Source organism: Diabrotica virgifera, chromosome 5 (genome assembly GCF_917563875.1).
Source record: "Diabrotica virgifera virgifera chromosome 5, PGI_DIABVI_V3a".
Classification (NCBI taxonomy): Eukaryota; Metazoa; Arthropoda; class Insecta; order Coleoptera; family Chrysomelidae; genus Diabrotica; species Diabrotica virgifera.
Window position 1 is genome coordinate 98188126 of NC_065447.1, and position 576716 is coordinate 98764841.

A 576716-nucleotide genomic window follows, 5' to 3' on the forward strand; every position below is an offset into this window, starting at 1 on the left:
CGGCATCTGCTTCTCTCTACATATGTCCAAAATTATTAGTTCATACAGTTTACGTTTGATCTCTCTGCCGACATATTTAATACTTTAAATTGCTATTCCATTCTGCCGGCGGCGCTCTTATTATTTTTCATGTTGCTTAAGATTGTTTCTACTTCTTCTTCTGTCGGTTCTTGTACTTCAAGATCGTCTTCTCCTAATGTCTGTCATTATTCTTCCTCTGGGTTTTCGTTTAGCAATTCGTAAAAATATCCTCTCCATCTCTCTTTCATTCTTTCTTCGTCGCCTAATAAGTTTCCTTCCTTGTCCTTTATATACATATTGTTATTATATTTTTCCCCCTTCTTAGTGTCTCTGTATAGAAGTTTCTAATTTCTTTTCTTTTACAGAAGACTTCTATTTTTTACTTTTTTTTCATCACTTGCTCTTTTCTTTTGTCTGTTTACCTTTTCAGTTTTGCTCGTTGTTCCTTATATGCTACTTTTGCATCAGGTTGCTTTGTTTGCAATGCTAACATTCTTAGTTTATTTCTTTTTGCTGCTTCTGCCCATTCTTCATCCCACCATGTTTCGTTTTTCTGGGTTTTTTTTATATGGTAATGTTTGCTCCGTAACTTTCTTTATTATGTCCTATAATTGTTTCCATTGGTCGTTTATACCCTCTACCTTATCATGTTCGCTTTCTTGGCATATTCGTTGAAATTCTTTTTCATACCTTTGTTGCACTTTTGTTTCCATCAGCTTTTCTGCATCAAATCTCTTAATTCTAGTTCCTTTCTTTTTATTTTTTCTCTATTTTCTTTCTTTTATCTTGACTTCTATTCTGACTAGAAAGTGATCCGAGTCCATACTGGCCCCTCTACAGGATCTTACATTCTTTATGGCTGTATGATGTGCTTTATCTATAACTACATGATCGATTTGATTTGTGTTTTCGCTATTTGGTGCCATCCAGGTTCCTTTATAAATATCCTTACGCTTGAAATGTGTGCTCATTACTTTCATGTTCCGTTTTTCCGCGAACTCAATTCTTCTTCTTCCGTTATTATTTGTTATTTCATGTTTGCTTTCTCCTCCTCCTTTTTTTTTCTGTACTTTATTTACTTTCCTATTTTAGCATTCATATCACCGATGATAATCATGGTGTTTTGCTTGTTCAGTTTATTGTAGTCTCTTTCTAGTATTTTATAAAATTCGTCTTTTAAGTATTCCGTCTTCTCCTCTGTTGGTGCATGTACGTTTACCAGTGAGATGTTACTTTTATCCTTTATTTCTAGGCAGCACATTTTATCAGAGATAGGATCAAACTTCACGATATTTCCCTTCAATTATTTCTTTACCGTCAAAGAAATATATCCTTTTCCAAGCCAAATCCATATACATATCGTTTTTTCTCCTCCACTGTAAACAAAATATAATAATCTGTCAGCTCCGTATTTCTGATTTCTTTTATATGGGTCTCTTGAAGTGCTAACACGTCCAGTTTTTATTTCTTTGCCTCTATTTCCAGTGTTTTTACTGCACCTTCTTTATTGATCCCTCGTACGTTCCTTGTTACAAACCTCACATGGTTTTCTTTTATTCCCCTTATTTTTTCCTTATGTAAATACTCTTTGTCCTTTTCGTTATCTTGTTTTGTTACCCTGTAATCCATTCGTACATCTTTTATTTGGCAATTGTTTGTTGTAGTCCATGTGGTGAAACCGCTCCCGTCTGAAAAACATTTCTAATTCGGTTTCTCTGCGGATTCATATTCAAAAATGTCCCCTTTAAACAAATCTGGGAATTTTTGGGCAGAAATTGTTTAAACAATTTTTGTAAACAAATACATAATTGCTCCAAAAAATATGTTATAGATTTTTTGGGTCATTCTAAACAAGATTTACAAGTTATCTTGTGATTTTTCTCAAAAATTGACAGTTTTCGAGATATAGGTGATTTAAAATCTAAAAAATGCGAAAAAACGCATTTTTGAGGCTTAAAAACTCATATTTAAATTAGTACTTTTAAGGGTACCAATAACTTGGATTAAAGTTTAAATATTCCTTTTTAAGATTCCGAAGAGTGATCGGATCTAACTTCAATTTAGACCGTGGTTTTTTAATTGTTAATTATGCGTGTCTATCCGGTTTTTTGCCGGTGCGGCGCGCAATATTATCAAAAATCTCATATCTTCCCCCAAAAATATTTGTCTAGATTCTTCGGAACATTCTAAATAAAATAAATTTTTTTAAATGTTCCTCAAAGTTAATAGTTTTAAAGTTATAAGCGATTTAAAATCCGAAAAATAAAAAAAAAACACATTTTTGCATTTTAAATCGCTTATAGCTTTAAAACTAGTAAATTTTAAGAAAAATGTCAAGAAACTTATTTTATTTAGAATGTTTCAAAGAATCTAGAGAAAATATTTTTCGGAGGAAAATAGGAGAATTTTGAAATAGAGCGCACCGCACCGGCCAAAAAATCGGATGGACATGCATAATTAACAATTAAAAAACTACGGTCTAAATTGAAGTTAGACCCGATAACTCTTCGGTATCTTGAATAGGAATGTTTAAACTTTAATCCAAGTTATTGGCACCCTTAAAAATACTAATTTAAATATGAGTTTTTAAGCCTCGAAAATGTGTATTTTCGCATTTTTTAGATTTTAACTCGCCTATAACTCCAAAACTGTTAATTTTTGAGCAAAATCAGAGGATACTTTTCTTGTTTAAAGACCCAGACAACCTAAAAATATATTTTTTGGAGCAATAAAATGTGATCTTATGTATTTGTTTAAAAAAATTCTTTAAACAATTTCTGCCCAAAAATTCCGCCCGGCACCCTTCGGATTTGTGTAAAGGGAACATTTTTGAATATGAATTCGCAGAGAAACCGAATTAGAAATGTTTTCCAGACGGGAGCGGTCTCACCACATGGACTATTGTGTAATGGCTCTTATTTGCTGTTTCCACTAATTCGTTCTTTTGCTCGTCCCAAAACCACTTTTTTCCGTTAACAATTAGTTTCATATACTCTTATTCCGCTTTCCTATTTTTCCTCTTCTTTGGCTTTCTGAGCAATTTGTTCTGAATTTCCTTTTCTTTTTTTGTCAGGTCTGGGTTATGTATACGATTCTTGATTTTAAGTTCCTTAACTTGTATTTATTGTATTTGTATTTGTATTTATGTATAATATCATGAAGAATAAAATCAAACTAAGAGGGTACAGACAAGGAACAATATATATTAACGAGGACATGAGCAAGAAGGAGAGGGATATACAAGGACAAATAAGAATAAAGGCAAAAGAAGAAAGAAGCAAGGGGAAGAAACTCAAAGTAAGGTTTCAAAAAATGATAATAGATAACGAAGAATGGATATGGGACAATGATGCGGATAAACTAATACCTGAGATAAGCAACAAATTCCCAGGAACAATCCATCCAAAAACTGATAAGCAAATTGGACGGAGAGACTTTGATGACGACCAGGAAAGGACATGGAACATCCAGTAATATGAAAGAGCAAACAACGAGGAAAACTAATAACAAGGGAGAAAAGAAAAATGAAAACAAATGTCAAACGAGAATAGGTACATGGAATATAACCTCAATAACAGGAAAGAAACGTGAATTAGCAGAGGAAACGGAAAGATTTGAGCTGCAGTTGATAGGAGTAAGCGAGACGAAAAAAGTAGTAAATGGATTTGTCGATATTGGAGGGCAGCACAGCACATACTATACTATTCTGGAGTTCAGATAGGACAAAAGGCAAAAGAAGGCGTGGGAATAGTTGTAACGAAAGAAATGAATAGAAGAATAACCAAATTCAAACCAGTATCATCAAGAACCATATACATAAAAATAGAGTTAGAAGAAAAAGAATGTCACATAATATAGGTATATGCACCGGTAGAAGGAACAGAGCAGGAAAAAATAGAACTATTCTATGATGAGATACAGAAACTTATTGATGAGATACAAGAGGAAAGCAAAAACATCATTTTACTAGGAGACTGGAATGCACGAATAGGAAATGATGAAAATATGGCATTAGGTTGCTTGGGAAGGTATGGAGAAGAGACGATAAATAGAAATGGTAGAAGAATGATAAGTTTCTGTCAAATAAATGACTTGTTAATAGGTAATTCTTTCTGGTATCAACCGAGAAACGAAAAATATACATACGTAGCAGAAGAAAGAAATGCGAGAAGCATAATTGACTTCATAGTATATTCCCGAGACGCAGAACTAACGATACAGAATATAAAAACAGAGAACGAAGCCGAACTCGGTACCCAACACAGACTAGCGACAGTAGAGATAAACATGAAACTAATGGAAATAATAGAGAGTTCTCAATATACAAGAATAGCAATATATAAGATGAAAAGTATGGAAATGAGGAAGTTATACTAAAGAGAGACAGATAAAATACTGGAACAGTATGAAAACAATGAGGAAATATGGAATATGGAAGAGAGATGGAAAAAATTGGGAGACACGTTATGGAACACTGCGAAACAAATATGTGGAATAAGAAAGAATGGTAAGAATAATAAAAGAACTGGATGGTGGAATAAGGAGATAAAACAAGCTATAAAAAGGAAGAAAGAAATGTGGAAGCGATACATAAACACAAATGAAGAGCAAACAGAGACGAATACAGAAGACAGAGAAATATAGTGAAAGAACTAGTAAAAGATGCGAAGAAGAAGAGCTGGAAGGAATTCGGTGAATAATTGAACGAAGGTTTTAAGAATAAACAGTTTTGGAATAAAAAAGGAAGCACGAAAGGAACAAAAAGGAAACAAATAAGAAGAATTAGAAATGAGCGAAATGAATTGAAAACAAACATACAAGACATACTAACCATATGGAATAAGCACTAAAAAGAAAAATTCGAGGCAAGTAACCAGCAAGATGAGGAGAGAGGACAGCAGGCAAGAGAAGTGGATAGAGACAATCGAGTAGACGAAATTCATATCGAAGATATTGAAGAAGGATTGGCAAGAATAAAGATTGGAAAAGCGGGAGGTGCCGATGACATATGTAGATCCGGAGATGATGAAGTACGTGGGAGAACGAGGCAAGCTTTGGCTGCTGGAAATAATGAGGGAAGCATGGAGAACAGAAAAGATACCGGAAGACTGGGAAGAAAATTTATTGATACCAATACACAAGAAAGGAGACGAAGCGGAATGTGATAACTATAGGGCTATATGCTTATCATCAGTGGCATATAAAGTCTACACCGGGATAATAGAAAGGAAGCTCAGGAAAGAACTGGAAGGAGAACTAGAAGAAGAACAAGCGGCATTTAGGAAGGAAAGAGGAACAACAGATAATATATGCATACTGAGAAATATAATTGAAAGGAAAAACGAAAGAGTAGAAGACTTATATATTACGTTTTTAGATATTAAAGCTGCTTTTGATTCAATAAATAGAGAAGTAATATGGTCAGTAATAGAAGATCTGCAAATCCCGCAAAAGATAGTAAGCGTTGTAAAAAGTACGTATAGAAACATACTTGCTAAAGTACAAATAAATGGAAACGTATCGCCAAAAATAAACCTAAGGAGAGGAATAAAACAGGGGGACAGTCTCAGCCCAGTTTTGTTTATATTAGTAATGGATAGAGTAATGAAGAGCGCTAAAAGAAGGTCAAGGCAATTACAGTCAATAATAGGGTACAAGAATTTAGTACCAGTGAGAATGGAGGGATTTTTATATGCAGATGACTTAGTAATAATAGCAGACAATAAAGAGAAAATGCAAAATCTAATCTATATATGGGTGGAGGAAATAGAAAATTTGAAAATGGAGGTAAATGAAAAGAAAACGAAGACCATGATAGTAACCCAAAAGAAAAGGGAAGAAATAAACCAAACGATATTTAGGTGCAAAAACGAAATAATAGAAACAGTCTCGACGTTTGAATACCTTGGAATAATAATATCAGAGGATGGAAAGATAGATCAAGAAATCTCATACAGAGCGAAAAAAGCAAATAAGATCTACTATGCACTAAATAAAACAATATTTGGGAAGGAAGAAATAGATAAAGAAATAAAACTGAAGGTATACAACGCAATCTCTGTGCCAACTTTAATATATGCAAGTGAGACATGGGTAAACAATGCAAAAATAGACAGTACAATACTTACTTGCTTTCCGTGTCCGGAACACCAACAACTTTAAATTCTGTATTTCCAATGGTTGGCCACATAGATGGCCCTGTCATTTGCTATAATTAAGTCTTGTTCTGTGCAGGTCTCTCTCATCTCTGTGCATGATAGTAGATGCCGGCTGGTCTGAACCGCGCCACAGTCATAGGTATCGTCCTCCTGGTATCCCCATTTTTTCAGGTTACTAGCACAACGTGAAACGCCGGTTCTTAGTCTGTTTAGCGCTTTCCAAGTCGGATACGGTAAATTGTGTCCAGCAGCCATTTCCTCCGAGGGAGAAAAATGTGTCGCGGTAGCTGACGCTTGCCATAGGTGTATTCGGCGCGTCTCTGGCGCTTCGGGGATGGATCTTGATGTTTTCAGGAAGCTTTTCCGAGATCTTAGTCTGCTTGGCTGAGTTTGGTGGTCATATAAGGGGTGTCTTCGGTCCGTCTCCTGCTTTTTCCGTTCTACCTCTGACGTGACCTTCCTCCTGATAGGTGGTGGAGCAATTCCAGCAATGGGGTATACCTCTTCAATAGGTGTCGGTTTCAGGCAACCCGATATTATACGGACCGCTTCATTTAGAGCCACGTCGACGTTCTTTGCGTGAGCAGAGTTTGCCCATACTGGTGCTCCAAACTCCGCCGCCGAAAAACATAATGCCAAGGCAGAAGTGCGGAGAGTGTGTGGTTGTGCTCCCCATTTTGTATTAGTTAGCTTGCGGATGATATTATTTCTGGCACTTACTTTCTTCTTGACATCTTGACAGTGGTATCGGTAAGACAGAGTTCTATCCAGACGGACGCCAAGGTATTTTGGCGCCTTGTTGTGTTCCAGCATCTGACCACGCCATTCCACCTCCAGCGACCTTCGGGCATGCTTGTTTCTCAGGTGGAAAGCACATACCTGGGTTTTTGTGGGATTGGGTTTCAGATGGCTTTTACCATAGTATAGAGCTAAGTCTCCCAGGGCATCTGTCAGTTTCAATTCGACTTCATTGAAGGTTCTTCCCTGAGCTGCCACCGCTGTATCATCAGCGTAAATAAATTGCCTTGTTTGTTGGTGTATGGGTTGGTCGTTGGTATATATGTTGTATAGAATCGGCGCGAGGACACTTCCCTGTGGTAGCCCATTTTTTTGGTCCCTCCACCGACTGTTCTTGGACTGGAGCGTTACGTAGAAGCGTCTATTCTGGAGGAGACATTTCACTAACCTTGTTAGTCGGAAATCCTTTGTAGTTTCGTAGAGTTTTGCGAGTAGCCGTTGATGGTTAACTGTATCATAGGCGGCAGTTAGGTCTATGAACGCTACTCCTGTTATTTCCTTCCGTTCAAAACCATCTTCAATATGTTGGGTGAGATTAAGAATTTGACTGCAGCAGCACTTTCCGGGCCTGAATCCTGCTTGTTCTGGAATAATTTTAGTCTCCACATATTCTGCGATCCGGTTCAGTATCATTCTTTCAAAGGCCTTGAAAAGGTGGCACAAGAGAGATACAGGTCTAAAACTCTTTGTATCCGCCGGATCCTTCCCTGGTTTTAAGAGGGCTACCACTCTAGCTTTTCTCCAGATTTTGGGGATTTGTAATGTACGGATGCAGCAATTCATCATTTTTACGAGCCACTCTACGGTTTTTAGTCCAAAGTTCTTTATTTGCTCTGTTCGTATGTCGTCCAGGCCAGCCGCTTTATTATCTTTCATTTGATGGATCGCGCCTCTCATCTCCTCTAGACAAAAAGAGGTACCTAGAACATCTCTTTCTTCGTCGATATTCCGTTGAGCTCTCACCTTGTTCTTTGTTGATGTCGTCTTACCGTTCATTAGAAGATGATGGGCTATCTGATCGGGTGTGACTTCTGTCATGTTGACTGCCGGAGCAGCGGGATCGTTGCCAAGATTCCGAATCAGCTTCCAGGCACGTCTGCTGTTTTGTTTCATGTCCAGACTCGTGACCAGCTTGCACCACCTTTCCGTTCTGTTGGCGGATATCGCATGTAACATTTCCTCCCCAGCCTGTATTGTCGCTTCCGAGAAAGGGTCTTCTTCATATAGCTGTTCGTATCTTTTAAGTAGGGGTTTAGATTCTTCATTGAGCCCCGCTATGTACTCAGTTCGACAACCTCTAGGGATAAATTTCCGTGATACTTGCTTTACGATTTCTACAAATTTATCGTATGAATCAGGGCAAGGTTCTAGCTGGGAAACTTCTTGATCCAATGTTTCAGAGAATTTTTCCCATTTTGCTTTAGTAAAGTTGAACCTTCTCTTGAAAGGAACATTTTCGTATCTGATTGCCGCGTTGGAAAGACAAATTATTGGTCTGTGCTGTGTCTTTGGGAGGGCGCTTCCAACGATTTTTGTCACCTGGTCTCCAATTCTGTCACTGACAAATATATTGTCTGGGTTGTAACCTCTGCGCCATCTTCCGCTGTTGAACGACGCAGGCTGCTTTGGATCGTGAATAAGTTTTAGGTTCATGCTTTCAGCCCATTTTTCTAGTTCTTCGCCATTGGAATCTGTTTCGTTGTAACCCCACGCGACACTGTGACAGTTGAAGTCACCCAGTACGAATTTGATTTGCTGTGATTGAAAGTTATTCGGTTCCTCAAAAGCAAAGTCAGCGTTTGGTGGTTTGTAGATTGACGTTACTGTACAGGAGTTTATCTCCACTGTGAGGATCTCGATGTCATTTTGATCTGTTAGAGATGTGGATGCTACGTCGATATCTGGTCTGACGAAGACTGCGCTACCATGTTGGTCGTGTGGTCTCTCCAGTATGAGCTTCATACCCCGAATCCTTGGTCTGCGGCTTGCAGTACCTCTATGGGTTTCTTGAACCAGTAGAACATCGACACCATGTTCTCTGCACATATTAGACAATAGGTCTTCTTTATCTGCTGATAGTCCTTCAATATTAATTGAGGTCGTCATCAAAAATGGCCTTGATAAAGACCGTTTTGATTTTGATTGCATCTGTGTTGTTGGTGCACCGGTGTTGAAAGGATTAGCCGACATTACTCGTTTCCAGGGGACGCCCGATTGTATTCACAAGTGATCACAATCTACGTGGAGGCTCCTTTCATGACAGTACAATAAACGCAGCGGAGATGAAGCAGCTAAGAAAAATAGCAGGAAAAACGAAATTGGACAGAATAAGAAATAAAGATATTAGACAAAGACTGAAACAGGAATCGATAATAACCAAGATACAAAAAAGAAAATTAAAATGGTATGGACACATTAACAGAATGGACCAGGGAAGACTACCAAAATAGTTGATGGAATCGAAAAGATATGGTAAAAGAAAGAAAGGGAGGCCAAGGAAGAGATGAATCGATCAGATTATAGAAATTGGACAGGAAAAAGGAAAAACACATCAACAAATGAAAAAGTTAGCAAAGGACCGCAAGAAATGTAAGAGATGGATAGAAGATGAATAAAACCTCCGACGCCCCTAAGGAGCATAAGGAGTTTCGAGAAAGAAGAAGAGAAGAACTTGTATTTATTCTTAAGAATTTTCATTTTGTCATTAAAGTTTTCCATTTCCACTATACAAATACCCTTAGACTATTTTAAAATTCATGTCTTAATTGTTACTTGTAGATCCTTTTTTAAAAATGTCCCTATTTTCCTTTTAAATTTTAATTTTCTTCCTCTTCCTTGACCACCCTGAAATTGTGATATTCTGCTTCCTTTTGTCCTTCTCTAGCTCTTCTATTCTGTTCGTAGGTCCTCTTATTTCATTCCTCATATCTTGGGTTTCTTTCATGATTTCTTTTATTTTTTCTAAGTACAGTGGAACCTCGATAAGTCGGCCCCCGATAACTCGGAATTCCGGCTAACCCGGATCGATTTTCATCAGACAAACATTTCAACAATAAAAATGTATGTATTATGTTAAAACATTTTATCTGTAGCCGCTTCTGGATTGTCTTAAAAATATCGAGTTTCATTGATAAAACTTGGCTTGGACCATAATATAATATTTGAGAGATAATGGGCATTTGTGTAATTTGAACCATACGGTAAAAATGACTCATGGCACACGGCGGCAGCGGCGGCAGACCAACGATCATTATCCATTATCGGGCTATCGCAAAAAACAGGCACCTTTTATTCCTTTATTTAGGTTCAACTGTCTTTTAAAAAATTATTTTTAGAACAATGGTCTTTTAAACTTTAAACAATGAAAGAGCCACTATTCTTAAATAACATAACATCGTTCCGATGGCAGACGAAATTGACACAACCGAAACTGACCGGGTTTTTTTTACCTAGAAATGAACACTCTATCTACATATACTGTCTATTGTGTCTAACTATACTCTATACCAGAGGTTCTCAATCTGTGGTACATGTACCACTGGTGGTACATATCATTATTGGCGGTGGTACACAAAACACAGAAAAAATTAAAATAGTAGTACTTAGTAAGTATTGATAATACAATTTAAAACCATAGGTGGTACCAAAAATAATAAAAATAACTGTAGGTGGTACATCACTCAAAAAGGTTGAGAACCGCTGCTCTATACAATACACAACTATAATAGGTAAGTTAGATGTGTACTGTGCATACATATTTCATGTTATTTTAATTATAACGGACTTTATCTATAAGTATACCGTATTTTATGAATTTTTACAATGCTCTCCGGCTAACCTGGATTTTCGATAACCCGGATCGGCCGCGGTCCCGATTAATCCGAGTTATCGAGGTTCCACTGTACTCTCTTTATTTCTTTTACCTCCACCCTAAACGCGTTCATAAATTCCAACACTTCCTTTTCTCGGTCCATTTAAAAATCGTACGCCCTCTGTTTAAATTCAGGTAAATAAATACAATTAAATAAAAAGTCTCACCCAATATATATTTAAATGCGGTAAAACTGGATATCTATTTGTTATTAGGAGAGAGCGGAATATATGCAACACAACATTACCAAAATATGCGCATATACAGGGTGTAACAAAAATACAGGTCATAAATTTAATCACATATTCTGGGAACAAAAATAGTTCGATTGAACCTAACTTACCTTAGTACAAATGTGCACATAAAAAAAGTTACAGCCCTTTGAAATTACAAAATGAAAATCGATTTTTTCCAAAATATCGAAAACTGTTAGAGATATTTTATTGAAAATAGACATGTGGCATTCTTATGGTAGTAGTATCTTAAGAAAAAATTATAGTGAAATTTGGACGCCCCATAAAAATTTTATGGGGGTTTTGTTCCTTTAAACCCCCCCAAACTTTTGTGTACGTTCCAATTTAATTATTATTGTAGTACTATCAGTTAAACACAATATTTTAAAAACTTTTTTGTCTCGGAATACTTTTTCAAAAAGTCAGTTTTTATCGAGATATTTTGAATATTTGTCAAATCCACCACATATTTGTATATGGCTAAGTACGATTATGGAGACTTGGTAATAATATGAAAATTTATTTATGATTTACATTTTTAGGTATATTTTGAACCATATTAAAAAAGAAGCAGTATCTTGATAAAAAGTGCATTCTCGAAAAAATACAAAGAGGCAAAAAAGTTTTAGAAACACTGTGTTTAACTAATGGTACCGCATTAAAGGTTTAATAATTGGAACATACACAAACATTTGTGGGGTTTAAAGGAACAAAACCCCCATAAAATTTTTATGTAAACCTATTAAAAAAGAAGCCGCAACTCGACAAAAACTGCCTTATCGAAAAAATACTAGGAGGCAAAAAAGTTTTAAAAATATTGAATTTAACTAATGGTACCACAATAATAATTTAATTGGAACGTACACAAAAGTTTGGGGGGGTTTAAAGGACCAAAAACCCCCATAAAATTTTTATGGGGTGCACAAATTTCACTATAATTCTTTTTTAAGATGTTCCTGTCATAAGAATGCCACATGTCCATTTTCAATAAAAAATCTCTAATAGTTTTCGATATATTCGAAAAAATCGATTTTCATTTTGTAAATTCAAAGGGCTGTAACTTTTTTTATGTGCATATTTGTACTAAGGTAAATTAGGTTCACTCGAACTATTTTTGGTCTTAGAATATGTGATTTAATTTATGACCTGTATTTTCGTTACACCCTGTATATGCATTACTTTTACTACAAATATGCAGGTATTTTTTCTAAATTTGTCTAAATATGCAAATGCATATTAAAAATACTCAAAAATAAAACAATATATTAAGCCGTAAGGTCTTCAGAAAAGTTGCCTTCAAAAATACGTACAACTTTCCTCAAACAATCGAAGCCCTCATTTTTTCCTAAAACATTTTTTAATTTATTTCTAATTGTAATCCCTGTATTTCCGGGAATTTTTTGACAATGAGCAGAAAAAGTGTTAACAAGATTAACCGAATCACTTAATTGTAAATTCCTTTGTTCTAATGACTTTATTAGATCTGGTAAAAAACTAAAATTAACTTTTATGAACATAAGTTCTTTAGCAATTTGTACGTTACTTAAAGAACAAAGTACGTTACTTAAGCTGAAGAACAAAAGCGGAATTGTCGACAATTTGATAGATTTTTTTATTTTGATGCTTCTCTCTATGTCCGTCTTTATAGAAGTAAAAGCGAATTTGTCGAATAAAAACACTCTTTCCAGAAAAATTTCTTTTGTGGGACATGATGCTTTTGTTTGTCAGTTCCTCATTTAAAAAATGAAATGTGAAAATGAATGTAACTTACGATTTTGGAACAGGCCTTGCAAAATACTTTGTCTCCACTTAGCTTTAACTCGGGAAAACACTTTATCCAAGCACTTTTTTGAATGGTAGACATATTTAAATTTAATATATACCAATCTCTTCAAAAACACTAAATACGATACAACGTTTACTTTAAACAAATATTGGCCGGAAACTGACAAAATAATTATCAGACCCTTAACCTTTAACTACACGCGCTGGCGTACTTTGTACGCCAGATATAAATATTCTACTGGAAATATATTCAAAAATTTAATTTTTGACCTTGCTCATTTTTCTAACCTATCACTGGAATGTGCTTTACAATTTGGTTTTAGTTTCGTTATAATCGGCGTTCTGGAAAGATCGTAATTTACATTTTATTATTTGTTGTTTCCGGTGGTGGACAATATACCCCATGATTATATTACTATAAGTCGTAATATAAGTACATATTTTAATTGTTTTTTAGTCATTATGGCAAAAAATATATTTTTCTTTGTAAACAATACTTTTTCTCCTGTAAAAAATCACATTTAAAAAAAATTTTTATTAGTAATTTTATTTATCATGGAATCCAGTTATTCCATGATTCCAGTTATAAATCCCAATTGGCTTACTGAAAAGGAACTCCAAGTATTCACTGATGCCGAATAAGGTTTATAACAAACAACTAAGTGTATTTTTTCAAAAAAAAAAACAAATCCGCTGTTTTTAAGTGTATTTTCATGTGGCGTACAAAGTACGCCACGCGTGTAGTTATTTTATAACTTGATGCGCGGGTAGTTAAAGGTTAAAAGCAGGTAGGTACCTACGACTTGCTACGCTAATAAAATAATATTTTTCTGGGAACACCCATAATTGTTAAATACAAGTAGTAATGTGAAAGTCCAGATGAGGGATAGATAGATAAATAACGAGCTGGTTCATATCGAAGTTATAAAATTCCAACTAAGAGAGGACAATTTTATACTTTTATATAATTTATTTTTAAAATATGCAAAATAAATCATGTTTAGCTTAAATTTGCAATGTTGTGTTTGTTGTCTGAAAATATGCAATATATACATCTATATGCACTTTGCATATATTCCGCTCTCTAGTTATTAGCTTGTTAATTAGTCTCTTATCGCATTCGTTTTGCTCCCCGGCTTAACGCTTAGGAGGGCCCACAAAACGTTTATTTCCTGACCTCAACAATTTGTTACTAATATGGAAAGTTTTACCTTATTTTTCGGGTTTTCTTGTTTTCTGTATCACTACACTGACTTCACACTTAACTTTCCACTTACCGTGCAATTTTTCACTCGATACTTTTCGTTATTTTGAGTTGAATATCGGAGCAAAACATTTGCATGTTATTCACTTTGTTGATTAAAATTGTCATGCGAAGTGAAATTTTTTGTGCTGCAATACTTAGCCCCCAATGTTAGAGGGAGAGGATTTCTTTTCCGAATGCGATGTTTTAAAGTGTCATATAAATGCTCGATAGGATTTATGAGTTACATGGTAGCGAATATAATATTTAAATTGGATTTTATCAAGGTAGACATTCAATATTTTAACAGTACGTAATCATGCATTAACCCGAATCTGTCATATCTACTATGGCTGGCACATGGCAAGAGATGATCTTACAAAATATTTTTAATATACATGTCAGCTGCCATTCACCCAATTATTACCTCTATAAGTTCGGTATAGCCTCCAACTTGCATACCGTTCGCCATATGGAAGCATGGTTGGCAAACCAAATAGAATTGGTATTTCTTGAAAAAGACATACCGACTCTGTTGAGGTGATTGGGTGAATAACAGCTAATGGGTACGTTAAAAACATTGTAGAAGATCATGTTTTGCCATTTTCCAGCCAAATTGGAAATGACAGATTCTTCTTAATGCAAGCTATCGCACGTCTTCATGTAGCTAGGATAGTGAGTACTTACCTTGATTAGATTCAATGTAAAAATTATATTGGCCATGATATTTATAGCACATATAAGATTTAAATCCAATGGGATATTTATCTAAGACGTTGCAACATCTATGGAGGAGTATCACTGAGTCAGAAGCCCTTAGTCCTTGCCGTACTGCTCTCCAATAGGCCGATCGGATACCAGAGTATTCCAGTCTACGCCTCAGATTTCTTCGAATTTTAAACGGCTGCGTAAGCCTTTTTTATTTTTCTGTTCTCCGGGCCAAGGTTTAAACTCAAATACCTTACAGTGAAGCGAAGTAAGATCGACTGCCTGTCCCGCTGGGTTATCTGACCGATAATTATGCTCATAAGTTAGTTAATTAAAACCAAATTTTTATATACATTTAAGAATAGGAGAATACATTGAAAGAGTCTGTCCGTCAAAAAGTAGCCGAAATAATTTTAATTAGGTAAAATATGAGTTTTCCTTGTTTTAATTTTCAGTTTGCTTAATTTTAATTAAATTATTGATAGTAATTCATTTGATAGTTGAGTTTACTAATAAAATCGGTGCCTTCGCTAGTGGCAGGAGCAGTCGACCCATGTATTTTTCACAGTTTTTCAGTTTGTAAGAGACGAAAAATCGTATTCACGTTTTTGAAAGAAAGATAGTGTTAGTGCCATGTTTTCACTGAAGGATGGGGCATCTTCCCGTATTAATATTTCAATCAACGGTTAAACAAACGTTTCTGGCTACTACTAGAGGCGTAGGACGGGGGAACGTGAATGGTTAACACTTCCCAAATTCTACGCCACAGACGGAATTGAGATTTTAGTGCAATTTTTTTATTTTCCAATACTTTCTATATAAAAAACATACTCTTCATTCGTAACGATAAAGCCATTAGTTTTCGAGATATTTGAAGCTAAAAACGAAGGAGCACAATACATTAATCAAAATAAATGTGCCTTTTCATTTTAACTTCAAATATCACGAAAACTAATGACCTTATCGTTACGAATTAAGAGTATATTATTTGCATAGAAAGTATTGGAGAATTTTAAAATTATCCTAAAATAGTAGTTACGTAGACTTTGGGAAGGGCCAATCATTCACTTTCCCCTGTCGTACGCCTCTGGTAGTAGCAAGAAACGATTTATTTAACATAATTTAGTAGGGTGTACAGTGCCTACACTTTCTGCCAAATATCACACGGATATGCCAAATTATTTTAAAGTATTCTTTTTTTTTAAATAATTTATCCTTTATTTAAAACTTTAACCCACATATTACTGAAACTATTTTTTTAAATTTTTATCTTTACTTAAAGGAAATATAAGGAACAGTATCTTATTTAACTACAAAAAATACTAAAATAATAATTTTTGCATTAGCTGTCAAAATATGGCATGTTCTTTTAAAAGGACAGCAGTAAGAAGCAGTATATATTAGAAAGTAAAACTTTATTAATACAAAAATAATTACAAAGTATGGAAATCCTTAAAACATTGTTTAGGGTGTAATGGTATTTTACATTTGTCGCACAAAAACTGAAGCTTTTTCTTGCAAAGTCCGCAACGAGATTGTTTTTCTTGATAAACAATTAAATGGTTCATAACATCATATCTTCAATGTAAGACTGTGTTGGGATATTGGGATTCCGTCTTGTTGGGCCGCGTTTGGCATCTTTTTTGTAGGTTTCCAGAAGGTTGCAAGCTATTTGCCTTCTAAATTCAAGCTGATCAAGGGTTCCTCCGTCTTTTCGGTCCAATTGCCACGCGTTTTGAATAGCCATGCCAATTCCATGTACTATTAGCGGAAAGTACCACTGTTTCCCTCTCATAGAGATCCGGTAAAGACTAATGTTTTGGTCACAGCGGTCTACGCCACCCATAAAAGAATTGTATTGCTTTATCATATTTGATTGAGGAACAAAAATATGTCTCTTCTCCTTATGGGAAAACCGTTTGACTAAGTGATGTGGTTTTACTGAACAAAATTAGATGCAATTGTAACGACACTATTGTCGTGCCAGCGACAAACGACAATTACTGTGTTTTTATCTAATCTATAATCGTAAGTTCCCCTTTCCTTTTTTTTCATAGCTGTTGGAGCGAATAGGGGACATTTTAGTGTTCTATTGTCCCTTATTGTACCTGTACCGAAAAGACCTCTAATTTTTAATTCATTTAGTAGATGCATGGATGAGAAGAAGTTATCAAAAAAAAGGTGGAATCTCGTTTTTGTCCAGCGTGATTGAAGCACATCTGCATAAGACAAAACAACCGACGAACCAAGACCCAAGTTTTTGTATGAGGCTGGTATTTGCATTGAGTTGCCTTGATATGGTGTAAACCATACAATATAACCTAGACGAAGAGTACCCATCCAAAGCTTATAACCCCAACGAATGGGTTTGTTTCGTATAAATTGTTTCGTAGGGTGCCTTCCAAAATATGGTACCATAGCTTCATCTAGGCTATGTTCTTGTTCGAAAGGAGCGTGATTTAAAAAATTTTTATTCAATGCATCATATAATGGCGGTATTTTAGCAAACTTGTCTGTTTTGTCCAAACTATTATTATCACACACATGAAGAATTTTTATTATATGGGAAAATCTATCTCTCGATAGAGCTCCAGCGACTTTCTCATTGTGACTGTCATCACGATTTTCCCAATACATATATCTTTTTGGTAACACCACGTAGCCACTCAAAATAAGCACACCCACAAAACAGCTAATTTCATTATCTGTAACATCACTAGTCAAGTTTTTTTGTGTCGCGTATGTATTTGTGTATGTTGTCATCATATTGAATAGGTTGTCGTCAAAAAATAGCCTGAAGAGTTGTAATTGCGTGCGATTTGGTTTAGGTCCGATTTCTGGTCTCCAGTAAACATCTTTAGGATGCTGGTACAGATCACCTATAAGCCATTGTGCAGATCCTAGTTTTTCGAGAATAATCGATGGTTTTGTTTCTTTTTTGCGTAGTGTGGCAAGAGGTACGTCGTCGTCGTCGGAATCCGACTCTTCTGCACTATGATTTTGATTGTCGAAAACAACCTCCACGTCATTTCTCTGTTGGCTTCCTGGTAAATGGTCTATCGTTGTGACATCCTCGCCTCCTGAATCGCAATCTGTTATATTATCATTTGCATTGTCTGGAGGAAAAAGAATTATACCATCAGGAGGCGTTGGAATCTCATCTGTCTCAAGTTCTGCAATTAACTCATGCAATTTTAGCGGTTTCCTAAAACAATAACCATTCTGTAGTGCTTATTACTACTGTCCTTTTAAAAGAACAAAACAAAAATGGCCGTACACAAGAAAGTAATAAAAAACTCAAAGCAATATTTCCACTATAATTACACGTAAGGACAGCAATGACTAGCAAATCATGTAAAACGCCCACATTTGATTGGTAATTAAAAAAAACTTACCTCCAGTTAGCAGTATACATGTTTAATTAAAAAACAAAACAAAACAATGCTATGCCGGTACGTAAACAAACTTTTAAAGCGAGCAACTGATGAAATATCTTGATCGATATGTTTGACAGTAAACTCCACAGGCGCCATCTATCAACGGTAAGTTTAAGTTATCAATTTAAGGGAAATACATCGATTGCCTTTTAAAAGGACGGTAGTAGTATGTGGGTTAAGAAATATGTGTGCCCGATACTATAAAACTGTTTGACATATCCTTATGATACTGGGAAGAAAGTGTGGGAAAGTGGGTTAATTAATCGTTTGTGGTTAATACCAGAGACGCACGACAGGAGAAAGTGAATGGTTGACTCTCCCCAAATTCTACGCCACTGATGAAACTGCTGTTTTAGCATAATTTTTAGATTCTCCAATACTTTCTATGCAAATAATATACTCTTCATTCGTAACGATAAAGTCATTAGTTTTCGAGCTATTTGAAGTTAAAAATGAAAAGGCAGACTTATTTTGATTAATTTATTATGCTCCTTCGTTTTCAGCTTCAGATATCTCTAAAACTAATGGCTTTATTATTACGAATAAAGAGTATGTTTTTTACATAAAAAGTATTGGAGGATCAAAAAATTGCACTAAAATAGTAATTTCGCCAGTCGCGTAGAATTTGGGAAGGGTCAACCATTCATGTTCCCCCGTCGTACGCCTCTGGTAGTAGCCTGAAACGTTTGTTTAACATAATTTAGTAGACTGTACAATACCAGCATCACTTACCAAATTTAGTGTTGTTGTCCCATGCCTGTCAGGAAATATTAAAAAATAAATAAAATAAAAGTTTAACTTTGACAAACTGTATTTAGGTTATTATCAACTTTTGTACAAAGGTAAGTTAGGTTAAATCGACCTATTTTAAGCTCAGCAATGTAAGGTTAAGCTATGGCCCATTCTTTAGCAAACACCCTGTACATGGTGTTTTATTTACAATAAGTATCACATGAGACATTGGATAATCCAGTAATGAAACTGTAAATTTTGAACACCCTGTAATTAAATATGTAATAAACAATCATGGACTACATTCAACCAATATCCAACTATTTAGATGTAAGAGTAGTTTATTATAGTTCCTTAAATAACTTGAGAATGAATCTTCTTTTAAAACTTTACATTTTAAGATAAGTTGACATAACTCAGAACACTCTGTACATAGGTATAGGGAAGCCTTATGAAACTATATCTTATTTTTTGCAGACAATTGGAAAATACAATGAAATACAGGGTATTTCATAAGAAAAAATATAACTTTGATACGCCGCCATTTATTGTGACACCCTGTATATTTCAACATAATTTTAAAATTTAGTTTTTATCAACTTACAAACTATTAATTTAAAACTGTTTTCAAATATTGTACCATTTCGCTGTAATCTTCCGTCCCGTTAGTGGTGACTCACCCTGTATATGACAAAAAATTTTAATTACAAAATAAAAATCGACCTGTTTTGGGATGTATCTCCAAAATCGCCCATTCTCGAGAAAATCAATTTATTTCAACCTAAACGTCCCCACTGTACATAATTTTATTTAAACAAGTGATTGTAAGGAACGGATTTTATGCTAAATGCATATTGCTTGCATATTTCGCATACTTGAGAACTTTACCAAATTTTGCATATTTTTAGAAACGTGCATATCATGTGTCTATAAAAACATTTTTATCCAAACGAACAAATTTTAAAATTTAATTTTTTTTTAGGTTTGCAGAATGATACACGCTTATATAACGTATATACAATCATCAGCTACAAATTAAAAAAAATTGAAGTATAGTTTTATAAGTTGAGCAAAATTATGTTCCAGTTCACCCATATATTAAAATTTTTCAATTATACAGCTTAAGGGGAGGGTATGGTTTTAAATCAACATTTCAAACACATTTTTGTGATTTTTTTTAAACGATGGTACAATTATTTTAGTTTTAAATTAAATAAGTGTATTAAATATTATTGTCAGAATATTTAAATAAATTTCATGAAAAAATATTGACAAAAAAGCCAACAGTGACATATTTTTACATACTTCACCAAAAAGAAATGGTTTTGGCGGTTGATATCAGAACATGTCACTGGATTATGTGAAAAAAAATTTTAAAATATTTTATTAGCTTATGAGTTTCTCGAGGTAACGCTCGAGTTTTTTTATTATTAACGATTTTTAGTTCTTGGTATCACTCGGAAGTCAAGATAAACGAAATTCTTTGTAACAAAAGTGTGAAAATCAGCATAGTTATTATTAAAAAAAATGAACATAAAAACAAATACATCTCGACAGTCTTACCTCATGATATGTCTAAAAAAAATCTTCTCGTAATTTCAGTGGATCGGTCAAGTAGTTTTTGCGTTACGATGCCCACCGCCTTTGAAAAAGCAGTGTTGAGAAAAACGCCTGTCAAGTTTTGACAAATTCATCCTCATCGTATTTGTCTATTAAATCGTAAAGTGATGCACATTGGAATATTTTTTTGAATCGCGGAGTAATTTACAAAAGAGAAAGCGAACAATTGTTGAGCGTTTCTCACTACGTTCAAGCTTGCTGGCGAGAAACCGCTGCAAAGTGAGTCGAAGGTGGGAATATTCAACACGCTTTATCTCTGGTAAATTTACTCAGATCCATCTGAAATTTTCAGATAGTATCCTTGAAGTTAAGCACTTTTACTTAAACTATTAAAAAAGTTAAATACTATAAACCATACCCCCCTGGATATTATGTGAATGTAGACTTAATAAATTTTGAAGTAAAAATAATCTATAAACTATTATATTACAAAAAAATTAATTTTGTCCACATTTGTGTATGACTAGTTGATGTTTCCACTTTTTAAAATTGTAGTAAAAAAATAGGCTCTCGAGTAATAAACCTACTTGAGTCATATTATTGGCAGCATAATTTAGTCCGAAATCCCAAATTTCCTACGTATCACTTCATCTTCTTTTTGAATTGAATCACATGTAGATTAACCTTCTACTTTTATGAGTGGTAAAACAAAATATGTTGTTATTGTTCAAGCAAAAATCCAATGACGGATACATACACTATATACTTGGAGGACAAACAAATAGAAGTAGAAGAGTTCTGCTATCTGGGTAGTCTACTAAATACAACAGGTGGCACGGAAAAAGACATACCAAGGAGAATACGCTTAGCACAAAACGACTTCAATACATTACGTAAGGTATGGGCCTCGACAAGTATTAGTAGAAAAACGAAACTGCGCCTTTTCCAGGCAAATCTGAAATCAGTCTTAGTATATGGACCTTAAATATAGAAATATAACAAAAACTTTTTAAAAAAATGCAATCATTTGTGAACAGATCTCTGCGAACTATGGCGAATAACGAACGATGAAAAAATGTAGAAATTAAAATAAAAAAGCGGAAATGGAGGTGGATAGGTCACACGTTACGAAAACCCCTGTCAAATATAGCGAGACAAACTTTACATTACAGTCTAATGTGTAAAAAAAAAGGAATGCCACTAGCCACATGGAAAAGGACGATCGAAAAAGAACTTATTAGACAAGTTAATTTAATATGGAACGAAGCCACGATACACGTACAGACGGTAAGCAGAGGTGACGTCACGCGCGAGGAGAATGTTTTGTAAATGCATATAATTTTAGCATATACGTTCCAGTTTTATCGAATTTAAAATGATACCGTTTGATTTTTTGATTCAAAATGGTTGTAAGGGAAAATAGTTTTATGTACTATTATTATTCCTAGGAATTTACAATTTGTCCACATAAACGTTGTTGAATAAAAATGTATTTGAAAATTATTGGCGAGGAAATACGGCCAAAAATAATAAGCCTTGATTATTAATTCAAGAATACTTTAAATAAGTTTTTGCAGTATTGTCTTAATAACCTGATGAAATGTTGTCTCTTTTAAATTGCCAGGTAATTAAAAAATATTTTCAAGAAAAGGAAACATTGATGTTATAAATAATACTATTAGTTATATTGTCCTACAGAAAAAAAAAAAAGAAAAAATGACATTTTATAAAATAATTTATTGCAAGAGAAAAAAAATAAAACACTATTATTTTTTAAAATTGGTAAATTTTGACATTTTATTCTGAAGGCTCCTTTGAGCATTTTTAAAACTAATTTTTCTATTTAACTCTCGTAGCCTTATATAAGTTCGAGTTTTAGCGAAGTAAAGGACAACTTCGTAAGGCACTGATGTAGATGTTATTTGTGACATTGTTTTATCAGTTAATTTGTGAAAAATATTCTCCTATTTTGATAAAGAGTTACCAATGTTGTTCTGTAGGTAGGGTTTTCCAACGCATATTTATTTTTAAATTTGTATGCTACAAATCCTGCTACATACTTGAGTGATTCCTGACTCACTTTTTCTTTCACCTCTAAATCTTGAATGATATTTCGTTATCGATAAATTCGCCTTGCAAATAAACTGTTTCTTCAAAAGAATTTGTCACAATTTCTCTTTCCGCATATTCTTTTGTTTCGAGCGGCTCATCAATTTTTGCAATGTTCAAACAACATTTTCTGTGTCAAGCAAACTTTTTCTGATTCTGGATCAGATGTTACGCCCTGAGAGTCCTTGAAAATATCCAACAAACACTCCTCATTAGAATCTGTTGTATTTCGATTTTCTGTGAAAATTGCTGTCAAATTTTTACCCAGAATGTACCATCGAAATAGGTACCGAAAGTTGAAAGGAGAAGGGCGATCATTACTAGCACCCATGCCATGAATATACGCAAAAAAATATCAAGAACATCTTGGTTTAGCCTGGAAGTTAATATACAGGGTGTAACAAAAATACAGGTCATAAATTGAACCACATATTTTGGGACTAAAAATAGTTCGATTGAACCTAACTTACCTTAGTACAAATATGCACACAAAAAAAGTTATAGCCCTTTTAAGTTTTTCTTCTTAGGGTGCCTGTCAGTTCCGAACGTTGGCGATCATTCTGGCTATGATGACTTTGTTAGTTGCTATACGGAATAGTTGTGTTGAGGTCTTTCTATACCACGTTCTCAGGTTAGCAAGCCAGGATATTCTTCTTCTTCCTGGGGCCTTTTTCCTTTAATATTACCTTGTAAAATGCACTGAAGTAGCTCGTATCTGCCTTGATTTCTCATTATATGCCCTAAGTACTGCAGCTAACGGCCCTTCACGATGTTGACTACTGCGGTTGTGTTCATCCTCCGTAGTACTTCTTCATTGGTGACTTTGTCTGTCCATGGTATCTTCAGGATCCTTCTGTACAACCATAGCCCAAAAGCTTAAAGTTTTGATAAAGTTTCCGCCTTCAAGGTCCACGTTTCTACTCCGTATAAAACCACTGAGAACACGTAACATTTAAGGGGCCTTATTTTTGTTTTTAGAGTGATGTCGTCGCTCTTGAACACAGAGCTCATAGTCAAGAATGCACTCTTTGCCTTTCCGATACGACATTTAATCTCTTGAGTATTGTCCCACGACTCATTGATTATAGTGCCCAAATAGTTGTATTGTGAGACACGTTCAATTCTCATTTGGTTCAGATACAGATTTACTCCAGTTATGTTTTGCTTGCTGATGGTCATTAGCTTGGTTTTGCTGGTGTTTATATCTAGTCCATATATTCTACTGATTTCAGTTATTTTATTCATTAAGTTTTGCAGCCCTTCTATGGTATTGGAAAACACTATTGTATCATCTGCCTATCGCAGGTTACTGAGCTTAACTCCATTTATTGAGATGCCTTCATCAATATCTTTTAGAGCCTCTTCAAAAATGTGCTCTGAGTACAGATTGAATATCAGCGATTAAATTAAGCATCCCTGTCTCACTCCCCTTAAGATTTTGACCTGATCTGTATATTCTCCATCTATTCGGAGCACTGCTAATTGATTCCAATACAGGTTAGCTATTATTTTCAGGTCTCTTCCGTCAATCCCTGTCCTCTTCAGCACTTCCATCATTTGTTCATGTCGGACTCTATCGAAAGCCTTTTTGTAGTCAATCAGGCATGCAAAAACATCACAGCTGACATCTCTACATTTCTGAAATAACACCTGCATACCAAATAAAGCCTCCCTCGTACCAACGGCGTTCACAAATCCAAACTGATTGGGCGCAATTTGTTCTTCGCATTTTCGGTAAATTCTATTATGGATGACTTTTAAAAACAGCTTGAGAAGATGGCTCATTAGGCTTATGGTCCTATAGTCTTCACAAACTTTTGCTCCTGTATTTTTGGGCAATGGTACAAACTCAGATTTGAGCCACTCTGCTGGTATTTTTCCAGCCCTGTATATGTCATTATATATTTCAGTTATTATTTTTATTTGTGCTCCATCTAATAGCTTTAGCAGTTCTGCAGGTATTTCGTCAAGTCCCGGTGCCTTTCCATCCTTCATTTGTCTGGTGGCTGTGGTTACTTCTTCTGGTAGGATTTCGGGACCTGAATTATCTTCAATGGTGGGTTCTTTTCCTGTTCTAAGGTCGTGGAAAAGTTTCCCCAAGTATTCTTTCCGTACTTTCTTTTTATCTTCTTTGGTTATGGCAAGATTGTCTTCATCATCTGTTATTTTTCCGCTGCTGCGTTTTCGGAACTTTCCAGCTATTTCCTTCACCTTTCGATGGACATTGAAATTGTCATATCGGCTCTGATACTCCTCTATTTCTTGACATTGTTCTGTTTTTTGTTTCTCTTTTGCTTCTCTTATCTTTCTTCTGACGATGGTATGTATTTTTTATATTCTTTGAGATTTTCTTTGTTCTTTTTTCTCTGATCCATAAGCTCGAGAATTTTGTCGGTCATCCATGATTTCCGTTCCTCTGTATCTTTCTTCAGATCTTGTTCTTTTATTTCTCTCATTGTTTCTTGTATGATGGTTAGACTTTCATCTATAGTTCCTGCATTTCTGCATTTTAGTATCTTTGTATTGAGGTTTTCACTCACCCTCAGTTGAACATTAGGATCTTTCAGTTTTCTAATATCATACCTCTTAATCGACTTACTTGTAACCCTCTTCATTCTGACTTTGAAATTACCTACAACTGGTACATGATCAGAATTTATGTCTGTTCCCGGGTATGTTTTGACATATGTACAGCTGTTCCTATACCTCTTATTTACTAGTATGTAATCAATCTGATTTCTTACAATCCTTCCCACAGAATCCTGTGGAGATTTCCAGGTGTACAGTTTCCTTGGGTGTAACTTAAACCAGGTGTTCGTTATTACTAATTAATTTGCTTCCGCAAAAATTTCTAATGTATCTCCTCGATCGTTCCGATTTCCTAGTCCAAATGGTCCAACTGCAGATGATGTTTTGCTAGCCCCCACTTTGGCATTGGAGTAACCCATGACAATTGTTAGGTCTTGCTTTTTCAACCTTTTCACGACTTTATCAATGCTACGGTATATTTCTTCTACCTCTTCTTCTGTTCCTTCTGTTCCTTTGAAGTTACAAAATTAAAATCGATTTTTTTTAATAAATCGAAAACTGTTAGAGATTTTTTATTGAAAATGGACATGTAGCATTCTTATGGCAGGTACATCTAAAAGAAAAATTATAGTGAAATTTGTGCACCCCACAAAAATTTTATGGGGATTTTGTTCCCTTACACCCCCCCCCCCCCCAACGTTTGTGTACGTCTCAATTAAATTATTATTGTGGTACCATTACTTAAATTCAATATTATTAGAACTTTTTGCTTCTTATTATTTTTTCGATAAGGCAGTTTCTATTGAGTTGAGGCTTATTTTTCAATATGTTTACATAAAAACTTTATGGGGGTTTTGTTCTTTTCAACCACCCAAATGTTTGTGTACGTCCCAATTAAAACTTTACTGCGGTACCATTAGGTAAACACAGTGTTGTTAAAACTTTTTTGTCTCTTTGTATTTTTTCGAAAAGGCACCTTTTATCGAGATGTGACTTATTTTTTAATATGGTTCAAAATATCCCTAAAAATGTAAATCATAAATAAATGTTCATATTATTACCAAGTCTCCATAATCGTACTTAACCATATACAAATATGTGGTGGATTTGAAAAATATTCGAAATATCTCGATAAAAACTGGCTTTTCGAAAAAATACTAGGAGGCAAAAAAGTTTTAAAAACATTTTGTTTAACTAATGGTACTACAATAATAATTTAATTGGAACCTACACAAAAGTTTGGGGGGTTTAAAATAACAAAACCCCTATAAAATTTTTATGGGGTGTCCAAATTTCACTATAATTTTTTCTTAAGATAATACTGCCATAAGAATGCCACATGTCCATTTTCAATAAAAAATCTCCAATAGTTTTCGTCACATTCGAAAAAATCGATTTTCATTTTGTAACTTAAAAGGGCTGTAACTTTTTTTATGTACACATTTGTACTAAAATAAGTTAGGTTCAATCGAATTATTTTTGGTTCCAGAATATGTGATTAAACTTATGACCTGTATTTTTGTTACACCCTGTAGATTCTACATCGTATCTGCTCTTTAAATAATCGTACATTTGAGACATTGAATAATGTCTAATAATTCACGTCTAATATAATTCACGTCTATAAGTCATGTCTAATAATGTCACGTTCAATAATGTCTAATAATTATTAAAAGGAATAAATTCTCCGCTCCGTAAAAATATCATGTATAAAGAATATCACAAATGCATGTAAAAATGTATCTGTAAGTCAAGTGGCAAGTGTGTGGGTTCCTCGAAGATGACGTCGTGCGTGAAACGGACGGAAATATGCGCCAAAATCGGCATACCATCTGTACTTGTACCGTGAAACGAAGCAAAAAAATATTGCAGAGAACCGAAGAAAGTGGAGAAAATTAATCAGTAAAATCGGACGGGACTCAAGCAATGATGCGTGCGGCTAGCAACATTGCCATCAAACCTTTTGCTTTTGCTATTTTGCTACTGAAACACTGGTGTGCCCTTTGCTCCACTATGGAGCTATATGTTAAAAAAAAAAACGATTTCTAGGCATCAATGTATCGACGTGAGGAATCATCTACCTTGAATGAATTTAAGAGGTTTTAAAAGATTCTAAATGTAAATAAAACATGTTTCTCGCCTTAATAAATATATTGCAAAAATAACTATTATTATCTAATTCAATAATATAATGTAAATATATAAGAGCAGTTTCATACTCTCATTCTTGCAAGAGACAGCAGTATGAATTCATCTAAAAAGAGTTTATTATTTACAATATGTACAAGATAGATTAAAAACATTAATGCCTGGTTGCACCAACAGATCTTAAGCTCCAGATTAGCTAAGCTCTACTTATAAATAGGGCCTCTTTGAGTATCACTTACGTTTCACCATAATTTTAGATTCTTACCTGATTATCAATTATATCTATTATTATATTATGGTATTCTTATTGTAATATATTACATAATTATATTACATTAATTATTATGATGTTCTCGACTTAAGCATAAGATCTGTTGGTGCAACCGGGCATTATATAACTAAAATAACTTAAAAATACAAAGCTAAAAAGAGAATCAAGAACAATGCTATTTCTTACGCTATGAGTTTTTTGACAACAATCAAATAATTTACGAAATGTCAACCAAACTACAATAGAGTCAAGCTACCTAAAATTTATTTTTTTTTTCAGCGAGTTTGTTTCTTCCCATGTTCCCAGTTCTAATAGAATGGGGTTGTGGTCTGTTGTTCCTTCGTTTAGGGGGATTAGTTCTGCTTGTAGTCCTAGGTTTTTAGCGACAACGATATTAATGTGGGTGGGAAGTCCATTTCCTGGGAAATATGTTGGTTCTTCTGGGCCCATTGCCATTTTGTCTTCTTTATTTTCTATATAGCTATTTAGTAGTCGTCTGTTTATGCTCGTAGCTCTATAGTTCCAGTTGGGGGATCTCGCATTTAGGTCTTCTATTATTATCGATGTTTAGGAACGCATCTATGTCATCGTCCGTTGATGGGTCTTGCAGTATTACGTAGGCTGATGTTATTATGACTGCCCCTTGCCTCATTTTTACTTCTATTTTTGCTGCCTTCATATTTACCAGTGGTGGGGTGGTGCATCTTGTGTGTTTAATTCCCTTCTTGACTAGGATGGCCATTCCACCTGATCTTCTTGTGAGGTCGTTCCTATATACATCGTACCCAGGGAACTTTAGGTTAAAGTTGCTGGTAAGCTTAGTTTCCTGTATTGCTACGATGTCCATCTCGTATCTGTTGGCGAGTTCATCCATGATGTTCTGGTTTGTTGATATGCCGCCCGGATTCCAGGAGCCTATCCTCAAGTATCTCCTGTCTGCCTGCATTAGTTCTGCGTCTGCCTGGTGCCTAGTATAACTTCTTGGACTACCTCAGTCACTATGTTGGTTACCATTCTAACTAGGTAGTTTTCGTCTTGGGGGATCGCTGTGGTGTTTTGCGTTTGTTGCTTGTTTACTTGCGTGGCTTGGGCGTAGGATACCCCGGTTGCCTGTTATCGTCTGGGCGTCTGTTGTTGTGGCCTCTGTGGTGGTGGTCTTCCCCAGATTGGGCATCTAGGGCATCCTCTGTAATTTGCTGGGTGGTTTTCATTGTAGATAGCGTTAGCACATGTTGCCTTTACTTCTCTAGCTCGTTTACACAGCTTTGTAAGTTGATCTCCGCCGCATTTCACGCATTTAATGGCACGCCTTTTGGCAATGGTGGTATCCTTGGCAGTTGAAACACGGCGTTGGTCCTGTTGCTTTGCATAGGTACTCTACCTTCATGTGGCACAAATTGGAGATCCGCTTTCCCCTTTCGACGTCCTGATGATCCAGAGTCAGGATAAACATTGGGAGTTTTCTCTTGGGGCCGACTCTGATAGACATATTCTTCGCTAAGTGACAGACAATCTGATATTGTGCTGCCATCTCCTCTAGGATTGCCTTCTCGGTGGTGTTCGTGTGCAATCCTCTTAAAGCCACTCTGGGTTTTATATCCTCGTCTAATGGAAAGGCTATCCACTGTAGCCTCTTATCCGTGTATATCTTCGCGTAAGCTTCTATTACCCTCACCATTTTTTGGTAGTCTTCCGGGCTTTTCGCCTCAATGAGGGTTTCCCTACCACTCCTGGAAATCCTGTTTACCGTGTAAACTTTTTCTTTTTGGGCTATGGTGAGGATGGCCCCTGTCTCGCTTATGCTCTGTAATTTCATTACAGGCGACTTTTGGTGTGGTGTTGCCTGTTGTTCAGGCAACACGGTGGTATCTTCACTCTGGTTCGTCTCCATGTTCTCTGTCTTCGAACCACTGGGATGCTGCAAAGCAAGCGTATGTTCATTTGCGTTCGTCGCTTGGTGGATTGGACCTGCTGGTCCTTGTGGCAGGACGAGCAGTTCCTGTATTGGAGATGAAGCAGCCCTCATAGCGTCATCTGCTTTTCGTTCCCGTGACGTTGCCTCGTCTCTAGAGATTGGATATAGATTGGAGTGATGGGAAGTCTTCTTTTTTCTTTGACTTTTCAATCTTTTTCGTCGTTTCTTCGGTCGGCTGTGACTTTTCAGTCGTTCTCTTTGGTTTCGGCAGTTTTGATGGAGGCTTTTCCTGCTGTTTTTGGCTCTTGTTTTCCTGACCTCGGGCATACATCAGCTCGTCTAACCGGTCCACCACCTGCTTTTGTGACTTGACCATCGCGTCTTTCATCTCCTGTATTTCTTTCTTCAGCTCCGCTATCTCTTCGTCCTTGTTCACCAGCCGTTCCTCGTACTTCGTGGTTTTGGTAGCTTCGAACAGCTGTCTCATCAGCTCTTTTTGGGCTGCTAGCTCTTTAGGAGCTCTTCTGTGCCGTTGTTTTCTTTGTCACTCGCTTCGTTTCATCGGGACTGCTTCCTCCATAGCCTCTACTTGTGGGTTCTCCTTGTCTTTCTTCTTTTCTTCTGATTTCTTTTTCGTCTTATATTTCTTATCCTTTTTCTTCCCTCGTCTAGGGAGTTTAAATTCCCCGTCTTTCCCGTTTCTTTCCTTTTCTTCTGGACGCTGGTCATCTACGGTTGAGTAACCGTCGGTTTCATCTTCTTTCAGCTACTGAAACAGGTTAAGATTAACTTTTCGTGAATCTTCATAAGTTGGCGGAGTGCCCATAAAAAGGGGAGGTGATCGAGACCTAGCTCGATCATTCATCTGGGGGCGAAAAGTCCTAATTTTGAAGAGCCTTTTTTGCAGCCGTTCTGGCCCGATGCCAGCACGGTTTCAGGGTCGGCGTCCCTGGACCAATCACGGTTGATCACTTACCCAGACAGAACTGGGTAAGGGTTCCTTTTGCTGATTCTCGTTCTACTGACCCAAGGGGCCGGGGCTGCCCGATGTAGGTTTCTAAAAAACTACACCTTAGTGTCTATGCCTTTACGGAGGCACAGTAGAAATCCCGTAATGGGCTTACGTCGAGCCCGTTTTGCTTCTTCTGCTGACTAATCTTTAGTTGTAGAGTCTCAGAGAATCCAATAATAAAAATCAAACTCCCTAAGTTCACCACATCCAAAAGATTAGCCTTTTGCTCTCCTTCTTTCCTAAGGAGTTAGAAGTGCTCGACTCGCTACCACGCTTACATTCGTGGCCGGAATGAAAATTCCAGCTTGTCGAGACTCCCTTCCCCGTTCGGCTACTATTCCGCTCCGCTGGCATGTCTAGTTATTCCGATGGCTGGCACCGGACTATACTAACAGTTACACTTCTATAGACGCGATTGGAGTGAATTTTTATTATTCTGCGCGAATGCGCACACAGACAGTATGGCGTTAATTGCTAAATCTTTCAGGTTATGTATAAAAATATTGCGAAAAAAATTGTGAAAAGAATATATTAGTGTTTTTAGTAAATATTTTTATTTATTTTGTGACTCTGGATTTGTATTCGTCCAGAGTAAGATAAGTCTTATTAAAAAATTTATATTTATTATTGTATATCGTCTGTGTGTTACCATAAATTGTCATTATGTCCGAGACTACAAAAATAGAGAGGTTGTAGCGATATTGGTATTGCATTCAGCTACGGATCGAAAGCCCTTGACTTCAAATCCGGACTATTCCTGTTCTTTGTTTTTATTTTTGGAAAGTGGTAAGCATTAAAATTAGTGTAATATTTAAATAAAATAAAGATAAATTGTTTAAAGTATATTTGTTTCGTTGAAATCATATAATAGAAGTATAACTTCTTACGTGCGTACAAAGTACACACACATTCTTTTTACATTTATATATCAGTAAAAGGAGCAACATTAAATCTTCGGATTAACAAGGGTCCACACAACCTACTTCTATATTTGGCTAAATGGCGCTACATAATTTGTAGTGCCAACTCATAAGCATACCTAATTGAAATACGAAAGCAAAGATTGCATTTATCTCAAAACTTCGTTTTTGGGGTTAGGCCACTGTTGCTCTAAGCGCCTCATTTAGTCTATTAAACTATGTACTTTTTTAAATATAAAAAGTTAAAGGGATCCGGTTACATGGTTCCCCTAGCAAAATTTAAGTATTAAAGATTTCTATCTCGGCGAGTTTTTATCCTACACAAATAGTAAAAAGGAGAAGATTTAACAAAGAAAAAACTACAATTTGGTTTTGTATTTGTATCATTTTTGAAAATATTAAATATTTTTGGAGTTGTTATAAAAAAAGTTAGGAAAATTTGAAAAATTTAGATTTTTTAAATCACATATTTTTTTAAATATGCATCTTAAACCAGCCTAAATTTTTGAGATCATTACTTATGCTAATAAGTCTGGATCCCGCGTATGAAAAAAAAGTTGATTAATAGCAAGCTGAAAATTTGTTAATAGCTTAAGGGTGTCTAGTCGGACAAACTTTGATATATGGGAACACTGGAAAAGGGGAAGTTTTAATTGTGGAACCGGTTAAAAATTTGGAACGGTCAGACCACGAAAACGGCACATGTATTTTGTCCGACAGAACAGACTTAAACTCTCCGAGCAGAGATTAAATTCTTATGCAAAAATCAGACAGCTATTTATCACCAGATGGGCGTTTTAATGAGTGGAACATGTAGAATATGTCAAATGACAGGTATTATGAAAGGTGATAAATAGCAGTCTGATTTTTGCATGAGAGCGTTCTACACCTTCGGCAAAGAATTAAGGATTTACATGAAATTTTAGTATGTTATAGTTTACTTCAAAAAACTAAGACTTGTTTTTTTAAAAAAAATTTTACCGTGCCGTTTAATTAATATTAAGGTTCAAAGTTAAGTTTTAACATGGGCTCTTATGGGAATTCTTAAAAAGTTAATAACTTTTGACCCAAATTTACGATTTTTAATTATTTGTGCTTAAATTAAAGGATTTTTTTTTTGTAAGGAAAAACATATTAAAAAATGAGTATTGTTTACCGTACCTTTATTAAATAGAAGTGAAAATACTGTTTCAAAAATACTCTTTCGCTTTTAAAAAATTAGTAACTTTTGACCCAAATTTACGATTTTTAATTATTTGTGCTTAAATTAAAAATTTTTTTGTAAGGAATAACTTATTAAAAAATGGTGATTGTTTACCGTACCATTATTAAATCAAAGTGAAAATACTCTTTCGAAATCATGTTTCGCTCTTAAAAAGTTAATAACTTTTGACCCAAATTTACGATTTTTAATTATTTATGCTTAAATTAAAGGTTTTTTTGTAAGGAATAACATTAAAAATGAGGATTGTTTACCGTACCATTATGAAATAAAAGTGAAAGATTGCTTCGAAAATACTGTTTCGCTTGCATATAAGTTTCCCCCCTTTCCTCTGAGAGGCATACCCCGCAACGAAGGGGTAGAACATAGGGATGGCGGTTTTTGGCAAAACACCGATTTTCGGTTATACCGTTTTTTTTTTGCTTACGGTTTAACCTGGCGGTTATAACCGGATAAAAAACCGGTTTTTCCAAAAACCGGTTTTCGGTTTTTTAATCCAATAGGTTACAATGTTACATTTACAATGCACTTTAGTTTGCGATACTCCAATCGATTCGATACTCGATATCAATATGATCAAAATTAGTACTATGGAAAGATCATCTATATCAATATAAATAAAACACAATTTTTAATAAAACCATATTATCCTATCAATTATTATATTTATTTAATATTCTATTATTATTATATATTTATTGATTATTATTAAATATAATATAGCGTAAGATTAATATATACATATTGCAATAATTAATATACAATTTAACCCAACTATTTCAACTTATAAAAAATTTTCCAGACTCTTTCAAATCGGATTTAAAAAAAAATAATATCAACATAAATATTTTACTTCAAAATAAATTGGATAATGCAATTTATCTTTTATTTTTACTACAATCAAAACAAAATATCATGTATTTCTTTTAACACGTTTGTATATTTGTATAATATATTTTAATACATTTTAACTCATTTAATACTTCCTCTATGGGTGTGTCGTTTTGAAAACGTAGGGAAATCCTTGGAGATTCGTATTCGTAATCGGTAATTCAATATTCATAGTAAGAACATTATTTTGGTAATCAGAAAAAGTCATTCACCCACTTTCAATGTCAAGAGTCAAGTGTGAAAAATAGATGATGTTTGCGTCTACTTCAACCTGATCACTTCTTATGTAAATATTAAGATTACAAATACCTTTTCAACGAAATATTATAATAAAACTTAATTGTTTCTGGCTGATGTGAGTTTGCACATTCAGTTTGCACTTTCAGTTTGCTGCTGTATTTATAAAATAAAATTTGAATTATGGTTTTGTTTGGAATAATTACTTGAGAGTAATAATTATGATTGGGATCCAAAATACTACCTAACCTAATCCTAATCACCGTAAAAACCTAATAACCGGTTCTTACTTTAAAAAGAAAAAACCGGTTATAACCGGGACAAAACAACAACCGGTAAAACCGGTTATTACGAAGTAAAAAAACCGGTTTTAGGTTTAAACCGGTAGGTTTTTCCCATCCCTAGCTAGAACGTCGTTGAAAGTGGTAAAGCATGAATTGTATTTTATTTTACAGTAACATAATCGGCGCTTAAGTTGTTTTGTATTGAAATAATAAATAATTTAGGACTACAGCCTTTTTTGTTCTGTGGTACTATATCAATAAAAAACAGGACAGCTGCCCTTTTGGTATGATTTTATTAGAAAAAGAACGTTATAATCAGAACTTAACATTACAAAAACAATATAAAACTTAAATTAAAAAGAATTGTTTTCATTAACGACAACTTTATTTTTTGTTGTATTTAAAGATTTTTAGTAGGAATTGGTAAATAGAAGGTAACCATTCTAGCAATTCCATTAGGTGGTTATATTTTGAACTATCAATTGGAATTGAATTTTCATTATTTATTTGGTCCATTGTCTTTGGTAGGAGACCATCTACCATCTTTTTAAAATTGACAGGTTTAAAATTTTCCTGGGAAAATGTTGTTTTATAAAACATAATGCCAGGGTGGTCTCTTTCGACTTTCAAGTGCAGAATTTTAGAGGATAGAAAGGGTTCATTGTCTGTGTTCCGTTTCCGATTCACAAATGGGCTTGTCGATTCTTTGCCCATTTTTTCAAAGTTAAAAAAGTCACTTGCTTTTATCTCATAAACCATAAGTGGTTTTAACGAACTGCAGGTCCTTATAAACTGGGCCCATTCATGAGGTACAGAAATATTCATAGTAGGCAGTCTTTTCTTCTTCCTCTCAATTAGTGCATGTATTGTGTCTGCTTCGTTGTGTGTATGCCCCTCGAGTAAATATTTATGATGAATTCTAACTACTGAGGTGTTATGGACACATATACATACAAAATAAAAACAAATTTCGGTTTTGGCCAGAGCAGTTGTCTGAACAAAATGTTACCTCTTCTGTTGTAGAAGGTAAATTTTTTAACCACATTATTAGAGTGGAAGCTATCTCGTTGCCACCCCTTTTTGCAATAGACTCGTCCCACATGAAGCATGAACCTTCGGCAGTACCATCATTATAGACGGTAAAACTAAATGTCCATAACTGCTTTAAATAAAACGATTTTCCATTAGTTAACATAGATGTAGGGAGGCATTTTTGCAAATCAATCATTGCTACGACTTCTTTTAAATTCTGCTTGCATCTTATCTTATACTGCCTTTTTAACTTAAATCTGTTATCTGCGTCACTCAAATGATCTGCTTTTTTCTTTAAAATATCTTCAACATTAGGATCTGCCTCTTTTCGCTTATTTTCAAAACTGTCACATGTGTCACATGTATCAATGTTAGGGGGCTTGAAATGAAGATTGAACTCAGTAGAACCATCTTCTTTGATCTTAATTCAGACGTTTTTGGATGTTATTTATTATCACATTAATCTCAATAAAGAAAAAGTTACTTTTATCTATAAGCCATGCAAAAACATTAGCTTATAAACTCAATTTTTACACAGCTGACGTGCGGTTGTCCATAGAGATTGGACTAACGTCTTTGTAACAATCAGTGTGCCATGCAAAAAATACCGGTGTACCACATAGGGCTTTTTGCAACAAATTTCACAGTGGACATCCGACTTGCAATTTTAGTAATATTGCCTGTACAACCAACTATTAATCACCATTCGAAAGATAACACCTTTAACCTTTAACTACCCGCGCATCGAGTTATAGCTACACGAGTGGCGTACTTTATACGCCACAAGAAAATACACTTAAAAAAAGCGGATTTGTTAATATCTTTCTTCCAAATATACACTTATTTGTTTGTTATAAACCTTATTCGGCATCAGTAAATACTTGGAGTTCCTTCTCGGTAGGCCAATTGGGATTTTTAACTGGAATCATGGAATAACTAGATTACATGATAAATAAACATTTTTTTGAAATGTGATTTTTTACAGGAGAAAAAGTATTGTTTATAAAGAAAAATATATTTTGTGACATAATGACTAAAAAACAATTGAAATATTTACTTATATTACTACTTATATTAATAAAATCGTGGCGTATATTGTCCACCACCGGAAACAACAAATAATAAACTGTAAATTACGATCTTCCCAGAACACCGATTATAACGAAACTAAAACTAAATTGTAAATCACATTCCAGTGATAGGTTAGAGACTTAGAGAAATAAACAAGGTCAAAAATAAAATTTTTAAATATATTTGCAGTAAAGTTCTTATATCTGGCGTACAAAATACGCCAGCGCGTGTAGTTAAAGGTTAAGTGTATTATTGGCTGCATATCTCCATTTACTGTAAAATTGAATTAAAACTGAACCTGTTACAGTGTTCCCATATATCAAAGTTTATCCGACTAGACACTCTTAAGCTATTAACAAATTTTCAGCTGGCTATTAATGAACTTTTTTTTCATACGCGGGATCGAGACCTGTAATAAAAAGAAAGTCTTATAGGAATTACACTACAAATTTTTGTTTATTTAGTTTAATGCCTCGACAACTAATGGCAATTGATATGGAACAGTATGTTTTTCCAATCAGGTACTTAGTGTAATATGTAGTGTGTGTGTGTGTTGAGTAAATGCCTTGTTACTTAGCCAAGTTGACATAATTGTGTTTGCAAAGAGATGCTAATTTTGTTTTGAAGCTATTTTCGTGTGACATTTTTGCAATTAACTATTTTTAATGGGAAATAATTCGCATTTTCATCAAAAAATCATTTTATTAACGTTTCGACGTCCAAATAGGATACCGTTGTCAAAATACACAAAATATTAATAGATTAAGTAAAAATGTTGTTGCTTAGTAAAAAATTCTTCTAGTAATTTATTTAATCTGACTCATTCATATCGGCAATTCACACATTATATATTATACATTTTAAAGTAGAAAACTTGAAAATGATATTGCCAATATTTATGAGTTGCGTTTCTGGGACGACTTTACTGATGGATAGTTCATTCGACTACATAAAATCCACCCAAACTCAAGAATATCCGTCACAAAAAAATAATAGCATGTGATCTGTCTTTAAAAAGATAACCACATGCAATAGTGAGAGTAAAATTCTCGCGTTAGAGATTCCATAGTAAGTCACGAGGGAAAAACCAGGAAAATACCTCGCCACCCTATCCCGACATCGTAAGTATTAGGTCTTACTTTAGCATACTCTCAAAACTGATACCAATTCTGACCTTAATATGTACATAATAATGTTATTTTAAATTATAAATAGTATTAATAATACATAGATATATAAATAATACTAAAATACAAAATATAAAATGTACTAACTCAATATGTTATTGACTTACGAATCGAGGAAGTCATTATTTCTAATGACTTTCTCTTTTAGTATGGGTACCCACATTGTACTGAATTCTACCGAGGAATTTGTGACACAATTGGTTTCATTTAGCATAATAAGAGCCGTTTCTTTGATTTTTCTCTTTTTACTATCTGTTTCTTTTAGGAATATACTTGAATCTCTCCACTGAACTCTTTGCTCATTATCCCATACATGTTGACATATTTGAGATCTATCAAATTCTCTGTTTTTAATATAAGACTGATGTTCACTGATTTTAAGGTTTAATGGTCTTGATATTTCACCTACATAAAATTGTTCTTATTCAGAAGGTATTTTATAAAAACAATTCTTTGTTCTTTCTTGTTCACTGTTAGGTTTAGTTATAGATAGAGTAGATCTCAATGTGTTTGTTGTTTTAAATGTTGTTGAAATGTTAAATTTTTATTTCCTGTTATTTCTCAGATAGTACTTTTATAAACGATATTAATACTTTCCTAGTTATATTTATTGTGAATGTTATAAGTATCCTTCTAAGTTATATAAGTATAATCTTGACAATTTCTTATTTACAAAACGATAAGGGATAATCATTTTTTAATAAAACAGATTTTAACAATTCTTTTTCTTCTAAGAATGAATTTTCGCTAGAACAAGTTTTGGCTCTATCATATTAGGATTTAATGATTCCCTTTTTAACGTTGATGTTGTGATTTGATTGTACTTGAAATAAATTTTTCTATAGAAAATATATTCAACATTTCAACAACATTCAAAACAACAAACTCATTGAGATCTATTCTATCTAAAACTAAACCTAAGAGTGAACAAAGAATTGTATTTATAAAATACCTTGTGAATGCGAACAATTTTATGTAGGTGAAACATCAAGACCATTAAATGTTAGAATAAGGGAACATCATTCTTATATTAAAAATAGAGAATGTGATAGATCTAAAATATGTCAACATGCATGGGATAATGAACATAGAGTTCAGTGGAGCGATTCAAGTATAGTCCTGAAAGGAATAGATAGCAAAAAGATAAAAATTAAAGAAGCGGCTGTAATTATGCTAAATGAAACCAATTGTTTCACACATTCCTCAGTAGAATGCGCTAGGATGTGGTTACCCATACTAAAAGAGGAAGTCAATAGAAATAAAATATCACAATTAGTAAGTCAATAATATATTATTGAGTTAGTACATTTTATATTTTGTATTTTAGTATTATTTATATATCTATGTATTATTCATATTATTTATAATTTAAAATAACATCTTCTTTTCTTCTTCTTCTTCTTTTTGTATAGACATGACTGTCTGTTTTTTCAATGTGCCTCTAGTAAGTTGTCGTTCCATCGTTTTCGTGGTCTTCCCACTGATCGTCTTCCTATTGGGAACTGTCTCTCGCTGTCCTGACTACCCTATTTGTTGTCATTCGGCTTATGTGGTCATTCCATTCTATTCTTCTATTTCTTACCCAGTTATTAATGTCATCCACCTTGCACCTCCGTCGTATATCTGCACTTCTAGCTCTGTCTCATAGAGTCTTACCATCGATTTTTCGAATCATTTTTATCTCCGCTGTTTCGAGCAATCTTTTTGTCCTCTCTGTGTCGGGTCGTGTTTCTGCCGCATATTGTCATTATTGGTCTGATGACTGTTTTCTAAATTCTGCCTTTCATTTCTTTTCTGATATTTTTATTTCTCCATATTGTGTCATTCAGGCAACCTGCGGCTCTGTTTGCTCTATTCACTTGATCGCCCACTTCTGTTTCGAGCCTTCCGTAGCTAGATAGTGTGATGCCTAGATATTTAAACTCCATCACTTGTTCTATTATCTGACCTTCCATCTCTAATTTACATCTTATTTTATCTGCTGTTATAACCATGCATTTTGTCTTTTTTGAGGAAATTAACATGTTAAATTTTCTGGCGATTATGTTGAATTGGTGCAGCATAGGTTGTAAATCATCTTCACTTTGAGAGATTATTATTGCATCGTCCGCATAGCAGATTATTTTAAGTTGTTTTTCTCCCATTTATTATCCTTTTTAGTTCTTACTTTATTTATTATTTCGTCCATGATCAGGTTGAATAATAAAGGAGTCAAGGAATCGTCCTGTCTTATCCCATTGCCGGCTTCAATTGGGTCAGTTAGTTCATCTTCCACTTTTACTTTTATTGTGTTGTTCTGGTAGATGTTTTCTATCGTTTTAATTATCCCCAATTATTAAATAACATATTATGTACAAACTGCCGTCAAAATTTGGTTTTAGTTTTGAGAGTAAACTAAAGTAATACCTAATACTTACGATGTCGGGATAGCATCACGAGGTTTTTTCTGGATTTTCCCTCGTGATTTACTATGGAATCTCTAACGCCAGAAATTTACTGTCACAATTGCATGTGGTTGTCTTTTTAAAGAAAGATCACATGCTATTATTTTTTTGTAACGGATATTCTTGAGTTGGGATTGATTTCTTGTAATCAAATTAAATGTCTTTCAGTAAAGTCGTCCCAGGAACGCATCTCATAAATATTGGCAATATAATTTTAAAGTCTTCTACTTTAAAATGTATAATATATGTCTGAGTCGATATGCCGATATAAATGAGTCAGACTAAATAAATTATTAGAAGAGTTTTTTACTAATCAACAACATTTTTACTAATCAATAACATTTTTGTTTAATTTATTAATATTTTGTGTATTTTGACAACGGTATCCGATTTGGACTTCGAAAATTTAATAAAATCTTTTTTTAGTAAAATCCCATTAAAAACAGTTGAGATGCTAAATGTATCCGAACGTCTGCTGTCCCTCCGGTGAGTAGCGATCCCACAAGTATAGAATAGTTTCATTTATTAATTTTTAATAAATTAAATATTCTCTACACAGGTGAGATTCGAACTCACGCCCATGGGGTACAACTATATATTTAAATTGTTGTGGAAATTTTTATTTTTTATTTTTTCATAAATAATTCGAAAGGGTTCTCTTCAACTTCTTCTAGAGCATATTTGGTAGGTATTCCTGACTGTTTTGACGTGTTTTGTAAGTAAATTTTATAAAAAAAATTAATTTTTTTTTTCTCAATTTTTAAGCTTGAATACTTAACATTTGAATACTCGCCGAAAAAATATTCATTCAATTACACATAACTCACTTTTAATTAACATTATATGGTATTTCAAGTAATATATTTTTTTATTGTCTTCAATTTTGATAATAATAACTTTTTTGTAAAAGCTTATAGTTTTTAAGTTATTTGTGAAAAGTAGCTTTAAAACAGACATAGCGTTTTTAAGAAAAATTAAAATCCTTGATTTTAAACGCAAACCCAATACAAAAGTCGAAGAAAAGTTAAACATAGAAAGCTTAGAAGACGAAGGGATACAAAACTTGTATAGGAACAGACTAACAGAAAAGCTAAACAGCCATAACCTAGAGACTAAAAAGGATATAGAAGAAACCTGGAAAATTATTAGTAAAGTATCCTACAAGCAGCAGAAGAAGCTTTAGGTATAAAAGTCAACAGAAATAAACGGGAATACAAAACTCCATGTTACGACGAAAGGGTGAAAGCACTAGCAAATCAAAAGAAACAAGCTTTCCTAGCATACAAAAGAGTGAAGACACCGGAGGCACGAGACAACTACGTGACAATCAGGAATAGAGTAAACCAAGAAATAGATTACATCAAAAAAGAACACCTGGAGAAATTTACCAAAGATACGGAATACGACCTCTATGGATCGCAGAAAAAGGTGTGGAAGATGATAAGGAAACAAAAAACAGAAATGAATGCATTTGTACGGGTAGATAAGATTACGGAGGCACAATGGACTGAGCATTTCACGAAATTATATGAAGAAGGAAAAGAAGAGAACAGAGAAATAAACATTAATGAAACCCACGATAGAGTACTAATATCAGAAAAAGAGCTACAAGAACTAATAAAAAAATAAAAAAAAATAGAAAAGCACCTGGTCCTGATAAGATAAATAATGAACTGCTAAAATATGGAAGAGGAACACTACCCAAATGGCTCCTCAAAATTATTTGTCGATATAATAAATATCGGAGTACTACCAGCGGGATGGAAGGAAAGTCTCCTGCTAGCGAAACTCAAAAAGGGAGACTCGAAAAATCCTGAAAATTATAGAGGCATTAGTCTGATGGACAGTACATTAAAATTTTTGACGGCAGTCATAAAAGATAAAATCGAGGAAAAACCGAACATGGCAGATGAACAAGGCTTCCGGAAGAACCGCAGCACAATAGGTGCAATTTTTATTATCAGGCAAATTGTAGAAAAGTCTATTGAATATGGAAAACCAGCATACATATGCTTTGTAGATTTAAAAAGTGCTTTTGACAGGGTGAGCCGAAACGAAATCTTCAATTTATTACAAGCTGAACAAATAGACCACCAGATAATAAGGCTAATTATTGAAATTAACAAGAACAACAAGACCAGAGTTATAACGTCAACAGGAGAAACAGAACGCAGAGAACTAAAAGGAGGAATCCGCCAAGGAGACTCGCTCAGCTCATTGTTATTCAATATGGTGATGAATAAAATAATTCACGAAGTAAGAAAACGACATGGATACCACATAAGAGCGCATAAAATCACGATACTATGCTATGCCGATAATGCAGTACTAATTGCTGATAACGAGGATGACCTACGCAGGCAGCTCCACACTTTCAATATCAGAGCAAATAAACTTAATATGAGAATATCAGTAGAAAAAACTAAATGTATGGTGATAAGTAAAGAGCCGCTTAGATTCAAATTGGAAATAGACGGCAAAATTGTAGAACAAGTAATGACATTCAATTATATAGGAGTAGAGATCACTAGTGACAGGGATATAAGAACAGAGACCACAACACAAGCAACAAAAGTGGCAAGAGTAAGTGGTTGCCTCCGAGAAACCATATGCAGAAACAAATATCTGACAACGGAAAGCAAAATAAAAGTATACAAGACAACAGTAAGACCTATCCTAACATATGCAATGGAGACAAGGACCGATACAAGAAAGACGAAACAACAAATCAACAATATCGAAATGAAAGTATTAAGATCAATAGCGGGCATATCATTAAGAGACAGACAAAGCAACAGAAGTATACGAGAACGATGCAAAATTCAAAATATTAACAGGTGGATAAAAACAAGAAAGAAAAACTGGAACGAACATGTAAACCGAATGGAACCAGACAGATTAGCTAACATCTGTAAAAACAACAAGCCGTATAGCAGAAGACCCGTTGGAAGGCCGCCGAAAAGGTGGAAAGAGAATGTACATTCAACAACAACTGAAACAGAATAAGAGGCAAACAAACAGGAATAATCCTAGTTGCAAGAAGAAGAAGAAGAAGAAGAAGAAGAAGAAGAAGATTTCTAATAACTCAAAAAGTATTGATTTATTTTAATAACTTTATATAACAAATTTTGCTTAGAATTTATCCCTCTATCGATTTATGGGTTAGTAAATAATTTTCACCCCGAGAAGGGGCGGCATCCACCCCAGGGTCAAAGCAAGTTGGCACTATGTTTATTTTGCTTTATAATGTATCCTCTAACTTTTCACCAATTTTCATAAAAATCGATAGAGGTTCAACGAAATCGGAGGTAAAACCTTCAGTGACTGCAGTGATTGTCTTTTAAGACAATTTTTTCAGCTGATAAATCTATTCTCGCTTCATCTTCATTTTCGCCTTAATTGCCCATACAATAGTTTATCCTTGGTTCGTATTTATTAAACGTGTCAATATAATATATTACCAGAGAACGGAAGTTCTCGCCAGTGGCGCACACCTACACCCCCTACACGCGACACTATATGTACACGAAATTTTCGATTTTCTAAATCTGACTGAATTGAAAATTGGGTCCCATCTTAAAGTTCAGGAAAAGACTCACCCATTCATATGTCAACCGTCCATTTTGGTCCAAGGGCGTGGATTTTACGGCTTTTGGCCTTTCCTATTTAGGGTCTGTTTTCCGTTCTCGTCCCCAAAACTCTCAAAAACTTCAAAACTTGAACTCCGACCTTTGCGGCTTCTAATGGAAGCGACCATTAACGGTTATACCGTTCAAAAGTTACCGAGCTCAGAAATATGAGTCAATTTTTATTAAAAAAGGGAAAATGTTTGTGGATATGTTTGTATGTATGTATGTAAATATGTGTGTGGAAAAGTTAAACCGATCTGAATTTTTTTTCTGTGTTTAAAGAGGCCGATTCAGAACCGGTGTAGTTTGTGAGTTTTGACTACCCATAAGCCAGCTATAGGACTTGGTAGATATAAAACGGCATATTTTTTGGCGGTATATATCTTCGGTTCAAAAGGAGACAGGAAAACAGTAAATACACCAAATCAATAGCGTTGAGTTAAGATTTCAAATGGTGTCTAAGCTGTCAGGATCAGACCTACGAACGGCTCAGTATAGCCGAAGAACTAAAAAACTAAACTTTGAAAATTTGGTTTTTCGACAATTACTCAAAATTTCAATCTATGAATTACGCCATTAACTGAGAATTTGTAGAAGGACTCTAGACAAATCTAACGGTGTATACTTTATATCCGGAAAAATTCGAATTTTTAAGTTATAGGCTTCATAAGTATGATCAAATCTATTTCTTATGGGAAAAACGGTTTTTCAAGCTCAATAATTCCTGTAATAGCTTCAGTTATCATAGTTGACCTTAGATGCATAAGATATTACTTGTCAATACGTTTCAAACTCATGTTTAGTGAACTAAATCGGTTAAGCGGTTTAGAAGTCATTAAGCTACAAATTATAATCCAATTAACGATTATTCCCTAACTGGTTTATATCAACGGGCAATCCGAGTTCATTTACCGGCCATCCCAATATTTTTTTTAATCTATTTCGAATAGAAAAAAAATCTAGTGCACATTCAATGGACCCTAGATCATTTGGGAGATAATGCGACAAAGGCGACCATTTATAAAGCTTAACCCGCGAGTAGTCGCGCCGTTAGATAGAATCGATTTTCTCGATAACTTGATGAAAAATTTTGCAATTTTGAAAAAATTTCGTAAGTGCCTCGAGGAAGCGTGTAATAATAAAGATGAATTTTTTTTTATTTATTTTTTTTTTCTTCTTCTTCTTTTTGTGGAATTTATGGCTATGGGGCGAGCCAATTAGCTTTAATATTTGTTAGAAATAATATTTCTAACATAACAAGTAAATAAAAACACTATAAAATAAAAATTTGTTGTATATTCGTATTTAACTTCGTATTTTGAGATAGAATATAACACGCGACTATTCACGTTACAGAAGTGAGCGCGACTACTCCCGGGTTAACGTGTAATCGAGAAACAGTGCATTCAACTTTATATATTTAATATATAAATAACTTTGAAAAACTCCTGATACAAGAATAAAAAACCCAGCTACAAAGGATCTGATATGAATATTACGTGTCACGAAAATCTATTCTCATTTTGATGCAAAACAAAATTCTAGTTTTATTTTAAAAGATTTTTTCATAATATTTGCTAAATTTGAAGTAAACGCGCCACAAATGAGTTTCAAAATTCAAACTGTATCAAAGTTACTCTTTTGTGACGCGTTTTATTTCAAATTGGGCAAATATTATGAAAAAATCTTTTAAAATAAAACTAGAATTATTTTTCTTTGAATCAAAATGAAAATACATCTTCGTGCCACGTACTATACATATCAGATCTTTTGTAGCTGGAATATTGTATGCGCCACTCATTTCTACGGCGTTTAGCGGTTTTCTATTCTTGTCTCACTATACATTAAATGCCAATGACCTGGATTTATATCTTATTTTTATTTTGCTGTAATTATCAATGTCACTTATACAAAATTACTGGCGAGACTTATAAATTACTAGCGATATAACAAATAGCTTATTTTGGTAATTTTGAACAAAAAAATTCCCTATAATGAATTTATTATTAACTCTTATTTATTCTTTTTAAGCGTAGTAGCATTTGAGTCAACCGACATTGGTGGAACCATTTTATATTCCTTTGTGCGCCAAAGCATTATTTTCTAGTAAAAATATTTTGACTAAATATAATGTATATAAAGCATAATTTTCATAATAACGTGATAGGTATTAGAAATAGCCTAATGTGGAGATTTATTAAAGAAAAGCTGTGGAGATGGTTGTTTGGCGACTTTGTTACATATGAAGGTAATAAGCCTATTTTAGTAATTGATTTCAGTTGTAAAGTAATATTCATTAAATTAGTACGTCATTACACGCACGCCCGGCAACTTACCGCAGTTTCAGAATTTCCTACGCCGGATTTACAGTCAGCCTTTGCCATTGCTCCTACTGCTGCCAGAAATATAAGTTCATATCTCCTCACCAACCAATATTCTCACAACCACAACTCATTTACCGAACGACTAGCAACGAGGTTATTGCGACAACATAATTATGTCTTATCAGTATAAATATTTATTTGAATGTTTAAGAGAAATCAAAGACGCCTTCGTCAAAGAAGATGGTTGATGAAAGAAGTTCATCGCAATAATAATTATAAAAATTATTATCGTTTGTTCCCTAAATTAATACTCATATATTATATGCTTTCTGTTGCTTTCCGGGTTTGACTCCGCGTTGAATAATTTTGGTGAGAAAAACCATTATTTTGACGACGTTTCGGCAAGATCTCACTTGCCATTGTCAAGTCAGGTAGCTACGCTTCTCGCTGCTGCTTGAAGTAAACAGTTTACTAATCACAGTAAACATGTAAAGATGTGAGACTACTAAGTTTCGAAACCGGTAGAGGTGCTTGCTGCACTTTCTGATTGAACTGGAATAATGATGCGGCTGTAGGTTCGTGTTACAACGAAATTGAAAATGGTTATTACATCTTTACATGTTTACTCTGATTGGAGTACGAAGCGAACCATTCTGGTTGGAACTTTACCGCGCTGAGCAGATGGGACGTAAATTATAAATTGTAAAATTCCCTCATCTTCCTTAGTCTCAGCATCCGTTATGGCTTGCAAATTGTAGAAGCCTCGGAGGTGTTACCTGAGAAGGTTCCCATTGTTTTCAGTCTAGTAGGATGTAGAGTAACATTTTTTGATGTTGTTTTATGTGTTATTAGATTGAAAACTTAGTCTAGCAGTTGCCTCTAGGACATCCCTGCCATTTCGTTCGTTGCAATCCGTGCCTTGTTACTTTTCGCCGATGGAACCAGTTTTTATAGAAGGTATGCGAAGGTAAATAAATACTACTTAAAGAAACTTTTCAGTCCTAACGGCACAAAACAAAATAAAAATAAAACAAAAATAAAAAAAAAGCAAAACCAAAAAAAATAAAACAAAAACTTTTAAAGATAACATAAAACTTTACAATCAAATTTTCAACACATTGTAACTCTATACTTCCACATCAGGAGCTTTAGACTTAATGTCCTTAACCATACTGTCCTGAGTAACCGGTTTCAAATATTTTGCATTCCAGGTTCCTGCATGAGAGCCATTTTCATCAACAAGTTCATAACTCCGTGGGGAGACCATTTTATTAATACTAAATGGTCCTACAAACTTTTGGGCCAATTTCGCGCTGAAATATCTTGTAGCATCAGACTGAACGAAATTTCTTCTTCAAACCATGTCCCCCACTTTATATGTTTCTGTTCTTGTTCGCAGATTATATGGAACTTCACTTTTCTCATACGCTGACTTAAGTTTCTTCCGAACATCAGAAAACAGTTTATCCAGAGATTTCTTCCTTGTTCCGATATTATACTGACCTTGTTCAGACTCATGTCTATTTTTATCGCCATTCAGATTGATTTCCCTACTATACCAAAATTAATAAGGTTCGGTGAGACTCCGGTGACTTCATGAACCGAACAGAACATCTCAAGGCACATGTAATCTTTGGCAAAAGAAGATCCCATTGTCTTTGATTTTGAGAGACATAGGCCGTCAACATAGTTTTTATTACTCTGTGAACTCTTTCCACGGGATTAGCTTGTGGATGGTATAGTGCTGTAAACTTCAATTCAATACCATAGTTTGAGACAAGTTGTTGGAATGTATGGCCACGAAATTTTGCTCCATTATCTAACAAAATTCTCTCTGGTACACCATAGACTAGAAACATCTCATTATCTAGCAACTTAACTATGTTGGCTGATGTCGCTGCTCTAACCGGGAAAGCTAAAATAAATTTGGAAAAGCAATCTACCACGGTGAAAATATACGAAAATCCTGAAGTGGTCCTAGGTAAAACTCCAACTAAGTCTATGCTGATGAGAGTCCATGTATGACTAGCAGTCGGCTGCTGAAATAACAATTGACCTCTAAGATGTTGCTGTCCTGGTTTTATCCGCTGATTCTTCAGTTCTTTCTATAGCGTCCTATATCTGATCGCATCTTTGGCCAATAATATTTTTGACTAAGTCTTCCAAATGTTTTTGAAACGCCAAGGTGTCCATAAGTTGGAGGATCATGATGATCTCTTATGAGGTTTAGTCTTTGTTTTTTGGAACTACCGTTACCCACTCTGATGAAGCTAGTACAGGGTATCGCGGTTTTATAATCTTCAAAAGTTTTCCTCCCTCTACCCACCAAAGTGGATAGTTTCTAGCAAATTAGTTGACCTTCTTGAAAATCATACCCGAGTACCATCGGTCTAAACTGACCTGTGCAGAAGTAGAACAGTCTTCATCCAAAGCATTTACGCAAGGAACTGCACGAGATAGTGCGTCAGGCACTAGATGATCTTTTTCTTTCCGGTGTATGACTTCAAAGTCATATGCTTGCAAACGCAGAGCCCAACGAGCAATTCTGCCTATGGGGTCTTTAATGGAAAATAACCACTTTAAACTAAAATTGTCTGTAATAACTACAAATTTAGTAGCTTCTAAGTATGGCCTTAGTTTCTCTACAGCAAATAGAACGGCGAGACATTGTTTCTCTGTAGTAGAATACTTCTCCTCTGTTTTTGTCAGTGATCGACTCAAGTAAGCTATAACGTGTTCTTCATCTCCATGTTTTTGAGAAATAATAGCCCCCAATCCATAGTCACTTGCATCTGTCTCTACTATAAATGGTAAAGAAAAATCAGGACATGCCAAAATGGGTGCCGGAACTAAATATTCTTAAACCTTATTCAGGGCGTCCTCGCATGTCTTATTCCAAAAGAATTGTACATTTTTTCGAGTAAGTTGAGTGAGTGGTGAGACAACAGTACTAAATGATGGAATAAATCTCCTATACCATGATGCCATACCTACAATCCGACGAACATCCTGAACAGTTCTTGGTGTCGGTATTCCCAGTATTGTTTCTACCTTTTCTGGATCGACAAGTAATCCAGATTTATTTACTACTTAGCCTAAATACTTTAATTTTGAACGACATATTAAACACTTCTCTCTATTAAGAGTAACACCAGCGTCTGTTAAACGCTGAAACACCGTCAATAAAACTTTTAAATGCTGCTCAAACGTTGATGTACAAATAATTATATCATCAAGATATACAAAAACATAACTGTCTGATTGGGGACCTAAAATATTTTCAATTGCACGCTGCTATGTAGCAGGAGCTGAATATAGCCCAAAAGGCGTACGACGAAACTGAAATAAACCTCTATTCCAGTAGGAAAACTGAAAGAATACCCATGAACGAACATATAAAACACGCTGTATTTTCCTGTCACCGTGTCATATAAAAAATTGTCCAGCGCAATTACATGTAATAATTATTATTACATGTACTTTCGGTGGGCAATTTTCTTTGTGACACGGTGACAGGAAAATACAGCGTGTTTTATATGTTCGTTCATGGGTATTCTTACATTTTTCCAACTGTAGGCACTGCGAAAGCAGTTAACCCTTCGTTAGGCGCGTCGTTATTGCTGACAAGCTTAGGCGCGTGGTCTACGATCGTAGACCAATAGTTTTTTGTCTTATAATACCGGATTTTGGCAAAATTAGCAAATTAGTGGTTAATAACATGTTTATTTATGTTCGCACTTTGATATTAGATATGTTTTGTTCCTTGGCTTTTCTCATTTTGACAGTGGTAAAATTAAAAACCAAGTCATGATTTTTGGGTCTTTATTCGCAAGTAAATGAAAATGGTCACAAAAATAAGCTCAATTTAGTAAACAACACAAAATATTTTTTATCTTTGAACTTATAGAATGACCAATAGGGATAAATAATAAAAAATAGAACTAAGAAGTAAAAAAAGAACAAAACTATTAAATGGTCAAAGTGACACAATTTTAGTCCGTCAAACATTCAGTGCAAATATCTCCAAAATGATCCTTAAATGCCAATGTGCCACATCTTTGGCATACCCTTCTTGTTGACATATTGCAAATTCATGCACAAATACAACTTCGTCCCACGTAATTTGTTGGAATATTAGGGGAAGGGGGTACGACTTCTTGAATTCCGAGCAGTACGCGAGCTCGTCGTCTAAGTTCTCTTAGCAGGGAAGGCATAGTTGATCGATATTCAATTTGCTGTTTGATTAGTTCCCATGCTAAGTTTTCAATGAATTCGCTTCTTGAAACATTTTCATTTATGTTATTAGCTTTATATACACAGCAGGCTACATATTAGCTTTATATATACAACTAAAAACTGGAACGCGCTTAGTCGCGTGGTCTACGGTTGTAGACCAGTGCTTTTTGAATAATGGTAAAGAAAATGCAAACAGATCGGCGGCGTTTAGCAAACTGAAGCGTAAGTTGGAAGTATTAGTGACAGCTACTTAGCGAGATGGGGGCGTATGTGCAGTTTTATGCAATTGGTGACCACTTAAAGAAGAGTGGTCTACGATTGTAGACCACGCGCCTAACAGAGAGTTAAAGGTCTAGATTTCAGAGCTACATTTATTTGCCAATATGTTGATTTGACAAGGTAGTTAAATATCGTGCATCTCGAAGTTTATCCAGAATAGATGACACATGAGAAATTGGATATGCATCCGGAACGCTTACCGCATTAAAATTTAACTTTCTATTGTTAACACATAATGTCCATTTGTTATTCTTTTGTACCATGACTATGGGCGACGACCACGGTGAAGTTGAAGGTTCTACTATGCCTTTTTTTAACATTTGGTAAGTTCGGTATTAAATACCTTTGGTAGAGCTGGTGATAATGGGTAGTACCTTTGCATAATGGGTGGTGAATTGGTATGTATCACATGTTCCACACCCTTTATACATCCTGTATCTTGTGATTTCATTCCTAAAAACGCTTTATCTACAATCTTTTGTAATTGATGACATTGTTTTTTATTTAATGAATCAAAGTCCTGAATTGCAGAAATTAATACACTCTTTAACTCTTCTTCACGGTTAAAAAACCATTCTCCCTTAAAAAGGTTTCGGACTATCCCCATAGATAACCAAAAGTCAATACCTAAAATAAGCGAAGAAACAAGAGATGGGATAACTAGAATATCCAAAACACAAATCCGATCTCTTAACGGTACTGGTACAGTAATATATACTTTCACAAGAATCACCTGAAGCAACTATACATGATTTCTTGTTATCTTCATTTAAAGGACAAATGTTTTTAAACACACCCCAACCAGATTTTCCAAGAATGGTTCGTGATGCTCCACTCTCCAATAATCCTAGTATATCTTTTCCAAGAATTGAGACACTCAAGTATGGTCGTTGATTATATCGTATCGTATCATCATATTGTAGTCTCCATCTACTTATATCAACGTTCTGATGATCATGCTTTAAGAAATCTAGCGAATCCATTATTTTACTGTTGAAGTTTTATGAAGGTGTTTCCAGCCTTAGTGAATTAAAATGTCGAGCTAAAGTATTATTAATCTCCCTTGTAGGTACTGTTGCACTACTTCCAATTTTAGAATTGTGACAGACATGATAATCTTGTATCAGTTTGTGGTTCCATATGCCTATTGTTACTTTCAGCAGAATTCATTTCTATACTTGAATTAAGTGGTCCATTTATAGCACTGGACATACACTCTTGATTCCCATCTGATATTCTACTTGAAACCATCTGAGCACTAGAACGTCTTTGAGAATGTACTTGTGGTTGTATCGTGCTATCATGTTGATTTTCTTCAAAAACCTGCCTTAAGAATGAAACTCTATTGCCTGCAGTTGGTGAACTATTAGTAGCTCCAAACAGTGCAGTTTCAATAGAATGCTCTTCAGCTAATGATTCTGAGTTTAACAAACCACATTCATGAGACCCGGAATGAATATTTTCAGGCAATAATGGAACTGAAGTATCCAAAAGTGAGATTTGCTCTACTTGATTACCTTTCCCAAAGCTCTCATAAATCCTGTTGACTTCTAACAGTAACCGTTTGTGCCAATCTAACAGTTGATTCCTTTGAGCTTCTTGTTCGTTGTTGCATTGAAATCTGATAAGTCTGAGTTTAATATGTGTTAGACGAGAGCTAGTCTTTTAAATTCAGTAGTTCTGTTCTCTCGAATAAAATGTTTAATGCTTTCTTCCAGATCGCTAACTTTCCCTTATCACAACGAAAACTCAAAAGATGGTTCTACATTAACCACCTTAGGAGAAGCTCAAGTATGGTCGTTGATCACCTTCAGCGTGAGCTAAAATGTATTCAAGGACCGCTGTATTATCAGTTGTCGGAGTTGATTTACATTCCACTCCACTCGTCCGACTTACCGAGGGAGAGAAGCTGCGTTTTTTGAACATCTGGGACAGTTTTTCATTGTCACATTGTTGTATCCACATTTATAACAGAAGAACTTCTTAGGCTGGTTACAATTTTTAAACTTGTATCCCTCAGATCCACAATTAAAGCATGTGCCCTTTTTTAAATGTTGAGATTTATCGCTATTTTTAATTTTCTCTGTAAAAACAGGTGTTGTAACTGGACTGGTAAAAATAGGAGTTGACGGCTTTCTATAAGCTAAATCAGGTTCTACCAAAAGTCTGGTGCATGAAGGAGGAGGGAAAATTGTCGAATCCTTGTTTCCGTTGCTTCCATAGCCTTGGTTAATAAAGAAAGATCACTGATGTTACTAATTTTTATTAAAGCTAAGCCCTGCTGAATATAAGGAAGCGTATTCCTACGAAAGAAAACAATCTTCAATGAAGGACGTGAGAACATTCAGAGGTGCGTGTGCGGATTCAGACCAGTATATGGTCACAATGTGGCTGCATATCCTCTTTATTGACTTCAAGCAAGCATTTGACAGTATTAAAAGGCCAGAAGTAGTAAACGATATGAGGAATATAGAAGTGCCTGGAAAGATGATAAGACTCGTGGAAATGACGATGAAAGAATCAAAGGCATCCGTATTAACGCAGGAAGGAACAACAGAAGAATTCGAATACAATGCAGGAGTAAGACAAGGAGATGGGCTGTCAACTACGCTCTTTAACATAACTTTAGACGCCATAATTAAGACGTGCAAACTCAATGGGACGATCACCAACAATTCAGTCCAGATAGTAGCATATGCTGATGACCTAGCGGTGCTGGCGAGAGAGAAAAGAACCTTAGATGACATAACCAGGCAAATTGAAAAGGAAGCGGTGAAAAGAGGCTTAACAATAAATGAAGAGAAAACTAAATATATGAAAATAGAGAGGAAAAGCAAAGATACAGAGGAAAGAAATATAAAAATCGGGAATTATAATTTTGAAATAGTCAGTAATTTTCAATACCTATGAGTCACAATTAACAACAAAAATGAAAGAAACATAGAAATTACCAACAGAATACAAGCGGGTCATAGAGCATATTGTAAGTACAAAAGTATTTTAAAAAACAAAAAAATCAGCAGGGTTACGAAAATCCGAGTATACAGAACAGCAATTCGAACAGTGGTGATATATGGGGCAGAAACCATGAGCCTAACAAAGAGGGAAGAAGAAATGTTAAAAATATTTGAAAGAACAATGGTAAGAAGAATTTATGGACCAAAGAAAACAGTGCACGGAGATTATGAAAGGCTCTTGAATTTAGAAATAAGAGACATACTAGGAGGTGAGGACATAGTGAAAGCTATAAAAACCCAGCGACTATGGTGGTATGGACACTTAAGAAGAATGGGAGAAGAAAAAGATGTAAGAAACGTTACAATGTGGAACCCAAATATAACAAGGGCGAAAGGAAGACCAAAAAGCAGGTGGGAAGTCCAGGTTTTGGAGGACATAAAAAGATTGGAAGTGCCAAGATGGAGACAGAAAATACAGGACCGGGATATATGGAGGAAAATAACAGAGGACGCAAAGAAGAACCCTAGTTCTTCTTAGACTAGTTAACTTGAGAGAAGAAAGAATGTGGAGTGACTCACCACAATAAATGAGTCAATGAGCTCAATAAGAGTGGCTCCAACTCCGCACGGAGTGTATAGCCTGTATATATATTGTTGGAAATTTAATTACGCAACTTTTATGTCAGTATAACTTTTCTCGAAAATGAATACTTTTAAAATTATAATCAAAATATGAAGAAAAAAATCGAATTTTTCCTTCATTTTTTGACATTTTGATTATTTAAACAATGGTCCGGAACTTTTTGAGTGGGAGGATAACTCAAATATTATTATATGAGTTATTTTCAAGCAATTTCTGCAAACAAATATGAGTCACCTCACAACGTCCAAATTAATGTTAGGTACTAACATTTTTACCGATGCGCCCTGGTCGTACGTGTCTTTTTGCCGTTTGCACATCACCGCTGCGCTCGGCAGATTGTTTTTCTGCCGTACTTGTCATTCAAATAAATACGGGGATTGTATAATTGGTTGCCTATCGGCTAATATTCCATAGCGTCTTATTACAAGCAAATGGTCAATCTGGGTACGGCTTGTCGAAGCGGGCCTTGAATTCAGAATTCACACAATCGCAGTCGGGTGTATGGCTGGCTAGGATCATTAATTTGAAAAGTTTCTTACGCACAGCGGATTACTTAACGTATCGGATCGATCGATTCTTTTAAAAACAATGAATAAAATTTAGTCTGTATTATCTCACAGATATTTTTTTTATTTCACAGAAACGAATATCATCAACTCTGATTAACTTATATATTTAAAAAAAATCTATAACGTGTCCATAAATGTGTGGGTCGGCACTGCCGACCCTGCCGACCCTGGCTAGCCGCCACTGTTACTGTTACTTGCCACAGAAGCATCTACAGAATCTATAATGGGAACTGAACGAGATAGAGCGTCTGGAACAACATGTTCTTCACCTTTTCGGTGAACGACGTCAAAATGTTACTGTTGAAGTCTCACCGCCCAGCGCGCAATTCTACCAACAGGATCTTTGCTAATATTTAGCCATTTTAGACTGAGGTGATCCGTGGTAACCGTAAATTTAGGACATTCCAGTTAAGGATGTAACTTCTCTTCAAACAATACGGCCAACGTTTTCTTTTCCGTCGCAGAAAAACGTCTCTTCTGTTTAGTCAGTGATCTGCTGAGGTAACAGATAACTTTTTCCTCAGCGTTTTGTACCTGACTGAGTACAGCACCTAAACCAAAATCAGAAGCATCACACTGAACCACAAAAGGACAATTAAAATCTGGGTAGGAAAGAACCGGTGCCTTAACAAGATTTTCTTTAACAGATTTGAAAGCCTTCTCGCAATTTTCATCCCAAACAAGCCTTGTATTTTTACGAATTAGAGCTGTAAGTGGAGGAACAAGTGAAGAAAAATCTGAAAGAAAACGACGATACGCGCTTGTCGTACCTATTAAACGTCTAATATCTAAAACGGTTTTGGAGTTGTAATATTGATAATTGCCTCTACCTTTTCGGGATCGACTAGTAAACCTGACGAATTAAAAATGTATACATAGCCCAGAAAGCCACTGCGCATCCGCTAGGAAAAATATTCTAATTCGGATTTTTTGCACAATCTTACTCAAAAAGGACTCCTTTTAACAAATTTGCATGTTTCCAGGACCAAAAGGTAGTCAAAAAATTTTAAACGATTTTTTTTGTTTTTTTCCTAAATTTTTTTTTTGCATGGAACAAAGTTTTTTTTAGGTTTTTTGGATCATTCCAAACAGAAAAGGTCTTTGGTGACTTTTCTCTAAAGTGGATAGTTTTTGACATATAAGCGATTAAAAATTGAAAAATTGCGAAATCGGCCATTTTTTACCTTCAAAAACTATGTGAAAAACTTAAAATTTGAATGTTGCCAAGGTAGGTAGATATTCTTTAAACATCGACTGATAAAATCTCGAAAAGGTTTTTGGAACACAGTGTTCAAAACTCCTTTGTTTTTTAATTTATAATCACGCGTGCGCGACACCGTTGCATGTGTATACAGTATGGTGCAAATGAAAGGAATAAATTCGTTATTTCGTAAACCGGCGACTTTAAGGGAAAAACCCGAAACAGGTCGATTTTTATTTTTAAGTTATGATATTGTGGCATATTATCTATATGGTATACTAGTGACGTCATCCGTCGGGGCGTGATGACGTAATCGATGATTTTTTTAAATGAGAATAGGGGTAGTGTGGTAGCTCATTTGAAAGGTTCTTCAATTCTCTATTCAGTAATGTAAACATTTACATAATTATTTATACAGGGTGTCATAATTTGTTGAAAGGAGTCCTTTTTGAGTAAGATTGTGCAAAAAATCCGAATTAGAATATTTTTCCTAGCGGATGCGCAGTGGCTTTCTAGACTAACAAGATATCGGAGCTCCGGCTTACAGAATATACACTTTTCCTGATTCAGGATAAGTCCAGCGTTAGTGATTCTGGTGAGAACTTCTTTCAGAATCTCTAAACGTTTTGAGAAATAACAAAGGAAAATTGGAAGACGTAAGGCTCTAAGTCAATTCCAATAACGTTATCAATAAATCTTTGCCAAACGGCTGGAGCATTCTTTAAACCAAACGACATACGTTTAAACTGAAACAAACCACTACTCAGTACAGTGAAAACCGTAAGTGGTCTCGATTCCTTGGAAACCGGAATTTTCCAATATACGGATTTGATGTCTAACGTACTGATGTATTTTGCATTATGAAGCTTGTCCAAAGTTGCGCTAACAGATGGGATAAGGTAGGCATAAGATACAGTAATCTAATTGAGAACACGATAATCCACACAAAATGTCCATTGCTCTGACATCTTTTTCACCATAACTATCGGCGACGACCAAGGAGAATTAGAATGTTCAACAACGTCATTCTGAATCATCTCGTCAAGCTCTTGATTCACTTGATTTTGAAGAGCAGGAGATAATGGTTAATATCGTTGTTTAATTGGAGTCGATTCAGTTTTAATGACCAATTCACCAAGTCAGTACAACCGAGTCCAGACTTCATTTTAGAAAAACATTCGTTAAGAAGTGAGTTCAGATGATGCTGATTGTCTTCACTCAACATGTGCCTGGGTTCAATAGAAGCTATCTGAATGTCAGTGACATCATTAGAAGGAAAAGACCATTCATTTGCTCGAAGATGTAGAATTATTTCCATCCTCGTCCAAAAAAATACACCTCCAAGTCTACCACCTTGTCTTGAACACAAAACGGTAAAACAACAGAGCCTAAAAATCGACAACTTTGCCCATTCGCTACGACACAATTGGTTTGAGTTTCCGTATTTAAATAACAAAAATCTTTTAACATAATCCACCCTGTAGAACCAGGGATAGTTCTACAGGAACCACTATCTAAAAGACCAAAAACAGACTGTTAGGGCAGTGGACTGTCAAATGATGGATCCCTTGAACAAGCTTCGCCGGTTGAGGAAGATGGATGCACTGGGAGGGATTCATATTGCCAAAATCAGGATACAAAACACAATTTATTTTTGGCACAAAACTTTGCTACATTTCTAGCGGTTACAAGTACAAGAGTCCATCTCCATTACAAAATCACGTCTGCGCGCGACGCTACCATGCAGATCCCTACACAGGTCGATAATAACGATTTCTACAATCAAAGCAAGTCGCAGCTCGCTGCGTCCACAACACTTCTACCATTCGACACGGGATGGCGCAAATATGGCCCACGTTGATATGTCGTACACTTTTCAGAAAATAGAAAATAAACAAATCGTAATTAACAATGTGCACATATCAATAAAATACAAAAAATTTGCGCATTATACAGCAAAATTGTCACATTAGCAAAAAAATTAGAGAAATTAAATTGAATTTATACTAATCATAAGAAACAAAATTAACATATAATTGTCATTAAAATTACAATCAGTGACTCCGGTAAGTCTGAGTAATTTATGAGCGATTTACTTGGATACAATTTATACCTTATTATCGGCAAAACACTTAACTTCACCACAGGTCTTTTGAATAAGGTGTTACTGGAGCCCTTGAATAGATAGGCTATGTACGTCCTGGACCAACCCCTAAATCGCCACCCTTAAATAGCAACCTCGGTCGTAAGTACCAAACGGCTGTACGTAGCATGACGTGTGACGTATCGTTGGAAAGGGGATGAAAAATGGGGTTGAACGCAGTATGTGGCGTGCGCATCAGATTATGCCAAAAGGGCATTACGTCATATATTCGTTTCTATTGGTCCCATCGTGGCGTAAGAGGGCTCGTTGGAAAGCGGAGGGGGTAACGAACACGTTAACACAAAAACAAAGATGGCGGCATTGCCAAAACGGCATTACAGCATATCTTCGTTGTCATTAGTCCGATTTTGACGTATGGGGTGTCAAATGAAAGCGGTGGCGACACAGAAATCAACTGTCAATTCTTCTTCTGTCAACGTTCAATATTAACTGTCAATTCTTCTTATTTTCCGTATAGTGCCTAACAGAACGTGACATTTGACGTATGACGTGACATTTATGTGGCACAGGACGTGGCAAAGTGCTGACATGCGACGCAGAATGTGACATTTGACGTAGATATGTGGTATTGTTCAGTTTTCCGTCAGACAGTTAACGCAGAACGTGGAATTTATGAGACAGTTTGACACTGAACATAATATTCAGTATTGATATGAATCCCACCGAGTACATACATAGGCTTATGGAATTTCAAACTAAACTTAATCAGTTAAGAGGAAACATTAGCGATCAACATGTAGCGAAAACGCGTTCCAGGATTGCGGCTGTAATTTTGAATATTTTTTCGCGATATTTGGCACACGTATTTGTAATGTAATAAAGAATGTCGGTACAGAGCCCAATTTGAAAAATATAATAATATGTGGAAATTACTCTGTAATTAAATACAATATTAAAAGAAACGAGCCTCTACGGCCATTAAGAAGAACAAAAAAATACACTTTCTTCAAATAATCTTTTTTATCCGATGCCTAGATTTTGTGTCATTTTGGAACAACTAATGAAATAAAAAATTGTAGTAGTTCCAAAATAACACAATATCTAGACATCGGATAAAAAAGTTTATTTGAACAAAGTGTATTTTTTTGTTCTTCTTAATGGCGGCACAGCCTCTTTTTTTTAATTTTGTATTTAATTACAGAGTAATTTCCACATATTAATATATTTTTCAAATTGGGCTCTGTACCGCCATTCTTTATTATATTGCGAATATGTTTACCAAATATCTCGAAAAATATTCAAAATTGCAGCCGCAATCTTGGAACGCTTTTTTGCTACCTGTTGATCGCTACTGTTTCCTCTTAAATAAAGATATTAAATCATATGAGGATATAAAACAAATTAAAAGACATTTCGATAGTTTGTACGTTGAGGACAAAACGTGGAAGCCTGAAGAGTTAAATTTACAGCAGCAGCAGCAAGGTTTTTACGCCTTTAGAAAACTACCACAAGCTACATATCCATTGAGGCGTATTCAGCCTACACCATGGGTGCCAGCAACAACACCAGCGAGTATGTGAAAAGTGAAATAGACAATGTCTTTGTAATGTCTTGTGTAATAATAGCATCTATATTTATCTTAATTTTAAAAATTATGTTTGAAATTGTAAAGAGAAAATTTGAATCTTCGTGTAATATAAGACTTGATCAGTAAATAAGGTGTTTAAATAAAAAAGCAAAAAATCTCGCTCTAAAAATATTTATTTATACTTAAAAAAATTACAATGGCAATATTGTATAAGAAAACCAGTGACGTAGACGATCCACATTTCTTTCGGTACACGAAAATAATCCAACGGCATAACAGGGGTTTGTAGCAGGACCAACGTTTCCAGTAGCAAGGGGCAAGAGGCGTCCCATCAAACTTGCAAACATCAATAATAAGGGAAAAATCTCCAAACATGTGACATTTCTTGCTTAAAAATTCTTCTTTTTGTTCTCCTCGAACGTAGATGTAATCGGCTGCATACAAAAGCGTGGTTTCTAGTATTTCATTTATTTTGGACAATTTTACTGCTCCGTCAGAGTATCGAATGCCAAGCAGTTTTTTCTCCACGTATGACGCTGTCTTCTTATCCGGTTGCTTAATCTTTGGTTTATTGCACTTTGCTATTTTATTACGCCCAGTATAATAACTACTTTTAATTATTTTTTCTGGTATTTTAATTTCTACATCATCGTCACTGGAATTATCTTCATGTTCCGTAGCAGAGTTCTTTTCGCGTAACTCAATTTTATGTTGTTTATTCTGAGCATCTTCAATATTTTTCAACAAACTCGCTGTAAACATTCGCAGTTTCATTACTGAGAATAACAAACACAAATACTGTGTTCTGAGGAACTAGAAACCAGGATTAAGCCAAAAGGTCGCAAACCCTGGACTACCAAAGGTATCCGCATATCAGCAAAAAATATGCGTTCACTACTTTATATCAAGAAATTTGCTACCAACGTCTCTGTCACTCAATATATCACCAATTACAGAGTCACATACCTAAAACTCATCAAATCAGCTAAAAAAGCCTACCATCAAAATCGTCTGGGAAGCTCGAAAAGTGTTGCAAAGAAACTTGGTCCATAATAAACGATCTTCGAAATAAAACCCACGCAGCTCAAACATTTGCCCTTCCAAACCCTGAAAATCTAAACGAATACTTCATTAACGTGAGTAAAAATATAACATCAACTATTCAGTCTCAACAAGATCCCATTTCCTATCTCCCTAATTCAGAAATTGTCTCGAATTCATTCTTTATAAGACCAATCTATAATTCTGAATTGATCCAAACGATCAATAGTGTCAAAAGCAAATCATCTTGTAGTACTGATGGACTGTCCATAAAAATCATCTCAAATCTCACAGATAATGTGTTAGAACTCATCGTGTCACTAATTAATGATTCCTTTGAAAACGGTAAATTTCCAGACTGCCTAAAGACAGCCATTATTATTCCTCTTCATAAAGGTGGCGAAAAATCTAATGCCTGCAACTATAGACCTATTGCCCTACTACCCTACCGGTACTTTCCAAAATTATTGAGAGGCTCTTAGAAACCCGACTTATGTCCTTTCTCTTTGATAACAATATTTTATCACAAAATCAGTTCGGCTTCTTAACTAATAAATGTACAACTGATGCCATGTTTTCTGTACTTCACGAGGTTTACCAAGCACTAAACAATAATCTTTATACTGCCACTGTTTTCTGTGACTATTCCAAAGCTTTTGATTGTGTAAATCACAACATTTTGATTAAAAAACTTAATTTCTATGGAATTCGAGGTATTTCTTTGAATTGGTTCAAATCTTACTTAGATAATAGGAAACAACTGGTTAGAGCAAATGATACTGACTGTAGTCTCAAAAACATTGTGTGTGGAGTACCACAAGGTTCAGTATTGGGTCCTCTACTTTTCCTTATCTTTATAAATGACATCAATAATTTAAAAATCGATGGAAAAATTTTTCTTTTTGCTGATGATACCAGTATCACTTGGAGCAACTCAAATATTGCAACTCTTCATGCAACTATAGCTTCTGATCTTCTTACGATAAAAACCTGGTCTGACTCTAATTTACTCTCCTTTAACGTGGATAAAACGGTAGCATTATCATATAAAGGTGCTCTTCAACCCCTGCTTGTGAATAGCAGCCAGATTTCTACCGTTGATTCTGTAAAATTTCTTGGTATTCTTTTAGACAGCAACCTCAAATGGTCCCTTCATATCGATTTGTTAAGTAAGAAACTCGCCTCAAAATGCTATGCCATAAGATCTGTTTTGAAGGAACTCAATTTAGCATCTTCTAAAATAACATATTTTTCTTTATTCGAGTCTCATCTTCGATATGGTCTTCTTTTTGGGGGTTTAGTACAGCTGCCCAATTTGATGTTATTTTCAAATTACAAAAAAGAGCAATAAGATACCTGTTTGGCCTCAGAAGAACAACCCATTGCAGGAGTTACTTTAAAGATCACGAAATTTTAACCCTTCCATCTTTGTATATTTTAGAAACTGTTTGCTTAATTCGTAAACACATGCATGTCTTTCCAGCAAGGCCTCATCATGACTACTCCACCAGAAATTCAACTTTTTATGTCTATTTACCGATCCCGTCTTCTGAGTTAGTAAAGGATTCTATACTATATTCCGCAAAAAAACTATACAACCATCTCCCTTTACAACTCAAATCTGCAACATCCTTTCTCAAGTTCCGTAAAATGACAAAAGCTCATTTATCTAAAAGACCATATTATTCAGTAGAAGAGTTTCTTAATGACTAACTAAGAAATCACAGTAATGTACAAGTAACTAAAGTGTATTTATCTATATTTGGGTGTCACATACAGCAGCTTAAATTTATTAGTTCCTTTGTTTGTGTTTTATTATATTATGCTGTATGTTCAATTTTGCAATTTATAGTAATTTTGCAATATATTGGTTTTTGTTTTTTTACTTCACTTTTTTAACTTGTTTATATTTTTTTTTATTGACGATTTATCTAATTTTATAAAATTTTACTTGTTATTGTTATGTATATCTTTTTCGTGACTCTATGTTAAGTTTTGTACATAAAATTGTATAATTTTCAGTGACAATAAAGCATATTTCTATTCTATTCTATACCTCTTTTTGTAAATACCAATACAATACTAACTTATATCTCACGTCGCGCATTGACTGACAGTCCCTAATCATCCTTTCACGAAGGCCAATCATCTGATTAAGTTATTATTATTCATGAGTGTAGGTATTAATATTTCAAGAAGGTACTATAAACAGGGTTGCTGTACATAATTTAGCCAATATTTGAATTATATGAAAATTACCAAGAGCAGGGTCTATCAGACCAGGCGCGACCGGTGCAGGGTTAAGGTTATTGGGATATATAAATTTATTTTTAAATCAATAAGTTTGGTTAAGCGTAAACAGATTAAGTACCTGTAGTAGTAGTAGTCTGGGATGCTAAATTTGCAGTTACTAAGGCACCATGGAGACCTATTGGTCGTGAAAATTAGGTCCTAACACCAAAAAAAGTTTAGTGAAGCTGTCCATTTTAGTGGGGACTTTCCATTTTTTAATTCAGTTTTCCATTTCAAAAAATCGTTTTTCCGATTAGGGCGCCATCTCTCCATAATTCTAAAAAATGTCTCTAATAAAAATTACTTATTTTTACGTAAGGAATCCAAACTGCAATAAAAAATGGGGGTTCCTAATTAAGATTTTAAAGTAACCCACCATCCCACCTCCTTGGGCGGTCGTGTTTGATGTCATTCGATAAATTTTTGAAAAATATTAAGCATTATATTTTTCAATTTTTCGATCTGATATTAATTTCGCGATATATTGCAGAGATCGTGTTTAAATTTTGAAAGTTACCCCCCACCCCCTCCGTGGGGGGTTGTGTTTTGTATCATTCGATAGATTTTTGAAAACTATTAAACGAAATATTCGCCTTTTTGTGAAACTTTGTGACTTGTCCATTTTCTTATGCTCCGCTCAAATCGTCAGATTTTTCAAATATAGACCTTCTTCATGTACCTAACTTACATTGTTCTTCACGTTACATTTCGAACATTTGTACTTATGGTAGTGGCATTTTCGGGCCGCTGATCACAGTTTAAAGAAGCAGAAGAAGAAAAAGAAGATTATCAAGCTTCTCGACAAGAAGTGACGTCCGCGCACCACTGTTTTTTTCTGTGTGTGTCTGATCGCAAGTGTTTTCCAAAGAGTTTTATAAAAATCATTAGAAAGTGTTTAAAATACCAAAAAAGTCATCAGAGAATAATTATGTATCCCGAAAAAGACGGAAATATGAAAAGTTGCAACAGAAATTGGTAGAGTTAAGGTATTTATATGATATTTTTGGGTTTTATTTAAAAATACCAAGGTATTTATAAGATATTTTTGAATTATTTTATGTTAGATAAATTAAATTATGTGTGAATAGATCGAACTATAAATATTTAGAATTTACGAAATGACAATTTTAATCAAATTCATAGTTTGAGTCCTCTTTTTGTTGTTATCAATATATTTATCTGTTGTCATAGTTACTACATTTCGCCACCTTCCTCTTTTCGAAATACTCAAAACACAACAGAGATGTAACAGGCGCTATGTTGCCACACTGCACTGGTTTTCCTATTAATGTTTATTTTGTAGCAAAATGTCCGACAGACATGATATTATGCAAAAATTTATATTGTTTGTGTCAATAAGGGTACTTTAAGTAGCCCAAAGTAATTCAGACTAAATTATAAGGGGTTTAACAATAAAATTAGAGCAGAATATGCTTTTTAGTGGCCCAAAAAATCTTTATGATTATTTGACCTGCTTTTATTTTTCAGAGGTACTCTACAGCAGTCCAGAAGTTAAAATAGAACAAAATATATTAATTTAACTGCTTTTGTAAATTTTACTTCGATTTCACGTTATAAGCAAGTTTACTTGCACTAAAGTATTTGTTTGGTTTTGTGTTCAAACAATACAACTAGAGCAGAGGTACTTTTTAGTAGCCTAGACAACCTTTATGATCATTTGATCTGCTTCTATTTCTCAGAGGTACTTTACAGTAGCCCAGCAGTTTAGAATACAATAGAATTATATTTATTTTACTACTTTTGTAAATTCTACTTCGATTTAAGAATACAAGCAAGTTTAATTACACTAAGCTTTTGGTTTGGTTTGTCTTCAAACAATAAAACTACAGAAGAGGGTACTTTTTAGTAGCCCAGACCATCATTATGATTATTTAATCTGGTTTTATTTCTCCGAGGTACTTTAATATATCCCAGAAGTTTAGAATACAATAAAATGTATTTATTTAACTACTTTGTGCACATTTTGCCTTGATTTCATATTACGAGGGTAGTAAGCTTACTGCTTACACTAAGTTTTTGTTTGGATTGTCCTCAAACAATAAAACTAGAAGAGGGTAATTTTTAGTAGCCCAGAAAATATTTATTTTGAGCTGCTCCTATTTCGCAGAGTTACTTATAGTAGCCCAGAAGTTTAGAATAGTCTAGAATATATTTAACTACATTTTGCACATTTTACCTTGATTTTTATCATCTACCTTGATATTATAAAGTTAGTAAGTGTACTTACAATAAATTTTTGTTTGGTTTTGTCAAAAATATTAAACAAAGATACAAAATCAGCTTTATTAAGTCATCTCTATTACGAAGCCACAAAAAACCGCTGTTTATCCAAAGACTGTACCGCAAAGCCAAGCTGCTGTTTCCACTCAGCATCCATTAAGAGTTCTTTCAGAATCTAGCAACTTTAATCAGCAGCGTTTAAACTTCAATCCAACCTTGAGCAGACCAAGATTTGGACAAAGTCAGTACTCAAATCACCCTCTACTAGCATCGAGATACAAACAATCGAACAGACAGCAGTACCAAAACCAAATGAGAACAAACAGGATGTCATATTAAAGGTAAATAAAAAATTAATAGGGTAATATGGCTAACTGTATTAAAATCTGGAAAGAGATTACTTCAGATAAGAAAGTTTAAGTTGGGTCTAAGATTTTAATATTTTATTTAAAACAACGCCCTCTGAAGAGAGAGCACCAAAAGTTCTCATAAACCCAAACTAGTCGTATGACTTATAAAAAAAAATTACCTGAAAAGGGAGCTATTTCTCCTTCTTCACATACAAAGGACAATTTCTTTCTTCGTAGTTTTTGTGCCCAAAAAGGACGGAAACCATAGATTTTGTTTTGAATTTAAAGCAATTAAATTGCTTTATAGAAGCCACATATTTTAAGCTGGAAGACTATAATAGGTCAGTCCTCAAGCTCATTTTCAAGGGTTATGGCAAAAATAGATTTAAAAGTTGTCTATTTTTCTATTCCTGTTCATGAAAATTCTAAAAAATATTTAAAATTTGAGTACAGAAATTTTTTATATTAATTAAACTGTTTACCGTGTGGTTTGAATAATTTCTCGGCTTTTATATTTACAAAAACTTTAAAACCAGCCTTAAATAATCTAATAACAGGAGACTTTACTTATGTAAATTTTTTAGATGACCTTTTACCAATTTCAAAATCATATTTAAAATGTAAAGAAAATGTTGTTTAAACATTTTCTATATTTTTTCCGCTTGGGATTTACTATAAATAAAAAAAAAAAGAGAAAAGTATATTTTCACCCACACAAAATATTACTTTTCTTGGTTTTACGTTTGATTCGATCCGAACCTGTATTATTTTGCACCTGCTGACAAACAAAAAATATCTAATAATATTCAGACCACCAAAAATAAAAGTACATGTAAACTAAGACCATTTCAGCCTTAATCGATCAGTTTGTAACAATTCGTCCTTTTACGGAAGTTAAATATGGAAAATTATACTAAAAAAAAATAAATAAAACAAAAAGAAAAGTAGCTTTCTCTTTCTTAAACTAATAGTTATAACACTAAAATGGCCATACCTAAATACTTAAAAACGATTACAATTGGTGGTTAAATAACATACCAATTAGTGAGCAAAATATAAAATAATCCAATTATGTACTTGAAATATTTTGCGATGCATATCTTTTAGCATGGCTGGTATGCTGTATTGATAAGAAAATTCATGCTTTTTGGAGTCATGAACAACAACAACTACATATAAATGTACTTGAGTTACTAGCAGTATAATACCTTGAAATCATTTTTCAAAGAATATAGGAATTGTAACATTTTGCTAGGAATAAATAACGCAACCGCCGTGTCTTGCATTAAAAAGATGGGGAGTGTACAGTGCTCAAAATTTGCAGATAAGTTTAATAATTCTGTAAAAATAGGAATTTAAAAATATTTGCAGCTTATATCATTAAAAAAAAGCTTTTGCTGACTCGGAAACAAGATGTTTTAAAATAGAAACAGAGTAGGTATTCTTTAAGTGATAATTGTGTTACTATAATTCTTGAGCAGCTTCTTATTCCAGAAATCGATATGTTTGCCACATATCCTAAAAAAAAATGTGCAAGGTATGTAATTTGTAACCCTGACCCCGGATCAGAGAAAGTCAATGCCTTCACTCTAGATTGGCATGGATTTAAATTTTATGCTTTTCAGCCTTGGTACACAACTATTGACCACCACATTTTACACAACCAAAAAGATAATTTTGGACCTGAAAAAAATTTAATCTAGTACTCTTTTTGGGCTTTTATATCCAGGACATTTTTTGGGTTTCCATATTCTAGTCAGGCAAGCTTTTTAAGAAAAGGTATTCCTGAGAATTCCATCCCATCCATTACAACAAATCGCTAAATTTGTATGATACAGTTTTTAAGAGATGGTGGAGGTATAGTATAAAAATATTGACCATTTTGCTTATGAATTATCAAATTTTAATTTTATTAAATCTATCGTAGAACAGGATTATAATTATAGTTTTATAAACATTCACAGAGCTGCATTAGCGTTAATAAAAGATATCCTAGAAAATTATAAAAACATTTTAAATTTTTTTTTACAAATGTATATAACCTTAAACCTTAATTTCCCAAATATCAATTAACTTGGGATCCTCTAACAGTATTATTTTATTTAGAAACATTATTTCGTCTCGCAAGCCTTTCCCTGAAAGAACTTACTTACAAACTTGTAATGTTGATTGCACTCACTTCAGCCCAGAGGTTACAAACCCTGTACCTAATAAAAATTTAGAATATTTTTATCGATCAAGATAAAATTGAGATTTTGATATAAGATAGGATAAAAACCTTCCAAAAAAAAAATAATAATGATAATAATACCTAATACCTAACAACATTAACCGATACTAACCGACACCTAACAACAATAATCTTCGTAGTAAATTTACTGAAAAGATCGCCAAGTATAGAAATCTGGAAATTAAAATACGGAGACAATGGAGAATTCAAAGTACCCAGACGATACCAATTGTTATGTCTACTACTGGAGTCATTCCGAAGACCCTCCTCGAAAGCATAAAAAAGCTGGGTCTCAATGAACATCTTTATAAGACCATGCAGAAAGCTGTACTACTTGCGACGGCCAGAAGTGGACGAAAATTTTTGGGAGATACAACCTGAATTCCTAATCACCTAGGGCTCGATAACACGGAAAGAGTCCCACCAGAGCTCAATCCTTTTGATACCGTAGGTATCTGGGATAAGTCAATTTTCCCCTCAGAGGGAGTGTGAGCCGTATGGCTTAATCTGGATGATAATAATAATAAAAAACCGATCAAACTGAGGGAACCAGAAATGCGCATAAACCACCTCACTAAAGACGAAAAAATGCGCACCTGGATGGGTAAACCTCTGCACGGGCGACATCCCAATGAGGTCAGCCAAGACTACGTCGACAATACAGCGTCGAACTATTGGTTGACATCAGGAAGGATGTTCCCTGAAACGGAGGGTTCATTACTTGCCATTCAGGATCAGGTTATACCAACCAGAAATTACCTGAAATATATCATAAAAGACCCTCAGGTTCAAAACGACAGATGCCGATATAGATATCAAGCCCAAGAAACTATCCAACATCTTACAGGGGGCTGCCAGGCATTTGCTGCAACTGAATACAAGGAACGGCATGACGCAGTGGGAAAAATCCTTCATCAAGAGATAGCTATCAAGGTGGGACTTCTCCAAACTGACCATCTCCTGTATTATCAATACGTCCCCGAGAGTATGCTTGAGGATGGCAACTACAAGTTATACTGGGACCGAACTGTGCTCACAGACCAAACAGTGGCACATAATAGACCAGATCTCGTACTAGTTAATAAATTAACAAGACAAACAATACTAATTGATGTGGCGATACCTAACAATATTAATCTACGTAGTAAATTTACTGAAAAGATCGCCAAGTACAGAGATCTGGAAATTCAAATACGAAGGCAATGGAGAATGCAAAGTACCCAGACGATACCGATTATTATGTCTACTACTGGAGTCATTCCGAAGACCCTCCTCGAAAGCATAAAAAAGCTGGGTCTAAATGAACACCTGTATAAGACCATGCAGAAAGCTGTACTACTCGCGACGGCCAGATGCGTACGAAAATTTCTGGGAGAAACTCCAGCATACCAAGTCACGTAGGGCTCGATAACACGGAAAGTTTCCCACCAGAGCTCAATCCCTTTGACACCGTAGGTATCTGGAATGAGTCAATTTTCCCCTTAGAGGGAGTGTGAGCCGTATGGCTAAATGTGGATAATAATAATTATAAATAAACAAATATCAACCTATTTAAAATAAAAAAACACAGTTGAGAGTGTTTAGAGATTTCTAAAACATTCGTCCTCAATCAGAAGACAATTTGTTTATAACTATAAAAAAAGAAACGTATAAAGCAGCATCTACCCAGGCGTTGAGTAGATGTATATAAGTTTTTTTTTAATTAAAAATATAAACACTAACATTTTTAAAGTGTATAGTGTCACATATGCATCTACCTCAGCGGGAGTTAGAACTGCATTATAGAAGATATTAGAGAGACGGCGAGATGGACAGAAAATTCTCAAGTATTCAATATTTTTTGTAATAAACCTCCAGCAAAAGATTACGGACTCTTTGCAAAACAGTATTGTCTGGAAAGTCCATGTAATTGTATGCTTCTTGGTTGGTTTATTTTTGTTATTCATTTTGTAATTATATTACTTGTTTAGGTTACTAATTTAGGTTACTAATATTAGTAAGAACATTAATTTTCTTATTATTTTTATTTGTACCTGGGTAAAAGTACACATCTCATATAATTAAAATATAAACATTAATATTCATTATTAATAATATATATTTTGTGTAAAGTTCTAAAAAAATTGATAAGTATTCATTTTTGGATTGCAATGTACTTTTGTTTATTTATCGCACAATTATGTTTAATCTTTCAACAGCCTACCATAAGTACAAATGTTCGAAATGTAACGTGAAGGACAATTAATTGATTGGTTGACTTACCTGTTAAGGAGGGACAATCATAATTAATTGTCCTATCTTACATTTCGAACCTTTGTGCGCTCCCACCCATTGATTCTTTTGAACCCACCACCCACCCATGTCTTGTGCGATAAAAATAAAATAAAAAAAACAGTGATGCGCGGACGTCACTTGTCAAGAAGCTTGATAATCTTCTTTTTCTTCTTCTGCTTCTTTAAACTGTGATCAGCGGCCCGAAAATACCACTACCATAAGTACAAATGTTCGAAATGTAAGATAGGACAATTATGATTGTCCCTCCTCAACAGGTAAGTCAACCAATCAATTAATTGTCTTAATCTGACGTTTTCGAGTTTTTTTAAGGATATATTTTTCATGGAATGTTCTCAAAGCACGCCCCTGTATTAAAAGTCAATATATGGTAGAGGTACATTTGCACGGTACAAAAATTGTCCCCATGTGATTTTCTTTTCTGACGTCCTCGAGTAACGTTCAAAATCCCCGCTTGGGCTACCCTATCAATAATATACAGTATGCGGAAAAATAAACATTACTGAAATGAATATTGAACGGTTTATGATTATTTATATATCTAGTATACATGATATAGAATTGCAAACATTATTCACGAAAACGCACGTTCCCGATAAAACAGATGTTAAATATGCACTCTGGCCAGTGGCGAATCTACGGGGAGGGAAAATGAGGAAATTTGAACAAATGTATAGATCCGCCACGAAAAAATCTTTAATTCTAGTCCGCAGTTCCGAAATGGCAGACGGTGCATCTGTCTGACATCTTCAGCATTCCGCATATGTACGCATCTGGTGGCGTTAGTTCTGGTGAGTGGCAACTCCAAAAATGATCGCGCAGTATTCGAAGAAATTCCCTGGCAGTGTGACAGGTTGTCCCTTCATGCTAGAACCATTTTTGATTTTAAGCTTGGACCGTTTTCGTGACCTTTTCCGTATGACCAAAAATAGTACTCCACCATAAAATTTTATTTTGCAAAACTGAGAACTATTCTGAAGCACCTAACATTATCACGTTATTCACATACGTTATACCGACGTTCGAAAACCACTCAGTACGTTACGGTGCCTGACACGTACAAATTTGAGGCATAGGAATTTCAGTAGGTACTATTTACTTTGGCCCATACCGTATTATACCAATATACAGGGTGTCCCGAAGAGATTGGTCATAAATTATACCACAGATCCTGGGGTCAAAAATAGATTGATTGAACCTCCCTTACCTATATACAATAGTGCACACAAAAAAAGTTACAGCTCATTGAAGTTACAAAATGAAAATCGATTTTTTTTATATATCGAAAACTCAAATAAAGTGAAATTTGTACACCCCATAAAAATTTTATGGGGGTTTTGTTCCCTTCAACCCCCCCAAACTTCTTTGTACGTTCCAACTAAATTATTATTGTGGCACCATTAGTTAAATACAATGTTTTAAAACTTTTTTGTCTCTTAGTACTTTTTTGATAAGCCAGTGTTTATCGAGATATCTTAAATATTTGTGGAATCCACCACATATTTGTATAAATATGGTTGAGTACGAATATAGACCTGTTAATAATCTTAAAATTTATTTATAATTTACATTTTTAGGTATATTTTGAAAAAGAAGCCGCATCTCAATAAAAGGTGACTTATCAAAAAAAAGACTAAGAGGCAAAAAAGTTTAAAACACTGTGTTTAACTAATGGTACCACAATAATAGTTTAATTGGAACGTACACAAACATTTGGGGGGTTTAAAGGAACAAAATCCCCATAAAATTTTTATGTAAATATATTAAAAAAGAAGCCACAACTCGATAAAACTGTCTTATCGAAAATACTAAGAGGCAAAAAGGTTTAAAAACGTTGTGTTTAACTAATGGTACCACAATAATGAAGTAATTGGAACGTACACAAAAGTTTGGGGGGGGGGGGGGTTTAAGGGAACTAAACCCCCATAAAATTTTTATGTGGTGGACAAATTTTACTATAATTTTGTTTTAAGATATTTCCGCCGTAATAATGATACATGTCTATTTTCAATAAAAAATCTCTAATAGTTTTCGATATAATTTAAAAAATCGATTTTCATTTTGTAACTTCACTGTAACTTTTTTTATGAGCACATTTGTATTAAGGTAAGTTAGGTTCAATCGAACTATTTTTGACCCCAGAATGTGTGATATAATTTATGACCAATCTTTTCGGGACACCCTGCTATATCATACCAAAGTATTTATACAAAATATGTTAAAGGGGTCAAGATAGAACGAAAACAAGCTTTGTTTCGGAATAATTCAAATAAGCTTATATTTTTCTAAAGTTTTTTTTTTGTTAGTTTATATATGTTACATGTTAAAGTAAAAAGTTCTACTCACAGATTTTGCCGCTAATTGTTTATTAATTGTTGAAAACAACAAGTATATATTATATGTTAAAGTAAAAAGTTCTACTCACAGATTTTGCCGCTAACTGTTTATTAATTGTGGAAAACAACAAGTATTTTCTTGTTGTTAAATAATTTTTAAAATATCGTTAAATTCATCATTTTACTTTGATCAAATATGTTTCTGGACTGTCAAACTAACGTCAATACGTGTATGTATCGATCTGTAAATTGGTGCCGAAATTTGTGATTATTACTGTAAATACTAGTTATTAAAATTAGTTTTCGCTCAAATAGTGACTAATAACAATTGTGTTACATGTTAATCATCAAAAACAAGCTGTAACTTCAGTCAGTAAGAGATGTTTTACTTAATAACCTTCCAACTTAAACACATCCAGTGTCAAACTGTCAATAGTTTTTCACTGCTGCTATCCCGTCCCAACGGACGCCAACGGTTAGGCAACCAGTACTGCAGTGATGTATCCAAGGTTATCACTTATTTCCAGACATCCAAAGCGTAATATAAACAAATTCATGTTACTTTTGACTACATGAGTAACAATTTAAATCAATGTTCTCCCACTGTTAGCATCACCATGTCTGGACCCAATTCTTCCAGTAATCTTACTAGCTCATATGCAACTGCTACTATGACTAAACAACGTCCGAAGTATCCCAAGAAGACCGAAGCAATTTTATAATTAGTTGTACGTCTCTATAGTATCCAATGATTTTATATCCAATTTTTTTTCTTCATAATTTTTACCTAATGTTATTTACGATTTAGAAATTAATTGTTAAAATAATTAGTTTTAAGTCCTTATTGTAATTAATTATTGTATAACCAATATTTTTTGTGTCAATGGCCATTGCTGCCGAGACACATAAATTTAAATAAAAAAAAATATTTTTCTATTTTTTTTTGCTTATGATAAATCCGAATATGGTATTACAATTTAAAAATTCTTATACAGAATCTCTTATACAGTATGTCTGCCTAGGTAGGACCATATGGGAAACTTTTTTATTATCAATTTACGAAAAAAGTTATTCACCATAAAATGTTCTGCATAGTCTAAAATCTAAAACTCAACCATCAGATATTAAATTATATCAATTTTATACGAGGTGTGTCAAAAATATAAATTTCGTTTAAGAGTAGAGTTCCTTTATATGCCAGAATATTAAAAATTGTTATTATAAAAAGTTATTTGGAATTAAAAACTATGTTTTAATATACAATTACATCCTTCTAATAAAAAAAAATCAATTTTTTCTTAAATTACGCGATACCCATCATTTTTTTCAATTAAAATAACTACTTTATTATCAATTTTACGAAAATAAGTTATTTTTCATAAAATGCTCTACCTGGTCTAAAATCTAAGATACAACCATCAGATATCAAACTTGTTCAATTTTATACGAGGTATGTAAATTAATAAAATTAATAAAATTTGATATCTCATTGTTACATCTTATACGAAGATTAATAGATAATAGATTCTATACGATGCAGAGTATTTTATAAACAATAACTTTTTTCGTAAACTGATAATAAAAAAGTTATCAATTGGGTCTAATTTACGCCGAGATACTGTAAAATAGTCTAAGAGCTGAGAGCGGATTTTGTGCGTGATAAGTAATATAGAAAATATACAGGGTGTAACAAAAATACAGGTCATAAATTAAATCACATATTCTAGGATCAAAAATAGTTCAATTGAACCTAATTTACCTTAGTCGAAATGAGCATACAAAAAAAGTTACAGCCCTTTGAAGTTACAAGATAAAAATCGATTTATTCCGGTATATCGAAAACTATTAGAGATTTTTTAATGAAAATGGACACGTGGCATTCTTATGGTAGGAACATTTTAAAAATAAATTATAGTTAAATTTGTGCACCCCATAAAAATTTTATGGGGTTTTGTTCCCTTAATCCCCCAAACTATTTTGTACGTTGTAATTAAATTATTATTGGGGTACCATTAGTTAAACACAATGTTTTTAAAACTTTTTTGCCTCTTAGTACTTTTTGTAAAAGCTAGTTTTTATCGAGATATTTTGAATATTTGTCAAATCCACCACATATTTGTATACTGTTACGTACGATTGTAGAGACCTGGTAATAATATGAAATTTTTTTTATAAGTTAGAGTTTCAGGTATATTTTGAACCATATTAGAAAGGAATATTTTATCTCGAAAGGTGCCTCATCGGAAAAATACTAAGAGGCAAAAAAGTTTTAAAAACATCCTGTTTAACTAATGGTACTGCAATAATAGTTTAATTGGAACGTACACAAACATTTGGGGGGTTTAAAGGCACAGAACCCTCATAAATTTTTTATGTAAACGTTTTAAAAACATTGTGTTTAACTGAGGGTGCCACAATAATAATTTAACTGGAATGTTCAAAAAAGTTTGGGGGGTTTAAGGGAACAAAACCCCCATAAAATTTTTATGGGGTGTACAAATTTAACTATAATTTGTTTTTAAAACGCTCCTGCCATAAGAATGCCACGTGTCCATTTTCATTAAGAAATCTCTAATAGTTTTCGATATATCGGCCAAAATCGATTTTTATCGTGTAACTTTAAAGGGCTGTAACTTTTTTTGTCTGCATATTTGTACTAAGGTAAGTTAGGTTCAATCGAACTATTTTTGGTCTCAGAATATGTGATTTAATTTATGACCTCTATTTTTGTTACACACTGTATACAAGGACATGTTGAATTAGTTGTGTACATGACTTTCCCTAACGGGCGGAAACCAGAGTGGGGGACGAGGGTAGTTTTAAGGGTTCAAAATCGCGGTTTTATTATTTTTTTTGTGACACTAATGATCGAGATCGTGCACCAAAATTTGGGAATAAGTAGGTAATGACGTAACTAAGTAAAATCTCCAGGGGCGGAGCGCTGCGTGGCCGATAACGTGGTGGAGGCAGTGGTAAATATAAAAATTATAAGGAGCTTTTGAGACGTTCCTGATCGAGGTAGTGCACCAAAATTTTGGAATAAATAGGTCGTGACGTAACTAAGTAAAATCTCCATGGGCGCAACGCTGTTTGGAGTACAAAGGGGCGATAGGCAGGGGTGAGTATAAAAATATAAAGAATTTTTTTGCCGTTCGTGATCGCGATAGTGCACCAAAATTTGCACAATTCAGAAATCCGAGTTGGAGATGAGGGTAGTTCTAATGGGTCAAAGTTGCAGTTTGTGTTATTTTTTTGTGACGCAGCACATTTTCCCCCAAGCAGCGTTCTGCCCCTGGAGATTTTACTTAGTTGTGTCATGAATTTCGATCTCCATCATGAGCGTTACAAAAATATGATTAACCATTTAGATGGGAAACAAGTCACAATTAAATTGAAAAAATAATTTAAATAAATAAATTATTTTTTCAATTTAATTGTGGCTTAATTCCCATCTAAATAGTTAACCATAAAAATGCCACAAGGAAATAGCTTCAGAAAAACAAAAAAAAATAACAAAAAACCGCGAATTTACACCTTATGACTATCCTCGTCCCTACTCTGGTTTCTGGCTCTGGGGATTTTACTTAGTTACGTCATGACCTACTTATTCCCATATTTTGGTGTACTATCTCCATCATGAGCGTCACAGAAGAAATAATAAAAACCGCGACTGTTACCCCTTGTAACTACCCTCGTCCCCCACTCTGGTTTCCGGCTCTGGGGATTTTACCTAGTTATGTCATGATCTACTTATTCCCAAATTTTGTCGCAAAATCTCGATCAGGAACGTCTCAAAAAAACCATTTTAATTTTTATATTTACCCCTGCCCCCACCCCTTTATCGGCCACGCTACGTTCCACCCCTGGAGATTTTACTTGGTTACGTCATGACCCACTTATTCTCAAATTTTGGTGCTCTATCTCGGTCATGAGTGTCACAAAAAAAATAATAAAAACCGCGACTTTGACCCCTTATAAATACCCTCGTCCACCACTCTGGTTTCCGGTCGTTGGGGAAAGTCATGTACGCAACTAATTTAACATATTCCCGTGTAGTTTTTCCATATTATTTATCACGCACAAAATCCGCTTCTATCTCTTCGACTATAAGAGCACAAACAATTTTTTTGTTGAACATTTATTATAGACTAAGAGCCGCTATAGGTGAAATTTGCTAATCATTTTAGTCACGATAAGACCCTATAACTTAAATAGTAGAATCTAAAAGAGAACGTTTGAACACTGTGCCGTCACTATTTAGTGTCGCATGCATCGGCAGTGGCGCATCAAACTTTTCACTTATGGACGGGGTAAATTAATTAAAAGGTACCCTTCCTCACTCCCAGAATAAAATTTTTCTAATTTTTTTAGCTTCTATGTGATTAGAAATTAAGACTCAACGTAATTTTAACCCCCCCCCTTCATCCCCACTACCCCCTTCACCCTTCCCCCATGATCAGAAACTTCATTTTTCGTTTTTATTTTTTAAGGTGGGATGCAATAAATTTTAAAATTTAAAAACCCTCTTCTTCGCATAGTTGAGGCTTCTACAAAACATGTCTTTTTATAGACCGGTAGGTTGAGTGTACATAACGTCAAAAAAATTTTAATTTAATTTATTTTTAATTTTGGAAAAAAAGCGTATAACTTTTTTTTTTGGGTATGGCTGCAGGTCTTATTTTTTTAATCTTGTGGATTTTGTCAAATACTATATCTTTAATTTTTTTTCAGACTTTTCCGTAAGGTTCGCTATCATCAAAAATCCCAAAAACTGTTTTTAGGGGGTTTTGGGGGTTTTAACGTGTTTCTTCCATTTTTAAATGTTCTAATGTAGTCAGTTATTTTAATACAATTATAGCCCATAAAAAAACATTGATTTGATCTATTTTGAAGTCTATAAAATAGGGAAATACCCCAAAAAACCCCCTAAAAAAAGTTTTTTGGATTTTTTAAGGTGGCGAACCTTACGAAAAGATCTGAAAAAAATTAGAAATATAGTGTTATATAAAATACACAATATTAAAAAAAATATAGGTACCTGCAGTCATCCCCAAAATAAAGTTATACGCTTTTTTCCAAAATAAAAATAAAATTTTTTTTAGGTTATGTATACTCAACCTAGTGGTCTATAAAAAATAGACATGTTTTGAAAAAGTCTCAACTATACGTGCGAATTTTTTAAATTTTAAAATTGATTACATTCCACCTAAAAAAATCAAAACGAAAAAGTTTTTGAAGGTCAAGCAAGGGGGAAGGGGATGGTGAGTTAAAATTACGCTGAGTCTTATCTTTTAATCACATAGAACTTACAAAAATGAAAAAAAAATAATTCTGGGAGTGAGAAAGGGTACATTTTAATTTATTATTCCCGTCCATAAGTGAAAAGTTTGATGCACCACTGTCGACGTATGTGCCACTAAAAAGTGACGGCACGGTGTTCAAATGTTTTATTTTAGGTTCTACTATTTAAGTTATAGTGTCTTATCGTGCCTAAAATGATTAGAAAATTTCACCTATAGGGGAGTGCATTTAGATTTTCACTTCGGAAAAAATCAAACAAGATAAAACTTTTTGTAATGTCATTAAGAAATGTATAATAAACAACATATCAAAAAGTTCTACTCGAGAAGTGGGTGCTTCATTTTTTATTAAACAAATGAACAGCGAAGTTAGAGGTTTTTTTTAATAATTCCGAAAATATAATTTTTAGAAAAAAACTGACTAGACCATTGAAAAATTCAGAAAATTTTACAAAAAAAACCTTATATAAAGATTTTTCTAAAATTAGATCTCTAGCTTCTGTAATTTTTTATTTATAACGCTAAAATCACCCTTCTCACACACATTGGCGCACTGTAAACTAGAATTGGAAGAAGTGCACGGTTGAGTTTTTTTAATGTAATTCTTTAACTAATGGATCAAAAGAAATTTTACAAATTGGACATGAATGAAGATGAAATAAGCTATCTCATTGTTGTAATAAAAAGAAATAAAATTTATGGAGATAAGTACGGTGTGGGCGGAAACTGGGCCTTACATGAATTTTGTTTAAAAATGATTTAAAAATGTGTAACTACTACAATTTTACTTATAAAACTCTCAAATTTGCACAACTTACCGCTCAATCAACTTACTAAACTATGTTTCATTCAAAAAAAAAATCTCAAAAATTTAATTCATATAATACGATGTCTCAAAAAATGTAATTTTTGAAAACTTCGTAGTTTTACAGAATTCCCACCATTTTAAGACGGTATTACTCAAGTTTAAATAAATATAATAAAATTTTTTTGCTATTTTTTTAAAGCTTGGGATGTAATCTTTAAAAAACACTTAATAATTTTAGTTTAAAAATGAAATCACCAATTTCTTTTTAAGAAAACTAAGAAAGATCACAAAAATGTAATACAAAAACCCAAAATTACCAGCTGAAAAAATGTATATAGGTACAGAGTGATCAAAACTTTTTTCTGTAAAACTTACCTAAAATTCATTTAATAATAAGCTTCAACAATAATAAATGTTCAACAAAAAAATTTTTTTTAGCTCTTATACAGTATGTCTGCCTAACTTGGAACCTATTGATAACTTTTTTAATATCAGCTTTACGAAAAAAAGTTTTGCTTTATAAAATACTCTGCATCGTATATAACATAAGATGCAACCATCAAATATCAAATTTTGTTAATTTTGTACGAGGTAGGTCAAAAAATATAAATTTCATTCAAAAGTAAATTACCTTTATATTTCACAATATCGAAAATTTTTATAAAGAAAAGTTGTTTGCAATTAAAAACTATATTCTAATGTGTAATTATATCCTTCTAATCGAAAATTTGTTTTTTTTAAATATACTTTCTAATACATTTTAATTTTTAATATTATTGTGAAAATTATTTGTTTATCTTTTTTTTTAATGATGAAATTCCTTATTTGTTTGATTGGATTCTACTTGTTTTTCATTTAAATATCCGCCATTTTGGATCCGCCATTTTGAAATTTAAATTTTTAATCTTTAGTTCAGATTCAACAACCTGTTAAAAATAAAGACAATAAATGTTTTAGAAAAATGTTCTTTTTTATGTTCTTTTTAGAAAATCCGCATTTTGGATACGCCATTTTATAGTTTATAATGTTAACATTTAAGTTAGGTTTATCAAAGCTCTCAAAAAAAATATGTGTAGAAATAAATACATTCTGTAAAGAAATTATGATTTTACAACTATTTTTTAAGTTATCCGCCATTTTGGATCTGCCATTTTATAATTTAAATTATCAAAATTTGATTCAGGTTCAGCAACCTCTCAAAAATATCCACATATATGTAAACAAACACGTTTTATAAAAAAAAATCGGATTTTACAACTACTTGTTAAGGATTTTTATGAAAAAATCCGCCATTTTGAATCCGCCATTTTGAATTTGCAAATTGTAATGTCAAATTCGGGTTCAGCATAATCAAAACTAAAATAAAAACATTTTTTATCAAAATAAAATGTTGAATTCACCCATATTCTTAACATTATTTATACAAAACAATTGTTATTGTTTAAACAATTAATACACAATTAGCGGCGAAATTTGCGAGTAGAACTTTTTACTTTAACATATTTATAAACTAACAAAAAAAGTTTTAGAAAAATATAACCTTGTTTGATTTTTTCCGAAACATTGTATTTTTTCGTTCTAATTGCACTCCCCTACTATAGCGGCTCTTAGTCTATTATTGTTGAAGCTTATTATTAAATGTATTTTAGGTAAGTTTTACAGAAAAAAGTTTTGATCACTTTGTATTAACATGTTTTTAGCAGGTAAATTTCGGTTTTGTATTACATTTTTTTTATTTTTCTTAATTTTCTCGAAAAGAAATTGTTTATTTCATATTCTAAAGTTAAATAATTTATTGCATTTTAAAAATGACATCCTAAGCTTTGAAAAAGTTATTTAAAAAACTAAAAGGAAAATCTTGGAAAAGTCTAATTTCGCAGTTCATTTGTCTCATAAAAAATGAAGCACCCACTTCTCGAGTACAACTTTTTGATATGTTGTTTATTAAACATTTCTTAATGACATTACAAAAAGTTATATCTTGTTTGATTTTTTCCGAAGTGAAAATCTATATGCTATGTATGCAATCTATGTAATTTGTTTTGCTTTTTAGGTGATCCATTTTATTGGACTGCAGACTGGGGAACTCGTCTATTTCGCTGTTCACTTCAGACATATACTTCAAGAGTTATCTTTTGGTTCTTCGTGTGTAGTATATATCTTTTATTTGTTTACGGATATTTAACAAAACCGTCCGGAGAAATGTTTTGGGGTTACTTTTCCACAATGTCCATATTTTTTTACGTACGTATCGTTCAATAAATTACTTAGTTTTCTAGTTGTATAAAAAATAATAAAACTCATCCTATGTTACCGCAAAAATCATATTTGATTTTGAACATATCCATATGGTTTCCTATACAAAATCTTAGGTCGGTAAATATAACAGTACCATTTTATATGGCCACATTTACACGAATGCTGTAATATATTTCTAATTTATTGATAATTTATTACGGAAAGAAAAAAATTATTGCTGTAGCCATTTTCCAGACACAATGCTAGGCAGTAGCTTTAAATTTACGGTAAAGCTAGCAGCGCAATAGCTAGGAATATCTCGGCAAAAGAAGCGTTACAGGTCCCATTCTGGTTCCATTTTATGGCTAATTAATTGCTGTTGATTGGAACATTTACCAGTCTCCGAAACTGCCTCATTCTCCTCTAGCGCAATACTCAACTCTGAAAAAAAAATTAAACTAGAAAATTCAAAAGCAAGGAATTAATTGCTAATTTATTTTTGTAATTTTTCTCTAAACTTGATGGATTTCGAGTTATAAGTAATTTAAAACTGAAAAAATAATGAAAGATGACAATTTTCAAGGCTTACAAACACAAGTAAAAAAAGTTTCTTATGGGAAAACGGGTATTAACAACTCAAAAATAATGTTTCAGAAAGAAAATATGTCCAAAAGACTTATAAAAACTGATAGAATAAGGTGTGATATTGAATTTAGGTACTTCTTAATTTCAAAAATGGTATTTTATACTTATATTTTCGAGCCTTGAAAATATTCATCTTTCGTTCTATGTTGAGTTTTAAATTGTTTATAACTAGAATACGATCAAGTTTAGAGAAAAATTACAAAAGACCTTTTTTGTTTGGAATGACCTAAAAAATCTGAAATCATATCTGTCTGGGTCGAAAAATTTAATTTTAAAATTAAAAAAAAAATGTAATTTTTTAATTATGAAAAAATTAGAGTTAGAACTAAAAAAAAGATACCAAATGGGAGAAAAGCAATTTAAAATAATCTGCTATGCGGACGATGCAATACTAATCTCCCAACGTGAAGATGATTTACAACGCATGCTGCACCAATTCAACATAATTGGCAGAAAATATATCATGTTAATTTCCTCACAAAAGACAAAATGCATGGATGGTTATAACAGCAGATCCAATAAGATGTAAATTGGAGCTGGAAGGTCAGGAAATAGAACAACTGATGGAGTTTAAATACCTAGGCATCACACTATCTAGCTACGGAAGGCTCGAAACAGAAGTGGCAGATCAAGTGAATAGAGCAAATAGATCCGCAGGTTGCCTGAATGACACAATATGGAGAAATAAAAATATCGGAAAAAAAATGAAAGGCAGAATTCACAAAACAGTCATCAGACCAATAATGACATACGCGGCAGAAACACGACCAGACACAGAGAGGACAAAAAGATTCCTCGAAACAGCGGAGATGAAAACCCTTCGAAAATTCGATGGTAAGACTCTATGGGACAGAGCTAGAAGTACAGATATACGACGGAGAGGCAAGGTGTATAACATTAATAACTGGGTAAGAAACAGAAGAATAGAATAGAATGACTACATAAGCCGAATGACAACAAATAGGATAGTCAGGACAGCAAGAGACGGTTCCCCAATAGGAAGACGATCAGTGGGAAGACCACGAAAACCATGGAACGACAATTTATTAGAGGCACATTAAAAAAAACAGACAGAGTCATGTCTATAAAAAAAGTAGAAGAAGATAGTTAGAACAAGATTAGATCGGCCAACCCTTGTTTTTTTTGTAATTAGTAACATGATAAATTACACATTCTTCTTCTTCTTGTTCTTCTTCTTCTTATTCTTGTCTGCCTCTTATTCTGTTTCACTTGTTGTTGACTTTACATTTTCTTTCCACCTTTTCGGCGGCCTTCCAACGGGCCTTTTTCTGCTATTATACGGCTTGTTGTTTTTACAGATGTTTGCTAATATATCTGGCTCCATTCGGTTTACATGTTCGTTCCAGTTTTTCTTTCTTGTTTTTATCCACCTGTTAATATTTTGAATTTTGCATCGTTCTCGTATACTTTTGTTGCTTTGTCTGTCTCTTAATGATAAACCCGCTATTGATCTTAATACCTTCATTTCGATATTGTTGATTTGTTGTTTCGTCTTTCTTGTATCGGTCCTTGTCTCCGCTGCATATGTCAGAATAGGTCTTAATGTTGTCTTGTATACTTTTATTGTGCTTTAAGTGGTCAGATATTTGTTTCTCCATATGGTTTCTCGGAGGCAACCACTTACTCTTGCCGCTTTTGTTGTGGTCTCTGATCTTATATTGCTGTCACTAGTGATCTATATTCCTAGGTAATTACATATCCAATAAATTTTATCCATTAAACAGATCGGTGCAAATCGACCTTATATCGTATTTTAGACTATTAGTTAGATCCTCAGTCCATCTGGTTGATGGGCGTCCTCTTCTCCGTAGTGTCACTTGTCGAAGCCTCCATTCGACAGTACGGTTTGTTGATGGGTTGGTTGTGTTCTTTGTATAAACTAGATAATATTTCTCTGAAGCTACAATATCCATATAATGGGGCAGCGACGAGATATTATATTTTATTATTGATAAATGTTTTCTAATTAAAAGCATCCCTCATACTGTGTGCTATCGATTCATTCCCTTCAATTCACAACAATTGGAAATAACCTAGTTTTATGATTAGCACACACACATGCGTCTTTTATTGTTAATTTATTGCTGAAGTCCTATGCTTTTTGTTAATTCAGCTCCTTCCTAGAAACAATGGTTACTAAAGCTTTCGAGAAACAATGGCTCTTGTAGCTTATGTATGCAGCCAAAATATTTTTCTGTTTTTTTTTCCAAAAAAACTGGGAATGTGATGTACTTTAATATTTTATTCTATTTTCAATATACTTACTTTGCTATCTACCTTCTTCGGAAATATCAATACAATATTAACTTGTAAAAATATTTAACATTACTCGGTACAATACTGAGAACCATCTCAGTTTGTTAGGCCATTTATTTAAAGTTTACTTGTAGTCGAAGCAATAAAACACTAAACCTCCGAAAAAAGAACGACAAGACGTATCTTAATAATTATTTTTGCATTCGATTCGCGAATGCCCCAGGAAAATTTGTTACCCTAAGCCACAATATATACTATTAAAAAACTGCGTACAAAAAATGCATTCTTAAAGTGCATCTCAAACAAACAATAAAAAAATTCAGAACTCGTCAATTATCGGCGGAAATGAGTTCAATTTTGTTACTCTGGGTTTTTTGGGGTCGCTGGAAACGAATATGATGTCGTAAGTGATCTCCGGAGTACCTGGTGCCAAGGGTGCCTACTGTTTACCTCGTCATTAAAATTCATTAAAAAATTAGTCAAAATCATTACACGGAGGGTTTTTAGGGTCACTAACGACGAATATGACATCGGAAGTCTTCTTCGTCTTCTTCTTCTTCTTCTTCTTCTTCTTCTTTTTATATAGACATTACTCTGTCTGTTTTTCAATGTGCCTCCAGTAAGTTGTCATTCCATTTTTTCGTGGTCTTCCCACTGATCGTCTTCCTATTGGGGAACCATCTCTCGCCGTCCTTACTACTCTATTTGTTGTCATTCGGCTTATGTGGTCGTTCCATTCTACTCTTCTGCTTTTCACCCAGGTATTAATGTTGTCCACCTTGCATCTCCTTCGTATATCTGCACTTCTATCTCTATCCCACATCGTCTTACCATCGATTTTTTGCAATTTTCATCTGTACTGTTTCTAGCATTCTCTTTGTCCTTTCTGTATCAGGTCGTGTTTCTACCGCGTATGTCGTAACTGGTCTGATGACTGTTTTGTAAATTCTGCCTTTCACTTCTTTTCCGATGTTTTTAATTCTCCGTATTGTTTCATTCAGGCAACCTGCGGCTCTGTTTGCTTTATTCACCTGATCTTTCACTTCTGTTTCGAGCTTTCCGTAGCTGCATAGTGTGATGCCTAGATATTTAAACTCCATGACTTGTTCTATTATTTGACCCTTCAGCTCTAATTTACACCTTATTAGATCTGCTGTTATAACCATGCACTAATTAGTCTTTTTTCGGGAAATTAACATGTTAAATTTTCTAGCGGTTATATTAAATTCGTGCAGCATAGGTTGTAAATCATCTTCACTTTGAGAGATTAGTATTGCGTCGTCTTCATAGCAGATTATTTTAAGCTGTTTTTCTCTCATTTGGTGTCCTTTTTTTTTTTTTCTTACTTTTTTTATTATTTCGTCCATGATCAGGTTGAACAACAGAGGACTCAGGGAATCTCCCTGTCTTATCCCATTTCCAGCTTTAATTGGGTCAGTTAGTTCTTTATCTACTTTTACTTTTATTGTGTTGTTCTGGTAGATATTTTCGATCGTTTTGATTATTCCTAGGGGTACCTCTCTTGCGTACAATAAATGGATAACATCCTTTAATTTGACCCTGTCAAATGCCTTCTTAAATTACACGAAACATAAGTATGCCGGTTTGTTTTATTCTAACGATTTTTCTTGAATCTGCCTCATTATAAATATAGTGTCGGTGCATGATCTTCCCCACCTAAAACCTTTTGTTCTTCTGCTAATATTATAATTTTATTCAGTTTGTTTGTTATAACTTTGATCGTTAATTTTAGTGTTTAATAAATTAATTCCTATGTAATTCTCCGGGTACGATTTTTCTCCCTTTTTGAAGAGAGGTATTAGGATGCTTGATTTCCATTCTTGTGGTATTCTGTTTTGTTCTATTATTTTTTGGATTAGTTTTAATAATTGTTTGGCCAGGTCTTGTCCTCCATACTTTAGGAGTTCATTTGATATTCTGTCCTCTCCTGGTGATTTTATATTTTTTAATTTCCTTAATGCTTCCGTTACCTCTGCTTTTTCAATATTTATTTCTTCGTTTGTTGTCACTTCACGTGTTGGTGGTTCGTTATCGTTATCTTTAGCAATAGCCTGCCCAATTTTTCTTCTGAATGTGTTTCGTTTTTTTAGTTCGTTCATCTCTTTTCTTTGTCCTCTGATCATTCTGCATATTTCCTTTTGTGTTCCGTAGAAGTCGTGTTCCATCTGTTATAGTGGTTGTATGCCTGTTGTGTTTGTTGTGTTCTGTATTGTAAGAAGGCTTTCTTTTTTTCTTTACATTTTATCTTCACTTCCTCTCGAAACCATGGGGTTTCCTTTTTCGGAAGTGATCTACGGAATACTTGTTGCCCGGGGTACCTACTGTTTACCTCGTCTTGTGGAGTTTGTTGCAAAAAATTTATTAACTTATTAAAAAACTAGTCATAAATCATTACTCGGGGGTTTTTGAGGTCGCTAACGACGAATATGACATCGGAGGTGATCTCAGGAATACCTCCTGCCTAGGGTACATACTGTTTACCTAGTGTTCGGGAGTTTTCGGCACATTTATTAAAAAATTAGTCAAAAATCATTACTCAGAGAATTTTTGGGGACGCTGACGACGAATGACATCGGAAGTGATCTCCGGAGTACCTGGTGTCCAGGGTAACTGCTGTTTACTTCGTAACTAATGATTTTTGAATAATTTTTTAATTAATTTGCCAAAAACTTTGGAAGACGAAGTAAGCAATAGGTATCCTGGGCATCAGGTACTCCGTAGATCACTTTCGATGTTATACTCGTCGGCAGAGACCCCAAAAATCACCCAAGTAATGAATTTTGACTAATTTTTTAATGAATTTACCGAAACTCCAGAAAACGAGATAAATAGTAAGTACCCTGGGTACCAGGTACTCTGTAGATCACTTCTGATGTCATATTCGTCGTCAGCGAACCAAAAACCCACGAGTAATGATTTTTAACTAATTTTTTAATGAATTTGCCGAAAACTCTTGAAGACGAGGTACCCTCGGCACTAGATATTCCGGAGATCACTTCCGATGTCATATTCGTTGTTGGGGACCCCAAAAACCCACCAAATAATGATTTTTGACTAATTTTTTAATAAATTTTTTGCCGAAAACTCTACAAGACGGGGTAAACAGTAGGTACCCTGGACACCAGGTACTCCGTAGATTACTTCCGATGTCATATTCGTCGTTAGTGACCCTAAAAACCCCCTGGAGTAATGATTTTTGACTAATTTTTTAATGAATTATAATAACGAGGTAAGCAATAGTTACCCTGGGAACCAGGTACTCCGGAGGTCACTTACGACGTCATATTCAACAAAATTGAACTCATTTCCGCCGATAATTGACAAGTTCTGAATGCTTTTATTGTCTGTTTGAAATGCACTATAATAATGCATTTTTTGTATGCAGTTTCCAATATTATATCATGGCTCGGGGTCACACAGTTTCCTGGGGCATTCAGGAATCGAATACAAAAAGAATTATTAAGATCCGTTTTATCGTTTTTTTTTTCGGAGGTAAGGCCGATTGTAGTGCTTTATTGCTTCGCCTATTGAAGGTAATACATGGCCGTATCTACAATAAATGCGAGGAGTATCTAAGTGACACACAGTTTGGTTTCCGTAACCGGTTTGGAAGTTTGAAACGAGAAAGGCATTGTTTGGGATGAACGTACTTTCTCAAAGATGTCGTGATATATCTGTAGACACGCACAGTGCACTGTTGTGTTATTGACTTTCAAAAGACATTCGATCATGTTAAGCAGTTTATATTGATTGAAGTTCTAAGAAACATTGGCTTTTACGACAGAGACATTCAAATAATTGCAAAGTATTGGAATCAAACAACATCAGTTTTAGTACAGGGTTTGGAATCACAGAGTCTTAATATTATGTAAAAAAAGATTACGGCAGAGGTGCTCTTGTTCTTGTAGCTCCTGCTTTTCAGTGTCTACTCAGAAAGAATTTTAAGAGATGCACATTCTAAAAAACAAGAAGAAATAGTTTTGCACGGTGAAGTAATCAATAATTTGCGATATGCTGACGTCACAGTACTCCTAGCTTCTACTCAAGAAGAACTGCAAACAATACATGACACGGTCAATGAGAGCTGTAAGGAAGCAGGTATGGATCTGAACATAAGGAAAACCAAAATACTCGTAATAAGTAAACAACCACAGTAAATTTCTCTATATACGTAAATAACACCGAACGTGAGCAAGTTGATCAAATTGTTTATTTTAGATATCTAGGCCAATCAAGTTAGGTTTTTACTAGACATTACGGAAAAGACGAGGTTTGACAGTTGAAATGTGTAGTATGAGATATTACAAAAAGACTACCATCTTTGGATTCATCAATTTTTTAGTGGAACATTTTTTAAATAAACAATCAAAACGTCAAACTTAGTTTTTTACTCATAACTTAAAAACTTGTTTATTTAGAAATTTGACGTCCACAGGTAACTTTCTCAGAAAAAAAGATACATCGAATGAGATACGCTAAATAAAAGTCGGTTAATAAACAAAAAAGTTATTGCAAAACGGATGACAAAATCACTGTTTTTGAATATAGTTAATAACAATTTTATTGTTTGTTAAAATACGTTTTAATATATCACAAATTGAGGGCACTATGGTGTTTGAATAGTGTGCAAAAAATGGTCCAGATCTGTTAAATAGTTTTCGTAAAATTGAATTTGTTTATAAAATTTTTTGAAAAACGAGCTTTCTGAAGCTGGTCCAGTTAATACGGCTGAATGTATCTCAATAATCCGGGGCTCATTTCCTTCGTTAAGATGTATACTAACAGCTTATGAAGAAAAAAGTAAAAAAAAATTATATATACGTACACAAAATTATTTGTTAATAAATAGCAGTTTTCAAGCTTAAAAACAATTACAATAATTTCGTAGAAATTAGATCAAATTAAATGGCAATAAAAAATACGGAAAGCTGGTTAAAATACACAACTTCTAAAAAAATTTTTAGGTCCTACCACCTTTGGGGTCTGAGATAGCCCCTTTTTTTTAAATCACTGTTACGTTAATTAACAACGCTAAAAGCTGAAATTAATCAACCTTTTATAAGAAAAGTCAAAGTTTTTAACAAAGTGTTTAGTAAGAAAAAATGTTAAAAATTGTTTAAATAGGAGTGTTATAAACACAGAGTATATTGCGTTCCGACTAAAGTAAAAAATAGCGGGCGTAGTCGACTGACTGAATAGTGGGCGCGGTTGGCGACCGGCATGCGACAGCAGCTATTAAAATTACGTTATCCCGACCACAAAAATTCACTTTAAGGTGAATAACAAATTTTCGTCATTCCTTATGTTTTCGAGGTCTCTGAATCCGAATATGGAGTTAATTTTTTTCTAGAACTAGTGGAACATGTTCAAAAATCAAATTTTATGCAAAAATGCGAAAAATCAATTTTGATGATTTTTCAATTTTAACTCACTGTATTTTTAGTCGCTGTAAATATTTCCTTTTGAAAATTTTACTGTGTTATCTTTGAAGCATTTAGATAACAATGAGATTTGTCCAAAATGACTCAACACGTTAAAAGAGAAGTTGTTAATTTTTAAACATTTTTTCGTCAGATTTCGTTAGTTTCATGTTTACTTAAAAAAGTTGAGTGACAAACTTTTTAGTTTATAATTTTAAAACACAGAAATAAAATATAATTTTTGAAGAAGTTTTCCAAAAAAGTTTAATTTAAAATATGCAATAGGAAAAATGTTATGTGACTTTATAGACGAGCGTCATACCCCAAAAAAGCTTATTTCTCGAGATACTGACACTAATTTTGGTCATACTTAATATTTTTGATGGTGCTCAAAACTAAAATTAGGATTGTTTTGAATTTTACGTGGGGGAACATTATCAAAATCGCAACTTTACCCTAAAAATAAAAAAAAAATCAAGCTTTTTTGAGTTTAATTTGCTACAACTCCGTTCCATTGTAATATTTTTTTTCTGATATTTTTATAGTATATATTTCTCACCTTTCTGAAGACAGTGGGACCTGCTTCAATATTTCTGTCTTGCCATAAAGAAAGTTATACATTGTTTGAATTAAAACGTGCAGATTCTTGAATTGCAAAGTTTAATCGCAAAAGTTGAGTAACAAAATTTGAAATTTAGCTGTTTAATTAATTTTAAGTTAAAATCTAGAGTACAGAGAACAAAATGTTTTATAGAAAAAAAGTGGTGTAACTTTTAATTTTAAGAAAAACGTGATTTCATTTTTATTTTATTTTTATGGTAAAATTGCGATTTTGACAATATTTCCCCATCTAAATTTCAAAATAAAACTCATTTTCGTTTTCAGCACCATAAAAAGTATAAAGTAAGACCAAAATTAGCCATTCACCACACCGTGGTTGATATCTCGAGAAATGAGAGTTTTTTTGGGGGGGAGTACCACGTACCACTCGTCTATAAGGTCGCGTAACTTTTTTTCTGTTGCATATTTTGACTTTGTGGCCTTTTTATTATTATTTTTTTAATTTATTTATTTAAAATATAATTTTACTAAATAAATGTGCAACATAATAATATTCATAAAATTCAAGTTTCTACCAAAATATATAAATATAATATTAAGCTTCAAATCCGGTATACTGTCAATGTTAAAAATGGGCTGCAACGGCCTAGAGCTACCGAATGCTAGTCCGCGAATTTATTCTCATTCGGCTGCGCCCATCATTTTTTTTACTTTAGTCGGAACGGAAAATACTCTTTCTTTATAACAATACTGTTTAAACAACTTTTAACATTTTTTCTTGCAAAAAACTTTGTTAAAAACTTTGACTGTTCTTATAAAAGATTGGTTAATTTCAGATCTTAGTGTTGTTAATTAACGTAACAGTGATTTTTTCAAAAAAAGGGGCTATCTCAGACCCCAAGGGTCGTAGGACCTAAAAAATTTTTTTAGAAGTTGTGTATTTTAACTAGCTGTCCGTATTTTTTATTGCCATTTAATTTGATCTAATTTCTACGAAATTATTGTAATTGTTTATAAGCTTAAAAACTGCTATTTTTTAAAAAATAATTTTGTATACGTACATGTAATTTTTTTTACTTTTTTTTTTCATAGGGTATTAGTATACATCTTAACGAAGGAAATGAATCCCTGATTATTGAGATACATTCAGGCATATTAACTGGACCAGCCTCAGAACTTAGCTCGTTTTTCAAAAAATTTTATAAACAAATTAAATTTTGCAAAAACTGTTTAACAGATCTGGACCATTTTTTGCACGCCATTCAAACACCATAATGCCCTCAAGTTTAGGTAAATTTAAATATATTGTAATAAACAATAAAATTGTTATTAACAATATTCAAAAACAGTGATTTTGTCGTCCGTTTTGCAATAACTTTTTTGTTTATTAACCGATTTTAATTTAGTGTATCTCATTCGATGTATCTTTTTTCTGAAAAAGTTACCTGTGGACGTCAAATTTCTAAATAAACAAGTTTTTAAGTAATGAGCAAAAAACTAAGCTTGACGTTTTGATTGTTTATTTAAAAAATGTTCCACTAAAAAATTTATGAATCCCAAGATGGTAGCCTTTTTGTAATATCTCATACTACACATTTCAACTGTGAAACCTCGTCTTTTCAATTATGTCGAAAAACGGCTTATTTTTTACTAACTTGATTGGTCTAATCAGTTAAATTGTAACGCGAGTCATGGTGAAATTAGATCCGGTATAGAGCAGGCCAGAGCCGCTTTTAGAAGGATGTCCAAAGTATTATGTAACTCAGACCTAAAATTGGCATTAAGGATCCGTCTACTTCGCTGCTACGTGTTCTCGGTGTTATTTTATGGTGTCGAATCTTGGACTATGAATACAATCGACTTAAATTGCCTTGAGGCTTTCGAAATCTGGTGCTATAGAAGGATTTTAAAAGTTTCTTGGGTGGAGAAGATTAGAAACTCCACAATACTAGAACGTCTCAACAATGTTACTGAGATTCTAAAAAGTATTAAGAAAATAAATCTGGAATATTTCGGACATGTAATGATGTCCTAAATATAGGTTGCTACAAAAGATTATGCAAGGGAAAATAGCAGATAACCACAGATCAGGACGAAGAAAAACTTCGTGGTTGAAAACTTGAGAGATTGGTATATTGTTGATAAAAGCAAGTTATTTAGGGTGGCAGTGAATAAAATTGAGATAGCTATAATGGTACCCAATGTTCTGAAATGACAAGGTACATGAAGGAGAAGGTACAAGATAATTATTTTTCGCACATATAGTGAAGTTACCTTGCTATCAAACAATAAAAAATACTGTATAACTTTGATATTTTATGATTTTATTTGATGACTATGAATTAGTTTTAAAACGGATTTTTAATTTTCGTCATATTTCAGTTAAGCACAGCGTATGGAGTGATAATGCGACAATTTGAACGTTTTAATAACTTATTTGTGGAGATAAAACATCTTAATACAAACTTTACTAGACCTGCAAACAAAAAGTTGACAGACAAAATATTCCTTTTCAGTTCGAACATGAAAAGAGGTCTAGGAATATACTTAATATTCTTTCTTGCCTGTATGTCTCTTTGTTTTCTTGTCTTAAAAGGAGCAAGGAACAATGTAGCGTTTTATTTAATGAAATCGATGTTAGTGGATACATGGATATTCAGATGGATCATATTATTAATCATTTTGCCACATTCTGTTGCTTTTGGGTATATGCCGATGTTCCTTTTAATATACTGTACCTGGCACGCTAGATTTAATTTGGAAATGTTAAAGGAGCAAATGGATCTACTTACATCAAGGGATACAAAACATAGAGATATTTCAAAACAAATTAATTGTAAGAAATGTCAGGAACACATACAAAAGGAAATGTGTTATTTTTTAGAGCAGTTTATGAGAATTAAAAGGTAAGACAAAAAATTATAGGCGTTATTACATGTAGATTTCTTTAAGAGGTGCTTTACGGCGTTCTTTAATAAGAGCCACTTTAATTTTACATATACGCATGCGCATTATTGGTTCTTTCGGTACTGTCCTTTATTAATGGTAGCTTTAGATGCTAAAATGGCAGTTATTAAGGCGTCATGGGGACCTATTGGGTTATGAAGATTAGATCCTAAAACCAAAAAAAGTTAAGTGGGGATTTTCAATTTTTAGTTTTTTCCATATCCAAAAATCGTTTTTTCTGATTATAGCGTAGTTTATAAAGTAATCTAAAAAATGTTTCGAATAAAAGTTACTTATTTTTTCGTAAATAATCCAAATCTGAAATATAAATGAGAGTTCCTGTTTAGGATTTTAAAGTAACCCCTCACCTTACCTCCGTGGAGGCTCGTGTTTGGTGTCATTTGATAGATTTTTGAAAAATACCGAAAAAGTATTTTTCAGTTTTTAGATTTGATTTTTATGTCGCGAAATATAGCGGGGTTCCTATTTAAAATTTGAAGTCATCTTCCAACTCCCTCTGTGGAGATCGTATCTGGCATAATTAGATAAATTTTTACAAAATATGGAACTCGAATTTTTCGGTTTTTTGACGTAATGTTGATTTCGCGAAATATTCGCTTTTTGTGAAATTTTGTGACGCAACCATTTCCTTACACCCCGCTAAAATCGTCACATTTTTTAAATATACACTGTCGTCATGCATTTACATTACAGGGATATATTTTTTGCGGACTGACTTCAACTGACGCCCCATATGTTAGGGGTACATTTACAGGGTACAAAATTTCTCCCCATGTAATTTTCTGACGCGCTCGAATAACGCACAAAATCCCCTTTTGGGCTCCTCTACCAAAAAGGTCGCCTGTGTTTAAATTAAATATAATCCAAAGAGTTTTTTTTGTAGATTCTCTAAATATAAAATTCAGATTATTAGTGGTTAGAAAGTAACTGCAATTATAAAGATATTATAATGTCAAATAACTAGCAAGTTTAGGTAGAATATTGTATGTATGTTTGTTTTTATAAATATCTTATGCACCAACAATCTTAACAACGTAGGCATTTTGGTATCTTATCTCAACCAATACTAATAAAATAAGGACAATAAATATGGGTTAAATGTAGGTAATTACATATTATCACGGCCAACCTAATAAAATTTTCCGTAGATTTTTTGCAATTAATCTTTCGCTTAAAAAATCACGAATAACTAAAAAATTAAAGCAATTTGGTACAGGAAATGCTTAAGTAAATAAACAGTTTACCATGAGACAGCATTTCATTACAATATTAAAATACTCATTCCGTATTTCGACCAACCCTGTATACTAAAATTAAACATTTCTCTAGAGTAATAATTTTTAACAATAGTAAACTATATTATTAAAAATCATTTGAACATAGAGTTTTTGATGTCAAATTAGTACAATTCTTCAGGATGTGAACTTTGCTACGAAATTTATTAAAAAAGACGTAATTATCTTTCAAACTACTCTGTGTCATATTACAAGACCTAATATTTTAAGAAAGAAAACATCGAGGAGGGATCAAAAATGTTAAATATACAGGGTGTCCCATTAAAAAAGACAAAGCTATACGCAACTTCCGGTATAACCGGAAGTAGAAAATAGATGAAAATATCTTCATTAAATAGTTCACTCTTCAAAAAACCTGAATTCCAATTTTCATGATTCAGTTGCTTTGAGTTCTCGACATATTTCTAATTAGTCCTTTATCTTCCTCACCCTGTATACTACGTACACCTTGAAATATTAAGAATATCAGTGTACGAGAAATTATCACGCTACGAAGATACACAGAAAAAATAAGGAAATAGTGAATAAAGTAGGTACAATTAGAATTATATAGAAAACAAAACAGGAACGTTCTGCTGATACGATATCACAGACATTTGATCCAAAACAGAAACGCAGTCTTAAAGTAAAATTGTCGCAGGATGCAAAACTACATAACAGTGATTATACATTAAGGGCCGGTTGTTTGAACGCTAATCAACAATGATCATTATTAAATATTTAATTACTGTCACCAAAACTGTCAATGTCAACTTTGTTTGGGTTGCTGAAAACATAATTAATTGCAATTATGAGATTTGTTATTAATTATGTTAATAATTATTGTTATATTAATTGATTATATTCTCGGAATTGTAATTAATTATATTTTGACAACCCAAACAAAGTTGACATTGACAGTAATTAATTATTTGATAATGATCATTGTTGATTAGCGTTCGAACAACCGGCCCAGTGTGATGGTTATTCCTTCTAAGACGACAGACTCAGTAAAACAAAGGTTAAAACAAAATAAATCTATTCAGCCTAATTATTTACAAAATAAATAAAAAAAATATATCTAATTCTATTCGTCGCAGCGAAGTCTTCCTCCGGGTAGACGTCTGGAAAAGAAGAACAAAATTAACAATGTTATTCAAATATATACGTTTATCGGGGGCCCGCTCACTACGCGTGCCTCCGTTTACCTATGAGCCGCAAATCACGTTACTACGGTGCATCTTGCGTCTCGAGTTGGCCTGCCTAAGTTTGCGACTCCCGTCAGTACGGTGCACTTCGCTACTCAGGTCGGCCTGCCTAGCTCACCTCGCTTGCCTGATATTTGGAGCCCAGAGCTGTCGTTTCAGGACTGTCGGATCCCACTCACTCACTCACACTCGCCGATCATCCCACCCCCTAGGAACATGTGTGTACCGCTGCTAGTCAGCGGGACCCACATGTCCGAAGATCAGACCGGTCACGCTCCAAAAGAGCGAGTCATTTTGGATCGGTACCTATCTGACCCCCAGGTTTTTCCTCCACCCCTCCCCAACGTGTGACATACGCAGGGAGGCTATGATCTTTACGTCGGGTGATTTGGGAAAAAGAAACACCCTCCGTTTTTGCAGGGTTGTGGTTAGGCCACCTCACTGTAGGGGTAGTTTGTAGCTTTTCTCCCTATTTACATTACTGATTCTACTTTGGTATTGACATGATTTTGGACTGAAGTCCCTAAGAGTGTGTCTCCCCTCGGAGAGACACCAACCTAGGTTGGTATCCCTCCGCGAGGAGCCGTGTGGTGAGCTCGGTCACTCAGCTGCCGAATTGGCAAAATGTAATTTTGTTCTCCTCGGCAGCTGGGCACCCGAAGTCTGGCCATCGAGCCCATGGTTATCGCCCACGGCCTTGATGCTCAGAGTTTCGCGACGGTTATGTCTTTCATACGACCTGCCTTATGGGCCTGAAGCCTAGGTGGCTTGTACAAGGTGACCTGAGGGGTCCCTTGTACCCTTAATGTTGAGTATGAGCCGAGTGGATACGGTCAGTTTTCAATAATCTTCAAGGAATACTTAATATTAACATGGTTGCTACAATAAAGGGTTTTTGTTAGTTTTATATATTTTTTTTTGTGGGTTAGTATAATTTTATGTATTTTTTTGGTGAGCACGATCTGGCGTCCAATCATCTAACATCGATTGGGCCCCAGAGCATGATCTTTTTTTTTTTTTTTTTTTTTTTTTTTTCTACCTTTATTGCGCGGTGGGGTTTGACTACTCTGTAACTATCTCAGACATCATGTTCTTCTGCTGGGACCTGTCTATATCCCTGTAATTGTTGTTTAGGCCGTCTATGTTTCGTTCTAACGTTTTCGTCATAATCCGTTAATTCCCTTAGCCACCTACTGGGGTGATTTCTTGCATTGGTGAAGATGTCATACGCTTTTTCGTCCATGGTCCTTAGGATTTTTTTCTGGTCTGTGTCCCGGTATATGTACCGCAGTGGTACATATTTGGGCACATTTAGGGCTTCTCTGATTATGTAGTTTTGGCTTACTTGTATTTTCTTCCTGTTGGATTTGCACGTATGTCCCCAAGCTGCCGATGCGTATGTTAGGGTGGGCAGGATTATGCTGTTGGCTGTTCTGAGTTTTGTCTTGGTGCTTAATTTGCTTTTTCTCCCAATTAATGGGGCTAGTTGTTTCCTTAGTACCTTGGCTTTATTTACTGTTAGCTTTATGTGTTGTGTGAATGTTAATTTTCTGTCTAGCGTTACGCCTAGGTATTTGGCTTCGTTTTCCCATTCTATTTGGTTATTGTCCATGCTTAGTTCTATGTTCGGTGTTCCCCATCTTTTACGGAACATGACGGCCTGAGTTTTATCTGGATTTAGTGCAATCTTCCATTTTATGCACCATCGTAATAGTCGGTTTAATTCTCCTTGTACGTGTCTTGCTGCCAGGTCTGGGTCTCTGCTGCATGCTGCTATAGCCGTGTCATCTGCATATAGACTTAGGATCGTTCTCTTACTTTTAGGTGTATCTGCAGTGTATATGGTGTACAGATATGGTGACAGCACGGCTCCCTGCGGCACACCCGCCTCAGGGGTTCCGACCCCGGACAGGGTGTCCCCTATCCGAACTCTGAACCTCCTGTTGGCCAAGTATGAAGCCAGAAGACATGTCATCGCCCCGCTGTACCCATAATCGCTCATTTTGTGGATTAGTCCCTCATGCCAGACTCTGTCAAATGCCTTGCTGACGTCGAGAAATGCAGCTGCTGTGTACATTTTCTCGTTGAAGCCTTTCGTGATGTACTCTGTCAGTCTTAGTACTTGGAGTTCGCAAGAATGTTCTGATCTAAATCCGAATTCCGCTTCGGGGAGTATTTCTAGCCTTTCGGTTTCTTCTTGAAGTCTTTTGAGTATTACTCTTTCAGCTATTTTGCTTAGCGATGATAGCAGGCTTATTGGTCTGTAGTTTTGAGGAAAGCTCCCGTTTTTCCCCGGTTTTCCAATCATTATTACATGTGCTTCTTTCCATCTATCTGGAAAATATCTTAGTCTCAGTACCGCGTTGATGATATTTGTGATGTACACTATTAATTTGGTCGGTAAGTTTTTAATTGCCCTATTTGTGATGTTGTCTGGGCCTGGTGCTTTTTTCACCTTAGCCCTTTTGATTATATTTCTTATTTCTTCTGGGGTGGTGTGTTCAAGGCCTATTCTGCCTTTTCTTCTTCTTATTCTTCTTGCACTATTTTCGACTTCTGCGGTGAAGTCTAGATCTTCCCTTTGATGGAAATTTTTCCTACAATTCATTTCTAGTGTATCTTTCATGGTTTCTGCTTTGTCTTCGTCTGTATATACAATTCCTGTTTCTCCGTGTAGAGGTGGAATCGGTTTTTTATCGTTTCTAAGTACTGCTGGTACTTTCCAGAATGCAGATTTATTTGGATTTAGGCTTTGGATATATTGGTCCCAGCATTCGCTTCCGTGCTCTTGTAACTGTTTTTTGACCTCCCTGTCTAGTTCATTTGCAATTCTTTTATCTTCTCTGTTTCGAGTTCGTTGGGCTCTTCTTCTTCTTCTGTTCTTCTCTTTTATTAGTTCTTTTAATTCAATAGATATTTCTCTGAATCTTCCTCTTTGTGTAGCTATGCTTTCGGTTCTGGTGCTAACTTCCATTGCATTTTGTATTGTCTGTTCTAGTTTTATTATGCTTTCGTCCAATTCATTTATGTTATTTATTGTGGGTATTGCTCCTATGTTCTCACTCATCTCTCTTCTGAAGTTTTGCCAATTTATTATCTTCTTTTTACGTGGTTCTACTTGGTTCAAATCTATTGCCCCTAGTCGGATCTCTGCTTGCGCCCTCCTTAAATATCCGTGTGCCGGTGTTGTTTCGGAGAGGTGGAACTGGGTGGGGGAATCTGCGCGATTTGAGAGAATCCCACGGTTCAAAGTGTCGATGTGTGTTCAGCGTATCAGCGTATAATTACACCCCCTTTTCGTTGAAAAAAAAAGGAGTAACATACCTTTTTTTTGTCTACAGTCGTTTGATCCCATCCATTCCTCGCGGTAATTTTATTACAATTCTCCTTCTTCCATTGTTGCAAGAGATTCTATACCTCTTGTTCCCCCCCTCGATTAGACGCTTTGGGACGACTTCTAACAGCTCGGAGTATTCCCCAGGTTGAGGCTCTCCTGGAGTGGATAGGGCTTGGGCTTCGGGACCCGTTGGCGTATCCGGGGTCGCCGGTGATTCGAGGGTACTCTGCTTCCTTGGCGGGGATGGCAGTGTTCCGAATAGTTCGTGGAACCCCTTTAATATCCGTTCCGCCGTTTTCCCTGGTGTCACGGGCAGTCCGGGTCTCTCTGGCGTTCCTAGAGAGGTCATCTGCTCAGGAATGTCTAGTATGTCTTCCATGGTTGATGTGGACGCACTAAATTCTGAGTGCTAGTATTGCTGCTTAAATACCGTTTTCTTTTGGTGGGGATGGGATTTCTGTCGAGCCGTCTTCCCCCACCTACGGCTTTAAATCTTTTACATGCGCCGTCATCTGCTGTCGGTAAATTTCAGTTTTACGATTACTTACTGGTGATATCACGGATGTTACTAAGTATGGTCCCGAGTACTTTGGCGCTAGGTTGCTGGTGAACGCTGCGCTAGCCGATGATAGATAATGCTCCTTTTTCATGACCCGATCTCCTGGATGTGGCCGCCAGTCTCTTCGTCTTAAATTGTAATGTTCTTTTGCTCCTCGAAAGCGTGTCCCATGTGTACTTTCGCCAATTCCCTTAATGCTTCTAACTTGCTTAAGTTTTCTGCGTATCCCTGTATACCCTGGTCGTTTGTCACATCTGTTGTATCTAATTATCTTCCAAAATTGAGAAGCGCTGGTGAAAATCCTGTCGAATCATGTTTTGACGAATTTATGGCATAGAAGAACTCTGGTATGAATTTGTCCCAGTCTTTTTGGTTATCCTCTACGTAAGTAGCTATCATTGTTTTCAGTACCTTGTTTATTCGTTCTACTGGATTGAATTGAGGCGAGTATAGTGGTGTCAGAATGTGACTTATGTTGTAGGACTTCATGAATGCCCTAAAGCTGCTACTTGTGAACTGCGCGCCGTTGTCCGAGATGATTTTCTTTGGGATACCGAATTGCATAATTCATTTTGATCGTAGAAATTCGATGAGGGAGTTTGTAGATGCTGCTTTTATTGGTTGGGCGATGACCCATTTGATAAACCGGTCTTGCACGACTGTCAGGAAAGCGTTTCCCTTTGTAGATCTTGGGAATGGTCCCATTAAATAAATTGAGACAGTATGCCAAGGCTTTTCTACGGAGAACGGTTGCATTTTCCCGGCTGGTTGAATTTGAGACGGTTTATATTGGAGGCACTTCGTACAGGTTCTAACGTAGTCTGCAATTTGTTTGAACATCTTAGGCCAATAGTATTTCTGCGCTACCCGGCAAATTGTTTTTGCAATTCCCAAATGGCCCGCTGTTGTTGAGTCGTGATTTTCTTTCAAAACCTCTTTCCTTTTTTAACTTGGTACGCATAATTTCCATGGGTTGTTAAATTCTGGGTCGGCTAAATTGCGGCTGCTCCAGACGTGTTTATATAGTTTCTCGTTTGATATCTGTAAATCCGGGAAATTGCCTGGGTTTTGGAGCACATTCCTATATAAATTATCGTACCAATCGCATGATTCTAGTTCCGATGCTAGCAACTCCAGCTCTGGTTCTTCATTAAGGGTTTCTTGTGGTTGCCGTGATAAAGCGTCTGCTACCTTGTTCAGTACTCCCTTTCTATATATGACCTCGAAATCGTACTGTTGCATTTCTAAACTCCATCTGGCTAATCTACCTGACGGGATTTTGAGATTCTTCAGCCATTTGAGAGATTGGTGATCCGATATAACCTTAAAGTTGTACCCTTCTATGTATGGCTTCATTTGCTTTATCCAGTACACTATGGATAGACATTCGTTTTCCGTTGTGGAATATTTTGCCTCGGCTGGTGTGAGGGTTCGACTAGCATATGCGATTACCTGATCTTGGCCGTCGTATTTCTGAGTTAGCGCAACTCCAAGTCCGCAGTTTGACGCATCTGTCTGTAGGTAGAACGTTTTTGAGAAATCGGGACACGCTAATACAGGAGCCGTCGTAAGTTTTGCTTTGAGTTTCTTAAACTCGTTTTCCTGCTTATCCGTCCATTTCCATCTTATTTTCTTCTTTAGAAGCATGTTTAGTGGCCCTGCTATTGTCGAGTTGTTCTCTATGAATCGCCGATACCATAAGGGTACATGGTATCTGCGATCTGACGTACATTTCTAGGTGCTGCAAGTTCAGTTCCCCGGGTTTCTCCGGGTCAGTTTTTATTCCCTCTGCTCCCACAACGTGTCCTAAGTATTTGAGTTCTGGCTGGCAGAATGTGCATTTTTCAAAGTTAAGTTGTAATCTGGCTTCTTTTAGTCTTCGGAAGACATTTTGTAGGTGATATAAATGCTCTTGGAATGTCTGTGATATTACTACGATATCATCCAAGTATGCGAACGCGAATTCTACGTCGGGCGGTATTACTTTGTCTAGCAGTCGTTGCAAAGTTGCTCCGGCGGAGTGTAGCCCGAACGGGGTAGTTCTGAATTGAAAATGGTCTTTTCCGGGTACGATAAATGCTGTCACTGGGCGGCTTGTTTCTTCCGTGGGTATTTGAAAATATCCCTGCTTCAAATCGAGGGTTGAGTTAAAATTTGCTTCCTTAAGTCTATCCAAAATTTATGATATCCGAGGTAACGGATATGCGTCCTTTCCTGATAGTTCGTTGACTTTTCTAAAGTCAATGCAAAATCTGTACGAGTTATCTTTTTTTTTCTAACTAGTACAATCGGTGAACTCCAACCACTTGCGGAGGGTTCGATGGTTCCTTCTGTCAACATCTTGTCCACCTCCTGGTTGATGATCTGCAGCATTGCGGGATTTTTCCGCCTATACGACTGTTTGACGGGATCGCACTTTTTCTTCAATTTTATTTCGTGTTTTATTAAGTTGGTGGGTCCTGTTAACCTCTCTAATTCCCTAAGTTCTTTTCTTAGGAACCTTTCTAGCTCTGTATTTTGAGTGGACTCTTTTATAGTGTTACATGTTACTTCTTGCTGTTGTTCGTACTGTTTGGACGTATCCCTATCGAACTTAAGTTCGATCGAATGTTCCCTGAGAAATTCCACTCCTAGTATTGCATCTTCCGTTAACCCTGGCATTGCTATAAATGTTTGTCTTGTTTGTAAATTATCGATCTCGCAGTCAATTGTTAAATTCTGGTTGAGCTCCATTGAAGATCCGTTTGCTAGTCTAGTTCTTCCATTATAGCTATGTAGAGAGTGTTTGAATATCTGCACTATTCTATCTCCAGCATAATTTTTAATGGTCCCTGTGTCAATTAATGCTCTGTAAGATCTTTGTCCGATTTTCAGTGATGCGAATAGTCGCATGTCATTGCTTGCTTGTTGTGCAACGGCGAGAACGAACGGAGTCGAATCTTGCTTCTCAGACGGGGACGACTCCTTGTTTCTCCAGTCTCTTATTCGTTTCCCTGACGTCTGGAACAGCAGTCACTGCTGTAGACCCCTTCTTTGCCGCATCGCGAACAAAACTTTTTCCATGGGTTTTAACATTTCTTACTGAAGTGACCTGGCATCTTAAAACGAAAGCATGTCCTTTTGGCATCGTATTCTGTAGGGTCTGTACGTCTCCAATTTCCGCGAAAATTTTGATTTTATCGAGTCCTTTCGTCTTCTAAAATTTCGTATTCTTGGGCTAATTCTTGCAATTCCGATAAATTTTCGAAATCCCTGCGGCGAGCATAAAGCTTATATTCTGGCAGCATATTTTTTTATATATCCTTTCGAGTTCTTGATTTCTTGAAAAAGATCCTTCTCGTCTGATTAATGTTTAAATATCCGTGATTTATCTATCCACTGGTTCGTTTTTCTTTTGCTTCCTGTTTCTGATTTGCTCCTCTAGTTGTAGCGAATGTTTTCTGTGATAGAAAGCTTTCTTAAAATCTTTGCTGAAGTCCGTCCATGAATTCCAATTTCTGTTGTTGTTTCGGTGCCATAACAATGCATGGTCTCCTAACAATTCTGGTAATGCTTTTAGCAGATCTTGGTTATCGACCTCGTAGGCTAGGCTTAACTCGTCTATTCTTTCTATGAAGTCTACCGCATCCGAATGTTTCTTGTCGAAGTGTGTGTTCCACCTCCGTACTTGATTTAACAAATCTGATTGCCTCATTTGTTTCGTCATTGTTAACTCATGTAATTGGCTTCTGATTATCGAAATTTCCTGGGTCAGTGTGTCTGGTTCGGCTTCCTTGGCAGTATTGATTTTTGGGATTGCTCCTGTTGCTTCCCGCGTACTTCATAAAAGGTTCTGAGTCTTAACCTTAACTCGTCGATGGTTCCTTTGGAATCTATTCCGCATCTTTCGGCGTCGCGCTGTAATTCCTATTTAGAAAGACGATTTATCCATGACGTACCTGTCGTGGCACCTGTTACTGTGTCTTTATCTGTCGGCATTTTTGGTATTTTCCAGGCGTGAGTAATGACGTTTACCTGCGTATATTCTAATTTTTTGCTCGGGCGCCAATTTTGTGATGGTTATTTCTTCTAAGACGACAGACTCAGTAAAACACAGGTTAAAACAAAATTGATCTATTCAGTCTAATTATTTACAAAATAAATAAAAAAAAATTATATCTAATTCTATTCGTCGCAGCGAAGTCCTCCTCCGGGTAGACGTCTGGAAAACAAGAACAAAATTAACAATGTTATTCAAATATATACGTTTATCGGGGACCCGCTCACTACGCGTGCCTTCGTTTACTTATGAGCCGCAAATGACGTCACTACGGTGCACCTTGCGTCTCTAGTAGGCCTGCCTAGGTTTGCGACTCACGTCAGTACGGTGCACTTCGCCGCTCAGGTCGGCCTGCCTAGCTCACCTCGCTTGGCTGGTATTTGGATCCTAGAACTGTCGGATCTCTGCTTGCGGCCTCCTTAAATATCCGTGTGCCGGTGTTGTTTCGGAGAGGTGGAACTGGGTGGGGGCATCTGCGCGATTTGAGAAAATCGCACGGTTCCAAGTGTCGATGTGTGTTCCGCGTATCAGCGTATCATTACATAAGGGCATATCTATTCTAGCGGCCTTAAATCTACTATATCCACAAAGTATTCACTTTTTTCGAATCCTGAGAAAACTAATATGTAATTTAGTATTTTTATTAGTCCAAGTAATGAAACTTAAAATAGCCCAAAACCTAGCAATTTTTACAAAATTAATTGATTTGCTTGGAAATTTAAGAATAAGTAGTAGATAGTGCAAGGATCAAAATCTGTATGATGCCGAAAGGCGCTTTTACCATGGGGCTGGTTGCCACCCCACTTCGTAGGTGGAAATTTTTTATTATATTTTGACAACAAAAGTTGGCAAAAATATTCATTCTAAGCAAAAACCTTCTATACATTTTTTTGATAAAATTAATAGTTGTCGATTTATTCGCTATCGAAAATGTTAGTTTTATATCGAAAAAATCAATGATTTTATTCAGTTTTCTGCTAATAACTCAAAGAGTTTTCGTTTTATCAAAACAACTTTGCTTAACAAAAATGTACCTTTTGAAATCATAAACAAAATCGTTTTTTTAATGTTCTTTATGACCAATTTTAATCGAGCTATACTTTATTATATGTTAGCTCTTCTTCGTCAAATGCTAAATATTGTCGTTTCAAAGTCAAAAGACGGGAAAGCTATGCATTTTTAGGGAATGAATTGTTCGAACTAAGTTAAAGTATTTAAAAATATCTATCTCCAGAAATAAAAAAAAAGTCTCTAGCTCAAAAATTATGTGACTTATAATGAAAAGAATGTCAGTCTCGATTTTTTTTCAGCGAAAAAGTGATTAGAAGCCACCCCCTAATCAACACCCTAATTAAAATTAGTCATTGTTCTTATTTGGTGTTCTTTATTTATGTATTGTTAATAGGTTCTAAAAGTTTGACCGGCTTAGAAATATCAGTTTAAAAAAAATGGAGTTGAAAACGAATGAAGAATTTTTGGAGTTTGGTAAAAAATACTCTTTTCTTCAGAATAGAAAGATTAGTATCAGAGATACGAAAAAATGTTTAAATATGAAATTGTAGAATATTTAATTCCCAAGAACTTGGTTTGCAACAAATACAAAAATTTTTTCTATGGTAAAAATTGAGTGACCTATTGACAATTAAAACTTGTAATAACATGCAAAAACGACCTTTCAAAGTCACCACTTTTTGCGACTAAGGATGTTAAAAGGATTTAATATTAATAGCCTTATATATCTAGTACAAACCTACAAAATTATTTTTTATTAAACTTTCTAAGATAAAAATAAATTAGCGGTGTTTTCAGTAATTGACCTTATTCATTCTTCTTTATTTATGTGTTAATAATAGATTCTAAAACTTTGACTGGCTCAGAATGATTAGTTTTTAAAATCTGGAGATAAAAGCGAATATCAAATTTTTGTGGTTTGGTAAAAAATGCCAATTTCTTCAGAATAGAAAGATTAGCGTCAGATATACGAGAAAATGTTTAAATATAAAATTGTAGGCTATTTAATTAGCAAGAACTTGGTATGAAAAAATTTTTTCTATGGCAAAAATTGAGTATAATATATCTAATATCATTGATTTTTTCGATATAAAACTAACACTTTCGATAGCGAATAGATCGAAAGCTATTAATTTCATCAAAAAAATGTATAGAACATTTTTTGCCTAAACTGAATGTCTTTATCAAGCAAGCAAGCAATTTGATTCAACCCGACCTGTGGGAGATGTCCACCCTATCGAAAAAGTACATTCGGGTGTAACAATTCATAGGGGCGAGGTGTTTTGACCCGAGTAAAAACAGGGATCACCCCACCTCGCTCCGATGCCCCAGGCCATCCCTTTCCCCCCTTAGCATGCTGATGCGCGATGGGGGCACAACTATCAGCCAAATGCTCATCACAATGGAATCCTGGGTAATAAGATTCCAATGTGGTGCCCTAATCGAATTTAAAAACTAGGCCAGCGTGAAGAGATCTATGCCTTTATCTTCTATTTACTTATTCGCGGTACTAAAATTGCTTGCTTGGGCCCCAAGTCATTGTATCAAGCCCCACTAAGCTCGGTCCAATGGCTTGGCGCTCAAGAATTTTATGATTTTTTTTTGTTTTTTATGATTTTTTTTGGTGGCTTACGTCTTTTTTTGTTTTTTTGTGCTTTTTTGTTTGGCTTGCGTCTTTTCCTCTATTTTCTTACTGGCTGACTTACCTGGTCGTGATGTTGGACCTACGCTTGGGTTACGTGTTTTCTTCGACACTTGGTGTTTCGAGCTACGAACTGACTACTACTTTCACTATTACTTTTTCTTTTACTTTATCACTCTTTGTTTGCTTTATTATATTCACTTTAATCCACTACTTGCTGCTTAGGACATCTGTGCTTCCATCGGTGGAACGCGTCATACCCTAGCATCTCTCGCAATATGTGACTTGGGTGGTGCTCCAGTTCCGCGAATTTGACCCTTGCCTTATCTGTCATCATTTCGGTGACTCTCACCTGTTGAAGTTCTCTAAACAGGAATCTTTCTGCGACGTATCTTGGGACTCTGGCTGCTTCTATTAAGCTGCTGTTGTGGACCGCTTGTATCTTCTTTTTGTGAGTGTTACATACTTGTCCCCATGCGAGATATGCGTATGCTAATACCGGTAATATTATGCTGTTTATTAATCTGAACCTTGTTTTTAGTCTTAGTTTAATTTTCCTGCCTGTGAGTCCTCTTAATGTTGCTCTCGCGATGTTGGCCTTCTGGACTGTGGCTTCTACGCGTTTTTGGAAGGTTAATCCTTTGTCCATGATGACACCTAGGTATTTAGCTTCATTTTTATACTAGATGGGGTTGTTCTGCACCGTCAGCTGTCCTTCTGGCTTTTGTCTTCCTTTCTTATATAGTGCCGCTTGCGTCTTTTCTGAGTTGATGGCTATTTTCCATTTTATACTCCATTCCTCGATGTTGAAACCTCTATACTCTGGGTATAGAGATTTTGAAGAAAATAACTGACGAAATATGGGGGAAAATAGGAGCGAAGAGATTTAAGACAAAAAGAAGAGGGGCTTAGCTCAGAAGGGAAAAATCAAAAGGGCAGAGAGACACTAAATCTCAAGTGGGTATTCGGGCTAGCTTCTATACACCCAATATTGGCTTTAGAGATATAAAAAGGAAAGATTTGATAATGAAATGATAGTAACTAGGAAGAAAATGAGACCTGCAAACACAAAAATGGAAGAAAAATAGATAAGAATGCTAGAGATAAAATAATATCGAGATACAACAAAGAAAGAAGAAGAACAAAGGGCGCTAACTCGAACGAACAACTCGGCTCTCAGAACCAAGAAGTTGGACAGGTTCGAGATTTTTGAAGTAACGAACAACAGGAACTAATTGACACTGGATACGACCACCTGAAATACAAAACACTAACCTTGTCTTGCTATTTTATATACTAGTGATACAGACTGAAATAAAACACCAACCTTAATACATACAAATATATTAATAATAAATATATTATATATATTACAAGTTACATATAACTCTCTAAACACAATAACAGGGGTAGGGGGTGAAGTAAAGGTCAAACAGGACCAAAAAGCCGCTACCAAGTAAATATCCCCTACACACTGCGCTAAACAAAGGTATTAATCACAAAATCAAAATCACAGTCCGTTGGAATAGCAAAAAGGTCTATATAAATGAGTTGGTCAGTGACTCTTTATATATTATACAAAAAAAACCTACTAGACGTATTCCCAATTTTAAAATCCGCGACAAAATTTTACAACCCGATTCCCTATTAAATTTTAAGATACAATTATTTATGATTATTAAACAAGACCTGATTTTATTTATTTTAACTAACTCCTACTTATACTGAATCAAAGAGAAAAAAAAAACAACGACCTAAAACCCTATCTATCACGAAAATATATGTACTCTTCCTAATCGTATGCATACGAAAAGTTTACAGTGTAGCAAATATATCTTACCCAAAAGTAAATAATGGAAAAGTAAATAAACTTAGCTTTTACACAACAGCCGGTCAAAAGTAGGGTTGCAAGTCCATAGAGATGAATTCTTTTGGCACGATAGCGTTGGTTCGCTGCTGTGGTGAGTAAGTCCTACTGCAAGGTCCTGGGTGAAGATGCTGGTTGTAGCAAAATCAGGTATGGTGTATTATCCAACAAAAACAGCCCACTCTAGAGATAAACCATGACAGAGTGGCTAGCAATCTAACTAGTACATAATTAACGTGATAGACTCACGTTGTCTGACTAAATAACTAAGTGACGGGATCTAAAGTAAAGTTTATTTAATTAGTTATGATGTATTTCAATAACAGTAGCAGTACATACTGAACAGGCCCAAACAAAAACATCAAATATTAGGTAGGTTAGGTATTCATATGTCATGTCAAAATTTCTGAAGTTTACTTCAATTCAGACATGACAGGGACGTGCGCATTAGATGGGCGTGACAGAAGGCTGTATAGATACTCGTTAAAACTTTTTAAGATTAAAGAACTTAAGTAAAAAGCCTACCGATCAGGTATAAAAGATATTAGAATTTAGGTTTGGACACTAGAAAAAAAACTTGACCTTCAATGTTCTTGGCAAATATTTAAGGATAATATGAGCTATAATATGGAATTTATGTGGTAAATTACTCTGACGAAAGATCTAACTACAATGATGCATTAGATTTCACAACGAAGGAATGAGAATGAGAGATAAATGTATTATGTACTTACTGAAACAAGGCAGGTACGCCGGAATATCCACTTCTGTTATGCGAAGAAGTCCAAAGAGATGTTTAACTTTAGTTATCTAGTTTTGTAGATGGGATTAGCTGACGCTTGATTTCCTTCTAATTATTTGATTTCCATCGAAAATTTGTTTCAATCCCGTCACTTAAAAGTGAGAATAACCTCACTAGCGGCGCGCCATCCGCCCTTCGAGCCGTTTCCTGACCAAGTGCTCTTCAATGTTATCGGAAATCGATTCGTATCGATCCGATAGAAACATGCGCGGTGCTTTCCTCTTGCTTCGCTGCGAAAATAGGCACCTAGGCGATTAAATAGGCGTCTCCAAAGAATTTTCTAGAGGGGTATTTTTAATGAAATTTAATTGAATGAATCGAAAATCGTAATTAAATCTAATGGTCCGTAGCATAACTGCTACAATGACTTCTAACGCTGTTTGCAGATTGGTCACTGCTATGTCTACGTTTCTGTGTTTGGCCGCTACCGCTGTATCGTCGGCGTAGAGGCTCATAAGGGTACCTGGTGTTCTAGGTACATCAGCGGTGTATATTGTGTACAGAAGAGGTGACAGGACCGCTCCATGTGGCACTCCAGCCTCCGGGCTTCCGAGATAGGACAGGACTTGTCCTATCCGAACCCTGAAGCTCCGGCCGCCCAAGTACGAGGAGATTAGCTTCGTCATCGCTCCGCTGTACCCATAACCTCGCATTTTGTATAAGACTCCCTTATGCCATACTCTGTCGAAAGCTTTGCTTCCGTCCAGGAATGCTGCTCCAGTGTACTGCTTGTCGTTGAATCCAGCTGCTATGTACTCAGTTAGTCTGAGTACTTGTAGCTCGCTGGAGTGCTCTGCTCTAAAACCGAATTGAGCTTCTGGGATTATCTCTAATCTGTTTGTTTCCGTTTGCAGTCTGCTGAGAATAATTCTTTCCACTGTCTTGCTGATCGCTGGGAGTAAGCTTATTGGCCTGTAGTTCTGCAGGAATGTGTGGCTCTTGCCAGGATTTGGGATCATGGTGACATGGGCCTCTTTCCATCTGTTCGGGAATATTTTGTATCTTAATATCGCGTTTACTATATTTGTAAAGTACACTATAGCTCTTATGGGCAAATACTTTGGGACTCTATTTGTTATTTCGTCTAGACCAGGCGCTTTTCTCGGTGAACTGTTTCTTATATGTCCGTTTATTTTTTCCGGTGATGTTGGTGGAATGATGGGTCTTCTGGGTCCTCTAGTCTTTCTTCTTGTTCCTCGACTTCTTCTATGAAGTGTGCATCCTCTGGGTGGAAGTTTAACCTGCATTCTCTTTCGAGTGTAGACTTCATCGCTTCTGCTCTTTCTTCTATGGTATATACCATGCCGTTTTCTCCGTGTAATGGGGGATGGGATTTCTGTCGCTTCTAATCATTTTCTGGAGCTTCCAAACATTTTTCATGTTTGAGTCTATTTCTTCCATCTCTTGTACAAAGTTGTCCCATTTTTCGCTGCGGTGTAGTTTGTAGAGCCGTTTCGACCTCTCTGTTTCATGTATTTGCCCAGGTTTTGTCTACTCGGTTTCTTGTTCTTCTGGTTATTTGCTTCGCTCTATTTTTTTCCCTTATCAAGTCTTGTACTCCTTGTGGTATGTCTTTGAACCTTTCCGTGTGGATCTCGACTTCTTCCTCTGTTGTGCTGTTTCTAATTGCTTCTTGGATGATGTTTTCTAGCTCTAGGACATTTTCTTTTATTTGTTAAGGGATATTTATAACTGGCACTATATTTATTCCTTCACTCACTAGTCTTTTGTAATTCGTCCACTTTATTTTCTTTTTTATTCTATTTGGCGGGTTTGTTTCTTCCCATGTTCCTGTCTCTAGTAGAATGGGGTTGTGATCTGTTGTTCCTTCGTTCAACGTGATTAGTTCAGCTTGAAGTCATAGGTTTTTGGCCACAACGAAGACGATATGGGTGGGAAGTCCATTTCCTGGGAAGTGTGTTAGTTCTTCTGAGCCCATTGCCACTGTATCTTCGTTATTTTCTATATAGCTAGTAGTCGTCCGTTTCTGTTCGTAGCTCTATCGTTCCAGTTGGGGGATCTTGAATTTAGGTCTCTTATTATGGATGCTTCAGCGATGTTTAGGAACGCATCTAGGTCATCGTCCATTAGTGGGTCTTGCAGTCTTACGTAGGCTGTTTTTATTCTGACTGCGCCTTGCCTCATTTTCACTTCTATTGTTGTTGCCTCCATGTTTACCAGTGGTGGGGTCGTGAATCTGGTGTGTTTAATTCCCTTCTTGACTAGGATGGCCGTTCCTCTTGATCTTCTTGTGAGGTCGTTCCTATATCCATCGTACCCAGGAAACTTTAGGTTAAAGTTGTTTGTAAGCTTGGTTTCCTGTATTGCTATGATGTCCATCTCGTATCTGTTGGCGAGTTCATCCATGATGTTTTAATTTGTTGATATGCCGCCCGGATTCCAGGAGCCTATCCTCAAGTATCCCCTGTCTGCCTGCATTACTTCTGTGTCTGCCTGGTGCCTAGGATCACTTTTTGGACTACCTTAGTCACAATGTTGGTGACCATTCTGACTATGTAGTCTTCGTCTTGGGGGATCACTGTTTGTTGTTTGTTTTGCGTAGCTTGGGCGTATGATACCCCGGTTGCTTGCTGTCTTCTGTGTGTCTGTTGTTGTGGCCTCTTTGGTGGTGGTCTTCCCCACGTTGGACATCTCTGACATCCTCTGTAATTTACGGGGTGACTTCCTTTGCAGTTGGCGCAGGTTGTCTTGGTTTCTCTGGGTCTTGTGCACAGCTTTGTGGGGTGGTCTTCGCCGCATTTTACCTACCTTGGATCCTTGTGGCACGCGTTCTGTGCATGGTGATAGCCCTGGCAGTTGAAGCACTGCGTAGGTCCTGTTGCCTTCCGTAGGTCCTCTACCACGACCTTCATATGGCACAAGTTTGTGATCCGCTTTGCTCCCTCGATGTCCTCGTGATCCAGAGTCAGGTCTAACATTGGGAGTTGTCTCTTGGGGCCGGCTCTGGTTGACATATTTTTGGCTGAGTGGCAGACAATATTAGATTGTGCTGCCATTTCTTCTTGTATTGTCTTCTCCGAAGGGTTAGTAGGTAACCCTCGTAAAACCACTCTGGGTTTTATGTCCTCGTCTAAAGGAAAGGCTATCCATTGTAGCCTCTTGGTTTTGTCTTTGGCGTCGTATGTCTTCGCATATTCTTCCACTATCCTCATTATTTTTCTGTAATCTTCAGGACTTTTCGCCTGAATGAGGATTTCCCTACCACTCCTGGAAATCTTATTGTTTGTATATATTTTTCCTTTTGTAATATGGTGAGGATCGCCCCTATTTCGCTGACACTCTGCAATTTAATTACAGGCGGTTTTCGGTATGGTGTTGCCTGTTGATCAGGAAACACGGTGGTATCTTCTTGGTTCGTCTCCATCTGTTCTGTCTCTGAATCACTGGGACGTCTCAGGGCAGGCGTTTCTCCACCTGTGTTCGTAGGTGGATGGATTGGTGGAATTTGTCCTCGGAGCAGGTTGAATGTGTCCTGTATTGGGGGTGAAGCAGCCCTCATGGCATTGTCTGCTTGAAGTTCCCATGCCGTCGACTCTTCTTTCGAGATTGGTATCTTCAGGGATGGGAAATCTTCTTTCTTTTTCGATTTTTCGATCTTTTTCTGCACTTCAGCGGTTGGTTAGGGCTTCTCAGTTGTTGGCTTCTTGGCTTCAGCGGCTGGCTGTGGCTTCTCGATTGGTGGCTTCGGTTTAGGCAGCTTTGCTGGCTGCTTTTCCTGTTAATGGCTCTTCTCTAGTAGTTTCCGTGATTCTCTCAGCTCTTTCAACAGGTCGTCCATCCGGTTCGACATTTTCTTCATCTCTTCTTGTAATTCCGCGTTTAAGGCCCTTTGGCGTTCGGTTTCGGCCCTTTGTCGGGCTACCTCTTCTTCTTTTTTGCCATTTGATCATCAAACCCGGTAGCCACCTTTTTTAGCAGTTCTCTTATGGCTGCTAGTTCTTCTTTCGCGCTCGTTTCTTCTTCACTCTCGATTTTGGCTGTCCTAGCCTTCTTGGTGGTACCTCTGCCTGCCTCGTCGTGGACTTCTTCCTCCATGTCCTCTACTTCTGGGTTTTTCTCTTCTTCTGATTTATTTTTCTTTTTCTCCTCTCTCTTCTTTTTAGACTTTTCCTTCTTCTTCTCACTCCTAGGGATTTTAAAATCTCCGTTTTTCTCACTTTTGTCATCCACAGTTGAATACCCGTCGGCTTCATCGGAAATTAACTACTGACACAGGTTAAGATTCACTTTACGTGAATCTTCATAGGTTGGCGGAGTGGCCATAGAAAGGGGAGGTGATCGAGACCTAGCTCGATCGATCATCTGGGGCTGGGGACGAAATGTCCTAATTTTGACGAGCCTTTTTTGCGGCCGTCTGGCCCGACGCCAGCACGGTTTCAGGGTCGGCTCCCTGGGACTATCGCGGCTGTTCACTAACCCAGACAGAACTGGGTTAGGGTTGCTCTTGCTGTTTCTCGTTCTACTGACCAAGGGGCCGGGGCTGCCCGATGTAGGTTCCTAAAAAACTACACCTTGCAGTGTCTACCCTTACGGAGGCACAGTAGAAATCCCGTAACGGGCTCACGTCGAGCCCGTTTTGCTTTTTCTGCTAACCGATTTCTAGCTGTGGCGTCTCAGAGGATCCAATAAAAATCAAACTCCCTGAGTTTCACCACATCCAGTAGATCGGTCTTTGCCTCTCCTTCTTACCTCAGACAGTGAGAAGCGCCCGACTTCTGCTACGCTTACATTCGCAGCTGAACTGAGAATTTCAACAGTCAAAGTCACTTCCACTCCTTTGGCTACTCTTCGGCTGTCTTCCGCTCCGCTGGCTGGCACGTGTTGCTCCTACGGTGGCTGACACCGGACTGAACTCCAAAAAACTGAATGTTTTTATCAACTTTTGCGGTCAAAATATAATAAAAAATTTCCACCCGCGAGATGGGGTGGCAACCACCCCCATGGTAAAAGCGCCTTTCAGCATCATATAGATTTTGATCCTTGGACTATCCACTACTTATTCTCAAATTTTCAAGCAAATCGATTCATTCTTTAAAAATGGCGATGTGAAAAGCTTCGGTACCTGGACTATATTACCGAGAGCCGAAATTCCCTGAAATCTTCTATAATGTTTATTTTAATAAGTTCCAGAGGTAAAAAAAGAGAACATTTATTATGATTTTTAATTTTAAATATTTCATTCAAAAAAATTTTTTGTTTATTTTAATGGACTTTCGGCCATTAGTAATAATGTAATCTTTCATTCTGCGTTTAAATTTTTTAAAAATATTTATTAATTTTCTTAACATTCCAAAAAAATCAGTACATTTAAAAAACATTGGTCCGAAATTTTGGGCCTACGCTCTTAAATCTAGAAAGAGATAGCTAAATTTAAATTGAATTAAATGGGTGTTTTTCTTGATTTGACTGCAGCAAATTCTTTTATATTTTCTTCAAAGTCAATTTTAGTGAAGAGCTCTTGCTATATAGCTAATATTGTCAAACCAGATAATCTTTCCTCTAGCACAGTAGAACTCAAATAATTTTTAATAACTTTAATTTTGAAAATGATCTCTCACCACCAGAAGCAACAGACAGTTAAAGTGAGGAGAATTCTTAATGAAAAAGTGATATTGATTAGAGATGTAGTTAGATATTTTCAAATATATGTATATTGATTATTAAGAGTTTTTAGTAGTGAGTTAAGTTTTTATTGGATCAGTTAGCTTTTGTTGAAGAGCAAGACAGTTTTTTAAAATATCATCGTCACTTAATGTAATAAAATCATTAAAAAAAAATTATCATAACCAAACATCATATCAAATCTACTATTTAAGGAACTTAGGATTTGATCAATTATTATAATACCGTCTAGTTTTTATGTTAAAGGTATCATCATATCGGTTATATTTGTAAGATTCTCACAAACTTTAATTATATGAAATTTATATGGCTTTATAACTTCTATCCTACTCGACCATCTTGTATCATTTAGGGGTTTTAGATTTAACTAAGGAACATGTAGTTTTATAATATCCCATCTTTTTGTTAAGGAAGAGAAAAATACGTAAAGTTCTTATACTATATTAAACAAGTTTACTATTTTAGTTGACACTTTGGCAGCATCATTCATTACTAAATTTAAGCTATATGCAGCACGTGGAACAAAAAAAGCTCGAGGACTATCATACCCTTATCATAATATATGCATATTGGTATCGTTATCATACCCTTGACCCCTCATATCTTTTATATTTAAATTTTGTAATAGTTCAACAACAAAATTAAATGACCCTTCCCCTATAGTGTCAAATATTCGAGAAGCTAAAAAACTCTCTTTTATTTGAACTTTTTTTAGAATTATCGTTTAATACAACATAACTCAAAATTAGGCTTATTTGCTTTGTACTACTTGAATCTGAGTTACAGTCCATAATTATTGAATAAAATTTGTAACTATGCAGCATACCCTAAATATAATTTTTAATAAACATACCCTAAATACATTAATACTGAAAAACGTATATTCGAAAATTATATTGTTTTTAAAAATAAAATAACAGTAGAAAGTATTGTTTATTAACACCAAATATAAAATAAGATTTTAATTATTTTTTCAGTAATATCAAAATATTTGATTTTTTGAGATTTTTCTAGGAGTCAATGGAAAAATTAAGATTAAGATTAAATAAAAAAATGATATTATTTAAAATAAATATTTCTTAACGAAACCTTCGGTTTGGCGCCCTTTCGGGGTTACGCCCGCGTGTGTCGCACGCGTTGCACGCCCGGTCACGGGGGCCCTGCAAATGAAAACGGAATGTGACTGCATATCGTTGAGTCCTTTTCGCTTTCTTTACTCGTCGTCTGTTATCTTATAAATTGTAAAAGTTGCAGATTAAAGGATGTAGCAGAAATAATTTCAAACAAGAAAAGTTTCAGATTTAAATAATTATTTACCATTTTAATTTTTATTAGAATGGTGGATTTCGCACCTGAGATTTTCAGTTCACTAAAGAATATTGTTTCGTAACTAAAACAAAATCAATCGTACAGAGATCAATAAAATCCTCTAAACACCTTTGTAAATTAAAAATATAGTATATTTATTATCATCAACTTTCATAATACACTAGTTATTTTATATTAGATCTCAAACATATACCTATACAAAAATTACAAGTTAAACTAATCTTGTTTTTGTAATAAATGTTGTTTTAGGGTTGTTGATACATACAACAGCAAAACCAAATGGAGATTTTTGTCAGTTACTGCTGCAGCAACGGTCATGCTGGCTTGCATAATCAATTATATAATGGTAAGGGGTATAAGATATTAAAGTAATTTTAAGTTTATCAATCCTGATGATATATTACAATACAAATGAAAAGTAGATGGTTGTCGATTTTATGGCTTTTAATCTTTTCCGTGTCTATTATCAGATTCAATTCTTAGTTGTAAAACTACCAAAGGAAATTTTTAAATTTGAAATTAGGCTTGGTTTTAAATATTTTCTTGGAACGTAATATTATATTGCTTTTAAGGCGAAGCTATTCTGCTTAAAAAGACCGTTTAAACCACATATAGTAAACTTGGACAACTCTTTAGAAATTAGTAAAAGAATTTTAACATTTTAAAATCGGTAACCAGGTAGATTAGACAGCAAGTATGTTAAGTCCGATTTTTCCGATTTCCGATTTAAAAGCCAAGGTGTACGAGGTAGATTAGACAGCCAATGGGTTGAATTCGATTTTTACATTATCAGCAATAAGCAAAAGTGAGTAGGACTTCAAAGCCGAACACAATAAACGAAACTAGAAGAATTAGACAAGTTTTCAAGTCATGCATGCTTCTTTTCAGATAAAATAAAAAGGAAAAAACAAGATAGGTAAGTAATGCGATAAACTTCAATAAAATATTAGGAGATGTTAAAACTCACTCCCTTTTTGTTTTCATCACTAGGTGGGGAGTCTGTGGGCGGAGCCGGTGGTAAACATTTTCGACGGTGCTGGGTTCCTAAGCTAAAACCTCTTTAGAGCCACGTAGTTTGGCTTTAAATCGGACCTTCCTGCCCTCCGATAACGCCGATGTAGTCATGACCAGCTAAATCCCACCATTCTTATATCAGGTCATCGGGGTGGAATCGTCCGTTAAAATATAACTCTTTCTCGACGTCCTTCGTTTGCCCGATTCTCAGTCGCTCGCCATCACACATTAGCTTCGGTCTCCCACACTCATCCGACCACCACGTCCTTTACTTACTACGCTGTCAATCTCTCCTTTTTCCCACCATTGCGGGCATCGTCCTGCCTCCTCGATATCTGCTAGAACTGCATCTAGCTCCCTGTCTTCCTTCTCTTTAATCGACAGCACCTTTCTCATATGGTTGTGGATTTTGTCCCACCCTTGCTTACCCATCACCATCACCATCTCCTCTACCATCTCCCTCACTGACTCAAACACTCTATTTAGCTCGTTCCTTTCTCTTGCCCATCTGACACACTCCAAAAAGTCCCATGTACTTATCTATTTCTCTGCTGAAATATCTATCTATCTTTCTCTTTCTATCTATCATCCACATATGTAAGAAGACACAGTCGGTGATTAGCAACAGAGCAGCAGCAGACATAGTCCTGTAAGCATTTGCTACCCGCAGCAGACTAGTTCTGACCGTGCGTATAAAGAGCCTCTATTACGTATTTCCACAGCCGCACTCCTGACTGGTGTCGCGTAGAACCTACCTCTATTCATATTTCTTTTCTAAGAAACAGAGAGTTCCTCTACTAACACCGAGATTATCCGCAAATGCGAAAGGGGCGACCCATTCCACAAATTGCACGCAGTGCATGTCCCCTTCATATGATAAGTTCCACGCCTATATTAACCATGTTCCTATAGTTCTTATAATCACACTTAACTCAACCATGATTATCCTCTCGGCCTCGGGCAGATAATCAGACACGATACTTACTCAATATGCAGGACAGTTCCTCACCGCTAGAGAACTCAGCACAGAGGACCACTGTAACGAATTAAAAGCGCAATTAAAAGCGTTTCGGACGTCGAAGAGGAGCAGGACTGCCCACTGGTTGCGAATATAGCGTACATTTATACGTGCAAAATCCATATTAACTTAAGGACAGTCCTTTAGATCTCTTTATCACCCCTTTGATTCTCTCACGCAACATCCTCACATACAGCTTGCTTATGCTCGAAAGACGACAAATAGGCTGATACTTTCTGGCACCTTTGGGTAAGAGTTCGTGCCTAGAAATTTACAAGGGCTCGCGAAACACCTGCATCGCAAGCAAGTCATTTTTATGACCCAGAAGCCACGAAGACTCCAATCGGTCCAGACATTTGATCGCCTCTGGCGGTATTATCACGTCCAGAGCGGAAGCCTTGTCAGGGTATACCTCGCTCCACATTCACGTCCCTCTGCACACAATGCTAAGTTCCGGGTGGAAATAACTCTCGAACAACTTTGAGCTTCTTGTCCAGCGGCAATTCGTATACACGATACGCTTCATAATGCGTCATTACGATTTTATATCTCAGAGGTGCTAATGCAACTGGCTACACAGATCCCTCCAGTGCCTTTGCTTCTCCGCACGGATCACGGATCGTCCTACTCAGATCATTCTTCCGAGCTTTATACTATCTCTCTTTCTCTCTCGCTACTCCTTCTTGTCTTTTGAAACAAAAACGCGATAGACTATGCGTGAAATACCATTTCAAAATAATATTTTAATCAACCAAGATAGCCATCGCTCACCCTAGCCTAGCTCAGTCTCCCAAGGTGTGTGTTCGTCTAGTCCTAATCTCAAATATGAACTATGAAAATTCAGATTGGAAGCAAACAAAACAATATTATAACCAATCATGTTTATTGTGCGATAAAGATATAATAAAAATATGACTTATTAAATGCATTAACAAATATATTCAAATTATTGCCAAAAACTAACAATTTCTGGATTATACTTACGTATAGCTCATGGTATCTGATGGTAGATCTTCTTGATGTCGGATGGTACAGCTGTAGACTTGTAGACCTGGGCAGATGTTGTGGCCCTAGGTCGCTGCAACTGGAGATGTCGGGCGCTGCTGTCTGTGCGATGCATCTTGTTGTCTTGGCCTTTAAGTGTGCATCACCGGTGATGAAGGCAGGTGGCTTCCAAAGTGAGAAAGATTGATGTCTATCCAGAAAACTAGCATACATACAAGTATATGAGACAGCAAGAAAAAATGAAAGATATCCTTGCCATTCTTTTATGAAATAATTCAGAATTGTTGCAGAAAAGCAAGGTTAAACAAAATTAATAGTAATAAATAATATTAGTAGTTAAATAGTTGTGGATTACTACATAATATGAAAATAATAGATATAATGTGAAATATATGAAAGAACCACCATGAGGTATAATGTTAGGTTAGATAGGAACATAAAAGAGATTACGGATATAGGCTTAGAAAAACGTGTACAATTATGATTAAAGACTTACCCCAAATATGAACGTCTGTTTGAAAATGTGGCTATCTTCTTCTTCTTCATGTACCATCTCCTATAAGAAGGTTGGCAACCATCACGGCAATTCGCACTTTCGATACCGCTGCTCTAAAGAGATCAGCAGAAGTGCAATTAAACCAAGCTCTCAAATTGTTTAACCAGGAGATGCGTCTTCTTCCGCGACTCCTTCTACCCTGTATTCTTACTTGCATTATTAATTGTAACAAGTTATAAGGTTCGCCCCTCATACCATGTCCCAGATATTGTAGTTTTCTAACTTTAACTGTATTTAAAACCTCTTTACCTTTTCCCATTCTTCTCAACACCTCGATATTGGTGACTCTATCCACCCAACTTATTCTTAATATTCTTCTGTAGGCCCATAACTCGAAAGCTTCTAATCTGTCCGAAACATCCTTCTTTAATGTCCAAGCCTCCAACTCATAGAATAATATGGAGAACACGTAGCATCTCAGAAGCCTTATCTTTAAAGAAATTGTAATGTCCCTGCTACAGAGTACTTTTTTCAGTTTGTTGAAAGCATTTATTGCCTGTCCTATTCTTGCTTTAATCTCTTCTGTATACTCATTAGTTTCATTAATTATTGTACCCAAATATTTATATTTTTCAACCTTTTTAATCTGTTCTCCATGTATTGTTATGCTTTCTTGGCGCTGCTGAGCTTTTGTGATTACCATAAATTGTGTCTTTTTTGTGTTTAGGGACAATCCGTTTTCTTGGCTGACTTCTACCACTCTGTCAACCATTTGTTGTAAATCTTCAAGATATTCGGCTAATAAAATAGTGTCGTCGGCAAACCGTATATTATTGATTGGTCGGCCATTTACTTTTATTCCCGTGGTTAGGTCTTCTAGTGCTTCCTGGATTATTTCCTCTAAATACATATTGAACAAAGTAGGAGACAGGACACAGCCCTGTCTGACGCCCCTCTCAATCTGTATTTCATTTGAAAAGGCGTTGTTCTCTTTTACCACAGCGATCTGATATAATAGATAGCACTAATGATCCTGATGTCCCTCATATCTAAGTTTTTCTTTTCAAGTAATTCGATAAGGCGGTTATGTCTGACCTTATCGAAGGCTTTGTTGTAATCCAAGAAACACATATATACTGGCTGATTAACATCCATGCACCTTTGCACAAGTACATTTACAGCGAACAGGGCTTCCCTCGTTCCCATTGCATTTCTAAATCCAAATTGCGTGTCGCTTATGTCCTGCTCAAGTTTGTTATGTATTCGCCGGTGTATAATTTTTAAAAATATTTTGAGTGTATGACTCATTAAACTTATTATCCGGTGGTCTTGGCATTATTTTGCGTTTGGTTTTTTTTTTGACAATTGCCTTAAGTAGATTTTAAAATTAATAATAAAAAAATATTCTTCATTTTGACAAATAGGAAGGGTTTCACTTGACATTGACAGACTTCGTGAGTGAGGGCTTAAAATTTGGAACGAGAAACGACAGTGCGATGTCACTGGGTGCATTCAGCAGACTCAATCGATGACTAATCGCTTAGTGATTTGCTGCTGAATGCCACATAAATTGTCGATTAGTTATCATTCGATGACTTATCGGTCGCCATTTTAAACATCGGTTTTGAAATATGATTTCTTAGCAAATCAAAATATGATTGACGTATGACGTGTGTCTAATACGTATATTTTAAGTTATATATCTTAAAAAAATATGAATTGAAGGCAAGGAAGGCTGAAAGGCATATAAATCACGCTGATAAATATCTGAGCTGCTTTGTTGGATTATTCGTATGTACCTATTAGGTTTACCTATGTCGCAAGAAATTCAAGAATTTGAAACTATGTATGAATTAAATGGGGTTATTTATAAGTTACCATTTCATAATAATTTTTATTTCTGTTCTTGGGGTGTCTTTCACGTATTTGCAAATCATTTTGAAAAATGTGACAGTTGTCATAACCTATTTCGTATGTACATGAAAGTATACCATTCAGAAGAATCGTTAGCGATTACACATCGCTAAGTAATCGATTAGTCATCGCAGTTTTCTGCTGAATGCAGCCAATGTCATGAACCACAGAACGATTGAATAAGAATCTTTTATGCTGAGATAGAACAAGAATGTTGAGATATGCCTATAACCCGCCATTACACGCGCTATGAGGGAATCCCTCACCATATTTGTTTATAATCAATGAAATTGTGTAAACTAATACGATAACCTTAAGCACCCAGGAATGCCTTTAGCATGGTTCATGAGAGGGTATGAAAAAGTTATAGAATATTTCAGGTGGTCAGTGTGCTGTGTGATAGTTGAAAGAAGAGACATCCCTCTTCAAGTGAGGGAATTCCTCACTGCGCGTGCAATCACAGTGAAATCACGTTTCTATTATCTCAAAGAAACTTTTAGGTTTTTATTTAATATTTAGGTAGGTTTAATTAAAATATTATTGTTTGGATTAGGTTTGGAACAGTGGCACACCGAGCGGGGGGTTTAGGGGTTAAAATCCCACCCAGAGCATATAGAAATATATATAAAAGAAAGTAGGAAAATGTAACTTGTCTTTCACAAATAATACAAAAAACTTTCGGTACCCAAGCCCCCCCCCAAACCCCCCTCCCCCCAGAGGAAAATTCTAGGTGCGCCACTGGTTAGGAACCCATTTTTAAATTTACCTATTCTAATTGGGAAATAAGCCACAATTTGACTTGAAAAATTGATTTTATTGACGTTTCGAATTCCACCTCGGACGTCGTTATCAAAATACAAAATATTAATAGTTATATTACATAAATGCCACAAAGAAATAGCTTCAGAACAGTTGTTAATTTTAATTTGTATTTTTAGTAAAATGAATTCGCGTAAAGGATGTTAATTTCTTATGTGGCTTGCTGAAATTGAAAATTAAGAAAATTTGCTTTTGATCTATATTATTTTTACTTTTGTTTTGTTAAATTATTAAAAAAAATTGGTTTACGAGACTTTCTATAATATATGAGTACAACCCATTTTATATTTCTACATGTTGACATTCATTCTTCCTCGAAATAAGTCGAATTTATGTAGGTGAGGGCGACGCTCATACGCGTGCAACCACGTCACAATAGAAGACGCGTGTAACGGCGGGTAAATAAAGAAACCAATTTTTTACGGGGAAAACAGGTAAAAGAAATAGAAGAAGATTATTATTAATGTATTAATAAATAAGATAGAATATAATAATTATTTAAAAATAAAATACCAAAGATGCGACGTTTGAAACGTTACAATTTTACTCCTCGCTCTTGTCATTTAGGGCGTTGCAGGGTGATGCACTAATAGCAGAGATAGTATCTCCTCAGTCTCTCAATTTCATCATTCCACCAGTATGGCATCCTGCCGATATGCACATTGCTGGACCTTTTGTCATATCACAAAGTGACCATAGCCATTATGATATCCAACCTCCGATAGGAGAGGGAATTTTAAGAAGAAGGTCGTATTGTCACATCATCGCGAATTTTATGACTTGTTTAAGACATTCCACCCTAGGAGATTGGTTCCGGACGCCTTGCACCTCCAACTGCCACTCTCTCTTCGTATACGTCTCAGTCTACCTGGCGGTAGACTGAGTTTACTGGATGCGAATCTGAATGAAGATCAGGCTAAACTGAAGCTATAGTGTTATTGGATAATTGTGAAGCATTCGTAAAAACATGATAATTCCTATGACACTCTAGCAGTACACTTTCTATCGCTCTTCTTCAGTTTTCTGAGGACTTTTCTTGTTGAGTTCACATTAACTTAATAGTGAAGATTTTTTTCCTTTCATTTGTTTTCTTTTTAATAATCTGTTTGTTTATGTGTCTTCGTTTGCTTCTGGTACAGAAGATTAAATGTATTATTTTTCTGCTTAATTAAGTTTTTTTATATTAACTAACAATTTGAACAACGGCAGGCTGACTTCGATAACCTGCCAACGCTGCGGCTACAGAAACATAGCTACGCAACAAATTGGTTTAGTTATCACACCTACTACCTAGTATCGCTATATCATTTTAAATAAGGTTCTATCACTTCTCGTTCAAACTGCATACACACTAAGCCGGGCCGAAAAAGGACAAACAATTTTTTTGGAAAATTTTAAAGGGGCTAGTAAAAAAAGTTGTATATGCTTGTCCTAATATCGTGTTCCAAACATAGGCCGACTTAAATTATTTTTGGCAGGGCCCCTGTAGACTAAAAAATAAGTATGTTTTGCTTTATTTGTGTGGTCGGCGGACAAAAGCAGACAAGTCCAAATTTGAGTTTTTTCAGGAAGCGAACAAAACTAAATGAAGTAAACCACTCAAGATTCGAAAAAAATTATTTTAAAATTATTAAACGTATCAGTAAATGTAGTTTTTATTAATTAAAATTATGTATATAAGATACCATTATTACAATTCAAAATAAAAAAATCATAAATATTAATTATTTTGGATTTTGATTGACTTGTCCAGTTAGGTACGTCTTTCTTTATTGACTTAACTTATAAGGCACAAATGAAGTGCAAACTTTTAAACTTCTACTCTAAAAATTTAATAATACTGATGAGGACATTCTTAAATGGGTCTTTTCTATTAAGGCTGTCTTTGAATTAAAAGATTGCCAACTCTTTCTTATATCGAAGCCACCTTTTTTCCAACCATCGGAACTGACAACCATCAGTGTCTTTAGTTCTTAGGCCTATACAACCTTTAAGTAACGATGAGAAGTCAAACAAGTCCGTTTGCGACATTTTCGCAACTGGACCTGATTGAACGTACAAGTTATATCCAGTCATGACGGTGAAATATTTGAATGCCAGTTTTCTTCTCTTTATTCTCAATTATACTTTGATTAGTATCTATTTCCAAATGAGTCTGGCCTGGTACCAAAAACTTATGATCTATCAGCTAGCTTAATATTAGATGAGGATTAATGCAAGGCCTACGTAAACATGGCAGATACATTACAGTTACGGGTTTGCCCCCCATATGTGTCTGAATAATAAATTTCATGTTCTGTCAAAGGTGGTACGATCATTTGCAGGTTTTTGTACAGATAAATTATGATTTGCCACTGTACCTGCAAGATAATCATACTTCAAGTAGTAACGAACAGCTGTACGTGTACTGATATCATGAACCATCAAATTAAACGGCCACAGCTGCCTCTTATAAAATGGAACAGATGATTTTAGATCTGAGTTTGTAAGCACCATTGTTGTAGGTCGAAAGTGTATGTCCTTAAATGTGGGACAGTTTTGGCAGTTTTTGTATCTCTCCTTTTTTCATCATAATCGTGATCAGTTTCTATTTGGTGGGACTTCTGATCTGAAGAGAGTTTTTCGTTCTGGTCATTTGTATAAATTATTCATTGCATTATAAATAGGTAACAGATGTATCAAGTTTTTGCTTTTTAAATCCAAGGTTAAGCTTTTTAAATTCCTATGAATAAATTTGGATAGATGTGGACGCAGGTGAGGATCGTTTGAACAATTCGTACATTTTTGGTAAAATTATTCGCTGCGATCGGAGATTGTATCTTACTGGCAATAGTTAAAATAAAGTTTTTGCTTTTATCGAAAACTTTAAGACTACAAATAGGCTCCTCTTTTCCGTTTATAAAAAGGGAATAAACAAAAGTTCTTCATCTGCATTTAACCTTGTACAGATCCACTGTTCTTGGGCGACGTGAAGCAGTTTCTTTCACTTGAATAAGAGATGCCATGAATGTTGCTCCCTTTGAGTATGAGTATCTTTGAGCAGTATTAAATAATTTACAATAAAAAGCATATCTACTTTTATTAAAATAAAAAATATCACTTCACTTCCTCTAAAAGTGTTTTTGTTGAGAGTTCTACACGTGGTTTACCACTGCTCGATTCATTTTTAAGTTGGTTACTTTCGAACGGATTTTTTATGTTGTATTGATTTTTTGTATCTATATTTACCTTTGAATAAATATTTTCATGGAATGTGCTTACTACACATTACACAACGTATATTAAAACATTGAAAAAGATAAGAAACATGCGAAACACAATGTACTCAATACCCAAATTACAAATTAAATGAATAATTTACATGACATTCTTTTTTCATGACTCCGTCAGTCTTTTCGCTAGTGAGGATTTCGCTGATAACTCTGTAAATCCGCAAATGTACCTAATCAGTTAAGTCAAATGTTTTGGTTGGGCACACGCCGATCTAAACCAGATAAAAGGACTTAATTGGTTGAGTTCGTCTCTAAAATAAATAAAATTGTCAATATGAAAAAGATCACTATTTGATATGGAACCACAGTAATCCAGGGTAATAAGGAATGTGCTTACTACACATTACACAACGTATATTATTAACCAAAACATTGAAAGAGATAAGAAACATGCGAAACACAATGTACTCAATACCCAAATTACAAATTAAATGAATAATTTACATGACATTCTTTTTTCATGACTCCGTCAGTCTTTTCGCTAGTGAGGATTTCGCTGATAACTCAGTAAATCCGCAAATGTACCTAATCAGTTAAGTCAAATGTTTTCGTTGGGCACACGCCGATCTAAACCAGATAAAAGGACTTAATTGGTTGAGTTCGTCTCTAAAATAAATAAAATTGTCAATATGAAAAAGATCACTATTTGATATGGAACCACAGTAGTCCAGGGTAATAAGGTTTTTCCCATGAAACTCGAGCAGCCAGGGTACTGAAGAGTTTTTCCGACAGGTAATACCTATAAGAGCCAATTGTAACTATTTCCTGCGTAGGATCTGGCGGCCATTTGTATTTATAAACAATTAAGGGTCAAAAAATGGCATTTTTTCTTTTTTTTTCAAATCAATGGAAAACAGTGAAACTTATGGTTTCTTAGTCCAAATATCTTTGATATTATGGAAAAAGCTTCAAAATGACGTATTACAAAGTTTGATATACTCATTTATTGTTAATATAATTGCGAAAAAAGGTCGGAATTGCAAAAAAAATTAATTTCACAATATCTATTGTAAATATTGTTGTACAGCTTTGAAATTTTTGTCACATAATGGTTCTTTGGTGCTTAATATGTGATAAAAATTTCAAAGCGATTCATTCAATTGTTTAAATTTTATTCAAATGGTTTATCCCAGAAAGCATTTTTTTGCAATAACGTAAGTCAGAAAAAAATGACGTTAGAACCATTCCACAGGTGTCAAATGAAAGAGCATGAGCTATATTTTCAACTTGGTTTAAAAAAAGCGAATGAAAAATGTATTTATTAGTAATAAATAATTATGTAAAAGTATCATAAATCTTTCCTTATAAACTTTTTATTTTGTTATATAAGAAATTACATGTATTTATTACAATTTTTTATCAATTATGATGTAAATAACATTACTTGGCAGTTGTTCACTTAAAACAGGGTAAAAAAGTTAATTTTTTTTGGAAAAAGTTATCCAAATAGTTTATAAGGAAAGATTTACGATACTTTTGCATAATTATTTATTACTAATAAATGCATTTTTTATTTGCTTTTTTTAAACCAAGTTAAAAATATAGCTCATGCTCTTCCATTTGACACCTGTGGAATGGTTCTAACGTCATTTTTTTCTGACTTATGTTACTGCAACAAAAAATGCTCTCTGAGATAAACAATTCGAATAAAATTTAAACAATGAAATGAGTCGCTTTGAAATTTTTATCACATATTAAGCACCAAGGAACCCTCATTTGACAAAATTTTTAAATCTATACACTAATTTTTACAACATTTATTGCGAAAATATTTTTTTTGCAATTCCGACCTTTTTTCGCCATTATATTAACAATAAATGAGTATATCAAACTTTGTAATACGTCATTTTAAAGCTTTTTCCATAATCTCAAAGATATTTGTACTAAAAAACTCATAAGTTTCACTGTTTTCCATTGATTTGAAAAAAAAAGGGAAAAATGTCATTTTTTGACAGTTAGTTGTTTATAAATAAAAATGGCCGCCAGATCCTACGCAGGAAATAGTTACAATTTGTTCCTATAGGTATTACTTGTCGAAAAAACGCTTCAGTACCCTGGCTGCTGAAGTGTCACGAACAGGGTATATTTTTGTCTTATTACCCTGGCCTACAGGTATAACTTTTGACTTGTCGGTTTTATTCCAGCGGTAGATAATTTTTTTTAGGGGATTTTAATAAATACAATTTTTTTCCCAAAAATTGATTTGCCTGCTTTTGTCCTCCGACCACACATTTTTTGGCGGGTTAGTGTCTAAAATGTTATACAGGGTGAGGCAGATAACTGGCCTATTAGAAATATCTCGAGAACTAAAGGTAACAGAATCATGAAAATTGGAATACAGGGGTTTTGAGGGAAGATCTATTAAATGAAAATATTTTCATCTCTTTGCAACTTCCGGTTATACCGGAAGTTTCTTATAACTTCGTTTTTTTTTAATGGGACACCCTGTATATTTTTACATTTTTGGATTCTCTTCGATGTCTTCTTTCTTAAAATATGAGGATTTGTAATGTTATACAGGGTATTTTAAAAGATAATTACGTTTTTTTATTAATTTCGTAGCAAAAGTCACACTCTGTAGAATTGCAGCAGTTTGACAACTAAAACTCTACTTACGTTCAAATGATATTTAATATAGTCTACTATTGTTAAGAATCATTAGTATAGCTAAATTTTTAATTTTAGTATACAGGGTGGGTCGAAACTCGGAATGAGTATTTTCTGAGTTTTCTTAAAAGGAACACCCTGTATTTTAGTATTGTAATGAAATGGTATTTTATGGTACTTTTTTACTTCTTAAGCATTCCCTATACCTAACTGCTTTAAATTGTGCTCAATTATTAGTCGCACCAACAATCTTAACTACGTAGGTATTTTGATAGTTAAACCATTATTGGTAAATTTAAGAATCAGTCTGGATTAATATGTATTTATTTCTGAAAAATTGTTTGTGATTGAATATTTTCAAGGCCAACCTAATAAAATTTTACGTATTTTTTGTTGCAATTAATGTTTGGTCAAAAATCACCAATAACTCACAAATTAAAGCAGTTAGGTATAGGGAATACTTATAAAATAAAAAAGTATTATGAAATATCATTTCATTACAATACTAAAATACATGGTGTCCTATTTAAGAAAACTCAGAAAATATTCATTTTTTAGTTTCGACCAACCCTGTATACTAAAATTTCAAAATTAGCTATACTAATGATTCTTAATAATAATAGACTATATTAAAAATCACTTGAACGTAAGCAGAGTTTTTAATGTCAAACTATTACAATTCTACAGGGTGTGAATATTACCTACGAAATTAATAAAAAAACGTAAATATCTTTTATAAATAATATTACAAAATCTCATATTTTAAGTAAGAAGATATTGAGGAGAATCCAAAAATGTAAAAATATACAGGGTGTCCCATTTAAAAAAACCAAGTTATAAGCAACTTCCGGTATAAACGGAAGTTGCAAAGAGATGAAAATATTTTCATTTAATAGATCATCCCTCAAAACCCCTTTATTACAATTTTCAGGATCCTGTTGCCTTTAGTTCTCGAGATATTTCTAATAGGCCAGTTATCTGCCTCGCCCTATATATGGATGCTATTGTCCCGTTAAAAAATTATCATCATGCCTCCAGGACTAAAATTATAAAAGGGGGTAAACAATGCATATCGACGGTTGAAAGGCAAAAGTTACCAAACGCCAATTTGGGTGATATTAAGATATTTAAAAATATAAAAATATAAAAATATAAAAATAAAAATATAAAAATAAAATATAAAAAAAATACAAAATTTTTCTGATTTCAGTGATATACCGGGTGGTGAATCGGAAAACGGGCCATAGGAAACTCAATGTAAAATTCTAAGTTGTTGAATTCCTGCTTCCCTAATTATGTTACATCAAAAGTCATGAGAAGTTATTTGTAGAGGATTGAAATCTGTATTAAAAACAGAAGTTACAATTGTTCTACGATTTAAACACATTCCAAAATTTTGAAAAATATAATGTATTTACCGCAGTAGGTATGTGTGGGTATGTTAGGCCACACGTTACTATTTAACTGACATTGAGCACATTATTGACTGAAGAAAATATCTTTATTATTAATACTTTCTCCTTAACTAATGGTATCTTATCAACTTTATTGTGTTTTAAACAAAAAATGATAAAATAATTAAAAAAATTGACAGTTCTAATTGTTAATATAATAAATTCATTGTCAACAAATGCAATCGTATACACATTATTGTATTGTGTGTGGCCTAGCTTTGGCGTATTACTCTGAAAATTGTATTATATTTTTACAAAATTTTGAATAATTATTGTTCATAGAACAATATTAACAGTTGTTTTCAATAGAGATTTCAATTCTCTACAAATAGTTTCTGATGACTTTTGATGTAAAATAATTAGGGAAGCAGGAATTTAACAGCTTAGAATTTTACATTGAGTTTCCTATGGCCCGCTTTCCAATTCACCACCCGGTATATTATATATCACTGAAATCAGAAATTTTTTCTGCGTCGATTGGTTGTATCCTCATGTGGCTACGATGAATTTTTTGTCGCTTGGTAATTTAAAATAATTGACATTTTTAATAATTTTCGACGAACAAGCGACTAGAATTTCGTAAATTTAAGAACAACTTTCATTTGGTACCTATCCCATTTTAATCCTTTACAGTTAGTAAGTTTTTGTAAGATTGTATATGAAATGTTTGAGCGCTTAGTGATTTTTTACAAAAAATACCTAGAGTTTTTAAAATGCTTAAGAAATTTTACACAATCCAAAAATATTTTATTTATCTTTATCATTTATTACCTTTTTCCGCACAATAAATAAATACCATTTTTTGTTCAGTTAATTATACCTAGATGTAACTTTCTTAAACAAGATGAATAGTTCTTTCTTTCTACCTAAAATAGGTGGAATTTGTCGCTTGGTAATAATTTACCTGCCGTTTTTTTTTATAGTATATTAAGTATGGAGAAGGGTAAGGGTTTTATACCGATCGAAGACAATTGTTTGGAGGAGGAGCGGAGCGACGACTCCAATTATTGTCTGAGATCGGTTACCCTTAATGTTCGACATGCTTATAACGTTTTTTGCACGATTGATACCATTATAAATTATAAAATTAAACATTTTCTTCATATTGACTAGTTTCATTCATTTTATCAAGATAGATACATTGGTTGTTAGGTAGTAACTAGGGTGCATAACAACAATGGAGAATTGAGTTTTTATTTAGTTGTCAATAATTTTAAGTACAATTTTGATTATTATAAATTAAAATATGAGCGAAAGTGAATTTGAAGAAATTGAACGGGTTTGGGAAGAAGGGTGTTCCGCAATTATTCCCGAAAAATCCAAAATCCGTTATCAAAATACCTACCAAAGTTTTAAAAAATGGTGCGAAGGCAAGAATTTAAAAATCGAAGAAAATACTCTATTGGCATATTTCGTTCAAAGACATATGCAGTTGAAAGCTCCTGGAAGCCTCTGGGCAGAATATTCAATGATTAAATCCACCGTTTTTCTTTATGATGGCATTGATATTTCCAAGTTTTCAACTTTGATCGCGTATTTGAAGAGAAAAATATGTTGGATACTACTAATGTAGGCGATTCTGCAGGAGTTTCTGTTAGAAGTGAAACCACAGCCGAAACAAGTGGGATTTCATTAAATAATTTAACAAATTGTACCATAAGTTTCCATATTAACAAATAATTCGTTAGTTTTCTTTATTCTTTCAAAAAATAAATTAAAATTAAGAGATTTTTAACTCGACGGTAAGTGAATTACTTACCGTCGAGTTGGAGTACTTACCGTCGAGTTGGATTACATACCGTCGAGTTGCTAGTAAATGTCACCTACTGACGTAAAATCTGTCACGATAAACAGTCAAAAATGATCAATCGTGCAAAAATGTTTTTGTTGTTTAGACGTATTTCTCTAAATAGGAAATTTTAGAATGAAGCTTATCATTATTGCACGTAACCTGTTCCGCCGTTTAGAGCGCCTAAAATCATAGCTTGATTTTTGTAGTTAATAACAGAATATCGGTCAATGTGCTGTTTGCTCTGAATTGTTGAATAGTTGACATCTATATTTTTTAGTATTGCGTATTACTTATTATTAAAACTCATTTTTTGATTAAACTAATCGTATTGTTTTTTTAATATAATGGATAGTAGAAAACGAACACATAATATCCTAAACCTAGCTTTGGCAAGCGTAGGGTCATCTACCAAAGATTTACTTTTGGTAAGTAGTGTAGCAGTATGCCAAGAAATCGGTACATATTTCAAATAAGAAATTTATACATTTCACTGATCATGCATGCCGTATGGATAAAGACGAGACGATTCAAAGCAAGGCCTGTTATTAATATGATAATTACTGTAAATTAAATTTTTTAGTTTTCTAGTTCAACCATTTTACCTGTTACAAAACATAAAAATTTTTCGGATAGGTTATATTTCCTAAAATACAGTCAACAATTCATCAGGTTTAGTCAATTTTACCAGTTCCGATAATAAAAACCAGTCACCTTCAGTATTTTTTTCCGGTCGTGGGTAAAAAAATATAGTCGGTTGGTAACTTTTTCCTGGTTGCGATTTAGCAGAAAATATTACTAACCGACACTATTTCATAAACTATTAAAAAAAAAACATAGTCTACAAGGGGTAGTTTATAAAGTATCTGAAGTGCTTATTTTTCACTCTCTCCAGCACTCTGAATCGACGATTTTCGACTCTTATTGGAATCTTGTCGACTCTAATATTTATATTAGTATTACTCCTATAGAGTAACTAGGTCCATTTTCCGTTGGAATTTTACCAAGCTGCAGACGGGGGTTGTGAATGGCATAGTGTAGAATTCCTTCCCTTTTGTCTTCACTGCAGCATCCATTTGGCTTGCATATTGTAGAAGCCTTGGAGGTGTCGCCAGGGAAATGGACCAATAAGTTTTCAATTTAAAATTCTTTAGTAATATTTTTAATATTTTTCAATATTATTAATGTCGCTATTATTGACAACTTTACCTTTTATTATGAAAATGTTTAAAATTATTTTGTATACTCATTCAACTTAGAACTCACCACAATGAGGAGATAGCTGCACGGCGAGTATCAACCACCCCACCCACCCTCCTTTGCTCAATATTTTTACTTACTCACTTCTAAACCATTTGACATTCACTTTCAAATATCGGCAAATTCTTTCTGGCATCAAGTTTAGTTTGGATGTAACAATCTCTAGATTCATCGCCATACACTTTTATTGACGCATCAGTAATTCTACTTCTGCTTTAAGTACCCTGCCCAAATTTTAGGCGTAGATAGCTTCCATGACAATTTGCAGATATCGTTCTCGATCTTGCATGGCATGTAATAGTTTATCTGTTGTACTCCAGGCTGTGGGTGAAAAATAGGTCGATTTCAGGATATAATTCAGGAATTTTTGAAACCTATCAGGTGTTGTAAAGGACGATGCCAGGAATAACTTATACTAAAATGTGACCAAAAATATTGTAAGCTTTTTTTTTATTGCGATTTTCATTTGTTAAATTTGCAATTTTTAAAGATTTTTAATTTTGCAGCTTAGGATATTGATTCTAGAGAAAACCTTTTTGATAGAAAGTTCTAGTAAATTAAAAAACCTACAATTTGAGCTACGGTAAGTTTAATTTCGTTTATTGGTTATATGCAAAACAACCTGCGAAAACTCCAAAATGGCCGTGTTTTACAATGACGTTATTAATTGTACAAATATTTTTTTTTATTTTTTAAAGCTTCAAAATGAAGATGTTTCAATTCCAAACATAAAAAAATTGTAAGGGCGGATTAACGAATTTGTTGCTTAGATATTATAAATTGTTTATCCCAAGAGGTCAAATGTCGAAGGCTATAACATTTTGAAAAAAAATCGTAGACAGTTGGTGAAACATCAAATCTCCTTCTAAGGAGTTATATTTTCATATTCTGATGTAAATAAATGCGTAAAATATTTTTAAACCTCTAATTTTTGTGTTTGAAAATAAGGGGGCAAATTTCGTTATAAACATTTAAAGCTAAAACGGCCCTGTACATCCTATGAGTTTGTAACTTACAGATTATTGTTGCTGAAGACGAAACGAAGATTTATAAAAAACAAAAAATTTCTACAACCAACTGAAGTCGAGATAATTGTTTCTTTTTCTTAAATCGTAGTGCCTTTATTTATAACAATTAAGAAATTATTTTACAGTCATTGACTAAAGAAAGACTTATATTATCTTAAAATAAAAATTATTATAAAATATATTTACATTTAATTATTAAAAATTATTTTTAAAATCGGTGCTTTTGCAAACGGCCGAATTTTGCAAATCGCCCGACTCGCTTCAAATCCGCGCGCTCGGAAAATTTTTACGTAACTTGTATTAAATTTTGACCGACAACAATTTAATAATATTACCATTATTATATACAGTCTATTTACCACTGTATTTGTTTTTCTTGATAAAATTTTATATGTGAAATCTCATTTCTGGAGAAATAATATTACAAAAATGATACATATAATATATGAAATATATAACTATATTTTTAATTTTTTCATTGTTATATAAATATAATAATAATACTGTTACTTCTTATTATACAATATAAAACTTTTTCTTCTTGTAGTGACTATCCATTTTGGATGTTGGCGACGATCATGGCAATCTGTACTTGCACACTAAATCGGTACTGCTGCTCTAAAAAGATTTGTAGTTGTTGTGTAGAATGACGTACGTAAATTTTCTAGCAAGGTAATCCTTCGCCTTCCTGGTTCTCAGTTTCCAAATGGGGTTTGCCAAATTGCCATGATGGTCGCCAATATCCAAAACGGATAGTCACTAGAAGAATTTCTTCTACAAGTTTTATATTGTATAATAAGAAAAGAGTTTTATATAAACATTATTATTATTATATTTATATAACAATGAAAAAATTAAAAATATAGTTATATATTTCATATATATATATGTATCATTTTTGTAATATTATTTCTTCAGAAATGAGATTTCACATATAAAAGTTTATCAAAAAAATAAATGCAGTGGTAAATAGACTTTATATTATAATGGTACTATTATTAAATTGTTTTCGGTCAAAATTTAATACAAGTTACGTAAAAACTTTCCGAGCGCGCGGATTTGAAGCGAGCCGGGGCCTCGATTTTTGACCCTTCGCTTCGTTATCGAACGTATGCGCTAAGTATACTAAACAGATACGAAGCGAATACGTTCGATAACGAAGCGAAGGGTCAACAATCGTGGCCTGGGCGATTTGCAAAATTCGGCCGCACGCAAAAACACCGATTTTAAAAATAATTTTTAATAATTAAATTTAACTATATTTTATAATAACTTTTATTTTAAGATACCTAACATAAGTCTTTCTTTAGTCAATGACTGTAAAATAATTTCTTAATTGTTATAAATAAAGGCACTACGATTTAAGAAAAAAGAAACAATTATCTCGGCTTCAGTTGGTTATAGAAATTTTTTATTTTTTAATAAATCTTCGTTTCGTGTTCAGCAACAATAATCTGTAAGTTAGAAACTCATAGGATGTACAGGGCCGCTTCAGCTCTAAATGTTTATAACGAAATTTGCCCCCTTATTTTCAAACCCAACATTTAGCTCGGCTTGAGTTGGTCGTAGAAATTTTTTATTTTTTTATAAATCTTCGTTTCGTCTTTAGCAACAATAATCTGTAAGTTAAAAACTCATGGTATGTACAGGGCCGCTTCAGCTCTAAATGAATTTAACGAAATTTGCCCCCTTATTTTCAAACCCAAAAATTAGAGGTTTAAAAATATTTTACGCATTTACATCAAAATATGAAAATATAACTCTTTAGAAGGAGATTGGATGTTTCACAAACTCTCTACGATTTTTTTTCAAAAAGTTATAGCCTTCGACATTTGACCTCTTGGGATAAACAATTTATAATATCTAAGCAACAAATTCGTTAATCCGGCCTTACAATTTTTTTTATATTTGGAATTGAAAGATCTTCATTTTAAAGCTTTAAAAAATATAAAAAAATTATTTGTACAATAAATACCGCAATTGCAAAAAGGGCCATTTTGGACCTTTCGCAGGCTGTTTTGCAATAACCAATAAACGAAATTTAACTTACCATAGCTCAAATTGTAGGTTGTTTTTTTAATTTACTACAACTTTATATTAAAAAGTTTTTCTCTAGAATCAATATCCTACGCTGCAAAATTAAAAATCTTTAAAAATTGCAAATTTAACAAATGAAAATCGCAATAAAAAAAAGCTGACAATATTTTTTGTCACATTTTAGTAGAAGTTATTCCTGGCATCGTTCTTTACAACACCTGATAGGTTTCAAAAATTCCTGAATTATGTCACGATTTTTCACCCAGAGCCTGGGGTATTGATAAGCCAGTCCATTGACGTATGTTCCGGAGCCATGAATATTTCTTTCTAGCTATTCCTCTTTTTCCGTTGATCTGTCCGTTGAGTAATAACTGCAGTATCCTCTATTTGCTATCTCTCATTAAATGCCCGAGATATTTAAGTTTTCTCTTTTTTATCTTTTTAATTAAGTCACCTTTGCCTTGACCTACTCTGTTTAAGACTTCCCTGTTTGAAATGCGTAAAACCCAAGATATTCTGAGCATTCTACGATGTGACCACATCTCGAAGGCTTCTAATTTGTTCATCATGTTAATCTTCATGATCCAGGTTTCACATCCATATACTAATACCGGGTACACATAAGATTTTAGGAACTTGATTCTTAGTTGCAAATTCAGCTGAGAGTTACTCAGAATATATCTAAGTTTCATAAATGCTCCTCTTGCAATTTCTATACGAGGAATTTTATTTCTTCATGGGGATTTAGTGTTTCGTTAATCCAACATCCTAGGTGGTTAAATTTTGTTATCGGTTCATTACTGACAATTAGTTGCATAGGGCCAACCTCTCGTTTGCTAATCACATCAGTAATTTGACCATCAGTAATTATATTGACACATCTCTCCACCGCTTCAGTATGGCAAGAAAATTGTCAAACTTTGGAACTTGTTTCACCATATCCCACAATTTCTCGTCTATCAAATGATATGTTACACGAATCTCCGTTATAGTACTATTCATACAAACTGATGAAACTGGATGAAAATAAGATTGTAAGACATACATACAAATTACCAGAAGAAAAACTTTTTCGAGTAGTTTGGAGAAACCTCCACCACAGTACAGACACCAATGAAATAATAACAGCGCTAAAAGAAAAAGGTCACATGGTTCATCAAATGTTGAATGTCGGAGACAAACGAACCAAGTAGCCAAAAAACTTATTCTTTATAGACCTCCAACGAAACGAAAAAAATAAAGAAATCTATGATATCAAAATTTTACTGCATGCAGTGGTTAGATTCGAAATGCCATATAAAAAGCAAGAAATAGTCCAGTGCAAGAGATGTCAGAATTATGGACACACTAGAAATCAATGTACACAGCAATTTCGATGTGTTAAATGTGCAGGACTACACGATTATAGACAGTGCACAAAGAAAAAAGAGGATGGTAAGCCACTCAAGTGTTCTCTTTGCGGAGGAGCGCATCCCTCAAACTACAAAGGGTGCAGGTATATCTTGATATTATAAATCGTAGATTTCCTCAAAACAGAAGCGCACCTGGCAAAATAAACACACTCCAACCAGCCAAAATAACAAAACATAGTAACACAAATGAAGAAAGGTCAATAGCTATGACGTATGCAGAAGCTGCGGCAGAACATGTAGTGTTACCAACAAATAAAAACGCCCAGCCAAATTCCTCAGCAAATGATTTTCAAGTAATAGCATTTCTACAACACCAAAACAATTACTTCCAGCAACAAAACAGACAACTGCAGCTAACTATTGAAAAACAACAAGCTTCAATCAACGACTTAATACTAGAGGTTAAAAACCTAAGATTGGAGGTAAAACAAGACAGGGAAACTAGAGTATAGATGGCACAGTTATTCAAAATTGCTCTCTGGAATGCTAATGGTGTACTGAACCATAAAAATGAATTGCAGGTATTTTTAGAGTCTCATAAAATAGATATAATGCTAATTTCAGAATCCCACCTAACTTCTAACACTAGTTTCAATATACATGGATTTACCAGTTATAATGCAGCGCACCTCAATGCTGTTAGACTAACAAGAGCAGGAGCCATGGTCCTAATAAAGGATGACATTAAACACCATTTGGCTAATAAAGTAGAAGAGACATACCTCCAAGCAATCAGCTTAGTCATAGAGGATTGGATAGGGCCAATAGCGGTTTCAGCTGCCTACTGCCCTCCTAATTATCCACCTAACAAAGAAGCATTCACCAACCTCTTTAAAAGTCTTGGCAATAGATTCCTAGCCGGGGGTGACTACAAGGCTAAACATACCAGCTGGTGATCTCGGCTTACAGCACCCGGTAGAGGCAGAATACTCCATCAAGTAAAACAGGAATTAAAACTAGACCATCTATCTACATATCGACCAACCTACTGGCCAACAGCTCATCGAAAAATACCTGACTGCCTAGATTTCTTCATTAAAAAAGGTGTTGCATAGGGATATCTAGACATACAGTCAAATTTTGATATTGCCTCTGATCATACACCAGTAATTGCTACAATTAACTCTTCGGTAGTATTTAAAGAAAAACCAATAACCTTATGCAATAACAAAACTAATTGGGATCTATTCCGGGATAAAATTAAAGATAAGCTAAACCTAGCTATATCCTCAAAGAATGCAAAAGAACTCGAAGATGCGGTGGAGTACTTCACAACACTGGTCCAAGGGGCTGCATGGGAATCGACCCCTACCACAACACCAAAGCAAAAACAAGTAAACTGCCCCTTAAATGTCAGAGAGATCATTAACGAAAAGAGAAGACTAAGAAACACCTGGTAAATAACAAGGCACCCAGATGATAGACGAAGATACAATCGAGCTGCAAGGAAGCTAAAAGAAACACTAGAAGACTTAAAAATAAATCATTCACAGAATATCTACAAAACTTATCACCCTCAGCCGATACTAACTATAGTCTCTGGAAAGCCACAAAACACCTAAAACAGCCACGAGATCAAATCCCACCAATTAGAAAATCTTATGGTACCTGGGCCAAAACAGATGGAGAAAAGGTAGAAGTTTTCGGTAGATATTTGGAGGAAGTATTTCAACCGTTACCACCTGCAAACGGAATTAATGACGACAAAATATATACATTCCTATAGGAAAACGAGCAACAAATGGAGCCTATTAAAAACTTCACAATACAAGAAACTTACGACGTTATAAAAAATCACTTAGACCCCAAGAAGGCACCAGGCTATGACCTGGTTACCGGTCAAATATTAAAAGAACTTCCTAGAAAAGCGGTCGTTATGTTGATGCAACCCTTCAACGCAGTTCTAAGACTGAAGAACTTCCCTGCACAATTGAAGGTAGTAGAAGTCATATTAATTCATAAACAGAAAAAACAGCCAAATGAACCTAATATGGACCTAAAATAATGGAAAAGTTACTGATGAAGAGACTGATGGAAACTGTCGCAGCAAAAAGCTTAATCCCAGACTATCAATTTGGGTTTCATCAGAAACACTCGACAGTAGAACAAGTGCATCGTGCTGTTAACACAATCATCAAAGCATTCGAAGATAAAAGTTACTGTGAATCAGCTTTTTTGGATGCCAGCAAAGCCTTTGACAAGGTGTGGCATGAGGGACTCCTTTACAAATTAAAAACGCAGCTACCAACAACAATATATTTGATTCTAAAATCCTACTTAGAAGAACGATACTTCAGAGTCAGATATGAAAATGAAATAACTAAACTACGCATCATCAAATCAGGAGTCCCACAAGGAAGTGTCTTAGGTCCAGTCTTATACCTACTCTTCACGGCTGATCTGCCATGTACTGATGACACAGTCACCTCTACCTTTGCTGATGACACAGCTATATTAGCAGTAAACAGAAATCCTGAAGTAGCAGCGACAACACTACAAACCAGTCTCAACAATATAGCAACGTGGGCAAGGAAATGGCGAATTACAATAAATGAAAGTAAATCTGCACACATAATATTCAACACATCTGCACATTCAACAATGAACAAATACCTAAAACAGACAGCGTAAAATGTTTGGGGATACACCTGGACAAACATCTAACCTGGCGTACCCACATATGGAAAAAAAGAAAGCAGCTGGATACTAAATGAAAAAAGCTGTACTGGCTCCTTTGCAGAAAATCACAATTATCATTGCGGAACAAATTACTAGCTTACAATACCGTTCTCAAACCAGTATGGACCTATGGAATCCAGTTATGGGGAACAGCATCTAAATCGAACATTGCTATCATCGAGAGATTCCAGTCAAAAGCCCTGCGCAGTATAGTAGATGCTCCTTGGTTCGTAACAAACCGAGACATTTATAATAGTATCGTTCGCGGTAACGATCCCGTACTTGTCCAGGACTACTTCGTACTTGACAGGGTAAAATTAAGGACGTTATCCATTTGTTATACTCAATAGACGTACCTCTAGGAATAATTAAAACGATCGAAAACATCTACCAGAACAACACAATAAAAGTAAAAGTGGAAAATGAACTAACTGACCAAATTGAAGACGGCAATGGGATAAGACAGGGGGATTTCTTGAGCCCTTTATTTTTCAACCTGATTATGGACGAAATAATAAAAAAAATAAGAACTAAAAAAGGATACTGAATGGGAGAAAAAGAACTTAAAATAATAATCTGCTATGCAGACAATACTATGCAGACAATACTAATCTCTCAAAGTGAAGATGAAGATGAAAAAAGACAAAATGCATGGTTATAACAGCAAATCCTATAAGATGTAAATTGGAGCTGGAAGGTCAGATAATAGAACTAGTGATGGAGTTTAGTGAGTGATGAACTCCCTGGAGTAGGGAGATACTGGATTCCATCAAGATAAGGAAACTTCAATACTTGGGTCATATAACATGCGGTGACAGATATGAACTCCTAAAATTAATTATGCAGGGAAAGATTCAAGGAAGGCGAAGCATAGGTAGGAGAAAAATGTCCTGGCTGAGAAGTCCCAGAGAATGGTTTGGATGTAGCTCAACTAAACTCTTTTGGGCTGTAGTGTCAAGTGAGAATAGCAATGATGATTGCCTACCTTCGTCGCGGAGATGGCACGTAAAGAAGAAGAAGATGGAGTTTAACTGGCTAGGCATCACACTACATAGCTACGGAAGGCTCGAAACAAAAGTGGAAGATCAAGTGAATAGAGCAAACAGAGCTGCAGGTTGCCTGAATGATACAACATGGAGAAATAAAAATATCGGAAAAGAAATGAAAGGCAGAATTTACAAAACAATCATCAGACCAATAATGACATACGCGGCAGAAACACGACCCGACATAGAGAGGACAAAAAGATTGATTGAAACAGTGGAGATGAAAACCCTTCAAAAAATCGATGGTAAGACTCTATGATACAGAGCTAGAAGTACAGACATGCAACGGAGATGCAAGCTGGATAATATTAATAACTGGGTAAGAAGCAGAAGAATAGAAGGGAATGACGACATAAGTTGAATGACAACAAATAAAGTAGTGGGGACAGCGAGAGACGGTTCCCCAATATGAAGACGGTAAGTGGGATGACCACGAAAACGATGGAACGACAACTTACTAGAGGCGCATTGAAAAACAGACATGTCGATATAAAACGAAGAAGAAGAAGAAGAAGAAGAAGAAGAAAATACGACTTTTTATGCCAGGTCTCCTACATTTTAAAATTCTTCTGATAGCAACCTCTCAAATATATTGACGTAAATCTGTTAACATAAAAATTTAAATGATTTCCGGGTAAAAAAAATAAGCATTGTTTTGAACAACTTTATTGGTAATTAATCAGACGTTATTCGAAAAATCTCTCGGGACCTGTGCATTAATTTCCATATATGCCTGGCACCATCTACCAGTCTTGACTGTGTTTTTATATCAAACAACATACGAGGATATAATTTTATTTCAAACTCAGCTAAAATCTTTAAGATTTCGCAAGGATCAGTTGTAGCTACATCAAAATTCTAAGAATGCGGTTAGCTGTCGTGAACTAACCTGAGTGTACCATATTTCCTGCACTTCTCTCTGCTAAACTTTGAGAACATATTTCATCTCCAATTTCTTTAGATAGTTTGTACAAATACTGTTGATCTGTACTTGAATCGCTTAATTCAGAAACAACTTAAGTCACATTTTGGCAATTTTGAGTTTATTACACCAACATGCATTTCTGTGGGTTACACACAATTTATTTCAGAATACACCCGTAATCATAGTTGATTTTATAACGATATAAAATATTTATATTATTTCTGAAACCACCTTAGTCCCACAGAAATACATGTTAGTGTAATAAACTCAAAATCGCCAAAATGTGACTTAGGTTGTTTCTGAAATAAGCAAATCACTTAGATCATTTTCATTTACAAGAGGCAGGGCAGCTTCTATGGGTTTAAATTTAATAACAGCCAGTTTTTCTCAATTGGGAAGAAAGGATCCAATCGGCTCAGAATATGAATGGACCTTTGTTGTGGCCATCTAGTTTTTACAGAAAATATCATAAGGGAAGTTCATTCGCGTGCGACATGGTTACATTCCACTGTAATAATTTATTTACTCACGTTTCTATCATCGGAATGATTCCGCCTTGTCAGCCCTTATTGACATTTGTACCGTCACATACCATAGCCCATAACATTTAACTTGCTTAGATCTATATTTTGGCTTTGTAAGTAGTCTAATATTCCTTCGGCAATATCTATGGCACAGGGCTGGCTAAGAGCTAAGTTCCCAAAATATAAACTGCCTGGTCCTTCAATTAAATCTATAAGGTTCTGTTTAGTTTTCATGATCCGCCTCTTGTTTTCGAAGACCATGGTTTGATCTTCTGTTCCATCGAAGTACATAGCCCTTGATTTGACTTATTTAATTTTTGTCTTGATGCTGGAGTTACCGTCTGTTATCCTTAACTCCTCTCCAAATTTTATTTTTGTCGATGACTAGCGCTGTATTATATTTAAAATTTAAGCTTATATCCTCTAATACGGGAATTGCAATTTTTGCAGAAGCTATTTTAGGTACCCACACCCGACAGCTTTAGAAGTCTTAGAAAGATTGAAGTCTTTCTTCCTGTCGACTGTATTATGTTTCTTTCGCTTAAAAATAGAATACGACAACAAAAGGTTTTTTACTTGCCCCAAGCATTTTGTTTAACAAACCAAATCTTTAAGAGTCCCGGTTAATTACTTTTTAAACTGGCCCAAATTTGGTATAAGATTATAAAAATGCTAATTACAAATTTTGGCAACTAACCTTGTAGAAAATAAAAAAAAATCCCACCAAAAAAAATTTTTTTAAGGGCCGGTTTAATTATTTTTTAAACCGGCCCAAATTTGGTATAGTAATATATAAATACAGTGGAACCTCGTTAACTCGGATTAGTCGGGACCGCGGCCCATCCGGGTTATCGAAAATCCGGGTTAGCCGGAGAAAATGGTAAAAATTAATAAAATACGTTATACTTACAAATAAACTCATAATTGAAATAACATGAAATATATATGCACAATACACATCTAAATTACGTATCAATTACGCCTTTATCAATTCTACCTAATGCTTCTAGTTTCTTTTCCATTGTCACTACAACATTTTTACGTTTTGTTGCCATTACGTAGACAAAAAAACATGCAAACACAAAATCTGAATAGATTTACGAACGAACAATACGACTGTGCTACACACCATACGGTCTCAATCGCAACGATGTTATGTTATTTAATAACAGTGAAGACTAAGACCATTGTTTAAAAAAGAATTTTTAATAGTCTTTTAGTATTTTTTAAACAATGCTAAGATATTTTGAAATAAATAAAGGATACTACAGGCACCTGTTGTTTCCGATAACACGACAATGAACGTCGTATTCCATGAGTCATTTTTACTATCGTATATGTAATTCAAATTACACAAATAGCCATTGTCTCTCAAATATTATGTTACATAAATTTTTATTGTTGAAATATTTGTCTGATAAAAATCGGTCCGGGTTAGACGGACTTCCGGGTTATCGGGGACCGACTTATCGGGATTCCACTGTACTAGTTCCAGCCTATGGTAACTAGCCTTGTAGAAAAATAAAAATAAAATTTCGGTCCGTCCTAATATACACGTTAAATTCATTCTTATATTGTATCTGGTATATACTAATATGTTATATATTATAATGGTAGGGGAGCCCAAGCAGGGATGCAGTTACTCGAGCGCGTCAGATTGTTAGGGAGAAACCTTGTACCTTGAAAAGAAACATCTACCATATTGGCTCTTAATGCAGGGGAGCCGAAAAAAAATCTATCCTTACAAAAACTCGAAATCGTTAGATTAAGATAAGGTAAGCTAAGTACATGCAAAACAGTGTATATTTAAAATATCTGACGATTTGAGCGGGGCGTAAGGAAATGGGTGAGTCACAAGGTTTCACAAGAAAAAAGCGAATATTTCGCGAAATGAATGACAGATTGAAAAACTAAAAAATACGTGCTCAATACTTTTCAAAAATCTATCGAATGATACTAAACACGATTTTCCACGGAGAGGGGTGGAGGAAGGGGTTAATTTAAAGTATTAAATACGACTCCCGCGATATTTCGCTAAATGAAAATCAGATCGAAAACCTGAACAATAAACTTTTCAATATCTTTGAAAAATTTCTCGAATGGCACCAAACCCGACCCCTTGAGGGGGCGGGTTACTTAAAAATCTTAAATGGGAGGCCCATTTTTTATTGCAGATTTCGATTTCTTACGTAAAAATAAGTAAATTTTATTAAAAACATTTTTTCGAATTATGGATAGATGGCGCTATAATCCTAAAAAAATGAGTGTTGGAAATGGAAAACTAAATTAAAAACGGAAAGTCCTCACTAAAATGGAAAACTTCACTAACTTTTTTTGGTTTTAGGACCTACTCTTCCCAACCCGATAGGTCCCCATAATGCTCGAATGACTGCACATTTAGAATACTTTGCTCCCTACCATAAATCTCGACTTAAATAAATATCAATATGTTTTAGTTGGTAAACAATTCACAAGAGGTCCTCCCCTATTACAGCGTAATTGGAGCAGGAGTGTGTCAGTTTCTAATGATAATGGAAGGAGGTCAGCAGGTGGAAATCGCGGTATGTATATGCGTTGCAACGTCGAAGATACATTAATTAATAAAAATCTTATATATAAAAATCAATTGCTGTTCGTGTGTCTCGCTAAAACTCGAGAGTGGCTGGACCTATTTGGCTAATTTTGATGTTTAAATATTTTTAGAAGTTCAGGGAAGGATATACGGTTTTATATTGTAATTTTAGTAGCCACCAAAATTTTTAGATCTATATGTATAAAATGCTCTTTTCCCAGTGTTTGTTGCCATACTTTTCCGAAACGGTATGACCGACTTTTATGAAATTTTACGCCTATATTCGGCAGGACAGAATAGTTTGTTATCTATTTTTCACACCCGTACGTCACAAGAAGGGTTGCCCCCTGACATTTTTTTTATTTTTTTGGACAAATTTCTTTTTCTTAATTTTATATGACGTAGAACATAAAGATAAATACAACTCTAATTTTTCACTTTTCTATTGCTAACCGTTATTTTTTAATAGACATCGAAATATCTTCATCTTATGTATAGAAATCAATTGCTGTTCGTGTGTCTCGCTAAACTCGAGAATAGCTGGACCGATTTGGCTAATTTTGATGTTGAAATATTTGTAGAAGTTCAGGGAAGGTTTACACTGTTTTATATAGTCATTTTAGTAGCCAGCAAAATTTTTACATCTACAGGGTGTCCAGAAACTCTACCGACAAACGAAGACAGGAGATTCCTCAGATAATTTTAAGACAATTTAACCCAATTCACCTAGTCCGAAAATGCTTCCTAAGGGAGCTAGAGCTCTTTAAAGATGGCTCCATGTAATTAGTTTTTCTGAAATACCTCCAGAACGCTTCTATTTAGAAAAACGAAAATTTGTGTACTTGTTTAATTTCTAGTATTGAATCGACTCCGTCTATTGCGAATTTCTAGTACCGGTCATAGGCGTCCGTTTTGGGTAGGGTAACGGATATTTTATCGCATAACTTTTTAGTTTTCAACTTTTAAGCATTTTTGATACTGGATTATTAAATTGCGAGGTATTCTAGTACTAAAAGGTACTCTTACTTTAAGTCGGTAGGGCACACCGTTTTCTAGAAAAATCGATTTGAAAAATTTTAGTTTTGGGAATTTGAAAAAAAAATTGAAAAAAATTAAAAAAAAAACGATGTATTTTACCAACTTAAAGCAAAAGTAACTTTTAGTACTCGAATATCTCATAATTGAATAATCTGGTGTCAAAAATACTTAAAAATTAAAGACAATACAATTATGCTATAAAATAACTGTTGACCTACCCAAAACGGACGCCTATACCGGTACTAGAAATTCGCCATTAATGAAATCGATTAATCTCTGGAAAATAAATAAATGTACCAGTTTTCATCTTTCTAAATAGTTTTTTTTAATCTTTTTTTTGACATTCAAAGAGCGAAAAATTTTCAAATCGATTTTTCTAGAAAACGGTGTATTCTATCGACTTAAAGTAAGAGTATCCTTTAGTACTAGAATACCTCACAATTTAATAATTCAGAGTCAAAAATGCTTAAAAATTCAAGACAAAAAAGTTAGGCGATAAAATAACCGTTGCCCTACCCAAAACGGACGCCTATGACCGGTACTAGAAATTCGCAATAGATGAAATCGATTACTGTCTGGAAAGTAAATAAGCATACCAATTTTCGTTTTTCTAAATAGAAGCGTTCTGGAGGTATTTAAGAAAAACTAGTTACATGACGCCATCTTCAAAGAGCTCTAGCTCCCTTAGGAAGCATTTTCGGACTAGGTGAATTGGGTTAAATTGTCTTCTTAAAATTATCTGAGGAATCTCCTGTCTTCGTTTGTCAGTAGAGTTTCTGGACACCCTGTATATGTATAAAATGCTCTTTTCACAGTGTTTGTTGCCATACTCCTCCGAAACGGTTTGACCAATTTTTATGAAATTTTACGCCCATATTCGGAAGCGCTGAGAATAGGTTGCTATCTATTTTTCATAGCTGTACGCACAAGGTGGGTAGACCGCCTGATATTTTTTTTTATTTTTTTGGACAATTTTTTTTTCTTAATTTTATATGATGTAGAACACAAAGATAAATACAACTCTAATTTTTCACTTTTCTATTGCTAACCGTTATTTTTTAATAGCCATCTAAAAATCTTTGTCTTATACATATATGTAAAAATCAATTGCTGTTCGTGTGTCTCGCTAAAACTCGAGAATGGCTGGACTGATTTGGCTAATTTTGATGTTGAAATATTTGTAAAAGTTCAGGGAAGGTTTATACGGGTTTATATTTTCATTTTAGTAGCCACCAAAATTTTTACATCTATTTGTATAAAATGCTCTTTTCATAGTGTTTGTTGCCATACTCCTTAGGAACGGTTTAACCGATTTTTATGAAATTTTACGCCCATATTCGGCAGGACCGAGAATAGGTTTTTATCTATTTTTTATACCCGTACGTCACAAGAGGGGTCGCCCCCCAGATATATTTTTTTTTGGAAATTTTTTTTATTGATTTTATATGATGTAGAACACAAAGATAAATACAACTCTAATTTTTAACTTTTCTATTGCTATCCGTTATTCTTTAATAGCCATCTAAATATCTTCATCTTATATATAAAAATCAATTGCTGTTCGTGTGTCTCGCTAAAACTCGAGAATGGCTGGACCGATTTGGCTAATTTTGATGTTGAAATATTTTTAGAAATTGAGGGAAGGTTTATACAGTTTTATATTGTCATTTTATTGCCACCAAAATTTTGGAAAAAATTTTTTTAACAAATAAAATGGTCTTTTCACAGTGTATGTTGTCATACTCCTCCGAAACGGTTTGACCGATTTTTATGAAATTTTACGCCTATATTAGGCAGGACTGAGAATATATTGATATCTATTTTTCATACCCGTTACAAGGGGGGTGACCGGTGACGCCACAACTCTCATAATAATGACGCTAAAAATACGAAATTAAGTAGGCAGACTCCTTGCTAAATTCCTAGCAGAACCCTACCAAAATTTTTTATCTAGCGCAATCGGTGTCCGAAATACAATCTCTCAAGGCGTAGAAATATTCTGATGACAGAAGAAGAACGAACGACAAATTTCATAGGAGAGAAGTGGAATATGTAGTTTCAATTTGGTACTCAAATTTTTGCAAAATATAAATTTTTTTATTTCACGAAATTTTCAAAAAAAATATCAAAACTTAACTTTTCTGACGAACCGTAAACAGGAGAAAAATTCTGAGCACACGAAAAGAACAAGCAGAAAATTATAAAATGTTATTTAATTTTATTTAATTTTTTTTAATTTTATTTAATTTTATTTAATTTAAGTATTTTCGTTTATTTTATTTTATTTAATTTTTAATTCTTCCATTTATTTTTATTTTATTTCATTTTATTAGATTTTATTTATTTTTATCTAATTTCATTAATTTTATTTAATTTTATTCAGTTTTATTTATTTTTATTTACTTTTATTCAATTTAATTTAATTTTAATTTACTTCATTTACTTTTTTATTTAATTTTGTTTAGTTTTATTTAATTTTATGAAATTTTATTTAATTCTATTTAATTTTGATTTAATTTTGTTTAGTTTTGTTTAATTTTATGAAATTTTATTTAATCCTATTTCATTTTATTTATTGTTATTTAATTTTAATTTAATTTGATTTTATTTAATCAACACCTATAGAGTTGGAACCACCCCGAACCCAATCATAAATACAGGGTTGTTTTGAATGTAGATAAAATAAAGCTGTTATATTCATTATAAGATAAAAATATTTAAGATTGTAACTGTTGGACTACAAACTTTATTTTGTTACTTCTAACTAAACTTTATTACTTCAAACATCATGTGTAATTAATTAAAAATAATAATAAAACCTCATTCACATCAAGCATTTTTTGTTTATTAATTACGAATTCCTTTTGTTTATTTAGTAGTTTATTGTATACAAAATTTTGTTTTTATCTTTTGAGGCAATACGAAGTCTGCCGGGTCAGCTAGTTAGTAATAAATGAAAGTAAATACACACTATATATTACTTTATGTATATGTAACTACTTACTAAGTATTACTCATTTAAGTAACTACACTTGAGAGCAAAATAATCAACTCACTTGCTGAATTGTACACGTTAGAATTCTCTAATTTCCTAAACCTGTTGTCCGATTTGAGTAATTTTTTTAGTATGTTATAGCCTGATTAGTTAAGAAAATCGATGTAATACTACTGTTGCTAGACAGGTAAATGTCATTTTATACCGGGTGTAACAATCATACTGTGTTTTTTCTTAAAGTTCGGAACACCCTATATAATATTCTAGCAAGTAAAAAATATTTAAATTAAAACTCAATTGTAGCCTTAGGCTTTCTTAACATCTTGTTTTTTTATTCATTCGCTTCTGTTAGATAACAAAAGAGATGTACTTTTATATTACAAACGAGGTATGCTATTAATTTGGTCTTGATCAATATCATTCCAAATCTAGGCCAGGGTAATAAGACAAAAATATACCCTGTTCGTGACACTCGAGCAGCCAGGGTACTGAAGCGTTTTTTCGACAAGTAATACCTATAGGAACAAATTGTAACTATTTCCTGCGTAGGATCTGGCGGCCATTTTTATTTATAAACAATTAACTGTCAATAAATGGCATTTTTCCCTTTTTTTTCAAATCAATGGAAAACAGTGAAACTTATGATTTTTTATTACAAATATCTTTGAGCCTATGGAAAAAGCTTTAAAATGACATATTACAAAGTTTGATGTACTGATTTATTGTTAATATAATTGCGAAAAAAGTTCGGAATGGCAAAAAAATTATTTTCGCAATAACTGCTGTAAAAATTAGTGTACAGGTTTGAAATTTTTGTCAAATGAGGGCTCTTTGGTTCTTAATATGTGATAAAAATTTCAAAGTGATTCACTCAATTGTTTAAATTTTATTCGAATTCTTTATATCAGTGAGCATTTTCTTTGCACTAACATAAGTCAGGAAAAAATGACGATAGAACCATTCCACAGGTGTCAAATTGAAGAGCATGAAATATATTTTCAACTTGGTTTAAAAAAAGTGAATAAAAAATGCATTTATTAATAATAAATAATTGTGCAAAAGTATCGTAAATCTTTCCTTATAAACTTTTTGAATAACTTTTTCCAAAAAAATTAACTTTTTTACCCTGTTTTAAGTGCACAACTACCAAGTAATGTTATTTATATCATAATTGACAAAAAATTGTAATAAATATATATAATTTCTTATATAACAAAATAAAAAGTTTATAAGGAAAGATTTACGATACTTTTGCATAATTATTTATTACTAATAAATTCATTTTTTATTCGCTTTTTTTAAACCAAGTTGAAAACATAGCTCATGCTCTTTCATTTGACACCTGTGGAATGGTTCTAACGTCATTTTTTTCTGACTTATGTTATTGTAAAAAAATGCACTCTGGGATAAACAATTTGAATAAAATTTAAACAATTGAATGAATCGCTTTGAAATTTTTATCACATATTAAGCACCAAAGAACCCTTATATGACAAAAATTTCAAAGCTGTACACTAATTTTTACAATAGATATTGCGAAATTAATTTTTTTTGCAATTCCGACTTTTTTTGCAATTATATTAACAATAAATGAGTATATCAAACTTTCTAAGACGTCATTCTAAAGCTTTTTCCATAATATCAAAGATATTTGTACTAAAAAAACCATAAGTTTCACTGTTTTCCATTGATTTAAAAAAAGGGAAAAATGCCATTTTTTGACACTTAATTGTTTATAAATAAAAATGGCCGCCAGATCCTACGCAGGAAATAGTTACAATTTGCTCTTATAGGTATTACCTTTCGAAAAAACGCTTCAGTACCCTGGCTGCTCAAGTGTCATGGAAAAAACCTTATTACCCTGGACTAATCGCGAGAGCTACTGTTTCTACCTCTTGTAAGGTTCTAGGAGGTGACAAACGCTGTCGTAGTCTTCTTTTAATTATGTCCCATAAATGTTCGATCCGGTTAATACCGGATTTACACTCAGTCCTGTTTGACAGGGAAGTGGGAAGCGTGAATGTGTAAATAGCTCGCTCGCGCTGTTCATGCTCATGCTACTGCCATTGCACGACGATGCCCAAAAAGTCGGTTTTTGTGGCAGAAGTCAAAGGAGAGGCAGCGCGAATACGAGTGAGTATTCACATTCAGCCACTCTCACTTGCCGCCGGCAAAGCGAGACCTCTTTTGTCTGAAACCAAATTGGTATTTACCAAACATTTCTTCCGAAAACGATTCCACGTTGCTGTATACAGGGTGAGTCATGAGGAACTGTACATACTCCTACCTCGTATAGAGGCTCCTATGGGGAATAACAAATGACCATTAAAAAGTGTCTGCTCCGATTGTTTAATAATATACAGGGCGAGTTTCGTATTTTGACAGAAATTTGTATTCGTCATAATTTTTGAACGGTCAGATCGATGTGTCTTTTATTTTGGCCAATCGTTACACTATTACCACCTAATCAACTAATTTATTCAAACTAGAAAAAAATCAGGTCCGGCTTTAAAAAAATTAGTTCGTTTGGGTCTTAGAAAAAATTTCACCCTGTATACACTTTTTGAAAACTCTAATATGAATTTTACAAATTAGACAAATAGGCAATTAAAATGGCATATTTATTTTTTTCCACACACGATTACTTAATTTTTTATAAAAAAATCAAATTTCACTATGAATAGTTTCACTAAAGAAGTTTGGTAAAGTGAACCATAGATTTAAAAAAAAATAACTTTTATTATGAAAATTAATTTTTTTTGCACAAATAAGTAATTTATGTTACCATCCAATCAACTGATTTATTCAATCTAGAGAAGAATCAGGTCCGGATTTAAAAAATTAGTTCGTTTTGGTCTTAGAAAAAATTTCACCCTGTATGCGCTTTTAGAAAACTCTAATATGAATTTTACAAATTAGACAAGTAGGCAATTAAAATGGCATATTTATTTTTTCCCCACACGATTACTTAATTTTTTATTAAAAAATCAAATTTGTCAAAATCGGAATTTTAACCGAAAAATGAAAAAAAAATAAACTCACGGTTTAACTGACTACAACTCTGTTCCATTTTAATATTTTTTTTTCTTAAATTTTTACAGCACACACCTCTTACCATTGTGAAGACTATGAAAATTGTTGTAGACTTTCAGTTTTCTTCTTGTAAAAGTTGCAAACTTGTAAATCGCAAAATTTAGGTGGAAAAATTTAAAATTTATCAATTTGATCACGTCTATGTTAAACTATACAGTCCAAAAGAAGTGTTATGGGAAGTTTTAGATCTAGACGTGTTATAGAAAAAAAAATGGTAAAACTTTTAATTTTAAGAAAAACGTTGTTTTTGTAAATTAATTTTTGTAAAAAAAGTTAATTTTTTTAAATCTATGCAAAAATTTTGCCAAACTTTTTGTCAAATTTGATTTTTTAATAAAAAAATAAGCAATCGTGTGGGGAAAAATAAATAAGCCATTTTAATTGCCTATTTGTCTTATTTGTAAAATTCATATTAGAGTTTTCAAAAAACGTATACAAGGTGAAATTTTTTCTAAGGCCCAAATAAACTAATTTTTTAAATCCGGGCCTGATTTTTTTCTAGTTTGAATAAATCAGTTGATTGGGGGATAACATAAATTAAATATTTGTTCAAAAAAAATTCATTTTTGTAATAAAAGTTATTTTTTTAAAAATCCATGGTTCACTTTACCAAACTTTTAATTACTCATAGTCAAATTTGATTTTTTTTTTTATAAAAAATTAAGCAATCGTGTGGAGAAAAAAATAAATATGCCATTTTAATTGCCTATTTGTCTAATTTGTAAAAATCATATTAGAGTTTTCAAAAAGCGTATACAGGGTGAAATTTTTTCTAAGACCAAAACGAACTTATTTTTTAAATCCGGGCCTGATTTTTTTCTTGTTTGAATAAATCAGTCGATTGGTGGTAACATAAATTAAATATTTGTTCAAAAAAAAATTAATTTTTGTGATAAAGGTTAATTTTGTTGCATCTATGGTTCACTTTACCAAACTTTTAATTCATAATCAAATTTGATTTTTTTATAAAAAATTAAGCAATCGTGTGCGGAAAAAAATAAATATGTTGTTTTAATTGCCTATTTGTCTAATTTGTAAAATTCACATTAGAGTTTTCAAAAAGCTTATACAGGGTGAAATTTTTTCTAAGACCCAAACGAACTAATTTTTTTAAAGCCGGACATGAATTTTTTCTAGTTTGAATAAATCAGTTGATTAGGTGGCAATAGTGTAACGATTGACCAACATAAGGACACATTGATCTGACCGTTCAAAAATTATGACGAATACAAATTTCTGTCAAAATGCGAAACTCGCCCTGTATATTATTAAACAATGGGAGCAGACACTTTTTAATGGTCATTTTTTATTCCCCATAGGGGCCTCTATACGAGGTAGGAGTATGTACAGTTCCTCATGACTCACCCTGTATACTACTGGTAATATCTTGTAGACGACATTTAAAACTCTTATGCTCCTATAATTTTTGCAGAGTCATTTGTCCCTCCCTTTGTACATAGGAATTATGATTCCTACTTTCCAATGAATGACTTCTACTGTCCATATGCGGTCGACTAGTTTATGGATAGGCTTCCACAGCACATGTCCACCATTCTTGATCAGTTCTGCAATTTGTCGATCTGTGCCCAGATGCTTTCTTATTTTTTAGGTGTTTTATGAAGTGGATCATTTCTTCCAATGTTGGTTGCTCAACTACTTTTTCCGCTGTGTGGTGAATTATTTCTTCCTCTTGGTTTTGTTCTTTTTTGGGAAAGGGAGCTCCTAAAATTGCTCCCGTCACCTTTTTATTATTCCCTTTTTCTCGCTGACAATGGACCCATTTTTTCCTTGCAAGTAGTTCTTGTCATGTATTCTTGTGTGTATTGCTTGGTTTCCTTGTAAAATTTTCTAGTCTCTCTTTTGTTATTATGTTCTCTATTTCGTTGTATTTTTCTATTCAACATTTCTCTTTTTTTCCGTCTATGGACACTGCACAAAAAAAAATATCTCAGAAAAGTAATGATGCCTAAATTCTCACTGTACGAGGAACATGGCCATCATGAAAAGTCCTATTCTAATGTTTTGGCAACGCTGTGATGTCAGAAATCTTAAAATGACATAAGCGTATATTTGTAGTAAAACCCGTAAGTGCGGCATAGGCATGTCATTAATTATAAAAAAAATAATTAAAATGGTTGAGGGCTTTATTATCAACTTTAGCGATTATATTATTTTCACACTATTCTTAAATGAAGAGTACAGGGGAAAAACAAGGAATGTCACTTTTTCATGAATTTTGGCTTTTCTCGCCATGTGGTAGCAAAAACTGAGTACTATCGACTAGACTATCGATTCAGAACAATAACCAGAAATATCGGTCTATAAAATTTTTTTAGGAATTTGTATCCAGGCGAAGGACCATGATTGTCCGCACGCCACTGGACAAAAATAAGGAATGTTAGCAGTTTTTTGGTGCATTATTAAATTAATAACTTAATATAGATTAATATTATATTAAGATTGTAGACGAATAATTGCTAGAATTCAGCTAAGAATCTCCTAAGTAGTTTTTAGATAACATAAGAATTAAACCTTTATTGGGGTTTATCTCAAAATGTATCAAATGTGTTTTTCCCTTGTACTCTTTAAATAATCTTTTTTGAAAAAGATGTCCGAAGTCAAAATCTAAACTCAAATTTTAGGTAAAATGTCATTTTCATTACAATCAATGTGGCTTATCCGAATTCTACCTTACTGCATCAATTTACTTAATACATTTTTACTGTAAGTCGGGAAAAGCTCAATAAACAAAGTCGTATACCTTATGTCGCTTTTATAGTGGGGGTGGTTCCTATCTTTTTTCGGGGGTGGAAAATTTTTTGGTCAAAATAACCGCGTAAGTATCTAAATAATCTAAGTCTAAGCAAAAACTATTCTATATTTTTTGTTTGAAAACTCAATACTTGTTGAGTTATTCGTGGTTGAAAATTTGCCATTTTCATTGAAAAATGACACCTTTTCGGACGATTTTTGCGAATACATTAAAAATTATGCATCTGACGAAAAAACTATATAAAACATTTTTGTTGCTTATGAAAAGTCAGAGATTCATTTCTTCATAAGTCTTCTAGTTATAATACCAAAAGAGATATGATAGGTGAGAAGAGATTTGGTAGATAACTAAATAAAACATTTTTGTTGCTTATTTGCTTATGAAAAGTCAAAGAGATTGATTTCTTCATAAGTCTTCTAGTTTACAAAAAGAGATAATATGGTAAGTGAGAAGAGATTTTTTGTTGATATTTTTTAATGAAAGTGCAAATGTTCAACCACCATACCACCAATATCTCAAAAAGTATTGAGTTTTAAAAAAATAATTATAGAACAGTTTTGTTTAGAATTAGATTCTCTAGGCACTTCCTTACTATCTATACAGGGTGCGCCAAACCTCTGGTTTTCTTTGATTATGGTTAAACTATGGGATATACAAAAAAATGTTTCTGACAAAATTAATGTATATCGAAGCAATCTATAATTTAAAATTATTTTCGATTATACAGGGTGAGTCAGAACGACGGTACGAACCAAAGTTGTGTTTTTTTTAATGGAACACCCTATATATTAAATCATTTTGGAATATATTTTTTAAAAATATTAAAAATTTATATAAGGTTTTATAGACCTAAAGTTAACAATTTTCGAAATATTAACACTTTTATTGAGAAAAATGGTAATATCCAAAGGGCTGTGAATTTGGCTTTCAAGGTAATAAAAATTTAAATGACATGTCAAAGTTTTTTAGTATACTCTTATTTTTAAAAAAATCAACATATTTGACATATATCCATAAAATATACAGTGTGATCACTAATTGTAACTACAAAATGTTCTCATTTTATTTAAATGGTACAGCCTGTATATTAGTATTAAGTTTAGTAGTAAATATTAAAACCTTTCTTTTGGTATAAGGTTGTATGTACCTAGCATGTTTCGTTTTGTAGATATTTAAAAAATACTATAGACTTTGCGTTTTTGCGGATTTTTTATTAATAAATTTTTTTGCAAAAAAAAAATAGTTATAATCTAGTTTTAGAAACATACATTAAAATATCAAATATGAAAATAAGAACCTAATTAAAGATTAAAATAAATCGTATACTAGTACAATTCAATTAAATTTAATAACTTAAAATTATTTTACAAAAAATATTTTACCATACTAATAAATGCATAAATTAGTTACTAAATTAAATAAATAACCAAATTTGATATCTACCCTAGTAATTTTTCTACCACAGCAAATTTGCTGTACCAAATTAATTGTTAGTTATATTGTATTTACGAGTAAGATCAGTTAAACTTTAAATTTACCTTTTAAATTTACTTACATCTTGAGAACCTAATAATTATAAAGTATGCTCTGAAACAACTAAATGTTAAATATAAATAGTATTGACTGGTGTCACAAAAGCTGGTAATTCTTTTGTAGTTGAAATTTTTGTAACAATTTTTTATATTTTAAATTAAATTTTCCAACCGAACAATTGGTGGATATGACATTTGTTTTGGGCAAAACCATTAGAAATTATTACCAGCTTTTTTGACACGACTACATAGAGAATATTTACTTCATAATATACTTCTATAACGTTCATTTTTGTTTCAAAGCATACTTTATACGTTCTCAAGATGTAGGTAAATTAAAAAGTTATTAACTGATCTTACTCGTAAATACAATTTAACTAACAAAATTGGGTATAATAAAGTTACTAGGGTAGAAAGGGTAGATTTTAAAATTTGTTGTTTAATTTAAAAATTAATTTATCCATATTAATTACTTATTTGTATGGTAAAATATTGTTTGTAACATAATTTTAAAGTTCATTAAACCTCGTATCATAAAGGTTGTGTGTTTCCGTGTCTGCTAATTATCATTTGATAATTAAGTCGAAAATAGATAAGTGACAAAAACTGGTAAGATAAAAATCCAAATTACTGTTTTGTTTACAATACTTTTAAATTGGGTATAATGAAGGGCAACTAGCGACCATTATAATTGTTGGTTCTCGCTAAAATGATCCAAAAAAATGCGGGTCTTCAAACACCTAACGAGGTACTGTTAATACAACAAAATAGTACCCTTTTCAGGAAAATTATGCAAGGTCCCAAAATGAACAAATGCTGTACGCGGCATGGAAACAGACGGAAATGGAGAAGAATTACGCTACGGATAGAGTAAATCAGCTCCAACTCCAGATAGATAATTAAAAAACTAAATGAACGTTTCCAATTAAAATTTGCAGATCTAGAGAAAAACTTAACCAAAGAGAAAGAACCTAAGAATGACGAATATCAAACTGATGAGGAAGAATTAGCTAAGGAGACAGAGTGGATACGTGTCAATTACAAAAAACGTAAAATGGATACATCATTGACCCCACCACAAAAAGAGTCATCTGTCCAACAAAGAGAAGAAAAAACTAGAAAAACACAACTCCCACCTCCAATAATTGTGGAGGGTATTGTCGAATTTAGCCAATTCCATGAATTAGCCAGGCTACATACTACTAAATACCAGATGAAAGTACTTGGAAAAAAAAACGCTAAAATTAATGTCGATAGTGAAGAAGACTTCAGGAAATTAACCAAAAAGTTGAGTGAAGTAAATTATCCATGGCATACGACAGTTTGGAGAGATTAATTGTTTCTGGAAACTTTCCGGGGAGAAGATCAGGAGGACGATCACCAACTAGATGGTCTGACCAAATAAAGCATTCAGCTGGAAACTCATTCTGCGAAGCTCTTAGAGCAGCTGAAGATAGAGACCAATGGAGAAACATTGTTAGGAATATTGGAAGAAATCACGATCCTCAGTAATGGGGAAACGACAGGAGAGAGAGATGCTGTTTACGCACATTTATATTCATATCTGAAAATGCGGACCACTAGTCCAATGCGGCTAATATTATTACATATATGGTTCATTTTTTACTACCTCGCGCTCTCAAGCAGAGGGGACTGAAGTTTGAAGTTCACCAAAGGCAGATTCCAGAACCCCATTCGAGTCAAAACATTCAGAGAAGCAACACACGTATTAACCTTTCATTTTCTGTTACAATATCAAATTATACTCAATATACGTTTAAATTCAAAGTCCATTTGTCCTCTTTCCTTTGATCATAGTGATCCTACTGCCTTGATACCTGCGCATTTCCTGATTGGAGATACCCTCACGTCAATTCCTGACCCCATCAATTACTGCGATATTAAGGAGAATAGACTTTCTCAATATGAACGAATGCAGCAGCTACGCCGACATTTTTGGACCAGGTGGTCCAAGGAGTACATTTCCACTTTGCAACAACGAGTAAAGTGGAAGCAGAACTGTCAACAATACTTACATATCGGAACATTGGTTCTGATCAAAGAAGATGTTCTACCACCTTTGAGATGGAAGCTCGGATGCATCCTCGAGACTCATCCCGGTAAGGACGGCGTTATACGCTCCGTGACGGTGAAGACCGCATCCAGCATCTTCAAGAGACCTGTGGTGAAGCTGTGCGTGTTACCGTCTCAAGGTGAATCGCAGTGAGATATTTATTTTAAAAAATCTTAATTTTTATTTTATTTTGCACAATTTTAACTTTACTGACTCTACGTTTTGTTACTATTTAATTCGGACAGTGAAGCGTAGTGAGCAATTATTTGGACAATTTTAATTTTACTTTTCGTCGATCAATTTTGATTTTACTTTACTTTGAACAATTTAAATTTATTTTATTTTAAATAATTTTAATTCGCTATTTTATTTTCGTTTTTGTATATATCCTACTTTATTACTATTTTCTTTACATTTACATTCTTTATTACTACTTGTGCAAAGAATGTACAGAATCTGACTCTTTTTGGTGGCTTCACTCTAAGTAACCAATTGAAACCCGATGGTTTCAAGGGGGAGTTATGTTTACGCACATTTATATTCATATCTGAAAATGCGGACCACTACGCCAATGCGGCTAATATTAATACATATATGGCTCATTTTTTACTACCCCGCGCTCTCAAGCAGAGGGGACTGAAGGTTGAAGTTCACCAAAGGCAGATTCCAGAACCCCATTCGAGTCAAAACTTTCAGAGAAGCAACACACGTATTAACCTTTCATTTTCTGTTACAATATCAAATTATACTCAATATACGTTTAAATTCAAAAATATTACAAGTGCGGAAGTGATTTACGACCACCCGTCAACCTTTTTCTTAACTTCGTACAAACAAACACATACGTACGAAAATAAGCAAAATCGACCAATAAAAGTTATAGTCAATAAGTTACATCATTCAGCCAGTAAAGATTCGATCATGAAAGGTTTCAATGATAAGGGATTCAAGATAATGGATGTCATACCGAAATTAAAATACAAAACAAAGCAGCCACTAAATATTAGTCCAGAAAGCCACTGCGCATCCGCTAGGAAAAATATTCTAATTCGGATTTTTTGCACAATATTACTCAAAAAGGACCCCTTTTAACAAATTTGCATGTTGCCAGGACCAAATGGTGGTCAAAAATTTTTTAAACGTTTTTTTTTTGTTTTTATCCTAAAATTATTTTTTTTACATGTAAAAAAGTTTTTTTAGGTTTTTCGGATCATTCCAAATAGAAAAGGTTTTTAGTGACTTTTCTCTAAAAATGATAGTTTTTGACATATCAGCGATTAAAAATTAAAAAATTGCGAAATCGGCCATTTTTAACCCTCAAAAACTATGTGAAAAACTGAAAATTTGAATGTTGCCAAGGTAGGTAGATATACTTTAAACATCGATTGATGAAATCCCGAAGAGTTTTTTGCCATACAATATTCAAAACTCCTTTGTTTTTTAATTGCTAATCAAGTGTGCGCGACACTATTTTCCACCGACAGTATGGTGCAAACGAAAGGAATAAATTCGTTATTTCGTAAACCGGCGACTTTAAGAAAAAATCACTAAATAAGTGGATTTTTATTTTTAAGTTATGATATTGTGGCATATATGGTATACTAGTGACGTCATCCATCTGGACGTGATGACGTAATCGATGATTTTTTTAAATAAGGATAGGGGTCATGTGCTAGTTCATTTGAAAGGTTCTTCAATTATCTATTCACAAATAAAAACATTTACATAATTATTTATACAAGGTGTCCAAAAACTTTTTATTAAATTAAATTATTTGACAAAAAAAGAAGTAGAAGGACACCCTGTATAAATAATTATGTAAATGTTTACATTACTAAATAGAGAATTGAAGAACCTTTCAAATGAGCTACCACACGACCCCTATTCTCATTTAAAAAAATCATCGATTACGTCATCACGCTCAGACGGATGGCGTCACTAGTATACCATATATGCCACAATATTATAACTTAAAAATAAAAATCGACTTGTTTCGGGATTTTTCCTTAAAGTCGCCAGTTTACGAAATAACGAATTTATTCCTTTCATTTGCACCATACTGTCGGTGGAAAATAGTGTCGCGCACGCTTGATTAGCAATTAAAAAACAAAGGAGTTTTGAATATTGTATTGCAAAAAACTCTTCGGGATTTCATCAATCGATGTTTAAAGAATATCTACCTACCTTGGAAACATTCAAATTTTCAGTTTTTCACATAGGTTTTGAGGGTTAAAAATGGCCGATTTCGCAATTTTTCAATTTTTAATCGCTTATATATCAAAAACTATCATTTTTAGAGAAAAGTCACTAAAGACCTTTTCTGTTTGGAATGATCCAAAAAACCTAAAGAAACTTTTTTCCTTGCAAAAATAATAATTTTAGGAAAAAAACAAAAAAAAAACGTTTAAAAAATTTTTGACCACCTTTTGGTCCTGGCAACATGCAAATTTGTTGAAGGGAGTCCTTTTTGAGTAAGATTGTGCAAAAAATCCGAATTAGAATATTTTTCCTAGCGGATGCGCAGTGGCTTTCTGGACTATATGTTTATGTTGGTATTCAGAAATGACGAAAATATCAATAGAATTTATGAGATTTCCGATATCGTGATCGTAAAAGTACAAATACTTCCGCTAAGAAAATCAAAATTGATACCTCAATGTAACAGATGTCAGGCATATGGAAACACACAAGGTTACTGTGCGAAATAACCAAGATGTGTCCGCTGCACGGGAAAATACCTAACAGCCAAATGTGAGAAACACAAGGACGCAAAACCTAAATGTCTCCATTGTGGAGAAGGGCATCCGGCTAAATATAGGGGATGTCTCCTGGCAAAGGAAATACAAAAAATAAAAGATAAATATAACAAGAAACAGACCTTACTCAGATAACCACAAAGAATGCATCCAAAACTTGTAGAAAATCCAAAACAATAAGAGCACAAAACAAGAACTTATAGCATGGTAGCAGCTGGTAAAAGTAACGAAGAAAACTATAGTAGTCAAAAAGATCTGAAAATAGAACAAACACTACAGAAAATACTAGAGAGATTAACTAACCTGGACGACCGTATAACCAGAATAGAATATAGCACCAAAGGAGCTATACCCAAAAGACTTGGTAATGGCGGGTAGTTTACGAATAGTAGAATGGAATGCAAATGGCATCTTGAAACATCAGCAAGAACTACAAGCCATATTAGATATAGAGAAAATAGACATATGCCTCATTTCTGAAACCCATTTTACGAATGAGTCATATATTAGATTTAGGGGTTATTAAACTTATCATACTACTCACCCTGATAATACAGCCAAAGGAGGTAGTGCAGTAATAATCAAAGAAAATATTATGCACTATCACACAATGGGATACAGAACTCAAGAATTTCAGTCCGCATCAGTAAAAATTAAATGTAAAAACTACGAGGTAATTGTCAGAGCGGTGTACTGTCCGCCAAGACATGCCATCAAGAAAAATCAATATGTAGATTTCCTGACCAGTCAAGGACATAGATTTATCCTTGGAGGAGACTTAAATGCAAAACATACGCATTGGGGGTCACGACTGACTACCACCAAAGGGAAAGAATTTTTGGAAGCAATGAAATACATAAAATGCGACGCAATATCAACGGGAAAGCCAACATACTGGCCTACTGACACAAAAAAATCCCAGACCTTATCGACTTCTTTGTAGTCAGAAATATTTCAACAAGTTACATAGAGATAGTGAGGCATTGGATATAAACTCGGACCATTCTCCAATTATTCTCACACTCAGTGGCACTATTATCAAAAAAGAAAGACCTCCTAGACTTGTTAGCAAAAATACTGACTAGAAAAGTTTCCAGCTGTACTTTGAAGAGAAGAATAACCTCTCAGTTCCATTAAGAACCGTTGAACAACTAGAGGCAGAAGTAGAACTACTCAATAAAAATGTACAACAAGTAGCTTGGAACAACAGCAAGAACAGTGTCGAAAGAATAAAAGGAAATAACTACCCGAAAGAAATCAGAGAAATGATAACCGAAAAAAGAAAACTGAGACGCAAGTGGCATCGGTCTAGCTAGAGCACCAGTTGATAAAACTAGATTAAATAATGCCACACAAAAATTAAAAACAGAAATTCAAAAAATTAAAAACGAATCGGTTAGCATCTACCTAAGTGAACTATTAAATGATAGCGCTACTGATTACTCATTGTGGAACGCTACCAAACGATTAAAAAGGCCAATCTTACAGAATCCACCAATTAGAAATACTAATGGTAGCTGGGCAAGAAGCAATATACAAAAGGCCAACAGGTTTGCTGATCACCTAGAAAATACTCTTCAACCAAATGAAGAACAAGAAATAATTAACTGGGAGCTCACTGATCAATATGAAATGGAGATTAGCCCTGTAACTCCAAAAGAAGTATATTTGGAAATAAAAGAAAATATAAATCCAAAGAAAGCTCCTGGAGTTGATCTAATTACTGGGGAAGTGTTAAAGCAACTTCCAAGGAAAGCTATAATAAAATTAACACATCTTATAAATGCTTCCTTTAGGTCACAATAAAACACTGAAAAACGTTTGTTTTTCCTTTAGGCTGAGCTACGTACCAAAGATATGAAAGGTGGCAGAAATTATAATGACACTAAAACCAGGAAAACCTCCACAGGAAGCTTCTTCATATAGGCCTATTTCACTGTTACCTCTCATGTCTAAATTATATGAAAAGCTACTCTTGAAGAGACTAAAACCGATTATAGAGGAAAAAAATTTAATTCCTAATCATCAGTTTGGGTTTAGAGAAAGCTACTCAACGATAGATCAGGTGAGTAGAATAACAGATATAGTAGAAAAAGCTTTAGAAGAAGGAAAAGTCTGTTCTGCAATTTTCCTCGATGTAGCGCTTTTACAAAGCCGGACGCTCAAAATGGTGTAACTTTTTACTGAACAATATGTGGACCATATAGAACAATTTGGTGTTTGAGGATAACTTTCACTTTGGATGTCTGGGTTTTTGGTATAGTTATATCATAATTATTGCCCAAAAAATATAAAAAGTATCGAAAACTTCGACTTTTCACCCTCTGCAACTCTGGAACCGTTGATTTTATAACAATTATGTATAGAACATATTTTCTTTTAAATTTAATGTAGAATATTTTTGTATATAACATTGTTTACGCTAAAGCATAGTTTCAGAAATATTGACGAAAAACGTAAAAAACTACTAATTTACCGGCTTCTCTCCCATCTCCCTCCCAAACTGGACGCTCAAAATGGTGTAACTTTTTACTGAATAATATGTGGACCATATAGAACATTTTGGTGTTGGATGAAGACTTTTACTTTGGATGTTTTGGTTAGGCCTTTTTTTGGACCAGTTATACTGTATACTACATCGGTAACTTTGGAACCATTCATTTTAGAAAGATTATGCATATGCATAGGGCCTTTTTTATTTCAAATTTAGTGGAGAACAATTTTGTATAGAGGGTTATTCATGCTAAACCGCATAGTTTTAGAAATATTGGCGAAAAACTTAAAAAACTACGAATTTACCGATTTCTCCCCCCTCTCCCCCCAAACCCGACGCTCAAAATGGTGTGACTTTTTTCTGGACATTGTGTGGACCATATAGAATAATTTGGTATTGAAGGATAACTTTCACTTTGGATGTTTGGGTTATGCCATCTTTTGGATCAACTATACTATACTATAAATAAACTTAAGTCCGGTTTGTGAGATTGTACGAAATGAAGCTAGTTTTATACGAGGCTAGTTGACTTCACTCATAAATATACGTATGACGTCCGATGCCCAGTCTGAAGACTGGACATCGGACAGGAAAGCAAAATGTAGCATTGAGCAAGCTCGACAAGCTTTCGTTAAATTCAGGAAGGTACTGACCTGCTCAGATTTCGACCTTACACTGAGACTAAGGTTTATTAATGCTACGTGTGGTCGGTGCTGCTATATGGCATAGAAGGCTAGACACTCAAAACGAGGGATATAAACAGATTATAAACCTTCTAAATGTGGCTTTATCGCCGGATCCTAAAGATACCATGGACGGCGAAAGTCATAAATATAGATGTCCTTAAAAGAATCAACCAAGAACACCAAGAAAAGAAAAACGGCATATTCGGGTCACTTCATGCGAAACGAAAAATACCAGTTTCTTCAACTTGTAATCCAGAGTAAAATTGAAGACAAGAGAGGAATAGGATGCAAGAAAATGTCCTGGCTCCGAAACATAAGGCAATGGTCAGGGATTAACGACATACAATCTCTGATACGCATTGCAAGAAACAGAGAGTTAATAGAAAATGTGATCTCTAACATCAATTAGTGGATTTGCATTTGAAGAAGAAGTCGAAGAACATTTTATTTTTAATTTCCCATGTCATCTTGTAACGGGTAGTTCTTTCAGGACGACAGACTCAGTAAAACACAGGTTGAAAACAAAGCAAATTTATTAACTCTAAATTATAACAATATAACGCAAAATAATAATTTGATATTTTATCCCGTTCCAGCGAAGTCTTCCTCCGGATGGGCGTCTGTAACAGAAGAACCAAAATTAACAGAGGTATTCAAATATATTATATCTATCGGGGCTCGCTCAATACGCTTGCCTCCGTTGAATTACGAGTCGCACATTACCTCACTTCGGTACACCGTGCGTCTCGTCTCGAGTTGGCCTGCCTGAGTTTACGAATCACCTCACGAACGGTGCACGTCGCGATTCAGGTTGGCCGGCCTCGCTCACTTCGCTTGGCTGGTTATGGAGCCCAGAACGGTCGTTCAGGACTGCCGGATCGTCGCTTACGATGCTCTTAAATATCCCTCTGGCGGCGTTGGTTCGGAGAGGTGGAACTTAGTGGGGGCACCTGCGCGATTTGAGAGAATCGCACGGTTCCGAGTGTCGATGTTTGGACGGAGCGTCAGCCTATCATTACACCCCCTCTTCTTCGAAAAAAAAAAAAAAGAAGTAACATACCTTTTTTTTTTTGGCGTCTATAGTCGTTTGATTCCATCTATCCCTCGTGGTATCTTTATTACAATTTTTCTCCCGTTATTGCATGAAATTCTGTATCTTTTGGTCCCTCCTTCAATTAGTCGCTTTGGGACGACTTCCAATAGGTCAGAGTATTCTGCGGTTTGAGGTTCTCCTGGAGTGGATGCGGCTTGGGCTTCGAGCCCCGTTGGTGTATCTGGGGCCGCCGGGGATTCGAGGACACTCTGCTTCCTTGGCGGGGATGGCGGCGTTCCAAATAGTTCGTGGAATCTCTTTAACATCCGTTCCGCGTCTTTCCCTGGTGTCACGGGCAGACCGGGTCTCTCTGGCGTTCCTAGGGGGGTCATCTGTTCAGGAATTTCTAGAATATCTTCCATGGTGGATGTGGACGAACTAAATTCTGAATGCTAATATTGCTGCTTATATAGTGATTTCCTTTGGTGGGGATGGGATTTCTGTCGAGACGTCTTCCCCCACCCATGGCTTTAAATCTTTCACATGCGCCGTTATCTGCTTACGGCTGTTGCTGTCGGCAAATTTCAGTTTTACGATTACTGGCGATATCGCGGATGTTACTGTGTATGGTCCTGAGTACTTTGGCGCTAACTTGCTGGTGAACGCTGCGCTAGCCGATGATAGATAGTGTTCCTTTTTCATGACACGGTCTCCTGGATGTGGCCGCCAGTTTCTTCGCCTTAAATCGTAATGTTTCTTTTGGTCCTCGAAAGCGTGTTCCATGTGTACTTTTGCCAATTCCCTCAACGCTTCTAACTTGCTTAAGTTTTCTGCGTACCCCTGTATACCCTGGTCATTTGTCACATCTGTTGTATCTAATTCTCTTCCAAAATTGAGAAGCGCTGGTGAAAATCCTGTCGAATCATGTTTTGACGAATTTATGGCATAGCAGAATTCTGGTATGAATTTGTCCCAGTCTTTATGGTTATCCTCCACGTAAGTAGCTATCATTGTTTTCAGTACCTTGTTTGTTCGTTCTACTGGATTGCATTGAGGCGAGTATGGTGGTGTCAGAATGTGATCTATATTGTATGACTTCATGAATGCCCTAAAGCTGCTACTTGTGAACTGCGCGCCGTTGTCCGAGATGATTTTCTTTGGGATTCCGAATTGCATAATTACTTTTGATCGTAGAAAGTCGATGAGGGAGTTCGTAGAAGCTGCTTTTATTGGTTGGGCGACGACCCATTTAGTGAACCGGTCTTGCACGACTATCAGGAAAGCGTTTCCCTTTGTAGATCTTGGGAATGGTCCCACTAAATCGATTGAGACAGTATGCCAAGGCTTTTCTACAGCTGACGGTTGCATTTTCCCGGCTGGTTGCATTTGAGACGGTTTATATTGAAGGCACTTCGTACAGGTTCTAACGTAGTCTGCAATTTGTTTGAACATCTTAGGCCAGTAGTACTTCTGCGCTATCCGGCAAATTGTTTTTGCAATTCCTAAATGGCCTGCTGTGGTTGAGTCGTGATTTTCTTTCAAAATCTCTTTCCTTTTATAACTTGGTACGCATAATTTCCATGGGATGTTAAATTCTGGGTCGGCTAAATTGCGGCTGCTCCAAATGTGTTTATATAGTTTCTCGTTTGATATCTGTAAATCCGGGAAATTACCTGGGTTTTGGAGCACATTCCTATATAAATTATCGTACCAATCGCATGATTCTAGTTCCGATGCTAACAACTCCAGCTCTGGTTCCTCATTAAGGGTTTCTTGTGGTTGCCGTGATAAAGCATCTGCTACCTTGTTCAGAACTCCCTTTCTATATATGACTTCGAAATCGTACTGCTGCAGTTCTAAACTCCATCTGGCTAATCGACCTGACGGGTTTTTGAGATTCTTCAGCCATTTGAGAGATTGGTGATCCGATATAACCTTGAAGTTGTACCCTTCTATGTATGGCTTCATTTGCTTTATCCCGTACACTATGGATAGACATTCTTTTTCCGTTGTGGAATATTTTGTCTCGGCTGGTGTGAGGGTTCGACTAGCGTATGCGATTACCTTATCTTGGCCGTCGTATTTTTGTGTTAGCGCAACTCCAAGTCCGCAGTTTGATGCATCTGTTTGTAGGTAGAATGTTTTTGAGAAATCGGGACACGCTAATACTGGAGCCGTCGTAAGTTTCGCTTTGAGTTCCTTAAACGCGTTTTCCTGCTTATCCGTCCATTTCCATCTTATCTTCTTCTTTAGAAGCATGTTTAGTGGTCCTGCTATTGTCGAATAATTCTCTATGAATCGCCGATACCATGAGGTTATTCCTAAAAAGCGACGGAGCTGACGTGCATTTCTCGGTGGTGCAAGTTCGGTTATAGCGCTGGTCTTCTCCGGGTCAGTTTTTATTCCTTCTGCTCCCACAACGTGTCCTAAATATTTGAGTTCTGGCTGGCAGAATGTACATTTTTCGAAGTTAAGTTGTAATCTGGCTTCTTTTAGTCTTCGGAAGACCTCTTGTAGGTGATATAAATGCTCTTGGAATGTCTTCGATATTACCACGATATCATCCAAGTATGCGAACGCGAATTCTACATCGGGCGGTATTACTTTGTCTAGCAGTCGTTGGAAAGTTGCTCCGGCGGAGTGCAGTCCGAACGGGGTAGTTCTGAATTGGAAATGACCTTTTCCGGGTACGCTAAATGCTGTCACTGGGCGGCTTGTTTCTTCCAGGGGTATTTGAAAATATCCCTGCTTCAAATCGAGAGTTGAGATGAAATTTGCTTCCTTAAGTCTATCCAAAATTTCTGATATCCGCGGTAACGGATACGCGTCCTTTTCTGATAGTTCGTTGACTTTTCTAAAGTCAATGCAAAATCTGTACGAGTTATCTTTTTTTTTAACTAGTACAATCGGTGAACTCCAACCACTTGCAGAGGGTTCGATAGTTCCTTCTTTCAACATTTTATCCACCTCTTGGTTGATGATCTGCAACATTGCGGGATTTTGCCGCCTATACGGCTGTTTGACGGGATCGCACCTTTTCTTCAATTTTATTTCGTGCTTTATTAAGTTGGTGGGACCTGTTAACTTCTCGAATTCCCTAAGCTCTCTTCTTAGGAACCTTTCTATCTCTGTATTTTGGGTGGAGTCTTTTAAAATGTTACATGTTTCCTCTTGATGTTGTTCGTACTGTTTGGATGTATCCCTATCGAACTTAAGTTCGATCGAATGTTCCCTGAGGAATTCCACTCCTAGTATTGCATCTTCCGTTAACCCTGGCATTATTATAAATGTTTGTCTTGTTTGTAAATTATCGATCTCGCAGTCAATTGTTAATTTCTGGTTGAGCTCCATTGAAGATCCGTTTGCTAGTCTAGTTCTTCCGTTATAGCTATGTAGGGAGTGTTTGAATATCTGCGCTATTCTATCTCCGGCGTAATTTTGGGTGGTCCCTGTGTCAATTAATGCTTTGTAGGAACTTTGTCCGATTTTCAGTGATGCGAATAGTCGCATGTCGTTTCCTGCTTGTTGTGTAACGGCTAGAACGAGCGGAGTCGAATCTTGCTCCTCAGACTGGGACGACTCCTTGTTTCTCCAGTCTGTTATTCGTTTCCCTGACGTCTGGAACAGCAGTCACTGCTGTAGACCCCTTCTTTGCCGCATCGCGAACAAAACTTTTTCCATGGGTTTTTACAATTCCTACGGAAGTGACCTGTCATCTTGCACCGGAAGCATGTCCTTTTGGCATCGTATTCTGTAGGGTCTGTACGTCTCCAATTTCCGTGAAAATTTTTATTTTCTCGGGTCCTTTCGTCTTCCAAAGTTTCGTACTCTTGGGCCAATTCTTGCAATCCCGATAAGTCTTCGAAATCCCGGCGGCGAGCGTAGAGCTTATATTCTGGCAGCATATTTTTATATATCCTGTCGAGTTCTTGGTTTCTTGACAAAGATCCCTCTCGTCTGATCAATGTTTGAATATCCGTGATGTATCTATCCACTGGTTCGTTTTTCCTTTGCTTCCTGTTTCTGATTTGCTCCTCTAGCTGTAGCAAATATTCTCTGGGATAAAAAGCTTTCTTAAAATCTTTGATGAAGTCCGTCCATGAATCCCAATTTCTGTTGTTGTTTCGGTACCATGACAATGCGTGGTCTCCTAACAATTCTGGTAATGCTTTTAGCAGATCTTGCTTATCGATCTCGTAGGCTAGGCTTAATTCATCTATCCTTTCTATGAAGTCTACTGCATCCGAATGTTTCTTGTCGAAGTGTGTGTTCCACCTCCGCACTTGATTTAGCAAATCTGATTGCCTCATTTGTTTTGTCATTGTTAAGTCTTGTAATTGGTTTCTGATTAATGAAATTTCTTGGGTCAGTGTTTCTGGTTCGGCTTCCTTGGAAGTATTGCTTTTTGGGATTGTTCCTGTCGCTTCCCCGCGATCCTTATAAAAGGTTCTGAGTCTTAATCTTAACTCGTCGACGGTTCCTTTGGAATCCAACCCGCATCTTTCGGCGTCGCGCTGTAATTCCTCTTTGGAAAGACGATTTATCCATGACGTACCCGTCGTGGCACCTGATACTGAGTCTGTGTCTTTATCTGTCGGCATTTTTGGTATTATCTGGGCGTCGAATAACGACGTTTACTTGCGTATATTTCGACTTTTGCTCGGGCGCCAAATTTGTAACGGGTAGTTCTTTCAGGACGACAGACTCAGTAAAACACAGGTTGAAAACAAAGCAAATTTATTAACTCTAAATTATAACAATATAACGCAAAATAATAATTTGATATTTTATCCCGTTCCAGCGAAGTCTTCCTCCGGATGGGCGTCTGTAACAGAAGAACCAAAATTAACAGAGGTATTCAAATATATTATATCTATCGGGGCTCGCTCAATACGCTTGCCTCCGTTGAATTACGAGTCGCACATTACCTCACTTCGGTACACCGTGCGTCTCGTCTCGAGTTGGCCTGCCTGAGTTTACGAATCACCTCACGAACGGTGCACGTCGCGATTCAGGTTGGCCGGCCTCGCTCACTTCGCTTGGCTGGTTATGGAGCCCAGAACGGTCGTTCAGGACTGCCGGATCGTCGCTTACGATGCTCTTAAATATCCCTCTGGCGGCGTTGGTTCGGAGAGGTGGAACTTAGTGGGGGCACCTGCGCGATTTGAGAGAATCGCACGGTTCCGAGTGTCGATGTTTGGACGGAGCGTCAGCCTATCATTACAATCTTGACAAGAATTTATGCGACGTCTCAGATCATACTAGAAATTATTCTTGAGCAATAATTTAAGTTTGTATTAAAACCTATATAATATACTACTATTATAATTAAACTGTTTTTATACATGTTTTGTTGTTTTCAATAAATTTTTACCTTATCCGAAATTAAAAATATGTTCGGCGTCATACGTATAATGTGACGAAAGTAAACTAGCTCTTAACCTAACTAGTGCAGTCACTGAAGGTTTTCACCTCCGATTTCGTTGAACCTCCATCGATTTTCATGAAAATTTGTGAGTAATTAGAGGATACCTCAAGGAACAAAGGTGACATGATGCCAATTTACTCTTTTACCTTGGGGGTAGATGCCACCCCTTCTCGTGGGTGAAAATTATTTTATTAAAAATAATACCGTAAGTCGATAGAGGGACAAATTATAAGCAAATTTTGTTATACAAAGTTATTAAAATAAATCAACACTTTTTGAGTTATTAAAGACCAAATATTTTATGCCATTTCGTAAAAAAATGCATGTTTTAAATCGGTTATTCCCGTATAAATCAAAAACTAAAAGTTTTTACAAAAAGTTATTTCATATTACTGAAATTGAAGATAATAAAAAATTGAATACATTCCTCACATAAAGAACTAAACTAATGTTAGTTCAAAGTGAGTTATTAGCAATTGAATGTGTATTTTTTTCGACGAGTAGTCAAATCTAAGTATTCAAGCTTAAATAACAGGAAAGCGATGCAATGTATAAAATATTTCTGCAAAACATTTGCCAAAGTACTTCGGAATACCTATCAAATGAGCTTCAGAACAAGGTAATAGCGTCAAATTTAATCAAGTTATAATGAAAATAAAAGAACCGTTTCAAATTTTTTAGGAAAAAGTGAAAAATAAAACATAAGCCATTTCCACAAAAATTAAAATTTATAGTAATTCTTACGAGAGCTTCTTTATATTAGCATAAGTAATGTTTTCGATAATTTTGACCGGTGTAGAATGCATATTTTTGAAAAAAGATATGATTTAAAAAAATCATAATTTTTAAAATTATTGCAATTCTCATATTATTTTGATAATAACTCCAAAAATACTCAATATACGTAAAAAATTATATTTAACCATTTTTAGTTTTTTCTGTGCAAAATATTCTACCTGTTTTACTATTTTTATAGGGTAAAAAATAACCGAGATAGAAACGCTTTAATCTTAAATTTCGCTGTGGGAACCATGCAACCGGGGTCCTTTAACCTTTTATTTTTAAAAAATAAGGGGTTTAAAGATTAAGTTCAACGTGCTTAAATAGCACTTGGAATTAACTTTCAAACAGTTTTTAGATGAACCTGATATCGTGAACAAGAACGGAGCTATTTAAAAAAAAAAAAAAAACAATAACATTTTTTGGAAAATTTTTTAAAAGATAAATTTTGAAAAAAATTTGGAGCATAAATTTTAACGTCATCAACATGTTCGGGGGCTCATTTAATAGATATTTTTAAGTACTTTGACAAATTTAATAAGTTTATGTTATAAAATGCATCAATTTCCCGTTATTTCAGCTTGAATACTTAGAGTTTTTTACTCGCCGAAAAAAATATACATTCAATCACCTATAACTCACTTTTAGTTAAGAATAAAAGGTTTTTGTAGTAAGGGGTTTATTTTTTTATTAGCTTTAATTTTGATAATAATAACTTTTTTGTAAAAACTTTTACAATTTTTGAATTATTGATGAAAAATTGGTTAAAAACATGCATTTTTCTCAAGAAAAATTAAAATTTTTGATCTTTAATAACTCGAAAAGTTTTGATTAATTTTAATAACTTTATAAAACAAATATTGCTTGAAATTTGTCCCTCTATCGAATTATGAGGTTATTTTTAATAAAATAATTTTCACCCTCGAGAAGGGGTGGCATCCACCCCCAGGGTAAAAGCGCAAGTTGGCACCAGGTCACCTTTGTTCCTTGAATTATCCTCTAACCACTCACCAATTTTCATGCAAATCGATGGAGGTTCAACGAAATCGGAGGTAATAGCTCATATCCACCTTCAGTGACTCCACTAAACGTCTAACGGTGGGAAATTAGTGAAGAGTTATAATGTAATATCGTGTAAATTTATAGATTTATGTCGACAATTTCTCACCTATACTAAGATCATCTCTTTTTATTTAACTACCTTTATAGATCATAACATATAAATTATAATGATATAATTACACATTAAAACATAATTATGAATTCTAAACTAATTTTCATAATAGAAATTTTCCATATTATAAATTAAAATACGTAAATATACAAAGTTTTCGTTATGATAATGCTCGCACTTTCAGCTTGTTTTATTTACAATTGCTTTATTATCTTTTTTACTGTATGCAATATTAAAAAAAATTTTATTGCTCGACTTCATACGTAAAATTATGACTAAACGCAACTAGTTTTCAAGCTAACATCTAAAGGTGGAAACTATTGATAGTGGTAATGTAATGTAAATTAATAGTATATGTTTGTATCGATAAATTCTCATCTCTACTAGTTTCATCTCTTTTTATTTCACAACGTAGGTATTATGTTTTCCATCTTTTGTGTTATTTTACCGGTTCATAACGCACTCAACACTGTATACAGTGCGATAAGAACCAGCAAAATACCGCAAAATTTGAGATATTTATATGAAGTTGTGAGACAGTACGAAATAAAGCTAGTTATTATACGTGGCTAGTTGACTTCAGTCATAATTCACGTATTACGTCGAAAAACGCAAAAATACAGTTACAGTTTTCAATAAGTTTTTACTTTATGCGAAATTAAAAAAATGTAAGTGTTAGACTTCATACGTATAACACAGCCAAAAAAAAAACAAATTTGCCTTGCTGCCGAAAAAAAAAATCAACTGGTTTTAGTTAATTCATCTGTGCTGATTCCAAAAATAAAAACCTTTTCTTTGTATCAGCTCTAGTTTTCGAGATAGGTATAACATACTTATCAAATACTTAAATATTCTTACATTTCTGTATATTCCACCACTATAATTGCAATATGTTTATAAACAAACTTAACAAATTCTAAGACAAATGGGCCAATGAACAAAAGGCCTATTTTGGTGGTAATTTGGGAGATCAAGATAAATCCTGAGCTCCACATGTAGTGTGCAAAACTTGTATTGAAAACTTGCGACAGTGAGTGGACGAAAGGACAACGAAAATGTTTAAATTTGGTTTTCCGATGGTATGGAGGGAACCAAAAATCATTTTGACGATTGGTATTTCTGTCTTGTGAATATAAATGGCATTAATCGTCACAATCGATATACGTGAACATGTCCTAACCTGGATTCAGCAATAAGACCAATTCCACATCAGCTTGAGCAGATACCTATTTCAATATTTAGCAGCCTACCTATGTTACCAGAGGATAATGCCGAAACATTATTTGACGAACTGCAGCCTAATAGATTTGAGGAAGACGACAGTGATTTTGAAGGGGATTCAACACGTCCTGAGCGCTTTACTCAGGAAGAGCTAAGTGATCTTATCAGAAATTTGAATCTTCCCAAGGATTCTTCTGAGTTGCTTACCTCCAGACTAAAAGAAAAGAATGTTCGTCACTCAGACACCAAAATTACATACTACGGTAATAGAGATAAAAGATCTTTTGCCTTTTTCTCTCAGCAAGATGATACAGTTTTTTAAAGGACTGTTAGAAAAAATGGGTGTATCGGAGTATACACCAGATCACTGGCATCTTTTTATCGACAGTTCCAAACGAAGTTTAAAGTGTGTCCTTCTACATAATGGCAACAAATATAGAAGTATACCAATTGAGCATTAAAGTGGAATAAATGCTCAACAATTTTAACAAACACGGTTGTCATATGAGTATTAAAATTCATTACTTCCACAGCCACTTAGACCGTTTCCCAGAAAATTTTCACCAAGGTATCAAAACGATGAAAGAGGGGTATCAGGAAGATTGGGCTATCACATGATGGCGGATTACTGCTGGAGTCTTCAAAGGGACCGTCCGGCGTCCTTTTAAAGCCTTTGCAAGAAAATCATATAAAAGGAAGTTTTTAGGTAACGCCGAATAACACATTTTTGTTGCGACGCTGCCGGTTAGGTTAGAGTTAAAGTTAAGTTTTTTTGGCAGATATGTGTGATGATTTTTGTAAGTACATTATAGTAAAATTAATATCTTACTTTTTATTTGTATTTGGTTTATTTCATGGGTAGCAGCACTACATATGTAGGTGGTGCTGCGTTAAATTACCCATATCCTAGAAATGTAATCTGTTGTCGTATTTTCTGAAAACAATCTGATGGAACAAATCTGGTGGAATTTTTGGATTCAGCAGACCCAAATTACCTAGAAACAGTAAAAAAATTTTCGGCAGCAAACTGTGTGTTTACCACTGTAATTTATGACTAAAACTAAACTAGCTCTGAAAGTAACGTCTAAAAGTGGAAAATATCGATAGTGTAAAACCTTGGTTTCCTCGAAAGCGGCACCGACAGACTGCGACCGTAACACTGCGATGAATTACGTCAGAATACGGTAAAAAATTCATTCAAGGTTCTTCATTGTGGCAATGGAATGTGCAAACTCAGCAATCGGTGGCTTCTAACGCATCCTTGGAAACCACCGCTATTATTTTGCGTGGTACAGTTTTTTATGACGTCATTCATCGCAGTGTTACGCTCGCAGTTTGTCGGTGCCGCTTTCGAGGAAACTGAGGTTTTAATGTAATTAAATGTAAATTTATAGGTTTGTATCGATAAATTATTACCTCTTCTACTGTCATTCTCTTTTTATTACACAACGTATTGTGTTTTCCAGTTTTACTGTATAACACATCACCGTATAAAAAATTTAGAACTTACAACCGAATTTTTATGTTTTAGATATGCCGCACCATTCACGTATACATAGCCTACCTGCAAACAATAATATAAATTTGTGTTGCGAGTAACTTAACATTCACTAGATATTTAATATATGTACTATTTTAAGCGAGAAATGTTCACTTTTTGCGTTATTATAATACATAATAAACAATTATTTGTATTTAATTATAAGCAAAAATGTACTATTACTATTTTTAACAGAATGCATACATGATTGCCACAACTTATATTGTTCATTATTTACCCCAATTTTTTTACTGTCAGATAAATCAACGTCCACAATCCAATTCAGCTACAATAATGGACTAAGAAAAACAAGTTGACCCTAGAGCCATAAGCAACCTTTTTGCGAAGTATGAAGGTCGGCGAGACCGGGACGCAAACATTAAAAACCCATAATCTCTAAAGTGTACAATCTAAGTATGTATATGTCAAATTGAATATACACACATCGAAAAAGTCTAGGGTATTTTTAGAAACAAACATAATTTCTTCTTTAGTTGTTTTGGATAAATAATTATCGATTTGTAGTGAATAATAGTACATATTTGATAGACAAGAAAAGTTGAAATGTCAAAAATAACGAGAATGTCTTGATAGTCTAAGAGCTAGTGAACCATCCGACTAACGGTCGTCCTGTAAGGCTGAAAATTTTTCTAGTGATAATTCATGGCACACCAAGGCTAAAAACCATGACCTGGCAGGCCTCAGCGGTGCACGAAAAGTGCAAATTTAGGGGGTAAAATAAACTTTCTCCTGTAAGGTTTAAATTTAAGTATGTGTTTGAGTGAGTCATTTAGAAGAAATGTGTACAATGACAGGCGATTCTGAAGAGCATAAAACCTTGCCAGGCGAGGGAAAAGATTAGGAGTTTTTCTTAACATTATTCTTTTTGCATCGAACAAATTTTTTTTAGGTTTTTTGAATCATTTCAAACAGAAAATGTCTTTAGTGATTTTTCTCTTAAGTTGATAGTTTTTGTTATATGAGCGATTGAAAAATTTTGAAAATTGAGAAATCGGCCATTTTTAACCCTAAATCGGACATTTATCTAAAAATTTCAATGTTGCCAAGGTACGTAGATATTCTTTAAACATGGATTGATGAAATCCCGAAGAGTTTTTTGCAATAAAGTATCAAAAACCCCTTTGTTTTTTTAATTGCTAATCAAGCGTGTGCGACACTGTAGTATAAGTGAGGACGTTTGAGTTTGTATAAATTCATTATCTCGAGAATGGACAAATTTCAAGAGAAATACTCAGACAGATCGATTTTTATTTTTGAATTAGGACTTTTTGGCATATATATAATACTAGTGACTTCATCCATCTGGGCGTGATGACGTAATCGATGATTTTTTTAAATAAGAGTAGGGGTTGTGTGATAGCTCATTTGTAAGGTATTTAATTCTCTATTCAGTAGTATAAACATTAACATAATTATTTATACAGGGTGTACAAAAACAAATTTTCTTCTATTTGTCAAATTTAATCAAAGTTAATTTAATAAAAAAATTTTTTTGTACACCCTGTATAAATAATTATTTTAATGTTTATATTAGTAAATACAAAATTCAATAACCTTTCAAATGAGCTATCACACAACCCCTACTCTCGTTTAAAAAAATCATCGATTACGTCATCACGCTCAGATGGATGACGTCACTAGTATTATATATATATATATATATATATATATATATATATATATATATATATATATATATATATATATATATATATGCCAAAAAGTCCTAATTTAAAAATAAAAATCGACCTGTCTGAGGATTTCTCTTGAAATTTGCCCATTCTCGAGATAATGATTTTATGCAAACTCAAACGTCCTCACTTACACTACAGTGTCGCACCTGCTTGATTAGCAATTAAAAAAACAAAGGGTTTTCGATATTTTATTGTAAAAAACTCTTCGGGATTTCATCAATCAATGTTTAAAGAATATCTACGTATCTTGGCAACATTGAAATTTTTAGATAAATGTCCGATTTAGGGTTAAAAATGGACGATTTCGCAATTTTCAAAATTTTCAATCGCTTATACATATAACAAAAACTATTAACTTAAGAGAAAAATCACTTAAGACTTTTTCTGTTTGGAATGATTCAAAAAACCTAAAAAAAATTTGTTCGATGGAAAAAGAATAATTTTAGGAAAACCCCTAATCTTTCCCCTCGCCTGGCAAAGCCTTATGCTCTTCAGAATCGCTTGTCATTGTACACATTTCTTCTGAATGACTTACTAAAACACATACTTAAATTTAAACTTTACAGGTGACAGTTTATTTTACCCCCTAAATTTGCACTTTTCGATTCACCTGGTAGATACACGTGCACCACTGAGGCCTGCCAGGTCATGGTTTTTAGCCTTGGTATGCAATGAATTATCACTAGAAAAATTTCTAGCCTTACAGGACGACCGTTAGTCGGAGGGTTCACTAGCTCTTAGACTATTAAATGCAATTAAATTTGCATAAGTCTTGAGTTTCCTGACACCACTCTAATATTGCAGCGCCTTTGCCTCTTGAGATATGCGGACATCTTAATGGCATTCGTCCATGGAGATAGGCTTGATGGAGATGATTTCTCAAAGTATCACCGCCTACGGGTACCTGGTGTGCCTGCGCAAGTCGCTAATCCATTCAGGTGCTGTAATTGTTGGTTGTCTTCTAGCGGTTAACATTAAAAATCTATATTAAGCTGCAGTTCTAACGCTCTCACGTTTTCAACGGCGTTCTGCTGGACTTCCAGTGTCACAAAAACGCCACCACAGTCGACTGGTAATAGTTTGGAGGACTACCCTGCGCCCAGCTACATTAGTATCGCGCTTGTCACCTTGAATGAAGAAGGCCTAGAGCCCTATTCATCTCATCCAAAATTAACTGAAGTGGCTCCATGATAAAAAATAACGTTTTTTTATTCTCGGTTTATAACGTCCTGCGACGTTGTCCGATGCCTAAGCGCCAGTTCCCTTGGTTGTTCCAGTCCTCATCGGACTCATAAATCTCCGTATACATACCACCTATCCAATATTTTTTCGGTCTTCCTCTTTTTCGTTTTTCTCTTGGTACCCATCTCATTGTCTTCTTAGGGAGTTTTTCCTCGCTCATTCTTTGAACGTGCCCATACCAGATTAATTGTTTCTCCTCTATGAAGTCAGTAATTATTTTTGTTACACCTATTCTGTGTCTTATTATTTCATTTGGGATCCTCTCCAACTTTGATGTTCTGTTTGATCGTCTTAGTGCGTCCATCTCCGTAGCCTCTAGCTTTCTCTTTTGATGTTCTTTAATCATCCACGTTTCGGAACGGTCAATCAATGTGCTTTTTGTCAAATAATTTTAAATTGTTACTTTTCGTTGTTTTCCTGACTTTATTCCACAATATTCCATTTAACGATTTAATTAGTCTTCTAACTTTATTTATTGTGTTTGTAACGTCATTATCATCTGTTCGTTCTTTATTGAACAGTACTCCTAAGTAATTATAACTTTGGCATGTTTTTATTGTTTCATTATTATACATAGAAAAATCGGTTGTTTCGTCACCAATATATAAATATTGTGTTTTGTCCATCTCTTTGTGTAGATCCCATTTTCATATTCCTCCTTTAGTTTTCGCGCCATATATTTCAAGTTGTCCTTATCATTTGCACAAATTACTTGGTAGTCTGCGAACTGAAGGGTATACAAACAAGTATCTTCATCAATTTGCATACTCATTCCGTACATGAATTTATTTTTATTAATTTTATTATGTTCTATAAATATTCCTAGACATTTTAGATGTGTGTATTGGGACCGTGCAAGTTCGGAGGAGCGACACCTGGTTTCATAGCTCAGCAACATTTTTAGCACTTTTACTTATATTGGCCCTTTATGTTAGTCCTGGTTACTGAATAGTTGTCAAGGCCATAGCCCCAAAAAAGAATAAGAAGAAAAAGTAAGATTGAGGTTATGTTATGAAAAGGTAAACATTATTGGTATGTAGTAAATAAAATAAATTATTAAAATGCAGTTCTACAAACAAAATACAATTAATTAAATTCACTTTAATAATTGTCGTTAATTTGCAGCCAAAGTGGACGGTTGTCTAAAAAGCTGTGATAACCAAATCTGGTTTCGTTATTCGAGACGAAAACAAAACAACTATTTTATTGTGTCCAAAAGTGATAAGTGTTATTTAAGGTGTTTGAAGAACTTATCAATTTCACGCGAATTAGATGTACTTGAACATGCAAGGTTTCCGTTTAGTCTCATAAAAACCATTTATTGTGTTATTTTCAAGAATGTTTTTGTTCCGCAAAAACATTATATTCCTAAATATAGTGCTAATTAGCGAAAAAAAACTAGAACTTTGTGTCAAAACATTTTTTGTTTTGTTTGTAAGTGTTGACGGCAGTATAAAGGTGGGAACCAACGCTCCAAAGTAACGTATTATTTCATTATTATTATTTCAATAAATATTGCAATTTTATAAATTTAGAGATTACAAAAGCGTTAAAAAAATTTAAAAAAAAGATATGGGTTAATTTTCTGAGGAGTTAATACGAAACTAACCCCTCTCGCGGTTTTCTTACATCAAATAAAAAAAATAAAAAAAAATAAATAAGAAAAGTAAAAAATATTTTATTTTACTAAAAACTGTTAACTGTAAATAAGAGGTTTAGTGTTTAGCCTCAAAATTCTTGATGATAAAAAATATTATTTAATCACACATAAGAATATGTTTCAGATCTTAACGACTTCAAACATGAGTCAAAATTAAAATACTCAGTATGTAGAGTACCCACAACAGGACATTACTATAAATCCATCTCTAAATTCACTAAACCAATGTGCAGGGCCGTACGTGCAAATTCAATATATACCAATTCAACAGTCTTTATATATAATAACACAGCTCAGAGTATTCAAAACGTGCAACTGCATTTAGTTCCACAATCAATGCAGCCTTCTACTAGTGCAGCACAGTATTATCCTATAGTACCTGTTCAACAGCAATCCCAAGTTGAATCTGCACCAGATGATTGGAAACACGTACATAACAAAAAAATAAATCGAATTGATATCCCGGAAAAATATATTAGAGCAACAAAACAATCCAAATAGATGATTACTGGTTAAACTCACCAATATCGACCTTCAACAAATTCTCAGTATTACAAAAAGAACAAAACGAAGCAAATCAGGATACAGCTGCAGAAGAACAAAGCTATGCAAATCAGGATACAACTACAGAAGAAAGCCAGTGCCAAAATACAAATACAACTACTAAAACGCCACCAATATTTGTCTACAGTGTTAAAAATATTACTCCGCTAACCAAACTACTAAAAACGATTGCAAAAGATACTTATGTATTAAAATCTCTCGCTAATGACGAAGTAAAAATAATGCCTCAAAATAATGAAGTCTACTCTGTCATAACAAAATCACTAGCAGACTAAAATACTGAATTTCATACCTACCAACTCAAAGAAGATCAAAATACAAAATAATTTTGTATTTTGACAACGATACCCGACTTTGGCGTCGAAACGTTAATAAGTTCATTTTTTTGGTAAAATTGTGGCATATTTCCCATTTAAAATAGTTCATTATAAAAATGCCACAAGGAAATAGCTTCAAAACAAACTTAAGTTACTTTCCTGCTCAATGGAAAATGTCTCAGGTAATAACCATTCTAAAACCGGGGAAACCTCAAGAAGAAACTACATCGTATAGGCCAATCAGCCTCTTGCCAATCACGTCTAAAGTTTTCGAGAAACAATTAGTAAAAAAACTCGAACCCTGGATCAAAAATCTAATTCCAGACCACCAGTTTGGATTTCGGCCCCATCACTCAACAATCCAACAAGTTCACAGAGTGGAAAAACATATAAATGCTGATCTTGAGGCCAAAAGGTACTGTTCAGCAGCATTTCTTGACGTTAGGCAGGCATTTGACAAGGTATGGCATGAAGGCCTCCGATACAAGCTAAAAAGGATATTACCGCACAGCTTTTACATTCTTCTTGAGTCATATTTGTCAGGTAGGTGTTATTTTATTAAATACCAAGATGGAATTTCCAAACTCTATTCTATCAAACCTGGCGTACCATAGGGTAGCGTGCTGGGACCTACCTTGTATCTCATGTTTACCGCAGATATACCTCCAACCCTTCAGGAAGAAGACCACCACTAGAGGAGAGACCAGCTACAGAAGAAATGATGCTAGGAACAATTGCCGACGATACTGCAATCCTAGCCTCACACACTGACCTTATTTATGCCTCGCATCTCCTTCAAGTGTATCTAGACAGAATACAAGATTGGTTTTTGAAATGGAGAATTAAAGTCAATGAAGGAAAATCTAATCATGTTACATTTACAACACGAAGAGGAACTTGTTCTCCTGTAACTCTAAAAAATCACCAATTACCATCAGCCAACGAGGTAAAATACCTTGGTATTCATTTAGGCAGAAGTCTCACATGAAGGAAACATATCTGAACCAAGAGAAAGCAACTAGGTCTCCAATTCAGAAATATGTATTGGTTAATGGGCTGTTCATCAAGATTATCTCTGGAAATAAATTGCTGCTTTATAAGGCAATACTTATGACAATCTGGACATATGGGTTGGAACTATGGGGAACAGCCAGTCACTCCAACATCGAAATCATCCAACGCTTCCAATCAAAAACCCTCAGAATAATCACTAATGCACCTTGGTACGTCAACAACAGAATTATTCATCGATAACTTAAAATGGATATGGTACAAGAAGTCATCACAAAACGTAGCGCTGCATACACTGCCAAGTTGGAGGAAAATGAAAACCAGTTTACCCTTAACTTCATAGAAAATTCCCAAGAACAGCGTAGGATAAAGAGGTTCAAACCACTGGACTTACCATTTAGAGTAAACTTTTAAACTAATTAGTAGTTATAAAATGTAATTATTTTCTACACAACTTTATAAAAATTGTACTTTGATTTTACCAGTGGGTAAATCCTTCTTGTCCTTAGTCAATGTCATTACTTTTGTTTATTGTTGACACTCAACAGATTGCAAAATACTTTTAAACTAAATAAAAAAAAATAAAAAACTTTAATAATTGCATATCATATCAATATTGTGGACCAACATATAATTTTTACAATTTATAGCACAACACTTGCTAAATCCCATTTTGTTCAATGAGAGAAATATAGAGAAATATGTTAAGAAAGTTGCAAGATTTCTCCGCTACTCACGCACGGTCGTTTCCCGTATCCCTTTCCAAATACTTACACACAGCGAATATTTCATTTGTTAGGTAGAAATACTGTTTGATTAATATAAACAACCTTAATTACTTTGTAATTTTTATTATATTTTATATTATTCCACAAGTTTCTTCTCTTATATCGCAAATTAGACTTATTAGTGGATATAAAAATTTGCATATTAGCATAACCGTATCTGATCTACAGGTATATATGCAGTTATTTCGTACTATCTATAATATAGATACCAATATTCTAATAGGACGTATTCCACAATTTTTAGAAGTATCGTTTTTAACAAATATTCCAATACATAATTCTTATTCCGTCTAAATCTAACATATTGTAAGAAACATTCAACTGAAAATATTTTCTTAGCGCCTTTTCTAATATGTCGTAAACAGCTAATTTCTATTTTTCGAATAGGTCGTAGACCACAGTCTTCCGCCTTATTTCATAAGGTGAGTGTTGACAGTTACAATGTGTTGCATTACATTAATCAAAAACTGTATTTAAATTTTCTATTTTTTTCAAGATGTCAAAAGTAAGTTACATTTTGATGTATATTATTTTGTAAATTTTACTTCGAATTCAATTCATTACAAGGGTAGCAAATTTACTTACACTAAATTTTTATTTGGTTTGTCTTTAAACAATAAAACTAAAAAAAGGGACTTTTTAGTAGCCCAGACAATATTTATGATTATTTGATCTGCTTCTATTTCTTAGAGGTACCTTACAGTAGCCCAGAAGTTTAGACTAGAATAGAATATTTATTTAACTAATTTTTGCACAGTTTACCTTGATATATTACAAGGATAGTAAATCTACTTACACTAAATTTTTGTTTGTTTTGTCATCAAACAATAAAACTAGAGCAGAGGGTACTTTTTAGTAGCCCAGACAATATTTATGATTATTTGATCTGCTTCTATTTCTCAGAGGTGCTTTACAGTAGCCCAGAAGTTTAGAATAAAATATAATATTTATTTAACTACTTTTTGCACATTTTAATATGATATAATACAAGGATAATTTTACTTACACTATATTGTGGTTTGGTTTGTCTTCAAACAGTAAAATTAGAGCAGAATTAGACTAGAATAGAATATTTATTTAACTAATTTTTGCACAGTTTACCTTGATATATTACAAGGATAGTAAATCTACTTACACTAAATTTTTGTTTGTTTTGTCATCAAACAATAAAACTAGAGCAGAGGGTACTTTTTAGTAGCCCAGAAAATCTTTATAATTATTTGGTCTGCTTCGATTTCTCAGAAGTGCTTTACAGTAGCCCAGAAGTTTAGAATAGAATAGAATATATTTATTTATCTACTTTTTGCACATTTTACCTTGATTTTATATTACAAGTGCAGTAAGTATACTTACACTAATTTTTTTTTTGATTTTTTTCAAAAGTAATAAACAAAGACACAAAATCAGCAGCTTTTTAAGTCAGCTCTATTATGAAGCCACAAAAAGCCACTGCTTATCCGAAGATGTTACCAAGAAGCCAAGCTAATGTTTCCACTCAGCATCCAACAAGAGTTCTTCCAGAATCTAGGAACTTCAGTCAGCAGCGTGTAAACTTCAATCCAGCCTTGAACAAACCAAGACTTCAACAAAGCGAGTACCCAAATCACCCTCAACTAGCATCGAGATACAAACAATCGAACAGAAAGCAGTACCAAAACTAAATCAGAACAACCAAGGTGTCATACTAAAGGTGAATAAAAAAATAGTAGGAAATGTGGCTAACTAATTAAAAACTGGAAAGGGTTTACTACAGACAGGAAAGTTTAAAGTTGGGTCTAAGGTTTTAATATTTTATGAAAACAACACCCTACAAAGAGAGAGCACCAAAAGCTTTCATAAACCCAAATGAGTCGTATGACTTATAAAACAATTGCTTGAAAAGGGAGCTATTTCTCCTTCTTCGCATAAAAAATGACAATTTCTTTCTTCATAGTTTTTGTGCCCAAAAAGAACGGAAATCATAGATTTGTTTTGAATTTAAAACAGTTACATTGCTTTACAGAAGCCCCATATTTTAAGCTGGAAGACTATAGGTCAGTCTTCAAGCTCATTTGCAATGGTTGTTTTATGACAAAAGTAGATTTAAAAGGTACCTATTTTGCTATTCCTGTTCATAAAAATTCTAAAAAATATTTAAAATTTGATTACAAAAATTTCCGATATCCTTTTAACTGTTTACCGTCTGGTTTGAATATATCGCCTTTTATCTTACAATAAAACACTGAAAACTTTTGTTTTCTATACTTCCACAAAATTTATTATTTACAACTACAACTTACAAGTGATATAATTTACAATGTGTTTGCCTTTTTAAGTCTCTAACTGAAGAGGTTGAGGAGTGGGGAGCTGTTTGTCTCGAGTTGGTCATTCAAAATTATATCTGTATTTTTCAGTTTATTAATTTTTATAGATTCTAAAAAAGATAGTTTAAGGCCTTTATTTTGGATATGCAGAATTTGAAACTCTTCATTGAAAGAATGATTATGATCTAGAAGGTGAAGTGCTTATGTAGAAGTGTCTGTTTTTCTATTGTTCAAAGCCCTTTTGTGTTCTGCTTTCCGTTTGTCAAAAGTTCTGCCAGTTTGACCGATGTACGTATTCGGACAGTCACCACAAGTTAGTTTGTACACACCACTCTGTAGTTGCTTTCTCTTTCGGCTTTTATTATTCTTCATATATTTGCTTAAGTTGTTGTTATTTGTGAAAGCTGGTATTATTACTTTCTTTTTTATGTATCTGGCTATTTTTTTTGTTATCTTGCCAGTATATTTGAGAGAGCAGAAGGTACTGGGTTCTTTCTGGGGTGGTGGATACACTAATTTCAGCGCTTTCTTATGGAGTTTTTGATTTAAAATTTTATTAACTGTTTGTTCATTATAGCCGTTGTTTACTGCTATTTGTTTAATGATGTTTAGTTCTATCTCGAAGTTAGTTTTTGTCATGGGAATTTCTGTCAGTCTATGTATCATGCTATGGTAGGCTGCTAATTTGTGTTGTGTAGGATGGGATGATGAATTGTGTATAGTTGTGTCAGTATGGGTAGGTTTATGATATATACACAATTCATCATCCCATCCTACACAACACAAATTAGCAGCCTACCATAGCATGATACATAGACTGACAGAAATTCCCATGACAAAAACCAACTTCGAGATAGAACTAAACATCATTAAACAAATAGCAGTAAACAACGGATATAACGAACAAACAGTTAACAAAATTTTAAATCAAAAACTCCATAAGAAAGCCCTGAAATTAGTGTATCCATCATCACAGAAAGAACCCAGTACCTTCTGCTCTCTCACATATACTGGCAAGATAACAACAAACATAGCCAGATACAAAAAAAAGAAAGGAATAATACCAGCTTTCAGAACTAACAACAACTTAAGCAAATATATTAAGAACAATAAAAGCCGAAAGAGAAAGCAACTACAGATTGGTGTGTACAAACTAACTTGTGGTGACTATCCGAATACGTACATCGGTCAAACTGGCAGAACTTTTGAGAAACAGATAGCAGAACACAAAAGGGCTTTCAACAATAGAAAAACAGACACTTCTACATACGCACTTCACCTTCTAGATCATAATCATTCTTTCAATGAAGAGTTTCAAATTCTGCATATCCAAAATAAAGGCCTTAAGCTATCTTTTTTAGAATCTGTGGAAATTAATAAACTGAAAAATACAGAGATATAATTCTGAATGACCAACTCGAGACAAACAGCTCCCCACTCCTCAACCTCTTCAGTTAGATACTTAAAAAGGCAAACACATTGTAAATTATATCACTTGAGAAAGGCACTCCGCCGAAACAGCTGTAGTCACAGAGTTGTAAATAATAAATTTTGTGGAAGTATAGAAAACAAAAGTTTTCAGTGTTTTATTGTGAGATAAAATGAACTTCCATAAGTAACGGCCGAATCCATCAATTATATCGCCTTTTATATTTACAAAGACTTAAAACCAGCCCTAAATAATCTAACAAGAGGAGGCTTTACTTTTGTCAATTTTTTAGATGACATTTTATTAATTTCAAAATCATATTTATTAAAATGTAAAGAAAATATTGTTTGAACAGTTTCTATGTTTTCCCGCTTTCCCGCTATTTACTATAAATAAAAAAAAGAAGAAAAGTATTCTTTCACCCACGCAAAATATAACTCTCCTTTGTTTTACTTTTGATTAAAAAAATGATATATTTTACACCTGCTGAAAAATAAAAAAAGTATATCTAATAATATTCAGACCATCAAAAATAAAAGTACATGTAAAATAAGATCATTTGCAGCTTTAATCAGTCAGTTGGTAGCAATTTGTCCTTTTATGAAAGTTAAATATGAAAAATTATAGGTACTTAAAAAATTAAAAAAAAAAGAAAAGTGGTTTGCTCTTTCAATTGGTGGTTAAAAAATAACATACCAAATAGTGAGCAAAATATAAAAGAATCCAATTATATATTTGAAATATTTTGTGATGCATTTTTTTCACATGGGGGCATGATGTAATGGTAACAAACTTCTTGGTTTTTGGAGTTATGAACAACAATAACTACATATAAATAATATTTCAGTCAACGATATAAATGTATTTGAGTTACTAGGAATAACGGCTTGAAATCCTTTTCAAAAGAATAAATACCCATGGGCGCCCGCAGAGAGGGGCCAGGGGGGGCCGTGGCCCCCCCTGAGATTTTACTATTTTGTATATTTTTCTGTACTCAAACCTAAAAAGTTAATACCTTTACGTTGACATAAAAGGTATATTATACAAGTATATAAACCAAAAACAAAATTATGGAGATAATATTATATTAAACTTAGACCATGGTCTAAGATATTAAATATAATACGTCGAATACCTACGAACCTACGCGCCTTTTGAATGCAACCGGCAACGTCGTAGCACAAGCACAATCACATGGTGGTGGTGGTGATGGTGATAGATAATCCGGCCACGCACCACCATTCTACCTGTTTTCGTCAAGCCGCTCAGAGTTCACAGCCGTTGTTTATTTTCTTTGCGTTGAGATTCGCAGTGTATTTTATTTTATTATTATCGTGTTAGCCTTACGGGCGGTTTCCGGTTTCTATCATTTAATACAAACACAATCCTTATCAGGTAATTTGATTTATTAACATTTTCCTTAAACTGCATGACTATAGTTTTGCTGGTTTATTCTTTAGAAAAAAATGGACATTCGAACATTCTTTAAAAGAAAAACAACCGCCCTCGAGGAAGTTACCGATTCCAAAAAGAATAAGGCTTCAACTCGTAGCCCTATCCCTAGCACAAGTAGTGACATAGCACGCGAAGAAGAAGGGGAACATGAACATGCAGTAAAGGAAGCAGAGCCTAGCACTTCTTCGAATAGAAATACTTTAGCGGAGACAGCAGATCAGCCTGATGTACAAGAAACCATTGCCCGAATATTTCCAGACGGTCAATCAGAAGACATTGGAAATTTTGTAAATTCCTCGTCGATTCAAGATAAACAAAAATACCAATACCATATATTAAGAAGTCCGTATACGCCGTCCCCTACCTATGATTTTAAGCAAGATGTTGATCCAAATAAACGGCCGTTTGTACACAAATGGCTTCAACCAAATGACAGGTTGGTTTATTCCAAAGTTATTAAAGGTGTCCTTTGAAAGTATTGTGTGGTTTTCCCACCTGTTGTGACACACGGTAGTACCTTAGGCGCATTTATAACAAGGCCATTTATAAAATACAGGGATTTCCACACGCAGGCCAAGAACCATTCTAATTCTGCCTGGCATAAAGATTCAATTATCCGTTCCAAAAATTTTATTGATGTGATGTCCAATAAAAAACTAGATATATTGTCTCTGATTGATGAGGGAAAGCAAATAAATGTAGCGGAAGATAGAAAAAAAATTCTTCCAATTATAAAAACAATTTTTGTGGAACTCATGATATGCCTTTGAGAAAGCAGCAAAAATTCTGGAAATTTTTTGGATCTCTTAAAATTCAGGATAGACGCTGGTGATACAACTTTAGAGAATCACTTGTTGAACGCAGGTGGTAACTCTAAATACACTTCTCACAGGATCCAAAATGAAATAATTTCATTGGCAGGACATGTAATATTAAAAAATATTGTCGAAGAAGCAAATTCTTCCAAATATTTTAGTGTTATGGCTGATGAGACTGCGGACATTTCGGGACATGAACAGTTATCTGTTGGTATACGGTATGTATACAAAGAAAATGAAAATTTTACGGTGAAAGAAGAGTTTCTTGGTTTTGTGAAATTAGATAAACTAAACGCTGATAGCATAGCTTATTCTATTTTGGAGTTTTTGGAAACATCAGGTTTAAACATGGACAAACTTGTAGGGCAGGGCTATGATGGATGCTCAACAATGGCTGGTGAAATTCACGGGGTTCAGAAGATAGTACAAGATAAGTATAAAAAAGCATTCTATTTTCATTGTGCCTCCCATAGGTTAAATTTAGTCATAAACGACATTAGTAAAATAGTTGAAATTCGAAATACCATAGGTACTGTTAAAGACGTAATAGTATTTTTTAGAGAGAGTACTCTAAGAAGAAACCTAATTCCCAATATACCTTTGTTTTGTGAAACTCGTTGGTCAGCTAAATATAAATCTTTGCGGATTTTTGCTGAAAATTTTAAAATAATATTTAAAACACTTTTTGATATAAAAACTGGGCAAATTTTAATGAACTCTTCTACTACAAAAAGAGCAGCTCAGTTATGGGCTGCCTTAAATTCCTTTACGTTTGTTATTTGTCTAGTTGTGGCAAGTAAATATTCAAATATTTTAGAGCCCATTGCAAATACGCTACAAGGTATTTCAATTAATTTTGTAGATGTTCATCACCACATAAATTTAATTACCAGGACTTGTGAAAAACAGCGCTCAGAGGTTGATTCAAATTTTGCAGACATTTTTTCCTATGCATTATCTATCTGTGAAACCCTCAACATAGAAGTGGGAAAACCACGAATTTGCGGTCGACAAATTCATAGATCTAACTATGAATCTGATTCAGCAGAAGATTATTTTAGAAAATCTATATTTATACCATATTTAGATCATCTGATTCTTGCCTTAAAAACAAGATTTTCTAAAGAACATGAAGTCGCCTTCTCTTTGTTTAATATTTTACCAAAAAATATAAAATCTTTAGATGTTAAATCTTTCGCAATTAAGGTAGGAAATCTATACAACATTGAGAATTTGGAAAGCGAATTAAATATTTGGAGAGAGTATTTATCTCAATCTCAAATAGCTGAGAACATAAACATTGAAGATCTTATTCAGCACTGTAAATTTTTTCCTGCTATCAAAGATAGCTGCATTCTTCTACTTACTTTGCCGTGTACTACCTGCACAATTGAACGGAGTTTTAGCACCTTACGCAGGATTAAAACGTGGATAAGAGCTACAATGGGACAAGATAGACTTGTTGGGCTAGCATTGTTGAGTATCCATCGAAATCGTCTATTAAATATTTCCAATTTTTCCACTAAAATACTAGACGAATTTTGTCAAAATAACAGAAGACTGGTTTTTAGTTAAGAATAAAATTGCATGCTATTTTGTATTACTTTTAGGTATTACTTTTATTACCTTTTAGCATTAATAACATTTTCCGCAAATCGCCAGGAAATTTTGACATTCCTGTCAAAATTTCTTGAAGAAAAAGTCAGGACTTCCTTACTGTAAGGAAATGTCATTTCCTTGAAAATGTCATTGCAGAAAGGTACTAATTTCTCACGAGTTTGAAAAGTTGCGGTACGAGCGCAAGCGAGTGCCGCAATTCAAACGAGTGGGAAATTACCTTTCTGCGCGTGTTTCACACTATACTTTTTCTACAAGCACAGTTTTTCCTAAAAATAAAAATCACAATTTCCAAACGACGATTAATTATAATAGGTACCTATGTGATAAATTTTAAACTGTATTTAATTAATACCTACTAATCAATTTAAATTCCTTATACCTAAATAAATTGCACAGAAATCAGTTAAAAAATTAATGCACCGCCTTAATTTGTTTAAATTTAAACAATTATTACACATTATTTACATTATATTTATGCAGTCACGGATTTACACAAAACCTACTTCATTCGACGTCTCTTGCACAGGTTGCTAAATTTGATAATTATAAAATGTTTAATAAGAATAAAATTGTAAAATAAAACAGTTGTAACATCCATAATTTAGTTTCTATGCTATAGTTAAATATAATAATTGTCTTATAGGTTATATATTTGTCTAAAGTTTAACCACGGATGTAAACAGAATATAACGTTACTCAGAATGCGGTAGTCCACGGATGTAAACAGAATATAACGTTACTCAGAATGAGGTAGTCAACTGTGCAGAAAAGAACTTTGCGGCACAGAAACGTCACTTTGCGGCACAGAAACGTCACTTTTCTGCACACTAATGTCAAATATCTTATACTGTGAGAAAATATCAAGTTTGCTAACATAAAACCGTGCAGAAAAGTGCACTTTGAATAGTGGTTGTAGAAAAATGATATTTCCGTACAGTTGTTAGTGTTCTACATAAATGATAGAAAACACATTGCTTATGTATGCATTAGGTATATACTAGGAAGTATGCCATTACAACATTTTCTGAGAAAGAACTCGTATTTTTACTCATACTATTATTATAATATTTTGTTTTGTATTTTTTAAGAGTTGCTTTCGTGGTTTTGTTATTTGTTCCTAAAAGAAGTTGCAATATTTTGTTTTCTTAACGTTTTAAAAATATAAGTATTACATACAACAGTTTTTTATTTTGCCCCCCCTGAAAAAAAAATCCTGCGGGCGCCCATGTAAATACCTACAGGAATTTTAACATTTTGCTTTGAATAGATAACAGTTGTGTCTTGCATTATAAAGATGGGTAATGTGCAATACTCTAATATTAACAACAATTGCAGATAAAAATTTTTAACAGTGTGAAAATAGGAATTTAAAAATATTTGCATCTTATACCAATACCAAAAAAATGTTATTGCTGACTCATCTTTAAACATGGAAACAGAGTATTCTTTAAGTGATAATTATGTTAATATAATTTTTAAGCAGCTTCATATTCCAGAAATCGGTATGTTTGCCACATATCTTAACAAAAAATGTGCAAGGTCTGTATCTTGGAAAACTGACTCCGGATCGAAGAAAGTCGATGCCTTCACTCTAATTGGCATGGATTAAAATTTCATGCCTTTCAACCTTGGTAGCCAACCTTTATTAAGCTGATATCAGGCAAATAGATAATTTTAGGACCTGATAAACCTTTAATCTAGAACCCTCGTTGGGCTTCCATATCCTTGTCAGGCAAGCTTTAAAAAAGGGCATTCCTGAGGAATCCATCCCATCTATTACAAAAAATCACTAAAGTTGTATGATACAGTTTTCAGGAGATGGTGGAGGTATAGTATAAAAATAACGACCATTTTGCTTATGAATTATCAGATATAATTAATTTTATTAAATCTATGGTAGATCGGGATTATATTTGTAGCTTTATAAATATTCACAGAGCTGCATTGGCATTGATAAAGGATATCCTATAAAATTATAAAAACATTAAAAAAAATTACAAAAATGTATATATAACCTCAAACTTTCGTTGCCAAAATATCAAATTACTTGGGACCCTCTGTACCAGTATTAGTTTATTTAGAAACCTTATTTCCTGTCACAGGCCTTCCCTTGAAAGAACTTATTTACAAACTTGTAATGTTGATTGCTCTTACTTCAGATTAGAGGTTGCAAATCCTATCCCTAATAAAAATTTAGAATATTTTAATGGATCAAGATAAAACTGAGATTTGGTTACCAGAAAGGATAAATATTTCTAAAAAAAATTATAATAATAATAAATAATAAATAAAAATAAACTATTTTGCTACAACCGTGTTAAAAATGCATTTTTTAACACTCCATACGAGCGTTAAAAATGCTACTTTAACCCTTAAACGCCCAACCTTTTTTAGGTTCCATGTACGCCCAAGTCAAGGGTGGGTAAAAAATGTTCACCTCGAAAATAGTTAATATATTTATTGAGAGTTGTTGTAAATGGAATAAACTTAAGAATCTTATGCTTAATAAACACAGCATCTTCTAAACTATTATTATAAACAATTTACAAACCTTACAACAAAATTACAATGTACATCAAAATTAACATACCAGTAAAAGCCAGTAATTCAGGTTTGCCGATTTTCTCCACATTCTTCCTTTCAGCCTCTATATTGGCGGATAATTATGTGGATTAGGTAACTATAAGTCGATAATTATATGGATTATGTTCCTACCAATGAGAAATTAAGTAGAAACCTTTAGTAACAAGTTTTACCAAGTGTGTACTTTTTATGCCCACCCATATTTAACTCAAGATATTAGTTTTACTTTCAAAAATATCGGTAGAACTAATTTAACATCCGTAAAAGGCTGTCTTTTTAACAATATATAATTTTTGGAAAATTTTTAAACACGTAATAAATATGTTACAAGGGGATACGCATTAGGTGGACATTTTTTACCCACCCTTGGGCGTTTAAGGGTTAAGGCACTAGTGCTTTAAAATTTTTATGGCACTGCAATTCGTATTGACCGTATAGGCAATTTTAATGTAATGTCAAAAAAATATAAAAATGGAATGTCAGTCAAGTTCAAGTAAAAGTTTTTTTAGATATTGTCCTGTAATTAAGTTTGTAGAAAAAATATTGTATGATATGCGTGTTAAAAAGTACATTTTTAAGGCACTCATGTGAATTGCAGAACTCGCTTTAGCTCATTCTTCAAACTTCCACATGCGTGCCTTAAACGCGTACTTTTAACACTTATATCATAAATAACTATTAAAGCAAAACCACAGTTGTGAGTGTTAAGAGATTTCTAAAAACATTATTCTTCAATCAGAAGACAAATTGTTTATAACTAAAAAAAAAGACGTATACAGCGGCATCTACGCAGACCTTGAGTAGATAGCTAAAAGATGTTTTAAAATTAGTAGTATAGACACTAATATTTTTAAAGGGTATAGTGTCAGAGATGCATATACCTCAACGGGAGATGGGGTGGATTAAATATAGAAAATATTACAGAAACGACGGAATGGGCAAAAAATTCTCAAGTATTCAAAATTTTTTATAATAAACCTCTAGCAAAAGATGTATCTTTTCAAAAGCCGTATTGTCTAGCAAGTACATATAATTGTATGCTTCTCGGTTGGTTTATTTTTTATGCATTTTGTAAGTATATTACATATGTTTAGGTTATTATTATTACGTAAGAACATTCATTTTCGCATTATTTTTTTATGCCTTGTTAAAGGTACATATCTTATAAACTTAAAATATCATGTTTTGTTTATTTATCGCACAATATTGTTTAATCTTTCAACAGCCTACCATAAGTACAAATGTTCGAAATGTAATGTGAAAGACAACTAATTGATTGGTTGACACCTGTTAAGGAGAGACAATCATAATTGTCCTATCTTACATTTCGAACATTTGTACGCTCCCTTCGATTGATTCTTTTGAACCAACCCATGTCTTGTGCGATAAAAATAAAATAAAAAAAACAGTGATGTGCGCACGTCACGTGTCAAGAAGCTTGATAATCTTTTTTTCTCTTCTTCTGCTTCTTTAAACTGTGATCAGCGGCCCGAAAATACCACTACCATAAGTACAAATGTTCGAAATGTAAGATAGGACAATTACGAATGTCCCTCCTTAACAGGTAAGTCAACCAATCAATTAATTTTGAATAATATGTTGGATACGACATATTTTTAAAACTATTTAACTGTTTATTATGACATTCAACTCAAATGTATGTTGTGAGTTACGTCGTATTAGAACAGGTAGATGTATTATTGATGATACTTTATTCGCAATATTATCTTATTTACCAAGCAGCAAAAAATAAAACAATTCAGATTTAGAAGTGTATGTTTAACATTTAAAAAGATAAATTTTTCTACAACCGTTTAATAATATACTCATTATTCGCTATTTTTGAATAGATAATAACACCCATTACTTTACCCGTGAGTAATAATTCATTATTCACGGGCTGAAGTTACCCGCGGGTCATTACTCAGGGGTTGAAGTTAGATTCAAGTGGTGCATGGCATTTTAATATACCTATTAGCAAATAAAATTACTTAAACTTGTTTATTTAATAAAATATTCATTGTAATTTATATGAACAATTAAATTTGAAAAATGTTTAGAGGATTTTTAACTTTTAACAAATTATTATAATTTAACATTAAATAAACTTTAACATTTGACATTTTAAGATTGACGTTATAAAAAGGTAAACAATAAACAATCGGTATTAATTTCGTAAAAGGACTTACGGAGATGAAATTCATATCAATGAATTCTGTTTTACTTACTGTTCATTGTACAATAGATTTTAATTGAGAGCATACGTTTTTTTTCATGTAATTGCCTTAACATATTAATATGTCTTATTTTTAAAAGCCATCGCCATTCCATGACATAATGACAACTGTTTATTGTTTCATAAGCTCAACGAGTGTAATTCTAACAGTGTTGCCATAGTTATATAAAATATATTTTTTATGAAAATAAAATATTTCGTATTAAATAATGTTAGTAGTTGATAATTATATTTTTCTACTAATCGAAATAAAAAAGGTCATAGAAAAAGTATAGTATTCTACTTGCATGTAATGGCTATTACTCACTCTGATGAATTACGACGCTCGCCAAAGGCTCGTGTCGCAAACTTCATCATCTTGAGTAATAGCCATCATTACATGCTCGTTGAATAATATACTATTATTATTACGTTCTCTTTACCTCTGTTAGCATAAGAGTTGTTAGACATTTTTGAGTAGGTATTTTAGGCAATCTGAAATTTTTTCAGGTAACTCTTCCATGATAGCCAAATAAAAAAATGCCGGTCTGGCTGGAGGGTAGCGGTTATTTTCCCCAAAAATCCCCCCCATATTTAAAAAAGGGTAAAAATTGTTATTACAAAAAATATCATTAACGTGCCTTTAACGTAAATTTAAATATTCAAATATAAAGAAAATAAACAGGTCAGACGATTTGCGAGGGATTTTAACTGTGTAAAATGCTTGCATAGGCACTCCAGGAGTATTTTCAGGAGGTGCATTTAAACTTCAGAAGATTGCATCTCAATCTGTACGTACTATTAACCTGTATAAAATATACAACTATACTTGCATAGCTATGTACTTTCTTTCCGGCACGGGGGGGGGGGGGGGTAATTGGTATTTTGACAGGGTATTTTTTAATACTAAAAATAAATATTTTAAACAGACTGGTTTTTTGTGGTGAAATTTGTAATTTACTAATTATACTTCTTAAAACTTTTCATCTGGGCTAAAATGTTCATTTTCTTCTTCTTATTCAGACTCCCTTCGAGACTTAGATTGCTCTTCTGTATATAAATAGTTATTTAGGATTAATGAAAAATTAATTAGTAATTAACCAATTGTGTTTCTACGTATTCTTTGTCCTTTTATACGAAAATTACGATTAGTCGAAGCCTGAACAATCACAGGCGCAACTGAAAAAATACTTGCCATTTCTTCGATGCTGTGGTGTTATTGAAGAATGTAAAAGATATCATTGAAACAACACGTAACAAGCACGGAAATATTAAGAAAGATGAAGGAAGAAGAGGAAAGACAAATACTCAACACGACGAAGGAAAGAAAAATGAACTACTTTGGTCACATACTAAGAAACAAAAAACGTGATGTCATTATTTATATAAGGAAAAGTGCAAAAAAAGGGATCCGGGAAGACGATGCATATCTTTGTTGAAAAATTTAAAGTAGTGGAGTGTGAAAACAACAATATAACTCTTCAGAATCGCTGCAGACAGAATCAAATGGGCTGTGATGATCGACATTGTCCTGAAAGGATGAGGCACACGAAGAAGCAGAAAAAAAATTTCAGTTATAAAAAGCACATGTAAGCTTACCTTCAGAAATATTTCTAAAATTCTTTGGTTCACTCTTAACGTCATATGAACTATAGCATCATAAACTTATTGCGGCAAACAATCTCCCTCAAATCGATTAAAATCCAATTTATCTGTATTGTAACCATCCATTTCCGTTAGGTGTTAAAGAACTGAGTTTCGCCAAATGCTAGTGATATACTGAGTTCTTAGCAGATGTTGTCTCAATTCGGCTTTACACGCAGACAAAGTAGATGTAACACATTTTTTAAATATTTTTTTAAATGCTCATTTTTCTTGTTAGACTTATAATTTTGGCAGAATGTTTGAAACTGCACTGTCTTGATATTTGATAAATTTTTTGTACCATAAATTTCGCACACAAATTCTTCCAAAATTTCGAAAATTTCATCGCGCTAACCGGTAACGTGGGCAACTCCAAGATCAGTTAATACTTTCTAATAAATTAATTTTTTTAAATATTTTAAAAGGTCTTATCTTGCCTTTTCGGAAAAAAGATGAATTCTAATCGAATTGTAATAAAAACACATAGCGCTTTTCATTCACATGCACGCATAATTTGGTTGATCACCTGGCAGGTAGAAAATTTCACCACGAAAAACCTGTCGTTTTTAGAATATTGTCCACTAAATAAAATTATTAAAGAAGAACACTTCACGACATACTTTAACAAGCTCGGAAATCGCTTCATAGCTGCTGGTGACTATAATGCTAAACACCTTCATTGGGGATCAAGACTCATAACCCCTCGAGGTAGAGAATTATTAAAAAGTGTCCAAAACAATAATTTACTAACTATATCCACGGGTCAACCGACGTACTGGCCAACCGACACACTAAAAGTGCCTGATCTCATCGACTTCTGTACTGTCACAGGTATCTCTCTAAACTACTTGAAAGTTCAACCTTTGTTCGATCTCTCATCTGATCACTCTCCGTTCATTGTTACCCTAAGTACACAGGTGCACCACATCACAAAACCACCAGTTTTATCCAACAGCCGGACAAACTTAAAAATATAAATTTAAACCTACCATTAAAATCTGAGCAAGATATAGAAAAAGCAGTCAAACATCTAACTGTAAAAATTCAACAAGCCGCATGGGAAAGCTTCACCTGATATATCATATGCTAACAGACCGGGCTCATACCCGCTCTATATAAAAACCATGATATACGAGAAAAGAAAATTAAGAAAAAGATGGCAGACCACCCGTGCTCCAGATGACAAAACCAAATACAACAGAGCAACCCGTCAATTAAAAAAGGTCCTACAGGAACACATAGGACAAGAAATAAACTATTTTCTAGAGAATCTGTCTAGCTCTGAAGAAAAGAACTACTCGTTATGAAAATTGTCTAAAAAACTCAAAACACAATCACAAACTAAAGCATCGATAAGAAAAAATGATGGCACCTGGTCCCGAAGTGACGAAAAGAGGGCTAACACCTTCGCTGAACATCTTCGGTCAGTTTTCCAATGGCACAAAAGAGAGGTTCCAGAGAACGAAGAGAAATTTATTAGAGATATAGCAGATGAACCCTACCAGATGTGTCTTCCCACCAGAAAAGTTAAAATTACCGAAATTGAAGAAGTAATAAAAAACCTAAATATAAAAAAGCACCTGGATACGACCTGATAACAGGACTAATTCTCAAAGAACTACCTGAAAAAGCAATAAAGCTACTAATGTACATATACAATGCTGTCCTAAGATTGTGCTACTTCCCCTCCCAATGGAAGGTAGCACAAATCATTCTAATTCATAAACCCAACAAAGACACAACCCAACCTTCATCCTATCGTCCTATTAGCCTTCTGCCTTTACCCTCCAAAGTGTTTGAGAGGCTTCTCCTGAAAAGAATAGACACTGTCATTACAGAAAAAAACCTAATACCTCATTATAAATTCGGATTTCGACAACAACATGGCACAATCGAACAGGTCCATAGGGTAGTCAGAACCGCAAGAGATGCACTCGAGAACAAGAAATATTGTACAGCAACCTTCCTGGATGTCTCCCAAGCCTTCGACAAGGTATAGCATAAAGGTCTAATATCAAAACTTAAAAGACAATTGCCTCATCCAATCTGCATGCTCCTAAAATCATACCTCACCGGCAGATCGTATCAGATAAAACTAGGGGAGGCCCTCACTACTCTACATCCCATCCACTCTGGCGTACCCCAAGGAAGTGTCCTTGGACCCACACTGTACCTCCTGTTCACAGCAAATATACCAACTTCAGATCGTACAACAATTGCAACATATGCTGATGACACTGTCCTAATGGCTTGCCACGAAAATCCGACCCTAGCTTCACAGATACTACAAAGTCACTTAAATAGACTTGAAATATGGTTTAAACTGTGAAGAGTCAAAGTTAATAGTTCCAAGTCAACACACATTACGTTTACACTAAGGAAGGGGATCAATCCAGCTGTAACCTTTAACACACCACTGCCAATAAAAAGTGACGACAAATACTTGGGGATTTACCTTGACAGCCGCCTAACATGGCAAAAGTACATTTGGAACAAACGACTGCAACTGGGACTCGTTTATAGAAAGATATACGGGATCATGAATCAAAAATCACGCCTAAGTCTAGACAATAAACTTCTGATCTACAAAAGTGTACTGAAGCCCATCTGGACGTATGGCATCCAAATCTGGGGAACTGCCAGTGAAACAAATTTACTCAAGATACAGCGAGTCAATCAAAAGTTCTAATGCAACTGTGCCAAGCTCCTTGGTACATTTCCAACGATCATATACATAGGGATCTCCAAGTCCAAACCGTCAAAGAAGAAATTGTTTCTCTGTGCTCCAAGTACCACAATAGACTACAGGTTCACCCAAACATATTGGTCACCAATCTCCTGACACCCCTACAGAACAGAAGACTAAAAAGGACAGACACTCTTGACCTCAACACTAGATAATCATTCCCACTTATTACTAGTGTTCTATTTAAATTAATTCAATTAATTTATTAATAACTGTACTAATTCAATCATTATTGTACTCTTTTAGGTATTCACCACTGAGTGAATACTGACTGTGTCACACTCTTAACACTCATATGTATTGTTTATAATTTTTTATAAAATAGATTGCAATAAAATGAATGTCAAAAAAAAATTTAGAATATTTATTTTTAATATTAAAAAATACCCTGTCAAAATAGCAATTGCACCCCTGTCCGGAAAGAAAGAACATGGCTATGCATGGCCTCAATGTGGGTTTCATGTAGGGATAAAGAATTTCTTTATTTGGAAAGGATTCATTGAGTTGTCCCTGTTTAGGATTTTGTATGGCTATGAATGTATAGTTTTATATTTTATACTGGTTAATAGTATGTACAGATTCAAATGCAATCTCCTGAAGTTCAGATGCACCCCTTGAAAATATTCCTGGGGCGCCTATGCAAGTATCTTGAAGGGTTAAAATCATTCGCAACTCGCCTGGCCTGTTTATTTTCTTTATATTTGGATATTTAGATTTACTTTAAAGTTACGTCAAAAATATTTTTTGTAATAACAATTTTTACCCTTTTGTTAACTTTCTATTTTTTGGATTTTTGGGGAAAATAACTGCTATCCTCCAGCCAGACCGGCATTTTTGTATTAGGCTATCATGGAAGAGTCACCTGAAAAATTTTCAGCTTGCCTAAAATACCTACTTAAAAATGTCTCACAGCTCTCGGACCAGTATTTTGACTATAAAATTAATAATGCCAAAAGAAAGTTTTAAAAATTTAGTTAGAATTTTTAATAGAATAATGTTGACCGAATAAAACTATTTCTTATTGATACAGGTTATTTTGTCAGATCTATAGTAGAGTAGAAAAAAATATCACAATGGCTTTAAATGAAACAGCCCATGAAGCAGCAAGTGAAGCCAACTTGGTCACTTCAGGAATTAATGTTAATGATACGATGTACCATGTGCCTTACGGATTTAAAGTCATTAACGAAGATGTAAACAACTTCCTTCAAGATTCCTTTGATAATCAGGGTATTAACGTTGACCTGCTTTCCTCTGAAGTAGGTACCTAAGGTATGAATATCTGCTAACAGTCAACTTAAATAATACCAGTGAATTAATATCTGAAAGTAGTGCGGTTATAGTAGATATAGAAAAAGAACAGATTCAAAAAGTATATTTGCTAGAACAGGAAAACAAACCTGTTGATGAAACTTTTCATGAATCCACACAAACTCAAGAAGTAACTCACGCAGAGAACGAATCAGATAAAGATAAGAAACTATTTTTAATACAACTTACAGATTGATAAGATTATTTGTCAACACCAAAATTTAGAAGAGCTTAAAGATAATTCTGATCCTGAGTTTATACCATCCGAAAAATAAGCTTATCAAGAAGGCGACTAGGAATACTCAGATGAAGAACAAAATTAAATCATTCCAGGTTAGTACAGTCCAACGGTAAAATATACCATCAATAAAATACTGAAAACCCAACTTTGGTTCAGCATACATTTTTTTACACATATGAGGAGAATAGCTGAAAAGAAAAGAAAGAAAAAAGCCATTAGTGAATTATGGGATAAAAACGTTAACAAAAGCAAAATAATGATGGAAAAGAGTATGTTGGATACACAAGATCTAAACACGGGACGGTTAAACACGATACAAAAAGAAGCCAAAGAATGCTCGGAACTAAATGTAAATAGTTTTATATTCGGACAGTTGCGGTTATCAAAACAAAAATGCCATTCTGTCAAATGCATTGTCCATTCTTGCAACACAATTTGATATTGAGATTGCACAGAAGTTTCTTGAGAAGGACAACACGCAAATAGAGTGTGACCCTTCTCATAGTCTTATTGAGAGACGATTGAAGGGGAAACATATATTTTTCTACCGACAGACTACATAAATATAATAAAAGACGCCAGGAAAAAACCAATGCCTCTGGACGTAGAATATTTGGACCATTCATACTTTCTTAATTTTGATAACCCGAACTTGATGATATATTCGTCCGGGAAAATTAACCAGTCCGTTAAAGGTGGCGAACTTAAAATGCCTAAAATATTTACCCTCTGGAGAAATTTTGTCTAAAAATAAATATGACTACCCTTATGAAACATTACCACAGAGACAAAAAACAATTATTCTGGATGAATACTTACCCAAGCCTCTATACAGCAAAAGATTAGAAGTTTCCAAAAAAAATGGCTGGACCTACAACAGCTAAAAAAGTTATTCCAAAAGATACACATTACGTTTATGACTTAATAAAATATTAAGAAAAAACAGAAGAATCAAACAATAAGACAAAAGGAACAGAAATACAATTTTTATCTCATAATAATAAAAATACCGTCCTAATAACGTCTGAAACTAAAAAACAACAAAATATAAAACAGCAAAAAAGCTACAACAAAGAATGTTACAAATAAAAGTGTGACAAAGAAAACACAATAAATAATGAGAACACAAACTAGTGTCCTGTTTTGCAAAGATTTACATTATTCAAAGTATGGATTTTTTATTGGAACATATAAAAGTTCTGTAATTTCCAATTATTCAAGAAATATTTATTTTATAAAAAATTAAATAAATTATGTTAATTAAAATCATTGTGTAATTTGTCTTCACCCACAATAGTTGTGATGCTAATATGACACTTAAAAAAATGTCGTACACAATAAAGTTATATAATTACAATGCGACGTAATCCACTTATTGTCGTCATTTATTAAAATTTGTAACAAAAATACCCACGTAATCAAAAAACATATACAAAAAAGAATTTTTGTTAGAAAACCTAAGCTCTAATAAATACTTTAAAATATACGTTTTTTTTTCTCCAGTAAAATTTTAGATTTGTCGGATGCGTTCTATTAGAATGTTGGTATTGATAGGTATGTTGAAATAGTAGTGAATTTAAAAACCCAAACAACAAACTTTTGGATGTGATTTTTCCTGATTTTTTCTGATGTCATTATGGTTGGAGAGCCCAAGCGGGGATTTTTGCAGTTACTCGAGCGCGTCAGATTATCATATGGGGAGAATCTTGGTACCCTGCAGATGATTCTTTACTATATATTGGCTCTTAACACAGGGGAGTCCGTTCAGGTGGGCCCGAAAAAAAATCTATCCTTAAAAATAAGGTAAGTTAGTACATGCAAAAGAGTGTATACCTCAGAAATCTGACAATTAGAGCAGGACGTACGGAAATGGGCGAGTCAAAAATTTCGCAATCGCGAAATAAACGTCAGATCGAAAAACTAAAACTACGTATTCAATATTTTTCAAAAATCTATCGAAAGATACCAAAAATGACCCCCACGGAGAGGGGTGCGGGTATAAAATTTTAAACACAAATCCCGCGATATTTCGCAAAATAAACATCAGATCGAAAAACTGCAAAATACACTTATTCAATATTTTTAAAAAATCTATCGAATGATAGCAAACACGACCCCCCACGGAGGTGAGGTAGGGGGTTACTTAAAAATCTTAAATGGGAGCCTCCATTTTTTATTGACGATTTAGATTCTTTGCGTAAAAATAAGCAACTTGTATTCGAAACATTTTTTCGAATTATGGATAGATGGCGCTATAATCAGAAAAAACCATTGTTGGAAATGGAAAATTAAATTAACAAATGGAAAGCGCCGACTAAAATGGAAAATTTTACTTAACTTTTTTTGATTTTAGGACCTAATAATCACAACCCAATGGGTCACAAAAAAGCGCTCGATTGGCTACACATTTAGCATATTTTGCTCCCCTACCATTATGAGGGCTAAAGCAATAGGTTCAGCAATGGAAAATAACAAAACAAGACACACACAAAAATAATAGGGGAAAAGGATGAAGCTTGTTAAAATCTGATCCTGCAATGTAAAAACCATAGTAGCAATAGGCGAGATGTCTTAGGATTGAAAAAAATATGAAATAGAAATTTCAGCTCTACAGTAAACACGATGAAAGAATTAAGGAAAAATTAAGAATAAAAATTTATTCAGTACACATTTTTTTTAATTACCGTGTTGCCAGATTCCAGTAAGATTCTAAGAAAATATCAATTGAATTATGGCAGGAAGCTATTTTTAAACTCTTTGTACACTTAAAGTATAAACATTGTTGTGAAAAATTAAATTGTAACTCGTATTTAAAAAATCCCACTTAAAAGTTTTTCAATAATAATATATTAAACAAGTTTCTTATAGTTCCCTCTAATATATAATAGAGCAGAACTTTTCGAATAAAAACACCGGAATAAATTAATTTTTAAATACAGCACTTATCGACATGCAACTTTTTGCATTGTCTTCTAGATGACGCCAGAAAAAATTTCTACAATAGAAAAATGAGGGTAATAGTATGGCAGTTGTGCATAAAATGCATAAATAAGTGCATCATCATGTCGAAATTGGTATATTTAAGGGTCAGATTTTATTAATCGGTGGTTTTTGGGATCGCCGAATTTGAATACGCCATCAGAACCGACCCGGAGTACCTGGTGCCCAAGATCACTGATGAGGCAGATATTCTGGTGTTTAGATAGTTTTCGGAACTAAATTGATCTAAACAGATTACTCGGAAGTACGAGTAAGCGATCAGAACCTAGTGATGACCAGAGATCAGGCCAGACCACCTGGTGTTAAATTCCGAGGCACAATGAACGCAAAACAGTACTCGGGCATAGCAGTTACACTGGGCACAATTCGAGGGTTGCCTCTGGTGTCATATTTTTGTTTATCAACCCCAAAAACTCCAGAATAATGTGTGGGCATCAATTTAGTTCCAAAAAGTTCGAAACTCCAGAAGATGACGTGCCTTAGAGTGACCCTCGGCTCTAGGTTTTCCGGGGGTTGGTTTGGAGGTGTGTTCTGATGTTCAGCGACTCGAAAAACCCGCCAATAACAAAATCTGACAAAATATACTGACTTTGACCTATTTATGTAAGCACTTTTGAATTCATACACTAAGCATTAGAATTAACGCACCACCTTAAACATGGGACATTTTTATGTCTCGTATTTCCTAAACCTGTTGTGCGATTTGAGTGATTTTTTTAGTATAGTTTTAGTTATGGCTTAATGCTTTGAGAATATCGTTTTAATAATATTATTGCTAAAGAGGTAAGTGTCATTGTATACCGGGTGTAACAATACTAGGGTGTTTCTTCCTCAAAGTTTGGAACAACCAAAATATTGAAATTAAAAAAGTTAGGTAATTTAACAACTAGCAAAGTTATTCATCAATACAGGATGTTTCTAAATAAGTGCGACAAACTTGAAGGGGTAATTCTGCATGAATAAATAATGACCGTTTGCTTTATAAATATATTATGTTCGCAAATGCTTTGTTTCCGAGATACGGGATGTTGAATTTTTTCTTACAAACTGACGATTTATTTATTGCTCTAATACTGGTTGAGATATGCAAATGAGGTTTGGCAGATTTTAAGAGGTAGTTATTGCGCGGTTTTTGATATACAGTTAAGAATTTTATATTTACCATTGGCGTGCATACGGGTATAAATATTTCAGATACATCCCGTATACACGCCAATGGTGAATATAAAATTCTTAATTGTATGTCAAAAAATGCGCAATAACTACCTCTTAAAACCTACCAAATTTCATTTGTATATCTCAACCGGATTTAGAGCAATAAATAAATCGTCAGTTTGTAAGAAAAAATTCAACATCCCGTAACTCGGAAACGAAGAATTTGTGGGCATATGTTTATAAAGAAAACGGTCATTATTTTTGCATGCAAATTACCCCTTAAAGTTTGTCGCATTTATTTAAAAACACCCTGTATTGAAGGATAACATGGCTAGTTGTTAAAAGACCTAAGCTTGTTATTATCCGAAATAAGCGAATGAATCAAAAAGTAAAATGTTAATTTAGTAGCCTAGGGCTACAGTCGAGTTTTAATTTTAATATTTTACATACGCTAAAATATTTCACAGGGTGTTTCAAATTTTAAGGAAAAACACAGTATTGTTTTTACACACGGTATATAATGACACTTACCTGTTTAGCAATAATATTATTAAACCAACATTCTTGAAGAGTAACGCTATAATATACTAAAAAAATCACTAAAATGGGACAACAGGTTTAGGAAATACGAGACATCAAAAATGTCCCATTTTTAAGGTGATGCGTTAATTTTGATGCTTATAGTCCATTCTTTGACGTTTTTTGCGGTAAATTTTAAAGAACCGCTTCGATTGACCTGAAATTTGGCGTACATATAGATAATATGTCAAAGAAAAAATGTGATATTGTGCCAATGAGAGCTTTTACTCTGGGGGTGGGTATCACCCCTTCTCGGGGGTGGAAATATTTAACCTCAAAATAACCTCGGAAATTGATAGATATTTCAATTCTGAGTAAAACACCTTATATTAATAAAACTTAAGAATTAAAAAAACTTAATATATCCAAACAGAAAAAAAATTAATTACCTAGGCATTTAAAATCAGTAGAGGATATAAATAATTTTTTTATTAATAATATAAATATAATGCCAGGTAGTAAAGAATTACTTAACTATTATGCTCATAACGTAAAAGAGGGTATTAATGATAACTTCAGTTTTTCGTATGTTTCTGAAGAGCTTATTAAGGATATCATTTTTTCGTTAAAATCTAAAGCTTTTGGCAATGACCACTCAAATATTACAATTGTTCAGTTGTGCAGTCCTGTGATTATTCCTATTCTAACTCACATAATAAATGTTTGCATTGAAAAAAGTTACTTTCCTTTAGACTGGAAATTTGCAAAAGTTATACCTTTGCCGAAAATCACCTCACCTAAAGAGTACAATGATCTTAGATCAATTAGTATTTTACCTACATTTTCAAAAATTTTTGAACGAGTTATGGAAAGTCAGATTAGAGATTTTTTAAGCACTAATAAAATTTTGCCAGAAAACCAATCGGGTTTTAGACGTAATCATGGGTGTGCAACTGCACTTGTTGATGTTGTTGATGATGTTATTATATCTTTAGATTTGAACAAGGTTACTCTTCTTGTTCTTTTAGACTTTACTAAAGCCTTTGACTTAATTAATCATGATATATTATTAGCAATATTACAGTTTTATAAATTTAGTGTCAGTTCCAGGAATCTTCTTGCCTCTTACTTACATAAGCGTAAACAAATTGTTCAGATTGATGAAATGACTTCTTCATCTAGTGAAATAAAGTCAGGTGTACCTCAGGGAAGTATTTTGGGTCCATTATTATTTAGTTTGTATACATCAACATTTCCTAAATGTCTTAACTACTGCAACTATCACTTATACGCGGATGATACGCAAATTTATTTGTCATTTGAACATTCTAATGTATTAGAAGCTGTTGAACGCCTAAAAATTGATTTGTTCAATATTTACAAAACGGCTACTGACCATGCACTTAAAATTAACCCATCAAAATCTGTAGCATTATTGTTTTGCAATGAAAATATACGTGAATCCATTTTGGCTAACGTTTCACTTGAAATCAATGGTACAAATATTCCTATAAAATTAAATTCTAAAAACTTAGGCCTTTTATTGGATTCGAGACTAAGGTTTAAAGAACATATATCTCTTAAATTGAAGGCAGCTTATGCAACTTTAAAAATGACTTATGCACAAAGACATTGTTTATCACAGGACGTCAAAAAACTTTTATGCGATTCATTAGTTTTATCACACTTTAATCACTGCGACGTTGTATATGGACCGTGTTTAGACAGTACTGATTCACGAAGGGTTCAAAAACTGCAAAACTCGTGTGTACGTCTGATTTGCGGTATTAGAAAATTTGGCAGGATCTCGAGTAAATTCAAACAATTGAACTGGTTAAATATGTACAACAGACGGCAATTACATTTTAGTTGTTTATGTCATAAGGTATATTTAAAAAAAATCCCACCCTATTTACACAACAGGTTAACCTTCAGAACGGATATACACAATTTAAATATCAGACGGAATACTATTCTTCGTGTTCCTAGACATAACAAGGTATTATTTCAGAGAGGTTTTTCCTACAATGTCGCAGTTTGCATTAACAACTTATTTAAATTAGATTCAGGTTTATTAACTACCTCAGCATCATCATTTAAAAATCGATATAAGAAGCATCTGTTAAATTTACAAAATATATGAACAACTTTTGCGTAAAGTTTTAAACGAACTACTCTCCTTTCCTTTGTCCCTTCGTTCTTTGTTCCTTTCTTCCTTCTACCTTTCCACAATTCCTAATATCTTTTTAATTATCGTTTTAATAATTATTGTATTTATTGTTAGCTATGCTCTCGTTTCACTAAATACGTGTTTTAATATGGTAGGCACTGGTGGAAGAACAGAAGTGGACTGGGTAACTGGTCCACGACTGAACCAGTTGTAGCCTTTTATCCACTAACTTAATGTATGTAATTTATTGTAAGCATGTACTATGTTATTGTGGATAATAAATGTATTATTATTATTATTATTATTATTATATACGACTTTTTCGGTAAATTGATATTTAGCAAGTTACTCACGATCTAAATTGATGATTTCCTACATGAAAAATGCATGTTTTTGAGTGGATTTTCAAAAATATCTCTGTCATTATGCATTTTTACGAAAAAGTCATTATAATCAAAAAGAAATTTATTAAATTAGTGAATAGAGTGGTGTTCTTTAAATTATTATAGCAATAACACAACCTAAGTTACAACCTGCTTAAAATCGGGGTTTTTTCGAATTAACCTTGAATCAAACATTTTTTCATTAAATAACGCAAGAAATAGAGATTTTTAGAAATAAATTATGGAAACATCTTTTAGATATTTTACTGATGCATTCAAAAGGTGCTATGATAAAAGTGATTTGGGTAAAAAATGGCTGAGTTATTACAAAAACAAAACGATTATGTCGTTGAAAAATCAAAAGAATAATTACTTAAATTGGTGAATTTTCCACAAAAATAAAAATTAACATTATTCCATACACAATTAGGTTTACATATAGCCTAACTCCGCGTTCTGAGATTTTAACCAGTTTAAAGTGTTTAGGTTTGAAAAAAAAATTCAAGTTAGTATTAAATTATTTTTTGATATTGTATAAATGTTTTCCATTTTTCCAAAATTACTTGAAAACTAAAAGAAATCTGAAAAATATATATCCATACTAAAATGTAGTATGTTTTATACTAAAACTTATTCAGTTTTTTCAATGGCTCTATTGTAAACACTGTGTGAGGTATTTATATTTTAAGTTTGCACGTAAGTGTGAGAAGCAGTGTTCTAAGCTCTTTGAATTGCATGCGTTAAAAATGAAAGACCTCCAGAAAGTCTAGCTTCTGAATACTTTTAGCAATTACAATTCCCCACAAAATAAGCTTTGGAACAACGAAATATCTTGAAAATTACAGAAGTTATCGTTAAAAAACCATATTGAAACTTATGTCGAATACTTTTTAAGCGTTGATATAAGTATTTTATTTTTTTTTTTATGAAAAAAGCGCGTCGTATAAAAAAAGGGAAGATATATTTTCTGTCATAAATTAAATAAGTAACTCAAAAATGCTTTTTAATTTGAAATACCTCAGTGGCATACTATTTTTTTTATTCAGACTAGCACCCGTATGTGCGCCAATGGTGAATAAAAAATTCTTAATAGTAAGTCTGTCAATAAATGCGTAATAACTACCTCTTAAAACCCACCAAATTTCATTTGCGTATCTCAACCGGTTTTAGAGCAATCAATAAATCTTCACTTTCTCATAAATCTCAACACCCCGTATCTTGGTACTTCATTAGCTACGACTCTGGTTCTATTAGGTCTCCAAACTTCATACATACACAGATTTTTTCACTTTTTCATAATCTATATTTCTGCTCGAAATATTTTTTCGATAAAATACTTACTTTTTGAGTTATTTGCGAAAAACCGTCTAACAACGTGGTTCTTTTGTTGAAAAATGAACATATTCACTCACAAATAACTGGAAAAGTATTGACTTAGTTAAAAAACTTTATAGAACAAAAGTTGCTTAGAATTAGTCAGTTTATCAATTTTCGGACTTATTTTGGACCTATATTTTTTCAATCCCGAGAAGGGGTGAAACTCACCCCCCAGGGCAAAAGTACCCTATATCACCTTTTTTCCTTAACTTATTAGCTATGTGAATGCCAAATTTCATGTCAACCCAAGCGGTTGTTTAAAATTCACAGGTTTTGCAATATTTTACCGTGAGTGAATGATCTAACAAATCTATTTGTAGGGGTAATTTATAAGGGTTGAAAATATTAAATATTTAATAAACTAAATTGTAAACATAAAATAAAGTTTAGATCACTACAAAATATATCATTACGTAATTTTAAGTTACAAAATATTTTTTATACAAACTCTTATTTAGAGGGTAGTGTTTAAGGGTTTAAAAATAGTTACAAACTATAAAATACATTTCAATATGAGAAACAATCAAATTCCTATATTTAGCATACTATTTAACGTACCTACACATAATTTAGACTTAAATAACGCTTATATCGGCTGTTTTTAATTTTTGGTAAAAAAGGGTAGTTTTCACATCTTAAAAATAGAAAGGACACATTATAGTCATATCACTTTTGAAGAGAAGGATAAGATGAGTATATTTGCAAAATTTCTTCTAAGTCGGAGCTGTTCTTTAGAATTTAGGGGTCTTGCAATATTTTACCGTTAACGAACGTACTACAGTCGAACCCGCTTATTGGAATAGCCTTCGTGCCAAGAAAAATTATTCCTATAGCCGGGATATTCTAATAACCGATCATAAGTGGCTAGAAAACCGTTTCGGGGCCTCAAATTTCTATTCCTTAAACCGGGATATTCCTATAACCGGTATTCTAATAAGAGGGTTCGACTGTATTAGTTTATTATGCACCGTAACTCCAATTATGCATTTTCACCCATTTTACTATTGCAGACTTCTGGCGTCATCTCCAGCACAATTCAAAAAGTAGCAACTAGTTAGCTGCAGCTGTATTTAAAAATCGAATTTTTCCTAAATGCCCTGGTCTATAAAATGTTTTTACCTATAGTTAAAGTAGTTAATAGTAAAACCTGATTTACACTATTTACTTAACCTTTAACTACACGCGTTGGCGTATTTTGTACGCCAAATATAAGAATTCTACTGCAAATATATTTAAAAATTTAATTTTTTATTTTTTTTATCTCTCTAACCTATCACTGGAATGTGCTTTACAATTGGTTTTAGTTTCGTTATAATCGGCGTTCTGGGAAGATCGTAGTTTACTGTTTATTATTTGTTGTTTCCGGTGGTGGACAATATACGCCATGATTATTGTAATATAAGTAGTAATATAAGAACATCTTTCAATTGTTTTTTAGTCATTATGGCACAAAATATAATTTTCTTTATAAACAATACTTTTCCTTGTAAAAAATCACATTTCAAAAAAAAAAATTCGTATTTTTATTTATCATGGAATCATATTCCAGTTCTAAATCCCAATTGGCATACTGAGAAGGAACTCAAAGGATTCACTGATGCCGAATAAGGTCTATAACCAACAACTAAGTATATATTTTCAAAAAAAATAAACAAATCCGCTGTTTTTAAGTGTATTTTCTTGTGGCGTATAAAGTACGCCACGCGTGTAGTTATGTTATAACTTGATGCGCGGGTAGTTAAAGGTTAATCTTTCAGTACAGACAACTATACGTATATACGTACTTATTGTTTATTCACTAGAGCACTCTCATTCGCCATCTAATTTACCACTTAATTGAAAATTACGTCTAGAATGTTCTTTTCAGAGCGAAATAAATGAATGTATACAACCCAATTCAGCCGGAGTAATGGAATGCGGAAAACAAAGTCCGCCCCCAAAGTCATAAGCAACTTTTTTGCGAAGTACGAACTTCATGTCATCTAGCAGTCTGGGGAGGCAGACATTAAAAAATCATTACCACGAAAGCACACAACCGTGAATATTTGCATAAACCGTATTCTACTCACTTGTCTGTTGTGTGATTTCATGAGTACATTTGAATGTCAGTTGCGGAAACGTAATCTACACTTAATGTTTGTAGGAACAATATAAATACTTATTTTTAAACAGTGTGTATTTCTGGATCTGTAAAGTTGGTTTTGAACAAACTTGAAGACACATAAAATATTTAGAACAAGAATATAAATAACTAATAAAATAAATAATATAAAAAGAATAAGGCCGTCCGCACACAGAGCTACTAAAAGGAACTAAACTAGTTAGCAACTAGAATTACCAACTGAATACTAACTATGACTCGCACACTACGCTACTGAAAATTAATAAAAACAAGTTACTTCTTGACTATACGAGTAGCTTTGTTATACGGTGTTAAAATTTTAAACTTTTATATTATATTATTGAATGTTATTACCGCGTTAAAAATGTCTAGTGATTCCAGTGATGAAGATATTAGTCTTTAAAAATCCACAAGGAAGAAATTCCTGTAGTTGGCTGTATACCATTAATTACAAGTGAAATTTAATAAAAAATGTTTCTCCTTGGTAAAAGGTATATTAGCTTAAAAAGCCCTAAAGGGCTACAAACATATGAACAAAACGTTTTCGCTCTGTAACAAGAGCATCATCAGTGTTACCTAAAATAAATATAACCATATTAATTAAAGCAAAATGTTAAAGTTAAAATGATGACCAAGGTAAAAGAAAAGTTTGGTTATACTTACAAGAACATGGTGAGCCAATCAAAAAATACAAGATCAAAAAACAGACAAAAGTCAAATATTATAAATAAATACATCGAAAAATCCAAAGGATGGATAAAATTCCTAAGAATACGGCCCTAGGGCAACATATGACTTCCACATGTGGTAAGTGGGTCAAGAGGTAACTAGGTCATTATGTTATAAGAGGTGGCAGGCAACTAAGAGATGAGACTTCAAAAGCGAATCTGTCTGATGCCAGGACGACAATTGTCAATGATTGAAATTTTATGAAATGTTGGTTACGCAGCTACTAAAATTAAAGTTATTTATGGTACAAGCAATGATAACAGCTAACATCAGTGTGTTGGAATTATAAAATTACAAGAACTTAGTGAAAATAAATTATCTAAGATTTATAAAATAATGGGCGAATTTGAAATTCCATGATTATCAATGAGGTGTATATAAATTGATGAAGTAAACATAGGCAAACCTAAATACAGGAAACGTGTTTTGTGGTTTGTGTTAAAATTAGCTAATTAATATTTGGGAATCAACACAAATGATGGTTGATAAAAAAAGGCAGCATGAAGATGAGATAAGTGAATAGGGGTTGTGATATCGAATTCTGAGGAATGTTGTGGTGCAAAAAAAACTTGTTTAAAGTTAATAGGGTATAGATGGATTCATCAACAACAATTTAAATGACTGAAAAGGTTGTTTTAGAGCTTAGTCCAAATTTCTTTATTCTGTCCTTTTATGTAAAATAACATCTAGGGCAAGGAAAAATTAATAAAATTGGATAAAATATCTAAGCTATGTCTAAATGAGGTCAGATGAAGTTAAGTGTTGAGTAAAATTATTGAGTAAATGGGGATTTTTTTTTTAAATGTGTTTATTTAACACAATTAAAAGGTAAAACAGAATAAAAGAACGGTGGGTAGATAAATGAAGTTGTGAATGAAAAAATTTTTGATATCACAATTATGACAATTAATGAAAATAATTATTGAGAGACTTGAAACTTAAGAGACCCAACAACCAAACAAACCTGATGATGTGAGTAGAGAATGTATTGTTGGATGAATGAGTTGAGAAAATGGAATGGTTATGATTGGACAATAAACAAAGACCAGGATGACAAAGATGATGTGAAGAGAATGGGAGAGATATTGACTAGATATTGTTGTGCAAAAGTTGTGACAAATAGATGTAAAAATCGTTAATGAATTATTTGGGGGAAAATTTTTTTCAAGAAAGGATTAGATAACTATCGAAAATTGAGTGGAATGTGTGAAAGTGTAAATGTAGATAAGAAAGAAATAAATAAAGAAATGGGAACAGTATTACTGTAGATGAGAATAATTAGGGGAAGCAAAGATAATATGAGAAACAGAATTATAATGTAATTTATGAAAAGAGTTGACGATGTAATGGTTGAAAGTCACGATTGAAAGACACATGGCGATTAACACAATTCGAACTTCTCTGCTTCTCTTTGACTATTTCAAGGTCCTCGTATAGGTCCTATCTCAAAAAGTTCTTCTCGGAGATGTTATGTAACAGAGATACGTTGTCCGGGATATTAAGAGTATGGTTATTTTGTTTAAGATGTTGAGAGAAGGTTGATGTATTTTCTCTTTTAGTATGTTCAAGGGAACGGAAGGCGAGTGACCTACATGTTCTCCCTATATATGTAGCATCACAATCAGAACATTGTTATTTATAGACACCACTACGATTCATGTAGTTAATAGGGTCTTTGGAGTTCGAGAGACACTGTCCTAAATTACCTGTTACTTTGAATGAAATTTTGAATGTTATCAACTGATCTTTTAATAATATCTCTAATATCTCCAGACAAACGTTCATGATGATATGGTAAAGAAGTGTAAATGGGTTTGGTGGTCAAATCTCTGGGGAACGCAGCCTCTCTCAAGACTCTTTGTTGTCTCTTATGGATAAGCTTGTCTATGATGTTGAGTTCGTAACCATTATTGAAAGCTATTTGTTTAAGAATGTTCAATTCTTTATTTTTATTGGATTGTAATAGAGGGATAGTTTCCAAACGATGTATGAAACTGTGAAATGCTGAGTATTTGTGTGAAAAAGGGTGATTAGATGAGAGCGGTATGACATGATCCGTCTGTGTTGGTTTCCTATAGATACTGAAATCGAATGGTCATTTAATCTGGTGATAGTGAGGTCCAAAAAATTAATAGAATGGGATGATTCTAGTTCCATAGTGAACTTAATATTAGGGTGGATTTGGTGATTTTAGAAAGAAGTGAATCAGCTGAATTAGAATTCCCAGCTATGAACAACAAACAGTCATCCACATAACGAAACCAGTGTAGAATCTCCGGATTTTTTCATGATCTGTGTGGATTCTAGATGATCCATGAAAATATCAGCTAAGAGAGGGGATAGACAACTACCCATGGCTAAGCCATCAGGTTGTCTATAAAATTTGTTATTGAGAACAAAGAAGTCTTGAGCTAGACAGAATTGTAATAATTGGATTATAGAATCTGTAATAGACATTGTGATTGAACTGGCTCTAAGAAGAGAGTGTACCAGATTAATAGTTTCTTGTTTAGGGACAGACGTGAAAAGATGGCAAACATCAAATGAAAGCATAGTGATCACTATGCTTTCTCATCGTCTCATCGTCAAATCTTTTCATAAATTATATTATAATTCTGTTTCCCATATTATCTTTGCTTCCCCTAATTATTCTCATCTACAGTAACACTATTCCCATTTCTTTATTTATTTCTTTCTTATCCACATTTACACTTTCAGACATTCCACTCAATTTTCGATAATCATCTAATCTTTTCTTCAAAAAAATTTTTTCCCTAATAATTTATTAACGAATTTTACAACATCTATTTGTCACAACTTTGCACAATTATATCTAGTCAATATATCTCCCATTCTCTTCACATCATCTTTGTCAACCTGGTCTTTGTCTATTGTCCAATCATAACCATTCCATTTTCTCAACTCATTCATCCAACAATACATACAAAAATTCAATCAAATTTCTCCCATCAAGTTATTATATCAGCCCACCTTCTCTACTCACATCATAAGGTTTGTTTGGTTGTTGGGTCTCTTGAGTTCCCAGTCTCTTAATAATTATTTTCATTAATTGTCATAACTGTGATATCAAAAATGTTTTCATCCACAAATTCATTTATCTACCCACCGTTCTTTTATTATGTATCCTGTGCCTTTTAACTCTATTAAATAAACCCATTAAAAAAAATTCCCCATTAACTCAATAATTTTACTCAACGCTTAACTTCATCTGACCTCACTTTATACATAGCTTAGATATTTTATCCAATTTTATTGACTTTTCTTTGCCCTAGATATTATTTTACATAAAACGACAGAATAAAGAAATTTGGACTAAGCTTTAAAACTACCTTTTTAGTAATTTAAATTGTTGTTGATGAATCCATCTATATCCTATTAACTTTAAGCTAGTTTTTTTGCACCACGACATTCCTCAGCATTCGATATCACAATTCCTATTCACTTAACTCATTCCCATGCAGCCTTTTTTATCAACCATCATTTGTGTTGGTTCACAAATATTAATTATCTAATTTGAACACAAACCACAAAATAAGTTTCCTGTATTTTGGTTTGCCTATCTTTACTTCATCAATTTATATACACCTCATTGGTGATTATGGAATTTCAAATTCGCCCATTATTTTATAAATCTTAGATAATTTCGCTCATTTACCAGAACAACGTGACATTTCAAAATATCTGATTTTTGTATTATTCGTTAAAGAAATCCACCGTATTTCATTCTATATACTGAAAAAATGTGTTATCTTTACCATTAAAGTAAAGTGAGCTTTGGAGGGACAGAGACAGAAATGATGTGACAACTCATCTTGTAGCGTTGTTTCTTTTGGACACCTCGTTATTTTCGATAGTGTGACATATTAGTTGTGATCTGTTTGGCGTAGGGTAAAGTGTTCTCTGTTTTCACACACAACGTGACATCACGACTATACCACCCTGTTATTGCAAAGCTAAGCTACAATCAAATGTATAATTTTATTTTTAAATTTTAACAAAGTTATTTTACCAGTTAATCCAGAACAAATTCAGTAACATGTGAAGTAGTCTTATCATTGATATGACGTTATTGTTGTAAAAATATTATTTTTCATAGGTAATATCATAAGAAGAACCAGTGTTGATGATAAACTGGATATTTTTGTTTTGATTATTTGTTGTTGTGCACTTTTCCTAAAAAAATTATATTACCTCACAGTCTACTATGACATTATAATATCACGTTATGCATACTTATAAAAATTCACAATGAGCGTTATTTTTGCAGATGAGATCGCGGACTAACAACATACTCAAGTTAGCATTAGAAAATACATAATACTGCTGTTGTTGGATCGTCAGATAATAAGGTTGTTAATAATAAACAATAATTCTGATTTTGATAATGTTTTTGGTAAATGAAAATTTTATGAATTTTATTATTTACTATTGATATAAATATTTTGTGAGTAATTAATATCTTAATGTCGTCAATCCCAGAAAACATTACCGCTGCGAATCGACAAGTAGCAGCAATTCATTAAGTGGATCATTAAGTAGTTCTATAAAGAATATCTCGCTATTCCACGAAGGTAAGTACTTTATTAGTAAAGTTATACAACAATAGCAATCAAGATGTACTAGAAATAAACAAACCAAGACACGTTAACTAGTACAAGGAGCACTCCCGAAATCCCGAATCATGATTTACAATGTATAAACTTTTTAAATCATTATTTGGGATTTACAATGTATATACATAGTAAATCGTGATTCAGGAGTGCTTCTTGTAACAGTTAACGTGACTTGGTTTCTTTATTTCGAGTGCATCCTAAGTGTGAACATAGTATAGTTTGTTATTAGTTTTTTTTATATTGCAGAACAATAGATATGCATTAAGTAGATTTTTGTTCTGTTTTCACTGGTCTACATATTTTTTTATTTTGTACACAGTGATGATTCTGTCAATGATCCCAATTATGAACTAGAAGAGCCAGAACGTAAGACTGAAAGTTTTGATGATGATATTGAAAACTGCTGTGACAACATTCTATATTCGACAAAGTACACAGAAATTCCTCCTTCTATATCGATTACTATTGACAGTTCAGACAACGATACTTACCAAGATAAAATGTTACAGGACAACTTAAAAAAAGTACATTCAACTAATGTAGAGGAATCGATGAAACAGGAACGAAAAAGAAAAAGAAGATAATGAAACAGAAAAATGAATGGAAGAAAAATGTTGTGAAAATATTAAGAAATAGTGGAAAAGCATACCAATCTCCAAAATCCAGTAACATTTTTCTGGAACGCCCTTTAAAGTCACCATGCAAAGATACCTGCACGTTTAAATGTCAAGTAAATCACAGAGAGTCAACGGCAACATCTTTTAGCACAATACTGGGCTCTGGGGGATAATGGAAAACAATAATTATTATTGTCCATACTTATCGAACAACGTCGAAACAGTTGTCCCAAAACATCGTTATGTCAAAGTTGACTCTCATGGATGTGTTGTTCCAAAGCGTAAAAATAATAATGCCTATTTTTAAATGTGTCTGGTGTGAAAACCAGAGTATGCAAAACCTTTTTTAAAAACACATTCAGTATTAAAAACTGTCCAATCGAAACAGCTTTAGAAAAAAGGAATAAAAATACTAATAATTCTTGCATGAAGGTGTGTGCCATGGAAATCATAGAAGTTAGATGAAAACATAAAGAATGGAGTTAGAGAGTTCATAAAAGCAATACCGAAAGTTGATTTAATTACTTAATACTCATAATATTATTATCTACTTAATTGTTCATTTACAGCATTTTTTTACTTCTGGTGTCCACAGAATATTCATGAATGATCGTTATCACAATTTATTTTACAATATTTTATAACTTTCAATAAACATATGAATAAGAACCATGTGTTTTATTTATTTAAGTTACCTAAAACCAGAAAATTTTATCATCTACAATGTTACAAGTTAATTTATTGCATTACTTTCTTTCTATATTTTCAGAAAGAATGTGATATATATGTTCATTTTTTTGCATGTCCTTATTCTATAAGTATAATTTTAAAACCAAAGTAAAATGACTAATTTTATTCAAAGCTAATAGTTAATCTATACGCCAATTACAATTTCAAGCAAATTAATTTAGTCATTACCAGTTTATGATTTTTTGAAACATAAAAAGTGCTCTCCTGTAAAATTGTACTTTTTGTGATGTCACGTTGTTCTGGTAAATGAGCGATTTATTTTCACTAAGTTCTTGTAATTTTATAATTTCAACACACTGATGTTAGCTGTTATCATTGCTTGTACCATAAATAGCTTTAATTTTAGTAGCTGCGTAACCAACATTTCATAAAACTTCAATCATTGACAATTGTCGTCCTGACATCAGACAGATTCGCTTTTGAAGTCTCATCTCTTAGTTGCCCTGCCACCTCTTATAACATGATGACCTAGTTACCTTTTGACCCACCTACCACGTGTGGGAGGCATATGTTGCCCTAGGGCCGTATCCTTAGGAATTTTATCCATCCTTTGAATTTTTCGATGTATTTATTTTTATTTGACTTTTGTCTGTTTTTTGAAAGGCTTTGACCTTGTATTTTTTGGTGGCCTCACCATGTTCTCGTATTTTACCTTGGTTATCATTTTAACTTTAATATTTTGCTTTAATTAATATGGTTATATTTATTTTACGTAACACTGATGATGCACTTGTTACAGGGCGAAAACGTTTTGTTCATATGTTTGTAGCCCTTTAGGGATTTTTAAACTAATATACCTTTTACCAAGGAGAAAATTTTTTATTATAATATTCTTTATTATTATAACAGAAGACGTAAAAACAGAAAGAAGGAGGTATTGAGTTCATCCCTACATTGCAAAGAATATAAATTGCAGAATCTTTGTTGTGTCAAAAGAATTACAAGAAGGTGATGCTAAATTTCTTGCATTTTATAGGATGTCAAAAGAATCTTATTTACATTTAGTAAGATTGCTTGTACTTGCAATTGACAAGAAAAATACTTCAAGGCGAGAATGTTTTGGAGCGGAAAAAAGGATTTTAATGACCCTCAGGTAAGGAAGTAACATTGATTTAATTTCTTTAAATGAAAACATTCTAAACCACTAATACTACTTAAACTACTAAACTAGAAATATTTAAGGTATCGGTAGCTAAATTAGATATTAGTATTATTTGTATTTATTATATTTCCCACAAGTTCATAATAGACTGTTCTACCAATTTCGCCATTTCACATGTTAAACTTTAATAAAATATTACAACAAACTAGAAACTAGTCTCCGAACCACCTGCTCGCCCAGTCCACTGTCGACTGATCACTGACGCAATACAGGACCGGCTACTAACTAGTCGCGCTGTGTGCGGATACTCATTAAAATACAGGGGCAGTGACTAATAAGTAACTGATTGGTAACTGAAGTTACCAACTGGTTTCTTTTTAGCAGCTCTGTGTGCGGATAACCTAAATAAGAACCAAACCCTTTTTAAATATTTTAGCTTCTTCTTCTTCGTCAAATGCAAATCCACTAATGGATGTTGGCGATCATATTTTTCATTAACTCTCTGTTTCTTGCAATGTGTACCAGAGATTGTATGTCGTTAATCCCTGTACATTGCCTTATGTTTCGGAGCCAGGACATTTTCTTGCGTCCTATTCCTCTCTTGCCTTCAATTTTACCCTGGATTATAAGTTGAAGGAACTGGTATTTTTCGTTTCGCATGATGTGACCCAAATACGCCGTGTTTCTTTTCTTAATGTTTTCGAAAAGCTGACGTTCTTGGTTATTTCTTTTAAGGACATCCACATTTGTGACTTTCGCCGTCCATGGTATCTTTAGGATACGGCGATAGGGCCACATTTCGAAGGCTTCTAATCTGTTTATATCCCTCGTTTTGAGTGTCCAGCCGTCTATGCCATATAGAAGCACCGACCACACGTAGCATTTAGTAAACCTTAGTGTAAGGTCGAACTCTGAGCAGGTCAGTACCTTCCTGAATTTTACGAAAGCTTGATGAGTTTGCTCAATGCGACATTTTACTTCCCTGTCCGATGCACAGTCTTCAAAAAGCCACGTTTCTAGGTATTTGAATTTGCTCACTCTCTCAATGGACTTAGTATTCAGTGTTATGGTGGAGTTTTCAAATGCATCCAAGTTTCTGGAGATGATCATGAATTTGGTCTTTTTGGTATTAATCTCTATTCCCATTCGCTTACTTTATTCTCCGAGTATAGTGACAAGTTGTTGAAGATCTGCTATGTTGTCGCAAATTAAGACAGCATCATTAGCATATCGTATGTTGTTGATCAATACTCCATTCACTTTGATTCCCATCTCTACATCTTCCAAAGACATTTGAAATATGGCTTCCGAATAAATGTTAAATAAAAGAGGGGAAAGTACACATCCCTGCCGAACACCCCTTCTTTTATGTATGGATTTGGATATAGAATTTTCTATTTTTAATTGTGCTTCCTAATACCAGTACAAGTTTTCAATGCATCTTATGTCTTTTTGGTCTATATCAAGCTTCTTGAGGATCTGCATTAACTTGTGATGTTGGACACGATCAAACGCTTTCTCGTAGTCTAAAAGCACAGTAATACGTCCTTCATCTGATCGTAACAAATTTGGACCAACACCTGTGTTGCTACTATTGCTTCTCTTGTTCCCAAACCTTGCCTAAACCCAAACTGAGAATCACTGATATCCCATTCACATTTTTTGTATAGTCTTTGATGCAGTATTTTTAAGAATATTTTTAAAGTGTGACTCATCAGGCTAATGAGTCTGTGATCCTCACATCTTTTTGCATTGGCATTTTTGGGTAGGGGAATAAATGTAGAAAGCAACCACTGTTGAGGATAACAACCTGTTTCATAAATAAAATTAAATATTTTATGTAGTGCCGAAATTCCCCTTTCATCTAGTAGTTTGAGTATTTCTGAAGGGAGTTTATCAGGTCCAGGTGCCTTATTGTTTTTTGAGTATAATATTGCCTTTTCTATTTCGTCTTTAGTGATTGAAGGGCCAGTCAGCTGGTCGTCTGTATAAACTTCACTCATGGGTCTTTCGTCATGAAAGAGTTCCTGGATATAGTTTTCCCATATATGAATTTTCTCTTTTTCACCTAGCACTATCTGGTTATCCTGATTAACTACAATAGTTGGTCTTCGTTTGCTGTATATTCCAACAGTCTTCTTCTTCTTTAAGTACCGTGCCCAAATTTTTAGGCGTGGGTAGCTTCCATAACAATTTGCCGATATCGTTCTCGACCTTGTGCGGCATGTAACAATTGGTCTGCTGATAAGCCAGTCCATTGACGAAGGTTTCGGAGCCATGAATATTTCTTTCGACCAATTCCTCTTTTTCCGTCGATCTTTCCATTGAGTATTAACTGCAGCATCGTGTATCTGCTACCTCTCATTATATGCCCCAGATATTCAAGTTTTCTCTTTTTTATCATCTTCATTAAGTCACCTTCGCCTTGACCTACTCTGTTTAAGACTTCTCTGTTTGAAATGCGTTGAACCCAAGATATTCTGAGCATTCTACGATACGACCACATCTCAAAGGCTTCTAATCTGTTCATCATGTTAACCTTCATGATCCAGGTTTCACATCCATATAGTAATACAGGATACACATAACATTTTAGGAACTTGATTCTTAGTTGTAAGTTCAGCTGAGAGTTGCTCAGAATAGATCTAAGTTTCATAAATGCTCCTCTTGCAATTTCTATACGAGTTTTAATTTCTTCATCCGGATTTAGTGTCTCGTTTATCCAACATCCTAGGTATTTAAAATGGTTAACTTTTGTTATTGATTCATCATTGACAATTAGTTGCATAGGGCCGACGTCTTGTTTACTAACCACAAGTAACTTTGTCTTTGTTGCATTTATGTTAAGTCCGTTATTGGAGCATTCCCTAGTGACTCGATCTATAAGGAATTGAAGATCTTCGATATTTTCAGCCATGATCGCGGTGTCGTCTGCATATCTGATGTTGTTAATAGTTTCTCCCCCGATTCGAACTCCACATTGTCCTTCCAAGGCTTCATTAAAAATTATTTCTGAGTATACGTTAAACAAAGTTGGGGATAACACACAACCCTGTCTGACACCTCTTTGAATGCAAATTTTGTCTGTTTCTTTGCCGTCTACCAGAATAGAAGCTTCTTGATACCAATATAGATGTTGTAAAAGTCTCAGATCTTTATCGTCTATTCCAATCATTTCTAGATATTCAAACAACCTATTATGTTGAACTCTATCAAACGCCTTCTCAAAATCTATAAAGCAGACGTAAATTGGTTTCTGTACTTCCCATGATCGTTGAAGTAATGTTAACATTGAGAACAGAGCTTCCCTTGTTCCCAATCCTTCTCTGAAACCGAATTGTTTGTTTCCCATTGTCTCTTCACATTTCTGCTTGATTCTATTAAGAATTATCTTAAGAAGTAGCTTGAGAGAGTGGCTCATGAGACTAATTAGTCTAAAGTCTTTACATGATGATGTATTAGGCTTTTTTGGGAGTGGAATAAATGTAGACTCTAACCATATCTGTGGCATCATGCCAGTCTCGTATATATGGTTATAAATGTTTGTTAGTTGTGAGACATTGTCGTCATCCAGAAGTTTGAGCCAGTCTGATGGTATTTGGTCAGGGCCTGGAGATTTCCCATTTTTGCTCTGTTTGATGGCTTTCTCTACTTCCGCTTTTAAAATACTAGGACCAGTATTCGCATACTTTGTGGTGTTAAGTGGTGGCCTCGTATCCAGGAAGAGCTCTTTTATATAGTTAGTCCATTCTTCCTTTTTTTCATCCAAGTCGAGAATTATTTTACCTTTGGAGTTTCTCATAAAGTGAGGAGTTCTTTTTCTCTGAGTGTAGGTAATTTCTTTAAGCTTTTTATGTATATTAAACTCGTCATGTTTTCTTTGTAGTTCTTCCATTTCACGACATCTTTGTTCCATCCAGTCCTCTTTTGCTCGCTTAACCTCGTATCTTATTTGTCGATATATCTCTCTATACCGAATCTCGTCTTTGTTTTTCCAATTTCTTCTTTGTTGAATAAGGTCTAGTATTTTATCGGTCATCCAATCCTTTTTCTTTATTGGGTCTTTTTCTGGTTTCAAAACTTCGTTTGCTATGGTGACCATGGCGGAATTCATGATATCTAGATTTTGACCGATATTTTCTTGTCCAGATCTTTCTAACTGTTTTTTAATCTCACGATTTATCTTATTTCCGAACTCATCTGATATTACGGCATTTCTTAGGAGTCGAGTATTAGGTTTCTTCTGCGTTGTGGGGGTTTTTATTCTTTTTAGTTTTAGTTTGAATCCAGCACAGAGCAGATTATGGTTAGTTGCTGCGTCTGCACTTGGGTATGTTTTTGCAGATGTAATACTGTTTCTAAACCTTCTATTAATGATAATGTAGTCAATTTGATTTCTGACTATCTTTCCCTCTTGATCAGCTGGAGATTTCCAGGTATATAGTCGTCTTTTAGGTTGCTGAAACAAAGTATTTGCTATAATGAATTTCTCTTCTTGGCAGAACTGTATTAGTCTTTGCCCTCTTTCGTTCCTTTCTCCAAGTCCATACTTTCCGGTTATATCTTGTGTGATTTCGGCACCAACTTTTGAGTTGAAGTCTCCCATAATAATTGTAGCTTCATGTTTTTTTGTGCTCCGGAGAATTTGTTTAATTTGGCTCTAGAATTGCTCAATTTCTTCATCTGGTTTGTCAGCAGTTGGCGCATAGACTTGTATTATATTAATATTCAGTAGTTTATTTTGCAGCTGAATCATCATGATACGATCATTGAAAGGGACGAAATTTCGGATACAGTTACGAATTTCTTCTTTGACAATGATTGCGACTCCGTTACGTCTGGGTCCTTCTGCCTTTCCCGAGTGGTATACAATGTATCCATTACTCTCAAATATGTTTGACCCTAGCCATTTCGTCTCGCATATACCTAGGATAGGAATGTCTAGTCTGGCCATTTCTAGCTGAATATTTTGTAATTTCGCACCTTCAAACATAGTTGTTACGTTCCACGTAGCTATCTTGTGGATTTCCACGACACGGGGTTTTCGTGTGTTGACGACCTGAGAGGCCCCGTGGTCTGGTTGTGATCTTCCTCCCCTGCCGGATCTTGGATTCCGAAGTCCATGATCATTAAATGTATCTATAATTTCCTTATCTGTCATGGGAAGCTGTACTAGAGATATCCACAAGGATCTTTAATGTAGTGGTTTCTCCTGGCCTTCTACATCCTGATGCCGTTGACCGTTTCCTGGTTCCTCCGCCTTTGAGACCGATTTCTCGGTCTCAGGACAACAGAGTGCCCTACCACTCACCAACTCATCCGCCCGAAGCCGTTGGTCAGTAAGTGGGGGATTGCTTATACCGGCAATCATTCGGTGAGAAGTATTGATAGAAGTCCAACAGTCTACTTAAGCTTTTTATATAAATTCCGTTCGTCGTGCTGGCGTTGTAAATGTTCTAGATCGATACATTGTTGCTTAAGCCATTAATTTTTTGCTATTCTTATCTTTGCTTTTATTTGCCTGTTAACCTTCGGATGACCAAGCGGGGAAAATTGTGACCCCAGCGTATATTTTTTTCTTTAATAAATTTAAAATTATCTTCAATTTTTAACTCATTATTTTTTTATTTGATATCATTCTAGAGATCCTCATATTTTGAAATAAAAAAATTCCCTATATTTTACGAATAAAAAATATATTCTGAAGTTGATGTTTAGTAAAATACCGTCTATTATGTGTAATTTCAAGTAGTTTTACGCTAATGACATCGACTTTGCAAAGTAACAAGACACTTACTCAACATACACACTACACATGACACTAATACTCATGTTGTGACTGGCTGAATGACATAAAGTCCATGCCATTAAAAAAAAACTTAATTTTTTTGTTAATCGTCATTTTTGACCTGGGGTAATTTTCCCCCCTTGGTCATCCATGTAACAAAAAAAGGTTGGTCATCGGAAGGTTAATATTTTTATACATATTGCTGCCATCTGGGTCATTCTTGTGTCGTCGTCGTTCATCCAGTAGTAATAGTATTTCGTCTGTCATCCATTTTTGCTTCTCGTTCTTTGGTTTGTACCCCAAGTTGCTTTTCGTGATGTCTGTTACAGCACTTGTAATCGTATTCCATGTTGGTGTTAGATCTTCGGTAATGTTTGTCGTCAATATTTGAATTTGTGTGTTTATTTCATTACTTATTTCTGCTTGTATCATTGGATTTTTCAGTTTATCCAATGCGATCTGTTCTTGAGTTTCAGGCTTGTTTTTGCATGAAAGAGCGATCTTTATGACGGCTACTAATAGTATATGGTCAGAAGGCACATCTGCTCCAGGATATGTGCAAGCTCTTTTGACAGTTGTGCTGAATCTACCGTTGATGAGAATGAAGTCTATCTGATTTCTAATTATGTTCTGAGCTCTATCGGCTGAAGATTTCCAAGTATAAAGGCGACGGGGGTAGAGTTGAAACCATGTGTTGGTAACTCTCATGTTTTCTTCCTAAGAAAATTGTACGTCGGTCACCCCTTTCGTTCCTTGTTCCAAGACCATAAGGTCCAACTACGTCTTCAAAGCTGCATTTCCCTATTTTGGAATTAAAATATCCCATAATTATGTTAACATCATGTTTCTTTGTCAATTTAAGCAATTCTTTGATTTCACTATAAAAATTTTTCACCTCTTCATCTCCTGCATCTGCAGTTGGTGCATAGACCTGTATGATGTTGAGATTATTTGGCTTTGCTTCAAGTTTTACCAAGGCTGTGCAGTCGGAATATGGTACAAACTCTGTGACAGCTCTCATCAATTTTTTACTTATCATAATCCCGACGCCTTTCCTATGATCGCGGTCATCATTGCCTGAGTAAAAGAATGTTCCGCTCTCTGTGGTGCATTTACCGGATCCAGGCCACCAGGTTTCTGAAATATTTTAGCGAGTAATAAAAAATGTTTAAAACGTAGGTATTTAAAAGCAGCACATTATTTACAATGTCATAGTTAGGCCCGGATCTCGCTTACCAAAAAAAAGTTTATTAATAACGATAAAATTAAAAACGACCTGCTAGTTTTCACAATCATAAACTTGTCAGGATGACACGTTTCACAATTAAAATTACGTTCCACAATTAAAACTTCCCCTGTTCCAGTGTTTCCATATATCAAAGTTTGTCTGACTAGAAATCGTTAAGCTATGAACAGATTTTCAGCTTGCTAATAATAAACTTTATCTACGACTGATACATAATATATGTATTATACTTGTGGTGTTTGCAATATAATGCCATATAATAATCCCTTAGGGATTAATAATGCGGGATTAATAGCTATTAATCCCTCTGGCACAACAATCACAAAATTCACCACGGAAACAAAATAATCAACCTCAAAAAGTGTCACATTTGGTGTCACTGTCAAACGAATAGTATATTTGACAGTTTGTGTTGAGATGGACGAAAATGAAGAATCTTTTAATTGTACAATACAAATACATCGATCTGCGTCCGTCACATGTGAAAATAAATTCATTCTTTCTAAATTATCAAAAATCTAAATGTACAATACAACGTATAGGAAAGAACAAATTTGCAGATATTGGTAGGCAGATTGCCAAATATTTAAACTTGCCAAATCCTCAAAGTTATACCGGCCATTGTTATCGCAGATCATCTGCCACTCTGTATATTGATGGAGGAGGCGATTTAACTGGATTAAAGCGTCATGGGGGCTGGAAGTCAACACAGGTAGCTGAAGGATACATTGATCAGTCTATGAGAAACAAGGCAACTACAGCAGATACTATCGCTAAAGAGATAAACAGTATAAAATAAAAATGTGTGTGTACCATTTTTATTTATTCGGCTGCAATACGAAGGAAAAACAATCTTACTTTTTAATTAGAATAAGGAGTGCAGCCAGTCCCTTTAACTGCAGTTTTCTGCTCTTATTGGAGCGTCATCAGAAGGAACGTAGGCACTGTTCTCCTTAATCCAATTAAAATGCATCGAAATGCCTTCCCAAATATTGCAGCCAAAATAATGGTAATAGGTGGCTAGCGCCATCTGGCCGTACAAAGACGAAGCAAGTTTTCAATCCTAATAGCAAATAATTAATATTGAAAAATATCAAAAATTACTAAAAGATTTTTAAATTGAAAACTTACTGGTACATCCCCATGTAAACGCCTCCAAGACTTCTACAATTTGCAAGTCATATGGATGCTGCAGTAAAGACGATAGGGAAGGAATTCTAAACTTTGCAATTCAAATCCCCCGTCTGCAGCTGGCTAGGAACTGAAAGATGCACCATAGTTACTCTACTGAGTAATAAGAAAATAAAATAAAAATGTGTGTGTACCATTTTTATTTATTCGGCTGCAATACGAAGGAAAAACAATCTTACTTTTTAATTAGAATAAGGAGTGCAGCCAGTCCCTTTAACTGCAGTTTTCTGCTCTTATTGGAGCGTCATCAGAAGGAACGTAGGCACTGTTCTCCTTAATCCAATTAAAATGCATCGAAATGCCTTCCCAAATATTGCAGCCAAAATAATGGTAATAGGTGGCTAGCGCCATCTGGCCGTACAAAGACGAAGCAAGTTTTCAATCCTAATAGCAAATAATTAATATTGAAAAATATCAAAAATTACTAAAAGATTTTTAAATTGAAAACTTACTGGTACATCCCCATGTAAACGCCTCCAAGACTTCTACAATTTGCAAGTCATATGGATGCTGCAGTAAAGACGATAGGGAAGGAATTCTAAACTTTGCAATTCAAATCCCCCGTCTGCAGCTGGCTAGGAACTGAAAGATGCACCATAGTTACTCTACTGAGTAATAAGAAAATAAAATAAAAATGTGTGTGTACCATTTTTATTTATTCGGCTGCAATACGAAGGAAAAACAATCTTACTTTTTAATTAGAATAAGGAGTGCAGCCAGTCCCTTTAACTGCAGTTTTCTGCTCTTATTGGAGCGTCATCAGAAGGAACGTAGGCACTGTTCTCCTTAATCCAATTAAAATGCATCGAAATGCCTTCCCAAATATTGCAGCCAAAATAATGGTAATAGGTGGCTAGCGCCATCTGGCCGTACAAAGACGAAGCAAGTTTTCAATCCTAATAGCAAATAATTAATATTGAAAAATATCAAAAATTACTAAAAGATTTTTAAATTGAAAACTTACTGGTACATCCCCATGTAAACGCCTCCAAGACTTCTACAATTTGCAAGTCATATGGATGCTGCAGTAAAGACGATAGGGAAGGAATTCTAAACTTTGCAATTCAAATCCCCCGTCTGCAGCTGGCTAGGAACTGAAAGATGCACCATAGTTACTCTACTGAGTAATAAGAAAATAAAATAAAAATGTGTGTGTACCATTTTTATTTATTCGGCTGCAATACGAAGGAAAAACAATCTTACTTTTTAATTAGAATAAGGAGTGCAGCCAGTCCCTTTAACTGCAGTTTTCTGCTCTTATTGGAGCGTCATCAGAAGGAACGTAGGCACTGTTCTCCTTAATCCAATTAAAATGCATCGAAATGCCTTCCCAAATATTGCAGCCAAAATAATGGTAATAGGTGGCTAGCGCCATCTGGCCGTACAAAGACGAAGCAAGTTTTCAATCCTAATAGCAAATAATTAATATTGAAAAATATCAAAAATTACTAAAAGATTTTTAAATTGAAAACTTACTGGTACATCCCCATGTAAACGCCTCCAAGACTTCTACAATTTGCAAGTCAAATGGATGCTGCAGTAAAGACGATAGGGAAGGAATTCTAAACTTTGCAATTCAAATCCCCCGTCTGCAGCTGGCTAGGAACTGAAAGATGCACCATAGTTACTCTACTGAGTAATAAGAAAATAAAATAAAAATGTGTGTGTACCATTTTTATTTATTCGGCTGCAATACGAAGGAAAAACAATCTTACTTTTTAATTAGAATAAGGAGTGCAGCCAGTCCCTTTAACTGCAGTTTTCTGCTCTTATTGGAGCGTCATCAGAAGGAACGTAGGCACTGTTCTCCTTAATCCAATTAAAATGCATCGAAATGCCTTCCCAAATATTGCAGCCAAAATAATGGTAATAGGTGGCTAGCGCCATCTGGCCGTACAAAGACGAAGCAAGTTTTCAATCCTAATAGCAAATAATTAATATTGAAAAATATCAAAAATTACTAAAAGATTTTTAAATTGAAAACTTACTGGTACATCCCCATGTAAACGCCTCCAAGACTTCTACAATTTGCAAGTCATATGGATGCTGCAGTAAAGACGATAGGGAAGGAATTCTAAACTTTGCAATTCAAATCCCCCGTCTGCAGCTGGCTAGGAACTGAAAGATGCACCATAGTTACTCTACTGAGTAATAAGAAAATAAAATAAAAATGTGTGTGTACCATTTTTATTTATTCGGCTGCAATACGAAGGAAAAACAATCTTACTTTTTAATTAGAATAAGGAGTGCAGCCAGTCCCTTTAACTGCAGTTTTCTGCTCTTATTGGAGCGTCATCAGAAGGAACGTAGGCACTGTTCTCCTTAATCCAATTAAAATGCATCGAAATGCCTTCCCAAATATTGCAGCCAAAATAATGGTAATAGGTGACTAGCGCCATCTGGCCGTACAAAGACGAAGCAAGTTTTCAATCCTAATAGCAAATAATTAATATTGAAAAATATCAAAAATTACTAAAAGATTTTTAAATTGAAAACTTACTGGTACATCCCCATGTAAACGCCTCCAAGACTTCTACAATTTGCAAGTCATATGGATGCTGCAGTAAAGACGATAGGGAAGGAATTCTAAACTTTGCAATTCAAATCCCCCGTCTGCAGCTGGCTAGGAACTGAAAGATGCACCATAGTTACTCTACTGAGTAATAAGAAAATAAAATAAAAATGTGTGTGTACCATTTTTATTTATTCGGCTGCAATACGAAGGAAAAACAATCTTACTTTTTAATTAGAATAAGGAGTGCAGCCAGTCCCTTTAACTGCAGTTTTCTGCTCTTATTGGAGCGTCATCAGAAGGAACGTAGGCACTGTTCTCCTTAATCCAATTAAAATGCATCGAAATGCCTTCCCAAATATTGCAGCCAAAATAATGGTAATAGGTGGCTAGCGCCATCTGGCCGCACAAAGACGAAGCAAGTTTTCAATCCTAATAGCAAATAATTAATATTGAAAAATATCAAAAATTACTAAAAGATTTTTAAATTGAAAACTTACTGGTACATCCCCATGTAAACGCCTCCAAGACTTCTACAATTTGCAAGTCATATGGATGCTGCAGTAAAGACGATAGGGAAGGAATTCTAAACTTTGCAATTCAAATCCCCCGTCTGCAGCTGGCTAGGAACTGAAAGATGCACCATAGTTACTCTACTGAGTAATAAGAAAATAAAATAAAAATGTGTGTGTACCATTTTTATTTATTCGGCTGCAATACGAAGGAAAAACAATCTTACTTTTTAATTAGAATAAGGAGTGCAGCCAGTCCCTTTAACTGCAGTTTTCTGCTCTTATTGGAGCGTCATCAGAAGGAACGTAGGCACTGTTCTCCTTAATCCAATTAAAATGCATCGAAATGCCTTCCCAAATATTGCAGCCAAAATAATGGTAATAGGTGGCTAGCGCCATCTGGCCGTACAAAGACGAAGCAAGTTTTCAATCCTAATAGCAAATAATTAATATTGAAAAATATCAAAAATTACTAAAAGATTTTTAAATTGAAAACTTACTGGTACATCCCCATGTAAACGCCTCCAAGACTTCTACAATTTGCAAGTCATATGGATGCTGCAGTAAAGACGATAGGGAAGGAATTCTAAACTTTGCAATTCAAATCCCCCGTCTGCAGCTGGCTAGGAACTGAAAGATGCACCATAGTTACTCTACTGAGTAATAAGAAAATAAAATAAAAATGTGTGTGTACCATTTTTATTTATTCGGCTGCAATACGAAGGAAAAACAATCTTACTTTTTAATTAGAATAAGGAGTGCAGCCAGTCCCTTTAACTGCAGTTTTCTGCTCTTATTGGAGCGTCATCAGAAGGAACGTAGGCACTGTTCTCCTTAATCCAATTAAAATGCATCGAAATGCCTTCCCAAATATTGCAGCCAAAATAATGGTAATAGGTGGCTAGCGCCATCTGGCCGTACAAAGACGAAGCAAGTTTTCAATCCTAATAGCAAATAATTAATATTGAAAAATATCAAAAATTACTAAAAGATTTTTAAATTGAAAACTTACTGGTACATCCCCATGTAAACGCCTCCAAGACTTCTACAATTTGCAAGTCATATGGATGCTGCAGTAAAGACGATAGGGAAGGAATTCTAAACTTTGCAATTCAAATCCCCCGTCTGCAGCTGGCTAGGAACTGAAAGATGCACCATAGTTACTCTACTGAGTAATAAGAAAATAAAATAAAAATGTGTGTGTACCATTTTTATTTATTCGGCTGCAATACGAAGGAAAAACAATCTTACTTTTTAATTAGAATAAGGAGTGCAGCCAGTCCCTTTAACTGCAGTTTTCTGCTCTTATTGGAGCGTCATCAGAAGGAACGTAGGCACTGTTCTCCTTAATCCAATTAAAATGCATCGAAATGCCTTCCCAAATATTGCAGCCAAATTGCATGCAAATGCCTTCCCAAATATTGCATTGCAATATTTGGGAAGGCATTTCGATGCATTTTAATTGGATTAAGGAGAACAGTGCCTACGTTCCTTCTGATGACGCTCCAATAAGAGCAGAAAACTGCAGTTAAAGGGACTGGCTGCACTCCTTATTCTAATTAAAAAGTAAGATTGTTTTTCCTTCGTATTGCAGCCGAATAAATAAAAATGGTACACACACATTTTTATTTTATTTTCTTATTACTCAGTAGAGTAACTATGGTGCATCTTTCAGTTCCTAGCCAGCTGCAGACGGGGGATTTGAATTGCAAAGTTTAGAATTCCTTCCCTATCGTCTTTACTGCAGCATCCATATGACTTGCAAATTGTAGAAGTCTTGGAGGCGTTTACATGGGGATGTACCAGTAAGTTTTCAATTTAAAAATCTTTTAGTAATTTTTGATATTTTTCAATATTAATTATTTGCTATTAGGATTGAAAACTTGCTTCGTCTTTGTACGGCCAGATGGCGCTAGCCACCTATTACCATTATTTTGGCTGCAATATTTGGGAAGGCATTTCGATGCATTTTAATTGGATTAAGGAGAACAGTGCCTACGTTCCTTCTGATGACGCTCCAATAAGAGCAGAAAACTGCAGTTAAAGGGACTGGCTGCACTCCTTATTCTAATTAAAAAGTAAGATTGTTTTTCCTTCGTATTGCAGCCGAATAAATAAAAATGGTACACACACATTTTTATTTTATTTTCTTATTACTCAGTAGAGTAACTATGGTGCATCTTTCAGTTCCTAGCCAGCTGCAGACGGGGGATTTGAATTGCAAAGTTTAGAATTCCTTCCCTATCGTCTTTACTGCAGCATCCATATGACTTGCAAATTGTAGAAGTCTTGGAGGCGTTTACATGGGGATGTACCAGTAAGTTTTCAATTTAAAAATCTTTTAGTAATTTTTGATATTTTTCAATATTAATTATTTGCTATTAGGATTGAAAACTTGCTTCGTCTTTGTACGGCCAGATGGCGCTAGCCACCTACTACCATTATTTTGGCTGCAATATTTGGGAAGGCATTTCGATGCATTTTAATTGGATTAAGGAGAACAGTGCCTACGTTCCTTCTGATGACGCTCCAATAAGAGCAGAAAACTGCAGTTAAAGGGACTGGCTGCACTCCTTATTCTAATTAAAAAGTAAGATTGTTTTTCCTTCGTATTGCAGCCGAATAAATAAAAATGGTACACACACATTTTTATTTTATTTTCTTATTACTCAGTAGAGTAACTATGGTGCATCTTTCAGTTCCTAGCCAGCTGCAGACGGGGGATTTGAATTGCAAAGTTTAGAATTCCTTCCCTATCGTCTTTACTGCAGCATCCATATGACTTGCAAATTGTAGAAGTCTTGGAGGCGTTTACATGGGGATGTACCAGTAAGTTTTCAATTTAAAAATCTTTTAGTAATTTTTGATATTTTTCAATATTAATTATTTGCTATTAGGATTGAAAACTTGCTTCGTCTTTGTACGGCCAGATGGCGCTAGCCACCTATTACCATTATTTTGGCTGCAATATTTGGGAAGGCATTTCGATGCATTTTAATTGGATTAAGGAGAACAGTGCCTACGTTCCTTCTGATGACGCTCCAATAAGAGCAGAAAACTGCAGTTAAAGGGACTGGCTGCACTCCTTATTCTAATTAAAAAGTAAGATTGTTTTTCCTTCGTATTGCAGCCGAATAAATAAAAATGGTACACACACATTTTTATTTTATTTTCTTATTACTCAGTAGAGTAACTATGGTGCATCTTTCAGTTCCTAGCCAGCTGCAGACGGGGGATTTGAATTGCAAAGTTTAGAATTCCTTCCCTATCGTCTTTACTGCAGCATCCATATGACTTGCAAATTGTAGAAGTCTTGGAGGCGTTTACATGGGGATGTACCAGTAAGTTTTCAATTTAAAAATCTTTTAGTAATTTTTGATATTTTTCAATATTAATTATTTGCTATTAGGATTGAAAACTTGCTTCGTCTTTGTACGGCCAGATGGCGCTAGCCACCTATTACCATTATTTTGGCTGCAATATTTGGGAAGGCATTTCGATGCATTTTAATTGGATTAAGGAGAACAGTGCCTACGTTCCTTCTGATGACGCTCCAATAAGAGCAGAAAACTGCAGTTAAAGGGACTGGCTGCACTCCTTATTCTAATTAAAAAGTAAGATTGTTTTTCCTTCGTATTGCAGCCGAATAAATAAAAATGGTACACACACATTTTTATTTTATTTTCTTATTACTCAGTAGAGTAACTATGGTGCATCTTTCAGTTCCTAGCCAGCTGCAGACGGGGGATTTGAATTGCAAAGTTTAGAATTCCTTCCCTATCGTCTTTACTGCAGCATCCATATGACTTGCAAATTGTAGAAGTCTTGGAGGCGTTTACATGGGGATGTACCAGTAAGTTTTCAATTTAAAAATCTTTTAGTAATTTTTGATATTTTTCAATATTAATTATTTGCTATTAGGATTGAAAACTTGCTTCGTCTTTGTACGGCCAGATGGCGCTAGCCACCTATTACCATTATTTTGGCTGCAATATTTGGGAAGGCATTTCGATGCATTTTAATTGGATTAAGGAGAACAGTGCCTACGTTCCTTCTGATGACGCTCCAATAAGAGCAGAAAACTGCAGTTAAAGGGACTGGCTGCACTCCTTATTCTAATTAAAAAGTAAGATTGTTTTTCCTTCGTATTGCAGCCGAATAAATAAAAATGGTACACACACATTTTTATTTTATTTTCTTATTACTCAGTAGAGTTACTATGGTGCATCTTTCAGTTCCTAGCCAGCTGCAGACGGGGGATTTGAATTGCAAAGTTTAGAATTCCTTCCCTATCGTCTTTACTGCAGCATCCATATGACTTGCAAATTGTAGAAGTCTTGGAGGCGTTTACATGGGGATGTACCAGTAAGTTTTCAATTTAAAAATCTTTTAGTAATTTTTGATATTTTTCAATATTAATTATTTGCTATTAGGATTGAAAACTTGCTTCGTCTTTGTACGGCCAGATGGCGCTAGCCACCTATTACCATTATTTTGGCTGCAATATTTGGGAAGGCATTTCGATGCATTTTAATTGGATTAAGGAGAACAGTGCCTACGTTCCTTCTGATGACGCTCCAATAAGAGCAGAAAACTGCAGTTAAAGGGACTGGCTGCACTCCTTATTCTAATTAAAAAGTAAGATTGTTTTTCCTTCGTATTGCAGCCGAATAAATAAAAATGGTACACACACATTTTTATTTTATTTTCTTATTACTCAGTAGAGTAACTATGGTGCATCTTTCAGTTCCTAGCCAGCTGCAGACGGGGGATTTGAATTGCAAAGTTTAGAATTCCTTCCCTATCGTCTTTACTGCAGCATCCATATGACTTGCAAATTGTAGAAGTCTTGGAGGCGTTTACATGGGGATGTACCAGTAAGTTTTCAATTTAAAAATCTTTTAGTAATTTTTGATATTTTTCAATATTAATTATTTGCTATTAGGATTGAAAACTTGCTTCGTCTTTGTACGGCCAGATGGCGCTAGCCACCTATTACCATTATTTTGGCTGCAATATTTGGGAAGGCATTTCGATGCATTTTAATTGGATTAAGGAGAACAGTGCCTACGTTCCTTCTGATGACGCTCCAATAAGAGCAGAAAACTGCAGTTAAAGGGACTGGCTGCACTCCTTATTCTAATTAAAAAGTAAGATTGTTTTTCCTTCGTATTGCAGCCGAATAAATAAAAATGGTACACACACATTTTTATTTTATTTTCTTATTACTCAGTAGAGTAACTATGGTGCATCTTTCAGTTCCTAGCCAGCTGCAGACGGGGGATTTGAATTGCAAAGTTTAGAATTCCTTCCCTATCGTCTTTACTGCAGCATCCATATGACTTGCAAATTGTAGAAGTCTTGGAGGCGTTTACATGGGGATGTACCAGTAAGTTTTCAATTTAAAAATCTTTTAGTAATTTTTGATATTTTTCAATATTAATTATTTGCTATTAGGATTGAAAACTTGCTTCGTCTTTGTACGGCCAGATGGCGCTAGCCACCTATTACCATTATTTTGGCTGCAATATTTGGGAAGGCATTTCGATGCATTTTAATTGGATTAAGGAGAACAGTGCCTACGTTCCTTCTGATGACGCTCCAATAAGAGCAGAAAACTGCAGTTAAAGGGACTGGCTGCACTCCTTATTCTAATTAAAAAGTAAGATTGTTTTTCCTTCGTATTGCAGCCGAATAAATAAAAATGGTACACACACATTTTTATTTTATTTTCTTATTACTCAGTAGAGTAACTATGGTGCATCTTTCAGTTCCTAGCCAGCTGCAGACGGGGGATTTGAATTGCAAAGTTTAGAATTCCTTCCCTATCGTCTTTACTGCAGCATCCATATGACTTGCAAATTGTAGAAGTCTTGGAGGCGTTTACATGGGGATGTACCAGTAAGTTTTCAATTTAAAAATCTTTTAGTAATTTTTGATATTTTTCAATATTAATTATTTGCTATTAGGATTGAAAACTTGCTTCGTCTTAGATAAACAGTAATGTACCATCTTCTTGTTCTACAGCAATCGAGATCCCAAACTCTACAAAACTCTACTAAAGTTAATGATGATTCTCAACCAATTCAGTTTATTAATTGTACTATTACTAATTTTAATGTTTTTAACAAATAAAGTTGTTCATTAAAAATCTTAAATTAATTAATTTGTCGTAGATAAAGTAGAGTATACTACTCGCAATAATGGCTCTCATTCCCTAGGAATGTTACTCCCTCGCCGCTAATGCGGCTCGGTTCATAAATTTTCCTCGGGAATAATAGCCATCATTATTGACTCGTGGTATAATCTACTATTTTTTGGTACGCGGGATTTAGGCCTGAGGGTTATAAAGTTAGGGCCGGTTGTTCGAAAGCTAATCAACAATGATGACTATCAAATATTTAATTACTGTCACCAACTGTCAATGTCAACTTTGATTGGGTTGCTGAAAACATAATTGATTATAATTATGAGATTATTTAATCAATTAACATAACAATTATTCACATAATTGATTAACTAATTTCATAATTGTAATCCATAATTATGTTTTCAGCAACCCAAACAAAGTTGACATTGACAGTTGGTGACAGTAATTAAATATTTGATAATGATCATTTTTGATTAGCTTTCGAACAACCGGCCCTTAGTATAATAAAATATTAATAACACAATTTATGATTTTAAATTTTTAATTATCTTCCCCTTCTCCTACCTTTATAAAAGTAACGTGGCTTATTTTTTGGAGGGTTGTTGCCACTATGGAAGATTGTCATTATATCTCTCGCGCCGTCGCGCGTTGACCGATACAGTGGAAGCCCAATAAGTCGGCCTTCGATAACCCGAAAATGCGGCTAACCCGGACCGATTTTCGCGAGACAAACAATAAAAATGTATGTAATATAATATTTGAGAGATATGTGTGTTTGTGTAATTTAAACGATACGATAGTAAAAATGACTCATGACACACGGCGCTGCGCCGGCAGCAGAGCGACGTTATTGTCGGAAACAACAAGCACCTGTTATTCCTTATTTATTTTAAACTATCTTAGCGTTGTTTAAAAAAGACTAAAGGACTATTGGGAAGTTACCTTGGACTATTGGGAACTCTACCTTCGGTTACTTTGGGTGAAAACCTAATACTTACGAAATTCAGTTACTTGTTTACACTTCGAGAAGTTTGAAGATACACATTGCCGCACAAGTTTCCGAAAAATGTTCATTATTGACATATTGGTAGGTGTGTTTGTGGTTTTGATATGTATGAAATTCTTCCAGGGCTCGTTTTGAAATCCATCAATCTATTTCTTATTTATTTACCGATCACAAAAAATGCAGTTCCATCATTATTATTGCTGATCGTTGTTTTGTACTGCATTGCTCTCAATATTGCTACTAATTCTCCTGCAAATACCGTGGTGTCTTCATCGAGACCTATTTCTTCTGAATATTGTGTTTTGTAATCGCATATGGCAAAAGCATATCCCCATTTGAGTTACTTTTTGAGGCATCTGTATAAATTTGGTAGCATGGTGGTCATAGTATTTCTAAGCCCACCATTTGTATGTACTTTACAAATGTTCAAAATATCTCGATAAAAAACGGGCTTACCGAAAAAGTACTAAGAGGCGAAAAGTGTTGAAAACATTGTGTTTAACTAATATTACCACAATAATCATTTAATTGGAATGCACAGAAAACATTTTCTGACATAAGGATGCGTGTCCACGTGCAATAAAGAATCTCTAATAGTTTTTGATATATTGGAAAAAATCGATTTTAATTTAGTTACTTACTTAGTCCTAAGCCTTTCCACCTTTAGGTGTAAGGCTGGTGGAGTTGAGTTTGCCATTGTAGTCTCCATGTTTTCCGATCTTGCGTTAGGTTTCTTGCACTTTCCAATGTCAACCCCTTCTTCTCGACCTCTTTCATGATCTCGTCTACCCACGTAACTCTTGATCTTCCTCTTTTGTTTTTCCCCTGCAATCTCGTTTCGAACACTCGTTTTGTTAGCCTCTAGTTCGACATTCTACACACGTGCCTGAACCATTTAAGTTGTCCATCTACTATTTTTCATTGATTGGTTCTAGTTTTTTGGGTTTGTCTAATTGTTTCGTTTCGTATTTTGTCTGTCCTCTTTCTGTTTGTTATATTCCTCAGGAGCCTCATTTCCATAGCATTGACTCTGGATTTTTGTCTCCCCGTCAATATCCTTGTCTCTCTGCTATACATGATTGTTGGTCTAACTACTGATTTAACGATTGCCGTTTTTACTTTCTCCGGTATGTCTTTTTTCTCCAAAAATGTGGTTTCATAGTATTCGTCCCATTCTCTCGTTTATTTCCATATCTTGTTTACCATTTGATTCGATTATTACTCCTAGTTATTTAAAATATTCAAGTTACTCTAGTTGTTTCCCGTCTAATTCTATTGCGTGTGTCTTCCTCTTATTTGAAATTATCATTGTTTTTGTTTTCTCTGTATTAATTTTCATATTTATGTTTGATAGTTGTTCTTCTAGGATTTCAAGATTGATCTGTAAGTCTTTCCTGTTTTCTGCTATCAATACCACGTGGTCTTCAAATAGTAGCTCCCATATGTTAAGTCCGTTTCATTTGCCAGTATCCTAATGTTAGTTTTCTCATTCTTCTCCTGGCTTTCTCTATCACTTCATCCAGTATCACTAAGAATAGCAGTGGACTTAGCAGGCATCCCTGTTTGACGCCTTGACTTGTAGTAAATTCTCTGGATTCCTCGTTATTGGTTCTTACTGTATTTGTATTATTTTTGTACATATCGTTTATTACTTCTATTATGTGTCTGTCGACTCCCCTTTCTTTTAGTGTCTTGCATACGTCCTTTCTTCGGATTCTGTCAAACGCCTTTTCCAGGTCAACGAAGCACATATGTATCGCTCTATTCTTCTTGATTACCTTCTCACTTACTTGTCTTAATGTGAATATTAGGTCTTGCGTGCTTCTGTCCTTCCTGAATCCACACAGTGTGTCTTCCATAGTTGTTTCTATTTGGGTTTTTATTCTTGTCTCTATTATTCTTGCGAATACCTTCCCAGGGATACTTGATATGGTGATACCTCGGTAATTATTACAGTTTCTCTTGTCTCCCTTTTTGTGTATTGGTAATATAATGTCTTTCTTCCAGTCCTTTGGTAATTCTGCTCTATGTATGATATTATTCATTAGTTCTTTCATGCTATCCATTCCCTCTATCCCCATTAATTTTATCATTTCCGGGGTGATATGATCCTTGCCTGGTGCTTTGCCCAATTTTACTCTTTCTACTGCTTTCTCTAATTCCTCTCTTGTTATGGATTCCATTTGTTGTTCTTCAGTCCTTTCTTGTATCTCCCCTATGTTGTCCGTGTCTGCATGAGTTAGCTCTTTGAAATGTTCTCTTCACCTTTCCATTATTTGTTTTTCTTCTGTTAGTATGTTTTCATTCTTGTCTTTTATATTCGGCATCGTCTGCTCTTTATTTTGTCTGAGTTGTTTTAATGCGCCGTAGAAGTAAGAGTTTTTGGCTTTCTTTATAATTTTTTGTAAATTTTTGGTCAAATCTCTCCCATAACCTTTCCTTTTCTGCTTTCACCGCTATTTTAACGTCTTTTCTTTTTTCTTTATATGCCTCATAATCTTCTGCGTGTTTTGTGCTTAGGTATCTCTTCCATTTTTAATTTTTGTTCTTGGTTTTCTCTCGTATTTCTTCCGTCCACCATTCTGTTCTCCTCATGTTAGTATTTGCTATTTTTGCTTTCTTGCAAGTTTTATCAGTGGCTTTGATTATGATGGTTTTTAGATATCCCCATTTTTTTTCTATATTTGTATTTTTTGCCCTAACTTTCAGAGTATTATCTAGTTTTTCTTGGAATTTTTTCTTATATTTTTCCTCTTTTAATTTGTAACTTTTTATTTTTTCGTTTACTACCTTCCTTTTGTTTTCTTCTCTTTCGTCTGTTGTTCTCATTCTAATTATTACTAGATGGTGGTCACTGCCAATATCTGAGCCTCTTTTCACTTTCGTATCCTGTACTCTTTTCCATTTGTTGCTGCGTACCAGAATGTAATTTATGATTGATTTTTCGTTTCTGCTGTCTTGTACTCTCGTGTATTTGTGTACTTCTTTATGTAATTTTGTATTTGTTATAGCTAGTTTGTTCTCCATACATATTTCTATTATTCTTTCACCCTTTCTGTTTAGTATTTTTCTCCTTCTTTTCCCATGTACTCCTCGATTTCGCTGTTGTTGTTTCCGACTCTACCGTTTAGGTCTCCCATTACAATTATGTTTTCTTCCACATTATCAATTTGCATTTGGAGCTCCTCGAAAAATTTATCTTTCTCCTCCTTTCTTGCATCTTCATTTACTCCGTAGGCTGCTATTATTTTCCATATTTCTTAGTCTATCAGTTTCATTTTCACCGATAATATTCTCTGGATAACATATGTTTCTTCTGTAACGTGTTGTAGTCTATTCGGTGCAATTGTTATCCCGACTCCTTCTTTTGCTCTTTCTTTTGTATCCGCTCCTACCCAAAGTAACCAATATTCTTTGTGTATTTTCTTAAGACCTTTTCCTTTCATCTTCGTTTCCGCTATTCCTAGTATTTCTATTTTTTGTCTTACCATTTCTTCTACCAGTTCTTCCTCTTTTCCATTGATGCTTCTCACATTCCATGTTCACATTTTTATCTCTCCCCTTTTCTGCAATCTAGCTTTCCCATTCTTTTTATTTTCATCCTTGTTTACCTTTGCATCATCTTTTTACCTATCGCTTTTCCTATTCATTGCCTTGGTCGTCATTGTTTTGGGTCCGGTCTCATTATTTTCTATTACTTTTTTGGAGTCTTTTCCCCGATATTTCTGCGAATTTGTATAATTTTCTCATTATTATGGTCCCATTTCCACTGCCTCCCATTAATCTCCAGTTTTCTATATTCTAGTATTTCCTTTGTCTTTTTCTTCTTTTGCCATTTACCTAATTTTTGCTAGTATTTCCCTTTCCTTTCTTGTTAAATCTGATTCTATATACACCTTTTATCCCTGTAGATTTTTCAGTTTTCCTTTGGTTTTTAGTACACTTAGCTTATCTGTTAGGTTTTCCATTTCTGCTACAAAGATTTGGTCTCCGATCTTCACCGCTCCTCTCAGTTTGACCTGTAATTTCAGATTTCTTCCTATGAAGTGTTCTACTGACTCCTTTACTGGCTTTGGTCGTTAGGATCCAGTGTTAGGCCTTTTAGTACTATATTATTTCTCCGTCTATCTTTTTCCAAGTGTTCTATTCTTTTGGTTGCAATTTTTAAACCTTCTTCCAATTATTAATTTTTTTCTTTTAGCTCCCTAATATATTCCATCGTTTACTTTTGGTCTTTCCGTATGGTTCTTATTTCTGCCATCATTTCATCATTTTTCCACATAACTTCCCGCATCATTTTTATCATCTCTTTATTTTTGTGTCGTTGCTTTTATTCGGTGTTCGTCTCGTCATGTTACTCTTTTCAAAATACAATTCATCTTCGTTATATTTTGTATTCTTAGATCCTTCGTCGCTACTACCTTCATTCCTTCTATTGGTTTCCTTTCGGATTGCTCCGCCACTGGCCATTTTAAATTAAATGTTATCTTCAGCACTAATATAAATATTATTATAGTTTAAAGTTTATTTTTATTTCGCACATGTACACTTGTTAACTTTAACGATTATCGATAACGATAGGTCTTTTAAAACCGGTGTTTTTATTGTGATAGGTTTCGATTCCGAAATTACCTTATCGCCAATATACCGGCCGCCCAACCTCTCGCTTCGCCTGCCAATCTCAAACTCGACTTTTTCTAAGTGCTGTAACTTTATGCATATGCATAATTGTACCAAGGTGAGTTAGGTTAAATTGAACTAGTTTTGGTCCCAGCATATGTGATTTAATTTATGACCTGTCTTTTTGTTACACCCTGTAAGTATATTATGTATTTCCATAATATTCCTTCCATTTAATATTTCGTATATTTATGTTGTTTATTACACATTTATGGTTACCATCATAGTATCAAAAGAAGTTGTTAGATACATGTATCAAATAACATAGTGAGAGAATCGTTACTTCACTGGTCTTATATGTATAAAGAAAAACTTGTAGTTAAAACAGCTGACAGATATATGCGTTATAGAGTTTCATGTAATAAAAAGTAACAACATTCCCCAAAATAATTTCCCAAAACACATTGAGACATTTCATTCTCTCTTACTTTAAAACCAAAATTTTGTTAATCTCCTTAAAAGTAATCCAAACCTTTCTTAATTTCCACTAATTACCCTCTTATTCAAGGAAACGCGCAATATTGGTCAAAATGAAAGTAATTTTAACTAACTCGTAAAGTTTCTGCACTGATAATTTGAATTAATTAGGTAATTCCTTGATTCGTTATCAAGTTCGCTAAAGTGAACAAAAATTAATCTCTAAGGAATCCGTTAGCAGGTTTAAAACGTTTGTTAAGGGAGTACTAAACTATTGGATTGTTAGTGACTTGATGGTCTTTAAAAAGGAAGCTTCCATAGTTTCGTTTATTTTAAGTTTTAGGAGGTTCCACTATACCTATATATACGCTCTGAGCTTCGCTGGTGTCGCTTCTAGCGGAATAGTAGCACAACTTTTACCGGTAATTTTTAAATTTATTATTTAATTGTTATCGCTTAATATTTACAACGCAAAAAAGTAATTAATTTGTAATCGATTCTTTTAAGATTTTGCTAATCATTTTGACGTTCTATTGATGAAATACTAATTTCTTACTTCGGATACTTTCACAATTATCGTGTAGATAGCTCTAAAATTAATAGATTAATAATTTATAATTACCTATTACGGAACATTAAAAAAACTTAAATTCAGTATTTAAAACGTAAGTATATTTAAGTTAAAAATATATACAGTCGGAAAAATGAAAGAATACCCATGAACGAACATATAAAACACACTGTGTTTTACTGTCACCGTGTCACAAAGAAAATTGCCCAGCGCAAGTACATGTAACAATAATTATTACATGTACCTGGCTGGCCAATTTTTTGTGTGACACGGTGACAGGAAAATACAGAGTGTTTTATATGTTCGTTCATGGGTATTCTTTCATTTTTCCTACTGTACCACAGCTTTGACCTACTAATGTTTTTTATAATTAATGTTTATATTTTTAATTTTAAATTAATCACTTTGATATTTATGTCAAATTTACGGTAAAGGTTTACAGACTTGTCACTACTGGCGCTCACGAATTTGTAAATATCCGCTCTACGTACGAGCTCACAGCGTATACCTATGTACATATATGAATTACCAGAGAACGACAGTTCTCGCCAGTGGCGCACATCCACACTCCCCTACACGCGACACTATATATACACGAAATTTTCGATTTTCTAAATCTGACTGAATTGAAAATTAGGCCAACTCCCATCTTAATGTTCAGGAGAAGACTCACCCATTCATATGTCAACCATCCATTTTGGTCCACGGGTGTGAATTTTACGGCCCATCCTATTTATAGTCTATTTTTCGTTCTCGTCCCCTAAACTCCCAAAAACTTCGAAAATTTAACTCCGACTTTGGCGGCTTCTGATAGTACTGATCATTACCTTTCTAACGCATGTCTAATTATAAAAATCGGTTATACAATTCAAAACTTACCGAGCTCAGAATTATGACTCAATTTTTATTTAAAAAAGGGAAAATGTTTGTCGATATGTACGTATGTATGTGGAAAAGTTAAACCGATCTGATTTTTTTTCTGTGTTTGGAGAGAGGGTCAGGGCCGATTCAGAAACGATGTAGTTTGTGACTTTTGACCACCCTTAAGCCAGGTAGAGGACTTGGTAGGTACAAAACGGCATATTTTTTGGGGATTTATATCTTCGGTTCAAGAAGAGACAAGAGAACCGCAAATAAACAAAATCAATAGTACTGAGTTAAGCTTTTAAATGGTGTCTAAGCCGCCAGGATTAGACATACACAGGGCTCAGTATAGCCGAAAAACTGAAAAACTAAACTTTAAAAATTTTGGTTTTTCGACGATTACTCAAAATGTCAACCATTGCGCCAATAACTGAGCGTTTGTAGAAGGACTCTAGGCAAATCGAACGGTGTATACCTCATATCCGGGAAAATTCGAATTTTTAAGTTAAGCTCAATAATTCCTGTAATAGCTTCAGTTATCATACTTGACCTTAGATTCATCAGATACTACTTGTCAATAGGTTTCAAACTCATGTTTAGTGATCAAAATCGGTTAAGCCGTTTAGAAGTTATTTAGCTACAAAATTATAATCCCATTAACGATTATTCCCTAAATGGTTTATGTAGTTGTAGTAGTTGCGAAGCTGAATTTGATCTGGCAACGGGAATCGAGTTCATTTACCGGTTATTTCAATATCTTTTTTCAATATTTTTCGAATAGAAAAAAAATCTAGTGTACATTCGATGGACACTAGATCATTTGGGAGATAATGCGACAAAGGCGACAATTTATAAAGCTTAACGTGTAATCGAGAATCATTGCATTTAACTTCATACATTTAATTTATAAATAACTTTGAAAAACTCCTGATACAAGAATAAAAAACCGCTAAACGCCGTAAAAATGAGTAGCGCATACAATATTCCAGCTACAAAAGATTTGATATGAATATTACTTGGCGCGAAAATGTATTTCCATTTTGATGCAAAACAAAATTCTATTTTAATTTTGCAAGATTTTTCCATACTATTTGCTAAATTTGAAGTAAAACGGGCCACAAAAGAGTAACTTTGATACAGTTTGAATTTTGAAATTCTTTTGTGGCGTGTTTACTTCAAATTTAGCAAATATTATAGAAAAATCTTTTAAAATAAAACTAGAATTTTGTTTTGCATCAAAATGAAAATACATTTTCGCGCCATGTAATAGTCATATCAGATTTTTGAAGCTGAAATATTGTATGCGCTAATCATTTTTACGGCGTTTAAGTGTTTTTTATTCTTGTATAATATATACAATCGGAAAAATGAAAGAATACGCATGAACGATCGCATCAATCACTTATTTTGTATTTGCTATCTTTTTCTATAACAACCTTTGTTATTTATAAAAAAAGACAGCAAGTACAAAATAAGTGACTACATGGGTATTCTTTCATGGGTATTCTTTCATTTTTCCGACGTTAGGTATAAAAAAAAAAACCAACAGCTTCTACGCTTTTAGTTTATTCATCTGAAACTATGTTGTTATGATGTAGTTTGTTTGCATTGAATTCTTTATCTAAGTGAATAAGTGTGAATAAGTCTCACTTAGGTGGCTGATGCCTGATTTTTTGTTTATAGATCAGTATCAGACATAAAAGCCATTTCATTATATTATACAAATAAAAGCCAATTACATATTAACCCTTCCCATGTTGTGTTTAATTATTCAGCTCTGATCAAGAGTGGATTCTTATTCCAGTTATGGATTTCTATACCACCAACAAAAGTCGTTTTGGTGAGTGCGTTGTAAAAACTTAAAAAATGGGTAAACATTAATCATAAGTTAGCAAAAGAGCGAAACCGTAGACAGTTCCTGTTGAATTGCAGATATTTGGGTCTTCAACCCAGATACATTAATCAGGTGGTTTTGCCAATACAAACATTTGTAGAAGGACGATGCATGGAGTGTAACCACAAAATTGTAGCAACAATTAGCAGGTTAGGTACAAAATTAGTTAATAATGGCATATCATCAAGTCATAATTTCACAAATATAAAAATGAAAAAGTCACTTAAGGTAGAAATAGTTGATAGTTGCAACGAGATATTTTTTAAAGGATTTAAAAGTAGACAAGCCATTTTAATGATATTATAATGGCTTGTCTACTTTTAAATTCATTAAAAAATATCTCCTTGCAATAAAATATTTCACAATACTAATTGCCCAATAAATGACCGTTTTGAAGTGTAATTTTCAGGGTCAACTCCGAAATGCATGAAAATTTTGCTTTAGGTTCTATTTACCTCCCACTTCAAAGAGGAACTTGTGTCCTTGGTTGCTTTTAGTCGGGGGGTGAGTGTCATTCCTTCTCGAGGATGAAAGAACGCGCGTTTGAAATAAGTCCGGGAATGGATAAATTGACGAATTCTAAGCAACTTTTGTTTTATAGACTTTTTTACATTAGTCAATACTTTTTGAGTTGCGATTGAAAATGTTTATTTTTCGACAAAAAACCACGTTTTCAAGGGCTTTTTCGCAAATAACTCAAAAACTAAATATTTCATCAAAAAAAAAAAAATTCTTGGTAGACATGTAGCTTATAAAAAAACGAATTAAACGGTATATTAATGAAGTCTATTAACCCAATAAAAGCAAAATTGTAGCTCATGAAAAATACTTTCTTTTTCGTCAAACTCCACATCGAATATTTCAACGTGAAATAAGCAATACCCCCTTAATAACTTATTTATTTCTAGCACATAAACAAAATGCTCGGACAGGTTGATCTTTAAAATAATCAAAGTATATTACATCAATGTATAAGATCAGTATAACATCAATGTTTCGAACTTTACGCGATATCCCTTCAGGTGACAAACAAAATTTTGATTTTTTTAAATGGGTAAGTACATCAGGTGATAGCTCATTTGAAAGCGTTTGCAATACTGATTACAAAGATGTATAATACTTTAATTCTTTTTAAGAGCGTGGGCGCAAAATTTCCATCGAATTGTTTTTAAACGCATTCATTTTTTCTAATCCTGAGAAAACTAATACGTGATTTTGAAAAATTTAAACGCAGAATAAAAGATTACATTATTACCGAGAGCTGAAAGTCTCTTAGAATAAATAAAAATTTCTTTTGAAAGACAAATATATTTAAAATTAAAAATCTGACTAAATTTTCTTTTTCTTTTTCACCCCTGTGACTTAATAAAATAATCATTATAGAAGTTCTAAGGGACTTTTGACCCTCGATAGTACTGTAATATTTCATTATGCGTTTAAATTTTTCAAAAATACTTATTAGTTTTCTCAGTATTCGAAAAAAAATGAAAACATTTCAAAACAATTCGACCGAAATTTTGCGCATACGGTCTCAAAAAGGATTAGAGTATTATACATTTTTGTAATCAGTCTTTCAAAAGCCTTTTAAATGAGGTGTCACATGATGTTACTTTCCTATTTAAAAAAATCAAAGTTATCATTGTCACCTGAAGAGGGACCGGGTAAAATTCGAAACATTGATGCTCTAATATACTATGATTATTTTAAAAATCGACCTGCCCGAGCGTTTTGCTTATGTGCTAAAAATAAAAAAGCTAGTAGGGGGGGGGGGTAACACTTATTCCAGCGGACAGCGTACTGTATGTATACACCAGGATGTTGATGAAAAAACGTGTTATAATTCACGAATTTTTGAAACACATCAGGTGTTGTAAAGGAAGATGGCAGGAAAAACTTTTACTAAAATGTAACTAAAAATTTTGTGCGCTTTTTTACTTATGACGTTTTTCATGTGTTAAATTTGCAATTTTTAAAGATTTTCAATTTTGTAGCTTAGGATATTCATTTTAGAAAAAAACTTTTAAACAGAAAATTGTAGTGAATTAAAAAATTTGCAAGTTGAGCTTTCGCAAGTTTAATTTTGTTAATAAGTTATTGCAAAACAGCCTGCGAAAACTTCAAAATAGCTGCTTTTTGTAATTGTATTGTTTATTGTAAAAACAACATTTGTTTATTTTTTAAGGCTTTAAAATAAAGATCTTTCATTCCAGATCAAATTCCAAACATACAAAAAATTGTAGAGCCTGATTGCTTAGATATTATAAATTGTTTATCCCGAGGGGTCAAATGTCGAAGGCTATAACTTGAAAAAAAATCGTAAAGAGTTAATCCTAGATCCACTCTCATTCTAAAGACTTATATTTTCCTATTCTAATGTAAATAAATGCATAAAATATTTTTTAACCTCTTATTTCGGGTTTTAAAATAAGGGAGCAAATTTCGGTATAGACATTTAGAACTGAAGCGGCCCCTATACATTGTATGAGTTTCTAACTTGCAGATTATTATTGCTGAAGACAAAACAAAGATTCAAAACAATATAGAAATGTTCTTCGACCAACTGAAGACGAGATAATTGTTTTTGTTTTTTTTTTAAATCGTAGTGTCTTAATTTATAACAATTAAGAAATTATTTCACAGCCATTGACAAAGTCTTCTATTATCCTAAAATAACAATTATTTTAAACGAAAATTACATTTAATTATTAAAATAGATTTTTAAAGTGTAGTGGAGATTCATTTTTCTTTACGATTTTGATTTATTTTGTCCGTTGCCCTTATAGTCCAATAAAATTGTCCAAAATAAACAAAAAAATTGCGAAGTGGCTGTAACTTGGTATAGACCTTTGAAAATGTGTATATTTCAAGAAACCAAGGAGTCCCTAGCCATAAAGGGTGTGCTGAATTGGCCACGCTTAACCTTTTGCAGTACAACGGGTCTCTCAGAGACCCACAAGTAGATAGTATAATTTTTTATCCCTCCATGTATGCATTGAGGCACTGCATTCCTTGACAGTGTCTACAAATTTCCGAGCATCTTTACCCTGCTTTTCTGCACCCACATCTCGAAGAACAATCAGATGTACAGTTGCAGGAAATAAGTTGTAGTTAGTATCGATTTTGGTGCTGGCTGAAGGAGTGCTGTAATAGGTTGCAACGAACCGTTGATTTTCTTTCATCCCCACTGTTCCGGATTTTTGTTATTACAAAGCCATAACTGAATTTGGTAGAAAACTCGTGATGAATGTTGTGCAGCTGCCTCTGATATTGGTGGTAATAATTCAAGCCTTGATTTTTGTTTTTGCAGCGAATTTTTAAATTAGTCAAATCTGTATGAATCAAGTGAATAATTTCGAAATTTCTTTGCACAGTATACCATCAAAAAACGGTTTCACCAGCATCTCTTACTTCTGATTGGGTTGAATTTTCGTTTTTGAAAGTTTTCACGACATTAGCCAAACCAAATTCATTTTGCAGGAGTTTGAAAATTTGTGATTTTCCCTTCTGAAATCTACTAGACGTTGTATCACAACCACTGAAGGCATGGGCCAGTAAGATTGTATCTTTTATATGCTGGTACGATTTTTGGATTTCTGACGATGAAAATATTTTCCTGTTGATATTGCCTGTGCCTGGATTCATGAGAAATATATCTTTATTTTCTGGTGATAATTCGATCAAGAGAACAAATAGATCAACATCCTCGCCGACTACAAATGTTCGATCATTATTCGACATTTCTATTGCGGTTTTAACAATAAGTGTATCCGCATCATCTAATGCTTGTTTTACCACGAATTTTTTATTTTGGAGAAATTTCCTTAACAATGAAATTAATCTGATTTTATTTTTATCGTTTTTTTTTTTTTTTTTTTTTATTTACATTAACGTGCTCGGCAACTATGGCCACTCGCACAATTTTTTTTTTTTTTTTTTTATCGTTTGACAACAATTTTTTTGATTGACAGTACATGTCATACATTCATCGAAAATAATTTCTACACACTGGCTATGCAGGTATCGTCGATGCTGCTCAGCTTTTTTGATACTCGAGTCATTTTCCTAGCCATCATATACGATTACGGCATTTTTCCCAATTTTGTTTTCTACATAGTTAACGTACATAGCACATATTTGTCTATATGTTTGATTTGTCTGCCATATGACCCGATGCAATAAAAATCCACCATCAATCACATAAATGTCATTGCAGCTCGGCAAATTTTCTTCAAGATCAATGGGATCTGGCTGAATGACTATAGTCCAAGCCAAAAAAAAAAAAATAAATAAACATAAACTGTCATAAACAGCAGATTTTTAGTCTTCCTCATTCCAGTTGTATCATTGAACATTGAAAGTGGGTACGGAGCAAGTTCATATTTGAAAAATTCCGCGAGATCATCATTATGTTTTTTGGCTATTAACATTCTTTGGAAAAGTATCAAAAGATCAATTGCCACCAATTTATCATGAACTTTTACTGCAGAATTGACTGTTGCAAGAGATAAAACTGTGTTAGAATGTTTTAGTTTGATATCTTTAAACAGCTTTCCAATGATTCCTGCTATACACTGTTCGCCAATTTGCTTTGCTTTATGGCAATTTATCTTTTTGTCGCCTACTATTCCGGAGCTAAGAGACATTATTTCTTTGCCAATAATGAAAGGGCTGTGTGTGGTTAGCCAATTATCGAGTTTTTCGACATCAGCATCATTTCTTTTTACGCGAGATTCTCTTGACTCAACGTGTTGCTCAGTCGTGCCACTATTGCTACCACAAAATTCTTCCAATGCTTCATAAATGTTGTGAAGAGTAGGGACAGCAACAACGTGAGCTGTTAGGATATCATTTGTAAACCCGTAAATGTAAACATTTAAAATGCACAATAATAATTGTTGATTGCCAAGTTTTTCTAATACTGCTCAACCGAAATATCTTACAACATACGATACTAGACCCACACTGTTTAAAAGACAACTAACCAGTACGCAAGCATTTGGTCGACTGCCGGTGACCGTTACGTAGTTGAGGAGGAGAACGCCGGAGTCTTTATACCTGGATTTCGGGTCGAGCACAACATTTAATGCTCGGGACTCATCGGATTTTTCAAAAGAATGTGTTTGTTTATAAGTGTAGAAAGTTACAGCCACTTCGCAATTTTTTTGTTTATTTGATTATTTACGGCTTAATTTGCCTGTATTATTAGCAACTTATTATGCATTGAATCACGGTTTTTGCTTCAAATTTTAAAGAACCGCTTGGATTGACATGACATTTGGCATACACAGATAATTGTCAAAGAACAAAAATGATATTGGGTCAATGTGTGCTTTTGCCTTTGGGGTGAGTTTCACTCCTTCTAAGGGTGAAAAAAATATACGTTCAAAATGGATAAACTGACTAATTCCAAGCAACTTTTGTTCTATAGCATTTTTTAACAAAGTTAATAATTTTCGAGCTATTTTCGAGTAAATCCGTTCATTTTTCAACAAAAAAAAAACACGTTTTTAGGCGGTCTTTTGCAAATAACTCAAAAAGTAAGTATTTTATTGAAAAAAACATTCTTAGTAAAAATATAGTCCATTAAAGTTGAAAAAACGGTGTATGCATGATCTTTCCTTACCCAGTAGAAGAAAAGTTCTAGCTAATGAAAAATAGGTTCAAATCCATCTAATTTCAAAATGCATATTTCAACGTGAAATAACCAAAAAATGAATCACTTTTTGGGGAAGAGCGTTACAACTTTTATAAAGTTATTAAAAAAAGCTTTATTTTTGTTTTTTAAATAAGTTTCTAACATTCAAAGTAAGGAAGTTATGGTCAAAATAAAGTTGGTCTCTTTTTTTTTATCAAAATACTCGGGAAAGTCGTTTCCTAATTAGCATCCCAAATGAAATTATTCGTTACCATTTCACCAGTTGCTTTCCTCGTGTATATATTGTTTATATAATCTGTGACTTTCATTTGTGTAAAGTGCTTAGTTTTGAAGGGGAATTATATCCTAAAATCGACCTATTCTTTACCCACAATTTGGACTAGTATTGTTTATACGATCTGTAAGTTTGACCAATCCAAAGTGATTATTTTTGAAAAAATTTGGTTTTATAATAAAAAAAAAAGTTTTCTAAATATTATGGAAAAATGCTCTTTTTTCAAAATAACTTAAAAAGTATTAGTGTTACGAAAAATCTTAAACAGCAAAAAATGTTTTATAAATTGTTTTTTGCTTTTATAAATAAGATACATAGTTTCATTTTGTCTTGTTGTAAGGCAAAAATTGGTTAAGATATGTCTGTTCAAAGTTTGCATACACTCGTGATTAGTGACTCGTTCAAGACCTTTCAACTATAACTTTTTCAAAAATATGCACTTTAAACCGGCGAAACTTACAGATCATATAAAAAATACATAAGTAAACTGTTTGTAAAGCGGTAACGAATAATTTTATTTGAGTTGTTAAACGGGGGGAGATTTTCACGATTTTTTTTTACCAAAAAAAGGGGGCTAACTTTATTTTGAGAGCAACTCACTTAGTTTTAATGATAAAAAATTTTATAAAAAATAAAAAATCAAGCTTTTTTAACCACTTTAAAAAAGTTTAAATGGGATTTTTCCCGAAAAGTGCTTAATTTTTTGGCTATTTCACGTTGAAATATTCGATTTGGAATTTGACAAAAAAACCTACTTCTTATGAGCTAGAACTTTGCTTTTGCGGCAAAAGTTTCGTTTTCTTTTTCTATGCTACATTTTTGCTTAATATTTTTTTCGATAAAACACCTACCTAGTTTTTGAGTAATTGGCAAAAAACCGCCTGAAAACGTGATTTTGTTTTTGAAAAATAAACATTTTCAATCGCAAATAACTCGAAAAGTATTGACTTACTTAAAAAACTATATAGAACGAAAAATGCCTAGAATTAGTTTTGTCCACTTTCCTTTTTTGTCCAATCAATTTCTGGACTTACTTTAATTGTGGGCTTTTTCACCACCCGAGAAGAGGTGACTGTCACACCCCAAGTAACAGCAACCAACGGCACAATTTCAACTTTGAAGTGGAGGGTAAGTAGTATATAAATCAAATCTTCATGCACTTCGGGGTTGCCCCTGAAAATTACACGGTATCGCCGAATTTCCCGTGCATTTACTGGGATATAAAAGTAAACAACAAAACAAATTATAAAATCTTTGGGAATAAGTATGAATATTATATAAAAACTAAACCTGGGTGGATACCAAAAAATATTAGCAGGGTTAAAATCCCAGATGGCATTAGAAGGTTTCTGGCATTAGGTCGAGGTCCGAAATTTGCTGTAGAACCAAAAGTTAATTATAATATTTTCATAAAAAGCCTTTTACCTGATGTGGATCTTGTGACATCAATATCGGATTACACTAAACGTTCTATTACTAGAGTAGAACAGCTAACATTTTGACTAATTATGTTACTAAGAATACAAATTACAACATTTATTTCCACAACCTACTTTACAAAACAAAGAAGTCTCTGAAAGAACACTGTAGTCATGATGTTACTGTAGTTATGAATAAAATTTACTATACAGGATATTACGAGCTCTTAGACAATGATGCTTGTTATACAGGGTGTTTCATTAATAATTGTCCATAATATAACTGGAGAAACTTTAGCACAAAATACGAAGATTTAACCTAAAACACTTAAATAAAATGTGGTTCCTTACTGAGTTACAGGGTGTTTTATCTAAAAACTTAAAAATTATTTTTGCTCAGCATTTTAAAACTATTCGACGTATTCTTTTCATACTTAGCAGAAAGTGCGACTACTAGACACCCCACTAAATTATGATAAACAAACTTTTCTAGCTACTACCAGAGGCGTACGACAGGCGATGGTAAATGGTTGACCCTTCTCAAATTCTACGCCTCTTGAGAAATTACTATTCAAGTGCCATTTTTAGATTCTCCAATACTTTCTACGTAAATAATGTACTCTTTAATGGTAACGATAAAGTCATTAGTTTTCGAGATATTTGAAGTTAAATATCAAACGGCACAGTTATTTTGATTAATTTATGATATGATTCATATGATTAAAATTTAAAAAATATTTGTACCCAGTACTTTAAAACTATTTAGCGTATCTTAGTCATACTTGTCAGAAAGTGTAGGTACTGTACACCCTACTAAATTAAGATAAATAAACGTTTCTATTTACTACCAGAGGCGTACAACAGGGGATAGTGGCTGGTTGAACCTTTCCAAATTCTAAGCCACTGACGAAATTGCTATTTTAGTGTAATTTTTTTTATTTTGCAATACTTTTATGTAAATAATATACTCTTCATTCGTAACTATAAAATGATTAGTTTTCGAGATATTTGAAATTAAAAATGAAGCGACACAATACATTAATCACAATAAGTGTGTTGTTTTATTTTTAACTTCAAAGATCTCGAAAACTAATGGCTTTATCGCTACGAATAAAGAGTATATTATTATCATAGAAAGTATTGGAGAATGCAAAAATTGAACTAAAATAGCCCTTTCGCCAGTGGCGTAGAATTTCGAAAGGATCAACCATTCATTTTCCCCTGTCGTACGCCTCTGGTACTAGCCAGAAACGTTTGTTTAACATAATTTAGTAGTTTGTCCAGTATCTATACTTCCTGCCAAGTATGAAAAGGATACGTTGAATAGTTTTAAAATGCTGAGCAAAAATAATTTTTAAATTTTTAGATAAAGCACCCTGTAACTCAGTAAGGAACTACATTTTATTTAAGTGTTTTTGGTTAAATCTTCGTGTTTTATGCTAAGGTTTCTCCAGTTACTATATGGACAATTATTAATGAAACACCCTGTATGAGTTGATCCAACCTATAGAGTCAACAAAGCAATAAGTTTGTTGGAAATTTATTCAGAAATAAATATTAGGTTGTTCAAATGAAAAGGTATTAAACGTCGTAACAACTTCTTCTTCTTCAAGTGCCATCTTCGTTCCGAAGATTGCCGATCATCAGGGCTATACGTATTTTCGAAACTGCTGACCGAAACAATTCGTTGTTGCTACAGCTATACTATTCCCGTAGATTCTTTAGCCAGGAGTTTCGTCTTCTTCCTATGGATCTTTTTCCTGCTATCTTCCCCTGCATAATTAATTGAAGCAGTTCATATCTTTCGCCTCTTGTACTGTGTCCCAAGTATTGCAGTTTTCGTTTTTTGATCGTAAATATGACTTCCTTTTCTTTATTCATTCTTCTCAAGACCTCGACGTTTGTGACTCTCTCCGTCCATGATATTCTCAAGATTCTGCGATACATCCACAGTTCAAATGCCTCCAATTTTTCGATATCAATCTTTTTCAGCGTCCATGACTCCATTCCGTAGAACAACACAGAAAGTACATAACATATCATCAGGCGAAGTTTCATTTCAAGGCTCAAATATCTTCCACAGAACACTCTCTTCATTTTAGTGAATATGGATCTGGCTTTTTCTATTCTTAACAACAACAATTACAATTCGTAACAACTTAACCGCATAATAATTTTGGAAAAAGATGCTATTGGTATATGGAGCATAGTAGGAGCGGAACCAAATCTGATCATACAATGAGCAAGTTGTGGTGCTGCCGTATCTTATTTTCTAACTGCCCGTGGTGTAACAAAGTGTTATTCTGTATTTCTAAGTGTGTGTATGTGAGCAACTCTGTGTTCTGTTTTTAGCCCTTATGCTATGTTTTCATTTGATGAAACATGAAACATGATTCAGTCAAACAATGAATATAAAGAAATAAATAGGATCAAAACACGCAAAAAAGGATACATGGACTGACCATCAAAAATGAAAAAGTTAATATATACACAGGAAGTTTGCTAAACACTTACAAATCTGAAAAACAGAAGAGCTGCAAGTACATATCGCCGATCCGTAATAAGAATGACGTAACTGCAAATGTTGTCAATTCTTGTTTATTGCGTAATTAACTTCTAAAATACTGTATACAGATGATACAAAAGCGACAGAACTGTAACTATGTGCTAAGGCACTACAACAGGGTAGATGCGTCATTATTGAAATATACACCAGTTTAAACCTTATTTTAGAGGGTTGAAAATGGGGGGACTAAATTAGGATAATAAAATTCGGACCAATAGGAATGAAAATAAAAGCCATCGTGCATCGCTGTAAGAATAAACGGCATATTTAATATTTCAAAATATTTTTTTGTACAGAAAAATTTTAAGATCAAGAATGACGTAACTGTAGATTGGGTTGAAAATGGGAGGATTAAAGTAAAATAATGAAATTCGAACCAATAGGGATGAAACTTAATAGCCACCATTGTAAGAATTAACGCCATATCGATGCGTCGTACGGTTACTATTTGTTTAATCACTATTTTAAGTATTTAAAAATTTATAGATGAGGAACGACGCCAGTGTAAAAAGGGTTGAAAATGGGGGGACTAAAATAAGATAATGAAATTCGAACCAACAGGGATACAAATAAAAGCTATCATTGCAAGAATAAACGCCATAATGATGCTCTTGGACGATCACTTCTAATTTAATCCCTATTTAAAATATTTAAAAACCGTTTTTTGCTTTCCTGGGAAATTTGGCTTTTTTGCAGTTACGTCATTGTTATTCCGGACCGCCGATATGAAGTACCAAATCAATTACTGAAATATTGTGCAGAAGCAATGATAGAACCATTAAAAATATTATAAAACACAATAAAATTCTAAAAGACCGGAGAACGAGCTAACCAATTCTTCAATTAAAAAAAGGACATAAAAACATCTACAGTAATAAAAATGAAAGAATTACAAATTACAAAGCTTTACAAATTCTCTTTATTTATAGGTATAAAATTTAATACGTAGCACAGGATAGGAAACAATTATTGTTTCCTATTCTGTCCCTCTAGGGATATAGTTTTATTGGGATGGCCAATTTCACTTTGGTTATAAAATTCTAACGTGTACTACGTGTCTTTGAAATTGCCAAAATAATCTTGGATAAAACCCTACAAAGAGAACCGAAGTTTATTACTGCTCAATTTGTGAAAAAACCGGAAGTATAATTATTATACTACCTATTTTGTGTTATTATATCTTTTTATATGGGAATAATTTTTAATACGTGCCAACACAAGGCTAGTTTGTAATAAATTAATGTATTTTTTCTTTTCTCGTGAATCCTTTTACATTCTTGTGAGGAAAAAATAGGATCTTAAATTTATTTAGGATAGTTACGTAGATTTTTGTTTATATTAAATTATCCTGAAGATCTGTCTTTATTAAATTTATGCATCCATCTACGTCTTTCTCTACGTCTTTTAAAAACGTTGGTTTCCAACAACAGCCAACAAATTAACACATCTCCATTGGAACTCATTTTCGGTGGTCGGTGGTCGGAAGTTAACGGAACCAATGTAGGCACCCTCGCCGGAAAATCGGTCTCTATCGGATCTGATCTGATCGGAGAAATACGGATCCAATGTAGGTGCCGCCTATCGCATCAGATCGGATCTAATCTGATCTGATCTGATCTGGTCGGAGAAAAACGGATCCAATTAGTGTTGCTCAAATGCAAGACCAAGACGAGACGTAGAGAGTCTTGGTCTTGGTCTTGCACCAGTACACCTGGTCTTGGTCTTGGTATTGCGCTCCCGGTCTTGGTCTTGGTCTTGCAGAAAGAGTCTTGCAAATCTCGCAGTTACCCATTAGCTTATTGCATATCTTAGAACAACGTAACAGAGAGGTACATTTTAAGCTTGAATATCATCTCATAGTAAGGACTAGCCAAATTAATAAATATCTAAACAACTAACACCGGGTGGGGTTTGAACCCACGATCTCAGTGATAACTGCCTATGGTCTAACTAACTAAAGTTAAAACTACCTCTTAAAACCCACAAAATTTCATTTGTATAGCCGGTTGATTAGTGGGGTAAAGCTCAGTAGATCCGTTATAGTAATAGATAGCAATAAAAGTTAATAACAAAAATTGTAGCCAACTTTGAGATTAACATTTCAAAATTAATTAGAATGTTACAGGGTGTTTGATACCATAGTGGCAGATCAAAGTTATGCTTTTTTTAAATGGAACACCCTATATTTTATTTTATACTCGAAATCATCTTAACTTCTCCATTACAAAAATATAAAGGTTTGTTATGTTATACAACGGTTAAACATGGTACTTACAAAATTATAACCAATTTTATATTAAAATCGTAACTAGTTCAACTCACTGTATAAATAAAAATAAGCACAAAAGGAATATATTATTGATGCCATATTTTTTTATATATATATATATACGGGGTATCATATCGGCTGACGCCGCATCCCCACACCTAACCGCCATCTATTTCTATCCTGGGCGTCTTCCTCTTCCAAATCTCGGTGTTCCATGGCCTTCCTTATCGTGTCATTCCAGGATAGTCTTGGTCTTCCCCTTTTCTTCCTACCTGGGGGTTTCCATTTCAGGAGTTTCTTTGGCCATCGTTGGTCGTCCATTCTAAGTAAGTGACCGAACCATTTTAGGCTTCTCCTCTCGAGCCTGTCTACCGCTGTATCGTGTGCCTGCATCCTTCTTCTTATTTCTTCGTTACGTATTCTGTCCAATCGGGAGATTCCAGCACTTCTACGTATGTAGTCCATTTCCACAGCATTGATCCTTCTTCTGGACTCTGCTGTTAATGTCCAGACTTCGCTTCCATACATGAGTACCGATTCCACAAATGTCTTCCCTATTCTTAATTTTGTATTTCTGGATATATTTTTATCCCACCACACGGAATTCAAGCAACCTACTACCTTCCTACTTTGTTCAACTCGCCTTTGAATTTCTTTGTTGCCTAGGCCTTCTTTGGTTATTACAGCTCCCAGATATTTGAATTCTTCAACCTGTTTAATTGATGTATTCTCTGTTATTAGGATTTCAAATTGGGCGTCAGAATTCACGACTAGATATTCTGTTTTTTCTATATTTATATTTAAGCCCCATTTTTTGTAGGTTGAATACAGGCGAGTTAACATGAATTCCATGTCATACGAATCTTGTGCCAGTACTGCTTGATCGTCAGCAAAGTGGATGTTAAACAGGCAGTCATTTTTTATTTATTGTCGAAATTTTCATAAAGGATTGATATTGCTAATTTTCTATATATTGTATACAGGGTGAGTCAAAACGCAAGTGAGTACATTATTTTCTCAGTAATTTTAAATGTAACGCCCTGTATTTTATATCACTATCGAAAAGCATCATTACCGTATCTACTTCAATTTTGATAAAACATTCCCTACGTCTAAACTTATTAGTTTTCGAGATATTTTCATTTTTCAGAACAAATTATTAATTACGGGTCTAAACCTTTCCAAATTTTGAGTAAGCCATGACTGGATTGTCTAAAACTGACAACTTATTATTACTGATTATGGTAGGGGAGCAAGGTATGCTAAAAGTGCAGTCACTAAAGCGCTGTGGGGACCTATTGGGTTGCGATTATTAGGTACTAAAACCAAAAAAAGTTAAGAGAAATTTTCCATTTTAGTGGGGACTTGCCATTTTTTAATTTAATTTTCCATTGCCAACAATGGTTTTTTCCGATTATAGCGCCATCTATCCATAATTCGAAAAAATGTTTCGAATAAAAGTTGCTAATTTTTACGAGAATCCAAATCTGTAATAAAAATTTGGGACTCCTATTTAAGATTTTAAAGTAACCCCCCACCCCACCTCCGGAGGAAGGTCGTGTTTGGTTTCATTTGATATTTATTATTTTGCGAAATACCGCGGTATTTGTAATTAAAATTTTGAATTTACCCACCACCCCTCTCAGTGGGGGTCATGTTTGGTATCATTCGATAGATTTTTGAAAACTATGGAACATATAGTTTTTAGTTTTTCGATTTGACGTTCATTTCGCGAAATATTCGCTTTTTTGTGAAACAATTATCTTTTTTTCCCTCAAATCGTCAGATTTTTGAAATATACACTCTTTTGCATGTACTTAACTTACCTTATCTTAGTCTGACAATTTCGAGTATTTTTAAAGGTAGATTTTCCTTTCGGGCCCCCATTAACGAACTCCCCTGTGTTAAGAGCCAATATATGGTAGAGGTACACCTGCAGGGTACCAAGTTTCTTCCCATATGATAATATGACGCGCTCGAGTAACTTCGAACATCCCCGCTTCGGCTCCCCTACCATTATCAATCTGGTGATAAATGTAAAAATGTAGCAAATAAAGAAAAAAATTTATTAGTAATAAATTTTACAAAAAAAAAACAACCACAACAAAATTTTTGAAACAATTAGAAACTCCTTCTTTGTGTAAGTGTAAGAAATAAAAAAGAAAAATAATTTATTAATTATAAATTTTGCAAAAAAAACAAACACAAAACAAACATTTTGTGACAACAAATAAAAACTACTTTTTATGTAAATGTACCAGTGTAACAAATAAAGAACGGAAAATCATTTATCAGTAAAAATTTTACAAAAAGACATGAACACAGAACACAACATTTTTGAAAAAATTAAATATTTTAAATATTTATGTAATTACAAAGCGTCTCCGGCCGGAAGGAGACGAAGAGGAAGACCGAGGTCGAAATGGCTGGAAGAGGTGAAGCGAGATCTAGAGGGCATGGGTATTAGAAATGCAGAAGAAAAAGCAAGAGACAGAAGGAGCTGGAACCGGATATGTAATGCAGTTTAAGAAAGAGAAGAACGGAGGACTGATCCACCTCGAAAACATGGATCTAGAGAGCCTGTAAAGGCGGCGCTACCCCCACGGGGGTGTTTTAGCCACTATATATAATTACAAAGTTGTTCAAAATGACCGCAAAACACATTATATGCATGCCTAAAAACCGTCATTGAATAAGTTACTTAACCACGACGCATTTGTATATAAATTACTACTTCGAAATAAAATTTGTATTCTATTTTTCATCTCCTCTCTTGTTGATGGATGCATTTTATAACATTAATTCTTAAAGTAACTCCAAAAAATCAGTCCAGTTTATTAAATTCTGGTGATCTGGGTAGCCACGCTACTGGTTCATCAAAAAATGAAAATATCTCGAAAACTAATTTAGATCATTTATAGCATAGATTTCATAATCTTTCTTTCAATGAAGAGTTTCAAATTCTGCATATCCAAAATAAAGGCCTTAAGCTATCTTTTTTAGAATCTATGGAAATTATTAAACTGAAAAATACAGATATAATTCTGAATGACCAACTCGAGACAAACAGCTCCCCACTCCTCAACCTCTTCAGTTAGAGACTCAAAAAGGCAAACACATTGTAAATTATATCACTTGAGAAAGGCACTTTGCCGAAACAGCTGTAGTCACATAGTTAGTTGTAAATAATAAATTTTGTGGAAGTATAGAAAACAAAAGTTTTCAGTGTTTTATTCTGAGATAAAATGAACTTCCATCAAGTAACGGTCGAATCCATCAATTAAATAATTTAGACATAGGGAATGTTGTATACAAATTAAAGTACGGTAATGGTACTTTTCAATAGTGATATAAAATACAGGGTATCCCATTTAAATTTTACTTAGAAAATAATGTACTTGAGATTTAACTCAACCTGTATTAGATATAAAGAAAATTGGCAATATCAATAATTTTTAAAAATTTTCAAAATAAATAAAAAAATCATTGCCATTGTGCTTTATATTTATAGAGTGATTTGAGCTTGTTACGATTTTCATATAAAATTGGTTATAACTTTGTAAATACCCTGTATAACATACCCAATCTTTATATTTTTGTGATGATGTTAACAGGATCTATTAGGATGAAAACTCGTTATAATTTATTGAAGGGTGTAAAGTGTACACAATACTCCCCTCTTCAATTTGTGGTGGTCAATCACATCACAATAAATCTCAGCAACATAGCGCAGCGTCTAAACAGCGTTTCAATCATCAACAAATCACAGCAATTTGTCATCACAATAAGTTGCTGTGACTTATCGCTTTGTCTAAACGCCGGTTAAGACCAATAAATACATAATATCGTACCTTGAAAACCATATGGCAATAACTGCAATTTTTTCATGAAATGACCTTTAAATGCAGTCTAATAGGAAAAAAATCTATTTTTTAATGCTATATAGCAGCATCTTCAAAAAAATTTAAGTTTGGCACCAGAAAAATACATCCCTATGGCTTTTTTCAAAAATCGATTCTTCTTTTTATACCATCAGGCATTATCTGCAGTTGATGCTTTACGGTTTTAAAATTGGAACAAAAACTCAGATCTATATGGCAATATGTGCAAAATGTGACCCACGCTCGTAAAATAGAAGCAAGATGTAATAAGGAAAAATCCTTTGCATGCAACAAAACATAGAGTGGTGCATAGAGATTTCATTGCAACACTGGAAATAAGCGACAAGAATATAACAAATTAATATACAACGTCGTACTGCAGATGGGTTTATCCCAAAAGAAAAGCGAGAAACTCATAAGAATGGAAAAAGAATCAACGAAGTCGTGAAACAAAACATAATGATTTACATCGAGTCCATTCCTAGAGTGGAATCTCTCTACCTAAGGAGACAAACTATCAGATAATTCATCAGCGATGACAAAACTCTTGCTGATATTCATCGCGATTATATAAAATTTTGCAAAGAAAAAGGATCGGTGTTCGGAAATTACGCTACGATGATGACCATATTTCACACGGAATTTAATATAGACTTCTTTAAGCCCAAAAATACCTTTGCTTGTTTTGAGAACGTTACAGAAATTAATTAGATAAATCGACATTAGAAACAGCCTATAATACTCACCGTCAGGAAGTGGAACTCAATAGGAAAGAGAAATAAATGACTTAAAATCTGCAAAATCCAACACTTGCATCGCTGCTTGTTTTGATTTACAATCATTACTACCGACGCCTTCAGGCGAAGTCTCTTTATTTTATTACAAAAGGAGATTATCAGTAGTAATTGCACAAGAGCTCTAAAATTATTGAATTTTTCCCGAGTGACACTTTGACAGTTTTAATTTCACGAGCCGAAGGCGAGTGAAATTTTGTAAAAGTGTCATGAGTATGTCAAAGTGTCACGATTATTGCGATTATTTCATGAATAAAACTGTTCAAAACCAAAATTTTATTGTAATTTATTTATGTAAGTACAAATTAGTACAATTAAACACACAGTTGTCATAAATATTTTATGGTTGAAAGTCATCACTTTTATAATTTTTAAAACATTAATTGTCATTAATGTCACTGAATGTATTTTTTCATAGCAACGAATGGCATCTGGCGTAATATACTTGACGACGGGAAATTATCAAAAATTATCAGTCTAATTTAGATTTCTGTAGCTTTCTATTGGTCAGAATCTCCTATGAATGAAATAATCAACATTATTTAATTTCACAATTTTTTACCTGACCAGAAATGCAGGACACTTCTGTCTTTGGTTCGAGCGAATTGCTAATCGTGATTCAAAATGAATAGCGTCGTTCCTGTTACAATTTCTGAGGAACCGTGCCAGGAAAAAAGAAATAAAATTATACTCAGATAACTACTGTGGGCAAAATAAGAACAAGTATAATATTGTCTATCTTTATCAATGTGCAGTACAGAAATTGAACATACCTAAAATTACCCACAAATTTTTGATAACGGGTCACTCCCAAAATACGGTAGATAACGTGCATTCTTTGATTGAGGAACAAAAAGGAAAGGCTTTAAAAGATGACCAGTTTACGTGGCTGCGCAATGGTTCACAGTAGTTCAAACAGCGAAAAAACCAGGTGAACCTTATAAAAAATTAATGAAAGGTGTACATCGGATATATTGGACTCTAAAACGATGTAAGGAAATGGGGAACAATTATAACATTGACAAAGAAGGAAATCAGGTCGTCTGGAATGACATTCAGATGAGCTAGGTGGAGAAGACATTTAAAAATAAGTTTCAGGTTAAGGCAAGCTTCAACGATACAGAGTTCAGAACCATTAATATAAGGCAAAGACAACGAGGGATGTGGCTAATATGGAACGTAATAAGTAAAACATATTAGCATCCACCAGGAATATGCAATCTCAAAAACAAGATGTAGACTCTCACTATGTAAGGCTAATGTTATTCAAGAGCAATATCATAGGTTTTATGCAGATTTACACGTGACCAATGCAACAATAGAAACCGAACAGACAGATTATAATATGCAATACTTTGAATATCAAAGTCTTGCTTCAATCTTAAATAAAAAAACTGTTATTTGATATGCATTTTTACTGCGTCATTTGCGAAAATTGATATATTTTTTAAAACCATATGGCCGTATGCGCTAAAATACCTATTTCCTGGAGGAAATTTTATGTACTTCTTAATTCATATAAAAATATGCAAAATTAAAGACAATTGTACCAAATATCAGGTTTGTAGCTTAATTTTTGGAACTACAGGAAATAAAATTAACTTTACAAAAACTTAAAATGCTCATAACTCGATATTATGATTTTTGCAATTATTGCCCTATGGTTTTCAAGGTGCGATATATGTGTCAGAAACACAGGGACGCCGCAAGCCGTTGTGCAAATTGTGCATGGCAAAAGGGCGCATAGTAGGAATGGGGCGCATTTTCAGTTTTTCAGTTCAAAGAATTTCAAATAATACCTTGTATAGTAGGGAATCTACAGGAAGATTATATTGCAGGTAATAAATATTTTACAATACAATACAATGCAATATTTCGTCACGGTACACCCTCATAAAACCATCCTCAAGATTCCCTATCATAACTAGTTTATTTCAATATTAAGTAAGACATAATCGTGAAGGGATAATCTATATTATGTCTCCACGCGACAAACTGTAAACTGCAATAAAAGTTTCGTAGAATCACCATTATGCAGGCCCAAAGACCTGTTTTAGCCAATTGCAGGCCAATTTTAGAATTTTAGGGTCTTGGAATTTGCGGTACCGGGTAATAAATCATAGTCGAAGTCGTTATGGGGAATTCTCACGACGAGGTCAAGGCGCGTGTTGAAGCGAGCTTCAAGTGGGTCCTAATTTAAACGTAGCCAAAGAGAGATATAATATATATAATAGGGGAAAAGAAAGAGAACGCAGATACCCTACAAGACGGTAAAATTAGTAATATTTACTTTGTGATAAAATGTCCCGAATATGTCCCGAAGAATACAGGCAACCAAAAAGTTGACCGCCCTCAGTGGTGGGGATAAAAATATTAGTTGGTTTTTTTAATTCTCACAATGATAGAAATTAGAACAAAACGTAGTTTGACCATAAAATTACCACGCCACTGATCGTACCCTCGGCTGACGAGACATCCACACTATCCACAGGCTAATAAATTTTAGCATTTGGTGTTATTTTAAGGGTCATAAATACCAAATTTTGACAGACATTTCTCTATCTCTTCTTGCGTTTAATCTTTTTCACGTTGGGTTAAACCCCGTCTTCAGTTTTTATCTTTTTCTGTTACATTTTTTTATTTCACTCATAATGTCGCAACACGCTCTGTCAATTTTCCTCTTTAGGCTTGCAATAACTTTACGTTTGCAGGTAATCTTTCCAGTTCAGTTTTGACATATTCCAGTTTTAAGTTTCAGTATGCCTTTTGTAGTTCATGTACAAACATCATATAATCTAGTGAAATATATTTTTTTTTTCAATACATTACATAATACTTGACTTTGTGAATGTGAAGTGGTCCGAAAAGTTATATAATTACCGAGTTTTCATTACATAACTACATCCTGATGTTAAGAACAAAAATAATAAATAACAGAAAGTTCAAAAGTAAGTACAAATTATTAACTATATAGTCCAGAAAGCCACTGCGCATCCGCTAGGAAAAATATTCTAATTCGGATTCTTTGCACAATCTTACTCAAAAAGGACTCCTTTTAACAAATTTGCATGTTGCCAGGACCAAAAAGTGGTCAAGAATTTTTTAAACGTTTTTTTTTTTTTTGTTTTTTTCCTAAAATTATTTTTTTTGCATGGAAAAAAGTTTTTTTAGATTTTTTGGATCATTTCAAAGAGAAAAGGTCTTTAGTGACTTTTCTCTAAAAATGATAGTTTTTGACATATAAGCGATTAAAAATTGAAAAATTGCGAAATCGGCCATTTTTAACCCTCACAAACTATGTGAAAAGCTGAAAATTTGAATGTTGCCAAGGTAGGTAGATATTCTTTAAACATCGATTGATGAAATCCCGAAGAGTGTTTTGCAATATAATATTTAAAACTCATGTGTTTTTTAATTGCTAATCAAGCGTGCACGACACTATTTTCCACCGACAGTATGCTGCAAATGAAAGGAATAAATTCGTTATTTCGTAAACCGGCGACTTTAAGGAAAAATCCCGAAACAGGTCGATTTTTAATTTTAAAATATGATATCGTGGCATATATGATATACTACTGACGTTATCCATCTGGACGTGATGACGTAATCGATGATTTTTTTAAATAAGAATAGGGGTCGTGTGTTAGCTCACTTGAAAGGTACTTCAATTCTCTATTCAGTAATATAAACATTTACAAAATTATTTATACAGTGTGTCCAAAAAATTTTTATTAAATTAAATTATTTGACAAAAAAAAGAAGTAGAAGGACACCCTGTATAAAAAATTATGTAAATGTTTACATTACTTGATGGAGAATTTAAGAATCTTTCAAACGAGGTACCACACGACCCCTATTCTCATTTAAAAAAATCATCGATTACGTCATCACGCACAGACGGATGACGTCACTAGTATACCATATATGCCACAATATCATAACTTAAAAATAAAAATGTTTCGGGACCTGTTTCGGGATTTTTCCTTAAAGTCGCCGATTTTCGAAATAACGAATTTATTCCTTTCATTTGCACCATACTGTCGGTGGAAAATAGTGTCGCGCACGCTTGATTCGCAATTAAAAAACAAAGGAGTTTTGAATATTGTATTGCAAAAAACTCTTCGGGATTTCATCAACCGATGTTTAAAGAATGTCTACCTACCTTGGCAACATTCAGATTTTTAGTTTTTCACATAGTCTTTGAGGGTTAAAAATGGCCGATTTCGCAATTTTTTAATTTTTAATCGCTTATATGTCAAAAACTATCATTTTTAGAAAAAAGTGACTAAAGACCTTTTCTGTTTGGAATGATCCAAAAAACCTAAAAAAACTTTTTTCCATTCAATAAAAATAATTTTAGGAAAAAAACCAAAAAAAAAACGTTTAAAAAATGTTTGACCACCTTTTGGTCCTGGCAACATGGAAATTTGTTAAAAGGAGTCCTTTTTGAGTAAGATTGTGCAAAAAATCTTAATTAGAATATTTTTCCTAGCGGATGCGCAGTGGCTTTCTGGACTAATAACTATTACTCCGCTTTGGTTAATAAAAATGATGTGTTTCTACTTCTTACAAAATCAAGAATATATGTATTTTTCAATTCATCACAGTTATGTAATTTAATATAAAAATGTAAAATAGTATATAGTCATATATGTATTTTTTATGTTTCTCAGACAATATAAAAATATATTTTCTATTACATGTTATCTCTAGAGAACAAAAAAAAATCTTTCCTAATTTATAAGGAAATGGATGTATGGCATTTTTATCAAAGCAAGAAAGTATTAATAAATACACACAGGGTGTCTAATAGTTTAGTAATTTAGTAATCTATAAACTATTCTATAATTACTTCTTGCAGATGTCTAAAAAACCGTCAGGTGCCCAAAATCGAAAAAGGAAAGCAGCACAAGAAGATCTCCAGAGAAAACTATCGGGCTCCCTAAATATGTTTTTGAAACAAAATGAGACCACAGATGTGGAAAAAAGAAAGAAAATGGATCCATCTTCATCAAGTAGACACTTCCCAGAAGAAAAACAGTCTACCAGTTTTTTATCTCCATTAACGACAGATCTCCAAGATGAAGACAAAGAGGTAAAAGAAAAGACATCTGACCTACCAAAATTAGATGAAAATCCGGTTCCATCACTGAGTGACCCTTTTTCGTCTTTGCAAGAAAGGGAGGATCCAGGTATGTGGCCAGTAAATTTATCAATTAGGCAACGGGATTATTTACTCCAGAATCGGGTACCACAGATAAACAGTTTCAACTTTCCAAAAGCCAGCTTTGGTAGAAGTTTTTCTGTAGCTTATTACTACAGAATTCTGACAAATGGAGAAAAAGTTAATCGCTCGTGGTTAGTGTATTCAAAATTGCTAGATTCAGTTTATTGTTTCTATTGTAAACTTTTTGGTGATTCAAATAATCAGGTTACAAATGAAAAAGGATGCAGAGACTGGAGACATATGTCACACATTTTAAGTGTTCATAAGAAATGTGCTAGACATACAAATAACTCTCTAAAATGTAATCAACTTACCAGAGCTTTAGTACAAAAATCTACAATAGACGCTCTGGAACAAAAGTTATACAATTCAGAAAAGAAGTACTGGTATTCTGTTATTGAACGGTTAATTTATGCTATTCAATACTTATCTCAGCAAGGTTTAGCGTTCAGAGGAGCTTCAAAAAAACTGTATGATCACGATAATGGTAAATTTTTAAAATTAATAGAAACATTTGCTAAATTCGATGCGGCGATGGCGGAGCGTTTGCGGAGGGTGCAGACTGAGACTCCAAATATGCCTCACTATCTGGGAGACCAAATTCAAAACGAAATTATCGGCATCTTGTCAGAAACAATAAAACAAGATATATTAGGTATGGCAAAACGACTAAATATTTTCTAAAAGGGAAGTTCCCTAGGTTGGCTGTATACCATATAGTTCAAAAACTTTAACAAGAAATAAAACCACTTCTATGTAAATTGGTATATTTATTAAAACTTAAAAAATACCAATGGATTGAATAAAATATGTCCAATTAAGAACGTTTTCAGACCTATCGGTCCATCATCAGTGAATCTACAATAAAATAAGTAATCCCACTATTAGAATTGAAAGATGGTTGAAATTTTTAAAAGCTAAAAAAGTGTGGTTAGATTACTTACCCAGAACCCAACAATGGTTGAATTTAAAGTTCAATTTACATTATTTAAAAATAATATTAAACAGGCTAAACGCCGATGTTAAAGGATATAGCCCATGGGAACATGGTGAAACCCTACCAAAACCTCAATCAACCATCTTAGGCCAACTTTGACTATAAAGTGTCAAAAGTGTGTAAGGAACTGTTTGAAGTGACATTAGAGAAAAAGGTAGTCGATTTTCAAAGTTAATTAACCAAAAGGTCATGACCCACAACAAATGATAACGATTTTAATATCTGAAAATGTCTAACATTTTTAAATCTATTGGTTTTTGAAAAGAAATTGTGATATACAAAATTAATTTAGAATATAAGATTATTTATGTTGACTGTATACTATAACATTAGATTGATCAAATTGATAGAAAGAAAGTTAAGCTGCTGTCTTTCTTTTTTTTTCTGTCCTACTAAAGTAAAGTGTTTGTTTTTTGAGAGGGCGCTTCATCAAATTTTGCACAAGGGCGCATAGCACCCTAGCAGCGTCCCTGCAGAAACAAGACTCGATATAGCTACAATACAAAGACTACTGGAAACAGCAGAGATGAGAGTACTGAGAAGGATTACAGGAAATACCCTGAGAGGTAAAAAAAATGTAACTTTGAGTGAATAAAACAATGGTCACTAAATATAAAACAAGAATGACTCTACCACATAAGCAAAATGGGGGAGACCCGTATAGTCAAAATAGCAATAAATAAATGACCAATCGGCAGAAATGAAGTACCAGGCGACAGCGCAAAAAAATATGGAGTGACAACCCTTCGATAGAGGTATATATCCGCCAATGAACAAGCGAGTTACTTACAAAGAGGAAAAAGAAGAAAAATAATATGATTTTGGTTTAAAATAAATAGGTTAAGCTGTAACTGTATTGTATAAACGTTCGGCTAAAATCTAAATCTGACAACGTAAGCCCTACTAATGTTTTAATTAAATAGTAAATATTAGACAAGAAAACAAGCACGACCGAAAAACAATAACCGCTATAATAAGCATTTGAAAAGCTGAAAACAAAGAAGACAATGATGACTTCGCTGTTGCAATGGTGAAATTCCATTATTAAACGCTCTTGGGGGAAAGAATGAGCAGATGAATAATTAAAGTTGATTAAAGCAGATTATAATACTGGATGCATGGGGTACGAGAAATTGCCGAGTTTATTATATTGTAAGAATACATTGTTGCTGCATATTTGGATAATGAACTTACAGACTTCCACTATGTGTGTTGTTTGTGTTGATGTTTCCGTAATGCAAAGTGCATATTTAATATTTTTTAGTCTGCTATATGGAGCCATAAAAACAACTTAATTTAGAAGACTATGAAATTCTGAAATGCAATCAGGTGTCGGTATAAACGTCACTTATTTGTTATTTATATATAAATAGCTATTTAAATCCGAAAAAAAAATGCTATAAATGACAACACTACATAATTTAAAATATACAGGGTGTGTCATTGGGAAACGGAAATACTTTAATGGTAAATAGAGGTCACCGAGGCCGTTCTAGGTGTACTACATTTTTTGCCCCACCGACTTTTATATCGGAGTTACAGGGTGTTTTATCGATTTGCCTCATTTCTTTCCTAAGCCATAACTTTAGAACCGACGTGTATATTTTTTTAGTATTTGGTACAGATATGTCTAATTCAAAACCCAAACGACCGACATAATAACCACAAGAAAATTCCAGGTCCGGATTAACAAAAAATATAAAGTATTTTTGACCTTAAAACAACACCCTGTATATCGAAGTTTTGAAAATCTGTTTGCATATTTGAAAAGAGCACAAAAAACTAAGTCTAATGGTTCGCTTGAATTTTTTGACGAGATAATTTTTTAACTTTAATTTTGAAATTATATTGAATCTTTTAAAAACTCTGAGATTAAAAAGCAGGTATTATTAACTTTTAATTATAAATTATTAAAGTTACTGAATAAATACTCATGTTAAAATGAATCAATACTTATTTAACACATTGGAAAGACTCAACTATTAATCACAAGAAAAATCCAGGTCCGGATTAACAAAAAACATAAACTAATTGTGAGCTTGACAAAACACCCTGTATATTGACATTTTCAAAATTTGTTTGCACATTTGAAAAGACCACAAAAATCCGAGTTTATCGGTTCGCTTTGATTTTTTGTGCAAAAATTTATTAAGTTTAATTTTGGAATTAAATATATTCAAATTTTTAATAACTCTGAAACTAATAAGCAGGTTTTTAGAGCACTTTTAATAATAAATCATTCAAGTTAATGAATAAATACTAATTTTTAAAATAGTCAGTTATTATTTACTGCATTAGAAGGACTCACTTACTAATCACAAGAAAAATCCAGGTCCGTATTAACAACAAAATATAAAGTAAGTGTGACCTTGAAAAAACACCCCGTATATTGAAATTCTTAAAATACTTTTGCACACCTGAAGAGAGCACGAAAAACTAAGTTTTATGTCCCGCTTTAATTTTTTGTGCAGACAATTTAATGACATTACTTTTGAAATTATATCGAAATTTTTATTATGAGTTCCCAGAGTCCTTAAAAATTTCGACATAATTTAAAAATTAACTTCATTAAATTGTCTAGCCAAAAAATTGAAGCAAACGATTAAACTTAGTTTTTGTGCTCTTTGTTATACCTATGTGCAAACGGATTTTGAAAATTTCAATATACAGGGTGTTGATTTAATTTCAAAATTACTTTATGTTTTTTTTTTGTTAATCCGGCATTGGATTTTTCTTGTGATTAATAATTGGTTTGTTCCAGTGTGGTAAATATGTATTGATTAATTTTAAAATGAGTATTTATTCAATGACGTAAATAATTTATAATTAAAAGTTAATAATACCTGCTTTTTAATCTCAGAGTTCTTAAAAAATTCAAAATAATTTCAAAATTAAAGTCATAAAATTGTCTGTCCGAAAAACTTAAGCGAATGATTAGACTTAGTTTTTTGTGCTCTTTTTAAATATGCAAACAGATTTCCAGAATTTCAATATACAGGGTGTTGTTTTAAAGTCACAATTACTTTATAATTTTTTGTTGATCCGGACCTGGATTTTTTTTGTGATTAGTATGTCGGTCGTTTGGGTTTTGGATGAGACACATGTGTATTAAATATAAAAAAATATACAGGGTGGTTTTAAAGTTAAGGCTTAGGATAGAAATTGGCAAAATAGATAAAACACCCTGTAACTCGGTTATAAAATCGGTAGGGCAAAAAATGTAGTATACCTAGAACCGCCTCGGTGACCTCTATTCACAATTAAAGTATTTCCGTTTCCCTATGAAACACCCTGTATCTCAAAGAAAAAAGTCCGTTTTCCCCCTAAAAACGATTAAAATTGGAGAAAATTCAAATTATAGCAGCCAGTCCAAAATTCGCCCTCATTGGTCGTGAATTTATAAAGTTGATATTGTTCAAGGTTCGCGCCAGTAATGGATTACGTTTGATATTCGTTTACTTGTTTTTGTCATTTCATGATGCATCTCGGTTTTATAAATCTTTAGATAGTCGCTGTGAACTATAGAGGCTTGGATCCAGCGTACCAAAAAAAAGCTTAATAGTAGCAAGCTAAAAATTTGTTTATAGCTTAACGGTGTCCAGTCAGACAAACTTTGATGCACGGGAACACTGGAACAGAGGAAGTTTTAAATGTGGAACAGGTTACAGGATTCGAAAGTCAGACTACGAAAACGTCCCATGTATTTTGTCGGAGAGAACTTCCATTTTTCTTTACTTAATTGTGTCTCGACTACAAGGTTACTGGCACTGAGCCAATTTTGTTACATAAGTTATTACATTAGATTATGGTTTACAATAAAGACAAGAATACCTAAAAAAGAAACGTTAAATTTTGTAATACAGACTTGCTTCTCGAAGAAATTGAAGTACATTCTTAACATGTTTTGAGTCACTGAGTTTTTTTTGTTCTTGTTCGAATCCGGTACACTGGGTGAGAATATGTTGACAAGTTAACTATTTACTCAACGAACACTTTTCAAAAACAGGTGATTTATCTGAAGCCGTGAGGTGTCCATGTGTCAACCGTGTATGACCAATTCTTAACCTGCGAATGATTGGGTGCGTTCGGACGACCACAGCGGCTGGACAGCTGAGCCAGCAGTAGCTGTCAGACGTCACCGCTTGAAGCCAGCCGCTGAGAGATTTACTAAGCTTTCCCTATCACGGCTGGATATAACCACTCAGCCGATTTCTGCTGACAGCCAGCCGCTATGGTCGTCCGAACGCACCCATTAACTTGTTTCTTCTGCTTAAGTTCGTAGCTTAAAGGTTTCGACAGTAGGTTGTATTTTGTATAATTTTGAGATTGATATCTTCCATTTGTTTTGCCAGTATTTTTTGATTTGGTACCTGAAAAGTGGTTTTAGATCTGATGATATTTGAACGGATTTGAGGTCTGATTAGGCTGTAATTGCTTCCTTTGCAGCAGTATCGGCAGTCTCGTTGCCTGAAATTCCAACATGTGAAGGTGTCCAGATTAACGTTATATTTGTTCCAGAAGAAATGAGACGGTTTATTTCTTCGTGTATGGCGTGAACTAATGGATGTTGGGAATATATATTTTAAATTGAGTCGATGTAGGACACCGAATCAGTACATATTGCAGTGTTCTTGGCGTTAGTGTGGCTATATAACAATTTTAATGCTTGAAGGATTGCATATAGCTCTCCTGTATGGATGGAGTTGGATGCTGGAAGGCAAAACTTCTGAAGAAGACTATTTGCAGTTGTTACAGAATGTTCAACCCCTGTGGCAGTTTTAGATGCATATGTGTTGAGAATTTCGTCGTATGAGCTGAAAAATCACAAAGCGCCGGGTACGGACGATATACCAGCAGAACTTCTGAAATATGGTGGAGGCACACTACATCGCCAAATCCACCAGTTAATAACACAAAAATATAGTTAGAAGAAAGGATACCAGCAAGATGGAAGGAAAACATCGTAGTGCCCATCCACAAAACAGGGGAATAAAATGCGCGATTTAAAGAGGAATTTCACTCCTAAACACGACATATAAAATCCTCTCAAACATCATTCTTAGTAGACTAACCTCCTATGCTGAAAATTTTCTAGGAGAATATCAAGCCGGTTTTAGGGCAAACAGATCCACAATAGATCAACTATTCACGCTGAGACAGCGTCTAGAAAAGGGATGGGAGTATAACAGACCCATACACAATCTCTTCATAGACTTTCGACAGACATATGATAGGGTAGAAGGAAGCCAAGTATGGAGTAATATGGCGGAGTTATTAATACCAAAGAAACTCATTCGGATGACTAAGGTCTGTATGGAGGGTGGAATATCAAAAGTACGTGTAAATAATAAACTGTCTGACAGCTTTGAAATAAAACAGTGGACGATGATACCTATTAAAAGCGGTTTTGTATTCTTTTACGGCAGTTGTACAACGTTCATTACACCAAGGGGTACATTTTCTTTTAGAAGTTATTATACTTTTTCTTATGTAAATGTCAGAAGCAGAGATAATGCATTGGTTAAAATTATCTAAATCATTATCTATGTTTCCAGAGAGGGAAATTTTACTATTCTTTCTCATGATTTTTCTTCGTTATTCGTTATGACGATTCCATTTAAGAAAAGAATATATTTTGGGATCGCATAGGCTTGCGTCAATCGATCAGAAATTTCCGATGGAATTATTGAAATGAGTGTTGGAACCATTATTTAGAAAACATGTGTCAGTATTGTTTAGTACGTTATCTGCAACTTTTCCTCTACCGCACGTGGTTTGTGAGCCCCATGAAATATAGTGGGCACTAAAGACTCCGACAATTAAAAATGGTGCTTGAAGTTGGAAAATGAAGTCTGCAAGTTCGGCTTCAGTTATATTGTAATTCGGTGGGATATATATACTGCAGATAGATATCCTTTTTGGGCACCAAGCTGTTACTGCGATTGCCTTGAGGTTCGTAAATAAAGGTAAATGTGTTGAATAGACGTCTTGGTCGACAAAAATTGAGGTTCCTCCACTTGCTCTAAGGCATTCTGTTCTTATGTGGTGATAGCTTTTATAACCTTTAAGAACAATATTACGATTTTGTTTGAAATTTGTTTCTTGTAAGCATAATATATTTGGATTAGTGTCGCTGATAAGTTGTTGGATTCTTTCTAGCGGCAGAAGAATCCGTCACAATTCCATTGAAGAAGTGTAAGAGTTATTCATTTTTGGATGTTTCAGGTTGTTGTAAATGATCGGTTGAGTCATCATCGTTAGAGGTATCAATAGATGATTGTGATAAAAGGCTACCTGTATCGTCTGATTGTGCAGATAGTTACCGTTTGAGCTTTTTTAATGTTCTTGTGAATTTATTTTTTAGCTCTCTGGCGGTTAGGTGTGGATAAATTTCATACATGCCAGATAATAGTGAGTTAATGTTAGTAGTGAATTGTTGGGCTTCAATTTTGAGATTAGTACCTCCTGGGCGGGGCATTCTCAAGAAAAGCTATGCGATTATCAAGTGGAGTAGAGAAGATTTGTGGGTTGTTGGCGTAGAGATCTCTCATTATTTGCTTAGATTTTTCCAATATTTTGGATTTACCTGTCGGATCCATTTTGACTTTATCTTTATGTGCTTTGTGTTACTTTCCAAAGAATCTTTAGGAGGGGGCATCAATGACGAGCTTTTACTTTAAGAATTAGATGTAAGATTATCGAGAGGAGAGGAGTCCGGTGTGCTCAGTGAGCTAGAAAGTGGTATTTTTTGTCCATGTGTAGGCTCATGAGATAATTGTTTGAAAGGAGGAGACGAAGTTTTTGTTTCCGACGATTGTTCACCGGAAGATTGGGGAACATTAGCATTTTGACAATTTGTACAACTTGCGGCTCTATGACCTGTTTGTTTACATATGAAACATTTCATTTCATCAGTAGATAGGAATATAGGGTATGGTGTGGAATCGAATTCAATGACTAGCTAGGTCTGAAGCTCATAATTTTCGGTAGGTGGGATTATGTACATTTGTCTTCGAAATGAGAGAATATGGCTATACCCATCTCCTTGAATTCTAGCTTTTAGGAAAGAGACGGGAAAAGTGAATTTTAAACTAATGCCGTGTAGAGCAGATTCTGCGAGATCGTGGGGACTTGAGGAACAGACATTCGAGATGAGGATACGTTTTGCTGGAGTAACTAATCTTCTGATAAGTAGGTCTAGACCGTTTACTGTAATAATGGGACGGTTGGAAATAAGCTGGTCAACAACTTCAACTTTGCTTAGGTACATATATACAAATCCGATTGTTCGAGATTCTAGATGAAAATATTATATTCTTGGCACCAACGATTTATCACCTGTGTGTTTTACATAATCGAATAGTTTTAAGTTCTCTGCTGAATGGTAAGTAATTGCCTGCTCCTTTTTAGGAAAGGAAGGCTTTAGTCTGGATTTCATAGCGGCAAGGTAAGATGTGGATGTTGAAGATTCACTGTTACTAGATGAAGGCATTGATGTGTTATTGTTGACTGTAGATTGATTATCCATCATTTTATTGCTTTTGTAGTCAAAAGCACTGGAGTGGTCAATATTAATGTTTATATATGTCCTGGAGTGTCCGCAAACAGCAATTCGTATTGTAAAATATGTTGCCTGGCTATTGGTATGTCAAAAACCGGAGGCTATTTGTTATTAATAGGTTGACAGCAAAAAACTAGACAACTGAATAATAAATGTTGGAATACCTGCTTGTTGGCTCGAAGCGGCAGCCGCAGCAATGAGAAAATATCACCAATCTGTTCACACATGTTTATTTTCTATATCTTCCAAATAACACTAAATAATATTTTGGATTAACCACACAAACTCAAGTAAAATGTGTGCAAAATGTTTACCAGCTCATTCGTTCAGAGCCGATAGGCCAGTCCAGAACTTCCATTTGATTTGTTACCCTTTCATTAAACTCTGATGAAAATATCAGACTGCTAGGTACCACCAATATAAATCCTGCCATTTGACATGTTTTACGTGTCGGACTTATTAAAATGTCCAACATATTGTAACAAAATAATTGATGACTGACTCTCGTATAACAGATCCCATCTCCACATATACATTCCACGTGGAACTTTCTAGATAAGACGCGATGTAGCGGGACGGAAGACGAGAAATTCTCCGAATGTCTGGGCGATAACTAGAGATGAGCGTCGACGTTCCAGAAATATCTGCAAGGTATATAAGGCATAATTTTTGTAAATAGAGTTTAGTGTATAATATAAATTTGTCTGTACAGTTATATAAATAAAGTCGTATATAAATACGAACCGCTAGTTTTATTGTAATTATAAGTAATTACAGTAGTCACGTTATATTGATATCCGGTGTGGAGTGTAAATAAATGAATAGTAAAAAAAAAGTCTTTTGAACTTTATCCGTCTGGAATAATCGGAGTGCGTTAATTGTTCGGTATTTGGAGAGACTTTTAAAAGACTTTAGAACTTTATTCGTCTGGAATAATTGAAGTGCTTTGATTGTTCGGTATTCCGAAAGACTTTTAAAAGACATTTTGAGAAGTACGTGTGTGCCGACCAAAGATATTGCTATAAAAACTTTCCGTAAAACAGATCCGTGAACAGCTAGAGGAACGGGATGAAGATAGCAGTGGGACCAAGAAAGTCCTACAAGCACGACTCAAGGATATCCTCACGACGAACGGAGATGACCCCGAGACGTTTCACTTCCAGTCAGCAGAACAAGCAATCTTATCGAAATTCGAAAGTGTTTCTCAAAAGATAGATGAAACTTCTATAAAGAACAACGAGAAACTTAAGGAAGTTAGTAGACAGAACAACGAGAAATTCGAAAGTGTTTCTCAAAAGATCGATGAAACTTCTAGAAAAAGCGACGAGAAATTTGAAAGTATTTCTCAAGTAATTAAAGACTTTTGTAGACAGAACGACGAGAAATTTGAAGAAGTTTCTAGAACATTCGATAAGATACAGAAAAGTGTAGACGACAATAAAGAAATGTTAGAAGAGAAGATCAAACAACTAGAGACTATGGTAACCAATACGAAAGTTCTACCTTCAGTTAATGCAGTAGTTTTGGCCGTAGAAGAGAAGATCAAAGAATTAGAGAGCATGATAACCGATACAAAAGTGCAACCGTCGGTTAATGCAGTAGCTTTAGATCCTGTAGTGAAAGATGAACTACCGAGAGACGAAATGTCGCATAATATGAGATCCAAACTACCACCATTTGATGAAAAGTCTTGTTGGTCCATATACCTTAGGCAGTTTGAAGCTATTGCGACCGCCAATCATTGGACCGAACAAGAAAAGGCTGTTTCCTTGACTGCTGCTTTGCGAGGTGATGCTGCAGATATATTAAGATCAATTCCTAAGGGCCAAGAAAAATGTTACCAGACCATGTTCACTCGTCTAGAAAAACGCTATGGAGATGCCCATCTACAACAAGTATACAAAGCACAACTGACAAGTAGAAGTCAACGAGCAAGTGAGAATCTACAAGAATTTGAAGCAGATGTGGCTATTGTGGTGCGGTTGGCTTATCCGGAGGTGCCAGACAGCGTTTTAGAAGAAATTGCGGTAGACACCTTCGTCAATGGGCTGAAAGATAGTGAACTACAGAAAGCTTTACGACTAGCAAGACCGAAAGATTTAGATGAAGCACTTGCTATTGCCTTGGAACACGAAGCAGCTAGCCAAGCTTCACGAAACAATCGAGTAATAACCGTGGAAAAAGGCGATAAGAGAAAAGATGAACGTTTGGTGGAAATGGTACGGAGGGTGATTCGTGACACGATGCCGAAGAGACGCGTGAAGATGGCTGGAAGAGTTCGTTCAAATATAGACGAACTACCGTCGTTAATGAGCAATGACAGCCCCAACAGTTACAAGACGCCCAGGAGGATGATCCATGTATAAAAAGAGTATTGGATTGGATGCGGCAAGGTGAGAGACCTAGTTGGCAGAACATTAGTGCATGTAGTCAAGGACTACTGGAGCCAATGGAATTGCCTGGTACTAAAAGGTGATCTTCTGTACAGAACCTTTGGGATCGATGATGGTACAGAATCGAAGCTTCAGTTGATTTACCTAAAAGTAAAGTGTCAGAAGTATTGCGTCAGTTGCATGACGGTACATCAGGTGGACACTTTGGTATTACGAAGACTCTGCAGAAGGTTCGAGAACGGTTCTATTGGGTGAACTGTAAAGATGATGTAAGAAGATGGTGCCGGAAATGTGAACTGTGTGCATCCGGTAATGGTCCAGTTGGTAAAAAGAGAGCACCCACGAGACAGTACAATGTTGTCAGTCCTATGGAAAGAGTAGCAATCGACATTGCAGGTCGATTTCCGGAAACCGATGCTGGAAATAAATACATCCTGGTAGCCATAGATTATTTTACGAAATGGACCGAGGCCTATGCATTACCGAATCAAGAAGCTGCTACCGTTGCAGAGGTACTTGTTAGAGAATTCTTCAGTCGATTTGGTGTTCCCTTGGAGATCCACTCCGACCAAGGGCGAAATTTTGAGTCAGCTCTTTTCCAAAACGTTTGTAAATTGATTGGTGCCAATAAGACCAGAACAACACCCCTGCATCCTCAATCAGATGGGATGATCGAGAGTATGAACCGAACGATGGGTAAACACTTGTCCGAAGTTGTATCTGAACATCAGCGAGATTGGGACCAACACATTCATTTATTCCTGATGGCCTACCGCTCGGCCGTGAATGAAACTACAGGTCAAACACCAACCTGCCTGATGTTGGGTCGTGAAGTTCGTTTGCCCTGCGACCTAGAATTTGGCTGCAGACCTTCCGAGGAACATGTTGCAGGCGAAGGATACGTAGACCGCCTGAAGTTACGAATGAACAACATTCATGAACTTTCCCGACAACACGTCCAGATAGCCAGTGACAGAATGAAAGATCAATATGATTCTCGATGCAAGAATGAAAGCTTCGCAGTAGGTGATCTTGTCTGGCTTTATAATCCACAACGTCGTCGCGGCTTGTGTCCTAAACTGCAAAGACAATGGGAAGGTCCGTATGAAGTTAAGAAGAAAATAAATGACGTAATATACAGAATTAAGAAGTTGCCAAACGGTAAACCGAAAGTTATTCACATAAATCGTCTTGCACCTTATGCTGGCTCAAATGAAACAGAAGAAGCCCGAGTCCTCCAACAGGAGATGAAAGATGCACCACAGCCAAATTTTAAGGAATTTATGTCAAATTACGCAGAAAAAAAGAGTGCTAGATTCGGCGTGACCACAGAAGTTCAGCAAGATCTGTTTGGTGTTCCAGAAAACATCTCTCTAGCCCACTGTGTTTCCCAAGACCTCGAGATGACTAAAGGAATCTCGTCCGTATTCAATAGAAAGTTCGGCCGCCTGGACGAGTTAAGAAATCAGCAGCCTAAAATTGGAAGAGTGTTGCGATTGGAAGATGGTCCTCGATCTTTGCTGTATATGGTGACCAAGAAGTCTTATATGGACACGCCAAGCTACGAGAACATATGGCGTGCTCTAACTAATTTGAAGAAAATCGTGTGTAATTATGACGTCAAAGATTTGGCTTTACCAAAAATAGGACATGCAGTAGAAAATCTGGATTGGAAGATTGTGAGAAGCATGCTTAAAGTGATTTTCAGAGAAACTGGCGTACGAATTACTGTGTGTTGCATGAACCCGAAGATGTCATGTCCTTCAAAAACAGTAGACTGTTACTTCCTTTCTAGGGGTGTATGCAGAGCTGGAGAATCCTATAGATTCCGCCATCCTGGGCTATCTAGATTTGCTGATCGGGACGCTCTGATCTTAAGAGGGGAGCAGTGTAACAAAATAATTGATGACCGACTCTCGTATAACAGATCCCATCTCCACATACACATTCCACGTGGAACTTTCTAGATAAGACGCGATGTAGCGGGACGGAAGATGAGAAATTCTCCGAATGTCTGGGCGATAACTAGAGATGAGCGTCGACGTTCCAGAAATATCTGCTAGGTATATAAGGCATAATTTTTGTAAATAGAGTTTAGTGTATAATATAAATTCGTCTGTACAGTTATATAAATAAAGTCGTATATAAATAAGAACCGCTAGTTTTATTGTAATTATAAGTAATTACAGTAGTCACGTTATAATATTTTTCGGGCAAACATTTTTTAAGGTATTATATAAAATTTGCTATTGATTAAACCTAAAAACAGCCTGCTAGTTTTCACAATCATAGATTTGACTTTTTAATATCATGTTCCACAATTAAAATATCCCCTGTTTCAGTGTTCCCATACATCAAAGTTTGTTCGACTAGACACCGTTAATTTAATAACCAATTTTCAGCTTGCTATAAATAAACTTTTTTGCATTGGTGTAGAATAGACTTTGTTCCTTAGGTTAATCTCTACTTACTGTGAAAATATCTAGTAAATTGCTAAGAGTGTATGTTTTATCTCCTACGCCTATAGTACATGTAATTCTGGTTATTTTGTGTGTTTTGCAATTGTTTCGCTATTTTTGGCATATTCTTTTTGTTCACTCCGTCTTTAAGTCTTGGCAACCAAAGCCTGCTTTATTATGCCGATAGGATTTTTACATCGTTCTCTTCATTATTAGGATCATGGCTGCTTTTTTGATTTTTCTTTTTTCATGTCTAATTTCTTCATGATTATTAATGTTTTTCCATCTGTGATTTGCCGAAATGCTTGTTTTGATCTATGTATCATGCTCGTTAATCCTGACGCTTAGTGTTCTTGTAGGTTCTCCCAGTATGTGGTCAACGAGCAAAATAATATAGCTGTGTATAGGGGTGGAAAACGTTAAGTATTTGTCTGAACCTAAAGAGTGTACTTTTTAAATCAAAGCTTGTTCATGTGGCTTAATATTTTTTTCAATATATTTATATTGGTTGTTATCTAGCCATTAGTATCAAGCATCAAGCTATTTTTTAGTGTATATACACTGATCAAAACAAAATAGGAGCCATATATAAAAATTTTTGTAGTTTTGGAGTAATTTGTTTATGATTATATTATTTTTATTTAATTACATTTCAGCTTTTCGCTATAAATGTAGAAAAATTTTGTAACTGTACTGTAAATATTCTTGTGAAAAAAACAAATAAATAAAAAATTGGACTAAATTTTTCACTAAGAGCGTTGCAAATAGAATATTTTAAACAAAACTAAGTGTGTATGTCCTCTCTAAATCACCGAACCTCTAGATAACGTCCATAAAGGTATGCTTTTAATCACACTTGCAATTTTCTTGATCGAGTTTTTCCTATTATTCCACGAGAACTTCCTCAACATGCTGTAGGTTTTTTAGTGGCAGACGATCTTTTAAACTCTTCTCCGGTATATTCCATATGTGACCAATGAGATTTAACTCTAGACACCTCGCTAAATCTAAAACTTGTGGGTAGTCAAACAATTTTGTAATATCCAGGCCACAAATGGTCTCGCATTACCATTCTGAAGGATAAATTCCTGGCTTATATTTTCAGCAAATAGAACAAAATGTGGTTCATGAACTTCGTTAATGTACCACTCTGCCGTGATCGCCCTTCGTCTCTCGCATGGACTTCTCCAGACTCTAACACGTCCTTCAACATAATGTAAAAGAGCTCTTTTACTTATGTGGACCCTTCAGTAAGCATCATGTTACTCCATTGTGCCATGGTCCAATTCATACGGTCGTCTACAAACAAGCATATGGATTTACGATGTGCAGGAGTCAAGGTATTCTAGCTAGCCTTCTTGAATTTAACCCATGTCCGTGAAATCGATTACATATAATCTGAGTATTTTCTCTTGTATGTACTTGTAGTCCCTACGAACTTATTTTGTAGCATTCGAGATTTATTTTGTCGATTTCTGACGACGCATAGCTGTAGAATTAGATCTTATCTAGCTGTAGTCGTGTATTTTCATGATGCATATAAGGTTGTATTCTAATATGTATCTCCAAAAATTTCATACCTGGTCGAGGTTCTATTTATCGCACCACGACTAACTTTTAATATTTCTGATGTAGGTACAATATTATACGTACAATATAATGTATGGGCAATACTTTGAGTTAAAGGTGTTGCACTAGCAGTTTGAATCTCCGTGAGACGCAATCTGCGCCGCCGCACAGTGGTCCAAAATCCCGAAAAGCTGGTCAAAAGTAAAAAAATTCGAATTTCCGTGAATTTTAATACATTTTCTAAAAGAAAATTAAATTACCTACTTAGTGTTGGCAAAACTAGAGCTCTATCTCCTATACTTGAATTTCCAGTTCAGTTCAAAGTTGACCTTGGTACGGAACAGACGCGCAGTTAAGAATAACGAATATTTTATACGCAGAGTCTCGTGCGTGTATCTCTAAAACGAAGTGCGCAAATTCAACTCTGCGAAATGGAGCATATTCGTGGAGCTATTTTTAATAAAATCTGATAATAACAAAATTTTTGTGTGTATTATAATATGTAGTAGACTTTAAGTAGAATTTAAGTAATAAGAGAGTGTATACATATTTTGAAAAAAAAATAAATTTTTAGATAGCCAAATAGTTATGTATTCTATCGTATTCCAACATGTTACTACAATCATCTTTCAACTTATATTTCTATCTTTCAAGCACAAAAAAAAATTGGGTGCCACTATTAGCCCCTCCGGTTTTCGAGAATTTTTTGTAAAAGCGCTCTGTGCTATGAGTTTCAATAGGTTTATTCCAACCCGTCACATTACCGTTCTTGAATGGTTGCGCGCATGCACAATAACATAAAATTATGGGCAGTAACACATTTTTCGTGACTGCGCATACTCGTAACCATTCAAGAACGGTAATGTGACGGGTTGGAATAAATCTTATATGAATCGTTAACAACGCAGAATGAACAGATCATGCCGCGGCATTCGTGTAGTTGTTATGTCTGTAGATCTTTAATTATTTCAGGATCGTTGGGTAAAATCGTAGATAGAAGGGTCCGGTACAGTATTGTTGAAAAATAAAATAAAAATTAGTTTTGATTTTCATATGATTAATAATCGAATTTAACGTTAAAATAAAAAATTGGAGGATTGCATCCGACAGTTTGTTTTTTTTTTAAATTTTGATATCGGATTCGTAATCAGCAACCTTAAAAACACCCGGATATCAAGTTTCGACGGTATTAAATATATATTCAATACATAAACCCGCCATATTACAACCACCATTTTGTTTTTTCAGTTTAGAATTCGGATTCGTAATTAGCGACCTCAAAAACCCCTGGATGTCTAATTTATTTATTTATTTATTTACTTTACGGATATACCATTTTTACAAAAATATTACGTCAACCTTTACAAAGCATAGGTTTAATAGGTTGCGTTAAAGAAAAACAAACCAAAATTAAAATTAAACAAAATTCAATATAAGTAGTAGCTTAAGTTATTAAAATAATGCTCAAATTCTCTCAGTTGATTTCTTAAATGTTGCTATAGATATTCCAAATAACTCTAAACTATTGCTGTGCTCATTGGCAGTTCGTAAAATTCTTGTAATGGGTTCAGTTAGACCATAATTTGTAGTGTGGAATGGAATGTTGAAAATCTCAGTGTTACGAGTCCTTCTAGTATTAATATTAAAACTTATTAAACTTAGTAACTCTGGATCTTGAACATATCCATTTATAATCTTAAAAAGGAAACATAAATCCGCTTGACACCTTCTATGATGTAGTGGTGAGATATTTAGTATTGACAGTATATCATCATATGTGTATTGCTTTCTAATAAAACCAATCTTTTAAGCACACACCCTCAAGAATTTATTCTGAACTCTCTCGATACTGTAGATGTCACTATTATATGAAGGAGACCAAATGAGAGAACCATACTCCAAAACTGATCGAACTAAACTAAAGTATAACATTTTTAAAGTTTGTACTGAAAACTGATTACAGTTTCTTAGAATAAATTCCAACATTTTTAAAGCTTTAGCTGAAGTTTCTTTAATGTGATATTTAAAAGTTAATTTAGAATCAAAATTTATACCTAAATTCTTATTATTATGACGTGCCTCTAATGGTACATTATTTATACAATAATCATAATTTACAATCTCTCTTGATCTTCCAAAAGTAATTTTAAAACATTTTTTTATATTTAAGTATAGCATGTTTACCTCACACCAACTAGCTAAGCTTTTAATATCATTCTGTAACAAAAAGGCTTCATCTAGCTTATTTATTATTCGAAATATTTTAAGGTCATCAGCCGTAAAATTTACTACTTTTAATCACTGAGGATATATCATTAACAAATATATTAAATAAGAGAGGTTCAATATGAGACCCCTGAGGAACTCCTGAGATTACAGATACTCGTTGAGATAAACAATTTCTATATTTAACATACAGACATCTACCAGATATATAACTACCTATCCACTCAATTATTTTACCTCATAATCCATAGCCTTTTCATTTAGCAATAAGCAGATCATGGTTAACTCTACCGAGGGATTTAGAGAAGTCTGTGTAGATAGCGTCAACCTGACCCTTCTGTTCAACTGAATTAGCAATGAAATTAGTATACAATATTAAGTTGGTGCATATAGAAACTTACCTTTAGAAAAACCATGTTGTCTAAAATCAATTATAACTTTACAATTCCATGTCAAAAAGTTATTAACAAGGCACTAAAAAATTTGGGTAATACAGATTGGTTACAAACCGCTCGATAATTTTCAACATCATTTTTTTACCAGACTTAAAAATTGGTGTAAATAACTAGTTTTCCAAAAATCAGGAAAGATGCCAGTAGGTACTCAATGAGGAATTAAATAAGTAGCATATAGGCTTTACGAGAGTAAAAATGCAATGCTTGCAATGCGAAGCGCTAATTTCCAAGGCATCTTTAAAACACTATCAATCATATCTGAGAGCTCAATACTATAATTATTCACATTTACACTCTGCTGATGGTTAAAAATTGGGATCTTATTAACTTTAGAATTAGAATATGTAGTTGAGAAAAACTTACTAAATAAATTAACTACGTCTTGAGCATTATCGCCTGTACTATCCCCGTTGAACATATTAGATGGCAGATTATAACTTTTACGTTTATTATTGATATACTTTCAAAAATGTCGAGGATTAGATAGAATCCAATTCTCAATATTATTCAAATAGCTACTATACCATTGAGAGGAGACTTGTTTATATTCATTTTTTAACTGAGAAAATCTTAAATAATCATCCCTTCTACCAAATAATTTATAATGCTTATGGATTTTCTTTTTTAAACATATACACTTCCTTAATTTACCATTAAACCAAATCGGAAACGAACTTGTTTTAAATTTTTTGATCGGAACAAATAAGTCAAAACCTGTATCCATAAAGCCATAAAATATTGCTAAGCTGTAATTCATATCATCTGATAAAAGTAAGTCCCAATTAATACTTGCAAAGTAATAATTTAATCCGACATAATTTGCATTTTTAAAATCATAATAAAATTCCTCGTAGTTCAGTTGATAATGCTTTTCAAAACCAGTTAATTCTACAACTATAGGCTAATGATGGATACTATTATCAAATAGCGAATCAAGAGGAATAACTACATCAACATTGTTTAAATTTGTAAATACTAAATCTAGAAAGACATTACGACTGTTAGGTAAAGTGTTTATTTGAAACGTGTTAAAATAACCAAAAGAATTGGCCAAATACACAGCATGAGAGCTATCAGGACATTCAACATTTAATCCAAAGTTGTCATTCTTTCGGTGTTTTTTCTTGCTTTTCATTTGAATATATTTCTGTAAAAAAATATATACTTGACTTTAAAATGTGATATTTCGATAGAAAATTTAACCTGGAACAATTTTCCTGTAGACCCCTAATTCACCCTGTGCCTAGGGACTAATTCACCTCTTTTTCAAAAACCCACCCATTTAAATGGTAAAACTCCGCGGTTTTTTCAAATTTAGAGGTCCATTAACTATATGAGACAATAAAATTTAATAATATTTATTATCAAAGTTTTATTACAAAATACAGGATTAATGGTTTACAACCGGAAACAGAAGTTTACAAACCGAAAATCTCAACGAAACATCACAATTTCAATGGGACCTAAATTTTTTGACCGCCAGTGTATATTATTCCTATAAATTTAGCCCAGTAAATGAACGGGAAATTCGGCGATACCGTGTAATTTTCAGGGGCAACTCCGAATTGCATGAAAATTTGGATTTAGGTTCTACTTACCCTCTACTTCAAAGTTGAAATTGTGTCGTTGGTTGCTTTTACTTGGAGGGTGACAGTCATTCCTTCTCAGGGGTGAAAAAACATACCTTCAAGATAAGACCGGAAACGGATAAATTGACTGATTTGAAGCAACTTTTGTTCTATAGAGTTTTTTACGTTAGTCAATACTTTTCGAGTTATTTGCAATTAAAAATGTTGATTTTTCGCAAATAACTCAAAAAGTAAATATTTTATCGAAAAAAGTATCCTTAGCAAAAGTATAGCTTATAAAAACCCAAAAAAAAGTGGTGTATCAGTAAAGTATATCAATCAAATAAAAACAAATTTATACCTCATTAAATATTCGTTTTTATTCGTCTAATTCCAAATCTAATATTTACCGAAAAATTAAACACTTTTCGGGAAAACCCCATTTAAACTTTTTAAAGTGTTTATAAAATGCTTTGATTTAATTGTTAACAAAAGTTTTAGCATTAAAAATAAGCGAGTTACGCTCAAAATAATGTTGGCCCTCTTTTTTTTTTTGTAAAAAATCATGAAAATCTCGTCGTGTTTAGCTTCCCAAATAAAATTAATCGCTACCGCTTTACAAACAATTTACTTACCTATCTATTTTTTATACGATCTTTCAGTCTTACCGGTTTAAAGTGTTTATTTTTGAAAGGGTTATAATTGAGAAAGCTTGAATGAGCCACTAATCACGAGTGTATGCAAATTTTGAACAGCCATATCTTGACACGTGTTTTTCACCCCCCGAGAAGGGGTAAATGTCACCCCCCAAGTAAAAACAACCAACGGCACAAATTCAACTTTGAAGTGGAGGGTAAGTAGAACCTAAATTTTAATTTTCATGCAATTCGGAGTTACCCCTGGAAATTACAATCCAAAACGGTCATTTATTGGGTTAATTATATTTAAACAAAAAAGATAAAGCTAATAGTAGGGGAGTAAAGTGTGCTGAATTTGTAGTCACTCGAACGTTATGGGGACCAATTGGGTTGTGATTATTAGGTCCTAAAATAAAAAAAAGTTAAGTAAAATTTTCCGTTTTAGCGGGCGCTTGCCATATTTTTTAATTTAATTTTCCATTTCAAACAATGTTTTTTTCGATTATAGAGCCATCTATCCATAATTCGAAAAAATGTCTCGAATAAAAATGGCTTATTCTTACGCAAACAATCCAAATCTGTAATAACAACTTGGGGTTCCATTTAAGATTTTTAAGTATCCCTCCACCGCTCCCCAGTGGGGCGGTACCCCAGTGGGTCTTTAGTACCATTCGATAGATTTTTTAAAAACATTTTGAAAGTGTATTTTGCAGTTTTTAGATCTGATGTTCATTTTGCGAAATATCGCGTGGTTTGTATTTAAAATTTAAAATTTACCCCCCACCCCTCTCCGTGGGGGCCATGTTTAGTACCATTCGATAGATTTTTGAAAAATATTGAAGACGTATTTTTTAGTTTTTCGATCTGACGTTCATTTCGCGAAATATTCGCTTTTCTTTTGTGAAAATTTTTGACTCACCCATTTCCTTACGTCCCGCTCAAATCGTCAGATTTTTGAAATATACACTCTCTTGCATGTACTTAACTTACCGTATCTTAATCTGACAGCTTCGAGTATTTTTAACAATATATATTTTTTTCGGCCCCCCTTAACGAACCTCCCTGTGTTAAGAGCCAATGTATGGTAGAGGTACATCTGCAGGGTACCAGGTTTCTCCCATATGATAATCTGACGCGCTCGAGTAACTGCAAAAATCCCCGCTTGGGCTCCCCTACCATAAATGACAACTTAATTACTTTTACAAGAAGTATATTCCTAATTTTATAAAGAACGTTTTATTTAAAACGTATGAACAAAACTTTCTGCCAGTCACGAAAAGTGGTTCCGCATTGAATACATTATAAGAGCACTCATCTTGACTAAGAAAGACCAGTAATAAAGTTAATTATAAGAAAATCTACTTAAAGTTCTGTAATTATTCGGTAAACTGAGTTTATTTCTTAATCAAAATTTCGTCCTAAAACATATTAAATATCTTATGTTGAAGTGGATTCAGTACACAACTAAGACAAATTTGAGTAATTTTACTAATGTATTAAGTAATAATCGTTATGCAAAACTTAAATATTATCTTTATTGTTACAGTACAAAACCGATAGTACATGAAAATACTTATTTCTTTATGTTTAGAAAGTAAAAAGAAATATTAGGGTTATTAATTTATTTCTATACTTACATTTGAATATAAATAAGTCATACAGGTTGTTTCATTGGGAAACGAAAATACTTGAATGGTGAATTAGAGGCCACCGAGGCGGTTCTTGATATACTACATTTATTTCCTCACCGATTTTTATAACCGAGTTACAGAGTGTTTTATCAATTTTGCCCATTTGTTTCTGGACCCGTAACTTTAGAACCATCCTGTATATTCTTTTAATATTCGGTTCACATAAATGTGTCATTTATAACCCAAACTAGCCAACTACTAATCATATAAATAGTACAATCATTTAAGTTTAAAATGGATCCAAACCTCGCAATTCCAATTGCCTTCATCGATCTTCTTGAAAATTTGGAATTAAGTTCATTTTACCCTCCTCTTCAACCCTGACTTAGTTGCAAAGTATAGTTTTTATCTTTAAGGGGTGAAAACTACCCCTTACTCCAATAAATTGAAAACTAATGAATTAAAGCGGTAATGGGCTATTATGTTCAAATACGTTAAATGTTGATTGTTTTCACTCACGACTTTATTAATTTGATATTTTACGTCTCACAACCCTTAAAAAGAACCCCTTATACAAATATTATTTTAAAAGATATGGTCAAGAAACATGAGAATTTTTATTTTGGATCGTAATAGGAGAATTTCTTTCCTTCAAGTACAAAAACTTCTTCACCAAAAACCATCCCTAAGAATGAAACTTAGGAAAAAATTGAAAATTAATAAATGGAAGCAGTTATACATATCAATATGTTTAAACATGTTAAATTTTTATTAATTTTTTACAATGTAATTAATAGTTTGATATTTTTATATTTAACTACTCTTAAAAGCTACCCCTCATACAGTTATAGAAAAAAATAGCTGAAATTAAAAAATCATTTTATTTTCGATCTTAAATATACAAAATACGTATTATTTAAATATAAAAATATAAGTTACAAGTTTCTAATTTGATTTAACTCCTAAAAACTAGCCCTTATCATAAAAATTTAGGAAAAATTTTTTTACAAGCTTTAAAGAATGGAATTCGTAAAAAAATGAAAATTAATTATTGTTGCTTATGATATAATGATATATTTTTAAAAATTTCATCAAATAAAAATATACGTTTGAGGGAAATTAAATTCTTTAAAATTAACATTTTGATAATAATGAAAAGTATTTATTTTGCAACAATAAATTAATTATAAAATTAATATGAATTTTAATATATTAAGTATATATCAGTAATTTAACTTCAACTACCAATTTCATCTATTCCTTCTGCACCAACTTCCTTTTTTTCTTGGTCGACAAGAGAACAATTTTGGCAGCTATCACAAGACCAAGAACCGCAAGATTGATTGCAATATAATCCAAGTTTACGACACCCATCATCATCCTTTTTTGCAGTTGCAAAATATCATTTTAAGTAGTTTTTCTGGTGCAGGAATATCCATCATTTTGTTGGGTAACAAGGTGCTATTCACTTTTGTCCATCCCCAATCAGCAAAACTGAGAGTTTTGTTGCCGGATATGTAAATACAACGCAGACACAGCATACATAAAAGCTTAAATACTCCAAAAACATCAAAATTTAGGCGGTCCCTTATATTCAAACATCTCTAGAAAAATGTATTTGGTTTTTTACCGATAACTCCACTTCCCTTTAAGCTTTTTGCACTTACTTTCATATAATTTTGTAGGGAATTTCATAAGCTATAAGAAAATGAGAATTGTAATTTTTTTAGCCCCTTTTGTTTAGAGCATTTTAATGTTAAAGGGCTAAAAAGACACTCTCTTTGCATTGAAGTCAATATATTAGACGCTTATATCTCGTTTAATTTATGAGCTACATGCGTTATACACAAAGCATAAGTTTTCGTCAGAACATTTTTTTTAATACATCGAAAAGTTATTGAGATATTTTAAAAAATAATGTTTTTTTTTGAAAAATCTAAAAAAGAAAGAAATTTACTTGAAACAAGTTTTTCCAAATGTAATAGTTCTAAATAATTTAAACTTTTGGAGCATGTTGTCACAACATAAATAAAGTTAATTTTACACGGGCTACGATTAATATTAGTTTTAACGCACATGGCATACATTTTACCGTCATTTTTTTTTATAAATTCGAGGTATTTGAATAATTTTCGTCATATCTTGCTAAATTTTCATGTTAGAGGCTATTATCAAAGCTTATTTTGAAGGTTTAAAAATGTATTATAAAAATGTTTATTAGCATTTTCTATGAAAAAGTAATCATTTTTCCGTAATTTGAGCTCAAATCTTTGCATAAATTTAAAAAACCAAAAAATTTGTTTTCAATGACTCCTAAGTTGCTTAATATTATCTAAGAAATTTAACTAAAACTGACTAGGGCGACCATTTTTTAAATTTTTAACCGATCCTGTATTGTAGAAAATTTAGTTACGCAACTTTTATGTTAGTACAACTTCTCTCAGAAATGAATAGTTTTAAAGTTATAATCAAAAAACCAATAAAAAAATCGAATTTTTCCTTCATATTTTGATATTTTGATTATTTAAACAATGTTCAGGGCCATTTTGAGTGGGAGAATAACTCAGATATTATTATTTAAGTTATTTTCAAGCAATATCTGAAAAAAAATTGAGACACCTCTCAACGTCCATCTCAAAACAGATGCGACCTGGACTATAACCAAACAAGAGAAGCAGCTTATGTGAAAAATATTGACTAAAATTGAATTTAAAAATGACTAAATTCGATAATGACAAAGAATACAAATATACGAACAAATATGCAAACCAAACAATATATTTTTAGGACATGTAGAAAGACCGATAGAAAGAAATTGAAAAATACAAATACCTGGAAACCTGGATTTCGAAAATAATGATTAAACAAGAGAAATAAGGCCAGGATAGAAACAGCAAGAAATGTGTTTGCAAAAATGAAAATAGTAATTCTCTACAATAAGGACCTTGGATAAAATTTGAGAGACATAGCTCTGATATATTGGAGAAATGTGCTTAGAATTGCATGGACATAGAAGAAAACATAAATGAAAAAAATAAGAAATAGTGAAGAAAATAAAATAAGAAAATTACAATATCTGAGACACGCAATGAGAGGAGAGCACTATGAAAGATTACTAATATGTAATAATAGAATGGAAAGATGAGGAGGAAGTAGTATAGACAAAAAATATTAAAGACGGTGTTGATGATCTCAATTGGAAAAAGGTACTTAAAAGGAAAGAATTTTTTCAGTTTCAGTCACTACTTCAATGGCTACTTGTTTAACTTGTTTAATCAGCGCCGCGCATAAGTATATTAGTTACAATATACTTTTTTATTTAGCTTAATGCCTCGACCAGACCATTGGCATAGTACAGTTGATTTCACAATCAAATTGTAATATAATGTGTGGTGTGTGTTGAGTAAATGTGTTTTTACTTAGTAAAGTCGACTTCACTTTCTTTATAAAGATATGTTAATTATATCCGAATATCTGCGGTCCCTTAGGTGAGTAGGGACGATCGGACAAGACTAAAAATTATTGTTATATTTATTAATTTTTTATAAAGAAAACATTTCCTATCCAGCTGAGATTCGAACTTAAAACCCTTGGATCCAAAGGTAGACTCTCTCTTATAAGTAATTATATTTTATTTAAATCGTCAAATTAAGTATAATAACTAATTACTATAATTAAACCAGGCGAAGAAGACTGACACAATAGCTAGTATATAACAAAGAGCATCCAGTAATTGTTATAGTCGTAATGAAGATTGACAGCTTTAATGTAATATAGTCTACTATTAGGGTTTATAGAAAATAAACATCGAATATGAAGCAGTCAGGCAAGTCGCGACGTGTGACATGTAGATTAAATCAATTATTTATTCATGACGTGTTTCAAAACACGTGAGCAGACTCTGTATGAAGGTGGTATAAAACCGATTTGATATTTTTGCCCGTAAAACTGTTAATAGTATTTATACATTTAATTCGGCTACGGGTTCAAGTAGCAAATCACAATACTTAAAAAAATAATAAACATGACAGAAAAGGAAGAAAATTGCTCTATGTGAAGCCGAGAAAATATATTTTTTAACGTATATCGATTTTGCGCTTTGAAATTCTATTTTCTTTAATCTTAGTTTTGATTGGGATTTTGGTATTTTTGGTATTTTTTACGCGTAATAGCGATCGTTTTCATTATTAGAATATAATATTATTATATTATGAGTCTGTGAGATATGAACATTTGTATGTAGAAAGAGTACCAAAATAAAAAGGAAGTGGTTCGAAAAATACCTTCCTATTGTTTATAACTTCGTCACAAATGCCGGTCAACTTTGACTGATTGTATATCAGGAACCACTCCTCGCAATTCACCTTTTTTTTAAGAAGTGTCGTACCGCGTCCAATATAATAACTTTTTATAATTTAATTTAATCTAATAGTTGCTGGGAGACTACTTTGATAAAATGGTAAAATTTTTTTAATATTTCTTAAAGACGAAGCCGCAAAAAGTTGACTGCGGTCTGCCAAACACCTCTAGAGTCTAGAGTCACTGTGTGGGCAAGTACAGTTGTTTAAACAGTTACTGTCTGAGATAAACAAATTGAAAAAATATAATCTATTTAGTCGATCTGATTGAAATTTAGCGCACCTTAATAACACACTAATTGGCATAATTTAAAGTAGTTACACATCAGATGTCGTTACTACAAAAATAAGAGTTTTTTGCAATTACCTCACTCAATTGTGTATGTATTTCAATTTGCAAACCAGCAAACAAATGAACTTTTTAAAATCTACAAGATTTACGTGAAACATTCATCATCATTCTCTTTGCCTTATTTCTATGCGGGGTCGGCTTCCTTAATTGCATGTCTCCACAAAATTCTATCTTGGGTCATATCAATGTCAATCCCTTTTACCAAAATGTCCTGCCTTATCGTCTCCCCACAGGTCTTCTTTGGTCTTCCTCTCATACTCCCTCCAGGAATCTGCACTTCAGCTATTCCTCGTAATGGATGATTAACGTCTCGACGTTGAACATGACCAGACCATCTTAACCTATGCTCTCTCATTTTGGCATCAATTGGTGCCACACCTAGACTTCCCCTAATATACTCATTTCTAATTTCATCCTTCTTTGTCACTCCACTCATCCATCTAAGCATTCTCATTTCCGCCACATGCATTCGTTGTTCCTCTTTCTTCTTCATTTCCCAACATTCAGTTCCGTACATCATAGCCGATGTTATGGCTGTTTTATAGAATTTTCCCTTCAGCTTCATTGGAATTTTTCTGTCACACAACACACCACTCGCTTCTTCCACTTCATCCATCCAGCTCTAATTCTACTGCATGCATCTCCATCTATTTCTCCATTACTCTATAATACCGATCCCAGGTACTTAAAACTATTGCTTTTTACAATCAGTTTACTATCCAAAGGTACCATTTTATTTGTAGTAACTCCATCTTTAAATGAACATTCCAAATACTCTGTTTTTGTCCTACTAAGTTTTAAACCTTTTTCCTCCAGAGCTTGCCTCCAATGTTCCAGTTTTTGTTCTAAGTCTCTTTCACTATTTCCTACCAACACGACATCATCAGCATACATTAAGCACCATGGAATGTTACCCTGTAGTTTCGCTGTTATCTGGTCCAAAACTAATGAGAATAAATACGGACTGAGCACAGAGCCTTGGTGCAATCCTACCTTCACATGAAATTTATCAGTCTCTTCCACACCTGTCCTAACACTAGTCGTTACTCCCTCATACATATCTCTCACAATCTTTACATATTCACCAGGGACTCCTTTTTTATTGAGTGCCCACCACAGAATCTCTCGAGACATTCTATCATATGCTTTCTCAAGATCAATGAATACCATATGAGCGTTTGTTTCTTTACTCCTGTATTTTTCCATCAACGGCCTTATAATGAAAATTGCATCTGTTGTTGATCTGCCCTGCACAAAGCCAAATTGACTCTCGGATATTTCGGTTTCTTCACGTATCCGTCTATCAATTACTCTTTCCCATATTTTCATGGTGCGGCTAAGCAGTTTTATAGCCCTCTAGTTTGCACATTTGTTGCATATCTCCCTTGTTTTTGTAAACAGGTACCAGTATACTGCTTCTCCATTCGTCTGGCATTTGTCCAGCTTCCATGATTCTATTAAATAGACCTACTAACCACCTTGTTTCTGTCTCTCTCAATGCTCTCCATATTTCCCCAAGAATATCATCTGCTCCTACCGCTTTTCCTTTCTTTATTTTTTTGAAGCGCTTGAGCCACTTCCTCGTTCGTTATTTTGTGACCTTTGCTGCTACTGTCTCCGTTGACTCTACAGGCTGTCTGTCAAGTTCTTCATTTAATAAGCTGTCAAAGTACTTTCTCCATCTCTTTTTGATATCCCTTTCGTGAACTAGTATTTTATTATTTTCATCTTGGATACACCTAATGGTAGGGGAGCCCAAGCGGGGATTTTTGCAGTTACTCGAGCGCGTCAGATTAGCATATGGGGAGAAACCTGGTACCCTGCAGATGTACATCTACCATATATTGGCTCTTAACACAGGGGAGTTCGTTAAGGGGGGCCCGAAAAATAAAATCTATCCTTAAATAAACTCGAAATTGTCAGATTAAGATAAGGTAAGTTAAGTACATGCAAAAGAGTGTATATTTCAAAAATCTGACGATTTGAGCCGGGCGTAAGGAAATGGGTGAGTCCAAAAGTTTCACAAGAAAATAGACAATATTTCGCGAAATAAATGGCAGATCGAAAAACTAAAAAATATGTGCCCAATATTTTTTAAAAATCTATCGAATGATACCAAACACGACTTCCCACGGAGAGGGGTGGGGGGTAAATTTAATATTTTAAATACGAATCCCGCGATATTTCGCGAAATGAACATCAGATCGAAAAACTGTAAAATACACTTATTCAATAGTTTTAAAAAATCTATCGAATGGCACCAAACACGACCCCCCATGGATGTGGGGTGGGGGGTTACTTTAAAATCTTAAATAGGAGCCCTCAATTTTTATTGCAGATTTGGATTCCTTACGTAAAAATAAGTAACTTTTATTCGAAACACTTTTTCGAATTACGGATAGATGGCGTTATAATCGGAAAAAACGATTGTTGGAAATGGAAAATTAAATTAAAAAATGGCAAGCGCCCACTAAAATGGAAAACTTTACTTAACTTTTTTTGGTTTTAGGACCTACTCTTTACAACTCAGTAGGTCCCCAAAGCGCTCGAGTGACTGCACATTTAGCATACTTTGCTCCCCTACCATAATCTGATTAAAATATTTTGCTTTATTTGCTTTCTGTTTGGCTATTTTATATATCTTCGTTTCGCCTTCCCTGGTATTAAGTTGATCGTATAGGTTTGAATACGCTTCTGCTTTGGCTTTTGCTACTACTACTTTCGCTTCCTTTTTCGCCACCATATAGTTTTGAAGATCTGTGTCGAATCTGGTTTCTTGCCAATTTTTATATAATTTTCTCTCCCCTTTTATTTTTCCTTGTACTTCGTTTGACCACCACCAAGTCTCTTTATCCTCAAACTTTTTTCCTGGCGTTTTCCCAAGTATTTCAATAGCAGTCTCTCTAATACTACTGGCCATTTTTCTCCAAATTGTATTAGGGCTTCCTTTCATGGTCCAACATATTTTTGCTACTATTCTTCTCCTGAATATACCTTCGTTCTCATCTTTTAGCAGCCACCACTTGATTTTTTGTGGTCCTCTCCGATATTTTTGTTTAGTTTTGCTTTTAACTTTGATGTCCAGAACAAGCAGCTTATGTTGTTGGCTTACTGTCTCGCTAACTATTACCTTGCAGTCCTTGAATTCACGTATGTCTTCTTTCCTTATCATGAAGTAGTCTATTTGGGATTGATGTTGTCCAATTTTGTAGGTAACAAGTTGAGTTTCTCTCTTTTTAAAGAATGTGTTAACAATCACCATATCCAATGCTGTTGCTAATTTAATCATGTCATCTCCAGCTTGATTTCTAGTTCCAAAGCCTAATCTCCCATATATTGCTTCGTATCCTGCCTTGGCTTGTCCCACATGTGCATTGAAATCACTTCCGAAAAATAACTTTCCCTTCTGACGAAATATCACTCACGACGTCTCCTAATTGGTCATTGGTCTCTTCTTTCATTCTCACCCAGACCTGTTTGAGGAGCATATACACACACAACATTCAATACGTGTTTATCAATTACAAATTTAACTGACATCATTCTATCATACGTTCTTACAACTTCCACTACGTTATCTTTCATTTCAAAATCAGCAATTATATCAACTCAATTTCTAGTGTTACTACTCCCTGCATACCAAAATTTGTAACCTTCACCTAGTTCTTTCGCGCTTTGACCTTTCCACCTAGTTTCTTAAATGCAAGCAATTTGAACTCTCCTTCATTTGAGCACATCCACTAACTCCAGACTCTTTCCTGTAAGACTAACAAGATTCCACGACCCTATTCTGATGTTTCTAACCTGCAATGGTGTTCTCCCTGAGATAGTCCTCACCCGGAGATCCGAACGGAGGCTCATTTTACTTCCAGTGTATTTTACCTCAGGATATGCCATCATTTCAGTATAAGTTTTTATATCTTTGGAGAACGTATTTTTATTTTCATGTCCTGAAAAGATTTTGTTTGGATATTTGATGCCTGAATGCCTTTTCTATCAGCACCATACCCTGCCCTGCCCGTTTAGCCAATACACCACCAATGCAACCAAAGTACAGTATTACCCCACGCCCGCCTGCATTTTTCTGTATAGGCCAGGATCCCTACTGTAAGGACTGCCCCATAAGCCAATGTATTGTTGCCCGTATCCCTCCACTAGGAGGCACGTACTTTATACGGTATATAGAGGTACTTTATTCGGGATATAAGATTTACTTGAAACATTGTTCTCTAAAATATACAAGGAACGGTTTATCGATAAAAAATTATTTTTGTATTCTTTATAGTCGTTTAAAAAAATCCAAGCCAAATTAGCTGTAGGTATTCACGGAATTATCATCCTTTATCTCTCAAATACGGTTTAGAACTTTCAAAAATCTATATAAAATTGTTTTCCATATTTACTGAGGTATATAGGCAGCGGAATAAGACAGGGAAACTCATTGAGCACTATTCCCTTTAATTTAATCGTGGATGAAATCATCAAAAGCGTCAACAAAGGAAGTGGATACAGAATGGGAAAAAAGGAGTAAAAATATTCTGCTACGCAGACGACGCAATATTGATAGCCTTATATCAGCGTTTCCCAAGCTTATTTTTCCGTGGCCCGGTTATTTTTGTGCTTATCCTTCGTGACCCACTAATTTTTTGCATAGCCTGGTGTGTGTACAAGAAAACATATTTTTAAATATTTATTACAGTTTTATATATTTTAATAAAGAATCATTTGCTCAAACACAAATGTAATAAAACCAAATAATAATCAAATATTAATGAGAAATAGATGTTAATTTTATCCTCAGGTCCGGTTCGACTTCAAAATGGTTCCTATATTTATTTTTTAAGAAAAACAGTGTTAAAAACCCTACTTCACACTTATAGGTCGTAACAAAAGGAATTAGAAATGTTATCGCTTTTTCTGCTAAAACTGGGTACCTACTCCTTTCTATCAGCAAAACAGCCAAAAATCTATCAATGGTATTTTTTCTAATATGTTTTTCAGTGCTTCATCACACGATAGTTCAATTACTGATTCCACATACGTCCATTGTAAATGGATACCTTATCCACGCTTTGTTGCTGTGGATGGGGGAAAATATTCCTTCAGTTTTGCCTCTTGCAGGACCTCCAGTCCTAGCAGGTGTTTCTTAAAAGCCGCTGAAATCTCATGCGACAATGAATTTACGATATTATTTTTTTTTGTATAAGTTTTTTTGTTGCAGCTTCCACCTTCTCTTGTACTTTAAATACAGTTACATTGCTACCTTGTAATGTCATATTTAAATTGTTTAAGAAGTCAAAAATATCACAAAGGTATGCTACCTTGATTAACTAATTGACAGCATGAAAATTGTCTTTAAATTGAAGTATTGCATCCCTAGCCGTTGGTGGATGTGCTTCTAAGAATATTGAAATTTCTTCCTTCAATTCAATAGGTCTTTCTAAAACATTCCCTTTTGATAGCCAACGCACTTCGTAGTGCAAAATCAGATCTTCATGTTCACTTCCCATTTCTCTGCACAAAGCAGAGAATACTTTGTGAGTACACTCTCCTTCATAGATTCGGGTAAAATCAGTGGCATTTTTTTGACAGCTAATACCTCTCTGTGGATGCTAAATGCACCCAAATACATTCTGGTCTTAAGGCTTCGATCCCCGGAAAAAGTACAGTAGGTACGAGTGCCTGCCATTGTCCGTGATCCATCGCTACTAAGTCCCACACATTTATTATATTCAATTCCATTAGCACTAATGTAGCTAGGCAATTAGATTAAATATTTCTTCAGCTGTTGTTCTTGTTGACAAAGATTTACAAAATAGAAATTCTCCGTGAATAGTATTTTCAAAATCGTGTCTTACAAAACATATTAGCATTATCTGATATGTCTGTATTTCATCAAGTTGCAAGGAAAAATAGTTATAGTCCTTTAAGTGACATATAATAGTTTCTTCAATATTATCTGCCATCTCCACAATCATACGCTTCAATGTGCAATTTGATGGAGCTAGCGAATTCACTTCTTGCTTTTCCTGTTTTTCATCACCTATTATCCGAGATACTACTATTTTCATTGCTAGAACTATTAATTTCTTGGCAATTGTGTGTGGATAACATGTTTTAGCAATTAATTTTGATATTTCATAAGAAGCCAGTACAAGGTTTTCAGATTGATCGTTCTGAGATGAGCGTTCTGAGAAAATTCAAAAACATATTCTTTATCCTCTTCTTCTTTAAGTACCGTGCCCAAATTTTTAGGCGTGGGTAGCTTCCATAACAATTTGCCGATATCGTTCTCGATCTTGTGCGGCATGTAACAATTGATCTGCTGATAAGCCAGTCCATTGACGAAGGTTTCGGAGCCATGAATATTTTTTTCGACCAATTCCTCTTTTTCCGTCGATCTTTTCATTGAGTATTAACTGCAGCATCCTGTATCTGCTACCTCTCATTATATGCCCCAGATATTCAAGTTTTCTCTTTTTTATCATCTTCATTAAGTCACCTTCGCCTTGACCTACTCTGTTTAAGACTTCTCTGTTTGAAATGCGTTCTTTATGGTAGCTATTAATTATCTCTTTTTATTTATAAAAAAAAAAACCTATTGGTCAAAGCCAGGCGACCCGGCATTTTACTTTCATGGCCCGGTACCGGGTCGCGACCCACCATTTGGGAAACGCTGCCTTATATGAAGATAGTCTGCAAAGACTATTCCATAGATTATATTCCATAGATTATATTCCATATATTCCATAGATTTAACATAAGAGCAAAAGAATTCAAAATGGCAAACTCATCTCAGAGAACTAAACATAGTAATCAGCAAATAATCAATGAGATGTAAAGTAGATTATGTATGCAGCAGTATTGAATAAGTTATGAAAATAAAATACCGTGGAATTACAATATCAAGCTACGGATACATAGACAAAGTAGTGAGAAATCAAGTACAAAAAAGCTAGACTAGCAAGATGCCTTAATAATAATATAATACGGCGAAACCGATATAATATTAACATTTACACACATGTCCAAAAGTTTGGTATACATACAAATAATATATCTGCGCTTATGGTTGTTTCAAAACTGTTGTTGATATTCATTCTAGAGCGTTTTTAAATGAAAATGATAAAAAATTTGAATGGTACCACTGTGGCCACATTCAACTGATAAGCTTATTTACACAATATTTCAGTTTTTGTTTAAATATGATTTGAGCCGTTTTAAATGCATAGAAACGTGATATCTCAATTTGACAGATCTAGAGTAATTGCTTTCTTACAACAGGGCTTTACTCAAAGTGATATCGCGAATATTATTGATGTTACTCAGAGTGCCGTATCGAAAATTAAAAAAAAAATAAAAATACAAATGACGTGAAGGATCGCCCCAGAAGTGGTAGAAGTCGATGTACAACAGCAGCACAAGACCGGCAGATAACACTGATAGCCCAAAGAAATCGTTTGGACTCTACCTACAAGTGGTATATCCAAAGAAATTGCGATGCTTCAAAGACTGAGTATTTTACGCAAACAATAACACGTAAACTAAATGCGGTAAATTTGTATCGTAGAAGACCCTTAAATGTTCCTAAACTAACATACCAACACAAAATAATAAGGTTGCAATGGCTAGAGAAATGGTGCATCATGGTCCTAACTGGAGTAACGTGATGTTCCCTGATGATTTAAAAATTGGCTTGGTTTCTGATTCACGAAGAACACTGATTTCAAGGGCCCCAGGACGACAAGCCTGACTAGAAACAGCCCAACCGCGTGTCCCATTGGAAGGTGATGCCAGTAATATGGTTTAGGGTGGTATTATGACTGGTACACGGCCGCCACTGCTGGTTCTGGAGAGAAGAGTCACTGGTGCTGTGTACATCGAGGAAGTTTTAAATCATGTTTTGCGTCTATTCCGAGGGGCAGTAGGTGATGGATTTGTGTTTATGCATGACAACGCACCTCCCCATCGAAGAGCAGCAGTACAAAATTTTCTGGAAGAAGAGGGAATATCTACATTACAGTGGCCCTTGAATTTCTCCGACATGAACGTAATTGAACATGTTTGGGACATTGTCAAAACACGCATCAAGAAGCGAAACAATCCTCCTATTGCACTTCGAGAACTAAAAGATGCCGCTCGTGAAGAATGGGAGAGAATTCCGCAAGTCCAGCTCGACCAGTTAATCGGCAGCATGCCAAATCGCCTACAGGCATGCATAAAGGCCAATGGAGGAAATTCTAGTTATTAGTTTTATTAAAAATGATTTTTATCTATACCAATTTATTTTTAAATATAAGTTGTACATTGTAAGTTTTTCACCCCAAGAGATTAAATAATTTTTTTGCATATCGTGTATCAGGTTTGAAATTTATTTAGTATTGTTGAGCATTGAAGCATAATAATGTTTAACTATTCAAAAGAGTTTATACATATATAAAAATCAATAAAAAGATGAAATGAAGACTACAGGGGAAAAACAAGGAATGTCACATTTTATACATATTGAGATAAACACCAATAAAGATTTAATTCTTATGATATCTAAAAATTACTTAGGAGATTCTTAGCAGAATTATAGCAATTATTGGTCTATAATCTTAATATAATATTAATCTGTATAAAGTTATTAATTTAATAATGCACCAAAAAACTTTTGACATTCCTTATTTTTGCCCAGTGGCGTGCGGACAATCCTGGTCCTTCGCCTGGATATAAATTCTTAAAAAATTTATATAGACCGATCTTTCTGGTTATTGTTCTGAATCGATAGTCTAGTCGATAGTACTCATTTTTGCTACCCCATGGCGAGAAGAGCCAAAATTCATGAAACAGTGACATTTCTTGTCTTTCCCCTCTACTCTTCAAATATTCCAATATTCCAAACTTTTGGACATATGTGTAGGTCAAGTCAGGAACTTATAAAGCCTGTCAAAAACTTATTAGATCTATAATGATATTATATGGATCAAAAACAAGATCCGGCACAGTAACAACAGTCTCTATGTCCACAGGTTGATGTAGTTCTTCCTCTCTTACATTCTGATTGAAACGTTTCTCAATCCTTTGATTATTGTTTGACACGTTCGTATGCCTACTTTTATTAGTATATTAACGTGGAGGTCCATAAATGTTGCTTGCCTCCAATGCAGTGGACGACTGGAACAGGTCCGCCGGTCTTAACGAACCGGCTTTATTCTACGATTAAACAAATTTCGATGTAGTATACAAGTGCTTTAGTATACAAGTGCTATTTCAACGATGTAGAGACGTAAATTGCGATATTTTTGCATGCTTCATTGATTACCATAAAGCGCTCGATACAGTAAAGCACGACAAGATGATGGAGATACTAACCAATATTGGAATAAACACCTTTGATTTAAGAATTATCAGCAATATGTATTGGAATCAAACATCAACTATCCGGACAGAGGCAGGAGAATCAGACGATATCAAAATCAAACGTGGGGTCCGTCAGGGATGTATATTATCACCACTGCTGTTTAAAATCAAATCTGAGCAAATCTTTCACGAAGCAGTGGATAAGGTTAAAGCCGGAATTAGAATTAACAGAGAATGTATCAATAACATAAGATACGCAGACGACACGGTGGTATTCGCTGACAGTTCTGAAGCCCTCCAGGAGTTAATGAACAGAATCACAGAAGTCAGCCAGAGAAACGGACTTTCACTAAACACTAAGAAAACAAAATCTATGATGATCTCTAAGAAGGAACAGCAATTTGCACGAATCAGTGTAAACGTTCAACAAATAGAAAGAGTAAAAACATATACCTACCTTGGTACTAACGTCAATGATAACTGGGACCATTCCATAGAAATTAAATGTAGGATAGAGAAAGCAAGATCTGCATTTCAAAAAATGGCTAAGCTATTCAAATGTCATGTCATTGCCCATAAAAGTCAGGTTACTACGATGATATATCTTTCCTATACTGTTGTGCGGAGTTGAGTCGTGGACTCTCATAGAGGCCACCTGCAAGAAAATTGAGGCTTTTGAGATGTGGATTTATAGTCGATCCTGAAGGTATCCTATACCGAACACGTTATTAATGATGGTGTTTTGCTGAGAATGCAAAAAGAAAAAGAGCTGTTAACCACAATAAAAGCAGAAAAGATTGAATAACTGGGTCACATCATGAGAATAAGCGAAAGATATGGACTCCTGCAACTAATCTTGCAAGGAAAAGTGAAGGGAAAAGGAGGACCAGGAAGGCGAAGGATTTCCTGGCTGAAGAATCTACGCACATGGTTCAACACAACAATCACAAGTCTTTTTAAAGCAGCAGTGTGCAAAGCACAGATTGCCATGATGGTCGCCAACATCCGCAACGAGTAGGCACCACAAGAAGAAGAAACAAATTTAAAAAATTTAATGTTTTTTACAACAATAATGGACGATATAAAAACAAAGCAACTAAGATGTTTTGGCCACGTACAACGTATGGAAGAAGACAGATTACCCAAGCAAGTGCTACGATGGGCACCAAAAGGACGGCGGAAAAGAGGAAGACCTAGGAAAAGCTGGATAGAAGGAATCCATAGGGAAATCAGAGAAAGAGGCTTGAACGAAGACATGTGCTACGATCGAGAGCAGTGGCGATTGGGAATCGGAAGACGTCGTAGAACGTTATGAACCGATTATATATATATATATATATATATATATATATATATATATATATATATATATATATATATATATATATATATATATATAATGTTTTTTAAGTTATTGATCGACACCCATATTATGATATTAAAATATCCGTATGTATTTTTTAGTAAAATGGAGAGAGCTGCGATTAATACCTGGCTTGATTATTAACTCTTCATTTTCCCGCTAACATTTTCCATACAATATCTATCAAAACTTTTTAAAGGCATATTCAAATAAAGAGCGTTATCTTTGTTCGCTTCAGCGATCACAAACAGAAGCCCTTACTCCTTCGAGATATCCATACCCTAAGGGGGATCCAAATTTCTAAGTAAAGGTCGACTTGATAAAATTATTTAGTGTGTGAGATTGATGTCGCCCTGTCATCCTATAAATCATACTTCCTTTGGTGTCAGAAAGCGAAGACGTCTCAAAGCTCATTGATGGGTCCCAAATTTTGAAGGAGAAAACGTGTTTAACGAAGTTGCGGTAAATATTTCTGAACTAGTTAATTCGGTCTTTTATTCGATGGAGTGTTAGAATTTGATAAAGTAAAATTACCGTTAAATCATTTATTTAATATTTCATTTTTCTTAAACATTATGTTTACATGGGATTAAGTAACAATGAATTTTAATGAAAATTCCACACCTGTAATTTTGAACCAATCAAAATACGTTATTTTGACAGATCACCATGGCAACGGAGGTATTTTATCGGAAATTTTTTGCTCGTGGGGTACCCAACAGCGAATTATAGTGGAAATTTTTTGACGTTTACAATAACAGAACATTTTTGACAGACTGGTTTTTATTTGTTTACATAATTTAGTTTTGATTCATTTTCTATCACTTGTAGTTACTCAAAACTTATGTAAAATTGAAGAATATACTATTTTCTATCTTGAAATGGTATTCCCATGCAACTACAATGAGTAGAAATTACGAATTTGAAAGCCTAAATAATTGCTGACAAAGCTATGGCGCGCTATTAATCTGTTCATGCAGCTTTGGATTTTCAAATGCAAATTTGGTGTGGAATTTTCTTACCGAATACCACGCGAAGTCAAATTAATATCCGGAAATTTTTTTTGATCATGAATATTTTTAGAAAATTTCCCTCGTCTGCGACTCGGGAAATTTTCAAAATATACATGATCTCAAAAAAATTTCCGGAAATAATTTGACCTCTAGTGGTATTACTAGTGAAAATTCCACACCTGTAATTTTGAACCAATCAAAATACGTTATTTTGACAGATCGCCATGGCAACGGAGGTATTTAATCGGAAATTTTTTGCTCGTGGGGTACCCAACAGCGAATTATAGTGGAAATTTTTTGACGTTTACAATAACAGAACATTTTTGACAGACTAGTTTTTATTTGTTTACATAATTTAAAATAAAACGCCAAAAAATAATTTTCTATCACTTGTAGTTACTCAAAACTTATGTAGAATTGAAGAATATACTATTTTCTATCTTGAAATGGTATTCCCATGCAACTACAATGAGTAGAAATTACGAATTTGAAAGCCTAAATAATTGCTGACAAAGCTATGGCGCGCTATTAATCTGTTCATGCAGCTTTGGATTTTCAAATGCAAATTTGGTGTGGAATTTTCTTACCGAATACCACGCGAAGTCAAATTAATATCCGGAAATTTTTTTTTGATCATGAATATTTTTAGCGACTCGTGAAATTTTCAAAATATTCATGATCTCAAAAAAATTTCCGGAAATAATTTGACCTCTAGTGGTATTACTAGTGAAAATTCCACACCTGTAATTTTGAACCAATCAAAATACGTTATTTTGACAGATCACCATGGCAACGGAGGTATTTTATCGGAAATATTTTGCTCGTGGGGTACCCAACAGCGAATTATAGTGGAAATTTTTTGACGTTTACAATAACAGAACATTTTTGACAGACTGGTTTTTATTTGTTTACATAATTTAGTTTTGATTCATTTTAGTTACAAAGCTAAGATGTTTTCTATATTCTTCGGACACCTCCTCTCTTCTTAATGGCGAAAATGCAGGACTTTGAATGTTTTCAATTAAGTTTCTATGTCTAATAAAATATATGTAATATTTAGACACTAATTTATTTACTTTTTCTCATTCAGTACTTTCAATTTTGCGTAGTTTAGTTTTAAAAACGCCAAAAAATAATTTTCTATCACTTGCAGTTACTCAAAACTTATGTAAAATTGAAGAATATACTATTTTCTATCTTGAAATGGTATTCCCATGCAACCACAATGAGTAGAAATTACGAATTTGAAAGCCTAAATAATTGCTGACAAAGCTATGGCGCGCTATTAATCTGTTCATGCAGCTTTGGATTTTCAAATGTAAATTTGGTGTGGAATTTTCTTACCGAATACCACGCGAAGTCAAATTAATATCCGGAAATTTTTTTTTTATCATGAATATTTTTAGAAAATTTCATGACTTCATATTCATGATCTCAAAAAAATTTCCGGAAATAATTTGACCTCTAGTGGTATTACTATTGAAAATTATACTTTTAACTAAGGTTTGATATTTCCACTCTGGAAATTGTCTTCAAAAGAGATCATTTTAAAAATCCTGGAGAAATGTACATATAACCAATAGGTTGTTGTTGGTAGTAGATTGCTTTCAAAGTTGATTGTTGACGTACTTTGGTCTCGATCTTGTAGACAACATTATTATGGTTAAAAAATCTGAGAGTGGTATCTTCCCTTGGAGTATCAAAATTCTGACGGTTTTCTATTTTTTATTTGTATTAATGTTTTGTGTAATGTGTAGGTATCAAGTGTGTTTCAACTCAACACAAAACCATACAGTAACCTTTCAATGCCTGCGCACTACATTTTATGCATTCCAAGTTTTCCAAGTAGATTTGTACGATGTGTAGGATGATCGAAGATACGTTCCAGCTAGAAAATTGGTCATTCCGGAACCGTCCCTATACAGTCAAATCGATTTACGAATTTTTGAAGAACTGGTAGTTTTAATATTATGAGCAAAACAAACAATTTCCACTTGTAGGTTCCGCATAACAGGTTATGTTTAGATAAATATATTCTAAAATATCTGAGTTGCTGTAAATAGCGAAGTTTTAACAAATTTTTTCTACAACCGTGTTAAAAATGCAGATTTTAGCACTCCATAAGGGCGTTAAAAATGCTATTTTAAGGCACTAATGCTTTAAAAATTTTAAAGCACTGCAGTTAAAAGTGAATTGTCAAATTGTGAAATGTCAAAATATTTATATTTCATTTATTAACATTAATATTAATAGTACAACTTGCGCAATTTGAAAGAGGTTGTTTAAAAGGTTTTTTAAAATTCAATTTAAACTGTATTATTGAATTTTTAATAGGTTTGTAAGATGTTATTCTATGGTTGTTATGATTTACGTATTGACAGTATAGGCAGTTTTCATGTAATGTCAAGAAAAATATAAAAATGGAATGTTAGTCAAGTTCAAGTAAAATTTTTTGTAGATATTGTCGTGTAATTGAGAATGAATAAATTATAATTGTTGATAAGACGTTTGTAGAAAAAATATTGTATGATATACGTGTTAAAAAGTACATTTTTAAGGCACTCGTGTGAATTGCAGAAATCGCTTCGCTCATTCTGCAAACTTTCACATGCGTACCTTAAACGTGTACTTTTAACACTTATATCATAAATCACTATTAAATTACGACAATGACTTTATGAAATTTTTAAAATAAATTTATCCAAAGTAATAATGATTTCACCAATTATGATACTAGTGATGATGCTTTAGGAGTTGATGTTAAACCAAGAAAGGATGAACAACAAAAATTACTTGGGTAGGTTATAATGTCAATATATTTAGAAATATGTAAGTAAAATGACACATTGATAGTACGTTTATTTTGTTTTATTTCGTATTGACTAAGACTCACAACATAGGTAAACAGATACAGTTGCTGTATATATCTACTAATATTTTGAGTGGTTTATTATGGCTTAAGTATTGCTATTCTATGCTAAAAAGGTGTTTTAATATTTAAATTACTCTTATTAAACGAACTGTTTACTTTTCAGGTATTTTTAACTCAGGCAGATGGAAAACTTCGTTTAAAATAATTGTCTGTTATCAAAATGGACGATTTTGAAAGTGTTTTAGTGTTATTTTGATATTTATAATAAAACAAAAGTAATGTAATATAATTATTTTAATTTGTACAAAAGTATTTTTTATTGGTGGGTAAACATGTTGATAAATAAAATAACTCTCCTGTCGATAAGTAAAAAGTTTATTAAATAATTAGCCTAAGAAAACTGAAAATATTAATTAAACACCTGTAACCTGACCTACATTATTGAACATAACCTTTTTACTAATCGACAGAAGAGTTATTTTATTTATCAAGTTATGGGCCCAGACACTGTATTGTGAAATTTGAAAACTAGCCTGTTCTTTGCGGCGCCGGTAAAAAGTTTAGTTGTTTCGCGTTCAAGTCGTGAGTGGCTCCCGTGTTTATTTTTCTCTACGTTCAAGTCTTGCAATTAAAAAATAAACATTTAGTGAAGTGCAAAAATGGCCTCAGCTGTGAAAATTAATTCTGGGAATATTACCAAGTTTGATGGCTCAAATTTTCAACCACGGAAATTTAGTGTGACCATATTGTTTAAAACAGAGAAGCTGCTTTCAATTGTGAATGGGACCGTTAGAAAACCAGCAGACCAAACTACTGTGACATACTTGAACCCATAAGTTATTAAAGTGCAATAAAGTGTGAGGACTCCAGCAAATGGCAACAAGCAATGGAGAAAGAAATAGACGCCCTCAAGTTTAATAACACATGGGACTTAGTAAAATTGCCCGATGGTGCAAAAGTGAGAGACAATAAGTGGGTTTATCGTGTTAACACTGACTCAGACGGTAATTCTGTTCGTTATAAAGTACGTCTGGTTGCACGCGGTTTTATGAAAGAACGTGGAATAGACTATGAAGACACTTTCGCGCCGGTTGTGAGGTATGACTCAGTGCGGATTTTGTTATAGTTAGCAGTGGAAAAGGACCTTAGACTTGCTAACTTTGATGTACAGACTGCATTTCTATATAGTGACCGACCAGAGTGTGTGTACATGAAGCAGCCAACTGGTTTTGAAAGTAAAAAGTCACAAAACTTAGTGTATAATTTGAATAAAAGCTTAGGACTTAAGCAATCTCCACGATGCTGGAACCAGAATTTTGTATCTTTTCTTAATAAATTTGACTTTAGAAAATTAAAAAGTGATTGATGTTTTTTTTGTTGGAATTTTTGCAATTTCTAAAATTTATTTAGCAATTTATGTTGATGATGGACTTGTCATGTCAAAATCAGAAAGTGCTATTAATGAACTTCTAGGAACTTTAAAGCAAATATTTAAAATAACTGTAAATTTAAATAATAAATTACATTTTGTTGGACTTGAAATTGAAGAAGATCTTAGTGAATGTACAATTTTTGCTATTCATCAACATAAGTAAATACAAAAACTTCTTGTTAAATTTAGTATTACTAATGCTAACCCATTAAAGATTCCCGCAGAGTCTAGTGTGTAATGTTATAATGTAACACGTGGTAGGGTTCCTAGGTTAACTTTGGAGGATAGGTTATAATGAAACAACTTGTATCTATCGTGTCTAGATTCAGAATGGTTTTATTTCCGTTTCACTGTCCTTGTCACTGTCACGTCACTCTTACAATATTACCAACTTGAGTGCGTTCCGAATACTACCTATTTACATACATCTCATCCCCCTCTTTTTATAATGACAAAATAAACATAACTTTCTTTAACAAATCTTTAAATAAACATTTATAAATTTCCACAATTGTTTCATTTACCCTTTACCCCCTTTTATTTTATAATAAAATTACTTATAAATCTAGTCTATCAGGTTTTTTAACAATTCGACCTGAAGAGGTTTGTGGAGGTAAGTTTATTGGAGAGTGATGATCAGAATGGTTATCAGAGACACTTTCAAAATTTTGTGACTCACTAGTTTCAGATTCGTTATCTGAATGTTCATTGTAAGAAGTTGCAGGAATGCGAACTAAAAATTGTCTATTTCTTGCAATTTCTGACCCAGAATCTCTTAATTTAATCGAGTAGGTTTTATCTCTTAATTTATGTGTGATAAGACCTTCTCTCAATTTGTTTTTATCTTTAATATAAACTTTTTCATTATTTTTAAGCGGTTTTAAATTTATTGTCCCTCTATCTTAATAAGCTTTTTGACTGTTTTGTCTTTTCTGAAAATCGCTGATTACTATTTTAGAATTACATAATTTTGGTTTTAGAATTTTGTCAGTGGTGGGAATCTGAGTTCTAAGTACTCGTGACATTAAAAGTTGAGATGGTGATGGTAAATTTGAATCAATTGGTGTATTTCTAAGTTGTAGCTATTTTTCTTAGCGCTTTTTTGTAGGTTTGAATATATCTTTCACTTAGACCATTAGATCTATGATTTTCTGGGCTTGACTTTATGCTTTTAAATTCCCATTCTTGACAAAATTTAACAAATTCATTGGCTGTGTATTGTGGTCCACCATCAGAGTAAAATATTTTTGGTATTCCATGACGAGCAAATATCGATTTTAAATGTGTTGAACTGGTTGAACTGGTTGAACTGGTTGTATCGTTCAACAGACAAATTTCTGGATATTTACTGTAATAATCTACCACCATTAAATAACTTTTTTGACCTATGTAAAATATATCAGAGCCAACTTCCTCCCAGGGGAGTTCTGGGATATTGTGTGGAGTCAAAGGTTCTCTCTTTGCATTTTCAAATTGTGGGCAAATTGGACAACCTTTAACTTCATTCTCAATGTCAACTGTCATGGAAGGCCAATATAATGATTGTCTAGCTAACATTTTACATTTATTTATTCCTTGATGGCCATAGTGAATTCTTTTTAACATTTCTTTTCTCATTACATGAGGAATTATAATTTGACTATTCCTCATCAACAAACTATCAAAAAGGTTATTTCATTTTTAATCTTAAAAAATGCTTTTAAATCTTTATGTACATTATTTAATTCTTTTGGCCAACCTTTTTTTATGAAAGTCTTTAGATCAATTAAAGTTTTGTCTTTGCTAGTCTCTTCTTCGATTTTTTGCAGTTGATTGTTTGAAACATGAATGTTTAATCTTACTAAACAAATTTGTGATTCTAGTTCAATATCTAAATCATTCTTTATTACAGGAAATTCCGAACAACATCTCGATAGCGTATCAGCTATATATAGTTCTTTACCTTTTTTATACATCAGATTATAGTCATACCTCTGCAATTTAAATAACATTCTTTGAAGTCGTGGTGGCGCATTCATTAAGGGTTTCTTTACTATGGATATCAATGGTTTGTGATCAGTTTCTATATCAAACTTGGAAGCATATATATAATTATGAAATTTCTCACATGCCACCAGAACTCCAAGAAGTTCTTTTTCAATTTGTGCATAATTTTGTTGTGTTAAAGTTAAAGCCTTTGACATGTAAGCTACTGGTTGACCTTTTTGTAAGAGTACAGCTCCTATTGAGTCTTTTGAACAGTCAACCGATATTAAACACTTTTCATTTATATCAAAATGTCTTAATACTGGGCTTTTTGAAATTATTTCCTTAATTTTACTAAAACATTCATCAAGTTTATGTGACCAATGCCATTCTACATTTTCTTTAATTAATTCCCTAAGAGGTGCGGTTAAGTCTGACAAATTTTTTATGTGTTTAGACAAATACGTTATCATTCCTAATAATCTCTGTATGTCTTTTTTATTTTCTGGCTTTTTCATATCTTGAATGGCTTTAATTTTATCACTATCAGCACTTTGACCATCTTTATTGTAATTAAATCCTAAAAATTTTACATTTTTTACACCAAAACTACATTTTTCATAATTAAATTTGACATTATTTATCCTACCTCTTTCTAAAACTTGATATAAACATTTATCATGTTGTTGTTTTGATGAGCCATAAACAATTAAATCATCAATATATGTTTCTACACCCTCCATATTAAATATTTTACTGAATCTTTTGTGAAACACTTCACTTGCTGAACTAATGCCATAAGGCAGTCTTAAAAATTTATATCTACCATAGCAAGTGTTAAAAGTACATAATTTACTACTTTCTTCATCAAGCTTTATGCTCCAAAATGCTTTTGAGGCATCAAGCTTGCTGAAATAAACGTTACCTTTTAAATTTGCAGCTATTTCATCAATCGTAGGGAGTTGAAAGTGCTCTCTTTTGATAGCTTTATTCAAGTCTCTAGGATCTATACAAACTCTTATGGAATTACTTTTTGGTTTTCTTACCAAGACTATCGAGTTGACCCAATCTGTAGGTTCATCAACCTTCTCAATTATTCCATTTTTCTCCATTTCAGCTAATTCAAGTTTTAGTTTCTCCTTTAATTGTAGTGGAATCTTTCTTGGAGGATGTATAACTGGTTGTGCAGTTTCATTTAGCATGATTTTGTATGGCTCATCCAAGCAGCCTATACCTGAAAAAACTTCTTTAAATATTTTTTTCACATCAGAGTAATCATTTTTAAATGTAACTTCTCTAGAATTCAAATTATTTTCAATTTTTTCTATAGTATTGATTCTTTTTAAAATATTTAAAGCTTTACATGTAGGAAGACCTAATACCGTTGGTGAATTAATTTCTACCACATAAAACATTATGTTGTACATGTTATCTTTATACTTGCATTCTAAACTACATTTTCCAATGACCCTAAGTGTTTCATCCGAAATTGTCGTTAACCTGCAGTTTGTTTTCTGTAGTTCAACATCAACTTCTAGAGAATTTAACTTATTTATTGATATTACGTTTGCCATTGCCCCTGTATCTAATCTACAGCTTAATTTACGCTTGTTAACTTCAAAATTTATCATGAAATCATCATCAAAACTGCTATTTTTAGTATTTAACAAGCCTATAAACAAATCATCTGATTCTGAATCATCTACATCTACATACTTAATTTGTTTTTGAAAACATTTTTTTGCATAATGCCCTATTTTATTACATAAATTACACTTAGCTTTATATGCTTTGCATGGTTGGCCTCTGTGCTCCATTCCGCACCTACTGCACCCTGAACTGCTTCCAGATTTACCATTGAACTGGCCGTCTTGGGACTTTGAATGAGTTGGATTCACTCTTCTGTCTTCCCACTGTTCTCTATTTACATATTTCTTATTGAACTTTCTTTTCTTTATGTAGTGCACCTCCTCTGACTTCATTTTTTCAGACTGGATTTTCGAACTTTCTATACTTTTACACAGATTGATTGCTTTTTCCAAGCTCATCTCATCTTCTTCTAATAGTCTCTGTCTCATCGTTTCATCTGCTACCCCACAGGTTATGCAAGTCTTAATCAGACTGTCTTCCAAATTCTCTAGCTCACAATTTTTTGCCTTGTTTATAATATCTGTTATAAATTTGTCTACTGACTCACCTTCTTCTTGTTTTCTGGTGAACAGGAAATACCTTGCATTTGACACGTTGCTTTTTGGCTTGAAATGTGCTTCAAATTTTTTTATTAACAGTTCTAACTTGTCTTTTTCTTCGGTTGAGAACTTAAACGTGTTATATATTTTGAACCCTTCGTCCCCTATTAACTGTAATAGCTGTGCACACTGGGTTATTTCAGGTTTCTTTGTTAATTCTGTAGCTTGTAAATAGTTTTTGAATCTTTGTATGAAGAATTTCCAATTTTCATACAAGTTACCTGACATTTGCATCGAGTTTATAGCTGTCTTGAATTCCATTGCACTTATATCTTTTCTTAACTTATTCGATCTTGTTCGGCACCATGTAATGTTATAATGTAACACGTGGTAGGGTTCCTAGGTTAACTTTGGAGGATAGGTTATAATGAAACAACTTGTATCTATCGTGTCTAGATTCAGAATGGTTTTATTTCCGTTTCACTGTCCTTGTCACTGTCACGTCACTCTTACAATATTACCAACTTGAGTGCGTTCCGAATACTACCTATTTACATACATCACATAGTGTACCTTTGTTTAAAGGAAATATTTTAAATTGTAATAAATATTTGCCATATCGTGAGGCTGTTGGTTCACTAATATTTGTAGCAACTACCAGTCTCCCAGATATTAGATTTGCAGTTAATCAGGTAAGCAGATTCTTTAATACTTGGAGTGATGAACATTGGAAAGCAGTAAAACGAATTTTTAGATATCCGAAATATACTGCTCATTATAAAATTATGTGCCGAATAACTACACAAATCACGGTAATAGGCTACACTGATGCATACTATGATGGCTGTCTGGATACAAGAAAATCTACTAGTGGATATGTATTTATACTAGGCAATGGCCCTCTTACCTGGAAGAGTCAAAAACAGTACGTAGTAGCACAATCAACGACAGAGGCTGAATTTGTGTCCTTGACTTTTGGTGTAAGAGAAGTTTTATGGCATAGAAATTTTTTAAAAGAGATTGGAATTGATGTCTCACCTTTCAACATTATTGTTTATAATCAATCTGCCATTAAACTAACACAGGCACAACAATTTCATAGCAGAACAAAGCATATTGATATTAAGATTCATTCTGTTTGAGATGAGTGTGAAAACAAGAATATCTGTGTAAGGCATGTCAATATATGTAATCAGTTAGCGTACTTGTTCACGAAAGCATTGTCAAAGACAGCTTTTAACCATTTATTGGATAAGTTAAATTTGTCAATTTAAACTACCTATGTATTTGTTAATGTGTATTAGGTCTTTGTTTTAGCATTTGATCTCAAATCTTGAATAAGTGGGAGTGTTAATGTAAGCACCCGAACTAATGTAATATTCAAGATATAAAGAAAAGGAAGAATTAAGCTTTAAGGTTATAAAGTAAAGTAAGTTATCAATCGAAGTAGCACAGAAAACGACAATAAATATCGTTCCCATGCCACCAGATTGAAAACAGGTGGAATAATTTCTTTGGTTACACCTCCTGAGATTTTCAAAATTTATAAATCATACAGGATGCCGAGGAAATTAAGATGAGAGAATTTTAAATAATTCACAACTCATCTGCTCAGCGTGGTAAAAGTTCCAACAAGAAAGGTTAGTTAATACTCCTACAAAAGAGCAAATGAATTAAAAATGTATAAACAGTTTGAATTTCTCTGCAATACGAAAATGCAGCAGCTGCATAATACTCTGGTTAAACCGGAGAGTGCAGGAAGAGTCTATACCGGTTTCGGGGGATTTTCCCCTCATTTTCTTTTTTTGAAATTCGGAAAGGCCCAAAGTGTGATGCCTGCAAAAATCGGAGAGAAGAGGGTATGAAACTACTGATGACTACATCTTAATTTCCTCGGCATCCTGTTTGATTTATAAATTTTGAAAATCTCAGGAATTGTAACCAAAGAAATTATTCCACCTGTTCTCAATCTGGCGGTATGAATATTTTTTGTCGTTTTCTGTGCTACTTCGATTGATAACCTATTTTGTTTTTCGGTAGATGGCTCTAGTTCATCCGAGACATTTCTTTCTTTGCAATTATAGCTGAGCTTCATAACTAAGAGATGCTAAAAACTGTAGAAACATTCTTTAATGATATTAGTATGCAGTTCGGTCTAGACAAGTGCCGTGTTTTGAATATAGTCAGAGGAAAGGTACAGCCCGGTGGATTCGATATGCAAAATGGCCAGAACATCGAGGCCATGGGCGATAACGATATGTACAAATATCTTGGAGTAAAGCAGGCGCGGAAAATTGACCATAAGCAAATGAAAACTGAGATAACAACTGAGTTTATAAGAAGGGTAAAACAACTGCTTCGTTCACAGCTTAACAGTAAAAATTTGTTTAAGGCACTGAACACCTACGCTTGTTCCGCGCTTAGCTATTCATTTGGTATTGTTAAGTGGACAAAAACGGATATAGAAAATCTTCAGCGAAAAGTACGAACACACCTCACAAAGGCACAAAAACACCACCCTAAAAGTGCAGTAGAACGAACGACATTACCCCGGTATTTAGGTGGAAGAGGACTTATGGATATAGGTGAGCAATTAGATAAACAGATTGCTAATTTAAGAACTTATTTTCAGATGCAGGCTGAGACATTGAGACATCTACTCTACACCGCGCAATCTGCGCAGTAGATGACACAACACCGATCAAACTGAGGGAACCAGAAATGCGCATAAACCACCTTACTAAGGATGAAAAACTGCGCACCTGGATGGGTAAACCTCTGCACGGGCGACATCCCAATGAGGTTAGCCAAGACTATGTCGACAATACAGCGTCGAACTATTGGTTGACATCAGGAAAGATGTTCCCTGAAACGGAGGGTTCATTACTGGCCATCCAGGATCAGGTTATACCAACCAGAAATTACCTGAAATATATCGTCAAAGACCCTCAGGTTCAAAACGACAGATGCCGATATGGATGTCAAGCCCAAGAAACCATCCAACATATTACAGGGGGCTGCCAGGCATTTGCTGCAACTGAATACAAGGAACGGCATGACGCAGTGGGAAAAATCCTTCATCAAGAGATAGCTAACAAGCTGGGACTTCTCCAAACGGACTATCTCCCATATTATCAATACGTTCCTGAGAGTATGCTTGAGGATGGCAACTACAAGCTATACTGGGACCGCAGTGTGCTCACAGACCAAACAGTGGCACATAATAGACCAGATCTCGTACTAGTTAATAAATTAACAAGACAAACAACACTAATTGATGTGGCGATACCTAACAACAATAATCTACGTAGTAAATTTACTGAAAAGATCGCCAAGTATAGAGATCTGGAAATTCAAATACGGAGACAATGGAGAATGCAAAGTACCCAGACGATACCTATTGTTATGTCTACTACTGGAGTCATTCCGAAGACCCTCCTCGAAAGCATAAAAAAGCTGGGTCTCAATGAACATATTTATAAGACCATGCAGAAAGCTGTACTACTTGCGACGGCCAGAAGTGTAAGAAAATTTTTGGGAGATACACCTGCATTCCAAGTCACCTAGGGCTCGATAACACGGAAAGAGTCCCACCAGAGCTCAATCCTTTTGATACCGTAGGTATCTGGGATGAGTCAATTTTCCCCTCAGAGGGAGTGTGAGCCGTATGGCTAAATCTGGATAATAATAATTTTCCTGTGGGAGTTTTTTGTCAGTTCTTCTATCAGGCGCGGCCCCCTGCGAATGGGGGATGCTTTCTGGGTATTCGTAGCGCCAATACCCAGAGAGTAGCAGGGATACTTGCCGTGGAACAAAAACTGACACCTGGCAGTAGGTATAAAATGCACACCCATGAGAATGGAGAATCATAATTTATGTTTAGGATCGCTGCCTGGGGATCGCCAGGGCACGTCTGGAGCCGGCGCTGGACGTGACAGCATGCGGGACGTCGGTGGCAGGGTGTTGAGGAGGCGGGCCCCTGTCATACAATCAGCTACAGCCCAACCACAACCACAACCACAAGCGAGCCAAACAACAACAAGAGCTCCACCCGCCGAAGGTGCTGCGCTGGATCATCAGCCGGCGCTCACTCAACCGGGACGACCGAGGCAGCGCATGAAATGGACTGTGTCCATCAATGAGAACATTTTGCGCTTCTACTACAAGGTGACAAACCTCGGTCAAGAAACAATCGGCTACCGACAACAGCTGTATGCCGAATTTTGCAGGACGTACCCAGATATTCAAGTATCGGAGCAACGAGTATCAGACCAATACCGGGTAATTATAAGAAACAACCTTATCCCAGAGACTAGACGCAATATCATCAGAAGCGAAGTCGAACGGGAGATTCATAACGATGTTGTAATTGAAGATCAAGTCCCCAATGAAGTGCATGAGCAGATTCCTGAGCTTGCCATACAAGAAACTCAACCTGACAATACAGAGCAGGAAAACAACGAGCTACATGATAAACTAGTAAGCGAAATGGCACGTGCTGTACAAGAGTTTAATGGAACAAACCCACTTAGCAGACCACCGCTACCACGAATAAACTCTTGTAAGAGACTAGGTGTGCTGTTACAAATTGTGAACACTGAAGTCCTACCCAATTATGTCGTAGAAGCCCACACATTAGAGTATCTACACATGCTAATCTACTGTGGAGCAACAGCAATTGCTAATGTAATGGGCATTAAGATCAGAACACTACGGGGTTCTAATAACGGAAGGACTGGTAGCAGAATTGCACCCTGGGAAAAAAGACTGCTCGGAAAGATTGAATTGCTGCGTAGGGATATTGGTCGAGTCACAGAATATATACGAGGTGTAAGAAGTACAAGAGTCATCAGGAGAGCTGAAGAAATAATACGGAATACTGCAAGACACTCAAGATACGATCCAGAAAACAACACAGCCCAACAGTGCCTGGATACGTTAAAACAAAGACTCTCAGTTTATTCAGGACGACTAAGAAGGTACAAAGTGAGTAACAACCGAAAATCCGACAATGCCCTTTTTGAGACTGCTGAGAAGGCGTTCTATCGAAAACTCAATTCCACCGTAGAAAATCTCGATAAGTCTTATCCAAGCCAAGAAGAAATTCATGAGTTTTGGGGAAATCAACTTTCCACACCAGCTGCTCTTAACAACAATGCTGGATGGATAGAAGATACGGCACAGAACTGCCAACACTACACTACTACTCTCTACGAACCCTTCACCACCGAAGAAGTCTCAAATATCATCAAAGAGCTTCATAACTGGAAATCTCCTGGACCAGACGGAGTTCAAAACTTTTGGCTCAAGAAGTTTTGGAGCGCTCATGAATGCTTATCAACACTAATTAATTATGTTATTTCTAATCCGCAGGATATACCATCATTCCTAACTCAGGGAACCACTTATTTAATACCGAAGGATCAAAATAACACCCAAGATCCAGCAAAATACCGCCCAATTACTTGTCTTCCAACTTTGTATAAATTGGTCACATCCTTTGTAGCCCGGCGTATTTACCAACACTGTGCGCTGAACAATATCATAGAGCCTCAACAGAAAGGATGCGCTAAGGGTTCCATGGGCTGCAAAGAACAACTTATCATCGACTCAGTCATTTCTAATCAAGCATTTTCCAAAAAGAGGAACCTATTTACTGCTTTTATTGATTACAAGAAGGCCTTTGATTCAGTGCCGCATGAATGGCTTATAGATATATTGAGAATATATAAAGTCGATGATAATATAGTGACCTTTTTACAACATATAATGACAGAGTGGAAAACTAGAATTCACCTTCAAATACCTGGTGAAAGTAACATCGAAACTGAAAATATCGCAATCAGCCGGGGCCTGTTTCAAGGAGATTCGTTGAGTCCTCTGTGGTTCTGTCTAGCTATGAACCCACTATCTCAGCTATTGAACTCCACAGATGCAGGTTTTAGCATCAAAAATAACAACAATGTGGTGGCGAAGCTTAATCATTTATTGTACATGGATGATTTGAAATTAATGGCTTCCACTCGAAACCAACTCGACGAGATGCTAAAAACTGTAGAAACTTTTTCTAATGATATTAGTATGCACTTCGGACTAGACAAGTGCCGTATTTTATATATAGTCAGAGGAAAAGTACAGCCCGGAGGATTCGATATGCAAAATGGGCAGAACATCGAGGCCATGGGTGAAAACGATATGTACAAATATCTTGGAGTAATGCAAGCGCGGAAAATTGACCATAAACAAATGAAAACAGAGATAACTACTGAGTTTATACGAAGGGTAAAACAGCTGCTTCGCTCACACCTTAACAGTAGAAATTTGTTTAAGGCACTAAACACCTACGCATGTTCCGCGCTTAGCTACTCATTTGGTATTGTTAAGTGGACAAAAACAGATATAGAAGCTCTTCAGCGAAAAGTGCGAACACACCTCACAAAGGCACAAAAACACCATCCTAAAAGTGCAGTAGAAAGAACAACATTACCACGGAATCTAGGAGGAAGAGGACTTATGGATATAGGTGAGCAATTAGATAAACAAATTGCTAATTTAAGAACTTATTTTCAGATGCAGGCTGAGACATCTACTCTACATCGCGCTATCTGCGCAGTAGATGACACAACACCGATCAATCTGAGGGAACCAGAAATGCGCATAAACCACCTTACTAAGGACGAAAAAGTGCGCGCCTGGATGGGTAAACCTCTGCACGGGCGACATCCCAATGAGGTCAGCCAAGACTATGTCGACAATATAGCGTCGAACTACTGGTTGACATCAGGAAAGATGTTCCCTGAAACGGAGGGTTCATTACTGGCCATTCAGGATCAGGTTATACCAACCAGAAATTACCTGAAATATATCATCAAAGACCCTCAGGTTCAAAACGACAGATGCCGATATGGATGTCAAGCCCAAGAAACCATCCAACATCTTACAGGGGGCTGCCAGGCATTTGCTGCAACTGAATACAAGGAACGGCATGATGCAGTAGCAAAAATCCTTCATCAAGAGATAGCTGGGACTTCTCCAAACAGACCATATCCCGTATTATCAATACGTCCCTGAGAGTATGCTTGAGGATGGCAACTACAAGCTATACTGGGACCGCACTGTGCTCACAGACCAAACAGTGGCACATAATAGACCAGATCTCGTACTAGTTAATAAATTAACAAGACAAACAACACTAATTGATGTGGCGATATGGTCCAAGAGCTGTGAGACATTTTTGAGTAGGTATTTTAGGCAACCTGAAAATTTTTCAGGTGACTCTTCCATGATAGCCTAATACAAAAATGCCGGTCTGGCTGGAGGGTAGCGGTTATTTTCCCCAAACATCCCCCCCAAAGTTAAAAAAATGGGTAAAAATTGTTATTACAAAAAATATCATTGACGTGACTTTAAAGTAAATTTAAATATTCGAATATAAAGAAAATAAACAGGCCAGGCGATTTGAGGGCGATTTTAACTCTGCAAGATACTTGCATGGGCGCCCCAGGATTATTTTCAGGGGATGCATCTGAACTTCAGAAGATTTCATCTGAATCTGTACATACTATTAACGAGTATAAAATATACAACTATACATGCAAAGCTATGCACATTCCTTCCGGACAGGGAAGTACAATTATTATTTTGACAGGGTATTTTTTTAATATCAAAAATATTCTAAAAAAGACAGAATTTTTTTTGGTGAAATTTTCCAACTGCCATGTGATCAAACAAATTACGCGTACATATAAATGAAAAGCGCTATAGGTAAGCAGCAGTGTGAGAAAGAGCGTATACCGATAGCTGTTTGCGTTCTCTGTTGTACCTGAGCGAGTCCGTTCGCTCTAGAAAAATCACGTGACCTGGCGATCCCATGTTGTTGTGTCTCGAAACGTTAGAGTAATTATTATATATTATAGTTTTTTAAGTAACTTTTTCTTAATTAAAGGAAAATAATACGTACTATACAATAGATTTTGCAAATATGATAGAAAAAGACAGATTTATTATTATAAATATATAGGTAGAAAAGTATAAAAGTATAAACTAAATTAATTCTGTGTCCGAATCTTGTACTTCTTCTTCAAATTCCGCATCTGTGCTTAAATATTCACTGGCTTCTTCTTCGTCAGACTCCCCTCGAGACTCAGATTCCTCTTCTACATGATCTGTAAATAGTTGTAATATGTATTTAGAATTAATTAAAAATTTAAAATTCTCTGTCCTTTTATACGGAGTCGAAGCCTGGACAATCACGGGCGCATCTGAAGAAAGACTTGCCATTGTTGAGATGTGCTGTTATTGAATAATGTAAAAAATATCATGAACACAACACGTAACAAACACGGAAACATTAAGAAAGATGAAAAAGGCAAAAGAAATACTCAACACTATAAAGGAAAGAAAGATGAGCCAAAATAAATATTCATTCTCTTCTTCTTCGTCAGACTCCCCTCGAGACTCAGATTCCTCTTCTACCTGATCTGTAAATAGTTGTAAATATGTATTTAGAATTAATTAAAACTTAATGTATACTAATACTTAATACTTTTCCTTATATTATAAATTACATCATGTTTTTTATTTCTTAGTATATGACCAAAGTAGCTCATTTTTCCTTCCTTCATATTGTTGAGTATTTTTTTGACTTTTTATCCTTATTAATGTTTCCGTGTTTGTTACGTGTTGCGTCCATGATATTTTTTACATTATTCGATAACACCACATCTCAACAATGGCAAGTCTTTTTTCAGATGCGCCCGTGATTGTCCAGGCTTCGACTCCGTGTAAAAGGACAGAGGATAGGTACGTAGCAACTCAATTAATTAATCACTAATTAATTTTTAATTAATTCTAAATATATATTACAACTATTTGCAGATCATGTAGAAGAGGAATCTGAGTCTCAAGGGGAGTCTGACGAAGAAGAAGACAGTGAATATTTAAGCTCAGATGAGGAGTTTGAAGAAGAAGTACAAGATTCGGACACAGAATCAATTTAGTTTATACTTTTATACTTTTTTACCTATATCTTTATAATAATAAATCTGTCTTTTTCTATTATATTTGCAAAATCTATTGTATAGTACGTATTATTTTCCTTTAATTAAGAAAAAGTTAAAGTAAACACCATCTATCTATCGCCCGTCGGCAAATTCAAACAAAAATATAACTCCAGACCATCTTTGACCACCTTTAGTCCAGACAAATTAATATATGTATTTAATATATTTTTACCACCAAAAATGAGATGTTTTAATCAAATATTGCTTCAAATATAATCTGCAGAATAATTTTGAATCAAGTTCCGCTAATGAACTTGCTTTTTTGTCCTTAAAAGTAGAAAAAAGTTTCAATTCTATTGCTTAATATTTCATCTAAATATAATCGTCTAACAATTTTAACTGTACTAATGCCCAAGTATACATTTTCAAGTGTTAAACTTGATTGATTTACAATAAGTAACCCGGTTGTAAAAATACCGGCGTGTGCTTAATCAAAGGGACATTGATTTACTCGAATTTCATAACAATACAAATGTTATCTGTTTGAATTTGCCGACGGGCGAAATATCTATGGACCCGACTCTACTTAAAAAACTATAATATATAATAATTACTCCGACGTTTCGAAGCACAACAACATGGGATCGCCAGGTCACGTGATTTTTCTCGAGCGAACGGACTCGCTCAGGTACAACAGAGGACGCAAACAGCTATCGGTATACGCTCTTTCTCACACTCCTGTTTACCTATAGCGCTTTTCATTTATATGCACGCGTAATTTGTTCGATCACATGGCAGTTGGAAAATTTCACCAAAAAAAAGCTGTCTTTGTAGAATATTTATTTTTAATATTAAAAAATACCCTGTCAAAATAATAATTGTACTTCCCTGTCCTGAAGGAATGTACATAGCTTTGCATGTATAGTTGTATATTTTATACTCGTTAATAGTATGTACAGATTCAGATGAAATCTTCTGAAGTTCAGATGCATCCCCTGAAAATAATCCTGGGGCGCCCATGCAAGTATCTTGCAGAGTTAAAATCGTCCTCAAATCGCCTGGCCTGTTTATTTTCTTTATATTTGAATATTTAAATTTACTTTAAAGTCACGTCAATGATATTTTTTGTAATAACAATTTTTACCCTTTTTTTAAATTTGGGGGGGATTTTTGGGGAAAATAACCGCTACCCTCCAGCCAGACCGGCATTTTTGTATTAGGCTATCATGGAAGAGTCACCTGAAAAATTTTCAGGTTGCCTAAAATACCTACTCAAAAATGTCTCACAGCTCTTATACTAATACCTAACAACAATAATCTACGTAGTAAATTTACTGAAAAGATCGCCAAATACAGAGATCTAGAAATTCAAATACGAAGGCAATGGAGAATGCAAAGTACCCAGACGATACCGATTATTATTTCTACTACTGGAGTCATTCCGAAGACCCTCCTCGAAAGCATAAAAAAGCTGGGTCTGAATGAACATCTTTATAAGACCATGCAGAAAGCTGTACTACTCGCGACGGCCAGATGCGTACGAAAATTTCTGGGAGATACACCTGCATTCCAAGTCACCTAGGGCTCGATAACACGGAAAGAGTCCCACCAGAGCTCAATCCTTTTGATACCGTAGGTATCTGGGATGAGTCAATTTTCCCCCTTAGAGGGAGTGTGAGCCGTATGGCTAAATCTGATAATAATAATAATAATGATAACTAACTCAGGGAACCACTTATTTAATACCAAAGGATCAAAATAACACACAAGATCCAGCCAAGTACCGCCCAATTACTTGTCTTCCAACTTTGTATAAATTGGTCACATCCTGTGTAACCCGGCGTATCTACCAACACTGTGCTCTAAACAATATCATAGAGCCTCAACAGAAAGGATGCGCTAAGGGTTCCATGGGTTGCAAAGAACAACTTATCATCGACTCAGTCATTTCTAACCAGGCATTCACTAAAAAAAGAAACCTTTTTACTGCGTTTATTGACTACAAAAAGGCCTTTGATTCAGTACCGCATGAATGGCTTATAGATATATTGAGAATATACAAAGTCGATGATAACATAGTGACCTTTTTAAGGCATATAATGACAGATTTGAGGACTAAAATTCACCTCCAAATACCTGGTGAAAACAATATCGAAACGGAAAATATCGCAATCAACCGGGGCCTGTTTCAAGGAGACTCGTTGAGTCCATTGTGGTTCTGTTTAGCTTTGAACCCCCTTTCCCAGCTATTAAACTCTACTGACTCAGGTTTTAGCATTAAAAACAATAATACTGTGGTAGCGAAGCTCAATCATCTGTTGTATATGGATGATTTGAAATTAATGGCTTCCACTCGAGAACACCTAGAACAGATGCTAAAAACTGTAGAAACATTCTCTAATGATATTAGTATGCAGTTCGGCCTAGACAAGTGCCGTGTTTTGAACATAGTCAGAGGAAAGGTACAGCCCGGTGGATTCGATATGCAAAATGGCCAGAACATCGAGGCCATGGGCGAAAACGATATGTACAAATATCTTGGAGTAAAGCAGGCGCGGAAAATTGACCATAAGCAAATGAAAACAGAGATAACTACTGAGTTTATACGAAGGGTAAAACAGCTGCTTCGTTCACAGCTTAACAGTAAAAATTTGTTTAAGGCACTAAACACCTACGCTTGTTCCGCGCTTAGCTATTCATTTGGTATTGTTAAGTGGACAAAAACGGATATAGAACATCTTCAGCGGAAAGTACGAACACACCTCACAAAAGCACAAAAACACCACCCTAAAAGTGCAGTAGAACGAACGACATTACCGCGGTATTTAGGAGGCAGAGGTCTTATGGATATAGGTGAGCAATTAGATAAACAGATTGCTAATTTAAGGACTTATTTTCAGATGCAGGCTGAGTCGTCTACTCTACATCGCGCTATTTGCGCAGTAGATGACACAACACCGATCAACCTGAGGGAACCAGAAATGCGCATAAACCACCCCACTAAAGAGGAAAAAATGCGCACCTGGATGGGTAAACCTCTGCACGGGCGACATCCCAATGAGGTCAGCCAAGACTACGTCGACAATACAGCGTCGAACTATTGGTTGACGTCAGGAAAGATGTTCCCTGAAACGGAGGGTTCATTACTGGCCCTTCAGGATCAGGTTATACCAACCAGAAATTACCTGAAATATATCATCAAAGACCCTCAGGTTCAAAACGACAGATGCCGATATGGATGTCAAGCCCAAGAAACCATCCAACATCTTACAGGGGGCTGCCAGGCATTTGCTGCAACTGAATACAAGGAACGGCATGACGCAGTGGGAAAAATCCTTCATCAAGAGATAGCTATCAAGCTGGGACTTCTCCAAACGGAGTATCTCCCGTATTATCAATATGTCCCCGAGAGTATGCTTGAGGATGGCAACTACAAGCTATACTGGGACCGCACTGTGCTCACAGACCAAACAGTGGCACATAATAGACCAGATCTCGTACTAGTTAATAAATTAACAAGACAAACAACACTAATTGATGTGGCGATACCTAACAACAATAATCTACGCAATAAATTTACTGAAAAGATCGCCAAGTACAGAGATCTGGAAATTCAAATACGAAGGCAATGGAGAATGCAAAGTACCCAGACGATACCGATTATTATGTCTACTACTGGAGTCATTCCGAAGACCCTCCTCGAAAGCATAAAAAAGCTGGGACTAAATGAACACCTTTATAAGACCATGCAGAAAGCTGTACTGCTCGCGGCGGCAAGATGCGTACGAAAATTTCTGGGAGAAACTCCAGCATACCAAGTCACCTAGGGCTCGATAACACGGAAAGAGTCCCACCAGAGCTCAATCCTTTTGATACCGTAGGTATCTGGGATGAGTCAATTTTCCCCTTATAGGGAGTGTGAGCCGTATGGCTAAATCTGGATAATAAGAATAATAATAATAACGATCGGCTACAGACAACAGCTGTATGCCGAATTTTGCAGGGAGTACCCAGATATTCAAATATCGGAGCAAAGAGTATCAGATCAATACCGGGTAATCGTAAGAAACAACCTTATCCCAGAGACTAGACGCAATACGATCAAAAGCGAAGTCGAACGGGAGATTAATAACCAAGAGCTAGTTTTAGATCAAGTCCCTAATGAAATCCTTGATGAGCAGATCCCTGAGATTCCCATACCAGAAACTCAACCTGACAATACACAGCAGGAAAACAACGAGTTGCGCGATAGTCTAGAGAACGAAATGGCTCGTGCCGTACAAGAGTTTAATGGAACAAATCCACTTAGCAGACCACCGCTACCACGAATAAACTCTTGTAAGAAACTAGGTGCCCTGTTACAAATTGTGAATACTGAAGTCCTACCCAATTATGTCGTAGAAGCCCACACATTGGAATACCTGCATATGCTAATATACTGTGCAGCTACAGCAATTGCCAATGTAATGGGCGTTAAGATCAGAACACGACGGGGTACTAATAACGGAAGGACTGGTAACATAATTGCACCCTGGGAAAAGAGACTTCTCGGAAAAATTGAATTACTGCGTAGGGATATTGGTCAAGTCACAGAATATATAAGAGGTGTTACAAGTAGAAAAGTCATTAAAAGAGCTGAAGAAATAAAGCGGAGCACTGCAAGACACTCGAGATACGATCCAGAAAATAACACAGTCCAACAGTGTCTGGATACATTAAAACAAAAACTCTCCGTCTATTCAGGACGATTAAGAAGGTATAAAGTTAGTAACAGCCGAAAATGTGACAATGCAGTTTTTGAGAACTCTCAGAAGGCGTTCTACCGAAAACTCAATTCCACCGTAGAAAGTGTCGACAAGTCTTACCCAAGCCAAGAAGAAATTAATGAGTTTTGGGGAAGTCAACTTTCCACACCAGCTGCTTTTAACAACAATGCTGGCTGGATAGAAGATACGACGCACAACTGTCACCACTACGTCACTGCTAACTACGAACCATTCACGACTGAAGAAGTCTCAAATGTCATCAAAGAGCTTCATAACTGGAAATCTCCTGGACCAGACGGAGTTCAGAACTTCTGGCTTAAAAAGTTTTGGAGTATTCATGAGTGCTTATCAACATTAATTAATCATGTTATTTCTAATCCGCAGGAATTACCATCATTTCTAACTCAGGGAACTACTTATTTAATACCCAAGGATCAAAATAACACCCAAGATCCATCCAAGTACCGCCCAATTACTTGTCTTCCAACTTTGTATAAATTGGTCACATCCTGTGTAACCCGGCGTATCTACCAACACTGTGCTCTAAACAATATCATAGAGCCTCAACAGAAAGGATGCGCTAAGGGTTCCATGGGTTGCAAAGAACAGCTTATCATCGACTCAGTCATTTCTAACCAGGCATTCACTAAAAAAAGGAACGTTTTTACTGCTTTTATTGACTATAAAAAGGCCTTTGATTCAGTACCGCATGAATGGCTTGTAGATATATTGAAAATATACAAAGTAGATGATAACATAGTGACCTTTTTAAGGCATATAATGCGAGATTGGAAGACTAAAATTCACCTCCAAATACCTGGTGAAAACAATATCGAAACCGAAAATATCGCAATCAACCGGGGCCTATTTCAAGGAGATTCGTTGAGTCCATTGTGGTTCTGTTTAGCTTTGAACCCCCTTTCCCAACTATTAAACTCCACTGACTCAGGTTTTAGCATTAAAAGCAATAATACTGTGGTAGCGAAGCTCAATCATCTGTTGTATATGGATGATTTGAAATTAATGGCTTCCACTCGAGAACACCTAGAAGAGATGCTAAAAACTGTAGAAACATTTTCTAATGATATTAGTATGCAGTTCGGTCTAGACAAGTGCCGTGTTTTGAATATAGTCAGAGGAAAGGTACAGCCCGGTGGATTCGATATGCAAAATGGCCAGAACATCGAGGCCATGGGCGACAACGATATGTACAAATATCTTGGAGTAAAGCAGGCGCGGAAAATTGACCATAAGCAAATGAAAACTGAGATAACTACTGAGTTTATAAGAAGGGTAAAACAGCTGCTTCGTTCACAGCTTAACAGTAAAAATTTGTTTAAGGCACTAAACACCTACGCTTGTTCCGCGCTTAGCTATTCATTTGGTATTGTTAAGTGGACAAAAACGGATATAGAAAATCTTCAGCGAAAAGTACGAACACACCTCACAAAGGCACAAAAACACCACCCTAAAAGTGCAGTAGAACGAACGACATTACCCCGGTATTTAGGAGGAAGGGGACTTATGGATATAGGTGAGCAATTAAATAAACAAATTGCTAATTTAAGAACTTATTTTCAGATGCAGGCTGAGATATCTACTCTACATTGCGCTATCTGCGCAGTAGATGACACAACACCGATCAAACTGAGGGAAGCAGAACTGCGCATAAACCTCCTTACTAAGGACGAAAAAGTGCGCGCCTGGATGGGTAAACCTTTGAACGGGCGACATCCCAATGAGGTCAGCCAAGATTATGTCGACAATATAGCGTCGAACTACTGGTTGACATCAGGAAAGATGTTTCCTGAAACGGAGGGTTCATTACTGGCCATTCAGGATCAGGTTATACCAACCAGAAACTACCTGAAATATATCATCAAAGACCCTCAGGTTCAAAACGACAGATGCCGATATGGATGTCAAGCCCAAGAAACCATCCAACATCTTACAGGGGGCTGCCAGGAATTTGCTGCAACTGAATACAAGGAACGGCATGACGCAGTGGGAAAAATCCTTCATCAAGAGATAGCTATCAAGCTGGGACTTCTCCAAACGGACCATCTCCCGTATTATCAATACGTCCCTGAGAGTATGCTTGAGGATGGCAACTACAAGCTATACTGGGACCGCACTGTGCTCACAGACCAAACAGTGGCACATAATAGACCAGATCTCTTACTAGTTAATAAATTAACAAGACAAACAAAACTAATTGATGTGGCGATACCTAACAACAATAATCTACGTAGTAAATTCACTGAAAAGATCGCCAAGTACAGAGATCTAGAAATTCAAATACGAAGGCAATGGAGAAAGCAAAGTACCCAGACGATACCTATTGTTATGTCTACTACTGGAGTCATTCCGAAGAACCTCCTCGAAAGCATAAAAAGGCTGGGTCTAAATGAACATCTTTACAAGACCATGCAGAAAGCTGTACTACTCGCAACGGCCAGATGTGTACGAAAATTTTTGGGAGATACACCTGCATACCAAGTCACCTAGGGCTCGATAACACGAAAGAGTCCCACCAGAGCTCAATCCTTTTGATACCGTAGGTATCGGGGATGAGTCAATTTTCCCCTTAGAGGGAGTGTGAGCCGTATGGCTAAATCTGGATAATAATAATAATAATCAGCCGGGGCCTGTTTCAAGGAGATTCGTTGAGTCCACTGTGGTTCTGTCTAGCTATGAACCCATTATCTCAGCTATTGAACTCCACAGACGCAGGTTTTAGCATCAAAAATAACAGCAATGTGGTGGCGAAGCTTAATCATTTATTGTATATGGATGATTTGAAATCAATGGCTTCCACTCGAAACCAACTCGATGAGATGCTAAAAACTGTAGAAACTTTTTCTAATGATATTAGCATGCACTTCGGACTAGATAAATGGCGTATTTTAAATATAGTCAGAGGAAAAGTGGAGCCCGGAGGATTCGATATGCAAAATGGCCAGAACATCGAGGCCATGGGCGAAAACGATATGTATAAATATCTTGGAGTAAAGCAAGCGCGGAGAATTGACCATAAACAAATGAAAACAGAGATAACTACTGAGTTTCTACGAAGGGTAAAACAGCTGCTTCGCTCACACCTTAATAGTAGAAATTTGTTTAAGGCACTAAACACCTACGCATGTTCCGCGCTTAGCTATTTATTTGGCATTGTTAAGTGGACAAAAACGGACATAGAAAATCTTCAGCGAAAAGTAAGAACGCACCTCACAAAGGCACAAAAACACCATCCAAAAAGTGCAGTAGAAAGAACGACATTACCACGGAATTTAGGAGGAAGAGGACATATGGATATAGGTGAGCAATTAGACAAACAAATTGCTAATTTAAGATCTTATTTTCAGATGCAGGCTGAAACATCTACTCTACATCGCGCTATCTGCGCAGTAGATGACACAACACTGATAAAACTGAGGGAAGCAGAACTTCGCATAAACCACCTTACTAAGGACGAAAAAGTGCGCGCCTGGATGGGTAAACCTCTGCACGGGCGACATCCCAATGAGGTCAGCCAAGATTATGTCGACAATATAGCGTCGAACTACTGGTTGACATCAGGAAAGATGTTCCCTGAAACGGAGGGTTTATTACTGGTCATTCAGGATCAGGTTATACCAACCAGAAATTACTTGAAATATATCATCAAAGACCCTCATGTTCAAAACGACAGATGCCGATATGAATGTCAAGCCCAAGAAACCATCCAACATCTTACAGGGGGCTGCCAGGCATTTGCTGCAACTGAGTACAAGGAACGGCATGACGCAGTGGGAAAAATCCTTCATCAGGAGATAGCTATCAAACTGGGACTTCTCCAAACCGACCATCTCCCACATTATCAATACGTCCCTGAGAGTATGCTTGAGGATGGCAACTACAAGCTATATTGGGACCGCACTGTGCTCACAGACCAAACAGTGGCGCATAATAAACCAGATCTCGTATTAGTCAATAAATTAACGAGACAAACAACCCTCATTGATGTGGCGATTCCTGTCAACAATAATCTACGTACTAAATTTACTGAAAAGATCGCCAAGTACAGAGATCTGGAAATTCAAATACGGAGACAATGGAGAATGCAAATTACCCAGACGATACCGATTATTATGTCTACTACTGGAGTCATTCCGAAGACCCTCCTCGAAAGCATAAAAAAGCTGGGTCTTAATGAACATCTTTATAAGACCATGCAGAAAGCAGTACTACTCGCAACGGCCAGATGTGTACGAAAATTTTTGGGAGATACACCTGCATACCAAGTCACCTAGGGCTCGATAACACGGAAAGAGTCCCACCAGAGCTCAATCCTTTTGATACCGTAGGTATCTGGGATGAGTCAATTTTCCCCTTAGAGGGAGTGTGAGCCGTATGGCTAAATCTGGATAATAATAATAATAATAATCCATTTAAGAACTTATTTTCAGATGCAGGCTGAGACATCTACTCTACATCGCGTTATCTGCGCAGTAGATGACACAACACCGATCAAACTGAGGGAAGAAGAACTGCGCATAAACCACCTTACTAAGGACGAAAAAGTGCGCGCCTGGATGGGCAAACCGTTGCACGGGCGACATCCCAATAAGGTCAGCCAAGATTATGTCGACAATATAGCGTCGAACTACTGGTTGACATCAGGAAAGATGTTCCCTGAAACGGAGGGTTCATTACTGGCCATTCTGGATCAGGTTATACCAACCAGAAACTACCTGAAATATATCATCAAAGACCCTCAGGTTCAAAACGACAGATGCCGATATGGATGTCAAGCCCAAGAAACCATCCAACATCTTACAGGGGGCTGCCAGGCATTTGCTGCAACTGAATACAAGGAACGGCATGACGCAGTGGGGAAAATCCTTCATCAAGAGATAGCTATCCAGCTGGGGCTTCTCCAAACGGACCATCTCCCGTATTATCAATACGTCCCTGAGAGTATGCTTGAGGATGGCAACTACAAGCTATACTGGGACCGCACTGTACTCACAGATCAAACAGTGGCACATAATAGACCAGATCTCGTACTAGTTAATAAATTAACAAGACAAACAACACTAATTGATGTGGCGATACCTAACAGCAATAATCTACGTAGTAAATTCACTGAAAAGATCGCCAAGTACAGAGATCTAGAAATTCAAATACGAAGGCAATGGAGAATGCAAAGTACCCAGACGATACCTATTGTTGTCTCTACTACTGGAGTCATTCCGAAGAACCTCCTCATATATATATATATATATATATATATATATATATATATATATATATATATATATATATATATATATAATCGGTTCATAACGTTCTACGACGTCTTCCGATTCCCAATCGCCATTGCTCTCGATCGTAGCACATGTCTTCGTTCAAGCCTCTTTCTCTGATTTCCCTATGGATTCCTTCTATCCAGCTTTTCCTAGGTCTTCCTCTTTTCCGCCGTCCTTTTGGTGCCCATCGTAGCACTTGTTTGGGTAATCTGTCTTCTTCCATACGTTGTACGTGGCCAAACCATCTTAGTTGCTTTGTTTTTATATCGTCCATTATTGTATGCTTTACATCCATTATCTCCAATATTCTTGTATTTCTGATTTTTTGTATTCTTGATATACCAGCAGATCTTCTCCAGAAGTCCATTTCAGTTGTTCTGAGCATATTTTCGGATTTTTCTTTAAGTGGCCAAACTTCGCTGCTCTATGTTATAATGCTCTTAACAATGCTGTTATAGATGTTACGTTTATTTTCTTTGGAGATACTTTGGTCCCATAGGATTTTGTTCAATAATGCGATAGCTTTCCTTCCTTGTGTGCACCTTTCTTGGATATTCTTGTCCAACGTTCCATCTTGTGTAATTTTAAGACCCAAGTATTTATATTCCTGACCGTGATTAATAGTTATTTCATTTTCCAACGCTAGATCCTGCTGTATACCTCCAACGCACATATATTCCGTTTTCTTGGTATTCACTTCTAAACCCCAGTTCCGGTACTCTTCTATGATTTTTCGGGTCATATATTCAATATCGTGATAATCCTGGGCCATAAGAATCTGATCATCCGCAAAACATAGAGTGTATAGCATGTTATCATCATTTAGCGGTATACCCATATTCTTACATTTCCTTTTCCAGGATCTCAAAACTTGCTCTAAATATATTTTAAATAGTGTCGGCGATAGACAGCAGCCCTGTTTAAGACCCTTATTCACTTCAAATCCTGACGAGATTTCCTTGCCTAGCTTAACTTTTGCTATATTATGTTGGTATAGATTTTTTACAGCTTTAATGAGGTTCAGACTGATGTTAGTTTTTCGAGGGCTTCCCAAAGTTTACTTTGTGGTACAGTATCGTAGGCTTTTTTTAAGTCTATGTACACTAAATGCAGTTCTTGATTGTAGGCTATTTGTTTGTCTATTAACTGTGTTACACAATATAGGTGGTCAGTGGTGGATCTGCCAGCGCGGAAACCGGCTTGCTCTTCGGCCTCTAAGTCCTTGTATTCTTCTTCTATTTTATTTTTGATAATTTTTCCGTAAACTCTGCTGATGGTACTTGTGACAGATATTCCCCGGTAATTATCGCATACATTTTTACTGCCTTTCTTGTGTATTGTAGAAATTACAGACAATTGCCATTCTTTTGGTATCACTTCGCCATTCATACATCTATTAAATAGATCTCTTAGGTATTCATACAGGGTGTTGCTACCGTATTTGAGCAGTTCTGGTGCTATGTCGCCAGGCCCTGACGCTTTTCTATTTTTTAGGGATTTGCATGCATTTCGTACTTCTTCCAGTCTTAACCGAATCGGTGAGCCACTGACAATTACATTGAAACTTTCGTGATCTTCGTTTTTAATAAAATCTTCTCTATTTTCTACTAGTAACTGCTTGAAATAGCCATCCCACTTTTCCAGAGTAATCGGTGTTATTATATCCCTTTTGGTATCTGTTCTCAACGTTTTAAGGAATTTCCAGCTCTCTGTGTTTCTTGTCCCCCCTATATAGGCGTTAAGTTGATTGCATTTTTTTGTCCACGTTTCGTTTTTCTTCTGTGTGATTTTTTTCCGCACTCTTGCTTGTGCTTCTTTGTATAAAACCTTATCGGAATCTTTCTGTGTACTCATATATTTCCGGTACTTTTCTCTCTTATCGTCTATTTCGGTGGCTATTTCTAAGTCCCACCAGTATGGTTTACTTCTTATGTTGTCTTTGTACTCCCCCAATGCCTCAAATGCGGCTTCGTGTATACATTGTGTGATATGTGTATGAAGATGTTCCGTATTTATAAATGTATATTGTCCTTTCAGTTTCTCGTCCAGTCGCTTTTCGTATAACGTTCTTATGCTTGTTTGTTGTAAGCTTTCTAGGTTGTATTTCTTTTTTGGTTCCAATTTGTTTCCTCCTTGTTCTCGTGGATTTAGATTTTTTTGAGATTTCATTCCGGGGAACAGTACTTCCGCTTTTAGAAGATGATGGTCACTGCCGCATGTTGCTCCTCTATAAACCCTTACATCGTTAATTTTCATTCGACTCCGTTGTTTTATCAAAAGATAATCAATTATACTTTTCTGGTTCATAGTAGGTTGGGTCCAAGTATATTTATGAATGCATCTATGCTGGAAGAAGCCGTTCATAATTCTTAAATTGTTCTGTTTACAGATGTTAATTATTCTTGTTCCATTATTGTTGAGTACTTCCTCGCCGTATCTGCCTACTACGTCATCCTGTTTTTTATTGCCTGTTCTGCCATTTAGGTCTCCTAATAATATAATTTCTCTGGCATTTCCTATTTTGACGATTTGACGAAGAACCTCCTCGAAAGCATAAAAAGGCTGGGTTTAAATGAACATCTTTACAAGACCAAGCAGAAAGATGTACTACTCGCAACGGCCAGATGTGTACGAAAATTTTTGGGAGATACACCTGCATACCAAGTCACCTAGGGCTCGACAACACGGAAAGAGTCCCACCAGAGCTCAATCCTTTTGATACCGTAGGTATCTGGGATGAGTCAATTTTCCCCTTAGAGGGAGTGTGAGCCGTATGGCTAAATCTGGATAATAATAATAATAATTATCGGTAAAATAATAATCGGTAAAATACCGATTATTATGTCTACTACTGGAGTCATTTCGAAGACCCTCCTCGAAAGCATAAAAAAGCTGGGTCTTAATGAACATCTTTATAAGACCATGCAGAAAGCAGTACTACTCGCAACGGCCAGATGTGTACGAAAATTTTTGGGAGATACACCTGCATACCAAGTCACCTAGGGCTCGATAACACGGAAAGAGTCCCACCAGAGCTCAATCCTTTTGATACCGTAGGTATCTGGGATGAGTCAATTTTCCCCTTAGAGGGAGTGTGAGCCGTATGGCTAAATCTGGATAATAATATTAATAATAATAATAATAATAATAAATTCCTAGTTAATAAATTAACAAGACAAACAACACTAATTGATGTGGCGATACCTAACAACAATAATCTACGTAGTAAATTCACTGAAAAGATCGCCAAGTACAGAGATCTAGAAATTCAAATACGAAGGCAATGGAGAATGCAAAGTACCCAGACGATACCTATTGTTATATCTACTACTGGAGTCATTCCGAAGAACCTCCTCGAAAGCATAAAAAGGCTGGGTCTAAATGAACATCTTTACAAGACCATGCAGAAAGCTGTACTACTCGCAACGGCCAGATGTGTACGAAAATTTTTGAGAGATACACCTGCATACCAAGTCACCTAGGGCTCGATAACACGGAAAGAGTCCCACCAGAGCTCAATCCTTTTGATACCGTAGGTATCTGGGATGAGTCAATTTTCCCCTTAGAGGGAGTGTGAGCCGTATGGCTAAATCTGGATAATAATAATAATGTTATTTCTAATCCTGTTATTTCTAATAATTAATAATGTTATTTCTAATCCGCAGGATATACCATCATTCCTAACTCAGGGAACCACTTATTTAATACCGGAAGATCAAAATATCACCCAAGATCCAGCAAAATACCGCCCAATCACTTGTCTTCCAACTTTGTATAAATTGGTCACATCCTGTGTAGCCCGGCGTATCTACCAACACTGTGCGCTGAACAATATCAAAGAGCCTCAACAGAAAGGATGCGCTAAGGGTTCCATGGGCTGCAAAGAACAATTTATCATCGACTCAGTCATTTCTAATCAAGCATATTCCAAAAAGAGGAACCTATTTACTGCTTTTATTGATTACAAGAAGGCCTTTGATTCAGTGCCGCATGAATGGCTTATATATATATTGAGAATATATAAAGTCCATGATAATATAGTGACCTTTTTACAACATATAATGACAGAGTGGAAAACTAGAATTCACCTTCAAATACCTGGTGAAAGTAACATCGAAACTGAAAATATCGCAATCAGCCGGGGCCTGTTTCAAGGAGATTCGTTGAGTCCTCTGTGGTTCTGTCTAGCTATGAACCCACTATCTCAGCTATTGAACTCCACAGATGCAGGTTTTAGCATCAAAAATAACAGCAATTTGGTGGCGAAACTTAATCATTTATTGTACATGGATGATTTGAAATTAATGGCTTCCACTCGAAACCAACTCGACGAGATGCTAAAAACTGTAGAAACTTTTTCTAATGATATCAGTATGCACTTCGGACTAGACAAGTGCCGTATTTTAAATATAGTCAGAGGAAAAGTACAGCCCGGAGGATTCGATATGCAAAATGGTCAGAACATCGAGGCCATGGGTGAAAACGATATGTACAAATATCTTGGAGTAAAGCAAGCGCGGAAAATTGACCATAAACAAATGAAAACAGAGATAACTACTGAGTTTATACGAAGGGTAAAACAGCTGCTTCGCTCACACCTTAACAGTAGAAATTTGTTTAAGGCACTAAACACCTACGCATGTTCCGCGCTTAGCTACTCATTTGGTATTGTTAAGTGGACAAAAACAGATATAGAAGCTCTTCAGCGAAAAGTGCGAACACACCTCACAAAGGCACAAAAACACCATCCTAAAAGTGCAGTAGAAAGAACAACATTACCACGGAATCTAGGAGGAAGAGGACTTATGGATATAGGTGAGCAATTAGATAAACAAATTTCTAATTTAAGAACTTATTTTCAGATGCAGGCTGAGACATCTACTCTACATCGCGCTATCTGCGCAGTAGATGACACAACACCGATCAAACTGAGGGAACCAGAAATGCGCATAAACCACCTTACTAAGGACGAAAAAGTGCGCGCCTGGATGGGTAAACCTCTGCACGGGCGCCATCCCAATGAGGTCAGCCAAGACTATGTCGACAATATAGCGTCGAACTACTGGTTGACATCAGGAAAGATGTTCCCTGAAACGGAGGGTTCATTACTGGCCATTCAGGATCAGGTTATACCAACCAGAAATTACCTGAAATATATCATCAAAGACCCTCAGGTTCAAAACGACAGATGCGGATATGGATGTCAAGCCCAAGAAACCATCCAACATCTTACAGGGGGCTGCCAGGCATTGGCTGCAACTGAATACAAGGAACGGCATGATGCAGTAGCAAAAATCCTTCATCAAGACATAGCTATCAAGCTGGGACTTCTCCAAACAGACCATCTCCCGTATTATCAATACGTCCCTGAGAGTATGCTTGAGGATGGCAACTACAAGCTATACTGGGACCGCACTGTTCTCACAGACCAAACAGTGACACATAATAGACCAGATCTCGTACTAGTTAATAAATTAACAAGACAAACAACACTAATTGATGTGGCGATACCTAACAACAATAATCTACGTAGTAAATTTACTGAAAAGATCGCCAAATACAGAGATCTAGAAATTCAAATACGAAGGCAATGGAGAATGCAAAATACCCAGACGATACCGATTATTATTTCTACTACTGGAGTCATTCCGAAGACCCTCCTCGAAAGCATAAAAAAGCTGGGTCTGAATGAACATCTTTATAAGACCATGCAGAAAGCTGTACTACTCGCGACGGCCAGATGCGTACGAAAATTTCTGGGAGATACACCTGCATTCCAAGTCACCTAGGGCTCGATAACACGGAAAGAGTCCCACCAGAGCTCAATCCTTTTGATACCGTAGGTATCTGGGATGAGTCAATTTTCCCCTTAGAGGGAGTGTGAGCCGTATGGCTAAATCTGGATAATAATAATAATTTCCTGAGATTCCCATACCAGAAACTCAACCTGACAATACACAGCAGGAAAACAACGAGTGGCGCGATAGTCTAGAAAGCGAAATGGCTCGTGCCGTACAAGAGTTTAATGGAACAAATCCACTTAGCAGACCACCGCTACCACGAATAAACTCTTGTAAGCAACTAGGTGCGCTGTTACAAATTGTGAATACTGAAGTCCTACCCAATTATGTCGTAGAAGCCCACACATTGGAATATCTGCATATGCTAATCTACTGTGCAGCAACAGCAATTGCCAATGTAATGGGCGTTAAGATCAGAACACGACGGGGTACTAATAACGGAAGGACTGATAACAGAATTGCACCCTGGGAAAAAAGACTTCTCGAAAAAATTGAATTACTGCGTAGGGATATTGGTCAAGTCACAGAATATATAAGAGGTTTAACAAGTAGAAAAGTCATTAAGAGAGCTGAAGAAATAATGCGGAGCACTGCAAGACACTCGTGATACGATCCAGAAAATAACATAGCTCAACAGTGTCTGGATACATTAAAACAAAAACTCTCCATCTATTCAGGACGGTTAAGAAGGTATAAAGTTAGTAACAACCGAAAATGTGACAATGCACTTTTTGAGAACTCTGAGAAGGCGTTTTACCGAAAACTCAATTCCACCGTAGAAAGTGTCGACAAGTCTTACCCAAGCCAAGAAGAAATTCATGAGTTTTGGGGAAATCAACTTTCCACACCAGCTGCTCTTAACAACAATGCTGGCTGGATAGAAGATACGACGCACAACTGTCACCACTACGTCACTGCTAACTACGAACCATTCACGACTGAAGAAGTCTCAAATGTCATCAAAGAGCTTCATAACTGGAAATCTCCTGGACCAGACGGAGTTCAGAACTTTTGGCTTAAAAAGTTTTGGAGTATTCATGAGTGCTTATCAACATTAATTAATCATGTTATTTCTAATCCGCAGGAATTACCATTATTTCTAACTCAGGGAACTACTTATTTAATACCCAAGGATCAAAATAACATCCAAGATCCATCCAAGTACCGCCCAATTACTTGTCTTCCAACTTTGTATAAATTGGTCACATCCTGTGTAACCCAGCGTATCTACCAACACTGTGCTCTAAACAATATCATAGAGCCTCAACAGAAAGGATGCGCTAAGGGTTCCATGGGTTGCAAAGAACAGCTTATCATCGACTCAGTCATTTCTAACCAGGCATTCACTAAAAAAGGAACCTTTTTACTGCTTTTATTGACTATAAAAAGGCCTTTGATTCAGTACCGCATAAATGGCTAATAGATATATTGAAAATATACAAAGTCGATGATAATATAGTGACCTCTTTAAGGCATATAATGAGAGATTGGAAGACTAAAATTCACCTCCAAATACCTGGTGAAAACAATATCGAAACCGAAAATATCGCAATCAACCGGGGCCTGTTTCAAGGAGACTCGTTGAGTCCACTGTGGTTCTGTTTAGCTTTGAACCCCCTTTCCCAACTATTGAACTCCACTTATTCAGGTTTTAGCATTAAAAGCAATAATACTGTAGTAGCGAAGCTCAATCATCTGTTGTATATGGATGATTTGAAATTAATGGCTTCCACTCGAGAACACCTAGAAGAGATGCTAAAAACTGTAGAAACATTCTCTAATGATATTAGTATGCAGTTCGGTCTAGACAAGTGCCGTGTTTTGAATATAGTCAGAGGAAAGGTACAGCCCGGTGGATTCGATATGCAAAATGGCCAGAACATCGAGGCCATGGGCGATAACGATATGTACAAATATCTTGGAGTAAAGCAGGCGCGGAAAATTGACCATAAGCAAATGAAAACTGAGATAACAACTGAGTTTATAAGAAGGGTAAAACAACGGCTTCGTTCACAGCTTAACAGTAAAAATTTGTTTAAGTCACTGAACACCTACGCTTGTTCCGCGCTTAGCTATTAATTTGGTATTGTTAAGTGGACAAAAACGGATATAGAAAATCTTCAGCGAAAAGTACGAACACACCTCACAAAGGCACAAAAACACCACCCTAAAAGTGCAGTAGAACGAACGACATTACCCCGGTATTTAGGAGGAAGAGGACTTATGGATATAGGTGAGCAATTAGATAAACAGATTGCTAATTTAAGAACTTATTTTCAGATGCAGGCTGAGACATCTACTCTACACCGCGCAATTTGCGCAGTAGATGACACAACACCGACCAAACTGAGGGAACCAGAAATGCGCATAAACCACTGTAACAAAAGAGAAATCTTGGACGACCGCCGTATAACAGTAAACACCTCGAGAATGACGTCATCGAATGATCTAGGCCTCGGCGGAAAGGAGGAGGAACTTCTCGAACGTACGATCCGTAGGCGGAACACGCTGATAGCTAGAGATGGGCGTCGATTGTTCCAGAATAACAACTGGGTATAAATACGGGCATATTTGTAAATACAGTTTAGTCTTAAGCTAAAGTTTGTAAAGTAAACTTGTATAAATAAATAATAAAGTCGTATATAAATACGAACCGCTAGTTTTATTGTAATTATAAGTAATTACAATAGTCACGTTACAGTTGGTGTCGGTGTTCGGTTAACTTAGTGCGATATAAATAAGTGAATTACAGAGAGACTTTAAAAGACTTTTGAACTTTATTCGTCGGGAATAACCGGAGTGCGTTAATTGTTCGGTATTCGGAAAGACTTTAAAAGACTTTTGGACTTTATTCGTCGGGAATAGTTAAAGTGCGTTGATTGTTCGGTATTCGGAAAGACTGTTAAAAGACATTTTGGAAAGTACGTGTGTGCCGACCAAAGATGTTGCTACAAGAACTTACAGTAAAACAGCTCCGTGAACAGCTAGAGGAACGGGATCTGGACAGCAGTGGGCTCAAGTTAGTCCTACAAGCACGACTCGAGGATGTCCTCACGAAGAACGGAGAAGACCCAAAGACGTTCCACTTCCAGTCAGCAGAACAAGCAATCTTATCGAAATTAAAAACTGTTTCTGAAACGATCGATGAAACTTCTAGAAAAAGCGACGAGAAATTCGAAAACGTTGCTAAAAAATTTGACGAGACTTCTCAAGTAATTAAAGAAGTTAGTAGACAGAATAACGAGATACTTGAAGAAGTTAGTAGACAGAACAACGAGAAATTTGAAAGTGTTTCTCAAAAGATCGATGAAACTTCTAGAAAAAGCGACGAGAAATTTGAAAGTGTTTCTCAAGTAATTAAAGACGTTTGTAGATAGAATGACGAGAAATTTGAAGAAGTTTCTAGAACATTCGATAAGATGCAGAAAAGTGTAGAGACCGTAGAAGAAAAGATCAAACAACTAGAGAGCATGATAACCGATACAAAAGTACAACCATCAGTTAATGCAGCAGCGTTAGATCCTGTAGTGAAAGATGAACTACCGAGAGACGAAACGTCGCATAATATGAGATTCAAATTACCACCATTCGATGGAAAGTCCTCTTAATATGAGATTCAAATTACCACCATTCGATGGAAAGTCCTCTTGGTCCATATATCTTAGACAATTTGAAGCTATTGCGACCGCCAATCATTGGACCGAACAGGAAAAGGCTGTTTCCTTGACTGCTGCTTTGCGAGGTGATGCTGCAGATATATTAAGATCAATTCCTAAGGGTCAAGAAAATTGTTACCAGACCTTGTTCACTCGTCTAGAAAAACGCTATGGAGATGCCCATCTACAACAAGTATACAAAGCACAACTGCGAAGTAGAAGTCAACGAGCAAGTGAGAATCTGCAAGAATTTGAAGCAGATGTGGCTCGTGTGGTGCGGTTGGCTTATCCAGAGGTGCCAGACAGCGTTTTAGAAGAAATTGCAGTAGATACCTTCGTCAATGGGCTGAAAGATAATGAACTACAGAAAGCTTTACGACTAGCAAGGCCGAAAGTTTTAGATGAAGCACTTGCTATTGCATTGGAACACGAAACGGCTAGTCAAACTTCACGAGGCCATAGAGTAAGAACCATTGAAGAAAGTGACGAACACAACGATGAACGTCTGGAGGAACTGATACGGAGAGTATTAAGTAATCAGATGCCAAAGAGACGCGAGCCTAGATGTTGGAATTGTGGAGAAGTAGGCCACATTCGTCGTAATTGTAAGAAGATCGTACAGCCGTCGGAAAACTAGAGCGGGTCGACACCAAGGGGCAACTGCCGACCTCGAGAACTAGAGCCCCCATAGTAACTGTCAACCTTACGTCCTCCGGTGGAATCCACAACTTATACATCGAAGGTCGTATCAGTAATAGATGTAGATCATTTTTGGTGGATACAGGTGCAACGAGAACTATCGCACGTCCAGATGTAGTACGAGACCATAATAAATTATCACCTGCAACAGTAAAGCTTAGAACAGCGACTGGTAAGCTAATTAATACATATGGCGAGGCTAATATGTCAGTATCCATTGGCCAGACCACAGTTGAACATCAAGTATTAATTGCCGAGATCTCCGACGAATTCATATTGGGGATGGACGTACTAAGAAAAGTGGGGGCAATATTGGATGTTCAAAATGGAGTTCTCAAGATCAATGGTGAAGAGTTGCCCTTTCACGACGACAAAGAAGATGCCATCCGCTTACTAACTACATGCGACGTAACCATACCCGGTAATAGTGAGAAAATTCTGATGACCATGCTTGATGGACACTGCCGAGAGGGAAGTTTAAGGATGGTCGAAGATGTGGATAATGTCGAGTTCCTAACGGCGAAAACTTTGGTAAAAGTTCGAGATGTCATCCCTGTAAGAGTTATGAATTTAAGGGAAACTGCTATCAAGTTAAGTAGAGGAGCTTTGATCGGACAGTGTGTCCCCGTGGCTTCAATTTGCTCTATGAATACCAATGAGAAATCATCGAAGTCAAAGTATCCAAAAGACCTTGTCGAGATGATCATTGAAAGATGCCAAGATCTTGATCATAAACGAACGGAAAAAGTGAGGTCTATGCTAATAGAGTATCAAGATGTTTTTGCTATTGATAAGAAGGATAAAGGCAAAACCAGCATAGTAACGCATAAAATAAATACCGGAGACGCTCAGCCAATCAGACAACGGCCTAGACGACTTCCATTTGCGAAAAGAGATGAAGCCGAAGAGATTATCAAGGATATGGACAAAGAAGGGGTAATTGAACCATCGAACAGTCCATGGACATCACCAGTAGTTCTGGTAAAGAAGAAAGATGGTTCGACGCGTTTTTGTATCGACTACCGCCAGCTTAATGCGGTAACAAAAAAAGATAGTTATCCTTTGCCCCGAATAGACGATACATTGGATACTCTCTCCGGTTCTCGATGGTTTTCCACACTCGATTTAAAAAGTGGATATTGGCAAGTAGACATGGAGCCAGCCGATCGGGAGAAAACCGCATTTTCGATAGGATCAAGGCTTTGGCAGTTTACGGCTATGCCGTTTGGTTTATGTAATGCCCCTGCCACATTTGAAAGATTAATGGAGGCAGTTTTAAGAGGTCTAACATGGAAAACATGCCTGGTTTACTTGGATGATGTAATTGTGGTTGGAAGGTCATTTGATGAACACGCCAAGAATTTAATAGAAGTCTTTCAACGATTGAGGGCAGCGAACTTGAAGTTAAGTCCGAAGAAATGTCACATATTTCGACGAGAAGTTAAGTACTTGAGACATATTGTATCGAGTAACGGTGTAACAGCTGATCCTGAAAAGATTGAAGCAATTAAAGATTGGCCAGTACCAAAAGATAAACATGAAATTAGAAGTTTCCTTGGCCTATGTACATATTACCGACGATTTGTCAAAAGATTTGCCAATATCTCCAAGCCCCTAACAAAGTTGACGGAGGAGGGCAAAGAATATATATGGAGTGAGGAGTGCCAAAAATCTTTCGAACAACTACAAATGGCTCTGATCAGTGCACCGATATTGAGCTACCCGGGACAGGCAGGAAAATTTGTTTTGGATACTGATGCTAGCAACAGTGCCATAGGAGCTGTTCTCTCCCAAATCCAGGATGGACAGGAAAAAGTCATCGCCTATTTCAGCAAAGTCCTGTCGAAACCAGAAAGAAACTATTCCGTTACCAGAAGAGAACTGCTGGGTGTAGTGAAGGCTTGTGAACATTTCCATAAATACTTGTATGGCAGAAAGTTCCTTCTTCGAACAGATCACGCTGCTCTAAAATGGCTCATACAATTCCGTAATCCAGAGGGCCAGATGGCAAGATGGTTAGAACGATTACAAGAATATGACTACGAGATAGAACACAGGGCCGGAAGAGTTCATTCAAATGCTGATGCCCTTTCGAGACGACCATGCAGTGCAAATTGTAATCACTGTGCCAAATTAGAGGAACGATTTTGCCCCGTGAGACGAACCACCGTAGTTAATGAACAATGGCAGCCCCAACAGTTACAACACGCCCAAGAAGATGATCCATGTATAAAAAGATTATTGGATTGGATGCGTCGAGGTGAGAGACCTAGTTGGCAAAACATTAGTGCATGTAGTCCGGAAGTCAAGGCCTACTGGAGCCAATGGAATTGCCTGATACTAAAAGATGATCTTCTGTACAGAACCTTTGAGAAAGATGATGGTACAGAATCTAAGCTTCAGTTGATTGTACCTAAAAGTAAAGTGTCAGAAGTATTGCGTCAGTTGCATGACGGTACATCAGGTGGACACTTTGGTATTACGAAGACTCTGCAAAAGGTTCGAGAACGGTTCTATTGGGTGAACTGTAAAGATGATGTAAGAAGATGGTGCCAGAAATGTGAACTGTGTGCATCCGGTAATGGTCCAGTTGGTAAAAAGAGAGCACCCATGAGACAGTACAATGTTGGAAGTCCTATGGAAAGAGTAGCAATCGACATTGCAGGTCCATTTCCAGAAACCGATGTTGGAAATAAATACATTCTGGTAGCCATGGACTATTTTACGAAATGGACCGAGGCCTATGCATTACCGAATCAAGAAGCTGCTACCGTTGCAGAGGTACTTGTTAAAGAATTCTTCAGCCGATTTGGTGTTCCCTTGGAGATCCACTCCGACCAAGGGCGAAACTTTGAGTCAGCTCTTTTCCAAAACGTTTGTAAATTGATTGGTGCCAATAAGACCAGAACAACACCCCTGCATCCTCAATCAGATGGAATGGTCGAGAGGATGAACCGAACGATGGGTAAACACTTGTCCAAAGTTGTATCTGAACATCAGCGAGATTGGGACCAACACATTCATTTATTCCTGATGGCCTACCGCTCGGCCGTGAATGAAACTACAGGTCAAACACCAACCTGCCTGATGTTGGGTCGTGAAGTTCGTTTGCCCTGCGACCTAGAGTTTGGCTGCAGACCTTCCGAGGAATATGTTGCAGGCGAAGAATACGTAGACCGCCTGAAGTTACGAATGAACAACATTCATGAACTTGCCCGACAACACATCCAGATAGCCAGTGACAGAATGAAAGATCAATATGATTCTCGCTGCAAGAATGAAAGCTTCGAAGTAGGTGATCTTGTCTGGCTTTATAATTCACAACGTCGTCGAGGCCTGTGTCCTAAACTGCAAAGACAATGGGAAGGTCCGTATGAAGTTAAGAAGAAAATAAATGACGTAATATACAGAATTAAGAAGTTACCAAACGGTAAACCAAAAGTTATTCACATAAATCGTCTTGCACCATATGCTGGCTCAAATGAAACAGAGGAAGCCCGAGTCCTCCAACAGGAGATGAAAGATGCACCACAGCCAAGTTTTAAGGAATTTATGTCAAATTACGCAGAAAGAAATAGTGCTAGATTCGGCGTGACCACAGAAGTTCAGCAAGATCTGTTTGGTGTTCCAGAAAACGTCTCTCTGGCCCACTGTGTTGCCCAAGACCTCGAGATGACTAAAGGAATCTCGTCCGTATTCAATAGAAAGTTCGGCCGCCTGGACGAGTTAAGGAATCAACAACCTAAAATTGGAAGAGTATTGCGATTGGAAGATGGTCCTCGATCTTTGCTGTATATAGTGACCAGGAAGTCTTATACGGACACGCCAAGCTACGAGAACATATGGCGTGCTCTAACTAATTTGAAGAAAATCGTGTGTAATTATGACATCAAAGATTTGGCTATACCAAAAATAGGCCATGCAGTAGAAAGTCTGGATTGGAAGATTGTGAGAAGCATGCTTGAAGTGATCTTCAGAGAAACTGGCGTACGAATTACTGTGTGTTGCATGAACCCGAAGATGTCATACCCTTCAAAGACAGTAGACTGCTATTTCTTCTTGAAGGGTGTATGCAGAGCTGGAGAGTCGTGTAGATTCCGCCACCCTGGGCCTTCATCTAGAGTTGCTGATCGGGACGCTCAGATCTTAAGAGGGGAGCAGTGTAACAAAAGAGAAATCTTGGACGACCGCCGTATAACAGTAAACACCTCGAGAATGACGTCATCGAATGATCTAGGCCTCGGCGGAAAGGAGGAGGGACTTCTCGAACGTACGATCCGTAGGCGGAACACGCTGATAGCTAGAGATGGGCGTCGATTGTGCCAGAATAACAACTGGGTATAAATACGGGCATATTTGTAAATACAGTTTAGTCTTAAGCTAAAGTTTGTAAAGTAAACTTGTATAAATAAATAATAAAGTCGTATATAAATACGAACCGCTAGTTTTATTGTAATTATAAGTAATTACAATAGTCACGTTACACCACCTTACTAAGGACGAAAAACTGCGCACCTGGATGGGTAAACCTCTGCACGGGCGACATCCCAATGAGGTCAGCCAAGACTATGTCGACAATACAGCGTCGAACTATTGGTTGACATCAGGAAAGATGTTCCCTGAAACGGAGGGTTCATTACTGGCCATTCAGGATCAGGTTATACCAACCAGAAATTACCTGAAATATATCGTCAAAGACCCTCAGGTTCAAAACGACAGATGCCGATATGGATGTCAAGCCCAAGAAACCATCCAACATATTACAGGGGGCTGCCAGGCATTTGCTGCAACTGAATACAAGGAACGGCATGACGCAGTGGGAAAAATCCTTCATCAAGAGATAGCTAACAAGCTGGGACTTCTCCAAACGGACCATCTCCCATATTATCAATACGTCCCTGAGAGTATGCTTGAGGATGGCAACTACAAGCTATACTGGGACCGCAGTGTGCTCACAGACCAAACAGTGGCACATAATAGACCAGATCTCGTACTAGTTAATAAATTAACAAGACAAACAACACTAATTGATGTGGCGATACCTAACAACAATAATCTACGTAGTAAATTTACTGAAAAGATCGCCAAGTATAGAGATCTGGAAATTCAAATACGGAGACAATGGAGAATGCAAAGTACCCAGACGATACCTATTGTTATGTCTACTACTGGAGTCATTCCGAAGACCCTCCTCGAAAGCATAAAGAAGCTGGGTCTCAATGAACATATTTATAAGACCATGCAGAAAGCTGTACTACTTGCGACGGCCAGAAGCGTAAGAAAATTTTTGGGAGATACACCTGCATTCCAAGTCACCTAGGACTCGATAACACGGAAAGAGCCCCACCAGAGCTCAATCCTTTTGATACCGTAGGTATCTGGGATGAGTCAATTTTCCCCTCAGAGGGAGTGTGAGCCGTATGGCTAAATCTGGATAATAATAATTGTGTTATAATAATAATAATAATAATAACCTGTGGGAGTTTTTTGTCAGTTCTTCTATCAGGCGCGGCCCCCTGCGAATGGGGGATGCTTTCTGGGTATTCGTAGCGCCAGTACCCAGAGAGTAGCAGGGATATTTGCCGTGGAACAAAAACTGACACCTGGCAGTAGGTATAAAATGCACATCCATGAGAATGGAGAATAATAATTTATGTTTAGGATCGCTGCCTGGGGATCGCCAGGGCTCGTCTGGAGCCGGCGCTGGACGTGACAGCATGCGGGACGTCGGTGGCAGGGTGTTGAGGAGGCGGGCCCCTGTCATACAATCAGCTACAGCCCAACCACAACCACAAGCGAGCCAAACAACAACAAGAGCTCCACCCGCCGAAGGTGCTGCGCTGGAACATCAGCCGGCGTTCACTCAAGCGGGACGACCGAGGCAGCGCATGAAATGGACTGTGTCCATTAATGAAAACATTTTGCGCTTCTACTACAAGGTGACAAACCTCGGTCAAGAAACAATCGGCTACCGACAACAGCTGTATGTCGAATTTTGCAGGACACCCAGATATTCAAGTATCGGAGCAACGAGTATCAGACCAATACCGGGTAATTATAAGAAACAACCTTATCCCAGAGACTCGACGCAATACCATCAGAAGCGAAGTCGAACGGGAGATTCTAAACGATGTTGTAATTGAAGATCAAGTCCCTGTTGAGGTTCATGAGCAGATTCCTGAGCTTGCCATACAAGAAACTCAACCTGACAATACAGAGCAGGAAATCAACGAGTTACGTGATAACCTAGTTAGCGAAATGGCACGTGCGGTACAGGAGTTTAATGGAACAAACCCACTTAGCAGACCACCGCTACTACGAATAAACTCTTGTAAAAAACTAGGGGCGCTGTTACAAATTGTGAACACTGAAGTCCTACCCAATTATGTCGTAGAAGCCCACACATTAGAATATTTGCACATGCTAATCTACTGTGCAGCAACAGCAATTGCTAATGTAATGGGCGTTAAGATCAGAACACGACGGGGTACTAATAGCGAAAGGACTGGTAACAGAATTGCACCCTGGGAAAAAAGACTGCTCGGAAAGATTGAATTAATACGTAAGGATATTGGTATAGTCACAGAATACATACGACGTGTAACAAGTAGAAAAGTCATCAGGAGAGCTGAAGAAATAATGTTGAGTACCGCAAGACACTCAAGATATGATCCAGAAAACAACGCAGCCAATCAGTGTCTGGATACATTAAAACAAAAACTCTCCGTTTATTCAGGGCCACTAAGGAGGTACAAAGTTAGTAACAACCGCAAAAGCGACAATGCTCTTTTTGAGAGATCTGAGAAGGCGTTCTATCGGAAACTCAATTCCACTGTAGAACGTGTCGATAAGACTTACCCAAGCCAAGAAGAAATTCATGAGTTTTGGGGAAATCAACTTTCCACACCAGCTGCTCTTAACAACAATGCTGGATGGATATAATATACGGCACAGAACTGCCAACACTACACTACTACTCTCTACGAACCGTTCACCACTGAAGAAGCCTCAAATATCATCAAAGAGCTTCATAACTGGAAATCTCCTGGTCAAGACGGAGTTCAAAACTTTTGGCTTAAGAAGTTTTGGAGTACTCATGAATGCTTATCAACACTAATTAATCATGTTATTTCTAATCCGCAGGATATACCATCATTCCTAACTCAGGCAACGACTTATTTAATACCGAAGGATCAAAATAACACCCATGATCCAGCAAAATACCGCCCAATTACTTGTCTTCCAACTTTGTATAAATTGGTCACATCCTGTGTAGCCCGGCGTATCTACCAACACTGTGCTCTGAACAATATCATAGAGCCTCAACAGAAAGGATGCGCTAAGGTTTCCATGGGTTGCAAAGAACAACTTATTATCGACTCAGTCATTTCTAATCCAAAAAGAGGAATCTATTTACTGCTTTTATTGATTACAAGAAGGCCTTTGATTCAGTGCCGCATGAATGGCTTATAGATATACTGAGAATATATAAAGTCGATGATAATGTAGTGACCTTTTTACAACATATAATGACAGAGTGGAAAACTAGAATTCACCTTCAAATACCTGGTGAAAGTAACATCGAAACTGAAAATATCGTAATCAGCCGGGGCCTGTTTCAAGGAGATTCGTTGAGTCCTCTGTGGTTCTGTCTAGCTATGAACCCACTACCTCAGCTATTGAACTCCACAGATGCAGGTTATAGCATCAAAAATAACAACAATGTGGTGGCGAACCTTAATCATTTATTGTACATGGATGATTTGAAATTAATGGCTTCCACTCGAAACCAACTCGACGAGATGCTAAAAAGTGTAGAAATTTTTTCTAAAGATATTAGTATGCACTTCGGACTAGATAAGTGCCGTATTTTAAATATAGTCAGAGGAAAAGTACAGCCCGGAGGATTCGATATGCAAAATCGCCAGAACATCGAGGCCATGGGTAAAAACGATATGTATAAATATCTTGGAGTAAAGCAAGCGCGGAAAATTGACCATAAACAAATGAAAACAGAGATAACTACTGAGTTTATACGAAGGGTAAAACAGCTGCTTCGCTCACACCTTAACAGTAGAAATTTGTTTAAGGCACTAAACACCTACGCATGTTCCGCGCTTAGCTACTCATTTGGTATTGTTAAGTGGACAAAAACAGATATAGAAGCTCTTCAGCGAAAAGTTCGAACACACCTCACAAAGGCACAAAAACACCATCCTAAGAGTGCAGTAGAAAGAACAACATTACCACGGAATCTAGGAGGAAGAGGACTTATGGATATAGGTGAGCAATTAGATAAACAAATTGCTAATTTAAGAACTTATTTTCAGATGCAGGCTGAGACATCTACTCTACATCGCGCTATCTGCGCAGTAGATGACACAACACCGATCAAACTGAGGGAACCAGAAATGCGCATAAACCACCTTACTAAGGACAAAAAAGTGCGCGCCTGGATGGGTAAACCTCTGCACGGGCGACATCCCAATGAGGTCAGCCAAGATTATGTCGACAATACAGCGTCGAACTACTGGTTGACATCAGGAAAGATGTTCCCTGAGACGGAGGGTTCATTACTGGCCATTCAGGATCAGGTTATACCAACCAGAAATTACCTGAAATATATCATCAAAGACCCTCAGGTTCAAAACAACAAATGCCGATATGGATGTCAAGCCCAAGAAACCATCCAACATCTTACAGGGGGCTGCCAGGCATTTGTTGCAACTGAATACAAGGAACGGCATGACGCAGTGGGAAAAATCCTTCATCAAAAGATAGCTATCAAGCTGGGACTTCTCCAAACAGACCATCTCCCGTATTACCAATACGTCCCTGAGAGTATGCTTGAGGATGGCAACTACAAGCTATACTGGGACCGCACTGTGCTCACAGACCAAACAGTGGCACATAATAGACCAGATCTCGCACTAGTTAATAAATTAACAAGACAAACAATACTAATTGATGTGGCGACACCTAACAACAATAATTTACGTAGTAAATTTACTGAAAAGATCGCCAAGTACAGAGATCTAGAAATTCAAATACGAAGGCAATGGAGAATGGAAAGTACCCAGACGATACCGATTATTATGTCTACTACTGGAGTCATTCCGAAGACCCTCCTCGAAAGCATAAAAAAGCTGGGTCTGAATGAACATCTTTATAAGACCATGCAGAAAGCTGTACTACTCGCGACGGCCAGATGCGTACGAAAATTTCTGGGAGATACACCTGCATTCCAAGTCACCTAGGGCTCGATAACATATAAAGAGTCCCACCAGAGCTCAATCCTTTTGATACCGTAGGTATCTGGGATGAGTCAATTTTCCCCTTAGAGGGAGTGTGAGTCGTATGGCTAAATCTGGATAATAATAATAATAATTGAGCAATAATAGTGAGCAATTAGATAAACAGATTGCTAATTTAAGAACTTATTTTCAGATTCAGGCTGAGTCATCTACTCTACATCGCGCTATTTGCGCAGTAGATGACACAACACCGATCAAACTGAGGGAACCAGAAATGCGCATTAACCACCTTACTAAGGACAAAAAAGTGCGCGCCTGGATGGGTAAACCTCTGCACGGGCGACATCCCAATGAGGTCAGCCAAGATTATGTCGACAATATAGCGTCGAACTACTGGTTGACATCAGGAAAGATGTTCCCTGAGACGGAGGGTTCATTACTGGCCATTCAGGATCAGGTTATACCAACCAGAAATTACCTGAAATATATCATCAAAGACCCTCAGGTTCAAAACGACAAATGCCAATATGGATGTCAAGCCCAAGAAACCATCCAACATCTTACAGGGGGCTGCCAGGCATTTGTTGCAACTGAATACAAGGAACGGCATGACGCAGTGGGAAAAATCCTTCATCAAGAGATAGCTATCAAGCTGGGACTTCTCCAAACAGACCATCTCCCGTATTACCAATACGTCCCTGAGAGTATGCTTGAGGATGGCAACTACAAGCTATACTGGGACCGCACTGTGCTCACAGACCAAACAGTGGCACATAATAGACCAGATCTCGCACTAGTTAATAAATTAACAAGACAAACAACACTAATTGATGTGGCGACACCTAACAACAATAATTCACGTAGTAAATTTATTGAAAAGATCGCCAAGTAGAGAGATCTAGAAATTCAAATACGAAGGCAATGGAGAATGGAAAGTACCCAGACGATACCGATTATTATGTCTACTACTGGAGTCATTCCGAAGACCCTCCTCGAAAGCATAAAAAAGCTGGGTCTGAATGAACATGTTTATAAGACCATGCAGAAAGCTGTACTACTCGCGACGGCCAGATGCGTACGAAAATTTCTGGGAGATACACCTGCGTTCCAAGTCACCTAGGGCTCGATAACATATAAAGAGTCCCACCAGAGCTCAATCCTTTTGATACCGTAGGTATCTGGGATGAGTCAATTTTCCCATTAGAGGGAGTGTGAGCCGTATGGCTAAATCTGGATAATAATAATAATAATTGAGCAATAATAGTGAGCAATTAGATAAACAGAATGCTAATTTAAGAACTTATTTTCAGATTCAGGCGGAGTCATCTACTCTACATCGCGCTATTTGCGCAGTAGATGACACAACACCGATCAGACTGAGGGAACCAGAAATGCGCATAAACCACCTTTCTAAGGACGAAAAAGTGCGCGCCTGAATGGGTAAACCTCTGCACGGGCGACATCCCAATGAGGTCAGCCAAGATTATGTCGACAATATAGCGTCGAACTACTGGTTGAAGTCAGGAAAGATGTTCCCTGAAGCGGAGGGTTCATTACTGGCCATTCAGGATCAGGTTATACCAACCAGAAATTACCTGAAATATATCATCAAAGACCCTCAGGTTCAAAACGACAGATGCCGATATGGATGTCAAGCCCAAGAAACCATCCAACATCTTACAGGGGGCTGCCAGGCATTTGCTGCAACTGAATACAAGGAACGGCATGACGCAGTGGGAAAAATCCTTCATCAAGAGATAGCTATCAAGCTGGGACTTCTCCAAACGGACCATCTCCCGTATTACCAATACGTCCCGAGAGTATGCTTGAGGATGGCAACTACAAGCTATACTGGGACCGCACTGTGCTCACAGACCAAACAATGGTACATAATAGACCAGATCTCGTACTAGTTAATAAATTAACAAGACAAACAACACTAATTGATGTGGCGATACCTAACAACAATAATCTACGCAGTAAATCTACTGAAAAGATCGCCAAGTACAGAGATCTGGAAATTCAAATACGAAGGCAATGGAGAATGCAAAGTACCCAGACGATACCGATTATTATGTCTACCACTGGATTCATTCCGAAGACCCTCCTCGAAAGCATAAAAAAGCTGGGTCTAAATGAGCACCTTTATAAGACCATGCAGAAAGCTGTATTGCTCGCGACGGCAAGATGCGTACGAAAATTTCTGGAAGAAACTCCAGCATACCAAGTCACCTAGGACTCGATAACACGGAAAGAGTCCCACCAGAGCTCAATCCTTTTGATACCGTAGGTATCTGGGATGAGTCAATTTTCCCCTTATAGGGAGTGTAAGCCGTATGGCTAAATCTGGATAATAATAATAATTATTAATTAAGATCTTAATCTTAATTTAAGGTCTTATTTTCAGATGCAGGCTGAAACATCTACTCTACATCGCGCTATGTGCGCAGTAGATGACACAACACCGATAAAACTGAGGGAAGCAGAACTTCGCATAAACCTCCTTACTAGGGACGAAAAAGTGCGCGCCTGGATGGGTAAACCTCTGCACGGGCGACATCCCAATGAGGTCAGCCAAGATTATGTCGACAATATAGCGTCGAACTACTGGTTGACATCAGGAAATATGTTCCCTGAAACGGAGGGTTCATTACTGGCCATTCAGGATCAGGTTATACCAACCAGAAATTACCTGAAATATATCATCAAAGACCCTCATGTACAAAACGACAGATGCCGATATGGATGTCAAGCCCAAGAAACCATCCAACATCTTACAGGGGGCTGCCCGGCATTTGCTGCAACTGAGTACAAGGAACGGCATGACGCAGTGGGAAAAATCCTTCATCAGGAGATAGCTATCAAGCTGGGACTTCTCCAAACCGACCATCTCCCATATTATCAATACGTCCCTGAGAGTATGCTTGAGGATGGCAACTACAAGCTATACTGGGACAGCACTGTGCTCACAGACCAAACAGTGGCGCATAATAGACCAGATCTCGTATTAGTCAATAAATTAACGAGACAAACAACCCTCATTGATGTGGCGATTCCTAACAACAATAATCTACGTACTAAATTTACTGAAAAGATCGCCAAGTACAGAGATCTGGAAATTCAAATACGGAGACAATGGAGAATGCAAAGTACCGAGACGATACCGATTATTATGTCTACTACTGGAGTCATTCCGAAGACCCTCCTCGAAAGCATAAAAAAGCTGGGTCTTAATGAACATCTTTATAAGACCATGCAGAAAGCAGTACTACTCGCAACGGCCAGATGTGTACGAAAATTTTTGGGAGATACACCTGCATACCAAGTCACCTAGGGCTCGATAACACGGAAAGAGTCCCACCAGAGCTCAATCCTTGTGATACCGTAGGTATCTGGGATGAGTCAGTTTTCCCCTTAGAGGGAGTGTGAGCCGTATGGCTAAGTCTAATAATAATAATAATAATCTCCAAACATTGCAAACAAAAACGGCAATCTCCAAACTTAAATATTAAAAAAAAGGAAAAGAAATAATTTCTTAAGCCCCTCTTTCTGGGCATCCGATCACAAATTAAATTTTATATGAATATTGATCAGTTTTATTGTTTTAGTTTCATTTTCTTAGTTTCTGCAGTTTTTCGCGGTTTCCCAAAATTATGGAAATGGGAGATTGCCGGCTTTGATTTTACACCCCTCAATTCTCCGAAGTAGTTCTGGTGTTTTGTTATTTATTTTCTTTAATCCTGTGTAATTCACATGACATCAAAACGATGTTGATTATAAAAATACAAACCCAAAATGTACTATATGTATATGTAGATTATTTTAAAGATTTTAATAAATATCGTTGTTACGTACTTTATTCCACTTTTAATAGCACTGTTAATTTTACCATTACATTTAACCCATATCTTTCGAATTAAAAAAATATTTGACATACTTTAAGAGAATATTGCGAAATCAAACCAACCAAAAATATTTTAGCGGGAAATATAAATTGCCGAATTGATGCTAAATTCTCTTTTATCGCTCCCCTAACATTTAAAATATCTTTAATATTATCCCAAATGCACCTCATGTTTTATCATTTATATTTAAATACCCAATCAAAGGTTTGGTCGTTATAAGCCTGGATACCGCGTACCAAAAAAAAGTTGATTAAAAGTAAGCTGAAAATTTGTTAATAGCTTAACGGTGACAATGAAACAGGGGAAGTTTTAATTGTGGAACAGGTTACTGGTTTCGAACGTCAGACTACGAAAACGTCCCGCATATTTTGTAGCACAAACATTTTTTAAATGTTTCATATAAAGTTTGTTATCGTATAAATTTAAAAACAACCTGCTAGTTTTCACAAACATAAACTGGTCAGTATGATACGTTCCACAATTAACCCATTTGAACCTACCGTCCTTTATAAAGGCCGGAAGGTTTCTTCTAGTACATTACAAATTTCAGTGTATTTAATATAGATGCGGCATTAGTTTTACAAACCCAAATTATCATATTACCCATCGAATACTATTATGAATCATTTAGTAAACAATTTCCAGTGTGTCAGGAAGTTTTTGTGTAGGAGTGATTTAAGCTACTTGAAATGAATAAAGCTAGGAAAGCTATTACTGTTTTGTTTATAATTGGTGATGTCGGATCCTAATAAAATATTAAGTTTAGAGATTAGATAATTATTTAAGGCCTAATACAAAAGAATTTTTGTCAGTTATAATATCATAACACATGCTCAAAATATCATATCCTTTTAAAAGGCCAGTAGGACAATCAGCGTCTATAGTGTTCTGTATTACTAATATATATTTTTCTTTTTTTTAAACGTTCGTACTGGAAAAATCCCCTTACACTAGGGGAGCTACTTGGTGAAATATAAAAAGAAGATATTGACGGAGATTTTGAAGGCGATCTGAAAACACTTGAGATTACCCACTGGAAGAACAGGGGCGTCATTTGATAGGGGCAGGGGAGCATTTGTCCCCCTGGCCTTGAAAATGACTGAAATTTACAAAAAATACATCAATTTTCATCATTACATCATATATAATGTATTGTATATATAATGCTTGCCCCTCCTCCCAATCAAAATTTCAAATGACGCTCCTGTGGAAGAACAAAGCAAGGAACAGAACGGAATGGCGGAAAATCCTAGAACAAGACAGGACCCAAAAAGGGTTTTCGAGCTACTAATGATGATGATGATTGGCGGCGATTTTGCCTCCTAAAAATGCTAATGATGACGTTATCGATGAGGATTCCGTTGAAGAAGGTAATGTTGATATTGAGAATTTACTTGGACATCAGCTAAGGGCAGCGTCTCAAGCTAGTGTACCAAATTGATCTGATTCAGATGACGATAAGTCATAAGCAGACTTTTTTGAACACAATCCTAAAATTTTTTAAAAATTCAAGTATGTACTCAAAACGAGATTTATAATCTAATTTTCCTACATGGATTCCAATTCAGTCCGTAAATAATGAGTGCTCACCAGCAACGATATCTGCTCCATTAGAAGGAAACAACAGTATAGATGTAGCTACGGTGCCCTATCTTTGGTGCAATAGTTGCAACAATTTATCCGCGGAAAGCCCATTCACTGGGGCTACAAGTCTTGGGTTGAGGCAACAAGACTTAGATATATATTATTTATTTTGTTCCGTATTAGGGAGCATCTTCAACTCTATCACCACAATATAGTCATTTAGGTTTAGCGTCAAGTGTTGTACTTAAATAGGCAGATGTGTTACAGGAGATGCCAATTGCGCCAATTCATTTCTTTTTTGATAACAACTTCACATATGTGTCTTTCCTGAAAGAATTGAAGTTCAGAAACATTCATAAAAGATACAGAAATATAAAAGGCAAATTTTATTTGTAATAAAATAAGTGTAATGTTGTCGTTCATCCTAAAGAATGTTTTTATAATTATCACACTCAATGAACATACATTGTACTTGCTAATAAATACATATAATTTTGGAAAAAAAATATTCATTTAAAGTAGCTTATAGTCCTACGGTCCTTTTAAAAAGACACCAAATTGTGGCCAATCTGGAGGTCGGATATTTTTTTATTTATTTTTCCCTGACTTTTGAAGCATTTTTAATCACTATTCGAAGTATACATTCATGTTTAAACAAAAAAAAAACAATTTCAGGACTAAATGGGTTAAGACTTCCCCTGTTCCAGTGTTTCCATACATCAAAATTTGTCCGACTAGACACCGTTAAGCTATTAACAAATTTTTAAGCTTGCTATTAATAAATTTTTGTTTGGTACTCAGTATCCAGGCTTATTCACAAGTTACTCTAATTTTGTATTGTTTATATCAATATCTGTAAGTTTCATCGGTTGAAAGTTCTTATGTGTGTTATTTTGGATAAGAAAGGGCTTAATCGAGTGTACAGTATGGTGCAAATGTCTGGAATATGTATGTCAGATATTTGCATACTGTATGTAAATCTTGTACAGCCATATTAACCAAGTTTGGTCTTACAGAAAAACATACAGTAAATTCGTACAAGGAAAACCTACATTTTTATACTATTTGATATTCTTGGTATCCTTTTTAATATTTAAATATTTTTGAAAGAAGCCGTTTTTTCAAAATAAAAAAAAATAATTCAAATGCCAATTTTTTCAAAAATAAGCACTGTAAAACGATGAAAATTACAGATTACATAAACAATACATATTGGTAATATAATTTGTAAAGTAGTAACGAATAATTTTACATATTTAGGATGCTAATTAGGGGATGGTTTTCACAATCTTTTTTACCAAAAAAGGCACTTTTTTTAAAAAAAATTTAAGCGTAACTTGCTTACTTTCGAAGTTTGGTGAGATTTGCCCGAAAATTGCTTAATATTTTGGTTATTTCGCGTTGAAATATTCGACTTGGAATATGACGAAGAAGAACTACTTTTCATTAGCAACAACTCTGCTTTTACATGGCCTACAAACTTCATACATATTATTTTTTTCACTTTTGTATAATCTATATTTCCTAAGAATATTTTTTTATAAAATACTTTCTTTTTGAGCTATTTGAAAAAAACAGTCTAAAACGTTAGATTCTTGGTGAAAAATTAAAATATTCAATAACAAATAACTCGAAAAGTGAAAGCGAAAGTGGAAAACACTCGATAGAACAAAAGTTCCTTAGAAATAGTCATTTTATCCATTTCAGGACTTATTTTAAACGTATATTTTTTCACTCCAAGAAGTGGTGATAGTTACCCCCAGGGCACAAGCCAACATCGACATAATATCACTTTTTTCTTTGATATGTTAGCCATGTGTACTCAAAAATTTCATCTCGATCGAAGCGGTTCTTTAAAAATCGGAGTAAAACCGTCAGAAAATGGTTTATACAGTGATGAGCGCGCTAATAACCGGCAAAATAGCTCAAAAGATGGAAAACATAACACATTGCGAAACAAAAAGAGATGAAACTAGTGGAGGTGGAAATTATCGTTATAAACGTATTAATTAAGATAACATTACATGGTTTCCCATCTTTAGACGTCTGTGACAGGAGTATTTTATAAAATTCTACTGTCACAGTGACAGTTGTCATATTCCTCTCATACGTCTAAAGGTGGGAAACTATGTAATGTAATGTTAATTAATACGTTTATAACGATAATTTCCACCTCCACTAGATTCTTTTTGTTTCGCAATGTATTATGTTTTCCATATTTTGAGCTCTTTTGTATAAACTAAACTAACAACCCTGCGTGGTTGATGTGGATTGTATGTCTCGAAATAAAAAAATATACACATTCACATACTGTAAGAAAATAATGCGAAATTGAACCAACCAAAAATATTTTTGCGAGAAATATAAATTTGCCGAATTGATGCTAAATTCTCTTTTATCGCTCCCCTAAAAGTTAAAAATATCTTCAATATTATCCCAAACGCACCTCATGTTTTAATTATCATTTATATTTAAATACCCACTTAAATTTTGTTATTACAACGTTGAGAAAATAGCCCATAAAATCCTAATTTAATTTTAAATTAGATTAATTGATTGGTTTATCCAGCCCTTTTGGCTGTAACACGGTTTATTAGATTTGTTATTATTGGGGAGATTATGCTTCATTTGGGTTATTAATGTAATTAAGAACGTAGCAAAGCAATAATATTGTAACGCACTACATAAAGAAAATTATAATGCATATTTAAATAAATGTGTAAAAAAACATTATAAGGTAATTTTCTTCATCTTGGACCGTGTGTACAATAGACACAGTGTGCAGGTAGACCAGCGTTGTTCAAAGGGTCGATCGCGAACGACCGGCCGATCGGCAAAGTTTTTGAAGTCGATCGCGATTCACGGAAAAAATAAAAATGGAAAAGGTATTATGTCTGCTACCAAAGAAGGCCAGTTGTAATGTCAAACGGATACTAGACGTATCGAAGTCATGGACAAAGTTTTAGAAAGCATAGTTAATAGTGATATTATGAAGTGTATATGTTACAGTTCAAGTTGATTATACAGTTGGAGTTGACTTTTACTAGTTCGAGTCAACTCTAACGGCTGGTTTCAGTAAAAGTTGATTAAATATAAAATAAAGATTTATATTCAACATTTACTAGTAAAAGTAGACTCCAACTAGTTAAAGTATACTCTTCCCAATGCCATTTAGTAAAAGTTGATTCTGATTCACACAAACAGCCGATTCTAGAAATTAAATGTTACTGAATATGTTCAAATTAGTTTATGCTGTATCGTCGCCCCCATTAGGTAAATTACTCCGATTCGAATTTTTGCACAAATTTACTCAAAAAGAGGTCCTTATAACAAATCTACTGGGTGCCAGGCAGTACCTTGATCGATAAATTGTTTAAACAATTTTTTTTAGACAAATTCACAAAAATAATTTTTTCACTTCGAACAATTTTTTTAGATCATTTGGGTTATTCTGAGCAAAAAAAGGTATTTTGTGATTTTTCTCTAAAATTGATTGTTGTACTGTAAAGAGTTATACGCGATTAAAAATTTGAAAAATGCGAAAATAGCCATTTTCAAGGCTTAATAACTCGGTTAAAATCCATTATTATGAAAGTCAGAAAGTGATCAAATCAAAGTTTATAGCCCCCTCTACAAGATCCAGCAGAAATTTTTGTTACTGTTTTATTACTAAGCTTTATCTTTAATTATTAACAATGAGCGCTAAGTGCGTATTAGGCGGCCGTCAATGGTGAGTGCTAAAGAGATGCACCATTCCGGCCGTCCAATGGTGAATCTCACTCGCACTCACATTGACGGCCGCCTCAATACACGCTTGGCGCTCATTGTTGATCATTAAAAATAATATCTTATTAATGAAATAATGACAAAAATTTCTTCAGGATCTTATAGAAGTAGCTTTAATCTTTGATTTTTTTTAGTTTCTGACTTTCATAATATATAATATCGTATGGCATTTTTGCCTTTCGGACAGTTCCGGCGCCAATTACACCTTTAACCCTGTTTCAAGTAACTAGTATCGATGTACACTAGCCCAGGAGGACCGATGGCTTAACGTGCTCTCCGAGACACGGTGAGACGGCTCGTGTCATTATTGGAAATGAAAATGGTTTGTCTTTGGCAGGGCTCGAACTCACGTGCACTGGCGTATGAGGCCAGCGATTATGCCGTTACTCCACGGCCGCTCGCTCGACTTTCACAATAATTGTCTTTAACCGAGTTATTAAACCTTGAAAATGGTTATTTTGGCGTTTTTTAAATTTTAAGTCGCTAATAACTCGACAACAGTCAATTTTAGAGAAAAAAAGACCCAAAGGATCTAAAGAAAATTTGTACGAAGTGAAAAAAATTATTTGTGCGAATTTATTTAAAATCATTGTTTATCGTCAAACGTCACTAAAATCATTCATTATTGTACTCATTTGCCTTCATTTTCGGCAGTAAAGTAACACTTTGTTGTATTGAAAGAAGAATGTTACTTTACCTACCGCGATTATTAATCAAATTAACCGAGATTAAATGTAAGTGGTCAATGGCAGCAATCGATTATTTATTTTAGTGAAATTAAAATTTATTTACTTTAATTATTAAAAATTATGTACAAAATTTATCTTATTATTAATAAAATTTATGTCAAAAAGTAAAATTCTGTAGAGTTTCGCAATTATATTCATACACAATAAATCAAAACTTTACAGATTTAGTAATTAGGTAGGTATACAATATTGATAACTATCGATTAAACATCAAAACCGGCCATCATGCAAAAGTCATCTGTCATTACTGCCATACGAATTTTTTATTTCGTCTAAAATTAAAAAAAAATCCTCAAAGTTGTAAGTAAGTGTTAATGTTTTTTTTTGATTGACGATAAAATTTTGTACGCACCACCTCAATACTCTTTATCGAACGCATCTCTTGCTCGCTTCGCTTCCTCTGCTCGTAATATCAGACTCGTTCGATAAAGAGCCACTTTACGGACTTGGTACATAAACTTTGGACTTGGTACACGGTACTGCCTGGTACCATCTGTCCGACAGCGAGTATAACTCCTCGTTAATTATGTTAATTATTACGTTACGTTACGTTAATTATTACAGGTAGAATGACAAATGAGGTGTCAAATGAAATATTAATATCTAAGGATGCTACTAAAGGTGACAAATTTAACCTAGGCTGTCTGTCCGTCCGTCCGCGAACATAACTCCTCCGTCATTATAACAGGTAGATTGACAAATCTTCTTCTTCTTCTTTTTGTATAGACATTACTTTGTCTGTTTTTTAAATGTACCTCTGGTGGTTGTCGTTCCATCGACAACGTTGTCGTTCCATCGTTTTCGTGGTCTTCCCACTGAACATCTTCCTATTGGGGAACCGTCTCTCGCTGTCCTGACTACCCTATTTATTGTCATTCGACTTATGTGGTCATTCTATTATATTCTTCTGTTTATTACCCAGTTATTAATGTTATCCACCTTGCATCTCCGTCGTATATCTGTACTTCTAGCTCTGTCCCATAGAGTCTTACTATCGATTTTTCGAAGGGTTTTCATCTCGACTATTTCGAGCAATCTTTTTGTCCTCCCTGTGTCGGGTTGTGTTTCTGCCGCGTATGTCATTATTGGTCTGATGACTGATTTGTAAATTCTGCCTTTCATTTCTTTTCCGATATGACAAATGAGGTGTCAAATGAAAGCTTTTAATCCAAGGATGGTAATATTCATTTTCTTCTTTCATCCATTAAATCCAATATTTCCTCTGTCATCCATCTTTGCTTCCGTGGTCGCTGTTTTGTGAGCATTTCAGTTGCCGTTGCAAGGGCGTGTCTGATTTCCTCCCGAAGGCGAAAGTTAAGGATGTTTAATTATATGAAAATGTGCTAATAAACAGTGCGAAAAAGTAAAACCCATTTAAAATACATTGTTACTTCAGACACACTTTAAACTCTTCATGCACTGCTATCTATATTTACAATTTTCACACAATAAAACCTTTACATCAGCGGTTCTCAATCTTTTTGAGTCATGTACCATCTAAAGTTTCTTTTATTATATTTCTATATTTTTAGATTGTATAATCAAGACTTACTATGTACTACTATTTTAAGTTTCTGTGTGTTTTGTGTACCACCGCAAATAATGATATGTACCACCAGTGGTACATGTACCACAGATTGAGAACCTCTGCTTTACATAATATGAGATTGAGTAGATAAAAATTATTTTTGTGAATTTGGTTAACAAAAATTGGTTAACCTTTTAATGGCGGCTATACGAAATATTTGGAATAAACAGATAATATATAAAATTTCTATTGATTTTGACATATTTTAATAGATTTTGAAGGAAAAAAAATATTGCTGCTGTATTTTGTCTTTATCATGTTGTTCCCATTTTGGGAACGTTGGCATGTAAGGTATTATGTATTTTCTAAAAATAAAATACTTAACTGTTTGAAAAAAGTCTAGTATTTTTATAGTACACAACACAACACCCTTGGTTAGTGCCTTCGGGAATGTGATTCATCTCGTCAAATTTTATGTCGCTTAGAACAGGGGCAGATGGACCGCCTTTTTTTTTTCTTTGACCTGAACCTGCTTTTACAAGGGCTAGAGCAACGTTTCTGCGAAACTCAAGGTGTGCTATATTTGCATTCTCATGTTGAAAAAGCGAAAAGCTGCCACGACCGCCAAATTCAATCCATGAGCAAACAAGTTCCACCACCTTTTTTTTTATCTAAGTCGGGGACGATAAGAATCAGCTAAACGTTCAAAAAGGTCAACCCCACCCATTCCAATGTTATATTGTCTTATCAAATTTGGTTGAGTTACAACTTTGTATGTTCAGACTTCACTCTTCTGGTGGAGTTTTGAACAGGGGTTACTAGAAAGTGATTACTTCCGACTATTACAGGATAATTGTCATTCCATTTGACACAAATAACATCGCTATCTGATTTGTAATCATAGGACCCTCGATCTTGTTTTTTGATGGTTGAGGATGAAACTAAAGGACATTTGTTGATCCTATATTCTCGAACTGTACCACAAGCCCGTATACCGTTTTCTGATAAAGATTTCAGAAGGGAGTAGCTGGTAAAAAGATTATCGAAATATACAACATGGCTGTTCTTATTTTGCAGAATTTCTAACATAATTTTAGCTGAGTGATGGCCATGATATGGAACCATTGATTCATCAATGCTTACATGTTTATGAAAAACTCCAAACTGCTGAATATTAATTTTTCGAAAAGTGGTCAAACTTTAGCTACTTTTGAGTGAGCTAAATTAGAGTTATCACAAACGTGAAGATATCTTTTTATTATTCTGAATTTTTCACGGCTCATTGTTTTTGTAAAATTTGGAGCCTGCATGTCATCCGCCGTTGACCAGTAGTCATTTTCGTCGGGTAGATGATGATATCCGCTAATCAGGAGCAAGCCAATAAACTGACGAATATCTTCATCAGAAACTGTAAAATTTTGATCCCTTCGAGCGTAAGTTTCGCTTTGATTATGTATAAAACTAATAATTTCTGGAGTAAAAAACAAAGAGAATATTTCAAACTCCGTTTTACCCATATACTCGGCTCCTACTTAAGGTGGATCTTGGGCGTCTTGCTGGATTGCCACTTTTTCAGATTTCCTTAATTTTTGTGATGCTTGACTTCCAACTGATTCTTCTTCGTCATCTGATTCGGCATCACCATCATGAATTTCTACCTCTCCAGGAACCTCTATATTGGCATGTCAAATGACCACGTCCAAAATCTGGTCCTCAAGAGTGTCCTCGTCACTATCAATATCTCGGTCTCCTGAAATGGGAGGAAGTATTACAACATCAATGTTAGAGATAATGAGGTTTCCACGTCTTCCAAAGCATCCCGTACACATGTGTTCTTCTTGAACAGCTCTGATCGACTGTTTGTTATACCTAAATTCCTATTATCACTTGAAAGGCGATTGCACTAATCGTTATTGCCCTTGAAAATTTACGAGCTAACAGAAACGACATTATAATTTATTAGGGTATATTAGGTACTAAATGATGCCAACGTTCCCATTTTGGGACATGGCTAATTCCGACAATTTTTTTCAAAAAGTAATGAAAGAATTCAAGCGCAGTATAAACTATTTACTAAGGTAGTCAATTGGCTACCTTACTTGAAAAAATAATAGCAATAGAATAATTTTTGTTGACTTGATGACAAAAACCGTAAAACGAATCAAAAAATTGAATTTTTGTGCTTTTTACTTTTTTTTTTAAGAAAATGAACCCAAATTTAATTAAAATTCTTTGATAAACTAGCAAGCCCCTTACCTTTACAAAACATTATGTAGTGCGATTTACAAAAATAATTGCATAAACAATCCTAAAAAAATGTTTTAATAGGTGTTCCCAAAATGGGAACGTTGGCAGTTAAAATTAAACAATTTTTCGACCGCGGTACCGCGTGACACCCTGTGTATTTTTATAAGGATTTTTATACGGATGTACATATTTCTTTGAGTAAGTTTGTGCAAAAAATCGAATCAGAATAATTTACCTAACGGGGGCGACGTTACAGACTATACTAATAAGTAGTTGAATTAGTCAAAACAAAGAAACGCACACTCGTCAAAAATGCACTTGAGATTCTCGTATAATCAACATTTACTGAATCGATCCAGGAAGAGTCAACTCCAACTAGTAAAAGTTGATTTAAATTTTTAAAATCAACTTTTATTGCTCGTTTCAGTTGGAGTTGACTCCAACTAGTTGGAGTCAACGCTAACTGAGAATCAACTTGAACTGTAAGATATATACTTTTCTTTGCAATTTGACGAGTCAACCGATATTCCTGATACCGCCCAGTTATGTATTTTCATTTGGATGGTATTTTCTGAAATGTTGGCTAAAGAAGAATTGCTAACAATGCTGCCTATGAAAGAAAAAACTCGCGGAGAAGATAACAGAGTTTTTTTAAATTTTGTAAAACAATACGAGCTACCGATTTACTAACTAGTGTGTATTACAACTAATGGTGCACCATCCATGACTGGCTTGTTGGAATGGATGTGTTGCATTATGTCGAGCTAACGATAACTTTCCATCTTTTTTTTTTTCATTTCATTGCAACATTCACCAGCAGGTTTTGTGTTCCAAAATTTTAAATATGGACGACGTCATGAAGATGACAACAAAAATTGCGAATTCAATCAGAGCGCGAAGCTTGGAACGACGTCTTTTTAAAAGCTCAATTGGAAGCTAGCGACTTTGCGGAACACACCGATTTATTTCTGCATACAGCTGTGAGGTGATTGAGCCGTAGAAAATTTTTAGATAGGTTTCAGGAGTTACTTCCCTAAATAATTTCTTTCTTAGAAGAACGAGGGACGGTGCTCATTTACTTCAAAACGAAAACTGGCTCAGTCATCTGGCTTTCGTATCAGATTTAGCAAATCATTTGAACCTTCTTAATTTGAAACTACAGGATAAAAATAAAACAAGTATCGATATGGTGAGCGCAGTACATTATTTTGTCAACAAGCAAATTGAAATTATTGATTAATCAAATGAACAGAAAGGATTTAAACAACTATACATCGTTGAAATAAAGTGTAACCACTCATTTGCAAGACGCTTCATATCGACGCATTCATGTCTAATACATTTTCTTGTGAAGAGATGTAATAATTGCCACCGAAGTATCCATTACTTTCAATATGGAGATTATTTCCAAAATGAGGTACTGAAAATTTCGGATTTACACTTTAAATCCAGAGCGATTGATACGAAATTTTGGTCTTTCATATCGCCTAACAAATGTCCGTCTTTGAGGCAAGTAGCTCTGCAGCTCACAGTATTCTTTGGATCAACATAATTGTGAGTCTGCATTTTCCCAAATGAAGGTAGTGAAATCAAAGTATCGTAATCGGCTAACTGACGAACATCTCTCATCATGCTTGCGTTTGGCCATCGGTAATTACGAGTACGTATCATCATATATGACAAACTTTTGGATGATATGCAGTGACATGCATCAACATCCAAATAAAACTAAGATGAAAAACATGACTATAATTACAACTCTCCGTAATTACCACTTTTTATCAAATTGAAATGTGCAATTAAGTTTTTTATTTACAAATTTTTTTATTAGCAGTCGATCGCTGGACGCTTGCAGTTTATGTGGTAGATCCCACGCAGTATAAGTCTGAACACCACTGAGCTAGACTATAATACAAATTTCTGTACTAAAGTCACAATAAAGATGCACTATGAATAAATAAACCAAGACACGTTGAAAATTACCAGAAGAACTCCCAAATCATGATTTACAATGTGTATGTTACCGGCCAAACCCGATTTCAGAATAAAATCGCGTTTAGGTCCTAAACGCGATAGGATAAACTAGTTTAGCCTAGGACAAACCAGTTTATCCTGATATTAATACATGATAAACTAGTACGGCCTAGTATAAACATTATAATATACTTGTGTACAAAGCTAAAAAAAATAGATAAACTGAATAAAATACTCTGTAATTTACTCCGGGCTAATTAGCAAAATACGAAGAAAAGTTATTTACCAGCAATTTTATTGCTGGAATCGAATCTTCTTATTGTATGTATTAATAATATAGATATGCAAAGTCCGCAGATAGTGTGCTACTTTTTTTATATACAAAATGGCGCCCGAAAATCGTGTTTTTTTCAATTTTTGCTCTATAACTCCAAAGATTTTAACTTTAGACCAAAAACACCCAAATAAAAATTCACCGTAATTAAATTCTGCATAGAGACGTGTTTTTCCGATTTACTTTGACGAAAACTTTCCCCGGAAAAAGCGGGTTTTTCCAACAAAATCTTTAATTTTCAACTAAACTTTTAGATAAGTAGTTGTCAGTCAATAATTAAATACCTTGGTAACCTAAAAGCTCTTTCCGTATATATTGTAATTCCAGAAGTCTATGGAAATTGAATGAACAGTTTAGCAACAATTAAAATGTTAATTAAAAATTTACGGTCGATATAATAACGACAATAATTATGATGCATAAGAATAACTATGATTTTTTCATAAAAAGACACCATACCTATCTAATTTACTTTACAGAATTGAAATTGGACTATTTAAGGAATATTTTAAAATTATAAATTTTTTTGGTTTAAAAACAAATAGAATATCTCGGGAAATATTAAACTAAATTAAATTGAGAGAACGTTATTCGAAAGACAGCGGCAGGACACTTCTTTTAAAAGAAAAAACGTTTAATTATGACGAGTAGTTCCTGAGATACAACCGGTCAAAATTGATCGGAATTTACGGCAAAGATATAAACAATAGGATCATAATTTTCAAACCATCACCTTTTTATTTTTGTCCTCTTTCTCCACACCAATTTTCATATCTTGAAAATTCTCATAATATATATATTATTATAATAAAAACTATCGATAATAAGTGTGAAAATTGCCAAAAATAGCAAAATTCTAATCAAAAATTAGGTTGGAGAAAATGTAACCCTCAAAGTTCAAAATCGGTATACGTTAACAAAATGCATTTTCTCGGCTTCCCATGGAGCAATTTCCTTCATTCTTTTTTGTTCCCAAGTAACTCGAGTAGAGCCATCGAACTAACGCATTATTAAATGTCAAACTTGCTTTTGTTTTGTTATAATAGATTAATTTATTTATAAGAACAGAAAATTACATATATTTTCCAGTTGTAAGCTTTTTTTAGATAAACTTATTACAAGTGTACCTTTTAAAGTTAAAAACATAAATATTCTCATTTGAAAGCTGCATAATTATTTAAACAATTTTTATTTAAACAAATTAAAATATTGTGTTATCATAAAAAAATTAATTTTTTATAACAAAACAAAAGCAAGTTTGACATATAATAATGCGTTAGTTCGATGGCTCTACTCGAGTTACTTGGGAACAAAAAAAGAATGAAGGAAATTGCTCTATGGGAAGCCGAGAAAATGCATTTTGTTAACGTATACCGATTTTGAACTTTGAGGGTTACATTTTCTCCAACCTAATTTTTGATTAGAATTTTGCTATTTTTGGCAATTTTCACACGTATTATCGATACTTTTTATTATAATAATATATGTTATGAGGATTTTAAAAATATGAAAATTGGTGTGGAGAAAGAGGACAAATATAAAAAGGTAATGGTTTAAAAATTATGAATATATTATTTACATCTTTGCCGTAAATTTTGGTTAACTTTGACCGGTTGTATCTCAGGACCCACTCGCCATAATTAAACGTTTTTCCTTTTAGAAGAAGCGTCCTGCCACTGTTTTTTTTCGAATACCTTTTTCGCGATTTAACTTGGTTTACTATTTCCCGAGATATTCTATTTGTTTTTAAGCCAAAAAATTGTTTATAAATTTAAAATATTCATGAGGCCGCTTAAATAGTCAAATTTCAATTCAGTAAAGTACATTAGATAGGTATAGTGTCCTTTTATGAAAAAATCATAGTTATTCTTATGCATTTTAATTATTGTCGTTATTATAGCGACCGTAAATTTTTAACTAACATTTCAATTGTTGCTAAACTGTTCATTCAATTTCCATCGGCTTCTGGAATTATAATACATACAGAAAGGGCTTTTACTTTACCCAGTTATTTAATTATTGATCAACAACTACTTATCTAAAAGTTTAGTTGAAAATTAAAGATTTTGTTGGAAAAACCCGCTTTTTCCGGGGAAAGTTTTCGTCAAAGTAAATCGGAAAAAACACGTCTGTATGCAGAATTTAATAACACTATCTGCGGACTTTGCATATCTATATTATTAATATATACAATCATAAGGTACGATTCCAGCAATAAAATTGCTGGCAAATAACTTTTCCCAAAAATGGCCTATTCTCCGATAATCAGCCCAGACTTATTGCAAAATAATTATTTTTGTTAACATAATAATGATTCGTCGTTAAAACTAATGGACAATTCATAATACCAACAATTATCTTATAAAAATAATCAATGTTTTTATTTATAAAAGCAACAATTACTATACTTCAATTATAAAAACTTTGATTTATTTTCCCCTGGAGTGCTTTGGTGACACTTAGAATTGCGGAGTAGGTATCATTGCCTTCTTGCACTTGCATCTGTTTGTGGAACATATTTGGTTACAGCTGAATTTGACAAAATCTTGTCCTGATCCAATTGAATCTCACGTAGCTGCAACATTTAACGATATATTAGAGCGTTAGTTTATATCTTCTTCCTCTCAAAAAGTTTGGTGGCAAATGTCGAATTTTGATTTGAAAAAAAAAATTATCAAATGCAGCTGCAACAACAAGTATTCCACAAACAGATGCAAGTGTAAGAAGGCAATGACACTTCGCAATTCTAAGTGACAGCAAAGCACTAGATGGAAAAATAAATAGTAGTTTTTATAACTGAGATATAATAACTATTGATTAATAACTATGTTTTTATTACAGAGTAATATAATCAGTTTAAATATCTATTTATTTATGCTTTGTAGGTATACTATAATGTTTATACTAGGCCGTACTAGTTTATCCTCCAGTGCCCGTATTAATATCAGGATAAACTAGTGTTGCCTAGGCTAAACTAGTTTATCCTCTCGCGTTTAGGACAAACTAGTTTGGCCTAGGCCAAACTAGTTTATCCTATCGAATTCACGGCGTACTAGTTTGGCCTAGGCCAAACTAGTATTCTTCTTTTATTTTTAGGTTATTTAAAGTCACTGTACACAGTGTACATTCATTTTTTCATTTCTTTAAAATATTTCAACCATTTCCTTCTATATACACATCTGTAATACATGTATATACATACATATAAGTATACAGGGTAAGGCAAATAAAGGGCCTATTAGAAATATCTCGAGAACAAAGGCAACAGAATCATGAAAATTGGAATAAAGGGGTTTTGAAGGATGATCTATTAAATGAAAATATTTTCATCTCTCTGCAACTTCCGGTTATAACTTCGCTTATAACTTCGTTTTTTTTTAAATGGGACACCCTGTATATTTTTACATTTTTTGATTCTATTCGATGTCTTATTTCTTAAAGTATGAGGGTTTGTAATATTATACAGGGTATTTTAAAAGATAATTACGTTTTTTTATTAATTCGTAGCCAAAATTAACACCTTGTAGAATTGTAGTAGTTTGACATCTAAAACTCTACTTATGTTCAAATGATTTTTAATATACCCTACTATTGTTAAGAATCATTAGGATAGCTAAATTTTTAATTTTAGTATACAGGGTTGGTCGAAACTCGGAATGAGTATTTTCTGAGTTTTCTTAAATGGAACACCCTGTATTTTAGTATTGTAATGAAATTATTATTTTATGGTACTTTTTTATTTCTTAAGCATTCCCTATACCTAACTGCTTTAATTTGTGCTTAATTGTTAATCGCACCAACAGTCTTAACTACGTAGGTATTTTGATAGATAAACCATTATTGGTAATTTTAAGGACCAGTCTGGATTAATATGTATATATTTCTGAAAAATTATTTGGCATTAAGTATTTTCACGGCCAACTTAATAAAATTTTACGTATTTTTTAAATAAAAAATTACCATAAAATATAATTTCATTACAATACCAAAATACAGGGTGTTCCATTTAAGAAAACTCAGAAAATACTCATTCCGAGTTTCGACCAACCCTGTTTATTAAAATTAAAAATTTAGTCATACTAATGATTCTTAACAATAGTAGGGTATATTAAAAATCATTTGAACGTAAGTAGAGTTTTAGATGTCAAACTACTACAATTCTACAGGGTGTTAATTTTGCTACGAATTAATAAAAAAACGTAATTATCTTTGAAAATACCCTGTATAATATTACAAAACCTCATACTTAAAGAAATAAGACATCGAATAGAATCCAAAAATTTAAAAATATACAGGGTGTCCCATTTAAAAAAAACGAAGTTATAAGCAACTTCCGGTATAACCGGAAGTTGCAGAGAGATGAAAATATTTTCATTTAATAGATTATCCTTCAAAACCCCTTTGTTCCAATTTTCATGATTCTGTTGCCTTTAGTTCTCGAGATATTTCTAATAGGCCAGTTATCTGCCTCACCCTATATAGTATAATAATATATCGGTTCATATTAGTCGTATTCTGTATGAGTTGTGTTAAATTTTAGATTTACTTGTCTATTATTTGAAGCAAGGCCATATATTTGTTCATGTCTTATCACACATATTTGATGCAAAGTCACACTTGATTTTTTTTTCTGGGCCAATGAAAGCTCGTTTTTTTGCAGTACTATTTCTTGTAAAAACTCTTCCTCATTTATTTCTCTTTCTTACACTCTTTCCTGACATGCTTATTTTGAAAATATGGGAAAATGTTATTTTAGGCATTTGGGAAAAATTCTAATACCTACCGTCCTGTAAAGTCGTAGACCCTTCGACCACCTGGAAGAGGCCGATTCCAGCCAGAGCTACAGTCAAGTCACTTGGGGAACAAGCTATGGAGCGTTCCAGCTCCAGATTTTCTTTTTTTCTTGAACCTGTACCTACTGGAATGACAGTTGAGCACCCACCTTGTGCTACTTTGGAGATATAGTGGATATTTCTGGGATGCAGCACCGAACCCTTTTGGGAGTCGTTCGGTAAATCGGGTTTGTTTTGGGAACATTTAGGTTTTGTGACATTCAGTAACTCTCTGTATATTATGGTGTTTCATATCACAGATATTCTAGGTTATTATCAGTGTTTAATAATTATTATTACTTACATATTTTTTTCAATATTTAGGTTGCATTTGTTTTATAATATAATATATATTTGTTGATTCCTTGTTGAGTCCTTAAACTTGTGTATAATCCTGCGGTAATATACCTTTAGCTCAGGTTATGTCCCAGCGAAAGTATTCTTATATTTTGTTATTAATTTAATTGATTTCATTTCCTGTTGTAACTTTATTTTGTATGATTGCACAGCTGATTCCTTGCATAGCTTCCTTTGCTTCCTTATTTTCTATGTAACTCCCCATGCACTTATTTAAAATTATTAATTTTTCAAATGTAAAGACTGAAATAGTTTTGTACACACTTATGAATACAGGTAAATAGGGAGAATTGTACTTTTGAAGTGTGTAAATTAAATAATTCCTAGCTGAGCGCTTTCGGCTTATAAAGCCATCTTCAGAGCTATGCTACAATAAAAAGGTCTCTAATGAATAATTAATTTTAGAATTCACAAGTTTAACTTACGTCAAAAGGTTCAAAATACCACTATGAAGATATAAGGATCCCATGTACGATATAAAAATACTTCTATTTTCTTATGCAGTTTTTTTATTTGATGGAAAAAAACCTTGTCTGACTGTTGAAAAATGCTCAACTTTGCTGTTGTTTTTGAGGTAGGAAAAGTTAAAAACATCTATTACAAGCACAAAGGACTTTCACACGAAAAATTACATTACATAAAACGAATAATTGGTCATGGTAAGGTTAAGAAACCTTTCCATATGAAGTCTACGTTGCCAGCATGCAGAATGGCGGCATGTGGCATGGAGGCTTTTAATGACAGCCGACACAGACAAGGATGTGCTCGTTAAGGTGCTTTCACTTTTTCTCATATTAAGTGACAGTTGACATATGACATTTTAGCAATCGAATTGAACAACTTTTCAACAAAGTCTGTAGTTACATAAACCTAGTTTTTAAAAAATATAATGAAATACATATTGAGAGAAGACTTAATGTAGGGGAGCCCAAGCGGGGATTTTTGCAGTTACTCGAGCGCGTCAGATTAGCATATGGGAGAAACCTGGTACCCTGCAGATGAACCTCTACCATATATTGGCTCTTAACACAGGGAAGTTCGTTAAGGGGGGCCCGAAAAAAAAAATCTATCCTTAAAAATACTCGAAATTGTCAGATTAAGATAAGATAAGTTAAGTACATGCAAAAGAGCAAAAATCTGACGATTTGAGCAGGGGGTAAGGAAATGGGTGAGTCCCAAAGTTTCACAAGGAATAAGCGAATATGTCGCGAAATAAATGACAGATCGAAAAACTAAAAAATATGTGCTCAATATATTTTAAAAATCTATCGAATGATACCAAACACGACTTCCCACGGAGAGGGGTGGGGGGTAAATTTAATATTTTAAATACGAATCCCGCGATATTTCGCGAAATGAACATCAGATCGAAAAACTGTAAAATACACTTATTCGATACTTTTAAAAGATCTGTCGAATGGCACCAAACACGACTCCCCAAGGAGGTGGGGTGGGGGGTTACTTTAAAATCTTAAATAGAAGCCCCCATTTTTTATTGCAGATTTGGATTCCTTACGTAAAAATAAGTAACTTTTATTCGAAATATTTATTCGAATTATGGATAGATGGCGTTATAATCGGAAAAAACGATTATTGGAAATGGAAAATTAAATTAAAAAATGGCAAGCGCCCACTAAAATGGAAAATTTTACTTAACTTTTTTTGGTTTTAGGACCTACTCTTCACAACCCAATAGGTCCCCATAACGCTCGAGTGACTGCACATTTAGCATACTTTGCTCCCCTACCATAAGGTCCAAGATAAATCAGTTGATAAGTTATCCTCCAAAAACTGAACTCAAATATTTTTTAAACAGTACAGAATGTGAAGAAGCTTGATGGGAAGTTTTTCTATTATTGGATAAGTCGCAAATTTCATTAGGTGCACTATGGCTGTCTCGAAGATGGAAAATAACTTAAGAATGAATTTTTGAGAATATGATTTAAAAAAAAAAGCTGCCAAATGATTCATTACAAATATTGATTTTAATAATAATTTAATAAGGAATTAAAAATATTTTTTTAAAAAAGATTTTGATTTTTTGATTGCATGAGGTCAAACTTCTTCCTCCAGAGTCTCCCATAAGAGTCTAAATAAAGGTTTATAGTTGTCATTAAGATGGATTTGTGTGTTTAAGCCAAAATCAGAATTAATTTTCATTTCTTTAGTTATCTCTAGATCTTCTAAAATATTCATTTATTTGTCTGTAGTTTTTGTTTGATATGTTATGTAAAATTGTACTGTTTTTGTAAGGGGAGAAGGAATGGTTGCTAAATTTAACGTGATAAAAACAAAGTTGGATTTTTCTGAATTGTTGAGATGTTTCTTGATCCTCTGAGAAAGTTTCCTTATAGTTCTGCCCACATAAGTCATGTTACAATCCCCACAAGACAGCTTGTAAATACCACTTTTATTAAGTTTGTCGATTTTATCTTTGATGTGGCTGAAGATAGTTTTGATGTGATTTTTGGTTTTGAAGGAGATGTTTAGGTTACTGACTATTACAAAGTAACCTTGATACTTTTTCTGAGATTGGCCCTAAGTAGGATAAAAATCTATAAATAGATGTAGTGTTGGGTTCGTTCTCTATGTTAAAAGCTTGGTTTAGTCTTTTTTTGAGGGTTGACCTACTAATGAACATATCTACAGTAGAAGAGGGGAAGCCATTGTTGTTTGCCATTTGTTTAATAATTAAAATTTCGTTGTTGTAATTGTCTTGGGACATGGGGACGTTTAGAAATTTGTGAGCATAACATTGAATAGCTGCCATCTTATGTTGAAGAGGATGGTTAGGTGATATGGGTATCATATGGTCAGTTTGAGTAGGTTTTCGAAGTATTCTAAAGTAGTAGAAGGTGAAGAAGCAGAAGATGTATTCTTTTTGATTTTTAGGTCCAGAGGATTTTATAATGAATCATTTGGTAGCTTATTTTTTAAAAATCATATTCTCAAAAATTCATTCTTAATTTATTTTCCATCTTCGAGACAACCATAGTGCACCCAATGAAATTTGCGACTTATCCAATAATAGAAAAACTTCACCCATCAAGCTTTTTTACATCCTGTACTATTTAAAAAAGATTTGAGTTCAGTTTTTGAAGGATAACTTGTCAACTGATTTATCTTGCACCTTAAGTCTTTTCTCAATATGTATTTCATTATATTTTTTAAAAAATTTGTTTATATAACTACACACTTTGTTGAAAAGTTGTTCAATTCGATTGCTAAAATGTCATATTATGTAAACTGTCACTTGATATGAGAAAAGTGCCTTAACGAGCCCAACCTTGTCTGTGTCGGCTGTCATTAAAAGCCTCCATGCCACATGCCGCCGTTCTGCATGCTGATACCATAGACTTCAGATGGTAAGGTTTCTTGACCTTATCATGATCAAGCATTCGTTTTATGTAATGCAATTTTTCGTGTGAGAGTCCTTTGTGCTTGTAATATATGTTTTTAACTTTTCCGACCTCAAAAACAACAGCAAAGTTGAGCATTTTTCAACGGTCAGACAAGGTATTTTTCCATCTATTAAAAAAACTGCATAAGAAAATAGAAGTAATTTTATATCGTACATGGGATCCATCTCTCTTCATAGTGGTATTTTGAACCTTTTGACGTAAGTTAAACTTTTGAATTCAATTACTCATTAGAGACCTTTTTATTGTAGCATAGCTTTGAAGATGGCTTTATAAGCCGAAAGCGCTCAGCTAGGAACTATTTAATTTACACACTTCAAAAGTACACTTCTCCCTATTTACCTGTATCAATTTTTCATTTGTTCGGTCAATTTAAGTCGTTGATATATATTTAAATTTTTATTCATTTCTTTTATGTATTTCCCTTAGTCAGGCTTGTGTCTGCATCAATTTAGAGTTCTGGAAGTTATTTTTTCTAATAATCCTCCAATATTTATATATTAGTCGTATCTTTTTGTATCTAAATCAGTTGTGCATAGTAATCGTACTATAATGATTTGGTGAAGGTTATTACCTTAATCTCATGTGAGTTGTACCCTTTATATCTATAAGTAAGAGTAAGAGGTATTTAAATTTTCTAACATGTAACATTATTGTCGTTATGGGCTATTCCATGAACATGCGACTGTCTTAGATTATCGAGATAACGAATATTTTAGTGTGCAACATAAGAAGTGTGAAAGTAAATGGCTCTAATAATTGTTCCAATAAACGACAATGTATTTTGCAATTCTCTTTCGTTCTTCATAATTTTCACAGTAAAATATTCTTTGTCGAGATAATCCACAACAGTCGTATGTTCCTGGAATAGGGTATATTATATTTATATTGTGTAATATTGAAAGTATTATTCTTGTCATTTTTTAGTCGCACAGTATTCATTTTGTTTAACTGAGAGATTGTCAAAAATCTAAGCAGTTATATTTAATAAATATTTATTTGTTTTGTATATCATTAATTATTATTTCCTCATATTTATGTACATTTACATATTCAATATATTTTACAGCAGTGTAGGATACCTGGAAAAGTGGTCGATACCCTCTTCTGACACCCATGATTTGTTCTTTTTTATGGTAGGGGAGCAAAGTATGCTAAATGTGCAGTCACTCGAGCGCTTTGGGGACCTATTGGGTTGTGAAGAGTATATCCTAAAACCAAAAAAAGTTAAGTAAAGTTTTCCATTTTAGTGGGCGCTTGCCATTTTTTAATTTAATTTTCCACTTTCAACAATCGTTTTTTCCGATTATAACGCCATCTATCCATAATTCGAAAAAAATTTTCGAATAAAAGTTACTTATTTTTACGTAAGGAATCCAAATCTGTAATAAAAAATGAGGGTTCCCATTTAAGATTTTAAAGTAACCCCCCACCCCACCTCCGTGGGGGGTCGTGTTTGGTGCCATTCGATAGATTTTTTAAAAATATTGAACAAGTGTATTTTACAGTTTTTCGATCTGATGTTCATTTCGCGAAATATCGTGGGATTCGTATTTAAAATATTAAATTTACCCCCCCCCCCCTCTCCGTGGGAAGACGTGTTTGGTATCATTCGATAGATTTTTAAAAAGTATTGAGCACATATTTTTTAGTTTTTCGATCTGTCAATCATTTCGCGAAATATTCGCTTTTTTCTTGTGAAACTTTGGGACTCACCCATTTCCTTACGCCCGGCTCAAATCTTCAGATTTTTGAAATATACACTCTTTTGCATGTACTTAACTTACCTTATCTTAATCTGACAATTTCGAGTTTTTTTAAGGATAGATTTTTTTTTTTGGGCCCCCCTTAACGAACTCCCCTGTGTTAAGAGCCAATATATGGTAGAGGTGCATCTACAGGGCACCAGGTTTCTCCCCATATGATAATCTGACGCGCTCGAGTAACTGCAAAAATCCCCGCTTGGGCTCCCCTACCATTATTATTCTTTGAATTATTCTTCTTTTTCTATTTTCAGTACATTATCCTTATTTACATATTTTATTTCCTAAAAAAAAAATAGAATCGGAATATTTTTCAGCACATATATTTATGCATATTACATATACAATGCGTCCATAAAGTAACGGATAAATTCATTATTAGCTAAACAAACAATAAAATTAAAAATTCCCGAAACAGTTCGATTTTTATTTTTAAATTACGATTTTTCTCCATATACGTCATACTAGTGACGTCATCCATCTGAGCGTGATGACGTAATCGTTGATTTTTTTAAATGGGAATAGTGGTCATGTGATAGCTCATTTGAAAGGGTATTTAATTCTCTATTTAGCAATATAAACAATAACATAATTATTTATACAAGGTATCCAAAAAACAATTTTTTAATTAAATTAATTGAGACAAAAAGAAGAATGTATGTATGTAAATTATTTAATTCAAAATACGTTTAACTGTTATCCAAAAAACAGAAAAAACATGTTGATTTGACAAATCAATATTGTTTTTCGCTTAAACTCAATGTTAAAGCTGCCACCCACCTGTTTGATCATTTCATTTAAGCGAAAATCATTGTTTATTTTTCAAATAATTTTTTTTCTGTTTTGTGACAGTAGTAAATGTATTTAAAATTAAATAAATTACATACGTTCTTCTTTTTGTGTCAATTAATTTAAATAAAAAAAACCTTGTACTTGCATTTTCGGACACCTTGTATAAATAATTATTGTAATCTATATAGGGTGAGGCAGATAAAGGGCCTATTAAAAATATCTCGAGAACTAAAGACAACTGAATTATGAAAATTGGAATAAGGGGGTTTTGAAGACTGATCTATTTAATGAAAATATTTTCATCTATTTGGTACTTCCGGTTATACCGAAAGTTGCTTCTAATTTCGTTTTTTTTTAATGGGACACTCTGTATATTTTTACATTTTTGGATTCTCCTCGATTTCTTCTTTCTTAAAATATAAGGTTTTGTAAGATTATACAGGTTCGGTTAACAGATAATTACGTTTTCTTATTAATTTCGTAGCAATATTCACACCCTGTAGGATTGTAGTAGTTTGACATAATAAACTCTATTTATGTTCAAATGATTTTTAATATAGTTTACTATCGTTAACAATTATTAGTGTAGCTAAATTTTTAATTTTAGTATACAGGGTGGGTCGAAACTCGGAATGAGTATTTTCTGAGTTTTCTTAAATGGAACACCCTATATTTTAGTGTTGTAATAAAATGATATTTCATGGTACTTTTTACTTTCTTAAGCATTCCCTATACCTAACTGCTTTTGTTTGTGCTTAATTGTTAATCGCACCAACAATCTTAACTTCGATGGTATTTTGAAACCTGAACCACTATTGGCAATTTTAAGTATCAGTATTGATTAATATGTATTTATTTCCAAAATATTATTTGTGACTGAATATTTTCACGGCCAACCTAATACAATTTCACCTATTTTGTGTTGCAATTAATGTTTGGCTTGAATCACCAATAACTCACAAATTAAAGAAGTTAGGTATAGGGAATGCTTAAGAAATTAAAAAGTACCGTAAAATAGCATTTCATTACAATACTAAAATACAGAGTGTTCCATTTAAGAAAACTCAGAAAATACTCATTCCGAGTTTCGACCAACCCTGTATACTAAAATGAAAAATTTAACTATACCAATAACTCTTAACAATAGTAGACTATATTAAAAATCATTTGAACATTAACAGAGTTTATTATGCCAATCTACTACAATCCTACAAGGTGTTAATTTTGCTACGAAATTAATAATAAAACGTAATTATCTTTTAACCTACCCTGTATAATATTACAAAAACTTATATTTTAAGAAAGAAGAAATCGAGGAGAATCCAAAAATGTAAAAATATACAGGTTGTCCAATTTAAAAAAAAACGAAGCTACAATCAACTTCCGGTATAACCGGAAGTAGCAAAGAGAAGAAAATATTTTCATTAAATAGTTCATACCTCAAAACCCCTGTATTCCAATTTACAAGATTCTCTTAGCTTTAGTTCTCGAGATATTTCTAATAGGCCCTTTATCAGCCTCACCCTGTATATTACTGAATAGATAATTTATTACCCATTCAAATGAACTATCACATGACCCCTATTCACATTTAAAAAATCATGAATTATGTCATCACGCCCAGATTGATGACGTCACTGGTATGATATATATGCCAAAAAATCGTAATTTAAAAATAAAAATCGATTTGTTTCGGGAATTTTTTATAGTATTGTGTATTTAGCTAATAATGAATTTATGCGTTACTCTATGGACGCACTGTATACATGCAACGGTTGAAAATAGCTTCGCGCCCGCTTGATCAGCAATTAAAAAACAAAGGGGTGTCGATATTGTAATGCAAAAAACTCTTCGGGATTTCATGAAGCGATGTTTAAAGAATATCCACCTACCTTGGCAATATTAAAATTTTCAGTTTTTCACATAGTTTATGGGAAACAGATGGTTTATGGTTTATGGCAAACAGATGGTTTATGTATAGGGCAAAGAGATCCACAATAGATCAACTATTCACGCTGAGACATAGTTACTTACTCCATGGCGTTACAACCTTTCGTGGGTTTTAGCCGACTCGACAACATGCCTCCACTGATTTCTGTCTTGAGCAACCTCCATCCAATTATCCACGCCCATAGTTCTTAGGTCTCCTGCTATATTATCTCTCCACCGGAGTCAAGGGCGTCCGCGTGGTCTCCTTCCAGTTGGGACTTCCTCCCACACCAATCTTACTGTTGTTTGGTCAGAATGTCTTCTGAGGTGTCCTGCCCATTGGACTTTTCTGGACTTTATTTCTTTTATGATGTTGGCGTCTGGTTAAAGTTCTTCGAGCTCTTAGTTCTTATCCTATATTGTCCTGGTGCTTCATCCAGCATAGGACCAAAGATTTTCCTTTTCTTTTTTCTTTCCCAAACACATAGTCTCTCTTCGTTTGCCTTTGTTATCGTCCACGTTTCGCTTCCATACATCACAACGGGTCGTATGATTGCTTTATAGACCTGTATCCACGCTGAGACAGCTTCTAGAAAATGGATGGGAGTATAACAGACCCATACACAATCTCTTCATAGACTTTCGACAAGCATATGATAGCGTAGCAAGAAGCCAAGTATGAAATGACATGGCGGAGTTCTCAATACCAAAGAAACTTATTCGGATGACTAAAGTCTGTATGGAGGGTGGAATATCAAAAGTACGTGTAAATAATAAAATGTCTGACAAATCAACAGTGGACTCAAACGGGGTGATGCGTTATGTCCACTACTTTTTAACCTTGAATTAGAGAAAGCCATGAGGTCAGCCGGAATAAAAACGGAACTGCTATCGGTTCAAGGTCCCAAGTTATTACTAGCTTACGCAGGTGACATTAATCTCGTTGGAGACTTCATCCTATTTGCAAAAGCCATTTTCAACGAGGTCTAAGGAGCAACAAGCGAAGTAGGGCTGAGGATTAATGAAGAGAAGACGAAATATATGTGTATCAAAAAGATAAGTTTTTACAAAAAAGTTATTATTATCAAAATTTAAGCTAATAAAAAATCAAATAAACTCGTTACTAGAAAAACCTTTCAATGATAAGTAAAAGTGAGTTATAGGTAATTGAATGTATATTTCTTTCGTTGAGTATCCAAATCTAAGTATTCAAACTTGAATACTGGGGAAATTATGCATTTTATAACATAACCTTATAAAACATTTGTCAAAGTTCATAGAAATATCTATCAAATAAGCCCTCGAACAAGTTGATAGCTATAAAATTTATGCACCAAAATGTTTCAAAATATATATCTTAAATTTTTTTCCAAAAAATGTGATTGTTTTTTTGTAAATAACTCCGTTAATTTCTAAGATATTAGATTAACCTAAAAATTACTTAAAAGCTGACTCCAAGTGCTATTAAAAAAGGTCAAAATTAGTCTTTTAAACTGCTTAGTTTTTTTAAAATAAAAGGTTAAATGGCCCCGGTTACATGGTTCTCGCAGCAAAATTGAAATTTTAAACGTATCCATCTCGGTTATTTTTTACTCTACTGAAAGAAAAAAATCGGTATGGTATTTGGAACAGAAAAAACTAAAATTTAGTTTTATTTCATTTTTTACGTGTATTGAGTATTTTTGGAGCTATTATCTAAAGAAAATGAAAAGTACGATAATTTTAAAAATCCTGATTTTTTTAAATTATATCTTTTTTTTTCAAAAATTGGCATTTTAAACCGTTCAAAATTGTTGAAATCATTAGCTATGTTAACCTAAAGAACTTTTTGTGGGGATTACTACACATTTTAATTGTTGTGGAAATGGCGTATGTTTTGTTTTTCGCTTTTTCCTAAAAAAAAAATCGAAAGGGTTCTCTTATTTTCATCATAACTTGCTTAATTTTGATGCTATTAACTTCTACTTGAGCTCATTTGATAGGTATTCCGAAGTACTTTGACAAGTGTTTAACAATTATATTCTATAAAATATATCGTTTTCCCGTTATGTAAGCTTAAATACTTAGATTTGATTACTTGTCGAAAAAAATATATATATTCAATTAGCCATAACTCACTTTGAAGTAACATTAGGTTAGTTCTTTAAGTGGGGAGTGTATTAAATTTTTTATTATATTTAATTTTGGTAATTACAACTTTTTTACAAAAGCTTCTAGTTTTTGAGTAATACGTGAAATACAGCTTTAACCCTGCTGTCCTGTTCGGGTCTATTTGACCCAAAAAATAATTTATTTCTTATTTTACAAATTATTACGCGGCGTAACGATTTGGTGTTTCGTGACTTTATTACCTAATATGAAGTCTTTCAATTGCATGTGAGATAAACATTCAACTTCCTGATTTTTTTGATAAAAATGAAATTGTTACCTAGGGTACGTTCGGGTCAATGTGACCCGCGTATTTAAACCGTTAAAAATTACCTGTGTATGTGTGTTTAGTTGGCAGTATTCTATATTAGCAGCACCTGTGTGTTTGTCAGCCGGATACGTGTGTAAATAAACACAGGTTTCTGCAAGCTAAAACTTGTAATATAAACTGTAGTAGTATAGCTGGACGATGTTGCAAACCAAATTATAAATATGACCAACATGGAAGGACAGCATGTATTTGGAACCAACTGGAAAGACATGAATAAAGTTGGTTTCCAAGCATACATTGGTCTTTTATTTTTAGCTCGAGTTTATAAGTCGCATGGTGAATCAACTAAAAGTTTATGGAATGAAGAAACGGGTCGTACTATATTTCGATCAACAATGTCGCTTGATATATTTACAAAAAGTTTGCAAGTAATACGTTTTGATAACAAAACTACTAGACAGGATAGAAGACGTTTTAATAAACTTGCGGCAATACGTGAAATTTATGAAACATGGGTAGAAAATGTAAAAAGAAATTTTAACCCTGACGAAAATGTTACCGTCGATAAGCAACTAAATGCCTTTAGAGGCCGCTCTCCCTTCAAGTGGTACATTCCAGCAAGCCAGCGAAATATGGCACAAAACTTTTGGGTTTATGTAATTATGAACAGTAAAACTTCTTATGCTCTAAAATTGCAGATCTATACAGAAATGCGTGTGATGTGTGACTTGAGTAGTGATTTGGAATGCCACAATATTACGTGTATAATAACTTTTTTACATCGTAAAATTTAGGACAATTTCTCCTAAAACAAAATATGTAGATACAATGCCGGGGATAATAAGTAAAATAAACCGGAGCTTTCAGCAAAAATCGCGAATAAAGAAGTTCATAGCTCGACTTTTTTGCTTCATGAAAGATTTGGCAATATTTCCAAAAATAATAAAAATGTTGTTCTTATGAGTACTTTGCATCATGAATCGATGCATCATGCATCACTTTCATCAAATGAAAAAGCCCCAAATTATTTTAGATTACAATTCCAATAAGAGAGCACTGGATACTCTAGATTATCTTGTTGGCAAGTATACATGTGAGAAGAGATAAATCGCTGGCCAATGATTGTTTTTTATAATCTACTGGACATTTCTGCCTACAACGCGTTCGTGTTATGGGCATCAATAAATATCCAATGGAATACCAATCAATTGGGAAACGGCGAATTTTTCTTGATGAATTGGGAAAAAACTAATGAATCCAGTCATCATTTCCAGAAAAAATATACCAATAATTAAAGGCTCTTACGAACTGGTAAAAAGGACACGAGCAGGAACAAGTAGACAAGATGGAAATGCTAGTGAACCGTCTATTAAATCTAACTCCGCCTGCTAAAGGAACACGCTGTAAACTTGCCGTAAAAACGATAACAAGACTAATTATTATGTTGTATTATATCACAAACATATTTTTAAAATCCATTCTTTTTATTACTGTCCCAGTTGTAAACTGAATTAAATTTTTGTAGATATTTGTTACTAGGATTTTTTGAAAGAAAAAATGCCTTTTGTTTTTTTTAATAAGGTTTAATTTACATTAACAACATAATTTTTGTTTAATTAACCATAATTTCTTGTTAATAAAGTTTTATTTATCACCATTAGCTTATTTTATTTCGATTTAGGAGCGTAAACCATAGTTGGGTCATATTGACCCGAACAGTACATTTGTGTAGTTGACTCGAACGGGACAGCAGGGTTAAAACATGCATTTTTTTAAGAAAAAATAAAATTTTTGATATTTAATAACTCAAAGAGTATTGATTTATGTTAATAACTTTATATAACAAATTTTGCTTAGAAGTTGCCCCTCTATCGATTTCTGGTATTATTTTTAATAAAAAAAATCACCCCCGAGAAGGGGTGGCATCCACCCCCAGGGTAAAAACGCAAGTTGTCATCATGTCACCTTTGCTCCTTGAATTATCTTCTAACTACTCACCAATTTTCATGAAAATCGGTGAAGGTTCCACGAAATCTGAGGTGAAAACCTTCAGTGACTTCACTAAATGCGGTAGTACCAAGGAGGGTCAACAAATATGACGAACTGCTAAAGATTGTTAATCACCGGAAAATATCTTATCTGGGTGATATGGTCAGGAGAAATCGGTATAGAATACTACCACTGATCCTTAAAGGCAAAATAGAGGGCCGTGGGAGTGTAGGGAGAAAAAAAAGCTTTTTGGTTAAAAAATTTTCGTGAATGGATTGAGACATCAAATTCAGGACAGCAAATGTCGAATAATTCTGATATGGCACGTGTATTGTGCCATTCGCGTGCACACGGGTAATATAACCCGTATACGCGCCGATGGAGAATATGGAATTTTTAATGGTATGTCAAAAAATGCGCAATAACTATCTCTTAAACCTACCAAATTTCATTTACAAATCTCAACCGGTTTTAGAACAATAAATAGGTCGTCAGTTTGTAAGAAGAATTTCAAGATCCCGTATCTCGGAAACAAATCATTTGCTGAAACATGTTTATCAACCAAACTGTCATTATTTTTTCATGCAGAATTACCCCTTACAGTTTGTTGCACTTCTTTAGAAACACCCTTGTATTGATTAACTTTTTATTATCCAACATAAGCGAATGAATAAAAAAACAGAATATTAAGAAAACCTAAGGCTATAGTTGGCTTTTAATTTCAGTATTTTATAAAGGCTAGAATATTCCACAGGGTGTGGTGAACTTTGAATTGTGAGCTTTAAAAATAACTCCACTTTATTGGTACACCCAGTATACAATGACAATTTAGCAACAATATCGATATTGTTAAAGAATAACGCTATATTATGATATTCTTTTTCTCATGATCATCTTTCAGTGCGTCACAGTTTTTCGATTTCTTTCTAACGCATTAAATTTTATGTGACAGAAAAAAAAGGCACGTCGGTGATTATATTTAGTTATTCTAGTTGTCGATATATGGCGCCATAATAAAAAAAATAATTTTTTTAACTAGATAATAATATTACAAATATAATCTCTATAATTTATAAGACTATACATATCAAAGAAAATACCATTTTATAAATGCAACAAACACATTTGATTTGTTTTTATTCTTAATTGAGAATAAAATGTGACAACTGTCAGATTGAACTAAAATGTCATGTTAGAATAAATGTCATAAATGTGTATTATCACGGACTTACCCTTTTTCCTATCATTTGTTACGCACTGAAAAATGCTCATGAAAAGGACAATATTAAAAAAATTACTAAAATCGGACAACAGGTTTAGAAAATTTGAGACAACAAAAATGACTCCTTTTTAAGGTGGTGCGTTAAGGGCATAGGCGCAAAATGTCGCCTGTCAAAATGTTCAATGTGTTTTAAATGAATTCATTGTTTTCGAATCCTGCGTAACCTAATGATTATTTTTGAAAAATTTAAACGCAGAATGAAAGATTACCGATTACCGATTACATTATATTACCGAGGGCCGAAAGTCCTTGAAGGCTTCTATAATGTTTATTTTAATAAGTTACAGGGGTGAAATTAAAAAAAAATAGTGTGATTTTAATTGCAAATATTTCATTCAAAGGAACTTTTCATTTATTCTAACGGACTTTAGGCCATCTGTAATAAAGTAATCGTTCATCCTGCTTTTAAATTATTCAAAAATAATTATTAGTTTTCTCAGGATTCGAAAAAAATGATTGCATTTAAAACACATTGACAATTTTGACAGGCGATATTTTGCGCCTTTCCCTTAATTTCTTGGAGTAGTGGATAAAAGAATTATAAGTAAATAAAATATAGGGTGTAAAAAGGGCAAGTCATACATTAAATCATATACCTATTCTGGGACCAAAAATAGTTCGATTGAACTTAACTTACCTTAGTAAAGATGTGCACTTAAAAAAAGTTTCAGCCCTATGAAATTTCAACATTAAAATAAATTTTTTCCAGTATATCAAAAACAATTAGAGATTTTTCATGGAAAATGGACATGTGGCATCATTTTGATAACAGTGAAATTTGTGAACCACACATAACTTTTATGGGGGTTTTGTTCCCTTAAGCCGCCCCCTCCCCTAGACTTTTGTGTGCATTCTAATAAAATATTTTTATTTTGTACCATTAGTTAAGCACGATATTTTAAACATTTTTTGCCTCTTAGTACTTTTTCGATAATGCAGTTTTTATTGAAATATTTTTAACGTTTGTAAAATCCAATGCATGGGTTAAGTGATGATAGAGACCAGTAATACAGGTAACACCTTAATATGAAAATTTATTTATAATTTACATTTGTAGGTATATTTTGAAACATATTATAAAAGAAGCTACATCTCGATAAAAACTGGCTTATCAAAAAAAATTAGACACAAAAAATTTAAAAAATTAGTGTTTAACTAAGGGTACCACAATACTAATTTAATTGGAACGTACACAAACATTTGTGTACCGCATCTGGCTAAAACTGTTTAATATGTTTTCAACATATTAAGGGGCAAAAATGTTTTAAAAATTAATTTAATTGGAATGTACACAACAATTTGGTGGGATTTAAGGGAACACAACCCCAAAAACTTTTTGTTGGGTGCACAAATTCACATGTCCATTTTCATTAAAAAATCGCCAATAGTGTTCGATATATTGAAATAATCGATTTTTATTTTAGTCCAGAGAAATAAGATTTTTCTCGTGACACATCCCCCTCCAGGCCGAAACTACATTTTTTGAGTAGTATGGACATTTATATTAATAACCTATATGTTTCCTGCAGCCGATTTTGATGATATACATAGCTATAAACAAATGAAGATAAAAAAACGCTAAATTTTCGCTTTTTTCTTCTAGTACTTAAAACTGAAGCATTTTAAACAAATTTCAGAGTAAGAAGCTGATAAATCATATAAAAAACTTCAATATGGCGTTCGCTGCATATGCCTATCTTTATTTGTTGCTTAGAAAATTGCAAAATAAATCATACATTTTTGGATTCTATAAATGTTCATAACTTATGCAAAAATTAAGTTAGAACTTTCTTATTAAACGGAATGCTGAGAATTCTGGTATTTAAATTATATTCTAAATTTCAAAGCAATTGGTCAAATAGTTTAAAAGTTATTTAATTTGTTTATCCCGAATTAATTGTTTTTGCAACACTATAAGTCAGAAAAAGATGAGGCTACAGTAATACTTCGGACAGTTTATGAAAGACGAAGATTTATGCTATTAACGTAATTTAAAAAAAATGACAAAAAATAATTATAAACAGTGTAAAATTATTTTGCAAATTATGTGGATTTTTTTGCTTATAATCAATTAGAATAACTTTTTAACCGTTACCCATAGAAAAATTATTTTTCCATATTTAGAAAGACTAAATTTTTATACACATTTAGAAAAAAAAAACAATTGTCCCACGACAATTAGGGACAAAGTTAGCCCCCTTCGTTTTTAATTCACGACAGCTTTGTTTATAACAATTAAGAAATAAAATTAGCCGCATTTAAAAGAACACACTTCAAAGTTTTAACGTACCAAGTATAAAAAAAATTTCCTTTCAAGGAAATCGTCCACAAATCTTAAAAATATGGCCCTTACAATCGGCCGGCGTTGAAACTTGGGATATCGATGAGAGGGGGGAAGCAGCTGTTAACTGTATCTCTAGTTCTCGATTATTTATTTCGTTATTTCTTTTTTTTTAATTTATATGTACTTTTTACGTATATTACGAATATGCGTTATTTAAATAAACTAATTTTTATATACACCATCAAATTTGTTTAAACAATTTTTTTTCAATTTTTTTAATAATATTTGATGTAACTTTTATTGTAAAACGTACATATTAGTTATACAGGGCGTAACTAAAATACAGGTCTTAAATTAAATCACATATTCTGGGACCAAAAGTAGACCGATTGGTCCTAACTTACCCTAATACAAATGTGCACGTAAAAAAAGTTATAGCCCTTTGAAGTTACAAAATGAAAATCGATTTTTTCCAATATATCGAAAACTATTAGAGATTTTTTATTGAAAATGGACTTGTATCATTCTTATGACAGGAACATCTTAAAGAAAAATTATAGTGAAATTTTTGCATCCCATAAAAATTTTATGGGGGTTTTGTTCCCTTAAACCCCCCAAACTTTTGTGTACATTGAAACAGACTGTATGACTTGTACACACTTCTAAAAAAGGTCAAACCGGCAAACAGGTGTATGTTCTCAAAGAAATTGAAAGTGCGTAAAAAACTTTTAATAATCAGCTAAGTACTTTCAGCACATAACGTGCCATCATCAGAGCTTCCTAAAAGGACATTTAAGATAAGAGATTTTTTATAAACAAAAGATTGAAAAAACTTACGTCCTCTTATAAATCCTTCATAGAAGAGTAATTGTTAAAACTCACATGATAAATCATGTATACTGGGCAATAGCCACAGATATTGGGTATAAAACCCTTAAAATTAAAAGTTATCACATCTAAATTCTTTTTTTATTTTAAAATTACAACATGGCTGCGTCAAACCGTTGTGAGTTCACGTGAACAGCTGAGCGCTGTCATTCATTCAAATGATAAAGAAGGAACCACTAATTTATGCGCCCTCTATATTGGTATGTAAATAAAAATTAATTAAATTGAAAATGGCTAAAAAGCCATGTGTTGGTTAAATTAATTCTAAGTGAAGATACTAAATTTTTTTTTTTTTTAAGTTAAATTTTCAAAATTACAAATATTAATATTGAAGTGAAATGTTAACGTGTACGTAAGTTATCAAAAATTCTTTTAAAAAACAAACCGTTATGGTTTGACCAAGTGTAGAAAAGAAGTTAGATGAAAACAAACCAAGGAGAAGTCTCATTTGCCAAGTTCAGAGTTCAAAAGCTGTTATTTGCTGAAAGTACTTAGCTGATTATTAAAAGTTTTTTACACACTTTCAATTTCTTTGAGAACATACACCTGTTTGCCGGTTTGACCTTTTTTAGAAGTGTGTATAAGTCATACAGTCTGTTTCAATTCATTATCTACAGTATGGTAGTCGACTTTAATAAATACCTTAGACTGTCAAAGAAGAGAGAATTGTTGAACATCGACATCTGGTTCATTCACAAATGCATCAAATGCAAAGTAACACCAACTTTTGCAAAATGTAAGGTACCTTTCACTGCTACTTTAAACTTTAAATCACAAACTGAAAGGAAATTTCTTCAAAATGAACTATGTAAACATCATGCTAAATTAGATAATATTAACGTCCAGCTTAAAATACTTTATGATAACATTGTAAGAGAGGTGTCATTTGATAATTTCAGAGATTCCATAGCTAATCATTTAGACAATCTAGAGTACATTAAACATTCTAAATTCAATAGATTAAACAATAAATTACACAATTTGTTAAATAAGAAAAATAATCTTAATAGTAATAGTCAAAACACTGATAGATTGATGGGTTCCTTTAGGTTTAGATTTCACAAACGTACAGTCAACTTATCAAATTGCTCCTTTTCTAATAAAGAACTTGATTTTTTGTCTAACGGATTAAAATTCTCTACTTTAGTACCATTTAACAATAAAATGGTTGAAGAATTTTCAGTTGACATAGACACAGTTATAGAAAGTTTACCTTTAGATTACATTTCTAAAACCAACTTGAAAAGTAATTGTTTCCTTTCTTTACTAAAAGATCTTAACAAGTTTAATAATAATGTCAATAACATTAAAATCAAATGTTTTAAACAACTACATCTGATTAGACAAATATCTACCAAATTGAATAGTAATAACCTTATCGTTACTAAAGCTGATAAAGGTAACTGCCTTATTATCATGCATCATAGTGATTACATTCAAAAAACGGAAGAATTTTTAAGAAATAACAACTTTGACGTTTTAGATAGAAGTCCTTTAAATAAATTAGTTACCAACTTAAAAGCTACCTTATCTACACATAAAGATTTCCTTCTAGTACATAAGATGAAAGAAAAAACCTTTATTTTGTCAAATCCTCAAATACCTAGACTATATGGTTTGCCAAAGATTCATAAACCTAATGTTCCTATGAGACCAGTGGTTAGTTTTTATAACACTCCAGTTGTTGCATCGTCTAAATTCATTAATACTATTTTACAATCTTCAATATCTTTGCAACCTAATTATTCTGTTAAAAATTCTACTGATCTAGTAAATAAATTGTCAGTTTTAAATTTACCTAGAGACTTCTTTCTAGTTTCTTTCGATGTAAGTAATTTGTTTACGAACGTACCAAGAGATGAAACCATTCCTATAGTGGAGAATTTACTTATTAAAAGTAACACTAATAGAGGTACAATTTCCCACATGTTGGGTTTACTTAAATTATGTTTGTCACAAGATTTCTTTTCTTTTAACAATATTATTTATAGACAGGCACAAGGCCTTGCAATGGGAAATCCCTTATCACCTGTACTAGCAGATTTGTTCTTAAATAACCTTGAGTGTAATATCTTTGACAATCATTCTTCAGTTCATAATCCTTTACAAAAAATCTTGTATTGGTTCAGATATGTGGATGATGTGTTAGCTATTATAGATGGAAATTCCTCTGATGCAGAAAATATTCTAGTTTCACTCAATAATTTACATCCAGCCATAACATTCACTTTAGAAACAGAGTCTAACAATTCTATTAATTTTCTAGACCTAACATTGACTAGAATAGAGAACAAATTAAGTTTTTCAGTCTTTAGAAAACCAACTCAGACTGACCACACTATCCCTAGATCTTCTAATCATCCTTTTCAACAGAAGATGGCATCTTTTTATTGCTATATCCACCGTTTACTTAGCTTACCATTATCAGACACAAATTTCACTTCTGAATTAGATATTATTAAACAACTTGCATATAGTAATGGTTACTCCCCTACTTTAGTTGACAACATACTCAACAAATTAAGGAATAAAAGGAATAGATTTCTAGCTTATAATGCTACTCCTGACAATTCTAATTCAGAAGTTATGTATAGATCTATATCATACATAGGTTATTGTTTAGGATTTCATTAGTGTTCAATCCAGTTCATCAACGTGTGGATTCATTTAGATTGTGAAGCGGTGATTACAGCCGACGATAAATGGATCTATCGGGTTGCTATCCGAAACAATATTAATAATTAATGACAGAGACATTTTTTGAGAATTATCTATTTTGTCTAATTTTTACTTGTAGCGTAATTAAAGAATGAAACATTCGACCTATGTTAAAATAAATATCTTCTACAGTCCACAACTAGTTTCCTGCACATAAAATCTGGCCATTCGCACCGGATTCAAGATTCAATAAATAATTACGCAACGTTCCACGTCTATTGCAGATTACATGGAATACAAGTAAAAAAGCAGAACATTTGTATCTAAAGTGAGTCAGTTCCAACGTGAAAATACTCAGAACACAATTTTCAATCACTACCGTAAACATTATAAGTAGTGAGTTATTTGATACTAACAAACTTTCCCGAAATTTTCCAATACCAGGAGGGTCGAGAATAACTGGACATTTATTGGTAAATATAGGGTGTGATCTTCTTTTTACCCAATATTATATTGGAAAGCTTTATATTTGTTAATTATAGTATATTATTCTTCATTTGATAGGCATTTTGACATACAAATACGTCATTTAGATAATTAAAATGTCAAATTTAAATAGTATATTGTGCAACAAGTGCAGAAAGGTACTAATTTCTCACGAGTTTGAAAAGTTGCGGTACGAGCGCAAGCGAGTGCCGCAATTCAAACGAGTGAGAAATTACCTTTCTGCACGTGTTTCACACTATACTTTTTCTACAAGCACAGTTTTTCCTAAAAATAAAAATCACAATTTCCAAACGACGATTAATTATAATAGGTACCTATGTGATAAATTTTAAACTGTATTTAATTAATACCTACTAATCAATTTAAATTCCTTATACCTAAATAAATTGCACAGAAATCAGTTAAAAAATTAATGCACTGCCTTAATTTGTTTAAATTTAAACAATTATTACACATTATTTACATTACATTTATGCAGTCACGGATTTACACAAAACCTACTTCATTCGACGTCTCTTGCACATATTGCTAAATCCTTATTGGTTATTTGATAATTATAAAATGTTTAATAAGAATAAAATTGTAAAATAAAACAGTTGTAACATCCATAATTTAGTTTCTATGCTATAGTTAAATATAATAATTGTCTTATAGGTTATATATTTGTCTAAAGTTTAACCACGGATGTAAACAGAATATAACGTTACTCAGAATGCGGTAGTCCACGGATGTAAACAGAATATAACGTTACTCAGAATGAGGTAGTCAACTGTGCAGAAAAGAACTTTGCGGCACAGAAACGTCACTTTGCGGCACAGAAACGTCACTTTTCTGCACACTAATGTCAAATATCTTATACTGTGAGAAAATATCAAGTTTGCTAACATAAAACCGTGCAGAAAAGTGCACTTTGAATAGTGGTTGTAGAAAAAAATATTATCAAACAACGTGGTTTAATTAAAAATAAACTCTCATTGTTCGAAAAGTTTATTATAAACTCTAAACAAACAATTAACGAATTACAGGGTGATCAAATACCTGATAAAACTCTATTATTTGAAATCGAAGCTCGTTTAGAACGAGAAAGCTCTTTATTAAACAAATTTGATGAATTGCAAGATCGAATTGATCTATTGATCCAACCCGATCAACAGGATGAACAAAGTGATGAAAGAGATTCATTTCAAAATTCTTATTATAAACACATATCCTTGGCACGCGGTATATTAAGCAAATTCAGTAATACGATGCAATCTGGCACTAATATACAGGGTAACTCAAACGATAGCTCGTGTAATTCAGGGGGCAAATCTTGTTCTTGTGAAAATAGAGGAAATATTAAACTCCCGGAGATAAAATTGCCAATGTTCCGAGGGGGGTACCAGTCGTGGATGGAGTTCAGAAGCTTATACACCGAGTTTATTCATACAAATACAGCAATAAAAGATGCAGAAAAATTCTATTACCTTAAAACTCATCTTGATGATAATGTCAAACGCTTAATAGCTAAAATAGATGTCACAGCTGAAAATTATAAAAGTGCCTAGGATATTTTAAATCAAAGATTTAATAACAAACGTATGTTAATACATAATCATCTCAAAACACTTAACAATATATCAGTAATAACTCAAGAATCTTCTTCATCATTAAGACAACTTTGTGATGAAGTATTTGAAATATTAAGGTCACTAAATCAGCTAGGTGTTCCTACTGAAAATTGGGATCCTTATATTATTTTTCATTTAGCATTAAAACTAGATAAAAACACTGCTGATCACTGGGAAGCGTATAAAATTGCAGGTGAAATACCTACACTTGAAGAATTTAAAAACTTTCTTAATGAGAGAGCAAATCTACTCGAGAGAAAGGAACACAACGATTCTAGCACTTTTAAGCAAAGTGGCTTTCATACCAAACCTTCAACTTCAAATTCAAAGCCAAAATCTTATGGAAAATCGTTTCTGTCTACCAACAATCATAACAAGTGCTTTTTTTGCAATGGTGATCATTGGATTACTAATTGTAATGATTTTCTCAAATTAAATGCAAAGGATAAATTTGAAAAAGCTAAAGCTCTTAGACTTTGTACTAATTGTCTGAAAAACAATCATAAGGTAGCAAATTGTAAATCTACCTTTTGTAAAAGGTGTAATCTTAAGCATCATAGCTTATTACATTTTGAAAACTCTAATTTAAATGCTAATCAGGGAACTATATGCCCACAACAATCTAATCTTAATACAGAGGATGCAATTGCCTCCACATTAGAGCTCACAAATAATTCTAATATTAGCTGCAATCATGCACACATAAATAATGTACTTCTTTCAACTGCTTTAATAAATGTCAAAGATTCATCAGATAACTTGCATGTATGCAGGGTACTTTTAGATTCAGGTAGTCAATCAAATTTTATATCTAAAAATTTGTGTGATAAACTTAAAATACCTTTGTACAATACACAAGCTAATATTTTCGGTATAAATCAAGTAACTACTCCTGTAAAATATCGATGTACTATATCATTTTCTTCTTTATGCAGTGAGTTTAAGCATACAATATCATGTTTGATGTTACCAAGTATCTGTAGCAAAATACCAAATACTCCAATTGATCCTTCATTAATTCAATTGCCTTCTAATATCTCCTTAGCTGATCCAGGTTTTTATGAACCATCTGATATTGACATATTGCTAGGTGTAGAAGTATTCTACAAACTTCTCAGGGATGGTAGCATCCGATTAGGACCCAAATTGCCTATTCTTCAAAACTCAGCTTTAGGCTGGATCATTTCTGGAACTATTCCATCTCCAATAATAAACAACATACCTACAAAATGCTTTCTAACTAATACTTCTGATCTTCAATCTCAATTAACAAAATTTTGGGAAATAGAAGAACCTTTTCACAACACAAAATGTATAAATAATGAAGAAGAATACTGTGAAACATACTTCACTAAAACTACCACTAGGAATGAGGAAGGTAGATTTGTAGTAAACATTCCTTTCAAAGGGGATCCTTCTTTATTACTTGGTGATTCTAAAGCCTTAGCTTTAAAAAGATTTTATGCACTAGAGCGCAGACTATTATCTAATGCTCCACTTAAAACCTTATATGACAATTTTATGAAAAACTATGAGGAATTAGGACACATGTCTAAAATCGAACCTCAAAACCAAGCAGACAAATGTTATTATCTACCTCATCATGGGGTCTTGAATGAAAATAGTTCTACTACTAAACTGAGAGTAGTCTTTGATGGATCTGCCCCAAGTGATAATGGCATTTCTATTAACAATCTCCAGATCGTGGGGCCTAAAATACAAAATGATCTTATATCTATCCTAATTCGTTTTCGAAAACATCAAGTAGTTGTCTGCAGTGATATTGAAAAAATGTACCGCATGGTTCTAATAAATCCAGATCAAAGATGTTTTCAGCGAATATTTTGGAGACAATCAAATACTGATGAGCTCTCTGAATATAATCTAAATACTGTTACATATGGCACAGCATCGGCAAGCTTCCTTGCGATAAGAGCCTTGAAACAAGTAGCTATTGATCACAAAACAGAATATCCGTCTGCCAGTAATGCTATCTTAAATGACTTCTATGTCGATGACTTTCAATCTGGTGGAGACTCAGTAGATGATGTAAATAAATTATGCCATGAGGTAGCATCTCTACTGGAGCAGTCAGGCTTTAAATTATGCAAATGGGTATCAAACAAACCCGAATGTTTAACTGGCTTAAATCCTAAAACTCTATATGATTCAATATCAAATCGCGTCTACTTTTCAGATGAAAGCAGTATCAAAACTCTTGGACTTTACTGGTCACCTTCTAATGACTATCTCAATTACCATATTAAAAGTCATAATCAAGTAAACTCAACCTCAAAACGATCCATACTCTCTATTATATCTACCATATTCGATCCTCTTGGTCTTTTAGCACCTTGTATCATCATCATTAAAATCCTTATTCAACATTTGTGGTCTTTAAAATTATCCTGGGACCAAGAGGTACCTACATCCATTAAGATTCAATGGGACAAATTTGTAAGTGAACTATCAATGCTAGAGATATTAAAAATTCCAAGATGCATAATTTCAAATAATTATTCAAATATTCAGCTTCATGGCTTCTCTGACTCTTCAAAAGCAGCTTATGGAGCAGCCATCTATATTCGATGCATTGACTTTAATGGTCATATCCATGTTTATTTACTTCTTGCTAAATCTAAAGTAGCATCTCTCAAAACTTTAACTGTACCAAGGCTAGAACTGTGTGCAGCTTTAGTCTTATCAAAACTTATCAACCAAGTTAAATCTTCTATAGCTATTAACTTTGATTCTACTCATCTTTGGAGTGATTCCACTGTGGTACTCTCCTGGATTAAAACCCCAATACATCTCTTAAAACCTTTTGTATCCAATAGGGTCAAACAAATTCAAGAAATATCTGATCTTAATTCATGGTCTTACATAAACACCAAACAAAATCCCTCTGATTTATTGACAAGAGGACTATATCCTAATCAAATTATTCATTCTGACCTTTGGTGGTCAGGACCTTCTTGGTTAAGTCAACCACAGTATACATGGCCTATTTCTGAACCGTGCATACCAGGTCCTATACCAGAATTAAAACCTCAAATTAATGTTCTAGTCTCTACTCGAGGAAACAGACTTATTTCCTTTGAAAGGTTTTCTTCTTTTAGTCGATTAAAACGTACTATGGCATATTGCCTCCGATTTATTCATAATTGTAATCTTAATAATCACAAACTGTCTGGTAGCTTAACATCCTCTGAATTATCTAATGCTCTGGACATACTCATAAAACAATCACAACAAGAATCTTTTTCTGAAGCAATTCATATGCTTAAGACAAACAAGCCTTTAGACAGAACTTCAAAGATTCTTAATTTGAATCCTTTTCTAGATAATAGAAATATTTTAAGAATAGGAGGAAGATTGCAAAATTCAAGCTTAACGTATTCAAAAAAGCATCCAATACTTTTGTCTAGTTCACATATATTTTCAAAATTATTATTTAGGCATGAGCATGTAGCATTACTGCATGCTGGTCCACAACTATTATTATCATCCATTAGGGAAAAGTATTGGCCTATAAATGCAAGAAATTTAGCTAAACAAACCTATCACACATGCATTAAGTGCTATCGTTCTAAGCCGCTACCAGCAGCCACTATCATGGCACCTCTCCCTTCCTCTCGTGTATCTCCTCATCACCCTTTCTATATTACAGGAGTAGATTACGCAGGGCCAATTAATATTTTGGATAAAAAAGGTAGAGGATCAAAAACTCACAAATGTTACATTTGCTTGTTTATTTGTTTCGCAGTTAAGGCAATTCACCTTGAATTGGTATCGGGTCTAAGTACTGAAGCTTTTCTTGCATCATTTCGTCGATTTGTCGCCCGTCGTGGCAAACCTGCACATGTTTATTCCGATAATGGAACTAATTTTGTGGGAGCCAATTCAGAACTTAAAGAGTTGGCTGGTTTCCTTAAAAATGCTTCTCCAGATATCACATCTAGAATCAACAATGAATCAGTGTCATGGCATTTTCTGCCTCCCAACTCGCCTAACTTTGGTGGCTTATGGGAAGCTGGTGTAAAAGCTGTTAAATTTCATTTAAAACGTGTTTTATCTAATGCCTTACTTACATTTGAAGAGTATTATACTGTACTTACACAAATAGAGGCAATACTGAATTCACGACCCTTATGTCCTATAACCGATGATGCAGATGATCTCACTGTGCTCACTCCTGCACATTTTTTAATGGGTAAAGCAGCTACATCACTACCAGATCCTGACGTTACCGACATACCGCTGAACCGCCTTTCAAGGTTTCAGTATATGCAACAACTTCAACAACATTTTTGGAAAGGCTGGCATCGTGATTACCTTTGTCAACTACAGAGTCGTCCAAAATGGTTAAAACCCAAAACCACTCTTAAGTGCAACGATCTAGTCTTAATTCGCAACGAGAACACTAACCCGCTACTGTGGCCACTAGGCAGAATAATCACATTACATCCAGGTCGTGATGGTATATCAAGAGTAGTAACTATCAAAACTGCCCATGGTGAAGTCAAGAGATCCATATCAAAAATATGCCCCTTACCAATAGCAGAAGCCGAGTCTTGAAAGCTTCCTTTCAACGTGGGGCCATGTTTAGGATTTCATTAGTGTTCAATCCAGTTCATCAACGTGTGGATTCATTTAGATTGTGAAGCGGTGATTACAGCCGACGATAAATGGATCTATCGGGTTGCTATCCGAAACAATATTAATAATTAATGACAGAGACATTTTTTGAGAATTATCTATTTTGTCTAATTTTTACTTGTAGCGTAATTAAAGAATGAAACATTCGACCTATGTTAAAATAAATATCTTCTACAGTCCACAACTAGTTTCCTGCACAGTTATCCTTCAGACAATATAGCCAAAATCTTAAATAACATTCCTAACTTAAAACTCTCATTTAAATGTAAAGAAAACATCAGGTCTATTTTTTCTCATACTAAAGACAGAATTAAAAAAACTTCTAAAAGTGGCATATATAAATTGTCATGTGGTGACTGCCCTGTCACCTACGTGGGTAGAACGATGCGACCGTTGGATACACGTATTAAAGAACATCTTTCAAAGATCGATAAATCTAGTTTTGGTCATCATTTGCATGCATCGAAACACAGCTTTAATCCCCAAAGAGATAGTAGGATCCTACATAGCATACCAAATAATAACTATACTAAAATGAATCTACTAAAAGATCTAGAAATAAGTAGAGAAATGAAAAGAAATCCTCAAAACTGTGTTAACACTCAGATTCAATTAAATTGTAAATTTGATCCTATCTTTAAGAAATTTCTTTAATAATTTTGGTTTAGTATACAGTATACCCAACAATTGCTGTAGGTATTTTGAACATTACTTTTTCGGTATTCTTGAGTTTTCTTTCATTGATTACATATAAGTAGAATATTTGAGATTTGACTTAATCTTTTGGAAAATTTGTTAATTTTATAAAATAACAGCTTTTGAACTCTGAACTTGGCAAATGAGACTTCTCCTTGGTTTGTTTTCATCTAACTTCTTTTCTACACTTGGTCAAACCATAACGGTTTGTTTTTTAAAAGAATTTTTGATAACTTACGTACACGTTAACATTTCACTTCAATAGTAATATTTGTAATTTTGAAAATTTAACTTTAAAAAAAAAAAAAAAAAAAAACAAAAAAAAAAAAAATTAGTATCTTCACTTAGAATTAATTTAACCAACACATGGCTTTTTAGCCATTTTCAATTTAATTAATTTTTATTTACATACCAATATAGAGGGCGCATAAATTAGTGGTTCCTTCTTTATCATTTGAATGAATGACAGCGCTCAGCTGTTCACGTGAACTCACAACGGTTTGACGCAGCCGTGTTGTAATTTTAAAATAAAAAAAGAATTTAGATGTGATAACTTTTAATTTTAAGGGTTTTATACCCAATATCTGTGGCTATTGCCCAGTATACATGATTTATCATGTGAGTTTTAACAATTACTCTTCTATGAAGGATTTATAAGAGGACGTAAGTTTTTTCAATCTTTTGTTTATAAAAAATCTCTTATCTTAAATGTCCTTTTAGGAAGCTCTGATGATGGCACGTTATGTGCTGAAAGTACTTAGCTGATTATTAAAAGTTTTTTACACACTTTCAATTTCTTTGAGAACATACACCTGTTTGCCGGTTTGACATCTTTTGTGTACAACCCAATTAAATTGTTATTGTGGTACCATTAGTTAAACTCACTATTTTTAAAACTTTTTTGCCTCCTAGTATTTTTTCGATAAGGCAGTTTTTATCGAGTTGCGGCTTCTTTTTTAATATGTTTATATAAAAATTTTATGGGGGTTTGTCCCTTTACACCCCCAAATGTTTGTGTACGTTCCAATTGAACTATTACTGCGGTACCATTAGTTAAACACAATGTTTCTAAAACTTTTTTGTCTTTTAGTATTTTTTCGATAAGGCACCTTTTATCAAGATGTGGCTTCTTTTTTAATATGGTTCAAAATATGCCTAAAAATTTAAATTATAAATAATAAAGTTTCATATGATTACCAAGACTTCATAATCGTACTTAACCATATTATACAAATATGTGGTGGATTTGACGAATATTTAAAATATCTCAATAAAAACTGAGTTTTCGAAAAAGTACTAAGAGGCAAAAAAGTTTTAAAAACATTGTGTTTAACTAATAGTACCACACTAATAATTTAATTGGAACGAACACAAAAGTTTGGGGGGAACATAAAATTTTTATGGGGTGTCAAAATTTTACTATAATTTTTTTGGAAGATGCTCCTGCCATAAAAATACCACATGTCTATTTTCAATAAAAAATCTTTTCTATATATTGGACAAAATCGATTTTCATTTTGTAAATTCAAAGGGCTGTAACTTTTTTTATGTGCATATTTATACTAAGGTAAGTTAGGTTCAATCAAACTATTTTTGGTCCCAGAATATGCGATTAAATTTATGACCTCTATTTTTGTTACACCCTGTAATTATTATATTACTAATCCTATTCAATTATTCCTAAATCTAAAATTGGCTTATAATATTAAATTGAAAATAAAAAATCTCAAAAAAACTAGGATATATAGAATCCAAACGATTAGAGAAAATCTGAATAAACCACAAGTTAGTGCTAGGTTTGTTCTGCACTTTTGCCAAATCGTCTAATTTGTTCTGCATAAACAAAAAAGATATACAAGATATAATGTGGCGCTCCAAGTTTACGTAAAGCTGTATTGCCCATATAGAACCCAAACGATTAGAGAAAATCTGAATAAACCACAAGTTAGTGCTAGGTTTGTTCTGCACTTTTGCCAAATCGTGTAATTTGTTCTGCATAAACAAAAAAGATATACAAGATATAATGTGGCGCTCCAAGTTTACGTAAAGCTGAACTGCCCATATAGAATACAAACTATTAGAGAAAATCTGAATAAACCACAAGTAAGTGCTAGGTTTGTTCTAGTTTGTTCTGTAATTTTGAAGTTTGTTCTAAAAAAATAAAAGAGTTATTCAATATACAATGTGGCGCTCCAAGTTTACGTAAAGCTGTATTGCCCATATAGAATCCAAACGATTAGAGAAAATATGAATAAACCACAAGTTAGTGCTAGGTTTGTTCTGTACTTTTGCCAAATGGTGTAATTTGTTGTGCATAAACAAAAAAGATATACAAGATAAAATGTGGCGCTCCAAGTTTACGTAAAGCTGAACTGACCATATAGAATCCAAACGATTAGAGAAAATCTGAATAAACCACAAGTTAGTGCTAGGTTTGTTCTGCACTTTTGCCAAATCGTGTAGTTTGTTCTGCATAAACAAAAAAGATATACAAGATACAATGTGGCGCTCCAAGTTTACGTAAAGGTGAACTGCCCATATATAATCCAAACGATTGGAGAAAATCTGAATAAACCACAAGTTAGTGCTAGGTTTGTTCTGAACTTTTGCCGAATCGTGTAATTTGTTCTGCATAAACAAAAGAGATATACAAGATACAATGTGGCGCTCCAAGTTTACGTAAAGCTGAACTGCCCATATAGAATCCAAACGATTAGAGAAAATTTGAATAAACCACAAGTTAGTGCTAGGTTTGTTCTGCACTTTTGCCAAATCGTGTAATTTGTTCTGTATAAACAAAAAAGATATACAAGATATAATGTGGCGCTCCAAGTTTACGTAAAGCGGTACTGCTCCATGTAGAATCCAAACCATTAAAGAAGATCTGAATAAACCACAAGTTAGTGCTAGATTTGTTCTGCATTTTTGCCAAAGCGTGTAATTTGTTGTGCTTACACAAAAAAGTTATTCAAGATACAGTGTGGCGCTCTCCACCTATAGGATCCGAACAATTGGAGAAAATGTATATAGACCATAAGTTAGGTCTGGGTTTGTAGTAAAAATTGCGGGTGTTTGCAATAATAGTATCTTTATACACGTATTATACTCCAGGGAAATAAGGCAAAAATATACCATGTTCGGGACACTTGAGCAGCCAGTTTGCAAATGGGTTTTTTGGGTACTATATACCTAATACATTATATATATACAAAAATGCCCGTCACAGTTCGGACGAGAAATTTAGTTATTAACAAATAAGTGCCAAAAATGGCAGTTTTTTCGTTTAATTCGCTACGGGTAAAAATAGGGTAACTAAATATCTTATTAATTTATACTGTTATTCTCGTAGTAGATGATCCAAGGTTTAAAATGGCAGTTTTTGAATTTCGGTTCGATCATTTGTTGCTTCAGAAATTGCAAAATAAAACTAAAATTTCGAAAATAAAAGAATTGCTATAACTTTTGTGAAAATGACCTTAAGACTTCCATATTGCAAGAAATGTTGAAACAAACAGTCCGTATAATGCACAAAAAATTTTAAGACGATTCGTCAATTAGTTTAAATTTTATTCAATTTGTTTTTACCAATGAGCTTTTTTTTCGCAATAATATTGTTCAGAAAATAGTAATGTAATAGCAATTCTGTGAAAACCACATGAAGGAAGAACAGTAATAATTTCAAAGTATTTAAAAAAAAATCATTAAAAAGTCATTTTCATCATTCCGAAAACATTTTACCAAAGTATGGTCATTTTTAGTTCATAAACAATTTGAATAACTTTGTTAATATTGACTGTAGATTAAAACTACGTTGGGATTTGAAAATCTCGTATTTTTATACGAATTTTCAACAAAACACTTTTTGCCTAGGTTAATAACACTCAAAGTTAGCCACTTTTTTTATTTAATTGACAGCTACTTTGTTTATAACAATTAAGCAACCCAACTAGCGCCATTTCGAAGTTGAAGGTATATAGTTTATGTGTGAAAGTTTGAGTAAACTTTAAACTTCAACAGAGTTGTTAATAAAACTTTAAATATAACGTTCTAACGAAATCGATTTCTGGTCGGTGGAAATGAACTATTAAAATTCGTGCACTGAAAAAATGAAACTGATTCTTCAAACATATGCTGCGATTAATATCTCCAGAGCTTGTTGATGGATTTTGATCATAATTTTTTTAAATTGTATGTACTCGTAGTCTTGCAGAGTACGTTATGTACGTAAATCCCCACCTAACATTTCAAAATGTTAGGGGGAGTTCCCCTTACTACTCAGGGATATGAAAAATAGATTAAGACCGATTCTAAGACCTACCCAATATACATATATTATATAATTTCATAAAAATCGGTCAAGCGGTCTCGGAGGAGTATGAAAACTAACACTGTGACAGGAGAATTTTATAGATTTAAATATATAGATGGGTATTAACAAATAGGGGTTGGTGATGGAAAAGTGTAAAATAAGGGTTGTATGTATTTTTTAATTATACATCATATAAAATTAAGATAGAAAATTTTGTCCAAAAAAATAAAAAAAATGTCAGGGGGGCCACCCCCTTATAACTTATCGATATGAAAAATAGATTAAAACCTATTCTCAGTCCTATAAGATACACTTGTAAACTTTCATAAAAATCGGCCAAGCCGTTTCGGAGTAGTATGGTAACTAACCCTGTTACAAGAGAATTTTATGTATATTGAAGTAACTGTGAATTAAATAATAAAAGTGGCTAACTTTGACCGTAATTAACATAGGCGAAAAGTTTTTTTGAAAATTTGTGTAAAATAAAAGCTTTTGAAATTTCAAGGTAAATTTACTCTACAGTCAATATTAACAAAGCTATTCAAAATTGTTTTCAAGCCAAAAATGACTCTACTTTACTAAAATGTGTTCGTAGTGACAAAATTACTTTTTAATGATTTTCTTCAATAATTTGAAAAAAACACTATTGTTCTTTCATGTGGTTTTCAGAGAATTTCTACATAATTATTATTTTCTGAACAATTACATTACAAAAAAAAAGCTCTTTGGGATAAACAAATTGAATAAAATTTTAACTAATTGATGAATCGTCTTATAATTTTTTATGCAGTATATGGACTCTTTGACTCAACTTTTTGTGAAATATAAAAGTCATAAGGTCACTTTCGCGAAAGTTATAGCAAATTTTTTATTTTCGAAATTTTAGTTTTATTTTGCAATTTTCGAAGCAACAAATGATCGGACCAAAATTAAAAAACTGCCTTTTTAAACACTGGCTCATCTACTAAAAGAAGAATTCTATAAATAAGATATTTAATTACCCTATTTTTACCTGTAGCGATTTAAACGAAAAAACTGCCATTTTTGACCCTTATTTGTTAATAACTAAAATTCTCGTCCGAACTGTGACGGGCATTTTTGTACGTATAATGTATTAGGTATATAGTACCCAAAAAAACCATTTGCAACCTGGCTGCTCAAGTGTCCCGACAAAAACCTTATTTCCCTGGTAGTAATCTTTATTAGTCAGTCAATTTCTATTGGTATTTCATCCGGTCCCATGTTATATCTTTTTTTATATGTTTTAGTGCTTTTTTAATTTTCTCTTTTTTTAATTGTAGGTCGATCTCTCTCTACTACCTTGTTGTTCTTCACATTGTCTCCATTCTTTCGTCGTACTCAAATAGCTCTTTTATTCAATCTTCCCATTTATTTATTTTCTCTGCACTTTCAGTTATTATTTTGATTTTGTCCATTATGTTTCCAATGCCTCTCTTTTTTTATATTGCAATCTGTTCCTTTAAGTTTTCCGTATTGTGTTAAAGCTGTCATGTTTATCTATTTTTTTGTATCTTTGCACATGTTTCTGATAGCCCCAATAATTCCGTAGCTTTCTAATGGCCTAACAAGTTAGAAAAATTATTGGTAAAACTTTCAATATTTATTTAGATTCAAAAGTTATTTAAGAAGTATTTATAGGGTTTTTCAAAACAAACGGACTATAATCAAAATAATATGCACATTAGGCTAGGTACCTTGAATACCGTGATTCACAAAAGGATTGGAATTTACTACCTTAGTAAAAGTGGGGAATTACGAGGAGACAATAGGATAAGACAATCGCCCCGGAAGGTTACCTGAAGATTTAATACAATTTGATTTAGTTTTCATAGATCAAGTTTTCTGAGAATAGTTATTTTTGACCTGTCGGTATTGTTCATACACAAGTCTTAAGATAACTGTTTTTACTTTCATGAGAAAAAATACTTTTTGATTGTAATCTGGTCTTAATTATTTATGTGTTGTTAATGACAAGCATAGGCCGCTAGTTATCTTTAGGTCTTTTGTTGGGATTAGATTGGTATTGAAATGATGAACAATCACGTCAATCACCTTATAGACCTGGATCCCGCGTACCAAAAAAAAGTTGATTAATAGCAAGCTGAAAATTTGTTAATAGGTTAACGGTATCTAGTCGGACAAACTTTAATGTATGGGAACACTGGAACAGGGGAAGTTTTAATTGTGGAACAGGTTAAAAATTTTGCAACGTCAGACTACGAAAACGTTCCATGTATTTTGTCGGACAGAGCTTCCAATTGATTTGTTACCATTTCATTAAATTCTCATGCAAAAATCAGACTGGTGTCACCAACTGGGAATTTTAATGAGTGGAACACGAGGAACATGTCAAATGACAGGAATCATGTTGGTTACTAATAGCAGTCTGATGTTTGCATGAGAGTTTAATGAAAGGGTAACAAATCAATTGGATGTTCTGTCCGACAAGATACATGGGACGTTGTCGTAATCTGACGATTCAAATTTTTAACCTTCGTCGGGCGGCATAGGTACAATTGTAACTTTTGAGTTTTTAAATTGTGATACCTTTTTTTGTTAAAGAGATAGAGAATTGAATTTTTGTAACATCTCTACATTTATTCAGTAGATTATGTGAGCCAAGTATAACAAAGAAATCTTCATTCAGTTCCCAGAAGGGGGCTTAAATTGTTCCTACCCCCCATAAACGACGGCATTGGTACATATGTACCTTATATATTTTTTAAATAAATGTTATAAAATACAATACATTTTGTATTTAGATGATAGTTTATTTGAACCAAAATTCAAAAATGAATGTTAGTGTGGATTTTCGGAACATACATGTCGATTTAGACAAAGAATGTTTGTCACACACAGGTAGAAAACATACTACACAACTTTTGCTCGTTTTAGCCTGTTTTTCCGTTCGTTTCGACAAACATGGTAACTTCCAGTTACTGAAGTAAATCCGCGAATGCTGTGAGATACTTGAGGAGGAGTATCTACAGCAAGACAAAGATCTTTAGAAAGATCCTTCAAAAAATTCTTGCGTTGGTCCTTTTTTTGTAATGGATTGTGGTCTCTATATAATGTAGGATGCTAAGCCAGTGACGTCAATCATATTATAAAGAAGGTCAAGTACCAGCTCAATGTTCGACGCTAGAGCGTACATTCACCCAGCATTTTATCCATCGTATCAACCTCCCTTTAGTTTTACTCTAGTACTTAATCATTTCAGGCTACTTGTCCTGTCATAGGCATGGACGAGAGTAACACTACTGCTTTGTTGTTCTTTAGCAAATAAGAGCATACGGTAGCATCATGATTGTATGCCAGATTTGTGGAAAAAGAGCTCTTTCCTTGCTTGCTTTCATATTGGTGAGCAGAAATCTCTTATTTTTTTTTTCTAAAAGAGCCCACTAACGTCATGTGACTCGAATTCTAGACTTTAGCGAGTTCAAAACTGGTAAAAAGTTATCTGTGGTAACCTTTCGCCCAGAACCTTTATAAGACGTGACCAGATCCAAAACTGTTCGTTTGTCAACGTTAACTTGTCGGGAACCACATCCTGTTTTTCAAATATAAAGATGAATTTGTATGGGATAATGTGTTTGATGCATTACAAACCCAAAATACCATGTTTATTGTGTTTGGAAGATATATATTGTTTACATTTTGCAGGTATGGCCTCAAGAAGGAAACAATTGTTCATCTATGGATATGCATTGGGATGGTCTGTAGTCTTGTTGCACATTTTTATTCAGCATTGCCCAGATATCTCGTATGAGTGCAGCTTTATCGGCTTTTTTGCGTTATTGGCGGGTATTTTCGTTGTCAAATCTTATAAATATTACCATAGTCTTGAGATGATCACGAGAGATAGCTGCACGTATGAGTCGCAGAGACTTGATATTCCCCATATCACACAAGTTTTCTTCGTTGATTCTATTTATACCTCTTTATGTTTCCAGTTGAAATACAATAGGATGCTACTCTTCCTAGAATTTGTTTACGACCACCATTTCCAAAAGTTTGGTGTTGCAGTAATTTCAATAATTTACGATAGATAACAGGGATCACTTAAAAGCAGCTTCCAATCTTTGTTTGTAAATCCATGCAAGAACAAATTACCGAATAATATTATTTATTTATTGCAACACTAAACAAATTTTTACCAGTTATGCTAGCAATGAATAATATTATCTTAAATCTAACACATGTTTCCCTTTAGATTAAGGAATTTTTAAGAAAATATGTAATAGGTACAATTGTACCTATGGCGTCTGTTACCGGTGTAAAATTATGCCGCTCGACAAAGGTTAAACTGTTCCACAATTAAAACTTCCTATGTTCCAGTGTTCCCGTACATCAAAGTTTGTCCGACTAGACACCGTTAAGCTATTAACAAATTTTCAGCTTGCTATTAATCAACTTTTTTTTTGGTACGCGGGGTCCAGATCTATTACTACGTGGGAAATTTGAAGTTCCAACCCCCCGTGGTCATACTATTTGTCATCTAGGGGGTATAAATTTGCTAAGACATGATACAGTTGTTTAGTTAGATAGTAGCACTGGTAGCACCCTAGCACCAACACGATAACGGATATTCAGGCTGATCTGGTAGTATTTCAGACTTGTGTAATTTTGTAATTGTGTAAACAGTAAAAAACATAGAAGAGTAGAGTTTGAGAAAATGGCAGGTAAAATATTTTTGCTAAATGTTTTTTGTAATATATATTGTTATATTTCTATTTGATATGAAAATTAAATTTTGATAATTATAAACAAAATTCACTTTAATATAAAATATTTTTAATTTTCTCAACCTCGGGCATATAAATTTAGAACAACCTGTATACAACAAATTGTTATATTTAATTTTAAGAAGTGATTAGAATAAGCGTACGAAACTCGGAACAATGTGCTTAGATAAACAAAGTGAATGACGCGTACCATTATCGTTCTTCTCGGAAGGTCGATCATTATCCTATGCTAAATAAAACTCAGTGAAATAGATGATAGTTCATTATAGTTTTTCGCGGAAGGTTTCGATCATTAGCCTATGCTAAATAAGACTCATTTGAAAGAGAGAATAGGTCATTAAAATTTGTAAATAGTTAGAAAGTATTTTAGAATGGGAATTAAATATTTTCTTTTGAAATCCATTAAGCATATTTAGAAAGATTAAAAATTGGTTTTGAGGAATATTACGAATGAGAGTTGGTGGTGGAAGATTGATTTGTGAATCTGGAAGGGATATTTAGAAAGTAGGGGAATGGATGAGAAAGTGAGATCAGAATGTTTTGAGCTGTCGAGAAGTGAAGTCGAGTAGTAGACGGTAGTGTACGGAGAGTGAGAAAGCCGGTATAGTTCCGTGAGTGTGGAGTATCTATCGTGGAACGAGAAGTAGGCCAGGTCGAGAGTAAAAGAACCTCCTTGAGCCCAGAGTGTCCCGGTAGCTGATAGCAGTTTCGAAAATGGTAGAACACAGCATCACGACAAAAGCAGGAACGAGAGCTATTCGAGCTAGTTTTTCCAAGGAGAACATCACTGGAAGCCAGGACGAGGTTTGATCGCAGCCAAGGATAGCAGGAAAGGGTCTTGTGTGAGGACATTTTCAGTTCACCAGGAAAAGGTTAGTCTCATTTGTTTGGACATGAATGTATGGGTTTTTCGTATTAAATTCCACATAAAAAATTGAATAACATAATCAATAATATCAGAAAAGCTTCATCAAACTTAAATAGAGTTGTTCCTAATAACTCCTAATAGTTAAATGTTAATAAAAACTTTCAATTGAAAACCAAAAGGAAATAAGATTCCCATTTGTAAATGTTATGTTTAAGAATAATAAGAAATAGCAAATATTAAGCATTGATTGCCTTTTAAATAAAATAAAAAATATTTTGATTATAATTGTGACCCATATGTGTATTTTTTTTACTCTTTTCTTTTCTATCCCGATTAGGAACCATTAAGAAATATTTAGAAGCCACGGAAGTAAGTAATTAATTTATAATTCGCCCTGAGATTGAAAACATATTGATATGTGATCTGGTTAATTAATTGGATTAGTATTAATACATTGATTAAATTAAGTAACATATAAGAATATTATCTCATATCAATAATCAAGATCACATCAACTGTCGTCCAACGTGGAAAGCATTGTAAAGTATTTCTAGTGGCAAATTTGAAGGATAGAAAGAGTAAAGCCGGTATTTGAAAATTTATATGCCTGTGGTAAAAAGTGAGATACTTACATTTGATAACATAAAATTTTAGATCTCTTTAGGTACAAATTTTACATAACTGATTTAATATTTTATTTTACGATATTTACATTTGATATATTTATTGACAATTTATAATATTTGGGTGAGAAAAAGTCGTCTTGGTAACATACTAGTAAAATTTCATATTTGGCGGGGACAGTACTTCTTGAAAACAAATGTCTGTGACAAGAAGCCAAAGCAAAGACAACAAAAAACAAAAAGAACATTCAAATCAAGAGAATAATTCAGACCAAGAAGATATTTTAGACAAGACAATCATGGCATCAGAACAGCAAGAATTATCAGGAATAGATAAATTATTACAAATGATGCAACTCCAGTCACAAAGAATGGAACAGAAAATGGATGAAACACAACAAAAATTGGATCAAAAAATGGATGAAACAAAAAGAATAATGCAAGAAAATCAGAAGGAAACAAAATGTCGGAGAAAGAAGAGAAATGGTGATACATAGCACAGATGACGTGAAGATAAGGTTTGGCGGGGATGTAAGAAGATTACACCCAGTGCCGTTCATAAATAGCCTGAAAAAGAAAATACAACACATCGGAAATTTCGATACAGCAAAAGAAACTATCAGAAACCATCTCAAATATGAAGCAAGCCTATGGTTCGATAGTAAAGAAGAAGAATTCGGCAATTGGCAACAATTTGAACAAAAATTTTTGAATTATTTCTGGGGAAAGGTCCAACAATTGGAAATTAACAGGGAATTGCAAAATGGGAAATACAATGATAGGATGGGTGTATCAGAAAGGACATATGCTTTGCAAATTTACAATAATGCAAAACATTTACAATATAATTACTCATCGGAACAATTAGTCGAACTGATTGCAAGACATTTCGAGGAAACGCTGGAAGACCATATCACATTGCAAAATTACAAAGACATAGATAGTTTATGCCAATTCCTACAAATAAGAGAATCACGTCTAAGAGAAAGAAAATCAAGAAGGTCGCGAGAAGATTACAGGCCCCGAGAAACACAAGATTACAGAGATAGAAATCAAAATAGGAGGGACTATACAAGACGAGATTTTAATCCCAGAAGGGAAAACGAAAATAGAGACAACGGAAGAGGAAATTATGAACAAAGAAATAGGCAATGGAATGAGGACAGAAATCGAGAATACCAGAATAGAAACACCACACGCTCAAATCAAGAAAACAGAAATAATGGTAGACAAAATGAACAGGTATATCGAGAAAACCGAAACAGATCCGACAGACCAAGAGAAAATAGAAGAGAAGTAAATAATACCCAGACAGATGAATATGACGGAGAGAGACATTATGACGAAAATATAAACAACGATGAGCAACCGGCGTCTTTTCACGACGGCGCTCACTAAAAACCAAAAAGCAAACAGGAATCTTTTGTCACCCCAAGGAGTTTATTAAATTGGCAGGAAACAACGAAAAGAAAAATGGAATTAATTTAAAATTTGTGGATGGATTTATCAACGAGAAACCAATTAAAATTATGATAGACACTGGATCTGAAATAACATTGGTCAACAGAAAACTAATAGAAGAAGTTAACTTAACAAATTTAATTTATAAAATACCTAGGGTAAATTTAGTGGGCGCAAACAAACGGACATTGGCAACTATAAATGAAGGCATACGAGTAATGGTACGACTGGGCAAGAATATGTATGCACTACAATGTGTAATAATGCCAAACATGTCACATGACATGATAGTAGGAGTGGACGAATTGGCAGAAAAACATGTAGTGATAGATTTTAAAAATAATACGATGAAACTAACAGAAGAAAAAGAAAAAGAACAGGACAAGGAACATGAGAAACAAAATACGGACGAATCAGGTAAAGAACAAACAGTGGAAATGAATTTGGCAGCGAAGCAAGGACAAAGAAGAAAAAGGAGAAAAGGTCAGAAAAAGATAAAAGAAAATGAAACCTGTGGCTCCTCAAAAGAAGAGTTGAGCCCAGAAGAAGAAAATTTGAGAGTATCAGAAACAAAGGAAACCTGGGATTCCTCAAAAGAAGAGACGGGCTCAGGAGAAGAAGAAATAAAGCTAAAAAATGAAAGTGAAAAGAATATGATTGAAACAGTGGTATTTGAAGAGGAGGTATATGCAAACGAGGATGCAGAATGCACGGTAAACTTGTGTGAAGAATCTGAGAAAAAAGACAGAAAATTGATATGTGGAGAAGGGAAAGAAAAAGAATTGCGGTTGATGTTAAGAAACTACGAAAATTTGATCAATGAGGAAAACAGAGTGGCTAAAAAGTACGAACATTCGTTTGAGGTGAAAAACTTGGGAAATTTTCGAAGACTTACCCGATTCCATACAAGTATCGACAAGAGGTGAAAGAAGAAATAAATAAAATGTTGGAAGATCAAATCATCGAAAGATGTGATTCACCGTATGTTAACCCGATTGTGATAGTAAAGAAAAGCAGTGGAGAATTGAGATTATGTTTAGATGCCAGGAATATCAACCAGCACACAGTATCACAATATGAATCACCTCTAAACATCGAGGCCATTTTTGGAAGAATCACCGGGTCACACATATTTTCGAAAATTGACTTAAAACACAGTTTTTGGTTGATACCGTTAGCTGAAAAGTGTAGAAACTACACCGCTTTTTCTATTGATGGTATTGTCTACCGGTTTAAGGTAGTGCCGTTTGGATTGCAGAGTGCTTGTGCTGCACTCGTCCGAGCTCTACATACCATTTTGAATCGCCACGAAGATTTCATAGTTCATTATATCGATGATTTATTAATTTTTTCACAAGATACTCAGAGTCATCTGAAACACATAGAAATAATTCTGGAAGAATTGGACACAGCGGGATTGAAATTAAACATTGAAAAATGTCAATTTTTTCAAAAAGAAGTCATTTATTTGGGTTTTCAATTGGACACCAAAACAGTAAGATTATCCGAAGACAGAGTCAAGCTCATAGATGAATACCCAAGACCAACGAATGTGAAAACATTGAGAGGTTTTCTTGGCACGATTAATTATTTTAAAAAACTGATTCCCGATTTGAGCCAAAAGAAAATCCCTCTGATAAAGTTGCTTAAAAAAGGAATAAAATGGAATTGGAAAGAGGAACAGGAGGAAGCTTTCGAAACATTAAAACGAGAATTCGCAAAAGGAACGAAAATATACCACCCCATTTACAATTTACCTTTTATACTCCGAACTGATGCGTCCATACAAAAATTTGCAGGAGTTCTGTCTCAAATACAAAACGACCAAGAAGTGCCGATATGTTTTATATCTCGAGTGACTAAAACACATGAGAGAAAATATAGTGTTACAGAATTGGAGTTTGCCAGTGTACTATATTGCGTAAACAAATTGAGGTTTTACTTATTGGGAGCAAAATTCACAATCGAAACAGACCATGCAGCTTTAGTACATATCATGAAGAATAGATTAGTAAATAATAGAATACATAGAGGCATTCTATTATTACAGGAGTATGATTTTGAGTTCCGATATATAAAAGGAAAAGACAACATAATAGCCGACGCTCTAACACGGGATGAGGACACCGGAAAAAAGGAAACAATTACTCTACAGGTGGGACTAAATAGATTAATACAAGAAGAAGGGATATATTCGTTAAATGAGATAAGGACAAACCAAGAAGACCTAGAGGAAAGAGAGAAAAGAAGAGCGGAAATAGAAAATGACATATATTTTAAGAGAATAGACGGAAAGGAACTATATTTAGTGACACAGACATTGGCCGAAAAGATAATAAAGAAATTACATGAGGACAATGGGCATATCGGTAGCAGAAAAGTTTGGCTCGTTTTTAGGGAAAATTACATCAGCCGACAGGATTACCGCATTGCAAAGGAAATTACCCAGAAGTGCGATGTATGTCAAAAATATAAGAGTCGGAATTTCAAAAACGAAAATGTTGCCAAAAATATTGAAGCCCGAAACAAACTAGACATTGTAGCAATAGATATGTTAAGCGATCTAATTATGACCACTAAAAGGAACAAACATATTCTGGTAATGGTGGATATGTTTTCAAAATACGTAAAATTATATAGTTGCCGCACCACAAAGGGGGAGGAAATATTAAGAAAAATCGACAATTTTATAGCCATAGTAGGAACACCAAAAAAGATTATACTGGACAATGCAACGTATTTCCGAAATGATCGTTTCAAGGGACAACTTCGAGAACGAGGAATAGAGACAAATTTTGTCAGCATCAGGCATCCACAGAGTAATCCTTCGGAACGATTCATACAGGAAGTGACGAAATTTCTTCGCATTGCAACAGATGGTCAACATCGCCACTGGGACAGGAAAATGGCGGAAATAGAAAGGTATCTAAATACAATTCCGAGCACAGTAACAAAAGAGACCCCAGAATACATCATGAAGGGTGTACTGCCGATAAGGCCATGGGAAGACCAAGAGCCAAAAGAATATCAACAGGTGATTGAAACCGTACAGAGAAGATTACGGCGAAGCAACGAAAAATATATCCAAAGACAGGAACAAAATAGAAAAAGAAGACCAGTGACTTTCCAAAAGGGTGAAAAAGTACTCGTGAGGGCATTACGAGTATCAAATCTTCCTGGGGCATTTGCGCAAAGTTGATGCCTGTTTTCGAAGGCCCGTACATAGTGAATAATGAAAATGGGATAAATAGTTATGAGTTGAGGCACAGGAACTCGGAAAAGATCCGAGGAATTTATAATATTCACGATGTATACAAATATCACGAATAAAAGACAGAATTACATGAAGTAGATAGTAAGTTAGGATATAAGACGTAGATTAAAGTAAGGAAATATACAGGGAGTTGGTTTTGCCTCGAGAAAATTTATTTAAAAATGCAGATAAATTTTATCGAATACAAGGCGGGGATTTGTTATATTTCTATTTGATATGAAAATTAAATTTTGATAATTATAAACAAAATTCACTTTAATATAAAATATTTTTAATTTTCTCAACCTCGGGCATATAAATTTAGAACAACCTGTATACAACAAATTGTTATATTTTTTTTAAGAAGTGATTAGAATAAGCGTACGAAACTCGGAACAATGTGCTTAGATAAACAAAGTGAATGACGCGTACCATTATCGTTCTTCTCGGAAGGTCGATCATTAGCCTATGCTAAATAAAACTCAGTGAAATAGATGATAGTTCATTATCGTTTTTCGCGGAAGGTTTCGATCATTAGCCTATGCTAAATAAGACTCATTTGAAAGAGAGAATAGGTCATTAAAATTTGTAAATAGTTAGAAAGTATTTTAGAATGGGAATTAAATATTTTCTTTTGAAATCCATTAAGCATATTTAGAAAGATTAAAAATTGGTTTTGAGGAATATTACGAATGAGAGTTGGTGGTGGAAGATTGATTTGTGAATCTGGAAGGGATATTTAGAAAGTAGGGGAATGGATGAGAAAGTGAGATCAGAATGTTTTGAGCTGTCGAGAAGTGAAGTCGAGTAGTAGACGGTAGTGTACGGAGAGTGAGAAAGCCGGTATAGTTCCGTGAGTGTGGAGTATCTATCGTGGAACGAGAAGTAGGCCAGGTCGAGAGTAAAAGAACCTCCTTGAGCCCAGAGTGTCCCGGTAGCTGATAGCAGTTTCGAAAAGGGTAGAACACAGCATCACGACAAAAGCAGGAACGAGAGCTATTCGAGCTAGTTTTTCAAAGGAGAACATCACTGGAAGCCAGGACGAGGTTTGACCGCAGCCAAGGATAGCAGGAAAGGGTCTTGTGTGTGTGAGGACATTTTCAGTTCACCAGGAAAAGGTCAGTCTCATTTGTTTGGACATGAATGTATGGGTTTTTCGTATTAAATTCCACATAAAAAATTGAATAACATAATCAATAATATCAGAAAAGCTTGATCAAACTTAAATAGAGTTGTTCCTAATAACTCCTAATAGTTAAATGTTAATAAAAACTTTCAATTGAAAACCAAAAGGAAATAAGATTCCCATTTGTAAATGTTATGTTTAAGAATAATAAGAAATAGCAAATATTAAGCATTGATTGACTTTTAAATAAAATAAAAAATATTTTGATTATAATTGTGACCCATATGTGTATTTTTTTTACTCTTCTTTTCTATCCCGATTAGGAACCATTAAGAAATATTTAGAAGCCACGGAAGTAAGTAATTAATTAATTGATTGGTTGACTTACCTGTTAAGGAGGGACAATCATAATTGTCCTATCTTACATTTCGAACATTTGTACTTATGGTAGTGGTCTTTTCGGGCCGCTGATCACAGTTTAAAGAAGCAGAAGAAGAAAAAGAAGATTATTAAGCTTCTTGACAAGTGACGTCCGCTCATCACTGTTTTTTTTTTATATTTTTATCGCACAAGACATGGGTGGGTTCAAAAGGATCAATGGGGGGGAGCGTACAAATGTTCGAAATGTAAGATAGGACAATTATGATTGTCCCTCCTTAACAGGTAAGTCAACCAATCAATTAATTGTCCTTCACATAACATTTCGAACATTTGTACTTATGGTAGGCTGTTGAAAGATTAAACAATATTGTGCGATAAATAAACAAAAGTACATTGCAATCCAAAAATGAATAGTACTTAGTAATTTTTTTTTTTTTTTTTTTTTTTTTAGAAACTTTACACAAAATATATACATATGTATACCTAACTAACATATTAGAGCAATTATTAATTAAGATTCATGTTTATATTTTAATTATATGAGATGTGTACCTTCAACCAGGTACAAATAAACATAATAAGAAAATTAATGTTCTTACTAATATTAGTAACCTACACATGTAATATAATTACAATTACATACAATTACATGGACTCACCAGACAATACGGTTTTGCAAAGAGTCCGTAATCTTTTGCTAGAAGTTTATTATAAAAAATGTTGAATACTTGAGAATTTTCTGTCCATCTCGCCGTCTCTCTAATATCTTCTATAATCCAGTTCTAACTCCCGCTGAGGTAGATGCATGTCTGACACTATACACTTCAAAAATATTAGTGTCTATATTTTTAATTTAAAAAAAATGTTATATCCATCTACTCAACGCCTGGGTAGATGTTGCTTTCTACGTCTCTTTTTTTTTTTGTTTTTAGTTATAAACAAATTGTCTTCCGATTGAGGACGAATGTTTTAGAAATCTCTAAACACCCTCAACTGTGTTTTTTGTTTTAAATAGGTTGCTATTTGTTTATTTATTATTATTATTATTTTTTGGGGAAGTCTTTATCCTATGTTATATCAAAATGTCAATTTTATCTTGATCCATGAAAATATTCTGAATTTTTATTAGGTACAGGATTTGCAACCTCTGAACTGAAGTGAGTGCAATCAACATTACAAGTTTGTAAGTAAGATCTTTCAGGGAAAGACTTGTGAGACGAAATAATGTTTCTAAATAAAGTAATACTGGTAGAGGGTCCCAAGTTAATTAATATTTGGGCAATTAAGGTTTGAGGTTATATATACATTTGTAAAAAAAATTTAAAAATGTTTTTATAATATTCTAGGATATCTTCTATCAACGCCAATGCAGCACTGTGAATGTTTATACGAGCTATAATTATAATCCTGTTCTACGATAGATTTAATAAAATTAAAATTTGATAATTCATAAGCAAAATGGTTACTATTTTATACTAAACCGTCGCCATCTCTTGAAAACTGTATCATACAGATTTAGTGATTTGTTGTAATAGTTGGGATCGAATCCTCAGGAATGCCTTTTCTTAAAAAGCTTGCCTGACAAGAATATGGAAACCCAAAGGATGTCCTGGATATAAAAGCCCAAATAAAAATTCTAGATTAAATTTTTATCAGGTCCATAATTATCTTTTTGGTTGTGTAAGGTGTGGTTGTCAAAGGTTGTGTACCAAGGCTGAAAAACATAAAATTTAAATCCATGCCAATCTAGAGTTAAGGCATTGGCTTTCTCTGATCCAGGGTCAGGGTTCAAAATTACATACCTTGCACATTTTTTTTTTTTTTTTTTTTTTAGGATATGTGGCAGACATATCGATTTCTGGAATAAGAAGCTGCTCAAAAATTATAGTAACACAATTATCACTTAAAGAATACCTACTCTGTTTCAATTTTTAAAGATCATGATTCCGTGTCAGGCAAAAGCATTTTTTTTACTGTTATAGATGCAAAAATAATTTTTAAATTCCTATTTTCACAGAATTATTAAACTTATCTGCAAATGTTGAGTACTGTACACTACCCATCTTGTTATTGCAAGACACAGCTGTTGCGTTATTTATTCCTAGCAAAATGTTACAATTCCTATATTCGTTCAAAAAGGATTTCAAGCCACTATATGCTGCTAGTAACTGAAGTACATTTATATGTAGTTGTTGTTCATGACTCCAAAAACCATGAGTTTTGTTATCAATGCAGCATACCCGCCATGCTAAAAGATATATGCATCGCAAAATATTTCAAGTACATAATTGGATTATTTTATATTTTGCTCACTAATTGGTTTGTTATTTAACCACCAATTGTAATCGTTTTTAAGTATTTAGGTATGGTCATTTCAGTGTTATAACTATTAGTTTAAGAAAGAGGCTACTTTTCTTTTTTATTTATTTATATATATATATATATATATATATATATATATATATATATATATATATATATATATATATTTTTAGTATAATTTTCCATATTTAACTTCCATAAATGGACTAACTGTTACAAACTGACCGATTAAGGCTGCAAATGATCATATTTTACATGTACTTTTATTTTTGATGTTCTGAATACTATTAGATATTTTTTTTTTTTTGTCAGCAGGTGCAAAATATATCAGGTTCGAATCAAACGTAAAACCAAGAAAAGTTATATTTTGTGTGGGTGAAAGTATACTTTTCCTTTTTTTTATTTATAGTAAATCCCAAGCAGAAAAACATAGAAAATGTTTAAACAATATTTTCTTTACATTTTAAATAAGATTTTGAAATTGGTAAATGGTCCTCTAAAAAATTGACAAAAGTAAAGCCTCCTGTTTTTAGATTATTTAGGGCTGGTTTTAAAGTTTTTGTAAATATAAAAGCCGAGATATTATTCAAACCAAACGGTAAACAGTTTAATTAATATAAAAAAGTTCTGTACTTAAATTTTAAATATTTTTTAGAATTTTAATGAACAGGAATAGCAAAATAGACAACTTTTAAATCTATTTTTGCCATAACCCTTGAAAATGAGCTTGAGGACTGACCTATTATAGTCTTCCAGCTTAAAATATGTGGCTTCTATAAAGCAATTCAATTGTTTTAAATTCAAAACAAAATCTCTGATTTCCGTCCTTTTTGGGCACAAAAAACTACGAAAAATAAATTGTCCTTTTGTATGTGAAGAAGGAGAAATAGTAATTTTTAATTACTTTTCAAGTATTTTTTTTTTTTTTTTTTTTTTGTTTTTGGTCTATGAGAACTTTTGGTGCTCTCTCTTCAGAGGGCGTTGTTTTAAATAAAATATTAAAACCTTAGACCCAACTTAAAACTTTCTTATCTGAAGTAATCCCTTTCCATATTTTAATACAGTTAGCAATATTACCCTATTAATTTTTATTGACCTTTAGTATGACATCCTGGTTGTTCTCATTTGCTTTTGGTACTGCTGTCTGTTCGATTGTTTGTATCTCGATGCTAGTAGAGGGTCATTTGAGTACTGACTTTGTCCAAATCTTGGTCTGCTCAAGGTTGGATTGAAGTTTAAACGCTGCTGATTAAAGTTGCTAGATTCTGAAAGAACTCTTGATGGATGCTGAGTGGAAACAGCAGCTTGGCTTTGTGGTACAGTTTTTGGATAAACAGTGGTCTTTTGTGGCTTCGTAATGACTTCGAGATGACTTAATAAAGCTGATTTTGTATCTTTGTTTAATATTTTTGACAAAACCAAACAAAAATTTATTGTAAGTACACTTACTAACTTTGTAATATCAAGGTAGACGATAAAAATCAATGCAGAATGTGCAAAAAATAGTTAAATATATTTTATTCTATTCTAAACTTCTCGGCTACTATAAGTAACTCTGCGAAATAGGAGTAGCTCAAAATAAAGATTTTCTGGGCTACTAAAAAAAAGTACCCTCTTCTAGTTTTATTGTTTGAGGACAAACCAAACAAACATTTAATGAAAGCAGTAAACTTACTACCCTCGTAATATGAAATCTAGCCAAAATGTGCACAAAGTAGTTGAATAAATACATTTTATTGTATTCTAAACTTCTGGGCTACATTAGAGTACCTCGGAGAAATAGAAGCAGATAAAATAATCATAAAGATTGTCTGGGCTGCTAAAAAGTACCCTCTGCTGTAATTTTATTGTTTGAAGACAAACCAAACAAAAAGCTTGGTGTAATTAAACTTGCTTGTAATCTTAAATCGAAGTAGAATTTAAAAAAGTAGTGAAATAAATATAATTATATTGTATTCCAAACTGCTGGGCTACTGTAAAAATACCTCTGAGAAATAGAAGCAGATAAAATGATCATAAAGATCGTCTAGGCTACTAAAAAATACCTCTGCTCTAGTTTTATTGTTTGAACACAAAACCAAACAAATAATTTAGTGCAAGTAAACTTGCTTGTAACGTGAAATCGAAGTAAAATTTACAAAAGCAGTTAAACTAATATATTTTGTTCTATTCTAAACTTCTGGACTACTGTAGAGTACCTCTGAAAAATAGAGGCAGGTCAAATAATCATAAAGATTTTTTGGGCTGCTTAAAAACACCCCTGCTCTAATTTTATTGGTAAACCCTTTATTTTGTTCTATTTTAAACCTTTGGTCTATAATTTTATTGTTAAACCCCTAATAATTTAGTCTGTATTACTTTGGGCTACCTTAAGTTATCCTTATTGACACAAACAATATAAATTTTTGCATAATATCATGTCTGTCGGACATTTTGCTACAAAATAAACATTAATAGGAAAATCAGAGCAGTGTGGCAACATAGCGCCTGTTACATCTCTGTGTGTTTTGACAAATACTATTGACGTTTTGAGTATTTCGAATAGGGAAGAAGGCGAGATATAGTAACTATGACAACAGAGAAAATATATTGATAACAACAAAATAGGACCCCAAGTTTGAATTTGATTAAAATTGTCATTTCGTAAATATTAAATATTTATAGTTCGATCTATTCACACATAATTTAATTTATCTAACATAAAATAATTCAAAAATATCTTATAAATAACTTGGTCTTTTGGGATAAAACCCAAAAATATCATATAAATACCTTAACTGTACCAGTTTCTGTTGCAAATTTTCATATTTCCGCCTCTTTCGGGATACATAATTATTCTCTGATGACTTTTGTTGTATTTTAAACACTTTCTAATAATTTTTATAAAACTATTTGGAAACCACTTGTGATCAGTACAGGCACAGAAAAAAAACAGTGATGAGCGGACGTCACTTGTCAAGAAGCTTAATAATCTTCTTTTTCTTCTTCTGCTTCTTTAAACTGTGATCAGCGGCCCGAAAAGACCACTACCATAAGTACAAATGTTCGAAATGTTATGTGAAGGACAATTTATAATTCGCCCTGAGATTGAAAACATATTGATATGTGATCTGGTTAATTAATTGGATTAGTATTAATACATTGATTAAATTAAGTAACATATAAGAATATTATCTCATATCAATAATCAAGATCACATCAATATATAATATATAGATATAATCAGTACCCTTTTACCTTACGGTGTTGGGTATACAATTTCTACATTATAATTAATAGTGTCCATACTAATTATTTACAAACTTTTTCCATTCTTTTCGATTTTTCGCCACTTTGGTTACCTCTCTCAATGTTATTCTTTTCTTCTCTAGTACATATTCTTCTTACTACCCCATCCCATATTGTTCTTGGTCGTCCTTTTGCTTCCCAAACCTTCCTCACTGGTCTCATCTTGTCCATTCTTCGCAAGTGTCCCCACCAACTAATTGTCTTTTTTCAATGTAGTCCAAAGTAGCTTCTATGTTTAGATCTTCTCGTATATCAGTATTTTTTAATCTATCATGTCTGGTTACACGCTTAACTCTTCTTAGATATTTCATCTCGACTACTTGAATTCTGCTTTTTTGTCTTTCATCTAACACCCACGTTTCACATCCGTAGGTTAATATAAGTCTGAATATCGTCTTGAACACGTTAATTTTTGTCTTTTGTGTTATTTCGCTTTGGTTGATAAATTTCTGGTTCATTTCATTATGAAGCTTCATTGTGCTGTCTATCCTATTATTGATTTCTTACTTAGTTCTTCCTGTTGCATCTATTTCCACCCCTAGACATTGAAACGATCTTACTTGCTCTATGTTAACATCATGAATTACTATATTTAATATCTCTGCGGTTTCATCATTGACCATTTTGTTTTTGTTTTGTTTATTGTCATGTCACATTCTTCTAAAACTTCGTTGAAGATAGTTAGATTGTACTGTAGGTTGTTTCTATTGTCCGCTATTATTACTACACATCATCAGCAAAAGCTCCTTCAGATATTTCTATTTTTTGTAAATTTCTATGTCCTACATAATATAATTTTTTAGCTTTTGCTCTATATTTCTTCATGATCTCGTCTAAGTATATGTTAAATAATAACGGACTCAGTCCACCCCCTTGTCTTAGTCCCTTACTCGTTGTAATGGTTCTGTCATGTTATTTCTTATGATGTAGTTCTGGTTTGTATGTATATATGTTATAGTCAAAGCCCGAATTTGAGGCACTCCTAGGTTTGACTAGGCAATCCTCAGGTCTGACTGATGGTCTTAGTCAAAACCCGAAATAAATTACAGTTTCGGCCTTTGACTAGTCAATCCTAGGAGAGGCTAAGTTGGTCAGGCAAAAGTCGAAATTTAATTTTATGAAATCGTGGTTTGACTAGTCAAACCCCGATCAGCTATTAAAATGTCGTAATTTGTTAGAATACGTTTAATAAAACGCCATTTTTTAATTTAAATATTTATTATTTTTATATTGTCGTAATTAAAATAAAAAACTAGTGTTTATTCTCACATGTTGAGGCATTATGGCATTTAGAGTTGCACAGTGCATTAGATCTTTTACACTTACATGACTTTGAAGAGCATTTCTTATGGTCAGGGGACGATTGCGCCGTTAGTACCTGTTATAATCCGGTCTCGATAAAGGGTCTTATAAGCTGTAGGCACGATTGCGCCGGTGGCAGATTTAATCATTTGGGTACGGGACGAAGTTTTTATTTCCCCCATGCTAATATTTTGCACTTAATATTATGTTTTAATACAAAATCAAACCAATCTCTACGTTAAACTAAATAGTATTCACCCAAATATAATTTCGAACAAAAAATATAAAGGACACTTATTTCTTATTATTAAGAAGTTATTACGAGCATTAATTGAAAAACAAATGTGAAATATGTAGATGGATTTTTTAAAGTCCTTCATTTCACTACCGTAGTAAAATGCAGTTTTAATTTAATTAATTAGGTGTAGATACGAGTATACATATATACATAAGACCGTATGTGTAATTGTATATTCTTGAAATTAATTCTTGTAGTTTCTTAATATATTAAGGTACAGTAGTACAGCCACAACCAACAAGGAAGACATTAAAATATTACAACAAGACGGGAGGTGGCGCAATCATACCCTGGGATTAGCGGCTATCTGAATTAGTTTGGCGCAATCGTGCCATCAGCTGAACGTACCTCAGGTAAAATCGGCGTAATCGTCCCATACCCTTTCTTATTGCAGTAGCATTTTATAAAACCTTGTCCTCCAAAGTTAGAATCTTTTGTACTAATTTCTCTTAGAGACAGCTTAACGTCTGGAACATCTTCGAAATTAAGAAAATTCTCTTTGCATTCTCTTACTTGATTTATTGAAAAAGTGTGTTTATTGTTCCGTATTTCGTACCAACTCTATATATAACTCTATATGTTTTATCTTTTGATATGATACCCAAAATATTTCGTGCATCTCCTTTGACTCTATCAAAGCTGGGGAAATTGGAGGAGTTTTTTTTTCACTTGATTGTGTCATAGAATTACCCTGGGCATGAAGACCTTCAATCGCCTTTCCTTAATTTCTTTTAATCTTTTCTGTCTGTGAACAACGCATGCATGTAACTTTTCTTTCGAAACCTTCATAGTATCATCAGTAATCAAATAAGATAATGCAAAGAGAATTTTCCTAATTTCCAAGATGTTCCAGACGTTAAGCTGTCTCTAAGAGAAATTAGTACAAAAGATTCTAAATTTGGAGGACAAGGTTTTATAAAATGCTACAGCAATAAGAAAGGCTCTTCAAAATTATGTAAGTGTAAAAGGTCTAACTCACTGTGCAACTCTAAATGCCATAATGCCTCAACATGTGAGAATAAACACTAATTTTTTAATTTTTATTACGACAATATAAAAATAATAAACACTAAAATTAAAAAAATGGCGTTTTATTAAACGTAATCTAACAAATATCGACAATTTAATAGCTGATCGGGGTTTGCCTAGTCAAACCCCGATTTCATAAAATAAAATTTCGACCTTTTCCTGACCAACTTAGTCTATCCTAGGATTGACTAGTCAACGGCCGAAACTGTAATTTATTTCGGGCTTTGACTAAGACCGTCAGTTACACCTGAGGATTGCCTAATCAAACCTAGGGGGGTCTGAAATTCGGGCTTTGACTATAACATATATATTGAATTATTCTTATAAACTTGTAATTGACGGCTCTATCTTTTAGAATGTTCCACAGTTTATTCCTTGTAATTCGATCAATGGCTTTTTCGATATCTACGAAGCATAATACATTTTCGTTTGTTGTTCTAGGAATTTTTCCACCAACTGCTTGTTTGTAAATATGTATGTGATCTTGTGTTCTGCGTCCTTTCCTAAAACCACTTTGTGATTTTTCCATGTTGCATTCAACTATTCCTGTTAATCTTTTAATTATTAGCTCATTGTGTTGCTCTGGTAGATATTTTCGAACGTTTTAATTATTCATAGAGTTACCTCCCTCGCGTACAATAAATGGATAACGTCTTTTAATTTTAACCTGACAAATGCCTTTTTAAGGTCAACGAAACATAAGTATGCCGGTTTCTTGTATTCTGACGATTTCTTTTGAACCTGCCTCATAATAAATATAGCGTCGGTGCATGATCTTCCTGGCCTAAAATCTTGTTTTTCTTCTGGTAATTTTATACATAATTGCTTTCATTTTGTTATCAGTTTGGTCGTTAATTTTAGTGTTGTGTTTAATAAATTAATTCCTCTGTAATTTTTCGGGTTCAATTTTTCTCCCCTTTTGAAGAGAGGTATTAGGATGCTTGATATCTCCATTCTTGTGGTATTCTGTTTTGTTCTATTATTTTTTGGATTAGTTTTAATAGTTGTTTGTTCAGATCTTGTCCTCCGTACTTTAGTAGTTCATTCGATATTCTGTCCTTTCCTGGTGATTTTCTATTTTTTTATTTCCTTAATGCTTCCGTTACCTCTGCTTCTTCAATGTTTATTTCTTCGTTTGTTGTCACTTCAGGTGTTGGTGGTTCGTTATCGTCACCTTTAGCAAACAGAGATCGAAAATTATCTGCAAAAGTGTTCTCCTGAATGTATTTCGTTTTTATTAGTTCGTTCATCTCTTTTCTTTGTCCTCTGATCATTCTTCATATTCCCTTTTGTGTTCCGTAGAAGTCGTGTTGCATCTGTTTTGAAAAGCGCTCCCAGTGTTATCTTTTTGTTTATCTGACCAAAGTGTTCGGTTCGTTTTTAATTCGTTTATAGTGGTTGTATGCCTGTTGCGTTTGTTTTGTTCTGTAAAAGGATTTTTTCTTTTGTTAACATTTTATCTTCACTTCCTCTCGAAACCATGGGGTTTTCTTTTTTGATATATAGGGTGATTAATTAGTGGGGCAAAGCGCAATAGATCCGCTATAGTAATAGATAGCAATAAACGTTAATAACAAAAATTGTAGCCAACTTTAAGCTTTACATTAAAATATTAGTTAGGTTAAAATTAGTTACAGGGCGTTCGATAACACAGTGGCAGACCAAATTTATGTTGTATTAAATGGAACACCCTATATTTTATTTTATATTCGAAACTCAACTTTTCCATCACAAAAATATAAAGCTTTGCTATGTTATACAGGGTATTTACAAAATTACAACCAATTTTATATGAAAATCGTAACAAGTTCGACTAGCTGTATAAATAAGAATACGCACAACAGAAATTGTTTATTGGTGCCATATTTCTTTATGTATTGTCAAATTTTTTAAAAATGGTTCATATTGCTAATTTTATTTATATCAAATACAGGCTAAGTCAAGACGCAAGTACATTATTTTCTCAGTGATTTTAAGTGGAACTTTTGACTCACCCTGTATTTGATATAAAGAAAATTAGCAATATCAACAATTTGAGGAAGTCGAACTTATAACGATTTCCATATAAAATTGGTTATATAACTTTGTAAATACCCTATATAACATAACAAACGTTTATAAACTGCTCGTCAAAAGTTAGGGATATAGAAAATTCTGCTGAATTTTTATAGTAGATTTTTTCGTGAACAGATTAACGGATTCCGGTAATTTTTTTTATTATTTTAGACTTCTTTAGCATTTATACAGTTATGCAAAGGTTTACTCAAACTTTTTTTTGTACTTATACCGGGTGGAAGAAAAGAAATGATTTTCTTATGTTAAGTTTGAGACGCCCTGTAGAGAGGACGAGGTACAAATGGGAGTGTATATCGAAATCGTATTGTAGTCTTATGTTTTGTGAACATTTTATTTTTTAAATGTCCCTGATATCTTTGGAAATAAAAACAATAGACGGTTTTGTAATTTAACATGTGTTTTAACCGAAACAAAAGTTTGAGACACCTTGTAGGGAGAAAAAGGCACAAAGGTGAGTATACCTCGATATTTTGTTGTAGGCTCATATTTTGTGAATATTCTGTTTTTTAATTTCTCTGATATCTTTAATAACAAAGAAGCTAGACGATATTACTCTTTAATATGTGTTTTAACTGACGACATCCGTCGCATCACACATGTGAAACAGTCATAGAAAAACATATTAAAGAGTAATACCGTCTAGTTTCTTTGTTATTAAAGATATCAGAAAAATTAAAAAAATAAAATATTCAAAAAATATTAGACTACAACATAATATCGGGGTATACTCACCTTTATGCCTTTTTCTAACTACAAGGTGTCTCAAACTTTTGTTTCGGTTAAAACACATGTTAAATTACAAAACCGTCTATTTTTTTTGTTTCTAAGGATATCAGGGACATTCAAACAACAGCATGTTTACAAAACATAAGACTACAATATTATTCTTATGTATACTCACATTTGTACCTCGTTCTCCCTACAGGGTGTCTCAAACTTAACATAAGAAAAACATATTTTTTTCTTCCACCCGGTATAAGTACAGAAAATAAGTTTGAGTAAACCTTTGCCCAACTGTGTAAATACTAAAGAAAAGACTAAAATAAAAAAAAAATAGCGGAATCCGTCTGTTCGCGAAAAAATCAACTATGAAAATCAGCATAATTTTCTATATCCCTAACTTTTGACGAGCAGTTTATTTGTGTGATTGGGAAGTTAACATAATTTCGAATATAAAATAAAATATAAGGTGTTCTACTTAAAAAAATATATAAATTTGGTCTGCCATTGTGTTATCGAACACCCTGTAACATTCTAACTAATTTTGTAATGCGAAGCTCAAAGTTGGCCACAATTTTTGTTATTAACTTTTATTTCTATCTATTACTATAGCCGATCTATTGAGCTTTACCCCACTAATCAATAACCTGTATATTAATATTCGATACTTTTCTCTCTCCAAGTGATTCTGTTGCTGCCTTAATTATGTTACTTTTGAGTTTTTCCCAGTTTTCCTCCATGTTATCGTTTTCTAATATTCCATTCTCAACAATCTTCTCTGATATTCTTTTTCCGTGTAAGTATTCCGTGGATTCAATATTTAGTCCTTCGACTATGATTTTTGTTTTTATTGGTGCCACTCTCTTAGATGTGAAGTATTATGCGGTGATTCTAATTTAACATAGTACTAGGCTGTGGTCACTACTTACATCTGCTGAGTTTAGGCATTTTACGTCGATTATTTTTGATGGATGTATATCTCTGTTAGTTACAACATAATCTATCATAGATCTTTGTCCACGGGTGTTATTGAATGAATATTTGTGTTGGTCTTTGTGGTCAAAAAAGGTGTTGTTTATTCGAAGTTCGTTATTCGTGCAGAAGTTTATCATCAGTTCTCCATTTTCGTTTTTGACATTCTCATTGTGATTTTGTTTCATTCCGGGTATTACTTGGTTGCCTATTCTAGCATTAAAATCCCCAAATAGATATCAACTTTCCTTTAACTTGATCTACTACTTGTTGCAATTGATCGTAGAATATTTCCCGTGTTGTTTGAGGCTCATTATTTTCTGGGCCGTATACTCCGATGATGTTCAGAAAAAGGGAAAAAATGTTATAATAATTTAGTTACGTATGAAATGATTTTTTTCAAAGTAGGCTTTGAAAACTAACAATGAGTTTAATGTGTTCTAGAAGTAACTTGCCCATTAATTTCATTTTTTGTTAGAAAAATATCTAGAAGAAAAACTTTTTGTAATTTGAAATGGTCGTATGCGCCACCTAATTTGCATTTTTGAGATTATGTATTGTTGTATTTTCTTCTATTAATTTTTTATGTTTACAGTTTATCGTCAGTCTTTTGTTTTCAAAATTCCCAAAATGTACCTAATTATTGTTATTATGTACATGTACGTTGCAGTAACTTTTTCTGTGTTTTGGGTAATATATAATAGAACTAGTATGCTGCGTCATTTTTTTTCACCCAATTTTGAAAAAATGTGAAAACTTAGAATTATCCACGTCCGTCTGTCTTTAAACACAACTCTTCCGTCACTATACCATGTAGAATGACAAATGAGGTGTCAAATGAAAGCTTATAATCCAATAATGGTACTAAAGGTGAGAAATTTGACCTAGAACTTCTGGTTTTAGAAAAGCAACCAGAAGTAGTGTTTTAAAGTCACCGAAATAGTATAAGCAATATATCATTGGACGTGCCTTAGCAAGATGAGTAAAAATGGAAAATTTTGGTTTTAATATCATTTCCGGTTAAAAAGTTCTAACCGGAAGTTGAAACCTCTATACTCTGGGTATAGAGATTTTTGAAGAGGAGAACTGAATAAAGATGGGTAAAATAAATGATAAGAGATTTAAGAAGACAAGAAGAGGGGCTTCGCTCAGGAAAAAAAAATTAAAAGGGCAGAGAGACACTAAATCTCAAGTGAGTATTCGGGCTAGCTTCAATACACCGAATATTGGCTTTGGAGATATAAGAAAAAAATTTGGTAATGAAATGATAGTAACTAGGAAGAAAATGAGACTGTTAATACAAAAATGGAAGGAAAATAGATAAGAATGCTAGAGATAAAATAATATCGAGTTACAACAAAGAAAGAAGAAGAAAAAAGGGCGCCAACTCGAACGAACAACTCGGCTCTCAGAACCAAGAAGTTGGACAGGTTCGAGATTTTGAAATAACGAACAACAGGAACTCTATGACACTGGTTACAACCACCTGAAATACAAAATACTAAATACTGATCTTGTCTTGCTATGTTATATACTGGTAATACAGACTGAAATAAAACACCAACCTTAATACATACAAATATATTAATGATAAATGTTAAATACTAACAATTTACATATAACGCAACGTGATAACAGTGATAGTGGATGGGGAAAAGATCAAATAGGACCGCAAAGGCCACTTAACAAGCAATTATCCACTATCACTGGGCAAGCAAAGGTATTAAAATCAAAATCCAAAGCAAAAGTCCGTCAGAATAGCACTAAGTCCTTACAACTAAAAAGTTAGTAATTATTTCCTAAATTGAACTACGCTAGAGTGATATCCACAACAAGAACGCTACGGTTACCAAAAATAATAAAGATCTCACCTAGCAAAAACACTAATAAGTAAATATATAATAAGTTATATAAATGAGTTATATAAATGAGTTATATAAATGAGTGATATAAATGAGTTGTATAAATGAGTTGGTCAGTTACTCTTTATATACAATGTAAAAACCAACAAGACATATTCCCTATTTGAAATCCGCGACAAGCCTTTAACGACCCCTTCCCTATCAAATTTTTAAGCTACAATTATTATTTATAATGATTATTGAACAAGACCTAATTTTATTTATTGGAAACTACTACTTATATTAAATCAAAAAAAAAACCAACGACTTAAAACCCTATCTATCAAGAAATATGTACATAGTTTACCTCAATTGTATGCATACAAGAAGTTTACAGTGCAAGCAACTATAGAGTACCCAAAATATGTAAATAATAAGATTAAACAACTTATCTTAACCACAGTTCCTATTTAAAAAGGTCCAGATAGGAATGAATTTCCTCTTGGCACGGCAAAAACTAGTGGGCTGCTGTGGTGATAAATCTAATCCTGGATGTTGTGAAATAGGTACTATCCAATCCAATCAAAAGTAACTCTAGGGGTAACCCATACCCTAGCTGCTTACAGTAACTGGCACATATTTATATGATGGCACATTAAATGATGATCCAATTTATATAAATTGACTAGGCTAAGTGTCTATGTGACAAGTAGCTAAGGGACGGAATCTAAAATAAATTTTATCAATTTAATTACATTATTTATAACACTATGTGTAGACAGCACAGGGTCACTGCACTGGAAACCAAAACAAAAAAACTCAGGTTAGGTATACATATGTCATGTCAAACTGAAACTAATTCAAATCATCAAATCAGACATGGCAGGGACATGCGCATGACATGTCTGATATTCGTTAAAACTTTTTTATATTATTACCTCAAAAAAAACCTAGAGCAAAAAGTCTAAACATTTAAATTATTTCTTAACTGAAATTAATATCTACAGATAACGAACGAGATATCTAGGATGGTGAATTTGATTTTATAATGAAGAAATAAAGAGAAATATATCAATATACTAACTTGAGCAAAGCAACACATCGGCGGTATTATAACCTTTTTCCTTTCTTGTAAATAAGTCTCCAGATATAACTACTGCTTGATTATTATTAGTATGGGTTATTGGCTGATGTTCGAGGTCTTTTAGTTATATATTTTCCCAATTTTGCCCAAACTCCGTCACCTAAGTAATGACGATGTGTTGCCTCTTTGCGAGTTCGTGACCAACTAAACTAGAAATCGACAATCATCGATTTTCTTTCTATTGGCGCGCCTGTGCACCGAAAAATCGTTGTTTGATCTTCGCGGGCGTCACCCAAGGATTTTGTAGAGGGGTATATTTTAATCCAATTTTAATTAAAGTAATTTAATTAGTTGCGTGATCGCTACATTCTCCCTCTTCTCCAGCAAAAAAAGGAAAACTCTACAAGTTTCCTTTTTTTTTATTTTCCAGAACTAACTGACGCTAGGCGAACCTGAGGATGGACACGGTAAAGGAGAAACGTTGTGGTATAAAACCATAATTATGGTAGGCTCAACAGCCATACTATTTGCTGAGGAGTCAGAACAAAAATCAGGACGAAGTCATACAGACAGTATAGAGGCCACGCGAGATATCTTTAATGGTATTTGCAGAAAGTATAGAACATAGAAGGGATGTGTAACTAACCGACATACGTAACTGACTGACATAAGTTATTCAACAAGATAATTTACTTTAATTTAGTAAAACCAAAGATAGAGAAAAACAAATAATTACGCGTTAATCACTAACATTCTAAATATAATTATACAACCTTATAGAGTAAGTTAACTCTTAACACTACTTACTATCTACATTCTCAAGTGTTAGTAAGCCCATGATTAAAACTAAATTACAGGTGTGTATTAACAACCCTTAACACAATATAACTAAGAACCATAAACAACAATTAACCTAAACGCATCCTATTAACTTTACCCAACATTGACACTAGAGCGAACAAATTCTATTAATCACCCCAGAATTCAATGAGGGACTAATTCATTAGGACCAGTTAAAACTACATTACTACAAACCTAAACATATATGATATGGTTCCGAATATCAACATCTAAAACTCAAGGTAAAAGATAATCCATAACGTCTACTTGCTTTCGTAGCGATAGGAAGACACAATCTAGGTAAAGATACTAGCAAGCGCACTATACGCATAGTATAGGGTATGCTAAAAGGTAAAGATACTGGCAAGCCCGCATCTACTCGTGGTAGAGGGTATGCACAAAAGGTAAAAGGTAATAAAAATCCTAAGTGTAATACCTAAACTGTACTATTGACGTGGTCCAATTCTTTACTCACGACAAGCACAGAGAAGGACAGATTCTTAGGACTTTATAATAATCAAGATAACGATAAGATATACATTCAATCAAGATATAGATAAGTGATAAACTCATCAAGGTAAAGGTACGAGATAAACTCAAACTAAAGGTAAAGATAAACTCACTTCAGGTAAAGGTAAAGATAAACTCACATCTACCTTTTCATATTTAAGGTAGAAGAACATCTACTAACATAATGCTCAGTAGGGAGACAAATAAGGTAACTCACATACTCACATCCACTAATCCAAGCAAGTGGTAGAGACAGGTAACCAAACTTACGGTAATAAGATATGTTAAAACACAAATCATTTAAAAGATAACAGCATAGGAGATGACAACCAAGTTAAACAGACTGACTTACTGCTGAATATCAGAACGATCCAATTCTACATGACACATTCTAATTTCAACCTAAGAGATACTCTAGGAACAACTTATAGATATTAATATATTTTTGAGCCAAGTGAAGTGCCCAAGTCCAGGGTGATCAGTCCTGAACCCACGCTAAACCCTGACACAGTAAGTAAGTGAATGCATAAGCTTTATGGCCATGGTCCACGAGCTCATGCAACCGTCAATCAAAGAAAATATTATAGAAACGGTTTCCTAACTATCCCTATAAATATCTATCTAACCCAGAATTCAAGATGGGGAAAATTCCCATTATCCATCCTGCACTCCTATGATATATAGTTTGGACTTTCAAGAGACAACCAACAGCAAAATGAACAAGTCCATAAACTAAGATATTAACCAACATTAAGATAAGATAAAAGGCACAACAAACAGAAATTAACCAGGTAAACAAAATAGATAGACATATCTTAAATAACAAACTGGCCCTCACAATTTAATCTTCATCTGAAGATGAACCATCAGAATTATCAGACAAGTTATGTGGACCTACAGTCTTATCCTCAAGTAAATCTTTGACATGAAACCTTCCTAGTTTCCTGCCGGTGGAAGTTTCCTTCAACTCATAAATCAAAGGGGAGATAACCTTAATAACAGTGAAAGGTATGTATTTTTGACACAACTTGGCAGATTGGAAATTCACTTTATCTGACTTGACAAAATTTTTCTTCAGAACGGAATCTCCGACTCTGAACGATAAGGCTCGCTTTCTCAGGTCATAACGGCACTTATTTCTGTCATAAGATGCTTTCAAACGTTTGCGAACATTTACATATATGTCAGGAAGATGCTGAATATCTTCTAAGCGGTGTAACTTATCTGATATTGCAGGAAAATTAGTGGCATTTTCTGAGATTTTACCAAAATAATCACCAGAAAGAGGAACCTGACGACCAAACATTAAGTATGATGGAGGACATTTGGTTATTTCGTGAGAAGAGGTCCTGATAGCTTGTACTACAGAGTGGGTATGAGTATCCCAAGCTCTCTGATCAGGAAATGAATATGATCTTAAGGAAGTAACGATAGATTTGTTTACTCTTTCAGTATGATTAATTTGAGGATGATAGTGCGCATTGTACCAGATCTTTTGTACATTATATTTAGACATGAGATCACGAAAAGCCTTGGCTGTGAACTGGGGTCCATTATCGCAAGACACGATCTGTGGAACACCATAAATTAGGAAAACTTCATTCTCTAGATACTTGATAATGGCTGAAGTAGTTGCTTTAGACATAGTATGCACCAAAGGAAATTTTGTAAAATAATCAACAACTACTAAGGCATATTGAGCACCTTTATACGACCTAGGATAAGGACCAATAAAATCTAAAGATATAAGTTGGAATGGAAAATCAATCCGTCGATAATTACCCATTAAACCTGGTTGTGGAAGATTTGTCGACTTACACGTAGCACAAATTTTGCATCGAGCGAGATAACTACGAATAGTCTGACGCATCTTCGGCCAGTAATACAGTTCAGATATACGACAGAAAGTTTTGTAGAAGCCAAAATGAGCTGCAGTAGGATGGTCATGAAAAGTGGCCAAAAACCTCTGCCCTATTTGCTGTTGGAACGACTATCTTCCATTCCGACATTCCAGTAATGGCATCCATAGAACTTAACACATGTTTATACAACACACCATGCTCAACTTTAAAATCAAGAAATTTACCTGGAACATTCTGGACATCATACAACATTTGTCGATACCAGTCATCTGGTTGTAAAGTAGATAAATCTAACAAGTTAATATCAAAAGTTCTAGATAGTGCATCAGCGACTACTACACCTGCAGCTTTACGATGAACAATTTTATAATCATATTGTGCCAATTTTAAAATCCACCTAGCCAAACGAGGAGATGGGTTCTTCATACTCTGTAACCACACCAAACTACTATGGTCAGTTATGACCGTAAACGAACGACCTTCCAGAAAATATCTGAAATGTTCAATACCCGTAATTATAGCTAACAACTCTTTTTCGGTTGTAGTATAATTTTTCTGGGCTTTGTTTAATTTCCTGCTTGTATAGGCTATAGGGTGTTCCCCTCCATCGACAATTTGATAGAGTACACCACCAGATGCTGTGTTTGAACAATCAGTCATCAAATAGAAAGACTTAGTGAAATCTGGGGCTACCATAACTGGGGAGTTGGTGAGAGCCTCCTTGATTTTAATGAAAGCTTCATTAGCTTCAGGAGTCCACACAATGTTTTGTCCCTTTTTCCTATTTTGAAGTAAGTCAGTAATAGGGGACAACAAGGTAGAATAAGACTTAACAAACTTTTTATAGTAACCCACCATTCCTAAAAATCGACGAACCTGGGTGGTATTTTTAGGCACAGGAAAATCACGAATAGCTGACACCTTGTCAGGGTCAGTATGTAGGCCGTGAGAATCAACAACATATCCTAAAAACTTAATAGAATCACGACAAAAGCTGCTTTTATCTAAGTTAATAGTCAAATTTGCATCTTTGAGACGCTGAAACAACTGTTGCAATACAGAGATATGAGTGTCGAAATCAGGAGTAATGACTAGAATATCATCAAGATAATATTGACAATAGGGATCTAAAGCAGGACCTATTACCAAATCCATTAATCTACACATAGTCTGGGGAGCAGACACCAGACCAAAAGGCATTGTAGTAAACTGGTACAATCCTTTGCCACTTACTGCAAAAGCCGTAAGTTTCTTACTCTCTTCGCTTAATGGGATCTGTAGAAATGCCTTCTTTAAGTCGATGGATGAAATGTATTTAGCATTTTGTAGCTTGGTGAGGATGATATCTATACGAGGTATAGGATAGGCATCCCTATTCATCGTAATGCTGTTAAGTTTACGTCCGTCAAAACAGACACGAAAAGTCCCATCCTTCTTCTTTGTCATCCATAAGGGACTACAAAAGCTAGAGGAGCTCTGCTCGATAATACCAAGCTTAAGCATTTCATCCACCTCCTTAACTAAGCTCTCATGCCAGGTTTGAGGCAATGGATACTGGTATTGTCTGAAGGGCTTAGACGAACCCACATCAATGTGATGTTCGATGAGATGAGTTCTGCCTAACTGATTCTTCGAAGAGATAGAAGAGAAGGATTTGATGACATTATTCAACTGCTCTAACTCCTGAGCATTAAGTCTACTCATATCTTTACCTGCATCAACGCAAGAGATATTAAAAGAACAGACAGATAAAGAAAATTCAGAAAAATTCAATTCACTATTAAAAGTTTTCAGAAAATCCATCCCTAGGATAACTGAATTCTTAACAGAAGGTATAACAAAAAATGTAATCATCCTTTTACATGAACTAACAGAAATCTCAGTTGTGAACTGACCTAAAATTGGTTGGACCTGACCATCAGCTGTAGTCACTTGCAAACTCTCATCCATTCCTATCTTAACATTAGAATTCTGGAGAAATTCCAGACCTAAAGAACCTAAAATAGAGATATTGGACCCTGTGTCCAGTAAAGCTAAACAAGAATGTCCTAAGATAGATATTTCAAGGTATGGACGATTATCCTTGTTTTTTCTAACTAATAATGAATTAATGTCAATATCAATGAGGGAAGATAAGGGATTACTTGGAGAAACTACAGAAGAATCACAAAGGTCATGGTCAACTAACGTCCTCTTTTCGGTTGGTATCTGCCGTTCCGTGGTCTTTTGTCTTTCGGTGGAGGTTGGGATGTTTGGGTGGTTGAGACATGGGCCTCCTGACTCGAGAAACTGCTTCCTGGGTTTTGAGGATTTTCTAGGGTATTCCCTGTATTTTGATGAGGAGTGGAAGCCAGGGGAGACGACCCACCCCTTCTGTCGTTTCCCGAACAGAATTCGCACTCAAACTTACGGACTCCTTGATGTCCACACCCATAGCAAAACAACCCTCTCGGTTCAGAACAGTCAAAATACCCATGTCCTGGCTGACGACAATTCCAACAGGTAATTCTGGAGTTAAAAGCAGCTACATTACCAGACCGGGAATAATTTGGCCTACCAGAATAGGAAGATTCGTTGTTTCTAACGCTTGACCGACTAGGGACACTAGATATAGGTTCAGAAGACCATGACAAAACTTCTTCTAACCTCTTACATTTTTCTGTAAGGTCAGCAATCGAGAGAATGTCAGTGAGTGCCAGACTAGGATGATAAGACGGCAACAAATTTTTCTTAATGATTCTCACTATATGGGACTCAGAAAGAGGGACTTCCAAACGTTTACACAAACTGACAACTTCATTGATGAAGATGGTGACTTTCTCCTGGGGAGCTTGTTTCCGGGATTTAATTTCGTCTAATAAGTTGTCTTCATAGTGGTAAGGAAGAAAATCAGACTTAAGTTTGGCAACTAACTCTTGCCATGAAGTAAAACTACCTCGATTATTGAGGTACCAAGTAAAGGCTGAATCGTTAAAAAGATCACCTGCTGATGAAAAGCACTCATCTTCACTGTTCCCACGCGCTAGACGCAGACATTCTATTTTCTCTAAGAAACTAACAACATTTTCATTCGAACCACCAGAAAAATGTACACCCCATTTATGAATTGGAGCTGACTTAAAGAAAGGAAATGAATTAACCGAAACACTAGGGTTATGAGGAGTGGAGTGAGCCTGTGGAGTTACTTTAAACTCAAGTTCTCCTTCCAGATTAAGTATCTTGAAGTTAAGAGACTTCTTGATGGCATTCTCTTCCTCGGTTACTGACTCTAACAAATGAACCCTACCTGAAACATGACCTAAACGGGAAGTCAAGCGACCATATAAAACATCACTATGGGAGCCAACAAAAGAGCTAATTTGGGTCTTCAAATCTGCAAGGGTAGCTTCTATTTCACGGACCTCATCACTAAAATTTAGTTGGAAAGCTGACAGAACAGCATGAATCCGATTTGCTGAAGCTTGCTTTAACGCACCTGTCAATACGATCACTTTAGCCCTATCAGTAGTTAGCGATGGATCAGCTAACTGACGAATTTTCAACTCGTAATCCAATTCAGGGGTTGACAGATGTTCTGCCTTAAAAGATGCCATTACACACCACTGGGAAGTAAACACGAGAATGAGATAAAATGTAAGTAGGTAAAGTTTAACTTACTCTCTGTCCTCAAGTTAATGTTCTGAGTCGATACCTATACCAGCAATATTTATTTGTTTGGTCCAGTCGTGAAATCCGATGAAATGTACTGCTACACTCCCGATAAACCTAAAATTGAATAATACTTTTAATTCAAGGTAGTGATTCACTATTAATGCTACTCCGGACTTGTAAACATCGATGAGATTGTTAAATTCAAGATATTTAAATTTTTAATTTTAATTTAATTTATTATTAATACCAAAATAGTTCTTTAACCAATCAAAACAAAGCGATTTATTCAGTCAACACAGTATACCATAGCAAAACAAGTTTATACAAGATATAGATATAAGATAATCTCCAAAAAAAAACCAAATTGAAGTACGACACTGAACGTTAAAGTGAGAATCTAAAAACACAATGACTGAAACCACCAAGATAAAACCAAAAGTTAAAGAAAATATTTTTACAGCCAAAAATGTAAAAGAAGCCACACGTTGGGTCTAGCCAATTGAAACCTCTATACTCTGGGTATAGAGATTTTTGAAGAGAAGAACTGAATAAAGATGGGTAAAATAAATGATAAGAGATTTAAGAAGACAAGAAGAGGGGCTTAGCTCAGGAAAAAAAATTAAAAGGGCAGAGAGACACTAAATCTCAAGTGAGTATTCGGGCTAGCTTCAATACACCGAATATTGGCTTTGGAGATATAAGAAGAAAATTTGGTAATGAAATGATAGTAACTAGGAAGAAAATGAGACTGTTAATACAAAAATGGAAGGAAAATAGATAAGAATGCTAGAGATAAAATAATATCGAGTTACAACCAAGAAAGAAGAAGAAAAAAGGGCGCCAACTCGAACGAACAACTCGGCTCTCAGAACCAAGAAGTTGGACAGGTTCGAGATTTTGAAATAACGAACAACAGGAACTCTATGACACTGGTTACAACCACCTGAAATACAAAATACTAAATACTGATCTTGTCTTGCTATGTTATATACTGGTAATACAGACTGAAATAAAACACCAACCTTAATACATACAAATATATTAATGATAAATGTTAAATACTAACAATTTACATATAACGCAACGTGATAACAGTGATAGTGGATGGGGAAAAGATCAAATAGGACCGCAAAGGCCACTTAACAAGCAATTATCCACTATCACTGGGCAAACAAAGGTATTAAAATCAAAATCCAAAGCAAAAGTCCGTCAGAATAGCACTAAGTCCTTACAACTAAAAAGTTAGTAATTATTTCTTAAATTGAACTACGCTAGAGTGAGATCCACAACAAGAACGCTACGGTTACCAAAAATAATAAAGATCTCACCTAGCAAAAACACTAATAAGTAAATATATAATGAGTTATATAAATGAGTTATATAAATGAGTGATATAAATGAGTTGTATAAATGAGTTGGTCAGTTACTCTTTATATACAATGTAAAAACCTACAAGACATATTCCCTATTTGAAATCTGCGACAAACCTTTAACGACCCCTTCCCTATCAAATTTTTAAGCTACAATTATTATTTATAATGATTATTGAACAAGACCTAATTTTATTTATTGGAAACTACTACTTATATTAAATCAAAAAAAAACCAACGACCTAAAACCCTATCTATCAAGAAATATGTACCTAGTTTACCTCAATTGTATGCATACAAGAAGTTTACAGTGCAAGCAACTATAGAGTACCCAAAATATGTAAATAATAAGATTAAACAACTTATCTTAACCACAGTTCCTATTTAAAAAGGTCCAGATAGGAATGAATTTCCTCTTGGCACGGCAAAAACTAGTGGGCTGCTGTGGTGATAAATCCAATCCTGGACGTTGTGAAATAGGTACTATCCAATCCAATCAAAAGTAACTCTAGGGGTAACCCATACCCTAGCTGCTTACAGTAACTGGCACATATTTATATGATGGCATATTAAATGATGATCCAATTTATATAAATTGACTAGGCTAAGTGTCTATGTGACAAGTAGCTAAGGGACGGAATCTAAAATAAATTTTATCAATTTAATTACATTATTTATAACACTATGTGTAGACAGCACAGGGTCACTGCACTGGAAACCAAAACAAAAAAACTCAGGTTAGGTATACATATGTCATGTCAAACTGAAACTAATTCAAATCATCAAATCAGACATGGCAGGGACATGCGCATGACATGTCTGATATTCGTTAAAACTTTTTTATATTATTACCTCAAAAAAAAACCTAGAGCAAAAAGTCTAATGAGAAATTGGAATTTAACTTTAGCACTAAAACATATGGCCTTGACTGTTCCTTTGCAAATGGAAATAAATATCCTTACCGTAATATAAATTATAATGTGACATTTAAATTATTTCTTAACTGAAATTAATATCTACAGATAACGAACGAGATATCTAGGATGGTGAATTTGATTTTATAATGAAGAAATAAAGAGAAATATATCAATATACTCACTTGAGCAAAGCAACACATCGGCGGTATTATAACCTTTTTCCTTTCTTGTAAATAAGTCTCCAGATGTAACTACTGCTTGATTATTATTAGTATGGGTTATTGGCTGATGTTCGAGGTCTTTTAGTTATATATTTTCCCAATTTTGCCCAAACTCCGTCAACTAAGTAATGACGATGTGTTGCCTCTTTGCGAGTTCGTGACCAACTAAACTAGAAATCGACAATCATCGATTTTCTTTCTATTGGCGCGCCTGTGCACCGAAAAATCGTTGTTGGATCTTCGCGGGCGTTACCCAAGGATTTTGTAGAGGGGTATATTTTAATCCAATTTTAATTAAAGTAATTTAATTAGTAGCGTGATCGCTACAAAGTGTTATTATAGTCGCAGAAATAGTACGCATCATTCAAAGCGTATTGAAAAGTTTAGTTTGACTCTTTAGTTCTGGTTTTGAAATAATTTTTGTTTAAAAAATGATGACTCAAAGTTTAGTAAAAATGACTTTAAATTAGTAAAATCGTGTATAAATCTATGCAACGTTATACGAAGAATTCAAATATCGACTTCCCGTTCTACTGTCAATTACTTTCGGTGAAAACCTAGGACTTACGAAGTCCAATTACTTGTAATAAAAGCAAATACAAGAATCTCCAAAATACGTTAAAAATTAGGTAGTACATTAAAATAATAGTTACGGTCACTTTAAATTTGAAAAAATCTGCTTTTCTTATATTCTAGACAATTTTGCTAACCAAATAAAATTCATAGGTAGAACTTATAATACGAATCGTTTGAATTTTCTACGGACTCCGTAGCTTCAGATTTACTTTTTTTCTAGGATCATTTCGCAACAAGGGAGGACGACCGCGTAATGTTCCGGATGAAGATTTTATTATGGTTATTGCGAATTATAAAGATATCTTATTTTCTACCCAAGTGCCGCAACCGTCTTCAGATGTTTATGGTTTAATTAGCAAAGACTTAAATTTTAGATTAAATGCGAAAGCAGCATATACAAAAGTGAGAAGACATTATCTAGATTATGCGTCTATTCTAGGAATGAACGTTTCAAGTGATATTAGCAATTCTACCGCAATTATCGATGCTACAGTTGAGGAGCAGCTTCCGGCCTCAACTGAAATGTTAACATTTACTGTCAATATACCTTCAGATACTTGGAGTGTTATACGACCAGTTAAAACACAGTGTATTCGTAATGACAAAGATCGTGTACAAGGTGGTAGGACTAGAACATTGCTTCCAAAGGGACAGTGGTCCCATGTAATTACCGACTATTTGTGGAAAATCTCAAAATTACCATGCACGTGGGTATTTACACCTATTGTAATGCTGTCTGCAAACAGTGTAGGTCTGCGGTAACTGTTGTTTACGAGAGTACTTCAGAAGATAATGAAGCAATTTTCAATTTCAAAATATCAGGTATAAATAGGTCTTTTGTACATAATAGCAACATGAAGAGACAACTCAAGGGACAGGAAAGAGTTGATACAGCTGCACGCTTGGTGACAGCTCATGCGGAAACATATAGAGTAAATCTTGCAAATGAACTTATGGAATATGGCGATCAAGAACCTAGTCACTTATATTCATCTGGAGTACTTCGAAATTTGAAGAAGGAAGCAAATAAAAAACGTTATCTTCACCAAGATCCAATTATATCTATTTGGCATTTGAAATATACTCCTCCTTATTTTGGTTCTTTGCATGACTGTGGACTGGACCCTCTTTTCATTCATTACTGGACTCCACTTCAAACGGATATATATATATATATATATATATATATATATATATATATATATATATATATATATTTATATATATATGTTAGATCACTAATCACGTATTTGACTTTTTAAAAAAAGAACTTTATTTGTTACACATTAAATAGTACAAAGTAAATTAATTTAAAATGACTACAATAACTGGACTGGTCGAAGTTGCAGCTAAGAGTGGTCCCGGCATCTGAAAATGGTAATTTATAGGTTTGGTATAAAGTGCTGAATTGCTGTTCCCATGAATGTTGGCCAACGGTACGTACAAAGTTCTTCTGCTGCTTGCTCAGCGGTTTCTGTGGGAATGGTATGATGAAATATGAAGTCGGCGAACTTAGGCTAGTTCAAGGTTAATATTTTCTCATATAACAACTCCCCTTATTAGTGAAAAGTCAATGCCATTGCTTTGACTTTTACACAGTAATTGGTGTTTCTGCTTCTTCTGTGCTTTCTTGTTGGGCATTGGGTCTTCTTCTGAAGGAGGTTAAGCTTTGAAGTTTCTGTCTAATGGAATTTCTGCGTGGTGCTGAAGTTGGAGGCTGATCCTGGGACAAGGAGATTGCAATTTTTGGGAATATTTTGGTTCGATATTTACAACAAAGGTATAAGATAACTAGGATGATAATCAGGGATAAGGTAGATATGGTGAATAAGGGTAAATGTTCCTCGATGAATGATTGGCTCATGATATGGTCCAGTTCTTCTGAATATTGGTCCAATTTGTGTTGTGCAATATTTAAGTCATCTACGTTGATCTTACTGAGTTTTAGCGGTTTCAATTTTGATAGGTGACTCTTTGTCTCAAAATGGTCACAGCATCTGTAGGGTACGTTAACTGGGTGACTTCTATACGTAATATTTGTATATTTCTCGATTTGGTCTTTGGCATGAATTCTGGTACTGCCAATGAATGCAATACATTCGGGAATTAATCTTAAGATTGAATTTGTTTTGATTATTCGTGTAGTGACATCTTTTCTTGCACATTTGATTGTTACTGGTAATGGATCGGAAATGGTTAGCAACCATAAATTTCGGTCAATTTCTTGAACGTTGTAACCTTGTGCCAAGAGCATGGACATCTGGCAAGTTTTTGGCAAGTTGCTGAGAGGTTTCAAAAGCTGGGCTTCGCATATAGCATCGGTGTCTATGGGGTACGGAAGAATGTCTGTACACATTCTTTGGTTTTGACTGATTTGATTGCATTTTTCGGTGTCCATGGGTAAGACATATGAAATTGAATCATCATCTCGCGCTATGTATTTATGAACAGTTGAAAGTATATGATGAAAACCAGTTTGATTATCTAATATTGGTATTGAATATAGTTGATACAAAGTGAAGATTTCGGGGTCAACTAACGGAATTTCGAGAACGAAATCAATTTTTGAATCGAGCTGATAAGCTTGTAGTTTTATTATATCAATATACTGAGCTATATTTGACACATAAATGGGTAGAAGCAAAACGTTATTTTGTAATGACTGTGAGATTTCTTTTAATGCTTCCATTAAGTCTATGGGCGAAATAATAGAACTATGTAAAATTTGCAGGCGAGAGAATGTGACAGAATTTAGTATATCATTTAAATAATTTTCTAAAAATACGTAGCTTTCCATTAAGGACTCACATAAATCTAGTATTTGTAATTGTGCTTGGTAAAAGGAGATATCATTATTAATGTCCAGAAGTGTAGTCTCTATAGTTTTTAAGTCGTTGTTAAAGGTTTCTTCGTCTATTTGCAATTTTTGAATAGAAGTGTTGAAAGTTTTTATAATTGAAGTGGTAACAGATATTTGATTTTTTAAGAGATTTTCAATTTGAGTTTCATCGGAGTTTATCTTATTTATACATTTATTAAAGTATTCGCCGTCAGAGGCGTCCAAATTTCCAGTAATGGATTTCCATATTGTTCCAATACCATTTACTAAACCGCGTTTTACGCGTTTATTATAAGGTACTCTGTCAGAGGTTATTTCTTTATATTTTAAGTTAACGGAGTTTGAGATTTGTTTTAGCAGACTAACATGTGTCTGTACTTCGGCTTGAAAGGCAAGTTTTCTAGGTGTATCCACGTTAATAAATTTTTCTAATAGGTTTTCCAAAATTTTGTCATTGTTGGATATTGTAGTTTTGATAGGCAATAATTCTTTTTAAACAAGTAAAGTCCATTTGTCGTTAGATATGCGTATAGTTCCTTTTTCATGGAAAAATATTCCAATTGTGTTATTAATGGGAGTGAGGAGAATTTGGGATTGGACGATAGAAAGGAGTCCATAGAATCTGTAAAGGAAAATTATTCAAAATAAGGTTTTAGTCTGTCAAAATTTACTTTAGAAGTTTGGTTAGTTTTGGGATTTAGGATAATTGCGGAATTTGTAAAAATTTCTTGAATTTCGAAAGGTCCATTAAAAAGATTTTCCGATTTTGATTTAATTTGGGATTCTTTTACGTAGACTTTATCACCAATTTTAAAATCAGGTCTTTGTGCTGAAATATTTTCGTCAAATCTTACTTTCGCCTTTTCTTTCTGTCTCTCTGTTTTTGCTCTGGCTACTTTGTAAAAATATTCCATGCGATTATTCAGGTCTCGAATATATTTACTCATTAGTGTTTTTTGATTGTATAGAGTTTCTGGTGGTCGGCCTGCAGTGTGCCCAAATATAAGTTCATATGGTGTAAAACCGTGAGTTTTATTTTTTGTGTTGTTATAGCATATTATTGCATAAGGAAGTATAGTGAAGGGATGATCGTTTGGGTTTTCGGCTTGATTTGCTCTAATCATTTCTGAGAGTGTGGCATGAAATCTCTCTACGGATCCATTAGATTGTGGATGGTTAACACTAGAAAATGTTAGTTTGATGTCGTATAATTCGCATAGGTCTTTGATTATAGCATTCTCGAATTCTCGACCGCAGTCGCAATGAATTCTTAATGGTGTTCCATAGTGTTGAAAGAAGAGTAAAAGTGTCTTGGCTACTGTTACTGCTCTTTTGTCTTCTAAAGGATAGGCTTGTGTGAATTTTGTCAGTTCGTCACGAATAGTTAATGCATAATTTCTAGTTGGGTATTCGAATATGTCCATATTGATTCTTTCGAATGGTGTTTTTGGAGTTTCTGTTATGACTAGTGGTCCACTTAAGTTTTTTCTACAAATTTTAACTTTTTGGCAAATTTCACATGCTTTTACAAATTTCTCTACATCTTTTGTTAAATTTTTCCAATTATATTTTTGTTTTATTCTTCTGACAGTTTCGTTTATTCCATGGTGTAAATTATTTTTACCACAATGGTAATGATCTAAAATTTGAGGGATTTCGTCTTCGCTGGCTGTTTTAATTATATTTTGACAGATTCTTAATTTTAATTCTTTGTCAGCAAAAATATAAGAAAATATCTCTAGAATAGGTAGTTCGAGATTATTTTCGACACAATATATTTTTGATTCATCGAATTGATCTTTATTTGCAAAAAGTACAAGAAACAGGTGTGATATTACTCGTTCGGGATCAAAAGGTAATGGTATAATAAAATATTTTCGATCTTTTACTGTTTTGCTGTGTACAATATTAATTCTTCTGTTACTATATTCCATGTTTTCTTCGAATATGTCATTCATTATTTTCTCGTGAAGTTCTTCAAGTTTATTTTGCCAGAAAAAGGTAACAATATTTTTGTTAGATTTGTCTAATAAGTCCGTATTCGATATTTCAACTTTAGAATAATCGATTATCGACTTAGTTCTATAAAGTTCGATAAACTTGTCAAGTTCTTCGGACATTCTTTCTATATCTTCTTCATCGTTGTCTTCCTCGTTTTCTTGTGTGTCCGTGTCGTCTTCATTTGATGCATGTAATGTGATTTTCGATTGAAAGTTTGCACAATCCTTAAAATGGTTAATCTTAATCCTTGAGAGGGCATCAGCGTTTCTGTTTATTTTTCCTGCACGATGTTCTATTTTATAATTGTATTCTTCGAGTTTTAGGCGCCAACGCGCTAATCGGCTTCCGGGATCTTTTCTCGAGAAAAGCCATGTAAGGGGTCGATGATCGGTAATAAGTGTGAATTTTCGGCCAAAAAGATATGGTCTAAAATGTTTGACTGCCCACACAATAGCTAGTAATTCTCTCTCTATGGTTGAATATTTTGTTTCTGCACCGCATAACGTTCTGGAGGCATAAGCTATGGGTAAATCTTTTCCTATTGGGCCTTGTGATAGAACGGCTCCAATCGCGAATGCACTAGCGTCAGTTGTTAGTAAAAATGGTTCCTCAAAATTCGGATATATGAGTATTGGATCTGATGTTAGAATATTTTTGAGTTCGTTAAAGGCTTCTTTGCATTCAGAATTAAAGATAAAAGGTACGTCTTTCTGGAGTAGTTTCGTAAGTGGTTTAGAAATTTTTGCAAAATTTGGAATAAATCTTTTGTAGTAACCGGCTAAGCCTAAAAATGATTTTATTTCTTTGGTGTTCTTTGGTTCCGGGAAGTTTTTGATGCAAGAAATTTTAGCTGGATTTGTTTTTACACCATTTTCTGTTACAAGGTGGCCCAAATATGCCACTTCTTTTCTTAAAAATTCGCATTTGTCTGGCTGTATTTTTAAATTTGCTTTTCGTAACCTTTTAAAACTTCTGTTAGTCGTGACATGTGATCATGGATAGTGGGTGAGTAGATAATTATGTCATCCATGTATACTAGGCATCTTTCGTTTTGTATTCCCAAGAGGATGTTGTCCATTACTCTTTGGAAAGTAGATGGAGCATTCATTAGTCCGAATGGCATGCGGACAAATTCATAATGCCCATTTTCGACGGAAAAGGCCGTTTTCTGAATGTCTTGTGGCTCTATTTCAATCTGGTGAAATCCAGACGCTAAATCTAGTGTTGTGAAATATTGGCATCTTCCTAATTGGTCTAATAGTTCTGATATTTGTGGTAGAGGATAACGGTCTTGTACTGTCAGTTCGTTAAGCTTGCGATAATCAATAACAACTCGCCATTTTTGTTTCCCTGAGGCATCCAATTTCTTCGGTACAACCCAGACTGGACTCGAATATGGCGACACGCTTTTCTGGATTATTCCTTCTTCTAACATTTTATTAATTTGCGTCTTTACCTCTTCCTTATGTATTTGAGGATATCTATAGGATTTAGTGAAGATAGGTTTAGCGTTGTTTGTATCGATTTTGTGCTTGATTTCGTTTGTGAAAGTCAATTTGTCGCCTTCGACATAAAATATATCTGCATATTCAGTACAGATATCTAAAATCAGTTCTTGTTCTTCGCAATTTAGGTGATCAATTCTTAGTTGTTCTTTAATTATTCTTGTTCTATCTACTACGGGTTCTCCAAAATCATTTCCGTTGTAGGCTAGGATTGTCTCCGAATTTTTGAAAGGTTCAATTGAAATGTCTGAAAATTCGATTATCTTCGGCATAGCATTAGCATTTAGGACGGAAGTTAAGAATTCTCCATTTTCGTCTACATGGACTAATGCATGAGGTAATCTAACTTTTTCTATTTCTTGAGCTGATAATATGGCATCTGTATTTGATAAGTTGCATTTTAGTCTGCATATTTGTTCGGTCCGGCTGTCAATGGTAATTATGTTTTTTCCTTTTATTCGTTTTCTCTCCGGTCTTTCAAGATTTTTGTCTTGATCTCGGTTATTTACCATAGTGTATTTTTCATTCATAGGGTTTTGGTATTTTAAATTTGATTCCTGTTTAGAATCTGGTTTAATTTTTATTTTAGGTTCGTTTTGTCTTGTTTCCGTAGGGTGTGTCGGTGATATGTCTTTAGGAGGTGTGTTTGTATCGTGTCCTACCTTGTGAAGGGTGAGAGTTTTAAAATTTGTATGCAACTGTCGGGATTTGAGATCTATTACGCATTCATAATGATCTAGAAAGTCTAGGCATATTATGCCATCGAAGTCAATGTCTAAATTGAAAATAAAGACTTTGTGGGGATTATCGTCAGTAAAAGGAATAAGGACAGATTCTGTTATTAACAATTTTTGATCGGTTATACCTTGGATAGTAACGTTTTCAGGAAATCTATTATGATAATTGCGTGCTGTGTTTTCTTTGAAAACAGTGATTCCAGCACCTGTGTCGATTAAAAGTTTAAAAGTGTTGGTAGCATCGTTAATGTAATATAAATTTTTGGAACTCATGGTATGAAATGGGGTTACAGGAACCTTTGTTCGGGAAAATTGAGATCCGGATGAAAATTTTCTAAGTTGAGTGCCTGGATTTGTTCTTGGATATTCGTAATATCCGTTGAATGGTTCGTATGGTTGGGAGGATGATTTTGATTCTGAAGTGAAAGAAAATCCTGATAATTTTCTGTGTCGAGTGTGTTATTGGTTTCGTAAAAGTTATCTGTTTGTGGATTATTTTCTGTATAATAATCTGTTTCATAGTTTTCGTAGTTATCGGTATTATAATAATTATTATCTGTATAGTAATCGTCTGTATAATAGTTAGTCGTCATTTCATCAGGGTATTCATTTAGAACATGTGCCCTTTGAAAATTTGGGTTTCTTTGAATAACGGATGGACGATTTTGATTTTGATTTTGAGATGAAAAGGAAGGTCTCTGTTGGTTGAAATTTGGATTGTTGGAGGAATATTGATTCCTATTAGGGTTTTGATTGTTTTGATAGTTGTTAGGTCCATTATTATATTGGTTTTGATAACCGTTAGGCCTAGAAAAAGATTGATTTGGTTGTACGAAACGGGAAGAACGGCATTCAAAATTTTGATGACCTATTCGGCCACAATTTGTGCATTTTGTAAATTGAGACGAGGGTCTTCTCATTGGCTGAGAGGGTTTAGGAATAGTTGTCTTAGAATTGGATTTTTGTTCTTCAAAATATGACAATTGAAGTTCGCGTCGGATACGATTGCTTGCTTCAATGAGATCTTTAGGGTTACTAGCCCTAATAATTTGTCCTATACGAGGTTCTAAACAGGTTAAAAGTGTGTTTAGGGCCATGGTATCGATTAAGTCACATTGGGCGGTTTTTTGTTCTGCGGATAAATCTGCAATTTGGATCGAGGCGTACATTTTTGCATTCAAAACTTGTAAGCGATTAAAGAAAGTTAGAGGAGATTCGTTAGATAGTTGTCTTAGTCTTTGTAAGTCTTGTATTAAGGAGGTCAGGTCTCTACTGTCTCCGAAATGTAGATTTAGTAATTGTTTATTTCTTTATAAGAAAGTGGTTTTCTAGAATTAATAAGCTGTGCAGCTTTACCTTTGAGTTTATTTTTTATGTGAATCGTTAAAAGAACGCGCTGATCGCCTGTAGCCATCTTAATAGCACAGTCGCACGCATCTAAAAATGTTGAAAGAGAAATCGGATCGCCTTCAAATTCTGGGATAATGGAAAAAATTTCCGAAAGCTTATATGGTTCGATTTCTTGTTGAGTTTGGGAACGTGTCTCGGGCATTTTGCGTGATATTTTTAAACGAATATGAAAAAAAGAAGTCTGGAGAAATATAAAATATCTGTATGTAAGGGAGAAAAAAAAATATGTAGTGGTATATAAAGGGCAAAATGTATCAATAAAAATAAAAATGTTATATAGAGACAAAATGTATCAATAAAAATATCAAATAATATATCAATAAAAATGTATCAAATATATCAATAAAAATATCAAGAGAAAATATACCAAAAATATAGCAAGTAAAAATATGTCAATAAAATATGGTAGAAATATACCAAGTAATAAAAATATGTCAATAAAATATCAGTATAAAATAGTATAAAGAAAAATGTCAATATTAATACTTTCAAATATTAGATAATCAAATTGTATTTTATTTTTTTTATGTATCTTGATTAATAATTGACTTGCAGTATAGTCAATTTCGTAAATTATTAAAACAAAATTATTAACGAGATGATTCAAAATCCACTTACATAAAGAAGAACATCGGGACGCCTTGTTCTCTCTGCTCAGCTACCAGGGGCTTCACTAGGTGTTCCTTCCGTAGATCACAGGAGTGAGGTTGTTCGGAGATGCTTTCTTCTTTAAGGGTCGTCTTGTTCTCTCTGCTCGGCTACCAGGGGCTTCACTGGGTGTTCCTTCCGTAGTTCACAGGAGTGAGGACTTCCGTAGATTCTTTGATCCGTTAAGGGATAAGAATCCGCCGCTGCCAGTGAGTATACACGTGTTCTAGCAACGTTAAACGGATCCTACTGACTGCGCCAATTGTTAGATCACTAATCACGTATTTGACTTTTTAAAAAAAGAACTTTATTTGTTACACATTAAATAGTACAAAGTAAATTAATTTAAAATGACTACAATAACTGGACTGGTCGAAGTTGCAGCTAAGAGTGGTCCCGGCATCTGAAAATGGTAATTTATAGGTTTGGTATAAAGTGCTGAATTGCTGTTCCCATGAATGTTGGCCAACGGTTCGTACAAAGTTCCTCTGCTGCTTGCTCAGCGGTTTCTGTGGGAATGGTATGATGAAATATGAAGTCGGCGAACTTAGGCTAGTTCAAGGTTAATATTTTCTCATATAACATATATATATATATATATATATATATATATATATATATATATATATATATATATATATATATATATATATATATATATATATATTGTATTTGCGTCCCTCGTGGCTTCTGTATAGTTTTGACTCTTCGTGACTTCCGATCAATATACAGCGTGTATATTAACAAGAATAATTTCATACAGTTAGCGCTCGCTTTGGCATCCGTTATACTGGCAACAACGTACTTATAATATCAAGTAAAATATTTAACCTTGGTCGTGTTTAAGTGCAAATTTAGTTGTAGAACCCAGACAAATTCTATTTATAACTTTTGCCAATTAGGTGGTTTTGCTCGGATATACGATAAGGATTTGCTGTAAATTGTTTGTTTTCGTTTTTTTATACTCTTAAATCAGGTTAGAAAATATTATTTCTTGGGTGTAGTTATGAACGATGTATTTTCTAAACTTTTAGATTTTCTATTTTATTTCGATGGAAGAAGATTATGGATTTCGGAAGATTTCGATGGAATAAGTTATATTGTAATATACTTAACAATACCATTATATACCCTTGACAAATTTTTTTTTTTAAAGTTAATAATTGTTTGATGAGCCTTTCGATAAGTTAGGTTAGGTATATTATTAAATTTTATTTTGATAATAATCGGTACTGTTTCTCTCTCTCTCTCTCTCTCTCTCTCTCTCTCTCTCTCTCTCTTCCTGTAATCCCTTCCCAGCGCATCCTTATCTGTTTTATTCTTTCGAAATTTGCTATACAAGTATTTTCCATTGCTCTCTGTTTCTCGCTCTCTGTTTGACTTCTCTCCATCTCAGGCCAATTCTTTCATGATCTCTTATTACAGTTCTTCTCCAGCTATTATCAGGTCTTCCTCTTCTTCTTCTTTCGTCTGGTTGGTATTCGAGTGCTTGTTTGGTTATATTATTTCGATCCTTCCTCAGAGTCCGTGTAATTCATTTCCATTTCCTATTTTTAATCGTGACTGTTATTTTCTCTTGTTTTGTTCTTCTCCGTAGATCTATGTTTTTTATTTTATCTGGCCAGTATATTTTTAGGATTTTCCTCAACGATTTATTTATAAAGGTTTTTAATTTTTTGCTAGTTGTTTCTTCCTGTCTCTTCCTGTAAATATTTTGATTTTGGTTAATTCTGATATATCGCGTGTGTTCAAGATTTTCCTTAATGCATTATGAATATATAATGAGTGCATATTGTGCCTTTACTATCCTTTTTTCTACATCTGATCTACTAGCGCCTTTTTTTTCATGGTTGATCCCAGATAATATGTAAAGTTATCTACCTCCTGTATTTGTCTTCCTTGTATTTTAATTTTAGTTTCTTGGTTGCTGTTTTTTAAGTTTTGTTTGTTTTTGTCTTTATCTTCAGGCCCATTACCCTGGAGTATTTTGCAAGCTTCTTTTGCTTATGGCTGCTATGTTCGGTTAGGGGAAAAATGTCATCTGGGAACTACAAATCCTCCAACTAGTCATGCAATTTCAATCTAATACCTGTTTTATTATTGCTTACTTTCTGCATGATCCAGTCCGTTAATATTAGAAATAATGTCGGGGATAGCACACATCCTTGCTTAACTCCGCTTTGTATAACTACATCTACTACCATTTTTCCCGCATGTTCTAGTCTGGCTGTATATTTCTTGTCAAATAGTCTGATTAAGTTGATGTATTTTATCGGTAGTCCATATAGTTTTAGAATCTTCCACATTTGTTCTCTGTTTATACTATCGAATGCCTTTTCAAAGTCAAAGTCAAAGTAAACATTATGTTTATATTTTTTTGCCATTCACTAGCTTGTTCCAAGATAATTATAGAGTACAGGAGATACAGCGGTACAGGTACAAGATACAGAGGTGCTGATAGAGTACAAATGTGGTCGATAGTGGAGCGTTTTGCGCGAAAGCCTTCTTGGTTGCTTCTTAGTCTTAGTTTCTTGTCTATTTCTGGCTTCAGTCTATTCAATATGATATTTGACATTATTTTGAATGTGGCACTTAGCAGTGTTATTGCTCGCCATTTCTCGCATTTATTTAAATCGCCCTTTTTTGGTGTCTTAATGGTTACACCCTCGTTCCATTTCTGTGGGAGCTCCTGGTCGGCCCATATCTTGAGTTTGTGTAACATTTCTATTAATTTGTTTGCGCCCGCCTTTATTAAATTTATCGGTAGGTTGTCGCTTTCAGCGGCTTTGCCATTTTTTTAGTTGATTCAGTGTGTTTTGTATTTCTTCTTTCGTAATTTCAATTGTTCTAATGTTTATTTCCTGTATTACGTTATCTTCGTCTATATCTGGTGTTTGGAGTATATTTCCTCGCAGTGTTGTTTTCATCTTTGTATTATTTTATGTTCTGATTTAATTATATTTCCTTGTTTATCTTTGATTTGTTTATTACTGTTTAGTGTTTTCCCTGTCAAATTTCGGATGATATTGTACTGTATCTTCAGGTCGTTTTCTTGCGCAGCTTTTTCTGACATTTTTACCATATCATATACATAGTATCTTTTGTCTTTCCTGGCTTGCTTTTTAACCGCTATATTTTTTCTTTGTATTTCCTTTCTACTGCTTTTTCCTTCTTCGGTTGCTTCTTTTTGTAACATTTTTTTTTAAGTTTCTTTCTTTCTTCTCTTAGTTGCAATAGTCCAGAAAAATAAGGTTTTTGTCGGGACACTTGACCAGCCAGGTTGCAAATGGGTTTTTTGGAGTTATACCTATTACATTATAAATACAACAATGCCCGTCACAGTTCGGACGAGAATTTTAGTAATTAACATATAAGGGTCAAATATGACAGTTTTTCGTTTAAATCGCTACAGGTAAAAATAAGGTAATTAAATATCTTATTTAGATTATTCACCTTTTAGTAGATAAGCAAAGGTTTAAAATTTTTTAAATTTTGATCCGATTATTTGTTACTTCGGAAATTGCAAAATAAAACTAAATTTCGAAAATAAAAAAATTGTTATAACTTATAAAAAAATTGTTATAAAAATGAAATTAAGACTTTGATATTGCATGAAATGTTGAGTCAAACAGTCCATAATGCACAATAAATTTGAAGACGATTTGTCAATTAGTTTAAATTTTATTCGATTTGTTTATCACAAAGAGCTTTTTTTGCAATGTTATTGTTCAGAAAATTATAATAATACAGCAATTGTGTGGAAACCACAGGAAAGAAGAATACTTATATTTTTAACTTATTTAAAAAATCAATAAGAAGTCATTTTTAGCATTCTGAAAACATTTTACGAAAGTAGAATCATTTTTGGCTTCTAAACAATTTTAATAACCATATTAACTTATTGACTAAATCTGCGTTGGGATTTGAAAAGCTGATATTTTTACACGAATTTTCAAAAAAAAACTTTTCGCCTAGGTTAATTACGAGCAAAGTTAGCCACTTTTATTACTTATTTAATTCACAGTTACTTCTATGTACATAAAATTCTCCTGTACCAGTGTTAGTTATCATATTCCTCCGAAACGGCTTGACCGATTTTTATGAAATTTTACAAGTATATTCTGTAGGACTGAAAATAGGTGGTAATCTATTATTTACACCCATACGTTATAAGGGGAGTTGCCCCCTGCCACTTTTTTATTGTTTTGGAGAAAATTGTCTACCTTCATTTTATATTATGTACCATTAAAAATATATACAACCCTTAATTTTCACCTTTCTACCACCAACCCCTATTTTTTAATAGTTATCTATTTATTTACATCTATAAAATTCTCCTGTCGTAATGTTAGTTGCCATAATCCTCCGATACCGCTTGAACGATTTTTATGAAATTATATAGGTATACATATACTTGTATATGTATACATAACATTTTGTATTGTTAGGTGGGTATATGTGTACATAACATACTCTACAAAACTACAGGTATATATAAATTAAAAAAATAATGATCAAAGTCCATCAACAAACTCCGGAGATATTAAGCGCAACATATCTTTGAAAAGTTAATTTCATTTTTTGAGTGCACGGATTTTAATAATTCCGCTCCACAGACCACGAGTCGATTTCGTTAGGACGTCATTTTTAAAGATATATTAACAACTCTGTTCAAGTTTACTCAAACTTTTACACATAAACTATATACATACCTTGAACTTTAAAATAGCGCTAGTTAGGTTTCTTAATTGTTATAAAGAAACTAGCTGTGAATTAAATAAAAAAAGTGCCTAACTTTGACCGTAATTAATCAAGGTAAAAGTTTTTTTTAACATTTATGTAAAAGTACACATCGAAAAATATGTGATAATTATAGGGGTAATTTGTGTTACTAATAGATAAATTTTTCATATCTACAGTATTTTTTGATAAAATGCATATTTTTCGAGGTATTCTCAAAAAACCCTCTAAAAAAGTCGATTTTTTCGTCGAAAAACTGTTACTTTCAAGCGCGAATAACTCGAAAAATATTAGTTTTACGAAGAAAATGTAAAAAACATGTCTTTCTTAGAATTACTTTTTACATCGATTTACATGGTTAAAATGCAATAAAAATTTCCCGTCCCCGAGATGGGGTGGCAACCACCCCAAGCTTTTAGCGTACAGCGGCATGATATAGAAAATGATCCTTGGCCTATTCCCTACGCCCTACCTTCTGTGAAAATTTCAAGTAAATCTATGCTGGACGAAAAAATTGCGAGTCAAAATGCTTCATTTCCTCGACTATAGAAGGAGGAGAAACAATCAGTAAATGTAACGAATATAAATACCTGGGTATGAATATGAAAATCACGAATGATGGAACACTAGACGGAGCCGTTAAAGAACGAAACACTCAGGGCAGGAAAGCAATTAGGCTCCTAAACTCAGTACTCTGGGACAAGCAGGTAAACAACCAAAACAAGAAAAAGATCTATAACGCCGTAGTGAAAAGCATTATAACATACAGCTGCGAAGTATGGAATATGAAGGAAAAATCAAAACGAATGTTAGAGGTCACCGAAATGGATTTCTGGAGAAGGGCTGCAGGAAGATCAAGAAGAGAATATGTCACCAATGAACGGATACGAGAAATAATGAAGGTCACACATACAATAAATGACGAAACCAACGAAATACAACTACGATGGTTTGGTCACGTATAAAGAATGCATGAAGACAGAATCCCAAAACAAGGACAAAAATGGAAACTGCAAGATAGAAGAAGATGAGGTAGATGTTGGAATTCAACTTTATTATTTTTGTTAAGTGTTAGAATACACATGTGGGGTCTCTCTTCATGGCTGGGCCAGTTCTCCGAATGCATTAGGGCGATAAACTTTTACCTAAAATTGCACATGTTACAAGGGATGTGAATGCCAGAACTGTATGTTAGTGTTAGTTCTGCGTTCGATAAGTAGTCTAGAAGAATATCTCGTTGTAGAAACACGTATCTTAATTTCTTTGTATATTGTAATATTACGGTTTTTCGGTTAAAATAAATAGTCTGTTTAGTATTATTTGTACCTTTTATTATCTACTATTTCTAATAGGTTCTGGGCTCAGTTACGTTGTTAGCTCACCTGTATTAAGATAATAATTAAAAGTGTACAGTCGCGAAATTTTCGTGTTAACCGAATACATAATGGCGGAGAGTGCGAAATATAACGTCGAAAAGTTGAACGGCAAGAACTATCAATCTTGGAGTTATTTAGTGAAAATGTTACTCATCAATGCTGATCTATGGGAAATAGTTTCGAGTGAGTTACCATTAGAAGCAGATCGAAGCAGTTCTTGGAAAAAACAAAATGATAAGGCTTTGTCAACTATAGCCTTATTTGTTGACGTTAATCAATTAGTGCATATCCGGAACAGGGAATTCGCGCGCGATGCGTGGATAGCGCTAAGGGAGTATCATCAGAAATCAAGTTTGTCTAGTATGGTGTTTTTGTTAAAGCAAATCTGTAGGCTATCGCTAGAGGAGAATGGTGATATGGAAGCACACATTAGTTTATTCCTAGAATCGTTGAATAAACTGGCCGCCTTAGGGGAAGAAATTAAGGACAGGTTCTCAGCAGGAATTTTGCTGGGAAGTCTTCCAGACTCATACAGTTTTTTGATTACAGCGCTGGAAAGTAGGCCATCGAGTGAATTTACTCTAGAATTTGTTACGAGTAAATTAATAGATGAGTACAGGAGACGTCAGGGAGCTTTGGGAAGAAATCAGGAGGAGTCGGTGATGAAGTCAGTATACGAGGGTAACAAAAATAATGGTACTGCAAGGGCAGAAGCAAGGCAGTGTTATTTTTGTAACCGAAAGGGCCATTTTAAACGAGATTGCTTTAAGTACAAAGCGTTTAAAAAGGAAAAGGCCAATAAAGTCACTGAAGGTACTGATGATGCATGTTTTATGGTCAATTATAGCTCAAGGGACGGAAAAAGGGATTCTGCTTCGTGGTATGTGGACTCAGGAGCTTCGAGCCACATGGTTAATTACAAAGGATTCTATACCCAATTTGACGGTAGCAGAAAAGGCGTTGTAAGTTTGGCGGAGAAAGGGCAATACTCCGAGGTTCAGGGTATAGGAACAGGACTTATTGAGTGCGTGACTGGATCGGGAGTGGAAAATTTAAAAATCGACGAAGTGTTGTATGTGCCGGGATTAGACTCAAATCTGCTTTCGGTGAAAAAGCTAACAAGTGCGGGACATAATGTGCAATTCGATAAAAACGAGTGTAAAATCGCTTTACACGGAAAAGTCGTCGCGAGTGCGGTGCCTTCACCGGATTTATACAAACTTTCAACTGTGGACCATGGATTGAGTGCTGTGGAGCACTCCAGCAACTGTCAACATGCATGGCATAGACGGTTTGGACACAGGGACATGGATGCAGTCAAACACTTAATGGAAAAGAAAATGGGAGTCGGGATTGATATGACAGACTGTAGGATTAGGGAAACTTGTGAATGCTGTATGAAAGGTAAAATTTTACGTAAGAGTTTTCCAAAATTTTCTCATAGCAATACATTTAATATTCTTGACTTATTACATTCGGATATTTGCGGGCCCATGAAGACTGTTACTCCAGGGGGTAAACGTTATATTTTGACTTTAATTGATGACTTTTCTAGATATACAACTATATATTTATTAAATCATAAAAATGAAGCGGTAAAATGTATAAAAGAGTTTATAGAATTTGCGGGTAATCAGTTAGGTAGAGTTCCAAAAGTAATTAGGTCGGATAGGGGTGGCGAGTACGTAAATAATAATTTAAGGGAATTTTTAAAGGGTAAAGGTATAAAAATTCAATATACAGCGGGGTACTCTCCAGAACAAAACGGGGTTGCAGAAAGAAAGAATCGATCTCTAGTTGAAATGGCTAGGTGCATGTTAATCGATGCGGGTTTAGCAAAGAAATTTTGGGGGGAAGCGATAGTGACAGCCAATTATTTGCAAAATCGATTACCTACTAAGTCGAAAGAAAAAACGCCCTATGAATTGTGGCATAAAGTAACACCGAATGTGTCGAATTTGCAAATATTTGGGTCTACGGTTTATAGCCACATTCCCAAAGAAAAAATGAAGGATAAATTTGATCCAAAAGGTGAGTCACTGATATTTGTAGGTTACTCTGATGAATCAAAAGCGTATAGATTGTTAAATGTAGATACAGAACGTATTACAATTAGCCGTAGTGTGGTGTTTTCCAAGAGAAATATATGCGTCGAGAAAAAGGAGGCAAAAAGTGAGGAAATATCCATTGGGTCCATGATGGAACGGGAAAAAATAAAGCCAAACGACGTAGAAGACAGAGAGGTTGCAAATTTTGAAAACACGGAGGAAATAGAAAATTCTACGGACACATCTAACACGTATGAGAGCTTAAGTTGGGAAGAATCCCATGACGATGACGGTGATTCTAACTATCAATTAGATACAGATCTCGATATAGAGAATTCAGGTGATCGTAGATCTAGCAGAATAAATAAAGGTATTCCACCTGAGCGCTACATAGCAAAGTTGACAGAACTCGAAGAAGTAGAACCTAAAAACTTTAAAGAAGCGCTTAAAAGAAGTGATAGTGAAAAATGGAAGCAAGCTATGGAAGAGGAAATCACGTCATTAAAGAAATTTTTTTTGTAAAAGCAATATTGATACATGTTTATATATCACGGTAATAAATAATGAAAGGGTTTACGTACTTATATACGTGGATCACATTTTAATAGCAGCAAAGGATACACAGGTAATAATTGATATATTTGAAGAGAAACTAAAATGTAATTTTTATATAAGGAGTTTGGGATTATTACAAGATTATTTAGGTATGAAGATCGAAATGTGCGATAAAGGGATATGTAGTTTAAATCAGGCCAGTTATATTGACAAATTGCTGAACAAGTTTATGATGAAAGATGGAAAAGAGTTCAATATACCGCTGGATGTTGGATACTATAAGCCTAGCAGAGAAAAGCCGGTGAAAAACAGTGAAATATATCAACAACTGATTGATGGTTTATTATATATTGCGGTAAATACTAGACCGGATATATTGGCAAGCGTCACCATACTAAGCCAACAGAATAAAAATCCAAATGAAGTAGATTGGAACGAAGCAAAGAGGGTGTTAAGATATTTAAAGAAAAGTAAATATAAAAAGCTTATTTTAGGACAAGAAGGGACAGATAGTGCATTATACGGCTATGCAGACGCTGACTGGGCAGAAGACAAGGGGAACGGAAAATCAAATAGCGGGTATATATTTTTATTACGGGGTTCGCCTATAAATTGGGGATGTAGAAAACAGAATTGCGTGTCTCTATCATCAACTGAAGCAGAGTACATAGGATTGGCTGAAGGATGTCAGGAAGCAATTTGCTTAAAACAGGTTATAAACGAATTTGTGGGTTTAGAGCCGGAATTAGTTATATAGAAAAAGGGGTTGTTAACTTTAGGTATTGTCCTACCGAGGATATGATAGCCGATATGTTGACTAAACCGCTGAATAGGGTTAAGTTAGAGTACTTAAGTAGTAAAGGGGGTCTGTTTGACTAATTCAAAAATAATTTTAGTTGCGAGGGGATGTTGGAATTCAACTTTATTATTTTTGTTAAGTGTTAGAATACACATGCGGGGTCTCTCTTCATGGCTGGGCCAGTTCTCCGAATGCATTAGGGCGATAAACTTTTACCTAAAATTGCACATGTTACAAGGGATGTGAATGCCAGAACTGTATGTTAGTGTTAGTTCTGCGTTCGATAAGTAGTCTAGAAGAATATCTCGTTGTAGAAACACGTATCTTAATTTCTTTGTATATTGTAATATTACGGTTTTTCGGTTAAAATAAATAGTTTGTTTACTATTATTTGTACCTTTTATTATCTACTATTTCTAATAGTAGACCGAGGAAAAGTTGGCAGGCAGGAATAAACAAAGCCATGGATGAAAGAGGTCTGCAAGTAGATCAATGTACGGACAGAGAGGAATGGCGAACGGGTATCGGAAGACGAAGAACGTTATAAACCGATAATATAATAATAATGTAAAAGTACCAGCTTTTTAAATCCTAAAGTCTAGGGATGGCGCTTGTTGAACAAAAAACCGGTTTTTGGTTATACCGGTTTTTTAACTTACGGTTTAACCTGGCGGTTATAACCGGTCAAAAAATCGGTTGTTCCAAAAACAGGTTTTCGGTTTTTTTTAATCAAAAGCAAATACTCAATATGTTACATTTATATTGCACTTTAGTTTGCTCAATTTTCCTCCCGAAAAATTCCCCAACCAATTCAACCTATAAAAATTTTCCCAGCCGCTTTCAAGTTACCCTAAAAATGGGCCAGAGTACCCCAATCTCTGATTCGTCGCTCGTTGTAGACGGCGTATATTGCGTTGTCAATAATTGGGATATTCCCAAAAGTGATGATCCTATCGATCTATCAAAATGTCCCTTGGATCTATCAAGTTTTAAAAAATGTCCAAATGACTTATAGGTATTTTACAAAATAAATTCGATAAACCAATTCAGTATTTACTTCTCTATTGCCATCAAAAAGTTTCAGTAGGTAATATTTTTTAATACGTTTGTATAATACCTACCATTTATTTCGTAAGAATTATTTATTGTTTAAAAATTACATAATGGAGATTCCTAATCGTATTTCGGTATTCACATTATACAAGAGTCTCAAGTCTCAAGTACTCAAGTATAAACAATTTTTTAGCTGATGATGGTTGGAATATCGATTTCAAGCAGATCACATACTTTTATGTAAATATTATCATCACATGCACCATTTCACCAGTCTTTGAAATATTTATTAATCTAAATAACTATTCTCAAAATTGTTTCATAAAAGCTGATGTGACACTTTCGTTCAGTTCTCTATTAGTAAATAAAAGTTGAATTATGGTTGTTTGGGTTAATTACTTCGTATTTATTATAATATTATATGATTAAGATCGAAAATATATAGAAATTTCTTCATTTTTCTCTAAATTAATTTTTTTCCACAGGCAACTTATTCGGTTTTTCAATGGTTATTACTTTAAAAAGAAAAAACCGGTTATAACCCGGACAAAAAAACAACCGGTAAAACCGGTTGTTTCGAATTAAAAAAACTGGGTTTAGGTTATAACCGGTAGGTTTTTTCCATCGCTTAGTCGATTAATTTAGTTTGCAGTCAATACTAACAAAGTTATTCAAATTGTTTATAAGCCAAAAATGACTCTACTTTACTAAAATATTTTCGGAATGATAAAAATGAGTTTTTATTATTTTTTTAAAAACTTTGAAAACATAAGTATTCTTCTTTCATGTAGTTTCCACAAAATTGCTGTATCATTATTATTTTATGAAGAAAAGCATGCTTTATCATTGCAAAGAAAAGGATTTTTTATTAAACAAATTGAATAAAATGTAAACTAATTGACGAATCACCTTGAAATTTTTTGTTATATCTGGACTGAACATGGACTGTTTGACCCAATTTTTCATGTAATATCAGTCTTAAGTTTATTTTTGCAAAAGTTTATTTTTGCAACTTCCGAAGCAACAAATAATCGTACCAAAATTCAAAAACTGCCATTTTAAACCTTTGTTCATCTACTAAAAATGAATACTCTATCTGATATAAGATACTTAATTACTTATTTTTACCTGTAGCGACTTAAACGAAAAGACTGTAATTTTCAGGGCCGTGCCGTTTTATGATGCGGTGAGGCAGCCGCATCAGGCGGCATCACAAGGGGGCGGCATAATCAGTAAAATCTAATATCTTCTTCTTCTTCAAGTGCCGTCTCCTAATCGGAGGTTGGATATCATCATCACTATCTTTAATCTATCCACCTCTGCTCTAAAGAGTTCTATAGAACTGCATCTAAACCAGTCTCTTAAATTCTTTAACCGTGACATTCTCCTTCTTCCAATGGACACGCGCCAACTCGTAACTCTTAATGACAAACTTTTTCAAATCAAAATGTACACCGGCCAATTCGTAACTTTTTTACTACCTGAGCCTCCCAACTTGCAAGTTATACAGGTGAATTCGAAACCATTGTATAATTCTAATTCTATTTACACATAAACATTACATCTACTGGTAATGCAGCAGAGTTATGCTCCACGTAACGTAGAGCCACACCCAGAGCTTTAGTGGCATCTGCGTGTGACACTCAATATGACAGGGAAACTTCTTCCTCGCTTTCTTCATCTTCATTAGTCATTAGGGTTGCCTTGAGGTTGAACCAAGTCTACAATGTATTCATCCGTAAATTCTTCGCTCCCTTTGTCGTCAGCTTTAATCCATTTTGTAATTACACTTTCTTCTTAGTTTGCTGATCCATCTTGTATAGGGGAACGGGGAAAAATGGAGCTTATTCAAATTAGAAATCAAGCCATGGAGTTAACGACTAAGCACAAATGAATACACTGGCTCTGCATCAGTGACATCAATCTGAGATGGGTGGAAGAGGGAGAGAGACAGGCACAGCGACTCAAAATCAACGACAAAGTAAACTTTCAATTATTAGTTAGGCTAACTTTCGGATAATCCGACCTTTTCGGAATCCGAACACGCTGTCCCCCCAATTAGTTAGGATTTGCGGGGTTTTACTGTATATAGGTACCTACTATAATATCTGCGTTCCAATCGGCTGGTAGTCTGTTTTGTTCATATTTTTTGTTGTATTAGCTGGTTTATTTCCTTATGTAATTCTCTTCCTCTGTATTTTTTTCCACTGTTATTTCATTTTCTTCTGCTGCTTTTCCGTTTTCTATGTTTTTAATATTTGTTTTTGTACGTTTTCTTCTGTGAAAATTTCTACTTCGTTGTTATCTTGTTCTTCTTCATCTGTTTCCTTCATACCGAATAGCATTTTTTCGTATTATTCTTCTCATATTCTGCTGATCTGTTTGTCTTCAAACAGGGTTTCTCTTTTTTTTGTTTTTTAGTACTCTTGTTTTAATGCTGGACGTATTTTTTTATCTGACTTTTTTGTAAAATTGTTATATTTGATGGTTTTCTGTCTTTTTTAATGTCCTCCAGCGAAACCCGTCATTTTTCTTCTTTTTATTTGTTGAGTTTGCTGTGTTTCTCGCTATTTTCTATTCTTCCCTGTTTTGTTTTGACGGATTGGTTGTTTATCCACGTCATTCTAGCGTAGTTTTTTAGTTTTCTGCGTTTCGCAGTCTTGATCGTACGTAAATTACACATTTAAAATTGAAAAGGATTTATAGGTTCCAAATTAGCTAAAAGACGGTGTTTCAATCCCTGTTTGTGTATTATCGCTCCAAACCCTTCTTGGCAGTAGCGCACCCAGGGGGGGTTTGGGAGTTAAACCCCCTTTCCCCCAGGGCATATGAAAAATATATAAATAATAGCAGGAAAATGTAACTTGTCTTTCACAAAATATAGAAAAAAATTTCGACGCCCAAGCCAACCCCCTTCCCCCCAGAGAAAAATTATAGGTGCGCTACTGCTGCTTGGATGTGTCCCGTTTTTTTCAAATTTATGATATGGTCACCCTACAGTAGAAACGCTTCTTAATTCACGAGAGTATTCTACACACTTGTTCTTAATCCAGGATACAGTTTTTTGTGTCAAATTAGAATTTCATAATGGTAGATAAGTTTATTTTAATTTTCTAATCTATTTCAACAGTAGGGCCCCCGCATACTTCAGACTTTTTACCTGCCGATAGTTTAGTCGGGTTGGGCAAAATTAAAGATTTTTCTTTTTAAAATATGTAAGAATGTAGTTCGTTTGGTATGGCATGAGTGCTTTAATTTTTTTTAAGTATGTATTCTATTTGTTTTTAATTTTGTAGACTAGCAGACTTAACTACTTTATGTAATGTGAAATTTAAGACTTACTACTATATTTTAAATATTTTTCAAAATATTATTTTCTATATCCTTACATAAAAAAATACATTGAGTGTATGAAATAAGTAAGCAATGTTTGAAACATTTTTATTATTTTCCAGACACCTTTGCACCTATTAGTTAAACAAATTATATTATTAAAAATTTTGTACTTACTTTACTTAAGCCGTCCCCTTGTACCCTACGCTGTCGAGGTAAAAGTTTTGTAATAAAAAATTAAGAATTCAATTTTAACACTTCTATAATATGTTACAATTGAGCAATTAGACCAGCAGATTCGGCAACTGGTTATGATAAATTCATCAATTTTAATGAACATACTTTTTAATTTTTTATTTTTGCAGTGAAAAAAAATACATTGTTAATTATACAAAAAAATATCATTAATATATCACAACAATATTTTTTTCAACATACTACAATAATCAATTATAAAAATATCCGAAGTCTAAATTCCAACATTTGAGGTGACAACAGCGCAGTGGAAGCCATGAGGACATAAACTCAAATATACGGAGACCACTACAACCGCAAACTGAATAAATATATATTTGGATGCCATCAAAACCGTTAAAGTGATTTTAGATATACAGCAAGCGAACATGGCGCGCCTGACGGCAATTGCTCCAAGTAATGTGTATATTATTATACAGATAACGTGACTGAGGACGTCCGGCCAATATTTTGTGTAAGCATTGTAGGAAGTGGTACCTTTCATTTGCGATACATTTTAGGGAAAGTCCTCGTGGCAACCGTATATCGGAGTTCACGAAGACCTGGAAGCCACGAGAGACTACGGTTTAACATGGGGGGACGTCATAAGATGCTAAAAATAATATATATATATATATATATATATATATATATATATATATATATATATATATATATATATATATATATATATATATATATATATATATATATATATATTTGTACAATATATATATATATATATATATATATATATATATATATATATATATATATATATATATATATATATATATATATATATATTGTTATATTTCTATTTGATATGAAAATTAAATTTTGATAATTATAAACAGAATTCAATTTAATATAAAATATTTTCAATTTTCTCAACCACGGGCATATAAATTTAGAACAACCTGTATACAACAAATTGTTATATTTAATTTTAAGAAGTGATTAAACGAAACTCGGGAAAATGCGCTTAGAATAAACAAAGTGAATGGCGTACCATTATCGTTGTTCGCGGAAAGTTCGATCATTAGCCTATGCTAAATAAAACTCAAGTGAAATCGATAATAGGTCATTATCGTAGTTCGCGGAAGGTTCGATCATTAGCTTATGCTAAATAAGACTCAGTTGAAGTAGATAATAGATCATTAAATTTTGTAATTAGTAGAAAGTAATTTTAGAATGGGAATTAACTATTTTTCTTTTGAAATCCATTAAGCATATTTAGAAAGATATTGGTTTTGAGGAATACTGCGAATGAGAGTTGGTGGTGGAAGTTTGATTTGTGAATCTGGAAGGGATATTTAGAAAGTAGGGGAATGAATGACAAATAGAGAGCAGAATGTTTTGAGCTGTCGACAAGTGAAGTCCAGTAGTAGACGGTAGTGTACGGAGAGTGAGAAAGCCGGGGTAGTTCCGTGAGTGTGGAGTATCTATCGTGGAACGAGAGGTAGGCCAGGTTGAGAGTAAAAGAACCTCCTTGAGCCAAGAGTTCCCGGTAGCTGATTGCAGTTTCGAAAAAGGTAGAACACAGCATCACGACAGAAGCACGAAACGAGAGCTATACGAGCTAGTTTCAAAGGAGAACATTACTGGAAGCCAGGACGAGGTTTTGATTGCAGCCAAGGATAGCAGGAAACGGGTCTTGTGTGAAGACATTCTCAGTTCACCAGAAAAAGGTCAGTCTCATTTGTTTGGACATGAATGTATGGGTTTTTCGTATTAAATACCACATTTAAAATTGAAGAAACATAATCAATAATATCAGAAAAGCTTCATCAAACTTAAATAGAATTGTTGCTAATAAATCATAATAGTTAAATGTTAATAAAAACTTTCAATTGGAAACCAAAAGGAAATAAGATTCCCATGTGTAAATTTTATGTTTAAGAATAATAAGATATAGCAAATATTAAGCATTGATTGCCATTTAAATAAAATAAACAATATTTTGATTATAATTGTAACCCATATGTCTTATTATTTTACTCTTTTCTTTCCTATCCCGATTAGGAACCATTGAGAAATACTTAGAAGCCACGTAAGTAAGTAATTAATTTTATAAAAAGCCCTGAGATTGAAAACATATTGATATGTGATCTGGTAAATTAATTAGATTATTATTAATGCATTGATTAAATTAAATGACATATAAAAATATTATCTCATATCAATAATAAAGATCACATCAATATATATATATATATATATATATATATATATATATATATATATATATATATATATATATATATATATATATATATATATATATATATATATATATATATTTACATCCTACTATTCCTATGGACTCAAAACATACCGCAACCTTACAGCCTCTCCTATTTAGAGGTGTATATAATAGTTTAGATATCGAATATATTGAATCTAGTGACAACACATTCTCAATGCACAAATTTTCATTTTGATAAGATTAAATTCAATATATACTGTTCCGTTCGGTTCTTTTATCATTAGCACCTCATTAGGACGTTCTATTTTTACAGCCTCATTAGTATAATTTTTATCAGGATTCTGGTATTACGGCCTCGTATACACCACCTTACAGACTCATACAATGTTGTCAATTCTCTCACTGCCTATTTAGATAAATCGGGGTTTCCCCTTTCAATTTGGTGTTTAAGCGAACGAAGTTTATTTTGCATTTCTCGAGTGTTAACTAATGAATATTTTAAAACAGTATATTATTTCAGTAGTCTATATTTTAAACAAACACTTATAAATGACAAAGTATTTTTATGATTTCTAAAAAGGTTGAACATGATATTTTATTCAAAGGAATGGTGAATTTAAGTTAGCGCAATACTTTTTTAACAATATTTGTTCTTCTATCGTTTAGTTTCCGTCTGATAGTAATCTAGAATTCCTAATTAATAATATATTATAGTGAGGACATTTCCTGAAGTTTGATTATAATTCTTCTTCTTTAAGTGTAATATTATTATCCCATCTCTTTAGTGGTGAATCTGTCCTTTTTTAAAATGGAGACTTATCTCGTACTACGTACTATGCTGTCCTCTTCTATTTTGCTGATGAGGCTGTTCCATTCTCTTTTTCGTTTGTTGAACTCATTTTTTAATGTTGTTTATTCTGCATAGGTTTAATAGTGTTTTGCGGTTATGCTTCTTACTATCTTACTATTCTCATATCATTCTTCTCCAAATATCTTCTTATCGTACTTATGTCAAGCCTTGTTTTTGCTTTATACCTATGTCATGGTAGTTCGGATTTAGATTTGTATAATTACGTTTTTGCTTCGATTTTCAAGCATGTTTCTCTATATCGTGTATTTAAGACACCCTGAGATTCTGCTTGCCTTTAGCATTTTTTGTTCCCTTACTTTCTCTGCAGTGTTATTTATTATCGCTCGATAAGGTTATTTCCTAATATCAACTAGTAACTAGTCGTCTTTAAGGGGAGCGGAGCAAAATGCAAAATTTTGACACATAAAAATTTTCAATGTGTTTTAAATGTATTCATTTTTTTTTAATCCTGAGAAAACTAATTAATATTTTTGGAAAATTTAAACGCAGAATGAAATATTACATTATTACCGAGGGCCGAAAGTCACTGAAAACTTCTATAATGTTTATTTTAATAAGTTACAAAGTTACAGGGATGAAAATAAAAGAGAAAATTTAGTGTGATTTTTAATTGCAAATATTTCATTCAAAAGAAACTTTTTATTAATTGTAAGGGACTTTCTACCCTTGTTAATAGAGCAGTCTTTCATTCTGCGTTTAAATTTTTCAAAAATCCTTATTAGTTTTCTCCGGATTCGAAAAAAATTAATGCATTTAAAACACATTGAAAATTTTGACATGCGTTAAAATTTTGCATTTTGGTCCGTTCCCCTTAATCGAACGAAGCTATTTCTCGCATGTGATGTTCCGTCTCCGACTTTTCGGTAGATCTACCGAATTGCCCCTTGTATTACCGATTTGAACAAAAAATATCATAATACACTATATTTTACTTTAAAATAAATTCAATCCATTCTTTCACAGATTTTGCTCAGGATTACAACCGCTTAGATCGACATGAAATCTGAAATGCGCATAGGAAACATGTCGAAAAAAAAACTATATTTATATTGCCGATATGCGTTTGTACGCCAGGGAGGAATATCATCCATTCTTGAGGGTGAAAATATTTAATCTTTAAATAACTGCGGCAATCGATGGAGAATTCAATTCATAGCAAAAAATGTTATACACACTTCTCTCGGTTAGTTAATATTTTTTGTGATTTGGGTGATTTTTCAAAAATAACTCGCAAACAGTACATTTTAAGCAAAAAGCCATAAAATGCAAGGCAAAAAGAAACCATTCAAAAATATGAATAAATTTTTTTTAAATTTTTATAGCGGCGATAGAAGTCGAGTTACAACCTGATGAAGGTGAGGGTTTATTTAAATTACCCTTTAATCGAAACTTTATTATCAAATAACGTAAATAATACGAGGTTTTTCCAGAAATGCTCACAACATTTTTAAAAGTATTTGATAAGATCTTTAAAACAAGCTAAGCTATACGTTATTCGGATGGAAAACACCAGAGTTATTAACAAAAAAACACGATTATGTCATTAAAAAAATAAAAAAAAAGGAGGAATTAATTATCGGTTTCTCCACAAAAATGAAAATTATTCCTATTCCACATATAATTAGGTTTATTTATGTATCAACAACGTGTCTTAAAATTGTATCCAGTTTAAAATGTCTAGATTTGAAATAAACTGAATTTGTGAGTATTTTGCTGCTCCGAAATAGTTGAAATTGGAGATATTTATACGCTCCGAAAAAAATTGACAGGAAAAGGTAAACGGTTCTTCTACTATAACTTGTTAAATTTTAAAAATATTTCATTGATCGAAAAATTTAATTTATTATACTTAGTGTGACCAACTAGCCCGAAAAATCCGGGACGTGGCCCGAATTACGAAATCGTGTTCCGACGTCCCGGACAAGGCGTCCGGGCCATCCGAATTTTCGACGTTTTAGTAAAATTCTATATTGAAATTTTGAATACGTTATTTTTCTGAGAAATTGGTGGGACGAAAAAAAGTTGACAATTTCTAGAGTGTGATACTAATACCACATTTAAAACGCATCCATTTTATATCGTGGTATTATAGTTCTACGAAAACTCAAACTGTGGACTTTTTTCGTTTCTGTATTTTAAATATCGTCCTGAAAAATGATGGCTAATAAATGTTTTTTTTCTGTTTTTGGAAAATGGCCCGTTTTTCACTGAAAAGTCCCGGATTTCAAGTATTCTTTTCAGTCTTGTCCCGAATTCGACTGAATTGGAGTTGGTCACACTAATTATACTGAATTATGAGTAAGTACTATAAGATCTGGAAAGTTGAACTTTTTTGAAGCCTTTAGTATTTATGAACGGAACTTTTTACACTATGTTCAAAGTTAAAATGTCAAAATATCAATTAGATTGTATCGTAGAGAAATAAATAAAGATGTGTAATAGGGGCCTTACTCTCCCCCATGTCTAACAGCTTCCTGTTTTCAGAATAGACGAGATCCATTTTTTTTTCGAAGTCAAAATTGAAATATCCAAATAAACTTCGTCAAAAGACTTCGATCCGGAAACTTGTGTTTGAGGAAAGGAATTCTACTATGAATTCGTCTTCCACATAGAAAATAAGGTTTGTTATATTTCGAAAGTTTCTTCCGATTTGGCCAAAGTTTCTGGTGATATCCCATCTCTAGAAAACAAGGTTTCTATTAACATCTCTGAGGTCACCTCTGACTTCGACATTAAAATATCGTCATTATTATAAAGTTCCTGTAGATATTTTGTCTTTCAAAAAAAGATGAAATAGGTAGAAAAGTTAATAGAGGAAACAGGGACAGTAGACAAAGGAATTTAACCCATTTCAGCAGAGACAAAAGACGATAAAGTGAAATGTAAATTGGAGTCACGGTCGACATTTGACGGGAGCGGAGGTCCTATTCGTATTAAGTTCCAAGTTCCAATTTCGGACCGAAAGTCGTCATGAAACAATTACATGAATTAGTTTAAATCAGCTGCAATAGCGAATGGATGGTCCGAATAAAATAGGCTGAAAACCTATATCTATTGCACTTCGAGGAGATGCCTTGGATGTGCTTCATACCATAGCCGTAGATTAGAGAGATGATTTCGAACAGCTTAAGAACAAACTAAACAGGCGATAGGATCACGCACACTTGGAGTATGTCGAAGTTTAAAAATCGAAGAAAAAAAGAGATGAGGATTTTCAATAGTATAAGGTAAATATTGCCAGGTTAGTACAATATACGTATCCAACAGCTCCCAAAGACATGATGGGAAAGTTGGAAGTTCAAACATTTATTAAAGGTCTTCGGGATCATGGAATGCAGTGAATACTGCGAATAGCTCGTCACAAGAATAGCTTCTTTGAAATGAATATAGTATATATTATGTATATTATGTAATAGTGAAATACATTGTTGGTGTATACCGGAGCTACCAGGGCCATTATACGACCGACAGTTATAAATAGTGGTAAGAAACTTTTACCAACGAAGTTGCGACTGCGGACTGCCACAGGTAAAATTCCAACACCCACGGAGAAATGCAGATATAATTAAGAATTGGGAAAAAAGGTCGTCCATACTGTCAGAGTTGCTGACATCGAAGAGGATGTTATATTAGAAATGGACTTAATGAATTTGCTTGGATGCCTAATGGATTGCTAATGGATCCAGTTATGCCTGAGAGGAGTGAAACGATTTTAATGGCGCCCCTGCAGGTAATTGTGGAAGAAGGAACACCTGTTATAATGGAGCCTTGGTACCACGATGAGGACGTTGACCGAGGAATCATAATTGGAAAGGACTTGGTGACTTCTACTAAAGAAATTTCTATAAGACTTATTAAGGTCAATGACTACCCAGTGATCATCAAAAAAGATACGAAAGTAGGAATCTGTGTAGATGTGACGCCTACAACGAGAGGTTCGACCAAAAGGTTGCAGTTGCTGGTCAGTCTATAAATTAGGTGGAGAAAAGGAGATTAAGGGAATTTCTTTGGCGATATCATGGCATATTTGTACCAGAAGGAGGAAAGGCAGGATATCTCTATAATTATATATTTTCTGTACTTATTTTAATCTATAATATTTACTTACCTATTTACTTATATAAATTCATTTTTCTCGTGTTTTTGTTTACTTCCTTTTTTACAATGAACTTCTAACTTAATCTACACTCACCGGCACGAAAAACGGGCACCCCAAAAAAATGGGTAATTTTTGATGGCTCGTATCTCCCAAACCTGTTGTCCGATTTTAGTAATTTTTTTAATATGTTATAGCCTTATTCTTTAACAATATAGCTATGATAATATTGTTGATAGACAGGTAAATTTTCATTGTATACCGGGTGTATTAATCAAACTGGGTTTTTTTTCTCAATTTTCACAACACCCTGTGGAATATTCTAGCCTTTATAAAATATTTAAATTAAAGCCTAACTCCAGGTTTTATTAACATTCTGTTTTTTTATTCATTCGCTTACGTTGGATAATAAAAAAGTTAAGGACTTTAACAACTAGCCATGTTCTTTATTGATATAGGTGTTTCTAAATATAAGTGCGACAAACTTTAAGGGGTAATTTCTGCATGAAAAAATAATGATCGTTTGGCAAAAGAATTTTATATTTGCAAGCATTTGCGGACACAGCTTTATCAAGCAAACGATCATTATTTTTTCATGCAGAATTTCATGCACTCAAAAAAGTGAAAACCCGGTCAAAAACGTTGACAAATAACTGATTATATTTACGACAGACCTAATCAAAGGACAAACGAGATGAAAGACCGAAATTCGGCGAACGATGTTAAAATATAATAAAACTTTGTAAAATTCACTCAAAACGAGGAAAACCAACCAAATACATTGAGAAATAACTGATTATATATCCAACGGATGTAATCAAAGAAAAAAACGACACAAAAAAGACCTAAAATATGGTAAAATACAATAAAACTGTGAAAAATGTCTCAAATACATGAAAACCCGGTCAAAAACATTAATAAATAACTGATTTTATTTACGACAGACGAAATCAAAGGACAAACGAAACAAAAGACCAAAAATCGGTGAACTATGTTAACACAGAATAAAATTATTTAAAATTCACTTAAAAACGAGTAAAACCAATGAAAAAAACATTGACAAATAACTGATTATATATACGACAGACGTAATCAACACAGAAATGAGACAAAAAGATCGAAAATTAGTGAACTATATTATAATATATTAAAACTATGTAAAATTCACTCATAAACAAGTAAACCCAATCGAAAACATTGACAAATAGTTGATTTGAGTTGCAAAACGAAAAAATTTCTTTAAAGCAAAGAGTGAAAAACGAGTACAACCAACCAAAAAACATTGATAAATAACTGATTACGTATCCGACACACGTAATCAAAGGACAAACGAACCAAAGACCGAAAATTGGCAAACGATGTTAAAATATAATAAAACTATGTAAAATTCACCCAAAACGAGGAAAACCAACCAAAAACATTGGAAAATAACTGATTATATAGCCGACGGACGTTATCAAAGGACAAACGAGACAAAAGACCGAAAATCGGCGAACTATGTTAAAATATAATGAAACTATGTAAAATTCACTTAAAATGATTAAAACCAATCAAAAAAATTGACAAATAACTGAATATACATCCAACGTATGTAATCAAAGAAAAAACGAGACAAAAAAGACCTAAAATATGGTAAAATACAATAAAACTGTGAAAAATGTCTCAAATACGTGAAAACCCGGTCAAAAACATTGACAAATAACTAATTATATTTACGACAGACGAAATCAAAGGACAAACGAAACAAAACGACCAAAAATCGGTGAACTATATTAACACATAATAAAATTATTTAAAATTCACTTAAAAACGAGTAAAACCAACGAAAAAAACATTGACAAATAACTGATTATATGTACGACAGACGTGATCAAAACAGAAATGAGACAAAAAGACCAAAAATTAGTGAACTATATTATAATATAATAAAAAGTATGTAAAATTCACTCATAAACAAGTAAACCCAATCGAAAACATTGACAAATAACTGATTTGAGTTGCAAAACGAAAAAATTTCTTTAAAGCAAAGAGTGAAAAACGAGTAAAACCAACCATAAAACATTGATAAATAACTGATTACGTATCCGACACACGTAATCAAAGGACAAACGAACCAAAGACCGAAAATTGGCAAACGATGTTAAAATGTGATAAAACTATGTAAAATTCACTAAAAACGAGGAAAACTAACCAAAAACATTGGATAATCACTGATTATATATCCAATGGATGTAATCAAAGAAAAAACGAGACAAAAAAGACCGAAGATACTCTAAAACACAATAAAACTAAAAAATATACTCAAAAAACGTGAAAACCCGGTCAAAAACAATGACAAATAACTGATTATATTTACGACAGACACAATCAAAATACAAACAAGACAAAAGACCGAACATAGGTGAACTATTTTAAAACATAATAAGTTATTTAAAATTCACTTAAAAAAATAAACCCAATCAAAAACATTGACAAATAATTTTTTTTTTTTATTTACAATTTGCTTCAACCACAAGGGTTATTAGCAATGAACTGTATTTACATCAAATTACAAAATTTAGGTATATTAAATTTGGTTAATGAGTCCTATAGTACGTAAAAAATTAAGAGTCTTACATGAATTACTTTCACTTAAACAATCTTTAATTGTAGTTGGTAACTGTTGATGTTGCCGTTCTATAACGTAGAGGGGACAGTCTATTATTATATGTTGCACTGTTAGTTCACTATCACACACATAACACATCGGAGGGGCTTCCTTCTTTAATAAAAAGTCGTGGGTGATCTTCGTATGACCAAGTCGCAATCTGGACATGAGCACTTGGTCTCTTCTCTTTGTAGGATGTTTCGACGGTGATATACTTTGTTTGATTGTTCTTAATGTAGAGTTTGATTCGTTCCAATTTGTTTGCCATTTTGTCATGATCTTGTTTTTAAAATATTGTTTTAGATCAGTATGAACGCAAGTAGTTATGATGTCTGTTAAGGGATTCTCACTCGCATTTTTTGCTAATGTGTCAGCTTTATCATTTCCACTTATCTCGCAATGTGATGGTACCCAGAGGAACTGAACTAATCTTTGATTTTGTTGGCATATCAAGAGTTCCGCCTTAATTAAGAGGAGGATAGGATGTTTGGGGTATACCCGCCTCAAGGCCGTTAATGCACTTAGGGAATCGCTAATGATTATTGAGAATTTGATGTCATGTGTGTTAACAAACTTTAATGACTGGAGGATAGCAAAGAGTTCAGCTGAGAATATGGAGGTTTGGGGAGGGAGCTGGTAGGAACTGTTATAGTTATCTGTTGTGAAAGCCGCTCCTACTCCATTTGCAGATCTGGATGCATCGGTATAAATATGGATGTGATCATTAAAACCATTTAATATCTCTAATAATCTCTGATTGAAGATTTTTGCTGGTGTGTCACCTTTCTTGAATGCAGATAGGTTTGTATTACAAGCAGGGAGAGCAATTGTCCATGGTAATATGTGTTGGCTGACTTTAAAAGTATTGTAAGTGTGTGGAATTATTGTGTCTAAGCTCTGTAACGTTGCTCTCACTCGATGATAAAACGGAGGATCCAATCTTTTCCCACAATTAAATGTCGATGGAAATCTATCTGTAAATGTGTTTTTATAAACAGGTACATGTGGGTTAGTTGATACTCTTAAGGCATACATGAGGCTAAGGTATTCTCTCCTGAGTTGAAGGGATGGTTCGCCTGATTCAACATACATACACTCAACTGAGCTTGTGTAGTGTGCTCCCAGTGCAATTCTAATTGCTGAATTATGAACTGTGTCTAGCACTTTCAATAGTGAACCTTTGGCTGAGTTGTAGGCAACAGCAGCATAATCTAGTTTTGAACGAATTAGGGTTTTGTATACAGTCATAAGAGTTTGGAAATCGGCACCCCATTGTTTATGAGAGATACTTTTCATTAAGTTAAGGCCGTTTTGAACTGACAGACGGAGAGAGTGGATGTGGTCTTGCCAAGATAGTCGGCTATCCAGTTTTACTCCCAAGAAGTTGATCGATTCTGAATACTTTATTGGTAAATTTTTTAGGAAGAGTTTCGGTGGATTTACTTGTTTCTTTGGAGTTTTACTGAAGATCATTGCTTTCGTTTTAGTGGGTGAAAATTCTAGGCCAGTAGTATTCGACCAATTCTCTAGTTTGTAAATGGCTTGCTGTATATGGGTCGTCATTGTTGATATATTTTTACCACGACAGAATATAACAAGATCATCAGCAAATAGACGGGCTTTGACTAATGGGCTAAGTGACTTAGCGATGTCATTGATGGCAATAAGGAAAAGTGCAACACTAAGAGTAGACCCTTGAGGAATACCGTTTAATTGGATTTTAGAGTCTGAAAGAAAGTTGTCTATTCGAACTTTGAAGTTTCGCCTATATAAAAAATTATTAATAAACTTGATAATATTTCCTTTAATCGACCAACTTGACAGGATTCTTATGATATCTGATCTCCAGATTGTATCATATGCACGCGTTATATCAAAAAATACAGCCAGACATTCTTGACCACATCCAAATGACTCATGAATTACAGATTCAATATCCACTATGTTGTCTAATGTAGATCTGGACTTTCTAAATCCACTTTGTATAGGGCTAAGTAGCTGTCGATCTTCTAGGTACCACATTAGTCGGTTGCTTGCCATTTTTTCAAGTACTTTGCACATATTAGATGTTAGGGAGATTGGTCGGTAAGACTCTGGGTCCGATTTATTCTTGCCCTGTTTAAGAACTGGTACAATAATGGAATCGTACCAATCAATGGGGAAAACATTATTTGTCCAAATGAAATTATAAAGATCCAAAAGATATTGTTTTCCTTCCGTTGGCATAGCTTTTAAAAATGTCGTAGGGATGTTGTCAGGCCCTGGGCTAGTGTCTTTAACTTTGTTTAAAGTTTCTAACAGTTCATCCATCGTAAATATGGCATTTAGAGGTAAATTATTGTGGTCATCAAGATTTATACATGCATTATTAAATTTATTTTTATGGGCTAGGAAACTTGTAGATAGATTTTCGTCACTGCTATGTTGTTGGTATACGTTTGCTAGTACGGAGGCTATTTCTTGCTTAGTTGAATAAATATGGTTATGATGTTCTAGGTAATGAATGGTGTTAAATGATTTTTTCCCGTACATTCTGCTTATCATTTGCCAAACCTCAGAAGTCGGGGTAGATGAATTTAAAGATGATACATAATTTTTCCAGGCTTCTCTCTTACTCTTCTTTAAGGTGTATCTACAATACGCCCTTAATCTTTTGAATTCTAGCTGGTTATTTAAAGTTGGGTGCCTTCTTAATTTATAAAACGCCTTTTTTGACTCTTTAATTGCTGCTTCGCAGTGGGAATTCCACCACGGGACTGGAGCACGTTTTTTTGGAAATTTTGAATAACCTATGGACTCGTGAGCTATTGACGTTAAAAACTGTACGAGATGGAGTACTTTGGAGTTAATATCAATGTCTGTATCAAAGGGCTGAACCAACTGAGAAATTTTTTGTGAAATTAAAGAGGAATATAGAGACCAATCTGCATTTTTCAGACACCATTTATTGGATGGAATTGATGAGGAGATATGGTTATTGTTCGTAATTAGGATAGGAAAATGATCGCTTCCATGCAAATGGGATGTCACATCCCACGACAGAGTTGGTTGTAAGACAGGGTCACAGAGGGATAAATCTATTGGTGATCCATTGCCGGTGGAAATATTGAACCTTGTGATTCTTCCATCGCTAAGGATATTCATATTAGAATCTGTAACAATTTGTTCGATTTTACGTCCCAAGGAATCTGTTTTTTTACCTCCCCAAAGTATATTGTGGGCATTAAAATCGCCTAATATAATACGCGGTTCTGGAATTTGATTGAAGAGTTCAGTTATTTCTTTTATGGACGGGTCTAAGTTCGGAGGAAAATAAATATTACATATATTGACTTTGTGGGGGCCTTTTATAGATACTGCTGTTGCCTCCAACTCAGTTCTTAAACGTATTACTTCGGTATTAAATGAGTTATGGACATATATTACTACTTCCCCACTAGCATGGCTAGCAGGTATTCTGTTCTTATAGTACGGAGTATAGTTTCTTAAATTATGACAGTTATCTTCTTTGAAGTGGGTTTCTTGTAGGCATATTACAGATGGTTTAAACTTAGCTATAATTAATTTAAGTTCTTCTAAATGGGTGTAATACCCATTTAGGTTCCATTGCAGTATACAGTTGAATGTTGTATTAAATTTCAGCAGAGGCGTCGCTGCTGTATTCACTGTGATCAGTAGAGAAAGCGGATAATAATAGCTGTTTATTAATCTTAGTTTTTAATCTTGTACAGCGACTTTTCAGATACTTGGGAGTTAATGATGGATGGATTTTAGTTAAAAAATTGAGTAGTCCTTCGATATCTTCTGTATACGTTTTTGCAATGCTGAGAGGATCTGCAGAGCCGTATGCATTTTCAAAGAAATCAATTAGTTCTTCCTGGGTTAAATATCCGTTGTCAGAATTATCTTGGAAAAAAGAACTAGTGCATTTAATAAGATCTTCTGCTAAAGTCTTATTATCTTCAGGAACAGTTTTTGCTTTCTTAGATTTACGCAGAGGTTCTTTAAATGGGTTCTGGTCTACTGATGTTGAAGGAGACGTTATTTCTGACACCGCTCGTTTAGACGATTGAGTGTCAGAGGGTGTAGGAGGTTGATTTTGGCTGTGATTATTCATTTCAACATTATCTGGCTGGATAGGTGTTTGAATGGGATTTGAATCAAATAGAGAAGTATTGGTTGTTTCTTTTGATTGTGGACTGGTGGATTGTTGCGAAGATTGTGAAGGATGGATAGTTGGCTGAGCATCTGTTATGATAGGGTGGCAATTTTGGATATAATTTGGTTGAGCAGTAGGTGATGAATTTTCGATAGATGTTTGAGTGTTTGTATTTTTTTTGCACTGAGAGGCTAGATGACCTTGTTCTTTACAAATGTAACAAGACTGTTTTTCAAGTGAAAAATAAATTCGATAATTGATTTGTTCATAGTTAATTAATATAGACTCAGGAATATTTTCCAGATTTTTAGGAGAAATGTAAGTATAGCGTCGGAAACTCAAGATATGCTTAAATAAAGAGTTAGTTGTACCTATTCTTAGAAAATCCAATGGAGTTATTTGATGAATTGCAAAATTTTGTAGTTGAGTCTCTATAATACTGTGAGGTATTGATGGGGGGACATTAGAAATTATCAGTTTTTCGCTTGGTGTGACTAACTTCCTGGCTTGGATACGTTCCTGATTGATTACTATTGTTCCATTATCTGTTCTTAAAAATTCGGTGACTGTTTCTTCAGTAGTAAAATATACGCAAATACGATCATTTACAATCCTGGAAATGGCGAGAATTTTATTGGGATCGACTTTAGTTGCTATGGCATTTAAATAATCTTCAATTTTTGTATTTGGAAGTGAATTGAATAAAATGGCTTGGTTTTTGCTTGCGAATTTTTTGTTAGGTTGAGTCAGAGCGGTTGAATATAATTTTGATTGATTGGATGGATTAATGACATCTTGAGAATTTTGAAGTTCAGAAGATCTCTCCTCTGAAATTTCCTGCATATTGGGCCTATGTTGCCTGATTACGGCCCTTGTGCTTGGACAGGTTCATTAGTAATTAAGCTACTTAATTACCTCGTTACTGGTATTTATAACCGTTGTTTACTGTTTGTTGATTAAAAAATAGTAATAAAGATGATCTAACTTACAGTTTGATCCCAAAATCGGATTAAGCACTATATAATACACTATTATACCAACTTTGATAATTTTCTAACAAGTAAAACCACCTTAATTTTGATAAAAACTAAGAGCTAATCGGAAACACTGTTTACTAGTTAAGAAACCAGTTTCGAATTCCTTGACAAATAATTGATTATATATATGATAGACTTAATCAAAGGACAAATGAGACAAAAGAAAGAAAATCGACAAACTTTGTTAAAATATACTAAAACTATGTAAAATTCACTTAAAATGAGTAAAACCAATCAAAAACATTGACAAATAACTGATTATATATCCAACGGATGTAATCAAAGAAAAAACGAGACAAAAAGACCTAAAATATGGTAAAATACAATAAAACTGTGAAAAATGTCTCAAATACGTGAGAACCCGGTCAAAAAACATTCACAAATAACTGAATATATTTACGACAGACGAAATCAAAGGACAAACGAAACAAAACGACCAAAAATCGGTGAACTATGTTAACACATAATAAAATTATTTAAAATTCACTTAAAAACGAGTAAAACCAATAAAAAAACATTGACAAATAACTGATTATATATACGACAGACGTAATCAAAACAGAAATTAGACAAAAAGACCGAAAATTGGTGAACTATGTTATAATATAATAAAACTATGTAAAATTCACTCATAAACGAGTAAACCCAATCAAAAAAACATTGACAAATAACTGATTTTAGTTGCAAAACCAAAAAATTTCTTTAAAGCAAAAAGTGAAAAACGAGTAAAACCAACCAAAAAAAAACATTGATAAATAACTGATTACGTATCCGACACACGTAACCAAAGGACAAACGAACCAAAGACCGAAAATTGGCAACGATGTTAAAATATAATAAAACTATGTAAAATTCACTCAAAAAACGAGGAAAACTAACCAAAAACATTGGATAATCACTGAATATATATCCAATGGATGTAATCAAAGAAAAAACGAGGCAAAAAAGACCGAAGATACACTAAAACACAATAAAACTAAAAAATATACTCAAAAAACGTGAAAACCCAGTCAAAAACAATGACAAATAACTGATTATATTTACGACAGACACAATCAAAATACAAACAAGACAAAAGACCGAACATCGGTGAACTATTTTAAAACATAATAAATTATTTAAAATTCACTTAAAAAAAATAAACCCAATCAAAAACATTGACAAATAATTGAATATATATATGATAGACTTAACCAAAGGACAAATGAGACAAAAGAAAGAAAATCGACAAACTATGTTAAAATATACTAAAACTATGTAAAATTCACTCAAGAAAAACAAGGAAAACCAACCAAAAACATTGGCAAATAACTGATATATATCCGACGGGCATAATTAAAGAAAAAACGAGACAAAGAGAGCTAAAATATACTAAAATACAAGAAAAACGTGAAAACCCGGTCAGAAAACATCGTCAAAAAGCTGATTACATATCCGACGGACGTAAACAGCAAAAAAATGAGATAAAAGATAAAAAATCAGCGAAATATATGTTAACATACAATAAAACTCTGTATAATACACTCAAAACGTGGAAAACCAATCAGAGACATTCTCAAATAACTGATTACACATCCAACGTATGTAATCATGGGAGAAACTGCGAAATAAGCAAATATATAATGAAAAGTAAAAACACACCTCACATAAAATTATAATACTGTTAGCGTTTGATTTAAAACCAACAAAAATAGATCACATATTGTTGTACCTATTTAGGAATAAAAGACACCTGAACTCAGTATTATGCGACAACCTCAACTTGCCTGATAAAACACTATTTGTAAAAACAGACATGGTTTTCAATTATTTTTGTTATAATAAAGAATATTTGAACACCGTATTCTAAACAATAACAGTGAATGGATGCTACTGATGATGATACAGTCTCAAAGCTATATTGTCATACTCAACTAGGATTAATGGAATATCACAATACTTATCAAAACTTTTTTTGACTCGCCCGTTTGTTTACGCCCCGCTCAAATCGTCAAATTTCTGAAATATACACTCTTTTGCATGTACTTAACTTACCTTATCTTAATCTGACAATTTCGAGTATTTTTAAAAATAGATTTTTTTTCAGGGCCCCCCCTAACGAATGCCCCTGTGTTAAGAGCCAATATATGGTAGAGGTACATCTGCAGGGTACCAAGTTTCTTTCCATACGATAATCTGACGCACTCGAGTAACGGTAAAAAACCCCCCCGTGAGGGCTCCACTACCAAAATGATATTCTATCATTAGTTTGAAAAAGTTAAGACACCTAGGTGTTTAAACCTAAATTTAAGATAGAGATCAATACGTAAGTATAGCATTATCAATAAGGAAATGAAGCTTGTTGACATGTTATACTTAAAATAGATTATTTTTGTCTTTCCTTTTACAAATCTCATCTTTTCATCTTTAATTACACTAGTTTTTCACCGTTGTGGTCTGTTGTTCGGTTTTTTTAATTGAAGTGTGTGACAAATTTTTTAAATCAGAAAAGTCGTAATACCTATTTGAAGTCTTTACATTTATGTTGTTCTATACATACTTTTTATCACTAACAGTGGCATTTGTAGTTTCCCTTGCATTTTGAAAAAAAAACAGACAAGTAATATGGCATACCATAGATAGAACTGATTTTTAGCGGTTTACATGCCACTATGTATAGAGTTATCTTCCATACAGGAATGTCCCGACTCTAAAAATTTATTTTTAATAACATTTTGAAAATAATATATTTTTTGAACAGCCCCATAACAGTAAGACCACAAAATACTGATTTCGATAGTGTCCTCTGCAAGTATAAGAAAATACTAGTACACTTATTTCACTTACATAATTTGGGACACATTTTGATCGAGTATACATAATGCTTTCAAGTTCAGAACTTCCTTGTCTACCGTTAATTTCTGACCAGGCAACAACGGTGAGATACATTTGGAAATGCGGCTTTTCTTAATTTTCATAAATGACGTGGAAAATTAATTTTATTCATGTATTAGTAAAAAACTACCCCCTTGTATTGAATTTACAAATGAGCTATATATTTTTCTGAATTGTTCATTTTTTCCCTTTTCGTTGATATATAACAATATTATATTGTTTTATGATAAAATTCCCTGTAAGGGTGAACTACCCTGATTCCAATAGTCAAATAATAAAAATAATATGAGTTTTAGGGAGATATCTCTTTTTAAAACATTAATTCAAAAAATCTTTTTCTTAATTTTCATAAATGACATGGAAAATTAATTTTATTCATATAGATTTTTGCATTATGCGGAGAAGAGACATTCGCCCCGCTAATGTAAAAATGAACCCAGCATAGATGAGCGAAAAACCGATTCGCTTCTTATTCACCCACGTAATAGGGGTAAATAGCATTTAGGTATTTTTGTAAATTATTATAATTTAAATCTCGAGTAGTTGACGATTATATTTTTTTACTAATTAAAATAAAAAAAGTCGTAGAAAAAGTATAGCATTCTACTCGCATGTAAAGGCTATTACTCACGATGATGAAGTTTGCGACACTCTAGGTGTATTTTGATTGTGTCTGTCGTAAATATAATCAGTTATTTGTCATTGTTTTTGACTGGGTTTTCACGTTTTTTGAGTATATTTTTTAGTTTTATTGTGTTTTAGTGTATCTTCGGTCTTTTTTGCCTCGTTTTTTCTTTGATTACATCCATTGGATATATATTCAGTGATTATCCAATGTTTTTGGTTAGTTTTCCTCGTTTTTTGAGTGAATTTTACATAGTTTTATTATATTTTAACATCGTTGCCAATTTTCGGTCTTTGGTTCGTTTGTCCTTTGGTTACGTGTGTCGGATACGTAATCAGTTATTTATCAATGTTTTTTTTTGGTTGGTTTTACTCGTTTTTCACTTTTTGCTTTAAAGAAATTTTTTGGTTTTGCAACTCAAATCAGTTATTTGTCAATGTTTTTTTGATTGGGTTTACTCGTTTATGAGTGAATTTTACATAGTTTTATTATATTATAACATAGTTCACCAATTTTCGGTCTTTTTGTCTAATTTCTGTTTTGATTACGTCTGTCGTATATATAATCAGTTATTTGTCAATGTTTTTTTATTGGTTTTACTCGTTTTTAAGTGAATTTTAAATAATTTTATTATGTGTTAACATAGTTCACCGATTTTTGGTCGTTTTGTTTCGTTTGTCCTTTGATTTCGTCTGTCGTAAATATATTCAGTTATTTGTGAATGTTTTTTGACCGGGTTCTCCCGTATTTGAGACATTTTTCACAGTTTTATTGTATTTTACCATATTTTAGGTCTTTTTGTCTCGTTTTTTCTTTGATTACATCCGTTGGATATATAATCAGTTATTTGTCAATGTTTTTGATTGGTTTTACTCATTTTAAGTGAATTTTACATAGTTTTAGTATATTTTAACAAAGTTTGTCGATTTTCTTTCTTTTGTCTCATTTGTCCTTTGATTAAGTCTATCATATATATAATCAATTATTTGTCAATGTTTTTGATTGGGTTTATTTTTTTAAGTGAATTTTAAATAACTTATTATGTTTTAAAATAGTTCACCTATGTTCGGTCTTTTGTCTTGTTTGTATTTTGATTGTGTCTGTCGTAAATATAATCAGTTATTTGTCATTGTTTTTGACCGGGTTTTCACGTTTTTTGAGTATATTTTTTAGTTTTATTGTGTTTTAGAGTATCTTCGGTCTTTTTTGTCTCGTTTTTTCTTTGATTACATCCATTGGATATATAATCAGTGATTATCCAATGTTTTTGGTTAGTTTTCCTCGTTTTTAGTGAATTTTACATAGTTTTATCACATTTTAACATCGTTTGCCAATTTTCGGTCTTTGGTTCGTTTGTCCTTTGATTACGTGTGTCGGATACGTAATCAGTTATTTATCAATGTTTTATGGTTGGTTTTACTCGTTTTTCACTCTTTGCTTTAAAGAAATTTTTTCGTTTTGCAACTCAAATCAGTTATTTGTCAATGTTTTCGATTGGGTTTACTTGTTTATGAGTGAATTTTACATACTTTTTATTATATTATAATATAGTTCACTAATTTTTGGTCTTTTTGTCTCATTTCTGTTTTGATCACGTCTGTCGTATATATAATCAGTTATTTGTCAATGTTTTTTTCATTGGTTTTACTCGTTTTTAAGTGAATTTTAAATAATTTTATTATGTGTTAATATAGTTCACCGATTTTTGGTCGTTTTGTTTCGTTTGTCCTTTGATTTCGTCTGTCGTAAATATAATTAGTTATTTGTCAATGTTTTTGACCGGGTTTTCACGTATTTGAGACATTTTTCACAGTTTTATTGTATTTTACCATATTTTAGGTCTTTTTTGTCTCGTTTTTTCTTTGATTACATCCGTTGGATGTATATTCAGTTATTTGTCAATTTTTTTGATTGGTTTTAATCATTTTAAGTGAATTTTACATAGTTTCATTATATTTTAACATAGTTCGCCGATTTTCGGTCTTTTGTCTCGTTTGTCCTTTGATAACGTCCGTCGGCTATATAATCAGTTATTTTCCAATGTTTTTGGTTGGTTTTCCTCGTTTTGGGTGAATTTTACATAGTTTTATTATATTTTAACATCGTTTGCCAATTTTCGGTCTTTGGTTCGTTTGTCCTTTGATTACGTGTGTCGGATACGTAATCAGTTATTTATCAATGTTTTTTGGTTGGTTGTACTCGTTTTTCACTCTTTGCTTTAAAGAAATTTTTTCGTTTTGTAACTCAAATCAATTATTTGTCAATGTTTTCGATTGGGTTTACTTGTTTATGAGTGAATTTTACATAGTTTTAATATATTATAATATAGTTCACTAATTTTCGATCTTTTTGTCTCATTTCTGTGTTGATTACGTCTGTCGTATATATAATCAGTTATTTGTCAATGTTTTTTTCATTGGTTTTACTCGTTTTTAAGTGAATTTTAAATAATTTTATTCTGTGTTAACATAGTTCACCGATTTTTGGTCTTTTGTTTCGTTTGTCCTTTGATTTCGTCTGTTGTAAATAAAATCAGTTATTTATTAATGTTTTTGACCGGGTTTTCATGTATTTGAGACATTTTTCACAGTTTTATTGTATTTTACCATATTTTAGGTCTTTTTTGTGTCGTTTTTTTCTTTGATTACATCCGTTGGATATATAATCAGTTATTTCTCAATGTATTTGGTTGGTTTTCCTCGTTTTGAGTGAATTTTACAAAGTTTTATTATATTTTAACATCGTTCGCCGAATTTCGGTCTTTCATCTCGTTTGTCCTTTGATTAGGTCTGTCGTAAATATAATCAGTTATTTGTCAACGTTTTTGACCGGGTTTTCACTTTTTTGAGTGAATTTTACATAGTTTTATTATATTTTAACATATTTCGTCCTTTTTCGGTCTTTTGTCTGGTTTGTCCTTTGATTAGGTGTGTCGTATATATAATCAGTTATTTGTCAATGTTTTTTATTAATATTTCTCGTTTTTCATTCTTTGCTTTAAAGAAATTTTTGGTTTTGTTACTCAAATCATTTATTCGTCAATGTTTTTGATTGGTTTTACGCGTTTTTGAGTGAATTTTACATAGTTTTGTTATATTTTAACATAGTTCGCCGATTTTCGGTCTTTAGTCTCGTTTGACCTTTAATTACATCCTTCGCATATATAATCAGTTATTTTCCAATTATTTTGGTTGGTTTTCCTCGTTTTTTTTAGCGAATTTTACATAGTTTTATTATATTTTATCATATATTGCTGGTTGTTTTCACTTTTTTGAGTGAATTTTACATAGTTTTATTATATTTTAACATATTTCGTCCTTTTTCGGTCTTTTGTCTGGTTTGTCCTTTGATTAGGTGTGTCGTATATACAGGGTGTCCCGAAAAGATTGGTCATAAATTATACCACAGATTCTGGGGTCAAAAATAGGTTGATTGAACCTCACTTACCTATATACAATAATGCACACAAAAAAAGTTACAGCCCTTTGAAGTTACAAAATGAAAATCGATTTTTTTTCATATATCGAGAACTCTCAGAGATTTTTTATTGAAAATTGACATGTGGCATTTTTACGACAGCAGTATCTTAAAAAAAAAATTAAGTAAAATTTGTGCACCCCATACAAATTTTATGGGGGTTTTGTTCCTTTAAACCCCCCCAAACTTTTGTGTACGTTCCAATTAAATTATTATTGTGGCACTATTAGTTAAACACATTATTTTTAAAACTTTTTTGCCTCTTAGTACTTTTTCAATAAGCCAGTGTTTATCGAGATATTTTGAATATTTGTCGAATCCACCACATATTTGTATATGGTTAATTACGGTTATAGAGACCTGTTAATAATCTGAAAATTTATTTATAATTTACATTTTTAGGTATATTTTGAAAAAGAAGCTACATCTCGATAAAAGGTGACTTATGAACAAAAGACTAAGAGACGAAAGTTTTAAAAACACTGTGTTTAACTAATGGTACCACAATAATAGTTTAATTGGAACGTACACAAACATTAGGGGGGTTTAAAGGAACAAAACCCCCATAAAATTTTTACGTAAATATATTGAAAAAGAAGCCGCATCTCAATAAAAACTGGCTTATTGAAAAAATACTAAGATGCAAAAAAGTTTTAAAAACGTTGTGTTTAACTAATGGTACCACAATAATGAATTAATTGGAACGTACACAAAAGTTTGGGGGGGTTTAAGGGAACAAAATCCCCATAAATTTTTTATGGGGTGGACAAATTTCACTATAATTTTGTTTTAAGATGTTCTTGACATAAGAATTATACATGTCCATTTTCAGTAAAAAATCTCTAATAGTTTTCGATATATTGAAAAAAATCGATTTTCATTTTGTAACTTCAAAGGGCTGTAACTTTTTTTGTGAGCACATTTGTACTAAGGTAAGTTAGGTTCAATCGAACTATTTTTGACCCCAGAATGTGTGGTATAATTTATGACCATTCTTTTCGGGACACCCTGTATAATCAGTTATTTGTCAATGTTTTTTATTAATATTTCTCGTTTTTCATTCTTTGGTTTAAAGAAATTTTTGGTTTTGTTACTCAAATCAGTTATTTTTCACTGTTTTTTGGTTGGTTTTGAGTGATTTTACAGTTTTATTGTACTTTACCATATTTTTTGGTCTCTTTTTTCTCGTTTTTTTTGGATTACATCCGTTGGATATATAATCAGTTATTTGTCAATGTTTTTTGGTTGGTTTTGAGTGATTTTACAGTTTTATTGTTTTTTACCATATTTTTTTTGGTCTTTTTCTCGTTTTTCTTTGATTACATCCATTGGATATGTAATCAGTTATTTGTCAATGTTTTTTGGTTGGTTTTGAGTAATTTTACAGTTTTTATTGTATTTCATCAATTTTCTCGTTTTTCTTTGATTACATTCATTGGATATGTAATCAGTTATTTGTCAATGTTTTTTGGTTCGTTTTGAGTGATTTTACAGTTTTTATTGTATTTCATCAATTTTCTCGTTTTTCTTTGATTACATCCATTGGATATGTAATCAGTTATTTGTCAATGTTTTTTTGGTTGGTTTTGAGTGATTTTACAGTTTTTATTGTATTTCATCAATTTTCTCGTTTTTCTTTGATTGCATCCATTGGATATGTAATCAGTTATTTGTCAATGTTTTTTGGTTGGTTTTGAGTGATTTTACAGTTTTTATTATATTTTAACATATTTCGTCCTTTTTCGGTCTTTTGTCTGGTTTGTCCTTTGATTAGATGTGTCGTATATATAATCAGTTATTTGTCAATGGTTTTTGGTTGGTTTTGAGTGATTTTACAGTTTTTATTGTATTTCTCGTTTTTTTCATTCTTTGCTTAAAGAAATTTTTTGGAAGTCATTTGTGAGTTAAACCACATATTATCTAAAATATGTATTTTATTAATATTGCTAAACATTTTTTTAATATATGTGTGTTTACCTATTTAAACCAATAACACAATGTTATTAATTTAGATAGTTAAAAAACAACACAGAAAAGTCAGGAGTGGGTTAAGAAAAGAACTGAAATATTATTTAAAGTATTTATTTTATTAATATTGCTAAACATTTTTTTAATATATGTGTGTTTACCTATTTAAACCAATAACACAATGTTATTAATTTAGATAGTTCAAACACAGAAAAGTCAGGAGTGGGTTAAGAAAAGAACTGAAATATTATTTAAAGTATTTATTTTATTAATATTACCTTGTTGATTTTTGTATATCACAAAATGAAAGTTAGACAATACAAACAATACAAATGCTTTAAGCACCTCTTGTACACTAGTTTTTTTCACTTGAGTTTTTTTTTCATTTTCGTATCCAAGCCGACGACGAATTTTTGTTGTCGCGTTTTGATGTTTACATCCACTTGTTAGGCACCCCGTACTATTTTTTGTTCACTTGTCATGTTTTAAGATTTTTTATCACTTTTCGTAATCCAAGCCGACGGCGCATTTTGTTGTCACGTTTTGATGTTTACATCCACTTGTTAGGCACCCCGTACACATATTCTTTTTCACTTGAGTTTTTTTTTCATTTTCGTATCCAAGCCGACGACGAATTTTTGTTGTCACGTTTTGATGTTTACATCCACTTGTTAGGCACCCCGTACACATATTCTTTTTCACTTGAGTTTTTTTTTCATTTTCGTATCCAAGCCGACGACGAATTTTTGTTGTCACGTGTGATTTTTAAAACTGACTTTTTAAACACCTCCCGTACACATATTTTTTTTTCACTTGAGTTTTTTTTCATTTTCATATCCAAGCCGACGACGAATTTTTGTTGTCGCGTGTGATTTTTAAAACTGACTTTTTAAACACCTCCCGTACACATATTTTTTTTTCACTTGAGTTTTTTTTCATTTTCGTATCCAAGCCGACGACGAACACTCCACAACTACGGTTTAAGCTGTTTTCTATGTCCACTAGTCCACATCAGGTGACATTTTTAAATGATTTATAATTTTACGACTTGACCTCGCACATACCGGTACAGCAAGTTTTTCTTTCATTTAGGGTACGAATAAGGTAATATTAGTCAAACTACTTGGATAGTACCTACGGTTTTATAGCTTAGTGGAATGGGTAAGAAATTTTAAAATCCCTGCTTTTTTAATACGCTTTATTACCCATGAGCAGGTGGCCAACCAATGAAATGTATGCCACACCCCCCTAGTGTGTTTTAAAGTACCAATCCTTAAAAATGCATATGATATCCAACTAAATCTTAGATCATGGCTGGGTGCTTTTATTTTAATTTATTTTTTTAATTTATACAATTATACAATACATTGTAGTGAAACAAGCGTATTTTTTAATTATTACTGTTCGAATGCATGAAGTTTTTATTTCAGTAGATTGGAAACCATAATTTGCATCTTTTTTACGGCATTCCCTTCTCACTAAGTGTCTGCATGTGTAACTACGTCACTTAAGAAGGAAATATTTCTTAATTTATTCACCGCATCCTTGCCATCGTTCCGCGAGCAGGTGGTCCTTAGCAGGTCACAACACTTTATGGAATTCCGGTAGCTGCTTTTTGCATGTTACAATTATCATATATTGCAAATCTTGGTTAATAATCAACCAAGAATAGTTTATGAAGAATTGCTACGTGTGCATTCGACTGTTATTTCAGATCTTTAGATATGTACTCATGCAAGGAACAGTCAAGAATATATTTTTAAATACACATTGGCTTACTTTTAATAAAACACTTTATATATCAGGTTGGTGTTAGAGAATCATGGATTCCTTCTAATGGCGTATAATTATCATGGTCACTGATTTTCGTTAATGTGAATTCCTTTGCTAATCATATAGTGTTGGTGTTACCTAATTAGTATTCACCCTATTACCTAATTATTATTCACCCTAGCCAGCGGTTGTTCACCTAATTAATATTCCACAATATTCCACATATTTGGACATACAATATACATCTACTATCGTCTTTTATGAAGACTTTGAAATTTACATTTTCGCGTCCGCTACCTACGGAAAAGATTCCTTCTGTATACCAGAGAAATCTTTTCGTTTAATTAATATAGATGTCGTACCAAGTGTACTGAAGTCTGGTTATTTTATTATTACCAGAAAGGCCAAAAGCATTTTCTTACACCTCGACCATCCACCTAGATGTTCCTGACGAGAGCTTGACATGAGCTCGAAACACGTCGTGTAGAATATCGGTGGTGGTCGAAGTGAAATAAAATGCAATTGCCGTTTCCTTTCATATATATATATATATATATATATATATATATATATATATATATATATATATATATATATATATATATATATATATATATATATATTGATACATGTATCCATGTGACTTCCAAAGTAGATTCTCGTAATACGTTGTTACTTCATATATACCGTTATGACTTCCGATTTCGGAAGTCACAACGTTTTGCCTATATTTTTACGAATTTGGCTACTAGATGGTATCAGAAGGCTTATATTAAAAATTTCGCTGGAAGTCATATCGTATCTAACATACTCATAAGATCAGATTTTAGTTCGACGGTATATCACCAGCGCTAGTGTCGCTCCCGTGCTACTATACAGGTTATGTACACAACGCGTAGCGTCTTCCGTATACCACACCGCTCGGTGTGACTTCCGTTTTTTGGCAACCCTGTGTAACGGTTTCCAGACATTTAGCTGTTGTAGATTCGCGGTCCTAATCGTACTTAGTGTTTTGTGTGCCTTTTGTTTTTAAACATGAATAATAGCAGATCTGCTTTACTTTTAAAGTTAGCCTTAAATGAAGGTACAATAAGTGATTATATATCTCTATAATTATATATTTTCTGTACTTATTTCAATCTATAATATTTACTTACCTATTTACTTAGGTATATAAATTCATTTTTCTCGTGTTTTTGTTTACTTCCTTTTTTACAATGAACTTCTAATTTAATCTACACTCACCGGCACGAAAAACGGGCACCCTAAAAAAATGGGTAATATTTGATGTCTCGTATCTCCCAAACCTTTGGTCCGATTTAAGTAATGTTTTTAATATGTTATAGCCTTATTATTTAACAATATAGCTATGATAACATTGTTGATAGACAGGTAAATTTTCATTGTATACCGGGTGTACCAATCAAACTGGGTTTTTTTCTCAATTTTCACAACACCCTGTGGAATATTCTAGCCTTTATAAAATATTTAAATTAAAGCCTAACTATAGCTCGAGGTTTTATTAACATTCTGTTTTTTTATTCATTCGCTTACGTTGGATAATAAAAAAGTTAAGGACTTTAACAACTAGCCATGTTCTTTATCGATACAGGTGTTTCTAAATATAAGTGCGACAAATTTTAAGGGGTAATTTCTCCATGAAAAAATAATGATCGTTTGGCAAAATAATTTTATATTTGCAAGCATTTGCGGACATAGCTTTATCAAGTAAACGATCATTATTTTTTCATGCAGAATTACCCCTCAAAGTTTGTCGCACTTATTTAGAAACACCATGTATTGATAAAGAACATGTTTAATTGTTAAAGTCCCTAACTTTTTTATTATCCAACATAAGCGAATGAATAACAAACAGAACATTAAGAAAACCTGGGGCTATAGTTGGGTTTTAATTTCAATATTGTATAAAGGCTAGAATATTCCACAGAGTGTTGTGAAAATTGAAAAAAAAAACCAGTTTGATTGGTACGCCCAGTATACAATGATAATTTACCTGTCTAGAAACAATATTATTACAGCGATATAGTTAAAGAATAAGGCTATAACATATTAAAGAAATACTTAAATCGGAGAATAGGTTTAGGAGATACGAGCCATCAAAAATGACCCATTTTTTGGGGTGCCCGTTTTTCGTGCCGGTGAATGTATCTATTAAATAATCTAAATTATTTTTAAAAATCTTATTAAAAGCTTAAATACAAGAAATGTAGGTAAATGTTCGCATTTAACGAAATTTCCGAAAATTGTGTATTTTTTTGACCCAAGTAGGCTGAAAAATCGATTTTATAGTTATTGTTATTTCGAAAGTAATAAAACGTGTAAAAATTACAAAAAAAATTGAATGTACAATTACAATTGAATGGAATTAAATACACGATAAAATGAATCAAGAGCGATAAAAAGTTTAAAGTAATAAATTCTAGTAATAATATAAAATACAGTAAACTCTCTATTAAGGGGGTAGGCGCAAAATCTCTGTCCAATGCTATTTAAATACATTTATTTTTTTCGAATCCTGAGAAAACTAATAAATATTTTTTAAAACATACACCCAGAATGAAAGATAACATTATTACGGGGGACCGAAAGTCCCTTAGAATAAAAAAAAGTTTCTTTTGAATGAAATATTCGAAATTAAAAATCACACTAACTTTTCTCTTGTTTTTTCATCCCATTATCTTTATTAAAATAAACATATATTAGGTATATAAGTTATTAAAATAAACATTATATAAGTTTTCAGGGACTTTCTGCCCTCGGTAATAATGTAAGCTTCCATTCTGCGTTTAAATTTTTCAAAAATACTTATTAGTTTTCTCAGAATTCGAAAAAAATTAATGCATTTAATTAGCACTGGACTAAGATTTTGCGCCTATCCCCAACGAGCACCTCCTCTATACGGACGGTATTTAAAACAAAATTCATTTGCCGATATACTGAGCCTGTACTCTTCCGGACAATCCCTTAAAATGATGTGTACCTAAATGAAAAAAAAAATACATAGATATTTTTTCCAAATATTTTAGAATACAAAACTACAATATTTATATTTTATTATTTCAAATTAACACAGAGATGACAACGAGTGATATTTGATAACTTTACCTTATCAGCAGTAGGTAATAAAAATCTGGTTCTAGTGTGGGATCCGTCATTAAAATATTTTGTGTGTCGGTCATTAAAAGAAATGTGACACCATAACGCGTTGCTCTAATAATACTTTAACATCGGTATTATGTTGTGACTAAAAATGTTAACGGAATGTCTGCTTGGCAAAAGAAAACATCGGCACAATATCAATTTTCTTCTTTGATATGTTACCTATGTATGTGTATGCCAAATTTCATGTCAATCTTAAGTGGTTTTTTAAAATTTATGGGTTTTGCAATATTTTACCGTCAGCGAACGGACTAATAGAAGAGGATCCGATATAAGGCCGATCTGCATCGATATATTTAATGGATAACAATAATTATTGGATATGTAATTTAGTATGTTAACAATTATAAAAAACAAGGGGTGCATGATCTAATTTTCTTCTGACTATAATCAATTAATAATTAATAAATGACTTTTATCTACTCTATGTCATATTATAATATATAAATTTTTAGTTTGTGAAAACTGTCATTATAGATAGCAGTGCTTTAAAGTAAGCATGAAGTAACAATGTATTTTAAATGGGATTTACTTTTTCTCACTGTTTTTGACACACTTTCATATAATTAAATATTCTTTCTTAACTTTCGCGTTTCATGGTGATGACATCTTCTTTTTCTTCAAGTGCCATCTCCGCGAAGGAGGTCGGCAATCATCATAGCTATTCGGACCTTGGAGACGGCTGCTCTGAAAAGTTCGTTTGATGTACATCCGTACCATTCTCTCAGGTTGCGCAACCACGATATTCTGCGTCTCCCTATGCTTCTTTTTCCATGAATCTTTCCCTGCATAATGAGTTGGAGCAAGTTGTATCTCTCTCCACGTGTAATATGTCCGAGATATTCCAATTTTCTGGTTTTAATTGTATTTAAGACTTCCATTTCTTTATTCACCTTTCTCAGAACCTCTTTGTTTGTGACGTGTTCTGTCCATGATATTTTTAGAATTCTTCTATATACCCACATCTCGAATGATTCCAGTTTTTTCATTGATGCCGCATTCAAGGTCCAAGCTTCCATTCCGTAAAACAGAGTCGAGAAAACGTAGCACCTAGCCAACCTTACTCTTAGCTCTAACCTTAGATCTCTTGTGCAGAGCACAAGAGAGGTGATGACATAATGAGCAATAAATTACAAAAAAAAAAATTTGACAGTTTTGTGGTTTGAAAGAAATTAGAATTTTTATATGTCACAGTTCTAAGAATTGTAGAATAGAAATGAATTCCAGTGACGAAGAGTTACAGTATTTTTATTTGTTTATCGTAGATAAAATATTGTATGAAATTGTGCGTGAAGTACTTTTTGCAAACTTACGCGATGTATAGCACTCACTCCGTTTCATAAATAACTATTTTCATATATTAAAAAAAAAAAATGTTTCGACCCGGGTAGATATTATTCCAGATTTTCCGATTTGGGCACAGAGTTGGATTGTTGGGGCATATATGGAGAGCAGGTAGCGCAACAACTATAAACTCAATTTTACAATGGAGACCCGGAGTTATAAGGAGACGCGGAGGAACTAGAATAAATGGTTACAGGAATTAAAGGAAGATTTATATAGGGCAGGAATTAGAGACTAGCAGAAAAACAAAAGAGGATAGAAAGAAATGGAGAAGCATAGTCAATAGTATCGAGTAGCAGATTGGGAAAAATCTGCTCGAAAAAGATGGATCTAGATAGCTTTTTAGCGGGTAATCCCCACCTGGAGGGTTTAGCCATTTAATTTTTTATTACATATTATTATTGGTACATCAAAAATTAAAAGGACGGTGCCTGTAATAAAATCTAAAATATTAAAATTTTCTATAAGTTCAAATTTATTTATTAACATTTTTGATATAATTTTCATAAATAAATGACTTACTATTAACACTTTTTTAATTAATTCCAATAAATCCATTTTACAGCAATAATAATATATTAGTATTTTTGTTAAAATAAATATCAATCATATTATCATAAATAATACAGGTTTACAAAAAAAACTAAATTTCGGACAATTTGACGAAACCATATGACAAGGGGGTTTTTGGAGTGGCTGATCACAAATCCGGGGTCTGCTCACCTCTATCGCGTCAGGTAAAGGTCATTTCAAGGTCAAATCAAGATAAATCGACAGTCGCTCTGAAAAAGTATATTAGGGGGTTCTTGGGGTCGCTGAAGATGAATCCGGAGTCCGCTGACCTCTATCTCGTCTAGTTCAACGTCATTTTAAGGTCAAATCAACATAAATTGACACAATTGCTCTGAAAGTATGAGGTTAGCGAACCCCGGATTCGTAATCAGCGACCCCAAAAACCCCCCTAGTCATATGGTTTCGTCAAATAGTCCGAAATGTATTTTTTTGTAAACCTGTATAATCAAAAGAATATCAATATTTTAATTTAAATAGACAACTTTAAAACACAGCAACTGTATTCACAGTAAAAGTTTCAAAAGATCACACATTACGCTCAAAATAGGAGGTAAATCTAGCAGACGAGTCGTTGTGACTTCCAAAATATGACAACACCGCTGGAAGTGACAACGCTCCTTGAACTACCCTATATATGGAAGCCATAACGTATGCTGTACGCTTCGGTATATACGTATATATATACAAAATTTATTTTGGTAAATCCTTTCCCCTCGATAGGTAGACCCATTTTATAAGCCCCCCTTTTACCAAATACACAATTTTTAAAAAATAATTCCTAGTAGAAAAGGTGGAAGTCGGACAGCCTCTTCTGTATACCGGAAGTCACAACTTAACGTGCATCAATATATATATATATATATATATATATATATATATATATATATATATATATATATATATATATATATATATATATATATTTACTCCCAGCGTATGAAGTGAGCCACATATCAAAAGAAACTGCGGTTGAAGTGAGGTCCTGTACAAAGTGAGGTCCAGTATACGGACCTCACTTAGTCAATCAATGTAAGACTTTTTCGTAGACATGTACTGATAGCAAACACTGTTTTTTTACAAAAAAAAGTGGGACCTCACTTTGTATGGTCCACATCAATTTTTAGTTCAGAGATTTTCCGCATAGAGGCGCTGACTTTGGCGTATATTTTCTAACCATGTATATTCTATGCCCTGTTGAATAACTTACGATACACATAGTGAGGACCATACAACTGGCAACATCTGTTCAACCAATCTTTAAAACAGTGGATCGTCAATCGTCGCATAAATTCAAACAGTACAAAAATGTTTAATACTTTAATCCTTTTTGAGAGCGTAGGCGCAAAATTTCGGTCGAGTTCTTTTTAAACGCATTTATTTTTTTTCGAATCCTGAGATAACTAATAGGTATTTTTAAAATATTTAAACGCAAAATAGAAGACTACATTATTCCCGAGGGCAGAAAGTCCCTTATAATGAACAAAAAGTTTCTTTTGTAATATATATTTAAAATTAAAAATCAGACTATTTTTTTTCACCCCTGTGACTTATTAAAATAAATATTATAGAAGTTCTCAAGGACTTTCGACCATGGATAATACAGTAATATTTCTTTCTGCGTTTAAATTTTTTAAAAATACTTAAGGTTTTCTCAGTATTCGAAAAAAATGAACGCATTTAAAAATAATTCGAGCGAAATTTTTGCGCATATGCTCTCAGAAAGGCTTAAAATACTATAAATTTTTGTAATCAGTATTTCAATAGTTATTTATGATATAAGTGTTAAAAGTACACGTTTAAGGCACGCATGTGAAAGTTTGCAGAATGAGCGACAGCGAGTTCTGCAATTCACATGAGTGCCTTAAAAATGCACTTTTTAACACGCATATCATGCAATATTTTTTCTACAAACGTAATTACAGGACAATATCTACAAAAACTTTTACTTGAACTTGACTGACATTCCATTTTTATATTTTTTTGACATTACATCAAAATTGCCTATACGATCAATACGAATTGCAGTGCCATAAAAATTTTAAAGCACTAGTGCCTTAAAGCAGCGCCGGATAAAGGGGCGGGCGAGCCGGGCGACCGCCCGGGGCGCCAGAATTTGGGGGCGCCAAATTTTGAGAGACGCTGATATATAAATATAATATTTACCCCCCTCCGTGGCTCAGTGGTAAGAGCGCCTGCCTTTGGATCGAAAAAATCCGAAAGGTTGTGGGTTCGAATCTCACCAGGGTCGGAAATTTTTCATTTATTATAAATTAATAAATGAATATAGTTTCTGTCCTCGTGGGATCGGTTCTCACCGGAGGGACCGCAGACGTTCGGATACAATTAGCGTCTCTTTGCAAAGACAATGACGTCGACATTGCAAAGTAACAAGCCACTTACTCAACACACACACTACTTACACATGACACTAGGTACCTAACTGTTCAAAATTACCGTACCTACCATGCCAATGGCCATTAGTTGTCGAGGCATTAGCTAAACAAAAAAAAAATATAATATTTTTTACATTCACTATTTTTTTGGACTTTATAGATTATCTTTGGGCTAAGATTACTCCTAAGACAATTAATATTAAATAATTGTAACAATAAGAAAACTATTTCTAGCTCACAAAAATTCTCTAATAAAAATAATGCAACCTAAAAACTGTTAAGGCTTTTAAAGGTCATTTTTGTCAGGTAATACCTATCACTTTTATGGTATTACAATGTTATACATACATACTTAAAATACACGAAGATCAGATTTACGAAGTATCAACAAATTTATGAATAGTCAGTGATATTATTATACTGCTACTTGTCATTATAGCCTCAATGGTTAGATAGTTTTGTCTTCCTGTTCTGTAAACTTTGCTTTATCAACATTGTCGTGTGTCCGTGGGTGTGTAATTTGAAATAAAAAAAAAACAAACCAGGTATATCTATATGAATTAGAATTGACAAGTTCTTTTTCATAATATGAATATATAGAAATTTATTTCGAATACTTTGTACGCGTTAAGATGTTTCACTTTTTGCATAAAAACGGCACGAACGACGTATGAAAAAAAGGAATAATAGATTTTTGTATATATCATAAATTGAACGAGTAATTCCAAAATGATTTGTTATTTGAAATATCTCAGTGGCGTACTATGTTTTTCTTTAAAAAAATTCACACCATTTCAACAGTAGATATAAAATTATTAATTTTATGTCAAAAAATGCGCAATAATTACCTCTTAAAACACATCAAATTTCATTTGCATATCTGAACCGGTTTTAGAACAATAAAGAAATCGTCAGTTTGTAAGAAAAATGTCAACACCCCATATCTCGGAAACGAAGTATTTGCTGACATACGCTTATAGAGCAAACTGTCATTATTTTTTCATATAGAATTACCCTTTAAAGTTTGTTGCATTTATTTAGAAACATCCTGTTTTTTCTTGACCACCCTGGATTTCCATAGTTTTTCCTGTATTATTTCACTTGACCGTTATTTTCAGTTCTTTCTGTTTTTCCAGTCCTGCAGGTTTCTTTTCTAATATTGCTTCGTCCATTTTATCTCTAAAAGATTTTCGGGGTCTGTCTCTCTTCCTTCTTCCTATCGGGCTCCAATCTGTTATTCTGTTTATCAACGATTTTGGTCTGCTCTTCTGCCATGTCCGTACCAGGTTGAGGTTAATCTCTTTTGTTCTATGTTGTCTATTATCCCTTGAATTCATTACCATTATTTTCTTAATCTCTATGTTATTTATTCTATCCCTTCTACAGCTTCTACTTAGGTATTCGATCTCTGTTGCTCTTATTTTGCATTTGGTTTTCGTATTTTTTATTCAATTTTCACACCCATTATTCAGAATACTTTTTGTCATGGTGTTATATTATATTCTTCTTTTTGTTTTTATACTGATGTTCTTATCCCACAGTACCGGGTTTAATTTTAGTATGCAGCATATTGTTTGTCCTAGTAACTCGATACCTAAAACCATAGCTTGGTTCTATAGGTATCGAGTCATAGAGATAATAAAAAGCTCATGAGATAATAAAAAAAAATAATGAATGATTTTATTTGAATTTGCATAGATGATTGTAAGGCCAAGGATATCACAACGGCTCTAAAAGGAAGAGAAAAAATAAAGATGTACAAGCTCGCGTTTGCAAAGAATATCCGCATGTTATTTTATGCTAAGTGGATGCCACTCCCTCAATTTAGTTATTGGGGATGCAGCTATATCTTGCGCACAATCAACATGTTTTTTGGTCTTGTAGAAGATTTATACACACTAAATGATATAAATGAGTCAGATTAAATTAATTATTAGACGAATTTTTTACTAAGCAACAACATTTTTGTTTATTTTAGTAGTATTTTGACAACGACACCCGATTTGGGCGTCGAAACGATAATAAAATTATTTTTTTCAATTTAATTGTGGCTTATTTTCCATCTAAATAGTTATTTATACACATTTTTTACTGGTTGTTGATAATGTGCATTTATCTTTTACCTCGCTTCTTCGTCGCTTGAACTTAAAATGTGCTCGCTATGCTATGCCCTATGTTGGATAAGTTGTAAGTAATAACTATCCTACTATTTTTTAAATAAATATATTTTTACATAGTTCTTTATGGTAAAATTTTGATTTTTTCCTATTTTTTTTATATTTGCAGTAAATTTGTATATTCTTATATGAAGGGGCGCCAAATTTTATTTTGCCAGGGGCGCTCAGAACCCTAAAACCGGCCCTGCCTTAAACTAGCATTTTTAACGCACGTATGGAGTTCTAAAAATTGCATTTTTAACACGGTTGTAGAAAAAAGCCTTTAAATGAGGTGTCACATGATGTACTTACTTTCCTATTTAAAAAAATCAAAGTTGTGCCTGTCACCTGAAGAAGAGGGATCGCGTAAAGTTCGAAACATTTACGCTATAATATACTATGATTATTTTAAAAATCGACCTATCCGAGCGTTTTTCTTATGTGCTAAAATAAATAAGTTAATAAGGGGGGTAAAACTTATTCCAGCGAACTGTATTTGTAACAACCAAGGTAGGGATGGCGGTTGTTGAACAAAAAACCGGTTTTCGGTTATACCGGTTTTTTACTTACGGTTTAACCTGGCGGTTATAACTGGTCAAAAAAAGCGGTTGTTCCAAAAACCATTTTTCGGTTTTTTTAATCAGAAGCAAAGCACTCGATAGGTTATAATGTTAATATAATGTTATGTGTTACATAATATTGTGTTTTCAATTTTATCAATCAAAGGCAAAATAAAAATTAAATTAATTTTTTTTTAATAACGCGGGCACATAAATTTGATACACCCTGTATATTGATCTGTAAATATTTATTAGAATTTAGTTTGGATGTAAGTGGATTTCTTTTTTTAATGAGCTTTCCGATGAACCATTAAAGACTTTTGTGAATAATTAAAGTGAAAATAACGATGTATTTTGATTTAAAATGGAAAAAGATTGTTTAGGGTAGAGGTAATTATCAATTTCTAGAAAAGTGGTTTTAGGAGAAAGTTTGGAATTTTAGTATCTTTGTTTCCACACGAGTAAATGTTGTATAGTTCTCAGAAGGTAATTAGGATGGTCGGAATGGTTTTGAGGGTGACTGTTTTGTTTGTCGAATGGAAAAGTCGATGTTTCAGATTCTTGGCAACGTGGAAGGGGAAAAGTAGTTTGAATGATTAAGAGAGTTTGAAGGGGAAGTCATTATGTTTTTGGCATCGCTGAGGACCGGTTCGACGTTTTAGTGGATAGATAGTTAGCAGATACCAGTGGCTGTTTGATAGTGGAGAATAGTGTTGAAAAGTGGAACGAGAGACAGATCAAATTGAGACGAAATACCTCTTTGATTCTGTATTATTGTGAGAAGGAGAGCAGAGAATTTTTGGAGTTTTGTTTGAATCGAGTACGTGTCAAAAGAGGCCCGGCTTGTTGGAGAATTGGTGCTGGTATGCTGATAGTTTTGAAGCTGGAGAACGGAGAGGGCTTTGATGAGTAGCCTTTAACATAGTCAACGAGGGAGAGCTGTTTTGGGTCACGAGAAGACATCAGAGTGAGTGAAGCAAAAGGTCAGTCAACTTATGTGAAAGATATTTTTATGTTCGGAAACTAAAATTTTGAGTAAAAGGCATATGAATTAAAATTCCAATATTTCTAAAAGTAAATAGGAAGTATAGCTAATCTTGCGAATACATAAATTTGTTTTGTTTAGTTTGTTTTACCAAAGTCATCGGGAACAAACCGATAAATTGTTTTTTTTAACTATAATAAATTTAAGTGGTAAAGATTTCATTCAGACATCTGTGTCCACAGGTTTTAGATTTGATAGAGTTTAGAGTATTGATTTTGACAAATAAAAGACAATTCTGTATGTTTATTTTAATATTTTGCTTTATTTCTTTTCCCTATTTCATCCCGATTAGGATCAACTAAGAGATACTGAACCCACGAGAGAAGATAAGTATAACGTGAGATAATTTAGATTTTTTTTATAGTATAAAAAGGCACCCTGAGATTTTTTATTCATTTTTATGTATGATTTGCGACAATTAAATAATTAATCAGATAAATAATAATTAATATATAATTAATAAAAAGCAGATCATAACAATACATTTATATTGCAATTCAGTTTGCTCAATTTTCCTCCCGAAAAATTCCCCAACCAATTCAACCTATAAAAATTTTCCCATGTGCTTTCAAATTACCCTAAAAATGGGCGAAAGTACCCCAATCTGGCATCTCTGATTCGTCGCTCGTTGTAGACGGCGTCGGTGTATATTGCGTTGTCAATTGGGATATTCCCAAAACTCCCAAAAGTGATGATCCTACCGATCTACCGACATGTCCCTAGGATCTATCGAGTTTAAAAAAATATCCAAATGACATATTTTACTTAAGAGGAAACAGTAGCGATCAACAGGTAGCGAAAACGCGTTCCAAGATTGCGGCTGTAATTTTGAATATTTTTTCGAGATATGTGGCACACGTATTCGTAATATAATAAAGAATGGCGGTACAGAGCCCAATTTAAAAAATATATTAATATGTGGAAATTACTCTGTAATTAAATACAATATTAAAAAAACGAGCCTGTACCGCCACTAAGAAGAACAAAAAAATACATTTTCTTCAAATAAACTTTTTTATCCGATGCCTAGATTTTGTGTCATTTTGGAACTACTAAAATTTTTTATTTCATTAGTAGTTCCAAAATGACACAAAATCTAGGCATCTGATAAAAAAGTTTATTTGAAGAAAGTGTATTTTTTTGTTCTTCTTAATGGCGGTACAGACTCGTTTTTTTAATATTGTATTTATTTACAGAGTAATTTCCACATATTAATATATTTTTCAAATTGGGCTCTGTACCGCCATTCTTTATTATATTACAAATACGTGTGCCAAATATCTCGAAAAAATATTCAAAATTACAGCCTCAATCTTGGAACGCGTTTTGGCTACCTGTTGATCGCTACTGTATTACCTTAAAAATAAATTCGATAAACCAATTCATCATTTATTGCCATCAAAAAATTTCAGTAGGTAGTATTTTTTAACACATTTGTATAATACCTTTCATTTCCCAAGAATTATGTATTATTTAAAAATTACATAATGGAGATTCCTAATCGTATTTCGGTATTCACATTTCATACAAGAGTCTCAAAGTACCTACTCAAGTATAAACAATTTTTAGATGATTTTGGGAATATCGATTTCAAGCAGATCACTTACCTTTTTATGTAAATATTCATGTGTTTCATAAAAGCTGATGTGACACTTTCGTCCAGTTCTTTATTAGTAAATAAAAGTTGAATTATGGTCGTTTGGGTTAATAATTACTTCGCATATTATTTATAATACATATATAGTAGGGGAGCAAAGTATGCTAAATGTGCAGTCACTCGAGCGCTTTGGGGACCTATTGGGTTGTGATTATTAGGTTCTAAAACCAAAAAAGTTAAGTAAAATTTTCCATTTTAGTGGGGACTTTCCATATTTTAATTTAATTTTCCATTTCCAACACCCGTTTTCTCCGATTATAGCGCCACCTATCCGTAATTAGAAAAAACGTTTCGAATAAAAGTTGCTTATTTTTACGCAAAGAATCCAAATCTGAAATAAAAAAAAGGAGTTCCTATTTAAGATTTTAAAGTAACCCCCCCCCCACCTCCGTGGGGTCGTGTTTGGTACCATTCGATAGATTTCAGAAAAAATATTCAGAAATTGTAGTGTATTACCTATAAGAAGTTACCGTTAAGCTGGGTCCAGACTATGTAACAAAACATGTTAAATAACAAAGTTTTGTAACTTGTTACAAAATTTTAAATAAACAAGTTTTAAAACACAGTGTTGTATAACATTTTTCTGGTTATATAGCATGTTTTATGTTATCCAACAGATGTCGGTAAACATCAAAGAAAGTTATAAAACCGCACCGCGACTGATCTACACCTAAAAACATGTTATTGAAACATTTCTCTGGCATAGTACCTACGCGAGCAGCAACCGTTGGAGTCATATCGCCTTGTTCATTCTGGAGTGATTGTGCTAGATTTTTCTTTGCTCTGTTCACGTAGGGTTATTTACGCGATGAAATTGTCGAAAGAACTGACTACTCATTTAATTGAGCTATTTCGTAAGTAACGAGTATTATGGGATTGCTATGGGATGAGCTACATTTATTAATTTAAAAAACAAATAAAAAACACGATGAATAGACTGAAATAGAAGTGAAAATAGATACAGAAACTGTAGTTAAAACTAATGCAATGCACGTACGCCTATAACTCAAGCCAACAAAAGAAAAGCAGTACGCGGAACCTTAACAGCAAATCGGTGCAAATCAACTCTAAATTTGACATAAATACTATTCTCTACAGAGCAGAGTGTTCACACATAAAACCTGTAACATTCACTTCATTCGCTACACAGATTCAGACTGCTTCATCAGCTACTCAAACAGGCACTCAATCATACAATATATCTGAGCCTTTCTATTCCGTCCACTACACCTACATCCGCTACTTCTCCAGCTACACCAATTCAAACAGACAGTGACACTCAATCATGAACAGGTGAAGACGATAATACTGAGTAATTAAATTCTACAGAAATGTTATACTTCCTCTCTGAAACAATGAGTAAAAAGTTTAAAAAATATGAGGCGTTCTTTGCAAAAACCCCATATGTCACTTTTTACAACATCGGAGATATTTAAAAAAAAGTTATTTAATTGAACCCTATTAAGTTTACGGAAATTCTCAAATTAGTGATTTATTATTTTGATGATTACACACAGTTTACAATATAAATAACATTATTTTTTCCTTTTGTTTATTTATGAAGGACATTTATTCATTTGACATATGGGGTTTTTGCAGGAATTTTTCATTAATTTATAGGAAAAACGATATTTATAGTAATAAACCAAAATAAAAAATGAACGAAAAATGGTGTTTACTTATAATATCACGCAACACAACTATTCGAAGGATATTTAACCTATAAAAACCTACTGACAGCCCACGGTTCTGACAGCCAAGCGATAAAGTTTCCCGCAAAAACACCAATAACAACTATGGTTTTGAAGGGAATTGCGCTTGACATATGGGGTTTAGGCGGAATCGCCTATATTTTTGTCGCTTATATTTTGAACTACTGTAATTTTAATGCAAGTTTCTTACGCAAGGAACGTAGGTAATTAGTCCTTCAATCCATAGAAGCCATAAGTCCATTTCTGAAAAAAAAGGACAACTGGGGTTTTTGCAAAGAACGCCTCATATACTTTGCTAATAATATAACTGTTAATCTTTCTCTTACTGGAATTGCATCTCGAAATGTCTTTCCTGCCTATTTTATGGCCGATTTCATTTATAAGAAATTCAAAATCAGAACTTTCTATTCTTAAGAAGTTTTTAAAACTGCCATCACATTTAATGTCTCCTGTCGATGGGTCTATGTTATCTCTTTCCAGATCAGCTAAAAGAGCTGTACCACTACCTATATTTTGCTCGAGCTGCTAATGAAGGACACATCCAAAATATTAATTTAACACGCCGGTGTCGCCTCCACAATATTACACAAGCTGCTGTTGTTATGAAGAGATCCTCCATACTTATATGACGCAATTTTATATACTACCTAACCCACCAGCTATCCATCTAAAATGCTGCAAACTTTATGCTCATGTTGTTGTTTTGTTTTTTGTTATATAGTCTGGATACTCATGCTATTAACAAGTTACATAACAAAGTTGTACAACAAATTTGTTGTACAACTTTGTTATTAGCATGTTTTGTTACATAGTCTAGACCCGGCTTTAAAAGTTCCCCGTTTCAGGAAAAAATATTGTCTAAGAGCGATAGCCTAGTGACCTAGTGGGTAGACCTCGGATCTCGAATTCGTAAAGCAGAGGTTTCGATTTCAAATCCGGGGTGTGGATCTCCGATTTTTTTATTTATTGTTACTGCATTCATGTCTGTAGACAATGTTGCAATCTATTATGAGCACAATAAAAAAATATAGTAATAAAATAATAAATAAATATTTCAAAAAAAAAAAACAAGAAAAAAAATACAATCACTGGAAGCGAAACTAAACAATACGGAAGAAATATAACCACTGGATTCGGAACTGGATATGGAACTGGATAATATTAGAAAACTGATATTATAATATGTAAGCACTACGAGCCTAGTAGGCCCATGGCTTGATGTACTATTCTTTTCCACTCCCTTTTGTCAGTCGCTTTTGTTTCCCAGTTCCTTAAGTTAATTCTTCTCATATCTTCTCTAACTCCATTACTCCATCGTGACCTCGGTCTTCCTCTTCGTCTTTTCCCTGCCAATGCACTAGATAGTACCATTCTGGGAATTCTAGATGGAATCATCCTCTGCACATGGCCCAACCATCTAAGTCTTTGCGCCTTAATTACTGCTAGTATGTTAGGATCTTGATAGAGCTCAGTTAGTTCCTTATTTGTTCTTCTTACCCATTGTCCATTTAAGTTTTTCCCACCGAAGATTTTGCGCAGCATTTTCCTCTCCCAAACTAATAAAAACTCTTGATGTTTTTTGTTGTGACCCATGTTTCAGAAGCATACGTTACTATCGGCCTTATTACGGTCTTGTAAGTTCTTAGTTTTGCTCTTCGTGATATATGTTTACTTCTTAACAACCCATTAAAAGCAAATATAGCGCGGTTGTCCGACATAATTCTCTTTTGTATTTTTTCTTCACAGTTAGGATCTCTTGTGAAGACAGTTCTTAAGTACTCAAATCTCTCAACTTCTTCGAATTTATACTGTGTTCCCTTCGCTGTTGTCATTGTTATGTATTGCCCCCGAACGAATTGCTTATTTGTCCATTCCATATACTTTGTTTTTGCTTCATTTATATACAATCCTTTGGTTGCTGCCCTCTCCTCGAGTTTCATGAGTGTTTCTATAAGTTCTATTTTGCTCCTAGCCAAGATTACCAAATCGTCTGCGAATGCCAAGCACTGATGTTTTTTGTGGTAGATCAGACCTGTTCTATTAATGTTTGATACCTGTATAACCTTTTCTAGTAATATGCTAAACATTATAGGCGATAATGGATCACCCTGTCGCAGTCCTTGTTTGACCTCAAAGCTTTCTGTTATAGTATTGTTTATCTTGACTTTATCATACTGATATATCATACTGATATTGTTTAAAAACACTAATAATATTGATATAAAATGTTAATCAATTTTATTTATTGTTATAAGAATCAAAGGTAAATATGATTAGGCGAATGAAGCCTTAGGTTTCGCAGTCAATATCCCAACCACGCACACATGTTGCAATCTATTTCAATACGGTTTATAGTACAAAATATACATTTAATATCAAAATAGTGGGATATATTTTTTTAGTTGAGGACACTTGGTCACATTGCATTGTTTCAGGATAAGGTGAAATATCTTCAATAAATGGAAAAAAGCATGTATGTCATATATTATAATACTTTCCATACTCTTAATATGTAGTCTCGTATAAATTTGTAGTGACATGATTTTAAGTATAAGAACAAGAAGCTTGCAACAATTTTCAGAGAAAATAGAAAACTAAAACTATTTTAAAATGATTATTCGAAATAAAACATATGCAAATATTCACTGTATTTGCCATCTAGTGGAATAACTGTAAAATTAAGTCAGTAAAAAAGGTACATTAAGTTTAATTAAATTAAGTAAATCATCTTGTATACTAAAATTAAGGTTCTAAAATTTTCATTTCAAAATGAAAATCGACAGGGGCAACAGTACCTATACTAAAATACACTCTGTATAGATAATTATGTCAATGTTAATAATACTGAATAGAGAATTGAATATCCTTTCAAATGAGCTAGCACACGCCCCTCTTCCCTATTTAAAAATAAGGGGTGGGGGAAATGGAAGGGAGGGGGTTGACAAATGACAGATATGTATGTACCGTAAAAACTGTGTTCCCCTTAGATCAAAAGTCGGGCTTTTATATTTATATGTTAAGTTCAATATAAATTTCACATAACTGAACTATCACTGTGTCCTCCATTTTGATTATTATTGTTCTCAACTAACGCTATTTTCAAAATTCTTGCTTTCCTATCCATCTTTAACGTAAATTATTAAAAAATATAAAACTATTTCTTTATTAACGCTAGTCTCCGATAAGGCTACCGTGATTTAATGCTGAGGTACTAAAATGTTATAAAATTAACAAACAGTACGAGCAAGAACAAAGAGTCCACATCTTCTTATAACTACAAGTGACTGAAACATCGAAACAATAATAATTCTTACTGTGTTATACAGAAAAAGGCAGTAGAAACGATTAATCTCATATTTATCGACAACACTGTATGGTCCTCACTTGATGAGCTGTAAGGAAATATACACGTAAAGTTGTCCTCACTTTGTGCGCATAACGAAAAAGTATATACAGTCTCACTTTAATAGCTGCGTATAATGGCCTCACTTGGGTGGCAATATACTTGAACAATACGGGGCACATATACGTAATTTTTTTTGTGTATACTCGTCATTTTTTAATTGCTATTTACTTGTCAAGGTCACTATGAAGAGTTGAAACGATTATGTCTACGTTTTCTACCGGTCCTCACTAAGTGCGCGTAATGCCAGGACCTCACTTTGATATCTGTGCATAAATATATATATATATATATATATATATATATATATATATATATATATATATATATATATATATATATATATATATATATATATATATAGACAGTTGTCTAAAACTAGAATTACGGTTTGCATCGACGCGACTGGTAGCATCATAAAAGCGCCAAAACCATCTCCAAAACCTGTTGCATATGAAAAATCAAAAACAATATTTTTATAGATAGTTATGGTTCAGACTAATGATAAAGCAGAACCAGTGGCTCAGATGATCTCGCAAAGCCATGATATAATTTCAATATCATCATGGCTCTCCAAATGGGTTAATACTAAAAAAATACCAAATGACGTTGTCACTGATGCTTCCGCTGCTCTACTTAACGCTGTTGTAAAAAGTTTTACAAAGTACAGAGATTTGGACGATTACGTCAATAATAGCCTCGGGGTTTTGCAAACCTCTCCAAATTGCACCCTTCCTAACTGTTTTATTCGGATTGATCGATGCCATTTTATTAAAACTGTTACACAGTGGAAGTGTTTCAAAAACAAGGATAGGAGAATAAAAGAGTTTTTTTTGCCGCTGTATGGGTTTAATTGAAGATTGCGCCGATTTTCAAACAATTATTCAGGTAGTAAAAGATATGCTATTGGTATGTTTATCTCCATATGAAGGTTATATAAACAGACGTCCTGTAGAAAGCGAGACTGCGAAAAATAGATTACAGCTTTTCATTGGAACCCGCAATATAGAAATTCCGGCCGAAGAAGATGAAGATGCTAATGCCGGTGATGAAGCAGAGCAATTGGCAGGAACAAACACACGAATGGATTACTAAAATACTCAATGAAGTTAATGATATCCTGGAAAACGTTAGTGATGGTCCCAGAGATAACATGCATTATTTGCCCTTATTTGGAGAGTCTTTAAGAGTCTGGAGAGAAAACTTTAAAAAAAATTACACTATGGTCCGCGCTCATGGTTCCTTTTTATCAAGGATCTAAGTTGTCTGCAACAAGCGCGTACGTTGAAAGCTATTTTAAGGAATTAAAAGTGCACATTTTAGCAGGAGAAAACGTGCCGATGAGATGTGATGTATTTCTTCCCATTCACTTACGCTCGATTGAAGGGTCTATGAAGCTAGCAAATAATAATTTGCAAGTGAATTCTGACGACACTACTAGATGCCATCAGCTCGTGGAACAAAGTACAGACCATGAAAACGTACAGTCCAGTGTAGCAATTTTAGAGGAGGTAACGGTAAACAGTGGAAATTCATCACCAAACTGCATAGCATGTGCTATGGGTAACCTTCCTAGCGGTGCTCATAAATGCAAATATTGTTTATCGGCAGTACATGCAATTGAAGGATGTTCAAGACCTTTGGGGGAGGAAGGTTACGGTCAGTTACGCATTTGTGCAGAGTGTTTTGCAAATCAAACTGAAATTTATAACGAAGATGTATTCAGCAACAACCCACGGTTAGAAGAAAACTGGCGAGGTGAAAATCCGCCAAGCCCAAGCCAACCAAAGAAGAGACCAAGGAGATCTTATTTAAATGTTCAAACCGATTGGGTACTCCACAATTTAAGAACCGTAACAACCAAATTAAGCCTTATCCGTAATGGAAGCTTGTTGAAGTGTGTTGTTTTAAATAAACATAAATTTAATGTAAAAACACATGTGCATTTGATTCAATTGTTCATTGTTTAATTGCTATATACAGGGTGGGGCATTAGTGAGACAAAGTCCAATTACTCGTTTGTCGTAAGAGATACGAAAAAAAGTTATTTAGGTAAAAGTTGGGGCAGACATAGTATCATATTTTAAAAATATTTTCAAATATACAGGGGTGTCCGTATTGACAGGGTGACACAAAGTTATGTTTTTTTAAATGGAACACCCTGTATATTTTTACATTTTTGAATTCTCCTCGATGTTTCCTTTCTTAAAATATATAGTTTTGTAATATTATACGAGGTAGTTTAAAAGTTAATTAAGTTTTTTTTTTAATTTCGTAGCAAAATCTACACTTTGTAGAATTATGGTGATTTGACATCAAATTTTCTATTTACATTCAAACGATTTTTAGTATAGTCTACTACTGTTAATCATTAATAGTATAGCGAAATTTTTAATTTTAGTATACAGGGTGGGTCGAAACTCGGAATGAGTATTTTCTGAGTTTTCTTAAATGGAACACCCTGTATTTTAGTATTGTAATGAAGTTACATTTTATGGTACTTTTTTATTTCTGAAGCATTCCCTACACCTAAGTGCTTTAACTTGTAAGTTATTCGTCATTCTTTAAGCAAACATTAATTGCAACAAAAATTACGTAAAATTTCATTAGGTAGCCGTGAAAATATCCAATCAAAAGTAATTTTTCTAAAAAAATACATAATAATCTAGCCTGATCCTTAATTTATTAATATTGGATGAGATATCTAAATAGATTCGTAGTTAAGGTTGTTGGTGCTTAAAATATGAATCAAACATATAAAATTCTGCCTAGTTGGCTATGACACAAAATTTGCTTAAATATTTAACATTATGCTATTTATATGGTTCCAGTTGATTTGATATCATTACTAATATTAATTTTTTTAATGAGGAACGGATTAAAATGACTTTGTGCTAGGAGAGTATAACAAAAATGAGCTACTTGCAATAAAAATTCATCATCAGCAATTCCCTGATAGACGACAACCAAAAAGAGAAACTTTTGAAAGTATACTAAAACGGTTTCAATAGACTAGATACTTAGATTGTAAGAACGATTGTACTAATATGCAGATCCTCAGTGACACTAAGGATTACATTTAATTGCTGTTTTCTTCACTTACAATAGTTTTTATTGGAGCAGATTTATCATAATCTAAGTGATCAGTCCGTTGAAACCGTTCTAGTATATTTTTAAACGTTTCTCTTCTTAGTTGTCGTCTATCAGGGAATTTCTGATGAAAAATTCTTATTGCTAGTAGCACATTTTTGTTATATTCCACTAGCACCAAAACCTTATTAATCAGTTTCTCATAAGAAAAATACATCTTAGTAATGATAACAAAGCAACTGGATCTATAAAAATAGTATAATGTCAAATTTTAAAGGAAATTTAGTGTCATAGCCGACTAGGTAGAATATTGTATGTTTTTATTAATATTTTGCGCACCAACAACCTTAACTACGAATTTATTTGGATATTTCATCCAATGGTACTAAATTAAGGATTAGACTAGATTATGATGTATTTTCTTTTCCAAAAATTATTTTTGATTAAATATTTTCACAGCCACCTAATAAAATTTCACGTACTATTTCTTACAATTAATGATTGGCTTAAAGAATCATGAATAACTTACAAATTAAAGCACTCAGGTATAGGGAATGCTTAAGAAATAAAAAAGTATCATAAAATATCATTTCATTACAATACTTAAATATAGGGTGTTGTGATGTTGGGGGTTGCTGGACGAAGACACTCCCGAACAAACAAACTTAAACTTTCTACATATCTTTATTCTTACAAGGTTAAAGGTACAGTTACAACTACGTCGACCGACATTATAGTTAGGATAGGTCAAGGTGACCCATATCTCGGTAACTATATCCCCTGACCACGCGCCAGCAGAGTTCAGCGAACACACTGATACAACAATGAATGTCTCAGGTACTCGACCTTCCCACTTATATCTTATTATATTAAAAACAATGCCCATATGTATTACCATATATGGTTATGCTATACGTATTTCAATAATGACGTGTGCTGTGTTTGCAGTCTTGCGAATGAGTTGAATACTTTGAACTTTGCTACTATCGTAATAAATTATACAAATTGCAACTATAATATTGACCTTATTCTTATAACAAATAAATTAGGAAAATTCCGTGAGGGTTGTCGTGTACCATCACATCTCTCTGGGCGGGGAAAAGATGAAAGGGAATTTCAGTAACAATTTCCTTTCATCTCTATTTTATATTATTTATGCTGACTGACGTCTCTCCTTTATAAGAAAATTAAACAAACATATTAAAGAAAATGAGAAAAGAAAAAAAATGAGATATATAAATATTTACACTGAACCTTAAGTACTAGTAAAAGTCTTATGGTGGACTATTATTACACTTTTACACTATAACACTTTTCAGTACTTATTCTTTTTATATATTATACAGCTTAACGTTATTCTTATGTATGACTACTTGTTTACCCTTTTTCTCAATAATTACGTTAGGCGTTTCATCTTTAATTACGGTATATGGACCCGAAAACAAACAGTTAAGTTTTGTGTTTGGCTCCTTTTTTATTAATACCTTATCTCCTGGTTTATAAGTTATTTTACTCGTTTTGGCATCATATATTTTTTTTTTGCTGTGTTTTGTATGTGTTAGTGTTTCTCTGGCCTCCTTTGCGGCTACTTGTAGTCTGTATTTCAGTTCCATGGGATAGTCGTCAAAATTATACAGGGGTTCTATTTCGTTTTGAACATTTGTCGGCAGTCTACATATTTTTCCGAACACTAATTCGAACGGAGTATAACCCGTTGCTGAGTGTACTGAAATGTTATACGAAAAACAGAAATATTGCACCCATGTACTCCAATTTGTAGGGAATTTTGATAGTTGTATCCTAAGGTACGCATTTAAATGTTTGTGAGTATTTTCTAAAGCTCCTATTGTTTCGTGGTGATATGCTGTTGAGTTTAGTTTCTCTATTTGCAATAATGAGCATGTTTCCTTAAATGTTCTTGCCATAAACTCTGAGCCTTGGTCTGTGACTATTTTTCTGGGTACTCCATACCTCAGAATAAAATTTTCTACCAATGCCTTGGCTACTGTTTCGGCTTCTTTGTTCTTTATTACATATCCTTCTATGTATTTACTTAGCTCACATTGCAGTGTCAATATATATCTATTCCCACTGTCATCCATCTCAAATGGTCCTACTAGATCTATAAATATTGTGTCGAATGCGCAGGTGGCAGTCGATGTGATAGTTAGAGGTTGTTTGGTTATGATAGAATGCTTATGTCTTTGACAATCGTCGCATCTCTTCACAAATTCCTCGATATCTTTTCGTAAACTATTCCAAAAATAATATTTCCTTATATTTTTGTACATTCTATTTATTCCGGCATGCCCTCCTGTTGGTAACATGTGAAAATCATTAATTATAATTCTTCTTAATTTTTCATCTGCTATATTCTGTTTGTCTTGTACTATACATATTTTGATATCTCTTTCTTTAAATATTTTAGGATCCTTTCTTATCTCTTCAATAATTGGCTGATTCTTATTATTCTTTACTAGTACTAGTTCCTTTATATTCTTTTGTGCGCACATTTGAATCAAGGCTCTCAACGATGCTCGTAGCGCAGACGTTGATCGAGGTTCTTGATATGTCGAGTTTCTCAACGACGCTCGTAGTGCAGACGTTGATCGAAAATCTCGAATCAGATAAATAATATCGTCTTCTTCATTGTACAATATACTACTATTTGTATTTTCTTCAGCCGAATCTAGCTTCATTGTTTTGCAATCGTCCTTGTCTATCAGTTTTACCTCTACCGCACTTTTCGGGAATTTCAACAATTCGACTACGTCTGGTTGATCAGTCCATTCGTTCTTCGAATCGGTGATTTCCTCCTGCTTTTTCGTTTGTGCTCTCGTCATCACTAATATACTTTTCTCTGAGTCCTTATTTAGTTGCTTTAGTTCTTCTGATGTAACTTCTATTCGTGATAAGGCGTCAGCTGTTACATTTTCAGCTCCTTTCACGTATTTAATTGTAAAGTCGTATTCTTCTAACTTCAATCTAAATTTGGTTAATCTGCTGGAAGGGTTTGTCATACCAAATAGGTACACCAATGGTCGGTGGTCTGTCAAAATAATAAATTCTTTCTGTAGAAGGTAATGTCTCCATTTAGCAATGCTCCATACTATTGCCAGTAATTCTTTTTCTATCGTAGGATAATTCATTTCCGCTTTATTAAGTGTTCTACTGGCATATGCTACCGGTTTGTCATTCCCGTTTGACAAAGTTGCTCCTAGTGCGATGCCAGATGCATCTGTCCGTAGAATAAACGTGTTCTCCTCCGATAAATCTGGGAATTCCATTACGGGGGGGTTTGATAATGACGTCTTGAGGCTTTCAAAAGCTTTTTGGCATTCTGTTGTCCACTCAAATTTTACATTTTTCCTTGATAGTCTATTTAGAGGTGCGGCTATTTCTGCAAAATGATTGATATGTTTTCTGTAATAATTTGCAAAGGCTACGAATCTTTTTGCTTCTTTTGCATTTTGTGGTATTGGATATTGTTCCAATGCGGTGATCTTTTCCGGATCTGGTGCTACACCTTTATTCGAAATCTTGTGTCCTAAATATAATAGTTCTTTTTTCATAAACTCGCATTTAATTGGATTTAATTTCAGATTTACTTTCCTTAGTCTCTCTAATACCTTCACTAAATTCTGATTATGCTGTTGTAGACTGTTGCCAAAGACTATCAAATCATCAAGATATATAAACATGTTTTCATAATTTAAACCTGACATTGCCATAGTCATGGCTCGTGAGAAACATCCTGGGCTTGTCTTTAACCCCATCGGAAGTCGTGTCATTTGATATTGACCTCTATCGGTTGCGAATGCTGTGTACGGTCTGGACTTAGAATCGAGTTCTATTTGGTAATATCCTTGGTATAAATCTAAATGTGAAAAATATGTTGCTCCTGATAAAGCGTCTAGGATTTCTTCTATGCATGGTAATGGTAATCTGTCATTCTCAATTTTGTTGTTTAGTTGTCTGTAATCTATCACAACTCTCCATTTCTTGTTTCCATTTTCATCGTTTTTCTTTGGCACTATAAGTAGTGGAGATGAGAATTCTGATATTGCATTTTCAATAATCCCGTCTTTTAACATTTTGTCTACTTGTCTATTTATTTCCGTTTTTTGTCCGTGTGGTAATCTATACGGTTTTGTATAAGCAGGTGATACTCCTTTTTGCAATTTTATTTTTGCTTTGTATACGTCCGTCGTTGTGCATGGATCGTTTTCTAAGAAAAACACATCGGAATATTTTACACATATTTTTTCTATTGCTCTTTTTTCCTCTAGCGATAAATTTTTTGTGTTTATTATATTCAAAAGTCTTTCGGCACGACTCACCGATTGTTTTGATTCTCCCATGTGGAAAACGTCGAACTTGTCTAATCTTTCGACCTTCGGTCTAAAATTCTTAACAATTATTTCTCTATCATTGATATTTAATATCCTTATTGGTATTTTTCCGTCGACTGGTTTTGAGACTGTTCCTGCCGAGAAAATTCCTTCCGCTATCTCCTGTGGTATAGTTACAAAATCTCCGTAGTGTGTCCCGATCTCGAAAAAAAATAATTTTTCACATCTCCTAGGTATTATTATCGTATAAATTTCTCCCATAGATAGCATTTTAAAATCTCTTCTCATTCCTTCTACATGTAACGATAATTTTAAGGATTCGTAATCTATTGTAGCAAAATATTGGTATAAAAAATCGCTACCAATAACCCCATCGACTTTATTTGTGAAACTCTTCATAACTGCAAATTCCTGTGTCAACGTTATCTTCTCTGAGTTATCTAATATTTCAAGGTCACACAATAAGGTTCCCCTTGTATATATAGTTTTTCCGGTAACACCTCGCAAGCTAATACGTCGGGTTTTGTTTATGTCGGTGTAGTTTTTATCTAAACATTCTTCAAATAAAACGCTGACTGTTGCGCCAGTGTCAATTAATAGTTTTTTGCGTTTTCCTCTGTAATAAACATTAATATAATTTAATCCACTTGCTGTGGAATTATCTGCCTCCATTTGATGGGCCACGAAAAAAATCTACTTCTTGTATTGTGCTTGTGTGTGGTTGCTCTTGGCGGGGCTGCTCCTCTGTTGCGAAATATGCTCCTGGTGAATTTCTGTTGCTGGGGTTTCTACCTTGCGACCAATTATTATTTCTCCCTCGATGACCATGTCCTGCTCCTCTGTTTCTTTGAGACCTACCTCTGTTATGATATTGTCTTACTTCGTTTCCATTTGTATTTCTATTATTATATGTCTTGTTACCTTCTTTTCTCCTGTCAAAACTATTTTTGTATCCGTTTGTTGTATTTCTTCTTCCGCCTCTATATGTTTTATTCATGTGGTACATTCCTGCAGTTTCCGTTCGAGTTAGCGATTCTTCGTTCTTTGCGCTTGTTATCGCTTCCGCTAAAGTGCTAAAGTTCTTGGCTTTCAAAATTGTCTTTATCTTGTCATTTTTTAAACCGTTAGTAAACACGCTTATTGCAATTTTTTCGTTTACTTTGGCCAGCACTTCTTCTGCATCTCTGTTTCCCTCTGCTTGTGCTATTGTTAATTTAGCCATGAGCTCCTCTAAACTTCTTCCAAATTTTTCTATTGACCTATTCTCTTGTTTCGCTGAGTTGATCTCCGCTGACAGAACAGGGATAGATTGTTTTACTAGAAACTTTTCTTTAATATCGGTTATTAGTGCCGCGTTTGAGTTGTAAGTGGTCTTCAGTCGTAATTTTGCTGCTTGCGTTAGTTTCACCTTCAACAGGTACTTTGTTAGTTGCGGTTTTCCTTCATCATCTAAAAATTCATCGTACAGTTCAATTGCGTCTATGAATGCTCTAATTGATTCTTCGGTGTTTCCTATGTGAGGGATCAGGTTCCCTGCTGTTTTCAGTTCGAATTTCTCTCCCATCTTGTCGTTGTTATGTTCAACTTGTCTTTTCCGTAGTTCTGTTTGGACTTTTCCGATCTTTTCTCCAATTTTTGCAATAATATCTGCAATGAATTTGTCTTCTGCTGCCTTACAGCTGTCACCTTTGTATATTTTATGCACCGTCCTAAACTGTTCCGTGATAGTCCTGAGTTTTTCCACCCATTTATCTGTGATTAGCTTATTTTTCCTTCGTTCTATAGTGTCTTTTGTGAGATTCCTATTTAATATAGTTATATCTTCCAGAATACGTTGAAATCTTTCCTCGAACATAAATTCGGCTTGGCCTGCCTACGTTACTCAATAGTATATGGCCTAGTGTCTCGAAGTCTCAATTACTTCGTAAAGCTTATCATTGCCGTTAAGTTTATCAAATATAACAAAATGTAACATATAAAATAATATAATAAAACATAAATGTAAGTAAAATAAAAGGATCAATAATATTGGATAACCGTCAATATTTAAAGTGTCAGTAAATAAGTAAGTGAGTAATTATATAATAAAAAAAAAATCAAAATTTCAATATGAAAATAAAAAAAATAGTCATCAAACTTACTTCATAAGCAGTTAAACTGTATTGTATTAAAAAGAAAAATTACTCACGAATATGGGTTCATGTGTCTATGCATTTGGTCCTGGATTCTGGGCGTCTAACCTCAGCATCTCCATTGATTTAGATACTTCCTGTCGGATGTGGCGTCGAAGCTGCTTCTTCCATCGTCGATACAGTAGCCATCCGACGATGATTATGGCCAGGCTGAACGATACAATTCCCAAAACTCCAGGGATTGATAGCTTCTCGTTTTCGCCGGTTTCAGCTGTCACACCTCCGCTGTTGCCTGCTTGGTTTATGAAGATCTGTTCCTCTTTTTCTTTATTCTGGTTGTTTCCCATCTTACGTGTAGAGCTGCATACCTCAATCTATATGCGAACCAGAAAACTCCATTCTTTAACTTAAGGCACGGGTCGCCATGTGATGTTGGGGGTTGCTGGACGAAGACACTCCCGAACAAACAAACTTAAACTTTCTACATATCTTTATTCTTACAAGGTTAAAGGTACAGTTACAACTACGTCGACCGACATTATAGTTAGGATAGGTCAAGGTGACCCATATCTCGGTAACTATATCCCCTGACCACGCGCCAGCAGAGTTCAGCGAACACACTGATACAACAATGAATGTCTCAGGTACTCGACCTTCCCACTTATATCTTATTATATTAAAAACAATGCCCATATGTATTACCATATATGGTTATGCTATACGTATTTCAATAATGACGTGTGCTGTGTTTGCAGTCTTGCGAATGAGTTGAATACTTTGAACTTTGCTACTATCGTAATAAATTATACAAATTGCAACTATAATATTGACCTTATTCTTATAACAAATAAATTAGGAAAATTCCGTGAGGGTTGTCGTGTACCATCACAGTGTTCCATTTAAGAAAACTCAGAAAATACTCATTCCGAGTTTCGACCCACCCTGTATACTAAAATTAAACATTTCGCTATACTGTTAATGTTTAACAATAGTAGACTATATTCAAAATCGTTTGAACATAAAATAACAATTTGATGTCAAATCACTAAAATTCTACAGGGTGTAGATTTTGCTAAGAAATTAACAAAAAAACGTAATTAACTTTTAAACTACCTCGTATAATATTACAAAACCATATATTTTAAGAAAGGAAACATCGAGGAGAATCCAAAAATGTAAAAATATACAGGGTGTTCCATTAAAAAAACATAAGTTTGTGTCGCCCTCTCAATATGGACGACCCTGTATATTTAAAAATATTTTTAGATTATGGTACTATGTGTGCCCCAACTTTTACCTAAATAAATTTCTTTCGTATCTCTTACGACAAATGAGTAATTGGACTTTGTCACACTAATGCCCCACCCTGTATGCTGATTGCGAAACAATCCGTAAACTTATAGATGAACGCGTTACTTTTAAAATCTGCCAATTAGTTCAAACGACCGCAAGACGAGGTGTTTCGCAAAATACTTACAAATTACGCGCCGAGATATTAAAAACTGTGTTTAAGCCGATTCAAACAAACTGCCAAAATGTATTTACGCTACAGTGCGAAAGTTCACTGACTAATTTAATACGACTATTAGTTGGCGAATTTTTAACAAGCGTTGAATTACAAAAAAGGTGTTCGGATAATTGTGAAAACAATAAAATTCTTAAATATTTGTTCGTACCGATCGACTTAGAGTATTTGTCAAGAAACGGAATCAAGAATTTACAAAATGCAATAAATGTAACAGACACCATGTCTATGTGTTCCGTTTGTGGAAGAGACATTAATTGTTTCTACGTTTTCAATCAATTGTTGTTAATAGAGATTATAAACGTTACAAGTATTATTCCCTCTCTCTCCCATCCAGGTTTTTGTCTTGAAAATTGCACATTAGTCGAGTTAAGCGACATTCCAGAAACAGTTAGGTACCTTAAACAACAAAACATACCAAATTAAAGGCATTGTTCAGTTTGTTTCTCCTGAAAACGAAATAACAATTGGACATTATATTTCCCACTGCCGGCGAAATAACAATAAATGGGAAACTTATGATGATCTTAAAACTTCGGTGGGGTCAAACAAGACAAAAGTAAAAGCAAATCTTTTGTTTTATTCTATATCATAGATTATAATATTTCCTAACAAGTTTTTTTCAAATGATCAGTGCTATGCGAGTCCCGAATCATATCGTACCGCATTTGAACTAGTTTGGTTGTTTGCTTTTCCAATGTATAGAATTAGGGCAGTCAATGGGAGCAAGAACAGGTTATTACCTCCGAATTATATCCTACTGCATGGATTTTAATAAAATTTTAGGAATAGCCTGAAAATATCTCCTTATTCAAAGTCTACCCTATGCCGATGTGTGCTTTTGTCTTGGGGGCGGTTCCCACCCCTTCTCGGGGGTGGAAACTTTTTGGTTAAACAAATACGGAAGTTGCTAGAGATCCCAATTCTAATCAAAAACTGTTCTATAATTTTTTTTCAAAAACTCAATACTTTTTAGTTATTCGTGGTTGAAAATTGGCCATTTTCATTGAAATATAACACTTTTTCAAAAGGTTTTTTGCGAATACCCTAAAAACAATGCATCTATCTAAAAAAATTATATAAAACATTTTTGTAGCCCATAAAAAAACAAAGAGATTCGTTTTTTCTTCAATCTTCTACTTATAACACAAAAAGAGATATGGTAGTTAAAAAAGTTTGTTTTTTTTTTGGTGCATGCTCAAAGCAGTGTATTCAACTTGAAATAACAGAGAAACGGTCGACTTTATGTATATAATGCTACCAATACCTTTTATTGTGCTTGAAAAATCCTTTCAAACAAGCAATATTAAATGTCGATTACATTCAAACTAAGCGAGATATGCTGCAAAAAATTGATGACTAACGAATTTTAAGAAAAAACTTGAGAAGTATATTTAACTCCTCACCCACAAGAATTTAAATGCATCGTTTTCCTTCTACAATACATTTTACTACAGTGTCATTTTTATGTTCAAAAAGTTGAGCGGGTGTAAAATGAATGGTTTTTGAAAAAATAAGATCAAATTATAGAGCGCAAATTTAAATTTTCTTAAAAATCTTCTTTTTCTCCATGTAACTTGAAAATGATACGAGATACTCTTATAAAAAATAAAATTAAAATGTTTATCTAGAAGAAACCTTCATTTTTGTATGACATCTTTTTTTGGCATATCTTATCATTTTCGAGTTACATGGAGAAAAAAGAAGATTTTTAAGAAAATTTAAAAATGCGCTCAATAATTTGATCTTATTTTTTTCAAAAATCATTTATTTTAAACCCGCCCAACTTCTTGAACATAAAAAGAACACTTTAGTAAAATGTATTGTAGAAGAAAAACGATGCATTTAAATTCTTGTGGATGAGGGGTTAAATATAATTCTCATTTTTTTTTTCTTAAAATACGTTAGTCATCAAATTTTTTACAGTTTATCTCGCACAGTTTGAATGTAATCGACATTTAATATTGCTTATTTTAAAGGTCTCTTTAAACACAACAAAAGTTATTGGTAGCATTATACACCTAAAATCGACCGTTTCTCTGTTATTTCAAGTTAAATACACTGATTTGAACATGCACAAAGAAAACAAAGTTTTTTCACTTACCATATCTCTTTTTGTGTTATAACTAGAAGGAAAGAATCTCTTTGTTATTTTATAAGCTACAAAAATGTTTTATATAGTTTCTTTAGGTAGATGCACAATTTTTAAGGTATTCGCAAAAAACCGTTTGAAAAGGTGTTGTTTCAATGAAAATGGCCAATTTTCAACCAGGAATAACTCAAAAAGTAATGAGTTTTCGAAAAAAAAATTATAGAACTGTTTTTGCTTTGTATTAGGTTCTCTAGCAACTTCCGTAGTTATTTAAGCAAAAAATTTTCCACCCCCGAGAAGGGGTGGGAACCGCCCCCAAGACAAAAGCACACATCGGCATTGGGTAGACTTTGTTTCTTGGGCTATTCCCTACTTACTGTGAAAATATCAAATAAATCGATTTAGTAGGATAGAATTCGGAGCCACATACCCTCATTGACTGCCCTAAATATAAATTGTAGCTGATAAAGTAATTATTTATTGAAATAATAAAATTAGACTTATCACCAAGGACCGGATTAAATGCAATCTGCATTTTTTGCATATTTTTGCTTTTTCTTGATAAATTAGAAAATGTTGCATTTTTTCAAACATTTTGCATTTTTTCTTGATAAATTCAGAAACGTTGCATTAATTCGACATTTTAAATCTCAAAGGTTCACTTTCACTTCCAATTAAAAAATTATCAGTCGTAAATTCAATAACTGTGTATAATTAATCCACTTCTTAAGAAAAATGTTTAAATCAGGTAATATTCTTATTCTATTATCTATTTTTGGGACTAAGCCGACTAATCCCTAATGGAGAAATCTGACGACTAGGTCGAAGCGCGTATTGATGCGAGTTTCAGGTATTTAAAAATTTAGACCTCGGCAAAGAGAGATAATAATATACATAATAGTGAGAACGACAGAGAGCACAGTACAACTCCACAGGACTGTAAAATTAGTAATATTTACTTTGTGATAAGATGGGTCAGACACATGGTTGGACACCCTATCTTCAAGAATATTTATTACACCGCGCCAGTGGGACCGTTAAAAATATTAGTAGTTGGTTAATTCACACAATGATAAAAATTAAAACCCAACGTAATTAGACCACAAAATTACGACGATACTGATGTATTCCCTCGTTTGCCCAGCTGAAAGGGTCTTTGAAATGTATACCTGTACCGCCAGCCCATGTCACTCAACGCTCACCATAAATAACCATTTGTATTTTTTCAAGGATCGTAAATCACAAAATTTTGAGGAAATTCCTCTATTTCAAGTTGCGTTTAATCTACTTTACGTTGGGTTGAATCCCGTCTTCAGTTTTTATCTTTTTCTGTTACATTTTTCTATTTCACTCAGAATGTCGCTTCACGCGCTTCGACCTAGTCGTGAGATTTCTCCATTACGACTAGGTCGAAGCGCGTGAAGCGACATTCTGAGTTAAATAAAAAAATGTAACAGAAAAAGATAAAGACTGAAGACGGGAATCAACCCTACGTGAAATACATTAAACGCAATTTGAAATAGAGAAATTTCTCTCAAAATTTTGTGATTTACGATCCTTGAACAAATACAAATGGTTATTTATGGTTATTTCTGGTGAGTGTTGAGTGACATGGGTTGGTCGTACAGGTATACATTTCAAAGACCCTTTCAGCTGGGTAAACCAGGGAATAGATCAGTGCCGTCGTAATTTTGTGGTCTAATTACGTTGGGTTTTAATTTTTATCATTGTGTGAATTAACCAACTACTAATATTTTTAACCGCCCCACTGGCGCGGTGTAATAAATATTCTTCAAGATAGGATGTCCAACCATGTGTCTGACCCATCTTATCACAAAGTAAATATTACTAATTTTACAGTCCTGTGGAGTTGTACTGTGCTCTCTGTCGTTCTCACTATTATATATATTATTATCTCTCTTTGCCGACGTCTAAATTTTTAAATACCTGAAGCTCGCATCAACACGCGCTTCGACCTAGTCGTAACATTTCTCCATTAGGGATTAGTCGGCTTAATCCCAGAAACAGATAATAGAATAAGAATATTACCTGATTTAAACATTTTTCTTAAGAAATGGATTATACACAGTTATTGAATTTACGACTTATAATTTTTTAATTGGAAGTGAAAGTGAATAATAATAATATAACTTGGTCGGTAGGACAACAATTAGTAGGACAACAATAGTTGACATTGGTTGTAAAAACCTGTTTGCTCTTTGTAGGGGGATATGCAGGTACAGAAATTTAGATTTTAATTTTTGTTTATAACAGCTGAAGTTCATTTCGTGTTTTGATTCGCAGTGCGTTGTTGCGTACAACAGCTGCAGCAAGTTTTGCGTCTCCTGAAAATTTTTGAAAAGTGAATTTATGCACTTTTGTAAAAAAGCTCCTCAGATAAATATTCTGTGAATATATGTAAATATTTAAGATAATGGTTGATAAAGCATGTACATAAAAACTAACTATTGTGTTTAAGGCTGTTTCATATTTTTCACAAATCAATTGCAATAAAATGCGCATTTTTTACATTTTTTTTTGTGCATTTTTTCCGTTCCTTGCTAATCACCAATTTACAAACTATATTTCAACCAATTAAATTGAAAATAAAAAATAACCAAGAACAAAAACTCGAAGAAGTACCACAAATTTTTTTTGTGGTACTTCTTCGAGTTTTTGTACTTCGTTACCTCGAGAATACATTTGAAAAATATGGACACTTCTCTTCATGTATAAAAAATAACGTTTTTGGTTTAGTGTGGTCTACTCCAATCTATAGTGATTAGCAACAATTATACATCGCCAGTTACTAGTCTGTTCCATCACCTGTCTTTTTATCACGACTTTCAATCGTATTTTCATAGTGTCAACCAGTTCTTTGTAGTATTGAGACTATGAAAATACGTTTGAAAGCCGTGATAAAGATTACAGGTGATGTAACAGAGCGGTAACTGGTTATGTAAATGTTAGTAATCCTTAAAAATTAGAGTGACCACAGAAATAAGTTATTTACTTTCAGTGTAATTGGTTGATATATATACTATTATAAATTGATTATAAATCTAATTTCATTATTATTATCAAAATTAGGGGCTCTTATATCTACTATCCGTAATTATGTATTTTTCAAGTAAAAGTCTGTTATTTTCGTTGTTTAGGTATAGTATATTTTGTAAATACAGGGTGTTTCATTAATAATTGTCCATATAGTAACTGGAGAAACCTTAGCACAAAATACGAAGATTTAACCTAAAACACTTAACACTGGAAGATCACACCTATTTTTTTACATAAACCGCACACATGGGTGTCAGATACCCAATGATTTTTTGTGAAGAAATAAAAAAAAGTACTTAAAATAATATTTTATGATTTCCAGAGACTCTCTAATCACTATTGAATACATACGAATAATTAAATCAATAATTTTATTTTCTCTCTCTTAATTGTAGTAACACAAAAGAACAGAATATTAAAAATACCTAAAAATACTTAAAAAACATTTTCTAAAAAACCGGAAACATAATTCAAAATATTTTAATTTAATTTAACAACAAAATGGTCTTTCTAACTAAAATATAACACCTTTTGATTATAGAACTCATATTCATTCTTAGCCAGGTATTTCAGTTTCACTCATTTTAGTAACTACATTCAGAAGACAGTGTGGCTCTATGCTCCATGCTTTATGCTTTATAGCAAGCCGAGCATGCACGCTTTGCTTTTCCATCTTTGCCTTTGCAGAAATAACACCTAGTTTTCTTTAATAAATTTGTGGGATGTTGTGTTGTTAGGTCATTAACTTGAACGCACAGTTGATCGCAAACCTCACACATGGGTGCTACATACCCTAGCCTGTATTCAATAAATTCTCGTGATTGGAAATATTGCTCAAATGAGACCGCAACTACATACCCGTCCTTGGCAGACTAGAGACTGAATTTACATACAGCAGCATTACCATTGAAATGCAGCTGCGCAATCTACATGCAGTTAAGTGTCGCGATGGGTATCTCACACCCAAGTGTGAGCTTCCAGGGTTAAATAAAATGTGGTTCCTTACTGAGTTACAGGGTGTTTTATCTAAAAATTTAAAAACTATTTTTGCTCAGCATTTTAAAACTGTTCGACTTATCCTTTTCATACTTGGCAGAAAGTGCGACTACTATACACCCTACTAAATTATGATAAACAAACGTTTCTAGCTACTACCAGAGGCGTGCGACAGGGGATAGTGATGGTTGATCCTTCTCAAATTCTACGCCACTGGAAGAATTACCAGTTTGGTGCCATTTTCAGATTCTCCAATACTTTCTACGTAAATAATATACTCTTCATTGGTAACGATAAAGTTATTAGTTTTCGAGATATTTGAAGTTAAATATGAAACAGCACAGTTATTTTGATTTATTTATGATATGATTCATATGATTAAAATTTAAAAATTATTTGTACCCAGTACTTTAAAGCTATTTGGCGTATCCTTTTCATACTTGGCAGAAAGTGCGACTACTATACACCCTACTAAATTATGATAAACAAACGTTTCTAGCTACTACCAGAGGCGTACGACAGGGGATAGAGGCTGGTTGACCCTTCCCAAATTCTACGCAACTGACGAAATTGCTATTTTAGTGTATTTTTTTAATTTTCCAATACTTTTTATGTAAATAATATACTCTTCATTCGTAACGATAAAATGATTAGTTTTCGAGATATTTGAAATTAAAAATGGTGCGACACAATACATTAATCCAAATAACCGTGTCGTTTCATTTTTAACTTCAAAGATCTCGAAAACTAATGACTTTATCGTTACGAATGAAGAGTGTATTATTTTCATAGATAGCGTTGGAGAATCCAAAAATTGAACTAAAATAGCAATTCCGCCAGTGGCGTAGAATTTGGAAAGGGTCAACCATTCACTTTCCCCCGTCGTACGCCTCTGGTAATAGCCAGAAACGTTTGTTTACCGTAATTTAGTAGTTTGTATAGTACCTATACTTTCTGCTAAGTATGAAAAGAATACGTCGAATAGTTTTAAAATGCTGAGCAAAAATAGATTTTAAATTTTTAGATAAAACACCCTGTAACGCAGTAAAGAACCACATTTTATTTAAGTGTTTTAGGTTATATCTTCGTATTTTTGCTAAGGTTTCTCCAGTTACTCTATGGACAATTATTAATGAAACACCCTGTATAATAAAATATGTAATTCTAATAGTTAAGAAATCCTTGTCGACATATCTATATGTATATTAAAACATTGTCTTAGTGAAGAGATCGAATAAAGATAACAACCTATCAAATTTTAGATTTTTTTTATAGCTACATATGAACCTATGTACAGTCATGAACAAAAATAATTACCCCCTGTGCTTACTGTATCATCGAACTTCTATTTGATGGTGGGTTTTTGAAAAAAATATGTAGAATAAGAAGTTGTAAGGAATTGAACAAAAACCAGTTTTTTTTCTAGAATTTTTTTTTTCAAAAACCCACCATTAACGAGAAATTTGATGGCAAAGTAAGCACAGAGGGTCATTATTTTTGTTCATGATTGCACCTTCCTTAGTTACCAATAGATGGCAGAAGAAGCATCGGAAGAAGACGAATTTCATGGCTAAATAACCTGAAGGAATGGTTTGGATGTAGCTCAACACAACTATTTAGAGTTACTGCCTCAAAAACTAAAATAGCTATGATGGTTGCCGACCTCCGTAGCGGAGATGGCACCTGCAGAAGAAGAAGTTACCAATATATTTAAAAGTGTACTTCTGGTCATTAATGGAAGATTAATAAATTGTGTAATAACTAAGTAATTATTAATTAACTAAGTAATTATTAAATGAAGCAACCTTAGTTCATATCGGGGAGGTTCCACTATCTTTTAAATTTTTCTATGTATTGAGACTTGTAATTTCACGACTTTGAGGCCAAAGTCGACTTCATACAGAAGTAACTATTTTATTAAAAATGTGGCCACCTGGATCTCCAGGAACATACAATATTTTGTAAGAACTTATACAATTCTCCGTTTTAATGTTGTTATTTTTAATAAAATAGATGCGTTGTTGCTGCTGATATTTGCAGTTTTAATTTGCAGTTTTAAGAATAAAGTTATTACATAACTGAACGAACGAGGATTTATTTAATTCAGTAATGCCATATATTAAAGGTCAGTTGATTTTTTAATGCGAATGGATATAAATAGAAAAACTTTGACCCCAGATGGGTTCGAACCCGTGTCCACCGTTTCTGTACACCGGCGCTGTAACCAACTGAGCTACCGAGACCATCACATATGAATGCAAATCTTCTCTATATACATAACGCAGATGTTAAGTTTGTCAGACTGATTTTTGATTTGTCGGTATGACAAATTGTATTTATGCAGTCACTGGCACAAAATTCCGCCACCCAAAATTTTTGATTAAGTTTGACAATTTATAACTCTATTATTTGTACTCCCATTTTCAAGATTCTAGCATCATTTTGTAGGTACATGTATTGACTTCATTTGTTATTATTCCGACAACAAAATTTTTTGCTTAGATGGCATTGTACGGGGGTGAATGGAAGCTTTATATTTTCTAATAAATTTAAAAAATTATGTGGAAAAATTGGAGAGCTTATGTTGTTTCATACTCCTTTTTTATTATCCTGGAGGTATCACTAAGATTTTCATTTTTGAATTATCCGAATATCTCTTTTCTTGTCAGAGCTCTAAATACAAACACTGCTTTAAAGGTTTATTTAATTAAAAACATCAAACGCACTAAAATAACACAACAAAACAAAATTAACAACAAATCAAAACAGTTCAATAGCGGGCATGTCCACCTCTTGCAGCAACGACTGCTCGCAATCTGTTTGGCATCGAATAAATATGTGTTATCGTTGCCTGGGGGACCCAATATTCCTCTACCAGGACCATAATTGTATCAAATTTTCTGGAGGCCTAGGATAACGGCGAATTTTTTAATTCGTTCCATAAATGCTCAATAGGATTGAGATCTGAGTTGCGTGCGGGCCATTCTAATCTTATCCATCCTCTATTTTATGAGACAATCAGTGTTTTTATTTACAAAAAATAGTACAGCTCTTACAACAAAAGAGATATTCGGCTAATTCAAAAACCGAAATTTTAGTGATGCCTCCTGGATAATGTTTACCATGACTATGATCAAAAATCAGCTCTTCCATTTGTCTACGGAATTTTTTGAAGTTACCAGAAAATACAACACTCCCATTCACCCATGTATAATGCCATGCAAGCAATTTTTTATCGCCGGAATAATAACAAACAATAACAATACATGTACCTACAAACTGGTGCAAGAATCTTGAAAATCGGAGCACAAATAATAAAGTTATAAATTGTCAAACGTAATCAAAAATTTTGGGTGGCGGAATTTTCTGCCGGTGAGTGTATATTTACATTACTTGCTTTTTTGTGATAGTTTCTGTAGTTAAAAAAACTTATTGTTGATAACTAACGAATAATACTTTTTATTCACAATCATTATAGTAACGAGTACAATGCCGTTTTTTATTACAAAAGTCTTATTTTGAATCATTACTCTCTTCTCCATTTTTTTACATTTGATTTTGATACGAAACAGTGGAGCTTTACGTTTGATAGTCTGTAATTTGTACGTTTTCGCAAAAATAATCAATTTTATGGTTTGTTCAGATTTTCAGTACTATAGTTTTAAGTAAATCTAGAGCGCCACATTATAATATGCTATGTAACTTTTTTGGATTTGGTAATCGTTTGGATTCTATATGGCAGTTCAGTTTTACGTTAACTTGGAGCGCCACATTGTATCTTGTATATCTTTTTTTTATGCACAACAAATTACACGATTGGCAAAAGTGCAGAACAAACCTAGCACTAACTTGGGGTTTATTCAGATTTTCTCTAATCGTTTGAATACTATATGGGCAGTTCAGCTTTACGTAAACTTGGAGCGCCACATTGTATCTTGTATATCTTTTTTGTTTATGCAGAACACATTACACGATTTGGCAAAAGTGCAGAACAAACCTAGCACTAACTTGTGGTTTATTCAGATTTTCTCTAATCGTTTGGATTCTATATGGGCAGTTCAGCTTTACGTAAACTGAGAGCGCCACATTATATCTTGTATATCTTTTTTGTTTATGCAGAACAAATTACACGATTTGGCAAAAGTGCAGAACAAACCTAGCACTAACTTGTGGTTTATTCAGATTTTCTCTAATCGTTTGGATTCTATATGGGCAGTTCAGCTTTACGTAAACTTGGAGCGCCACATTGTATCTTATATATCTTTTTTGTTTATGAAGAACAAATTACACGATTTGGCAAAATTGCAGAACAAACCTAGCACTAACTTGTGGTTTATTCAGATTTTCTCTAATCGTTTGAATTCTATATGGGCAGTTCAGCTTTACGTAAACTTGGAGCGCCACATTTTATCTTGTATATCTTTTTTGTTTATGCAGAACAAATTACACGATTTGGCAAAAGTGCAGAACAAACTTAGCACTAATTTGTGGTTTATTCAGATTTTCTCTAATCGTTTGGATTATATATGGGCAGTTCACCTTTACGTAAACTTGGAGCGCCACATTGTATCTTGTATATCTTTTTTGTTTATGCAGAACAAATTACACGATTTGGCAAAAGTGCAGAACAAACTTAGTACTAACTTGTGGTTTATTCAGATTTTCTCTAATCGTTTGGATTCTCTATGGGCAATACAGCTTTACGTAAACTTGGAGCGCCACATTGTATATTGAATAACTCTTTTATTTTTTTAGAACAAACTTCAGAATTACAGAACAGACTAGAACAAACCTAGCACTAACTTGTGGTTTATTCAGATTTTCTCTAATCGTTTGGATTCTATATGGGCAGTTCAGCTTTACGTAAACTTGGAGCGCCACATTATATCTTGTATATCTTTTTTGTTTATGCAGGACAAATTACACGATTTGGCAAAAGTGCAGAACAAACCTAGCACTATCTTGTGGTTTATTCAGATTTTCTCTAATCGTTTGGATTCTAGATGGGCAATACAGCTTTACGTAAACTTGGAGCGCCACATTGTATATTGAATAACTCTTTTATTTTTTTAGAACAAACTTCAAAATTACAGAACAAACTAGAACAAACCTAGCACTAACTGCTACAGTTATGAAAAGATATATTGGGAACTGGGGCAATACAGGTTTACAGACATCGCAAAGAGTACATACAGATTAAAAAAAGAAACTCCAACATAGATAATAGAGAAAGATTGAAGTTTTGATAAACGAAGTCCATAAACTATTTATATCTCTGTACTAACAAGTACTCGATGCAACCAGTTTTGCAAGAGCAGATAGTTTATTTTAATAAAATATCTGATATAAAGAAGATCTGTTGATCAGATCGGCACTAACGGTTCTTAGCTTAATTTCCAACCTAAATCAATTACGTTTATCTCTTTTTTGGTGGTTCTGTAACTTCAGTTTTTCATTCATTTAATAGCATGTTTACTAAAAAAATAAAACCTAGTTTATTTGAGATTTTCTGATTTCCATAGACCAATACTATTTTTAGAAACCATCGAATGGGATAATTTGTTTTTTCATACTTTAAATTATTACTATGTTTAATAAAAAACTATGTATTATTATATTATTCATAAATATGTATGTTTTGTGATTAAGATTACTTCAAATATTATTAAAAAGATTGAAAAAAAATTGTTTAAACAAATTTGATGGTGTATGTAACAAGTAATTTATTTAAATAATGCATACTCGTACTGTACGCAAAAAATACATACAAATTAAAAAAAGAAACGTCGAAATTCATAGGCGAGAACAAGAGATACAGCTAACATTTCCTTCCCCCTTCTCATCGATCTCCCAAGTTTCGAGGCCGGCCGATTTTAAGGGTCACATTTTGAAGCTTTGTGGACGATTTGTTTGAAAGTATATATTTTTTATATTCAGTACATTAAAACTCTGAAGTATGTTCTTTCCAACGTGACTGATTTGATTTCGTAATTTTTAGAAATAAAGCTGCCCTGAATTAAAAAATGGGGGGCGGCAACTTCGTCCCTAAGTGTCCTAGGACAATTTTTTCTTTTTTAAATTTGTATAAAAATTCAGTCTTTCTAAATGTGAAAACATAATTTTTCTACGGGTAATGGTTAAAAAGTTATTCTAATTGTTTATAAGCAAAAAATCGGCATGTTCTTGCAAAATAATTTTGAGATACTTAGAATTATTTTTTGTCATTCTTTTTTAATTAAGTTATTAGTATAAATCTTCTTCTTATATAAACTATCCAAAGTATTACTGCAACTTCACCACTTTCTGACTTATAGTGTTACAAAAAAAATTAATTTGGGATAAACAAATTAAATAACTTTTAAACTATTTGACCAATTGTTATGAAATTTAGTGTATAATTTAAGCACCAGAAGTCCCAGTATTCTGTGTAATAATAAGATTTTAAATTTATATTTTCATAAGTTATAAATTTTTATAAAAACTCAAAATTTATGAATTATTTTGCAATTTTCTAAGCAACCAATAAGGATAGACATATTCAGCGGGAGCCATATTGAAGTTTTTTATATGGTTTATGAGTTTCCTACTTCCAAATTTGTTTAAAATGCTGAGCCATTTGGCAATAAACGAAGAAAGCGAAAATTTAGTGTTTTTTGATCTTCAATTGTTTATAACTATGTATATGATCAAAATCGGCTGCAGGAAACATATAGGTGATTATTATAGATGCCCACACTACTCAAAAAATTTGGTTTCGGCCTGGAGGGATTGTGTCACCAACATGCTATTTTTTACTTATTTCTCTGAACTATTTGATAACTTCAAAACACTGTAGCTTTTTTATGTGTAAATTTGTACTAAGGTAAATTAGATTCAATTGAACTATTTTTGGTCCCAGAACATGTGATTTAATTTATGACCTGCCTTTTTGTTACACCCTGTAGGGTATGAATTATGTATTTACGATAACGTTGACAACTTCCTTGTCTTCTAATTGATTTCCACGTGTATAACCTCTCAGTAATATCTGACCCGGCGAAATTCTCTATCCAAAATCAAATCCCTAATTTGTGCTTAGATCCTGCGTTAGTTCCACCTCCGTATTCAAGTTGTGGTCTTCAATTTGCATATACCGCCACTGCCATTAATTAAAGGTAACTGATGAAGGATATCGTCAATGAGGGATATCACCTTTAATGCTAAACGATACACCCAAAACTAACCGTTTTAGGTTGCATGGTATTTGGCTTCAGCCTGGTTTTAACATGATTATGAATTATTATTTCAGCTTAATTATATTATAATATTGGGTTGCTGTATTTAGGGATGTAAGAAGATTTATATTTAACGGGGGTCACACAAGAACGTAAATTTATTACTATACCAAAATATGGTATAATACTTGGTATCAATAATTGATATGTATCAATAATGGTAATAAGGTATGGTATCAATAATTGATAAATTTACAACTATGTATTCTTTAATATTAAAGATTAATATTCTAAAAAGACAGGTTATTTTGGTGAGATTTTATACCACCTAGGTGATAAAAAATTACGCGTGCATGTGATTGAAAAGCGCTGTAGGTATATACTTTTAAAAAAATGTTAAAAAAGTGTGATTCGTGTATTTTACCTCCGTGCAAAGTTAAATTGATGCAACAATGTTAAGAAAATTGTACATATCTCGAGTATTTGGCAAAACGCATATTTGCAATTTACTAGATCTTTGACACCTAACGGAAACGAATGGATGCTAGATATGGACGAATTCGATTTTAATTGGTTTGAGGGAAATTGTTTGCCGCAATCAGTTTATGATGCTATGGTTCATCAGAGAACCAAAGATAATTTCGGAAATATACAGCTGACGGTAGGGGAGCAAAGTATGCTAAATTTGCAGTCACTCGAGCGTTATGGGGACCTATTGGGTTTGTTATTATTAGGTCCTAAAACCAAAAAAAGTTAGGTAAAATTTTCCATTCCAGTGGGGACTTTTCACTTTTTAATTTAATTTTCCATTTCAAACAATGTTTTTTCCGATTATAGCGCCATCTATCCATAATTCGAAAAAAGTCTTGAATAAAAGTTGCTTATTTTTACGTAAATAATCCAAATCTGCAATAAAAATTTAAGGGTTCCATTTAAGATTTTATAGTAACCCCCACTCCACTTCCGTGAGGGGTCGTGTTTGGTACCATTCGATAGATTTTTCAAAAACATTTTGAAAGTGTATTTTGCAGTTTTTCGATCTGATGTTCATTTTGCGAAATATCACGGGGTTTGTATTTAAAATTTTAAATTTACTCCTCACCCCTCTCCGTGGATGGTCATGTTTAGTACCATTCGATAGATCTTTAAAAAATGTTGAAGACGTATTTTTTTGTTTTCCGATCTGTCGTTCATTTCGCGAAATATTCGCTTTTTTTTTGTGAAAGTTTTTGATCCGCCCATTTCCTTACGTCCCGCTCAAATTGTCAGATTTTTGAAATACACACTCTTTTGCATGCATTTAACTTCCTTATCTTAATCTGACAAATTAGAGTATTTTTAAGAATAGATTTTTTTTTCGGGCCCCTCTTAACAAACTTCCCTGTGTTAACAGCCAATATATGGTAGATGTATATCTGCAGGGTAACAGGTTTCTCCCCATATGATAATCTGACGCGCTCGAGTAACTGCAAAAATCCCCACTTGGGCTCCCCTACCATTATATTAAAAGTTGGAAGGTAAGCTGATGTGTTTTTTATAACTGCAACCTTCTTTTTCTTAATTAATTTAGTCTTCTTCTTGATGTGCTCTTTCATTTTAAGAAAATAGCGATGATCACGACCGATTTTATTCTATCTGCAGCGATTCTGAAGAGTTCTATTGTTGTTTTTACACCCCCTTTTTTTTAAATTTTTTACTAGATTATGTGTCGGCTTTCCGGTTTTGTTTTTTATTCAACTTTTCCTTGTACAATCAATCCCAGCAAGTCACAATGCACATTTCTCAGTATGTAACCAAAGTAGCTAATTTTTTTTCTTCACAGCATTTTTTCCTATTCATCTTTTTTTAGGGCAGTCAATAGGTTATTTGGCTCCGAATTCCATCCTACTACATCGATTTACTTGATATTTTTACAATAAGTAGAGAATAGTTCAAGAAAAAAAGTCTACCCTATGTCGATGTGCGATTTTAACTTAGGGGTGGTTCCAACCCCTTCTCGGTGTTGTAAAATTTTTTGGTTGAAGTAAACATGGAAGTGGCTAGATAACTTAATTCAAAGCATAAACGGTTTAATATTTTTTTTTGAAAACTCAATAATTTTTTAGTTATTCGTGGTTGAAAATTGGCCGTTTTCATTGAAAAATGACACATTTTCGGGTGGTTTTTTGCGAATACCTTAAAATTTATGAATCTAACGGAAAAAAACTATACAAAACATTTTTGTAGCTTATAAAAAACTTTCTTTCCTTCATATATCTTCTAGCTTTATTACAAGAAGAGATATGGTAGGTGAGAAGAGTTTGTTTTTTTTTTGGTGCATGCTGAAATCGGTGTATTCAACTTGAAATAAAAGAGAAATGGTGGATTTTAGTTGTGTAATGCTACCAATACCTTTTGTAGTGATTGAAAAGACCTTTAGAATGAGCCACATTAAATGTCGATTACATTCAAAGTAAGCGAGATATGCTGCAAAAAATTGATGACTAATGGAATTAAAAAAATGTGAAGTACATTTAACCCCTCATCCATCAGAATTTAAATCCATCGTTTTCCTTCTACAATAATTTTTATTATAGTGTTATTTCTATGTTCAAAAAGTTGGACGGGTTTAGAATGGATAGTTTTTGAAAAAAATAAGATCAAATTATAGAGCGCATTTTTAAATTTACTTAAGAATCTTCCTTTTTCTCCATGTAACTCGAAAATGGTAACAGATACGAAAAAAAGGTACCAAACAAAAATGTAGGATTTTGTTGAGTAAAAATTTTGTTTTGTGTTTTATTTTTGTATCTCTCTTATCATTTTCAAGTTACATGTAGAAAAAGAAGATTTTTAAGGAAATCTAAAAATGCGCTCTTTAAATTGATCTTATTTTTTTTTCAAAAACCGTTCATTTTGAACTCGTCCAAATTTTTGAACCCGTTCATAATACTATAATAAAAGGTATTGTAGAAATAAAACGATGCATTAAAGTTCTGGTGGATAAAACGTTAAATATACTTCTCATTTTTTCTTAAAGTACAGTAATTATCAATTTTTGCAGAATATCTCGCTTAGTTTGAATGCAATATACCTTTATAATTGCTCATTTTAAAGATCTTTTTAAGCACTACAAAAAGTGTTGGTAACATTATACATTTAAATCGACCATTTGTCTGTTATTTCAAGTTGAATACAATAATTTAAGCATGCACAAAAAAAACAAACTAATTTCACCTACCATATCTCTTTTTATATTATAGCTAGAAGATTTATGAAGGAAATAGTCTCTTTGGTTTCTTATAAGCTACAAAAATGTTTTATATAGTTTTTTTAGTTAGATGCATAGTTTTTAAGATATTTGCAAAAAACCGTTCGAAAAGATGTTATGTTTCAATTGAAAATGGCCAATTTTCAACCACGAATGACTCAAAAAATATTGAGTTTTCAAAAAAAAATTAGAGAACAGTTTTTGCTTAAAATTAAATTCTCTAGCAACTTCCGTGGTTATTTTAACCAAGAAATTTTCTACCCCCTAGAAGGGGTGGGAACCACCCCAAGACAAAAGCACATATCGGCATAGGGTAGACTTTTAATTAGGAGATAATTAGAGGCGATTCCCAAAATTTTATTAAAGTCAATGCAGTAGGATATAATTTGGAGGTAAGATCCTATTTTTGACCCCATTGACTGGCGTGTTTAATGTTTCCGTGTTATTTACGTGGTGCGTCTACGATATTTTTTATATAGTTCCATAATACCACACTTTAAACATGAAAAGTCTTTTTTCAGTTGCGTCTGTGATCGTCTAAGCTTCAACTCCATATAAAAGAAATTTTAAACAGAATTAATTATCACTAATATTTCGGATTAACTAGTTTACTTTTTAAAGACAAAAACTTCCTTATTTTTTGTTATAAAAGTTTTTCTCAATTTCTGGTAAATACTTATACCTACGCTCTAACCATAGTTACCTTTGTAGGTCTGGATTCCGCGTATGAAAAAAGTTGATTAAGAGCAAGCTGAAAATTTGTTAATAGCTTAAGGGTGTCTAGTCGGACAAACTTTGATATATGGGAACACTGGAACGGAGGAAGTTTTAATTGTGGAACAGGTTAAAAATTTGGAACGGTCAAACCACGAAAACGGCACATGTATTTTGTCCGATAGAACAGACATAAACTCTCCGGACAGAGATTAAACTCTCATGCAAAAATCAGACTGCTATTTATCACCAAATGGGCGTTTTAATGAGTGGAACATGTAAAATATGTCAAATTACAGGAATTATGACAGATGATTAATAGCAGTCTGATTTTTTCATGAGAGTTTAATCTCTATTCGTAGAGTTTAAGTCTGTTCTGTCGGACAAAATAAATGTGCTGTTTTCGTGGTCTGACCGTTCCAAATTTTTAAACTGTTCCACGATTAAAACTGCCCCTGTTACAGTGTTCCCATATATCACAATTTATCCGACTAGACACCCTTAAGCTATTAACAAATTTTCAGCTTGCTATTAATCAACTTTTTTTTTCATACGCGGGATCCAGACCTATTAGTCTTTGCCAGCCATGTATTTACAATTTAAAAAAAAATTCACAAGTCAATCAAAAAATTGTCTCTTAATTCAATACCTTCAAAATAGATTATATGTTAATTTTTTTGTGAAGATCTGTTATTATTTTTAGTATTCAAGATGTTCCTCTATAGTATGGTATAGTTAGACCCAAACCCAGACATCCAAAGTGAAAGTTATCCTCCAACACCGAATTGTTCTACATGGTCCACATAATGTTCAGAAATAAGTCACACCATTTTGAGCGTCGGGTTTGGGGGGGGAGGGGGGAGAAATTAAAAAATTCGTAGTGTTTTAGGTTTTTCTTCAATATTTCTAAAACTAAGCGGTTTAGCATGAACAACCCTCTACACAAAATTGTTCTACATTAAATTTGAAATAAAAAAGGTGCTATTCATAACACTTCTAAAATGAACAGTTCCAAAGTTACGGAGGTAGTATAGTATAATTGGTCCAAAAAAAGGCCTAACCCTTTGATTGAAATTTGATGGCAAAGTAAGCACAGAGGGTCATTATTTTTGTTCATGATTGCACCTTCCTTAGTTACCAATAGATGGCAGAAGAAGCATCGGAAGAAGACGAATTTCATGGCTAAATAACCTGAAGGAATGGTTTGGATGTAGCTCAACACAACTATTTAGAGTTACTGCCTCAAAAACTAAAATAGCTATGATGGTTGCCGACCTCCGTAGCGGAGATGGCACCTGCAGAAGAAGAAGTTACCAATATATTTAAAAGTGTACTTCTGGTCATTAATGTAAGATTAATAAATTGTGTAATAACTAAGTAATTATTAATTAACTAAGTAATTATTAAATGAGGCAACCTTAGTTCATATCGGGGAGGTTCCACTATCTTTTAAATTTTGCTATGTATTGAGACTTGTAATTTCACGACTTTGAGGCCAAAGTCGACTTCATACAGAAGTAACTATTTTATTAAAAATGTGGCCACCTGGATCTCCAGGAACATACAATATTTTGTAAGAACTTATACAATTCTCCGTTTTAATGTTGTTATTTTTAATAAAATAGATGCGTTGTTGCTGCTGATATTTGCAGTTTTAATTTGCAGTTTTAAGAATAAAGTTATTACATATCTGAACGAACGAGGATTTATTTAATTCAGTAATGCCATATATTAAAGGTCAGTTGATTTTTTAATGCGAATGGATATAAATAGAAAAACTTTGACCCCAGATGGGTTCGAACCCGTGTCCACCGTTTCTGTACACCGGCGCTGTAACCAACTGAGCTACCGAGGCCATCACATATGAATGCAAATCTTCTCTATATACATAACGCAGATGTTAAGTTTGTCAGACTGATTTTTGATTTGTCGGTATGACAAATTGTATTTATGCAGTCACTGGCACAAAATTCCGCCACCCAAAATTTTTGATTAAGTTTGACAATTTATAACTCTATTATTTGTACTCCGATTTTCAAGATTCTAGCATCATTTTGTAGGTACATGTATTGACGTCATTTGTTATTATTCCGACAACAAAATCTTTTGCTTAGATGGCATTGTACGGGGGTGAATGGAAGCTTTATATTTTCTGATAAATTTAAAAAATTATGTGGAAAAATTGGAGAGCTTATGTTGTTTCATACTCCTTTTTTATTATCCTGGAGGTATCCCTAATAGTCCAGAGAAATAAGGTTTTTCTCGTGACACATCCCCCTCCAGGCCGAAACCAAATTTTTTGAGTAGTATGGACATCTATATTATTAACCTATATGTTTCCTGCAGCCGATTTTGATGATATACATAGTTATAAACAAATGAAGATCGAAAAACGGTAAATTATCGCTTTTTTCGTCTATTACCAAAAAGTTAAGCACTTTAAACAAATTTGAGAGTAAGAAACTCAAAAATCGTATAAAAAACTTCAATATGGCATTCCCTGAATATGTCCAACCTTATTGGTTGCTTAGAAAATTGCAAAATAAATCATAAATATTGAGTTTTTATAAATATTGGTAACTTAGGTAAAAATTAACTTAGAATCTTCTTATTACGCGGAATGCCGAGACTTCTTGTACTTAAATTATATTTTAAATTTCAAAGCAATTGGTCAAATAGTTTAAAAGTTATTTAATTTATTTTTCCCAAATTCATTTTTTTTGCAACACTATAAGTCAGAAAATTATGAGGTTACAATAATACTTCGGACAGTTTATGAAAGAAGAACATTTATACTATTACCTTAATTAAAAATAAATGACAAAAAATAATTTTAAACAGTGTAAAATTATTTTGCAAAAACATGTCCATTTTTTGCTTACTTATAAACAATTAGAATAACTTTTTAACCGTTACCCGTAGAAAAATTATTTTTTCATATTTAGAAAGACTGAATTTTTATACATATTTAGAAAGAAAAACAACTGTTCTAGGACATTTAGGGACAAAGTTAGCCCCCCCATTTTTTTAAATCACATGTTTTTGCAAAATTATTTTGCAATATCTATAATTATTTTTTGTCATTTTTTTTAAATTAAATTAATACTGTAAATTTTCTTCTTTCATAAACTCTCCAAAATATTACTGTAACTTCATCATTTTCTGACTTACAGTGTTGCAAAAAAAATTAATTTTGGATAAACAAATTAAATAACTTTTAAACTATTTGACCAATTGCTTTGGAATTTAGGGTGTAATTTAAGCACCATAAGTCTCAGCATTCCATGTAATAAGAAGGTTCTAAGTTAATTTTTACATAAGTTATAAATATTTATAAAAACTCAAAATTTATGATTTATTTGGCAATTTTCTAAGTAACCAATAAGGTAGACATATTCAGCGAACGCCATATTGAAGTTTTTTATACGGTTTATGAGTTTATTACTCTCAAATTTGTTTAAAATGCCCAATTTTTTAGTAAGAGACGAAAAAAGCGAAAATTTACCGTTTTTTGATCTTCATTTGTTTATAACTATGTATATCATCAAAATCGGTTGCAGGAAACATATAGGTTATTATTATAGATGACCATATTACTCGAAAAATTTGGTTTCAGCCTGGAGGGGGATGTGTCACCAACACGATATTTTTTTTCCTTATTTCTCTGAACTATAAGGTTTTCATTTTTGAATTATCCGAATATCTCTTTTCTTGTCAGAGCTCTAAATACAAACACTGCTTTAAAGGTTTATTTAATTAAAAACATCAAACGCACTAAAATAACACAACAAAACAAAATTAACAACAAATCAAAACAGTTCAATAGCGGGCATGTCCACCTCTTGCAGCAACGACTGCTCGCAATCTGTTTGGCATCGAATAAATATGTGTTATCGTTGCCTGGGGGACCCAATATTCCTCTACCAGGACCATAATTGTATCAAATTTTCTGGAGGCCTAGGATAACGGCGAATTTTTTAATCCGTTCCATAAATGCTCAATAGGATTGAGATCTGAGTTGCGTGCGGGCCATTCTAATCTTATCCATCCTCTATTTTATGAGACAATCAGTGTTTTTATTTACAAAAAATAGTACAGCTCTTACAACAAAAGAGATATTCGGCTAATTCAAAAACCGAAATTTTAGTGATGCCTCCTGGATAATGTTTACCATGACTATGATCAAAAATCAGCTCTTCCATTTGTCTACGGAATTTTTTGAAGTTACCAGAAAATACAACACTCCCATTCACCCATATAACCCTTACGCTCCATACACTCACAATTGTGAGCGTCTTATTTGTAAGTGATATTAGGTTTAAAATATCATTTTGCACCAGTTGCTGCTCTACGACACGATAGTGGGTGCACGTGTCTATCATATAGTCGCGGGAGATTACCGAAAATTTGCTTAGATCCGTATGATATTGTTTAGCGAATGGTAACGACTTTTTGTCAAGTGTGTTAATATGGCTTCTAGACGTAAGTACACATTTTTATTTGTTTTAAAATATTTATTTTGGTGGATAGTCGTCACAAATTGTGCATGTTTACCTATTTAGACAAAATCATTCAATACTAATTTGAAGTTACAAATCCACAAACGTGTTTTGAAGAACAACACGTTTGTGAGGGCTAGGAGTGAGCGGTGGCAATGTATGTTTTGAAGTGTTTCACGTTTATGTAGGCCGGGAGTAAATGGTGTAACAATGCAAAAAAAATAAATAATGATTCAGTGAACAAAACTGGTAACAAGGGTTTCTTTTTCAGGAACAACTAGAAAAGTTGACATGGCGAGACTGGCTGCTCATCCAGATGAAATCTACGAACTGCTGGATGAAATTGATTCCGATTTGGAAATTGAACTCGGAGATGATGATAATGATTGGGTACCGTCTGAAGAGGAGAATTTGTCTGTACAAGATGATGAGATTGAAGAAAGTGATAAATCTGATGAAAGTGGGGACGAAAATGATTCAGCAGTTCCCAGTACTGTACAAAATCTACAAAAATCATCAATGCTAAATTAGGGTAGAACTAATCCATTTAAAAATGAAAATATACCCGAAACAATACTTCCAGATCCCACTGAAGTTTTAACACCATGGTGTTACTTTGAAAAGTATTTAGGAAACTCATTTTTTCAACTGTGTGCAGAACGTACTGCACAATTTTATTTACAAAAACACGGAAGGGAACTTAAACCCAAAGTAACTCCTGAAGAAATAAAAAAAATTTTTGGGATCCATGCAGTGATGGGTTGTTTAAAATTCCCTCGAATTCATTTATATTGGAGAAGTCGCTTTAAACTTCCTGTAATTGCGGATGCAATTCTAAGAGATAGCTTGTACCTCTTGAGAGTCAATCTTCATATTGTGGATGTATGCACGGTAACAAGCAATTTAAAAAAATAATCGTCTGTGGAGAGTTCAGCCAATGATCGATTTAGTCAGAAGCCGATGTCGGGAACTAAAGAGAGAATCTGAAGCTGCATTCTCAATAGACGAACAGATGATTCCGTTTCTTGGTCGATGTGATGGTACTGTCCTAGATTTTGAAATATATCAAGCAACAAGTACCAATTTAAGAAATAAAGAACTGGGACTCGGACCGTCAGTCATCCTTAGGCTAGTGGAAACGTTACCGGTTGATTTCCGGTTACCGATTGTATTCTTCGACAGATATTTTTCGACGATACCTTTGTTGCTCAAATTATCTGAGCTACAAATACATGGCACAGGAACTATTATGAACAATCGTTTTAAAATTCGTTTCATGTAGCAAATGTAAAGTTTATCTCTGTATGAGAAAAATCAAAATTGTTTTTTTAACTTTCACAACAAATAATGTGTTAAAAATATACTAGTTATTAACATTTGTAATAAATGACAATATGTGTACTTAATATTACTAATAAAGGTTGTAAAATGTTGTAATTTATTTGTTTTGTTTTCTGGGGGGAGTAGTCATACACTCCCAATACTTACAAATGTGTCAGTCACACAATTGTGCATGTCATGCATATACTCCTGGGAAACACAATCGTGAGTATCAATAAAATCTGTCAAAGTGACATAGCAAAATTCTGAAAAAAATTAGTATATCTCTTTGTTCCCATATAAATTGAAAAATAGACTGAACAACTTTATATGTCAACTTACATTGTTTCGGGAGTGTAAGGGGTATAATGCCATGCAAGCAATTTTTTATCGCCGGAATAATAACAAACAATAACAATACATGTACCTACAAACTGGTGCAAGAATCTTGAAAATCGGAGCACAAATAATAAAGTTATAAATTGTCAAACGTAATCAAAAATTTTGGGTGGCGGAATTTTCTGCCGGTGAGTGTATATTTACATTACTTGCTTTTTTGTGATAGTTTCTGTAGTTAAAAAAACTTATTGTTGATAACTAACGAATAATACTTTTTATTCACAATCATTATAGTAACGAGTACAATGCCGTTTTTTATTACAAAAGTCTTATTTTGAATCATTACTCTCTTCTCCATTTTTTTACATTTGATTTTGATACGAAACAGTGGAGCTTTACGTTTGATAGTCTATAATTTGTACGTTTTCGCAAAAATAATCAATTTTATGGTTTGTTCAGATTTTCAGTACTATAGTTTTTAGTAAAACTAGAGCGCCACATTATAATATGCTATGTAACTTTTTTGGATTTGGTAATCGTTTGGATTCTATATGGCAGTTCAGCTTTACGTTAACTTGGAGCGCCACATTGTATCTTGTATATCTTTTTTTTATGCACAACAAATTACACGATTTGGCAAAAGTGCAGAACAAACCTAGCACTAACTTGGGGTTTATTCAGATTTTCTCTAATCGTTTGAATACTATATGGGCAGTTCAGCTTTACGTAAACTTGGAGCGCCACATTGTATCTTGTATATCTTTTTTGTTTATGCAGAACAAATTACACGATTTGGCAAAAGTGCAGAACAAACCTAGCACTAACTTGTGGTTTATTCAGATTTTCTCTAATCGTTTGGATTCTATATGGGCAGTTCAGCTTTACGTAAACTCAGAGCGCCACATTATATCTTGTATATCTTTTTTGTTTATGCAGAACAAATTACACGATTTGGCAAAAGTGCAGAACAAACCTAGCACTAACTTGTGGTTTATTCAGATTTTCTCTAATCGTTTGGATTCTATATGGGCAGTTCAGCTTTACGTAAACTTGGAGCGCCACATTGAATCTTATATATCTTTTTTGTTTATGAAGAACAAATTACACGATTTGGCAAAATTGCAGAACAAACCTAGCACTAACTTGTGGTTTATTCAGATTTTCTCTAATCGTTTGAATTCTATATGGGCAGTTCAGCTTTACGTAAACTTGGAGCGCCACATTGTATCTTGTATATCTTTTTTGTTTATGCAGAACAAATTACACGATTTGGCAAAAGTGCAGAACAAACTTAGCACTAACTTGTGGTTTATTCAGATTTTCTCTAATCGTTTGGATTCTATATGGGCAGTTCACCTTTACGTAAACTTGGAGCGCCACATTGTATCTTGTATATCTTTTTTGTTTATGCAGAACAAATTACACGATTTGGCAAAAGTGCAGAACAAACTTAGCACTAACTTGTGGTTTATTCAGATTTTCTCTAATCGTTTGGATTCTCTATGGGCAATACAGCTTTACGTAAACTTGGAGCGCCACATTGTATATTGAATAACTCTTTTATTTTTTTAGAACAAACTTCAAAATTACAGAACAGACTAGAACGAACCTAGCACTAACTTGTGGTTTATTCAGATTTTCTCTAATCGTTTGGATTCTATATGGGCAGTTCAGCTTTACGTAAACTTGGAGCGCCACATTTTATCTTGTATATCTTTTTTGTTTATGCAGGACAAATTACACGATTTGGCAAAAGTGCAGAACAAACCTAGCACTATCTTGTGGTTTATTCAGATTTTCTCTAATCGTTTGGATTCTATATGGGCAATACAGCTTTACGTAAACTTGGAGCGCCACATTGTATATTGAATAACTCTTTTATTTTTTTAGAACAAACTTCAAAATTACAGAACAAACTAGAACAAACCTAGCACTAACTGCTACAGTTATGAAAAGATATATTGGGAACTGGGGCAATACAGGTTTACAGACATCGCAAAGAGTACATACAGATTAAAAAAAGAAACTCCAACATAGATAATAGAGAAAGATTGAGGTTTTGATAAACGAAGTCCATAAACTATTTATATCTCTGTACTAACAAGTACTCGGTGCAACCAGTTTTGCAAGAGCAGATAGTTTATTTTAATAAAATATCTGATATAAAGAAGATCTGTTGATCAGATCGGCACTAACGGTTCTTAGCTTAATTTCCAACTTAAATCAATTACGTTTATCTCTTTTTTGGTGGTTCTGTAACTTCAGTTTTTCATTCATTTAATAGCATGTTTACTAAAAAAATAAAACCTAGTTTATTTGAGATTTTCTGATTTCCATAGACCAATACTATTTTTAGAAACCATCGAATGGGATAATTTGTTTTTTCATACTTTAAATTATTACTATGTTTAATAAAAAACTATGTATTATTATATTATTCATAAATATGTATGTTTTGTGATTAAGATTACTTCAAATATTATTAAAAAGGTTGAAAAAAAATTGTTTAAACAAATTTGATGGTGTATGTAACAAGTAATTTATTTAAATAATGCATACTCGTACTGTACGCAAAAAATACATACAAATTAAAAAAAGAAACGTCGAAATTCATAGGCGAGAACAAGAGATACAGCTAACATTTCCTTCCCCCTTCTCATCGATCTCCCAAGTTTCGAGGCCGGCCGATTTTAAGGGTCACATTTTGAAGCTTTGTGGACGATTTGTTTGAAAGTATATATTTTTTATATTCAGTACATTAAAACTCTGAAGTATGTTCTTTCCAACGTGACTGATTTGATTTCGTAATTTTTAGAAATAAAGCTGCCCTGAATTAAAAAATGGGGGGCGGCAACTTCGTCCCTAAGTGTCCTAGGACAATTTTTTCTTTTTTAAATTTGTATAAAAATTCAGTCTTTCTAAATGTGAAAACATAATTTTTCTACGGGTAATGGTTAAAAAGTTATTCTAATTGTTTATAAGCAAAAAATCGGCATGTTCTTGCAAAATAATTTTGAGATACTTAGAATTATTTTTTGTCATTCTTTTTTAATTAGGTTATTAGTATAAATCTTCTTCTTATATAAACTATCCAAAGTATTACTGCAACTTCACCACTTTCTGACTTATAGTGTTACAAAAAAAATTAATTTGGGATAAACAAATTAAATAACTTTTAAACTATTTGACCAATTGTTATGAAATTTAGTGTATAATTTAAGCACCAGAAGTCCCAGCATTCTGTGTAATAATAAGATTTTAAATTTATTTTTACATAAGTTATAAATTTTTATAAAAACTCAAAATTTATGAATTATTTTGCAATTTTCTAAGCAACCAATAAGGATAGACATATTCAGCGGGAGCCATATTGAAGTTTTTTATATGGTTTATGAGTTTCCTACTTCCAAATTTGTTTAAAATGCTGAGCCATTTGGCAATAAACGAAGAAAGCGAAAATTTAGTGTTTTTTGATCTTCAATTGTTTATAACTATGTATATGATCAAAATCGGCTGCAGGAAACATATAGGTGATTATTATAGATGTCCACACTACTCAAAAAATTTGGTTTCGGCCTGGAGGGATTGTGTCACCAACATGCTATTTTTTACTTATTTCTCTGAACTATTTGATAACTTCAAAACACTGTAGCTTTTTTATGTGTAAATTTGTACTAAGGTAAATTAGATTCAATTGAACTATTTTTGGTCCCAGAACATGTGATTTAATTTATGACCTGCCTTTTTGTTACACCCTGTAGGGTATGAATTATGTATTTACGATAACGTTGACAACTTCCTTGTCTTCTAATTGATTTCCACGTGTATAACCTCTCAGTAATATCTGACCCGGCGAAATTCTCTATCCAAAATCAAATCCCTAATTTGTGCTTAGATCCTGCGTTAGTTCCACCTCCGTATTCAAGTTGTGGTCTTCAATTTGCATATACCGCCACTGCCATTAATTAAAGGTAACTGATGAAGGATATCGTCAATGAGGGATATCACCTTTAATGCTAAACGATACACCCAAAACTAACCGTTTTAGGTTGCATGGTATTTGGCTTCAGCCTGGTTTTAACATGATTATGAATTATTATTTCAGCTTAATTATATTATAATATTGGGTTGCTGTATTTAGGGATGTAAGAAGATTTATATTTAACGGGGGTCACACAAGAACGTAAATTTATTACTATACCAAAATATGGTATAATACTTGGTATCAATAATTGATATGTATCAATAATGGTAATAAGGTATGGTATCAATAATTGATAAATTTACAACTATGTATTCTTTAATATTAAAGATTAATATTCTAAAAAGACAGGTTATTTTGGTGAGATTTTATACCACCTAGGTGATAAAAAATTACGCGTGCATGTGATTGAAAAGCGCTGTAGGTATATACTTTTAAAAAAATGTTAAAAAAGTGTGATTCGTGTATTTTACCTCCGTGCAAAGTTAAATTGATGCAACAATGTTAAGAAAATTGTACATATCTCGAGTATTTGGCAAAACGCATATTTGAAATTTACTAGATCTTTGACACCTAACGGAAACGAATGGATGCTAGATATGGACGAATTCGATTTTAATTGGTTTGAGGGAAATTGTTTGCCGCAATCAGTTTATGATGCAATGGTTCATCAGAGAACCAAAGATAATTTCGGAAATATACAGCTGACGGTAGGGGAGCAAAGTATGCTAAATTTGCAGTCACTCGAGCGTTATGGGGACCTATTGGGTTTGTTATTATTAGGTCCTAAAACCAAAAAAAGTTAGGTAAAATTTTCCATTCCAGTGGGGACTTTTCACTTTTTAATTTAATTTTCCATTTCAAACAATGTTTTTTCCGATTATAGCGCCATCTATCCATAATTCGAAAAAAGTCTTGAATAAAAGTTGCTTATTTTTACGTAAATAATCCAAATCTGCAATAAAAATTTAAGGGTTCCATTTAAGATTTTATAGTAACCCCCACTCCACTTCCGTGAGGGGTCGTGTTTGGTACCATTCGATAGATTTTTCAAAAACATTTTGAAAGTATATTTTGCAGTTTTTCGATTTGATGTTCATTTTGCGAAATATCACGGGGTTTGTATTTAAAATTTTAAATTTACTCCTCACCCCTCTCCGTGGATTGTCATGTTTAGTACCATTCGATAGATCTTTAAAAAATGTTGAAGACGTATTTTTTTGTTTTCCGATCTGTCGTTCATTTCGCGAAATATTCGCTTTTTTTTTGTGAAAGTTTTTGATCCGCCCATTTCCTTACGTCCCGCTCAAATTTTCAGATTTTTGAAATACACACTCTTTTGCATGCATTTAACTTCCTTATCTTAATCTGACAAATTAGAGTATTTTTAAGAATAGATTTTTTTTTCGGGCCCCCCTTAACAAACTTCCCTGTGTTAACAGCCAATATATGGTAGATGTATATCTGCAGGGTAACAGGCTTCTCCCCATATGATAATCTGACGCGCTCGAGTAACTGCAAAAATCCCCACTTGGGCTCCCCTACCATTATATTAAAAGTTGGAAGGTAAGCTGATGTGTTTTTTATAACTGCAACCTTCTTTTTCTTAATTAATTTAGTCTTCTTCTTGATGTGCTCTTTCATTTTAAGAAAATAGCGATGATCACGACCGATTTTATTCTATCTGCAGCGATTCTGAAGAGTTCTATTGTTGTTTTTACACCCCCTTTTTTTTAAATTTTTTACTAGATTATGTGTCGGCTTTCCGGTTTTGTTTTTTATTCAACTTTTCCTTGTACAATCAATCCCAGCAAGTCACAATGCACATTTCTCAGTATGTAACCAAAGTAGCTAATTTTTTTTCTTCACAGCATTTTTTCCTATTCATCTTTTTTTAGGGCAGTCAATAGGTTATTTGGCTCCGAATTCCATCCTACTACATCGATTTACTTGATATTTTTACAATAAGTAGAGAATAGTTCAAGAAAAAAAGTCTACCCTATGTCGATGTGCGATTTTACCTTAGGGGTGGTTCCAACCCCTTCTCGGTGTTGTAAAATTTTTTGGTTGAAGTAAACATGGAAGTGGCTAGATAACTTAATTCAAAGCATAAACGGTTTAATATTTTTTTTTGAAAACTCAATAATTTTTTAGTTATTCGTGGTTGAAAATTGGCCGTTTTCATTGAAAAATGACACATTTTCGGGTGGTTTTTTGCGAATACCTTAAAATTTACGAATCTAACGGAAAAAAACTATACAAAACATTTTTGTAGCTTATAAAAAACTTTCTTTCCTTCATATATCTTCTAGCTTTATTACAAGAAGAGATATGGTAGGTGAGAAGAGTTTGTTTTTTTTTGGTGCATGCTGAAATCGGTGTATTCAACTTGAAATAAAAGAGAAATGGTGGATTTTAGTTGTGTAATGCTACCAATACCTTTTGTAGTGATTGAAAAGACCTTTAGAATGAGCCACATTAAATGTCGATTACATTCAAAGTAAGCGAGATATGCTGCAAAAAAATTGATGACTAATGGAATTAAAAAAATGTGAAGTACATTTAACCCCTCATCCATCAGAATTTAAATCCATCGTTTTCCTTCTACAATAATTTTTATTATAGTGTTATTTCTATGTTCAAAAAGTTGGACGGGTTTAGAATGGATAGTTTTTGAAAAAAATAAGATCAAATTATAGAGCGCATTTTTAAATTTACTTAAGAATCTTCCTTTTTCTCCATGTAACTCGAAAATGGTAACAGATACGAAAAAAAGGTACCAAACAAAAATGTAGGATTTTGTTGAGTAAAAATTTTGTTTTGTGTTTTATTTTTGTATCTCTCTTATCATTTTCAAGTTACATGTAGAAAAAGAAGATTTTTAAGGAAATCTAAAAATGCGCTCTTTAAATTGATCTTATTTTTTTTTTCAAAAACCGTTCATTTTGAACTCGTCCAAATTTTTGAACCCGTTGATAATACTATAATAAAAGGTATTGTAGAAATAAAACGATGCATTAAAGTTCTGGTGGATAAAAGGTTAAATATACTTCTCATTTTTTCTTAAAGTACAGTAATTATCAATTTTTGCAGAATATCCCGCTTAGTTTGAATGCAGTATACCTTTATAATTGCTCATTTTAAAGATCTTTTTAAGCACTACAAAAAGTGTTGGTAACATTATACATTTAAATCGACCATTTGTCTGTTATTTCAAGTTGAATACAATAATTTAAGCATGCACAAAAAAAAACAAACTAATTTCACCTACCATATCTCTTTTTATATTATAACTAGAAGATTTATGAAGGAAATAGTCTCTTTGGTTTCTTATAAGCTACAAAAATGTTATATATAGTTTTTTTAGTTAGATGCATAGTTTTTAAGATATTTGCAAAAAACCGTTCGAAAAGATGTTATGTTTCAATTGAAAATGGCCAATTTTCAACCACGAATGACTCAAAAAATATTGAGTTTTCAAAAAAAAATTAGAGAACAGGTTTTGCTTAAAATTAAATTCTCTAGCCACTTCCGTGGTTATTTTAACCAAGAAATTTTCTACCCCCTAGAAGGGGTGGGAACCACCCCAAGACAAAAGCACATATCGGCATAGGGTAGACTTTTAATTAGGAGATAATTAGAGGCGTTTCCCAAAATTTTATTAAAGTCAATGCAGTAGGATATAATTTGGAGGTAAGATCCTATTTTTGCCCCCATTGACTGGCGTATTTAATGTTTCCGTGTTATTTACGTGGTGCGTCTACGATATTTTTTATATAGTTCCATAATACCACACTTTAAACATGAAAAGTCTTTTTTCAGTTGCGTCTGTGATCGTCTAAGCTTCAACTCCATATAAAAGAAATTTTAAACAGAATTAATTATCACTAATATTTCGGATTAACTAGTTTACTTTTTAAAGACAAAAACTTCCTTATTTTTTGTTATAAAAGTTTTTCTCAATTTCTCGTAAATACTTATACCTACGCTCTAACCATAGTTACCTTTGTAGGTCTGGATTCCGCGTATGAAAAAAGTTGATTAAGAGCAAGCTGAAAATTTGTTAATAGCTTAAGGGTGTCTAGTCGGACAAACTTTGATATATGGGAACACTGGAACGGAGGAAGTTTTAATTGTGGAACAGGTTAAAAATTTGGAACGGTCAAACCACGAAAACGGCACATGTATTTTGTCCGATAGAACAGACATAAACTCTCCGGACAGAGATTAAACTCTCATGCAAAAATCAGACTGCTATTTATCACCAAATGGGCGTTTTAATGAGTGGAACATGTAAAATATGTCAAATTACAGGAATTATGACAGATGATTAATAGCAGTCTGATTTTTTCATGAGAGTTTAATCTCTATTCGTAGAGTTTAAGTCTGTTCTGTCGGACAAAATAAATGTGCTGTTTTCGTGGTCTGACCGTTCCAAATTTTTAAACTGTTCCACGATTAAAACTGCCCCTGTTACAGTGTTCCCATATATCACAATTTATCCGACTAGACACCCTTAAGCTATTAACAAATTTTCAGCTTGCTATTAATCAACTTTTTTTTTCATACGCGGGATCCAGACCTATTAGTCTTTGCCAGCCATGTATTTACAATTTAAAACAAAATTCACAAGTCAATCAAAAAATTGTCTCTTAATTCAATACCTTCAAAATAGATTATATGTTAATTTTTTTGGGAAGATCTGTTATTATTTTTAGTATTCAAGATGTTCCTCTATAGTATGGTATAGTTAGACCCAAACCCAGACATCCAAAGTGAAAGTTATCCTCCAACACCGAATTGTTCTACATGGTCCACATAATGTTCAGAAATAAGTCACACCATTTTGAGCGTCGGGTTTGGGGGGAGAGGGGGGAGAAATTAAAAAATTCGTAGTGTTTTAGGTTTTTCGTCAATATTTCTAAAACTAAGCGGTTTAGCATGAACAACCCTCTACACAAAATTGTTCTACATTAAATTTGAAATAAAAAAGGTGCTATTCATAACCCTTCTAAAATGAACAGTTCCAAAGTTACGGAGGTAGTATAGTATAATTGGTCCAAAAAAAGGCCTAACCCAGACATCCAAAGTAAAAGTTTTCCTTCAACACCAAATTGTTCTATATGGTCCACATATTGTTCAGTAAAAAGTTACACTATTTTGAGCGTCCGGTGTGGGGGGGGGGGGATGGGGGAGAATTCGGTAAATTAGTAGTTTTTTTAGATTTTCGTCAATATTTCTAAAACTATGCTTTAGCGTAAGGAATATTCTATAGAAAAATGTTCTACATAACATTTAAAACAAAAAAGGTTCTATACATAATTGTTATAAAATCAACGGTTCCAGAGTTACGGAGGGTGAAAAGTGGAGGTTTTCGATACTTTTTATATTTACCGAATTCTCCCCCCTCTCCCCCCCAAACCCGACGCTCAAAATGGTGTGACTTTTTTCTGGACATTGTGTGGACCATATAGAACAATTTGGTGTTGAAGGATAACTTTCACTTTGGATGTCTGGGTTATGCCATTTTTGGATCAACTATACTATACTGCCGTGCTAGGCCCAAAGGCGGTAACTAACATTTGACAAAATGGTGGCAAAGTCGATTTCAAAATTGAGTGTTAAAATTTTGGCCCGTTAGGGATTTATGGACTAGCTAATAGTTTTTATGCATGGATATATGCCCCAGTTTATTAAGGGAACCATTAGTTATATTTTAAAACAAAGTTTTATATAAAAAGAGGTAGATACCGCTAAAACGTTTTATCAAAACTTACTATAAAACTAAGCCTATTAGCGGTATGTGGTTTACAGTTGTGATTGATATGAAATAAAAAGCTTTTCTGTGTATTACAGTTTATTAAATTGAAAGAATTAAAGTAGTATTAAATGTTATTATTTTGTTGAGCCACAATATGACAACAACAAATTGACAATATTTAGTTGTAGTTATATCTGTTTTCTTTCAAGAGTCAATAAAAACATATTGGTTCATTAATATTAATGTTCAATTTGTGGTTCAATATAGACAATTTAATAGATAACCAAACAACATACCTTGTGTCTGGTACATATAAAAAACTTATTTAGTATTACAATGGTTTTACCTCATAATTAACATTTTTTAAAAATTCTTTTATAGTGCGTCTAATAATTTGGGCAGAACTGTACTTCGAAAAATACTACGAAAAAACAGAATCCCTTCAGATTGTTATAGATGTTTAAACATCTGGTGATGTTAAGCGTTTTAAAGAATTCTTCAACTCAACTGTGAATGTGATTGTAAACCATACTTTTGCTTTGTCAGCTATTTTTATTTTGTTCCTTGGCGACAAAGGTTTGCTATTTTACGACAGGCCTGAGTTATTATAGAAGTATAATATTTTTATTATGGCCGACACCTACCGTAATATTATTATGCATTGTTATATTATTGGGTATTTTACAATATTATATTCGGGAAAATACCATTACTTACAGTAATTAGGGCAAATTTTAACATTTTCTTAGTTGTATTGTACAAACTAGTTATATTATATGTTATGATTAAAATATGATGAGATTGTCTTTTAGACTGAAAAATACCTAATTATGGGATATATAAGATTTTTAAAATATGCAAACAAATGTTTGGATCATTATCCAGGTACCTGACGCATTCTTAGAAAATTTATAATGGAATAAAACTAGTATTTTTGTATAAAACTTAGGTAAAGGATTCTCATAAGATTAAGTAAAGATCTAGATTAAGATTTTCTAAAAAAACAAAATACCTATTTTAAGTCTCTTTTTCTAAAAATGTTTGAGGACAGCGTGTGGATATATTATTAAGTTTTTAAAACCCAAATAAAAAAGACATATTTTTTAAATCTGAAAATCTCTTACCGCCTAATTCAAGATATAAATCATCCACTTGGCGCAGACTCATATTGTTTAGGACAACATAATTTAGTTAATTCTTGAAATACTATAAACAAAAATGAAAATACATTTCAATAGATATAATAATCTCGAAAATTGTTTACCATCCTCGCTAATTATTTCTTTTACTAACACAACTCTTTTAACTAACACAATAATTTAACCTTGTAAAGTTAGGCCGAATTTACTTTGTAATACTAAGGCGATTTGGCGGTTTCTAAATGTAGGCGTAGCATTGTTGAAAGTAGATTAGCGGTAAGTGCAATATGCTAAGGTATATGGACGGCAACTGTAGCAGATACTGTCAAAACTCCATATTATTTAACATTTGCCGCCAAATGGCTTAGTATTTTAACTGAAAAGTGTAGATACCGCTAACAAAATTGCAATTTTATTTAAAATTTAATGCTTCTACAACCCCAAAGACTTTATAAATATACACTAAATACCCTATTCTACCTGAAAATACAAAAATCTCATTTTCGATAAAAAATCAGTTCCCGCCTTTGGGCTTAGCACGGCAGTATACTAGTATAACAGCCTTTTAATACTTTTAATTTTATGTCAATTCATCATCATCATCAACGGCGTTACAACACTTCTTGAGTCTTTGCCGCGTTTACTATTGCCTTCCATGTTTTTCGGTTATGTGCAACTCTCTACTTCCATCTTCTCCAGATCTTCTCTGACTGCATCTCTCTCTCTGCGCATCTCTCTCTGCATTTCTCATTTGTAAATTACCCAATATTTTTTATAACCTAACTTTTGGTAAGTTGTTCATTATTTTTTGTATAATATTCATATATTATTAAAATTATTACTTCTCCTATTGCACTGTAGAATTTCTGGAAAACGGAATAAGCGTTTCCGAAAGCTTTAGTATTCATAATAATAGTGTACTTAAGGACAGGCGCAAAATTATTTGCCAATGTGTTTTAAATAACATTCATTTTTTTAGAATCATTAGAAAGATTAGTATCTGATTAGTATTTTTGAAAAATTTAAACGCAGAATGAAAGATTGCATTATTGTCGAAAGTCCCTGAAACCTTCTATAATGTTTATTTTAATAAGTTACAGGGCGGGGTGAAAAAAAAAAGAAGAGATTTAGTGTGATTTTAAACTTAAATTTTAATTCTAATTGTAGTTATTTTAAAATAAGAAAATTTAGTGTGATTTTTAAGTATTTCATTTTGGGTTAAAATTTTTTTAAAACACTTATTAGTTTTTTCAGAATTAGAAAAAAGAAAATGAATGAATTTAATTTTGCGCACATTGGCGCGATATTTTGCGCCCACGCCCTTATAAAGCTCCAGTTTGACTTCAACACCCAAACAATTGGACGGCGTTATGCAGAAAGCTACCAACCCTCAATAGTGGCAAACTGAGAAAATCAAGTTTAAAATTTTTATTGATTTAAAAAATCTGTAGGATATGTTGCTACTACTTTGTAACTTTTTTTTGACTGTGAATAAATATTTTGGTATTTTCTACATGTTTAAATATTTTAATCGTAAATTAAAAAGAGAAATGGCAAATTTTTGTGGATTGGTAGGTTTCTGCATTTTGCAAAGTGGGAAATTAATACCAACAATATTAAATTAAAACAACAGTAAAGTAAGAAAAAATAATTTTTATTTACAGAAAAGTTAAGGATATGAATATTTAACGTATTAGTTTAATACATTTTAATATTAATCTGCTTCATCCACTTCAAAATCTAAATCCTCAACATCTTCAGTTACATTGGCACCCTGCAAATTTTGATAAAAAGTCAATGCATCAGTAGGAATACGGTGTATCATTTCCTTTAAATTTTGTAATTTCGCCTCAGCGATAGGTGTTCCGTTAGGCCACAGTGGTATTAAATCGCTAAAAATTTCTTCGTTAGCAGTTCTACCCCGAGAAGATTTTTTGATGAAATATTTTGATACGGTTGTGAAAAATCGTGTTGTATCATTAGCCGAAATGGGTCAGACTTTTCTATTTTGATTGACCTAATCTTCAACCAATTAATTTTTTCTATATCTTCGGTCACTTTGCGATTAGTAATTTTTTTCTCAATGTTTATTACGCCTAAAAAATCTTCGAAGTGCAGTTGGGTTACTACCAATTGTCTCTGCTTTCTACAAGAACGCATTACCTCGATATAGTCATTTGGGGTATATAATATTTGCTGTCGTTTAAGAGCCGACCCAATATCACTGGAATCAGTGTCGTTGGGCAAAAAATTATGACCAGAACAGAGATATTTTACGGTAATGCTTTCTAGGTTTGTGCGTATCCCATGCAAAATTGATTTAAGCATAAGTATTAACTTAATATTTCGATTTTGCCCACCACAAGAATCACACCAAAGCGTAAGAGGTTTTCTGGAGTTAATTTAGTTCTTGGGCGCCCCTTCCAGCTGAACCTTCTACCCAAACGTAGCAGTATCCTCCATTTTCTTTATAACTGTGTATTCCTGCATTATACACCCACAACTGACGCTTATAAAATACGATGCCTGTAGGTATTCTGGGAAGCGGTAGGGTTTTTTCCAAGTCAAAACTGAAACACTCTTGATCTGTTTGTTCAGTCGCTATCTTGAAATCACCTCTTCTCATTTTCTGTGCCTCCTCTGCAACTTGAAAATGCTTCGTATGTTCCTGCTTGAACTCTTTTTTTTTTCTTCATCCTGTTCATTATCTATTTTCATTTTAAAAGTATCGCAAACATTGCAGGTGTCTTTTTTTAATGGCTTTATTTTCAAATTAAATTTCGTGTAGAATATGTTCTTGTATGACATTAAGCTTACGGGATTGGTTTTTTCCTGCTTGTACATCTAGACAATCTAGACCACTACTAAAACACATTAAACAAGCCGGTAATCCAGTAAACCACACGCAAAACAATACATAAAATTATTAGGTTAGGTTATTATAACTGTAGAGTTGTAGAACCCAATATTTGCAGAAAGCTACCAACCCACTTGGATGCAAGTGGCGCTTTATTAAAATGCTACCAAGTGGGTTGGTAGGTTTCTGCAAATTAGAATATCAGATAAATTTAATATGTGGCTTAGCATTTTTATAGTTTTATAGGTTATATATTAATCTAGAGGTGGTAGGTTTTTACAGAATGGAGAACTCGTATTTTGTTGTCCAAATATGCATCCAACCCAATATTTGATATATTGAGGGTTGGTAGCTTTCTGCATAACGCCGTCCAATTATTAGTGACATTTATATTTCCAAAAAAGTCAACTAAGTGGCTTCTTTATTTTCTATATCAATATAATAATATTATGTATATATATTTATACACAATTGGTAATATTGAATCAAATAATGAGAGGCAATAATTGGTAATACTTTCATTTGTAAATGAATAATTTAACTGTTAATTACACCAACTAACGAACCGTTGTCCCACCCTATCCATAAATTTGAAACATGACACCTGCTTCGGCCCCACATTGTTTTAATGTTTTTAATAATGGGAGAGATAAACCGCTGATATTAAAAAATTTCGTACACATTTTCATTTTTTAAATCTCTATATCATTGTCACTTTGAAAAATGCTTTTAATACAATGGCTTTTTATCCCCCATTAAAACCATGACCAAACAGGTTTATTACCGGGGTAATTACGCTGTTTGCAGGAAAGCAGCCAGCGCAGTTTATTCCGTAACGAAGTTGTTTTGAAAATGACTGAGCTTGAATTAACGCGATATTCAAAAACCAGAAGCAAACGAATTGTCCCAATATAGGGGAATCAATGGAGTTTTAACTTACGGAAAAAATTACTGTAATGTTATAAACGTCACATCTTCCCTATTTTATTTTTAAATAATTATTTTATTTTCTTTTTTTTTTAATATTTCATTAATAATAATCTTCTCTATCTGTTTTACCTGTTTCCTCGTTTAAAACTTGTTTACTGCCCTGCTATAGGCGACACTTTTTACATTTTAACATCTAATGTAATCTTATGTTCTATGTTCGTTACTTCATGGTTAGTTCGTTGTCATTTCAAATTTCGATGACATGACAGAAACAAACCCCGTAATTTGGAATTATTTATGGACGTGGCAAAATAATACTGTATAGTCCAAGAGCTAAGAGCGGATTTTGCTTGTAATAAGTAATATGGAAAAACTCTACGGGGCATTACGGGGATATGTTAAATTAGTTCTGAACATGACTTTCCCCGACGGGCGGAAACCAGAGTGGGGGACGAGGGTAGTTATAAGGGGTCAAAGTCGCAGTTTTTATTATTTTTTTTGTGACGCGCATGATCGAGATAGTGCACTAAATTTGGGATAAAATAGATCATGATAAATAAGCAAATTCTTCAGGCGGTAACGCTGAGGGGGGACAAAGAGTTGAGGGCAAGAATGAATATAAACATTATAATGGGTTTTTGTGACGCTAGTGATCGAGATAATGCACCAAAATTTGGGAATAAGTAGATCATCATTATACTAAGAAAAATCTCCAAAGGGAAAGCTGCGTGGGGGACAAAGGAATAGGGCAGGGGTAAATATAAAAATTATAAGAGGTTTTTGCTACATTCGTGATGGAGAGAGTGCACTTAAAATTGGGAATAAGTAGATCATGCATGTTGCGGACATATTCTCGACGACGAACATCACCCAAAAAATTTTCATATTGACCACTGCCCGCCACCCCTTTGTCCCCTAACGCAGCACTATGCCCCTGGAGATTTTGCTTAGTTACGTAATGATCTACTTATTCCTACATTTTGGTGCACTCGATCACTAACGGCACAAAAGCCCGGTATAATTTTTATATTCACCTGTGTCCCTACCCCTTTGTCCCCCACACAGCGCTCCGCCCCGGAAATTTTGCTTAGTTGCGTCATGATCTACTTATTCCCCAATGTTGGTGCACTATCTCAATCACTAAGGTAACAAAAGCACCTTAAAATTTTTACATTTACCCCTGTCCCCGACCTTCTGTTGCGCAAGCATCGTTCCGCCCCTAGAGATTTTGCTAAGTTACGTCATGACCTACTTATTCCCAAATTTTGGTGCACTATCTCGATCAAAAACGTCACAAAAAACCCTTTCAAGGTAAATTGCTTAGTTACGTCATGATCTACTTAATTCCAAATTTTTTTGCACTCGATCATGCGCGTCACAAAAAAATAATAAAAACTGCGACTTTGACCCCTTATAACTACCCTCGTCCCCCACTTACTCTGGTTTCCGCCTCTGGGGATTTTACTTAGTTATGTTATGGTTTACTTATTCTCAAATTTTGGTGCACTATCTCGATCACAAACTTCACAAAAAACCCTTATAATTTTTATATTCACCCCTGCCCCCGACCTTCTGTTGCGCAAGCATCGTTCCGCCCCTAGAGATTTTGCTAAGTTACGTCATGACCTACTTATTCCCAAATTTTGGTGCACTATCTCGATCAAAAACGTCACAAAAAACCCTTTTAAGGTAAATTGCTTAGTTACGTCATGATCTACTTAATTCCAAATTTTTTTTCACTATCTCGATCATGCGCGTCACAAAAAAATAATAAAAACTGCGACTTTGACCCCTTATAACTACCCTCGTCCCCCACTTACTCTGGTTTCCGCCTCTGGGGATTTTACTTAGTTATGTTATGGTTTACTTATTCCCAAATTTTGGTGCACTATCTCGATCACAAACTTCACAAAAAACCCTTATAATTTTTATATTCACCCCTGCCCCCGGTCCTTTTTTGGCTACGCAGCGTTCCGCCCCAGGAGATTTTATTTAGTTACGTCATGACCTGCTTATTCTTAAATTCTTGTGCACTATCCCGATCATGAGCGTCACAAAAAAATATTAAAACCCGCGACTTTGACCCCTTATACCTACCCTCCTCCCCCACTCTGGTTTCCGCTAGTTGGGGAAAACATGTACACAACTAGTTCAACCTATCCTTGTATAGTTTGTCCATATTACATATCACGAGCACAATCCGTTTCTATCCCTCCGACTATTATAAAACGAGATTTAATTTAAATAATGCCCCATTTTATTAAATTTCATCATACCATTATCTTTTAGGTAAGTGTTCATGTTATTGTCCGATACATTCATAGTTTTTATAACGATTTTTTTTTATTATCTAACCTCCATCTCCAAAGGCAAATGTTCAGATTTTTTAAATTTTTAATATTTTCTTTTAATCTACACCCCCATCGAACAAGGTTGTTACTCATTTTTAGCGATTTTACAGAAGAGCAAAAAACGAAAACATGAATTTTTAAAAATTTGTAGGGAAATGATTAGACCCTTTTACACTAATGCGATATGGTGTTTATAACATAATAAGGGATTACTGTAAAATGTATGTTTTGTAATTTTATTAGCTATTGAAAATCTTGAGTTTTATTGAGATACAACCTTGAGCTTAAACATGACTAATCGTAGAAAAGGTTGTAACTCGCCTAACAACCATTTTACACTCTCCATGTTAATTAATTTTCTCGTTTTACTATTAAAAGATTGTATCTTTTGAGTTATTGGCAATACAGATATGAGAAAATTTGTTTTTATGGCATATTTATACATAATATCAACTCACACTTTTCACAATTTTATTTGGAAATTTTAAATTTTACAGTAATAATAATATTCTAACACCATGAAAAAAACATGCTATAAAATATCTTAAATTTTTCGAATTTTTATTGCATATCTGTAAATATTTAATTTTAGACCATTTTACTTTATTACTTTATTTTTTTATTTACTATTAATATCTACTTCAAAATTAACATGTCTGTCCTTAAATAGGATAAAATTAAGAATTTGCTTCTGATTTATTTCAGTTACGGATTAAGGTTTGCCTGATGCTTTGGCTCGTTGTATCATGGTTATCCATTGATCTGGAGTATATACGACTTACTTCTTTTTTTCGTATTTCTATAACGGCTTGCATTGAATCACCCTCGTTGTGTGATTGTGCTATTTCAAAAAATACATGTAGACAAGGCAAAAACGGCGGGTTCGTTGGAAAAAATATTCCCATGAAATTTTTTTGCATAATCACATTCCTGAGACACACCAGAATAAGGTACAAGAAGTCGCCCCCGCGAAAAGTCGTCCAATTTTTTTTAACAATTTTTTTAATCAAATTGCAAAAATGAATGTTTTCAGCACAGACAAATTTTTTTTAGATTTTTCGGACAATTCCGGACAAAAAAGGTCTCTTGTAATTTTTCTCTAAAGTTGATCATGTTCGAGTTATAAGCAATTTAAAATTTGAAAAACGCGAACATGGCCATTTAAGACTTAATAACTCGGTTAAAAATTATTATGAAATTCAGAAAATGACTGAATCAAATTTAAAGTTTCCGCTACATGATCCTGAAGAAAATTGTGTCATTAATTTATTACTAAGCTGTTATTTTTATTTATTAATAATGAGCGGTAAGATCGTATTGACGCGGCTGCAAATGCGAGTGCGAGTGAGATACGCCCTTGGACTGCCTGAATGACATCTCTTTCGAACTCATCGAGGACGGCCGCCTAAAACGTGCATGGCGCTCATTATTATTACTTAAAAATAACAACTTAGTAATCAAATAATGACAAAAATTTCTTCAGGATATTGTAGAAGGGCTTCAAAATTTGATTTAGTCACTTTCTGACTTTCATAGTAATAAATTTAACCGAGTTATTAAACCTTGAAAATCGCCATTTTTCGTTTTTTTAAATTATAAAATGCTTTTAACTCGAAAACGATCAACTTTAAAAAAATATAAGAGAACTTTTTTATCCAGAAAGGTCCAAAAAACGTAAAAAAATTTGTCCAAGCCGAAAATATTGATTCTTGCAATTTAATTAAAAAACTAAAAAAAAATTGGACCAGTTTTCGCGTGGGCGACTTCTTGAATCTTATTCTGGAATATCTCACGAATGTGATTATGCAAAAAAATTTCATGGGAATATTTTCTCCAAAGAACCCTCCGTTTTCACCTTGTCTAATGTGTAACGATAACATTAAACTTTTTCAATGCATAGAAGTACGCAGCAAAAATGATTCCATATTAATTTATTTTTCCCATTGCAAAACGGAAAAAAAGTCTGTTAATCTTTTTTATTTTTATTTCGATAAAATGACTTATGAGATACACAATATGTTTGACTACTTTATAAACTAAACATACGTGCAACAAAGTTGTAACTCATTTAAAAACCTTGTTAATCGTTTAGTGTAAAGAAAGTAAATATTTAACATAGGGAGTATCCAGTGTTACTGCCCTTTTCACGCTAAAATGGCGCACTTAAGTTCAAATACAACTTTCTTCAATGAAGTATTATTAAGAATTAAATTATGTCGTTTATATTGACGTGTGCGAAATTTTCTGCTGAATTCGCCTGTGTTGAAATATGAAAATAGATCTAATTGGATTACAACCTTGTTAGATGGGGGTGTCGTAATATGCATGTAGAAATGAAATAATTTAATTATTAATAATTAATAATAATTCCATTTAATTTACTCTTTACCATCTGCTAGTTTCTTGAATACGTTTTGAAGAGTTGCAAGGTAATTTTTCTTCTTAATGTCACTCTAATACACAGCTTATGTTCTAGTTTTTGGGAAATAAATTAGACCATCCCTCCTTTCGGGAGGAATCCTGAACCTTTCATTGTCGGCGATGCAACAAGATACATCTCTACTAAGCAGCAATAACCACCATCTGCAGTTGGCCCACTAGGACCTTGTTGGCCATCAACATCGGAGCTTAGTTCAACAGCTATACCATTAAACATCAAGAAGGTCTACCGTTAAATACCACAAGCCATACATAAGTATAATCCAAAATTGTTAGCTTTCCGCAAGATTTTGAACATATGTCATTGAATTTAATAAATCATATTTTATTATATTTTTATTGAAGAATAAACATGATTAATTACTATATTGTTTTGTTTGCTTCCAATCCAGATATTCATCATTTATTTTTTTTTTGATTAGGAAAAGACGAACACACACCTTGGGAATCTGAGCTAGGCCAGGGTAAACGATAACTATCATAGTTGCTTGAAGTATTATTTTCAATGATATTTCAATTATCTGTGGTAGTACAGGGCCCCCGTAAGGGCTACTGACGCCTGTGTGCAAAAATGATTTTGGCGCCCCAAGCCATTTTGGATCATGTTTTTTAAATTTATTTTATTGAAGGTAGTTAGGTAGGTGCTTGAAATAAAGCAAAAAACTGAACTTTAGAAATAAAATATCAAAATGAAACAACCATAATAAAATCATAACAAAGTAAATTCAAATAAATTAGGTTTCACACAATTTTGAAGCATTTACTTAGCTAATGGGGTAGAGACACGTGGTTTATATAATACTAGAAAATAACCCAAAACCAAAAATAGACCAGTAAGGATCTGTTTTAAGGTGGATGTGAGAGGTGGCATTCAGATTTTTGCGGATAAAGTTAGGTGATAACTTCGTTAATAATAATTGACTTATGCTCCTTGTAAAATATGCCCGGAACATTATTAAAAAAAATAAAATATTTAAAAATTTCAAAAAATTTCGTTTTTTTTTCTACTTTTTTGCTTATAACCTAAAAACTATTCATTTTAGAACAAATTCCCCTAGGAATAAAACAAAGATAATTAAATTTTCTATCAAATACGATTGGTTAAAAATGTCTTAATTTATCACCCTTTCTTCAAAATAGCAATAAATATAAAATAAGGGGGCAAAACAAGCCCGTCTTTATTCAATTATTTTCCATCACCTAAGTTACACTTGGAACCTTCCTGATTCGCATAGAAAATTTTTGGAATGTGCTAAAACCGTACACCAAATTTCACTAAAATTGACTTACTAGATTTTGCATAATAATTTTCCAATCTAAACTTTTTTAAAAAAATTAAAAATTTTTAAAATCTTGCACAACAAAAACTAGAACATACAAAGATTTGTCAATCTTTTACATATAAAGAAGTACTCCACCTATCTAATGCACTTTACAGAATTGAAATCGGATTATTTAAGCAGCCTCAGCAATGTTTTAAAATTATAAACAATTTTTTGGCTTATAAACAAATTAGTGCTGTGACCAGGAGAGGGTGCTACGGGCTCCTTTATTTAGATGGACTTACCTAAGTTTTTTTATGTATTTTGACCCGTAGAACACGAATTTTTGGGTAACAGTTGATCCGGATGTCGATAAGATTTTTATAAACAAAGAACATGAGGAATTACATAAAATCGATTTTTCGCAAAATAAAAACATTTTTTTATATTTCTTGTGTAATACTAAGCAAAAAATGTTCTTACAAGTTTTTTCGTAGGATGCATAGTTTTCGAGATAAACGCGGTGGAACTTTCAAAAAATCGAGAAATTGCAATTTTTGAACGCGAATAAAGTTTGATTAAAAAATAAAATAGCAATTCTGCTAACAGCATTTGAAAGTTTAAGTCAAATTATACCGGTTTTAATTATTTGCATTGCTAAAAATTAATTTTTTTTATTATTAAACAAAGCTATTTTTTTATAAGCCAAAAAATTGTTTATAAATTTAAAACATTGCTGGGGCCTCTTAAATAATCCGATTTTAATTATGTAAAGTGTTTTAGAAAAGCAGAGCACCTCTTTATATGTAAAAAAATTAGCCAACTTCTAAATGGTCTACTTTTTGTTCAGAAAGATTTTAAAAAATTTGAACTTTTTTAAAAACATTTATATTGGAAATTTATTATGCAAAATATATTAGGTCGACTTTAATCAAATTTGGTACACGATTTAAGTAAGTTACAAAAAATTTCCTAAGCGAATTACTAAGGTTCTAAGTGCCACCAAAGTGGTTAAAAAATATTGAATAACAACAGATTTATTTTGCCCCCTTATTTTGTATTTATTGCTATATTGCAGAAAAGGTAATATCTTAAGACATTTTTGCCAGTCGTGTATCATACAAAATTCAATTATCTTTATTTTATTTCTCTACGACTTTGTTCCAAAACGAATCGTTTTAAAGTTATAAGCAAAGAAAGCAAAAAAAAATTGATATTTTTCGAAATTTTTAAATATTTTAATTTTTTTATTAATGTTTCGGGCATATTTGAGAAGGAGCATAATAAGTCAATTATTATTACTGAAGGTGTCACCTAACTTTATCTGCAAAAATCCGAATGCCACCTCTCACATCCAAAAATAGACGTTTTTTCGCAGATCCTTACTGGTTTAAAATGTCTACATACATAAATATAAGTACATACTACATGCTACTGATACTTAAATATTTTAAAAAATATGCAGATACTTCTGATAAAACATACCTACGTAACTTCGTTATAAAATCAACAGTGATAGCCAGGTACAATAGAAAAATAAAAAATAGCTGTTTATTGTTGTAGCGATATTTTCCGAGATTTTGCTGTTGCAAAGTCATTAATTACATCACTAAAATTTATACCATCAAAAATTTCTTGTCCAATAATTGCTAATATTGCTAGCCCAGACATTCTTTCTTGAAGCATTGTCGATATTATATAATTATTAACTTTGAAAAAGATCGCTCGCCAGAAGCTACAGATCCAGGCAATGCCAAAATAATTATTCTTAGTGAAATGCTTATGTTTGGAAGGGTGGAGGTTAAATTTTGTTTTCAAATATATATTGTAAAATACTTAAGAAGTCAGTATCATCAGGTAATGAAACCAAATTATTGCTTTAATTTCATTAAAGAAATCGTTGGAGTCTATATCCTTATTATCAATTTTACACAAAAAAAAGTTATTCTTAATAAAATGCTCTGCATCGTATTAAGACGCAACCATCAGATATCAAATGTTATAAATTTTAGACGAGGTAGGTAATATGTCAAAAAATATAAATTTCGCTAAAGAGTAAAATACCTTTTTATTTCAGAATATCAAAAACTGTTATTAAGAAAAGTTGTTTCTAATTAAAAAATATGTTACAATATTCAATTACATCCTTATAATTGAAATATTGTGAACTATAAACGTACTTAACTCTTAAGCAAAATTCATATTTTTTGATATACCTCGTAATAAATTAAAAAAAATTGATACCCTGATGGTATCGCAGATTTTAGACGAAGAGCATTTTATGAATAATAACTTTTTTTTCGTAGAATTGATAATGAAATAGTTATCATACTTATTATAGAATGATGTTGGGCATCCGTAATTCGAGAAAAATTTGCAGATTTTTTTTTAATTAGAAGGATATAATTGCATGTTAGATCATAGTTTTTTTAATAAAAATTTTTGATATTCTGAAATAAAAAGGTACGTTGCTCTTGAACGAAATTCATATTTTTGACATACCTCGTATAAAATTGATAGAATTTGATATCTGATGGTTGAGTTTTAGATTTTAGACCACGCATAGCATTTTATGAAGATTAACTTTTTTTGTAAAATTTATAATAAAAAACTTTTCCATATGATTCCTAGTTACGCAGATATACTGTATAAGAGCTCAATTTTTTTTTGAATTTCTCAAATTGAAATGTCAGATTTGGTATCAGCATAATCAAAAAGGAAATAGAAACATTTTTGATCAAAGTAAAATGATGATTTCAACGATATTTTCAAAATCATGTATACAAAACAATTGTTTTAAACAATTTTTAAACAACTTATAAACAATTGATAAACAATTAACTTCCAAATATGTGAGGAAAATTTTTACGTTAACATATATACCAGGTGTCCACTTATATTTTCCCCCATTTTAACTGCCTATAACTTCTCAATGACCCAAGAAAGAAATAATATATGGTTTTCGCTGAAATGTTTTATTTTAGTAAAAGTTTTGTTTGAATAGATTTAATTTTTTATATCGCTTTCAATTAAGAAAAAAAAAATGGGGAATTTTTGAAAAATTCGCTGTTGACTTTTTTTTGTAATGGAACACCCAGTATACTTTTTTGTAAATTGAAAGAATATTAATTCACCTATCCAGCGATATAGAGCTTTTTAAAATCGGTTGTCAAATGATTGAGTAATTAGTTTTTAAAATATGAGAGATGCATGAATTATAAACACTATCCTATAAATAAAGGGTCGATGTTGACAGAATAAAGTACGAAACACTTACCATTTTATAAAAGATCAAACCCATGAAATTGCAGTCAACAGGACTTGGTATTCAGCAGTTAATTTTTTAGAAAAAAACGTTGTAAACAAAATATACGACACAACATTTGATAAAATACAAATTACTTAAAACGTAGAAATTAATAGGATTACAGTAATAATACCTCGTTCGGCCACCCTGAGTTAAGTGAAACCTGCAGATATTTTTCAAATATTGTCGACTCGTTATTTGATAGGCGATTTGATTTACAAATCTTGTTGACTTGTCATTTTAGCCCAACACAATCCGAGGCAATAGAATTACCGCCCACACCCTTGCTCATCCAATGTATGTTTGGAGTTTTTGTACGAAATCAGCATATCAGCACATAGCTACAATTTATTTTGTATTAGGTATAACTACAGTTTGGTCTACGGTCAAGGAAGTGGGTGTTTGTTATTTTTATAGTGAGATTTTTTATTTTATACGTATCTAACAAGAATTGAAAGACTAATAATGCCATCCAAACAAAAGTAAAACTGAACTATGTATTTAATTTCTCAACTTTTGTTTTAAAATTAATTTTTGGTTTTTGTTTTCTTTTTCAATTTTTTTATCTTGGGTTTTCGCGCCCCTAAAGGATGGCGCCCGTGTGCATTGCACACTTTGCACATGTGGTAGCGGGGGCCCTGTGTGGTAGTGTGTCGCTACAAAATCATACAAGCTAATACTTTTTATAATTTGACTAAGGAATTTATAATTAACAACATATCAAAAAGTTTTACTTCAAACGAAGGGGCTTAATGTTTATTAAACAAATCAACTGCCAAATTAGTTGTTTTCTAAAGTACCTAATAAAATATAAATTTTAGAAAAAAATTAACCTGATCAACGATAGGCACGACTTACAAACGATAGCTATATTCATCGACTTCCAGAAATCCTACGATGGAATAAAGTGGAAGAAATTAAAAGAATTAGAGGAATAAAAGAACCAGAGGGCTTGGTAGTTGGCAGAAAGTTACGCAACATGCACCATCTTACTTTGGAGAGTACTGAAAACAGAGTCGAAATAAACAATCAGCTATCAGACAAATTAAAAACAAGACTAAAACAAAATGTATGGAAAAGACAGATGGTCAGTTCAGAAATGGGGAAAAGTGTAAAGTAGAAGAGGAAGAAGGAACAATATACGAATTCGAAATGATAGAAAGATTTACATACTTAGGAGCAAACCGAACAAAAAAATACAAGCTAGAATATTGGCAGGCAATAGAAGTGTTCAAGCGCTTAATGGAATGTTGAAAAGCAAATATTTATCAAGAAAGGCAAAAATACAGTTGTAGAAAACAACTATACAACCAATAGCAACATACGGCAGTGAAACATGGACAATGCCAAAAAGTAAAAAAAAATTACTGGAGACCTGAGAAAGGAAAATCCTAAGGAGTATATATATGAAGGAATAATAATGGACGGTTCAAATGATGAGTTCAAGAATTATATATCATCAACCTAATATTATTGAAGTAAAAAGGGCACAGATACTTAGATAGCGAGGTCACCTAGAAAGGATGCTGAACACAAGGACTCCAACAGTGTACTTGTGTACTAAACTGCACTATAGCCTTAAAAAAGAGAAAATAAGGTGGAAAAATAGATGGAAGCAAGAGGTCAAGAGATGAAAAGATATGGAAGGAATGATGCTTAGAGGTCAAAAAATAAAAATAAACAGAAAGGAATTGATAAAAATCACATATAAAGCCAAAGAAGATTGCGGTACATAAAAATAAGTAAAAATGAAGAAATAACAAACTTTTCAAACCATGGACCCCTAACGAATTTGGTGCTATTGTATAAACGGTGTATCATTAAGAATGTCCAATCTCTGAGTTGTAGATCCTAGAACTCAAAATATTAAGATTTAACCCAAATCACTTTAATAAAATATGGCTCCTTACCGAGTTTTATTTAGAGATTTAAAAAATTTTTACACAGTACTTTAAAACTATTTGACGTATCCTTATCATGCTTGGCAGAAAGTGTGGCTACTATACTCCCTATTAAATTGTGATAAATAAAAGTTTCTAGCTACTACCAGAGGCGTACAACAGGGGATAGTGAATGGTTGACCCTTCCCAAATTCTACGCCACTGGGGAATTACTGTACCTTTCATAACTATACTTATATAATTCTACATACCTTCTCCATAACTTTAAAGAATGCACTATTCTCAGAGCCCCCTTAACCGGGCGTGCAACGCGTGCGGTGCACGCGGGCGTAACCCCAAAGGGGCGCCAAACCGAAGGTTTGGTAGATAAGAAATATTTATTTTAAATGAGATAATCATTTTTATATACAATTTTAATTATTTCATGAACAGCTGGAGAACTCTCAAAAATCAAATATTGTGTTATGAGGTACTGAGAAATAATTATTCCCGTTGTTGAAAAGTACAATTAATGTACGATAAAAAGTTCTTTCTAAAAAGCTTTGCGTGGTCTAAAATCTAATATGCAACCATCAAATCCTATCAAATTTTTTCAATTTTATATGAGATATATGTAAAAAAATGAGTTTCGATCAAAAGTAAAGTGCCTTTCCAGATCACAATATATTTCAATTATAAGGATGTAATTGCATATAGAAATATAGTTTTTAATGCTGAACCATTTATCATAATAACTTTTCAATATTGTGAAAACTAAACGTACTTTGCTCTTGACCGAAATTCATATTTTTTGATATACCTCGTATAAGATTCATAAAATTTTATATTTGATAGTTGCATTCTGAGTTCTAGACAATGCAGAACTTTTTATGAAGAATAACTTTTTCTCGTAAAATTAATAATAAAACAGTTTCCCATATGGTTCCTAGTTATGTAGACACCCTGTATAAAATTTGTTTGAAAACTTTGGAATGACAAAATATTATTGTTATTTACTTAAATGTATATTTTAAATTTAATATGCAAGGTGCTTCATTAATGTTGCAACAAATTTAAAGGGAAAGGCACAAAATGTCGCCTGTCAAAATTTTCAATGTGTTTTAAATGTATTCATTGTTTTCGAATACTGAGAAAACTAATAGTATTTTTTAAAAAATTAAACGCAAAATGAAAGATAACGTTATTGCCGAGGGCGACAGTCCCTTAAAATAAAAAAAAAAGTTTCTTTTGAATTAAATATTTGGAATTATTAAAAATCACATTAAATTTTCTCTTTTATTTTCACCCCTGTAACTTATTAAAATAAACATTATAGAAGTTTTCAGGGACTTTCGGCCTTAGTAATAATTTCATTCTGGGTTTAATTTTTTTAAAAATATATATTAGTTTTATACAGGGTGAGTGGGGAGGAACGTACCAAACTTTAAGACTGTATAATATACGTCCAAATAACCAAAAATAACTCATTTATTGTTGTTATTCGATTTTCATTTGTTTCCGAGATACGGGGTGTTTGGTGTTAAAATTTTTCTTACAAACTGACGATTTATTTATTGCTCTAAAACCGGTTGAGGTGTGCAAATGAAATTTGGTGAGTTTTAAGACATAGTTATTGCACATGTTTTGACATACAATTAAGAATTTTATATTCACCATTGGCGCGCCTACGGGAATAGTCTGAAATTTTTTAAAGATAAAAATGGTACGCCACTGAAATATTTCAAATTAAAAATCTTTCTTGAATTCCTCGTTCAATTTGTGACAAAAAATCTATCTTTCCTTTTTTTCATGCGACGCTTCGTTTTCATGCAAAAAATAAAACATCTTAACGCTTGCAAAGTTTTCGACGAAGTTTATGAATGTGTAGGAACCTATTTCGAATACTTTGTAAGCGTTAAGATATTTTATTTTTTGCTTGCAAACGAAGTGTCGTATGAACAAACATAAAGATAGATTGTTTGTCAGAAATTGAACAGGGAATTCAAAAATAATTTTTAATTTGAAATATCTCAGTGGCGTACCATTTTTTTTTGTTTCAAAAATTTTAGACTATTACCCGTACGCGTGCCAATGGTGAATATAAAATTCTTAATTGTGTGTCAAAACATGTATACCAACTATGTCTTAAAACCCACCAAATTTAATTTGCACACCTCAACCGGTTTTAGAGCAATAAATAAATCGTCAGTTTGTAAGAAGAATTTTAACACCCCGTATCTCGGAAACAAATGAAAATCGAATAAGAACATATGAATTATTTTTGATTATTTTTACGTATATTAAACAATCTTAAAGTTTGGTGCGTTCCTCCCCACTTACCCTGTATAGTATATTTAAAGGGCGCTAAAATATGTCCCTCACGCGGGCGCCAATCAGCCTTGCGGGGGCCCTGCTACCCTATTCTTTTGGACACCCTGTATATGTATGTGATATAAATTTCCTAAGATAAACGTAAAATATATATAAATAAAAATGATATCAGTCTTACTTGATGACAGTAACAGTAGATTACAAGTTCCTTGTTCTCAGCTCAGCTTTGTTCATATATTTATTGTACTTGTACCACAAATACATTACCGCAGATTCGGCTTTTCCTAAACTCCCTCCTTTGTATATTTTAACATCGTAGTCTAACCTTAGTGGAAACCCAACTAATGTTGGTTCAATATTATAAATTCAAGAGATGTTATGTAGTGTTTAAGTTCCCATTTAGCACATAACTACTGATATTTACCACGTCGCATTGCAGTTTATTCGTTTCCACATTTCAGTCCGCAACTTCTAAAAGGAACTTGTTTTTTATGTTATACAATACTAAATTTTATACTTTTAATTACAGTCCAGCAATCGAAAATTTCCACGTCGCAATTTATAACATTATATTTATAATATAATAGTCTGGGCTGATTAATTATCGGAGAATAGGCCATTTTTGGGAAAAGTTATTTACCAGCAATTTTATTGCTGGAATCGAATCTTATGATTGTATATATTAATAATATAGATATGCAAAGTCCGCAGATAGTGTGCTACTTTTTTTATAAACAAAATGGCGCCCGAAAATCGTGTTTTTTTTTCAATTTTTGCTCTATAACTCCAAAGATTTCAACTTTAGTCCAAAAACACTCAAATAAAAATTCACCGCAATTGAATTCTGCATAGAGACGTGTTTTTTCCGATTTGCTTCGACGAAAACTTTCCCCGGAAAAAGCGGGTTTTTCCAATAAAATTTTAATTTTCAACTAAACTTTTAGATAAGTAGTTGTTAACCAATAATTAAATAACTTGGTAACGTAAAAGCTCTTTCTGCATGTATTATAATTCCAGAAGCCGATGGAAATTGAATGAACAATTTAGCAACAATTGAAATGTTAATTAAAAATTTACGGTCACTATAATAACGACAATAATTATGATACATAAGAGTAACTATGATTTTTTCATAAAAAGATACTATACCTATCTAATGTACTTTACAGAATTGAAATTGGACTATTTAAGCCACCTCAGGAATATTTTAAAATTATAAACAATTTTTTGGTTTAAAACAAATAGAATATCTCGTGAAATATTAAACTAAATTAAATTATAAAAACGGTATTCGAAAGACAGCGGCAGGACACTTCTTTTAAAAGAAAAAAACGTTTAATTATGATGAGTGTTTCCTGAGATACATCCGGTTAAAGTTGACCGAAATTTACGGCAAAGATATAAACAATAGCATCATAATTTTCAAACCATCACCTTTTTATTTTTGTCCTCTTTTTCCACACCAATTTTCATATCTTTAAAATCCTCATAGCATATATTATTATAATAAAAACTATCGATAATACGTGTGAAAATTGTCAAAAATAGCAAAATTCCAATCAAAAATTAGGTTGGAGAAAATGTAACCCTCAAAGTTCAAAATCGGTATACGTTAAAAAAAATGAATTTTCTCGGCTTCCCATGGAGCAATTTCCTTCATTCTTTTCTTGTTCCCAAGTAACTCGAGTAGAGCCATCGAACTAACGCATTAATAAATGTCAAACTTGCTTTTGTTTTGTTATAATAAATTAATTTATTTATTATAACACAATATTTTAATTTGTTTAAATAAAAAATTGTTTAAATAATTATACAGCTTTCAAATGAGAATATTTAGGTTTTTAACTTTAAAAGGTACACTTGTAATAAGTTTATCTAAAAAAAAGCCTACAACTGGAAAAAATATATAATTTTCTGTTTTTATAAGTAAATTAATCTATTATAACAAAACAAAAGCAAGTTTGACATTTAATAATGCGTTAGTTCGATGGTTCTACTCGAGTTATTAGGGACCAAAAAAAATTGAAGGAAATTGCTCCATGGGAAGCCGAGAAAATGAATTTTGTTAACGTATACCGATTTTGAACTTAGAGGGTTGCATTTTCTCCAACCAAATTTTTGATTGTAATTTTGCTATTTTTGGCAATTTTCACACGTATTATCGATAGTTTTTATTATAATAATATATGTTATGAGAATTTTAAAGATATGAAAATTGGTGTGGAGAAAGAGGACAAAAAGAAAAAGGTGATGGTTTGAAAACTATGATCCTATTCTTTACATCTTTGCCGTAAATTCCGATCAAATTTGACTGGTTGTATCTCAGGAACCACACATCATAATTAAACGTTTTTTCTTTTAGAAGAAGCGTCCTGCCGCTATATTTCGAATACCGTTTTCATAATTTAATTTAGTTTAACATTTCCCGAGATATTATATTTGTTTTAAACCAAAAAATTGTTTATAATTTTAAAATATTCCTGAGGCCGCTTAAATAGACCAATTTCAATTATGTACAGTACATTAGATAGGCATAGTATCTTTTTATGAAAAAATCATAGTTATTCTTATGCATCATAATTATTGCCGTTATTATAATGACCGTAAATTTTTAATTGACGTTTTAATTGTTGCTAAACTGTTCATTAAATTTCCATAGACTTCTGGAATTATAATATATACTGAAAGTGCTTTTACGTTACCAAGTTATTTAATTATTGATTAACAGCTACTTATCTAAAAGCTTAGCTGAAAATTAAAGATTTTGTTGGAAAAACCTGCTTTGCCGGGGAAAGTTTTCGTCGAAGTAAATCGGAAAAACACGTCTCTATGCAGAATTTAATTTCGGTGAATTTTTATTTGAGTGTTTTGGGTCTAAAGTTAAAATATTTGGAGTTAGAGAGCAAAAATTGAAAAAAAAACACGATTTTCGGGCGCCATTTTGTTTATAAAAAGTAGCACACTATCTGCGGACTTTGCATATCTATATTATTAATACACACAATAATAAGATTCGATTCCAGCTATAAAATTGCTGGTAAATAACCTTTCCTTGTATTTTGCTAATTAGCCCAGAGTATAAGAATACCTATATCCATTTACTTGACAACATGAGAATAAGTAGAGGATAGCTTTAGGGTAGGATAGGATTAAAATGTATATGATGCCTAAAGGCGCTTTTACCATATGGGTAGTTGCCGGCCCATCTCGGGGGTGAAAATTTTTTATTATGTTTTGACCACAATTCTAAACAAACATTACTCTATACCTTTTTTGATAAAATTAATAGTTTTTGATTTTCGCTATCGAAAGATTTTTATTGAAAAAATCAATTTTTTTTTAAACTGTTTTCTGCTTAGGTATAACTCAAAAATTATTCGTTTTTTAAAACAAATCTAGAAAATTCTCTAGCTAAAAAATTGAGTAACTTTTGATGAAAATAATGTCAGTCCCTTTTTTTTCAGCGAGAAAATGAGCGGAAACAACTCCCTACTTAGCACCCAATTAAAACTAGTCGTTGACCTTGTTCAGTTTTCTTCATTTATGTATTATTAATAGTTTCCATAAGTTTGACCGGCTTAGAATGATTAGTTAAAAAATGGAGTTAAAAGCGAATAACGAGTTAGTTTAGCAAAAAATTTCCCGTTCTTTAAAACAGAAATATTGGCATCACAGATAAGAAAAAAACGTTTATATAAAATATTTTAGCCTTTTTCTTCCCAAGAAAATAGTTTGAGAACATTGTTTGTGATGACTGAAGCTGCCTGAAAATTACCGGCTTATTTCCTTACTCAGTTGCTATTATAAATTACTAGAACGACTCTAAATATAACCGAATCTGTAACAACATTGAAGACGCTGTACCAATTAAGCAAGCTAGATTTAGAAGAAGGCGAAGCTGCTGTGACCAAGTGCTTTCCTTAACTACATTTTTCGAAGCTGGCTTTGAAAGACATGAAAAATCTGCCATAACATTTATAGATCTCACGACTACCTATGACACTGTGTGGAAAGAGGGCCATATTTATAAGTTGATTTAAATCATTTCTCTCTCTCTCTCTCTCCCTCGGAACATCACTCCTAGTGGGGTATTGGCCGTATATGCGTTTCTTGGACGATGGTGTTAGACGGCTGGTGGCCAGCTCAGAGAATCTTCTTGTATTTATTCTCTGGTTAATTTGCGCACCAGTTCCTTCCATTTTCCTCTGTTTCTTGCTTTGTTTTTCACTTCCTTGCAACTTAAACCGATTCTGCTGTGTTCTCTGGTTACTGTTTTCTTCCAGGTATCCGAAGAAAAGAGTGGTCGTCCCCTCTTCCTTGTCCCCTCAGGTTGATATTTGAGTGCTTGTCTTGAGATATTACTAGCATCTTTCCTTAACGTATGGCCGATCCACTTCCATTTCTTCTGTCTAATTGTTGTTATTATACTGTTTTATTTCGTTCGT